The sequence below is a fragment of the Typopeltis vanoorti genome, chromosome 15, assembly GCF_054136105.1.
Source record: "Typopeltis vanoorti isolate ZY-2024b chromosome 15, IOZ_Tvanoo_1.0, whole genome shotgun sequence".
Lineage (NCBI taxonomy): Eukaryota > Metazoa > Arthropoda > Arachnida > Uropygi > Thelyphonidae > Typopeltis > Typopeltis vanoorti.
The window spans coordinates 59,867,804-60,352,715 of NC_143563.1; the positions used below are offsets into that span (position 1 = coordinate 59,867,804).

At 35.6% G+C, this 484,912-nt stretch overlaps 2 protein-coding genes across 6 annotated transcripts; one reads left to right on the forward strand and one right to left on the reverse strand.

The window, feature by feature from the left end:
• Window positions 1-4,194: 4,194 nt before the first annotated feature.
• Window positions 4,195-331,662, forward strand: LOC150098793 (uncharacterized). Of its 4 annotated transcripts, none has more exons than XM_090405506.1 (14): window positions 4,195-4,415; window positions 11,235-11,398; window positions 23,464-23,605; window positions 48,063-48,214; window positions 63,723-63,806; window positions 69,725-69,932; window positions 112,515-112,636; window positions 130,675-130,863; window positions 160,226-160,455; window positions 177,529-177,594; window positions 203,218-204,472; window positions 235,033-235,155; window positions 275,446-275,546; window positions 327,765-331,662. In XM_090405506.1, the coding sequence occupies exons 2-14, from the start codon at window positions 11,294-11,296 to the stop codon at window positions 327,784-327,786; spliced, it is 2,799 nt and encodes a 932-aa protein (XP_090261632.1). In that variant the 5' UTR covers window positions 4,195-4,415; window positions 11,235-11,293; the 3' UTR covers window positions 327,787-331,662. The 4 variants fall into 4 exon arrangements, with proteins under 4 accessions (XP_090261632.1, XP_090261633.1, XP_090261630.1 ...); XM_090405507.1 differs by lacking the exon at window positions 327,765-331,662 and adding an exon at window positions 301,214-301,319; XM_090405504.1 differs by lacking the exons at window positions 275,446-275,546; window positions 327,765-331,662 and adding an exon at window positions 255,751-259,933.
• On the reverse strand, window positions 299,442-448,968 carry LOC150098794 (uncharacterized). 2 transcript variants are annotated; one of them, XM_090405508.1, is made up of 12 exons: window positions 448,898-448,968; window positions 391,178-391,294; window positions 382,363-382,714; window positions 372,742-372,863; window positions 369,025-369,069; window positions 366,733-366,864; window positions 366,439-366,640; window positions 353,364-353,543; window positions 338,112-338,354; window positions 324,159-324,274; window positions 314,999-315,094; window positions 299,442-301,472 (listed from the first exon to the last, which is right to left on the reverse strand). In XM_090405508.1, the coding sequence occupies exons 2-12, from the start codon at window positions 391,286-391,288 to the stop codon at window positions 301,158-301,160; spliced, it is 1,914 nt and encodes a 637-aa protein (XP_090261634.1). In that variant the 5' UTR covers window positions 391,289-391,294; window positions 448,898-448,968; the 3' UTR covers window positions 299,442-301,157. The 2 variants fall into 2 exon arrangements, with proteins under 2 accessions (XP_090261634.1, XP_090261635.1); XM_090405509.1 differs by lacking the exon at window positions 369,025-369,069.
• Between the last annotated feature and the right edge of the window lie 35,944 nt (window positions 448,969-484,912).

Sequence of the window (484,912 nt, forward strand, 5' to 3'; positions counted from 1 at the left end):
GACATTCAAATTGCTAAAGGGTTTCTATAGGATTAATTCAGAGGATATTTTTGAGATCAGGACTGGTGGTGGGAGAACTAGGGGACACCTATGGAAGCTGGGCAAGAGTGTGGTTAGCAGGGGTGTTAGAGCTGGGTTCTTTACTTTTAGAGTGGTAAATGAGTGGAATAAGCTGCCAGCGTCTGTTGTGGATGCTATAACGGTGACTGAGTTCAAGGCAAGGTATGATAGATACTGTGAGAATGTCATATAGTTGTGTGGACATGATGTTAAGGCCTCCCTCGATGAGTCCAAAGACTCCCTGGAGTCACCTAATACTACTACTACTACTACTACTACCACTAATAATAATAATAATAATAATAATTTCTTGGCATCTTTAATTAATAGTTTTAATTAAATTTTTTGATTTCATTAAATTAAATAAATGGGCACGGATGTTTGTGATTGTCTGTGGAAATACTAGTGGTGATGGGCAGTAGATGGCGTTGGTGTAAATGATGTTGTTCGCTGTAGTTGGTAGAGATGGAGAGTTTTAGAGTAGGTGATCTCCCTCGATGAGTCTTTGGTGGTGTCGCGTAATAATAATAATAGGTTATTAGAATAATAAAAAAACATCATCTAATGCCTATGTTGTTCCCGTATAGGGAGTAGGCGGGGCCCTTTACCCTATCTAACTTTGGAGACTGAGTGGGCAGTTCAATCTCCACTGGTAGCCAATCAGAGAGATAGCTGACCCAAGGCTATCACTGATTCATCGGTACGCAGTGAAGAAGGTCTCTAACCCTAACACAATATTTTTCTGATGGCGTACTGATTCATCGGTACGCCATCTTGTGGTCTCTAACCCTAACACAATATTTTTAATGTCTGAAAATAGTGTGGGTTCTACGGTCGATTTTTCTTGAGTTTACGGGACGAAAACTCCGAGTTTCCGGGAGAAAAAACCCGCTAGCCCGTGCCAGAGATCGACTAACTTGGGAACCGGCCGAAAAAAGGCTTAGAAAAATTTCCTCTAGTCGGCGACTAGATTTGAACCACCATCCTTTCTTTGTGCGGTCAAGCGCTGTAGAGTGCAAACGCCACTTCTACTGAGTTTATTTGTATCAACAACAGCGGCTGTGTATATTTAAAAATAAATATATATACAGCTATTTACAATTTGTACATAGGCTGCTAATTCTATTAGGCATTTTCATTTACTCGTTACAATATACTTATGACACCTGTTTTACAGTCACTGTTTAAATACGATACAACATGTCACATGCTCAATTTCTATTTTCCTTATTGTCCTTTTGAATTGTTTGAACTGTTATTTTTGTTGGTATATGTTACATAGTGATTTCAGTCTATTTATAAGTTCCATTATCAGATTAGTCTATACACGTTTATATATACATATATATATATACATATACATCCACATATATATATATACATATACATCCACATATACATATATATACCTACATATACATACATATATATGTTAGCATTGACATTTTCCATATGTACAATTCGTTATACATATATCTTCATTCTATATCTTTGTTCACATATTTTGGATGATTATTTTATTAACTTAATTTAAATGCACATCTTATTCTTAAAATACATATATTGCTTATGTTTTTATTTACATTTATATATGCATATATTTTGGTAGTATCTCTATACCTCACGCAGATTTTTTTTGTAGACACTCTTATTTTTATAAAAATGAATTCCATCTTGCTTTAACATTATATTGTTTGCTTAACTTAAGAGGTAAATCTGTAATTTCTTATATACAAAAGTTTTCTGAATTGCAGAATTAGTTACAGGTCTATAAATGGATAACATATCCTATTAACATTTTGGGTTATTATCATGTTATGAACTTATGTTATCTGCATTTCTTACAACTGACATTTCTACCGTCCTTGTGTCTGTATATACAATAACATATACATATTTCTGGTAATATATCTTAATCTACATGTTTATTACTCGAATAGTATTGACTTATCTTAAGGAGTAATTGCTATTTACATTTCCATTTTTTTTTTCCTTACACAATTAGATATACATACATATAACATTCTTATCCCTTATATATATAGGCGTACCTATATAATATTATTAATATTTTTATTATTTTTTTAAACTTTTATATATATAATTTTTATTTTTAAAAAATAATAAATATATTAAAAAATAAAAAATAAAAATAAAAAATAAAAAGTATATTAAAATATATATATATATATATATATTTTTTTTTTTAATTAATTTATTTTATTATATTTTTTTTTTATTAGATTTCATATCTTGTTGTCATTATTCCTCTCATTGTGGCGAATGGGCCTACATTTACAGCACCTTTATCTGGGATTATGCTTTTTGTTCAGATAGATGGTTATCGTTTTTGTTTACCACTAACTACGGGGGTTCCATTATCGGTATAAGTTTTATTTTTACTTCTTCTTCTCCTTCTTCAATTAGGCCGAGTTTCCTCCATTGCTGTGTTGTTATGCTTTTGGTTTGTGTAGTGTTTATGATAATTTCCTTTAAATAATTGTTAATTTTTGCTAGTATGTCTGGTCTGGTGTCTCTTCCATGTATTTTGTCACATCTGTGGGATCATATTGCATACATTGTTATTATTATGATTATTAGTTCTGTTTTTTTTTTTTCATTTTTTGGTCTTCCAACCAAAATAACGTGTTTTCAGAGAATGGTTGTGTCTTATGTAGGAATTTCTGTATGGTGTTCCATACTGTGGACGTATTGCTACAGAACATCATAATATGATATATTGTTTCTGGGTCGGGACAGAAATGACACTTCGCTGGGCCTTGTAATGGGATTTTTTTTTGCTACACACCACATTTTTGTGGGGAGACAGGCATGATGTACTTTATAGAAGAATGTTTTGTATTTTGGTGATATTGGAAGTCGGAAAACTTTGCTAAGCACCGGACTTAGCCTAATTTCTCCTTTTCTTATTTCCCTGTGTTGGGGAGGTGGGAATGTCACTTGACTTAATGTTTTATATAGTTTTCTTGGTTTGATTGTCAGTAAGGTTTCGGTATCTGAGTGTTTCATTATATATGTGTACCCTTCGGCTATTTCTTTGAACATTCTTGGGCTTGGTTTTTTTATATCTGGAAGTGAGCTTTTAAACCTATGCGGCAAACCCTTTTGTAAGAATGTTGCCGCATAGGCATGATAGGTTTTTGTGTGTGCTCGGGCTGCTGTTATTGCCCTGCCGATGAGAGTTTTCAGATGGATGTTTAGCAATGCTAAACCTCCAGCTTCAACTTCATGGAAGAGTGTTGATTTGCGCATGGGTTCATACTGACAGCCCCAGATGTATGTAGCGCAGAGCCTGTGTATTTTTTCGGCCCACCTTCCGTGATACGGGGTGTTGTGTATCTTGTACCACAGGCGAGATGTTAGGTAGATATTGCAAACCCGGGCCCTTCCTCTGACGGACAGCTCTCTAGGGCGCAGTGCATTAATTTTCTTCTTTATGCCGTCATGGAGTTCTTTCCACTGTTCTTCGTGTGATTCTGAGCTTCCGATGTTGATGCCCAGAACTGGTATGTAATTATTCACATGTATTCCTGAAGGAATCCTTGGTTGGTTTTCCCACTTTCCAATTATTTTGCAGTGGGATTTTGGAAGGTTCAAGATTTTGCCAGATGTCCAAGGATTTTTGTGTTCCTAGTGTTAAAGTGACGTCATCAGCATATGCCAAAATTTTGGCGTCACTTTCTCCTTGTATATGTGTTCCTTTGATATTGTTGTTTGTGTCAGTGGCTATAATGAGTGGTTCTAGGGCTAGAACAAATAGAGCCATGGATAGTGGGTCCCCTTGCCGGATGGAACATTTTATTGGGAAAGAGGCGGAGAGATGTTTATTAATAATCAGCCTACTTTCCGCGTTTCTGTACAAAAGCTTAATCGTTTCTTCTACACCACTTCTACTGAGCTACACAGGCTCTCCAGGAATAATCAAGAGGAATATTTTTGAATTAAGTAACTGGATAATCCTGTAAAATCTGTCCTCAGTCAGAGGTGCTCTGAATGTAATCATTATTTACAGACTAAGCCAGCTATAGTACTCTCTAATACTTTTATAAAAGTTGCTGACCCCTAGCGACAATTTGCAGTTCTATCAAAAAATATCACAAACAACAACAACAACGACAACAACAACAAAAAAAAAGATGCTAAAAATTTGAAAAAAATACGTCCGTGTATTCTACGTTATGTGGGAATTATATTTCGTTTCTAAAATTAGAAGAGGGATATGCAGGTTACGCATTTCGTACATTGGTATATTACAGATTTTAGCTTTCTCATTATCCAGCTAAGCTACGAAAGACTGCTTATCGATTCATGTTACGAAAAGTTACAGCCAAAAAGTGGGTTTTTAAGTAGATATTTGATGTCAGTTTACTAGCATTTTGAGATCTTAATCCTGTTGAATTAAATATAAACAGTTATAATCTGTTGTTATCATTTCTACAATCTCTTTTCCATGTTTGGAGAGAAACTTGATTGATATTAGTTGTTTGTTAATAAGGATATTTTAATTGTTTCGGAATAGCGATTATCTTTCTTATTTTATTTAATACACGTGCATTGAATTCATAATGGAAGTGGTATGTGCTCTGCCACCATGTTTATTTCTCCCATCACACACCAAACCTATACATAGGTAGTTTCAAAAATAAATCATATCAGTTGTGTGTAAGCAGGTTAAAGATAAAGATAAATGCTTCATGAATAGCTGGAAATATTAGTCCTTGGAGAAAACAGTATAAAGAAGACTGTTTTGAAGAACATTGGTAGATGGAATTCACTCAAAGAATATGTGAAGCTGGTTCAGTAAGATTGAATATGGATAGCATAACAATGTTGACGACAATGTGCTTGTGTTTTTACAGTATTTCTTAATAAAGTGATGGTGGTCATGAACCTACCAGTTTACCAATCATAAATCATGCATCTGCTGGATGAGAACATATGTGAGAAAGTGATATGATTAAAGTTAACCTGTAAGAAGGAGAGAGAGATCGTCTTTTAAATTGATTGTCATTTCTAGATAGCATTGATCACTATTGTAAGAACAATTGTAAATGCAAATACTATAAAATGATTTGATTTCTGAATGCATATTCCAGGGATGGGTGAATTTGGGATTTAAATAACATTAGCAGTTGTTCAAGTGAGAACTGGTATCTTGAGCAGAAAAAAGAAACAAGTTTGAGTTTAATAATATCCAGAGTCAAATGCTCTAGACATTATGGATGTGACATGGTAGTTTCAGGAAAAGCTAAAGGTATAAATCAGTTCCAGAAGATTTGATTTTGGCTATTATCAGAAAGATAAGGGAAGTAACATAAGATCTGATAAATAAGACGGTACTGTACTTTGTTTTCATACCACCAAAGTTCTCACAAGGCTGTCGTCATCCCAGTGGAAATGGAAATATATTGAAAGAAATCAGTATTGAAGGCATTGTTATAGAAGGGTTTTACACTTAGAATGTTTACACAATACAAGTTTTGTCAAATAAACAAGAGAGTTAAATGTACTGTCAGCAACTGCGGTTAGGATTTGAGGTAAGTAAGAAAAGGTCATTTATATATAGAAGTAAGAATGTGGGTGAAAGTTTCAAGGTTTGAGTACTTTTCCACTGTGGAAAAATAAAGAGAGGAGCTGTAGACAACCTCAGGTATTGAGGCCACGTATTTTTAGATATCTAATAACGAGTTTAATAAAACTAAACAAATATAACCCTACAATCATCTTTGTAAGTCATCAGGGGTATTAGCAAAAGTTGCACAAAGATGTTTTGTACCCAGTTGTTACGAAACTAGTATGGTTATATTTGTTTAGTTTATTAAATTCTTTTGTTGGGTTATATTGTTTAGTCAGCTCTACTGTATATTACATTAAAATTTTTAGTTCTCATGGTTCCTTTTAATTTCTGTTTTGTTTCAGTGATTGCTGCTATTTGAAAATTTCTTTCATTTAATATTTGGTCTAATTCTATTTCTTTATATGCTATTCCTCTTACTTTCTAGTTTGCTATATGTATTATATTTTGTCGTTTCCATTTTCATTTTACCTTTTCCATTCCAGTGTTGTTTTCCATAGATTCATTCTGATTACCTTTCTCTGTCAGCTTAAAAGCAGAATAATGTTCTCCATGTCAGGTGACTAGCCTGGCAGTGGATAATCCAGTGGTAGGGCTGCTACCTTAAGGCATATGAACTAGCCTTCCAAGTTTAAACCCATAGGAGGAATAGGGTATATTGAAGGGGAAAGATTAATTATAGTAGAATAGAGTAGAATTATAGTAGAGGTTTATAGAGAGGACATAGATATAGGCCAGAAATGGAAAGACCCCCATGGCCCTCGAATACTGTAATAGCATAGGTGTCATAAAATAAGAAGAGTTGGCAGATAAAGCCTTATAGGAAAGATTAAAGTAAGTGGATCTTCCTCAAAGTAGAAGAGGAGGAGGATAGATCCAGCTAGGGGGACCATGGGAGTGCCACTTTCCTTATAATCAAGATGATTGCTCATTGTCGGCCTGTTGGTCCACGAGTCCTTATTCAATATATTCGAACCACCCCACCATATATATATATATATATATACACACACACACGCACACGCCCACCTGGTTGGCCGAGTGGTTAGCGTATTTGCTCTCTAGCCAAGAGGCTGCGGGTTTGAATCCCATGTAGGCATGGATGTTTGTGATTGTCTTCCACCTTCATTCACCCAAATATAGATACACTCTCCCAATATGGACTGGGTGACCATGGAAGTAGCAGACCCAAACCCTCCTGCAGTGGGTGAGGCCTTCACCCTGCAGTGGGTAGAAAAATAGGTTGTTCATCATCATACACACATACAAATATGGTGGGCTCCACTATCTGCCACCCATGGAACATGCTCTCTAGAGGTTACAGGATCCTCTGAAAGAGGGACCCTGTAACAGGGTTACAGGGTCCTCTTAAGAGATCCAACGATTACTTCTAAGGCCGGAATAGGCCACTCTAGGCATAAATCCTTGACAGGCATGATGATATTTGTTTAGCTTTTATTAAACTTGTTATTTATTTAAAACCGTGGTTTTGATACCAGCTGTCTACAGAACTGCTAAACCACAGAAACTTACATATTCATCTAAAGACAGGAGCTGTCTGCCATTGACACATAGTGAACAACTAGAAGCAACTAATGATCTGATTGCTAAAGATAGAAGGCAGACCATAAATTGGCAGTTTTGTGAGAAGGTTTTTCTCTGTTAGGTCCAGTCAAGTGCTTTGGAAATATTAAGAGCAACTTGCTGGGTTTTTCCAAATCTTTCCATGGTAATATCAAGAGCTTAGTAATAATTGCTAGAGATCTGCTGTAGATTAAAAGTGATAAAATTCATGTTGCTGATCACCAACCAGCTTGTCAGCCTCTGTATGGTAAATTTGACTATTAATGACTTTCTTCCTGATTTTTGAAGTACGAGCAACATTATCAGAGTGCAGGATCAGTACTATCAACATAAGAAGGCTGAATGGCAAAGAAATGGAGCTGGCTGAGGAAATGGATAACTACCAGATCGATATAATAGGGATGACTGAAACAAAAAAGACAAAAACTGATGAGATCTTTCTAAGGAATAAATACAAAATGTTATATTCAGGCATTAACAATCAGGGAAAAGAATGAGTAGCTATAGTATTCAACACTAAATATGAGACTAATCCTCTTGAATCGCAGGCAATATCAAGTAGAATGATGTGGACAAATGTCAAAATGGGGAACTGTACAATGAGATGATGACTGTGCCTATGGTCCCACAGAAGATTCTGCTAAGGTAGAAGTGGAGAAATTTTTTGAAGCTTTAGAGAAAGCAACTGACACAATGAAAAAGGAAAAGTTGGTTCTTGTTGGAGATTTTATCAGAATAGGAAATGATTGTCAGACATACAAAAATAATTTGGGAAAATTTGGAGAAAAGAGCAGAGCTCTCTCTACTCTTTTCTCAATCAATATTTTCTTCAGAGCTTGCTACTGAATCTGTAAAGTTTGGTTCCTGTTCTCACACTCTTCCATTTTTTCTTGAATAATGTTTGTGTATTTTAGTCTACTGTTCACATATAAGAGCTGCTCAACTTTTATTCACTTCATAACTTTCTTACATGTTCTTCTTTTCAATATGAAATTTAATAGTCTGCTCAAGAAAGACTATTGAATATGGTGATCACTTCCAATTTCAAATTCTCTGTACATTCTAGTGTCCTGCACCAGAGAGAGAGAAAACATCACTGTCAGTAATAACACAGTCAATGACTGAACATACACACGTAACCACAGTAATAAGGTTTCATTATACAACATAGTCAAAGCCTTTTCTTGTTCCTTGACTCTTCTCTCCATGTGAATTTATACACATTTCTATGTTGGAACATTATGTTAGTAATAAGCAATCTATATCCTGAGCAGATATCTTTATTGCATATATGGTATTTGCCATGGCAATGGCAAATACCATATATGCAATCAGGAATACATATCCATACTTGAAGTAGAAAAAAAGCCATCAAAAGCCTGAAATGTAGAAAGGCAGCTGGAGTGATGATATTCAACCAGAAATTGCTCACATCTGGAGGTATAAAAGTCTTGTAGTGGCTTCTCTGCATAGTTCAGAAAAGCCTGGACAGAGGGACGAATTCCAGATGATTGGAGTAGCTCTCATAGTACTCCATTATATAAAAAGGTAAATAAAAACTGAATGTGAGAATTGCAGAGTTATTTCCCTAATGAGTGGTCCTGGTAAGATTTATTATTATTTTTATTATGTGACATCTAGCTTGGTTAAGAACAAGCTAGATTCAGGCTAAATAGAGGCTGTCAGGTTCAGATTTTCACTTTATGACAAATAGTTGAGAAATCATGGGAATATAACAGAGATCTGTATTTAAATTTTGTAGCTCTGCAAAAGGCATATGACAAGGTACCAAGATGAAAGCTATTCAAAACGCTACAGTTATATGGGGTCAATGGGGCATTATATCAAGCAATACTTAGTCTTTATTTGAGTTGTAAGTCAACATTTAGAATTGACGGAAGTACAGGAAGATGGTTTGATTACAAATCTGGTGTCAGACAAGGATTTACATTATCTCCTGTTACTGGGGCACTAATTATTTTGCCGGCCTGGTTGGGCAAGTGGTCAGCGTATGTACTCTCCAGCCAAAAGGCTGTGGGTTCGAATGCCGCCGTGGGCATGGATGTTTGTGATTGTCTTTGAAAATACTAGTGGTGGTGGTGGGCAGGAGATGGCATTGGTGTAGATGATGCGGTTCTCTGTAGTTGGTGGATTGAGTGGTGGAGACCGAGAGTTGTAGAGTAGGTGTCCTCCCTCGATGAGTCTGGGACTCCTTGGAGATGTTAAGTAATAATAATAATATATCGATCACATTATGAAGAAAAGCAGTATTAAACCTGATATAAAAATTGGAGATGTTAATTTAATCTTATTTCTTTACTTTATGCGGATGAAGTTATACTTTTAAATAAATCCTGCAAGTCTGCAAGATTCCCTGACTAAATTGAATAACTGTTGTAATAAATTTGGTTTGATAATCAGCAATAACAAGACAAAGACGTACCAACACAACACATATCCCACACCATGACAGCACCTCTAGAAGCCTGGATTGTCTTTACATGGCAACCTGAGTTCGTTGCTTCATGGGACTCCGGCCAAACTCTCTGCCTACCATCACTACAAAACAAGGTGTACTATGACTCATTGGACTAAATTTTTTTCCACTCTTCCAATGTTGTCCAGTCATGGTAGATGGGGCTGTAGATGAACTTTATGGTTCTTCACAGAAATCAGTGATTTCCATAAAGGACCGATATTGATCCTATTCAATTCCCTCTGCATAGGTAGAAACATTGAAAATGTCAACTGCATCGTGAATGAAGAGCCTATAGAACAAGTAAAACTTAGGCACAATTTTTAATGAGGTTCCTAAATTAAATATGGAAATAGACAACAGAATCAACAAATCCAGTATGGTAGGAAGTCAACTGAATAAATTTATATGGAATAAGAGAGAAATTATTCAGAAAATCTAAATTAGCTATATACACGTGTTCAAACCAATTTTGACATATTGATCTGAGAGCTGTGTTAGAAAAACACTTGACCAAAAACTAGAGACCACAGATATGAGAGCCCTGAGAAAGATTAGGAGCATGAATAGATGACATCAATGGCAATATCATATTAAAAACAAGGATATTAGGAAGGAACTTGACATTGTTGGTATCCAGGAATGTGTTAGCAGAGCTAATCTCAGGTGGTATGGTCATTTAAACAGAATGAGAAAGGAAAGATCAGCAAAACAAGTGTTCTCTGCCTGATTGACAGGAAAAAAGACTCAGAGGAAGACCAAGATATATAGGTAGATTGATACAGTCAAAAGTGACTTAGAAGACAGAAATATAAAATCTGATGGAGTCTTGACAGATAACAAATTGATTTGGAGGAAAATTGTAGATAGGAAGTTAGTAATGATGTCTTTCATGCAGTATTATCATAATGTCCTGTACACCCCTTCAGGGATTTGAATTACCAGGAATTTGATGATGATAATGAGCAATTGGACAACAGTTTGCTGACTTTTTATCAATGTTTGGAATTCATTGAATAGAGAATTGTTTCTATGACGTAGGATAGATGCCTGTCATGTATGAAGCATATAAGATAGCTTCTAATTTTGGAGCACAAATTTTGAGCACATTTTCAGGAACACCATCATACATCTCTCACATATCTTCAACACGAAATATTATACAAATACAGTCATGGCATTTGGCAAAATCTGTATGCGATCAGAAATTTTTTAATTATTTATTTTTATTGAATTTTCATAAATTAACATCCCCAGTAGTCTTTTTACATATTCTCTGAAGATAGATTTTTTCTTTCCATATCTCCTGTCATGAAAATTTTTATCTTTACTTTGAAAATTATATTCCCTATGTTGCCTCTTATTGACTTCAGTTTTTTTCTGAGCAGGGAATTGACACTGCTATTAAAATAAAATTGTATTCACACAATCTTTACAAGACAAATAGATTTAAAAAGTTGAATTTGTTTCCTGTGGTGTGTTATTAAATGAAGACATCTCATTTTTATTTTGTTTCAGAAGTGGAATAAATTGATTGATTTTAGTGACCAAACAGAAATTTTAAGCTACGAGCACAGATGTCTTCAGATGAAGAAGTAGTTCCTGCTAAGAAACGCAAGAAATGGGATCACATTCCTAGTGAAGATGAAGAAAGTTCTCATACTGATGTAGAATCTAAAAATGCAAGTATTATTAAAGTAATCGTATATTTTTTAAATTAATAATTTAATTTCTAAATTTATGTTGATTTAGAAATTTAGTTAGATATAACAAGCTCTTCTTCTAAAATACTGTAGATATGATGTCAGTTCTCTCCTCTTGGTAAATTAGATCATTACTTTGTCCAAGTTTCCCCTACTATAGAACAGGGTTTCCTAAATTGTGTTCTGTGGAAAGTGAAAAAGTGTTCCTTGAAAAATTATCAAAATTAATATTAATATGAGCCTGGAATGGTTTTAAATTCTGCGACTCCAAGGTGTTCCATTAAAATTTCAGGATTTGTAAAGTGTTCTGTCATAGGAAAAATTGGGGAAAGGCTGCTATAGAACATGTTTCATTCAGTCATTTTCAGTCTCATGTTCTTTGGCATTATGATGATGATGCTAAATAGAATAGGCTTCTTTCCATGGTCAAATGACTGTTTTCTGTTCTCTTGATCCAAATGCTTGCTTTCCAGCTGAATAACAGACATAATTAGGTGTTACAGATTACTTTTTACTACTTGTATATGGGAAATACATGACTTTTGCATTACTTCAACCTTGGTATTTCTTCTGAGTCTGTCTCTCACTGATGAGACCTCAATAAAGAATGAAGCGTGTCTGGGAAGTAGCCCTTCCCATAATCCATAGCATTATACACACTTGGAAGGATAGGTGCTTTGCATTATGAGATACTAAGGCAATAATGGTTACTTCTAGTAGCCTGATAATGCTTCATGTGCAAACTTTGTTTGCTTATACTTGGATAAAGGATTAAAGAAGAATATAATTTCTTGGCATCTTTAATTTAATTTAAGACATAATTCTAACTGGAACTAAAACCTTCGTCCTTCATTCTGTCCAAAATCCCTGACTTCTGTCTAACCTGGTTCTTACAAGTGTGAAGTTAGCCCAAGGAGAAATATCAGCATATCACAAGTGTCAGTTATCCCAAAGAGAAAAATGAGCAAATCACAAGACCAAGCTGCAGCTTTACAAACAGCTGAGAGGCAGGTGGGGATTGGAAAAGTCAACAAATCCAAATCTGATTTTGAAAGAGTTAAATGCCAGCAGAACTCCCTTCTGTTCAAATGATAGTTCTTCATGTCATTTGAACAGAAGCTTGGGTTTTTCATCCTGCATACAGACAAATCAGCCATGAGAATACACACACAATTTTTAGAAAAAAAAATACTATTGTTGGTGGTGATGATGGCGTTAATGGTACTAGCGTTGTATGTAGGTGAAGAATTAAGTAATAGATGAGACGGAGAAATGTGTGTAGCAGAGTAAAGTGGAGTGCCCTCTAGTTCATTGCTGGGGTCTTAAAGCTTTTGCCTTTCCATGCACCTAACTCTTACTCCTGATGGTACCATTGTAACATCACCTAAAGATAATGCAGACCTTCTAGCATCATTCTTCTCCTCTAAACTCCTGCATAGATGACTATGACAAATTATCTCCCAGATGACCAATAACAGCTCACTCCCCGCCTCATTTAGTCTTTCATTGGAAAGAGGTCAGAGGAATCATGAATGACTTAGACACCAAGAAGTCATCTGATCCTGATGGTATTCCTCCTCTTGTGCTGCAAATCTGCTCCAAAATTAAATTCTGTATCACTTTTCAATTGTTCTTATTTGATTGACATCTGTCTTATGGTGAAAACAAGAAGCAAACCTATATTCAGCCTGTTACAAAAGGTGATAAGTCAGAAAATGTTATCCATTATGGCCTATTTGGCATAAACCATGAATGATAAACATGAAGGAAAAAAAAGCTGTTTAATCAACTAGTTTCTTACAACTTATTGCATTCATCTTCAGGATAAATAATAATAATATTATACCTCCACAGTGTAATTGGTAGAACAATGGAACTTTCCACTCTTCGATTGAAAAAGACCTGAGTTCAATTCTTGTCCTAATGAGAGGAATCTTTATATGGACATTTTCTATTGAAGGTAAGTTAGCTGATCTCGTATGGAACTAACAAGGTTTTATTTCCTGGAAACTTGGGTTTTTTATCCTGCATACAGGCAAATCAGCCACGAGAACAAACACACACACACACACACACACACACACAATTTTTAGAAAAAAAAAACTATTGTTGGTGGTGATGGAGGGGGGGCTGTAGATGGCATTAATGGTACTAGTATCATATGTAGGTGAAGAATTAAATAATAGGTGACACAGAGAGATGTGTGTAGCAGAGTAGAGTGGAGTGCCCTTCCACGATCAGCCCTTAGACTCCTTGGAAGTGTCACGCAATAATAATAATAGTAATAACAACAAATTATAAATTTGAAAAAAGCTTGTATTAACAGAGTGATTTCTAAAATAATGACTATCATACATAGAATAAACTTAAAACTAAATCAAGAGGATTGCCGTTAGTTTAAAATATGTTTTAAACTAACTTTCAAAAAAACTTTTATTAGTTTTTTAACACCATGTTGGATAGGCAGCATTTCAGTGGCTTCTAAATCTCTTGTTGAGTTCCTATGAGTTTTCAAAGTATGCGATGTTTTTCTTTGTGGTGTGAAATGCTAATCCTCATTTGTGTGCCAATGTTTTCTGCTTTTTTTTTAATGTGTTCTTTCATGTTGATTTGTCTATATTATCCAGTCTTTGTAGTTCTGAAGATGTTATGCGATAGTAAGAAACTAGTCAAACAAATTTTTTCTTGATGTTTATTATTTGTGGAAGCAAACAAGAAAAGCATCAGCTTTGGTGATGACAGTACACTCCATTTCTCATCTTCATTTGACAAACCTTGTTGTGTACAATCATTTAAAGCTTCAAGATCTTCAATAAAATGCCTTAAACTGATTAGAACAGTTTGATTAGTCAGGCAAGAATAACCTTGTGAACTACATATTTTTGGGAAGATCTCATTTTGCTTCAATTCCCTTTATTTTTGATAATCTCAGATCTCCAAACATAAGCAGATTTCTTTTCTTGAGCTGACTTATACCTTTATCCTCTTTTAACAAAAATGCAACTCACCCATAGTTTTTTCAACCTTTAAAAAATTAAGTGTAGCTTTCTGTTCGAGGTACTGTTCTTAATCTGTACAAATGCCGATGCTGTGTAAATACAAATCTGCCTTATCTTGAAATTATGCTAAGAATTCATCATCATCATCATCAAATTCCTGCCATGTACCCTCAAGGGGTGTATAGGATGTGGCAGTACTACATGAAAAAATTACATCATTACTAACTTCCTATCTACAATTTTCCTCCAAATCAGTCTGTTACTTGTCAAGACTTCAACATTATCAGATCTTATATTTCTATCGTCTAAGGCACTTTGTACCGTATCAATCCACCTATATCTTAGTCTTCCTCTGGGTCGTTTTCCTGCCAACCTGGCAGAGAACACTTGTTTTGCTAATCTTTCCTCTCCTATTCTATTTAAGTGACCATACCACCTGAGATTAGCTCTGCTAATGCATTCTTGGATGCTGACAATGTCAAGTTCTTTCCTAATATCCTCATTTTTAATATGATATTGCCATTGATGCCATCTGTTCATGCCTCTAATCTTTCTCAGGACTCTCATATCTGCAGCTCTAGTCTTTGGTCAAGTGTTTTACTTCTGACCCAGCTCTCAGATCCCTAAGTTAAAACTGGTTTGAACACTGTCTTGTATACAGCTAATGTAGTGTTCCGACTAATTTCTCTCTTATTCCATATGAATTTATTCAATTGACTTCCCACCATACCCACCATACCAGCTTTGCTGATTCTGTTGTCTATTTCTATATTTAATTTACCATCTTCAGTAAAAATCGTGCCTAAGTAGCTGAAATGTTTTACTTGTTCCACAGGTTCTCCATTCACAACACAGTTGACATTTTCAATGATTCTGCCTATTTTCATTGTCTTTGTCTTTTTAATGCTGACCTTCATACCATATCTATTGCAACAGCAATTGAATTTAGTCGGAGAATCTTGCAGACTTGTAGCGGATTTATTTAGAAGTATAACATCATCCATTTAAAGCAAATAGCTGACATTAACATCTCCAATTTTGATATCAGGTTTAATGCCACTTCCCTTCATAATGTGATCCATATAGATAATGAATAACAGAGGGAATAATGTACATCCTTGTCTCACACCAGATTTAACATTAAACCATCTTCCTGTACTTCCTTCAATTCTAACTGCTGACTTACAACTCAAATAAAGACTAAGTATTGCTTGATATAATGCCCCATTGACACCATATAACTGCAGCGTATTGAATAGCTTCTCTCTTGGCACCTTGTCATATGCCTTTTCCAAATCGACAAAACCTAAATACAGATCTTTGTTATATTCCCATGCTTTCTCGACTATTTGTCGTAAAGTGAAGACCTGATCCTGACATCCTCTATTTGGCCTGAATCCAGCTTGTTCTTCACCAAGCGTTTCTTCCACAATTCTTCTCAACCGTTTCTCAAGTGTACTTGCATAGATCTTGCCAGGAACACTCAGTAGGGAAATACCTCTGTAATTCTCACATTCAGTTTTATTTCCCTTTTTATATATGGGTACTATGAGAGCTCTACTCCAATCATCGGGAATTCGTCCCTCTGTCCAGGCTTTCCTATGCAGTGCAGCCACTGTAAGACTCTTATACCACCATACTTCAGCATTTCTGGTCGAATATCATCTACTCCTGCTGCCTTTCCACATTTCAAGCCTTTGATGGCTTTTTCTTCTTCAAGTATGGATATGGATTCCTGACTGCATGCCTGGTCAGTGTTTTTTATCACTGTGCTGTCATCACTGCTTGTTTCATTTAACTCCATACTTCAAGGATATCTTTTTCTCCCATTTTCATGTCACCTTTATCATCTCTAACTCCTTTTACAGCACTCTTTCCTCCATTCCTAAGCTTCTTCAACAACCTCCAGAATATTTTGTCATGTTGTACCATCAATTTTTATTTTGGTTTAACCAATAAGAATACAATTTGGTTGGCTAAATCCCAAATTGCCAGCCCATCCTCGTTCATTCAGTATCAAAGATACCCAACAGGGTGCACCACAAGAAGGTGAGGATTGGACATTAGGTCAGAAGCCCTGGTCGGTTCTCCACATTCCTTGAAAGGCTATGTGGAGGTCTCCTCTCAGTTATACAGCTTTGACCCTTAAGCACCCCCTAAGAATTCATTGCATTTATTTTTGATGCTTCTGGCATTAAGGAACATACACTCATGTTAGTAGAAACCACATCACCTTACATAAATGTATGTTTTAGTAGCTAAATGGTCATTTTCATTGGTTTATCATTAAATATTTCATTGTAATGCATCATCTATCATTCTCACAAGTTTCTGTATAATGTAATAGTTGCGGATATTAGATCAGAATTTTTTTTATGCTAAATAGACAGCAAGAGCTAGTTTTCACATTTTCGTGTCGAGATTACTATGGCTAGTTACGTGCAGTTAACACCCTACAGAAAAAGTGTGATTCAAGCTCTGAAAGAGAAGGCTATTCTTCTTGTGAAATAGCTGAAAGGGTTTCCTGTAGTCAATCTAATGTGGTATGGCTGCTGTCAAAATTGAAAGAAATCGGATCTGTTGAAAGGAAGAAGGGGGACAGGAAGAAAACCACTCTCTACACCATGCCAAGATTGAGTTCTAAAGCGGCTCTGCGTCAAAAATTGCTGTGTGTCATACAGAGATCTGAAACAGGATGGGAAGAACAAACAGGAGTTGTGGCAAGCTCTGTAACTGTCAGGAGAAGACTCATTTGACAGGGGACTGATAGCCAGGTACCCAGAAAAGAAGCCCTTGTTTACCAAAAAAATTACTAAGAAAAAGTTTTACCTGCAGGGTGCCAGCAGCAGATAGGTTGTTCGAATACAATCAGGGGAAAAATTTAGCCCTGACTGTCTGGCGTCAACAGTCAAATTCTCAGCCGGTCAGATGATCTGCAGCTATGTCTTATCATGGTGTTGATCGCTTGCTTTTCACAAAAGTTTCAGTGCTCAAGTGTGCCGGAATTGCTGCCTACTATAAGAGACCACTTTACTGTAACGACGAACTGCACCTTTCAGGATGACTCTACCCCCCCCCCCCCCCTTGTCGTAGGACAAAAAGTGTAAGTAATGCTATTATAACCCTAAAATCTACCATATGAATTGAGTTTAGTATTTGTTTCTTCGTCTATGATCTCTTGTGCTTGTAAGCATCGAGATTTTGCCAAAGAGCTTTCCATGCCATCCTGTCCAAGGCTTGTTGTTTTGCTTCTTTCCAGTTAATTCCCTTTTTTTTCCAGTTTTTCTTTAATTTCCTTTTGCCAACCTTTCCTGGGTTTGCCTATGTTTCTTTTTCCTATTTTTTGGCTTTCGTATACAGTTTTTGCTATTCTTCCTTCTTCCATTCAATTAAGAATGTCAAACCACCTCATTTGGGCTTGTGTTATGAATTGGTTCAGAGGTGCAACTTGAAGGCTGTCTCTTATAGTTTGATTTCTTATTCGGTCTAGTCTTGTTTTTTGTGCCACTTTCCTAAGATATTTCATTTCAATTGTTTGTAGGTTATTTGTGTTTCCTGTTGTTAAACACCAAGACTCGCAACTGTATGTTAATGTTGATAGAAACACCGAATGGTACACTGCCATTTTGGTATTCTAGGTGACTTCTTTTTTATCTAGGAGTGGGCCTTTCATTGCATAGAATAGCTTTGTTCCCCTGGTTATCCTGTTGTTAATTTCTGTGTCTAGTCTACCATCTTCTTGTATATATGATCTCAAGTATTTAAAGGAGTGGACTTGTTCCAGTTGATGGTTCTCTATTTTTATTATGTGTTTTGGTTGGTTTCTAGATATGATCATTGTTTTAGTTTTATTTATATTTATGGTCATATTCCTTTTCTTTGTTTCTTCATACCAAATGTTGATGTTGTACTGCAAATCTTCAGCTATATTTGCTAGAATCACTACATCATCTGCAAAAGTCATATGTGAAATCATGGTTTCTTTCAGTTTCCTGTATCCTAGGTGGAACTTTTTTGTTTTTGTTTGGCATGCCTTTAAAATTTCATCCATTACTATAATGAAGAGAAAAGGGCTGAGGATACAGCCTTGCCTCACTCCTACATTTGTTTCAAATTCTTTTGATCTATTATTACAAGTTTTTACATAATTTCTGTTACTTTTGTAGAGGCTTTGTATGTATGGCTGCTATTAAGTTATCTTGTATCTTGTTTTCTTTAATGTTTGCCATATTGAGTGTCTGGGAACTCGGTCAAAGGGCTTTTCGAAATCTATAAAACATGCATGTAGTTCTTTTCCGTATTCCAATCTTTTCTCTGATATTTGTCTAAGACTGAAGATAAGATCCTGCGTGCTTCTATTTTTTCGAAAACCATATTGCATTTCATTCAGTGTATCCTCTATTTGGTTCCTAAGCCTCTCTTCTAAAATACGAGCATACAGTTTTCCTGGAACGCTTAAAAGCGAAATTCCTCTATGGTTTTCACGTTTATGGTTGTCTCCTTTCTTAAATATAAGGATTATTATTGCTACTTCCCAGTCTTTGGGAATAATTTTCTTTTTCCCATACGATATTGAATAGGTGTAAAAGAAATTTTATGGCTTTCGTTCCTAAATTCTTTACCATTTCTGGTGTTATTTGGTCATGGCCTGCTGATTTGCCCAGTTTTATTTTATTTATTGCTGCTAACAGTTCATTTGCATGAATTTCCTCGCTTTGATCTTCTATTTTGTTTGCATGTCTTACTCTTAAGGTTCTATTTTTTCCATGTCTTGCATCTTCCAATAATTCTTGGAAGTACTGTTTCCATCTTTCTATGATGTCTTTGGAATTTGTAACTTTCTATCCTTATTTTTGATAAACTTTATGGGGCATTCTTTCTCTGACCTCATTCTTCTTAAGACATTATAGAAAAGTTTTTGGTTTCCTTCAAAATTTTGTTCTAAAGTCTGTCCGAAGTCTTCCTTGCATTTTCTTTTCTCTTCTTTCACTAAGGTTTTAACTTTATTTCTTTGGTTGTATAGTTCTCTATCAACCTGCAGCTTTGATGTTATATATCTCTTCCACAATTGCTTTTTCTTTTTAATTTCTTCTTTTAGTTCTTCATTCCACCAGGGTGTTTTATGTTTCTTCTGTTTATTATTTAATGATTCACCACAAATTTCTTTTCTTGTTTCTAGAAGAAGTGTTTTGAACCTATACCATAGGCTTTCTACATCTTGGTCTTCATATATCTCTTTTTCTACTTCTTTCATCTTCTCTTCTATTTTACTTTTATACTCAATGGCTGTTTCTTCTTTCTTTAGTTTGTAGTTCTTTATCTTAACATTTATTTCCCTGCTACTTTTTCTACATTTTTTTCAACTTTTATTTTATGGATTGTTTCCAATACTAATAAGTGGTGGTCACTGCTTATTTCAGGATCTTTATAGACTCTTGCATTTTTTGTATACTTCCAGTACGATCTGCTTATGATGGCATAGTCAATTATTGATTTTTTTCATTTCTATTGGGCTCTTCCCTGGTAAACTTATGGATTTCTTTATGCTTGAACATAGTATTTGCTATTACTAAATTATTTGTAAGGCAAAGATTTATTGTTCTTTCTCCATTATTATTTCAGGTTATTTCTCCTTGTGATCCCAACACTTGTTTCGTTTCCTCATCTACTTGATTCTTTACTTGGCCATTAAGATCTCCTAGTAGTATGATATGCCCTTGAACTTCTTCAATTGTTTTTTGTAAGAGTTCGAAGAATTCATCTTTAATTTTTTTATTAGCATTATCATTTGGGCCATTTCCAAAATTACAGTGAATACTTGGTTATCTGATTTAAAATCTATAGCGATTGTTAACAACCTTTCATATATTAATCGCCATTTAGTAATATATTCTTTGAGATCTGGTTTAATTATGCAAGCTACCCCTTGTTTTCCCCATTCTCTTGGATTTACCCCTGAATAGAAAAGTATATATCCATCTTTCATTTTCAGGCAACTTTGACCTTTCTTTTTTTGTTTCTGGGACTGCTAGAAGATCCAATCTTGATTTTTTAAATTCATCTATTAATTCATTTTCTTTTCCATGTAGACTTTTAATGTTCCATGTTCCATATCTCATGTACCTTTTTCCTCGCTTTGTCATTAACCAAAGAGATAGTTTGGCTATCTCTTTGTTTTTTTTTTTTTAATGGGTGAAATTTTAAGGTGTGTAGGGGATTATTAGCCTTCAGCACCCGAGTGGTGGTGGGGCTGCCACCTTCGAAGCCCCCAGACCATCCTATGAGAGAAGTGCTATCCTGTTGGTCCGCAGGAGATATTTTATTTTCCTCCTACCCTTCATAATAAACTATGATGAGCATTTCCCCAATCCACCAGGTTAATAAGTGGCTCAGTGAACCCTTGATTCAGCAACTATCATGGCCAGGAAACAGCCCGATCTCAACACCATTGAGAATTTGTGGTAGTACCAAATGGAGACTGTGAAATACTCAAGAAGAAGCCAAAAACACTTCAGAAGCTCCAAGAAGCCATTATAAGGGTATGGAACCATGAGTTGACAGTTGGTTGCATCCATCAGGAAATTGATTTTGTCAATGCTCTGCCAATGTCAAGTTGTAATTAAGACAAGAGGAGGACCTGGAAACTACTAAACAGCAATAAGTAAATTTTTAGCTTTGAATGTTAGTAAAACTGTGTAGTTGGACTAAATTTTGATACCGGTGTTTGTTTTTCCAGTGAAAATATCACTCCACTCCGTTTAGAAATATTTGCGAATTTGTCAAGTTTGTTGTCATTTCCTAATCATGTCACATCTTCTACTAAAACAAGCCAATATTAATCAAAAATAAAAATGTTCTATTATCCTCTTCATTATTTGTGACAATTATTGTTTTTTTATCTAATAGGCATTCAAATTTAATTACCAAAAAAAACATGGTTATAGCAGGTTATGCGGTTTCTATGAGCTTGAGTGTACATGGTAACTTACCACCAGCCTGATGGATAATCAGGCTAATGGTAGTTGCCATGTACTGTTAAACTGCAACTCTTAAAACCCAAGTCATTTAAATAAGTAGTGTATGTTGATTCCTCAAGAAGAGAAATCTAATTTTGACTGGAATTTGAATGTCATCAAAAGTAAAAGAAAAGTGAAGGGTGATCTTTCTACAGGTCTGTGCTTTGGTAGTGATCAAGTTGTTAGATTATTCTCATCCCCCCTGGAGAATGACAATGAAGTTAATGTTTTAAGACATTGGACGTGGAAGATTATATCATTGGAGCATTGCAGAGATTACAGGTGCTAGAGTTGAGAGTATTAAGAAAAAATTCAAGATGAACTCATATCAGAACCATATTAAAAATGAAGATATCAGAAAAGGTGTGATATTTAATATATAGGAACGTGCAAGTAGAACTATGATCATATTGGACCACTTTTTTATGTGGTCTATGAGTGGTTGTATTTCTTTACGATGTTTGTTAATTTTTTGGACATATTCAACATATGAAATGGTGACAGATTCTGCATAATCTCTGCTCTGAATGCAGGAAGGAGGGGGGGGGGGGAGTTATGGTTACAGGTGATAGAGTTGAGAGTATTAAAAAAAATTTGATTATTTTTTTCTTAGTATTAAGAAAAAAATAATAAAAATATTTTATGGATTTTGAGGGGGTTGTAGCCATTGACTAAGAAGGTGTTGAGAATGTGGTCAAGGCTAGGGAACAACTGTCAGAATTAATCAGGCAGCACTGATTAATTTTGCTTTCTTATATAGGATTTTTGTAATCCCATATTGTTGGGGTGGTGATGTGAGTATGTGTGGGTTTTCTGTAAACAGAGAATGTCAGGGATCCATCAGGCTGGTGTGTAATCAGAGTGTCTAGGAAGGAGAGACTGTTGATTGTGTTAAGAAAATATTGCGAGTATCCAGGTCATGTGGCCTGAATAGAGAACACATCATCTACTTAGCATACCCACGTTGTCAGTCTGGTTGACCAAGTAGCTCTACTATCCACCCAACAGGTTGTGGGTTCAAATCCTGCTGTGAAAATGGACGTTTGTGATTGCCCTTAGATGGAAGATAAATTTCATTGCCTGGTGTTAGACCACTGCCCCACTTATTGGAGGCCGGAAGTGGCTAAAAAAAATTTCATGTTTGGTCTCTAGAGCAGGGTTTCTGGACTGTAAAAATAAAATAAAATAAAAACTTACAAAAAATATATGAAGTCGATAAAAATGGGGAAGGGGTGAATTCCTTAGCCCACTTACAGTACAAATGTACTATAGGTTTAGTAAGAACCTTTTGTGGGTGGTAACCACATAAAAAAAAAAATTTAAACATGGTAATTTAAACAAAATGAGAAGAAAAAAATTTGCAGCAGGTGTTTGATGAAAAACAGATATATTCAGGAAAGAATGTATCAAGCAATAAAGAATTGATGTAGCTAGGAGTGTATTGAAGATTAGCAAAGTTAGAACTGGGCAAATCAGAAGTCTTTCTAATAGGGTTTAGTAATTTTCCAAAAAAATTGATTTTTTTTATAATAATAAATAAATTAATAATAGTAACTCAATGGTAACTCTGATATGCTATAGTATCTAGTGCATTCCTTGAGTGTATACACTGGAAAGTGTTATCCAAGATGTATTTATATGGTATGGTTTGGAACCCCCCTCTACAAACAGTATAAACTGTTTATTGTTATTTATTTATTTTCATTTTTTGAAGAACATAAATAGTTCATTTAAAGCACAAAAAAATTTAGTTCACTTAAAGCACAAACTCCTATTTTACATTGAAATCTGACTTAATAAAAATAATAAAAGGAAATTAATGATTAGTACATATTTATTTATTAAATAAAACTAAATAACAAAAAGAGCTTTTTTTAAAAAAAACGAATTTATTGTATCACAATTGCAAAAAACTTGAAGTTTTATTGTTTTTGATTACTTAAAACTATAGCATTTTAATGCATCTCAATTTATTTGAATTACAAGATTTTATTTTTTTCAAATTTTTATTCCTTTTATTACATAACAGTTTAACCAGATTCCTGCTGAATCATATTTATCCTCATCTGAAGATGATAGTGATGAAGAAAACAGTGGAGCTGATGATTGTGAAGATGATAATGAATCAGACAGTGAAACAGATGAGAAAGAAGAAGAAGAAATAATAATAGGTAAATTACTGTGTGTGTTATTCAGTGAAACAAAACATTTATCACTGTTATTATCATATGCCAAATCTATTACATGTTTTGCAATAGTATTACTTTCTAAAATGTATTTTTTCTATGGCAGTTGCCTTCCATAGTTCAAAAAAAAAAAAAAAAAAAAAAAAAAAAAAGAAATCCACCATCTATGAATTCTTAATTTTCCTAACTTGAAAAAAAAATTTTTTTCAGAAGGCAAACTATTTACTCTCACCTAAGATTTGCCAACTTGAAAACTTACTGAAAAAAGACCTAGAAAACATGGCTGGTGATTAGAATCAAGTTTTTGTCTTTCTAAGTTTACCATAACTTTTCTCCTAAATTTCTCATTCCGGATTTGTGATTCATTTCTTTTGATGTTTAGTTTCTCCATCAAGAACAAATTTTCTTTTTTTATATTGCTTTCTCTGATTCAAATAATATCTCTACTTCTCTACTACTACCTTTAGTAGAATCAACACAAATAAATTGAAATATCTAGTTTCATTATATATCCTTGAAGAATGTACAGAATAGCATTTATCCTCATGTACTGTTTAATCTCATAAGGTTTAATGGAATGAATACAGCTAGAGGAACAGTAAAAATATAAATTTATTAGATCCTATATTTCATCTCTGTGACAAAGACAATATCAGGAATACAATCTCAAATTATATAAGCACGCAAAAGAACTCAAAACAGTAAGTGGAAGAAATTAGACTAAAAGCATCAAGTTGTATATGAGATCCCTTCTTAGTCATGGTGGCAGATGTATTTCTTGTGTTCTAGGTGGATGTTGGCAGAGCTCTCAGTTTGACCATAATAAGATTATTTGCAAGAAGGAATCTTGTAAACACCTGGAACAGAGAGGAGAGGGACTGGATCCTTAGGAGAGCAGATATGGGCAGCCAGCTTCAGATGAGGTTTGAAAGTATTACACAGATTATAACTGTGGTCAATCTGATATAGCTGATCATGCTTTGAATACCTTGCACAGAATCAAATGGAAGAGAAAACTATCTGTGCTTCTCACTGCAACAAATATAAACTTGAAATCTTTTTTCTTAGAATCAACAGCAGATTTGTTAAACAAGCCTAATCTTAATGTTAAACTTTCCAAGTCTGAGATACTTTAATCATTAGGCCTCCTGCCAAACAGTTAAGGCTAATCAACAGTACCCATAGAGGGAATCCCCTCATAGGACTTTAGGCTTTTATTATGATTTCTTCTACTTATTATTTTGAGTTATTTTTTGTGTGTTCTTATACCATTTTGAGATTGTATCCCTGACAATGTCTCTCTGACAGAGATGAAATATAGGATCTAATAAACTGATGTTTTATCGTTTCTCTTTGCTGTATTAATTCATTAAATCTTATAATGAGATTGTACAAACTATTTTGATGATGTAGTGTTTACAGTATTACTAACTATTGCCAGTTTTCTTTCCAGTTAATCTGCTGATAGTCAGGTCACCAGTATTGTTAACTCTTGTCTTCTTAGGTACCTAACTTCTGTGCATCTAGATCTTAGTGTTCCTCTGGGAGGGGGGATTTGTCTAGTTTTTTGCAAATGTCTGTTTTGTTACACCTTTCTTCCCTAATTTGTTGACCATATCTTCTTTTAGTAGCTCTTCTCGTGCATTCTTGAATGATAATGACGTCAAATTCTTTTTTGACATATTCATTTCGCATGTGATTCTTTCATTGATGCCATTTGTTTTCACTCCATTAATTTTTCTTTGAACTGTCATCTCTCTGATCTCTAGTTCTTTGATCAACTGCTTTTTTTTTTTCCCTAATCCAACTCTCAGATCCATAAATTGATTTAAGAATGTCTTGTATACTGCTAATTTAGTGTTTTGTTAATTTCTCTCTGACACAATATAAATTCATTCAACTTGCTCCCTGCCTTACCAGTTTTCCTTATTCTGTTATCTATTTCATGTATAATTTTCCATCTGCATTAACATTGTGCCTAAATAGCTGAAATGTTTTACTTATTCTATAGGCACTTCATTGAAAATACAGTTGTTTTCATTATTCGTATATTTTTCATAGATGGTGTTTTATTGCTAATTCTTATTCCAAGTTTGTTACAGCAGTTACTCAATTTGGTTAATTCTGAAGATTTGCAGTGAATTTCTTTAAGCCTGTAACATCATTTGTATAAAGTAAAGATCTAAGTTTCAAATCTGAGATTTTTACATCAGGACACACTTCTCATAATGTGATCCATATAGATTATGAATAATGAATTTGAATATGAGATCATGATGAACACTGCTAGTAGCATCTAATTTTTTGAATATTTTAATATTAATTTCAATAGGTTAATTCCATTCCCCTTTATTATGTGATCCAAGTAGATTATGAATAATAGTGGATATTACAATTCCCCTTCCCTCCATGTCTTACACCTGATTTTTACATGATCATCCTGTCTTCCAGTATCTATTTCACTTCTAACAGCTGATTTACATTATAGGCTATATATTGCCTGTATAATGTCCCATTTACATTTGAATTACATCTCATGTATAATCATAGAATTTTCTCTTGGCATATTCCCTTCTTAAATTCTATAAAACTTAAATACAGATCCTTATTATATGTACATCCTTGTCTGACACCAGATTTAACATCAAACCATCTTACTGTACTTCCTTCAATTCTAACTACTCACTTACAACTCAAATAATGACTAAGTATTGCTTGATATAATGCCTGATCGACGCCATATAACTGTAGCTTTTTGAATAATTTTTCTCTTGGCACTTTTGTCATATGCCTTTTGCAGGTCTACAAAACTTAAATACAGATCTTTGTTATATTCCCACGATTTCTCAACTATTTATCTTAAAGTGAAAATCTGATCCTGATAGCCTCTATTTGGCATGCTTACCTTCTACAATCCTTTTCAACCGTTTCTCAAGTATATTTGCATAAATCTTACCAGGAATGCTCAGCAGGTAATTTTAGTACTATGAGAGCTCTACTCCAATCATCTGGAATCCATCCCTTTGTCAAGGCCTTCTGAACTATACAGTGCAGCTTCTGCAAGATTTTATATCCATACTTGAGTATTTCTAGTTGAATATTTACTCCAGGTGCCTTTCCACATTTCAGGCTTTTTTTTCCATTTCATGGCTTTTTCTACTTCAAATATGGATATATATTCCTGATTGCATGCCTGTTCAGTGTTTTTTACTACTGTGCTGTCACTGTTTCATGTAGTAATTTTTCAAAGTAATTACTCCATACATCATACATATCTTTTTCTCCAATTTTCGCATCACCCTTATCATCTCTAATTCCTTTTACAACACTCCATTTCTAAGCTTTTTCAACCACCTCCAGAATATCTTGCCACCTTTGTGATATTTATTTTCTATATTCTTGCCAAAGTGATCCCATGACTTTTGTTTAGCTTTAGCTAGTTTTACACAGTGTTTAGTTTTTTTTCTTACATTTGTCTCTGTATTCTCTAAGAGCACAAGCTGACTTATTTGCCAGGAACTTTTGATATGCTTTCTTCTTTTCTTTCACTGCCTCTTTAACTTCCTGTGTCCACCATGGAGTTCTGATTTTTCTATCCTTGCAGACAACCTCACTACATGCCTCTCTCTCTGGCTGAATCAATCAGTGTTTTCTTCAGGGCTTGCCACTGGAAATCTCCAAGGTTTGGTTCATGTTCTCAACTTCTTTCATTTTTTCTTGAATAATGTTTGTGTATTTTAGTCTACAGTTCACATCTGAGAGCTGCTCAACTTTTATTTACTTAAAACTTTCTTACATGTTTTTCTTTTCAATATGAAATTCAGTTTTATCCTGCTCAAGACAATTTCAAATCCTCTGTACACTCTAGTGTCCTGCACCAGTGAGAAAATATCATTATCAACAATAACATAATAAATGAGACTTTTCTTATTACTTGCCTCTTCTTTCCATGTGAATTTGTATACATTTTTATTTTGGAGCATTGTGTTATTACTAACATAATTCCATCATAAAAACAAAATTCCAACATAACCAGTCCATGTCCTGAGTAGAAATCTGACAGGTATTTGCCATTATTATTAGCTTTGCTCTTTTCTCCAAATTTTCCCAAAATATTTTTTTGTATGTCTAACAATCATTTCCTACTCTGCTATTTAGATCCCCAGCAAGAGCCAACTTTTCATTTTTTATTGTGTCAGTTGCTTTCTCTGAAGCCTCAAAAAATTTCTCCACTTCTATCTTAGCAGAACCATCTGGATCCATAGGCACAAATAAGTCTCATTGTACAGTTCCCTATTCTGATATTTGTCCACATCACTCTACTTGTTATTGCCTGCCATTCAAGAAGCTTATCCTTGTGTTTAGTGTTGAATACTATAGCTACTCCTTCTTTTCCTTAATTGTTATTGCCTGTATATAACATTTTGTATTTATTGCTCAGAAAGATCTCACCAGTATTTGTCTTTTTTCTTTCAATCACTCCTATTATGTCAATTTGGTACTTTTCCAATTCTTGTGTTGGTTCCATTTCTTTGCCATTCAGGCTTCTTATGTTGATAGTACTAATCTTGAACTCTAGTGATGTTTAGTTGTTCAGAATTTGTTCCAATGGCTGACTTTTTGCTGTTCACCCTGGTTTCCCGGAAAAATCAACGAGGTCTTGTTTAATCAAGCGATGTGCCAGCCAGCATGAAATTTTGTCATATTGTACCATAATTTTACTTGCAATTTAAGATAATAAGAATACAATTTGGTTGGCTAAATCACAAACTGTCAACCCATCCACGTTTGTTCAAGTATGCAGGTAGATACCTAATAGGTGGTTCACCCATTAGGTATCTACCTGAGAAGGTGAGGTTTGGACATTTTAAGTCAGAAGCACTGGTCGGTTTTCTGCATTCTTTTAAAGGCTATATGGAGGTCTCCTCTCAGTTATACAGCTTTGACCTTTAAGCACCCCAACCTGATATGTTGGGAGTAAATTTATATGGAATATGAGAGAAATTAGTAAGAACAGGAACTATCGGTATACAAGGCTGTGTTCAAACCAATTTTAACTTACAGATCTGACAGTTTGGTTAGAAATAAAACATTCGATCAAAGAGTAGTGACTACAGATATGATAGGCTTGAGAAATATTAGGAGAATGAACAGATTGCATCAATCACAGACTGATATTAATGATGAAGATATTAGAAGAAGGAAGTTGACATTGTTATTATTCAGGAGTGTTTGAGCAAAGGTGGTAAGTTTACTTAAATAGAATCAGAATTACATAAATAGAATCAAATAGCAGAATAGATGTTTGATGCTGGAATGACAGGAAAAAAAATTCATAGAATGACCAAAATTGAAGTGAAGTGGATTGATGCTTTAGTAGACAAAAATATATGACAGTGTTAAACTCTTGACAGATAAGACTGACTGGAGGAACACCGACAACCACTTCTGACAGCCCATTCCGCCCATTAACCAGCCTCCAAGCACAAAATCTAGTCCTAACATCATTACTAACCACACTATTACTCACTTTCCTCTGGTGACCCCTTGTTCTCTCCCTTCTTGTCATCTACTGAAAACAGTCTTCAGCATCAATCCTATGGCATCAATGGCAATATCATACTAAAAACGAGGATATTAGGAAAGAACTTGACATTGTCAGCATCCAGGAATGCGTTAGCAGAGCTAATCTTAGGTGGTATGGTCACTTAAACAGAATGGGCGAGGAAAGATTAGCAAAACAAGTGTTCTCTGCCAGGTTGGCAGCAAAACGACCCAGAGGAAGACCAAGATATAGATGGATTGATACGGTACAAAATGCTTTAGACGATAGAAATATAAGATCTGATAATGTTGGAATCTTGACAAGTAACAGACTGATTTGGAGGAAAATTGTAGATAGGAAGTTAGTAATGATGTAAATTTTTCATGTAGTACTATCATATCCTGTACACCCCTTGAGGGTACATGGCAGGAATTTGATGGTGATGATGAGTAATAGAGTAAACTTATCATGGAGTTCCATAATAGTATCCTGTACACTCCTTGAGAATGCAATCAGAAATTTGTCTATATTCAAAGTATCAAATATAATTTGTATCATTTCCATGCATTGCCACTGAAGGAGGTACATGAATTCCCATTCCATACATATTTCAGATGAAGTTCCCAGGATATTAAGCTTGAGCTGCAAAAAAAGAAACAATTGTGGAGGGAATTTAAGGAGAAGGGTGACCATCAGGTGCATGAACAGTATAAAGCTCAGGCCAGGATGGTAACAAGGGTGATAAGAAAAGCAAAAGCAGATTACGAAAGGAAATTGGCCATGCAGGCTAAAGAGAATCCCAAACAGTTTTTTCAATATGTTGCAAGTAAAAGTAAAAATGCTCATGGTAGAATGATCTTAAAAAATGCTGAGGGTAGGGAGGTAACCGAATCAGTCGATGTTGTGGAATTACTGAGCGAGCACTTTGCAAGAGTATATCATCCAGGTGGTGACTTTGCGGAAATGGAAGAACCAACAGCTTATACTGGAATTGTGATGAATGAAGTAGAGGTAACTAGTCTATTACAGAACCTCAATGTCAATACATCTGTGGGATTGGATGGTATACCAGCTCGTGTCGTACGTGAAGCGGCCAAAGAATTGTCAGTGCCCTTGACCATTTTGTTTAATTTGAGCCTCAGGACTGGGTCAGTCCCAAGGGGGTGGAAAGAGGGGAAAATAGTTCCACTGCACAAAGGTGGTTCCAAGGCTGCTGTTGAAAATCACTGGCCTATCAGCATAACAGGAATCATTATCAAGGTCTTAGAGAAAATAATCAAGAGGAAAATACAAGATTGGATAGAAGAAAATGGGATACTGTATCGGGGACAGCATGGTTTTGTGAAGGGTAGGTCATGCCTCAGTAACTTGCTCACGTATTATAACACAGTGACGGCTGAACTGGATAAGGGTAATGGGTTTACAGTGATTCTACTGGACCTTGCTAAGGCCTTTGACAGGATACCACATGGAATTCTAATCAGTAAATTGCAGCATACGGGAATGGACATAGGGTTGGTGAGATGGATAGGAGGGTGGTTGACGGAGAGATATCAGAGAGTGGTTTACTCAGGAGTAGAGTCCACAAGACAGCCTGTGACTAGTGGTGTACCACAAGGATCTGTTCTTGGACCACTGCTGTTTAATTTGTTCATAAATGATATAGGAAAGGATCTGAGAGGAACAGTTCATTTGTTTGCGGATGATGCGAAGTTGGGTAGGGCAATAGTGAATGCAGATGACGTCAAAATTTTGCAGGATGATTTGGATAGATTGGAGGTCTGGGCTAGGGAGAATGGATGTCAATTTAATGTGGCAAAATGTAAGGTTATGCATTTTGGGGTGAAAAGATTGGAGGCAGTTTACTGCATTGGTGGAACCGTGCTCCAGGAAATTGATGAGGCACGAGATTTAGGAGTGTTGGTGGATAAGGAATTGAAATTTAGGGGACACATTGCAAAAGTGGCCAAATCAGCTCATCAAATCACTTGGTTGCTGAAGAATACGTTGGCAAGCAGAGACAAGCAGGTTATTGTTCCTCTGTATCGAGCCTTGATAAGACCTCATCTCGACTACTGTGCTCAGATTTGGTCACCTAGGTTTCTTCTTGATGGGGAGGAGGTGGAGAGGATCCAGAGGCGAGTGACCAAGATGATAGCAGGTCTGTGGAATGAACCGTATGAGAACAGGTTGAGGATTTGTGGGTTGCAAAAATTGGTTGATAGGCGGAGGAGGGGAGATATGATTGAGACATTCAAATTACCGAAGGGTTTCTATAAAATTAATTCAGAAGATATTTTTGAGAACAGGGCTGGTTGTGGGAGGACTAGGGGACATCCATGGAAACTGGGCAAAAGTGTGGTTAGTAAAGGTGTTAGAGCTGGGTTCTTTACTTTTAGAGTAGTGAATGAGTGGAATGCGCTCGCTGAGTCTGTGGTGGATGCTGTGACAGTGAATGAGTTTAAGGCGAGGTATGATAGATACTGTATGAATGTCGAATAGTTGTGATGAATATGATTTGGGACCTCCCTCGATAGTCTAATGACTCCCTGGAGTTGCCCGTAAGAATAATAATAATATTGTGAATGTTACATTTTATCCACTATATATCAACCTTTCAACATATCTGTTTTTTTTCCCATGTCTACCAAGGGGTGCTTAAGGGTCAAAGTTGTATAACTGAGAGGAGACCTCCACGTAGCCTTTAAAGGAATGCGGAGAACCGACCAGGGCTTCTGACCTAATGTCCAATCCTCACCTTCTCGTGGTGCACCCTGTTGGGTATCTACTTTGATACTGAACGAACGAGGATGGGCTGGCAATTTGGGATTTAGCCGACCAAATTGTATTCTTATTGGTTAAACCAAAATAGAAAATGATGGTACAACATGACAAAATTTCATGCCGGCTGGGGCGTTTCCCGGTTAAACAAGGCCCCCCGTTGTTTTCGCCAGGGAACCAGGGCGAACAGCGAAAAGTCAGCTACTGGAACAAATCTGAAAACAAACCCCAACTCAACATCACCAGAGTTAAAGATCGGTACTATCAATCTAAGAAGCCTGAATGGCAAAGAAATGGAGCTAGCTGAGGAATTAGATAAGTACCAGATCGACATAATAGGGGTGACTGAAACAAAAAACACCAAAACTGGTGAGATCTTTCTGAGCAATAAATACAAAATGTTATATTCAGGCAATGACAATCAAGGAAAAGAAGGAGTAGCCATAGTATTCAACACAAAATACGAGGCTAATCTTCTTGAATGGCAGTCAGTCTCAAGTAGAGTAATGTGGGCAAATATAAGAATGGGGAACTGGACAATGAGACATATTTGTGCCTATGGTCCCACAGAAGGTTCTACTAAGGTAGAAGTGGAGGAATTTTTTGAGGCTTTAGAAAAAGCAACTGACACAATGAAAAAGGAAAAGTTGGTCCTTGTTGGGGATCTAAATAGCAGAGTAGGAAATGATTGTGAGACATACAAAAATCTTTTGGGAAAATTTGGAGAAAAGAGCAAAGCTAATAATAATGGCAAATATCTGTTGGATTTCTGCTCAGGACATGGACTTGTTATTACTAACACCATGTTCCAACATAAAAATGTGCACAAATTCACATGGAGAGAAGAGGCTAGGAATAAGAAAAGTCTCATTGACTATGTTATTGTTGATAGTGATGTTTTCTCCCTGGTGCAGGACACCAGAGTGTACAGAGGATTTGAAATTGGAAGTGATCACTATTTAGTCTTTAGCAGGATAAAATTGAATTTCATATTGAAAAGAAAAACATGTAAGAAAGTTTTAAAGCGAATAAAATTTGAGCAGCTCTCAGATGTGAACTGTAGACTAAAATACACAAAGTTTATTGAAGAAAAAATGAAAGAGTTTGAGAACAGGAATCAAACCTTGGAGATTCAGTGGCAAACTCTGAAGAAAACATTGATTGATTCTGCCAGAGAGGCATGTGGTGAGGTTGTGTGCAAGGATAAAAAAAATCAGAACTCCCTGGTGGACACAGGAAGTTAAAGAGGCAGTGAAGGAAAAGAAGAAAGCATATCAAAAGTTCCTGGCAAATAAGTCAGCTTTTACTCTTACAGAATACAGAGACAAATGTAAGAAAGCTAAACAGTGTGAAAAACTAGCTAAACAAAAGTCATGGGAGGACTTTGGCAAGAATATAGAAAATAAATATCAAGAAGGTGGCAAAATATTCTGGAGGTTGTTGAAGAAGCTTAGGAATGGAGGAAAGAGTGCTGTAAAAGGAATTAGAGATGATAAAGGTGACATGAAAACAGGAGAAAAAGATATCCTTGAAGTATGGAGTAATTACTTTGAAAAACTGCTAAATGAAACAAGCAGTGATGACAGCACAGTGATAAATAACACTGACCAGGCATGCAGTCAGGATTACATATTCATACTTGAAGTAGAAAAAGCCATCAAAGGCTTGAAATGTGGAAAGGCAGCAGGAGTAGATGATATTCGACCAGAAATGCTGAAGCATGGTGGTATAAGAGTCTTACAGTGGCTGCACTGCATAGTTCAGAAAGCCTGGACAGAGGGACGAATTCCTGATGATTGGAGTAGAGCTCTCATAGTACCCATATATAAAAAGGGAAATAAAACTGAATGTGAGAATTACAGAGGTATTTCCCTACTGAGTGTTCCTGGCAAGATCTAAGCAAGTATACTTGAGAAACGGTTGAGAAGTATTGTGGAAGAAAAGCTTGGCGAAGAACAAGCTGGATTCAGGCCAAATAGAGGCTGTCAGGATCAGATCTTCACTTTACGACAAATAGTCGAGAAAGCATGGGAATATAACAAAGATCTGTATTTAAGTTTTGTCGATTTGGAAAAGGCATATGACAAGGTGCCAAGAGAGAAGCTATTCAATACGCTGCAGTTATATGGTGTCAATGGGGCATTATATCAAGCAATACTTAGTCTTTATTTGAGTTGTAAGTCAACAGTTAGAATTGAAGGAAGTACAGGAAGATGGTTTAATGTTAAATCTGGTGTGAGACAAGGATGTACATTATCCCCTCTGTTATTCATTATCTATATGGATCACATTATGAAGGAAAGTGGTATTAAACATGATATCAAAATTGGAGATGTTAATGTCAGCTCTTTGCTTTATGCAGATGATGTTATACTTCTAAATAAATCCGCTACAAGTCTGCAAGATTCTCTGACTAAATTGAATAGCTGGTGTAATAGATATGGTATGAAGGTCAGCAATAAAAAGACAAAGACAATGAAAATAGGCAGAATCATTGAAAGTGTCAATTGTGTTGTGAATGGAGAACCTGTGGAACAAGTAAAACATTTCAGCTACTTAGGCACGATTTTTACCGAAGATGGTAAATTAAATATAGAAATAGACTACAGAATCAGCAAAGCTGGTATGGTGGGAAGTCAATTGAATAAATTCATATGGAATAAAAAAGAAATTAGTCGGAACACTAAATTAGATGTATACAAGACAGTGTTTAAACCAGTTTTAACTTATGGATTTGAGTGCTGGGTCAGAAGTAAAACACTTGACCAAAGACTAGAGACCACAGATATGAGAGTCCTGAGAAAGATTAGAGGCATGAACAGATGGCATCAATGGCAATATCATATTAAAAATGAGGATATTAGGAAAGAACTTGACATTGTCAGCATCCAGGAATGTGTTAGCAGAGCTAATCTCAGGTGGTATGGTCATTTAAATAGAATGGGAGAGGAAAGATTAGCAAAACAAGTGTTCTCTGCCAGGTTGGCAGGAAAACGACCCAGAGGAAGACCAAGATATTGGTGGATTGATACGGTACAAAGTGCCTTAGACGATAGAAATATAAGATTTGATAATGTTGGAGTCTTGACAAGTAACAGACTGATTTGGATAAAAATTGTAGATAGGAAGTTAGTAATGATGTAATTTTTTCATGTAGTACTGTCATATCCTGTACACCCCTTGAGGGTACATGGCAGGAATTTGATGATGATGATGATGTCTACCAAGGACATTCTTTCTATCTCTGTCATATGTATATATGTATGTGTGTGTTTTGTATTTTAGTTGGACTGGCTATTCACAGTGCAGAAGATTATTTATTATTATTATTGTACAAGTATCTCCATGGAGTCAAAAGACTCATTGTGGGAGATTCGTTATTCATACACTAGCCATCATTCACACAATACCTATCATACCTCTCCTCGAACTCATTCACTGATGAAACACCGACAACCACTTCTGACAGCCCATTCCACCCATTCACCAGCCTCCAAGCACAAAATCTAGTCCTAACATCATTACTAACCACACTATTACTCACTTTCCTCTGGTGACCCCTTGTTCTCTCCCTTCTTGTCATCTACTGAAAACAGTCTTCAGCATCAATCCTATAAAACTCTCTTTAATAACTTGAATGCTTCTATCACGTCTCCTCATTTTTGCCTATCAGCTAATTTTTGAAGCCTACCTGTTCTTGTTGGGAGCATTCCACAGACCTGCCACAATCTTTATCATTCTCCTCTGGATCCTCTCCACAACTTCTTCATCCCCACAGAATTCAGGAGTCCAGATGTTGCCTTATTAAAGTGTTATATAGGAGAACAATAACTTCTCTATCCCTACTTGTTAGTGTGTTCCTCAACAATCACTTAATATGATGTGCTGTTTTGATTACCTTCACAATATGCCCTCTAAATTTCAACTCCCTGTTCACAATCACATCCAAGTTCCTACCCTCATTAGTTTCCTGCATAACTGCCAGAAACTGATGAATGAATGGTGTTGATGAACTGATGAAACATATTTATGGACATGCAAGTTACATTTGTTACAAGAAATCTTAACAAATCTGGACTGTTCTAGAATAGTGTTGAAATTAGCTACAAACTTCTTTGTAACAATGTCAAGTTAAGAGAGAGGAAAGGCAACAGTGGCTGCATATGCAATGTCTAAATGCATACATAATGCTTTTTTTTTTTTTTTAGTTAAAAAAATAAAGCTGGATGTAGGAATCACCTTTACTCTCACTTTCAAACTAGGATATCATACAACCATCAGAATTCTAAATTTTCAAATTCTCAATGCATCTGAAAAACAGATTCTTATGAGCGATGTTTACTGGCTTGATAAAACTTAAGTCATAGGCTGTGATAAATTGTACTGAGATAAATAAATGAAGAGGAATCATTCTAAAGTAATCTGGATGAAAAAATTTATTGATAAGTCATAGATCACATGTAAATATTATATCTGATCTATGATTTATGTACATTGTATATAATATTTATATATATTATGTATATATGATTTATGTACATAAATCATATATAAATATTGTATTTTTTTTTTTTTTTTTTTGTGGAGAATATATGCATGAGAGGTTAGTCAACCTATATTACACTAGGACTGTGGATGGGCAAGTAGGAATGTGTTCACATTTGGATTAAAGAGCTCTCGATGGTATTCCTTGGAAAACACATCTAGTGGAAGAATTTCCCAAGGAGAGCAGTAGAAGAGATGAATGAAGAAGGTGAGGAAATTTGTTCTTTTTTGGTTTGGAGTTGAACTGTGAAAGAGTGTTGATTAAATGCTGCATACATTTGAATAGATTTAACAGAGGATGGGAGAATTACTGATGCTGTTTCTGATGAACAGTGGCCATAGAAATATAGAAGTATTTATAGAATATGAAAGCAGAGGAAACTGAATACATGTATGAAAGTAAGTGGAGTGTATTCATGAGAGAAGAGGATCATTAATCAATATAATTGTCCTTTTCTGTATAGAATTCAGTATTTTTAGCAAGCCCTTAATGCTCTTAAAACACTGCTCCAGATGTGAGAGCATGTTCAATAGTCTGACAGATTTCTGATTTTTATAGGATTAAGAGTTGTTTGGAGTTAAAGCAATACCTTGAGTGAAATACTCTTTAGTGAAAGAGAAAACCCAATTTTTGGATGTGTAGGAGGCAGTATTTGTAATATGCTTGTGTAAAGAGAAATTTGAGATATTATCCCAGGAAGGTAAATCTCATTATGAATAGAGATTTGGGTGTCAGCAAAAGTAAGACTGCATGAAAAGGATTTTTTGTGGAAAATAAAGTAGAGCTGTGTTTTTACTAGCAATGAAATTGACAAGGTTTTAAAGATCAGAATTTAAGGTGGTTAAGGTTCTGTAGGTTGTGGTGATTTGTGCATTGTAAGCTTTGTTAAATGAAAAGGAGTGCTACATGCTGTCACCAACAAAACTGTGTGTTGGATTGGCAGTCAGAGCTGGAGTAGATCTTTTATATATAGAAGGAAGAGGGTGAGCAAAAGAGTAAAGTCTTGTGGGACTCCAGCGTTAGTTATATAGTTAGAAGATAAAGTGCCATCTACTATCACTCAAAGCAAGTGGCCAGTCAGAAAGCTGGTAACCCAATTGCAGAATTTGGGGAGGGGGGGGGGAGCAAACCAAATTATCTGAGTTTACTTAATAGACCTTTGTGTCAGGCCTAGTCAAAATCTTTGGAAATATCAAGGACTTTCACTTGAGATTTTTCCATGGTGTTTGCCCAGAGATGTGTGATGTAAGTAGATTCCCTATGTTTATTGGCAGTGATGGATCCATATTCATCATCGTCATCATCACAAACCATGGGCTCACTGCCCATTGGTGTCTGATGCCCCATTCACTATCTTCTTCCACCTTTTTTTTTTTTTTTTTTGTCCAGTGCACAGTGTCGCATTTTCTGTAAACCAATTTCACACCAGTCCTTTATGTCATCTATCCATTCTCTGTATGGTATACCTCTTCTGTTTACACCTTTATACTGCAATGCCATAATACCAGACATGAATGTCTTTATCTTCCGGTCCTCACTCATTCTACAGATGTGTCCAAATAATTGCAGATTTCCTGTACCCATCCTATTCTTAGAATTTTCCTGTGACAAGTTCTTTCAAATGCCAAAATTCTTTTTCTTGATTCCTTATTTATTATACCCACATTTCAGATCCATACAATACAGTATGCTACTGAAGATGTATGTTTCCAGTACTGTTAGTTTTGTTTGCAGGCTGATCACTTTACTTTTCCAGATGTTATCCATGACCTTCAGATTTGTTCTTCCCTTTGCAATCTTGATCTTTATTTCTTTTTTACATTTCAAATCATGTCATTTTACTTCCTAAATATGTGAATAGGCTCTACTAAGGTAGAAGTGGAAGAATTTTTTTAGGCTCTAGAGAAAGCTACTGACACAATGAAAAAGAAAAAGTTGGTCCTTGTTGGGGGATCTAAATAGCAGAGTAGGAAGTGATTGTCAGACAAACAAAAATATTTGAAAAAATTTGGAGAAAAGAGAAAAGTTAATAATAATGGCAAATACCTGTTGGATTTCTGCTCAGGACATGGACTGGTTATTACTAACACCATGTTCCAACTTAAAAATGTGCACCAATTCACATGGGGAGAAGAGGCAATGAATAACAAAAGTCTCATTGACTATATTATTATTGATAGTGATGTTTTCTCCCTGGTGCAGGACACCAGAGTGTACAGAGGATTTGAAATTGGAAGTGATCACTATTTAGTCTTGAGCAGGATAAAATTGAATTTCATATTGAAAAGAATAACATGTAAGAAAGTTTTAAAGCGAATAAAAGTTGAGCAGCTCTCATATGTGAACTGTAGACTAAAATACAAAAAGATTAATGAAGAAAAAATGAAAGGGTTTGAGAACAGGAACCAAACCTTGGAGATTTAGTGACAAACCTTGAAGAAGACCCTGATTGATTCAGCCAGAGAGGCATGTGGTGAGGTTGTCTGCAAGGATAGAAAAATCAGAACTCCATGGTGAACACAGGAAGTAAAAGAGACAGTGAAGGAAAAGAAGAAAGCATATCAAAAATTCCTAGCAAATAAGTCAGCTTGTGACATGGACTGGTTAGTTTCTTACATTTGTCTCTGTATTCTCTTAGAGAATACAGAGACAAATGTAAGAAAGCTAAACACTGTGTAAAACTAACTAAACAAAAGTCATGGGAGGACTTCGGCAAGAATATAGAAAATAATTATCAAGAAGGTGGCAAAATATTGTGGCGGTTGTTGAAGAAGCTGCTGTAAAAGGAGTTAGAGATGATAAAGGTTACATGAAAACAAGAGGAAAAAAAAAACATATCCTTGAAGTACGGAGTAATTTCTTCGAAAAATTACTAAATGAAACAAACAGTGATAGCACAGTGGTAAAAAACACTCAACATGAATACAGTCAGAATACATATCCATACTTGAAGTAGAAAAAGCCATCAAAGGCTTGAAATGTGGAAAGGCAGCAGGAGTAGATGATGTTTGACCTGAAAGTCTATGAACTATGCAGTGCAGCCACTGAAAGTCTTACAGTTCTTACAGTGGCGGCACTGCATAATTCAGAAGGCGTGGACAGAGGGGACGAATTCCCGATGATTGGAGTAGAGCTCTCATAGTACCCATATATAAAAAGGGAAATAAAAACTGAATGTGAGAGTTACAGAGGTATTTCCCTACTGAGTGTTCCTGGTAAGATTTATGCTAGTATACTTGAGAAACGGTTGAGAAGAATTGTGGAAGAAAAGCTTGGTGAAGAACAAGCTGGATTCAGGCCAAATAGAGGCTGTCAGGATCAGATCTTCACTTTACGACAAATAGTCGAGAAATCATGGGAATATAACAAAGATCTGTATTTAAGTTTTGTCGATCTGGAAAAGGCATGTGACAAGGTGCCAAGAGAAAGAGAAGCTATTCAATATGCTACATTATATGGTGTCAATGGGGCATTATATCAAGCAATACTTCGTCTTTATTTGAGTTGTAAATGAGCAGTTAGAATTGAAGGAAGTACAGGAAGATGGTTTTAATGTTAAATCTGGTGTGAGACAAGGATGTACATTATCCCCTCTGTTATTCATTATCTATATGGATAGCATTATGAAGGAAAGTGGTATTAAATCTGCTATCAAATTTGGAGATTATAAAATATATATACATGTTTACACAAGAATATTATTTAATTTGCCAAATATTTCAGTCTGAATATTCATACAGAAATATTTGGCAAATTAAATAATATTCTTGTGTAAACGTGTATATATTTTATAATCCTAATGTCACAAGTATCTTTAAAGAATCAAAATAGATGTTAATGTCAGCTCTTTGCTTTATGCAGACGATGTTATACTTCTAAATAAATCCGCTACAAGTCTGCAAGATTCTCTGACTAAATTGAATAGCTGGTGTAATAGATATGGTATGAAGGTCAGCAATAAAAAGACAAAGACAATGAAAATAGGCAGAATCATTGAAAATGTCAACTGCGTTGTGAATGGAGAACCTGTGGAACAAGTAAAACATTTCAGCAACTTATTCACGATTTTTAGTGAAGATGGTAAATTAAATATGGAAATAGACAACAGAATCAACAAAGCTGGTATGGTAGGAAGTCAGTTGAATAAATTAATATGGAATAGGAGAGAAATTAGTCAGAACACTAAATTAGCTGTATACAAGACAGTGTTCTAACTAGTTTTAACTTATGGATCTGGGAGCTAGGTCAGAGGTAGAGCACTTGATCGAAGACTAGAGACCACAGATATGAGAGCCCTGAGAAAGATTAAGGGGCATGAATAGATGGCATCAATGGCAATATCATGTTAAAAACAAGGATATTAGGAAAGAACTTGATGTTGTCAGCATCCAGGAATGTGTTAGCAGAGCTAATCTCAGGTGGTATGGTCACTTAAACGGAATGGGCGAGGAAAGATTAGCAAAACAAGTGTTCTCCTCCAGGTTGGCAGAGAAACGACCCAGAGGAAGACCAAGATATGGGTGGATTGATACGGTACAAAGTGCCTTAGATGATAGAAATATAAGATCTGATAATGTTGGAGTCTTGACAAGTAACAGACTGATTTGGAGGAAAATTGTAGATAGGAAGTTAGTACTACATAAAAAATTTGCATCATTACTAACTTCCTATCTACAATATCCTAAATTCTTATCATATCCTGTACACCCCTTGAGGGTACTTGGCAGGAATTTGATGATGATGAATATGTGAATTGTTCTACATTTTCTATATCAGTTCCATCCACTTGTATCTTTTGTTTCATGTTCTTTTTCATGTTTTTTTTCATGTTCATTGGTGAGAAGAACACGATCCGTATTGGTGGTGATATATTAGTTCAGAGCCTTCAAGTTAATATAGGAGTTGAGAAGAAGAATTACAACCCTGGATGTGCAAATAGAAAAAAGATGTAAAATGTTTTAAATTTTACTTTTAAAAGGCAATAACATGAAGGAAAATTTAATCATGTAATAATTTTTACGCAAAAAAAAATAATAATAAATACGATCAGAAAATAAGACAGGATTCTTAAATAAAAAAAAAAAACTGCAGGAAGTTGAATGATTTATTTATTTTCAATGTAATCACCCCCTTAACACAAAATTTACATCGTTGATACACATTTTCGAGACATCTGCTGGAAGGTGTTTGTAGGTATAGCATTCACTCAGCATTATTTCACTCTCTTCTGGAAGATCTTCACTGAATCAAACTGGCATTGTCTGGATTTTGTTTTCAATTTTTGAAACCAAGAAAAGTCCACTGGTTCCTTGTGAATATGGCAGTTGTTTGATCACTGTGATGGATTTGGAAGTAAAAAACTGTTTTGCATTTAATGCACATTGTGTAGGTGCATTGTCATTCAGCAACAGCCAGCTGTTTGTCCAATACTGCTTCCCTCCTCCACTCATCTTGTGTTGATTCAGACATTGCATGACGCCAAGATATAGACTCTCTGGATTTGCTCTCTGGAACATATTCCTTACGAACATTTCCATGAATGCTGAAAAAAATGCTCAGCATTGTTTTGAGTTGTGCTGCCTTGACGATGTTGGCATTTGCCATTCCATTCTTTGTCGTGTTTGTTTACATGTCATATTAGAAGCACCATGCTTCACCAGTCATACTTCTTTCTAAAATGATTTGATTTTTGCTAACCATTTTTGAATTTCTAATACCCTCTCACTTAAATAATGTCTACACAAGAGCTAATGAAATTATCACAACACCCATATTTGTTGGAAAGAGCACGCTCTAACACCATATTTCCCAAATACCCCCAGGGATATGCAAAAAAGTCTTTAGGGGATATAATTTTTTTTTACATTTATTCAGGAAAACCTCGCTTAATGCAAATTTGGTGTGCATGGTAATCAGTTAGCACGATTGCGTGAAATTATACTATTTCTTGCTTTAAGCAAGTGATTAATCAATTAATGCAATTTCTTTACATTATGTTTTTGTTTTTTATATTTTAATAATTTTATATTTCGTTTGTTATATTTTTTCATTGCCAATCTGCAGCGAGCGGCGGCACTTGTCAATGCAGTGGCAGTACTGCAGATAGTGGCTGGCGATACTAGGCAGTTGACGCAAAAGCTATCATCGCAAGCACATGTGCAAACACTGTTCTCTTGCTCCATCACTTTTCTATTATCTATTATCTAAATTAAAGCAAAATAATTTGCTTTAATTTAGATACCTATAAGGCTTTATTATATTCAATCCCTGATATGGAAAAGAGAAAGACTGATAAAGAAAGTGGCAATAATAGAAAGAGAAGAAAAGTAATTACGTTACAGGAAAAGCTGGAAGTCATTAAGAGGACATGAAAGTGGCACTAGTAATACAATGATTGTGTGAGACCTGGGATACAGTGAGTCTACAGGTCAGACTATATTAAATAAGAGCAAAGAATACAAAGAACAAGGAAAAGTTGCTACTGCTACAAGTACAAGGAATATTCAGGCAGTAGCTCTTAATATTTTTACATCATTGAAAGAGACTAAATTTCAAGAGGAATTTTGAAGCTTTACTGTGAGTTTAGGATGGTTTGACCATTTTTAAAATCAAGCTGGAGACTGCATAATGTAAGAATAACTGCGGAATCTGCTAAGATTCTGCAACCAAGTTTCCTGCAGAATTGCAAAGAATAATTCAGGATGGTGATTATGATGATCGTCAAATATTCAATGTCGATAAAACTGGTCTCTTTTGTAAGTGTATGCCAACAAAAACTTTCCTAGCTAAAACTGAAGCATCTCAACCAGGATACAAAATATCTAAAGATCGTCTTACGCTTTTATTAGGAGGCAATGAAGAAGGTGACTTTAAACTCAAGCCTGTGTTAGTTTATCGTGTGCAAAATCCAAGATCTAACATTATTGAAGAAATTAGCACAATTGGAAAGAACTTAGATTTAACGAACTGGATAATAAAGATGTGATAAACTTGCTCGATTCCCATTCAGAACAATTAAGTGAGAATAAAATCCTTCAATTGGAAGAACAGCATGCATATGAAGAAGAAGTTAAGAAGTGCGAACAAGAAGAAAATGTTACGGCTAAGAAGCTAACTGCAAAAGAACTTGAGTTTTCAATCACATTGAGTATGCTAAGGAAATTTTGTTTGATGCTGATCCTGATATGGAACGAAGCTTCGAAGTCTACCGAAATCTTGATAAAACGATCGCAGCTATTACAAATTGCATGACGAGATGAAAAAGTCAAGCATTATTCAAACATCTTTACTTAATTTTTTTTTTGTAAAAAAGTAGCTCAATCAAATGTTTAGACATTAAATAAAAATTTAAGCAATTGATTTTTCTTAACTTTGATGATTTTATTCTCTAATATAGCTTATACTGTAATTTTTTTTTTTCAGGTTTACACTAACTGATGGATGAATTATAATTATTCTTATTGTTTATTGCATTCGCTTAATGTGATTTCACTTACCTCACATTAATTGATGGATTAATTAATCATGTTAAGCGACATTTCCTGTATTTTTGTTGTTGTATTGTTGCAGTGTTGGTCTGTTCTGTAATTAATTTTTCAATAACTAAAAAATGTAATGTTTAAACAAAATTGTGCCTTTTGGCATGTATCAAGTGACCGCTGTCATGGCCCATCTAGTTGATAGCATGGTTATGTTACAACCACATGGTTAGAAGTGCTTGCATTAAAAGTTTAAATTCAAATTGTTTGAACCATGCAATTGCTCTGCTAAATTTCAGAATCATTCCCATCTTAAGTTGTAACAGTCAGTGATTTTTTCACAAACCATGAATGCATCTTAGTGGGGTTTTCTGCTTTTGGACCTCACAACAAAACAAAACTGTCTTCTCGGTGTGGAGCCCATCTATGACTTAAAATAAAAATCTAGAACTGAATTTCACCGAACTAAATTCTTTCCAACAGAAAAACTTCATTTGACTCATTAATTTTATTATTATTATTATTGAAATTTTTAAAATTTTTGCTGTATGTATGTTGGATTTGTGTAACTGAAAATTCATTTAATAATTTAAAAAAATTGTTTCAAATGCTTGCAATTCATTATAATGCAAACGTTAAAAACAAATACCTTTAAAATAATTATTCGTATTTGAATACAGCATTGTTATAACTTCTCTCAGTGATTGCATTTGCAGTGAAAATGATACACTATTTTAATCTAGTTCTATTTACAATATAGCAACAACAACAACAAAAAAAGTCTCATTTGATGGGCACACTGTGTGTGTGTGTGTGTGTGTGATATGTATTGTTATTAAGAGAGATGCCCTTGTGATGCATCAAGCAAGGCTACACATCACTGGCACCAGCTATCATATCTTTTTTTGAATTCATTTGCACTACCTGCACTCACTGTTTCCAAAGGCAGTCCATTCCAATCATACACCAATCTATGAGAGAAAAATCTAGCTCTTGTCTCCCCCCCTTCTTGGCTGCATTCTTTCTCAACTTCTGTGGATACCTTTTCATCTTCCATAAAATAAGAATTCTATCTTCTTGTATATCCTGCATAAATCTTTCAGAAATTTGTAAGTCTCAATCATATCACCCCCCCCCCCACACACACACACCTCTTTCTCCTATTTGCTAGTTTTTTGTCTGCAGTCCACAATGTATGTGTGTGTGTATTTATTTTTATATAAATCCCTTCCCAACAAAGGTTATCAACTTATCTTCCATTTAGGTATCACAAATGGGCTAATTTTAAATAATTTGATTTCTCAGCTATAGAGACAAAAAAAAGAATTTTTCAAGCCACTTCAGGCTTATAATAAGCAGAACAGTGGTCTCACACCAGGGGCAACAAAACTACCACCTTGACACATTTAGTTCATGCCTATAGCGGGAATCAAATCTGCAGCTTGTTGACTAGCCTGGAATTATTAATATAAATTATTAATATTGTTCGAGTATCCTCATGGAGTACCAGAACTCAATATGGTAAGTCTATTCTAACTCACCTAATGACAATCATACTTTATTTAAAATCATTCACAGACAATATGCTTGTCACTTGCACAATGATCAAAATCTGTTCTTTAATCACATGTTGACCAAACTCTTTACTCAGCTTCTTTCATTCTTTTCACATCTTGCCACATATGATAGTTTATCTCATTAATTCCTTTACCAACTTTGTTTGGCATTTCATCTCTCCTCCATTTCTGTCAGTTTGATAAATCATGAATATAATCATTGGACACCTGCCATAGAAGGGTTTGGAGAAACATGCTGCTTACATTTTCTGAATATTTGATCATGCCCAGCATTGAGGCCTGCCCAGTAAATTGCTAATATTTGTCATACCTTCCCTCCGCTCTATTTGGATTGCCAGCTTTCCATCTCAGGTCATTTACTGTGTATCATGGTGGATTGCTTCTTGGAGCTTCTCCACCAGTGCAGGAGTGTCTCAGGGATTACTCTATTGCCTTCTCTTTCTCCTATATATAAATGACTTATTGACCAATAATCCTATCCACATTTTTACTAATGATAGTCATTTTGATTTCTGCTGTTCATATGAAGACCTTGCAGTTTTCAAACATCTGAAGCTTCAAGATCTACAACCATTATCTTAAACAGCAACAGAACTCTGATGCTGTCTGATAATTTGTCTGTAGTCTTTCCTGACATAAATGTATCACATCATTAGCTTCCTCAGCCTCTAAATTTGGTATCCTTTTCTGCTCCAGATACTAATATTCATCCATCCATCCAGCTACGAGGGCGGTCTGAAAAGTTCTTGGCCTAACAATGAAAAAACAAATTTATAATTTCAAAATTATTTTTATTTTCAACATAATCTCCCTTAAGACTAATACATTTATTCCAGAGATGCCCCATTCCCATTATCCCATCCCTGTAGTGGTTCTCAGTAAGATCTACAAAATATCCCTCTACAGCTGCAATCACCTCTTGATTCGAAGAAAAATACTGACCAGCGAGGAAGAGTTTTAGTTTTGGGAAGAGATAGAAGTCAGAGGGAGCCAAATCCAGGCAATAGGGTGGATGTTCCAACAATTCATAGTGCAGATCCCTTAATTTTCCCATTTGTGGGCAGGTGCATTGTCCTGATGAAAGATGATTTTTTCTTCATGCAAACTGTGTCTTTTCTCACGAATGTTTTCATCTGGTCTAGTTAAAAGATCGGAATAATATTCCTTTGTTATTGTTTTACCCTTTTCAAGATAATTAATAAACAAAATGCTTTTAGCATCCCAAAACACAGATGCCATGACTTTTCCTGCTAATGGAAGTGACTTTGTCCTCTTTGGCACTGAAGGCTTCTGTCCACTGTTTTGACTGCTGTTTGGATTCTGGTGTGTAATGGTGAATCCAAGTCTCATCCATAGTAATAAATCGATGCACAAAATCAGTTTTATTCTTGTTAAAATGCTCCAAGCACTGTTCAGAGATTTTCATGCGCATGAGTTTTTGATCTGTTGTGAGCAAACGCGGCACCCATCTTGCGCAAAGCTTTTTTATTTGCAATTCTTCATGCAAAATATATCCTACACATTCATTTGAAATACCTATAGTCTCAGCAATTTCACATACTTTGATTCGTTGGTCATACAATACCATATTGTGCACTTGATCAATGATTTCTGGTGTTGTTACACTTTTTGGACGCCCTTCATTTCTTAATTGTCAAAAACGAAGGAGAAGAGTGCCCATAAACTTTTATGAACTTCGAATGAATTTCTTTTGCCATTAAACCTTCTTTTACAAAGAATTTTATAACAGCACAATATTCAATTTTATCCATTTCAAGGGATACAGACAACACTTTTGCTTCAGACAGCTGTATAAAACAAACTACTTAATAGAATGAATGACTTGCAATTTCACATGGATGCTTATGACAGATGTACCAACTTAGACAAAAAAAAATCGTGCCGATAGTGTTGCCATCAATGGTCAAGGCCGAGAACTTTTCAGACCACCCTCCTATTACCATTACAAATCTCCCAAAAAATTCTTAATGCTGAGAGGAAAGTGATTCAGCTGATAGATGGCCCTTTCTCACTTACTCACTTCAACCATTCCTAGATTGTTTGTTTTTTCAGCTCTTTGTCTTTCTTCAGGTACTTCCAATGATAATGCTCCGTCAAACTGGTATCCAGCATTCCTCTGCTCTCTATTGTGCCTGTTAAAATATGAGCAGTACCCCAGTATCCATTCACATTCCAACTACTAATCACTAATTCTGCTTTTCCTATGCTTTTATTTCAACTGCCGCTGTTCTTTGAAACAACCTTCCTCACAAAGTGTTTCCCCAACAACTACACCATCTAGTTTTTTAAGAAAAATGTTGGTAGGTTCTCTCTCTTTCCTGATTTTCGACTATACTCTACACATGGAACTAATGTGCATTAGGTTCTTCCACTTTTCATGTGGGATTGATTTTAAAAAATAGAGATGATAATAATAATAAGATTTCTTTTTCCTGTTATATTTAATATTGCTTATTTTAATTAAATAACCAAATTCTTCTTTTTATTTAATTAGGAAAGGATAAAACATATATAAACACCAGTGAAACTGATGAAGAAGCAGAAAAATGTGCAATTTGCTTAAATAGATTTCTTGGGCAGGACATTTGCTCTCCAGCAACATGTAACCATACATTCTGTTTGGACTGTATAATAGAGTGGTCAAAAGTAAGTTGACCTGTTTCATTAGGGAGCAGATAAGGATATAACCTTATAAAGTTTAAAATAATGAGGAAGTGAAGAGTAATTAATGTTATTACTAATTAATTAATTATTTCTTGTTTGTTGTTGTTAATGAATGGGAGTATCCAGGAAACCAGCATTGGCATTTGAATCTGAGATGAAGTATTGCTCAAAAGTTACTACTTCCTGGCTGGGGCCAGCATATGCTACTATCAGTCCCCCAAAGTGTTCTATGTCTGTAGATATGTGTAGTCAGTTGGTGGTGGTGGTGGGAGGGGATTGGTTTTCCTGTTGTGAGGTGAAAAAACCTAAGTTTCCAGGAGGAAAAATCCTCTGTCCCTCTATGAGACCATCTAACTCACCTTTAGTCAAAAATATTAATAGATAAATGTTCCTCACATCATAGACAAGAATCAGGCCTAGATCTTTCTGACCAAAGGACTTCATTCTATACTGACAGAGCTCTGGAGGCTTTTTAATTCATCATAAAATGCAGAGGCTCTTTTATTCTTTACATTAAACATTTTTGTTCATATTTAAACTTATAACTGTAGGTTATTACTTATTAAATGTTTTCATTATAATCATCAGAGTGGAATGTTTTGTAAACTTACCAGGGCAAACCAGAATGAAGTATGTCATATTTTATCTTTTTCGCATTAAACTTATCATATGCATATACAAAAAATTGTATAAATTTGGATTAGAATATCATAATAATTACATTTATAATAGTGGTAGTGATAGATGAGTTATGTAGGTTGTAAGTTTGGGATTGTTTGGTGTGAGATAAAATATAATTGGAGGTTGCTACATTCCATGATCATCCAAAAAGAATTGTAATATATCATCATCATGAGTGATTTCATTGATGTGAGAAATAGAATTTAGAGTTACTGAGAGATAACCAGGTTAAAGAAGAAAATGTGGCCAAATACAAATATCTTAAAAATCAAATTACAAGAAAATGTAGACAAGCCAAAAAAGAATACCCGGAAGAACAGTGTAATAACATAGATGAATTATTTAAAAAAAAGAAAATATAGAGAAGGCCTATAAAGAAATTAACAAACTGACTTTCAAATTTAATAAGAACAGCAAAAAATGCCATCAAAGATGAAAATGGAAAATTACTAATAGAATCTGAGGATATATTAATGGAATGGAAGAATTATCTTGAAAATCTCTATAATGGTGACGAACTTCATGTTGATATCAGCATAGAAAATCAAAATGAAGATAATCTAGAACTCCCAATAATGCGAGAAGAATTTGATAAAGCACTGTCTGAAATGAGTAAGGGGAAAAAGTCCAGGTGTAGACAATATTCCTATAGAACTGCTACAAAATCTAGATAATGAGACAAAAACCTTATTCTATCAATTGATAGCCCAAATCTATGATAGAGGAGAAATACCAAAGGAGTTTATGAAATCAACCATAATACCTATACCAAAAAAGAATAGTGCAAACAAATGCAGCCAATTTAAAACAATAGCTTTAATCCCACATGTTAGCAAAATTCTGCTAAAAATTATTCAAAATAGAATTTATTCAAAAATAGATTGTCTATTGGATGAAGACTAATTTGGATTCAGAAAGAATAAAGGAACAAGAGAGGCAATACTCTGTTTAAGAACAATAATAGAGAGAAGATTAGACCTTAGTCAAAATACTTACATTTGCTTCCTTGATTTAGAGAAAGCGTTTGTTAAAGTAAACCAGCAAACACTCCTAAATTGTCTAACTAATATTGGCATAGATTTGAGGGATAGGAAAATAATTTATCAAATTTACAAAAATCAAAATGGACGGATTAAAATCAGTGATAAGGAGAAAATAATAAATATAAGGAGTGGAGTAAGACAAGGATGTATACTTTCACCACTTTTATTTAATTTATATATTGAAAAGGCCATTCAGGAAACTAAAGATAAAATAAATAGTGGCATAAAGATAAATGGCAAGCAAGTCATGTGTATAAGATTTGTTGATGACATAGCCTTTGTAGCAGAAAACAGAAGAACGTTAAAAACAATGCTCGAATTACTAAATAATAACCTTGAAAAATATAAAATGAAAATCAACACAGATGAGACTAAAATCATTGTTACAGGCAAAATCCCTATCAATGCAGAGCATATAGACATCAGCAGGGAACAAATAAAACAAGTGAAAAGCTTTAAATATTTAGGAAGCCTAATAACAGAAGATGGCAGAACAAGAGAAGACATAACATCAAGAATAAACAATGCAAAAGCCCAATTCTCTAAGATGAAAAGCATTTTAAAAGGAAACCTCAACCTACAATTGAAAAAAAAATTAGTAAAGACATTGATATGGAGCATTGCACTGTATGGATGTGAAACCTGGATTCTAGGCAGAGAAGATGTAAAAATATTGGAGGCTTTTGAAATGTGGTGCTGGCACCGCATGAACAAAATAAAATGGACAGAAAAAAAATCAAACCAACAAGTCCTGAGAGAGATAAACAAAACAAGAACTCTAATTAACTCGATAAAAATTAGAAGGGATAGGTGCTTTGGACATATACTTCGAAATGATGAACTTGTGAAAAGAATAACTGAAGGCAAAATAGAGGGGAAAAGAAGAAGAGGCAGACCAAGGAAAAGCTTTCTTGATCAAGTCAAAGACAGCATGGGTTTGAAGAGTTACCAGGAGGTTAAGAAGAAAGCCAATGACAGAGCGGAATGGAGGAAATTGCTGCTGAGCTACCAGTCCCAAGACTGATGCAACTGATGATGATGATGAGAGATAACCACATTAAATAGCATGCAGTGGTGGTGACTTGCAATGCAAGATTTTTTTGATCCATTAATAGTGTCTGAGAATCAGTCTGTAAAATTAGGTGGTGATTCTGATGCTTCCGGTTAGTGAATAATTACATGATTTTTGACTATGGAGGTGGCAGTTCATTTGAAAGCCAAGATGGGATATGTGTGGAACTGTAAGGGAGGCAAATGTAATAAACTGAAAAGGTAGCTTGAAGTAGTTCCCTGATATGTGAAACTTCATGATATAGAAATAATTGGTAGTAGTTCAAAAGGTGTCTGAAGTAAGCTATACGTGATTGAGCCAAATAGTTAAGAGAATAAATTGCATTGGAATTAAATCGATGAATAAAACCTTAATGCAAGAGTTGTGTAAAAAGAAACTACATATGTAGTATCAGGAGAAGATTGATGGTCAGACTTAGGAGCAGCAAAAAGCAAGGTTGGAGAGCAGAAGTCAGCTAAACAGGCCAAGGGAGATCTGAGATTTTTTTTTTTTAAAACCATGTAATAAAAATTTTAGTCAGAGAGAATTTTTTTGCTAGACCATAGAAAAACCTTAATGAATGCAAATAATAGGAAAGCGAGAAATGCACTATAAATAGTTGATAAATGTTTACATTAGTAAAAGGTTTACATTCTAGGCAGACTCATTAGCGCTCTAGACCAGCGATTTTCAACTGGTGTACCATGAGATTTATGAAAACAAATTAATTGAAAGAAATAATGTTGTAATTTGCACATTTATTTATTAGTGTCTGGTCTTCCTTCTTCTTATGTGTGTAAATCAATCAAAATTATGTGTATTTTTTGCCAGATCATCAAAAAAATTAAAAGAATATATTTTTAGTGTGAATATCTATGATAGAGGAGAAATACCAAAGGAGTTTATGAAATCAACCATTATACCAATACCAAAAAAGAATAATGTAAACAAATGCAGCCAATTTAGAACAATAGTTTTAATCCCACATGTTAGCAAAATTCTGCTAAAAATTATTCAAAATAGAATTTATTCAAAAATAGATTATCTATTGGATGAAGAAATTTGGATTCAGAAAGAATAAAGGAACAAGAGAGGCAATACTCTGTGTGCTCTAGAGAAAGCTACTGACACAATGAAAAAGGAAAAGTTGGTCCTTGTTGGGGATCTAAATAGCAGAGTAGGAAATGATTGTCAGACATGCAAAAATATTTTGGGAAAATTTGGAGAAAAGAGCAAAGCTAATAATAATGGCAAATACCTGTTGGATTTCTGCTCAGGACATGGACTGGTTATTACTAACACCATGTTCCAACATAAAAATGTGCACAAATTCACATGGAGAGAAGAGGCAAGGAATAAGAAAAGTCTCATTCACTATGTCATTATTGATAGTGATGTTTTCTCCCTGGTGCAGGACACCAGAGTGTACAGAGGATTTGAAATTGGAAGTGATCACTATTTAGGCTTGAGCAGGATAAAATTGAATTTCATATTGAAAAGAATGACATGTAAGAAAGTTTTAAAGCGAATAAAAGTTGAGCAGCTCTCAGATATGAACTGTAGACTAAAATACACAAAGATTATTGGAAAAAAAAATGAAAGAGTTTGAGAACAGGAACCAAACCTTGGAGATTCAGTGGCAAGCCTTGAAGAAAACCCTGATTGATTCAGCGAGAAAGGCATGTGGTCTAATTTTTCTATCTTTGTCTGCAAGGATAGAAAAATCAGAACTCCATGGTGGACACAGGAAGTTAAAGAGGCAGTGAAGGAAAAGAAGAAAGCATATCAAAAGTTCCTGGCAAATAAGTCAGCTTGTGCTCTTAGAGAATATAGAGACAAATGTAAGAAAGCTAAACACTTTGTAAAACTAGCTAAACAAAAGTCATGGGATCACTTTGGCAAGAATATAGAAAATAAATATCAAGAAGGTGGCAAAATATTCTGGAGGTTGTTGGAGAAGCTTAGGAATGGAGGAAAGAGTGCTGTAAAAGGAGTTAGAGATGATAAAGGTGACATGAAAACAGGAGAAAAAGATATCCTTGAAGTATAGAGTAATTACTTTGAAAAACTGCTAAATGAAACAAGCAGTGATGTCAGCACAGTGATAAAAAACACTGACCAGGCATGCAGTCAGGAATACATATCCATACTTGAAGTAGAAAAAGCCATCAAAGGCTTGAAATGTGGAAAGGCAGCAGGAGTAGATGATATTCGACCAGAAATGCTGAAGTATGGTGGTATAAAAGTCTTACAGTGGCTGCACTGCATAGTTCAGAAAGCCTGGACAGAGGGACGAATTCCCGATGATTGGAGTAGAGCTCTCATAGTACCCATATATAAAAAGGGTAATAAAACTGAATGTGAGAATTACAGAGGTATTTCCCTACTGAGTGTTCCTGGCAAGATCTATGCAAGTATACTTGAGAAACGGTTGAGAAGAATTGTGGAAGAAAAGCTTGGTGAAGAACAAGCTGGATTCAGGTCAAATAGAGGCTGTCAGGATCAGATCTTCACTTTACAACAAATAGTGGAGAAATCATGGGAATATAACAAAGATCTGTATTTAAGTTTTGTCGATTTGGAAAAGGCATATGACAAGGTGCCAAGAGAGAAGCTATTTAATACGCTACAGTTATATGGTGTCAATTGGGCATTATATCAAGCAATACTTAGTCTTTATTTGAGTTGTAAGTCATCAGTTAGAATTGAAGGAAGTACAGGAAGATGGTTTAATGTTAAATCTGGTGTGAGACAAGAATGTACATTATCCCCTCTGTTATTCATTATCTATATTTATCACATTATGAAGGAAAGTGGTATTAAACATGATATGAAAATTGGAGATGTTAATGTCAGCTCTTTACTTTATGCGGATGATGTTATACTTCTAAATAAATCTACTACAAGTCTGCAAGATTCTCTGACTAAGTTGAATATCTGTTGTAATAGCAATGGGGTGTGAAGGTCAGCAATAAAAAGACAAAGACAATGAAAATAGGCAGAATTGTTCAAAATGTCAACTGTGTTGTGAATGGAGAACCTGTGGAACAAGTAAAACATTTCGGCTACTTAGGCACGATATTTAGTGAAGATGGTAAATTAAATATGGAAATAGACAACAGAATCAACAAAGCTGGTATGGTAGGAAGTCAATTGAATAAATTCATATGGAATAAGAGAGAAATTAGTCGGAACACTAAATTAGCTTTATACAAGACAGTGTTCAAACCAGTTTTAACTTATGGATCTGAGAGCTGGGTCAGAAGTAAAACACTTGACCAAAGACTAGAGACCGCAGATATGCGATATGAGAGTCCTGAGAAAAATTAGAGGCGTGAACAGATGGCATCAATGGCAATATCATATTAAAAACGAGAATATTAGGAAAGAACTTGACGTCAGCATCCAGGAATGTGTTAGCAGAGCTAATCTCAGGTGGTATGGTCACTTAAACAGAATGGGAGAGGAAAGATTAGCAAAACAAGTGTTCTCTGCCAGGTTGGCAGGAAAACGATCCAGAGGAAGGCCAAGATATAGGTGGATTGATACTGTACAAAGTGCCTTAGATGATAGAAATATAAGATCTGGTAATGTTGGAGTCTTGACAAGTAACAGACTAATTTGGAGGAAAATTGTAGATAGGAAGTTAGTAATGATGTAAATTTTTCATGTAGTACTATCATATCCTGTACACCCCTTGAGGGGACATGGCAGGAATTTGATGACGATGATGTTTTTAGTGTGCCGCAAAATTTTAATAATTAGTCTAGATGTACCGTATTATGGAAAATGTTGAAAATCACTGTTCTAGACGGTGAGGTAACTATACAAATGAATAGATCTGAGTTGAAGGTATGAAAGGTGTTGCAAGCATTGCCTGTAACCTGGTTGTCAGTCAGCTTGATCTTAGCATAAGTAAAATTCTTAATGAATGAGCATTGCTATGTTGTATTGATCCTAATGAATGAATGAATGGAGGAATAAGATAATTCCATTATGCAGTGGTGGGAGCTACAACTAATGTAATTAGTTCTAGATCAATCTGAATCTTTGGATTGGTTATTAAAGTACAGGTAACCCCTGATTTACTTGGATTTGCTTTTATGCATTTTTTTCCAGACTTTATATACATATATGCTATGCCATCATCTGTATGTTTCTATGCATGTGCTGCATATTACCCAGCCCATCATTTCATATCTGCGATTTCAAAATTCATTGCTGATTTGAAGAAATTATTAATAACAGATATGTAAATATCATTTCAATACTTCTGCTGTTGTTGTTTCCACATATCCATAATTTAATACAGGTTTAATTTGCACCCTTATTAAACATGTCAATTTTTTTATGTGCCAGCGTATCCTCATGACGTTGAGGATACGCTGGCATATAAAAAGAGGCATGCTGTTATCAGTTTGGATACAAAGTTAAAAATCATAAAAAATCTTGAGTCCTGTTTTAAGATTATTGACATGAATTTCACATTCACATGTATCGCACATGAATTTAAATTAAGCGAGTCGACAGTGAGAACAATCTTTAAAGATAAGGATAAAATTAACGAAGCGAAACCATCCAAGACTTAGAAAAATTGTTAATTTGCATGGATTGTAGATTTAAATAAAAAATCGATACCCATCAACATGCAAATAATACAGACATTTTACAGATGAGAGCCTTATGAATAAGGCTGAGAGCCTTATGAATAAGGCTCTCACTTTTTACAGGCTGAGAGCCTTATGAATAAGTCTCTCAGCCTGTAAAAATAAAATAGAAAATCAATAAATAAAAAAACAGTCAAAAGATGTGAAAATAATGATATTTGTCCTCTGTTTAACATGGAAATTTGCTGGGTATTTCATGGAAATACCCCCCCCCCCCCTGCATAAAATGGTGGTTACCTGTATTGGAGAGGCTGGGACCCTCATGCAGAGAGAATAGATAATACATGATCCTCTATAGAGGATTGCACTTTGTTACAGTTAGCAAAGTTAAATGTGAGTAGACTGCTAAAGTCCTTTAGCAGTCTACTCACATTATGTAAAGAATGACAGCAGAGTTGATGTGAGGAATGGATCACAGTACATCTGGATTTTCCCCAAGATATTAGACAGGATTCCATATGAGGAGGTTGGTTCTTCCACAACCCGAATGGATGGATATGCAAATTGGCTTTTGGTATGGATAGGATAGCAGCTGACATGTATTAGAAAGAAGTGATGTTTGGAGGTGTAAAGTCTAAAAGATGGTGGCCAATAGTGTACAGTAGGATTCTCTTCTTGGTCATTATTATCTGAATTGTATATTCATGATATTGGAGATGATCTAGAATATAATATCAGTTATTTATTTACTTGTTTACTTATTCTCTTTGTGCCCCGTGGTATATAAGGCTAAGATCCTTTCTGTCCCGAACCGGTGTTCTTACTTCTAACCAGCTCACCCATCCAGCTTCGTTTCTCTCCTCCTTCATCATCCTTTGCCATGTGAGTTTGGTTTTCCTCTTATGCCTTCCTTTAGAGGTCCAAGTCAGAGCCACCCTTAGGATGTCGTCATGGTTCATCCTGAGTACGTCTCGTCCATCTCCATCCACGCAGTTTGATTTCCTCTTGAATACTCTTTGTGTTAGTTATTTTATAAACTACTTTGTTTAATATTTGGTTTGGCTAATAAATTTTTAGAATTTTTCTAAGACATTTGGTTTGGAAACTGTTTAACTTTTGTTCTTGCATTTTATTTATTTTCCAAGTTTCTACTCCATAGAGGTAGGACAGATCTAACATTACTTAAAAAGATCTTCAGTTTTGTTTTAATCTTGTATGCTGCAATATAATGAATTTAGTTTAATCCTTTATCCAAGTGTGAGCAAACAAAGTTTGCGCCTGAAAATATCTTCGGGACTGAGGCAAGGTGGTGCATCTGTTGGCAACTCGTAGCAAAGGTGGCCCAAGCTCTCATCACTCCTTGTCTCAGTATCTCCCACCATGCAAAGCACATCTCCTTGCGGATATGTATAATGCCATGCATTAAGGGAAGGGCCACCACCCAGACCAGTTTCAACCTTTATTGAGGTCTCGTCAGTGGGAGGTAGACCCAAAAGTGGTGATACTAAGGCAGAAGCAATGGAGAGGTCATATTTACCTATACGAGTTGCCAACCGGTGTACCACCTTATTATTAAATTACTCTGGATTTAGAGAAAGATGTTGGAAGTTTATTTTGCACTTGGTTAGACTATAATAAATTTAGTTTAATCCTTTATCCAAGTGTGAGCAAACAAAGTTTGTGCCTGGAAATATCTTCAGGACTGAGGCAAGGTAGTGCATCTGTTGGCAACTCGTAGCAAAGGCGGACTAAGCTCTCATCACTCCTTGTCTCAGTATCTCCCACCATGCAAAGCACATCTCCTTGCGGACATGTATAATCCTATGCATTAAGGGAATGGCCACTACCCAGACCGGTTTCGACCTTTATTGAAGATGAAGATCTGTTGTAATGATTCCAGCCCTGGTTCTGAAGCCTTCTTGTTCTTCCCTCACTTAGCTTTGATTTAATTTTTTATTCTTTCCATTAATATTCCTGCTAAATACCTTTCCTGGCCCAGATAAAAGGCTGATTCCTCTCCAGTTTTCACATTTTGTTAGGTCTCCTTTTTTTGGTATTTTCCCTATCACTGCTTCCTTCCACTGATCCGGTATTTTCTCAGTTTCCAGAATCAGATTGTATAATTGAGTTAATTCATTTGCAGCAGTAATTCAATATATATGTTGTCATTTCCACATGCATTTGCAGACTTTTGTTTCTTTATTGCGTTCATTACTTCATTTGGAATGATTCTTTCAATGCTTATGTTTAGTTTATGTTGTTCTCCTGTTCTAACTGTATTAGAAGTTCTTGTGCATTAACTTTGTCACCACTTTATGTTACATTCAAAGTTTCACTAAAATATTGTTTCCATCATCTTTTACTTCCTGTTCCTTTGTTAACTTTTCATTTTTATCCTTTACGCAAGTTTCCAATTTCTTTTCCAGACAATTTTCACGTTATTATTTCATATACTGTATTAAGTTGTCCCATGTCTGCTGCTCTACGCCTACATTGCCATGCTTTCTGTGTAAGACCTTTTGTCTATTCTGGCTTATTTCTTTACTTCTTTATCAACAGAATTATATTTTTTTTTATATATATATATATCTGATAAAGCCTTTTGGACTTTGTACTGTCTTGTGGTATTTTTATTGTTTTCCTTTCCTTAATTAAATTCCAGGTTTTTTGTGTTATCTATTCTTTGTTTATTTTTCCTCCAGTCAACTTTAAATGTTTATAAGCATCTTGAAACTTTTTCCATTTATCATTTACTCTTTTTTGACAGTCATTTTCTTCTTCATCCATTTGCTCCAGTTTTGGGAATCTGTTTCTAATAGATGTAATGAACTGTTCTTTTATTTCTTTGTTATTTAGTTTTGCTATATCATATCTGTTTCTATTCTTACTTTCGTTTATTTTATTTGCTTTAAGTTTTAATCTTAGTTTGGCTAGTACTAAGATATGATCTGATTCAATATCTGCTCCTCTTCTTACCTTTACATTCAGAAGTGATCTTCTGTATTTTCCATTTATTATTATGTAATCAATTTGGTTTCTGATTTTTCCATTAGGGAAGTCCAAGTAAATTTATGGATATCTTTGTGTTTAAAAAGGCTACCTCCAACTAATTGGTCGTTTATCTCAGAAAATTCTATTAATCTTTCACCATTTTGATTTATTCTACCACAAGCTTCTTTTCTTATTGCTTTACAACTGTCTTGAGTTTTTCTTCATATTTTTGTGTTAAAATTGCCCATCATTATAAGAATATCATGTTTGGGTATTTTATCTATTACTTTTTGCAGTTGTTCATAAAATTTTTCCTTTTTCTCATTCAGCATTATTTGTAGGTGCATAAATTTGTATTATTGGCATTTTGACAATGTTGAATTGAAATGTGCAATAATGATTCTGTCATTTACTGGTTCCCATTCAATAAGGCAACTTTTAGTCCTTTTATTTAGTATTAGTGCTACTCCTTTTATGTGTGTTTTCGTGACCAGAGTATAGGACTGTATGTTTATTTCCAGTTACCATCTGTCCAAAACCTATCCATCTGAGCTCACTAATTCCCAAGATGTTTATATCATAAGCATCCATTTCTGAGATAACCTGTCTTGTTTTTCCAGTTTCATATAAGGTTCTTACATTCCATGTAAGAACCTTATATGTTTTAAGTTACAAATTTTAAGTTACATTTTTCCATCTTAGAACTTCCAAAAGGCTTTCACTCTGAGACTTCATTTTTACAGTTTTTACTTCCCAGCTGAGATAGTCACTTTCTGGTGTCTTGCAGAGTATTCTGTTCCTTTCATCAGTTATGGTTTGTTCAGGATTCTTAGTTTCCATAATCATTTAATTTTTATTGGAAAGGGGGGTTTTATTAGCCCTTTGCCATACCTTTCTCAGTCGGGCTTGGGACCATCTATGGCGGAGTTAATATCAGTTATTTGCTTATGATATAAAGTTGTGGAGAATGACGAGGATTGTAGTTGATTTGAACAGCTTAGTTTTCTATCAAATGTCAGTTCAGTACTGACGTATAAGGTTATGCATTACAGAACTGACATAATCACAGACAGATTATGATATTATTAGGGACTGCATTATTAAGGCATTTATCATCACATTGGATAACTACACTGCTCAAGAGAATACTAATTTATAGAAATAAGAAGGCTATTATTCCATTTGACGACTTTAATTTATGTTTGGAATTATGTTAAGAGTTTGACAGAGATAGTCACTTGAGTTCTATGGAGAGAAGAATAGCAGTTGAAAAGACCATATACCAGAACAGATTGAAGGAATGTGGTTTTCAAAGTTTGAGAAATAAATGGTGGAGTGACATTATTAAATATACAAGTTTTTAAGGGGATCTTACAGTATACGGTGGGGGGGATCTGAAAAGTTCCGATGAGCAAAAGTGATATTAAAGCAACTGATATAACCACAAGAAAGTACATGCTAGTAGCAGAGTTATTAAGGTAACTTATGTTCTTATATTCTTATATCTTTGTATGTTCTTTCTTGTGGTTATTTATATCAGTTGTTTTAATGTCATTTTTGTTCTAGGTATTTATCAGAACTTTCCAGACTTCCCCTCATAGATACAAATGTATTTTGCAACTTTTGGCAGGTGGTAAAGAATTCATGGTCACCCCTGGAAGCTAAGTTTCAGTGTGGTTAGGAAGCATATGAAATCCATTTTCTTGTGTAATGTAATACATGTGAAATGGTCTACCATTGGGTGTTGTGAGTGCATTTTCAGTAAATGTGTTCAAGGAGAAATATGACAAGTATTTAGGCTTGTGTGACTAGAAAGATCCTCCTTTTGAATTCTTGGACTTCTTATAAAGTCTGTATAATAATATAATAATAATCCTAAACAACTTAAAATGATAATAAATGAATTATATACACATAACTGGCCACTGAATAGAAACCTTTATGCAGATGTTCACTGAACATCACTTATACAAAGTATAAGTGACGTTTATGTACATCCATTTTATTTTGCATATTTTATTTTGCATATTGACCAAGTATTTTGCATATACAAAGTATATGCAAAATACTTGGTCACGTGTGTCATTATTTGTTCTAGGCATCTATTTAAGAATGTTGCTGGTCAGTAATTGTCAGTAGTGTTGATTTCTCTGAGTTTGATTAGAGCTTATTTTGGGTGCCCGTCTGGCTGGAGCCATGATTTTGAAAACAGCAGAGTTGACTGGTTTCTCAAAAGGTAGATATTCTGGGTGTTTAATCAATGGAAAAGTAACCCACATTGTCTAAGAGGTGTAACTGTGGTCCTAAGACGGTCTGTCAGAAATGAAATCGTCATCATCTCAGAAGGCTTGTATAGACAAACAACTTCCTGTGTGCAGTATTTGATTGAAGCATTTAATGAAGGCTGTTCCCAACCCATATCTCACCAAACTGTGCACAGGGAATTGAAGAGGATCAGTATTGGCAGTTCCATGCATGTACGGAAACCTCTGATTTTTATGAATTCAGTGGCTGGTATGTGTAGATCCTTTAAGAACTATGTAGATCTGCTGAAATTGTATATGATTTCTTTTATTAGCAGATATTTTCTGTGAAATGATGACAGTCATATTTATGACTTAAGTCTCACTTTGTATAATGGCATCTCTGCATTGGCAGAAAGTTATTGAACAACTGTCACTTAGATATGGAAATGCAAGTGGAAGATAAGAAGATAAAAGTAACAGAAAAGCAAGTTGGATAGGGGGATACCTGAATAAATTCAAAACTTGATTTTGTAGAGAGTTTTTCTGCAATCTAAGAAGAAATAGTAACTGATAATATTGAAGGCAGTAGAACAAAATAGTCTGTCATAATTCAGTGACAATAATTACATGCTCGAAATACTTTCAAACAAGATAATGTTTTTATTATGCAGCAGCAAACTTATAAGTTAATGTTAGGAAAAAAACAGTGGACAATTTAAATTTTTGGAATACCATACCCCCCCCCCCCCCCCCTTATCCACAGGTTTGCTATTCGTGGTCAATCCTGGTCAGAAAATATTAAATGGAAAATTCCAGAAATAAACAATTTATAATTACATCGTCAAAGTGAATAGATCCAACATTATTTCAAAGCCAGTTGTTTGTAGAAATTATAAAAGTTTCATAAGTTGACCTGAGAGTTTACCAGAATACAATCCTCGCCATCCCCAAGTTACCTTAGCTTGCACTACTTGACTTAAGTAACTCAGGGATGCTGAGGATTGTATTCTCATAAACTCTCAGATTAACTTATGAAACTTTCATAGTTTCTACAAACATTCGGCTTTGAAATAATGTTGGATCTAATATCCATTTTGCCTATGTAATTTTACATTGCCAAAATGAAGCATATGGCTCTTTCTTTTAGTAATAGACAACTCATAAGTTTTAAATTGCACACCGTTCTGAGTAGTTCTCAGTTATCAGATCGACTGTCATGGTGTCACACTGCTTGTGTTCAAATAACCCTTATTTTATTTAATAATAGCCCCAAAATGCAAGAGTAGGGATGCTGGCAATTCAGATATGCCAAAGAGAAGCCGTAAAATGCTTCCTTTTAAGCGAAAAAGGTGAAAGTTCTTCACTTCATAAAATAATAAATAAAAATAAATAATAATAATAAAACGTGTGCTGAGGTTGCTAAGATTCCGTTCACATTCAGATAACTTTTATTACAGTATGTTGTTATAATTATTCTATTTTATTATTAGTTATTGTTGTTGATCTCTTACTGTGCCTAATTTATAAATTAAACTTTATCATATGTATGTATAGGAAAAAAACATAGTATACATAGGGTTCGGTACTATCTGTGGTTTCAGGTATCTGCAGAGTGTCTGGAATGTATCCACCACAGATAAGGTGGGAGGACTTTTGTAATACATTCTAGGAAAATTGTTGAAATGTTTTCTATATTTGTCTGCCCTGGAACTGGACATATAATAAAATATTTATTAATTGCTAGTCTGATTGACCAAGCAGATAGTGTATCTGCTCTCTAGCCAGTTATATTACAGACTGCGAATTCAAATCCTACCATGGACACGGATCTTTGTTGAGTACCTATAGGTGTTAGAGAAATTTAATTGTACAATATGAGACCTCCACCCTGGAGACTTTGAAGTGCTTTGAAAAGTTCCATGTTTATTGTCTAGAGGAGCAGCGTTTCGAGATTATCTAATCCTTAGCCACCAGTGGTACAGATGTATTATTGATTAATGTCTTTCCTGGATGGAATTCATATAAAAAAAATTCAGACTGTTTTCATACACTACTTCTATAAAGAAAAAAGAATGAACCTGGATGATATTTCTACCGAAAAATTTTATACCTATGTACTTTGATGTAAACTAAAGGATTTATGAAGTAAAAGGAAAGTTCAGTTTCTGAGTGAAAGATTGAATGAGTAGGAACCAGTATAAAGACAAAGCTGATTTTTAGGGCTGAAGGCTGTTTATAATGAAATGTTTTTTAGTGTGAAGAATTTGATCAGCTAAGCTAATGGCTTTTATTCCCTTATAGGGAGTAGGTGAGGCCGTTTAGACTGAATGGACAGTTTAATCTCCACTGGTAGCCAATCAGAGATAGCTGACTCAGGACAATTACTAAATTTGAGCAGCATCAAGTGAAGGGGCAGATAACAAGTGCTGCCATCTTGTGGTCCCTAATGCAATATTTTTAATGTCTGAAATGATGTGGATTCTATTGTTGATTTTCTTAAGTTTATGTGATAAAAAACCTTCAAAACAAGCACTTGTGCCAGAAATCATTTAACTTGGGAACCAGCTGAAGAACGGCTTAGCAAAAGTTCCTTTAGTCATGACTAGAATTGATCTTACAATGCTCTTCCTTTGGGAGGCCTTGCGCTGAGGAGTATACATAGTGCAAACACCACTTCCACTTAGTTTCACTGAGCTATACAAACTGAAGAATTTGATTTAGTAGCATTATTTTATAAGCTTTCTTTCAAGATTTTTAGCAAACATAAATCATTAAAACTTAAATAATTTTTATTAAGTTTTGGGGAAAAATTATATTTAATTTTTTGAATATATCTTGATTATATCACTTTTTTTTTTCTTTCTTAAATAGAACGTTAACACCTGTCCTGTAGATAGAACTGAATATACAACATTATTTCAACTGCAAGAATTAGGAGGAAGAATTATCAGAAAGGTATATTTATTTGAAATTCTCATGTTTTATAAAATGTATTTGAAATGTTTTACAGTTCCAGTCTCTTTTATTGATGAATTGACAATTTATTTCTTTTTAGGTTATACAGTGGTCAGCATTCATAGTGAAGAATTTATGGAGACAAAAACATGTGTTGGAATAATTACTTATAATTAAGAAAATAATATTTGACCTCTGTATTGAGGTCATCATCAGGAAAACATTAAATCAAAAAAAATTATTAAACAAATATGTACAAAATTAAAAATTAATTCACAAAATAAAATAAACTTTTCATATATATCAGTATAAGGCACACTTGTCACTTCTTCCCTCAGGCCTATTACAAGGTCTACTAAAAATCTACACACACACACACACACACACAGGCCAATACATACATAAAAATTCATACCATCATCCAATACAAAAACTAGGGGTGAACAGCACCTTCAAACACAGAGCCCTAACAATTTGCTCCAATGAACAGGCTTTAAACAAAGAATATGAAATTATTAGCCAAATGTTTGTAAAAAATGGCTACAAAAAAAAAAAAAAAAAGATTACAAGGATGCCATAGCCATACACCATACATTAGGGGTATATCAGAAAAAATTGATAGAACACTACATAAATACAATATTAAGGCAACCTTCAAACCTAATGCAAAATTACGAAATTTACTTAGCTCTTCTAAAGATCCTCCTCTATACCTTTCCCACTCAGGGGTTTACAAAATTCAGTGCACCTGCAACCTGCCTAACATAGGAGGAAACAGGGTGCACCATCCCAATAAGAAAAGATGAACATAAACACCACATTATATTCCTTCACTATGATAAATCAGGCCTGTCAGACCATGCATTTCAAACAAGTCACAGAATTGAATGATAAATTCATGTAAACACAAGAAAGATATTTAATTAACCAAATATTTCGGCTGGAAATAGCAGACCATCCTCAGTGGTATTACAAGAACAGTTTTAAAAAATACAAGCTAGATTATTAACAATAGATAGTTAAAAAAATGAACATGCTGCATGATGTTATATCACTAAGTACGAAACGGAATATTTTGAAGTAGAGACATGATTGAAAAAAAAAAAAATTAACGAGTAATCTTGATTAGACTTTTCCAGATTTTTGAAATAGCTATACAGTCATTACGATTCAGGTTAGGACGATGGAGCAAGGCCTCAACGCTTTCCTTGAACAAGCTTTCAAACCTATAACGGGATCTATGCAAGAAGTGAGTCCTGGCCCAAAGGATGCTGTGGTCAGTTTTAATCCCGTGCTGAGCCAATCCAGACTTTTCAGGTTTGTTGTGAAGAATGGAGGATTGATGTTCTTGGATGCTTTTTTCAAGAGAATGTCCAGTCTGTCCAAAATAAGAGAGATCACAGTTGCAAAGAATTTGATAAACTCCAGGAAGAGATAAAGTTGAGCGTTTGTCTTTAGGAGAAGGAAAATGAGAAGACAATTTGTTAATAGGTGAATATGTACCTGTTAAGTCATATTTCTTTAAAATTCTTGCGATAAGTTCTGAAATACCGGAGATATAAGGAATTGGCACTCAACGTATTGAAACTTTGTAGTTTTGTGGAGGATTATAAGAATTGATAGGATGTTGAGTACTTTTTTCAGAAAAAGCCATTGAGTTTCATGTGTTGTTGAATAGTAGAAAGTTCTTTCTGTAGATAATCAAAAGTAGAATAATTAGTTTTGGCTCTTCTAATGAGGCATTTTATAATTCCTGTTTTTTGACATGGATGATGGGCTGATTCTTTAAGAATATAACGACCTGTGAACATTGGTTTCCTGTATGCTGTAGATGTAAGAGTATTTGAAGGTGACCGGATTAGGAGAACGTCTAAAAAAAGATAACTGGTTGTTTTCTTCTATTTCCATAGTAAACTTTATACGATGATGTAAGGAATTGATACTGTTTAAAAAAGAAGGTAAAGAGTTTTTGCTGTGTGGCCAAATAGTAAAGATGTCATTTATATATCTTACCCAAAAGGATGGTTGAGGGCAAATAGATAAGAAGAGGACTTTTTCTAAATGTTCTAAATAAAAGTTGGCTAAAGCAGGAGAAAGAGGACTTCCCATGGCCGTTCCTTCTGCTTGACTGTAAAATTTATTTTGACATACGAAATATCCAGAATGTATTACGAAATCGAAAAGTTTTATAATGTCTTCAGGAACGATGTCAGCAAGTAATTTTAAAGTTTCCTTGAGAATTACATTGGTATATAAAGATTCTATATCAAAGCTAACCATAAGATCTCTAGGTTGTAATGAGACATTTTTTAATTTTTGTAAGAAATCTGAGGAGTTCTTTAAAAAAGAATTAGAGTTACCAATGTAAGATTTCAATAATTTAGCTAGATATTTGGCTATACGGTAAGTAGGAGAATCAATACAATTTACTATTGGACGAAGAGGATAGTCAATCTTATGAATCTTTGGAAGACCATAAAATCTAGGAGGTCTTGCAATTTTTTTTTTTTTTTTTTTTTTTCAATCATGTCTCTACTTCAAAATATTCCGTTTCATACTTAGTGATATAACAAAACAATTTATTGGAGGATAAGTTAAAGGAATGTACACAGCCACCATTTTTCTTGATATATCTAAAGCATACGACTGTGTTCATCATGACTTACTACTACTGAATATGTCTAGTATGGCATTAGAGGAGTTACTAATGATTGGTTCAAATCTTATCTGAATAATATAAAACAGTATACTGGCTATGGCTCATTCAAAAGCACAATAAAAATAATAAAATGTGGAGTCTCACAAGGCTCAGTGCTAGGAACCATCCTATTTTTAATATATGTTAATGATCTGTCAATACAAATATAAATTTGTGTTGACAGATCATAAATTTGTTAATAATAAATATGCAAATACAAACTTTTTCACAAAATGATATTCGCTGATGACCCCATATTGGTATACACTGAAATGACCTTTGAGGATCTAGAAAATTGATTAACCATGATTTGTTGAAACCAAATAAGTGGTTTAGCAATAATAATCTTAATATTAATACTGATAAAATGAGATATATGTACTTCACGTTAACAGATAAGCTAAATCACAATATAAGTATAAAATGGCATGAAACAAAATGTAGTGATATCCAAAATTGTGATTATAGCTTAGTCAAAAAAGCAAAATCAGACAAGTATTTGGGCCTCCATATCGATACATACGATACTCGATACATGGAACATACATATCTCATTTTTAACAAATAATTGAGGTTCATAATTAACAGAATATATTATATTAAAAAATTTGTACATGCAACATTCTTAAGATGCTTATACTTTTCTTGGGTAAATTCCTCACTGCAGTATGATATCACCTACAATAATCTGCTTCCTTTGATCTTTCTTTCTTAATCCTCCTCTTCTACCTTTGACAGTGTCAAGGTTTTTAATTCTTGCAACTGCAACCATCTTTAGGATAAGGTGGTTAGCCTTATGCCTCTTGGTGTATCCCATGTCTGTAGATGCATGTGTTAACAGGGCCAGTTTGCCTGTTATAGGGGACGAAAAACACGATTTTCAAGTGAAAAAAACCTCCTCCCTCCATATGAGACCAGGTAACTCACCTTTCATTGAAAGAGACCAGATAGAGATTCCTCACATCTTGTACGAGAATCAAACCCAGGTCTTTCCTACCAAAAGACTTAATTTATAATGACTGAGCTACAGAGACTTCCTTTGATTCAAATACAAAATAGAATAATTAGATATATTATTTCTGGGAAAACTCCCATGTTACTCCTCATTATAAACTATTATAATACAGCTATATTGCCTGCTTCAGTTTAGGAGTACCCCTGTTTAAATGTCATTGGCTATTTACTCATGGGTTCTTAGGGCATTATGAGTGTAGATGTACTAAAAAGTATATGTAGCTTAAGGAATAGAAATTGCACATACCTTTTTCTGGGTGTTGTGGCTTTTCCTCTGTCTGCGATGTCGAGAACTGCAGAGTGTGTGTGTGGTGTGGGGCCACACCACACACACTCTGCAGTTCTCGACATCGCAGACAGAGGAAAAGCCACAACACCCAGAAAAAGGTATGTGCAATTTCTATTCCTTAAGCTACATATACTTTTTAGTACATCTACACTCATAATGCCCTAAGAACCCATGAGTAAATAGCCAATGACATTTAAACAGGGGTACTCCTAAACTGAAGCAGGCAATATAGCTGTATTATAATAGAATAATTAGAGCTATAGCCATTATTAAATTCACATATTCATCCAACAATCTGTTTGCCATTACAAAAACTCTATCTTCATTGTTGTATATTATATGTAAGAAATAACATTGTAAATTTTTTGGTATATATTGTGGACTATGGTTTACTCATTTGCCAGAACTTGCATGTAGTACCTAAGGCTAACAAAGAAATTTTTCATAAATTCTTTGAAAACTCCCAAATGAAATAAAATCAGAATATGTTTCAGAAAAAGATTGAAAGCCTACCTCATGGGACTAAATACTATTGACCTCTATTTTAAATGTATATTATAAGAGATCACTATGATTTATGAATTAATTAATTAGCATAATGAGACAGCGGCCAGTCCCATATGGATAGTACAGTATACCATCTTATGAAGCTATTGGTTATAATGTATTTCTTGTCTATCAGTTGTGTGTGTTCTCCTGGCTGGTTTGTCTGTCTGAGGGGCAAAAATCCTGAGTTTCGAGGAGAAAAAAAATCCCTCTACCTTGCATTTAGTCGAAGAGACCAGATAAAGGTTTTTCACATTATGGACGGGAATCGAACCAAGGTCTTCTTCTATACTGATTATATTATAATTTATATTATAGATTATGATTCTTGATATATTATGACAAGTGACATGAGCCCTCATTGATATGATCATCGAATTTTGCAGTGACTGTATCGTGTGTATATTTAATTTTTCTAGTAACCAGTATCGTTATGACCCTTGGTTACATTACTGTTCCTTATATTTTCTTTTCGTGTTTATTATCATGTCTATTCCTTAACATATCAGACTCTACATTACTGTTCAAGCGGTGATATTATATTTCGAGTGGTTATATCATATTTATAGTATTTTTCTATGTTCCCTTATCACGTATTGCTGTAACAAACATCACTATTTATGATGTTATCATTTATACCAATTCTGCAGTCAGTATTTTAAAAATTTTAATTAAAAAAATTTAAATGTTCCCACTTTCCAAAAATAAAAATAAATAAATTATTATTTCTATTATTACATAACACCTCCAGGGAGTCCAAAGACTCATCAAGAGAGCACCTGCTCTATAGCTCTGTCTCCATCACTCAATCCACCAACTGACTGCAACTGCACCAATGCCATCTACCGCCGACCACCCCACTAGTATTTCTACAAACAATCACAAACATCTATACCCACGGCAGGATTCAAACCCACAGCCTTTTGGCTGGAGAGCAGATACGCTAACCACTCAGCCAGCCAGGCTGGCAAATAAAATAATAATAATAATGGCAAATTGGATTTTATCCATTTTTCTGTATATTGGAATGCGCATTATAGTGAATTTCCTTGAGAAAAGCATCAGTGGGGCTTTCGGTGGGTCTTTTCCAGTAATAGTAATACAGTATGGTGCAAAAAGAACAGTACTGAACTTCATATATCATTGTAGTACAACATATATCATTGTAGTTATTTAGCACTTTTTTTTTTTTTTTCACCATACTGTATATAATGACCATATTTGTGTTTGTCATTATAAGAATTAATAAATGATGATGATGATGATGATGATCAGCCAGTGGAAATCCGTGTATGTGGATTTAAAATATTCATTTCATATTTAGATGTATATAATAATGGTGTGTGCTTAGGTTTTGTATTGTTTTCTCAGATTCCAGTTGAATGCCATCATTCAGAAGATGATCCTGTTGAGGATGATATAACATTGTGTGAAATATGTGGTAGAAGTGATCATGAAGATAGACTGCTTTTATGTGATTCTTGTGATTTGGGTTATCATTGCGAATGCTTATCACCTCCTTTAGAAACCATTCCAATCGAAGAATGGTTCTGTCCTTCATGTACATTGAATAGGCAAAGTAAGTATAACTGTTTTTTCACATGCTAATTTTTGTCAAGAGGGAAAAATTAAATTTTTATTTATACAGTTATTCTGTATCTGTAGCCTCCAAAAAATTTGGTGTCCTCTTTTGTTGAAGATACAACTTCCCACTAGTATAATTCTAAAACACTATATAAATCCTTGCCCAACTTTAGAAATACTGTTCTTATATTTGGGATGGCTCATCAGAAACCTCCCTAAGAATGCTTGATGTTCTTCAGAAAAGAGCAGTCCTCTTAATAAATGACCTTAAATCTGCTCAACTTTAGAATGCTCTTCACATTTGATAATATCCAAAAGAGGGCATTCTGCTTGATAGACGATACTAGATCTCCGAAGGAATAAGCATTTCTTGTCTTCCAAATAAAAGAGCAGTTTTAGAAGTAGATTTCAATTTATGGTGAACAGGACACCTGCCATTTAGTTAAATTTTGCACACATTAATCATTAAAGCTTCGACTATCTTGAAAAACTATATAGCATTCTTCCAATTCAGTAAACAATTCTCAAGTTTTATTTCTCGGACCAGAATTGAAAATATTTTTCTTGAGACTTTCCCACAGTATAACATTCAAAATTCCATATTAATTTTTCCCCCCTGTTTATATTGGGCTGTATAAGTATGAGTTTTTCAGATAACAGAATTCAGTTTCTTTGGTATATATGTATCCTGAACTGCTAAAATAATTTTCCTTCTTTAGGTACATTTCACAAAATGTGTGTAAACACCTGCTAGTTTGTTTATCCATCCTTCCATATGTGGATTATTTCTGGATGCTGGAAGGATGGATTTATTAAAATTAAATCCATCCAAATTACAAATATTTGTTGAGCTATCTTGGTTTTCATTTCAATGGGACCAAAGAGTTTTCCTTCTTTTCTGGAGAACATCAAGCATTCTTAGGGAGATTTCTGAGGAGCCATCCCAAATACGGGAACAGTATTATAAAAAGAGTGACCCCATTATGATGTAACTCAGTGTAACTGTGGCATTTGGATTTACTAATCCAAATTCCAGAAATTTCTGCCTTGGTATTTCATGCTGTCGTTACTCATCACTTTTCTTTCAGAAATCATTTTCATGAAATTGCTGTACCTCAAAACATGTCTTGTCCATTTCCCTCTTTCATTTTCACTATCCTAATAATGTTTCTGTCCTCTCTTACTTGTTTGAGTACTTTTTCTTTGGTCACTTTTCAGCCAATTTTTTAATTTTCATTACTCTTCACTAACACCATAGCTCAAATGCTTCCACTGTTTTAATGTATTGTTTTGACAGTAGTCTGTACTCCCCTTATCTAAAAAGCAAGACTCCAGACAACACTTTTATGAATCTTTTCTGCAGTTACAAATATATGTTCGAGGAGAATAAATGTCTCTTCTTTGTTAAAGCATCCTTCTTCTAAACCTGGGTCTTATCTGTCGTGGAAGCTCTAAACACTTCATTTACCACATTGAAATTCTACATCTTATGTCTCTCTCTTTCACTTTTACCATTCTCAATTAACACACTCCTCAAATATTTAAAACTTGAAACTTTCACTCTCCTATAAGATCTTAGCAGTGACTAGGGAGTTTATACTTGTGACTAGGACTTTGGTGGTTTTATTAGTATGGATAGTTATATTTTTTAAAAATTCTTCTGAAAAATGCAAAACATTTTGCAGTTCTTTTCTGAATCAGTTGTCATCACAATGCCATCTGCAAATGTAATCCAGGGTATCATGTGACCATTTATGAGTATATTGCACACTATTTCCAATTTTATTTCATGTATAGCTTGTTCAGTATATAAGTAAAGTAAAAAAGAAATGGAGGCAATGAGCATATCAGTTTCAGAATTCTTATCTCTTCCTTTTCTAACTGCCTGTTCTGAGAACAAGTCATATATAACTTTCCTGTCTCTCTCTGGTCTGCTTGGTCAAATGCCTTATCCAAATTCACAAAATCAATATGTGTCTTTTCTTATTCCATTCTCTTTTCTGTGATTTCTCTGTAAGTAAGGACTGCTTTCCTTGCCTGCAATTTTTTCCCTAAATCTAGACTAGTCTTCACTGAATTCCTTTCTGTTTTATTTCTTATTCTGTTTTGTATTATTTTGAGAAGAATTTTAAGCATATGATATGAATTTAATTGTGTATTAATGTTTATAGTCAATAGTATTAGCTTTCTTTGGTGTTGGGATTATTGCACTTTTGATTATTGATTAGTGACAGGCTTTAAAGAGCCTGTCGCTGTTTCCCCATTTCTCTAACTTTCTTTAATCAGTTCAGAGAATTCAAATTTCAACTCGTGACCAGCTTTCTTTATCAGTTCTGCTTTGATACTGACTAGTTTGTGCTTTTCCATGTTTAGTTGGCATAGTGCACTTAAAACTAGATACATAAAAAAGTGGGTGGGATTTAGCATCATTATTTATTCAAGAATGTTGTCGGTGTAGTTTTTTTTTTAAAGCAACAAAAGGGGTTCGCAGTTAGATAAACCTAAAACTCCCATTCTGTGATTGTAATATATTCTCTAAGAGGAAGCTTAAAGCTGCACCATGGCATAAAACCCTGCAAGGGAAGGATGTCAGTAGTGCATGCGCAATAGTTAAGGGGCATGTAGAAAAGCTGTATTAAATTCTTTCCTAAGGTAAGGAGGTTTAATGAAGTAAGAGTGAGATGGATGATTAGTATCATTAAGCATGAACTGAAAAAAAAAAAAAATGTTGTGGAGGGTATATAAGGAGAAATGTGACCAACTAACTCATTAACAGTACAAGAGTAAGGCAAGAAAGGTGACCAGCATGGAGGAAGGCTAAATCAGATTATAAGAATGAATTAGCCAAAGAGGCAAAAGGAAATCAGAAAGGATAAATTAAAGATGCCAAGAAATTATGTTATTGATTTACTCCTTTATCCAAGTGTAAGCAAACATAGTTTGCACCTGAAGTATTTTCAGGACAGGGTAACTCGTATAGAGGCTAATGACTTCACATCACTTGCCTTAGTATCCCATAAAGCAAAGCACATATCCTTAATACCCTGTCCTGAAAATACTTCAGGAACAAACTATGTTTGCTTACTTGGATAAAGGATTAAACCAAGAATATAATTTCTTGGTTTAATCATGTTTAATTTATAATATAACCAAGTGGAAAAACTTCCAACAACCATCTCTGATCCAGAGTATTTTAATAATAAGATGTGACACCTTTTGGCTACTCATATATGGAAATATGACTTCTGCATTACTTCAACTTTGGTATAATCTCTGGGTCTGGCTCCCTGATGAAACCTCAATAAAGCACAAAACTGGTCTGGGTAGTGACCCTTCCCATAATGCATAGCATTATACATGCTTTGCATTATGGGATATTAAGGCAAGTGATGTGAAGTCATTAGCCTCTATATATGAGTTGCTCTGTCCTGAAAATACTTCAGGCACAAGCTATGTTTTCTTACACTTGGATAAAGGATTAAACCAAGAATGTAATTTCTTGGCATCTTTAATTTATAGTATAACCAAGTGGAAAAACTACCAACCGGCTTGGTTGGCCGAATGGTTAATGTATCTGCTCTCCAGCCAAAAAGGCTGCAGGTTCGAATTCCGTCATGGGCACGAATGTTTGTGATTGTCTGTAAATATACTAGTAGAGGTGGTTGGCGGTAGATGGCGTTGGTGTTGATGATGAAGGTAGTCACAGTTGGTGGAATGATAGATATGGAAAGTTGAAGGTAGATGCCCTCCCTCAATGAGTCTTCGGACTCCCTGGAGGTGTTACATAATAATAAAAATAAATCACAAAAAGGTTTTTTTTTTTTGTTATGTAGCATGCAGGAGGAAGAAAAACTGTGTAAGGATAACTTTAATGAATGCAGAAGGTAGAGAGGTTACAAAAGCAGATGAAATTGTTGAGCCACTGAGCAACCATTTTACAAGGATATATCATCCAAGGGTATATGTTATGGCAGAGGTGACAGGGACTGATGTGAGAACAGAGGTTGATGAATTAGATGTACTTAGGATATTGCAGAATTTGAATGCAAATATATATCTTTGGGATTGGATGGAATATTGGCTTGCATTTTAAGAGAATGTGCAGGGGAACTGGCGATACCTTTGACTAGGCTGATTAATTTAAGCCTCAGCTCTGCCCAAGTCCCAAGAGAGTGGAATGAGGGCAAAATAATTCCTTTGCATAAAGGAGGAGCTAAGTCTGTGGCAGCAAATTACAGACCAATCAGTATCTCAGGAGCAGTGGCAAAAGTACCGGAAAAGTTGGTCAAAAAGACAATTCAGGAATGGGTGTATAAGAACATGATGCGGGGACAGTTCAGCTTTGTTAAGGGCAAGTTATACCTTATTAATTTATTAAAGTTAATAAATCCTCTGCATCACCTATAATAGGGTGAGAGTTAAGTTGAATAAAGGGAATGGTTATACGATGATACTGCTGGATTTATAAAGGCATTTGAGGATACCACATGGAACTCTGTTACACAAATTAGAACACATGGAGATGGATATGACACTGGTTATGTAGATAAGAGGGTGGCTGCTGGACACATATCAAAAAAGTGGTATACAGAGGAGCAGAATCTAGGTGAAAGCTGGTGACTTGTGGTATGTTAGGGTCAGTGCTAGAACCACTACTGTTTAATTTGTACATAAATGATATAGGAAATAACCTGAAAGGAAAATATTCAATTGTGTACTGATGATGCAAACTTAGATACAGTAATAGTGAAACAAGGCGATTTGGAGAGCTTGCAGGATGATTTAAATAGGCAAAAGGTAATGGGTGTCAGTTTAATGTGGAGAATTGTAAAGTTATGCATTTTGGGATAAATATATTACAAGCTGTGTACCACATTGATGGAACTGTACTCTAGGAAATAGAGCCTCTGTAACTCGGTCGGTATAGACAAAGCCTTTTGGTTGGAAAGAGCTAGGTTCGATTCCCATCTATGGCATGAGGTGAGGAACCTTCTGGTCTCTTTCGACTGAAGGTGAGTTAGCTTGACTCATATGGTGATAGAGGACCCCCCCCCCCCCCCCAGGAAACTCTGGTTTTTCGTCTCTCCGAACTGGCAAACCAGCCTTGTGAACAAACAAGGATTTACAGTCATTATTTATTTATCGTATGGCATATACACATGGTTAAAAGGGAATAACATAAAATACATATGAATGTGGATAAGATACAAATATATAGAATTAGAAATATAAAATAAAACATAGACAAACAGATAAGATGCAGGCATTAAATATATGACAAGCATCAAACAAAAATTTAGTCATATTTTTACAATTTAGATTTTTAATCCAATTGATCGCCTCTGGGGATAGGTCAAAAATGTCCTTTAGTTCACCTGGATGTGCCGTTAACTCACATTCCTGAATTATATGATGGGTTTGGGTCTCGGCTCCACAAGGGCAGTGGGGATTCAGTATCTTTCCCCACTTTGATAGTACGTCTCCGCATACTATCAAAGATTTACATTGATAGTAAGTCTCCGTGACCTGTACAGATCCTATTAGCAGTTTTCCATGTATTCCTGGTTAGGTCAAATCCAGATGGTTTTTGAAGAATATTTATGTAGCTACAGACTTCAGGTGATACTGCTTAAGTCCACAGTGCATCCCACTTATTCATCAAGCTGACATTCTGACTGAGGAGATTACAGGCAGTCCTAATGGCAGGTCTTCTGGATTTTAATCTATCAGATAAAGCCAAACATGGGCACCATACTCTGTAGCATTGTAAACCAGTTCCAAAGCAGTGCACCGTATTGTTGTGGTGCTTGAGCCCCATGTAGTACTGCAGAGCTTCTGGACTATATTATTTCTAGTACGTACTTTAGCAGTGATATTAATCATATGGTGTTTATATGACAGAGTTCTAACCAAGGTTATCCCCAAGTATTTAGGTGTTGGATTAAATGAGATTAATGTCCCATCAACATATATCTCTGGTTTTTGATTTGCAAGTCTATTATTAAGGTGAAAACAAGAACATTCAGTTTTACCAGAATCTGGTGTTAATCTCCATTTTTTATAGAACTGCCATCAGGCCAACATATCATTTATCAATATTTCTTCAATTCTTTCTATGGATTTGTCACTGATCACCAAAGCTAAATCATATACATAAGAAAAATTTCTGCTAACTGTTTCAGCGATGTCTGCGATGTAAAGACTGAAAAGCAGTGGTGCTAGCACCGAGCCCTGTGGTAACCCATTTTTAAGCACTCTCTGTTTACTGATACTTCCGCCATTTACTATCCTGAAATATCGATCACATAATAATTTGTTTACAAGGTGCCCCAGTGTTTTACATGGGATGACTTAAGGAATTTGTATATGGGTCCCTCCCTCCAGACAGTATCGTAGGCCAATGTCAAGTCAACAAAGACTACAGTAGTCTTCAGACACCTTTGAAACCCTGCTTCAGTGAAAGTTGTTAAACTGAGGACCTTATATATGCAGGTCCTTACAAAATAAATATACCTTAAAAAAATATATATACCTAATCCCTCATTAGGAGGGCCGAACCCCCTTTCCCAAAAAAGGGAGGGGGAGGAAAGGGGGAGAACCCCATATGATAGAAATGTTTAAATTACTTAAAGGGTTTTATAGCATTGATGCAGGGGAAATGTTCCATTGGGTAAAAAATGGAAGTTGGGTAAAGGTGTGATAGATTTTTTTTTTTTTTTTGCTTAAGATTAACCCTGCAGAGGTCGCAGCTGATTTGACAGATACAGACAAATTGTTTAATATAAATATTCTTACACATATCCAGTGTATAGCTTGGAAGTCATGACCAACTGTGCATGCATATATTATGAGTGATATTCCACACTGTTTATGCAGTCAGTTTTGGTTTAACACCTGTTATGTAAAGTTATGTGATATTTGATAGTAAATTGTATCTGAGAGATACTACAGTACAGTATTGGTTTTGTTTTGTTTTTTTTATTTATTTATTTACCTTTGAAAATGGCTGGAAAAATATATTGATTGTATAATCCATCAGATGTTGAAGAGATTCAGCAAATGTTACTCGAGTCCGATGATGAGAATGATAAGAGTTGAATGCGAAAGTGAAAGTGATATTTGATAGTAAATTATATCTGAGAGATACTGTGAACCCGATGTCAGTATAGTATTGGTTTAGTTGTTTTTTTTTCTTTGTTCAGTTACTTTGTGAGTTACAATAATTTCTAGATTGTAACTGAAAATAAATAAACCATCATGTATTATATTTGCAGTTTTTTTTTAAGTTTTATCGTGTTTTAGCACAGACTAGTAATGAATGTATCTCTCAGATACATGCGACCTACGCTGCAATTTTTTCGACTGCGACCTCCGCAGCGTTAAGAAGAAGAAGGAATTGGTTTGCTGAAAACTGCCATTCTATGGTTGCAGTAAATTTAGGTGATTTTTACTAAATTGGATAATGTAATGAACTTGCTGCTTTCAAATTTTTACAGGATATATACGAAAAAGTCTATATAAAACTTTGCTGATAAAATTTTAACACTATTGTTGTTTTAATTAAATAAATGATTAACTAAACAATCATTTCATTGGCAAAATGATTCTCCAGAACATCAAGCATTCTTGAACCTGCAACTGCAAAATTTCTTTACTGTAGTACAGTTATACAATGCAGTCCAGTTAACTGTATATACAAATAAATGCAGTTTCATATTGATCAGAGTAATTTCCATTGTTGATATTATCATTTGTTTTTTTATGAGGGTGATCAAGATGTCTGTAACAAATTTACGTTGTTTAGAGAACTTGATCAAATGTTCGTATTATTATTATTTTTTTTTATGAAATCTGAGTGTGTCAAAAGTTTATGGTGTGTTTTAATACATTGACTTGTTTTTGGCTTATATACTCTCGATAGCTTATGTACTTAGATACATTTTGATTATGTATCATTAGGAGAAATGTATTAAAACATTTGAACAATGTTTATTTGAACAATGATGATGATTTAAAAACAATTACTGATTGACATTTAAAATAAGAAAAGCGCAATGTTGAAGAAAAGTAATGTACCTGGTCCATATTTAATTAAACAATTAAAAACTTATGAAATAAAGATATCATTCAGGAGCATTTTCTAAAACTATTCAAAACTTGTTACTAAGGGAGCCAGACTCATATGTTCAGATTTTTGAACTGCTTGATGAGTACTGACTTGAAGTTTTCTTAAAATAATATTGGATAAATTTTATGGGAAGCCCACCAATGAAAGGTTATGACCTTATATTACATTTATAATTTAGGATTGCTACATAATCCGAAAACCCTGTTCTACAGACCAAACATGGAACTTCTTCAAGTCACTTCATGTCTCCAGTAATCAGGATGGAGGTCTCACACCAAATGATGAAATTCATCTATCATCTAAAAACATTTACAGAATTAAACTTAATATGGATTTTACTTAGGTCATTTTTTATTATCATAGAATTTTCATCCCGGGGTGCTTAAGGGTCAAAGCTGTATAACTGAGAGGAGACCTCCACATAGCCTTTAAAGGAATGCAGAGAACCGACCAGGGCTTCTGACCTAATGTCCAATCCTCACCTTCTCGTGGTGCACCCTGTTGGGTATCTACTTTGATACTGAACGAACGAGGATGGGCTGGCAATTTGGGATTTAGCCGACCAAATTGTATTCTTATTGGTTAAACCAAAATAAAAAATGATGGTACAACATGACAAAATTTCATGCCGGCTGGGGCGTCGCCCGGTTAAACAAGGCCCCCGTTGTTTTCGCCAGGGAACCAGGGCGAACAGCGAAAAGTCAGCTACTGGAACAAATCTGAAAACAAACCCCAACTCAACATCACCAGAGTTAAAGATCGGTACTATCAACGTAAGAAGCCTGAATGGCAAAGAAATGGAGCTAGCTGAGGAATTAGATAAGTACCAGATCGACATAATAGGGGTGACTGAAACAAAAAAGACCAAAACTGGTGAGATCTTTCTGAGCAATAAATACAAAATGTTATATTCAGGCAATAACAATCAAGGAAAAGAAGGAGTAGCCATAGTATTCAACACAAAATACGAGGCTAATCTTCTTGAATGGCAGTCAGTCTCAAGTAGAGTAATGTGGGTAAATATGAGAATGGGGAACTGGACAATGAGACTTATTTGTGCCTATGGTCCCACAGAAGGTTCTACTAAGGTAGAAGTGGAGGAATTTTTTGAAGCTTTAGAAAAAGCAACTGACACAATGAAAAAGGAAAAGTTGGTCCTTGTTGGGGATCTAAATAGTAGAGTAGGAAATGATTGTGAGACATACAAAAATATTTTGGGAAAATTTGGAGAAAAGAGCAAAGCTAATAATAATGGCAAATATCTGTTGGATTTCTGCTCAGGACATGGACTGGTTATTACTAACACCATGTTCCAACATAAAAATGTGCACAAATTCACATGGAGAGAAGAGGCTAGGAATAAGAAAAGTCTCATTGACTATGTTATTGTTGATAGTGATGTTTTCTCCCTGGTGCAGGACACCAGAGTGTACAGAGGATTTGAAATTGGAAGTGATCACTATTTAGTCTTTAGCAGGATAAAATTGAATTTCATATTGAAAAGAATAACATGTAAGAAAGTTTTAAAGCGAATAAAAGTAGAGCAGCTCTCAGATGTAAACTGTAGACTAAAATACAGAAATATTATTGAAAAGAAAATGAAAGAGTTTGAGAACAGGAATCAAACCTTGGAGATTCAGTGGCAAACTCTGAAGGAAACATTGATTGATTCTGCCAGAGAGGCATGTGGTGAGGTTGTGTGCAAAGATAAAAAAATCAGAACTCCCTGGTGGACACAGGAAGTTAAAGAGGCAGTGAAGGAAAAGAAGAAAGCATATCAAAAGTTCCTGGCAAATAAGTCAGCTTTTACTCTTACAGAATACAGAGACAAATGTAAGAAAGCTAAACAGTGTGTAAAACTAGCTAAACAAAAGTCATGGGAGGCTTTTCGCAAGAATGTAGAAAATAAATATCAAGCAGGTGGCAAAATATTCTGGAGGTTGTTGAAGAAGCTTAGGAATGGAGGAAAGAGTGCTGTAAAAGGAATTAGAGATGATAAAGGTGAAATGAAAACAGGAGAAAAAGATATCCTTGAAGTATGGAGTAATTACTTTGAAAAACTGCTAAATGAAACAAGCAGTGATGACAGCACAGTGATAAAAAACACTGACCAGGCATGCAGTCAGGAATACATATCCATACTTGAAGTAGAAAAGCTATCAAAGGCTTGAAATGTGGAAAGGCAGCAGGAGTAGATGATATTCGACCAGAAATGCTGAAGTATGGTGGTATAAGAGTCTTACAGTGGCTGCACTGCATAGTTCAGAAAGCCTGGACAGAGGGACGAATTCCCGATGATTGGAGTAGAGCTCTCATAGTAACCATATATAAAAAGGGAAATAAAACTGAATGTGAGAATTACAGTGGTATTTCCCTACTGAGTGTTCCTGGCAAGATCTATGCAAGTATACTTGAGAAACGGTTGAGAAGAATTGTGGAAGAAAAGCTTGGTGAAGAACAAGCTGGATTCAGGCCAAATAGAGGCTGTCAGGATCAGATCTTCACTTTACGACAAATAGTCGAGAAAGCATGGGAATATAACAAAGATCTGTATTTAAGTTTTGTCGATTTGGAAAAGGCATATGACAAGGTGCCAAGAGAGAAGCTATTCAATACGCTGCAGTTATATGGTGTCAATGGGGCATTATATCAAGCAATACTTAGTCTTTATTTGAGTTGTGAGTCAGCAGTTAGAATTGAAGGAAGTACAGGAAGATGGTTTAATGTTAAATCTGGTGTGAGACAAGGATGTACATTATCCCCTCTGTTATTCATTATCTATATGGATCACATTATGAAGGAATGTGGTATTAAACCTGATATCAAAATTGGAGATGTTAATGTCAGCTCTTTGCTTTATGCGGATGATGTTATACTTCTAAATAAATCCGCTACAAGTCTGCAAGATTCTCTGACTAAGTTGAATATCTGTTGTAATAGCTATGGGGTGTGAAGGTCAGCAATAAAAAGACAAAGACAATGAAAATAGGCAGAATCATTGAAAATGTCAACTGTGTTGTGAATGGAGAACCTGTGGAACAAGTAAAACATTTCAGCTACTTAGGCACAATTTTTACTGAAGATGGTAAACTAAATATAGAAATAGACAACAGAATCAGCAAAGCTGGTATCGTGGGAAGTCAATTGAATAAATTCATATGGAATAAGAAAGAAATTAGTCGGAACACTAAATTAGCTGTGTACAAGACTGTGTTCAAACCAATTTTAACTTATGGATCTGAGAGCTGGGTCAGAAGTAAAACACTTGACCAAAGACTAGAGACCGCAGATATGAGAGTCCTGAGAAAGATTAGAGGCGTGAACAGATGGCATCAATGGCAATATCATATTAATAATGAGGATATTAGGAAAGAACTTGACATTGTCAGCATCCAGGAATGTGTTAGCAGAGCTAATCGCAGGTGGTATGGTCACTTAAATAGAATGGGAGAGGAAAGATTAGCAAAACAAGTGTTCTCTGCCAGGTTGGCAGGAAAACGACCCAGAGGAAGACCAAGATATAGGTGGATTGATACGGTACAAAGTGCCTTAGACGATAGAAATATAAGATCTGATAATGTTGGAGTCTTGACAAGTAACAGACTGATTTTGAGGAAAATTGTAGATAGGAAGTTAGTAATGATGTAATTTTTTCATGTAGTACTGTCATATCCTGTACACCCCTTGAGGGTACATGGCAGGAATTTGATGATGATGATGATGAATTTTCATCCCAGGTGTCAAGGACACTTTTAGTATGGCTTTCAAATTAAACAACTAGAACAGAAACTGGAAGTTTTAACAGTGTAAACAATGTTTGGAAGTCTTATCTGTGCTACTCAAAGCTAAGTTTCCTCCTACAAACATATCCTTACAGAAATTAAAGCTTTACAATTTTTAAGATGCAACAGTCATCTCATTATTACAAAAGCAGATAAGGGGAAAAGGTATGGTAGTTAATGGACTGCAAATTATCATTAGAAAATATCTCTTTTTACTATGTGACTTTTACTCTGATTATTTTCTTTGTCAAAAAAGAATCTACAGACAAGTTGAAGGAACTGCCATGGGGGGGTTCTCTCTCTCACTCTCTCTCCATTCTTGCCAACTTTTGCTTGGAAAATTAAGAAGACATCCTTTTCTCATTCGTACACCCCTCAACCTTTGTTTTGAGTATGTTATATAGATGACATTTTTGTGATCTGGCCCCACAGTAAAGATACATTACCTTCCTTTCAAACATGAACAGTCTACATCCACAAATTAATTTCCCTATTGTAATAGAAAAAGAAAACAAAATATCCTTCCTAGACATCTTACTTTACTGCTCAATGCTGTATTCATTTAAATATCAAACAATATACAAATTTACATGGCTTTTCAGAGCAAATCACAACATATTTTTGACAAGGAAACACTATGTGGAGTCTCTATCCCATACATTTCTGGCATCACTAAGCCAATCCCTAGAAATCTTAATAAGTATAATCTAGTGGCTGCATTTATTCCATTCCAGACCCCTCCATGTGAGGCACCTGTTCGTGGTGGAAGGGACCTCCCAGTGATGGTATTGACCCTTTTCATTCTTCATCTTTTTTTCTTTGCTTTACTTCCCATATTCTTGGCTCTGCTTCTCCTGAGTCTTTTTCACTATCCTTTTCTCCAGACCACTATCATTGGGATCCATTGCCCTGCCGCTGTGTGTTTGCCATGCAGTGCGACCCGTGGACATCCGGAAAGGATGGATCCTGGTAGTCTTGCACTACTTTGGCCCCTTCTTCAGCAAGACAGGCGGTCCTGGATGGCCCAGCCAGGATCAATCGGCTAGTGGGCTTGCCTGCAAGGGTCAACGATGTTGCAGTAAGTCTCTCACCCCATGGATCAGGATCCTAGACCTGCTGTAGTGACAGTATAGCGTCCAGGGTAGCCCTGCTGTTCCACTCCTGAGCGCAGTCTTTGCTTGCCTGGTGGTGGGTGTCCATGTGTGGCTCTGTGGTGGGTGGGGAGCTCTGGCACCAAATTAAAAACTCCTTGAGCATGAATCCTTCATCCTCAGATGTTTCAGGGACCCTAACAAAGTCCCAACCAAGTACTGTAGATACAGCATATGGAAACAGAAGCAAGAAACAAAAGATATCGGATACTAACAGAAATGTACCTAACTTTTTAATCATTCATGCAACAGGTGAAAAACCAATTGGGAAAATTGGTTTTTCACCTGTTGCACCCTTCTTTATTCAAAAAGGTTTAGAAGGACTGGCAGGACCTCACAAACCTGTTAAGAAATTGTGTTCTGGTGATATTCGTAGAAACACTGTGCTAGCAACATTTCGAGAAACTACTGAGAGCAACGACAATAGGTGGAATACAAATCGCAGTAACACCTCATAGAACACTCATTTCCAATAGAGGAGAGATTCCATTCTGATATGAATGGGATCTCCTTGATGTTCCTGATAAGGATATATGTTCAGAGCTTAAAGATCAAGGAGTGACGGATGTGAGGCACATCCTGATACGTAGGGATGGTCACCTGGTTTCAACCAAGAACATCATCCTTACTTTTAATACACCTAGGCCTCAAACATCTGTAAAACAGGGTATCTCAGCTGTCTTGTTGGAATGTACATCCCTAACCCACTGAGATGCTTTAAATGTCAGAGATATCGACATGCCCAAACTGCCTGTCGTGGTTATACTACCTGTGCCCAATGTAGTAGTAAAGAACATGATAACAAATCTTACTGTGCAAAATGTGTCAACTGTCAGGAAGATCATCCAGCTTACTCTCGTGCGTGTCAGAAATGGAAAGATGAAAAAGAGGTACAAAAAATTAAAACAGAACAAAACATAACATATCAGGATGCAAAAAGAAAACTGGCCACCATTACACCTGTTTTGAGATCCTCGTATGCTGAAAAAGTAACAATTAAAAACGTGCCAAAAGCAACTCAAATATGTATGTCTATTCCACCAACTGATAATTTCACCATACCTGAACTTTATGATCGCAAGTGCTTCTCTGTTGAGCGCATTAATCACAAGACCTAAGGCCTTGCTCCAGAGACAAGTTCAAAAATGATCCCAGTCAATGAAAACTCGCCTATCAAAAAATTTATGGCGGAGATATCACTCAAAGATAAACCACTAGACACTCGCACAGAAAAAATGGATACCTCGGTACCCACTGAAAGTAAACTAAACCTTATCTGACTCAGGTAAGTCCTCAACTTCCCAAAAACCAGACAAGTCAATAAAATAAAGACAATAGGAAAATTTTTACAATGGAACTATCGTGGGATTCGCTAAAATACATCGATGATATCAAGATGTTGTTGCAGAAACACAAACCTTTCTGTTTCTGTCTACGGGAAATGTACTTAAGACCCAATGAGGACTGTACCTTTAGGAATTTCACTGTTGTACGTAAGAACAGAACTGGAGGTGGTTCTGCTCATTGAGGAGTAGCTATCCTAGTGGGCAGTCATATCCCTTTCCACCATGTTCAGCTTAATACCATTCTTTAAGCAGTAGTGATTCGGCTTTCGGTACGATTTCTTGTTACAGTATGTTCAATTTATTTACCACCGAGTGCTGAGTTAAATGAAATTGATCTTGACAATCTTATCTTGCAACCGCCTGAACCCATACTTTTGATGGGTGACTTTAATGGTCACAGTACTCTGTGGGGTACTGCCAACACTAACAGACGAGGTCGAATCATTGAAACAGTCCTTGATAATAATAGCCTCTCCCTTTTAAATAATAAAGTTAATACTTTCTTTCATATGCCTACCTGTTCATGTTCTGCAGTTGATCTTACAATCTGTTCCCCTTCCATTCTTTCAGTGCTCACATGGGACGTTGAAGAGAACATATATGGAAGCGATCACTTCCCTGTTCTATGCACAATGTCCTCACAAGAACCGCGTTCACCCACACGAATACCTGTATGGAAAATGGACCAGGGTGATTGGAATGGTTTTTCTCATCTTGCAAAATTTAATGGTGATATTATCATTCAAACACCTATCAATGAAGTGGTAAAGTATATAACAGAGTGCATTAGCCAGACAGCAGCAGCAGCCTCCATCCCAAAAACATCGTCTCGGTTTCCATTCTATCCAAAGCCCTGGTGGAACCTAGAATGTCAGACAGCCAAAAAAGATCAACACAGAGCATGGGGCATGTTTTGTAGATACCCTACCACATCAAACGTAATAGATTTTAAATGTGCTCGAGCCAAAGCATGTTATGTGAGACATCAGAGTCAAAAACAATCATGGATCCAATTTACTACATCAATTAATCAAATGACCAGTCCAAAAATTGTATGGGATAAAATACGGAAAATGAAAGGCAGATATAGTACACATTGTTTGTCTACCTTAGACCATAATGGAAGTGTTATTGCTGATCCCAAAGCTATTTCAGACACTTTGGGAGAAACTTTTGCTAGAATCTCAGCAACAGCTTCATATTCTTCTGAATTTTTAATACTGAAAGAGCAGCAAGAGAAACAAAGGCTTAATTTTTCTACCAACATTCTTCAGCCATTTGTTAAGGAGGAACTCAAAAGAGCTCTCCTACAATCTCACCCTAGTGCTGTAAGGCTTGATGACATCCATTATGAAATGATAAAACATCTACCATTGTCTTCTGTGGATCTTCTTCTTTATTATACAATAGAATACTTGCAGAGGAAGAGTTTCCAAATTCTTGGCATAAGTCAATTGTCATTGCTATCCCAAAACCAGGAAAAGATCCAACACAAGCAAATAATTATCGACCCATTGCTCTGACCAGCTGTCTTTGTAAGTTACTAGAGAAAATGGCTAATGCCAGACTTCTCTGGTATTTAGAAAGCAACAGTCTTCTCTCCAGTACACAGTGTGGTTACCGTAGACATCATTCAACTTTAGACCATTTGGTTTGTTTAGAAACTTGTATAAGAGATTAATTTCTGAAGCAAGAACATCTTGTCTCAGTTTTTTTTTTTTTGACATGGAAAAAGCTTATGACACAGCCTGGAGATATGCCATATTAAGAGAACTCTATAACCTAGGTCTCAAAGGACACCTCCCTGTATTTATTAAAAACTTTCTGTCCAGGCGAACTTTCCAAGTCAGAGTGGGAAATACGCTATCTCGACCATAACATGAAGAACAGGCTGTCCCCCCAAGGCTCTGTTTTAAGTGTGATCCATTTTGCTATTAAAATTAACTCAGTCATTAAACAGCTTCCTCCCACTGTAGACAATGCTCTATGTGTTGATGACTTCACAATATACTGTCACTCACGTAACATGAGGGTAATTGAAAGACAACTTCAGCAAGCAGTTGATCATGTTTCTTTGTGGGCTCTTAATAATGGGTTTAGGTTTTCAACAGAAAAAAGTACACTTATGTCGAAAACGCACTCATCACCCAGATCCTGAATTAAGAATGGGACATGCTGTTATTCCAGTAGCTACAGAAACTGTGTTCTTGGGACTCATCTTTGACAGAAAACTTGCATTTCTAGCACACATTCGTCAACTAAGAGAAAAGTGCAAAAAAACTTTGAACCTCCTTTGCACTCTATCCTCTACTGAGTGGGGTGCTGATCGAGCTTCATTGCTCCATCTTTATCATGCACTTATACGTTCAAAGCTGGATTATGGGTCCCAATTCTATGGTTCTGAAAGACAGAGTAACCTACGATGGTTGGATTCCATCCATCATCAGGGTATATGGATAGCTATTGGTGCCTTTCGCACATCACCCACTCAAAGTCTTTATGTTGAAGCAAATGAATTAGCTCTATCACTTCGACGGAAACAGTTATCTCTTAATTATGCCCTAAAAATAAAATCTTTACCAGATCATCCTACATGGACCTAGTATCTCCTCTCTGCATTGGGAAGCTCAATATCACACACGTCAAACTGTTATACATCCTTTTGGTATGCGTGTTAAAGAAACTGTGCAAGCTGTTGGTATAAATGTTGACAACATTAGCTACACTAAACATAACAGCATCCCTCCATGACAGGTTTGCACACCATCCTGCAACCTCTCACTTTGTCAGCTACAGAAATCTTATGCTCCATCATCCATCTACCTGCAATTGTTTAATGTACAGAGAGCAGCACATGCTGATTTCTTACTCATCTATACTGATGGTTCAAGAACTAATACCTCTGTTGGCTGTGCTGCTGTGTTTCCTGACAATTATTATCTCAAATCAGATCCCACCAGACTGCAGTAATTATATAGCAGAGTTATGCCATTCAGCTTGCACTTGTGCATATAAAAGAAAACTGCTACCAAAAGTGTATAATTTACACAGACTCATTGAGCTCTTTATAGGCTATCTCCTCTCCTATGTATAATCCACATCCAGTGCTTTATGAGGTGCTACGCCTGTTGCACAAAATGAAAATCCTTAATTTTGATGTTCAGTTCTGCTGGATTCCCAACCACATTGGAATTAAGGGAAATGAGGCTGCAGATGCAGCTGCTAAATCAGCTCATACCTTCTCCACATACTGTTTGACAGTTCCATATACAGACTACAGACAGCTTTTAAGATCAAAGCTAATTTGATCTTATGAGTTGGTGGAAGTCAACATGCCAGGAAACATTGACAAACAAATGATATAACATTAAACCTGAAATTAAGCACTGGCATTCTAGTCAATGTACAAAGAGAAGGGAGGAGGTTGTTCTTGCTAGGCTCCGCATAGGTCACAGTCACCTTATGCATTCTTATTTACTGTTAGCTGATGACTCTCCCATATGTGAAAAATGCAATACACATCTTGCTATTTATCATATTCTGGTAGAGTGTCAACAGTTTACACAAGATAGGAATGAAATTTTCACCTATCTAAACAAGCCATATATACTCAGGGAAATGCTAGCAGACTCAGGCAGATTGCATGATGCTTTTAATTTTTTAGAAAGAATTAATTTGAACAAACACAGTTGACTGTAAATTTGTTTATATGTAAACAAATTTACAGTCAAATATGTTGCTTAACTTAACTTTTATACATACATATTATTCATTAGTTTAAATTTTGACCTATTATGTATCTGTAGACCTTGATCTTGTATATTTGTGTCACCTGTTGTAATTTTGTTAATATGTAAATACCACAACGCTAAACTTAATTTTTATGCATATATGCTGTATAATAATTCCTTTCTGACTCTTTATGTATTAGTATAATAACATTGTTGTAATCTTACTATATGTAGATACTGCTTTCCTTGATATGTTTTGTATATGCATATGTTAACCTGTACTGTTATCTATTTATGTACTACTGAAACCTCTGCAGTAATTTTGTTTATATGTGGATACTGCATTGTTTAACTTAAATTTTTTATATGTATTTTATTTACTAGTTTATTTTTGGACTAATCGTGTATTGCTATAGGACACCTTGTCTATTTGTGTACCTTCTAGTAATTCTGTTTATATGTATTGCTAAATTCTGTTTATACTACATTGCTAAATTTAATTTTCATCCGTGCATATTATATAATAATCCCTTTTTGCCTATTTTTCTACTGCTGTAAAAGCGTCTGCTATAATTTTACATATGTGTTTTCAGAGAGCTCCTGAAAGCTAAGTATAATTTTGAGTGAAAATTAGAATATAGGTTAAAATCATAACATAATATTGTCTAATTTTGGTAGCTTGTTGTGTCTGTGTGATTGTGATTTTGGTGTGAATTCCGTTATTTAATTTAGTATTTAACGATACGTTTCATAGATTTGAATATGGCACCAATGCGATGTAAGATAATGGCGTCCAAAAATATGACACCATTGTTCAAAAACTATAATGTGAGAGAGTTTCGGGAATGCATACATCCCACACACATCCAATGTGATGTGTGTGGGATGTATGCATTCCCAAATGAGGCTGGAGTTTGGATTGAAAGTGATAGTGGTGGGAGAAAGTGTAAGCAAAGTGAGGAGTTGAAGTATGTGTCAGGTTGTGAGACAGTTATGGTTGAAGAAAGCCAGAATGCGAGTGAAAATAGTGGCTTGATAGGGAATTGCGATGTACAAGATGACAGTGAGAGTGGTGATCAAAGAAAGAGTGAAAGCAACTATACAGAGAGAGAAAATGGTTTGAATGATAAAAAAAATGATGAGGAATTATTTGTAGGAAGTGAGATCACTAGGTTGCGCGCAGTGATACACATTCGCAACGGTAATTAGAGCACCTGCAAAACTCTTTCCAGAGTGATTCGGCTAACGTAAATAAACAGCGTAAGAGTGGGAGAGTTTCTGAAATGAAGGAAAGAGTGTTGTATGGTGACTCGTTATTAAGAGGAGTGATAGATGGGAGTTTAACTAAATCGTACTTACCGGGTGCGAAATTTAAGGATGAAGTGAGAGTATTAGAGTGCAGAAACAGAGGGTGAAAGAATTAATAGTTGTGGCAGGTATGAATGAATTGAAAGGTGATAAATTTTTTATGAGAGAGGACTTGAAAGTATTGTTAAAGGTAGCGAAAGAAAAGAGTGACAGAGTTAGAATGGTGAGTCTGTTGCCACGGTATGACAGAGAGGAGTTTAGAAGGAGGGCCATAATCGCAAATAACATTATTTGCAGGTTATGCAGACAGCGTGGCGTGGAATTCATGGACGTGTGGAATGAGTTTGATGGGCGAAAGGATTTATACAAGATGGATGGCCTGCATTTGAATGGACTTGGTGTGCGGAGACTGGAAAAAGTGTTGCTGAATGAAGTGAAAATGGATGTGCAGAACCAGGGAAACTAGACCTACCAAGGAGGTGGGGGAGTGGATATGCGGACATCAGTGAGACAGTTGAGTTTAAGAATTTATATAATGTACCCGAGCCAGCACTATGGACAAAAAATGGAAATGGGACATTTAGAATAATGCATCAAGATAGGGGTGGGACAAAGGGATTGCTGCATTTCATGTATACTAATGCCAGGAGTATTAGGAACAAGAAGGAAGAATTTTTGGCCTTGATTGGTTCTTCCTGGCCACAGGTTATTGGCATTAGTGAAACATGGCTGACGGAAGATATAGTTAGTGGGATGGAATGTGTAGGACAGAGAGAATAAAATGGGGGGGGGTGTTATTGATGATAGCTGATGAACTGCAGCCAAGGAGAATTGAAGTTGTATCGCAGGATAGTGAAAGGAGCTCATTTGAGGCTATTTGGTGTGAGATTGAGACTGGCAGAATAAAATATACAGTTGGGTGCTGCTATAGACCAGGTGATGGAATAGATGGTGGAGATAGTATGCATAGGGAAATTGATGAAATGAGTGGAAGGAGGGTAATTATTATGGGGGATTTCAACTATGCCAGGTAACATTGATTGGAAGGAGGAGAGGACACATGTAAGGAAGGAAATGGATTTTATTCAATTATTAAGAGATAACTATCTGAGACAGTATGTAATTAAAAATACTAGGAGGGTGAGAGTGCTTGACCTGGTAATAGCATCTCAGAATTTAACTGTAATGAATATGACCATATTGCCACCTATTGGTGAGAGTGATCATAAGGTCTTGACCCGGGAGGTGGCTAAAGGTGTGGAATTTTCGATTAAGACAGGGTATATGTGGAATTACCATGCTGGTAAGTATGACAAGCTTAGGAGATTGCTTGGATCAGTGCCATGGCATGTACAACTGCAAGGGCTGGACATCGATAGAGCATGGGAAGTGGTCAAGGAGCATTTACAGGAGGTTATGGCTGATTGTATACCTAGGGTCCGAATAGTAAAACAAGTAGGGGTTAAATGGATGAATAACACCATTAAGCTTGAGCTGCAAAAAAAGAAACAACTGCGGAGGGAATTTAAAGAAAGAGGTGACCTGCAGGTACACGAACGGTATAAAGTGCAGGCCAGAAGGGTAACGAGTGTGGTAAAAAAAGCAAAAGCAGATTATGAAAGGAAACTAGCTATGCAAGCAAAAGAGAATCCCAAACAGTTCTTTCAGTATGCTGCAAGCAAGAAAAAACTGTACACGGCAAAATGATTTTTAAGGAATGACGATGGTAAGGAGGTCACTGAATCAGTCAATATAGTGGAGTTACTGAGTGTGCACTTTGCAAAAGTATATCATCCAGGTGGTGACATTGAAAAAATGAAGGAACCATTAGTTTATACGGGAATTGTGATGAATGAAGTGGGCGTGAACAGTCTATCACAGAACCTTAATGTGAATACATCTGTGGGCTTGGATGGTATACCGGCACGGGTCTTGCGTGAAGCGGCTAAGGAATTATCAGTGCCCTTGACCATGTTGTTTAATCTGCGTCTCGGGTCTGGTTTAGTCCCGAAGGTGTGGAAAGAGGGGAAAATAGTTTCACTGCATAAAGGAGGATCCAAGACTACAGTTCAAATTACCGACCAATCAGCATATCAAGAGTCGTTGTCAAGGTCTTGGAGAAAGTAGTCAAGGGAAAAATACAGGAATGGATTGATGAAAATGAAATACTGTACAGGGGACAGCATGGCTTTGTGAAGGGTAGATCATGCCTCAGTAACTTGCTCAAGTTTTATAACCCAGTGACGGCTGAACTGGATAAGGGTAATGGGTTTACAGTCATACTGCTGGACCTGGCAAAGGCGTTTGACAGGATACCACATGGAATTCTAATCCGTAAACTACAATATATGGGAATGGATATAGGGTTGGTGAGATGGATAGGTAGGCGGTTGATGGAGAGATATCAAAGAGTAGTTTATTCAGGAGTAGAGTCCAAAAGACGGCCTGTGACTAGTGGTGTGCCGCAGGGTTCTGTTCTTGGACCACTGCTGTTTAATCTGTTCATTAACGATATAGCGAAGGATCTAAGCGGAAGAGTTCATTTGTTCGCTGATGATGCAAAGTTGGGTAGGGCGATAGTGAATGCAGAAGATGTCAAAATCTTGCAGGATGACTTGAATAGATTGGAGTTCTGGGCTAAGGAGAATGGATGTCAATTTAATGCGACAAAATGTAAGGTTATGCATTTTGGGGTGAAAAGATTAGCAGCTGTATACCACATTGGTGGAACTGTACTCCAGGAGATTGATGAGGCCAGGGACTTGGGAGTGTTGGTGGATAGGGAGATGAAGTTTAGGGGGCACATTGCAAAAGTAGCTAAATCGGCTCATCAACTTACTTGGTTGTTGAAAAATACCTTGACGAGCAGAGACAAGCAAGTTATTGTACCTCTGTACCGAGCCTTGATAAGACCTTATTTCGACTACTGTGCCCAGATTTGGTCACCTCAGTTCCTTCTTGATAGGGAGGAGGTGGAGAGGATCCAGAGGCAAGTGACTAAGATGATAGCAGGTCTATGGAATGAACCATATGAGAACATGTTGAAGATTTGTGGGTTGCAGAAACTAGTTGATAGGCAAAAAAGGGGAGATATGATTGAGACATTCAAATTGCTAAAGGGATTCTATAGGATTAATTCAGAGGATATTTTTGAGATCAGGACTGGTGGTGGGAGAACTAGGGGACACCTATGGAAGCTGGGCAAGAGTGTTGTTAGCACGGGTGTTAGAGCTGGGTTCTTTACTTTAAGAGTGGTAAATGAGTGGAATAAGCTGCCAGAGTCTGTTGTGGGTGCTATGACGGTGAGCGAGTTTTCAAGGCAAGATATGATAGATACTGTGAGAATGTCATATACAGGGTGTTCGGGATAAATTTGACAGTTTCGTAAGGAAAAAGAAAATCTTCTTTGTATCTATTAAATTTAATGAATTGACAAAAAAACATTACAGGCAGAGTTAATTACAATACTATCAACAAGATTTACTCAAAATAACCACCATTAGCATCGATCACAGCTTCAATTCTGCTTCGGAACCTCGAACAAGCTGATGCTACAGTCTCCCTGGGAAGGGCCGCAAAAACTGTTTTAATTTTATCCATTAACTGGGCTTTTGTATTACTGGAAATGCGATTGGTGTCTTTTTCAACTGTGCCCCATACAAAATAATCCATGGGGTTAAGGTCTGGGGAGTTTGGAGGCCAAACATTTGGACTGGTGAAGTCGTAGAAATTTTCAGACAACCATTTTTGACTTTTCCCAGAGGTGTGGCAAGGGGCCGAATCCTGCTGCCATACATACGGCCTACCATTGGCTACCCTTGTTATCCAGGGCTTGACTACAGTTAGCAACTCCACGAACAAAGCCCGAATTCCAATGCCAGGGTTCTTCAACACCTGTTCCTGCAGATTTGCGAGGAATTCTGCTGTACGAACGCAATCAGATCGTCTGCTAGGGATCTTTCTTCTTGCTACATCTTCGTAGTCACCATTGCAAGTCTCTAGTTCATGCCTGATTGTTTTTACTGTATTCAGGGAGCATTGGGCAGCAGTCGTAATATCCTTATTTTGATGGCGGGCACGAATCATCATGATACAAGTTATTCTCTTCCATGATTCAGGTGGGTTCCAGCTATCCATCCTTTCTGACATCTTGTATATGAATGAAGAAGGGTCCAAACTTTTAAATGAAGAGAAGTGTGTGTTAATACATGTAACTTACGGAAAAATATAATTAATTATAAATATGTCAAATTTATCCCGAACACCCTGTAGTTTAGGGCCTCCCTCAATGAGCCTAAGGACTCCCTGGAGTCGTCTGAAATAATAATAATAATATATGTACTGCATTCCTTGGCTTGGGGTTGTGTATTTTGTGTATTAAATTATATTGTTAACAATTTTTGTACTACCCGTAATAACCTCTGACCTTGTGTGTTGCTATGCCCTCTGCAGCAGTTCTGTTTATCTGTAGATGATGCTTTGTGGAACTAGATTTTTGTACCGACATATTGTTTACTAGTTACTGTAACTGCTTTTGTATAGTTGTAACCTTTAGTATGGCACAGTATGTGTTGTCTTTGTGCCAAATAAACTATAAACCATTCCAGACAAACTGGTTGTTCATTGGAGGAAAGAATGCAAGAACAAGAATCATATCATTAATAGGAAATCTGGCCTTTCACAGCATGGAATAGATACTGCAATGATATCCTATGGTCTTAAATGTGCTTACTCCATCATTGTCGCTGAAAGTTAGACCATTTAAAGAAAATACCAACGCTTTATTCCATCATCCAGACTTGAATTGGAATGACTGTCTCTCAGTATCAAACATATGGAAGAATTTTATTCTAATCACACATTGTTATTATTATTATTAAGAGAGAATCTCTTAATAATAGAAAGTCAGGGACTCATCAAGAGAGCCACATACTATATGCACCAACTATCATACTTGTTCTTGAATTCATTCACACTGCTTGCATACACAACATCCAATGGCAATCCATTCCAATCACGTACCACCACTCTGTGAGAGAAAAATCTACCCCTCACTTCTTTAGTCGCATTCATTCATAAGTTTTTTAATAATACAAGGTGTGGCTATTAAATAATGAGACTGGCTGCAAAAATGTGGTTTATTACTACAATTGTAGAATTAATTGTTATTCACTTCAACATACTTCCCCTTCTCTATCTATACACCGTTGCATAAAATTTTCCATTGTTGGAAGCAGTGCTTCAAGTCATCAATTGTTATCTGCTTCAGTAGTGCTGCTTTCTCCTTTACCTCATCACTGATTGAAAATGGGTGCCCTTCAGTGCAGACTTGCAGGAGAAGATCATCACATGTGATGAGACATGGATTTTCCAGTACAATCCAGAAACGAAGAGACAATCAATGCACTGGAAAACTCCCACATCACCGAGAATGAAAAAAACAAGAATGAGCAAGTTAAAACTGAAGGAAATGCTGATCATTTTTTTATATATATATATATATATATATATATATATATATATATCAATGGCATGGTAATGGTTGAATGGGTACCAGAGGGTCAGACAGTTACCTTGAGGTTCTGGCCAAGCTGAGAGAATAAGTAAGGAAGAAGAGACCAGATATGTGGAAGAAAAACACTTGGATTCTTCAACAGGACAATGCTCCAGCCCACAGTGCATATATCATCAGCCTGTAAAGTTTCACTGCCTGTAAAGCAGTATCTGGCTGATAAGAAGATCCCAGTATTGGGCCATCCACCTTACTTGCCAGACTTAGCTTCATGCAACTTTTACCTTGTTCCAAAGTTGAAATCTGCATTGAAGGGCACCCATTTTCAGTCAGTGGATGAGCTAAAGGAGAAAATGACAGTACTACTGAAGCAGATAACACCTGATGACTTGCAGCACTGCTTTCAACAATAATTCATATGCAACGGTTTATAGATAGAGGAGGGGAGTATGTTGAAGAGGATAACAATTAAGTTATACAATTGTAATAATAAACCACATTTTTGCAACCAGTCTCGTTATTTAATAGCCACACCTCATATAATTAATAATGTATTGTTTTCCCAGTTGCTTTGTTTTATGTATAACATCATGCCTCTCTTGATGTTTTAACTTAACCATCTGTAGTCAACTGTCTGTTGCCACTGATGATGACCTGTCAAAAACAGACCTTGCAATAAATATTATTCACTCCTTTCTTTGTGTTATCATGTTAATTTTATGAATGAAAACTTATGCCACAAGTACAGTGGAACCTCAGTTGTCGAACATAATTCGTTCCTAAAGGCTGTTGAAACCGATTTGTTTGAAAACTGAAACCAATTTTCCTATAAGAATTCATGTAAAATGGATTAATCCATTCCCGAACCCAAATGATTGTTTATTTAAACCTTGATAACAGTACTTCATGCATAAAATTATATTCTGTTTATTCTTTTTGTGTAAGATTTTATGCATTTTCATTATTTTTGTGTAAGATTTTATGCATTTTCAAAAATCTTACACAAAAATAATGAAAACGCATAAAATCTTACACAAGAAGAATAAACAGAATAAATAGATAAAATATAGATGAAAATTGATTGCCTCTTTATTTTTGAGTATTGTGCAGATCGTTGATTTCGTCATACCAAACTGCATAGCAAGATCTGAGACACGAACGTCATTTTCATGTTTGGATATGATTTCTTTTTTCACTTCTATCATGGTTCTAACAACTTTTCTTTTCGCTTTGCTTATATCACTATCCTTCTTTGGCCCCATGGTGGCTTATTTAATAATAATTTATAAAAATAACAACAAAACACAAGGAAAATCAAGAAAAGTCACTGCAAATTCAAGCAGGTGTCTACACTGAATGGAGGCTACGGCATAACACGCTCTCCCACCGTAATCTCAGCCCGCGGTGCACTTGGTTATTGGTTTGCCTGTTTGGAAACCGGTGCGTTTTCTGTTTGGGAAGCGATTTGTTCTACAACCGAGGTTCCACTGTATTTTTAAAACAACATTACGAAAAGCACACTGGTACGCCAGCAGATCTAAGTACTTTCAGAGACACCTTTAACATAATGAATGGTCACATGATAGACCATCTCTTTATCACCACCAGGATGAGGAGCAGATGACAAGAAAACTATAATTGTCAATGATTTTTTTTATTATTATTATTACGTAACACCTCCGGAGAGTCCAAAGACTCATCAAGGAAGGGCATCTACTCTACAAGTTTCCGTCTCCACCAACCACAACTACCTTCATCATCTACCGCCGACCACCACTACTAGTATTTCCACAGACAATCACCAACATCCATGCCCATGGCAGGATTCAAAACCCACAACCTTTGTGCTGGAGAGCAGATACGCTAACCACTCGGCCAGCCAGGCTGGCCATTTTGTTAATTTTGTTAAAATAAGATTTAGTAAAGCCATTAGCAAGGAATATCAACTTGATTTAATTTATTTTTTCAGAGAGCAGCATTTCAGTAGAGCAGAGAGAGTGAGCTCGATGTACCAGTCTTAATAGTGCCTCAGATGTTTGACAACATCGTGTGAAAGGGCATGAATATAAATCTGGTATGGTTTTTTTTTTCTCTAAAAACTGAGAAATGAAAGCTACCATCTGGTTGATGAATGAAAAGTGATCTAAAACTGCAATCTAATTATTCTCATATCACATCAACAACAATGGGTGACACCTGTGAATAAGCTACATTAAACTTGTGCTCTCACATTTTATCGTTATTGCAAGTATTTTTGGTTCAAAATAATCAGTAAACAGAAAATTAACAGAGCATACTAAGAAGCCAGTTACTTCCATACAACTTGTAAGTACCCATAGTCCATCAAATCAGTTATCTTTACAATTAAAAAACAGCTACGTGAAAGCACCCACTGTGTCTATTGTATGCAGTAAAGATGTCGGCAGCAAAGGCCGATGACGAAAGAGTACCTTAAGTTTCATCAGCGTAGTGCTGTTGATTGCCAGCAAACTGAATGACAATATGAAGTGCCACAGTTATATAACCGAAGTTGCCAAAAAAAAGGTTCATTATGCAATTTCTGTTGCCACTGGTTACATGCTTCTTTCACAAAAATAGATTTTTTTTATCGATTTCAACCAGCCTTTCTTCTGTTCGATGTGTCTTCCTACCTTAAGTCTCATCAGCGTGGTGCTGTTGATCGCCAACAAACTGAATGGCAGTATGAAGTGCCACAGTTATAAAACCGAAGTTGCCAAAAAAAAAGATTTATTATGCAATTTCTGTTATCACTGGCTACATGCTTCCTGTGCAAAAATAGATTTTTTTAATCAATTTCAACCAGCCTTTCTTCTGTTCGATGTGTCTTCCTTCCGTAAAACAGCTACGGAACTTAGGCAAATGAGTTGAAAACCTCGAACAATACCTTAATACTATGATTGAAACTTTCTCTTCCAAAAATCCAAGCACTGGAAACTAAGCTCCAGATACTTGATTACCAGCACCCTTGCCTGCTAACGAACTCCGTGACCAAATCACATCAACAGTACAGGAGTCAATTGAAGCTGAAAACAAGAGACTCAATGCCATTAGCCTGAACTTCCCGATGGAAAAACAGTAAATCATTAAAAGAAGAAGGAGACGTCAGAAAATTAGCAGGCTAATGCACCTTTGATCCTAGAAACATCGTTTCGGATCCGTAAACAAAATAAAGGATGGAACGAACTTTGCACGTCTCCTGAAAGTGACCTGTAATGCACCAGTAAGCGCATCCAAATTAATAATGGCAATAAATAACATGATGAAAGTTAATGGGCACTTGCTCCCAATCATGCATATGTGTTCGACCTTACTTAACATTTGCCTAGAGGAAACAAAGATACCACCTTCGAAGACTACTTGACGAAAAACACCAAAATAGAGACAACAGTTGGATCATAGACTCCAAACATGCAAAAATTAAGTGACGCCATCAAGGAAGCACTGCATGGGAACCTGCGAGACCCTTGCAGTCAAATACATGCCTCACAGAATCTTGCATATCCACTTCACCAAGATTTGTGGCCTCAACTCCAACCTTAATAGTGTCCACTACCATTTGCAGTCCACCAAACCCTACTTAACTCTTTTTAGCAGAAACTCAAATCTCACCCCCCCCCCCAAACACTATCCATCTCATACTTCTAAACGACACACTGTTTAACTCCTTTCGACCCAAGGGTGGCGTCTGTGCATATATCCACTCTGACATACCCTGTCAGAGAGCACCCCTAACCTAGAATTGCCCAACGTTGACCTTCTTTGGTTGAAAATATCCCTTCCCCACTTAGTCAAATTCATCTGCTGCTTCTGTTGCTCTCCTAATGTCACCAACCACTCTGAGCTCTTTAATTTCCTCTCCTTAAAAATTGATTTTCTCCAGTCCCAGTCTCCTAATAGTCAAATCATCCTCCTAGGAGATTTTAATGTCAGTAACACCAACTGGTTTTCCTCCTCCATTTGTACTGTTCTTTCAGGCTGAAATGCTGAAACATTTGCCATCACTAACGACCTTACACAAATTGCTCACATACCAACCAGAATACCTGATAACCCAAACCACTTCCCAAATACCCTAGATCTCTTCCTTACCAATGACCCTTCCAAATACACAGTGAATGTATTCAGCCCCTATGTAATTCTGACCACAATTTAGTGCTCATTTCCTCCTCCATGCAACAACACTTATACAGTCACTCCCACATAAGAGTAGTTTGGCATTATAACAGTGCCAAGTGGAACAGCCTCCAAGACTACTATGCTTCATTCCCATGGTTGGACTGTTGTTTCCAGTCTTCCAATCCAAACATATGTGCATCGTATCACCAAAGTAATCCTCACTGGCATGGAAACATACATTCCCCACACTTCTCTGAATTGCTGTCCCCCTATCTAAACCCTGGTTCTCCAGAAGATGTGCCAAGGCAATACAAATGAAAAATCAAGCATACCACAACTGGCTCAAATCAAGAACTCTCTCTGCCTTCAATGCTTATACTGAAGCCCGAAACAGATGCAAGAAAACTATCAGTACTTCCAAAACAGAATTTGAATGGGCAAAAAGGAGGAAATGCAGCTGTGCCTTTTGGTCTTTTGCCCTAACACTATTCCTAACCCTATCTCATACCCAGGTGGTTCTATTGCATCATCACCCACAGAAAAAGCTAATCTCCTGGCTTCACACTTTGTCTCCAATTCACCCATAAATGACAATGGCAAATGTCCCCCCCCCCAGTCATTCCAACTGCCCAACATGTCCCCTATATCCTTTTGCCAGAAAGAGGTCAGAAACCCCTACTGTCTAAATTAGACACAAAAAAGTCTCCTGTCCCTGATGGCATTCCTCCAATTGTTCTAAGGTCTGTGCACCAGAACTGACTCCTATGCTATGCTGCCTGTATACATACTCTCTTACTTCAATGTTATCTATCCCAAATCCTGGAAATTGGCCTATATTCAACCCATTCCTAAGAAGGGTAATAACAAAGCATTGCCATCTAACTACTGCCCTATCTCACTCACTTCAGTCCTATCTAAAGTGATGGAGAAAACCATAATTTCTCAACTCCTACACTACCTTGAAGTCACCCAGCTATTAAGCGACCACCAGTACTGATTCTGTTGCTGCTGATCAACAGGAGATCTATTCTCATATATCATCTATCTCTGGACAAACGCCGTGGAGAAATTTGGTGAATCTCAAGTGGTTGCACTTGATATCTCCAAAGTTTTTGACCACGTCTGGCACAAAGGCTTACTAAGCAAACTCCTATCATTTGGACTGTCTCAGGACTTCTGCAGTTGGATTGCTAGCTTTCTGTCTGGACACACACTATGTGTGATGGCAGACATATGGATGGTGAAAGTATAGATCCCTATCCTTTCACCATCCAACTAATGCTGAGGTTCCACAAGGTTCTGTATATCAACGATCTACTTCTGTTGACTTCCAACTCAGTACACCGTTTTGCAGATGACAGCACATTGCACTCCTCCCTTTCATTTGACAAACCTTACTCTACACAACTCACTTCAACCTACAGAACATTAACCACCACTGCCCTCAATTCTGACCTCCAAGCCATCAATGGGGCTCAGATAACCTAGTCAATTTCAATGCTAATAAAACCCACTGCTGTCTTATTTCTCATAAAAAAAGAACCATTTTCTCCTGGTATTATTTTTGACAACCCAAATTTCCAGACAATTTGAGTTATCTCTTCTTGGAATTACCCAGACATCAGGCCTTTCCTGGCATAAACACATCATAACCAATGCATCCTCAGCTTTCAAAAAACTAGGATTTCTCTTTTGTTCAAGATGTTACTTTACCTCTAAACAGCTGTTAACCTTATACAAATCACAAATCTGCCCAGCTATCAATTACTACTCTCACATTTGGAGTGGGTCTCCTAAAAGCTCCCTCAAAATGCTTGACTCGATACAGAGGAGAGCAATTAGGTTAATAAATGACCCATCTCTTACCAACTCACTCTTGTCACTTTCACATCGACATTTGGTCTCTGCAGTTTGTGTATTCTATAAATATTTCCATGGCAAATTTTCATCTAAAATAGCATCAATAATTCCCCACTCAGTAATAAGCCCATTGAAACAATACAGCTGCCCAACATCCTTTTACAGTACACCTTGAAATCCACAGAACAAGTTTCTTTTCCTCCTATTTCATCCCTGCTACTGTTGTACTGTGGAACAGTCTTCACCCTGATGTATTTTCCAATGAATACAATATACAGACTTTTAAATCAAATGTAAAGAAGTTTCTCCTTTCCCAACCCACTATCCATATACGGTACTAATGTACTATAGGTTGATCAACCACCCTCTTGCATATGGGCCCAACATAAAAAATGGAGACTGAGGATTATTCTCAGTTTGCTGGTAAAGCTTATTCTAGCATGTGACATAGCCAGGGTGAATAAAAAGTCAAATAGATCAACAATATCTGCTGAAAAGTCTTGCTTGAAGATCAATTGTTTCATCTAAATGAACATTTTTGAATAAAGACACAATATCTAAGCTGAAAAGATCACCTGGCCAGAAATGAAGCTCTGATATCTTTGCTTTGAAATGAGAACTAATTGATAAACAAAGAGGAATTTCTCCATGAATGCTGGAAATAATTTAAGAAAGAACTTAAGAAAGGTGTTTAGCAGTTCTTTAGCAAGGAGAACCAGTGTGCAGTCTACCACAAGACGTAATGAAATATGTGCTTTGTGGATGTTTGGAAGGCCATACAAATGAAGAAGATGCCAATGGTAGCATTTAAGTTTCTTCTTGGTTTCCTCATCCCAGCAAGAGGCATTATCAATAAGTGTGTTAATTTCCTAATCTGGGTAGTCATAGGATCATTAGTAAGAGGACAATATGTGGAATAGTCAAGTAGCATTGAGATTAATTTTCTCTAGTATTCATTTTGATCTTGAACTGCTTTATTCTTATCTGCTTTAGTGATGGAGAAAACCATAATAAAATTAGCATTCTTTCACAGAGAGAGAGAGAGAGAGTAAAGCCTTCATTTGTAGGTAAAATAGTTTCAGAGATTTGAAAATGAAGGTGATTAGCTACATCTGAAGAAATATTATGTAGCACTTTTTCAACTAACAGAAAAAAGTCCATTACTGAAATCAATTTTTTGTGCTATCTATATAATCAGGACTTTTAGTAATTTAATTCTTTAGCAGAAAATGGCTGCCTAGAAATATTAATAACTGTCTTAGGAAGATCTCCAGTTTTTTCAAACGAATGCTGGTGATGGCTAATGAGATGATTGAATTTTTGTGCAGCATATCTTACTGCAGAAGCACTAGAGAGATGCTGCAACTTCAAATAAATCCAGAGATACCAGGGTGGTCTGAAAAGTTCTCAGCCTCAACCATAGGTGGCAACACTATAAGCAAGATTTTTTTCTTCTGCGCTTGTACATCTGTCATAAGCATCCATGTGAAATTGCAAGTCATTCTATCAAGTAGTTTGTTTTATACAGCTATCTGAAGCAAAAGTGTTGTCTGTATCCTTTGAAATGGATAAAATTGAGTATTGTGTGGTTATAAAATTCTTTGTAAAAGAAGGTTTAATGCCAAAAGAAATTCATTCGAAGTTCATAAAAGTTTATGGGCACTCTTCTCTTGCGTTTTTGACAATTAAGAAATGGGCTGCCGAGTTTAAACATGGCCATACCAGCCTTGAAGATGATCCAAGTGAAGGATGTCCAAAAAGGCCCATAACAATTATACAGAATTTTGTTTAAAATAAATGAGTGACAAAATAATTATTTTTTACGAGTATTCCTCCCATCGCACTGTAAAGAGATTGTTTTACTCTGAGTGTTAAGTAATTACACAAGGGTTCAATTCTGATTAGTGCATTGACTTTTAACTCTATTTCTTTTAGAATCCGGAAAATTATTGATTCTAGATCAAATAAAAATACAGGTATCCCTTGCTTAACGCGGCGAAATTAATTGCGGCAAGAGTTTTGATTAACACGCCTTTAATCCTGCAGAGCTCGCAGCTGTGACCTCTGATATCAGTATGGTTTTTTTTTTTTTTTTTTTTTTTTTAAATTCTTTGTGCAATAATTTCTAGATTGTAACTGAAAATAAATAAAACATCATGTATTACTGAAATTAGGGAGCCAAAGGCTTATTTATCATACATGTCCTCTAGGAGATGGGCTTTACATTTATGGATAATACTAAGGAAAGTGATATGGAGCTTACTCCATCTTTACTACAAGTTGCCCATAAGGTTGCTTATGTTTGCATCCACAGAAACTTTTATTTTTTTTATATTCGGCATGAAACTCTTGTAGTTTCTATATTCGGCTATGAAATAATGTTCGATTCAATATTTATCATACATGTACTCTAGGAGATGTGCTTTACATTTATGGAAAATACTAAGGAAAGTGATCTGGAGCTTACTCCACTTTACTACAAGTTGCCCACAAGGTTGCTTATGCTTGCATCTGCCGAAACTTTCAGTTTCTATATATTCGGCACAAAACTCTTGTAGTTTCTATATCAGCTATGAAATAATCTTGGATTCAAAATCCATTTCATTTGTATTATTATGTTTTATATTTGCAGTTTTTTTTTTTTTTTTTTTGTTTTATTGCTTGTTTACTGAGGTCTGGAGAGTCATTTTGCTTATTATCGTAGAATTTATAAGAAAAAAAACTAAAACTGTTCAAACGACTCTTGATAACTTCTTTTGATAAAAAAAATTGCAGTGACTAATGTAGTAACTAATGGCACTGGGGGAAGAGGGAATTGACCTGCTGTGGGACCTGTTCATGAAGGTTTGCCAACAGGAAAATATACCCGAGGAATGGAGGGAGAGTACTCTTGTCCCCATCTACAAGGGTAAAGGGCATGCACAAGACTGTAAAAATTACAGAGGAATAAAGTTGATGTCCCACACAATGAAAATCATAGAAAGGGTTCTTAATGGCAGATTGAGGAAGGAGGTGGAGATTGCAAAGGAACAATTTGGCTTCATTTCTGGTAGATCAACTACAGATGCTATCTTTGGGTTACGGCAGATGATGGAAAAGTATCGAGAAAAACAAAGGGAGCTACATCTGGCATTTATTGATCTGGAGAAAGCATACGATAGAGTGCCAAGGCAAATTCTGGAGGTGTCTGAGGGAGAAGAAGGTTCCGGAGAAATATGTCAGGTTGGTGCGGGAAATGTACAGAAATGTGAAGACGTGTTCGGACCTGTCTGAAAGACAGAAAGTTTTCAAGTAACAGTTGGCTTGCATCAAGGGTCAGCATTAAGTCCGTTTCTGTTTATTATTGTGATGGAGGTGGTAACAGAGGAGGTGAGAGAAGATGTCCCTTGGACAATGTTGTATGCAGATGACATCTTGCTGTGTGCAGATTCAAGAGAAGAAGCGGGAACTAAACTGGAAAGATGGAAAAAAGTTCTGGAAGAGAGAGGTATGAGACTGAGTAGAAGTAAGACAGAGTATATGTGTTGCACAGTGGGCGGCGGACAGGAGACATCTGGAGCTGGAAGAAAATGTCATCAGGAGGGTGAGAGCCTTTAGATACTTAGGTTCAACAGTGGAAGAAGATGGAGGAGCTGAGAAGGAAGTGGGATGCAGGATACAAGAGGGTTGGAGGCACAGGAGGGAGATGGCTGGAGTGTTATGCGATAAGAGGGTGCAGATCAATCTGAAAGGCAAAATCTATAGGACAGTAGTGAGGCAGCTATGACATATGCTATAGAAACTGTGGCCTTGAGGAAAAATAACATCAGGATGGAAGTAGCAGAGATGAGAATGCTTAGGTGGATGTGCGATCTGACCAGAAAGGATCGTCTGAGAAATGACTATGTCAGGTGAACAGTGAAAGTTACGAACTTAGGAGTGAAAATACAGAAGGCAAGGTTGAGATGGTTTGGTCATGTGATGAGGGGGGGGAGGACAAATATGTGGGAAGAAGGGTCATGCAGATGGATGTGCAAGGAAGGCAGAAGCGTGGGCGGCCAAAGAAGAGATGGAGGGAGCTGGTAGAAGAGGACTTGAGGATGAAGAACTTGGATGTGGTGACAGTCCAGGACAGGAAGGTGTGGAGGAGACTCATTATCAACAGTGACTCCACTTAAGTGGGAGAAGCTGCAGAAGAAGAAGAATGGAGATACAAGTATTTATTAAACATTTACTTTGCATTCATTTTTTATCTTTCCTAAAAGAGCACCATATAAAACGAATTATTAATACAGTAATCGATCATGGACGAATTGTAATTTTTACCATTGGTTATTAAATTTGATTAACGCGATTTTGATATACATGGTAACATTGAGGGATTAATTAACTGAGTTAATTGAGGGCTACCTGTATATACATTTAACGAAACTAAAACTATATACATTTTAAATAAAATTACATGAATAACATCATCATCATCAAATTCCTGCCATGTACCCTCAAGGGGTGTACAGGATATGATAGTACTACATGAAAAAATTACATCATTACTAACTTCCTATCTACAATTTTCCTCCAAATCAGTCTGTTACTTGTCAAGACTCAAACATTATCAGATCTTATATTTCTATCATCTAAGGCACATTGTACCGTATCAGTCCACCTATATCTTGGTCTACCTCTGGGTCGTTTTCCTGCCAACCTGGCAGAGACCACTTGTTTTGCTAATCTTTCCTCTCCCATTCTATTTAAGTGACCATACCACCAGAGATTAGCTCTGCTAACGCATTCCAGGATGCTGAAATGTCAAGTTCTTTCCTAATATCCTCGTTTTTAATATGATATTGCCATTGCTGCCATCTGTTCACTCCTCTAATCTTTCTCAGGACTCTCACACCTGCGGTCTCTAGTCTTTGGTCAAGTGTTTTACTTCTGACCCAGCTCTCAGATCCATAAGTTAAACTGGTTTGAACACTGTCTTGTATACAGCTAATTTAGTGTTCCGACTAATTTCTCTCTTATTCCATATGAATTTATTCAATTGACTTCCCACCATACCAGCTTTGCTGATTCTGTTGTCTATTTCTATATTTAATTTACCATCTTCACTAAAAATCGTGCCTAAGTAGCTGAAATGTTTCACTTGTTCCACAGGTTCTCCATTCACAATACAGTTGACATTTTCAATGATTCTGCCTATTTTCATTGTCTTTTTATTGCTGACCTTCATACCATATATATTACAACAGCTATTCAATTTAGTCAGAGAATCTTGCAGACTTGTAGCAGATTTATTTAGAAGTATAACATCATCTGCATAAAGCAAAGAGCTGACATTAACATCTCCAATTTTGATATCATGTTTAATACCACTTTCCTTCATAATGTGATTCATATAGATAATGAATAATAGAGAGGATAATGTAGATCCTTGTCTCACACCAGATTTAGCATTAAACCATCTTCCTGTACTTCCTTCAATTCTAACTGCTGACTTACAACTCAAATAAAGACTAAGTATTGCTTGATATAATGCCCCATTGACACCATATAACTGTAGTGTATTGAATAACTTCTCTCTTGGCACCTTGTCATATACCTTTTCCAAATCGACAAAACTTAAATACAGATCTCTGTTATATACCCATGCTTTCTCGACTATTTGTCGTAAAGTGAAGATCTGATCCTGACAGCCTCTATTTGGTCTGAATCTAGCTTGTTCTTCACCAAGCTTTTCTTCCACAATTCTTCTCAACTGTTTCTCAAGTATACTTGCATATATCTTACCAGGAACACTCAGAAGGGATATGCCTCTGTAATTTTCACATTCAGTTTTATTTCCCTTTTTATATGTGGGTACTATGAGAGCTCTACTCCAATCGTCTGGAATTCGTCCCTCTGTCCAGGTTTTCTGAACTATGCAGTGCAGCCACTGTAAGACTTTTATACCACCATACTTCAGCATTTCTGGTCGAATATCATCTACTCCTGCTGCCTTTCCACATTTTAAGCCTTTGATGGCTTTTTCTACTTCAAGTATGGATATGCATTCCTGATTGCATGCCTGTTGAGTGTTTTTTTACCACTGTGCTATCATTGCTTGTTTCATTTAGCAATTTTTCGAAACAATTACTCCATACTTCAAGGATATCTTTTTTTCCAGTTTTCATGTCACCTTTATCATCTCTAACTCCTTTTACAGCACTCTTTCCTCCATTTCTAAGCTTCTTTAACAACCTCCAGAATATCTTACCACCTTCTTGATATTTATTTTCTATGTTCTTGCCAAAGTCCTCCCATGACTTTTGTTTAGCTAGTTTTACACAGTGTTTAGCTTTCTTACATTTGTCTCTGTATTCTCTAAGAGCACAGCTGACTTATTTAACAGGAACTTTTGATATACTTTCTTCTTTTCCTTCACTGCCTGTTTAACTTCCTGTGTCCACCAGGGAGTTCTGATTTTTTTATCCTTGCAGACAACTTCACCACATACCTCTCTAGCTTAATCAATCAGGTCTTTCTTCAAGGCTTGCCACTGAATCTCCAAGGTTTGATTCCTGTTCTCAAACTCTTTCATTTTTTCTTCAGTATTCTTTGTGTATTTTAGTCTACAGTTCACATCTGAGAGCTGCTCAACTTTTATTCGCTTTAAAACTTTCTTACATGTTATTCTTTTTAAAATGAAATTCAATTTTATCCTGCTCAAGACTAAATAGTGATCACTTCCAATTTCAAATCCTCTGTACACTCTGGTGTCCTGCACCAGGGAGAAAACATCACTATCAATAATAACATAGTCAATGAGACTTTTCTTTTTCTCTCCATGTGAATTTGTGCACATTTTTATGTTGGAACATGGTGTTAGTAATAACCAGTCCATGTCCTGAGCAAAAATGCAACAGGTATTTGCCATTATTATTAGCTTTGCTCTTTTCTCCAAATTTTCCCGAAATATTTTTGTATGTCTCACAATCATTTCCTACTCTGCTATTTAGATCCCCAACAGGGACCAACTTTTCCTTTTTCATTGTGTCAGTTGGTTTTTCTAAATCATCAAAAAATTCCTCCACTTCTACCTTAGTAAAACCTTCTGTGGGACCATAGGCACAAATAAGTCTCATTGTCCAGTTCCCCATTCTCATATTTACCCACATTACTCTACTTGAGACTGACTGCCATTCAAGAAGATTAGCCTCGTATTTTGTGTTGAATACTATGGCTACTCCTTCTTTTCCTTGATTGTTATTGCCTGAATATAACATTTTGTATTTATTGCTCAGAAAGATCTCACCAGTTTTTGTCTTTTTTGTTTCAGTCACCCCTATTATGTCGATCTGGTACTTATCTAATTCCTCAGCTAGCTCCATTTCTTTGCCATTCAGGCTTCTTAGATTGATAGTACCGATCTTTAACTCTGGTGATGTTGAGTTGGGGTGTGTTTTCAGATTTGTTCCAGTAGCTGACTTTTCGCTGTTCGCCCTGGTTCCCTGGCGAAAACAACGGGGGGCCTTGTTTAACCGGGCAACGCCCCAGCCGGCATGAAATTTTGTCATGTTGTACCATCATTTTTTATTTTGGTTTAACCAATAAGAATACAATTTGGTTGGCTAAGTCCCAAATTGCCTTACATGAATAACTTCAAAAATAATTGGATCCAAGCCCTTCAAAAATAAGTACGCTTTACAGATTTTCTTACCTAAAAAAAAAAAAAAAAATCATTCGTTCTCTGACTCATTCTATAACTGGTTTGTTTAACATATACTTATCATGTCTAGCAGACAAACATATGTTCATCATAGTCAGTTTTTTTGTTAGGCTCCTTTCTGAAAACATAGAACTACCTCTTCACTTCCATGGGATCCTTTTTTCTTTTATTCCTTATTTAGCATATGATTTTTTTTAAACATTCCTCCTGTTTTCCTGTTTCACTGAAGCATAAATATTCTTATCTTTTGCAGTTCAGTGTGATGCATAAATTACCAATTTTTGTATCAGAGAAGGAAGTTTCTTCTACTACTTCATAAACAACATATCTACGAAGAGCTCTTCATATTAAGCCACTTTACAGTTTCAGATTTTACTAATTCCATTACCTTTTTTTTCCCAGTAGAATAACAAATAGATCTGGCATTCTTAAGAAAGAAGATGAAACTTTTCATTCAGCATTTCCTCAAACATTGAATTAGAATGTTCACTCCAAATATCTTCTTTTATTTACTAAACACTTGTTGACAGTCTTAACTCTTCCAGTTTAAAGATTCATAGTGTTACGATTCATTTTCATAATCTTCTATTAATATTCTCCCTACTGTCACGTTTTCTTAAAAACTTCCTAAGAACAAAATTCTCTGGTTGCTGTTCTCAAATTTCCATTATCTTCTTAGTTTTTCTCTATTCCCCAGATTCTGAATGCTCTTTCTGTCAGCCAGTAATCACCCATCAAACTCCTCGGTGAGCATGTGCACTCCATGTAAATGGTGAAAAGTTATATATAATGGCTGATACGTTGTCCTCGTTAGCATAAACAGAATGTCTTCTCAAAACACCACAAAGTCTCAATATTAAACAAATTTATTTTACAATAAAGAAGATTAAAATTATTACAAACTATCAGAATCTAATAAGAATATCAATTTCAAATGCTTTACATTTCATTTTTACAATAATATATCAATAATGGGCACATTGAAAGTGCCGATATGTGTTATGAAATCAAAACTAATAATATACTAACATGGAAAAATTATTTTAAAAAGATTCATAATTATAAAATATTATTATTTTTACCCATGTACTACTAAGCTCGTTGGAAGATGTGCAGCTGCTGCTCAACATTCCTCCCTTCACACTGCACCTTGAAAGACAGAAAAAGTTTCTTTTCCTCCTCCTCCTTCATCCCTGCAACTGCTGTATTGTGGAGCAGTCTTTTTCCTGTTGTGTTTCCCAAAGAATACAATATAAATTCTTTTAAAGCAAATGTAACAAGTTCCTCCTTTCCCAACCCACTACCCATATACGGTACTAATGTACTATAGGTTGATCATTGAAAAACCACTATGAAAAATTCCTTATGTGATGGAAAAACAAATTTGTTTCAAAATCACTGGCTGAATTATTCAAATTCACTGGAACCAGGCCAACTTTTTTAAAAAGTGTCATTTTAGACACTTAAGATGGGATGACTGTATTAGCTGATTGACAGATGAAAGGTGGACAAATTAAGCACTGAGTGAATATCAAGAGAAGGAAATTTCACCAAAGAACAACATGGAGAGATAATCTACAAAGGTTTGATATGGAATGATGGATGTTGTCTAAAGATAGAAGGAACTAGAAAGTTAAGGGAAGTGGCCTGTATCCAGCAGTGTATGAAAACAGGCTAATGAAGAAGAAGAAGAAGAAATCATTACTGTTTATTCATCCCTGTATACCTAGTATACATGTACACATGCACACTTACATTCAAAACAGTAAACAGTCAGTCTGTCAGTCATGATCATTAGGTAATATTTGTTAATTATCAAAAATGAGAGAGAAAGAGTTTCTCCATCTGTTTTCTGGGAAGCTGTTTTACTCTTTTTCTACTACCACAATCATCATCCCATTTCAGGACTTATTTTTACTTCAGAATTTCATGGAGTGAGTTTGGATAAAGATGAGAGAAATCTCAAAAGGTTAAAATCCAGTTTTATTATCATCATCATCATCACGTGACACCTCCAGGAAGTCAGGGACTCATCGAGGAGGCTATAAATCACCCAAACCAGCTGTCATACCTTCCCTTAAATTCATTCACACTAGATGCACTCACTTCTCTGTGAGAGAAAAACCTAGCTCTTACCTCTTTCTCGATTGTGAACAAACTCAACTTCCGCAGATGCCCCTATGTTCTCTGTCCACCTTCTATATAACGAAAATTTCATCAGTTGATATCCTGTAACACCCATTCAAAAGTTTATAGACCTCACATATCATCCCTCTTTCTCCTTTTAACCAGAGTCTGTAATCCACATACTCGCATTCTGTCCTCATAATCTAAATCCTATAATCTGGACATAATCTTTGTAACCCTTTCCACAGCTTCTAAATCCCCTCGGAATCCAGGAGACCAAATCTGTACATAAATAATCCAGGTGTTGTCTTATCCAAGCCTTATAAAGAGACAAAATGATTATCCTTAGATGTCATGGTTTGCTTCAACATCGCAATTATCCTCTGAGTTGTATTTGCAACTTTTGCTATATGACCTTTGAACTTCACATTCCTATCCACCGATATGACAAGATCCCTTGCCTCCTCAGTTGCTTGTGTCATAACCCTGCTAATATAATATGCCGCTGGAAATCTCATCATGCCAAAGTGCATAACGTTACACTTACATGAATTAAACTGAGCCATTTTCATTTACCCAAATTTCCAGCCTATTCATATTGTTTTGTAAGTGATGAATATTGGTAGCATCTCTGATTGCCGTGCCTATCTTTGCATCATCAGCAAACAATTGCACATCTGATGTTAGACCCTGCCTGATGTCATTCTAGATTGAACAACAATGACCCAAGGACTGAACCCTTAGGTACACCACCGATCACCTTAAATCTGGCAGATTCACACCCGCTGTATACTACTTTTTGATATCTGTCTGTCAGCCATCCCTTATTCCAAGTCAAGAATTTATATTTCAATCCCATATTCTCCCGTTTATGTAACAGCCCTTTTCTGTGGTATCCTATCAAATGCCTTGAAAAAATCCATCATTATCATAGTGTATCCATTCCCTTTATCCAACTCAGCCATAACATTGTTATAAAATAAGCACAAATTGCTAAAACATGACCTTCCTTTAGTAAACCCATGCTGTTCCTTGCAGAGTATAGCTTGTTTGTCTACCCATTTCTGTATGCCAGTTCTTACCAACTTCTCTAAAATCTTCACTACCATACCAGAGATACTGATAGGTCAGTAGTTAGACACTTCGGATTTTGCACCACCCTTGTACAATGGAACTATCATACATTCCTTCTATTCCTGTGGTTTCATTCCTGAGCTGAGACTCAAGTTATGCAAACATGTGAAAGGCTTAGGTAATTCAGCTGACCATTCCTTTAGTAAACAGGCTGATATTCCATCTGTCCCTATTGACATATTCTTATCCAGGTTATGCAACAGCTCTTCAACCTCATTTTCATTAACCTCTAACTCTTCATCCAATGTAGCAGTAGCATTGTGCACCACGTTACATACACCTAGTTGATATATCTTAGTAAAGTAAGCACTCATTAATTGAACAATCTCAGCTTCCAACACTAGAATACCATTTGCGTTCAATAAAGTTATTCTTTCACATTCATTCTTTCTTTCGCTTGCTGCATAATGATAAAATTCTTTTGGATTGCCTTTAACTTGCATGTCCAATTTCTTTTCATACTTGGATTTAGCTTTCCTCACAATAATCATTACTTTTCTTGCCTGAGCCTTATATATTTCATAACTCTTCTCACTCTTATTCTCATGATATTCTTTGCACATCATCTTCTTAAACCTTAAAAAAAAGTTGTTGTTTTTTTAAATAAAAAAAAGAAAGAAAGATGCACAATAAATTTATTTTACAAACATATTTTAAAAAAAAATTTCTTATAGGTGAACAAGATCTTCCTGTACCACCTCAACAAAGACAAGGGAGGGCTCGTAGAGCCATTGCTCGAACCCAGGCCAGTGAAGTGGTGCGTTCACGAATTCAGCAAAGAAGGGAAACTGAAACAGTAAGAAAATGAATTTGAAATGCTTAAAAATCATTATGCTTATGCATAATGATAAAATAAACATGAAATAGACTTGTAATGAAAGAACAGCATAGGTTTTATCTTTATTCTTCCTTCACCCTTTTTTTAATATTTAGTCTGTTGAAAATTGTTGAAATCCTGTGTAGTATATTGATGTATCATGGATGGATGAAGAATTAGATCAGCTGGAAATGATGAAAATCATCCATCTTCTGTATATGTATTTTTTTTACCCTAATTAATTTTAATTTTCAAAGCTGAAGTACCAGAATTTTTGCAGGTATTCATGTTACAACAGTAGCATTCAGACCCATAGCATGCCACTAGGAATGCTATGGTGCTATATATTCAGATGATTACATACTGCAGATTGAAATTGCACATAATAACAGATGGATCTCTTTTATATTAAAGATTACAAAATCTTTAGGCCTCACATTAATTGTAGGTTAACAATATGCATGGCATTTATATTCTGAATTGTAAGTACAAAAGTGCCAAATCCAAAACTTTGAAACTGCAATTGTTCAAAAACTATACTAGCTTAGTTGGTTCTCCCAGAGGCAAGTGACTTTGTGCATAATAAAAATTGTTGAACTGATTAAGACACAGTTATAATAAGTGATTTTTACTTAACTAATGTCATATCAGAACAGTGACTGATACAATATGAATCAAGTCACACATATTGTGTAGTGTACTGCTAGAATATGTGAGTCTTCATTTGATGACATAAACTCAGGAAATAACTGGTTTTCTGGGAAAAATAAATATTCCTCAGGGAGATGACTAATTCACAGATATAAAGAGTAAGATAAGATCATTTTTGTTTAGGAGTACCCCCTTTTTATAATGTCTTTGGCTTTTTACTCAATTTTTTCGGTCATTACTAATGTTTTTAAGACAGATATAGGAAGTAATAAATTTAGTTTAATCCTTTACACAAGTGTAGGCAAACAAAGTTTGCGCCTGAAGTATCTTCAGGACTGAGGCAACTTTTCTTTGCCTACACTTGGGTAAAGGATTAAACTAAATTTATTATAGTCTAACCAAGTGGAAAATAAACTTCCAACATCTTTCTCTAAATCCAGAGTAAATTAATAATAAGGTGGTACACCTTTTTGGCAACTTGTATAAGTAAATATGACCTCTCCATTGCTTCTGCCTTAGTATCACCACTTCTGGGTCTGGCTCCCACTGACAAGACCTCAATAAAAGTCGAAACTGATCTGGGTAGTGGCCCTTCCTTTAATGCATAGCATTATACATGTCCACAAGGAGATGTGCTTTGCTTTATGGGAGATATTGAGACAAGGAGCGATGAGAGCTTAGTCCACTTTTAAGAATATATGGGAAGAATAATTTTGGGCATACCTTTGTAGGATGTTCCTGGTTGTCTTCTTATTCAGCAGCATCTGGTGTATGGTGATATACATTTGTACCACTACTGAAGTATGACTGAAAGGAAGGGGGTGGGGTGGAGATGGGGAAGAGTTGCAGGTGAGGCAAGAGGTATGCGAATTTTAAAACCCAGATTTTAAGGGTGGGTTGAGAATTCTTTAGGAAGAAGGTGAAAAATGGAAACTTTTTGGGGAAAAGGAGGACAGAATATGATGGAACAAGATTTAGGGGTGGGAGTAATGGGGTGTGAGCCGTTTACAATGCATTGTCTTCTGAGCTCATGGGAAAAGTGGATGCTATGTCATGTCAGCTTGGTGTTTTTGTTTTGGGTGTATTTGTGTTGTTTTCTATTGGTCGGATTGGTTTTCTATTGGGTAGAGTGGAGATGGGGAAGAGTTGCGGGTGAGGCAAGAGGTAAGCAAATTTTAAAACCCAAATTTTAAGGGTGGCCTGAGAATTCTTTAGGAAGAAGGTGAAAAATAGAAACTTTTTGGGGAAAAGGAGGACAGAATATGATGGAACAAGATTTAGGGGTGGGAGTAACGGGGTGTGAGCCATTTACAATGCATTGTCTTCTGAGCTCATGGGAAAAGTGGATGCTATGTTATGTCAGCTTGGTGTTTTTGTTTTGGGTGTATTTGTGTTGTTTTCTATTGGTCGGAGTTGAGACCTAATTTTTATGATTTAGAGCTTCCAACTCTCGGTGATTATATAGGGGCTGTGAATGTTTATTGAGTTTTTGTCACATTTTATGGCTATCATTTCTGATATTCTAAGCATTGTTTCGTTTTCCTGATTATTATGATTTTGTTGATTTGTGGGGGAATGCTTCTGTTTAAGAGCATGGACTGCTATTTCTGTTTTTCCTGTATTTTGTATTTCTTTTTATTATTTCATTTCTTATTCTTTAAATGTTCTGGAATTGGTATGTTGCAGTCACAGGAACATTCAAATTTTATATAAAAATTAGGTCATAAAAATTATAACATTACAATTAGGTCATGACTCTGACCAATAGAAAACAACACAAATACATCCAAGACAACAACACCAAGCCGACATGACATTTCCCATGAGCTCCAAAGATGATGCACTGTTGAAACGGCTTGCACCCCATTACTCTCATCCCACTAATCTCATTCCATCATATTCTGTCCTTTTCTCCAAAAAGTTTACATTTTTCACCTTCTTCCTAAAGAATTCTCAGCCCACCCTTAAAACGTGGGTTTTAAAATTCGCATACCTTAAAATTCTTCCCACATATATTCTTCCTGTATCTGTCTTTAAAACAGTAATGCCCTAAAAAATTGAGTAAAAAGCCAATGACATTATAAAAAGGGGTACTCCTAAACAGAAATAGGCAAAAATAGCCATAAATATTAATATTTATTTAGAGGAGTAACCTGGAAATTTTTCCAGAAATAGTTCCTATATATTTTTATTTAAGTTCTGTTAGCATAAGAAGGTTCATGTGATTCCATAAATAGCCATTCAAATTTGTAAGAAATGTTGGGATGTAGAAGTGCCACTTCATGCATTGATCAGTAATCAAGAATGTATTCAGCAGGTACTGATTTGTCATTTACCACTTTGGAATCGGCTAGTCAATCCCTAATAATTTAAGCTATACAGATAAATTTGTAAACTCCTTCAAGAGACAAAGATGGACAGAAAGAAACCATTGCTAGCTTTTTAACTAGAGAAAAGGAAGTGGAATAATTCTTAAAGGTATGAGCAACTGTTGTGTCGTCCTGTCCTTAAATGCTCCCTTTCTTATCTCTATTACACTACTGGCCGAATCCCTGATAAGAGTGAAGCTGTTGTTTTGTGAGACAAAGAAATGCAAATGGCGGATGCCCATTTCTTTGTCTCAGCACTGGTTCTATCTCCCTTTTCAAACTCAGAGAAAATTTATTTGTTCCGCTGCACCACCCTGAATCCTAGGATATACTAAATGTAGGACCAAGAACACAGAACACAGTCAGCGTTCACTCTTCTCAGCTATAAATATACACTTTGCAGTCATGACCTTAACCAATACAGTTTCCCGCCCTTGTGTGGTTCGTAATGTTTTATGGGTAAGTGCAGTAGGATCTAGATACAAGCAAGACAATATTCACATTTAAACAAAACATTTTAATTACAGTTATTACACTGAAGCACTTAGTCAGTCATTCAATTAAATTTTATATACATCATTAAACTCTCGTACATATAGTTAATTATCCCCTTTTCATAAAATTCTATCTCAGAAACATAAATGCTAACATTTAGTCACTTAATCTCAATTTTCTACTCTACTCATTAAAATTTCTCTCTTAATAATTATTAAATTCCATTCTAGATTCTCCTTAACAATCCTATTCAAATTTTACATATATCTCAGTCTTAAACAAGAACAATCGTAATTCTCTCTCTTTCAAGACACATACATCTATGAGACACTGTTAAATTTCCTCCAAAACTCAATCAGCAACAGTTCAAGGAATTGTCTCTTAGCATGCACATTTAAGATCGTCTCATTCAATTCTATAGTTAATAGACATAAAGTTTTCACCTTACCAATTTGCTGGGTATTCTATTTTGGCCACATCAATTCTTTCGTCAGACAACTACCTTATATTATCGCTTTTCTTCACACATCCTCGGGATTTCTATATGATTTCCCTCTATACTTTAACTGTAATTATTCTCACCCTCAGGATCTGCTGGGCTTTTGTTTCCGACTGGTAAGTTCCCTTGGTCATTCAGTCGTAACTTCCAAGAACAAAGGATACCCACGTGGAGGCTCCATACCAGCTGGACATCTGTGGCACAGGAATACAGCAGCAGCAGGAAAACGTCTAAAAAGCCTGGATCACAGCATTACATCTGCTTTTAAACACTGCGCCATTTCTCTCATTCGTTATCGATGTGTACATCATGCTTTCACTACGTCACGTGGCACCTAGCACTGCTTGCGGAATCCATTCGTAACTCTCGTAGCATTACGGTGGAAAAGGGGGGGGGAAGTACTGTGCTACATAACAGACATACTGGTATATTCACCACATGTCTCAGAAGTCGGCCGTTTCACATTTAGATAATTATACCCAGCAAATGGTTAGTTAATTACAGTATTTTAGACTAAGCAACTATACAATGATAATACATGAAATTTTACATTACTAAATTTAGATAAGATAACAAAACCAAACTAAGAATTCTATAAAGTGCTTCTTTATTCTGATGATTCATTATTTTTCTTAATAGAGTGATAACAATGTTAAGTCCTCCGACTTAACACAACTTTCTCAGATACCTTAATGGTTAAGCTTAGTGGCCTGTCATTGCCACATAAATTGGCTTCATAAACCTCATAAGTTATACTTGACAAGAAAATATGTTCTTGTTTATATCCTGTTTTTACCCAAGCATGAGAAAAGTTTGTAATTTGAATAGTTTGCATGTGAAATTGCATCACTAGGCTACACGAATATCAGTAGATCAGTCCACTCCCAACTTCTCCTTCCCATAACTTGATAAAACTAATTACCATATCTCTTAGGTTTCTTGTTTACAATCATGGTAAAAAGGTGTACCAGAATTAGTCATATAGAAACAGTCCTTAGTCCTCTGAATTATATGTCAGTTGTGTTTCAGTTGTTTATATGTTCTTCATATTGATTATGTCACAAGTATTTTTGAAATTATGGAAGTACAGTTGTGTGGGTGTGTGTATGTATGTTCTTCCAGCTACTGCTTTCCGTTGAAAATTCCTTTATAATGGTTCTCATACCTCAGACTAAAAAAAAAAGATTTTGTAGTTTTTGCAAAGTTCAATGATGCTGAGTCAGATAATATACTAAGCATGCATGAAGTTTGGTTCATTCAGAGTGAAAAGAGATTTAAAAATGATATAAGGAGCTCAATATATCACAATGATAAAGGGATGAAAAGGCATACATTGCAGCCAATGAACTTTTTTAGTTAAGTCTGTTTTCTTGGGAACAGAAGTAGATGGAATGAAAGAGGAGGGATAAGTTGGTTCATTAAGTTAGAAGGTGAGCAGTGTATGAATGTTAGCCAGCAGCTGGTTTTGTTTTTACCTTTGTATAGGAGACAGAAAAAAAAGTAATTTTTAATGATGAGATGACTGAGAAATTTCCTATTTCCAATGAAGTTCTTCACAGAGACTCTTTGGCACCATATCTTTTTGTTACTCTTGATTATGTTTTCAGACTCCCAGGAATGGGTGTACAGAATAAGTCTTGAATATTCGGCAGGAAAAACCAACATAAGCAGTCTCTGCTTTCAGATGATGGTATACTAATTACTTCGACATTCAGACCAAAACCCACCTAGATAATTTATGTAAAAATATAACAGTGGCAAATCCTGAAGAAAACATTGACCGATTCAGCCAGTGAAGCATGTGCTGAGGTTGTCTGTAAGGATAGAAAAATCAGTACTCCATGGTGGACTCAGGGAGTTAAAGGTTCAGTGAAGGAAAAGAAGAAAGCATATCGAAAGGTTCCTGGTAAGTAAGTCAACTTGTGTGCTTAGAGAATACTGAGAAAAATGTAAGAAAGTTAAGCACTGTGTAAAAGTATATAAACAAAAGTCACAGAAAATAAATATCAGGAAGGTGGCAAAATATTCTGGAGGCTATTGAAAAGCTTGAAAATTTAGGAAAAGTACTGTAAATGAATTGGAGATGATATGAAAACTGAAGAGAAAGATATTCTAGATTATAAGGGAAAAGTGGATATTAAAAATTCAACATTATTTCGAAGGCAAATGTTTGTAGAAACTTTGAGTTTCATAAAATTGACTTGAGAGAGAGCTTACGAGAATACAGTCCTAAGCATTGGAGTTGCTTTAGCTTGCACTACTTAAAAGAACACGACTGCATAAGCACCCATATGTTTGTATATACACAGCTGTTTCGAACTGGTTGGTTAGCTGCCAGACCAATGAAACCTTAAAATAATACACAAATAAAAAAAGTGAACATTTGGGCAATGGTTGTGTTCTTTTAAGTAATGCAAGCTAAGGCAACTCCGATACCAAGGATTGTATTTTTGTAAGTTCTCAGGTCAAATTTTCCGAAACTTTCATAGTTTCTACAAACATCTGACTTTGAAATAATGTTGAATCTTTAATATCCACTTTTCCTATGTAATTTTATATTGCCAAAATGAAGCCATATGGCTCTTTTTTTTTTAGATATTCTAGATGTCTAGAGTAATTACTTTGAAAGATTGCTAAATGAAACAAGTAATGTCAGCATGATAGTGGAAAACGTCCAACAGGAATGCAGTTAGAAATACATATCCGTACTTGAAGTAGAAAAAGTCATCAAAAATCTGAAATGTGGAAAGGCAGCTGGAGTAAATGAAATTCAGCCAGAAATGCTCAAATATAGAGTTGTCAAGTTTTACAGTGGCTGCATTGCATAATTCAGAAGGTCCTGATGATTGGAGTAGGGCTCTCATAGCACCCATGTAAAAAAGGGAATAAAGCAGAATGTGAGAATTAAATAGAAATTTTGATACTATTTCCTGGTAAGATTTCTACAAGTATACTTCGGATATGGCTAAGAAAAAATGAGGAAGTGAAGCTTGGTGAAGAACAAGCCAGATTCAGGCCAAATAGAGGTTGTCAGGATCAGATTTTCACTTTAAGAAATATAGTTGAGAAATCTTGGGAATATAATAAGAATTTGTATTTAAGTTTTGTTGATCTGGAAAAGGCATATGAGAATGTGCCAAGAGGAAATCTCTTCAAAACGCTACAGTTATATGCTGTAAATGGGATATTATATCAAGCAACACATTCTCTATTTAAGCTGTAAGTCAGCAGTTAGAATTGAATGAAGTATAGGAAGATGGTTTGATATTAAATCTGGTGTCAGACAAGGATGTACATTATCTCCTCTGTTATTCATTATCTGTATGGATCACATTATGAAGCAAAGAAAACCTGATATCAAAATTGGAGATGTTAATTTCAGCTCTTTGCTTTATGCAGATGATGGTCTGAACGTCTGATGGTCACGAGGGTAGTCTGAAAAGTTCTCTGCTTTGACCATAGATGGTAACACTATCAGCAAGATTTTTTTTCTAAGTTGTATATCTGTCATAAGCATCCATGTGAAATTGCAAGTCATTCTATCAAGTAGTTTGTTTTATACAGCTGGCTGAAGCAAAAGTGTTGTCTATACCCCTTGAAATGGATAAAATTGAGTATCGTGCAGTTATAAAATTCTTTGTAAAAGAAGGTTTAATGCCAAAAGAAACTCATTCGAAGTTCATAAAAATTTATGGGCACTTTTGTTTTCGACAATTAAGAAATTGGCTGCCAAGTTTAAATGTGGCCGTATGAGCCTTGAAGATGATCCAAAGTGAAGGACGTCCAAAAAGTGTAGCAACACCATAAATCATTGATCAAGTGCACAATATGGTATTGGATGACCGTAAAGTCAAAGTACGTCAAATTGCTGAGACTATAGGCATTTCAAAAGAACGTGTAGGATATATTTTGCATGATGAATTGAATATGAAAAAGCTTTGTGCAAGATGGGTGCCAAATGCGTTTTCATGCAAGTCCATTTTTAATCAAAAACACACTCGCATGAAAATCTCTGAACAATGCTTGAAACATTTTAACAAGAATAAAACTGATTTAGTGCATTGATTTATGATTATGGATGAGATTTGAATTTGCCATTACACACCAGAATCCAAATAGCAGTCAAAATAGTGAACAGAAGCCGGTTGTTCAGCTCCAAAGAAGACACACTCGGTTCCATCAGCAGGAAAGGTCATGGCATCGGTGTTTTGGGATGCTAAAGTCGTTTTTTTATTAATTATCTTGAAAAGGGTAAAGCAGTAACCGGGGAATATTATTCTGGTCTTTTAACCAGATCAGACAAAAAAATTTGTGAGAAAAGACCCAGTTTGCAGAAGAAAAAATCATCTTTCATCAGAACAATACAAATGCCCACAAAAAAAGTTTTGGCAATGAAAAAATTAAGGGATCTGCACTATGAATTGTTGGAACATCCACCCTATTCCCCAGATTTGGCTCCCTCTTCCGAAAACTAAAACTCTTCCTTGTTGGACTGCATTTTTCTTTGAAACACGGCTGCAGCTGTGGAGGGGTATTTTGCTGATAGAACCACTGCATGGACAGGATAATGATGCTGGAGCATCACTGGAATAAATGTATTAGTCGTAAGGGAGATTATGTTGAAAAATAAAAATAATTTTGAAATTATAAATTTGTGTTTTCATTGTTAGGCCAATGCTGCTTGGATTTCGTTTCCACTTAAAGTTCTCCTGAATGCATCATTGATAGATTATATTGATAGAATCCATGCATGACAAGTAAATCTAGATAATCTTGAGAGGATCCGCTATTCCTCAGTTAGTCCATATTCATATTCCCGATTATGAGAGAATTGTCGCTTCTGATCTCATCTAGACTACACTCGAGTTTGGTGTAAAGTGGATGACAAACAATATTAAACAGGAACTGCATGTGAAAAAGAGGCTATGGAAGAGAGATAAGGAAGCAGGTGAAGAGCAGATGCATGAAGAATATAAGACACAGGCCAGGAGAATGACTAGTATGGTAAGGAAGGCAAAACTGGAATTTGAGGAGAGATTGGCCTTAAGATCCAAAGAAAATCCTAGGGAATTTTTTAGCTATGTGGCCAGTAGGAGGAGAAAAAGAATTATACTGTGGGATAAAAATGGGAATAGAGTGACTGATGCAGAGGACAATAGAATTGTTCAATGAACACTTCATTAGTGTATTTCATCCAGGAGGAGTAAATTTTAATACTAGAGGGATAGGGCAGGTTCGAGGTTTTGAGTTGCAGGAGGAGAGCGTGTTCCAAATACTGAGTACTCTGGATGTCAGTAAAGCTGCAGGACTGGATGGTATTTCACCACGAATTTTGAGAGAATGTGCTAAAGAACTGACAGCTCCTTTGACCTGGCTTTTCAATGAAAGTCTGGCTACAAGAAAGGTGCCCAGGGTATGGAAGGAAGGTAAGATAATGCCATTGCATAAGGGTGGTAGCAGACTGGAAATGTCTAATTATAGGCCAGTTTGTGTGTCATCAGTAGTTGTTAAGATCTTGGGGAAATTAGTTAGGGACCGTATACAACATTGGGCAGATGAAGGTAATGTTATCTTTGAGAGTCAACATTGATTTGTTAAGGGGGTGCTCTTGTTTTAGTAATATGCTAGCCTTTTATAATAAAGTTACAAGAACAGTAGATGAGAGGAGGATTTCTTGGATTTAGCGAAGGCATTTGACAGGGTTCCACATGATAAGCTGATATTTAAGTTGCAGCACATGGATTTGGATGTCAGGGTGGTCAACTGGATTCAGGATTGGCTGTCCGATAGGTATCAGAGAGTTGTGTATGGTGGGGCAGTTTCAAGGAGGCAAAGAGTTACAAATGGGGTCCCACAGGGCTCAGTACTTTGACCTATTATTGTTTAAACTTTATATCAATGACATTGTCATTGATATAAAGTTTAAACCTGCAATCATTTAAAGTTTAAATGATTCCAGGGGGATATTCAGTTGTTTGAAGATGATGTGAAGCTGGGAAGGGTTATTAGTAATAGTGCAGATGTGGTAGTCCTGCAGGAGGATTTGAATAAGCTAGACAGATGGGCAAATGAATGGGGGTGTTGCTTTAATGCAGCAAAATGTAAGGTCTTGAGGTTTGGAACACATCAATGGGATGCTGTATACTCTATTGGAGGGGCTGTACTAGAGGAAGTAGGGGAGACAAGAGATCTGGGGTTGATGATTGATAGAAACCTGAAATTCAGGGAACATATTGCAAAGGTGGTGAAGGTAACACAGAGGATTTCTGCAATAATGAGAAGGACGCTGACCTGCAGAGATAAGCGTTATCATTCCATTGTATAAGATTCTGATCAGACCACACTTAGACTATTGTTCTCAGATTTGATCCCCAGAATTTGAAGGGGATAAATTAACTGTGGAAAGAGTACAAAGATGGTTTCAGGACTGTACAGTGTTAGTTATGAGGATCGGCTGAAGGAATGTGGACTGCAGAGTTTGGTGGACAGAAGAAAGAGAGGTGATATGATTAAGACTTTTAACCTGTTGAGAGGTGGTTAGAGGGTTGACACTGGGGAGTTCTTTCGCTTGGTTGAACAGCGGGAAGGAGTGAAGACAAGGGGCCATCCTTGGAAGTTACGAAAGGAACCTGTGAGCAAGAGGGTGGGGAGTAGTTTCTTTGCATGGAGAGTGGTTTACCCCGTGGAATGCATTGCCTAATAGAGTGGTGAGAGCGAGGACGGTCAATGAATTTAAGGATTGGTATGATAGACTTTGTGTTTCCTAGGAGGGACTTCCCACGATGAGCCTTGATATACTTTGTGTTTCCTAGGAAGGACTTCCCGCGATGAGTCTTTTGACTCCTTGGAGGCCTGAATAATAATAATAACTTTTCAGACCACCCTCATACTTCTAAATAAATCTGCTACAAGTCTGCAAGATTCCCTGACTAAATTGAATAACTGTTGTAATGGATGTGGTATGTAGGTCAGCAATAACAAGACAATGAAAATGGGCAGAAGCATTGAAAATATCAACTGCATTGTGAATGGAGAACCTACAGAACAAGTAAAACTAGTCAGCTACTTAGGCACAATTTTTAGTGAAGATGGTAAATTAAGTATGGAAATAGACAACAGAATCAACAAAGCCAGTATGGTAGGAAGTCAACTAAATGAATTTATATGGAATAAAAAAGAGAAACTAATCAAAACACTAAATTAGCTGTATACAAGACAGTGTTCAAACCAATTTTAACTTTTGGATCTGAGAGCTCGGTTAGAAATAAAACACTTGACCAAAGACTAGAGATTACAGATATGAAGAGTCCTGAAAAAAGATTAGGGGTGTGAACAGATGACATCAATGGCAATATCATATTAAAAACCAAAATATTAGGAAAGAACTTAACATTGTTAGCATCCAGAAATGTTAGCAGACTAATCTCAGGTGGTATGGTCACTTAAACAGAATGGGAAACGAAAGACAAGTGTTCTCTGCCAGGTTGGCAAGAAAAAGATCCAGAGGTAGACCAAGATACAGGTGGATTCATTGATACAGTAAAAATATCTTAGAAGATAGAAATATAAGATCTGATAATGTTGGAGTCTTGACAAGTAACAGACTGATTTGGAGGAAAATTGTAGATAGGAAGTTGGTAATCATGTAAATTTTTCATGTAGTGTTATCTTATCCTGTACATCCCTTGAGGGTACATGCCAGGAATTTGATGATGATGGCATGTTATCCCACACTTATTGATGATATTAACTGCTTGTTGAGTAGCAGTTTCCATGTCTGGAAATCACAGTTCAGAAATATCAGCTTTGAGATGGTTGGGACAACTTAGATATCCATCTGTCCCATTCATTCAGTGCACTCGCTGTCTGTAGACCAGCTAATAGACACAGAGGGGAGAAGGTCAAGAAAATAGTTCTAGCTAGCTATACATGAATAAAATTCTTCTTGAAGTTCTTGAAGATGAGACTCACAAACAATCTTGGGCAGTGGGTGATTTTCATCACTTGATTAGAGACTATCATTCTGCTTACTGCCGGTCCAGTGAGATTTGAACCCATATCCTGTAAATTCGATTGTGGAAATTCTATCCACTCAGCCAATATAGGCTGGGAAAAAGCCAAGAAATTCTCTGACTACTGTTCACTCCTTGTTGTCCATGACCTGATTTAACCAATCTGATGTAATCCTAATATTCTATGCACTCCTTTTTCTGTTAACTGATTTACCAGACTGACCAAAGCCAGACGAATACCACAAAAAAATTCCGTCAATTCTAAGTAGAGAAATAGAACAACGTAGTTAAGGATATAAATTAAATTAAACTTTAATAATTAACTTTAAATAAAATGCCGTACTGTTGGACTGGATGATGATGTGATTGCTTATGTAGGTATCTTCCTGTGTGTGTAGGCTTCCTGTAAATAGAAAAAGATAGTGATCCATCTGAAAGGCAGGTGACTAATGTGTCAAGAAATGGTAAACCATTATTTGATTCTTTTTCTACTGTGAAGTGGATTTTGGGGTGTTGGCTGTTTAGGTAGATGACAAAAGCATCCAAAGTGTCTTGTCCATGGGGCCAGATGGCAAACACATCATCTACACAACAACGTAACCACACTTGTGGCTTGTATGTAGCTGTGGTAAGTACTTTGTTTTCAAAGTGTTTCACAGAAATTTGCTAAACGGGGGGGAACCCATAGCAGTACCATTAATCTGTTTGTAGAATTTTTCTCCCCATGTAAAGTAACCTACATTCATTGTAAATTTAAATAATTCAAAAATATCAGGGAGAAATTTAGACTTGATTAAATCAAGAGTGTCTGTAAGTGGTACATTGGTAAATAAAGAGGTGACATCAAAACTAACCATTATGTCTGAATTTTTTAGGATAAGATTTTTAACCAGTGTTTTTGAAATGGAATGAATTTTTTACAGTTCACATGCTCTTTGCAGCAGGCCAGACAAGCTGCCTTGTTCATTGTTGTGATGTTCAGCTTGTGTGCCGCTGCTCTTCCGTGAAAACCCAGTAAATGGATTTCTTTTTGTACAGTATTAGTGCTCACCATGGTGTTACTGATGCTCTAACTCATCTCTCTCTCTCTCTGAACTCAACCCTATTCACACAGTTTTGCTATGTTAGCAATCTCCACTCGACCTGCTCATACAGAAACCTTGCAGAATTCAAACTTCCAGATAATCTATGATGAATCTCTAAACACTAATCTCCACACCATCCTTCATTGGGACAACAACCTAGTCACTTTCAGTGCTTCCAAAACTCACAAAAAAGAAAGTTCTTCTTTGTACAAAAATCAAGACTAAATCTCTCTCTCTCTCTCTCTCTCTCTATATATATATATATATATATAACATTTAAGATCAGTTCTCGCTTCTTTGGCTGACTATTACTCTTAGCCTTTCCTGGCATAATCACATTACCTTTAGAGCATCTTCAGCTATAAAAAAAAAACTTGTCATTCTTTGTTTGTTCATCATATTGCTTCTCTTCTGTCCAGTTGCTTATTCTGTAAAAATCTCAAATCTACCATTATCACATTTGGTGTAGTGCGCCCAAGACCTCTCTAATTTACAGTGATACTGCTAACTCATCCAAACCAGCTATTCCTAGTAATTTTTATTCCATCTATGCCATTTCTGTGGAACTGCCATTCATCCCCATGAAATATTTCCCAAGCACTAAAATCTCCAGCTTTTTAAGAAGAATATCAACAGATTACTTTGTTCTTGAATCCCCCCCCCCCACAGCATTTATTTGCTGCAGGCCTTGTGACCTATAGCAGATAAATGCTGTGTGTTGGATGAATATAAAAAAAAAAAAAAAAAGATGCACCAGTGCCAGAAGTATCAGCTGAAGAGATTGACCTGGTGGTAAGGCTTATGCATGGACTATTCATAATTGTATTTTTTAAGGAAATTAAAATGTGTATATTAACTAAAATAAATTGAATTAATATTTCTAGTATTTTGGCAATGTCCAATTGTCATCATCGGCTAACAAATTATAATTTAGCCCAGTAGGGGACACTATTCAGGACTTTAGGCCTATTCTCAGTTGACATGCTTCAGTTTCATTACTTAGTGTAGTACTTGAATGCACATATGCTATTATATTTTGCTCCATGATGATGATGATGGCAATTTGATTTTGCTGAAATATTGGAAGTATTAAATTTATTTTAGTTAATATATTAATCTACATTGTAATTTCCTTAGAAATACAATTATGAAAAGAGTTGAGTTTTGTTGCTTTGGTGAATATGTTGTGGCCTAAGATTGTTAGCATTAGTGAAAACTGTCATCGCATTGTCAGATATAGCAACTGGAATTCAGCATAAAGGGTTTGTAATATGTTTAGGACAGACTGAAGAGATAGGGGAGGAAGGAGGGTACGTCCAATATCAAATGATTTGAGTCTAGTGTGGGTATAAATTCATGTGAGTAATAATGTTCCATGTAGTGGAGAGTTTGAGACTAGTGTGAAGTGGAGGCTAACAGGATGAAAGTATGGAAGGTTGTTTCTACATACCTGGCAGTTCAGTTGCTGGGATGATGAAATGTCATGCCAAATTCCCCTGATGGGTAGTAAATAAGTAATCATTATGAATTACTAAAATTATCCAAACATTGATTGGTTAGTAGAGAAAAACTCATAAGAATGGAGGAGAATTTATTTAAGTTGTCATGAGACAGCTTTCTCAAGCATGTGAAAGAAGGAACTCAAGGTCAAAGAGTGTTAGATTTAATCACAGCATCATAGTACAGGACATGACTGTTTTGTCACTAATTGATGACAGTAATCATGTTGTACTGACCTTGGAAGTATCTAAGTACATAATGTTCAAATTAAGAATGGTTGCATGCTGAAGCAGAAAGCTGATGATAATGACTAACTCAAGAGAACACTAGGTTCACTTCCATGGTATCAATTACTAAATGGGAATGATATCCACAGTGTATGGGAACCTTTGAAAACATACACTGTAGATTGTTCAAATAATGAATGCTCACTTTGCTAAGATCTCTCAACCTGGTGTATGTGACATGGCTCATAGAGGGGTGCATTATGTGACACACAGAGAGAGAGAGAGAGGAGTGCATTAGAACAAGGTTTGGAGCTATTGCCTAATCTGGATAGGTAACAGTTCTAAAGATGGGATGCAGCACGTATTCTAAAAATGTTCACTGAATTGTCTAGGCCCTTGACTTGTGTGTACAGTATAATTTATGTCTCAGCTCAAGATCTCACAGGAATTGAAAGAATGTATGATAGTCCTGTTCTGCAGCAGTGATTCAAAAAATTATGTGTCTAACTACTGACTTATCAGTGTCTGGCATGGTGTTGAAGAATTTAAGGAAGTTAGTAAGAACTTGCATTCAGAAATGGGTTGACAGACAAGCTATGCTTTGCATGTCTGAGAGCAATATGCATATATTTTATAATAATGTTATGGCTGAGTTGGTTAAAGGGAATGGATCTGCTGTAATACTGTTGGACTTTGCCAAAGCATTTGATAGGATACCACATCATGAAAGACTATTGAATAATATGAGAATTTGAGATTGGAATATAAACCGTCGACATTGATAAATGTTCACTGATGGATGGGTGTCAGAAAAATGGTTAGATTTAAGGCGATTGTTGGTATATCCCAGGGATATACCAACAATCCTTGGACCATTGTTGATGACAGTTCCATTATCGTCTTGAAGATGTTTAAGACTAGCAGGGGAATCAGTGAGAATGATATGAATAAGCTGGAAGTGTGGGCAAATTATAATGGTTGTCATTTCACTGAAGACAGTAAATATAAAGTTATACAGTTTAGCATGATGAGCTTTCCAGTGGCATAATATATTGGTTGGATTATGCTTGGAGAAACTGATGAGGCTTGGAGTTATGGTGGTTAAGAATTTGAAGTTGAAAGGTCACATAGCAAAAATTGCAAATCCTACTCAGAGGATAATTGCCATGTTGAAATGAACACATTTACATGTAAGGATAAGGAAGTCATTTTGTCTCTTTACAAAATGCCCTTGATATGACTGCACCTGGGCTGATGTTTTGGTCTTTTGTGTTCCAAGTGGTGATGCAGAAAAATTGTGTGTCTAACTACTGACTTATCAGTGTCTGGCAAAGAAGCTTGGAAAGGCTGCAATTATGAGTACACATTAGAATATATGGATGGCAGACACTGGTAAACATTAGAAAAAGGGATGATATGATAAAAACTTATAAACTTCTGAAACGGTGTTATAGAATATCAGTGGATATAGATTTTTTTGCTACATGGAAGGTGGGTAGAGACAAGGGAATATCCATGGATGTTAAGTTTGTGTGGTTAAGAAAAGGATAAGATCTAGATTTTCTTTCACAGAGCAATGAGTGACTGGAACAGATTGCCTGTTGAAGTAGTGATGTGAATGAGTTTAAGTGAAGGTATGAGAGGCTTGTGTCAGTAATATATGACCTCCTTCAATGAGTCTTTGACTCCTTGCAGGTTTCTGGTGATGATAATAATAATAATAATATTCTGTCATCTACATGATCGCATATGGAAGGAAAGTAGCATTAAACCTGTTATCAAAATTGGAGATATTAAACTCCATTGGAGAGCTTCTATAACTCAATTAGTATAGATGGTCTTTCCCAATCCTTTGGTCAGGAAAGACCTGGGTTCGATTTCTGTCCATGACATGAGGAACCTTTATCTAGTCTCTTTTGATGAAAGGTGAGTTAGCCGGTCTCATATGGAGGTTAAGTTTTTTTTTTTTTTTTTTCACCCAGAAACTTGGGTTTTTTTTTGTCCCCCAGAAACAAGCAAACTGGTCCATGAACACACACACACACAGATTTAGTCATTAACACTTATTACCCAGCCATGGCATGATTCATCCGCTATATGCTAGTTCCAAGTCTGGACAGGATGGGGGGGGGGGGAGAGCAGTGGTGAACTACCCTGTAAAAATCTCACCAGAAACGCTTTGTGTGGCAAGAACACTTGCTTGCAAGTGTTCTTGCCCAACCCTTCAGTTGTGTCCGACACTACTGAAGGGTTAAATCAGATCAAAACTCCATTGGAGAACCTATATAAAACAACTAAAATGTTTGTTTAAATTTAGGCACAGTTTCAGTGAAGATTGTAAATGAAATTTGGAAATAGTTGATGGATGTAATAAGGCTGTTGTTAAGGTGAGACTACAAATATGAGACTGCTTAGAAAATTTAAGCGAGTGAACAGGTGGCATCTATATTAAGAAGGAACTTGATATTGTTAGCATTTCATGAATATATAAACAGAGTTAATCAAAGGTAATATGAGTACTTGAGGCCCAATGGAGTGGTGAGGAATAAGTAAGTTAATAGTGTGATCACTTACCTAAGTAGCAGTTAGGTTAGCCAAACTGGTGCTTGCAGTCTAGGTGTTCAAGATCTGTGGTGCATTTATGCTATTAGTGCCTTAGAAGACTGAAATGTTAGATTTTGACAGTATTGGAGATCAGGCAAATATCAGACTAATTTAGAAAAAAAGTCTTGATAGAAATCTAGTGCTTATGGTTCTTGTGAATTACAGCTGAAGCAATTAATGCTTTCGTGAGGCTAGTTTACTTTTTAAATTGCATGTGTTCTGGCTGGTTTGCATATTTTGTTGCACTGAAACTCTCCAGTTTCCTGGATAAAAAACCATGTAGGAATCTAGTTAATAACGCAAACATAATCACATAGTACCATCATAGCATCCTGTATATATACATATCAGGAATTTGATAGACATGGCATGATATAAAAACTCACAACAAAAGTATTGGATGAAAAATGAAGGTAAGGTGAGAAATAAAAGCATTTTGTTTTACTTTTGCAGTAATTATCATTAGCATGATCACACCCATTTTTTTTTAATAATTCCAGAAATATTTTTTATAAAATGCCAGAAACTGTATTGCCAGTATAGTCATATTCTTATGTTTTTACTTGTTCTTCAAGGCATTAGTAGCCAGATCTGCAAATGTGCGAAGAGTTAAAAGAAAAGTTAGGAAACGAGCAACAAAAAGGAAGAAAAGGCGAGCAACTTCAACAAAACGGACAAAGAAAACACAAAGTACTAGAAAGACAACCAAAAAATCCAGGAAAAAAAAGACTATAAAAAGAAAAAGTGTCAGAAAAAAAAAAAAGGTTTGTTTTTAGCTTACTAGAAATTTCAATATTTCTTACATTATTAGTAGCACAATTTCATCTTCCCTTGTTACTTAAATTATTGGATTTTGATATTTTGGATGAATAATTTTTTTTTAAATTTTTATATTACACATTATTAACATTCAATATATATATATATTTTTATCAATAAATGGTGCAGCTATGTACTTTTAAATGCTTTTAAATTAACCATTGATATTGAAAGTGGAAATAGAAACTTGAACCCACTGTTCTGATCAAGGGAACTTTTTAAGGCAAATTATTTTTCTTAGACTTAATTTGTTTAACTATTCTGAGCACAAAGTAAACTTATTGATATCAGAAGAGAAGGAGCCGAGGGATTTATAATCCCTCAACTCCTTTCATATACCAAATGTGTTATAGTTAATTCTGATGTTACACTGCCTCAGCACTTTCTGTTTTGGTAAAAGAGTTAGATAAAAGATGAAATTTTGAAATATAATAAGGAATGAATTTTTTTTTTTTCTCGACAATAGTGATATCAGTATTGCAGTTTGAAACCTAATTGAATATTTGGTATTCTGCAAGGGAACTATAAAATTTGTTAATTCCTTAATTATGGCAAAGTGCTTGACATATCTGCCAGCTGTGCAGTTAAGAGAAATGAAACTAATTAATTATGGTTTCAAGACTGTGACATTTCTGTTAGGAAGTTAGACTGAAGAAAATTAAAAGAATTTAAAAAATCAGCTGATATACCAAAGCAGTACTGTGGTAAACTAAGATATGATTGTATAGTATTTTCCAGAAAGATACAATGATAGTGATGGGGGGGGGGAGCAGATGATGATGTATACAAGAATTAAGTGTTTCATAGAGCAGAGTGAGACAGTGAATTTGAGACAAAATATGTAATGAGTGCTGTAGGTGTGGAGGAGCATCAAATATGAATGGTATGGACATGGTATGAAATGAATAGTCATTATTATAGATTTTATTATGGAGACAGCTAGGAAGGAAGATATAGCACTCAAGTGGAAAGAAAAGAAATTTATGGAGTTAACTGGTGAATTACCTATAACAGAATATAACTAAGGTTCTTAAAGATCAATATTGTTCAATCCACTATTATTATTATTATTGCTTTTAATTTTTTTTGCAACATTTAATGCATAATTTCATCTGACCATTTTCAGATAGCAAAACAATTTGAAATGAATGATACAACTTTGCCCTGGTGTGATGGGATTAAATGAAATTTGTAATTTAGGATCTTTTCTAAAATTGACCATTTGTCTCACTTTTGGTTTAAACCAGACATGTTTAGTGGCAAATTTGTTAAAACATTTTGTAAAAATTTTGTCGAAACAGAGTGCAAATTTTTGTTACATATTGCAGTGAACAAACTCTCTTTTTTCAACTTGTGCAATTAAAATCAATTCATAGGTTTTCTGGATTTCCTAATTGAAGCTAGTTGTTTGTCATGCTTATATAAATCTTTTGCATTTTATAAAAAACTTGAAATTTATATTGAGATTTTTGTATATGTATCCAGTTGGCATGAAAACAGTTTTGAAATTATTTCTCCTCCCATGCATACACACACAAATTATGTCAACATATTATGTCCTGATTCCATGCTCTGATGGAATTACATTTTTTTGATTGCATGATTATTTTTCATTCTTTTCTTGGAGTGAAAAGGGTGATCACCTCTTCCAAAAATCAGAGTATTAAATATGTTTTAAATATTCAGTTAAATTGCATAAAAGAAACCTGTCTATATATTTTGAATTGTAATGCAAAAATATTATACTTTTTACAATTATATATCAATAAAGCAAATGTTTAAAATATATATCTGCCACTAATTTGATAGGTAAACAACAGTTATTATAGGAGATATTTCACTGAGAAGGAAAGTAAACTATATTTGACAAGTATTGTTTTCATTCTTATTTTATCCTAGTGTGAACCAACAAAAGTTTATAAGTGAAATAAAATTCTTCACAGCTAGACTACTTAATTCATTTTAGAAATTATGGACTTTACAACTATGTTATACATATTTTAATTTCCCTAATCCTTTCTTTTAGGGTTACACAGTGATCAGCATTCATTTTAAAAATTTTATGGAATTTACAAACTTTTTTTTTTATTATCCCGATGTTTCGATCTTCACATCAAGATCATCATCTGGAGCTTACATAAGTATACAGAACAAGCTAAGTTACATCATTAATTGTAAGCTGGAGAAACAATGATTTAATCACATGTTATTCTACTGGCGTGACCTCTGGTGAAAAAAAAAAATTAATTAAAAAAAAATAAAAAATAAAATAAAAAATAAATTTTTACATGAAGCTAAATTCTATTTTTACAATGACAGGAATAAACATTCTTTTAGATGGTTTTCTTTAAACAATTGGTGTCTTATTTTTAGTATTACAATTCTTATTTTTGATTTACAATACTGGATTTTTTACAGTCCTGTTTATAGTTGTTCTTGGTGAGGAAGGTCGAATATATACCTTCCAAATGTTTGGAATTTTTAAACCATCATTGTTGTTCAGATTGGGGAGGTTGCTGATAATCTCACAGGCTTCCTTGAATTTCCGTTCATACCATGTTCTAGTGTGATGTAGACAGCTGGTGGTTTTCCAGTCAATTCTGTTTATGTTCTTTTTGTCTAATAGGAATAGTGCGTCCTATAGGGAAAAAAATACAGATAAAATTACAAATTAATTAATTATTTAGAAACTACATCAAAGCTAAATTCTATTTAGGATAACATGAGAAAAATAGTCTTTCTTACAGATAGTTTTCTTACAGTAACAATGATGTCCCATCCCATTTTTAACATTACAATTGTTATTTTAGATTTAGAATTCGGGATTATCTACAGTCCCGTTTATAGTTAATTCTTAGGGAGAAAGGTTCTGTGGGTAGAATACGTGCCTTCCATATGCTTTGGATTTTTAGCCCATCATTATTGTTTAGATTGGGGTGGTTGATAAGAATCTCACAGGCTTCCTTAAATTTATACCATGTTTTGGTGTTATGTAAACCACTGGTGCTTTTCCAGTCAATTCTATGTAAAGTGTTTAGGGTATGATCAGAAAGGCCAGCTTCACCATAGTTATTATATTTAATGTGTCGTTTATGTTCCTTTTGTCTGATAGGAATTGTGCATCCTTTTCCCCTTATATATGGTATATTACAGGTGCAATAAATATGGTATCTCCAGGGTGGGCCAGCAGAGGGAGTGGGGTCTTTGGATAAGTTGAGCAATCTTTTTAATTTTGCAGGAGGTTTAAAGATGACTTTGAGGTTGTATTTCTGTAGTATTCTATTTTATCTGATGTCCCTTTAATGTAAGGGATGGTTATAGTTTTATTGTAGTCTGGTTTATCTTTGTTTTTTTATTGAGGTCTTGTAGAGAATTTTGTTAATAGTGTTTTGGCTATAACCATTTTTTAGAAAAGTATTGCTGATAACTTTAAATTTGTCTTTCAGCACTTGTTCATTGGAGCAGATCTTCAAAGCCCTATTTTTTAGAATATTAATGACACCTAGTTTTTGTGTTGGGTGGTGGTAGGAGTTTATGTGTATATATAATGGCCAGTATTTGTCAGTTTCTGGTAAACAGTGAAGAAAAGACTACCAGAAGGAAGACGTGTGACAAGTGTATCTAAAAAATGAAGCATGTTCTGTTTTTCAATCTCAATTGTGAACTGTATACGTTTGTATTTTGGGTTTTAAAGGAGAGGAATCTAGAGCATTTTGCTCAAAATGTTCCATATAAAAGTTAGGAATTTGGAGTGGGGGGGGGGATAATGGCAAGCCTGTGGCTGTGCCTTCTTTTTGTAGGTAGAAAGCATTTTGCCATAAAAATAACGAGAACATAATACTTGCAGAAAGTGCGCTGTGATGTCTGGAGGGAATTCGTTCTGTAAAAGAAGGATTGTTTCATTGATCGGGACATTCATAAAGAGGGCAGAGACGTCAAAACCAATGGACATATTCGAATTTTTCCACAGTGAACGTTAACAACCAACCAGAAGCAAGAAACAACAGGAGCCACCAATTGCCTGCAGGTAACAGAAACGTAGTTAACCTATCCAACCGTGCCTTAAACAAAGATGAACTCTCGCTACTCAGCAAAGATCTAAATTTTGCCATAGCACCAAACTAAATTAAATTAAACTAAATTAACACACTAAATTTTATTTTTAATATTGAAAGAGGCTTAAGATTCATCCTGAATAACATAGCAGACAAAATACGTTTAGAAATTGCCAACATTTTAAATGTAAATCATAAGAAAACAATAACAAGCAACTTAACGAAACATGAATTAACAGCAGTAAAATCATTAAAATCAAATCCGAACATCATAATAACTAGAGCTGATAAAGGAAGTGCCACCGTTATTCTAAACTGAACTACTTATTTAGAAAAAATGAATCTGCTGGTCTCAGACAATAGTACATACCAACTTGTTAACTACGATCCAACCAATAGAATAAAAAAGAAAACAGAGAAACTACTTAAATCAATTACTACATGGCCCGAAGATAGTCAGAAAATTACTTCCATACTACGCTTGTTCCATGAGAATTTACGGTGTACCAAAGATACACACACCCACTACTCCAGCCGATGGTCAAAGGTATAGACAGCCCAAATTATTACCTAGCCAAGAAATTAGCAGCAACACCCAAGGAGTTGGTAGGTCATTCCCCCTCCTATATCAGAAACACACAATGCTTCATAAACATAATCAAAGACATTACATTAGAAAAAGATGATTTATTAGTCCGTTTTGACGTCTCTGCCCTCTTTTCAAATGTCCCAATCAATGACACAATCCTTCTTTTACAAAACAAATTCCCTCCAGATATCATGGCACTCTTTGCGCATGTATTACGTTATGGTTATTTTATATGGCAAAGCACTTTCTACCTACAAAAAGAAGGCACAGCCATGGACTTGCCATTATTCCCCCCCCCCCCCCCATTGCTAACTTTTATATGGAACATTTTGAGCAACATGCTCTAGATTCCTCTCCTTTAAAACCCAAAGTCTGGCTTAGATACGCTGACGATGTTTTCACGATCTGGCCCCATGGCTGCTAGACACTTTCCTTAGCCACCTAAACAAACAACACAAATGCATACAGTTCACAATTGAGATTGAAAAACAGAACACACTTTCGTTTCTAGATACACTTGCCACACGTCTTCCTTCTGGCAATCTTTCCTTCATTGTTTACTGGAAATTGACACATACGGCCAATATATACACATAAACTCCTACCACCACGCAACACAAAAACTAGGTGTCATTAATACTCTAAAAAACAGGGCATTGAAGATCTGCACCATTGAACAAGCGCTGCAAGACGAATTTAAAGTTATCAGCAATACTTTTCTAAAAAATGGTTACAGCCAAACACTATTAACAAAATTCTCTACAAGATCTCAATAAAAAACAAAGATAAACCAGACTACAATAAAACTATAACCATTCCTTACATTAAAGGGACATCAGATAAAATAAACAGAATACTACAGAAATACAACCACAAATCCACCTTTAAACCTCCTGCAAAAAGAGAATATACATATTAACATTGATTTAAAGACCTAGATTGTTCTTTTTGTGAAATACATAATAGGAGATACTGTTCCAAAAAATGAAAATGAATGTAAAAGAACTGTGAAACAGTTTGAATAGCTGCTACATGTGCTTGAACAGACACCAGTCCTAATGGATATTGACTTTATTTATTTCATATGGGGTTCCTCCCATTCCTTGACCATCCTTTAGGACTGGTTGAGCCCTCCTAGTGAAGGATTAAGTATGTATTTTATGACTGTAGATCTCTGTGTGTTCGCAGACTAGTTTGCCTGTTCTGAGGGACAAAAAACTTGAGTTTCCTGGTGAAAAAACCTCTACCTCTGTATGAGACTGGCTAACTCGCCTTTAGTCAAAAGAGACCAGGTAAAGGTTCCTCACATCATGGACGAGAATTGAACCCAAGTCTTTCCAACTAAAGGGTTTCGTCTATACCGACTGAGCTATGGAGGCTCTATGAATATTGACTGGGGAGATATTTGTAGAAAATACAATCAGCAGAAACTTAATGCCTATGTGAAAGAGAGATAGGTTATTATGTAATTAATCTGTACATATATCTGGAGATACACATAAAAACTTAAGTTTTTAGTTGTTTACCAAGATAGATTTCTGGTTAGAGTAATTCCAAGAAGAGAAATCTCATCTTCTTCAGAGATTAATGATGAATGGTATAGAGATCAGAATATGGTGTTGTAGAAGTTAACGTTTGGTGATTTGTATGACACAATATATTTCAAATGAGAAAGAGGAGTGTAATGTATTTTCATCAGAAAAATTATGTATTACATTTGCATTCAGTTGGAGAAGGTTGTTGATATATAAAAAGACAGTAGATCAAGAAAAGAGCTTTGTGGAACCCTGGCATCAGTTATGCAAGGCCTACTAAATAAGTGCAAAGGCTTACTTAGAAGTCTTTGTGTCAAACCCAGCCAAATACCTTAGAGACACCAAGAGTAACCAGTTGAAATTTTCCAAATTTGGGTGACATATGCAAAAGTATTTCTTGTTGAATGACAGTGATGATCACTTAATTAGTTGGGAGGTTGCTAGATAGCATAGAAGTTAGGTATTAATGGCTTCCTGCATTACATTAGAAAGATTTGAATTGACGGAAATTGGATATTAATATAGACAGTTTTGGGATAGACCAAACTGGAGACAATAAAAAATAAAAAGTCATCAAAGAACAGGAATCAACTGGAGAGCAAACTTTGGAACAATCAGAGAATTACTGTTAAAATCATGAGATTTTTTTTCATATCCAATCTTGACAAAATTTTTCTAAATCCCTTTCTGGTGAAACATCAAAGGGGAGCATTGAACGTTACATGTTTGAAATGGCAGGAGGATGTTTACAAAGGATCATCACTGCAGGAATTGGAAGAAAAGTAAGAAGCCAAGAGATTTTTTTTTTTTTTCTCTCATTGATAATGATGTAATAGAACCATCCAAGTTCAAGAGTTAGATGCAGGGTTTGGCAAAATTATAACCAATATTTTTGACATCAAATAAAAAAAAAGCATGAGTTCAATTTGAACTTGAGGGAACTTCAGGCTCTATTGTAAAGAGAAAAGATGATATCGAAAGCCAATCACACTATGCCTGATTTTTCTCTTGTACAACCTTTGTATAATTCTTGAAGAACCAAAGTTTAGATACAGAATGAGAACTTTAAGTGAAATCAGGAATGAATGAATTACCAAATAGAATTGTTTTGGTGTAAATGTTTAGATCACAAGACAGAAAACATGGAAATTAAGGTGTCTCAAGGATTGTGCCACTTGGCATTCTTATAATGCCAGATAACACATAAATGATGAGAATGGCTGCATGAGTATTCTTCCTGGGAGAAAACACTATATTGTGATTTGAATTACCTAAAGGACAAACAGCATTAATAGTAAACATAAGGGTCACTCGTGAGGATGAGATCTAGATTATTTGGAGAGTGGTCAGTATTATCTGGTATTCTAGTAGGCTGTGAACAACTTGTATAAGACAATTGGCAAAAGCCTCAGCAACTGGAGTAATCCAGTTGCTGAAACTTTTTGCTATTAGGAAATTTGGACTGAAATCATGAATTTGAATTTTCTTTCAAAAATGGAAATAAAAAAAAAGTTCAGATTGGTTGTTGATTAGTAGAGCAATAGCAAATGAATTTGATAAATTAGGGTCAGAGAAATTTTTTGCCAAGAAAAATCAAAGTTAGAAGAGATTCTAAACCAGAAACTGAGAACTTTTGATGGGAACTTTATGCAAATTACTCTGTCAAAATGAAAAGGGGATCTGTGTATTGCTTGAAGAAGCTAAAATTTGTTTCTGTTAGAAAAAAAAAGTATCATTTTGCAGATTAGAGATCGAAATGAAGATCACTGAAGGTATAATGATCTCTAGGATACCATTCTGATATTCATTTGCCCTGTCCATTGCCATTGCCATTTAGATCTTTTAATGGCATAATTTTTTGGATCATATCAAATTTATATGTTATAATGTCTCTCACCCTAGTCTTATCTCTGATCCAAGTATTGTGCGCTCTATCTTTAATGGTAATACCGAGTAATGATCTTTCCATTTTACTTTAACTAATCCTCAGTGTTAGTCAGTTTTTTAGTCCAAGTCCATATTTTCCCTTAAGGCAGATTAGGATGTTTTCTTGAGTGCTTCATGCTGTTTTCCTAAAGCTATCCAACCAAGTTGAATTCTACATATAATTTCTTCTTCACAGACTCCCTCTACTGTGATCTTTTATTCTAGGTAAGCATAGGAGATTACACTATCAAGTTCCTGGTATACCATTTGTATTGGCTTTTATTATACGTCATTTTTTTTGTTTGTTTTGTTTTTGTTTAAACCTTTCTGTTTTACTTTATGCATTCAATTCATTGATCATTTGTTGAAGTTCTTCTGCAGAGGTCCTAGAACAATGTCATCAGTGAATTGTAGGTGATTTAGTTCTTCCCCCATTTACCAGAATTCCTCCATTTATCCAATCCAGATTTTTAAAAATTTCTTGTAGGGCTGCTGTATATAATTTAGGTGAAATGGCATCTCCCTCTTGTCCTGTTCATATTTGTTCTTGATTTTATAACTGCAATTCAATTTATATATATGGCTAAGTATATCAATGGCAGTTTTTTTTTTTTTTTTCAGTTTCTTAATTTTTAAGGGAGTCTAAAATACCTAATGTTGAGATTGAATCAAATGCCTTTTCAAAATCAATAAATGGCAGACTTATAGTTTTTGATTTTTTTTTTTTTTTTTTTCAGTTATTTGTCTTACTACATATATATTATAATCAATAGCGGTGCTGTGATTTTTGCTAAATCCTGAAAGTTCTGAAGGTTGACAAAAATCTAATCTGTTTTGCTAACAATTGGTGTAAAAATGTTGTTGAAAGGAGACTGATAGGCAGTAATTTTTAATATCTTCTGCCTCCCTTTTTAAAGACTACAATAAGTATAGCATTATTCAAACTCTTTGTTATTCTCTTTTGTCTTATTTATGACGTATACATTTTTCTTAACATGTGACTAGTTCACCACCTGCTTTCAGAATTCAATTCTCTTGGTAAGAAATAATGTTACAGAAATGAAAGTTATGTAAACATGTGTATTTTTAGAGTATTGTAACACTGATATCAATAATCTTTGAGGATCGAGAATTTTGGATTTGATCATTTCATTAGTGGGGTTTTGCACTTTCCTCTGCTGGGTGAGAGTGATCACCTGGGTAGTGGCTAACCATATGAAGACTTCTGTGAGGAAAGGATATATGGGGAAGTACTAGGCTGGTGATTATGACAAGCTTAGGAGACAGCTTTGAACTATAGCATGGAATGAAGAATTGAGCAGAAAGGAAATAAATTCTGCCTGTGATACGGACAAAGAAATACTTAACAGCATCAATGTGTAAATCTATTCCGAAGGTCAGAAGGCTGAAAAAGGTACAGTACGTGTCAAATGGATGAATGAGGGCATTAAGCATGAAATCTGGAAGAAGGCACTTTGGAGGCAGCACAAGATGAATAATGGTAATTATGCAGTTGTACAAAGAGTATAAAGAGCAACTCAGTTGGCAAGTGCAACAAAAGTGCAGTATGAGCAGAAATTAGCAAATCGTGCCAAGAAAAATTCCTGTGAGTTGTTTTGATATGTATCAAGCAGAAAGAATGATTATGGTAAGATGATGATGGATGAAAGCAGAGATTGGTAACTGCTGCAGAGGACATAGTCAAGGTATCCAGTAAGTAGTTCATCAGAGTTTTTTATCCTCAGTGTGACATCAGAAGCTCAAGCATAGAGAATGATGAGTGAGCAAGAGTATATCAAGAGTTAAGTAAACTAGATTTTGATTATGCAGTAGGTCCTACATCAAGCCCTACTACGCAGTAGAACTTGATGATATATCACCATGTGTCTTAAGGGAATGTTCCAAGGAATTAGCATCAGCCTTAACCTACCTGTTTAACAAGACTTGTACATAAGCACAATTCCCAAAGACATGTAAGTAAGGTAAAATTATTCCTCTTCACAAAGAGGTGATAAGGCTACAAATTATAGGCCAATTTTTATATCTGGAGTAGTAGTTAAAGTATTGGAGAGGCTGGTAAGAGATAGGATACAAAAGTGGGTTGATAACTTTGGTTTTCTTTGTGCTTGTCAGGATGGGTTTGTTAAAGGGAGGTTGTGTTTTACCAACTTGCTAACTTGCTTATGTACTATAACAAAGTAATGAATGTATTGGAAAAGGGTGATGCATGTCCAGTGGAGTACTTATATTTTGCCACACCACAAATTGGTAACTAAACTAAAGCAGATGGGATTGGATAATAGATTAGTAAGTTGGATTGGCAACTGGCTTTCAGATAGGTATCAACAAGTTGTGTATGGGGATACAGTATCCCAAAAAGAGAAACTTGCTAGTGGTGTGCCACAGGGGGTCTGTTTTGGGACCATTGTTATTTAATTAGTACAACGATTTTCAACCTTTTTCATAACACAGCACACCTAGACTAATTATTAAAATTCTGCAGCACACTAAAAATATATTCCTTTAATTTTTTTGATGATCTGGCAAAAAATAGGCATAATTTTGATTGATTTACACACACAAGAAGATGGAAGACCGGACACTAATAAATAAATGCGCAAATTACGACATTATTTCTTTCAATTAATCATCATCATCATCATCATCAAATTCCTGCCATGTACCCTCAAGGGGTGTACAGGATATGACAGTACTACATGAAAAAATTACATCAGTACTAACTTCCTATCTACAATTTTCCTCCAAATCAGTCTGTTACTTGTCAAGACTCCAACATTATCAGATCTTATATTTCTATCGTCTAAGGCACATTGTACCGTATCAGTCCACCTATATCTTGGTCTTCCTCTGGGTCGTTTTGCTGCCAACCTGGCAGAGAACACTTGTTTTGCTAATCTTTCCTCTCCCATTCTATTTAAGTGACCATACCACCTGAGATTAGCTCTGCTAACACATTCCTGGATGCTGACAATGTCAAGTTCTTTCCTAATATCCTCATTTTTAATATGATATTGCCATTGATGCCATCTGTTCACGCCTCTAATCTTTCTCAGGACTCTCATATCTGCGGTCTCTAGTCTTTGGTCAAGTGTTTTACTTCTGACCCAGCTCTCAGATCCATAAGTTAAAACTAGTTTGAACACTGTCTTGTATGCAGCTAATTTAGTGTTCCGACTAATTTCTCTCTTATTCCATATGAATTTATTCAATTGACTTCCCACCATACCAGCTTTGCTGATTCTGTTGTCTATTTCTATATTTAATTTACCATCTTCAGTAAAAATCGTGCCTAAGTAGCTGAAATGTTTCACTTGTTCCACAGGTTCTCCATTCACAACACAGTTAACATTTTCAATGATTCTGCCTATTTTCATTGTCTTTTTATTGCTGACCTTCATGCCATATATATTACAACAGCTATTCAATTTAGTCAGAGAATCTTGCAGACTTGTAGCGGATTTATTTAGAAGTATAACATCATCCACATAAAGCAAAGAACTGACATTAACATCTCCAATTTTGATATCAGGTTTAATACCACTTTCCTTCATAATGTGATCCATATAGATAATGAATAACAGAGGGGATAATGTACATCCTTGTCTCACACCAGATTTAACATTAAACCATCTTCCTGTACTTCCTTCAATTCTAACTACTGACTTACAACTCAAATAAAGACTAAGTATTGCTTGATATAATGCCCCATTGACACCATATAACTGCAGTGTATTGAATAGCTTCACTCTTGGCACCTTGTCATATGCCTTTTCCAAATCGACAAAACTTAAATACAGATCTTTGTTATATTCCCATGCTTTCTCGACTATTTGTCGTAAAGTGAAGATCTGATCCTGCCAGCCTCTATTTGACCTGAATCCAGCTTGTTCTTCACCAAGCTTTACTTCCACAATTCTTCTCAACCGTTTCTCAAGTATACTTGCATAGATCTTACCAGGAACACTCAGTAGGGAAATACCTCTGTAATTCTCACATTCATTTTTATTACCCTTTTTATATATGGGTACTATGAGAGCTCTACTCCAATCATCGGGAATTCGTCCCTCTGTCCAGGCTTTCTGAACTATGCAGTGCAACCACTGTAAGACTTTTATACCACCATACTTCAGCATTTCTGGTCGAATATCATCTACTCCTGCTGCCTTTCCACATTTCAAGCCTTTGATGGCTTTTTCTACTTCAAGTATGGATATGTATTCCTGACTGCATGCCTGGTCAGTGTTTTTTATCACTGTACTGACATCACTGCTTGTTTCATTTAGCAGTTTTTCAAAGTAATTACTCCATACTTCAAGGATATCTTTTCTCCTGTTTTCATGTCACCTTTATCATCTCTAACTCCTTTTACAGCACTCTTTACTCCATTCCTAAGCTTCTCCAACAACCTCCAGAATATTTTGCCACCTTCTTGATATTTATTTTCTATATTCTTGCCAAAGTCCTCCCATAACTTTTGTTTAGCTAGTTTTACACACTGTTTAGCTTTCTTACATTTGTCTCTGTATTCTGTAAGAGTAAAAGCTGACTTATTTGCCAGGAACTTTTGATATGCTTTCTTCTTTTCCTTCACTGCCTCTTTAACTTCCTGTGTCTACCAGGGAGTTCTGAGTTTTTTTATCCTTGCACACAACCTCACTACATGCCTCTCTGACAGAATCAATCAATGTTTTCTTCAGAGTTTGCCACTGAATCTCCAAGGTTTGATTCCTGTTCTCAAACTCTTTCATTTTATTTTCAATAATCTTTCTGTATTTTAGTCTACTCGCATCTGAGAGCTGCTCAACTTTTATTCGCTTTAAAACTTTCTTACATGTTATTCTTTTCAATATGAAATTCAATTTTATCCTGCTCAAGACTAAATAGTGATCAATTCCAATTTCAAATCCTCTGTACACTCTGGTGTCCTGTACCAGGGAGAAAACATCACTATCAACAATAACATAGTCAATGAGACTTTTCTTATTCCTTGCCTCTTCTCTCCATGTGAATTTGTGCACATTTTTATGTTGGAACATGGTGTTAGTAATAACCAGTCCATGTCCTGAGCAGAAATCCAACAGATATTTGCCATTATTATTAGCTTTGCTCTTTTCTCCAAATTTTCCCAAAATATTTTTGTATGTCTCACAATCATTTCCTACTCTGCTATTTAGATCCCCAACAAGGAACAACTTTTCCTTTTTCATTGTGTCAGTTGCTTTTTCTAAAGCGTCAAAAAATTCCTCCACTTCTATCTTAGTAGAACCTTCTGTGGGACCATAGGCACTAATAAGTCTCATTGTCCAGTTCCCCATTCTCATATTTGCCCACATTACTCTACTTGAGACTGACTGCCATTCAAGAAGATTAGCCTCATATTTTGTGTTGAATACTATGGCTACTCCTTCTTTTCCTTGATTGTCATTGCCTGAATATAACATTTTGTATTTATTGCTCCTTTCAATTAATTTGTTTTCATAAATCTCGTGCTAAACCTGAAGATCTCCTGTGGCACACTGGTTGAAAATCGCTGAATTAGTATATTAATGATATTAGGATGGGCTCATCATAAAATTCCTGATATGTACCATCAGTGGAGATGGGGGTACAGAATATTGATAGTACTACATGAAAACGTTACACCATTACTAACTTCTGATCAACAGCTTTCCTCCAAATTAATTTGCTATCTGTCAAGACTCACATTATCAAATCTTACATTTCTGTATTCTTAGGCACTTTTTACTGTATCAGTCCATCTACATCTTGGTCTTCCTCTGGATCTTTTTCCTGCCAGCCTGTCAAAGAACACTTATTTAGCTAATCTTTCCTCTCCCATTATGTTTAAGTGGCCATACCACCTGAGATTAGCTCTACTAACATGTTACTGAATGCTAATAATGGTAAGTTCTTTCTTAATATCCTCACTTTTAATGTGATACTGCCATTGATGCCATCTGTTCACTCTGCTCATCTTTCTCAGAACTCATATCAGAAATCTCCAATCTTTGATCAAGTATTTTATTTCTAACCAAACTCTTGGATCCATAAGTTAAAATTGGTTTAAACACTGTCTTATATACAACTAATTTATATTGTTTTAACTCATTTTTCTTTTATTCCATATAAACTCATTTAGTTGACTTCCTACCATACCAGGTTTGCTAATTTTCTGTTGTCTATTTCCATATTTAATTTACCATATATACCATCAGTGGGCGAGGGTCACTAAAAATTGTCCCTCGGTAGCTGAAATGTGTTACGTGTTCTGTAGCTTCTCCACTCAAAATGCATTTGATGTTTTCAGTGTTTCTGCTTGTTTTCATTGTCTTGGTCTTTTTATTGCTAAGTTTTTATACCAAATTTATTACAACAGTTATTCAGTTTAGTCAGGGAATCTTGTAGACCCCCATAGTCTAACCAAGTGAAAAATAATCTTCCAACATCTTTCTCTAAATCCAGAGTAATTCAATAATAAGGTGATATACCTGTTGGCAACTCCTATAGGTAAATATGACCTCTCCCATTACTTCTGCCTTAGTATCTCCATGTTTTGGGGTCTGCCTCCCACTGACGAGACCTCAATAAAGGTTGAAACCGGTCTGGGTAGTGGCCCTTCCCTTAATGCATAGCAATATACATGTCTGCAAGGAGATGTGCTTTGCATTATGGGAAATACTGAGACAAGGAGTGATGAGAGCTTGGTCCACCTTTGCTCAGAGTTGCCTGGTGTTGCACTACCTTACCTGAGTCCTGAAGATATTTTCAGGTGCAAACTTTGTTTGCTTACACTTGGATAAAGGATTAAACTAAATTTATTATAGTCTAACCAAGTGAAAAATAAACTTCCAACTTCCACTGGATTTGTTTAGAAGTATAACATCATCTGTGTAAAGTAAAGAACTAAGATTAATATTGTCAATTTTGATATCAGATTTAATACCACTTTCCTTTAATAATATGATCCATATAGATACTGAATAACAATGGAGATAATGTGTACCCTTGTCATACTCTTGATTTAACATCAAACCATCTTCTTGTATACCATCTTCAATTCTAACAGCTGACTTACGGCTCAAGTAGAAACTATGTACTGCTCGATATAATGTCCCATTTACACCATATAACTGTTGTGTTTTGACGAGTATTCTCTTGGCACATTGTCATATTCCTTTTCCAGATCTATGAAACTTAAATGCATAATCCTTGTTATATTCCCAAGATTTCTTAACTATTTGTTTTAAAGTAAAAATCTTATCTTGACAACCTCTGTTTGATCTGAATAAATACAGCTTGCTCTTCACCAAGCTTTCCTTCCATATTTTTTCTTGGCTTTTCTCAGGTATGCTTGCATAAATCTTGCCAGGAACACTCAGTAAGGAAATGCCACTGTAATTCTCTTTCAATTCAATTTCATTTTACTTTATATAGATGGGTACTATGAGAGCTCTACTCCACTCATCTGGAATTCAACCCTCTGTCTTGGTCTTCTGAATTATACATTTCAGCCACTGTAAAACCTTTATACTTCCATATTTGAGCTTTTCTGGTCAAATTTCATCTACTTCAGCTGCCTTTCCACATTTCAGGTTTTTTCTAGCTTTTTCTACTTCAAGTACAGATATGTATTCCTGGTGATATACAACTGTTTGCAGATGATGCCAAACTTGGGAGAATGATGAGCAACCGAGCAGATGTTTTTCAACCTATTCAAGTCCTCCATGTACGGAGGGCTTGATTAGGGTGTATGAGTTGTTGTGGCCAACAGTATGGAACTGTCAGTTCATTGTTGCAAAGTGTAAAAAATATTGAAATTTGGTAGGCAACAATGGGATGCAAAGTATACACTTGGTGGGGAAATTTTGAAGGAAGTTAGACCTTGAAGTGGTGATAGACAAAAAAAAAGATCGGAAGTTCAGAGGTCACAATATAGGAGTTGAGAAGTTATCACATCGGTTTTATGGCAATGGTGCAAAGGACCTTGAAGCGTAGAAATAAGTTCTGCTTCCATTTTGTATAAGGCCTTGACCATGTCTGGTATGGATTATATTGCACAGGTTTCCTGGTTTTAGTAGTGATCAGGATATATACGACTGTCTAAGAATGGTAACTGGTTTTTGGGATGTGGGATATGATGGCAGATTGAAGGATTGTAGTTTGCTAAACTTTGTGAATAGGAGGAAGTGAGGGGATTTAACTGAGACATTTCAGTTGGTAAAGGATTGTTTTCAGGTTAACGGGGAAGAAATTTTGCTTTAATAATAATAATAGAATGGGGAAAGTGGGTAGAAGAAGAGGACATCTCTGGAAGCTGTATGAGGAGGATGTGAGCAGGAGCATAAGAAGCAGGTTTTTTGCAAGCAGAGTAGTTGGTGAGTGGAATACATTGCCTGACACTGTGGTGAATGGAGATACATTGAATGAATTTAGAGCACATTTTGATGGACTTTGTGTGTAACAAAGTGTACCTCCCACCATAAGTATTTTACTCCATGGAGGTCTGGTATTAATAATATGCAATTTCTAGGTTAAAACAAATTATTAGACAATTAATAAAGTTTAGGAATTAAAATTGACAGTTATTTAGAAAACTCTGGATAAGAATATTAAGCAGAAAAATGAGACAAAAGGTAGCAACAAAGTACGAGGATGGTCTGAAAAGTTCTCAGCCTCGATCATAGATGGCAACACTATTGGGAAGAGATTTTTTTTTCTAAGTTGGTACATCTTTCATAAGCATCCATGTGAAATTGCAAGTTATTCTATCAAGTAGTTTGTTTTATACAGCTGTCTGAAGCAAAAGTGTTGTCTGTATCCCTTGAAATGGATAAAATTGAGTAGCATGCAGTTATAAAATTCTTTGTAAAAGAAGGTTTAACGGCAAAACAAATTCATTCAAAGTTCATAAAAGTTTATGGGCACTCTTCTCCTTTGTTTTCGACAATTAAGAAATGGGTTGCCGAGTTTAAATGTAGCCGTACCAACCTTGAAGATGGTCCATGTGAAGGACATCCAAAAAGTGTAACAACACCAGAAATCATTGATCAAGTGCACACGATATGGTATTGGATGACCCGTGAGTCAAAGTGTGTGAAATTGCTGAGACTATAGGCATTTCAAAAGAACGTGTAGGATATATTTTGACGCTTGCTCACAGCAGATCAAAAATGCACTTGCATGAAAATCTCTGAACATTTTAATCTTGGAACATTTTAACAAAAATAAAACTGATTTTGTGTATAGATTTATTACTATGAATGAGACATGGATTCACCATTACACACCAGAATCCAAACAGCAGTCATAACAGTGGAGAGAAGCTGGTTGTTCAACGCCAAAGAAGACAAACTTGGTTCCATCAGCAGGAAAGATCATGGCATTGGTGTTTTGGGACACTAAAGTCATTTTGTTTATTAATTATCTTGAAAAGGGTAAAACCATAACCAGGGAATATTATTCTGATATTTTAGCCAAACTAGACGAAAAAATTCATGAGAAAAGACCTGGTTTGCAGGAGCCAAAAAAAAATCTAAAACTCGTATATATTCCCATTGTCTAACTCAGCAGACATAAAAGTTATTTGCAATAGGAAATGATCACCACTTAAGCTCACAAAACCCTACAAAAATCTTTTCCACAGTATCTTCACCCTTTTTTCTTTGAATCAATAGATGATTGCAGCTGTGGAGGGGTATTGTGCAGATCTTACTAAGAATCATTACAGGGACAGGATAATGACACTGGAGCATTGCTGGAATAAATGTATTAGTCTTAAGGGAGATTATGTTGAAAAATAAAAATAATTTTGAAATTATAAATCTGTTTTTTTCATTGTTAGGCCAAGAACTTTTCAGACAACCCTCATAATATGGTATGATGATATTCTCATTAAAGTTGCTCTTCACGATGTAGTCATACTTCAAACTTTCCGAGAATGAAAATTAAGATTGTGACAAATGCAGTTATCTTGTCATGAGGTCAAATACCTTAGCAAAGTCAAACAGTATCATAGGTATCCATTCCCTTTATTCAACTCAGCTGTAATATTATAAAGTGAACTACCTGAACCCCCCCTTTAGATGAACAGCATCGACATATACAGCTTGTCTGTCAACTGATTTCAATATGAAAGGTCTTACAACTTCTCTAAAATCTTCACCACCACCACTACCCCCCCCCCCCCCCCAGAAATACTGATAGATCAGTCATTAGATGCATCAGTTTTTGCATCACACTTGAACAAAAGAAATTCTTCTTTCACTTGCAGCACAATAAAATTCTTCTGGTCTTTATCCTACAGATCCAATTTCTTTTTATACTTCAATTTAGTTTTCTGTACAATACTCATAATGTTCCTGGCATGCACTTTATATATTTCCTTACTCCTTGCATACTAATTCTCCTGATATTCCTCTTCCTCCCACATCATAATCTTAAGGATCCTTTACTTAATAAGATTGCACATATATTTCACTCTCACCTTACCTGTTTGTTGAGCTCTAAGGACATAGTCTAATACTGAATAATTTAAGCATGTTTTCTAAGCTTCCTATGCTGCCGATATCCTTCCTGTTCAGTAGCTGATACTATGGGATTGACACTGCACAAACTGAACAGTATTTTCTTGATTTGTCATAATTTCCAGTTTTGCAATTCAGCATGTAACCTTTCCTAATGGAGAATCCACATATTTATTTACTTCCTGGATCAGTACTGTTGTAATCACTGTCACCATCCAGTGACAAAACAGGCACATCCTTCACCAGACCCATTCTGTTAAATCTAGCATTCTTTCTTTGACTTCAAGATCTTCTTTCACATGCTCGAGAAAGTTGTCTCACTACAGCTCACCACAATTTCCTTCATTCTTATGATGAGGTTTCTCTGCTGTTGAATCAATGGTCTGATAATTTAATTCATGCATATTGAACACTCATTTAATGCCTATTAGTTAATTTGGTGATGCATTTCATCATCTCTATCAATTGTACCAGGTATATAGTAACATTTTACCGTATATTTCAACCTATCAGCCTCCTCTTCACACCAAGTAGCCTCATACTTACTGCTGCATAGAACATTATTACTATTATTACATTTATAAGTTTCTACTTTAACTGGACTCAAATCATTAACAGTATCCTTCTTCCTAACCTATTTATTCTTTCCTTCCTAAAAATACTATGCCCTTCACATTCAATTCTGGTTAATACATTTGACTCTGATAGCCTGCTCACTAATGTCAACAATTTTAGGCCGTAACATATTCATCAAGGCAAAATCTCTTCATTCCAGATGCTAATCTGGAATGCAAGTTACCTCCTGGCATTTTTGTATACTTACATCTGCATTCTCCTTGGCACAGATGGGCAACTTGATCCCCCCCCCCCCCACACACACACAAGGTCTGAGACCAATGCATATAGGTCCATTCACCTTTTCACCAGGTTCATAACCATGCTCATTGACATTTATATTGCCATCATGTCTGCACACCTTAGCTGTACCTACACACACACACACACACACACACATTTGCACTGTTCCCCCATGATCTAGTTTCCCCAGCTCTATGCATTAAGTCTCACCCCTAAATATTGAATTATTAGCTAACATAGCTCTCCTCCTTAACTCAGTACTATCATATCTTGGTAATACATTGCCAATTTTCACTCTCTCGTTTTTCTTCCTTGATTCTTCCTACATCTTTTCATATTCCATCTTATACTATATTTATCACCACTTTAATCATTTGTTCCTATGAGCATTACCATCTGTTTTCTTTGCTAAGGTATTTGACAGGATACCTCATGGCTGTTTCATAAATCAGTGGATGTAGAATTGGAATACAAATTAGTAATAATATTTTTGGTTTACAGATCAAGTGTTGATCAGTTTTATTAATGTAACCAACTAGTTTCGCCAAGCTTTGACTGTTGGCATCTTCAGGGCACTTACATGTAGGTTGAAACAATCTCACAATTATGTGTAACTATAAAACTGACAAGAATAACTGTAAAAAACTGACTAGAATAATTACAAATAAAATAGTATTGAACGTGCATGAACACGTATCGCGTGTACGAGATTTGCTAGCTGTTGCTAAGAAACTTTGTGTAGTTTGTATTAAAGTTCATTTCTTTTGTTTTTAAAGATTTGATTAGGGTTTTCCATATCTCTGGGAGTATTAGGCCTTGATTTCTGTTAAGGTTGACAGTAGAACGGGCGACTATGGCTGCTGCTTTGAAAATTCTTGAATGGTAATCTTCCTCTAAGTAAGGGGAACAACTTTTGTCCCACTCGATGACATGGTTAGTTGTAGAGAAATGAGACGATAGGCCAGAAATGTCCTGTCTGTTGTTTTTGACATAGCTAATGTGCTCTTTTTGCCTGATTTCAAGGCTTCTCGAAGTCTGTCCGATGTAACTAGAGCTACACGAGCATGGACTATTATAAACTCCAGCATATTTATAGAAAGGGTGGTTGTCTTTTGGAGATCTTAGTAGTTTATGAATAGATTCTATTGGTTTAAATGTTACTCTTATTTTGTGTTGTTTGAGGAGGCTGGCGAGCTTGTAGGAGATACCACTTACAAATGGAATTGCAATAGTTTTTATATATTGAATATCTTCTTGCTCTTTTTGTGGTGATTCAGAGAAAAGGACTTTATTGACTAGTCTGCTTGGATAGCCATTCAAGTACAGATTGTTGGGAATTAATGTTAACTCATTTTGAAGGGTTTCGTTGTCTGTTGTGATGCGAATCACTCTCTTCTTTAACATGTGTACAATGCTGAGTTTATGTGAGATGTGGTGAGAGGAGCTGAAATGTAGGTAGCGACCTGTATTTGTTGGTTTTCTGTACATCGATAGATTTATACTGCCATCAATTTGTTTTTTGATTAAGATGTCTAAAATTGGTAGTTGTTTTTCTCTTTCAAGTTCCAGAGTAAATTTAATAGAATGATGGAAGGAGTTGATCTTTTTGAGAAAATCATATAAGTCACCTTTGTTGTTGTTCCACATGATGAAGATATCATCCACATCTGAACTAAATTTTTTGTTTGGGAATAATTTGGGATAGGATTTTATTTTCTAAGTCTTCCATAAAGAGGTCAGCACTTGAAGGTGAGAGTGGGCTCCCCATCGCCAAGCCTGTTAATTGTTGGTAGATCTTATTTTTCCACAAAAAGTAGTTAGAATTTAGGCAGTGAGCAAACAATGAGGTTATATCTTGTGGGAACAAGGTACTTAAGATGTCAATGACCTCTACTACAGGAATGTTTGTAAAGAGAGAGGTGACATCTAGACTGGCTAGAAGATCATTATCCGATATGTTGATGTTTTTTAGCTTTTCGACAAAATGTTCGTAGTTTTTAATGTAACTCTCTGAGTTGTGGATGTGTTGTTGTTGTAAGAGTTTCAAGAGATCTTTTGCCGATAAGTAGGTCGGAGAGTTTATTGCATCAATGATTGGGCGTAAAGGAATACCATCTTTGTGCACTTTTGGAATGCCATAGAGTCTCAGAGTTAAAGGATGCATGGATTTTAGTTTTTTAATCAAGTCTGTTGGCCAGTTGGATAAATTGCGTAGTAATTCATTGGTGTTATGGTGGTTTTTTAATGTCGGATCTTTCGTTAAAAGACGGTAAACGGACACATCAGATAGTAGATGGTTTACTTTGTCCTCATAGTCCTTTGAGTTCAGTATTACAGTACTCTTTCCTTTATCTGCTTTAAGTATTATGATGTCCTTGTTTTTTAAATTATGAATAGTTCTTCTATCCAACGAGGAGAAGTTTTGTTTTGTGGAATAGGGAGAGGAAAGTATTATACAACTTTTTAGTTTTAGATCATTTGCTGTGTGAGGCAGTAATAATGAGATTCCTTTTTCTAGACTACAGATGAAATCCACCTTAGGAATCTGTTGAGAGGCTATTGCATAGTTGAAACCTTTCTTGAGAATAGCGATTTCAGGTTTCTTTAAGATGTGGTTTGAGAAATTAAGAATAACTTGGTTGTCCAGTAGAGAAAGTTTAGACTCATTGTGGGTGGTATAAAGGTAGTTGAATTTTTTAATCTGGGTCTGTCTGCTTTTGTTGAAAGCTTTAGCAAAACTGGTATTAATCATTCTATCTAAGACGCCAAAATTCCTCATCTAAAGAACTGGAGTGATCCATGAGCCATTCATAACATTGTGAGTCAATTTGACTAAGCACAAATCTTGTGTGATGTAACCTTTCACGAATGAATAACATCGATGTCTTGAAATAAATATTTTTAGCTTGTCTAGTATTGAAAAGAGGTTTAAAAAGTAAAAACTTAGGAATTATACAGTTATCTCGGCAACGTTTTAAGAAAGTGAGATGGTTTAGTAACCTCGCCTTTTTACATTTTAGGATTTCAAAACAGCGTACCTTGATTTTCATGTCACCATTGACTCCATTCATAATGAAGGTTTATTTTCTTGATCCTGATTAGTAATAATATTTTTGGTTTACAGATCAAGTGTTGATCAATTTTATTAACTTAAATAATATTTCTATAAACGTGCTGGAGTTTATAATATTCTATGCTCGTGTAGCTCTAGTTACATCGGACAGACTTCGAGAAGCCTTGAAATCAGGCAAAAAGAGCACATTAGCTATGTCAAAAACAACAGACAGGACATTTCTGGCCTATCGTCTCATTTCTCTACAACTAACCATGTCATCGAGTGGGACAAAAGTTGTTCCCCTTACTTAGAGGAAGATTACCATTCAAGAATTTTCAAAGAAGCAGCCACAGTCGCCCGTTCTACTGTCAACCTTAACAGAAATCAAAGCCTAATACTCCCAGAGATATGGAAAACCCTAATCAAATCTTTAAAAAAAAGAAATGAACTTTAATACAAACTACACAAAGTTCCTTAGCAACAGCTAGCTAATCTTGTACACGCAATATGTGTTTCACGCACATTCGATACTATTTTATTTGTAATTATTCTAGTCAGTTTTTTACAGTTATTCTTGTCAGTTTTATAGTTACACATAATTGTGAGATTGTTTCAGCCTATATGTAAGTGCCCTGAAGATGCCAACAGTTAAAGTTTGGCGAAACTAGTTGGTTAAGTTAATAAAATTGATCCACACTTGATCTGTAAATCAAAAATATTATTACTAATTCTCAGGATCAAGAAAATAAACCTTCATTATGGAATATAAATTGTTGACTTGGATAAGTAGGTCACTAATGGACAAATATTACAAAAGTGGTATATGGGAATCAGGAATGATAAGAGATGTTCAGTTGTTTGCTGATGATGCAGAGATAGGTAGAGTAATCAGGAATGCAACTCCATATGCACTGCTTACAGAATGACTCAAATAGGTTGAAACTGTTGTGGGCAAGTAATAATTTCTGTTGGCTCAGTGTTATAGTAATGTTATAGTAAATATAAAGGTATCCACTTTGGCATGATGATTTCAAATGGCATACTATATTGGTGGGATTATGCTTGAAGAGACTGATGAGGCCACGAATCTTCGAGTTGTGGCTAGGAAACTGAAGCTCAAAGGTAACATTGAAAAAATTCAAATGCAACTCAGAAAATAATTGCAATGCTGAAACCAACATTGGCATGTAAGGAAGTCATTTTGCCTCTTTGCAAGGCCATTAGTTCTCTATGCAAATTCAGTCTGGTCTCCTGGGGTTTTTAGGGGAAGCTGTGGAAAGGATGCAAAAAAGAGTTAGATATGATATTGGGATTATGGAATGTAGATTATGAGACCATATTAAGAGAATGTGGACTGCAGACACTGGTAAACAGAAGAAAGACAAATGATATGATAGAAACCTGTAAACTTCTAAAAGGCATTACAGGATATTGGTGGATGAAATTTTTTGTTATATGGAATGTGGGGAAAGGACAAGTGGACATGCATGGAAGTTAAGTTTATGTGGAATGAAGAGAGTGGTAAGAACCAGATTTTTCTTTCGCAGAGTTGTGAGCAAGGAGAGCAGTTTACCAATGAAGTGGTGAGTGCGTCTAGTGTGAATGAGTTTAAGAGAACGTATGACAGCTGTTGTCAGTGATGTATGGCCTCCTGATGAGTCCATTCCACGAAGGTCCTTGATAATATCTGTAGAGATCAGTAGTCACAATAGATTTCAGTAAACTACTGCAGAGCAAACAGCCCTGGAGGCAATAAACATAGTTGCAACTAATCACTCATCTTATCATGAGGAAAAAATGTATTATCTCGGGTTTGGTAGATTTTTGGTAGTTTCTGATGAGAACACAACTTGTTTCCAACTCCAGAAAAAAAGTCTAAAAATGACCAGTTGGTAAGTGGCTAGAGTTAAATCTGCATGTTTCTTCTTTTGCAGATCTAAAAGAGAGAAAGAAAGAAAAAAATCTTTTTAATAAGGAAACACAGCTTGTATAGCAATGATGTCAAAGCATAAACAAAATTCTCAAGAGCAGAAGGTTCTAAATGGTTACTTAAAACCATTAAATAATAACAATTATTAAAAATAAAAGTATTAAAAAGTAATTTGCTGTTTGCTGACATACGACTTAAGTTCAAGCCATATATTGGTCTGTATATTGTTTCATTTATACTATATAATGTAGCATTTTTATCCATCTTTTCTCATGATATTTTCTCCTGACAACTTGCATTTAGCCTGAATCCAGCCTGTTCTTGTTTCTCTTCTGCAATTTTTCTTAGGCTATATTTATATTCAAGCAAGTATTGTATTCCTGTTATCCTAGAAGAAGTTTTGCTACAATGGAAGATACACTAACAAATGACCTTGCAGTCCTAGATGAATACGTCCGCAAATGGAGATTATGCCCAAATCCTAGCAAAACAGAAGTTTCATGCTTCCACCTGAACAATAACAAAGAACTCATGGTCTACTTCAACCACAAACTGCTAAGCTACAACAGATTTCCAAAATATCTGGGCATCACTTTGGATGGAACTCTATCTTTTAAGCCACATCTCATTAACACAGCATCCAAGCTAAAATCACGAAACAATATACTGCAAAAACTATGTGGAACAACTTGGGGTGCCTCAGCAACAATGCTTCGCTGCACTGTTCTTGGTCTCATTTGCTCTGCAGCTGAATGCTGCTCACCCATATGACTGAACAGTACCCATGTGTATTTGGTTGATGCTCAGCTTAACACCACTATCTGCCTTATTTCTGGAACTGTGAAATCAACTCCAACCTACTGACTCCCAGTGTTAAGCAACATCCCACCTCCACATCTGCAGATCCAACTTTCTTCTATATGAATACAGCAAAATCATGGAAATCCAAAATCTTCCAATCCACGAAGACATCCCCCCCCCCTAGAAATAAACAGGCTAAAGTCAAGGCACCCTCCAATCTTAACAGCGAAGAATCTTGCAGAGACAAGTTTCAACATGAATGAGAAGTGGAAAGATTCCTGGTGTAACACTTCAACAGGGACTTCCACGAATTAGTGGACCCAACAAAGTAGGTCAAAACCTTCGGGTTTTGACCTACTTCGGAAAACTTGGTCTACCCTTAACCGAATCCTCACCAATCATGGCAGATGTGCAGACCACCTTTACAAATGGGGCATGATTGCCTTACCCTGCAAGACAATTAATCATATTACAGTAGAATGTGCCCAACATGCATCAATGGAAACCTGTTGGACTTCATCCATGCTACACCAAGTGCAGGTGACTGAATAATCAACCTAGACATAGAGTTATAGCCTATTCTTGAGTGTCTCTTTTATGACTGTATTATGTCTTATTATTGTACATATGTCTATTATTATGTTCATATGTATTAAGGATTAATGTGATGTAACTTTTCATGTGTGACCCATATGCAAAATAAATAATAATTCCTGTTATCTATATTTACACAAGAATGCTTGGCATAAATCTTGCCTTGAACACTCATTCAGAAAATTCCTCTGTAGTTTTTGCATTGTTTTCTTTCTTTTTTTATAAATATATACTATGAACTCCATTCCAGTTATCGATTATTGAGAAATTGACTTAAATACACCTAAGTTATGCATCATCATACAACTTTTATAGGTCCATGTTTCTCAGTGCCTCACACATCTTGTACAATGGTACAAAGTTTGGAATTTTTCCTTCATGAAGTCAACTCCATCACATGCTACCCTGACTGAACAATTAATAGTTTCTGCACATTTTGCTGATGGGTCTCCAAGGTTTAGTTCTTTTTTTTTTTTTTTCCACAGTAATATTTGTATATTTGAGTCTACATTCCACTTCTGAATACTTCTTGACTTTGATTCTTCTTAAAATTTTTGTACCTGTATTTCTCTTCAGCATGATATTCATTTATGTCCTACTCAAAAGTAAATTGCAATTCCTACCTATTTCCAATTTTGTATACTCTTATAACTTGAACCGCTGTGAATGTTACTATCAACAATAACATAATCAATAATACTTACTTGTATGTTTTATCCACGTGAATATATGCACTTCTTTATGTTGGAACACAGTGTTCATAATGACTAGTCCATGTCCTGAACAGAAATCTACTTTGCTGTTTAGAACTTCAAAAAGTCCTATACTTTTACTAGAACCTTCTGGGTTCATTGTCCCATTCTCCATCTTCAAATTTGACATAGTCTGTTTGAAATTACCTGCTGTTCAAGAAGTTTATCTTCATGTTTAGTGTTGAATAATTATAGTTCTCCTTTGTTTCCTTGATCACTGTTGCCTAAATATAACATCATATTTAACCATGAGCTCCAAAGAAAATGTTGTGGAGGGTATATAAGGAGAAAGCTTGCTTATGAACAGTGAAAGGATCAGGCAATAAAGGTGACTATGATGATAAGGAAGGCAAAATCAGATTATGAGAAGAAATTAGTTGAATAGACAAATGGAAATCCCAAACTTTTAATGAGATGGTAGAGAGATAACAGAAGCAGATGAAATGTTGAGCCAATAGCTTACTGAGTAACCATTTTGCAAGGGTATATCATCCAAATGAAGATATTGTTATGGCAGAGATGACAAGGACTGATGTGATATCAGAGCTTCATGAACTGGAGGTACTTAGAATATTGCAGAATCTGAATGCAAATGCAGCTGTAGGATACATCTAAAACTATTGTGACATTGTGCAGGGTTACTCAAAGAGTAACCCTGCACCATGTCTAAAATGTCTTGGTGATGTATTTGAGTAGGCTGTTTATTTAAAGTCTCAGCTCTGGAAGAGTCCCAAAAGAATATACTCTGGAAGAGTTCCAACAGAATGGAAGAAAGGTGAAGGATCTAAGTCTGTAGTACAAATCATAGACGAATTAGTATATCAGGAATGGTGGTAAAAGTACTCAAAAAGTTGGTCAAAAAGAGATTCAGGGATGGCTGAATAAGAATATGATACTCTCTGACCGACAGCATGGCTTTGTGAAGGATCGGCCATGCATTAGTAATCTAACCTTTTATAATAAAGTGACAACTCAGTTGGATAAAATGAATAGCTACATGATGATACTGCTGAATTTTACAAAAATGTTGTTTTGACTGTATACCACATGGAACTCTGTTATGCAAATTGCAACAAATGGGGATGGATATGAAACTGGTGATGTGGATAAAAGGGTGGCTGATGTATAGATATCAAAAAAGTAGTATATATAGGAGCAGAATCCATGAGAAGGCAGGTGACTAGTTGCGTGTCGCAAGACTCTGTGCTTGGACCTCTACAGTTTCATCTGGTTTAATTTGTACATAAATGATATAGGAAATAATTTGAAGGGAGATATTCAGTTGTTTGGTGATGATGCAAAGTTGGGTAGGATAATAATTAATCAGGCTGATGTTTAGAGAGCTTGCAGGATGATTTAAATAGGCTGACATTATGAACAAAACATAATGGATGTTAATTTAATGTGGAAAAGTGCAAAGTTATGCATTTTAGGATACAAAGGAACTGTATTCCAGGAAATTGATGAAGCCAGGAATTAGGGATTAATAGTAGATATAGAGCTGAGGTTTAGAGGACATATTGCTATGGTAGCCAAGGTAGCTCACAGAATTACTTAGTTATCAAAGAACACACTAACAAACAGGGATAATGGAGTTATCATTCCTGTTTATAAAGCCTTGATTCCACTGCATTTGGATTACTCTGCTCAGATCTCAGATCTGGTCACCTGCATGGTTTCTTTGGGATGAGGAAGTGACAGAGAGGATCTAGAAGCGAGTGACCAAGGTGGTGAGTGGTCTGTGGAATGGTTCTTATGAGCACATATTATGGAATGCAAAAGTTGGTTGATATAAGAAAAACAGGGGGAGATATGATAGGAACATTTAAGTTACTTAATGACTTTTATAGGATCAATGCAGGAGGAACATTTCACTCAGCTCTTAGCTAGAAGGGGGGGGGAAGAAGAAGAGATCATCCCTAGAAGTTGGGTAAGAGTGTAGTTAGCAAGGGTGTAACTAGATTTTTTGCTTGGAGAGTGGTGAATGATTGGAATGGGTTGCCTGAGTCAGTTGTGAGTGTTTTCTGTTAATGATTTTAAGGAGAGGAATGATAGATATTGTGTTGATAGTTTGGACCTTCCACAATAAATCTTATGACTCCATGGTGGTGTCTGTGCAATAACAATATTATATTCAGGCATCAGAGAAAGGAAGGAGTAGTGCTTCATGTCAGTAACACCAGTTGCATTAACATGGTGACATGGTGCCTTTCCTTTTTTCTGCTAATTCCACTTCTTTTTTGATTCTTATGTTGATGGTGCATATCTCTAGTTCTGCTGAAATTTAATTTTTTTCTATTATCTGACATTTCACTGTTTATCCTGGTTCCTAGACACTGCTGCCTCTGCCAGCCTAGAATATCACCGTGATGTATCATAAATTTTGTTTAAGCCAATACAGTACACTTCACTTGGCTAAGCTACTACCAGCCCATCCTGATTTGTTCATATGCATCTAGATAAAAGAGCACACTGTTAGCAAGTTAAGCATTAGATTAGAAGCTTGGTCAGCTCTCCATGTTCCTTACAAACTGTATCAAAATCTTTGTCCATTGCTATGATTGTTGTGTCCTTTTTTATATATATTTCTTTCCTTAAAAATGCATTTAGCTCTCTATCTTTCATATATATTTTTTTAACTTTCTTGTTTCTTTGCTTAAATTACAAGAACAAGAGAACAAGAAGGGCAGTTGCAGCATCAAAACCCTTAATTAAGCCTAGTGTGAAAGAAAGGATTGCCAACAGACTTGGAATTATGGATCCTTTACCTGGTCATTCCATACCTGTCATGAAACAACCAAAACCACCACGTTCCTTAGCAAATCGGCGAAATGACCTCGGTATAAATACTCTTTCAATATTTGGTGATATAAATGAGCTGATAGTTTTTGAAGATGGGTAAGTTGATGAATTAGCTTTAACAATTAGCTGACAAAACAATTTAAAATAAATTGATTAATAATAAACTTATAAATATGTTTAATAGGTTTCTTTTCATGCATCATTCTTATTCTGTTTTAGTCCTGTGCAGTGATATAAAACAATGGAAAATTTTATTCAGTAAAATTGCCATGTTATTGTTTTGCTGTAAAATGAGTTATTATGCAATAAATCATAGAGGAATACTTGTGTAACTCAGCTGGTATAGACAAGGCGTTTGGTTAGAAACATCTGGGTTCGAATCCTGTGTTGTACAATGTCAGGAACCTTTATCAGGTCTTTGTAATCAAATAATATGTTAGCTGGTCTCGTACAGAGATATTTTTTCTCCTGCTGTTTTTCGTCCCTCAGAACATGCAAACTTGCTCCATGACCACTATTCTACAGACATAAAATTCTTATCCTTAAAGGGTGCAACAAAGGAATAGCAAGCCAGCTGCATTAAATTGCCTAAAGCCCATAATCAGGGGACTCATCACATCTTAGACAGATGAGAAATGATTGATGGACAGAAACTATAGAGGAAAACTTGTCCACACAATTCATTGCAGACAGTTTATCACAGGGAAAATTCTTCACAAGAAAATGGAAGTAATATTGTAATGATACATGTATATGAAAAATGCAGAATAAGACATATTTTAGACATTATAGTTAGTTTCTTTATTTCTGTATTATTTCTTTAATTAGATTTTATTTAACTTTTATATAATATTTTTATTGTGTGTAAAGTGAAATTAATGTGTATTTTACTGATTGGTGAGGTCCCTAATTTCTGTTTATTTCTTAAAATGACTTTAAATTTTTTAGGAAATGCAAACATATACTAAAATATTAATTTAAAGAACTTTGGAGTGCTTAAGGGTCAAAGCTGTATAACAGAGAGGAGACCTCCACATAGCCTTTAAAGGAATGCAGAGAACCGACCAGGGCTTCTGACCTAATGCCCAATTTTCACCTTCTCGTGGCGCACCCTGTTGGGTATCTACTTGGATACCGAATGAACAAGGATGGGCTAACAATTTGGGATTTAGCCGACCAAATTGTATTCTTATTGGTTAAACCAAAATAAAAAATGATGGAATGACATGACAAAATTTCATGCCGGCTGGGGTGTTTCCCGATTAAGCAGGCCCCCCGTTGTTTTCGCCAGGGGAACCAGAGTGAACAGCGAAAAGTCAGCTACAGGAACAAATCTGAAAACAAACCCCAACTCAACATCACCACAGTTAAAGATCGGTACTATCAACATAAGAAGCCTGAATGGCAAAGAAATGGAGCTAGCTGAGGAATTAAATAAGTACCAGATTGACATAATAGGGGTGACTGAAACAAAAAAGACAAAACTAGTGAGATCTTTCTGAGCAATAAATACAAAATGTTATATTCAGGCAATGACAATCAAGGAAAAGAAGGAGTAGCCATAGTATTCAACACAAAATACGAGGCTAATCTTCTTGAATGGCAGTCAGTCTCAAGTAGAGTAATGTGAGCAAATATGAGAATGGGGAACTGGACAATGAGACTTATTTGTGCCTATGGTCCCACAGAAGGTTCTACTAAGATAGAAGTGGAGGAATTTTTTGACGCTTTAGAAAAAGCAACTGACACAATGAAAAAGGAAAAGTTGTTCCTTGTTGGGGATCTGAATAGCAGAGTAGGAAATGATTGTGAGACATACAAAAATATTTTGTTAAAATTTGGAGAAAAGAGCAAAGCTAATAATAATGGCAAATATCTGTTGGATTTCTGCTCTGGACATGGACTGGTTATTACTAACACCATGTTCCAACATAAAAATGTGCACAAATTCACATGGAGAGAAGAGGCAAGGAATAAGAAAAGTTTCATTGACTATGTTATTGTTGATAGTGATGTTTTCTCCCTGGTGCAGGACACCAGAGGTACAGAGAATTTGAAATTGGAAGTGATCACTATTTAGTCTTGAGCAGAATAAAATTGAATTTCATATTTAAAAGAATGACATGTAAGAAAGTTTTAAAGTAAATAAAAGTTGAGCAGCTCTCAGATGTGAACTGTAGACTAAAATACAAAAAGATTAATGAAGAAAAAATGAAAGAGTTTGAGAACAGGAATCAAACCTTAGAGATTCACTGGCAAACTCTGAAGAAAACATTGATTGATTGATTCTGCCTAAGAGGCATGTGGTGAGGTTGTCTGCAAGGAGAGAAAAATCAGAACTCCATGGTGGACACAGGAAGTTAAAGAGGCAGTGAAGGAAAAGAAGAAAGCATATCAAAAGTTCCTGGCAAATAAGTCAGCTTGTGCTCTTAGAGAATACAGAGACAAATGCAAGAATGCTAAACACTGTGTAAAACTAGCTAAACAAAAGTCATGGGAGGACTTTGGCAAGAATATAGAAAATAAATATCAAGAAGGTGGCAAAATATTTTGGAGGTTGTTGAAGAAGCTTAGGAATGGAGGAAAGAGTGCTGTAAAAGGAGTTAGAGATGATAAAGGTGACATGAAAAATGGGAGAAAAAGATATCCTTGAAGTATGGAGTAATTACTTTGAAAAACTGCTAAATGAAACAATCAGTGATGACAGTACAGTGGTAAAAAACACTGACTAGGCATGCAGTCAGGAATACATATAAATACTTGAAGTAGAAAAAGCCATCAAAGGCTTGAAATGTGGAAAGGCAGCAGGAGTAGATGATATTCGACCAGAAATGCTGAAGTATGGTGGTATAAGAGTCTTACAGTGGCTGCACTGCATAGTTCAGAAAACCTGGACAGAGGGACGAATTCCCGATGATTGGAGTAGAACTCTCGTAGTACCCATATATGAAAAGGGAAATAAAACTGAATGTGAGAATTACAGAGGTATTTCCCTACTGAGTGTTCCTGGCAAGATCTATGCAAGTATACTTGAGAAACGGTTGAGAAGAATTGTGGAAGAAAAGCTTGGTGAAGAACAAGCTGGATTCAGGCCAGATAGAGGTGTCAGGATCAGATCTTCACTTTACGACAAATAGTCGAGAAAGCATCGGAATATAACAGAGATCTGTATTTAAGTTTTGTCGATTTGGAAAAGGCCTGTGACAAGGTGCCAAGAGAGAAGCTATTCAATACGCTACAGTTATATGGTGTCAATGGGGCATTATATCAAGCAATACTTAGTCTTTATTTGAGTTGTAAATCAGCAGTTAGAATTGAAGGAAGTACAGGAAGGTGGTTTAATGTTAAATCTGGTGTGAGACAAGGATGTACATTATCCCCTCTGTTATTCATTATCTATATGGATCACATTATTAAGGAAAGTGGTATTAAACATGATATCAAAATTGGAGATGTTAATGTCAGCTCTTTGCTTTATGCAGATGATGTTATACTTCTAAATAAATCTGCTACAAGTCTGCAAGATTCTCTGACTAAATTGAATAGCTGTTGTAATAGATATGGTATGAAGGTCAGCAATAAAAAGACAAAGACAATGAAAATAGGCAGAATCATTGAAAATGTCAACTGTGTTGTGAATGGAGAACCTGTGGAACAAGTAAAACATTTCAGCTACTTAGGCACGATTTTTACTGAAGATGGTAAATTAAATATAGAAATAGACAACAGAATCAGCAAAGCTGGTATGGTGGGAAGTCAATTGAATAAATTCATATGGAATAAGAGAGAAATTAGTCGGAACACTAAATTAGCTGCATACAAGACAGTGTTCAAACTAGTTTTAACTTATGGATCTGAGAGCTGGGTCAGAAGTAAAACACTTGACCAAAGACTAGAGACCGCAGATATGAGAGTCCTGAGAAAGATTAGAGGCGTGAACAGATGGCATCAATGGCAATATCATATTAAAAATGAGGATATTAGGAAAGAACTTGACATTGTCAGCATCCAGGAATGCGTTAGCAGAGCTAATCGCAGGTGGTATGGTCACTTAAATAGAATGGGAGAGGAAAGATTAGCAAAACAAGTGTTCTCTGCCAGGTTGGCAGCAAAACGATCCAGAGGAAGACTAAGATATAGGTGGATTGATACAGTACAAAGTACCTTAGAAAATAGAAATATAAGATCTGATAATGTTGGAGTCTTGACAAGTAAAGACTGATTTGGAGCAAAATTGTAGATAGGAAGTTAGTACTTATGTAATTTTTTTCATGTAGTACTGCCATGTACATATCCTGTACATGGCAGGAATTTGATGATGATGATCCATATCTTCCTATATTTCGACAATGTTACATTGCATCTTCTGGGAACATAAAAATATGATATGTGCATGTAGGCACCAACAATGAGCAAATGAGGCTGATGAATCAACTGAAGTTGGTCCTAGAGTCCTAATGGTGACTCCTAGCAGGCTAAATTGGGTTGTCTTGGATGTTGGGCTTATGTTCTTAGGATGCAAGCTTCCCAAATTTGAGGCAGTCTCATGCACCCAAATTTGTTGAGGTTTGGGAAGGTTTTTTAGAGCTGAGACAAACATATTGAAGCCTGATTCCTGAGATTCCAGGAATAATATTTCATACTTATATTTGCTGTGGTGTAGTAAAGTAGTTTTCTTCCAGCGTATTCTGCGGTGGGTATCTAGAGCTTGGTGAAACCAGATGTAGTCTTTGTGTTCAGATGACCTGATATTAGCTGTCCTGCCTGTTTTGGCTGTAGTAGGACAGTTTACAACTACAAGGGACCTGGTATACTTCATGGCAGGTCTAGGGGAAGTAGCTGGTCTTTGGTGGAAGCAGATAAGGGATGCCAATTTCTTACATGGTTTGTAACAGGTCATCAGGTCATATTTCTTTAGGATTTTTTTTAGCTTTTCAGACATGCCCCAGGTATAAGGAATGGTGATAGATTTAGTGTAACCTCTGTTATGAAGGGGGGGGGGGAGTTGTGGTTTACTGGTTTTAATATTTTCTGGATATTTTTTTGGGGGGGGGGGGGGTTGTAGCCATTGGCTAAGACGGTGTTAAGGATATGGTTAAGTTCAGTAGTTATTCAGTAGTTCAGTAGGCATTGTTATCTGAACAGATTAATTTAGCCCTGTTGTATAGGGTTTTTATAATCCCATATTGTTGTGTGTGGGGGAGGGGAAGATTGCTGGTGAATGTATCTACCAGTATGGGTTGGTTGTCTGTAAACAGAGAAAGCCAGGGATCCATCAGGCTGGCGTTAATCAGAGTGTCTAGGAAAGGGGAAACTGTTGTTGTTTTCCTTTTCCAAGGTGAACTGGATTCTAGAGTGTTGATTGTTTAAGTATGTTAAGAAGTTGTAGAGTGGAGCTGGTGGGTAGTTAGATCGGTCTACCCACCTCCCTATTGAATATGATCCCATCAACTCCCAAATCAGAACACTCCAAAGGCTCCTTAAGAAGGTTACTTCTAGGCCTGCGGAAGTGACTAGCAGACTAAAACCTTTCGACTCTAGACCCCCCCCCCTGAATATATGGACTACTAAAAATATGTATATGTTGGAACTGACTCCATTTTTCCTGCATAGTAAACAGATTTTGAAAGCTATTGTTGTTTTACAAAGATAGTGTAAGACTATATGCCCACCTCTGAGTAATTATATTAAAGAAAATTATGGTGAAATTACATAAATCCTTTCATGATATAAATCTGTTGGAAGTTTTTTTTCCATTTGGTTAGACTATAATAAATTTAGTTTAATGTTCCACATTTACCACAAGTAGTTGCCTCAGTCCTGAAGATACTTCAGGTGCAAACTTTGTTTGCTTACACTTGGATAAAGGATTAAACTTAATTTATTATAGTCTAACCAAGTGGGGAAAAACTTCCAACATCTTTCTCTAAATCCAGAGTAATTAAATAATAAGGTGGTACACCTTTTGCCAATTCGTATAGGTAAATATGACTTCTCCATTGCTTCTGCCTTAGTCTGGGTCTGGCTCCCACTGACGAGACCTCATTAAAGGTCGAAACTGGTTTGGGCAGTGGTTCTTCCCTTAATGCATAGCATTATATACATGTCTGCAAGGAGATGTGCTTTGCATTATGGGAGATACTGAGACAAGGAGTGATGAGAGCTTGGCCCACCTTTACCACGAGTTGCCTCAGTCCTGAAGATACTTCAGGTGCAAACTTTGTTGGCTTACACTTGATATAAGTCTACTTAAGGAAAAATTCCCATCTGTGACTTGAAAACTAATCTTCACCTTATTTCAAAATACTCATATAATTTAAAGGTGCCAAGAAATTATATTTTTGGTTTAATCCTTTATCCAAGTGTAAGCAAACAAAGTTTGTGCGTGAAGAACTTCACAACTGGGCAACTCTTATATAGAGGCTAATGACTTCACATCACTTGCCTTAGTATCTCATAATGCAAGTTAGAATATGTTCCATAAGGATATGTGCTTTATGATGCATTATGGGATACTAAGGCAAGTAATATGAAGTCATCAGCCTCTATATAAGAGTTGCCCAGTCATGAAGTTACTTCACGTGCAAACTTTGTTTGCTTATACTTGGATAAAGGATTAAACCAAGGATATAATTTCTTGGTAGCTTTAATTTATAATATAACCAAGTGGAAAAACTTTCAACATCAAAATACTAGTATCTTATGAAACGAAGAAATTTTAAATTTGATATTTGTCTTCTTGACTGGAGAAAAAAATGTATACATGCTCCTGAAGTAAAATACATAGTTAATTAACCAAGTGGTAGAGTGGGTACATTTACCACTTGGCCAACTATTCCAATTATTTAGTCAACATTTCCAACTACAGATTTTACTGATTACAGTTTATTTGCCAATTGTTCACAAAATAATTATATATTTCACTTTGAAGCATGCACCTATAAATTTTTTTTTTCCCAGTCAAGAAGACAAATACAGGTTCGCTTTATGTCCGCTTCACTTTTGCACCTTCCATAGATCACAATTGGAAGAGTGATGAGTCATGACTGCAAGACTTTCTAGACACAGATGGTCCTGACACTGTAATAAAACTATAATATTAAACTATATTAACTATAATAGAAAAAACTATTATAGTTATTAAACATATTAAACTATTAAACACCCCATAAAACACTCAATTCCGGCACAGGAGTGATCTCAGAATTGATCTCCTAGGTGTTCCTGATGAGGAGATATGTTCAGTGCTTGCAAGATCAGGGGATGACAAGTATGTGGGGGCATCCTGATCTATAGGGATGGATCCAACCTGAAATATTATGCTTACCTGTGATATTTCTAAGCATACCACATCTGTTAAAGCAGGGTATCTCAGTTGTTCTGTTAGATTGTACATCTCTAATCCACTAAGTTGCTTGCAATGCCAGAAATATGGACATGCCCAAAACTGTCCACACCTGTGCCTGATGTGGTAATAAAGAGCATGATAACCAATTTTGCTTCATGAAGAAAAGTTAAATGTGCAAACTCTCACAGAGATCATCCAGCATACTCCCGTACATATCAGGAGTGGAAAATTGAAAAAGAAATCAGGATGCAAAAAGAAAGTTAGCCACCACCACACCTGCTCCAAGATCCTCTTATGCTGAGATGACAATTAAGAAAATGTCAACAGCAACTCATATTCATATGTCTATTCCACCATTTGATAATTTCACCATACCTGAACTTTATGATTGCGAGCGTCTCTCTGTTGAGTGCATCAATCGCATAATGTACAATTCCACTACAAAAAATGGTTCCATTCAATTTGAACCCACTAGTGAAAAAAATTATGGCAAGGGTATCTCAAGACAAACCACCAAATCCTTCCATAGAAAAAATGGATACTTCAGCACCCTCTGAAAGCATCTTGAACTTACCCAGTGATCCTGATACATCCAAAGATATATTGGATATTTTTTCAGAGGAAGACATGGACACTGGTTGGTCATACTTCCCAAAATCTAATGAGAAATACAAACTTGATAAGGGCAAGTACTCAACAGCCTAGAAACCAGACGAGTCTACGAAGTGTAATCAATAGGTAAATTTTTACAATGGAACTGTCGTGAGTATTGCCAGAATATCGATGACATCAAGCACCTGCTGCAGAAACACAAACTTTTTTCTTGATTTCTTGCAGGAGACTTATTTAAAATCCAGTAAGAACCTTCAGAAATTTCACTCTTTTATGCAAGGACATAGCTGGAGATGGCCCCCTACACGTGGTGGAGTATTCTCATGGACTGTCATAATCCTTTCCATCATGTTCAGCTTAATACTACTCTGGAAATAGTAGCGATTTGCCTAACTGTGGGGTTCTAATCACAGTATGCTCAGTATATTTACCATCGGGTTCAGAATTAAATGAAACGGAACTCGCTAATCTCACAATACAACTGCCTCAGCCTATACTCCAAATGGGTGACTTTAATGGACATAACTCTCTGTGGGATAGCGCCAACACAAATAGACGAAGTCATATCATTGAATGAATGCTCAACAACCATGACCTTTCCCTTATTAATAACTGAGTAAATACCTTCTTCCATAATCCTACCCATTCTTTTTCTGCAATTAATCATACAGTCTGCTCCACTGCTCACATGGGATGTTGATGAAAACATATATGGAAATGATCATTTTCCTCTTAGGAACCTTGTCTTCTTACATGGATGTCCATGTGGAAGAAAACTCCTACCAAAAGTGTGTAACTTATAGATTCTTTGAGTTCTTTACAGGCTATCCTGTAAAGAACTCCTCTCCTGTGTATAACCACATTCAGTGCTTTGTTGAGGTGCTTAAATTCTTGTACAAAATAAAGACCCTTTTGATGTTTGGTTGTGTTGGATTCCCAGCCACATCAGAATGACACTGCAGATGCAGCTGCTAGATCAGCATACTGTTTGACTCTCCCTTGTACTGACTACACCCAGGTTATAAAATCAAAGTTAGTTGCCCAATGGCAATATTTCTGGCAGGAGGGACTGACGAACAAATTGCATGAGATTAAGACTGAAATTAAGCATTGGTGGTCTAGTCAGCCTAGGAATAGAAGAGAGGAAGTTGTTCTTGCTAGGCTCTGAATAGGTTACAGTCATCTCACACATTGTTATTATGGAAGGCTGAATGCTCTCCTATGTGTGAAAAATGCAACACCTATCTCACCATTAATCATATTTTGGTGGAATGGGAGCAATTCACACACGTGAAAAAAAATACATTTTTACTTATTTGGCTGAGCCCTATACACTCGGGCAGCTGTTATCAGACTCAGACAAATTGTATAACATGTTTAAATTTTTACGAAACATTAATTTATTCTAAGTCATTTGATTAAAAATTTGTTTATATTTAGATACTGCATTGTAGATACTAAACTTGTATATTATATAAATTTTATTTACTCATTTGTCTTCTTATAACTTATAACTTTGTACATATATTTTATATTATTCACTAATTTATCTCCTTTTAACTATTTATTTACCTATCAACACCCTCTGTGCTGCTGTAACCTGTGTCCTAGTACAGTATGACCTTTGCTGTCCTTGCACCATAAAACCCCAAATCAATCAATCAACTTCCACAATCCTGACTTATATATCCTTAATGTCAGTCACTTCATTCTTCCACTCCTGACATGACTCACATTTCTTGCATTTGCTAACAAACATTTTCGACAAACATTCTCTCCATTCTCGTCCTCATACCACAAACCATTCACTCTTGGTAATGAGAAAGGAAAAGCTATCATAAACTTGAAATATGGAAAGACAGCTGGAGTAGATGATATTTGACACCAGACATGCTCAAATATGGAGGCATAAAAATTTTGCAGTGGTTATACTGCATAATCAGAGGGCCTGGTCAGATTCCAGATGATTGGAGTAGAGCTTTCATAGTTCCCATCTATAAAAACTCTACTCTTAAAGGCAAGCATTCTTGAAAAGAGACTTAGGAAAACTGGAGGAGATATTGGGAGAAGAACAAGTTGGATTCAGGCCAAATAGTGGTCGTTAAGATCAGATTTCACTTTACAATAAATAATTGAGAAATCATGGGAATATAACAAGAATCTGTACTTAAATTTTATAGATCTGGAAAATACATACAAAAGAAAAGCTTTTCAAAACACTACAATTATATGGGGTAAACTTGATCATTATAAAGAAAAATTGATAGTTCTACTTTTTATTTGTAAGTCAGTAGTTAGAATTGAGTTTTAAAATCTTATGAAGGTGTTCTTTTCATCTTCTAGCAATCTTATTCTCTCCAGTTAGCAGCAAACCATCTTTATCTCTTATAGCATTTACTACTTTTTTTCTTCAGAGAATATTTTCCTTGTCATCTCATAAGTCTTCCAGTGTCCCCTAATGTTGCAGCCTTTTGTGCTTCTGCAAAAGATCTTTTAACTAACTTGTCTTTCTCTCTGTAATTGCTGAAATGAATTGTTAGCATTTTCAAACATTTTAACTTTATGCCGTTCTTCTGTGAGTTTCCAGGTCTTGTCTGATAACCAATCCTTGTTCTTTTCTCCCTTCTTAGCACCCAAAATGTCTCCTGCAACCTCATTATATACCATTTAAAAATTTCTTCCATTGCTTTTCAATCATATCTTCTGGGCTTTCTACTTTTTTATCTTCTAGCTTCTCATTTTTAAAAATGTGGAATTACTTTTTTATCATAATAGAAACATTTTCTTAATTTCATTCATTTTTAATTTAGACATATTTTATCCTTCTGTTCTGATTTCTAATTTTTTTTTAATCCAATGCAGTTTTAATTTAATTTTTGCTGTTACTAAGTAATGATTAGATATACATCAACTCCTTGCTTTATTTTAACATCTAAGAGCAAACTCCTAAAATTACCCTTGATTATACTGCAATTAATTTGGGTTTGGGTTTTTCCATCTGGTGATATCCAGGTCATTTTATGTGTGTCTTTATGTTTAAATAAGTTTCCTCCTATTACAAAATTATTCATTTCACAAATGCCACCAGTACGTCACCATTCTCAATTCTTCAACCACATGCTTCATTAGGTAATGAAGCATGTGGTGTGAAGCATCTGCTCTTTCATCTTTATTATTTCTTTTGCCAACTTTAGCATTTATGCCACCCATAAGAATAATTGTATCATGCTATGGTAATTGCTCTATACATTTCTGTACCTTATCATAAAAACTCTCCTTCTCTTTGAGATCCTTCTCAATTTGTTAGTGCATAAACTTGTATTATGGTTAATTTTATGCATCTTGAATATAATCGCTCATGGGGTCTAATTTATCAAGCTTTTACTTGTCTCTGTGCTAAATAAAAAGTGCCACACCTATTTCATAATTTCATCTCATCCTGAATACAATATTTAATATCCATCTGCACCTCTCACTCTTCCAAAACCTGTCTATCTACTCACTTATTCCTAAAAATGCCTATTCTCCATACTCTCCCATTTATTTTTTTTATAATGCCTTGTGTCTTTCCAATTTGAAAGAGTTCTAACATTCTGTGTTGCAGTGAATATCACAGTAAACTTAATTATTGGCTTGTTGCAATTTCAATAACTGAGGATTTCGAGTAGAAAGCATGTACACATTCAAATTTTTAAATTGCATGTAAAGGGAGTCACATGGTAGCACTCAACAGGATAAAAGGCAGAAGACTGTGTGCTAAGCAAATTGTGTTTAAAGGAAGCCCTTTTTGTGAAGGAATAAAGTTGCAAACTTGGATGTCTTGTAATGTCTCAAAGACATCATTAGATGATTTTACACAGAAGAATTATTGAAAAGCTTGAATAAGGCTGCAAAATTACTGATATTGCCAGAAAGTTTGGAATCCCACATAGTATTGTATCTAGGCTCTGAGAAGTGTTTCAAACTAATGGAATGTGTTCCAGACATTTGCTAAGAGGTTGCCCTCACTCTACCACAGAGCATGAAGACAGAGTTTTGGTTATAACAGCAAAACAATGCACCATGGCAGGTCAGCTTGCAGGTTGGCTCCATTCAAGCACAGATATCTTGACAAGGTGTAGCAAGATGTCTATGACAAGTATGCCTATATGCCTCAAGGCCTGTAGTCTGCATCCCTTTATCCAAAGCTCATTGTAGAGCAAGTTTTCAGTGGTGTTGTATCCATAAAAATTGGACAAGACACCAATGAGTTAATCTACTCTTTACAGATGAGAGTTGTTTTAGTCTTTTCTCCAATTCTAAATGACACTTGATCTGGCGTGAAAGTGGTACTGCTCACAATTTTCAAGAATGTTCTTGAAAGGGGATAAATACGATAGTGCTGTGATCATTCTGTGAGGAGGCATTATGCTTAATGGTCACACTGAGCTACAATTGCTGGAAAAAGGGACTATGACTAATGAATGATATTGTAACGAAGTTCTTCAATGTCATGTTTGATTGTTTTGTGGTGCTGAAGGCAAAGAATTCATTTTTATGGATGACAGTGTCACACCACATCATACACACTCCCCAGATCTCAGTCTCGTAGAACACATTTAGAATGCAGCAGGGAGATGCATTGCTACTCGAAATTTCCCCCTGAAAACAAACAAGACCATATCCTTGCTCTGAAGGAGGAGTAGGCCAGTTTGCCTCAAAAACTTCTGAATCATTTGGTGCTAAGCATGGTATGATGTTGTGAGAGATGCACTGCAATTCGGAATGGACATATTCCATACTAAAACTTCTCTCTGCATAGTTTTCTGTAAGCATTGTACATTAATTCCTTATTCACGTCCTTACAAAATTTGTAACTTTTGCCAAAAATGTCTTGTAATTTAATTTGTATGAAATTTATAACACTATTTTTTAGTATACTGGCAATAAATCACATTTGTCTGTAGTCATGAAAATTTTTTCATATACAGGTAAAAGTGTAGTTCATTCTTGCTTTTGGACACCATTGTACTATGGTAATAGCCTATACATATCCTTGAGGGTACATATTTGGAAATTGATGATGATATATAATATTTTTTAATGTGCCACCCTTGAAAGGTAAACCAGATGTGTAGTACCATTGTTTGACTAAAATTAGATAACTCAGTTCACCTGCTCAGTATTCATCAAAAATGATATATGGCTGATTTTCTAAGGAATGGTTGGGGAAATTAACAGAATGATTTGGAGGAAACTTTTTTTACAGGAGATCATGTAGTACTGTCATAGTAACTCGAACACCCGTTGAGGGTACATATCAGGAAATTGATGATGATGGTTGTGGAGGAAGGAACAGGACATGACTTATGTAGTGTAAAATACAATAAAATTGACTCATTCTCAATCATGGTCCTTCTGCTCAGCTCATGTCTATTATAGCAGAGTAGTAGACTCAAAATCTTTTTACTTTCTCAGTGTATGCTCCTCCACCAACTCCTTCATACTTTTGCATACCACATTTGTCAGCTGCTTGATATTGCTTACCAAAGTAATCATGTCTTTTACTTTTCCCTCTCTGTATTCTTCCTGTTATTTCCTTTGTCAACTAAGTGCTGTGTCATTTGCTAAGAAATTCAGTTTGCTACAATGAAGTTTTTGAGCTTTAATTTTTTGCAGTAATGAGCATAAAATAGTATTGGTTTTATGTGAATTGGTGCTGGTCTTTTCTGTAGGACCAGGCCCAATTCACACTAAGTTTATTATAGCACATAATTTCATTATTATTATTATGCGACACCTCCAGGGAGTCCAAAGACTCATCGAGGGAGAGTGTGCCAACAGCATCGATTGATTGAACCTCTTCCAACTACTAACCGTGCTCAAACTTGCTTAACTTTTTTCATGAGTACCTTTGCTGGCTTATATAATGGCATTCACTGTCATGTACTGTACTGTTTTGCTAGTGACAAGTTCCTTCATACAATAGGTTTTTTGCATGTTTCAAATTATTTTATACTTTCTATAGGTTTTGCATCAAAAAAAAAGAAAAAACATTATTTTTAGTCCTCTTGATTCCAGGAGTGAAACACGTTATCTCTAATATGCTTTTTTCTGTTAACCTTTACGAAATCAGATTTATATCTGCTGATGAATGTTTTGGATTTAGAGCATGCTTTAGCACAGGCTGAATATGAGACTGTGGCTCTTGTTGTAAGCTGACTTTTTTTCTTCTACTGCTTTGCCAGACTTTCTGTTGAACCAGCTTGGAAAGTGGGTGAGAATTTTGGGTAGAATGGAGAAGGAAGGCTTTCATGTCACTAAAGATAATTTCTGTGACCACTGACTCATAGCAGATGCTTGGATCTAAGGAGTGAAAATAATCAGACCTGGAAAGGTCTGAAGAAATTTCAAAGGTCATTCCATTTGGTACCTTTGTCGTGCCAAAGGACACAAGTTTGGAAGTGACTGGAGGAAGGGGGGGGGGGTTCTGTGTGAATTGAAATTTGCACAAGATTGTGATCTGAGTCACCAAGAGGAGACATGACCTCTTTCATCTGGAAGGAGAACTAATTAAAAATTGATCAAGTGTATGGGGAGAGAGAGAGGAGGGTAATCTTTGGAAGTTGAGTATGTAGCAAGGATGTGAAGACAGTATATTTTGCCTTTGGAGTGTCATAATGGAATGAATTACAAGGGGTGGCTGGGAAGGTAATACCAGTATGAATGCGGCTCATTACTTGCCAGTCTAGATATGTTTCAGATTTGAGCATACATTTTAAAACCTCTCTGTATTTCATTTTGCCTTTTCAGAATACATTATAAATATGTTATAATTTTCTACTGTCTTGCCATCTTAATTTTAGGACATGTTTTCAGTTCCCTGTCATTAAAAATAAAATAACTTACTCTAACATGTAATTTTAATAAAAGAGAGAATGAGAACACTCACTTTATATGTTATCCTGTGATATGACCATCTGAGTGATTTCATTAATCTTCACTTGTTTATCAAAATTTTTGTTATGGATGATTCTGTGGTGTGCAGACATGATAAAATTGTAATGCTGGTATTATGCCACATTAAATAACTTTGTAGTTATCCAGGAGTGAAACACGTTATCTCTAATATGCTTTTTTCTGTTAACCTTTACGAAATCAGATTTATATCTGCTGATGAATGTTTTGGATTTAGAGCATGCTTTAGCACAGGCTGAATATGAGACTGTGGCTCTTGTTGTAAGCTGACTTTTTTTCTTCTACTGCTTTGCCAGACTTTCTGTTGAACCAGCTTGGAAAGTGGGTGAGAATTTTGGGTAGAATGGAGAAGGAAGGCTTTCATGTCACTAAAGATAATTTCTGTGACCACTGACTCATAGCAGATGCTTGGATCTAAGGAGTGAAAATAATCAGACCTGGAAAGGTCTGAAGAAATTTCAAAGGTCATTCCATTTGGTACCTTTGTCGTGCCAAAGGACACAAGTTTGGAAGTGACTGGAGGAAGGGGGGGGGGTTCTGTGTGAATTGAAATTTGCACAAGATTGTGATCTGAGTCACCAAGAGGAGACATGACCTCTTTCATCTGGAAGGAGAACTAATTAAAAATTGATCAAGTGTATGGGGAGAGAGAGAGGAGGGTAATCTTTGGAAGTTGAGTATGTAGCAAGGATGTGAAGACAGTATATTTTGCCTTTGGAGTGTCATAATGGAATGAATTACAAGGGGTGGCTGGGAAGGTAATACCAGTATGAATGCGGCTCATTACTTGCCAGTCTAGATATGTTTCAGATTTGAGCATACATTTTAAAACCTCTCTGTATTTCATTTTGCCTTTTCAGAATACATTATAAATATGTTATAATTTTCTACTGTCTTGCCATCTTAATTTTAGGACATGTTTTCAGTTCCCTGTCATTAAAAATAAAATAACTTACTCTAACATGTAATTTTAATAAAAGAGAGAATGAGAACACTCACTTTATATGTTATCCTGTGATATGACCATCTGAGTGATTTCATTAATCTTCACTTGTTTATCAAAATTTTTGTTATGGATGATTCTGTGGTGTGCAGACATGATAAAATTGTAATGCTGGTATTATGCCACATTAAATAACTTTGTAGTAAAAAATGTTTATTCAGACAATTGCCTAGTTTCGTGAATAAACTGTTTCACATCATCAGGAGTTACAGTGAATAAAATAAAAAAAAATTAAGATTCAAAACAGGTAACAATCACAATCTCAGTATTTGAAAAAAAAAGAGACTAACAATGGACTGTGCATTTGTGTTATGTAAACACTTGATGATTGTTGGCATTATGTTTGCCTCCAAAAATCTTGCCATCCACCACTTTAGAAACCTGGTATTTATAAGATCACCTGTACCTATAGGTTGTATTACATAGGATAGACAGGCAGATTGGGAGAGATATGTATGTCTGAATATTTCAGAGATGTGGAGAGGAAAAGATAGCACAAATCAGGATTGGTGGCAATCAAACAGAAACCACACATAAAGTATTGTGGCAACAAACTACGGTGATAGATTACAGCTTTTACTAAAGAACATTCAGACTCAGCAGAAATTATAAAAACATCTAGAACAACAGTGCAACAGAACACAGCATTCTTGGATAATACACTATTTTGCTAGCCTTCTACATCAAGTATGGTTGCTCTCTCTCATAAAACATCTAGCCCATGTGGAAGCCAGTAGCATGCATACCCACCAGCCATCAAGTGTCTACATAGCACAAGTGTGCATTCCATTTATATTGTGATTGTTACCTGTTTTGCAGCTTAATATTTTATTTTATTCACTATATCTCCCAATGTTGTAAAACAGTTTTTTCATGAAACTAATCAAGCATCTAAATAAACATTTTTGACTACAAAGTTATTCTATGTGGTTTAATACCAGCATTACAGTTTCATCCAAATTTTTATTCATTTGATGTTAATTTTTCATATTAAAAAGTTATTTTGTACTTTATTGGATTGGTTTTGCTCACTTGTTTGTAAGAAAATTATTTTACAGCTTAGTTCATATATCACTGAATTTTTTTTAATTTTATTTTATTTTTTATTACTACATCATATTAAAATTGTGTGTGTATGAATGCATGTATATACATGAAATTTTATTGAATAGCATTATGCAATAACATTATCCTTGGATAAATTATTATTTGTATGCATATGGATTAAGAAAGTTTTTCTTATTTGTAGAGAAATGCAGCCTGAAGAAGCTGGTTCATCATCTGCATCTCAGTACAGTGATAGTACTGATACCAGGTATATTTCCTTTTTCAGTCTCAAAATTTTTTTAAAAATTTTATTGTAAGTTTAAAATTTAGAAATTATAAACTTTAGAGATGTACAAGACCATTATAAATGTGCATAGCAGTCGGTGTTCTTGTAATTGGAATTCCTCCACGATACTGATGTTTTCTTTCCTACATCCTACTTTTCTACTGTGTTTTTCCTATTACTCTTTTTTTTTTTTTTTTTTTTTAAGACCATTATCACTGAGATTTCACAGTGCTGGTATCGTTCATGCACTGCAGAAATGGGATCAATCCAGCATAGTTGATGGCAAATGCATTCTGCTGAAGGGAATTGCCCTTCAGTATTAACAGAGCAGTGGTCATACCAGCAATGAAATTCATTTACTGCCTATAAGAATTACAAATTTTTATCACTATCATTGAATATTGTTCTCTCTATTCAGTAGTAGTAAGGATTTTTTAAGGAAACTCCTAAGAGTTTCCTTAATAATCCATGACTCATTATAGAAGAGATCAGTTATGTTAGTTAATGACCAGTTTCTCACCATCTACTTTACTCCCTTCCATAATGCAGATGTTCAGTCTCTGCTGCTTGCATTATCTATAAATATTTCCGTGTTCATTGTTTATTTGTTCATTTCAGAATTTGGCCATCAGCTATCCCCTCCCCCTTCTAAATCTGACACGTAACAAGGAGTGGTTTGACATATTTAGAGCCCTTCGTATAGAGCACCTATGGTAAAGGAGATCTCCTCCTGATGGTACTGGTCCTTTTCATTCCTCTGCTTCTGAGTCTTTTTTTTCTGAAACCATCATCACTGTCATCACTGGAATTGATGCCTTGCCATGAGGTATGACCCATGGTTATCTGAAAAAGGGGATCTGTATGGTGTTCATGCATTGTCTGACCCCACTATGGCAAGATGATGGTACTAGGTATCACAGCTAGGATTATTCAGCTAGTGGGCTTACCTTGTTCCCAAGGATGAACAGTGTCATAGTAAGTCTCCTTTTCCATGGTCAGGGAATTGGTTTTAAGGCTTGCTGTGGTAATGGTATGGCATCCAAGGTAACTCTGGCATTCTGCTTCCAGGTGCAGTTATTGCTTGCTGAATAGTGGACTTCCATGTGTGGTTATGTGGTTTGTGAGAAGACCTATTACTGAATCCTTATCTCCTCTGAGTATATCATCTTCAAGTTTAATTATCCACTATGCTTGGTAATAGGGGTTTGCACTTGGTGGAGCAGTGCACAAACTAACATCAGAGGAAAAGTTGTTGAGTATATGTGGGTTATAGCAATAATCTTTCCTCCTAAATAGTGAAAGTAATACTTTCTTGCACATGCCTACCCCAAACGTCTGTTTCCATCAACTTAACAATTTGTTCACTATCTCTCTCTTCTCAATGTTACATTTGATAGTAGAAAATAACACCTATATGAATGATCAGTTCCCTTTGATACCCCAATCTCTTAAGTGGTGACCATGTACTCCATATAGAAAATATCTGACAGGAATGTATTCTTACTTGCAGCATTTGATTCTGCAACAGAGCTCTTTCCTTGTTAGTTTAAACAATGAATCATGTAACTGAGTATATTGTACTAGCTACCACAACTGCAGGACCCAAAATAGCGAGTTGTTTTCCAACATTTTCCCAATCATGGTGGCATGAAGAATATTCAGCAGCCAAGAAAGCCTAAAACAAATTTTTAGATATCTTTCACAGATATACCTCACCTCATTAAACTTAATAATTTTCAAATATATGCTCACTCCTGAGCATGTTGCATCTGCTGTAAGAGTCAAAAGATGCATAGATCCAATTCACATTTTCTTTCATCAGATCAGTCAATGCCAAAGATGTCTGAGACAAAATCTGGAAAAACTAATATACTGCACATCCATTTCAATTTTGGAAAAGAATGAATGCACAGTTACTCACACAAGAACATTTACAGATACTCTCAGGTCAAGCTTTACCAGAACATTGGCAATATCTTCTTACTTCCTTGAATTCTAAGAGTCAAAGCTAGCTGACTGGAAGGTGACCTCCATATGGTCTTTTAAGGGATGCTGAGAACTGACTAGGGCTTCTGGCCTAATGTTCAGTACTTATCTTCTCGTCATGTGCAATGTTAGTAGGTGTCTCCCTGGATACCGAATAAATGAGAATGGGCTAGCAGTTTGAGATTGAACTAAACAAATTGTATTTTGTATTGGCTTAAACCAGAAGACACTAATAGTACAAAAAGATTAAATGTTATGATGGCTGGGGCATCATCTGGTTAAACAACTCTCCCCCCCCCCCCCACACACACAGTTTTTTTACTAAATAATTTAAGGAAATTACAACGTCAACTTGGATATACATTAAAATGAATTTTAATATACTTCAGTATTTCGGCAACGTCACGTTGCCATTTTTAAGAAACTTAAGAACAAGACACGTGCACGCAGGCACAACAAACAGTAAATGAGGAAGAAGCAGGAAGCTATTATTTCTCCTAAAGTCCTGATGTGAAATCTCGTGCCCCCTAGCGGACAATGTTGGTATTCTTGGGCGATTGGGCTGAAGGTCTTCAGATGTAGGTTTCCCAAATTTGAGGCAGTCTCATGCAGCCAAATTTGTTGAGGTTTGGATAGCTGAAGCTGATTCCATAAAAAGCCTTTCATATTTGTATTTACTACGTGTATTATCGTTGCTTTCTTCCACCGTATTGTATGGCAGGTATCCAGCGCATGGTCAGCAAGACCAGAGTGGCTGTATTGGTGAAACTGGATGTAGTCCTTGTGTTCTGAGATTCTGATATTGGCTGTCCTGCCTGTTTGGCCAAAGTAGGACAGCTTACAGCTGCAGGGGACTTGGTATACTCCAGGTAGGTCTGAGGGGGGGGGGGTCTTTAGTAGAGCGGATAAGGGATGCCAATTTTTTATATGGTCTGTAACAAGAAGTTAAGTCATGTTTTTTTAGGATTTTTGTAATTTTTCCCGAGGTGCCTTGGATATAGGGTATGGTGATGGATTTAGAGTAATCCTTGTTGTGTGTGTGTGTGTGGGGGGGGGGGGGTTGTGGTTTACTGGTTTCAGTATTTTTTGGATTTTTTTTTGGGGGGGGGGTAGCCATTGGCTGAGAAAGTGTTGAGAATGTGGTTTAGTTCTGTGGTTAAGGCATTGTCATTTGAACAGATAAGTTTAGCCCTGTTGTGTAGTGTCTTAATGACTCCATATTGTTGCGAGGAGGGGGTGGTGGGATTGTTGGTGAATGTATCTGCCTGTATGGGTGGGTTTTCTATAGACTGAGAAAACCAAGGTTCCTTCAGGCTGGTGGGTGACTAGTGTGTCTAAGAAAGGAAGGAAGGCAGTTGCTTTTTTCTTCTTCCAGGGTGAATTTGATTCTGGGGTGTTGGTTGTTTAAGTGTGTTAGGAAGGAGAGGAGTGCATCAGAGCAGTGTGGCCAAATAGCAAACACATCATCAACATAGCGAAGCCAAATGGTTGTTTTTTTGTGAGGCAGAGTTTAAGGCTTCAGAAGTCTCCATATAAAAGTTGGCCAAGGGTGGTGAGAGTGAAGAACCCATGGCTGTCCCCTCTATTTGTTTGTAGAATTTTCCTTGCCAAACAAAATAGCCTGAGTTCATTGTGAACTGAAATAGGGCTGTGATATCGGGAGGAAATTTAGCTTGGATTAGCTCTAAGGATTCTTTTAGGATTTCTAAGGATTTAGCTAATCCAAGCTAAATTTCCTCCCGATATCACAGCTGATATCCAAACCTACATTCTCCTTCTGAGATTTTCTGAGAACCAAATCATCTGTTTCCACCACCAATTTATTTAATGTCACATATGTTTTAGGTAGGGAATGAAATTTTATCAGCTGATCTTACACCAGGTAATGCAAAACTAAAACCACTTCTGCTGATTTTAATCTCTAACTAAATTATAGTTGACAATAAATTATATTTTTCTTTTTTATCCTTTATTGGGATGTGAAGGGATGGTGAAGCACAATATACAGTCTGTCCCACTCAAATGCAAACCCACTTACTCATGATCCACCCTACTCTAAAAGTACAAATGAGGCACCGATGACTGGGTATGGGCAGTATAACTCTAACAGAGCAAATGCTATTAAAACTGCCTGTACAGAGGCATTAAGTAGCAACCCTGCCACTGAACTTATCCAGTGAAAGGTTAGTAACAACATGGGGAAATTTAATATTTTTTCAAGTCTCAGCCAAAGAAAAGCCAGATGTAATATAAGTAAAACGACATGATTCGGGAAAAGATAAGCAAAACTGGAAGAAGGAACATATGATGAAAATACTAATTTGGAATGTAAGAAGCATCGCATATGGAGAAGAGGAACTTGATAAGCAACTAAACCAAGCCAATGTAAAGATATGTATAATAACAGAAACAAAGAAAAAGCAAAAAGGTACCAAAGAAACCAATAAATATTATACAAATCTATAGCAGAGTAAAAAGGAAGAAAGAGCAAAAGCAGGTATAATGATAATGATGTCGTGTTCTAAATTTCTATTATGTATTTCACAAACCTTCTTTGTCTTTGTTGCTCTTTACTTAAACTTCGTGTAAATGGCACAAATGGTCGGCTGCTGCCCTTTATTTATTTCTACTAGATCTTATTTCTCATGCTCTATAGACTAACAAATTTATTTGCTTTATGACTGTGCCAGTTAGACTATGTATTGAGTTTTCATAATTTTTCATCTATTTTCATCATGTGTTCCTTTCTTCAGTTAGGCTATGTATTATAAATTATAAGATTTTAAACTAAAGACAAAACAGATGTTGTTAGCATTTCCTGCTTATGTTAATCTTTACTGTTAATTAGCCATGGCTTGATTATTGAACACCTAAACTTTATCTTATGCAGGTTCAAAGTTTTCAGGATAGTGCATTGACAGAATCAGTCCAGTGTATTGTTCACAAACCATTTAATTAAATCAAAAAGAAATATTTACAGTTTGATGCACATTAACATATATACACAACCTATTACAATTCTTTGTTATTTTTAGTTCTTCTTAATTCAAACTTAGTTCTAATTTACTTCCTTAAAGCTAAATCACAATCTAGATTATCCTGTCAGTCACATATACACAAACTGACAATAAAGCATACCTTGAGTAAGCTTATTTCAATATCAATTTACATTATCTTATTGTACCCGTATACAGACGCTTGATGTACAATCTTGTCTGGAATTATCACATACATAAGTACTTACAATTCTCGTTCAGCACTATCTCTGTCATGAAATTTTGTTCACACGAAGGTGCTCCCTTTTGTCCTTCTTTCCTTCTGCTGGCTTGTTCTTAATTTCCTGCCAAATTTCTTCCTTGTCTGAATCATCGATCATTCCTCCTATAGGACCCTTAACATGGTGGCAATGTGCGGCTCCTTCCTTTTGATTCCTGACAGTAGACCACATAAGGGTGAAAAAGAGAAGGTGAAAATCCTAGGACAAAGTCCTCCTCAACATCTCGCCTTATATAGGCTTGGACTTCTGTTCTACACATGCACATGTCTCTCAAAACTTCAATATATGGTCACGTGTTGACATCCGACCATGATGACATCATACTTTGTGCGTCTTTTGAAATTGCCATATATGACAATTCTTAGAATACTTCACTATTCTTAGAATTAAACTTACTAATTAGGCATTAGTTAACATATACGATGACGTCATGCACCACATTACTTAACAAAGGCTTATGGTTAATTTATTACAAATATAAGATTATTACAGACAAAATTTGACATTTCTGTAAGTGCAGTCCCTTAGAAAATTAAGTAATGGCGAACAAGATAAGTTACATAGTTACATATCATGAGAGATTTTACAATGATACACAAATCTGTGAAGAACAATATTATATATTATAACTACTGGACCGAAAGACTAATAGATATTAGACTCAAAACATTAGGAGGTTACTTAACAATAATTGGGGCATATACACCACAAGAGGGAGAAGAAGAAGACTGTAAAAAAACCTTTTACAAAGAACTGCAAGAAGTCATATATAAAACAAATAAAACGGATTATTTACTACTAGCAGGGAATTTAAATGCCAAGAAAATACAAAACAAACATAGGAAGATTTGGTGAAGAAACATGTAATCAAAATGGACACAAACTGTGAGATTTTGTCATTTATAATAATATGAGAATAATGAACTCAGTATTTAAACATAAAGAAATACATAAATATGCTTGGTCAGCCAGAGGATGTAAGTCAGTTATTGACTACATTATTGCAAATTTTAAATTAGCTGAGTTAATCCAAATGTAAGAGTTTATCAAGGCTTTGAATTAAACCGATAATTTTATGTTATTAGCAAAAACTCAATTTAAACCAAAATGGCTAAAAATAAATAAAGTAGAAAATGACTATGAACCATGTCACAAATTCTTTTTAATTACAAGACCCCCCATACAAGGCAGCAATATCAGAAATGCACTGATTTAAAAACCGAAACCATACATACATCAAATGACATAGAAGAGGAATGGGAAAATCTGAAATAAATCCTAACAAAAGCAGCAACAGAAAGCTTAGGAATAAAGAGTAAATGGAATCGAAAAAGAGGACTACAAAACTGGAAGAAAAAGAAATAGAAAAGATAATGAAAGCAAAAAAAAAAAGGTGTGAGAAATGGCTAAATTCCAAGACAGTAGAAGCAAAAACAAAGTATCAAAGAAACAGTGCAATTACAAAATGAGAAGCAAGGAAAAAACAGAGAAAGAAATGGAACAATTGTGTAATTAAACTAGAAAAGGATATAACTAAGCCACAACCAAAAACCTATAAAATAATAAAATACATGAACAAAAAAATAAATGAAAAGATAAAAATACAAACAATAGATTTAGAAAAATAGGTAACTTATTTTCAAAATCTTTGGACTGATGATAATAAAGAAGTAAAATGTTATACAACAAAGAACAATCCAACAGAAATTATTACAGTAGCAGAATGATAAATAAGATGAAAAATAGGAAAACACCAGGAGAAGACAATATAAACATGGAATTGTACAAAATTTCAGGGGAAAAGTTTAATAAAAGACTTCTGAAATTCTTTATCATGGTCTGGATTTCTGGAAAAACCCCAAACTCTTGGGAAAAAAAAAATCACTGATTATCCTAATTTATTAAAAAAAAAAAAAAAAAAAAAGATGACTGCAGCAGCTATAGGGGAATTAGTCTACTAAATGCAGGGTACAAAATATATGCTGGAATATTAAAAAAGAGAAACTAATCAGTATTGTGGAGGGCAAACTACTAGAACAGAATGGATTCCAGAAAGGCCTGTCTTGCATAGATTCAATTTTCACTCTAAAAATATTAATTGAAAAGCAAAGAGAATTCCAAAAGAAACATATGTGACCTTCACTAATTATGAAAAAGCCTTCGATAAAATTAATAAACAAAAGTTATTTAAAATATTAACTGATCTAAATATACCAAACCATCTCTTACAGTCTATTCAAATTAGCATTAAAATTAGAACAAATATCAGAATGGAAAAACATATCAAAAAGAGTATGGCAAGGATGTACTCTATCACTTCTACTTTTGAATTTATATATATATATATATATATATAATTATATATAATTATAACAATCTAGAAACAGCATTACCCATTTGGTATGCAAATAAACCCACAAATTAAGATAGATATACTATTATTTGCAGATTATGAAATTTATTAGCCACATCAGAAGGTGATCTACATAGATTGGTAAAATTGTTAAATTTCAGAACAGTATAATATGAGAAGATTTAAAGGAAAGACAAAAATAATGGCTTTCAAAGGAGAAAACCCAATAAGTAAAATAGTGACTTATAATAAAATATTAGAACCAGTAAATACCTGAGATATGACATCATATGAAGATGAAAAAGATGTATACATTACATTAAAATATCAAATTTTGTTAAAATGAATGTCATAATGAATAATATATTTAAGCCATCCCTGGTACAAAAAACACACAGGAATCAGACTATATAATGTTCTGTTTAAACGAACTTTATTGTATGGAAGTGAAACATGGACCATAAATCGAAGAATGAATAAACAGATTCAAATAGAATTTACTTTCTAACCAAGCTTGGGGTGATAGTTACAGGAGACACTTTTAGCACAAAAAAAAAAAAAAAAGAGGAGAGAGAGGGAGAGATTTTTATTACGTGCTTCTGCTCTTCAACCAACAGGTCAGCAGTGCAAATCGGCTTGTCTGTTTGTGAATGCCTTTAGGTCATAGATGAATTTCATTTCCGAATATAAGACCACTCTTCTATGGATTGGAGAACTGAATGGCTTGAAAAAGTTCAGTGTTTTGTCTCTAAATTCAGATTTCTAGGTTATCTGTCCCTTGTTCAACCAATGGTACTACTAATATACAATAGGTTTGCACTCTTTTGCAGTTGGGATTCTCCCTCTCTAACTCACGTACATACACTCACACACAAAATATTACATGTCCTTCTTTACATTAAAAGTGCTGTTATTACTGATATTTAAGAACAGTGTCTCATAATAACCATTCAGCCTGAAGACATCCCCAGATATCTGTCATATTCTAATTTGAATCCATGACTTGTAGGTTAAAGAGCAGTGATGCTATCCACTCAATCAGGTGGTGCCTTACACTCTAACAAGCTCATTGTCTGTTTTTCTTTAAAAAAAATTTAGAATGTAGGATAAAGTTTATATGAAATGAAAATAAAAGCATAAATAAATTCATGATGAGTGTGTAGATTTTTCAACTAAAAACGAATGTCACAAATGATAGATGACACTGGGTTTAATAGCTTGTGATAATATAGATAGTTAAATTGACTAGTTTTGCCACATATGCTAGTGATTTCTTCTGGGTTAGGAAGAACAAAAAAAATACAATAAGTGGTAAAGCTGAACCATTACATAACTAAAACTGAACATGTAGAAACCGGTATACACAAAAATAAAAAACAGAAACGTGGAGTGTGTAAGCTGGCGCAGTCAGTCATTGTTCAGTAGGTATGCAAGATAGTTGGCAGAAAAGTTATTGTCACATGAAAGATCTAATAAGCGACTTCCAAATATCACATAAAATCATTCCTTGGTTTCCATTGAGGGTGCCTAGTGAGCGGATAACCATCATAGCCTCTTTGATGTTGCAGGCACTGAAGTTGTCTTCTATGTAAGGCATGGAACTATTGTTCCATTCAGTATTGTGGTGAGGTGGGAGAAGTGGAACACTAGACCTGAGCTGTCTTCTCTGTTGTTATTATTAATGTTTCCAATATGTTCTTTTTGTCTAATTTCCAAACTTCTAAATGTTTGCTCTATTTAACCAAAGCCACAAGAACATGGAATATTGTAAACTCCAGGATGTTTGTTGAAAGGGTTGCAGTTCTTAGGTAAATGTAACAGAGCTCGTATTGTCACAGTGGACTTGAAAGCCACTCTTATGTCATGCAATTTCAGAAGATTGGCGATTTTGAGAGAAAGTCTACCAATATAAGGGATAGAAACTGACGCTGTGTGCGAATGCCAGGAATCTGTTGTGGAGCAGGAGTAGAGAATAGTATTCTTTGTACCATTTTCTTAGAATATCCATCACTCACCAATAGTTGGAGAAAAGAATGTAATTGTTCTGTTATGTTTCTTCATCTCCTCTAAATTGAGATTGCCCTTTTTTTAGAATGTGTATAATACCTAATTTTTGCGATATATGGTGCATTGAAGAGAAATGTAGGTAATGACCTGTATGAGTTGACATACAGTATATGCTAAGAGAGGCCTCCTGCTTTTTTTTTTTTTTTTTGAAATTAAAACATCTAGAAAAGGTAAATTTCCTTCATTTTTAAGTTATGGGTTTGATTACATCTTCCCACTATTTAGATATTGTCTCAACTCAATTTAATTTTATGATGGAAGGAAGTTAAAAGATAAAAGAAAATTGTGTAACTCGGCCACACTGTGTTTCCAGATTGTAAACACAGGTAACCCTCGTATAACACAGATGTTAGGTTCCACAGAAATGTCGCGATATATAAATCGTGTTATGCGAGACTCAGATCACATAAAAAAAGTAGGGTTATGTTCTGAAATCGTTTTTTTTTTTTTAAATTATATAAACAACAATGACATATCCAACAAAAAAATTTTTTATTTCATTCAGGTAATTCATGTAAGTTAAGGAAACATATAAACTATGAAACAAAATACGTAGTATAAACTTATAAAAATACAAATTGTATGTAAACTTTATTGCCCATAATGCATAAATGTTTTAGGCAAAATAAAATAAAGTGCATAATTTAATCGTAATCACTGTCTTCAAAACAAACATTTCTTACATGCTCTTTATTTACTAGTGGCCGGACGTTGTCATCACTTGAAATCTCTTGGACCTTATTTGTATAATTCTCATTGCATACTTCGGCTGGTTTAGTTATCAAGAAGTCAGTAATAAGTCCTTAGCTACAACTATGCTACAATTTTTTATTAAGTTCATGATATGGAGCTAAACAAATATCCAATTTTCTTGTGAATTTTCCATAGCACTCCATTGAAGGATCATTATCTGTAAAATAACTTCTACCTTTCTTGCCAAGTCCAATCCTTCTGCTAATTTCTTTAAACTGAATTCTTTAACAGATTCATCGTAATCATAATCTTTAACAGAACTTTCCCTGCCATTTCGTTCGATGTGATCTATTAATTGTACCAATACCTCCTAATTTAAATCTATTTCCCCATGAATTAATTCACTGATTTTGTTTTCAACAATGTCGCAAAAAACCCTCTATGTGGCCCATTACTATCAAAATTGTAGTAATCCTTTATATGGTAAACAATTGATGAACATGCATGCTAAAGAGTATTTCCCCTAATATGAATTCGCTACTTATAACTACATGCGCGATATGGTAAGACGCAAATTTACCAAAGATGAAATTGGATTTTTAAGTCATGCGGTGAAAAATATATGAAAAGATAAAGGGTTACTATAATTTGTAGACCGTGTTTTTATCGAAATCATGTTGTATAAGTACCGCGTTGAACAAGGGTTACTACAATTTGTAGACCTCGTTATATCGAAACCGTGTTGTATAAGTATTGTGTTATACAAGGGTTACCTGTATGTCATCTACATATGTTCACCAAAGTGACGATTTTTAATTTGTAGATAACAGGAAATCTTTTTCAAAGTTTTCCATGAATGAGTCAGCACATGGAGGAGATACAGAGCTCCCCATTGCAAGGCCACATAGTCATCATCATCAAATTCCTGACATGTACTCTCAAGGGATGTAGAGGATATGATAGTACTACATGAAGAACTTACATCATTACTAACTTCCTATCAACAATTTGCCAACAAATCAATCTGTTATCTGTCAAAACTCCAACATTATCAGATCTTATATTTCTTTCTTCTAAGTTCACTTTTTGCTGTATCAATCCACCTATATCTTGGACTTCCTCTGGGTCTTTTTCCTGCCAACCTAACAGAGAACAGAGAATTTGCTAATCTTTCCTCTACCATTCTCTTTAAATAAATAACCATACCACCTGAGATTAGCTCAGCTAACACATTTCTGGATGTTAACAATGTCAAGTTCTTTCCTAATATCCTCATTTTTAATATGATATTGCCATTGATACCATCTGTTCATGCACCTAATCTTTTTCAGGATTCTCATATCTGTGGTCTCTAGTCTTTGGTCAAGTGTTTTATTTCTAAACTAGCTCTCAGATCTATAAGTTAAAATTGGTTTGAACACTGTCTTGTATACAGCTAATTTAGTGTTTTGACTAATTTCTCTCTTATTCCATATAAATTTATTCAGATTTCCCACCATATCAGCATTGTTGATTCTGTTGTCTGTTTCCATATTTAATTTACCATTTTCACTAAAAATCGTGCCTAAGTAGGTGAAATGTTTCAATTGTTCTATAGGTTCTCCATTTACAATGCAGTTGATATTTTCAATGTTTCTGCCTATTTTCATTGTCTTTATCTTTTTAATGCTGACCTTCATACCATATCTATTACAACAGTTATTCACTTTAGTCAGGGAATCTTCCAGATTTGTACTGGATTTATTTAAAAGTATAGCATCAACTGCATAAAGTAAAGAGCTGAAGATTAACATCTCCAATTTTGATATTCAATTTAATACTACTATACTTCATAATGTGATCCATATAGATAATGAATAACAGAGGGTATAATGTACATCCTTGTGGGACACCAGATTTAACATCGAACCATCTTACTGTACTTCCTTCAGACTTACAAAACTTAAATACAGATCTTTGTTATGTTCCCACGATTTTTCAACTATTTATCGTAAAGTGAAAATCTGATCCTGACAGCTCTATTTGACCTGAATCCAGCTTGTTCTTCACCAAGATTCTCATCCACAATCCTTCTCAACCGTTTCTCAAGTATACTTCCATAAATCTTACCAGGATCACTCAGTAGAGAAATCCTCTGTAATTCTCACATTCAATTTTATTTCCCTTTTTATATATGAGTACCATGAGAGCTCTACTCCAGTCATCTGGAATTTGTCGTTTTGTCCAGGCCTTCTGAACTATGCAGTGCAGCCACTGTAAGACTTTTATACCTCCATACTTGAGCATTGCTGGTGGAATATCATCTACTCCTGCTGCCTTTCCACATTTCAGGCTTTTGATGGCTTTTTCTACTACAAGTAGAAAAATGCCTGAAATCTGGAACGGCAGCAGGAGTAGATGTCCATGTTAAAAATAATGGAGGTAGCTGAGGAATTGGATAAGTACCAGATCGACATAGTAGGGGTGACTGAAACAAAAAAGACAAAAACTGGTGAGATCTTTCTGAGCAATAAATACAAAATGTTATATTCAGGCAATGACCATCAAGGAAAAGAAGGAGTAGCCATTCTATTCAACACGAAATACTAGGCTAATCTTCTTGAATGGCAGGCAGTCTCAAGTAGAGTGATGTAGACAAATATGAGAATGGGGAACTGGACTATGAGACTTATTTGTGCCTGTGGTCCCACAGAAGGTTTTACTAAGGTAGAAGTTAGGAATTTTTTGAGGCTTTAGAGAAAGCAACTGACACAATGAAAAAGGAAAAGTTGGTCCTTGTTGGGGATCTAAATAGCAGAGTAGGAAAATATTGTCAGACATACAAAAATAATTTGGGAAAATTCGGAGAAAAGAACAAAGGTAATAATAATGGCAAATACCTGATGGATTTCTGCTCTGGACATGGACTGGTTATTACTAACACCATGTTCCAACATAAAAATATACACAAATTCACATGGAGAGAAGAGGCAAGGAATAAGTAAAGTCTCTTTGACTATGTTATTGTTGATAGTGATGTTTTCCAACTGGTGCAGGACACCAGAGTGTACAGAGGATTTGAAATTAGAAGTGATCACCATTTAGTCTTGAGCAGGATAAAATTGAATTTCATATTATAACACGTTATTACAACATAGTATAACATATTATATACAATATTTCATAACAAGAGTATACAAAAGAACATGCATGTAGATTATTATGTCTATACACGATTGCTAGGAGTATCAGAAACAAAGGGGTAGAGTTTGTTGCCTTAGTCAATATGTTGCGACCTCAGATTGTAAGAATTAGTGAGACCTGTCTATCAGAATCAGATCTACTAACTGGTATCGAGTGTCATCATGGGTACAGTATTTTTAGGAAGGATAGAGTGGATAGGAGAGGAGATGGCATGCTTCTAATGATTTTGGATGACTTAAATCCAGTTAGAGTTGAGACCTATGAATGTAGTAATACTACTAACAATAGTTCATGTGACAGTGAGTTTGAAGCCATCTGGTGTGAGGTGGAATCTAAGAAGACAAATTACATAGTGGGGTGTTGTTACCGACCTGGTGGATTGGTTGCTGGTGATGAAGAAATGCATCACCAAATAGAAAATATGAGCGCGAAAATCGTAATCATAATGGGAGACTTTAATTATCCAAATGAGATGAATGAAAATGCATTTATTGAGCTGTTGCAGGACAGCTTCCTCAAGCAGCACGTGACAGAAGGAACTCGAGGTCAAAGAGTGTTAGATTTGATTATAGTGTCTGAGGCCGTTTCAGTTAAAGAAGTAACTATTCTGTCTCCAGTTTGTGACAGTGATCGTGCGGTACTCACTTGGGAAGTGACTAAGTTTATCAATGTTCCATTCAGAAAAGGTTATATGCTGAATACAAAGCAGGAAATTATGACCAACTGAGAAGTATACTGTGTTCAGTGGAATGGGATCGGTTGCTGGATGGAAAGAATATCGACAGTGCATGGGAAGCATTTAAATAATACTTAAATGATGCGATATCAGAATGAGTCCCAAGAGTTCAAAGAATAAATAGAGTAGGAGTCAAATGGATGTGTAATCTTATTAAGCAAGAGATTTGTAAGAAAAGGATGACGTGGAAGGAATACCGTTTGCATAAGGATGATGTCCGTTATGAACATTATAAGCAGCAGGCTAGAATAGTCACAAGTACAGAAAGCAAAGTCTGATTTTGAAAAGAAACTGGCTCTGCATGCTAAAGACAGCCCACAAGAATTCTATCGATATGCTGCAAGTAAAAGAAAGAATGAATATGAAAGAATAACTCTTCTAAATCCAGATAGCATGAGGGTTCCAGATGCAGAAGAGGTTGTTCAGTTAATGAGTGTCCATTTTTTCGTTAAAAGCGCTCAACCTCGTGAATGCAACATTGAGTTCACTGTTACCTCTTCACTAGATGAAGAAACGCAGGTGTGTGAGGCCAAGGTATTAGAGCTGTTGCACAAACTGAATAAGAATTCAGCAACAGGGACTGATGGAATATCAGCACATTTGCTAAAAGTGTGTTCAGCTGAACTGGCCATTCCTTTGACCAGGATGTTTAATATGACTCTCAAAACAGGGAAGATTCCGCAGGAATGTATGGTAATTCCATGCACAAGGGTGATGCAAAGACCGATGTATCCAACTATCGACCAATTACTATCAGTGGTAGTGAAGATTTTGGAAAAATTGGTTAGTGCCTGCATTCAGAAATGGGTTGACAGTGAATCTCTATTTTGCAATGAACAACATGGGTTTACTAAGGGGAAGGTCATGTTTTAGCAACTTGCTCACCTTCTATAACAATGTTACCATTGAACTAGACAAGGGGAATGGATACACCATGATACTTTTGGATTTTTGCTAAGGCTTTTGACAGAATACAGCATGGCAGACTGCTGCATAAATTGGAGAAAATGAGTTTGGGTTATACGATATTAGCATGTATAAGAGGATGGCTAACTGACAGGTATCAAAAAGTGGTATATGGGGGATCTGAGTCTGCAAGGTTTAAGGTAACAAGGATCAGTGCTTGGTTCACTGTTATTCAATCTGTACATTAATGATATTGGGAAGGATTTGACAAGCGGCATACAGTTATTTGCTGATGATGCAAAGTTAGGTAGGATAATCAGGAATGCTGCTGATATGCAGTCTTTGCAGAATGATTTGAATAGGCTGGAATTGTGGGCATGGGAAAATGGGTGTCAGTTCAATGTCAATAAATGTAAAGTCATTCACTTCGGCATGATTAGATATCCAGTGTTGTATTATATTGGTTGGATTAGGCTAGAAGACACTGATGAGGCTAGGGATCTTGGAGTGTTAATACAGCATGGCTTGTATGTTAATACAGGAAGTTGAAGTTTAGGGGCCATGTGTCAAAGATTGCAAATACAACTCAAAAGATAATTGCAATGCTGAAACGAACGTTCACATGTAAAGATAAGGATGTTATTTTTCCTCTTTACAAGGCCTTGATAAGACCTCACTTGGACTATTGTGTGCAAGTCTGGTTTCCGTTGTGATTCTGATATATTGGAAAGAGTACAAAGGAGAGTGTTAAAAATTATATCAGGATAATACTGATTATGAAGACAGATTGAGAATTTGTAGACCGCAGACACTAGGAAACAGAAGAAAGAGGGGGTGATATAATTGAGACTTACAAACTTCTGAAAGAGTCATACAGGATTTCAGTTGATGGAATTTTTTAGTTTATGGAGGGTGGGGAAAGGACGAGAGGGCATCCTTGGAAGCTGAGAATGAAGGCCGCCAAGAAGGGTGTGAGGGCTAGACTTTTCTCTCAGAGGGTGGTGCGTGATTGGAATGGATTGCCATTGGATGTTGTGAGTGCAAGCAATGTGAATGAATTCAAGAATAAAGCATGATAGCTGGTGTGTGTAGTATGTGGCCTCCCTGTAGGTCTCTATTTATAATAATAATAATAAACAGAAATAATAATATTGAAAAGAAGAACATGTAAGAAAGTTTTAAAGAGAATAAAAGTTGAGCAGCTCTCAGATGTGAACTATAGACTAACTAAAATACACAAACATTTTTGAAGAAAAAATGAAAGAGTTGGAGAGCAGGAACCAAATCTTGGAGATTCACTGACAAGCTTTCAAGAACACGCTGAATGATTCAACCAGAGAGGCATGTGGTGAGGTTGTGTGCAAGGATAGAAAAATCAGAACTACATGTGGACACAGGAAGTTAAAAAGGCAGTGAAGGAAAAGAAGAAAGCATATAAAAGTTCCTGGCAAATAAGTCAGCTTGTGCTCTTAGAGAATACAGAGACAAATGTAAGAAAGCTAAACACTGTAAAACTGACTAAACAAAAGTCATAGGAGGATTTTGGCAAGAACATAGAAAATAAGAAAAAAGTGCCTCCATAGCGCAATTGGAAGAACAACAGTACATTGCGCCCTTCGTTTGGAATAGGCCTAAGTTCGATTCTCGTCGCGACGGGAGGAATCTTTATCTGGATGATTTCAATCGAAGTTGAGTTAGCCGATCTCATGTGGAGGTAGCAAGGTTTTTTCTCCCAGAAACTCGGGTTTTTCATCCCGCATACAGACAATTTGGCCCTTCAGAACACACGCAATTTACAGACAAAAAATACTAGTTGTGGTAGTGGTGGAGGTGGGTGATAGATGGCATTGATGGAGATGATTCGTAGTAGAGGTTCGGTGTAGTGGTTGAGACAGTTTTAGGATTGATACGGCAAAAAGTGCCTAAAAAAATATAAGATCTGATAATGTTGGAGTCTTGACAGGTAACAGACTGATTTGGGAGAAATTTGTAGATAGGAAGTTAGTAATGATGTAAATGTTTCAAGTTTTCTTTTTTTCAATATCAAATTCAATTTTATCCTGTTCAAGACTAAATGGTGATCACTTCCAATTTCAAATCCTCTGTACACTCTAGTGTCCTGCACCAGGACACTAGAGTGTACAGAGGATTTGAAATTGGAATTTTCAAATTTTCCCTATATCTTCCTCATATGCTGATAGTGATGTTTGAAGAAAACATCACTATCAGCATATGTGGAAGATACAGGGCTTCCTATTGTAAGGCCAGATAGTTGTTTGTAGATTTTCCTAGTCCATCAGAAATAATTTGAGTTGAGACAGTGTCTAAATAATCAGCAGGAAAGAGATCATCTATGCAAGCTATATATACAAGTATTCGAGCTAATACTATCTATGATGGGCCAAAGAGGAATATTAATTTTCTGTACTTTGGGCATTCCATATAATTGTGGAGTTAAGGGGTGCATAGATTTTAATCTTTTTTTTTAAGACTCATGGGCCATGTCCCCCCCCATGCAGTGATGTCTCCACCTTGTTGGAGACATCATTGCAGTGATCTTGTGAGCTATACTAGCAGTAGCTTTGCTACCAGCAGCACCTTCCCATCTGGACAGGTCACAGATGAGGGGCCAGACAACGAGTCACCCTGGTCCACCCAGTTGGGGTTTGAGCATAGGTCGACAACCCCATCTCATAAAGAATCAGCTAGTCATGGAACATGTACCAAGTAATCTTGACCGGACAGACTTAAATGGATGTCGAACCAGGCCTTAGAATAATGGTTTACTAATAGGTTCTTGGAATTATAACTAAGATGAAAAAGCTGTGTGTTTTTACATTATGAGAAAATATCAAGAATAGTGAGGGAGCTTGCTCCACCTTTACATCGAATTGCCTTGGTTTGGCACTACCAAGTGGTCACTTACGCTTGGATCTTCCGACAGTTCGTCAGCATGAAACATTTAGATCGTAGTTTTCGATCTTAGAGTTTCGCATACTGGCTGAAAAGCAATAAGGGATTTTTGTCCCCTTTACTTAGGTTCTTGGAATGTGAGAGGCTTGTACAGAGTTGGAGTATTTCAAGAAATCATACATGAATTAAATAGATATATAGATTGGATATAGTAGCCATACAAGAGACATGATGGTGTCGTGACGTTCTATTTTCATGTTATGTTCTAAATCCGCCATCTTGGTTCAAGTCACTCTTATCAATATAACAACTAATTGCAAATTGATCACCGATCCAAAAGTAGGGAAATTTATAATTATACTGCGCCACCCTATTTTTAGATTAGTCTATATAAAATAGTGGGATCAATTTTTAATTAAGTTAGCAGTCTCCTCATTTATTAGGCCGAATTATTTACTATTCCACTTGGGGTTCCTGCAAGATTCGAATATTTATGAACGGTGCAATAAAAGGGAATTCAGGCAAACACAATATTTAGATTAACAAAATAAAACATTTAATATATGATATATATAACAAATACAAGAATTCTGCTTTTAAATGAAACAATACAATCAACTTAATACATCTTGCTAAGTCACTCATGCCAATTCAATGTTCTAAACTTTCACATACAATTCACAGTTTCAAAATCACAAGCTTTCTTAACTCAAGTTAGTAAAACGAAACTTCTTATTTAAACAGTCTCCACCTATCTATCAGCTGTACTTAATGTTTAAATTCACAGGAAGCACTAATCAAGGTAGACAATATTCCAACCAATCTTATTTCGGACCTTGAACTTCAAAGATATGTTAATGTTAGAATAAACAAACAAGTATGACTACTCTTACCAGATACAATCTTCAATACATCAATTAATTGTGAGCACACTTATGAATTAACTTATTTACGTTAGCGGAACACATTAATAAAGATTCTCCAACGATTTAACTGAACTACTGTTAATCACGCTTCACTACTCTAAAAAAAAAGCACATCAATAAGGCACTGATAATTCTCCTTGTTTACTTTTCTCAAACTAATTAATTTCAATATAATTCTTCTCAGGACAACATAGAATTAAGACGTAATCCTAGACTAACTGGAACTAATCAGAATTTTCCATTGAATGTCCAGTTCTTTATTTATCCGGTTACGGCATTAATTTTCCTTTACAACACACAGCTGACTTCACTCGCAGCTAAGTATATGATTCACTATGTTTTGGCTCACTTCTAAACACTATTCTCATGAATTTCTGCCCTAGAGAACTTATAATTTTCTTCCACTTCCTTTGCTTGTATCCTACCTTCCTTTCCGCTCCGAAACTTCCTCTCTTCTCTCTAATTAAAAATCTTCTATTTTATTTTTCTTCTCCTTTCAGTCCCAAGGTCACGCTTTCTTCGACTCGTGCTTGTTTATTTCATGCGTCTCCATGACAACAAATGAACGCAAACATTTCGCTAATGTAATATAATGCTCTACTACTACATGAGTGATTATATAACATTAAATTTTCACAAATAAGAATAAACAGAATATTTGAGCTACTTAATCAGCTTTTTCATTATGTATACAATTAATTATAATAACACTTTTCGTTACATCATATATATATTTTAGTTATTATAAATTCTGCACATATTATTGCTTAATAAATTAATAGTAGGTTAAGTTTAGAATAAATATTTAAATAGTAATCCTAAATTAAGGAATAATAAATAATTTTTATACAAATCATGATTAATACATAATGAGCAATGTTAAATGTGAATGAAAAAAATTAAATTACACAACATAGTTTCATTCACAATTTAACAATGGACTGGACTGGAGAAGAAAATTTGAGGAATGAGAACTTTTTACTACTTTATGGTAGAAACAACTCTGATAAACATGAATTTTAAACAGGTTTCATCATTAGGAGAAAACTGTTGTTATCACTGATTGAATTTGTAACTTTTAATGAAAAAATAAGCAAGCTAAGAGTACAAGCAAAGTGGTTTAAGATAACATTTATTGATGCACACACCTATAGAAGCTGCAGAAGAGTCAATAAAAGATGAATTCTATGAAAAACTGGAATTAATCCTAGAAAAATATTCCCTATCAAAAGATTAATTAATTTGACCATATCCAGAAATTTAAAATAATAAGCAGCACTATATTTATGAGGAAGAATATATACAAACAAACATGGAAATCTTCTGATGGTCATACATTCAATCAAATACATGAATTAAATATCATAATCAGTAAAAGACATAGGAATTGCATTCAGAATATTCAGAGGAGCTGAATTTGATAGTGACCATTTTCTAATTGGTGCCATACTTAAGGTTATAATAAACAATAAATATTTTCAGCACATGCAAATCAACTGAGATACAGTATTATCAAACTAGAGGTAACAGAAGAGAGAAGAAAATATGAGTGGGAATTAAAACAGAAATTGAAAAATATGACTGAAAGCGAATGAAAATATTGAAAACATCTGGAATCATATCAAGGATAGCATAAAAGTAGTAGCAGAAAACTCAGAATTCAGAGTAAAGTACAGCATAAAAAATGGTTTAGTGAAGAATGCGAATGGTCAGTAAAGAAACTAAATACCAAAAGACAATCCCATGTATGAAAACAACAGTAATCAACAATAGCAATGGACAAATACTACCCGCTAGAGATGAAATAGCAAACAAGTGGAGAGAGTACTTTAACAAACTCCTAAACTGTGATGAACCTACTGTGTCTTTCAAACAGAATACTGATCATACTTGTCACCCAGACTAGCTGAAGTAAAGGAAAATATATCTATCTATTCCCTTCTTCCATACGGCTGGGGGGGGGGGGTAGCTATATGCTACCATACTAGGGAGATGATTATGAGCAAGGTGGTTTCCTGTTGCCTTCCTTGCTGTAAGTATTTATGACTGTAACCTGTGTGTTCACGGGGCCGGTTTGCCTGCTTGCGGGATGAAAAACCCCAGATAAACTGGTGGAAAAAACCCTACTGTCCACGCCCAAGACTGGCTAACTTGGCTGTGGCTGAGGAAGATCCTTAAGCTCCTCACGTCATGGACGGGAATCGAACCTAGGACACTCCTTCCCCAGGCATATGGTTGTGAAGTAGAAAGCCACTAGGCTAACCGCGCGGACAGGAAAATATAAAGCAGCTCAAAGACAACAAGGTACCAGATACTGATGGACTAGTAACTGAACTCATTAAATATAGGGATAGGGAAGAAAAATATTGGTGAATATCAAGTACGATTTCAAAGAAATAGACCAAATGTTTACACTTGACGAATATTAGAAAAAAAAAAATGGGAATACAATCTGTAGGTCCATATTTTATTTGTAGACTTTAGAAAAGCATATGAGAACTATATAAATATGCAGGAACAAGATTCAAAGAAAGACTCTTATTATTTTTAAATAAAATTTACTCAACTGGTATCCCCCCCCATAGAATGGAAAAAAGCAATTGTGATTCCTATCTTTAAGAAAGGTAATAGAGATGACCCTAAAAACTATAGAGGTATCAGTATACTAAATTCCTATTACAAAATATATAGCAGAATCTTAAATAACAAACTAATGAAATATTCCAAAAACTTTATTCTAGAGGTACAGAATGGATTTAGAAAAGGACGATCATGTATATACCCAGCCTTTTGCCTAAAATTAATAATAGAGAAAAGAAGAGAATATAATTTAGAAACACATATTGCATTTATTGACTTTGAAAAAGCATTTGACAAAGTTAAAAGAAACATATTATTTAACATATTAAAAGAAAGACAAATACCAAATAATATCCTAAAAGCTATCACAAGTATATATGAAAATAATCAAATACAAATAAGATTAAATCATGAGCTATCATATACAAGAGAGATAAACCAAGGGGTCCGACAGGGATGTCCCCTCTCAGCAACTCTTTTTAATATCTACTTAAATGAAATAATAATAAAATGGAGTAAAAATTTACATCAAGGAATTAAACTTTCACCTACAATTAACTAACACTCTCCTCTTTGCAGACGACCAAATAATAATTACAAATTCTGAAGATAACTTACAGAAAGCTATTTTAAATCTAAATGAGATATCCAAAGATTATGGTATGATAATATCAATGGAAAAATCAAAAACTATGGCCTTTAAAGGACAAGATCCAGCAAGAACTAAAATAGTAATAGATAACAAGATCTTAGAACAGGTGAATTCATTTAACTACCTAGGATGTATAATCACATGAAAATGAAAAAGATATAAACATAAAAATTGCAAAATATTTAAAAATAACAGGTGTAATTAACTCTATATTTAAACCAAACCTAGTTCAAAAACAAACCAGACTAAAAGTATACGATACATTAGCCTTACCGGTCTTAATGTGGAAGCAGAATCTGGACAATAAAACAAAAAGACAAACAAAGATTAATAACAGCAGAAATTAAGTTTATGAGAAAAAGCAAAGTATACCCTATTTGATCACAAAAGAAATGAAGATATTATGAAAGAATTAAACCAAGAACCAGTAATAGAAAAAATTAAAAAATATAAACATAAATGGATGGAACACGTTCAAAGAATGAAAACAGAAAGATTACCAAAACAAGCCTTAAAGTACAAGCCATCAGGAAAAAGAAAACCAGGACGTCCTCTTAAACGATTCAACGATGACTTCTAAGGTCGGAACAGGCCATGCTAGACCTAAATCCTTGATACGTATGATGATGAGAAAAGCATATGATAGCATTCATAGAGAAGGCCTTTGGGGAATATTAGATGAACTAGGAATAGCTCATAAGATAATACGTTTAATCAAAATTGCAGCACTGACAGCCGAAGCATGGTATTGCTAATGGAATTAGATCAGAACCTTTTGATATTAAGGCAGGACTGAAGCAAGGAGATGCCCCTTCACCCATTGTTTTTAATTTAGTATTAGAAAAATGCATTTGAGAAATTGTAAAAGATAACATAAACAAAACAGTAATATTAGGATATGCAGATGATATGCTCCTTGTTAGAGAAAATGCTGAAGACATTAGAACGACATTTAGAAAACTCAAAACTGCTGTTGATAAACTAAATGCATGCAGAAATCACAATCAAGGGAGAAATGACCATTTTACCATTGATAACCTGAAATTTAAAAGTACTACCTCCTTCGAATATCTTGGAACATTGATTACTTGAGATAATAAAATTACTACAGAAATAAAAGCTAGAATACATGCCTCCATTAGATCTTATGGTTCACAATATCACTTATTATCTTCCAAAATTCTTTTCAACAAAGTTAAAATAAAAATATACAAGAAAATCATTAGACCTGTTGTTTTATATATGGAGCAGAAACTTGGAGCATAACAGACCAAGATGCAAAAGGGTTGCAGATCTTTGAAAATAAACTCCTCAGAAAAGTCTATGGACCTATAAGAAATAATTCGTGTGAATGGGGAAGAAGACATAACTGAGAACTATATGAACTCTATAGATCTCCACTTCTAGTTGAGGAGATTTGAGCAAGCAGATTGAGATGTCTTGGACACATGGAAAGAATGGGTGAGAAGAGAATGGCTAAACAAGCATTCAAGATGAAGGAAAGGTAGCCTGTGGATGCATTGGGAGAATAATATCCAAAAAAGACAGCCAAGATGGGAATCCAGAACTAGAATGAAAGAGCCCAAGACAAAAAGGAATGGAAGAAGTTGGTACATACAGCAAAGAGTTAGAGGTTCAACCAGCTGGAAGGCTACATAGTCATGTTGTATAAAAGGTTGTTGATTTCTTCATGGTTTGTCTAAGTATGGTCATAATATCTGAGAGTTGTATAACAGTTGAATGGCCTTTATCAGCCTTAAATACTATAATATCTTTCTTCTTCTTTAAATTTGAAAGAGCTCCTTTTCCTAAGGAAAAGGAGCCTTTCATGTTCTTTTTAGGAGGATGAGAAGAAGAGAGAAGAGATATTGCAGTCATCAATCTAATGTCATTTGCAACAGGTTAAGGTAGAAAGTAAAGGACCTTATCTATGTTGCAAATAACATCTATTTTAGGAATGTGCACTGGTGTGACAGCAAAGCTGAAACCGTTCTTTAAAATGCTTGCTTCCACTGATGTTAAATTATGATTAGAAATGTTAAACAGTACTTTTTCATCAGGTAGGGTAACTCTCTAGACAAAAATTTCCTTGTACATAGCATTAAATTTTTTGATTTCTCTGTTTTTGGAGGTTAGAAAAATTTTATTAGTAGTAGTACTGATCATATCTAAACAACACCATAGGTCAGCATCTATGCAGGTTAGATATAGTGCAAGTGAACACATAATGAATCAACTTGGTTAAGCGTGCATACCATGTGGATTGTATTCTCTCACATAACAGGGCAAACAACACACTTTTGAAAGATCTGTTTAGCCCTTCTAAACTGGAAGTGTTCATTGAAAAGTAAAAATTTCAAAATTATATTATTGTTCCTTTTCTTTCTTGTATCTTCAGAAATGTAAGTTGATTCAGAAGTCTGGTTTTCTTGCATTTTAATTGTTCTAATTTATGCACCTTGCTTTTTTATGTATTTCTCTTTATATATAAAGAGAAAGAAAGGGGCATAAACTAGAGAAATTAAAATGCAAAGTGCATAAATAAATTATTCATTGCTGGCATTTTCTTGTTTGTGCAGTGAACACACACTTTTTTAAGTTGTGATGTTTGTAAAATTCAGACACACCTTGATTGAATTGCTAGAAGTAGCTTTCAGAGTGACTATCGTGAACCATATGGATCAGTGGGGGCAGCAGGTGAAGGAATATCATTTTGATTGAGGAGATGAAAAGGGCCAGCAGTCAAACTGAAAGTTAAGATATACTGTAGAATTACCAAAAATTATTTTATAAACTGAGCCATCCCACATTACCTGCTCTATCATTGTTCCTTCATCATATTTTCCATTTAAATTTTTGTTAATTTTCATGTTGTTGGCCTGATTGCTTTTCGTGAAACAGTGTTAAATGTTCTTGATTTGACATTTATTATTACTAGTGTTAAGTACGAAGCTCAGAACAGTCCACTTGGCCTATAAGTCAGGAAAGGAAGAAGTAGTAGTAAAAAGATAGGCTGGCACAGTGAACTAGCCATTTCGAATATTCACATCAGTTATTGCGTTAGCTGACCATTCCCATGACAGGAGATTAGTTTCCACATGTCAAGGTGGCTCTTCATTATCCCCCCCCCCCCCCATCCAAGCATTAGTTGAGATGATGTTAATGACCAAGACGAAGAAACTTTAATTTTTATGTATAGAGAAGTTATTTAAGTTTAATATAATAACTAGTGATAAATACAAATGCAAAAGTATACATATTTTATATTTGAATGAGAATTTTAATTTCTTATGTTTCTATAATCTGAATTAGTTTCAATCTTTTTCTTTCCAGAAATGCAACTAGTCATTCAACTTTGAATATTTTGGATAATATACTTCATAACCAAAAGAAACTATATTCAAGATCAGAAGACATTCTAATAAGCAAGGATGGCACCTTGTCATATAATAATAAAAGAGAAAAGCAAGATTTAGCAAAAAAACAAGATAAAACCAATTGTAAGAGTATATCTGAATTTTTGAACATATATCCATTCTCTCAGTCAAACATTCAAATTGGTAAACATACTAAAACATCTGGAAGAGAAAAATGTGCAAGCTTGTCACATGTTAATGGTTCCCAATCTAATCAGCAGCTATATGAAAATGATACAACTCAAGATAATACCAATTGTGTAGCTGAAGCTCAACTTCATCAACAGCTAAAATCAAATTTAAGTAAACATAGCTTAAATACAAATATTGCCACACAGTCTCCTTTGTTTGCACAAATAGAGAAAAATAAGAGCTGTGATTGTCATATGGAGAATTTCCAAAGGAAGATTTCAGATTCTAATCATAAGAAATTAAAAACAGTTATGTGGGCTGATAAAGATCATCATGATGCAGAGAGTATAGAATCTTGTAATGATTGTACAGACTGTAAGTCACAGTTTTATAATGTTAAAGAAGTGCCTACTGATATGGTTTGTTTTCCTCATCATGTATTTTCAGATGATTTAGATGAAAGCAGACCATCTGAGGTTTCTTGCCAAAATAATAATAATAACGACAGTAATAGCATTTTGTCTCTCTGTAACTCATCCATAAAAAATATTGAAATCAACAATGCAGTTACTACAAGTCCTTCAGTATCTTCAAGCTCTACCATTTCAGAAGTTAACAAGAATTTAGGATCTAAACCTAAAATGCAAAATATATTGAAAGAGATACCACAGCAGCAGAGTGAACAAACTATCCCACGTGATATATCTCAAATGTTATTCTCTTCAAAATATACAGAAAATTTTTGTTCCACATCTACTGCCATGAAAAATTCTAATCACCTTACAGTTAATCAAGGACAGGATATTTGTCATGAAGAAATAACGTTTGGTTCACCTCACATTGTTAATCAGTTGTTATTTCTGTCATCAGCACTAAATAGCTCATCCTCAGATTCTCTGTATTTTAAAAAGGAAGTTCCTTCAGATAAGAAAAATGATTCTTTCCCAGAATGTGAAACATTGTTATATGCAGATAAAGGAAAGAAAGTTTCTGAAATAAAGCAAATAACTAATTTACTAGACAGAAATTGCGATGAAAAGGTAATGTATGTTGAAGTTAAGATATAGTTAGCTTTTAATTAATACAGTAAAAGCCTGGTATGTAAATATATACCTCTTACTGAGATATGAGGACCTGTGGGTTCAAATATAGTGAGTTATACAATTTTTGATCTACTTAAGCTATAATAGGTTACAAGATTGGAATGATTTTATGTATTAGACTCAAAGCTAAAAACAAACCTGGTCAATATGAAAAGTAGCAGCTATATCCACACTTGCTATTCAATTTACCAAGATAACAATTACAGCTTTTTTTATTTACTCCATTAATCTGAATTCCACTTACAGAATGTTGTAAACCTCTCATGCATTTAAGGGAAGGGAAGAAACAGAATATTTTTAGGAAGTAACAATAGCTGAACACAGCAGTTTTGTTTTATTTCGCATCCCATTTTTCTTGATGTATTAGAACCAGTGGCCGGTTTTAGCCAAATAACTTTGCTTTTTGTAAACCTAATTTTGGTAATGATGGGGTGGTTAATTCTGTCATCATGGTTTATTTTTTCTGCAGTGTATGAGTTTTTTTGCTGATTTTTGCATAGAGGAAAAACCTAACTTTCGGAGAAAAAAAGTGAGGCAGAATAATTAATCTTCAGTTGAAGTCTACATAAATGTGCTTGGCATTTGTGCAACACTTAAACCCTGATTGTTCCAACCATAGACACGAACTGACTGTACAATAATATGCATGAAATACACCTTTTATTAAAAATCAAAAACATTATATTAAATTTCATGTTAACATATATGATCATTATAACAGAAAATACAACGGGTTTATTTGTTTATATAATGAAACTAATTAGTTTTGCCATTAATACTTGTAGATTCTTCTGAGTTAGAATGACATAAAAAATACAACAAAAAAAAAAGCTAACATGAACTATAAAATTACTATCATCATCAGCAAATTCCTGACATGTATCCTGCAGGGGGGTATACAGGATATTATGATAGTACTACAACTTCCTATCAACAATTTACCAACAAATTAATCTGTTATCTGTCAAGACTCCAACATTATCAGATCTTATATTTCTTTCTTCTAAGTTCACTTTTTACTGTATCAATCCATCTATATCTTGGACTTCCTCTGGGTCGTTTTTCTGGGCAGAGAACAGAGAATTTGCTAATCTTTCCTCCATTTTGTTTAAATGACCATACCACCTGAGATTAGCTCAGCTAACACATTCCTGGATGCTAACAATGTCAAGTTCTTTCCTAATATCCTCGTTTTTAAAAACTTAAATTCAGATCTTTGTTATGTTCCCACGATTTCTCAACTATTTGTCGTAAAGTGAAAATCTGATCTTGACGGCCTCTATTTGACCTGAATCCAGCTTGTTCTTCACCAAGCTTCTCTTTCATAATCCTTCGCAACCATTTCTCAAGTATACTTGCATAAATCTTAGCAGGAACACCCAGTAGGGAAATATCTCTGTAATTCTCACATTCAGTTTTATTTCCCTTTTTTGTATATTTGTATACTATGAGAGCTCTAATCCAATCATCTGGAATTTGTCCCTCTGTCCAGGCTTTCTAAACTATGTAGTGCAGCCACTGCAAGACTTTTATACCTTCATACTTGAGCATTTCTGGTGGAATATCATCTACTCTTGCTGCCTTTCCATATTTCAGGCTTTTGATTTCTTTTCTGGGAGGTTTTGGATTCACCAGCCGAAATCTGGGAAGAATGCTAAGGTTGGTGAGATTTAAACTTATAAATAGTTTAGGAGGGAGTTGAGCAGAAGAGAAATAATGTGGAAACAAGAAAGAGCAGAAGTTACACCATCAGTCTTGGTGATGGGCCAAAAGTCTTGACTTCCAATTGAGCAAGAAGCAAGTTATTGCATTCCATTCTTATGAAGTCTGTTTTGGAATTGTTGATTTTTTTTTATACCTTTTCAGGCTGCAATGTAAGCCGAATGAGAAGCTGGAGTTTTGGATTTAAGTCATTGAATATGTGCTGCATATTTTTCATGGACTGCAGAGGCACATTTTTAGAGAACCAGAGCTTGGATAAGAGTCAGGGGTTTACAGTGAAATCAGAATGATGCCCTGTTCCAGCAAGGATTACTTTGGTTATTAGTTCAGTTCAGATGTTTGGATCAGGGTAGTGAAAATCTTAACCATAGAAACACAGAACAAAAATTCCAGAAGTCATCCCAGTTGGCACCATCATAGTGCCATAGGGTATGAATCTGAGATTGGTTGGGAGGAGAACAATCTGTGGAAAAAGGAGACTTGGTAAAAATTATGGTTATAGTCGCCAAGTGAAGAACAGACATCCTCAGTCTATTTGATGGAAGAGCTGGCTAAGATAAGATCCAGAGTGTTGGAAGAATGATGTGGGTTATCATATATTCCAGTTGGTAGGTTAACCATTTGTGATAGATTATGACTGATGGCAAATGATTCAAGTAATTATATTGTGTGAAATCAACTTTTAGCATTAATTAGTCAAAAAAGGACAGCATGGTTATCATAATTAGTGGAGTGATAAATTAATGCAGTAAATGAGTGAGATAAGGAAATCTTGAGCCACAGTAGATCAAAAAAGCAGAGAGTCCAAGTCAGATAGCCTTTCGCAAGGTCAATCTCATTCATTTGATTTTAACATTGCACCTACCAGAATGCTGCCAGGGTATCAAACAGAATTAATTCCAGCTCAAACAAGACAATTTATATTCATTAATGAATTTTATTAATACAGGAAAAACCTTCATTAACGTGAATTCAATATGCACGATAATCAGTTAGTGATTGAGTAAAATGATACTCTTTTCTGCTTTAAGCAAGTGATTAATCAGTTAACACGATATTTTAGGTTATGCGAAGCTTTGGTTACGAGAAATTTTTTGTCGCCAATCTGCAGCGAGCAGAAAAGCTGTAAGTCATTAAGATCAATGAAAGTGGTGTTAATAATATGATTGTGCGAGACCTGGGATTATGCAAGTCTACAGTTCGGACTATATTAATACCAGCAAAGAATACAAATTACAAGGAAAAGTTGCTACTTCTTCTTTAAGCATGCAGATCGCCTGAAATAGAAGCCATTTAATAATCAAGATGGAATGTCTTCTATCCATTGCACCTCTTAATACAGAAAATATTCAGGCAAAAGCTCTCAATATTTTTACCTCATTGAAAGAGACCAAATTTCAAGAGAAATGTGAAAGCTTTACTGCGAGTTTAGGATGGTTTGATCATTTTAAAAATCTAACTGGACTGCATAACATAAGAATAACTGGGGAATCTGCTGGCTGATAAAGATTCTTTGGCCAAGTTTCCTGAAGAATTGCAAAGAATAATTCAGGACGGTGATTATGACCATCAGCGAATATTCAACATGAGCGAAATTGGTCTCTTTTGGAAGAAAAACTTCCCTAGCTAAAACTAAAGCATCTCAACCAGGATACAAACTATTTAAAGATCATCTTACGCTTTTATTAGGAGGCAATGCAGAAGGCGACTTTAAATTGAAGCCTATGTTAGTTTATCATGTGTAAAATCCAAGATTTAACATTATTGCAGAAATCAGCACAATTGGAAAAAAACTTGGATTTATTCATCATCATCATCAAATTCTTGCCATGTACCCTCAAGGGGGTGTACAGGATATGATAGTACTACATGAAAAATTTACATCATTACTAACTTTCTATCTACAATTTTCCTCCAAATAAGTCTCTTACCTGTCAGTAAACTTAGATTTATTCATCATCATCAAATTCCTACCATGGAATTTGATGATGATGATGATTAATTGACGTCAAGGGGTGTACAGGATATGATAGTACTACATGAAAAATTTACATCATTACTAACTTCCTATTTACAATTTTCCCCCAAATCAGTCTGTTACTTGTCAAGACTCCAACATTATCAGATCTTATATTTCTATTTTCTAAGGCACTTTGTACCGCATCAATCCACCTATATCTTGGTCTTCCTCTGTGTCGTTTTCCTGCCAACCTTTCCTCGCCCATTCTGTTTAAGTGACCATACCACCTGCGATTAGCTCTGCAAACGCATTCCTGGATGCTGACAATGTCATGTTCTTTTCTAATATCCTCGATTTTAATATGATATTGCCATTGATGCCATCTGTTAACGTCTCTAATCTTTCTCAGGACTCTTATATCTGCGGTCTCTAGTCTTTGGTCAAGTGTTTTACTTCTAACCCAGCTCTCAGATCCATAAGTTAAAACTGGTTTGAACACTGTCTTGTATACAGCTAATTTAGTGTTTTGACTAATTTCTCTCTTATTCCATATAAATTTATTCAGTTGACTTCCTACCATCCCTTTGTTGATTATGTTGTTTATTTCCATATTTAATTTACCATCTTCACTAAAAATCATGCCGAAGTAGCTGAAATGCTTCCCTTGTTCTATAGGTTCTCCATTTACAATGCAGTTGATATTTTCAATGCTTCTATCTATATTCATTGTCTTTATCTTGTTATTGCTGATTTTCATACCAAGTTTATTACAACAGTTATTCAATTTAGTCAGAGAATCTTCCAGATTTGTAGCAGATTTATTTAGAAGTATAACATCATCTGCATAAAGCAAAGAGCTGAGATTAACATCTCCAATTTTGATATCAGGTTTAATACAACTTTCCTTCATAATGTGATCCATATAGATAATGATTAACAGAGGGAATAATCCTTGTCTGACACCAGATTTAACATTAAACCATCTTCCTGTACTTCCTTCAGTTCTAACTGCTGACTTACAACTCAAATAAAGACTAAGTATGTCTTTGATATAATGTCCCACTGACACCATATAACTGTAGTGTATTGAATAGCTTCTCTCTTGGCACCCTGTCATATGGCTTTTCCAGATCTACAAAACCTAAATACAGATCTTTGTTATATTCCTCAACATATAACATATGATTTCTCAACAATTTATTGTAAAATGAAAATCTAATTCTGACTGCCTCTATTTTGCCTGAAACCAGCTTGTTCTTCACGAAGCTTTTCTTTTACCTTCTCAACCGTTTCTTAAGTATACTTGCATAAATCTTACCAGGAACACTCAGTAGAGAAATACCTCTGTAATTCTCACATTCAGTTTTATTTCCCTTTTTATATATGGGTACTATGATTGCTCTACTCAAACTTGGATTTAATGAACTGAATAATGAAGATGTGAGAAACTTGCTCAATTCCCATTCAGAACATTTAAGCGACAATGATCTCCTTCAACTGGAAGAACACTAAGGAGTGTGAACAAGAGGAGAATGTTATGACTAAGAAGCTAAGTACAATAGAACTTGAGCTAGTTTTCAATCACATTGAGTATGCTAATGAAATTTTGCTTGATGCTGATCCTGATATGGAACGAAGCTTCGAAGTCTGCTGAAATCTTGATAAAGTGCTCACCAGCTATCCCAAATTATGACAAGATGAAAACGTCAAGCACGATTCAAACATCTTTACTTAATTTTTTTGCAAAAAAAGTAGCTCAATCAAATGTTTAGGCATCAAATAAAAATTTAAGCAATTGATTTTTATTAACTTTGATGATTTTATCCTCTAACATCATCTAATATAGCTTATATTGTAATTTTTTTTCAAATTTACATTAACTGATGAATAAATTATAATTATTCCTATTGTTTATTTTATTCACTTAATGCGATAATCACTTAGCGTGCATTAATTGATCGATTAATTAATCGCATTAAGCGAGGTTTCCTGTACATTCCTGTTAAAAAGTCATATGCTGGATTATTGCCCTCTTAAAAAATTAATTTTCTCTGTGAATAATTTTGAAAAACACTATATTTACAAAACAGTTTTATTATGCAGCCTCATATATAATTATGCTACTCACCAAATTAAAACTCTTATCATTATCAACAAACTCCTGATACGAATCCTTAGGAGGTAGCCAGGACTATTATAGTACTCATTACAAGCTTCCATTATTAGTAACTTCTTATGGTTTTACTCCAGATTAGTCTGGCTGCACTCTAATATTTGTGAGATGTTATATTTTGTTCTACTAAGGCACTCCTAATGGCATCAATCCAACTAGATATTGGTGTTTTTTTTTATCTTGCTCCAACCCATAAAAGGTTATTTGCAAACCTATAGCACATTTTGTTCTGGGATGGACTAAGAATATTTTTTCCTTCTATTTTTATCAATTTTTATATATTTTTTATATTTTAATTTCTTTTACATGGTCCAGAAACTCTACTCTATAGACCAAACATGGAACTTTATCAAGCCACTTCAAACCTCCAATAAGTAGGATGGTGGTCTCACAGCGGGCGATGAAATTCGTCTACCACCTAAGGACAGTCACTAACATCCATACCCACAGCAGGATTCGAACCTGTAGCCTGTTGGTTGGAGAGTGGTACGCTAACTGCTCAGTCAACCAGGCTGGTGATTGATGTGGTTAGGGTCTTTTTCCTGCTTATTGCCATCAAACACCTTTTCCTCTTCCATTTTGTTTAAGTCTCCATACCACCTGAAATTAGTTCTGCTCACATATTCCCAAATGCTAACAACATAAGTTCCTGCATAATATCCTCACATTTAATAAGATTCTCCATTGATGCCATCTTTTCACTCTTAATTTTTCTTCAACTCTCATATCTGTATTCCGTAGTCTGTGATCTTCTGATTTATTTCTAACCGCTCTCGGATTCATAAGTTAAAATTAGTTTTAACGCCATCTTGTATACATCTAGTTTAGTGTTTTGACTAATAGCTCCCTTACTCCTGTAAATGTATTCATTTGATTTCCCACCATACCATCATTGCTTATTAAGTTATCTTTTTCTATTTTTATTTTGCCATCTTCACTAAATTGTGCCTGAGTAGCTGAAATGCTTTATTGTTCTAAAGATATTCTCCATTCAGGATGCATCTGATGTTTTCAGTGTTCCTTGTTTTTGTTTTGATTGCTGATTTTAATAACAAATTTGTTACAAAAATTAATCTATTTTGTTAAGGATTCCTGCATACAAAATTTTGATATCTTGTTTAATGACACTTTCCTTCATGTAGATGATGAGAAGCAGTGGAGATAGTGTGCACCCTTGTCTTACATCTGATTATACATCACATCATCTTGCTGACTCATTTCAATTCTAACTACTGTCTTATAGCTTAAAGATAAGCTATGTATTGCTCAATATAATGTCTTGTTTACATCATATAATTGTTAGTGTTTTGAAGAGATTTCCATGATTTCTCAAGTATTTGTTATATAAAAATCTGATCCTGAGAAACCCTATGTAGCTTTTATGCAGCTTCTCCAAGTTTCTCTTGCATAATTTTTCTTAGCTACTTCTCATATCTGCTTGCAAAAAACTTGCCTGGAACCCTCATTATGGAAATTCCTCTGTAATTCTCATTCAATATCTTATCTGTTTTCCTTTTTTACGGATGAGTACTGAGAGCCCTTTTCCAGTAATTTAAAATTCAACCTTCAGACTGTGCCTTCTGAATTATGCATTGCTACCACTATAAAACTTTTATACTTTCATGTTTGAGCATTTCTGGTTGAATATCATCTACTTTAGCTGCCTTTCCACATTTCTAGTTTGTGGTGCTTTTACTACTTCGAGTATTATTATATAATCTTGTTTGCATTCCTCTTGAATATTTTATACGACCATTCTGTCACTTCTTTTATTTAACAGTCTTTCAGAGTAATTACTCCAAACATCTAGTATATCTTCAGTTTCCTTGTTATCTTTGTTATCTCTGATTCCTTTTACAGTAATCTTTCCTCCATTTCTAAGCTTTTTCAATAGCCTCTAGAACATTGTACCACTTTCATGATATTTACCTTCTGTATTCTTACTAAAGTCTTTCTATAACCTTTGTTTAAGCTAATTTTACACATCGCTTAGCTCTCTTACATTTTTCTCTATACAGGTAACCCTTGTATAATGCTGATGTTAGGTTCCACAGAAATGCTGCGTTATATAAATCGCGTTATATGAGACTCAGATCACATAGAAAAAGTGGGGTTATGTAACGAGTTTTTTTTAATTATATAAACAACAATGACATATCCAACAAAAAATATTTTTATTTAATTCAGGTAATTCATGTAAGTTAGTCCGCGCGGTTAGCCTAGTGGCTTTGCGCTTCGCAACCATATGCCTGGGGAAGGAGTGTCCTAGGTTCGATTCCCGTCGGAGACGTGAGGAGCTGAAGGATCTTCCTCAGCCATAGCCAAGTTAGCCGGTCTTGGGCGCGGGCAGTAGGGTTTTTTCCGCCAGTTTATCTGGTGTTTTTCATCCCGCAAGCAGGCAAACCGGCCCCTTGAACACACAGGGATACAGCCAAGAATACCTTGAGGCATAGGAGTGACCATTCTATCCTCGTATTTCGGTTACGAAATCCAAGCATGCTTGGAAGGTTGTGGGCCTTAAAGGCCTGTTAAAGCCATTGGGATAGATAGAATTCATGTAAGTTAAGAAAACATAAACTATGACACAAATACATAGTATAAACTTATAAAAATTATGAATTGTACGTAAACTTCATTGCACATAATACATAAACGTTTTAGGTAAAATAAAATAAAGTGCATATTTTAATCGTCATCACTGTCTTCAAAATGAACATTTCATAGATGTTCTTTATTTATGAGTGGCCAGACGTTGTTATCACTTGAAATCTCTTGAACATCATTTGTATAATTCTCATTGCATACTTTGGCTGGTTTAATAATCAAGAAGTCTGTAATGAGACCTTGCTTACCACTGCAATTTTTTATTAAGTTTGTAATATGGAGCTAAACAAATATTCAATTGTCTCGCAGATTTTCCATAAAATACATTATCTGTAAAATAACTTCCTAACTTTTTTGCCGAGTCCAATCCTTCTGCTAATTTCTTTAACGGATTCATCACAATCAGAATCTTCGGCAGAACTTTCCCTGCCATTTGGTTCGACGTCATCTATTAATTGTACCGGTTCCTCCTAATTTAAATCTATTTCCCCATCAATTAATTCACCAATTTCATTTTCGACTATATTGCAAAAGCCCTCTAAGTGGCCATTACTATACAAATAAAATTTTTATATAAAAAAGCATTACATATTGTATGTATACTCACCAGAAAATAAAGTGCTCAGCTTGAGATTAACACACATGATTTTTAATGTGCTTTTCTGGCAGAAAACGAAGACACCTTTTAACAATAAACACTTTATACTGTAAACAATTGATGTACATGCATGCTAAAGGGTATTTCCCCCTAATATGAATTCGCTACTTATAACTACATGCACGATACGGGCAGACGCAATTAACGAAGATAAAATTTGATTTTTATGTCACGTGATGAAAAATATATGAAAAGATAAAGCGTTACTACAATTTGTAGACCGTGTTTTTATCGAAACCGTGGTGTATAAGTACTGCGTTACCTGTATTTTCTTTGAGCACAAGCAGACTAGGAAGGTTTTTTTTTTTTCATGACTGCCTCTTTCACTTTTTTTTTGAGCTCATTATGGAGTTGTGATTTTTCTATCCTTACAGACATATTCACCACTTTTGCCTCTCTGGCTGAATCATTCAATATTTCCTACGGGATCTACCACTGAGATTCAGGGTTTTGACTCTTGTTTCGACACTGATTTTCTGTTGGAAAAAATGTTTGTATATTTGATTGTGTAATTCAGATTTGTTCATTTCCATTTGACCATCAAAGTCACCTTACACATCTACATACTGCATACCATTTTTATATGCAGTCAACTTATTTGCATTTTCAACTCTCCTCTTTATCTTGCTCCTATCATACTATTTTTATTTGACAACTGAAGTGGATCTGAAAGATTTTGGAAGGTATATAATTTCCCATCATCTTATCTTTTCAAGTGAAGAGCTTTCCTTTTGGAGATGGAGATATATTAGAGATCTTGGAATTGATGAAGAAAGGAGAAAAGCACCAGTTTTCAATCTGCTATTAGCAGTATCCAGTGGGAGGATCCAAACTCCTTTTTTGACACTACACAAAAAATCAACTTTTGGAATGTAACAGAGTTACACCATAGTTGAAACCTTTTTTTTTTTTTTTTTAAGATTAGAATCTTTTGAATGTGATAGGCTGTAGTCTGAAAGGTTAAATGCAACCTTATCCGAAGGTAAGGACATCTCCTTATATGAGGTGTGGCTATTAAATAGCGAGACAAGGTGCGCTGTGAATAGTGTACTTGTAGTAGTGGTATGCGCTTGTGCCGTGAATAAACTTGAAGGTTCTAGAAGCAGTTGAGATAAGCATTGTTCACTGTTGCTTATAGTTAGTTTCTTGTAGATGAAGAGGAGAGCTGAAGTCTGTAGGCAGTTATAGAAGAAACACGTGAAGTCAGAATAATGTCTAACATTAAACTCGAGCAGCACATTAATCTCAAATTCCTTGTGAAATTGAAGAAATCGCCAACCGTGTGTTTGAAACTTGCAGGAGGTGTATGGTGATAATGTACTGTCACATGTGCGAATGTTTGAATGGCACAAGCGCTTTGCTGAAGGTCAAGAAAACATTGAAGAAGACGAACGACCGGGTCACCCTGTCATGGCAGCAACTGAACAAAATGTTGCAAAAATTAATGAAATTGTCTGCAGCGATTGTCAGTTAAGCATTTGGATGTTAGCAGAAATGATGCACATTGATAAGTAGACTGAATGACAAATTTAGCATGAGCAATTGAACATGAACAAAGTCTGCGCCAGAATGGTTCCCAAAAACTTGTATCAGGAGCAGAAAGATGTCTCGAAACAAATTTGCACTGACATCATGGAACTCCTTACGGTGGAGCCGGACTTGCAGGAGAAGATCACCACATGTGATGAGACGTGAATTTTCCAGTGCGATCCAGAAATAAAGTGACAATTGATGCATTGGAAAACTCCTATGTCACCAAGAACGAAAAAAGCAAGTCAAAACTGAAGGCAATGCCGATCGTGTTTTTTTTTTTTTTTATATATATATCAATGGTGTGGTAATAGTTGAATGAGTACCAAAAGGTCAGACAGTTAACCAATATTATTACCTTTGGTTCTGGCCAAGCTGAGAGAACGAGTGAGAAAGAAGAGGACCCGATCTGTGGAAGAACAACGTTTGGAATCTCCATCAGGACAATGCTCCAGCCCATAGTGCACTGCCTGTAAAGCTGTATCTGTCTAATAAAGATGATCCCAGTGTTGGACCATCCACCTTACTCACCAGACTTGGCTCCATGCGACTTTTACCTTTTTTCCAAAGTTGAAATCCGCACTGAAGGGCACCCATTTTTAGTCAGTGGATGAGGTAAAGGAGAAAACGGTAACTCTACTGAAGCAGATAACACCTGATGACTTCCAACACTGCTTCCAACAATGGAAAATTCGTATGCAACGGTGTATAGATAGAGGAGGGGAGTATGTTGAAGGGGATAACAATTAAGTTGTACAATTGTAATAATAAACCACTTTTGAAACTAGTCTCCTTATTTAATAACCACACCTCATACATCTGAAATCAAAGTAATGAATTAAATTTCTTCTTCACTCTATTCACGCAAGAAATAAAGTGTTGATAGGAGTTATGAACCATATTGCTAATGTTGTTCCAAGAAACTGTATCTAACATTGGCTGAAACAGAATGCAGATAGAAGCATACAGAATTTAATTTGTTAATGTTAACCTATGATAAAGAACACATTCATGTATGAGGGCTGATAAAGCTTTGTGATAAATTCATTTTGCCCTACCTGGCATTACATGCTCTCTAATATAAAAGCTTAGGGATGATGTTATTTCCCTTACATCTTTTAAGAAATGTTAGGTGATTAATCACTGAAGCTTTTTTGCATTTTAGATTTTCATAACAGCAAACCTGTCTTTTAATGTCTCCTTGCAGACTATTTTCATATTTGATATGAAAATAGTCTGCAAGTTCATATTTTAAGAGAAAATGTTTTGCAACCAACGAACATGCACTAATTATTATTATTATTATTATTATTATTATTATTATTACATCACACCTCCAGGGAGTCCAAAGACTCATCAAGGGAGGGCATCTACTCTACAACTTTTCGTCTCACTACTCCACCAACCTTCATCAGCTAACACCAACGCCAACTACCACCACTAGTACTTTCACAGACAATCACAACATCTATGCCCACAGCAGGATTCGAACTCCGCTGCCTTTTGGCTGGAGAGCGGATACGCTAACCACTTGGCCAACCAGGCCGGTGTAAGCTAATAAGCAGAAATAAGCTAATAAGCATAAACGAATAAGGAAATTTAATTAGTAGCTAAAATTTGAAAATTGCACCTACTAATTTCACACTTACAGAGAACTGGTGGCTTCATCAGAGCCTCAATAAACACCAGAAATATATAAGTAGATAACATAGCTGTCTAAATACTAAAAAAACGTTACAATACTAAATAAATTCATGCTAACAAGTAAACGTAAAACTGTGTGGCATTCATTAGCTGTCTGTCTGTAGTTAATAACAAGATGATTGTTATCAAAGTTGAAGTCTGTGATGTTAAAAGATTTAATAAGCGATTTTCATATGTCACTTAATATTAGTCCTTGTTTTTTATTCAGTGATCTGCATGAATAGATAACCATAACTGATTCCTTCAGAAATTTGGAATAAAAATTAATATTTATTTAGAAGAGTAACATGGAAATTTTTCCAGAACTTATTTATTTAACATTTTGCTGAGAAGAATACATGCATATGCCACCACGCGCGCACACACACACACAAAAAGGGCATGCAAGACAATAAAATGCATAAAAGATGTATAAAAGAATACAATAGCGTGAGGTGGCACTGTAGTCATATATACATATAAAAATATACAAATAAGGATAAAATTAAAATTGAATGTCTAAGTTAGCCAATCAACAGCATCTGTAGAAACTGTTATAAGGTCAGTTACTGGTCCCGTGTAGACTCTGTGAGGACAGTCAAACATGATATGTTGTATAGTTTGGTTATCCTCACCACAGTCACAAGATGAGTTTGGTCTTAGTAAATAAGGAAACTCCACACCTACCATGGTTGGTGCAAACCCTGTTTAGGGAGGTCTATATTTTTTGAGGTGGTCAAACCCTGATGGATGGCTGTTTGGGTTAAAGACAGTCTGCCAGATTACCAGGACTTTGGCAGTCAATTCCACCTGCCATGCTATTGTTGCATCATAGCCCTCAGTGACAAGTCGTTGTGCCATTATAATAGGCGGATGTCTTGACTTTAAGCCTCTGTGATGTAAAGCTGTCAATATCAGAGTGTATAGGAAGCAGTGGATTCTGGCAAATTTTGTTATATTCACAAATCAGGTTGTCTTGGTCATAGTTGTGGCAGTTGTATGTAGCTCAGAACTGGTAGCCAATATGATGGAGTAGTCTTTATTGTTCCAGAAATGATATGCATTGTCTGATTCAACACGGTATCAATTAATTTAATGTGTGCACTGTTTAGCCAAACAGCTGAGCAGTATTCAGCAGTTGAGTAAATGAGGACCAGAGAAGATGTCCTTAATGTGGGAGCACAATCCCCCTCCCAGATTGTTCTGGCAAGTTTATGCAGTATGTTATTTCTGGTTCTGAGTTTGGCAGCAATATTGGAGAGATGTCTATTAAAGGAAAGGGTTCTGTCCAGATACTCTGGATTAAAATTGTGTGGTAGTATGTTCCCATTTAGTGGCACTCTTAAGATGTCTCATGCCATGCTATTGTTCAAATGGAAACAGCATGTTTCAGTTTTGTTAGTGCTTTGAATAAGACGCCACTTCTCAAAGAAGTGGTTTAGCTCCTCTAGGTCACTGGTTAGTATGTGCTCTATAGTACAGAAGTTCTGGTGTTGGAATGTGATGCATAGGTCATCAGCATATGTGAATTTTCTAGACGTTGTCCTTGGAAGGTCAGAAATATACAAATTGAATAGAAGAGGGGCCAGAACTGACCTTTGTGGGAGTCATTGCTAAGTGTTCTTGGCTTGCTCATATCATCATCTACCTGTATCGTTCTATTAGATAGTGGGTCATTTTTTTTACATTTCAGCATTCTAAGGAGCTTTTAGATCATGCCATTCCTCCATACGGTGTCATATGCAGCCGTCAAGTCTATAAAGACTGCTCCAGATCACCTCAAATCTATGATTTGTCTGTTCTATGTAGACTAAACCACAAGAACACAAAAAAATTCTATATCCCCCCTGGGTATTTGTAGAAAGAATTGCTATATTTAGGTGACCTCAGGAGGCTACAAACAGTTTGAATTGGTTTAAAAGTCGTTCTAATGTTTATTCTTGAAAAGAGATGCCTTCCAATATATTCTTCTTCTTCTATTGCGTCAGTCTTATGACTGATAGCTTAGCAGCATTTCCTTCCATTCTTCTCTTCCGTTTGGTTTCCTCTTTTTTTTTTTTTTTTTTGAGTATGTTTTTAGTCCGGTGCTTGTTTTATTTGATTAATGTATCTTTTCCTTGGTCTTCCTCTTTTGATTTTGCCTTCCATTATTCTTCTTGTCAGACTTTCATGTCATAAGATATGTCCAATCCATCTTTCTCTTCTTGTTATTAATCTTTTATCAGTGTTCTTGGGTTCATTTACTTCTTTTTGCAATTTTTCATTAGATTTTTTGTCTCTCCATTTTATCTTTTGTATTCGTCTCCAACACCACATTTCAAATGCTTCCAGTTTTCTAATATCTCTTGTTCCCATTGTCCATGTTTCGCTGCCATAAAGTGCTCTACTCCATACATAAGTTTTTAGAAGTTTTTTCCATAGTTGTAGACTTAAGTTTCCTTTTAATACCTTTTCCATTTTATTGATTTATTTATTGTACTCTCTAAGTATTTGTAATTCTTTACTTGTTTTATCTCTTTCCCATATTTAATTTTCTTTATGATCATTGGTTTCTTGCTTGCCAGCAGAATTTGTTTTTTTTTTCAACATTTATTTTCATGTGATATTTATTAAATATTTCATTTGTTGTTTTGATTAACTCTTTTAGTCTTTTTCTGCGTTTTGCTATGAATGCAATATCATATGCAAATCTGAGGCAAAATATTTCTCCTCCACCAATCTTTATGCCACTGCTTGTTTTTCCTTTAACTTCTCTGTTGAAGAGCAAGGGTGATAATATGCACCCTTGTCTTACTCCACATCTAATATGTACAATTTCTTCTTTATTATTTGTTCTTATGTATCCCATTTGTCTTACATATATCTGCTTGATTACTCTTCTGTCCTTATAGTCAATGTCACTTTTCTTCACAATATTCCACATCATCTTCCAATTAACTTTGTCAAATGCTTTTTCTAAATCCATGAAGCATATATATGTTTTTTGGTTTAGCTCCATTCTTTTTTCATTTGTTTTTCAATTATAGTTCTCAGGCTTAGCATTGCTTCTCTTTTTCCTTTCCTGAATCTATATTGGTCTTCCTCTAGTTGTGAATATATTCTTTTATATATTCGGTTTTGTATTATTTTTAATAGGATTTTGCTAATGTATATAATTAGAGCTATTGTTCTGTGTTGGTTACATTGGAGAGCATTTGCTTTCTTGGTGATTGATATTATCAGGGATTTTGTGAAGTCTTCTGGGAGATCTCCATTTTCATATATTTTAACTATTAGTTCAAATATATAATTTTTTGTTTCCTCATCCAGATTTTGAAGGACTTCACTTGGGATGTTATCGATTCCTGGGTTTTTCTTCTTCTGGCCTAAGCCTTTAAGTGCTTTTTCAAACTCGTCTTTTATTATTGATGATCTGCTATTGTCTTCAGCTTCTGTGTCATTTTCTTCTTCCTGTTTTTCTCCTTGATACAGATGTTCAAGATATTTCTTCCATTCTTGTAATATTTCTTCAGAATAAATAATTAGTTTACCATTCTCATCTGTTAAGGCATTATTATGTGTGGCCTTTTTTTAGTTTGTTGCTCATTTTTGTTATTTGATTATAAGCTGTTTATAGATTTCCTTTATTAAACAGTTCCAGTAAATATAGAACTGCAATTGAGTCTCTAGACTGAATATTCTGGTTGTTGAGAGAGGTAGGATTTGAAAATAAAATCCTGTCTTTTGGAATAGCCATTGAGGAAAGGAAAAAAAAAGTTAGTGCTCATTTTCTATAATAGGAATTCTTTAGGGTGTGGATTAAGCCTAATTTTTAGCTCATATCAAGGCTTTTTCATTAATTGTTCAAATAGAATGAAGAGGAAATTTAATTCATTACTCCGATCTCCTCTCACATTCAGAAGATCCTATTTTTTTTTAAAAAAGTTTTTACTATACTGTAACTCCAAAAATCTATAAGATGATTTTTTTTATGTGCAGTGTCATAAAAGGAGTTCAGACCCCTCCTACTGGATACTGCCAATATGATCAGACTGAAAACTGCTGTTCTTTTTCATCATCTATTGTTTCTTGATTTGATTTTACATAGCAGTTTAAGTAACTGGAAAGTGGGAAAGATTTGCCCATCTATACATGAAAAAATTCATTCTACTCCTCAACAGATAATGTTCTTTGTCATATGTGCAGTGTCATAAAAGGAGTTCAGACCCTCCTACTGCCAATATGATCAGACTGAAAACTGCTGTTCTTTTTCATCATCTATTGTTTCTTGATTTGATTTTACATAGCAGTTTAAGTAACTGGAAAGTGGGAAAGATTTGCTGATCTATACATGGAAAAAATTCATTCCACTCCTCAACAGATAATGTTCTTTGCTCGAGGCATAACTTAAATTAAGTTCCAGCAAAACAGGTCTGCAAAGGAAATGCCTAACCATCATTATGTCTATGGCCTTGGCCATGCTCATGATTATAAATTAAATGCAAATTAGGATTAAGTATTTGAATTTCTTAAAATGACTGTCACTTTCATTTAAAATCACTGCAGTAAAAGAAGACATTTAAACAAAAAAAAATATGAGTTAAACGACAACAACAAAATTCACTGATATACTCACAATATATAATTATAGATTTCTATTGTCTTCACAAAAACTTGCCTACACTGTGAAAAATGAACTTCAGTGATGTTTCAGAATATCGAATCCTGTAATAACAGAATGTGGTATTTGTTGGATGACTGGAAACATGGTGTGCTATGCTATATATTTCTAAGACTGCACATATATAAAAATAAAGATTGAGGTTGCACATAGCGGCTGTTCATTAGTTGATAAAGAAGAAATTAAAAATACTCCACTATATTGAGTGAAAGACCAAGGAAGGAAAGCAGTCGCAAAAATATATTTATGTGTAATAAAAAAAAAGACTAATTCATTATACCTTTCCATCTGTACAGAACTTGTTTAGCTGGAATAATTTCTGAGATATTTTGTGATAGGGATTCCCATTGTCACATTTGTGACACATTATCCTTGGCAATGAAAGAAGTGCCTGAAAAAGCTTTTTGCATAATAAAGCTTTTCAAAGAAAGAAATAAAGCTTTCCCCATATGCCTATGTATTAAAGTTTAGCTAGCCTGACTACTTTTTTTTTTTTTCATTCTCATTAGTTCATAGGATTTATGGACAATTCATCACAGAAAAAAATCACTGAAAATGTTATTCACCAGAAAATTGAAATGATATTGCATTGATATTGATATATGAAAAGTAAATCCAGTGCAAGATAAATTTCACAAAGAATACTTTATTTATGTATTATTTATTTAGATTTTAAATAGATATTCATAATATTTTTATTCTTATTCTTATACAGTGAAAGTAATATTTTATTGATCAGTGAGTTTCCTACTGTTTCTTCTTAAAAAGTTGTAAATATTTATTCTTACTTAGATACTATGTATGTGTGTGTGTGTGTGCGCACGCGTGCGTGCACACACGTTTTATCTGAACTAATTCAAAAGAGAAGTGTTTCAGTTATTGAATATACATGTTTGAAAATGACTTCACTTTTCCTACATAGGAAAGATATGTTGTACACTGTTCTAATTTACAGAGCTAGTTTAAGATCATAGGTGCACTTTTGAGTAATTATATTAAAGAAAATGACAATAAAATTATGTAAATGCTATAATAATGATGTAAATCAGCATAAGCTAAATTGCCATCTGCAGCTGCAATACTAGTTTTTACCTTCTCCTCCAATTATTTTCAGATGAAGAAATTCATCTCTCTCCTAATAACAATTACAAACATCCATGCGTATCACAAGTTTTGAATCCACAGCTCACTGGTGGGAGAGGATATGCTATCTAGTCGTTTGTTAATGACATGATATTTCTGATTACAGTTTATTTTCGAATGGTTCACAAGAGAAGTAATTATGTATTTCACATTGGGAGCATCCATCTATATATATATAGAGAGAGAGGTTTTTTTTTTTTCAGTAAAGACTAAATATAAAATTTAAAATTTCTTAGTATCATAAAATACTAGTATTGGAGGAAAAGGTAAAGACTAGCATTAAAGCCCGCAGATGGTGATTTATCTTATGCTGATTTACATCATTATGATAGCATTTATGTAATTTTATTATCATTTTCTTTAATATAATTACTCAAAATTGCACCTATGATCTTAAACTAGCTCTGCAAATGATAGCAGCATACAAGATGTCTTTACTATGCAGGAAAAGTGCAGTGATTTTCAAAATACACATGTTTTCAATAACTGAAACACCTCACCTTCTGAATTTGTTCAGATAAATAAAATATATCATACCTGGATGGATGTCTAAATGCACAGAACAGAAAAATAGTGAACAGTTAGAATAATAAATATTGTTAAATATTGTGCCCTTTCTCTCTAACCATTCTTTAATATTTTATTTTCCCTAATAACTATTCTAACTATTAATAGAATAGTTAATAGGAATATGTAAATAGTTAAATATGAATATTAGTTGGAAATAACTATTATCCCTAAATATTCTTATATATGATGTCCTTTCTCCCTAACCAATCCTATTCCAGTTTTGTAAAAATTAATATTCCATCTACAGAGCCTGTAGTATATAATAACTTTATATGGAATAAAAAATTTCAGAATGCTAAATATAATTGAAATAATAAATAATGCATAAAATATTTCTTTTGCCATTTTTTTTTATATATGGGCATGACATGAAATAGGATTTCAAATTTTCTTGCAAAGAATTTTCATGCGATTCATTTTCTACACGATGAATTTTCCCCACGATGATATGTCCAGACACAGTTCTTAGCAGAGACCATGCAGAAACCTTATGAGAACAGAAGTCTTCTTTTTATTTTACCGAATGAATTATGATTCCTCAAAGGCTTAAAGCTGTTGAAAAAAAATGTTGCCAAACATCCAGTATTCTTTCATAGCCAAATAGAATTTTAAAATTTTCAAATTTCAAAATTTACCAGAGAGCTTACAAGATTACAAGAGCTTACAACCTTCACCATCAGATTGAGTGTTCTTCAACAGATGTTGGTAGATCTCCTAGTTTGTCCATAATATGTCAAATTGCATGAACAAGGATCCTTGTACACATCTGGAACAGAGAGGGAAGTGGATCTTTATGAGAGTGTTCATAGTGAAGAATTTATGGAGACACAAAAAACACGTTGGAGTAATTACTAAAATTACTTATAATTAATAAAATAAATCTTGATTTTAGGAGGGTGGATAAGAGGATCCAGCTTCAAATGAGGTCTGAAAGAAGTGCTGAGATTACATTTCTTACTATTTTTTTTTTTTTTTGAGGTGTCCCGAGAATAATATAGGGTAGTATTTTCCAAAGTGTGGTACACAAAAGAGTTATGAGTCTCAAATAGTTTGAACCATGGGTCAGTACTGTCTTCTAAATTTCATTAAATCTCTGTTATATCTATTCTATGTATGTTGGTTTAGTATAACTAAATATGCATTTTTTTTTTAATTGTTTCAAACGTTTCACAAAAATACCTTTATAATATTATGAATATCTTTTCCAATATTTTTCAACTAAAAAGAAAAATAAATATCACATAGAATAAGAAACCTTTTTTTTTTCTTAACTAGAAAAAAAAATTTTCATGAAAATTTTTCACTTCATCAAGATAATTACACAAATAAACTAAAAAATCCTAGAAAACAAGTAATAGCAGTTAATAACTCTTGAGAAAATATTTGAATATGAATAACAATGGAAAGCATACATTTGCTATTACACTGGCTGCTTGTTTGTGGGATTCTATATACTACTGGTAAATGCAATTGTGTTATAATGAATTAATGAAGACCAAACTTGATGTAAAATCATCCCTTTTTTTTGTTGCACTGTAGAGGATGTTTCATCATTTCTGATTTTTTTAATTCTTGAAGAAAAACAGTGATCTATGTGGAGCATTTTTGTTTGTTGCCATACTACTTAGTGTTTTGTTTCAGTTGTATGTACTGCCAGTCCTGATTTGTGTCTTCTTTCATTCCTAACATCTTTGAAATGTTCTGATTGGCATACCACTCCAGATCTGTCTGTCGTATGTAGTGTAAACTACTGAGGAGGTTTAGAAAGTTTCAGGCGATTAGAGATCTTGTTGATTGAGTAGAAGGTGTAAATTTTGTTAGCAAAGCAACCTTGCTATTTTGTCTCTGAATGATTGTATATATGAAGGGAATCACTGCCCCTCTCAAGTCTTTATTTTCTTGTTCATCTTATTGTTTTGGAGGTTGAAGTATAATTTTTTTTTTATTAATGTTCTATTATAGCCAATTTTTGATAGCATTGAACTCAGATATTGTAACACTTGGTTCCTTTTTTCTATGTTAGTGTGGAAATTCTGTAGGTCATATCACACAAGGAATGGATGATGCCTATTTTTTGCACCTGGTGGTGATGAGAAACAAACAGGTCTTTATTGTTTTTGGATACACTAGTTGAGGTATCCAAACAAAACATGCTTTTAACTTCTCAGTTTATACAAAGCCAACAAACATAGGATGTTTCCTACACTCCACACCTCATTACCACCTGGTACTTTTCATCCAACTAGGATGAAATGCAAACTAAAAACTCATTATCATGCAAACATCACAAGCTTTAAAAACATAGTGATGAAAACAAGGACACAACTATTTGGATATTTGTAAAGTCCATTTAATAGTGTATGGCAGGGATTCTCAACCTATGGCTCACGTACCACTGCCTTACTTGTACATCTAATATCTTGAATTAAATACAGTGGTACGCCACTGGAAAAGGTTGAGAACCCTGGTGTATGGTTTTCTTTTCAATCTTTCATCACAAAAGTTTACAACACATATACCATTAAAGGTAAGTTAACTTATCCACAAGAAAATTCACTAATAACAAAAACATAGTTAACCACTATTCTTTCATGGTATTTCATTTTTCTTCTAAAGGAAATCATTTACAACTCTCCCTTGTCTTAACATATTTCTTTTATTCACTTCTTTAATCCTCTTCTACACCGCTCTACTACAAGTTTTCTCATATCACGTATACACTGGTGTCCAAAAGCTAAGGAAGTGTAAAATCTCTCATGATATGTAACTATGTAACTTATGTTCGCTTTACATGTTTTTCTAAGGAGATTGCACTTAAAGAAATGTAAAATTTTGTTTGTAATAATCTTGTATTAGTAAAAATTTAACCATGGGTCTTTGTTAAAATAATGTGGCACATGACGTCATGTAACACTATTAATTCATGTCCATATATGACAATTTCAAAAGAAATGTGAAGAATGACATGTCCGAAGATCAATACATGACCATATATGGAAGTTTCGAGAGATGCGTACAATGGAAGTCTAGACCTTTATAAGGCAAAACATTGAGAAGAACTTTGTCCTAGAGTTTTCACCTTCTCTTACCTGGGTCTACTGCCACATGAAGTGTGTTGTCAGTAATTGAAAGAGAAGTGCTATAGTTGTTTGTTAGTTTTCCAACTTCTGCCTGGATCCACTACCATGAGAAGTATTCTGTCAATTGTCAGAATGTCCTGCTAGAAAAGAGTCTAGAAAATATCCTGCTACACATTGCTGCATGATAAGGGTCTAAAGGGCATAGAATAATAGACGACTCGGACAAAGAAGAAATTTGGCAGGAAATCAAGAACGAGCCAGCAGAAGGAAAGAAGGACAAAAGGGAGCACTTATATGTGAACAGAAGATTCATGTAAAAGGCAATACTGAGCAAGAAGTGTAAATACTTATGTATGTGATAATTCAAAACAAGGATGTACATCAAGTGTTATTGGTACATGTAAATTGATATTGAATCAAGCTTACTCAAGGTTATGCTTTATTGTCAGTTTCTGTATATATTACTGACAGGATATTCTGGATTGTGATTTAGCTTTAAAGGAAGTAAATTAGAACTTAGTTTGAATTAGGAAGAATTGAAAATAACAAAGAATTGCTATGCAACTGTATGTATATGTATATGTGAATCAAACTGTAAATGTTCCTTTTTGATTTAATTAAATGGTTTGTGAACAACACATTGAACTGATTCCGTCAATGCACTAATCCTGAAAATTTCAAACCTGCATAAGATAAAGTTTATGTAATCAATAATCAAGCCACAACTAGTTAAAGAAAAGGTTAACATGAGCAGGGAATGTTAACAATATCTGCTTTGGCTTGGGTTAAAAATCTTATAATCTTGAACTCCATACATAGTGTAACTGGTGTAGTCGTAAAATAAATAAATTTGTTAGACTATAGAGCATGAGAACATAAGCTCTAGTAGAAATAAATAAATGATGGAAGTTGACAATTCGTGATATTTTAAGTAAAGAACAAAAAAAAACAATGCAGGGTTAAGATATACATAATGTAACAGAAAGAAAATATAACAAGTGAACTACGTTTTTACATGTATATGAAAAAATTTTCATGACTACAGCTAGATGTAGACAAATTTATTGCCAGCATAATAATAAATTATATTATAAAAAATGTTTTATAAATTTTGTACAAATTAAATTGCAATACATTTTTAGCAAAAGTTTCTGGAGGAGGAATTTCGAGCATTTTCTTCCTAAGGACATAGTTAAGGAATTAATGTACAGTATTTACAGAAAGTACGCTCGGTTAGCCTAGTGGTTATGCACTTCGCAAACATATGCCTGGGGAACGAGTGTCCCTAGGTTCGATTCCCATCGATGACGTGAGGAGCTTAAGGATCTTCCTCAGCCATAGCCAAGTTAGCCGGTCTTGGTCATGGACACAGGGCTTTTTCCCAGTTTATCTGGGGTTTTTCATCCTGCAAGCAGGCAAACTGTCCCCGTTAACACACACGGATTACAGTCATGAACATAGTCCATAGGGGGTGCAGCAGAGGAGTAGCGAACTGGCTGCTTTAATACGCCAGTAACTTCTCATTTGGGGGGGGGGGGTCTCAACCTGTCCTAAACAGATGAGAAGAATAGGATAGATAGGATTTACAGAAAACTATGTAGAGAGACATTTCAGTATGGAATATGTGCATCCTGAACTGTGATGCAGCTCTCATATTGTACCATGCTTAGCCAAATGATTCAGGAGTTCTTGAGGCAAACTGGCCTACTCCTCCTTCAGAGCAAGGATAATGCCTTGTTTGTTTTCTGAAGGAGGAATTTCGAGCAGTAATGCATCTCCCTATTGTTTCCCAAACGTGTTCTATGGGGTTGAGATCTGGGGAGCGTGCTGGCCATACAATTCGATTAATATCCTCAGTCTCCAGAAGTATTTCCACTGCTCATGTACGATGTGGCATCCATAAAAATGAATTATTTGCCTATAGTACCATGTAGCAGTCGAACATGATGTTGACAAACTGGTTGCAATATTGTTTACCAGTTATAGCTCCTTTCTCCAATACTTATAGCTCGGTGTTCCATTAAGCATAATGACTCCCCACACCATGATCTCCAGCACTGCCATATCTATCCCTTTCAAGAACATTCTCATGATGGTAAGCAGTATCAAGTGTCGTTGAAAGTTTTTCACTTGTTACTTTATAAATTAAAGATACCAGGAAATTATCTGCCTCAGAGAACATAAAAAATGTGTTTGTTACTATCATTATAGCAAGTCAGAAGTGGATACTTCAGGACTGGGGCAACTCATAGCAAAGGTGGTATAACTTTAACTTCTCATCACTTGCCTTAGTATCCCATAATGCAAAGCACATCTCATTGTGGACATGTGTAATGCTATGCATTAAGGGAAGGGTCACTGCCCAGACTGGTTTCGACCTTTATTGAGGTATCATCAGTGGGAGCCAGACCCAGATGCAAGGAGATGTGCTTTGCATTATGGGATACTAAGGCAAGTGATGAGAAGTTATACCACGAGTTGCCTCAGTCCTGAAAGATACTTCAGGCATAAACTTTGTTTGCTTACAATTCTGCAGCTTTCTTCAAGCCTTTCAACAATCCCCCCCCATCCCCCATGAAATCATCCAGATGATGTCTTTGAGACGTTACAAGACATCCAAGTTTGCAACTTAATTCCTTCACGAAAAGAGCTTCCTTCATACACAATTCGCTTAGCACAGCCTCTTGCCTTTTATCCTGTTGAGTGGTACCACATGATCTCTTTGCATGCAATTTGAATGTGTACCCCGTTTCTACTTGAAATCGTTAGTTATGCTTTTTTATAATAATAATAATAATACAAATTGCCACAACTGATTTGTCTGAATTTTCTGTAATTTTCAGAAATAATGTTTATCCTTAGGTTTTGGACACCAGTGTAGCAAAGAGCATATTGGTAATGGCAGATGCTTTACATTTGTCATTGAAGCATTCAAGATGTAGCTTCTCTGTTACTTGATGTATCTGATATACTCTGCAAAAAAAAAAAAAAAAGTACCCTTATTTTCATTCTAAGAATGTAAGCAATATGCATATTTTACTGAATGAAATATTGCTTTCATTGTTATAGAAGAGATATCTCACTATCTCTTCTATCAATAGCAAATCTACAGTACAGATGCTACTGCATTCAACTAACAATAGAATATCATATTAAACTTTTCCAGTTTAATAACTGGATTAACAAAATTTTCCCATAGATAAATCATGTAGAGATGTTTAAGTGAATTTATATGTCTTTACACTGGTTTGTATCTGCTGATTAGCACAGAATCTATGCTTCTTCATTCACTTTGTGGACTGAATCATATGTTGGATATTATTTGTTTCTTTTTCACAGTATTACGACACCAAAACAATAAATTATAAAATGATGTTTATTAACTGGTTTATGTTTTGCCAGATTTCAAAGTAGCATCTTCAGACCATATTATTTGTTACAATTCATGAGCAACAATGAATACAGGAAACATTCAACTTTTGACAGATAGAAGATCTAAAGTCCTAATCTGGTGCATTCTAATGTTGCATAAATAATAGCTTTTGACAGCTGTTGGGTTGAAGTTGATTTTAAGATAATTATCTCCAAATTTTTGCCAGATTAATGCAACCATTTGTTGAGGTTAGACAACTGTTTGATAGTCATTATCAGCTCTAAAATAGTCTCTTTAATTTGTAACAACTTCTATAAAGCACACTAGGTTTCTTATATCTGATCTGATGTAATGAGATGTGCAAAGCATTGTCTTCCACTTCTGACTTGCCATAATGATAGTAACGAACACATTTCTTATGTTCTCTGAGGCAGATATTAACAGTTTTCGTGTATGTCCAGAGTAGGCCAAGTTACAATCCCAAAACACTGTATACTGTAAAATAATGTCTTCTGTGTCATCTGTAAAATTTATATGTTATTTTATATATATTTTACTTTGTTTGTTGTGTGCTTTGCTTTGTACTAGCTAAGTTTTTATTGCACCTTTGTGCTAAGTTTTTACTGTGCCTTTGTACTTCTATCAACTCTACACAGATAAGACATTAATCTGCTTAAAAGTTAATTCTACCAAGTCTAATTTCTGCCCCCCCCCCCCCCCGACATTAAACAGACCTAAAGTTGTCAGCTTATTTAACATATGCAGTTCACTAACTCTTGCACAAAGCGATCAGAAACATTTATTTTTTATCGACTGCACCATTCTGATTGTATTTATATAGTTATAAGAGTTAAGGTGAGGGAAACAGGAGATTTTAACTATACACAATTTACCTTAATGCAAGTCGTGGCTAACCAAAATTTAATATGCAGGCAAGTTCGCTAATTTTTTTGAAAATAGTGCATTGGCTAGAGAACAGGCAAGATAGTTCCAAAACAAACATTTTATTCTAAGCAAAAAAAGTACAATACATATACAAATAAGAGAATGAATCTCTCTAAGCCCTTTCACTTACTAGGAAGGCAATATTAACATTCAAACTTTCAATACATACATTGCTTAGATACCTCAATTTACAATACTAACTAACTTGACTTAAACAATTAGTAGTTCCCTATATCACAATTAAGCACATATTCATTCGTTAATGTAAAAACAAGTTAACATTTAACTTCCCTTTAAGGACAATGATTTAATTACTGCTTAGGTACATATTGGGTTGGCAAATAAGTTCATTCGGTTTTTCAGAGTGGAATGAAACATTTTATTTAATATATATAATACATACTAGTCAGTTATATATTGATCCTCTTTATCAATGACCTCTTGCCATCTGTCCACCAACTTCATTATGCCCCATTCATAAAACTCCTGAGGTTTACAGGTGAAAAACCAATCCAGATATCTTTTGACAGCCTCCTCATTAACAAAGGTTTTCCCGTTAATGAGGAGGCTGTCAATTTAGAGAATTCTGCAACGATCGGAATAAGTGGTAATCGGAAAGTCCCAGGTCCGGTGAATACGGAGGATGCGGCAAAACATCCCAGCCAAGACGTAACAATTTACTCCTGGTTGTTAACGATGCGTGGGGTCTGGCATTGTCGTGGTGAAAGACAACTTCTTTCCGATTTGCCAATTCAGGATGTTTTTTGCAAATTGCACTGGCCAGCCGTGTTAACTGTGAGCAATAGACAGTTGAATCAATCGTTCTGCCTGACGGTAACACCTTTATAATCCCACCACACAGAGAGCATGATCTTCTTTGGGTGCAATCCTGCTTTCAAGGTTGTTTGTGGCAGTTCACTCTTGTGCCCCACCCCCATGATCTTTTACATACCACGTTATCGTACATGACCCATTTTTCATCTCCCGTAATGATCTTCAAAAATTAGTCGTTTTCTTGGCGATGTTGCATCGAATCACAGATGGATATGCGAGCAGTCATATTGGCCTCAGTCAATTCATGCGGCACCAAAACGTTGAGTTTTGAAACATATCCCAGCTTGTGCAAATGGTTTTCAACTCTTGTATGGGATATGTTCAGTACTGCAGCAATCTCCCGCATTGTTTGTGACTTATTTTTGTCGACGATATCCTTCACAACACTCTAATCAACCTCGGTTGGGAGACCGGCGCGAAGCACATTATTGATGTCGAAATCTCCAGAACAGAATTTGGCATATGCATTCTGTTAAGGCACACCTTCCCCATATATGCTGCATATTTTTTGTGGGCCTCTGCAGCTCGTTTGCCTTTTTTGAAATAAAAAAGCAAAATATGCCGGTAATGTACGTTATTTCCTTCCATTTCTAAAAATATGTTACACACATGTAACTGAAGTAGACCGAACGAAAATTCACTGAAAGGTTATGTGAAATGTCACCTTTCGACTGTGCAATAGTGTTGCGCGGTAGCGCAACAATAGCAACAGGCGAAGCAGCCTAAACTTGTACTAATGCATAAACCGAATGAACTTATTTGCCAACCCAATATAATTCCCTATAAGCACACATACAATATCGACTTGTAAGCCCTTGACATTAACAAAAATGGTGCTTGCTTACATTAACCGTTGGATAGACAGTCCAATCATTTAGCCCAACCTTTAGTTGGATCATTTTGACATTGCGTCCTGTTCCTAAGTGATTGTAGCTGCTTGGGCGATTCTGGCGGTACTGGTACAGAAGTTTCCTGGAAAGCCTTTGGCTGAAAATTTCCATCAGGGACTTGCTGGGCGAAATTGCCGTAATCACTACGATGTCTGTGGCTACCTACGCTCTCATAGTGTATTCTTGCTTCCTCAGAACCCTTGTAAGGAAATACGACCTCTCCTATACCCGTGTTGGAAGCATTTCCTTGGGACTGGACAGCACTTTGAACCTCTGGTTTGTCTTAGTCCTTCTTTTAACCATTCTTGTCCCCTCCGGTCTTGGTGTATTTTCTAACATCTCATGATATTGCAACCTCTTGATGTGCTTCGTCATCACGATAATCTGGGTTAGTCTCTTACTTGTCATTTTATATACAGGCCAATATACATAGTTTATGCACTTTTATAGCAGAATTAATTATTCATTTTAGTACAATATAACTTCTAAAATTCAAAATATTTAAAAAAAAAACTGTAAAATCGAATGCAAAAATTTTAAGAAAAAAATTAATTATGCAAGCAATTTTACAATACAGGATGTGATGGATGACGGAGTTTGTCTTTTTTGGTGAGCATATCAGGGTTGCTAGTTTAAAGTATGGTTTTAACTTGGTATGAAGGTTATCTTTCTTTAGTACTTTAGCTGTTGTTTAAGAGATGTACTAGAGTATCCAGATACATGAGATAGGAATAGTGGTGTTTTGTATGTTTGTGGAAAAGAAAGGTAAGGAGACATGTATGTTATCTATTCTGTTGGACCTGTAACCAGTAGCCAAAAAAAAGTGTGGTAGAGGTAGTTAAGTTCAGTGGCAAGAGCTGTATCACTAGAAAAAAATAGCCCTGGCTCTGAGTTAGTATTTTGAGGATGATCTCATACTGTTAGGCTGGATAATATAGTACTTCTTTATGCAGGTATTATCTTCCAGTCTGTGTTGGCTTTCTGTAAATGGAAAAAGGTAGAGTGACTATCTAAAAGATGCAAGTGCATCATGAAAGGGGTGACAATATATGTGTGTGTGTGTGTTGTGTTTTTTTTTTTTTTTTTTTTTTAATATCAATTGTATTTTAGGATGTTGACTATTTAGATGCATTCCAAATATAAAAATTAGCCAAAGGAAAGGACCCATTGCAGCACCATTAATTTGTTTGTAGATTTTTCCTTGCCAATTAGTTATCTTCATACATAGTAAATGTGAATAATTCAAAAATGTGTTTCATAGACTAAAGCTTTTGATTGTCTTCAGCATGTGAAACTGTGGGAAACAGTGAAAATAATGGGTTTTCCTCAACACACTATCAGTTTGATAGTTAATTTGTACTGGTGTTGGATTAACTGATTGGCTTCAGATTGGAAAGAGTGTCCACTTTCTCCTTACCTGTTTAGTATCCATCCTGTGGATGAGCTTAAGACAGGATAGGTGGTAGATTGATCAGTAATCTGAGGTATGCTGATAATACAGTACTCCTTTGTAATGACAAGGAAGAACTTGGACAAATTCTTGACAAAGTTAACAAGATCAGTAAGAACAGAGGACTTCATCTCAATCTGGCAAAACAAAGATTATGGTTCTCAAATGAAATACAGACAAGGGAGCTCCTGAGAAACAAGTATATCATAATGGAGAAAGAATTGAGTCATCAAGTTTGAGTACCAGGGATCCATTATTAATGAAGAATCACTATTCAGAAGAAGATTAGGAATGGCTAAAACAAGAGTCAGAGACTTTTCTCAAATCTGGAAGGATGGATCTATCTCCATAGGAACAAAGTTGAGGATTTTGGATGCAGCTGTTTTTCCCAACATCAACTTATGGATATTGAGACTTGGAACCTAAAATCGGATTGGAAGAGAATAGCTGCTTTTGAGATGTAGTGTTAGAGAAGGCTGTTGAGGATATCATAGCTCTGGGCATTTAAGTTTTAATCATTTCACATTCTTGTGAATGATAATGCACAGTTGAAGGTGAATTTTCCATACATTGAGAAAGTTAATAAAAATCTAGTTCACTTTTAATAAATGTAGCAAAGTGATTCAACAGCCATCCATTTTCATCTCTGTAGTGGATTTATTTCTTCAGTGCAAACAGATTTCTTGCAGAAAAAAACAAGCTCGTTGTCTGTGTATAACCAAACTGCAAATATATCTTCAGTGTGTCTGAGCCCTAGAGAAAAACCTGGAACTGGATGGGATTAAAGAAGAATTCCATTTCTCCAGAATATTAGCCAGGAGTAGGAAGGGAGAAAGAGACTAACTATCCATGGTAGTACTGCCAATCTTTTTCTTTTTGCATGAAACAACTAGAATGAATTATGAATTGCATATTAAGAAATTCAGATCCATAATTCATATTGTTTTTCCTTACTTTCTTCTCAGTTTTTTTATCCATTTATGATGGTGTTCTATAGATTCATGATAGTATTTGGTATTGTACATCACCATAGAAAATATTTAAAAACGTTTAGAAAATATTTAAAAATATTTATGATGTTAGCCTGTTTGTTTAAAATAAGCAATTAATTATTAAATTAGTACTTCTTTTGATAACTTAATTTCATTTAATATTAACAAAGTAAAGATTGAACAAATGCAAAAGTATTTTGACTTTCTTTTTACTTTTGGTTTACTATCAGGAAAAATTAAGCTTTCAAGAAAAAGTAGCAAAAGAAGTGAAATTATGCCTGAAATCATTTTATCAGAAAAAGGAAATAACTAAAGAAGAGTACAAAGAAATAATGAGAAAATGTGTTCCAAAGGTGAGATTTATGTACACACATTGTTTGGTGCATACACTGCACAATGTGCTGTTTACTTTTACTACTTTATCTTTTACTAATTTTATATTTTGATACAATCATCTCTCACTACAGCAAATGACTAAAATGGACTTGCTTGGTTTAATAAACTGTTGAAAAGTCCAGCCAAATTATGATAGCAGTGATGTGATTCTGAAGAAAATTCACTGTAACAAACTATTCCTTTGGTTCCTATGTTTTCTACAGTTAGAATTTGACAGTACATAACTTTTGTCATTTTAAATTCTTGTTATTATTAATTGCGCTTGGAGACCTGTTATAATGGGTAACAAGAAATACAAAAAAAAAAAAATTTAAAAACAATGGAGGAGGAGAAGGGCAAGGTTAGCACTGTACACTGCCAGCAAGATAATAACTAGAATGAACATAGCAGAGCTAGTATAGTTTCTTTGCTGCAGTTCTCTTAATTTATTTTTGATGCTTTTGCAAAGATATAAAAATATTTAAACAATTGTATTTATATCTCATTTTTATTAGTTACTAGAGAAATTTTATTAAATGAAATTTACAAATGTAAAAAGAAAATACTAATAAATAGTGCATAAGCTGAAAAGAGGTAGAAAATTTTTGAACTGATTCTTGGTCCTTACCAAAATTCTGGTTTTGGTAAGGGTCAAAGTTTATTTTCAGGAGTTTGAACATTTGACATGAATAAGTTAGTAGTACATATATTAACCATGCAGAAGTGGAGAAAGCATGGATTTCTAGGAAAGCAGTGTATTTGTATAGCCCTTTTTTCTTTCCAGCAGAGAAAAATAAATAACTATTACTGGGGCACACTAAAGTGATTTGTGTGCTGTAGCTTTAAAACATACTCCAAACCTCAACAAGTATGGTTGTATCAATTTACCAGAAATCTGATACAATATTAGAATATTGTATCAGACTGGGAGACAGTCATTTTAAGATCTCATTAATACCTGTTTTTTTCTCTCTATTTAACCAACAATTGTTTAGTTTAGTTCTTTTCGTTGTCTGCTACAATTTTTTAAACTAGTTCCACTCTTATAATTTGTCTTGTTTCATGTACTGTGACAAACTGTTCTTCTTCTCTGAATATGCTGCATATAATACCAGAAAAATATCAGCTAATAAGCTAATAAATATTAATTATTTTCTTATCATTCTGTGTTGTGAATCAATACCATTAAAATAAACTAACAAACTAACATTTTGGTTGCTTTTACAACTCCAAATCCCCTATCTTTACATGTTGTAATAGATATGGTATGACGGTTTATACATAATCACAACAAAACTTTTCCCACCCTTTATATTTTTGGTATTGCTGAAAATATAGCATAAGTTCTCCATAAATATCTCCATGCCACTTTCAAACTAGACACCCAACTAGCAATGTTCACTGTTCTCCAAAGGACATCTTCATCCACTTACACATTGTGAAGTGTATAAAGTTTCAAGTGCATGCATCTTAACCTACTTTTCGGACAGATTAGTAGATGTGTTTATATCCTCCTTTAAAATATAAAAAGTACCATTCCCAATTATCATCAATATGTCAAGCCATGATGAGTGAGAATATCATCATCATCAAATTCCTGACATGTACTCTCAAGGGGTGTACAGGATATGATAGTACTACATGAAAAATTTACATCATTAATAACTTCCTATCTACAATTTTCCTCCAAATCAGTCTGTTACTTGTCAAGACTTCAACATTATCAGATCTTATATTTCTATCGTCTAAGGCACTTTGTACCGTATCAATCCACCTATATCTTGGTCTTCCTCTGGGTCGTTTTCCTGCCAACCTGGCAAGAACACTTGTTTTGCTAATCTTTCCTCGCCCATTCTGTTTAAGTGACCATACCACCTGAGATTAGCTCTGCTAATGCATTCCTGGATGCTGACAGTGTCAAGTTCTTTCCTAATATCCTCACTTTTAATATGATATTGCCATTGATGGCATCTGTTCATGCCTCTAATCTTTCTCAGGACTCTCATATCTGCGGTCTCTAGTCTTTGGTCAAGTGTTTTACTTCTGACCCAGCTCTCAGATCCATAAGTTAAAACTGGTTTGAACACTGTCTTGTATACAGCTAATTTAGTGTTCCGACTAATTTCTCTCTTATTCCATATGAATTTATTCATATGACTGCCTACCATACCAGCTTTGTTGATTCTGTTGTCTATTTCCATATTTAATTTACCATCTTCACTAAAAATGGTGCCTAAATAGCTGAAACGTTTTAATTGTTCCACAGGTTCCCCGTTCACAAAGCAGTTGACATTTTCAACAATTCTACCTATTTTCATTGTCTTTTTATTGCTGACCTTCATACCATATCTATTACAACAGCTATTCAATTTAGTCAGTGAATCTTGCAGACGTGATGCAGATTTATTTAGCAGTAACATCATCTGCATAAAGCAAAGAGCTGACATTAACATCTCCAATTTTGATATCATGTTTAATACCACTTTCCTTCATAATGTGATCCATATAGATAATGAATAACAGAGGGGATAATGTACATCCTTGTCTCACACCAGATTTAACATTAAACCATCTTCCTGTACTTCCTTCAATTTTAACTGCTGACTTACAATTCAAATAAAGACTAGGTATTGCTTGATATAATGCCCAATTGACACCATATAACTGTAGCATATTGAATAGCTTCTCTCTTTGCGTCTTGTCATATGCCTTTTCCAGCTCTAAAAATCTTAAATACAGATCTTTGTTATATTCCCATGCTTTCTCTACTATTTGTCGTAAAGTGAAGATCTGATCCTGACAGCCTCTATTTGGCCTGAATCCAGCTTGTTCTTCACCAAGCTTTTCTTCCACAATTCTTTTCGAGTATACTTGCATAGATCTTGCCAGGAAAACTCAGTAGGGAAATACTTCTGTAATTTCACATTCACTTTCCCTTTTTATATATGGGTACTAAGAGAGCTCTACTCCAATCATCAGGAATTCGTCCCTCTGTCCAAGCCTTCTGAACTATGCAGTGCAGCCACTGTAAGACTTTTATACCACCATATTTCAGCATTTCTGGTCGAATATCATCTACTCCTGCTGCCTTTCCACATTTCAAGCCTTTGATGGCTTTTTCTACTTCAAATGTGGATATTTATTCCTGACTGTATGCCAGTTGAGTGTTTTTTACCACTGTGCTATCACTGCTCGTTTCATTTAACAATTTTTCGAAGTAATTAGTCCATACTTCAAGGATATCTTTTTCTCTTGTTTTCATGTTATCTTTATCATTTCTAACTCCTTTTACAGCACTCTTTCCTAAATTTCTAAGCTTCTTAAATAATCTCTAGAATATCTTACCACCTTCTTGATATTTATTTTCTATGTTCTTGCCAAAGTCCTCCCATGACTTTTGTTTAGCTAGTTTTACACAGTGTTTTGCTTTCTTACATTTGTCTCTGTATTCTCTAAGAGCAAAAGTTGACTTTGTTTTCTTTAAGGCTTGCCACTGAATCTCCAAGGTTTGGTTCCTGTTCTCAAACTCTTTAATTTTTTCTACAATAATCTTTGTGTATTTTAGTCTACAGTTCACATCTAAGAGCTGCTCAACTTTTATTCGCTTTAAAACTTTCTTACATGTTATTCTTTTCAATATGAAATTCAATTTTATCCTGCTCAAGACTAAAGTGATCGCTTCCAATTTCAAATCCTCTGTACACTCTGGTGTCCTGCACCAGGGAGAAAACATTCGCTATCAATAATAACATAGTCAATGAGACGTTTCTTATTCCTTGCCTATTCTCTCCACGTGAATTTCTGCACATTTTTATGTTGGAACATGGTGTTAGTAATAACCAGTCCATGTCCTGAGCAGAAATCCAACAGGTATTTGCCATTATTATTAACTTTGCTCTTTTCTACAAATTTTCCAAAAATATTTTTATGTCTGACAATAATTTCCTACTCTGCTATTTAGATCCCCAACAAGGACCAACTTTTCCTTTTTCATTGTGTCAGTTGCTTTTTCTAAAGCCTCAAAAAAATTCCTCCACTTCTACCTTAATAGAACTTCTGTGGGACCATAGGCACAAATAAGTTTCATTGTCCAGTTCCCCATTCTCATATTTGTCAATATTACTCTACTTGAGACTGACTGCCATTCAAGAAAATTAGCCTCATATTTTGTGTTGAATACTATGGCTACTCCTTCTTTTCCTTGATTGTCATTGCCTGAATATAACATTTTGTATTTATTGCTCAGAAAGATCTCACCAGTTTTTGTCTTTTTTGTTTCAGTCATCCCTATTATGTCGATCTGGTACTTATCTAATTCCTCAGCTAGCTCCATTTCTTTGCCATTCAGACTTCTTATGTTGATAGTACCGATCTTTGATTCTGGTGATGTTGAGTTGGGGTTTGTTTTCAGATTTGTTCCAGTATCTGACTTTTCGCTGTTCGCCCTAGTTCCCTGTCGAAAACAACGGGGGCCTTGTTTAACCAGGCGATGCCCCATCTGGCATGAAATTTTGTCATGTCGTACCATCATTTTTTATTTTGGTTTAACCAATAAGAATACAATTTGGTCGGCTAAATCCCAAATTCCCAGCCCATCCTCGTTCGTTGAGTATCCTAGTAGATACCCAACACTGTGCACCACGAGAAGGTGAGGATTGGACATTAGGTCAGAAGCCCTGCTCGGTTCTCCGCATTCCTTTAAAGGCTATGTGGAGGTGTCCTCTCAGTTATACAGCTTTGACGCTTAAGTCTCATTGTCCAATTCCCCATTCTGATATTTGCCCACATCACTCTACTTGAGATTGCCTGCCATTCAAGACGATTAGCCTCGTATTTTGTGTTGAATGCTACGGCTACTCCTTCTTTTCCTTAATTGTCATTTCCTGAATATAACATTTTGTATTCATTGCGCAGAAAGATCTCACCAGTTTTTGTCTTTTTTGGTTCAGTCACCCCTATTATGTCGATCTGGTACTTATCTAATTCCTCAGCTAGCTCCATTTCTTTGCCATTCAGGCTTCTTATGTTGATAGTACCGATCTTTAACTCTGGTGATGTTGTGTTGGGGTGTGCTTTCAGATTTGTTCCAGTAGCTGACTTTTTTGCTGTTCTCCCTAGTTCCCTGTCGAAAACAACGGGGGCCTTGTTTAACCAGGCGATGCCCCATCTGGCATGAAATTTTGTCATATCGTACCATCATTTTTTATTTTGGCTTAACCAATAAGAATACAATTTGGTTGGCTAAATCCCAAATTGCCAGCCCATCTTCGATCGTTCAGTATCCAGGTAGATATCCAACACAGTGCACCATGAGAAGGTGAGGATTGGACATTAGGTCAGAAGCCCTGGTCGGTTCTCCGCATTCCTTTAAAGGCTATGTGGAGGTCTCCTCTCAGTTATACAACTTTGACCCTTAAGCTCCCCGAGTGAGAATATTTAGTTGGCAAATAAAGAAATTACGAGGGTGGTCTGAAAAATTATCAGCCTAACAATGAATAAACAAATTTATAATTTCAAAATTATTTTTATTTTTCAGCATAATCTCCCTTAAAACTAATACATTTATTTCATTGATGCTCCAGCACCATTATCCCATCCATGTAGTGGTTCTCAATAAGATACGCAAAATATCCCTCTACAGCTTCAATCACCTGTTGTTTCGAAGAAAAACGCTTACCAGCAAGGAAGTGTTTTAGTTTAGGGGAGAGATAGAAGTCAGAGGGAGCCAAATCTGGGGAATAGGGTGGATGTTCCAACAATTCATAGTGCAGATCTCTTATTCCCATTGCCAAAACACCTTTGTGGGCAGGTTTATTTTTCAGCATAATCTCTCTTAAGACTAATACATTTATTCCAGCAATTCTCCAGCACCATTATCCCATCCCTTTAGTGGTTCTCAATAAGATAAGCCAATCACCCCCTCTACAGCTTCAATCACCTCTTGCTTCAAAGAGAAATCCTGAAAAATGAGGAAAAGTTTTAGGAAAAGATAGAAGTTAGAGGGAGCCAAATCTGGGGAATAGAGTGGATGTTCTAGTAATTCATAGTGAGATCACTTAATTTTCCCACTGCCAAAACACCATTGTGGGCAAGTTCCTTGTCCTGATGAAAGATGATTTTGTTCTTCTGCAAACCGGGTCTTTTCTCACAAAGTTTTTTGTCTTGTCTGGTTAAAAGATTGGAATAATGTTCCCAGGTTATTGTTTACCCTTTTCAAGATAGATAATTAATAAACAAAATACCTTTAGCATCCCAAAACACCGATGCCATGATCTCTTCTTCTTTGGCGCTGAACAACTGGCTTCTGTCCACTGTTTTTCTGGTGTGTAATGGTGAATCCAAGTCTCATCCATAGTAATAAATCGACGCACAAAATCAGTTTTATTCTTATTAAAATACTCCAATCACTGTTCAGAGATTTTCATGCGAGTGCGTTTTTGATCTGCTGTTAGCAAGCGTGGCAATGTTGTACAAAGCTTTTACATATGCAATTCTTCATGCAAAATATATCCTACATGTTCTTTTGAAATGCTTATGATCTCAGCAATTTCATGCACTTTGTCTCGCCGGTCATCCATTACCATATCGTGCACTTGATCAATGATTTCTGGTGGTGTTATACTTTTTGGACGTCCTTCACGTAGATCATCTTCAAGGCTAGTACAGCCATGTTTAAACTCGGCAGCCCATTCTTAATTGTCAAAAATGAAGGAGATGAGTGCCCATAAACTCTTATGAATTTCGAATGAATTTCTTTTGGTGTTAAACCTTCTTTTACAAAGAATTTTATAACTGCACGATACTCAATTTTATGATACAGGACAACACTTGCTTCAGACAGCTGTATAAAACAAACTACTTGATAGAATGACTTGCAATTTCACATGGATACTTATGACAGGTGTACCAATGCAGAAAAAAAAAACATGTTGCTGATAGTGTTGCCATCTGTGGTCAAGGCCAAGAACTTTTCAGACCCCCCCCCTCGTAGAAGAGAGGTTTTAGTTTTATTCACATAATACTGTTTTTATTGCATGTTTTGCTTTCTAATTTTTACTTTATTATGACTGTTGAAGTATGCCAATCATTATAAATCCTTTTTTTTTAGGGAAAAAAAATTATTATTGATGTTACAATGGAATGCAGAGAGAGAATAGAATATTTGCACATCGTTTTATCTCAAAAACATGTTCAGGCATAATATAAAGTAGCCATCCAATCATGACAATAATCTAAAATATATGCACCACAGCAGTAGTAATTAGCTTATTATTATTGAGGCCTCCACGGAGTCAAAAGACTCATCATGTGAGGTCCTTTCTAAGAAACACAAGTCTAGCAAGACTCATTGAGGGAGATCCCTCCTAGGAAACACAAAGTCTATCATACCACTCCTTAAACGCATTGACCGTTCTCGCTCTCACCACTCTATCAGGCAATGCATTCCATGGTTCAACCATCCTCCATGGAAAGAAACCACTCCTCACCCTCTTTCTCACAGTTTCCTTTCGTAACTTCCAGGGATAGCCCCCTTGTCATCCCGCTGTTCAACCAAGGGAAAGAACTCCCCAGTGTCAACCCTCTAACTCTCAACAGTTTAAAAGTCTCAATCATATCACCTCTCCTTCTATCCACCAAACTCTGCAGTCCACACTCTCTCAGCCGATCCTCATAACTAACATTGTACAGTCCCAACACCATCTTTGTTATCCACCTTTTTACCCTTTCCACAGTTAATTTATCCCCTTCAAATCCTGGGGACCAGATCTGGGAACAATAGTCTAAGTGTGGTCTGATCAGAGTCTTATACAATGGAATGATAACCATTTTATCTCTGCAGGTCAGTGTCCTTCTCATTATTGCAGCAGTCCTCTGTGTTACCTTCACTACCTTTGTAATATGTCCCCTGAATTTCAGGTTTCTATCAATCATCAACCCCAGATCTCTTGTCTCCCCCACTTCCTCCAATTTAACTCCCCCAAAAGAGTATGCAGCATTATTTTGTACCTGCTGATGGAATATGCATAATTAGAACCTTTAATAGTGGATATGAAAACTTGGAAAGTTGAGAAAGAAGTATATTATACTTGACAAGAAATTATATACTTGTTTTATATTCTAGCTTAAGCATGCAAAGTTTGTGTGAAGTGTCTTCATGAATAGATTATCACTTTTCAATCGGTATTAAAGTGCATTTGCAAGTACAGCAGAAAGATAGTACAACTGAAAACATTCCCTACACAACAATTGAATAGAGGCTGTTGACTTCACAGCAATTGTCTTGGTATCCTGTGATGCAGAGTGTACTTCCTTCTTACTTTATACTACTATGCATTATAGGGATGGTCACTACCAACATTGGTTTTTACCTTTATTGTGATCTCATCTGTGGGTGCTAGATCCAGAAAGATACTCAGGTTAAAATGCATGCATCACGTATTTTCCATATACAAGTAGTAAAAGTATCACCATATTATAGTATAATGCTGTATATCAGTATAATATGGTGATACACTATTTTATTATACTATACTATATATTACATAGTATATAACAGGCCTACACAACTTGATTGTCTTTTGAGGGCCAAACCCAACTTGGACCACCTGACCAAGGGCCAGATCACTTTGGATCTAGAATCTTGTCTAGTTCACTGCAGCTAAACTTAAGTAAATTTGTTAGTAGGTCTACAGTAAATACTAATTAATATGTATATTTACATTTTTTAGAGAGTTACAGTTAAAATTATAATCAAAATTATTTACATAGGTATAGCTGCAAAATTTCTCAATAAAAACCACTTAAACATAAACACAAAGTTTACTAATGAATTCACTGAGAATATCACGCTTATTCTCAGTGAAATATCAGTGACAGAATGTCACGATGTGACACATTGCATTTCTTTGTTGCCACTATTTTATCAAAGTTTGGTGTCATGTTTGAAGTGGCCGTTCTTAATATGGCCTCTAAATTGATATCACTTAAAGATGAACGCTGTTTGGTTTTGTTTAAGTTCATGACCGAAAATGTTTGTTCACAAGTATATGTGCTCCCAAACATACAAAATACCTGGTAGGCAGTATCCAACAAACTTTTAAATTTATCCTGATCCAGAATAGAATAAAACTCTTGTAAAGTACTCTGCCTATGCTTGGCCCGATAGTTTTCAGAACACTGGAGATCAATAACTTCCATCTGGAGTTCGACATGTAGATTTCCTACTTCGACAGAAAATGGATCCTCAAACATTTTTATGCGGACTTCATCTTCATTACTCAGTGGCATTCTTTTCTGAAACTTCTCACTTAGAAGTGATATGTGTTTCTTATATTTTTCACCCACCATTGAATGATATTCTGATTGAATATTCTGTCGTCATGTTAAGAAATGTGACATATCCACCTTAGCAAGTTGATTTTCAAACAAACTTGATTTCATATTGAATTCCTTTATAAGAGACATTAACTGAAAAACAAACTTATTTTTTCCTTGCAGCTGTAAGTTAAGGTCATTCAAGTGATCCAAAATGTCACACAAGAAAAATAAATCTTGATTCCATTCTTCATCCATTATTTCTGGGAATTTTTCCATATCTTCTTGAGATTCCAAAAATTCAACTAGTTCATTTTTTAGAGTGACAAAACTTTACTGCGGCTCAACACGGTAGATCCCCATACTCAGCATCATTTTCTTTTAGAAACGCCTGAAACATTCTGTGTTTCAAACCCCGAGCTCGAATATAGTTGACCAGAACAAATACTACTTTAATCACATAATCAAACTGCAAAACCTTTGAACATAACACCCGCTGATGAATTAGGCAGTGAAATTTTGTCAATGGTTTACCTTCATACTGTTCAATAAATGTTACAGCACCAACTTCATACTGCTACTAAATTCTTGAAATTTAAAGATAGTTTTTCGGTTACACACATCTTTACATTTTCTGCGATCTTCTTTCCTGTTCTTCCTTTCATTGAACACAAACTGGCAAACTCCTCTGTCACCTCAAAATTCTTATTAACGCATCCTACATATATTAAAAGCTGTGCAGTATCTTTCACGTCAGTACTTTCATCTATAGCAAGCAAATAATAGACAAATCAACTAGCCGATTTTTGCAGGTTATTTTTAAGATCCTTGGCAATATCAGCCACCCTGTGTTTGAACAGTCATATGGAACAAACTAATATTTTCAAAATTATTTTTCTTATCAGGACACAATTCGGAAATGGCAATCATCAGACACTTTTTTATCAACTCTCCCTCAGTAAATGATTTGCCAGCACAAACTATTTCTTGTGATATTTTTTAAGCTTACCTTTGTGGCAACTTCATTTGCAGATGTCACTTTTTTAAAAGTTTGTTGCTAAGGACTTTCAATAACTTTGCTGCTTTTATTTGCTTTTCACTTGCATCCAACTTGCCAAGATTAGGATGTTTCGATTCAAAATGACATCTCAGATTGTACTCTTTCAGCACAGCAATAGATTTTCTTGGCAAACAATGCACACTATTTTGTCCTTAAACAACATAAAAAAAGATTTGTTTGTCCACTCAGGGTTAAATGCTCGATGTTCCGAATCTATTTTACTCTCTTTACTTAAGCTCATTGTGTCAAGGTGAACAATATAATTACAAAAAACTAATGATGAAAAACTCACAGTAATGCAGGTTATGATAACAGTTATGTAATATATTGCTCCAGCTACAACCAACCACTACACTGCCAAAGCCAGTCAAGGCACGGCCAACTTTGTATAATACAATTCTTTTTCGTTCGTAGACATCAAGTCGTTATCACAGAGATGTAACTTTGAATTTCCCCACAGCGACACTAGTGCTAACATAACCTCGAAGCGATTGTGATAATTTGTTATTAAATACTACAGTGGGAATAACTTTAAATGCAATTTATTGTCGAGTTGAAAGAAACATGATTATGACATTAATCGCATGAACGTAAACATGCAGAGTCTTAGTAAAAATTTAATTCAACGCTAGGAAAAAATCGTCTAATTTCATATTCCCCCGTATGATTAAATAATTCAATCAGGCAGACAGGCCAAAATAAATAGCATTGCAGGCTGCCTGCGGGCCATATGTTGTGCAGGCCTGGTATATATTATATACTATTTTCTATATTATATATAGAAAAATATTATATACTATAATATTTTATAATAGTATGGTATAATATAATTTTATTATAATATACTATACCATGTTATACACATACTGGCTACCAAATTAGAAACCTTTATGCAGATGTGTGTAAATGTAATGCAGCGTATATTCAAAATACTTGCTCGTGTGTGTCACCATGTTGATCACAGCAGGAAAAACAAAGGATCTTTCGGAGTTCGATAATGGGCTTATTTTAGGTGTCCATCTGGCTGGAGCCACAATTTTGAAAACAGCAGAACTGACTGATTTCTCAAAAGATGAGATATCCCGATTGTTTAATCAGTGGAAAAATAACCCACATTGCTTGTCCAAAAGGTGTAACTGTGATCCTGAGATAGTCTGTCAGAAACGAGATCACTGTCATCTGAGAAGACTTGTCTAGTCAAACAGAACTTCCTGTGTGCAGCAATTGACTGAAGCATTTAATAAAGCTGTTCTTGATTCACATATAACCAGACTATGCACAGGGAATTGAAGAGGATAGATATTGGGAGTCGCATGCCTATACAGAAACCACCAATTTCTGCAAAAGTAAACAAAAGTTTCTAATTCAGTACCGATATGGGTACTATAATGGTGATACACAATTTTACTATTTATATAGGATTTCTGTTTTGATTTAACCTGAGTATCTTCTTTGGTCTAGCTCCTACTGATGAGACCTCCATATACGTCAGAACCAGTCTGAGTTTTGATCCTTCCCACAATGCATGACAAGTCTTGAAGAGACTTCACATGCTAACTTTATTTGTTTACACTTGAATAAAGGATTAAACCGAGTATATAATTTCTTGGTATCTTTAATTTATAGTATCATTATCAAGAGACAATGCAAAAATAAAAATGATTCCTGCAGGTATTACATAAGTGATTCTTGCAGCAAGGCTTATACATTGGTCATACATAACTGGCAAAACTTAAGGAATTTACAACACATAAAACTGATATTAATTAAAGGAAACTTTAATGAATACCTTCAATATTTTGACAACATCACGTTGCCATCTTCAGGAACATACAAATATGGTATGTGCATGCAGGCACTTATTGTGCTATCTTCTATCGAAGGTCAGCGACCATCTTGGCGAACAAACTGCGCTCTTGTGCTAATCTGAGCAGTTGTGCACTGCTCTTTCCTGTCCACGTCTTGATGTTGTCAAACCATGATATTCTTTTTCTTCCTCTAGTTCCTTTGTCACCAATTCTTCCTATCAAAATAGTTTGTAGGTTGGTATTTGCTGTTTCTCATGATGTGGCCAAGATATGATGTTTTTCGTTTCTTGATTTTTTGTACAAGATGTTTAGCTTTGCCAATGGATTTTAAGACATCTTCATTGGTAATTTTTTTCTGTCCATGATATCTTTAGCATTCTTCTGTATAGCCGCATCTCAAAGGCTTCGATTTTCTTGATGGTTGTCGCCTTCAATGTCCATGTTTCAACTCCATAGAGCAGAATAGACCACACGTAACATTTCAGCATTCGGCATCTGACTTCCATGTTTAGATCTTTATTGCAGAATAGTGTTCTCATTTTCATGAAGGACTGCCGTGCAACTTCAATCCTTGTCTTTATATCTATTTCTGGATCCCACCGTTCATTAAGCCAGCAACCAAGATATTTATATCTTGACACTTAATCAATATTTTTCCCATTGAGTGTCAGTTTCATTGATGAGGCTGGATGTTTGCTGATGATCATGTATTTTGTTTTGTTGATGTTTATATTTATTCCCATTCTTTGGCATTCTATGTATACTCTGTCAATGAGTTTTTGGAGATCCATGATATTATCTGCAATTAGCACGGTGTCATCTGCATATCGAAGGTTGTTAACAATATTTCCATTTATTGTGATTCCCTCTGAACATTCTTCCAATGCTTTTTTAAAGATTGCCTCTGCATGTATGTTGAACAGGAGTGGTGAGAGCACACATCCTTGTCTCACTCCTCTTTTGATGTTAATATCACTGGTGGTAATGTTGTCTAATTGAACTGTAGCTGACTGATTCCAATACACATTTGTTATTAGTCTTATGTCTTGTTCGTCTAGCCTTATTTGTTAAAGGACTTCTATTAAGTTAGTGTGTCTGACTTTGTCAAATGCTTTTTTCAAAATGTATGAAACACATAAAGACAGATTTCTGTTTTTCTATGCATTTTTGTATCAATATTTGGGTACAGAAAAGGGCCTCTCTAGTACCAAAACCATTCTGAAAGCCGAATTGTGTTTCACTTAGAGTTTCTTCACTTTTTCTATAAATACGATTCTGAATTACTTTCAAAAATATTTTTAATGTTTGGCTCATTAGACTAATAAGTCGGAAGTCACCACAGGAATTCACTTTGGGTTTCTTTGGGACAAAGAAATATGGTATGTGCACGCAGGCACTAACAAAAGCAAATGAGGAAGAAGGCAAGAAACTAATATTGTTCCTAAAGTCCTAATGGTGCCCCCCCTAGCGGGCTAATTGGGTTGTCTTGGCTGTTGGGCTGAAGTTCTCATGATGTAAGTCTCCCAAATTTGGGATAGTCTCATGCACCCAAAATTTGTTGAAATTTGGAACATTTTTTTTAGAGCTGCTGATGATTCCATGAATAATCTTTTGTATTTGAACTTGCTGTGGTGTATTATTTTAGTTTTCTTCCAACAAATTCTATGGTGGGTATCTATGGCATGGTCTGCAAGCTCAGAAATCCTGATATTCGCTGTCCTGCCTGTTTGGCCAAAGTAGGACAGTTACAGCTGCGAGGGACCTGGTATACACCAAGTAGGTCTAGGAGAAGTGGTTGGTCTTTGATAGAGCAGATAAGGGACGCCAACTTTTTATATGGTCTATAACAAGCAGTTAGGTCATATTTTTTGAGAATATTGGTTATTCTCTCAGAGGTGTCCCGGATGTAGGGGATGGTGATAGATTTAGTGTAATCTTTATTGTGAAAAAGGGGGGGGGGGTTGTGGTTTACTGGTTTTAATATATTTTGGATTTTTTGGGGGTTGTAGCCATTGGCTAAGAAAATCTTAAGGATGTGGTTTAGTTCAGTGGTTAGGGCATTGTCATCTGAAGAGATTAATTTTGTCCTGTTATATAGTGTTTTAATAACCACATATTGTTGTGTGGGGGGGGGGGAATTGTTGGTGAATGTATCTGCCTATATTGTTGGGTTTTCTATAAACAGAGAAAACCAAAGATTTTTCCACCTTTGCAATGAGTTGCCTGGTGTTGCACTACCTTACCCTAGTCCTAAAGATACTTTCAAGCGCAAACTTTGTTTGCTCACACTTGGATAAAGGATTAAACTAAACTTATTAGAGAAAACCAAAGATCCATCAGGCTGGCGAGTGATTAGTGTCTAGGAAGGGGGGGGGGGGAGGGTGTTGTTTTCCTCTTTTTCCAAGGTGAACTGGACCCTGGGGTGTTGGTTGTGTAAAAATATTTATGTAGCTCCATAGAGACCAAGCATTTTTACATATAATTTTACCCAGGTCAAGCCCAGTAAGAATTGTAACCTGCACATAGATGCTTGTTAAATGTAAATAATCCCTATGGGAATTGTATATGCTCTCTGCCAAATAAGGGAATATTCTAGAAGGTGTAGGATTAAGGCAATACCTTGCCACTAGTAAACAGTGTATTTTTAGCTCCTCATAAGGACATCAAATTTTGTGTGTATTCTACATGGAAACGCTCAAGGTCAGTGCTAGATGGGACCGACAAAAGTCCGCTGCCAGAACGAATAGGATTTAGGGAGTGCTGGAGAAAAACAAAGGAAGGGTCAGTCAGAGAAAAGGATCAAGGTATTTCACCGAAATGTTTGGGGGTCCCATATCTCCGTGCAAGGATTCATAAGTGAGTGAATATAAGGCGTTGGGAAAAAAAGATCGTGGCATCGGTTCCAGAAGTTTTCATTGGTGATCCAGAGACCGCTGGTCAGTCGTCAGGAAGTCGTCGGCAGTTATCCGTCAGATGCACGCCATCAGGAACGCGATTTCTGGAGAAAGTATGCCAGAGGCCTAAAGGAAGGATGAGAGGAGCCGATCTGCCAGGCAATGCATAGACCCCTGATGACAACTCTATGCTGGGAGCTATAGTCCAAGGAGAAGGAATCTTCAAGTGTAAGGGAATTGCTCCATTGCCTTTGATGCACATGCAACTACTCCGTAAATCGAAGTACCTCTGCCCGTGCCCTAGGAAAATACTGACTCTGTAGGCCGTCAAAAAGTCTATCGTCGGCATAAGCAGGGAGCGAAAACCTGGCATGGAAGAAAAAGGAACAGAACTCCAGTGTGAAGCCAGATCCATAGAGGGTAGTCACCACTGAAGTGAGTGTATCTGTTTTTCCAATTTTCTTGAGTTTTAAGAGAACTTTTATTAGTGGACTGTAAAGTGGAGGCCGATCTAAATAGGCACAATTAACAGTTAAAGATTAGAGGGTAATTAATTGTGAGCAATTTGTATGTGAAATAAGTCAGAGTGTAACTGTTTGCCGATTTGGCAAACAGTTACACTCTTGCCTATAGAATATTCCCAGCATAGAAAGGAAGGAGCATTTGTGTGTAAAAGATATGGTCTATGTGCTCGATGATTAAGAGTTAACAGTTAAGTAATAAGTACCATTGCTCAGCACAAATTATATCACATATTTAACTAGTTTTAAGAAAACTAGTTAAATATGTGATATAATTTGTGTGAGTAAAATGCAGGAATTTAACTAATTGATTTATATAGATCAGAATCGAGATGCTTTATTCTATTACTGCAAGCTTAGTGTAAATTGTTTTGTGTGAATTAAATTTTGTTGTTTAAATGTTAATAGAGTGTCGCCTGATATCTAATTCTTTGATGCACTGTTCTCAAAAACAACCGAGCTTGTGAGCGGAGAAGATAGATAATTAATACAAGATTAAAGTAAGGGGGTAGCCACAACTGTATATTGTCAGGAATATACAGTCGTGGGTAAGGTAAGTAATGTAAGGAAGGATATCTACCAAAAGTAGTAATATTTAATGCCATAAAAGGAACTTCTGAGGCGCAGTCATTAATTCAAATAAATATCTAGAGATCCTTGGCATAAATTAGGAATATTAGAGGTAAAAATAAGGACCAGAAGGACATAAATTTAAAGTTAATAGAGGTGTATAAGGGAACAAGACAAGGTTAAAGATTTAGGAATTGACATAAAGTTAAAGATAACAATATAGGAATAAACTATAAATATATAGAAACAACAAAAGACAAAAATACGAAAGAGAAAATATTAATGAAGAAACCCCCCCCCCCAATTATTACTGTTGTTTAAGTGTGTTAGGAGGGAGTGGAGTGTATCTGAGCCATGTGGCCAAATAGCAAACACATCATCCACATACTGAAGCCAAATAGTGGGTTTTTGCAGGGCAGAGTTTAAGGCTTTCTCTTCAAAGGTCTCCATAAAGAAGTTGGCCAAGGGTGGGAAAAGTGGTGAACCCATGGATGTCCCCTCTATCTGTTTGTAGAGTTTTCCTTGCCAAACGAAATAGCCTGAGTTCATTGTGAACTGAAATAGGGCTGAGATATCGGGCAGAAATTTGGCTTGGATGAACTCTAGGGTTTTTTTGAGTGGGGACATTTGTGAATAGGGAGGAGATGTCAAAACTCACCATTATGTCAGTGTGTTGGAGTGAGAGGTTTTCTATACTGGCTTTGAAGTGGGGCTGAGTTTTTTATGTGTGATGGTGTGTTGCCAGTATAGTGTGTGAGCTCTTTGGCTAATTTATATGTGGGGGAATCAATGCCATCCACTATAGGACATAATGGCACATTTTGTTTATGTATTTTTGGAAGTCCATATTACCCCGGGGGGGGGGGGGGGGGAGATCTAGAGTTAAAAGGTTTTAGTTTGTTAGTAACTTCCACAGGCCAAGAAGTGACCTTCTTAAGGAGTCTGTGGAGCTGGTAGGATTATATTCAATAGGGAGGTAGGTAGTATTATAAAGGACTACACAGGTAGCTTACCTGTGTAGTCCTTTTGCTTGAGAACCACCGTGGCATTTCCCTTATCTGCTTTGGTGATTACTATTTTTTTGTTTTTCTTCATTTCTAGTAGAGCTGCATATTCATCTTTGGATTAGTTGATTTTTGGAGGTCTTGCTTTGGTGAGAACACCGGCTACATTCCAGTCTGAAGTTGTTGGCGATATGGTTAGGAAGGTTGCGAATCCCACGTTCTATTTGGATCATTATTTCCTCGGCAGGTATTCTTTTATTAGAAGCTAGGCCAAAAGTGGCCACGTGAAAGTGCGGTGAGTGCTTCAGGCTTCAAAACTATGGAAGAGAGGTTGACTACCGTGTTGTGGTACGGAAGTAGAATTCTTTATCAAGTTATCATATTTTTTCATGTGCCGACTACGTATTCAAAATGTAAAGTTATGTACTTCACATTGAAAAAAAAAGTTGCATACTGTGCATCACCTTACATTTGCAAAATAAATTGTGCTTTCTTGGGAAATGAAAGTTATCTTAGAAGGGAAAAACATTTTGCTTTCCACTTATTTAATTCATCAATAATTAAGGGAAATTTTATAATTGTTTGTATATTTAAATTTCTGAACATGTTGGTAATTATATTTCAATCTGCATTAATCAGATGTGAACCCTTTCCAATGAATGACGCATTGGTGTGAATAGATTTGTTATATTCAAACAAATATCCACTAAGTTACAATTATGGTATTATATAGGGTGGAGCAATAAATTACTCTGGTAGGGAAGAAATTACATGTTATCCTATGAACTCTAATTATGCATGTGTTGCAAATTGTATTAGCTGCAAATAACAACTAATACTAAATAGTCTATGTATATATCATTAGCTTATTAATGACTATATGGAAAGGCAAATCCATTGATCACATAATTTGTCTGGTTATGGCATGATACATGTATATTGATTGAGTTCTTAGGGAGAAAATCCATGCGTAAAATTTCATTTGAGACTACCTAAGGCAGTCATTTTTCTTCTTCTTTTTTTTTTTTTCGTATAAAACATAAATTTATTTAATTGCCACATAAATTCTATTTTATATATGTTTGGAAACATCTATAAAATCAAACTCGAGTTAATTAATTTAACAAATCACGAGAGATTTTACATAACATCTGCAGGTAAACCTACTATGCTGAGAAAGCAACTGTAAAGAAAGTGTCAGATGAGATGTTAATATGGTGATCCTGCATTCTCATAACATATCTGAACAGAATGATTTTCTTACTGTCCCTCTAAAGTCCATAAAAAAGAAAAATCGATATGGGCTCACTCCTGAGGACATGCTAAAAATGATCCCACTACATGAGAATCCACTAATAAAAAAAATGGAATGTGTGCCACAGTGGATCAAAGGCATGCCTCTAGTACTGTGTAATAGGTGCAGTGAATACCTCTATTCCTTCACATGAAGATAAAGCAATTAATATTCTAAGTGTCCTTGAGACAGTCCAGTTTGATGACATCTTGGATATTTTCTTGATGAAGAAGAAATGATGGATACTGGCCATCTGAAATTCTCTAAAAAGGAAAAAAAAATCCAAGGCTAATGAAAACAAAACCTCACAAAATTGGAAAACCAATGATACCACCAAAAAAAAAATAATTAAAATATTTCTACAATAGAATTGTTATGGATTCTGCCAAAACATCAATGTCAAACATAATAATGTGCTACTAATGATATTTATCCAGTTAGAGTTGAGACCTGTGGCTGCAATATTAGTAACAGTTTTCCATGTGGCAGTGTGGTGGAAGCCATACGGTGTGAGATGGAGTCTAATGAGATAAAATACTTAGTGAGATGTTGTTACAGACCTAATGGATCAGTTGCTAGTGATGAAGAAATGCATTACCAAATAAAGATGATGGGTGTGAAACAAGCAATCACAAGGGATAGGGGCTTTAATTATCCAAACATTGATTGGGTAACAGCAAAATCTCATGAGAAGAATGAAACTGAATTTATTGAGCTGTTGCAATAAAATTTCCTCAAGCAGTGTTTGACAGAAGAAGTGAAACTAGAAGTGAAAGATGGTTAGATCTGATTATAGTGTCAGAGGGAATTTCAGTTAAAGATATAACTATTCTGCCTCTTTTTGGTGACAGTGATGGTAATGACTTGGGATGGTAGTAAGTTTATGAATATTCCATTCAAAAAAAGATTACATGCAGAACTACAAAACAAGTTTCCTGCTTTAAATTTCAGCGAATAAGAAAGAAGTCCAGAAAGAATTAATCCAAAGGAATAAAGCATAGAAGTTATGAAGATAACCGCACTTGGCATTATTATAATACTATACAATGCATGGATGAGGTGGTTGCATACATGTTGCTCCATGTAGGAAGAGATCAGCACTACATCGTGATGTGAATTGCCTAGAGAACACACAACTTTCACATTGTTGCAATCAGTGATGACTCCCCCAGTAAGGAAGAGATCTAATGTGTTTAGAGAATGATTACAGTTATCTGTTATTGACTTTATGTTAGCAAAGTTGGACTGAAAAAAAAAATTGTCAGTTTTCTTCAGCCCAACTTTTTTAGCAGTTATATCCTCTCATATGGTACAACAGAACAAGCATACGACCTTTCAGGTAAAAGGAGTCAAAGTGTCTAATTGGGAAAGCAGACTGAAAATGAACATTGATGATAGTGATGAACAGGCTACTTTTCTACCCACTGCAGGATAAATGCCTCTCCCATTGCAGGAGGTTTGGGTCTACTACTCCCGTGGTGACCCAGTCCATATTGGAAGAGTGTATTTATACTTAAGTGAATGGCTCCCACTGATGAGACCTCAATAAAGGTTGAAACTGGTATGGGTAGTGGCTCTTCCCATAATGCATAGCATTATACATGTCCATAAGGATATGAGCTTTGCATTATGAGATACTAAGGCAATTGATTTGACATCATTAATCTATATACAAGTAGCAGAGTCGTGAAGTCACTTCACGTGCAAACTTTGTTTGCTTACACTTGGATAAAGGATGAAACCAAGAATATAATTTCTTGGCATCTTTAATTTATAGTATAACCAAATGAAAAAAATCTTTCAATTTCAATATTCCAAGTGGTTGTTTTATACAGAATACAACATAAAATGCTGGGAATGCATGATTTTTTCATCATGAAAACTAATTTTTTACAATACTTTTAGTTGTAAATGCTGAACATACATACATACATATATATAAAATTGTTTTAAAAAATTCATGAATTAAACACAAGATTTATACCTGATGGCAATAATCTGTTTTCTTATTTTTCTAGATTTACTTAACATTATACACTAAATCGATCATATTTTCAATTCGATTTTGCATTCACCAGTGAATAACATTTTTATTCACATATTTTAGGTTTCTCAGCATCGAAGAAAAGAAATTGAACCAAAACGTATTTTGGAGTTGGTGACAGCATATGTAAAGAAGGTGACATATAGAAAAAGAAATTCAGACCGACCATCAAAAAATATATTAAGAACTTTTAGTTGATAGCATTTGTGCTGTTGTATAGAAATTAATATCATTCCTCTACTCAGTTCATATGGTAATCCATCTGTTCAACAGTCCATATATAAATTACATTTAAATTTATTTTTATTTTTATTGCAGGAGGAGGAGGGTGGACACACACACAAATGCACTTAACACACACTACATAACAGGTAATAAACATTAGTAACAAGAACTAGTTGTATTAAAATAATTCTGACTATGGTTACTTAACTGAATTAATCTATCATGATTAATTAGGCCTATCCACTTGCTTATTGTTGAGTTCCTTTTTCTTGGTTTCATCCTAATCAGGAATATCAATAATATCATAAAATAATCATGTTTTTTTTTTTTGTTGTTGTTGTTTTTGGTTTTTTTAATCATGAAAAGATTATCAGAAACTAATCAGGATTGACTTTCAGGCTGACTCTTTTGAGCCAGAACTAGATTTCTATTTCTATAAAATTGACATTTTTACAACAGATATTTAGTTGAAAGCAAAAAAGAGTTTCATATATACACACATATATACAGACAAAATCTTTAAAAAATTGATTTATATTTATAAAAACTGGAAACTATTATTTTGTAGTGTTATTTCTTTTATATTATCTTAAAGCAAGGTATAACAATGATGTTTGTGAAATAGGGATTTGGAACCCCTACCCTTAACCATGCTACCGGCCAAGACGTCTATAGACATCAAAGTTATCATGGATGCAAAGTGCATATTAAAATTGTACTACCATTGTTATTACATTGAAATATATGATGGATACGAAGCGTATGAGGATGTGTATTTGATCCATAATGGCCGATAAGGTGGTTAAAGAGAGCAAGAATACTGATTTATTATTGCCATCATTAAGGGTAGGCGTTCCAGATCCCTATTTCACAAACATCATTGTTATACCTTGCTTTAGGATTATATAAAAAAATATACACTATAAAATAATAGTTTAGTTTCTATAAAAATAAACTAATGCACTAACTGGATGCATTATGTATCCAGTCTTTTTGCCAGTTTTTTCATGATATTAAATTTTAGTTACTAACTGTTAACATGTTGGTGGATAATAATAATAAGGTAAATAGTATAAAGTTAAACCCACCTCTTTGCTTAAGAAAAATCAGACCGTCCCCTCCCTATGAAGCATTGTACATGCTATTTAATGATGTGAGTCCTGAATATCATTACTAAAAAATGTATCTTATATATGTGATATTTTTATACTGATATCATTTCCTTATATCTGTAAAAGTATGTTAATGCATTCACTGCCAGCTATAAATGCATTATGTATCCAGTTATTTTTTTAGAATAATTATCATTTAATTATGTTTATAGCAGCAGTTAAAATCAGTCTGTCAACAAAAGTTCACTGTAAAAAGTCTGAAACGAATGAGGGCTGTTTAATATAATATACTTTCATGTCAATATTTTTTATTTAGCATATCATCTAAAATAAAATAATTCACATGATAAAATACTTTAATAATTTATTTATTTAGAAAAAAAATCACATGAAAAAAGGATGGGAAAAAAAACTACATGATATGGCCATTGCTGGCTGCGAACATGTGCATATGTAGACACAGTATTTTCGATGAACATGATATGGATTTAAATTATTCACATTATCAAATAATTAATTCAGATGACTTTCTAGTTATATTGCTCATTATATAGCTAATTATAGTGTCCTAACAGTGATGACTTTAAACAGATTCTAGGTTCTGGATATTTCAAGTGCAATTTTTTCAGATTCTAGAGGTTCCTGATGAGTGACATTTCACACTCATTACAGCTAACAGCAAAAGTAATTATTAACTGTATACAGCCATTAAAATAAGAAATGTATGTAAAAGTAGGGGTGACTTTTGCCAGTTTCAGTGATCAAAAACCTATATTTTTTGTTTGCTTTTCTTCAAAACTACATTAGCAGTCCTACTGTAGTCTAAAATGTATTCCATTTCTTGGAAAAATAAGCTTTTGTTTTTCATGAATTCAGATGACTTTCTAGTTATATTGCTCATTATATAGCTAATTATAGTGTCCTAACAGTGATGACTTTAAACAGATTCTAGGTTCTGGATATTTCAAGTGCAATTTTTTCAGATTCTAGAGGTTCCTGATGAGTGACATTTCACACTCATTACAGCTAACAGCAAAAGTAATTATTAACTGTATACAGCCATTAAAATAAGAAATGTATGTAAAAGTAGGGGTGACTTTTGCCAGTTTCAGTGATCAAAAACCTATATTTTTTGTTTGCTTTTCTTCAAAACTACATTAGCAGTCCTACTGTAGTCTAAAATGTATTCCATTTCTTGGAAAAATAAGCTTTTGTTTTTCATGAAAGAGGCTGTTGCAGTTGCTCTCTGTAAAACAATATAAATTTTCAGTTGTCTTTAAAGAAATGTAACACTGGTAAAATGTCTTGAAATAAAAGTAATAGTATCAAAAGTATCAAAATTGAATTCTTATTAACACAAAGAAGCATGTTTGAATTGACATCTAATAATGAAAATTTTTCAAAGAAGTTTTTTTTTTGAGGAAGTGGGAGAGATGATGACAGGAATGCATAAATTAAAGGTTATTATGGGAGTGGGGTAACTAAAAATTAACTATCTCTGATTATTTACCAAATTAAATGCATCAGCTCACGTTTTTTAATGTTAATCCCACCTCTGAAAGGCTGTTAGCTTATGATACAGGAATACTCTGGACAGATAATCCAGACATCCTACTCTGGAGACATGGACCTTTTTCCAGCTGCCTCATTAAGATAGGATAGTGGTTTCACACTGGACACTGCATTCATCTGTCACCTAATGACATCAACAAAATATCCTAATAGTGGGATACACTACATTTTCAGATGTTCTGCCTACATTGGTCACAAAATAGCATTCATGCTCAGAGATGAGAGAGAGGAAGTCAATATTTTGTAATAGGAGGAGATTTAAGGAAAGCGTTCTAGATGAACCTTGCAATATAGTTTTGAATTAACCAAAAAAGGTAAATAGTTAATTAGCTATTAACTCTTATTTTTTTTTAATTAACTATTAAAAAAGTTAACTAATAGTTAACTTTTTTTGGCAGCCAAGAAACATCACATTAATATTTTTATGCGATATATTTTAATTAATTTATATGAGGCTACTACTTATTTGTTGTTTGAAAGTAGCTTGAAAAAAGTGGTAATAGTGTGCCATAGGTTTCCAACCTCATTTGCACGTGGGGTTAACATAAAAGACAAAGATGAGAAAAGCACTTGTGATCTCTAACATTCATCTGTTGAACTAAACTCTAATGAAACTCTTATAACCAGCTTACTTTGTAATCAGGTAGTTGCTGTATGAGAGAGATTTTTTTTTAAAGCAGTCACATATTGTCATATACACATAGTAAATAGAAAAAGTATGGAATAATAATCAAACTTGCTGTGGAAATGCAGGCAGCTTTTCTGAGCAGTAATCTATACTAAAAACCAAAGTAATTTTAGTTCTTTCTCCTCCCATTTTGGCAGATTTTTAATTTAAACATACTTCTTTCTAAATTATCTTAATGTAAGATATAAATATTATAACTATTTTTTTGAATGTTATTTATTTTGGATTACTTATCTTTGTTATCTTATCTGTATTGTCTCATTTTGTATTTATTTTTTCTCTGTGTAAACTGGATCATATTTCTTAATATAATCCAAATTTTTGTTTGTAGTGGATTTTGTTTTTCATATGAGAATTTTCAATAGGAAAAAAAATCGCATAATATGGAAATGCATATGCTCAGAGACATGTAACTGCTGTTTCTCCATAACTGCACAGTACCTGATGTCTGTTGTATTTTAAAATGTCATTGTGGAAAATGCACATAGTCCCTTCATGTCATGTAATATACCTCCATTTTGAATTTATAGTAAAGACATAATGACTGAAGATTGTCTTAAATATTTCAAATGACCTCTTATCATTTGTGTCTTTAAAAGATAAACTTTTTTTTGTAAAAGAAAAATTATAATAAAAAGATATTTATATTAAATAAGCATGAGACAGCTTATTTCTTCTGTACTTATTTAATGTAAATAGGACTATTATACATTCAACCAGAGGACCCTTCCATATTCTTTTTTATCTAATGGCAGTCATTGCTTTTTGAGTCTATATTACAAATGCACAGAACTGACTGTGCATTTGTAATATAGATTACCAATGTGTGATTTCTCCTAAGAGTCCTGCCAATCAGAAGAGTCAGCTGTTGAAAATAGCCAACATTAGAAAAAATGGGCATTCAACATGCTGTACAAATAGCATATTGATATAACTGGTAAAAGAAACTTAAAATACACATGAGTACAGTGAAAAGATACTTAATTCACTGTAATTAATTATACCATTTCAGTTTAAGTATCTGAAAATGTCAGTGTAACAAAATAGCATTGGTAAGGTCAAATGACAAAAATGTGGCTGTTTTTCATATGCAGTCACAAAAGAGCCAGGTAAATATAATATTATTGGGATCTGAAATAAGTGTAAGTTATGTAACTATATTTATAAGCTAAGAAATGTGTTTGATGATAATTTGGTTATAGATAATTCATCATTAAGGTTGAGGTTTTGGGTAGTGGAGAAGAAAAAGAACCTCAGCACTTTCTTTAAAAAGATGTTCAAATTTTCAGGGGATAACTGTGCAATAATTTAGCATAATCCTAGAGGATTCTGTGATATTAGTAATTGCATGCTCAGCTTTTTGGATACAGAAATATGTTTAGTGACAGATCTGCATGTTTCATTGAAGTATTATTATTATTATTATTATTATTATTATTATTATTTATTATTATTTGACACCTCCAGGGAGTCCAAAGACTCGTTGAGAGATGGCACCTACTCTACAACTCTGTCTTCACCACAATTCACCAATTGACCGCACTACACCAGCGCCATCTACCGCCAACCACCACTAGTATTTCCACAGACAATCGCAAACATCCATGACCACGGCGGGGATTCGAACCCACAGCCTTGTGGCTGGAGAGCAGATACGCTAACCACTCGGCCAGCCAGGCTGACCATTAACTTGCATTCATGTGATATTGAATAGACTAGCAGCAAATTTATGTTTGATATAAATTTATTTATTAATAAATTTAAAATACAAATTTATTAATAGATTTAAACACAGTTGAAAAATGCAATTTCTGAAGGATATGAGAAATGCGTTCAGAAGTGCCTCTGATATAAGAGATGGCGATTCTATGAGAGTCATCTCTACTTGTGGTAGTAGAAGAAAAACAGGTGATGGCTTTCTCAGGAATTTTTGGATTATAGACATTCAAAACAAGATGGTTTTTTGGTTGTAATTTCTTTCTGAAATGATATGGATGAAGAACAGACAACATGAGCATTTAATAAATAAATAAAAAATGATAGCAGGAATTTAATCATATTAAATTTCTGTGAGAGGTGATGCACCAATGTGTGATGATTATTATATCAACCAGAGGAGGACTTTTTGCAATTGAATGAATTGATTATGGAACCATCCATTTCTCTTTTTAAAAGAACATCAAGAAAGAATATAGTTTCATTCAATTCTATTTCTATGATAAATTTGATTGAATGATAAAAGCTATTTATTTTTTGTAAGAAGACATCTAATTGCTGACATGATTTATTCCAGATTGCAAATGTTTCATACACGTAATGAAGCCAGAATGAAGGTTTCAGATCAAAAGTACAGATTTTTTTTCCTTCGAGGTGTTCTTTTCCAAGTAAAAGATTGTAAGAATTGGGGAGCACCTAGCAGTTCCTTAAAGTTGTCCGTAAAGCTTTTCATGAAAAATGGACCAACAATGTTTGGAAATTTAGAAGATAATAGTTTTAAGGTGTCATTTAGAGGAATATTGGTGAGGAGTGAAGTAATGTTAAATGTGACAATTAAAATGGAAGGGTCAAGTTTCAAATCTGTAATTTTTAAAATAAAATCAGAAGCATTCATTATAGATGAAAAAGAGTGGCCGTAAAGAGATTAGAAAATCTAAAATTTGGTTAAGTTTAGGAGTTCTTGGTGGTTTTGCACCTTACCTGTTCTAAAACTCACAGTATCTGGAACAAGAAAGAGAGATTGCATTATAAAACACCATCTCTCCATATCTGTGTCTCGGAATTGGAAGTTTTTTGTAATCTACATAATAACAGAAATCTTACTACTAAAAAAGCCAGTAAACACCAGCTGATTGGATCTCTGCTATTTATGAAAAGTGTTTTAATCTTCTAAGAAGATTAAACTAAGAAGATCTTACACTTATATTTGGTGGACTCTTTTTTTATGTTGGGCCCATATACGAGAGGTTGGCTGATCAACCTATAGTACTTTAGTACCATATATGAGTAGTCGGTTGGGGAAAGGAGAAACTTATTGACATTCGATTTAAAAGCCTGTATATTGTATTCCTTGGGAAATACATCTGGGGGGGGGGGGACTGTTCTTCATCCCTGCTACTGCTCTACTGTGGAACAGTCCCCCCCCCCCTCCCTTGACGAGGAGGAAGAAAAGAAACTTGTTCTGTGGGTTTCAAGGTGTATTGTGAAAGGATGTTGGACGGCAACTGTACATGTTCCAATGGGCTTAGTACAGAGTGGGGGAATTATTGATGCTGTTTCAGATGAACATTTGCCATGGAAATATTTATAGAATATACAAATTGCAGAGACTAAACATCTATATGAAAGTGAGAGGAGTGAGTTGGTAAGAAATGGGTCATTTATCAGTCTAATTGCTCTCCTCTGTATTGAGTCAAGCATTTTGAGGGAGCTTTAAGGAGCCTCACTTCAAATGTGAGAACAGTATTCAATAGCTGGGCGAATTTGTGATTTGTATAAGGTTAACAGCTGTTTAGAGTGAAGTAACATCTTGAGCGAAAGAGAAATCGTAGTTTTTTGGAAGCTGAGGATGCAATGGTTGTGACGTGTTTATGCCAGGAGTCCCATTGGAGGATGGCTTGGAGGTCAGAATTAAGGTGGTTGATGTTCTGTGAGTTGTGTCAGGTAAGATTTATCAAATGAAAGGGAGGTGTGCAATGTGCTGTTATCTGCAAAACTGTGTATTGGGTTCGAGGTCAACTGAAGTAGGTCATTGATACATAGAAGGAAGAGGATCAGTGAGAGAACTGAACCTTGTGGGATCCTAGCATTAGTTGGGTGGTGAGAGGATAGTGAGCCGTCTACCATCACACATAGTGTGCATCCAGACAGAAAGTTGGCAGTCCATCTGCAGACGTCCTGAGAAGTCTAAATGATGGGAGTTTGCTTAGTAAGCCTTTGTGCCAGACCCAGTCAAAGGCTTTAGAGATATCAAGTGCAACCACTTGGGATTCAGCAAATTTCTCCATGGCATTTGTCCAGAGATGGGTGATATATGAAAGCAGATCACCTGTTGATCAGCATTGACAGAATCCGTACTGGTGGTCGTTTAATAGCTGAGTACCTTCAAGGTAGAATAGGAGTTGAGAATTGATGGTTTTCTCCATCACTTTAGATAGGGCAGTAGTTAGATGGCAGCGATTTGTCACCCTTTTCAGGAATGGGTTGAATATAGGCCAATTTCCAGACTTTGTGATATATACCAGTGGAGTAAGAGAGTATGTACAGACAGGATAGGAGTCAGTTCTGCTGCATAGACCTTCAGGAAAATTGGAGGAATGCCAACAGGGCCAGGAGCCTTTTTTGTGTCTAATTTAGACAACAGGTTTATGATCTCTTTCTGGCAAAAGGATACAGGGGGCATTGTATGTTGGGCAGTTGGAATGACTTGGGGGGGGGGGGCATTTGCTGTTGTCAGTTATGCATGCATTGGAGGCAGAGTGTGAAGTCAGGAGATCAGCTTTTTTTTTTCTGTGGGTGATGATGCAATTGAGCCATCTGTGTATGATAGAGATGGGAATAGTATAAGACAAAAGTTACTACCAATTACTTTGGCAAGAGACCAGAAGGCATGGCTGCCGTTTGGACAGGCTGCAAGTTTCCTGCTTTTTGCCCATTCAAATTCTGTTTTGGAAGCACTGATAATTTTCTTGCATCTGTTTCAGGCTTCAGTATAGGCATTGAAGGAGGATGGAGTTCTTGATTTGAACCAGTTGTGGTATGCCTAATTTTTCATATTGCCTTGACCAGCTTTTGTAATGGCAATATTTTTTTTATTACGTAGACTTACAACGAGCTTCTAATTCCAAGACAGACATGTGGAGAGAGTTATTTGGAATCATAAATAATTTTAGCACTCAAAGTATAATTTATTTGTGGTCTCTGTCCAGGACAATCTCTGTTAAAGATGATTAACCCACTTACTACTATGAGGGGAATTTGCTTGAATAAAAATTTAATAATGAGAAGCAGAAGTTTCCTTATTGCATGGAGTTGTTTATGATTCTATTCAGTCATTCTCAATTAAGGATGTTGCATACGTCATATTCTAACTTGGAAATTTCTAGAATCACATGAGAGAGCTCTGTTTTTGAATGCCTAAGCTGATTACACACAAGAGAATGACTCTATGGTAAATTTTAGGCACTCCTAACAAAAGTGAGAATGATGGAATTCCTGCAATTTTTTAAGAAAAATATAATTGGGTGAATTGAAACAAGAACAGTGGGTGCATGGAGAGTGGTATTTTTTTCAGGCCTATTCATGAAAAGGAAAGAAAAGTGACAGGAGAAATTAAAAGAATGATGATTACATAATTTAAACAGTGAAATAGTCCCTGTGTTTAGCTGGTAGCATTTTATTTATTTTTATTTTTTAAATTTATTTTTGGCATTATCTGGAAACCCTGTTCTAGAGATCAACATGGAACTTTTTGATTATATAGAGAAACCTGTGGAGAATTCTAATGGCTCAGTTAAGTAAGTTTGAGCATGGTTAGTAGTTGGAAGGGGACCAATCATTCGATGCTGTTGGCACACTCTCCCTCGATGAGTCTTTGGACTCCCTGGAGGTGTCAAATAATAATAATAATAATTCATGACTAAGTTTAACACACGTGAACCACAGTAGTAGGTTTTTTTATTACGTAAATATTTCGTCCTAGGTATCTTAGGACATCATCAGTACAGTAAGGCAATACTAAGAATGACAAAAGAAAGGGCGCGTACATACAAAGGAATCCAAATTGCGTGCAATAGTGCGTCGCAGCCTGAACTTACATTAAATTAAAATTAATTACACTTAAGTTATTATTTTACACAATTTTGTATGACAACTTCCCATACTTTAGGGATGGCAAGAACATCATTGTGGTTTAGATTTGGTCTGTGGAGTAGGGCTTCAGCACTTTCTTTATATAAACGTTCATATTTATATGAAGATCTGTGTAGAAGTTTTGTCTTTTTCCAATGGATCTTGTGGTTTGGGTTTTCAACTCCATGTTAAGCGAGGCCTGATTTATGCGGTTTGATGAGGCAGATATGGTCTTGATGTTCTGAAATGCATTTAAAAACATCTGCCTGTCTGTCCAAAATCAGAGAGTTTACAGGAGCATGGAACCTTGTATACACCAGGTAGTAGCATAGGTGAAAGTTTGTCTTTAGGTGAGGGTAACAAGTTTGGGATCTGGTTGATGGGTTTGTAGGTGGCAGCAAGATTGTATTTCTTCATAATTTTCGAGAGCCGTTCAGAGATGCCTTTGATATAAGGTATGGGAATCCTATGGGGTTGTTCTTGTCTAGGTTGAAGTGTGGAGAAATTGCTGATGATTTTTTGAGTTGTTTTGAGATTATAACCATTTAGAGTGGCTGTTTTTGATTATTTCCAATTCTTGTTTTAGAGAATCCTCGGAAGAGCATAATCTGTGTGCTCTGGTTATCAATGATTTAATGATGCCAAATTTTTGAGAGGGATGATGATAAATCCTTATCAATATAACAAAATATAATTGGGTGAATTGGAACAAGAACAGTGAGTGCATGGAGAGTGGTATTTTTTTCAGGCCTAGTCATGAAAAGGAAAGAAAAGTGACAGGAGAAATGAAAAGAAATGATTACATAATTTAAACAGTGAAAGAGTCCATGTGTTTAGCTGGTAGCGTTTTATTTATTTTTATTTTTTAAATTTATTTTTGGCATTATCTGGAACCCCTGTTCTAGAGATCAACATGGAACTTTTTGATTATATAGAGAAACCTGTGGAGAATTCTTGACTAAGTTTAACACACGTGAACCACAGTAGTAGGTTTTTTATTACATAAATATTTCGTCCTGGGTATCTTAGGACATCATCATTACGGTAAGGCAATACTAAGAATGACAAAAGAAAAGGCGCATACATACAAAGGAATCCAAATTGCGTGCAGTGGTGCACTGCGGCCTGAACTTAAATTACTTATATTAAAATTAATTACACTTAAGTTATTATTTTACACAATTTTGTATGACAATTTCCCATGCTTTAGGGATGGCAAGAACATCCTTGTGGTTTAGATTTGGTCTGTGGAGTAAGGCTTCAGCGCTTCCTTTATGTTATATAAATGTTCGTATTTTATAAAGATCTGTGTAGAAGTTTTGTCTTTTCCAATGGATCTTGTGGTTTGGGTTTTCAACTCCATGTTGAGCAAGGCCTGATTTATGCGGTTTGATGAGGCGGATATGGTCTTGATGTTCCGAAATGTGTTTAAAAACTGATCTGCCTGTCTGTCTAAAATCAGAGAGTTTACAGGAGCATGGAACCATGTATATACCAGGTAGTAGCCTAGGTGAAAATTTGTCTTTAGCCGAGGGAAAACAAGTTTTGGATCTGGTTGACGGGTTTGTAGGTGGCAGCAAGATTGTATTTCTTCATAATTTTCGAGAGCTGTTCAAAGATGCTTTTGATATAAGGTATGGGAATCCTATGTGGTGGTTCTCGTCTAGGTTGAAGTGCAGAGAAATTGCTGATGATTTTTTGAGTTGTTTTGAGATTGTAACCATTTAGAGTGGCTGTGTTTTTGATTATTTCCAATTCTTGTTTTAGAGATTATCCTCGGAGGAGCATAATCTGTGTGCTCTGGTGATTTAATGATGCCAAATTTTTGTGAGGGATGATGATAAATCTTTATCACTATAACAAAATATAATTAGGTGAATTGAAACAAGAACAGTGGGTGCATGGAGAGTGGCATTTTTTTCAGGCCTGGTCATGAAAAGGAAAGAAAAGTGACAGGAGAAATGAAAATAATGATGATTACATAATTTAAACAGTGAAAGAGTCCATGTGTTTAGCTGTTAGCATTTTATTTATTTTTATTTTTTAAATTTTGGAATCATGGAAAAATTTTTAAATCATTGAACTTTGTCAAGCCACTTCAATAAGCAGGTTAGTAGCTCACTGCCCTGCTTATTGGAGGGAAATTCATCTCTCAACTAAAAAAAAAAAATCCACAAATAAAAAATATATTATTCTGTTTTCCTTGTGTATCTTGTTAATTTATGAAATACAGTAACCCTCGTATAACGCGGTTTCGATATAATGCGGTCTACAAATTGTAGCAACCCTTGTTCAATGCGGTACTTACAATGTGGTTTCGATAAAAACATGGTCTACAAATTGTAGTAATCCTTTATCTTTTCATATATTTTTCACCGTGCAACTTAAAAATCAAATTTTATATTCATTAAATTTGTGTTTGCCCGTATCGCGCATGTAGTTATGAGTAGCAATTAGGAAAAATACCCTTTAGCATGCATGTACGTCAGTTGTTTACTGTATAAAGTGTTTATTGTTGAACATTGTCTTTGTTTTCTGCCAGGAAAGCCATTAAAAATCATAAGTGTGTTAATCTCAAGCTGAGCACTTTGTTTTCTGGTGAGTTACATACAATATGTAATGCTTTTTTATGTAAAAAATTTATTTTTATAGTAATGGCCACTTAGAGGACTTTTGTGATATGGTTGAAAACGAAATTAGTGAATTAATTGATGGGGAAATAGATTTAAATTAGGAGGAACTGGTACAATTAATAGATGACGTTGAACCATATGACGGGAGGAAGTTCTGCCGAAGATTCTGATTGTGATGAATCCGTTAAAGAATTCAGTTTAAAGAAATTAACAGAAGGATGGGACTTAGCAAGAAAGTTAGGACGTTATTTTACGAATAATGATCCCTCAACGGAGCGCTCTGGAAAATTCACGAGACAATCGGATATTTGTTTAGCTCCATATTATGAACTTAATAAAAAATTGCAGCATAGTGATAAGTAAGGTCTTATTACTGACTTCTTAATAAGTGAACCAGCCGAAGTATGCAATGAGAATTATACAAATGATGTCCAAGAGATTTCAAGTTATGACTACGTCCAGCCACTCGTAAATAAAGAACATCTACGAAATGTGCCTTTTGAAGACAGTGATGATAATTATAATGTGCACTTTATTTTATTTTCCTTAAAACATTTATGTATTATGTGTAATGAGGTTTAACTAAATTTGTAACTTTTATAATTTTATACTATGTATTTGTTTCATAATTTATGTTTTCTTAACTTACATGAATTACCTGAATTAAATAAAAAAAAAATATATTTTTGTTGGATATGTCATTGTTGTTTATATAATTAAAAAAACAACAACTTTGGAACCAAACCCTACTTTTTCAATGTGATCTGAGTCTCGCATAACGTAATTTATATAACGCGCCATTTCTGTGGAACCTAACATCCGCTATATACGAGGGTTAACTTGTAGCACAATTATCGCTAAAATGACATCTACAAGCAGCCATCCTTATGGTGGGATTCAAAGGCACAGCCTGTTTGTAGGGTGGATAAACCACTTAGCCAGGCTATTATTACGTAATGTTTCAGCAGTGAAATCACAATTAAACCAACAAATGTACATGAAGAAATGCACCACTCACAAACCAGCATACAGGATATCTACTATTTTGTGATATCAGATTGTTACATTTTTTTTTTTTAAATATATTTTTCGCAGTGTCCAATTTTGAAGAAATAAATTAAAAAGGAAAGTTTTAGTTTTATTATATATGTAAACATTTACCAAATATAATGGTCTGCACAGTTAGCCTAGTGGCTGTGCACTTCACAACCATATGCCTGGGAAAGGGGTGTCCTGTGTTCGATTCCCATCGCTGACGTGAGGAATCGAACACAGGACTTAAGGATCTTTCTCAGATCCTTAGCCAAGTTTTAGCCGGTTTGGGGAATGGACAGCAGGATTTTTCTCTCCAGTTTATCTGAGATTTTTCCTCCCACAAGCAGACAAACTGGCCCTGTGAACGCACACAGCTACAGCCATAGAATATACTGGGAGGCATAGGGCTAGTCACCTTATTCTCCGGATGGGTACGACTTAGAATTGCTTAAGATAGCTTTGTAACAGGCCAGTAGGCCTAATACATAAAAGGAGAGAAGAAGAAGATAATGATGATGCATTGTTTCTTGTAATTAGAAATTTCTTTACTAATGTATAGTTATGGCCTGTCGCAAATTGTTCAATTGCAGTATTTATTATTATTTATTTCAGAAGCAGATAAAATAGTTGAGTTACCGAGTGACCACTTTGCAAGTATATATCATCCTAGTGAACTTACTGCATTAACATATGTGACATACAGTGTGAACATGATGTGATCATGTGTGAACAGAGGTGGATAAATTGGTAGTTCTTAGGATATTGCAGAATCTCAATGTAAATACAACTGTGGGATAGCACCCAGCATTACCTGGCTTTTCCTTGGTGCTTTGTGCTGGAAACTTACATGGCAACAAGTGTGTGGTCCTACCAGGAAGGGAAGAAAGGTAACGGAGAAGAAAAAATATGATGTAGCTGATTTGCATTGTTTGCAAACATTTATTAAAGATTTGGAGTCCAATGCTTCCAATCCACACTATGCCTTCCCTTGGTGCTTTCTGATGGAAACTTACATGACAACAAATGCAGTTCTACCAGGAAGGGAAGAAAGGCAATGGAAAAGAAAAACTTTCATAAAAAGTAGAAGACCTCCAAATTAAGTGATTCTATTTTATATTGTGGTAGCATCAAAGATACTGAGTCTACTGTCTTAAAGAGACAAACCCAAGTGTATTATCAACATCTAATAAGAAAAAAAATCCATTTGGTCATGCAAGAATTTTACATGGTAGTAAGATTACTGGGACTAGTACATCTATTTTTTCTGTCCACCAGTACTTAAGGATATGGTGTTCAAAATAATGTCCAATGATTGTTTGATGTATGCCTCAGGTTTTTTTTAAAAAAAAAAATTTGATGTGAGATTAACAGATATTTTATTGCACAGAAATCTCCATGAATTCCTAACTCATCACGAGATAAGTATATATTTGGGAAATGTAAACTTATTGAAGAGATAAAAATGAACACATATGGCAAAATGTGCATGAAAGTGAAAATGATCTGGAATAAGTGAATGGAACCAAGATTTTAAGGAGATTTGGGTGCTCCAGAGTTCACTGTAAACAACACAGAGTTAGATTCAGCTTTGGATAAGAGATCTTTGGGAATTGGAATGGAAAGAATGAATTTTGTAGAGATGGATAGACAGGGGAGAAAAATAGGTAGACGGAAAAGTTAAGAAAATAATACCGTGGGATTTGATGATTCATAAAGTAAAAAGCAATGTTATCTTTAAAGAATGCTTGCTGGGAGGTACTTTAAAGTGTGTGACTAGAGCTATAAAGATAGATGAGAATGTAGATCAAATGATTATAATGGTTGGGATGAATGATTTGAGAAGCAGTGTAAATTGTGTGGCAAGGGATTTGAGGGAGATGTTTGAGACTTAGATTTAAGAGTACTTAAGATAGTCATTGTGATGCCTAGATATGGTAGTGGAGAATTGAGAAGGGCATTGATGATGAATGAAATGGTAGCAAGAATGTGTAGGAAGAGAAGATTTGAGTGTGTGTGTGGATATGGGAGGAGGAGGAGTTATATGGTTTGCATTTAAATAAGTATGGGAGTAAATGTTTACAGAAATTAGTTACTGTTTAATGAAAATGTGTGGGTATCAGATCAGGGAAACAAGAGTTATTAGGAAGGGGATGAGGATGCCTGTTAGAAATAACACTAACAGATGGAAAATCAGGGGAAAAGCTTAAAAATGTCCTCCTCCTCTTATATACCAATGCGAGAAGTATAAGGAATAAGTCAGAAGAATTTATAGCAGTGGTTATTATAGTCCAGCCTCAGATAATAGGTATATCGGAAACATGGTTAACTGGAAATGATATCTTGATTGGAATTGAGGTTAATGGGTACAATATTTTTAGAGATGACAGAAATTATAAAAAAAAAAGAGGGGTGTGTATTAATGATGATTACAAATGAGTTGTGTTCATGTAAGTCTGTGGACATAAGGGGTAACAGTGAGAGTGATTTTGAAAGTGTTTGGTATGAAATAAGTATTACTAGAGAGAGAGAGAGATAGATTAAGTTGGGGTGTGTTATAGAACTGGGAATAAGGAATGAGATGAGAAAGAAATGTTAAGGCAAATTAGTTTAGCTGGTGATAAAAGCATTATAATAATGGGGGATTTCAATTTTCAAGAAGAAATAGCTTATGGGGGAAAAGGAAAGAAAATTTCTTGAGTTCTTACAGGATCCGTATCTCATACAGTTGGTGATGGAAGAACTCGTGGGCAAAATGCATTAGATTTAGTAATAACGGAGAATGTAATTGTCAACAACATATCAATTTTGTCACCAGTTGGTGACAGTGATCATATAGTCCTGACCTGGGAGGTATGAAAGCATGAAGAGGCATCCAGAGTAAAAGGATACGTGTAGAACTATAGGGCAGGAAATAATGGAAAACCCAGAAAACATCTTCAAGGAGTTCTGTGGGAAAAAGAACTTGAAGTAAAAGAGATTAATATTGCACTGGTCATAGTTAAGAAGTATTTGACGATGACAATAACAGACTGTGCCTAAATCAAAAAGGATTAACAAAATGGGTGTTAAATGGATGAATAGGGAAATTAAACAGGAATTGCAGAAGAAAAGATTATGTAGAAAATATAAACTTTTAAGAAGTGAACAGTTAAATGAAATCTATAAAGTGCAGGCAAGAAAGTAATACATTTATGAGAGGAGACAAGCAAAACAAGCTAAGAAAACTCCTAGGGAGTTTTTCAGTTATGCAGCTAGCAAGAGCAAGAATAATTATGGGAGGATAACTGCTGGATCGAGATGTCACGAGTGACCAAAGAGGTTATTGTGGAGTTGTTCCATTTTGCTAGTTTTTCATGCTGATGGTAATGATACTATTCTAAAGAAAAAGGAAGTTGAGGAATTAGTATTTCAACTCATTTCCTTAAAGGTGAATGCAGTAGAAGTCTGTGATTGTTTGAGTCATCTTGATGTGAATAAGGCTGTTGAACTGGATGGAATTTCAGCACTTGTTGTGAAATAATGTGCTGAGAAGCTGATACTTCCATTGACTTGATTGTTTAATGGGAGTCTAGTGTTTTGCTTCCACCATTGCATAAAGGTGGAAGCAAAACAGATGTTTCAAATTACAAGCCAGTCTGCATTTCTGGAGTGGTTGTGAAGGTCTTGGAAAGATTGGTTAGGAATAGGATACAGGATTGGGCAGATAAGGAAAACATTCTGTATAGAGGTCAACATGGATTTGTTAAAGGGAGGTCTTGTTTTACTAATTTACTTATGTTTTATAATAAGGTGATCACAGTTCTGGATAGAAGTGATTCATATACAGTGATACTTCTGAATTTTGCAAAGGCATTTGACAGGCTACCACATAATAATGTGCCTCCTAGCACAATTGGAAGAACAGTGGAACGTTGCTCCCTTCATTGGAAAAGACCTGGGTTCTATTCCCATCATGATCAGGGGACTCCTTATATGGGCTTTTTCAACTGCAAGCAGTTAGCTGATCTCATACAGAGTTGGCAGGTTTTTTCTCCCTGCATACAGACAAATTGGCCTTCAGAACACATGCAATTTACAGACAAAAAATACAGTTGTTGGTGATGATGGGCGGTAGATGTTGTTGATGGTAATAGTGTCATAGGGAAAATTAAGTAGTAGTAGTAGTAGTGGAGAGGGTGAGATGCATTTAGTGAAGTAGAGTAGAGTGTTCTCCCACAATGAGTCCTTGGACTCCCTGGAGGTGTCACATAATAATAATAAACTAGTGTAAGTGACGGCAAATGGGATTGGAAAATCAGTTGGTCGATTGGATAGCAAACTGACTTTCTAATCGAAATCAAATGCTGTATAGAGGAGCCATATCTCTTAGGAGGAGAGTTATTAGTGGAGTCCCACAGGGTTCTGTTCTAGGACCACTGCTGTTTAATTTGTTTCTTAATGGTAATTTGAGTGATTTACAAGTCCGCACGGTTAGCCTAGTGGCTTTGCACTTCGCAACCATATGACTGGGGAAGGAGTGTCCCAGGTTCGATTCCCGTTGAAGATGTGAGGAATTTGAGGATCTTCCTCAGCCATAGCCAAGTTAGCCGGTCTTGGGCGCTGGCAGTAAGGTTTTTTCTGGCAGTTTATCTGGCGTTTTTCATCAAGATGTCACAAGAGTGACTTCATCCCACAAGTAGGCAAAACGGCCCCTTGAACATACGCTGCTACAGTCAAAATATATCCCCCCACCCCAGCAACAGGCTAGGTGACAGGTCAGTTGGGAGTGGTACTAACAAGAAGTCACATCTAAGTAACACGCGGACCCTGCATAGGAAGCGGGAATAACGCGTAGTGAAAGAAGAATGTGAGTGGTTTACAAGCTGATCTTCAGCTGTTTGCAGATGATGCTGAGCAGGGAAAAGTTATTAGCAATGATACAGATGTACTAGTGCTTCAGAGTGATTTGAATAAGTGGCTATGTGGGCTGACAATTGGGGGATGTCAATTTAACAACGGTAAATGTAAGGTTTTGCACTTTGGATCTCAAAAAAGTAAAGCTGTGTATCATATTGGAAACATATTAAGGAGGAAGATGAAGCTTGTGATGGTGGTAAGCGTCCCCGTAGCGCAATTGGAAGAACAATGGTACATTGCACCCTTCGATTGGAATAAGCCTACATTTGATTCTCATCGTGACAGGAGGAATCTTTATGATGACTTTTTCAATCGAAGGTGAGTTAGCCGATCTCATACGGAGGTAGCAGGGGTTTTTTCTTCCAGAAACTCTGGTTTTTCATCCTGCATATAGACAAAAAATACTAGTTGTGGTGGTGGTTGGCAGTAGATGGCGTTGATGGAGATGATTGGTAGTAAATTGACAATTGGGGGATGTCAATTTAACAACGGTAAATGTAAGGTTTTGCACTTTGGATCTCAAAAAAGTAAAGCTGTGTATCATATTGGAAACATATTAAGGAGGAAGATGAAGCTTGTGATGGTGGTAAGCGTCCCCGTAGCGCAATTGGAAGAACAATGGTACATTGCACCCTTCGATTGGAATAAGCCTACATTTGATTCTCATCGTGACAGGAGGAATCTTTATGATGACTTTTTCAATCGAAGGTGAGTTAGCCGATCTCATACGGAGGTAGCAGGGGTTTTTTCTTCCAGAAACTCTGGTTTTTCATCCTGCATATAGACAAAAAATACTAGTTGTGGTGGTGGTTGGCAGTAGATGGCGTTGATGGAGATGATTGGTAGTAGAGGTGTAGTTGGTGGAGAAGACAGTTATATAGTGGGTGTCCTCCCACGATGAGTCTTTGGACTCCTTGAAGGTGTCATGAATAATAATAATAATGAATTGAAGTTCAAGGGATATTGTAAAAGCAACAAAAATAGCACAAAGAAATTCCAGTACACTAAGAAGAACACTGACAAATAGAGATAAGGATGTGGTCATCTCGCTGTACAAGGCTTTGGATAGACCACATCCGAACTACTGTGCATTTATTTGTTCACCGGCGTTCTTAGGTGAGAAGCAAGCTTTGGGGGGGGAAAAAGTTCAGAGGCAGATAAAAACCATATCAGGATTGTGGAATACTAACTATGAAGACTGATTGAGAGAATGTAAATTGCAGACTAGGTAAATAGGCAGAGGGACAATATGATTGAGACATATAAATTGTTAATGGATGCTTATCAAACAGATATCCATGATATTTTTCAAAGGAGGGAAGTGGATAGAGACAAGAGGTCATTCTTGGAAGTTGTATAAAGATGTGCATTAGAGAGAGTACAACATGACTTTTTTGCATGGAGAGTGGTTGATGAGGAGAATACATTGCCAAATGAGGTGTAAGTGTACAAACATTGAACCAATTTAAGACGAGGTATACATTGTCTCTGTTAAAATGCATCTTACTATTGCCTCTCTGGATGAGTGTTTACTACAGGAGACATTTATATAATAATTTATTTTTCAAGGAAGCTAAGCTAGAATATATATAAAAGTGATAAGAATTATATAGTTTCTCCCAAAATGATAAACAGTTCCTTTTGATAAGCAGCAGACTTGTTCTAGTTAAACATTTTGAACACAAAAGTGATGAACTCTTTTAAAAAAAGAACAGGAACTTTAAAATTATCTTTTTTTTTTTATTTGAAGGAAATAGAAAAAGGAACCGATGTGAGAAGACATGAAAGAAGAAACATTATGTTACTCAAGAAAGACTGTGCACAAATTATGTTGTTTTCAAAGAAAAACAGGTATGAGTTAATTATATTTTAATGACCAATGTTGAAAGAGAAAGAAACTGTGCTTAAAAAGTTTGAAGTTAATTGTTTTTGTTTGTGTATTCTCATCAAATCCTGTGATCTTGAAGAGAAGAAATCTTGTGTGATGTTCATTTTCTTCATATATGATGGTAAGTTTGTGGCCCTTCTGTCTCTTTAGAATATAACTTTGTTAAGCTAATCCATGGTGAAAGACTGTTGGAATTTTCCCATGCTAACAGATTAGTTATTACCAATACCTTCTTCCAGAAACATCCACGACGGACCTATACTTGGACATCTAACATTGATAGGTCAAGGCACCAGATTGATTACATCCTGGCTCTCCAGCAGTGAAAGACAAGCATCTCTGATGTGCATACTTGTCCTGGAGCAGATTGTGGTACAGACCATCAGCTGGTAATAGCCAAAGTAAGACTAAGACTCCGAAAACTTCCAGGTCAGGCACATTCCACTAGATTGGATGTTAGAGTAATTCCTAGTGGGTTCACAGAAGAAACATCAACTCAGTTGGATGATTTTTTGAAGACCAATGAGGAAATCTCACTAGAAATGCTTTGGGAAGGAGTCAAGATGATAATACAGGATACAGCGAAGACGTATCTCGGCCCAATAAGAAAACCAAGAAACCCATGGATATCAGATTCGACATGGGAACTAATCAAAAGAAGGCGGTTGGAAAAACAAAGAGATACTGGGACCGAAGAATACAAGAGATTACATAGAGAAATCAGAAGAGGCATCGATCAGGACAAGGAAAAGTTCTATACTAATAAATGTGAAGAAATAGAGTTCCAGATAAGAAGGCATAATTATAAAAGGATGTTTTATTTAGTTTGTGACTTAAAGCACAAGTTTAAGCCTAAATTGAATGTCATCAAAGACAGGAATGGATCATTACTGACAGAAGAGTTGGAAATCAAAAACAGATGGAAAGAATACTGTGAGGAACTGTACAGCAGAGTGGATAAAGAAAATGTGGAGTCCTCCCACCAAGAAAATTTTGATTTGGAACCTCCTCCACTTAGGCATGAAGTTGAAAGAGCAGTTAAGCAGCTCAACAGCAATAAGGCTCCAGGTGCAGATGAAATCCCAGCAGAGTTAATTAAGGCCACAGGGGATGCAGGGATAAGAGTGTTTCATAGAGTGATTACAAGGATATGGGAGACAGGATCATGGCCTAGAGACTGGAAGAAGTCAGTTTTCATACCACTACACAAGAAAGGTGATATGAAGGCATGCAAGAATTATAGAACTATTAGTTTGATATCTCATGCAAGCAAAATTTTATTAAAGATCATGCTAAATAGGATTGAGGCCAAAGTTGAGGCAGAGATGCCCGAGGAACAAGCAGGTTTTAGGAAAGGTAGGGACACCAGAGATCAGATCCTTTGCCTTAGACAGATCATAGAAAAATATAAGGAATTCAGGCTCCCTCTGGTAATGTGTTTCTTAGACTACTCTAAAGCTTTTGACTGTGTTGAGCATGTGAAACTGTGGGAAGCAATGAAAAGAATGGGTTTTCCTCAACACACTATCAGGTTGATAGCCAACTTGTATAAGGAACAAGAAGCCACAGTAAGAACAGGTGTTGGATTGACTGACCGGCTTCAAGTTGGAAAAGGAGTTAGACAAGGATGTTTACTTTCTCCTCACTTGTTTAGTATATATATACAGAGGACATCATGCGTGAAGCATTGGATGAGCCCAGGACAGGAATTAGGATAGAAGATAGATTGATCAGTAATCTGAGGTATGCGATGATACATTACTCCTTTGTAATGACATGGAAGAACTAGGACTAATTCTTAACAAAGTTAACAAGATCAGTAATAACAGAGGACTTCAACTCAATTCTAGCAAGATAAAGCTCATGGTTCTCAAAGGGAAAACAAACAGAGAAGCTCTTGAGAAACAAGTGTACCTTAATGGAGGAAGAATTGAGGAAGTCAGCAAGTTTGAGTACCTGGGATCCATTATTAATGTGAAGAATTGCTGTTCAGAAGATGTCAGAAAAAGGTTAGGAATGGCTAAAACAGCAGTCAGAGACCTGTCTAAAATCGAGCATCGGAGTGACCATACGGCATCTGTAGATGCCCAGTGAACATAGAGAGAAGCTAATCTATATAAAGCGCTTGCGAATCATAAACATTTTATGTACACTGTTACACCCATGCAATACTATTCTTTATAGTAATATTTTTGTAAATAATGATATTGATTTTGACTTATTAATAAAATTAACTTATTTTTATAATAATATACTGGATCTGAATCTGTGTTATTAACTGAAGAGTTAATAAACTACTCTGGTATAACATGACAGACAGCATACAAATAACAGCATTTAAAAAGACAATGCTTTAAAGGCTGTGGCATCTGTTTTTTTTTTCTGTTCCCACACGTTATGCAGAGGCACTCTTATGGTTATATTGCTGCTAAGTATGAGGGAGTCATTCCAGTTATGCTTCTTTATGCCAGTATAGTCTTCTTATAAACAGAGATTATATAGTCCACAAACGATTTTCAATTGAAGGTGAGTTAGCCAATCTCATACGGAGGTAGCAGGGTTTTTTCTTCCGGAAACTTGGGTTTTTCATCCCGCATACAGACAAATCAGCCCTTCAGAACACACGCAATTTACAAACAAAAAAATATTAGCTGTGGTGGTGGTAGTAGTGGCCAGTAGATGGCACTGATGTTGATGATTGGTAGTAGAGGTTCGGTGTAGTGGTGGAGACGGAGAGTTGTACAATAGGTGTCCTCCCGCGATGAGTCTTCGGACTCCTTGGAGGTGTCACGAATAATAATAATAAGCAATAAAGTACTTGACTTTCTCTGAACAATATTCTTAGATTAATATGTCAGGTTCATTTCTGGGTCTTAGATTCTGTTAATTTTAGGCTATTTTAGTCATACCTTTTTGAAGACTGAGGGAAAGTAAATCTCCACCCATTGCCTCTACTGGCAATGGGTGGAGATTTGGCTTGTACCGCAGACAACTGCCATTAACTTGTAATTGGCAACTAGCATTGAACTTAGAATTTTCTTCTCTTGGGCAGCTAGTGATGTGGATGAAAACATCATTTATACAGAGCTAGAAAATTAAATATTAATGCAGTTAACAGAGTATAACATAAAAATGTGTGGCAAGAAATAAAGGTATACTGAAACTTATGCATGTGTAACAATTAATGGAAAGAAGTGCGAAAAAAAACATATTTTCAGATAACTCAATATAAGTATCCCAAAAGTTGCAGGGGTATATAAACTACCAATTTAAAAGTACTATTCTACATTGAAGCTACAGTTAAAATAAATAAAATCGCCTGCAACATTTCACATAAAAATTCCATATCGCTTTATCTGCATGCAGGATCTCGATTCTAGCATTGACACGTTACTGCAGCTTACAGGCATCTAAACTTAATTAATCTGTTATTCATCACTGAACCTCAACTGACATCAACAGCTCACCTCAACTTTCTACATCATGCGTGCTGCTTCTGTTAGAAAGGTGGAGCACGTGCTTTTGTCGGATCTGATGTTTTATGCCAAAGGTCATCATCATTCTGGAATGCTAGTAACAACAATGGCATACTTGTATTGAGAGGTTTTATTTGATAGAATTTTTACCCAAGTATAAAAGGTATCATTAGTATAAATTGAAATGAAATAAGCTTAAATTACATGGAAAAAAAAATCTATAAAACAACACCTCACGTAAGTCTTCCACATTCTTACATTCCTATTCTTTGCAATATCTGGAATGAATCCTCTTTATTAAGATTTCCTTGCCTTATTTTGTAGTCTGCATTTACTGTTCTCCTTATTCCGATTGAAATACATATTTAATTACCGTATAATGCGAAAAATTTATGGTAAAAAATACTACTTAAAGTTAGGGGTTCGCATTATATGCGGATCCTAAAAAATATAACATCTTATTAGACTTGCACACAAATATATATACTACCTAATGCCTATGCAACCAAATCTACTTGACCCACTCGCATTCGGCGACCGAGCGTGCATTGTATCTGCGCATGAAGCTACTTGTGTGGCTAGAAATAAAGGTATACTGAAACTTATGCATGTGTAACAATTAATAGAAAGAAGTGCGAAAAAAAACATATTTTCAGATAACTCAATATAAGTATCCCAAAAGTGGCAGGGGTATATAAACTACCAATTTAAAAGTACTATTCTACATTGAAGCTACAGTTAAAATAAATAAAATCGCCTGCATAATGCCAGTAATGTAAGTAGCATAAAGCTACTTACATTACTGGCATTATGCACAGATACGATGCATTCTCCATCGCCGAATGATAGAGCACAGTTAGGTATATCGGTTTAACCACAGTTCATTTTAAATATTATTCGTTAAACAAACCTAGCCTGAAAATGAGCCAACAGAAACGTAAACATTCATCTTTTGAAGTAGGATTTAAATTGTGTGTCGTGCAGTTTGCAGAAGAACATAATAACAGTGTTGCTATGAGAGAATTTGGTGTAGCAGAAAGTAATATTAGACTTTGGCGTAAGCAAAAAGACAGTCTTGAAAAAATCCCCAAAACGAAACGTTCCTGTTGTGAAGATGTAGCATCCTTTCCAGAACTCGAAGAAGAGCTAAATGAATGGATTTTGACGCAACGACAAGATGGCATTATAGTAACAAGAAATGCAATTCGTTTTTGAGCTCTACAACTCAAGAAACAGATATCTGCTTTTGTGAAACTCAGCGGTGGCTTCACTCACTGACAGGCTCCCCTACCACTAAGCAGAACCGCTCATATTCCAGGAAAAGCATCAGCCAAGGAAGCCCTAATACAGGCCACCCCTTTTGAGCATCCAAATCCCTGGATGCTCAAAAGCTCCTTAAGGCAAACCTTACAGGAGCAAAAACTCTACTCCCCCTGGAATCAAACCACCAACCAGTCTCCCTGTATTATGTGCAGGGTTACCTCCCCAAAAACTTGTGATCCCCTAGATGGTAAATTCAAGGACACACCAGGTGTTTCATCTTTTCTTGCTTTGCCTGGGTGGTGCAACAGATTTATGTAATGCAAAGCATTAACATTACGACACCGAACAAAAATTGCGCAGAAGTTACCAAAGCAGCTTGAAGAAAAAGTGCAGTCCTTCCATAAATTTATCATCAAATTACGGAAGTGTCACGGAAATGAACTTTCCCAAATTGGCAATATGGATGAGACGCCCATGTACTTTGATATGCCTGGGAATCGAACAGTAAACTCAGTTGGTGAAAAGGGTGTCTTCATAAAAATGATGGGACATGAAAAAACGCATTTTACCATTGTTCTAGCATGCATGGCAGATGGAACCAAATTAAAGCCAACAGTGTTATAATTGTTCGTGCCAATTAGAAAGGTTGGATGGATGAAGAAGGTGTACAATTGTGGCTGAATCAAGTATGGAACATACGTCCAGGTAGCTTGTTACATCAACAAAGCATGCTAGTCTGGGATATGTGCCAGGCGCATTTAACAGAGGCAAGCAAAGAGAAAGCATGTGAGCTACATACAGACCTAGCAGTCATACTGGGTGGTCTAACTTCCGTTTTGCAGCCACTTGATGTCAGCTTGAATAAGCCATTTAAAGATCACTTATGTGAAAAATGGAGAAAATGGATGTCATCTGGTTTGGTGAAGATGACAAAGGGTGGGAATTTTCAGTAGCCTGAGATCACCCTAGCCAGCTGGGTTAAAGAAGCATGGGATTCGATACCATCTGAAATGATTCAATGCTCATTTCTTAAATGTGGAATAAGTAATTCAATGGATGGATCCGAAGATCACGTCATATACGAAAGCGAGGATGATGCACAACAAATTGGAGAGCATGAAGACGATGACGACAACTGCTACACTGATGATGATGCAATCCCTACAGATGAATTTATAAATGAAATGTTTGACAACTCAAAAGATGAAGAAGAATTTAAAGGATTTTGACATTTTGTTTTAAAATAAATATTTCTTTTGTTAATTCGTATTGTATTTTGACATTTTGTTTTAAAATAAATATTTCTTTTGTTAATTCGTGTTGTACTATTTTTAATGTTATGGAACAAGATTAACAGATTGCATTATACGTGGACATGGCATTTTAGGGCTAGTTTTTAAACAAAATTTCTAGTTCGCATTATACGCGATAATATACGGTATTTATCTCTGAAAGTTGATCACGTGCAGTCTTCATATCCAAACATGAGATAAATCTTCCCAAGAGATTTCGATTTTATAATTTACACTAGTTTCCTTTTCAGTAATGGAAGATCAGTAATGATCTAACGCATCATTCACCAATCAGAATATCAGATAATCTTCTTTATTCTTCCATCACCCTTGATCTTTTCTCCTTTTGGCAACTGTGACCGTAGCTTTGTTTATCCACATTTCTTTTTCTACAGATCTACTCCCAACCATTTTCAGCCTCATGTCCTATACCTATAGCATTGCTTTCCAACCAGTGTCACGGGCCACGATTGAGCTGGAAATGTGCCAGGACATATGTGACAAACAGTGTCTTATTCATGCATCTAATCAGTATCACACAATGTGGGTACTGCATGCTGCATCAGATATACTGCCAACTTACTCTCGGCTCTCTTTAGTTTTGCATTCAGTGTATGTGCATGCCATAATTTTCAAGTTCCGTTTGTTTGTTTGCCTGCGAGTTGTTTAATTTACTTATTTCTTTTTACAAGAAGGTATTTAATATTTTACCGATATTTACGCACAATGGACAAGTTTCTGAAAGACACTGATAAACTGTTTTAAACTTCTTTTTCACATTGTCTTGTGAATCTGAGAGTTTATCATTGTCTTTCAGAAATTTGTAATAGTACATATTTGAATAAGGGTACATATTTGAAATTCAATTCTCTATGTTTTGATCGATCTTCCATTCCTCAACTAAAATGTCTTATCTGCCTTGAATTGCTATCAAATGATGCTATGGTATTGGCACCTGATTACAAAACATCCGTCTTGCATTGATAAAGACATTTTTTTTAAGCTAATACAAATGCAGATGGGGGGGGGGATCTTTCATGACATCTGCCATAACAATATCAGACTAAGCTCAGGAGGCCAGTTTTAAGGGCCAAACTAGTTGCTAAAGTGAAAAAGCCTCACACCATTGCTGAGTCATTACTGGCTTGTTTGGAAATTGGACCATAAATTAAAGATACCAAGAAATTATATACTTGGTTTAATCCTTTATCCAAATGTAAGCAAACAAAGTTTGCGCCTGAAATATTTTCAGGAAGGACTGAGGCAACTCATGGCAAAGGTGGTATGACTTCACATCGCTTGCCTTAGTATCCCATAATGCAAAGCACATCTCCTTGCGGATATGTATAATACTATGCAATATGGGAAGGGTCACTATCCAGACCAGTTTCCCTGTTTAAGTGTGGGGGTTACCTCTCCAAAAACTCATGCAGTCACTCAGATCACCCAACATTGAGCGACCTGAGTGATCATTTAACTCAGCGGTGGCTTCACTCACTGACAGGCTCCCCTACCACTAAGCAGAACTGCTCATATTCCAGGAAAAGCATCAGCCAAGGAAGCCCTAATACAGGCCACCCCAATGGATCCAAATCCCTGGATGCTCAAAAGCTCCTTAAGGCAAACCTTACAGGAGCAAAAACTCTACTCCCCCTGGAATCAAACCACCAACCAGTTTCCCTGTATTATGTGCAGGGTTACCTCCCCAAAAACTTGTAATCCCCTAGATCACCCAACAATGAGGAAGGATCTTTTAACTCAGCGTTGTTCCACTCAGCAACCGGCTCACCCTGTCACCGAGAAGAACTTTCAGCGTTGGCACTACCCAGTGGCAGGCACACCCCACCACTGAGCAGAGCTGCTCATATCTCATCTGAGGGGGGGGGGGGGGTTAACAACAACAACAACAACAGCCAAGCCTCAGTAAGAACTTCAATGTCTACGTCATTGCCATTCGTTCCCCTCAACAAAAGAGTAAGCAACAGCTGAGCCTCAGTTAAAACTTCATTGGCTACAGCATTGCCATCCATTACCCTAGGCAGAAACTCTGCGTCCCCAGAATCAAGTCATCGACTGGTTTTGACCTTTATTGAGGTCTCATCAGTGGGAGCCAGACCCAGAGATGATACCAAGATTGAAGTAATGCAGAAGTCATATTTTCATATACGAGTTGCCAAAAGATGTCACACATTATTATAATACTCTGGATTAGAGATAGTAGTTTTTGAAAGTTTTCCCACTTGGTTATACTATAAATTAAAGATACCAAGAAATTATATACTTGGTTTAATCCTTTATCCAAGTGTAAGCAAACAAGGTTTGCACCTGAAGTATTTTCAGGACTGGCACAACTCATGGTAAAGGGGGTATGACTTCACATCACTTGCCTTTAGTATCCCATAATGCAAAGCACATCTCCTTGTGGACATGTATAATGCTATGCATTATGGGAAGGGTCACTACCCAGACCGGTTTCAACCTTTATTGAAGTCTCATGCATTATGTTTTGCATAATGGGATACTAAGTCAAGTGATGTGAAGTCATACCACCTTTACCACAAGTTGCTCCAGTCCTGAAAATACTTCATGTGCAAACTTTGTTTGCTTACACTTGGATAAAGGATTAAGCCAAGTATATAATTTCTTGGTATCTTTAATTTATAGTATAACCAAGTGGAGAAATTGGACCAAATGTAGCAAAACAACTAGCAAAGTTACTACTTTCAAATAATGCTATCAGTAGACATATTGATGACATATTAAGTTGATATAGAAACTACACTCATCCAGTGAATAATAATTTCAAAAATGTGTTTGCTACAAACTGATGAGTCTGTAGATTTCAATAATTCAGCTTATTAGAATTCCTGCAGAAAAATCCTTGAAAGAACACTATTTATTCTGCAAGGAACTTCCTAAACAGACAACTGGGAAAGAAATATTTGTAGTAATCAATGAATACTTTGAAACAAAAAATATGTTGTGGATAAACTGTGCAGTTGCAGGGACTGGGAGAGTTAGGACATCGCTTCAGAAGTTCAGTCTAATAATTCTAATATTCAAACAGAGTGGCTCTCGTGGCAAAGACTGCACCTGATTTAATGTTAACATTAAATGATACTGCCAAAGTCAAAATGGTAAACTTCAAATCTAAACCACTACGGTCCTGCTTTTTTTGCAGCCTAATGAGAAGAAATGGGATCAAAATCATCAATCTTTGTTATTCTGTGTTATTGAAGTGTTGGTTGTTCAGGGGCAGGCATTTTGGCAAGAGTTCATGAGCTTAAAGAAGAATTGAAAGTTTTTTTTTTTTTGCAAATGACTCTCATTATTCACATTTCTTAGATGACTATTGGTTTCAAAAAATGGCAAACCTAGTAGATACTGTAAGTTGAAAGAAATGATTGTCTTGGTTGGTACAAATGATTTGAGAGGCGAGAAGTATTCTATAAAGGAGGATGTAGAGAAGAAGAGTGGGAAAGTAAAGATTGTAAGTCTCTTAGAGGTAAACTGAGGAGTAGGGTGTTGGTAGTAGCCAATGAGGCTATTCGTAGATTGCGCAGAGAAATGATGAAGGATTTATGGATCTGTGTTTGATGGAAAGAAGGATTGCATCTAAATGTTTTTGGTGTTAGGTGTCTGGAGAGAGCTTTGTTCACTGAGCATGCTGGGGTGGAAATTCAAGAAAACTTATGCAATAATGGAGGCGAGTGAGTGTGAGAGTGACCAAGTGCAGAATTTAGTCTCTCAAGGAAAAATATTGAACAGGGTAGTCATTTCAGAAAGTCAAGGTAGGTGGGTAGGGGTCTAAAGGGATGCTGCAGTTTCTATATACTAATGCCATAAATGTCAGCCACAAGGGGGAGGAGTTTTTCGTATTGGTTAGTGCAACCTCACCCAAAGTTATATGCATTAGTGAGACTTGGCTAACAACAGATGATGTAGTTACAGGGATTGAATGTGAAGGGTTTAGTATTTTCAGGGAAGATAGGATGGGGTACAAGGATGATATGATGCTGATGATGGCAGATGAATTGCAGCCAAAAAGAATAGGAGATAGACGGGAGGGTAGCTATTCATTTGAAGCAGTCTAGTGTGAAATTGAGACCAGTAAGAGAAAATATACAATTGGTTGTTGCTATAGGCTAGGGAGTTCAACAGATATTCGCCGCTAGAGGGACTCGTGGTCTGTAGTGTTTGTTAAGAGCTCCTGATAAGATAAGTGTTTTTTTAGTGTTATTTTAAGTTATCATTGACAATTTTGCTGGAATATTACGTAGTTTTGTTTGCTTTTCATATCTTAGTGTGTCTGTTTGTGTGTTTTTGGTGTTTCAATTATTAATTTGATAAAATACGATAGAAGCGCGCACATGGCTCCTGTAAGAAGGAAAATGGTGGCTAGTGATAATGGTTTGCCATCTTTGTTCAATAACGGTAAACATAAAGGAGATTATTCAGTGTACTATCTGTGAAATGTATGCGTTGCGGAGAGCGGTTGGAGTATGGTTAGATGATGATAATGGAGTATGAATGTGTGTAGAAAATGTAAGGAAAATGAGGAATTAAAGTGTATTTCAGGTCGCAAGTGTGATATTTTTGTCAAATCTCAGAATGTAGAAAATAGTGATATGGTAAGAAATTGTGAGGTTGTACCAGAGAGCTATGAGGGCATGAATGTAAAAAGTGTGAATGAAGGTATTAATACAGAGCAAATTAATGGTTTAATAGATAATAAAAAAGATGAGATAGATGCAATGAGTGAGATCGCGCTGTTGAGCGGAGTGATACATAGAGCAAAGTGGCAGCTGGAGCGTATGCACAAATGTCTACGGAGTGTACGAGCCAATAAAAAAAAGTATGATAGGAAAAATAAGAGTATGATTGTGAACGTAAACAAAATGAAGGAGCGAGTGCTGTATGGAGATTCATTAGTACGAGGTGTGATAGTAGAGAATTTGACAAAATCGTACCAACCTGGTGTGACCATTAAGGACGTGAGTCTATCAGGGAGTAAAAGCAAAGGATGAAAGAAATGATAGTGGGTGGCAGGTACAAATGATTTGAAAGGAGATAAAATGGAAATGATAGAGGACCTGGATAAATTGTTTGAGGTAGCAAAAGAAAAGAGTGAGAGAGTTAGGATGATTAGTCTTTTGTCGCGGTATGACAGTGAAAAGTTTAGGAGGAGGGCCATAATTGCAAATGACTTTATGCATGACAAGTGGTGTGGAATTTGTGGATGTGTGGAGTGAGTTCGATGGGCGAAAGGATCTATATAAGATGGATGGTTTGCATTTGAATGGATTCAGTGTAAGGAGACGTGAAAAAGTGTTGTTGAATGAAGTGGATGTGCAGAATCAGGGAAACTAGATTTATTAGGGGGGGGGGAGTGGATATGCAGACCTTAGGGAGGCAGTTGAGTGTATGAATGAGTATAATATGCCTGAGTGAATAAGGACAACAAATCAGAATGGGTTAGTTAGTATAAGGCATCAAGGAAGGGATGGGGCTAAAGGGGGGGGGGGTCTGCAATTCATGTATACTAATGCTAGGAGTATTAGGAACAAGCAGGAAGGATTTTTGGCCTTGGTTGGCACTTCCAGACCACAGGTTATTGGCATTAGTGAAACATGGCTGACTGAAGATGATATAGCTAGTGGGATTGAATGTGAGGGATATAGTGTGTTCAGGAATGACAGGGAGAATAAAATGGGGGGAGGAGTATTATTGATGAAGCTGATGCGCTGCAGTCAAGGAGAATAGAAGTTAAATTGCAGGATACAGAAAAGAGCACATTTGAGGCCATTTGGTGTGAGATTGAGGCTAGCAGAACAAAATATACAATTGGGTGCTGCTATAGACCAGGTGATGGAAAAGATGGTGGAGATAGTATGCATAAGCAAATAGAAGAAATGAGTGGAAGGGGGGTAATTATTATGGGAGATTTCAACTATGGTAGCATTGATTGGGGGAAGGAGAGGACACACGGGAGGAAGGAATTGGGTTTTATGCAGTTATTAAGGGATAACTATCTGCGACACCATGTAATGGAAAATACTAGTGGTCAGAGAGTGCTTGACCTAGTAATTGCATCTGAGGATTTGGCTGTAACGAATATGACCGCATTGCCACCAGTTGGTGAGAGTGATCATAGGGTCTTGACTTGGGAGGTGGCTAAAGGTGTGGAATTTACAATTAAGAAAGGGTACATGTGGAATTATCAGGCTGGTAAGTATGACAAGCTTAGGAGTTTGATTGGTTCAGTACCATGGCATGTACAACTGCAAGGGCTGGACATCGATAGAGCATGGGAAGTGGTCAAGGAGCATTTACAGGAGGTTATGGCTGATTGTATACCTAGGGTCCGAATAGTAAAACAAGTAGGGGTTAAATGGATGAATAACACCATTAAGCTTGAGCTGAAAAAAAAAGAAACAACTGTGGAAGGAATTTAAGGAGAAAGGTGACCTGCAGGCACATGAACGGTATAAAGCCCAGGCCAGAAGGGTAACAAGTGTGTGGTAAGAAAAGCAAATTATGAAAGAACATTAGCCATGCAGGCTAAAGAAAATCCCAAACAGTTTTTTCAATATGTTTCAAGTAAAAGAAAAAATGTATACGGCAGATTGATTTTAAAGAATGCCAATGGTAGGGAGGTAACCGAATCAGTTGATATAGTAGAATTACTGAGTGAGCACTTTGCAAGAGTATATCATCCATGTGGTGACATTGCAGAAATGGAAGAACAAATAGCTCATACGGGAATTGTGGTGAATGAAGTGGAGGTGAATAGTCTATTACAAAACCTCAATGTCAACTCATCTGCGGAATTGGATGGTATACCAGCTCGTGTTGTACAAGAAGCGGCTAAAGAATTGTCAGTGCCTTTGTCCATTTTGTTTAATTTGAGTCTCGGGTCTGGGTTAGTCCCAAGGGGTTGGAAAGAGGGTAAAATAGTTCCACTGCATAAAGGAGGTTCCAAGACTGCTGTTGAAAATTACTGGCCGATCAACATATCAGGAATTGTTGTCAAGGTCTTGGAGAAAATAGTCAAGAGGAAAATACAAGATTGGATAGATGAAAATGGGATACTTTATGGGGGACAGCATGGTTTTGTGAAGGGTAGATCATGCCTCAGTAACTTGTTCACGTTCTATAACAATGACGGCTGAACTGGATAAGAGTAACGGGTTTACAGTGATTCTACTGGACCTTGCTAAAGCCTTTGATAGGATACCACATGGAATTCTAATCAGTAAACTGCAGCATATGAGAATGGATATAGGGTTGGTGAGATGGACAGGAGGGTGGTTGATGGAGAGATATCAGAGAGTAGTTTATTCAGAGTAGAATCCAAAAGACGGCCTGTGACTAGCGGTGTGCCGCAGGGCTCTGTTCTTGGACCGCTACTGTTTAACTTGTTCATTAACAATATAGGAAAGGATCTGAAAGGAACTGTGCATCTGTTTGCAGATGATGCAAAGTTAGGTAGAGCAATAGTGAATGCTCGGGATGTCAAAATTTTGCAGGATGATTTGGAGGACTGGGCTAAGGAGAATGGATGTCAATTTAATGTGGAAAAATGTAAGGTTTTGCATTTTGGGGTGAAAAGATTAGCAGCAGTATATCACATTGGTGGAACTGCACTCCAGGAGATTGACGAGGCCAGGGATTTGGGAGTGTTGGGATAGGGAGTTGAAGTTTAGGGGACACATTGCAAAAGTGGCAAAATCAGCTCATCAAATCACTTGGTTGCTGAAAAACACTTTAACCAGCAGAGACAAACAGGTTATTGTTCCTCTGTATTGAGCCTTGATAAGACCCCATCAAGACTACTGTTCCCCAGATATGGGCACCAGGGTTTCTTCTCAATGGGGAGGAGGTGGAGAGGATCCAGAGACGAGTGACCAAGATAATAGCAGGACTATGGAATGAACCTTATGAGAACAGGTTGAAGATTTGTGGGCTGCAGAAATTGGTTGATAGGCAGAAAAGGGGTGATATGATTGAAACATTAAAATTACTGAAGAGTTTCTATAAGATCAATTCAGAAGATATTTTTGAGAATAGGACTTGTAGTGGGAGGACTAGTGGCCATCCATGGAAGCTTGGTAAGAGTGTGGTTAGCAAGGGTGTTAGAGCTAGGTTTTTTACTTGGAGAGTGGTAAATGAGTGAAATAAGCTGCCAGAATCTGTTGTGGGTGCCACGACTGTAAATGAGTTCAAGGAGAAGTATGGTAGACGGAAAATACTGTGTGAATTATGTATATTATTTCTGGGAAAACTCCCATGTTACTCCTCTTAATAAACTATTATAATTACGGCTATTTTGCCTGCTTCAGTTTAGGAGTGCCCCTGTTTAAATGTCATTGGCTATTTACTCACGGATTCTTAGGGCATTGTAGATGTAAGTTTACCAAAAAGTATATGTAGCATAAGGAAGAGAAATTTACACATACCTTTTTCTGAGTGTTGCGGCTTTTCTTCTTTATGCGATGTCCGAAAACTACTGCGTGTGTGTGTGTGTTGAATTTATTTGAAACATTTATGTTGCTTAAATGGTTTTATAGGATGATGCAGGGGAAATGTTTCAGCATTTGGCTAGAGGGACCAGAACAAGGGATCATCCCTGAAAGTGGAATAAAGGTGTGGTTAGTAGGGGGGTGTGAGGACTTGATTTTTTGCTTGGAGAGTTGTGAATGAGTGGAATGGGTTGCCAGTGTCAGTAGTGCATGCTCTTTCTGTTAATGGGTTCAAGGAGAGGTATGATAGATCGTGTGGATAAATTGGGCCTCCCACGATGAGTCTTCAGACTCCATGGAAGTGCCCATATAATAATAATATATTTGAGTATCTGAATGCACATAATCAAAAAATGCAAGGGCCAAATGAAAATAGATTAACTTGTACTGATAAAGTTAATGGATTCAAATCAAAAATCCAGCTTTTGAAAAATAAAGTTAATAATGGTTCACTTCCAATGTTTATTCAGTGTTTTAATTCTAATCCTAGAAAATAACTATTAGCACTTGTAGGGCAACTTCTGAGCATATTTGAGGAGCTCCATTTTTAATTTGACCAAACTGAAACACAAAAGTTCAACTGGATTCGAAATCCATTCACTTCACTATCAGAAAATATTTTGGTCTTTGATCTTTAAGTGAAAGAAAAAGAAAAAGAATTCCTAGATTTGAGGCATGATACAATCCTTGAAGTTCAAGTTTAAAGATATTGTTATCTGAATTCTGGTTGACTACAAAACACATTTTTATCTATTGGAGAAAAAGCAATTAAGACGCTTCTACTATTTGCTACAGTCTATCTCTGTGAATAATCTTTTTCATCGATGGTCACAATCAAGAATTTGAAGAGGTCATATTTAAAAAGTCTTCATCAGGAATAACACATAGCTCTTTTAAGCATCAATAGACTTAATGCAATAATAAATCTATACAATTTAAATTAATTTTTTTTCTTGATGTTCTCACCAAGTTCTAAAATAAAACTATTGTTTGCAAAAATTTGTACATATAATGATTTTTTAGTGTTCTGTATAAATATTTCAATTTTATTAGTATATCGTGATGCAAAAAAAGTTTGGAACGATGTTGTAGTCCTATAGGACAACAACGTCGATAGGGATCCTCTTTGGGATTTCTGTTTTTCTTTTCCATTGTTTTTGTTATTTCCAGTTCCCTAATGTAATCGTTAAATCAAATAATTAAAATTATTCCTGCCTGAAAGAATATCTTTATTCCCCACTTCACTCAAAACTTTTGTCCATCAAATCCTGGTTCTCCAGCAAATGCAATGTACCAAGTAGTGCAAGAAAAAACTTCAGGGAGTAAAACTGTGGAGCTTTTGCTTCTGCCTTCAATATATATGAAGACTGGACAGAAATTAGAAGAAAACAAAGATTTCCTTTTTTAAAAAATTAAGTGTGAAGTTTATTGTAACCATTTATTATCCATATAGGATAAGTGGTTACAATTTATTTCAGCTAAAGCTGAAAGGAACTTTATTGCTCTCCAGTTCATATAGAAATGAGCCCAGTAAAGTTTGTTTTATTTAGGATTTTCAGTCTGATAACTTATTTCTAACAGTTCATATGGGTTTAGTTATTTCTTCAGATGCTTTCATACAGCAGTCAAAGTTCTGAAGTATTTAAAACTGTTGATAATGTTTTAAGAATAATGTTGAGACTTTCATTAGAAAGTTAATTTATTCCAAAGTGATGATGTGGTTTTTACTAGTTTATTTAATGGAGTTTGATGCTACTTTCATATAAAAAGTGAAGTTAAAATGAGATTTTCTTTAGTGTTCTATGACTTGAGATGCAAGAAGAATTTGACTGACTTATGTTGCTGTCAAATAAAGAGCAGGTTATGTATCAAACTTTCTCATGTGTGAATTCAAGATGGAACATAAGTTTCTGTAAGAAGCTAGAATCTGAAATCCCAGGCATTTTGTCCATATAGGATGATAACTGTTGTCCTATGAGAACTGAAGAGAAGCTATGTAGCTAGCTTTTGTTTTTCATGTTGTTTGGAGTGGTGATGTGAAAAATACATTGCACTTGTGTAGTTAAGTAGTTGATTTGATGTTGTGTGTGTATATATATATATATATATATTTTTTTTTTTTAATTAAAGATACCAAAAAATTATATACTTGGTTTAATCCTTTATCTAAGTGTAGGTAAACAAAGTTTGCGCCTATGCCAATTCAAATACCTGGCTCCAATTAATGGGTTCCTGTTAGACCCGGTCAAAATTCAAAAAGGAGTAAAGCAAGGTTGCCCTCTTAGTCCACTGCTCTTGAACCATTCTTACAGGAAGTCGACAATACACATGCTGTGCGAGGAATAACAGTTCCTTCAACTATGAAGGAAAATAAGCTATTAGTATATGCTGATGATGTAGTGGGCACTTTGAAGGATAATGATTCCATATATATATATATATATATATTAGGATAACCAAGCAATTTTATATGCTTGGTCATTTTAGCTCCTAATCCCAAGTATGCAAACAATTAAGTTTGCGCCTGAAACAAAGTTCAAGTCTAAAGATGGTACAACACCAGGGCAACTCATTGTAAAGGTGGTTAAAGCTTTGATCACTATTCTTAGTATTTTCCATAATGTAAAGCACATCTCACTAGAAGATGTATACTGCAATGCATTATGGGTGGGGTCACTACCCAGACCGGTTTCGACCTTTTTTGAGGTCTCCTCAGTGAGTAGCTAGACCCTAAATACCAAGGTTTTAGTAATACAAAGCCTTATCAACTTTACCTATATAAGTTGCAACAAGGTGTATTAAGTTTTAATAAAAATCTCTGGAGGAGATATTGATGGGAATAAATATCCAATAAATAAATAAATAAATAAATAATTATCCTAATATACAATATACCCAAGTTAAAAATTTATTCCCATATATATATATATATATATATATTTTTTTTTTTTTTTTTTTTCTTGTGATATTTTGGAAAAATTCAGCAAGATCAGTGGATTAACTACCACTAATGCAGACAAGACAAAATTAAAAGTTTTTGGAAAGTGGGATCTTGGAGGCAGGCATTCCTTTTGGACTAACTCCTAAAAGAGAAGCCCTCATTATACTTGGAATTCCGTTCTCCATTTACCCAATATTACCAGTCCAAGAACTTATATACAAGAAAATAGAAACATTAGAAGACTGGAAAATAGGGCCATTTTCCTTTTCTTCTAAAGCCATAGTACTCAAAACCATAATCTTTCTTGCTCAGTTGTACATAATAAATATTATGGACATCATAGAAGCTGAAGAAAAACAATTAATATAGAAAGCCTGTGCAATTTTTTTTGGTCCAGCCGATACCAATGGTGCACTCAAGATTTAATCTTGGGGGGAGGGGGGGGGAGTAGATTTGATACATGAACCCCGTGATCTCCTCTGGTCCAGCTCAGGCAAATGAAGTAGCGCTCGGTCTACCCGAGCACTACCTCGTTCACCTTACGTTCACAGCAGCCGTGATTACTGAGTGCTATAAGGTATTCCTTCATAAAGTAGTATAGAAATAGAAGACACAACACAACATAAATAAAAAAATTAATTTTAATTACAAAAAGATTTTCCTAAAAAAGTAAGATAATTTAATTTCTAGTTTCATACAACAATATTGTGTATTCTTCAGAATGATTCAATCAAACACATATATAAAATGTTGGATGCTGCAATTTCTCCACACGTAATAAATTTATATATACATTAAAGTTTGAACAATCAGCTATTGATAAATACCATATCAAACCAAAATGATGGGTGAGGGGGTGCTTAAGGGTCAAAGCTGTATAACTGAGAAGAGACCTCCACATAGCTTTAAAAGAATGCGGAGAACTGACTAGGGCTGACCTAATGTCCAATCCTCACCTTCTCATGGTGCACCCTGTTGGGTATCTACCTGGATACTGAACGAACGAGGATGGGCTGGCAATTTGGGATTTAGCTGACCAAATTGTATTCTTATTGGCATAAACCAAAATACAAAATTTCATGCCGGCTGGGGCATGAAAACATTAAATTAAGGGGCTATTAGATCCCACATTGTTTTAAAACCGAATAAGAAACTCAAAGATTGGAATCAGAGAGTTTCATGCCGAATATATAGTATAAAAAAAACTATAAAAGTATCGGCGAATACTAGCGTGAGCTGAATGCAAGTAGTCCTAGAACGTAGCACAAACACGGGCAACTTGTTGCAAAGGTGGGGAAAGTTCTGATCACTATTCTGCTCATGCTAGTATTCGCCGATACTTTTATAGTTTTTTTTATACTATATATTCGGCATGAAACTCTCTGATTCCAATCTTTGAGTTTCTTATTCGGTTTTAAAACAATGTGAGATCGAATATCCCCTTAATTTAATTAATGTTTATATTGCCGAAATGAAACCTGTTGGCTCTATATATTTAAGTAACTTAATGGGTGCACCTTTTTGGACAACTCGTATAGCAGAGTATATAAGTTCTTTTCGCTATAATACCCTTTGGTATTAATAATTTGGTCTAGCTACTCACTGATGAAGCCTCGGTAAAGGCTGAAACCGGTCTGGGTAGTGACCTCCCTACCATAATGTAATAACAGCATACATTTCCTAGGAAATATGTTTTTACATTATGGTAAATACCAAAGAATAGTGATTAGAACTTTCCCCACCTTTGCAATGAGTTGCCCATGTTTATACTACGTTCTAGGACTACTTGCATTCAGCTCACGCTAGTATTCGCCGATACTTTTATAGTTTTTTTATACTATATATTCGGCATGAAATTCTCTGATTCCAATCTTTGAATTTCTTAAAACAAAGTGGGATCTAATATCTCCTTAATTTAATTAAAAAATTCTTTTCCTAATCAGTAACCAGTTTATTAATAAATAAATTTACATATTAAAAAAAAAGTTTCATATCTCGCATAAATAATGCTTTCGCTTGTAACAAGCGTAAACGAATATCTGCGAGTCTGTCTGCAACTGGCATGATCATTCTGACACTGCATTTGTTTCGTGTAACGATAATTGAAAAAATATAATTCTTTTCATATTTTCAACAGTGACACTCATAATTCAGCCTTGTATCTAAAATAAATAAATAATTATATGTTATTGTAACAAAATAAAACAATATTTACAAAAAAGATGATATTGATGATTTTTATGTTGCCCCCATCCATGAAGGGTTATTTGCAAACCTATAGTATATTTGGTACTCTGGGTGAGTTAAGGATTTTTTTTAATTGATTTAAGGGTCAAAGCTGTATAACTGAGAGGAGACCTCCACATAGCCTTTAAAGGAATGTGGAGAACCGACCAGGGCTTCTGACCTAATGTCCAATCCTCACCTTCTCGTGGTGCACCCTGTTGGGTATCTACTTGGATACTGAACGAACGAGGTTAGGCTGGCAATTTGGGATTTAGCCGACCAAATTGTATTCTTATTGGTTAAACCAAAATAAAAAAAGATAGTACGACATGACAAAATTTCATGCCGGCTGGGGTGTCGCCCGGTTAAACAAGGCCCCTGTTGTTTTCGCCAGGGAACCAGGGTGAACAGCGAAAAGTCAGCTACTGAAACAAATCTGAAAACAAACCCCAACTCAACATCACCAGAGTTTAAAGATCGGTACTATCAATGTAAGAAGCCTGAATGGCAAAGAAATGGAGCTAGCTGAGGAATTAGATAAGTACCAGATTGACATAATAAGGGTGACTGAAACAAAAAAAAAAAGACAAAACTGGTTTGATCTTTTTGAGCAATAAATACAAAATGTTATGTTCAAGCAATGACAGTCAAGGAAAAGAAGGAGTAGCCATAGTATTCAACACTAAATACTAGGCTAATCTTCTTGAATGGCAGGCAATCTCGAGTAGAGTGATGTGGGCAAATATCAGAATGGGGAAACTGGACAATGAGACATATTTGTGCCTATGTTCCACAGAAGGTTCTACTAAGGTAGAAGTGGAGGAATATTTTGATGCTTTAGAAAAAGCAACTGACACAATGAAAAAGGAAAAGTTGGTCCTTGTTGGGGATCTAAATAGCAGAGTAGGAAATGATTGTGAGAAATACAAAAATATTTTGGGAAAATTTGGAGAAAAGAGCAAAGCTAATAATAATGGCAAATATCTGTTAGATTTCTTCTCAGGACATGGACTGATTATTACTAACACCATGTTCCAACATAAAAATATGCACAAATTCACATGGAGAGAAGAGGCAATGAATAAGAAAAGTCTCATTGACTATGTTATTGTTGATAGTGATGTTTTCTCCCTGGTGCAGGACACCAGAGTGTACAGAGGATTTGAAATTGGAAGTGATCACTATTTAGTCTTGACCAGGATAAAATTAAATTTCATATTGAAAAGAATAACATGTAAGAAAGTTTTAAAGCGAATAAAAGTTGAGCAGCTCTCAGATGTGAACTGTAGACTAAAATACACAAAGATTATTGAAGAAAAAATGAAAGAGTTTGAGAACAGGAATCAAACCTTGGAGATTCAGTGGCAAATTCTGAAGAAAACATTGATGGATTCTGCCATAGAAGCATGTGGTGAGGTTGTCTGCAAGGATAAAAAAATCAGAACTCCCTGGTGGACACAGGAAGTTAAAGAGGCAGTGAAGGAAAAGAAGAAAGCATATCAAAAGTTCCTGGCAAATAAGTCAGCTTGTGCTCTTAGAGAATACAGAGACAAATGCAAGAATGCTAAACAGTGTGTAAAACTAGCTAAACAAAAGTCATGGGAGAACTTTGGCAAGAATATAGAAATTAAATATCAAGAAGGTGGCAAAATATTCTGGAGGTTGTTGAAGAAGCTTAGGAATGGAGGAAAGAGTGCTGTAAAACGAGTTAGAGATGATAAAGGTGACATGAAAACAGGAGAAAAAGATATCCTTGAAGTATAGAGTAATTACTTTGAAAAACTGCTAAATGAAACAAGCAGTGATGACAGCACAGTGGTAAAAACACTGACTAGGTATGCAGTCAGGAATACATATCCATACTTGAAGTAGAAAAAGCCATCAAAGGCTTGAAATGTGCAAAGGCAGCAGGTAGATGATATTCGACCAGAAATGCTGAAGTATGGTGGTATAAGAGTTTTACAGTGGCTGCACTGCATAATTCAGAAAGCCTGGACAGAGGGACGAATTCCCGATGATTGGAGTAGAGCTCTCGTGGTACCCACATATAAAAAGGGAAATAAAACTGAATGTGAGAATTACAGAGGTATATCCCTATCGAGTGTTCCTGGCAAGATCTATGCAAGTATACTTGAGAAACGGTTGAGAAGAATTGCGGAAGTAAAGCTTGGTGAAGAACAAGCTGGATTCAGGCCAAATAGAGGCTGTCAGGATCAGATCTTCACTTTACAACAAACAGTCGAGAAAGCATGGGAATATAACAGAGATCTGTATTTAAGTTTTGTCGATTTGGAAAAGGCTTGTGCCAAAAGAAAGAAGCTATTCAATATGCTACAGTTATATGGTGTCAATGTGGCATTATATCAGGCAATACTTAGTCTTTATTTGAGTTGTAAATCAGCAGAATTGAAGGAAGTACAGGAAGATGGTTTAATGTTAAATCTGGTGTGAGACAAGGATGTACATTATCCCCTCTGTTATTCATTAGCTATATGGATCACATTATGAAAGAAAGTGGTATTAAACATGATATTAAAATTGGAGATGTTAATGTCAGCTCTTTGCTTTATGCAGATGATGTTATACTTCTAAATAAATCCACGACAAGTCTGCAAGATTCCCTGACTAAATTGGATAGCTGTTGTAATAGATATGGTACGAAGGTCAGCAATGAAAAGACAATGAAAGTGGTATTAAACATGATATCAAAATTGGAGATGTTAATGTCAGCTCTTTGCTTTATGCAGATGATGTTATACTTCTAAATAATCCGCGACAAGTCTGCAAGATTCCCTGACTAAATTGGATAGCTGTTGTAATAGATATGGTACGAAGGTCAGCAATAAAAAGACAATGAAAATAGGCACAATCATTGAAAATGTGAACTGTGTTGTGAATGGAGAACCTGTGGAACAAGTGAAACATTTCAGCTACTTAGGCACGATTTTTACTGAAGATGGTAAATTAAATATAAAAATAGACAACAGAATCAGCAAAGCTGGTATGGTAGGAAGTCAATTGAATAAATTCATATGGAATAAGAGAGAAATTAGTCGGAACACTAAATTAGCTGTATACAAGACAGTGTTCAAACCAGTTTTAACTTATGGATCTGAGAGCTGGGTCAGAAGTAAAACACTTGACCAAAGACTAGAGACTGCAGATATGAGAGTCCTGAGAAAGATTATAGGCGTGAACAGATGACATCAAGAGAGTCCTGAGAAATCAATGACATTGGCATCAATTGCAATATCATATTAAAAACGAGGATATTAGGAAAAAACTTGACATTATCAACATCCAGGAATGCGTTAACAGAGCTAATCTCAGGTGGTATGGTCACTTAAACAGAATGGGCAAAGAAAGATTAGCAAAACGACCCAGAGGAAGACCAAGATATAAGTGGATTGATACGGTACAAAGTGCCTTAGATGATAGAAATATAAGAGCTGGTAATGTTGGAGTCTTGACAAGTAACTGACTGATTTGGAGGAAAATTGTAGATAAGAAGTTAGTAATGCTATCATATCCTGTACACCTCTTGAGGGTACGTGTCAGGAATTTGATGATGATGATATATTTTTTTATTATTATTTTTCTCACCCTCACCACGAACACACACCAATATTAAAAGTTTCGTATCTCACAGAAATAACGCGCACGAGCATATGATACACTGCCCAAACGAGCAGTGTCAGAATCACTTGTAACGTGCAATGAGAAGTGCAAACGAATATCGACCGAATGTGATAATTCCGACACATGCGTTAGATCACAGTGCATTTGTGTCGTAATCTAAAGCATTAATCAAACAATTTCAATTATTAACTATTCGATCAATGTCAAAACTTAAGCTGTAACCTTTAACATGTTGTAAGCATTGTTATTATTTATTTATAAACACAAACAAAATTTAATTTTTTCCTTGGGGGGGGGGGGTACTGCAGTGTCACAGTGCTTATGTACGAGCCTCCACTGATCCTACCACTAGTGAAGTTAACATAAAAAATTTATTCTAATTTCACATTTTTCAAATGAATTAATCAAGTATACTATTTCATATTGATTTAGTTTAGAATTACCTTTCATAAAGACCTTATGAAGATTGAAAGAACACACTGAAAAAATGTATGCAATATGACACTGGATTGATTTTCTTTATTATCTGCAATAAATACTGCGATTTCACTAATGTACACTTGTTGCTTCAACCTATATACACAGGATACAATAAAAATATTTCTGGCTTCCAATATGATATCATTGGCACATTCAAATGGAATTCTGACTTGTCCAGAGGAAGCTCATGGGACAAAAATTATGTAATCTATCAGATATATTTAGCCATACATGGCTATAGATATTAAAATGACATCTTTCCATTCATTTAATTATTTAATTCAGAGATGTTGATATGAAAAACTTCAATTGAGTATTTTAAAATATTAATTGCAATTTTAACATATGTTACATTTCAAATTTCCTAATACAAAAAGAAAAAACCTCATTTGAAATGTTCTTTTTATTTATTTTATATTTTTGTACATATGAAATTTTGAGGTTTTTTTTTGGCATAATCCTTGGTATGCCTGGTCTCGCCATTCATCCATACTTCGAGAAACAAAATGGTGTTGCAAAATTATGGCAGATGTATGTTTGAACATGAGGCATACTATGCCTCAGTTAACAAAATAACTCTGTATACATTCCAGAAAAGAATACTTTTTTTTTAATCAATAGTTTTAACCTTCAGATTATTCTATTTATGTCTTTCTTAGTTTGAATAAGTATTTTATATTTAAAATGTCTCAAGCAAGAAAAGATAACTTTTTATAGAATCCCCCCCCCCCCTCCAAAAAAAAAAAAAAACTAATGCGCAGTTCTGGAAAGATTTTCAGTTTTGAAAATAAAATAAAAATATCTTTACAATTTTAAAATCATTGATCTGGATGTATTTTTCAGTCATATACTTTCTGCAATATGCCTAGAGCAACATTTTCTACATTATCCAACGCTGTCCTCTGTAAATCTTGTGTTTTATAAAATAACAGATATGCAACAACCTAATCAGGCACTTAACCTTACATTTTGCAACCATTTGTAGTAACACTAGTTTCACTTCATCTAACAGAAGCAAAATTAATGTTCTGTAAGCAAGAGTATTCACAATATATAGTAATAAGAATACTGTTGGTTATTCACATTTTTGAATTCATGGTAACATTTTATCAATTACTATAAAATAATAAATAAAATTAAGGCAAGCTTTTGGAAGATTCTTATATAAATATATCACATTTGAATTTAAAATATTTTTTAAACTTTTATGATGAAACATTATGATATATTATGAAATATGTTATCCTGCATAAATCAGATATCTCACAAAAAGATAAAATATTCATTACATGCCATTGTAATTAAAATTACAGTGGAACTGCAATCCAATTTTTTAAGGATTTTTGCTTCATTTTAACTAACTAAAAGAATTTTGCTTTAATTTGAGAATGATATTTTCAAGAACATTTTTACATTAATAAATGCAAGCAAAATCAGTGAATGCCTTTATTAAAGGCCTGTACAATATGTATGATTTATGAGCTCTCCTACACTCATTCTGAAAATGCATAAAAATCTGTGCAAGCAAATTTTTCCTTAAGATTTATACTTTTAGTTTACAACTTGATTCTGTACAGAGTACGTGAGTTTTTTCCTAAACTGTTTTATCAAAAGTAACTTGAGCTTACGATAGATGCTTAAATCACATAACTGTACATAAATAATTACACACTGCTATGCATATAAGAAAAACTTTTGGGAGCTGCATTATATCTATTAACTTAGAGGAGTATCATCATGCATCATTAGACTGAGTAGTATAAGTAATAAGTGAACCATTATCTGTTACAGCTAGAGTTACATCAACAGGACCACAAACACCATCTTTATCCTCTTCCTCATCATCAAGATTGCTTGTTCCTTCAATGGTTATACAATCATCAACATGCAGTTGTGGAGAAGATGGTTCTTCAGTTCCATCAGTAGAAAGGCTATTTTCTAACTGGGCTTGTTGTTGTGCAAATTGCTGAAGAGCTACTAGATGAGCAGGATCAGCAACAACTAGAATCCGTTGAGGCTGTGGAGGTAGTACAATTGCATCTTGATCACCCTGAAACAAGAGTGAAATATAATATTGTTTGGGAATTAAAAATTAATTTTATAAAAGAACACTGATAAAGCTTTTCATACAATTCTCACTCTAGCAAATACACCATTATAGTGATATTCTAAAGAAAATTTAGAACAACTATTCATTTGGTCTGTACAAATGTGCTATTGAAAATTAAGTTGCATCAACATTGATTTATTCTTTTTGTGGTTGTTTTATGTAGATGGACAGAACAGACATGAAGCAGACATGGAATGCCTTAAAAAACAATTATAAATATACCAAACCAGCTCTTACAGTCTATTCAAGAAATATACATAGAAATAAAATAGCAGTCAAATTAGAATGCAAAGACTTATCAAGAGGAATACAGCAAGGATGTACTTTATCATCTCTACTTCTTATATATATATATAATAGGGGCTTAAGTTGAGGTCAAAGCCAAATAACTGGAAAGAGACATCCACATCACCTTTCAGGAATATGGAGAACCGACTGGAGCTTCTGAACTAATGTCCAATCCTCACCTTCATATTGTGCACCCTGTTAGTAGGTATAGAACAAATGAGGATGGACTGCCAATTTGGAATTTAGCCGACCAAATTTTACTGAGATTTCATGCAGGCTGGGGTGTCTCTCTGTTAAACAAGGTCCCGCTATTTTCATCAGGGAACCAGGGTGAACAGTGATAAGTCAGCTACTGGAACAAGCTCCAACTCAACATCAGGACTGAGGATAGGAACCATCAATATAAGGAGTATTAGTGGAAAGGAAATTGAACTTGCAGAAGAATTGCATAAGTACCATGGACATAACTGACATTACTGAGACAAAGAAGAATAAAAACAGGTGAGATCTTACTAAAATGATAAGTATAGGATGTTATTTTTGGCAATATGGACCAAGTAAAAGAAGGAATAGTGATAAAGGCAGTTTCAAGTAGAGTTATGCGGACAAACTTCAAAATGGGGACACGGACTTTATGCCTATGGTCCAACAGATGGTTCTTCCAAGGAAGAAGTGGAGGAATTTTTTGAGCCATTAGAACAGGCAACCGACAAAGAAAATGGAAAAAGTGGTTCTTGTTGGGGATCTGAGCAGCAGAGTAGGAAATGAATTGCATCAAGCATATAGGAACATTTTGGGAAAATTTGGAGAAAAGAACAAAGCTAATAATAATGGTAAGTATTTATTGTATTTCTGCTAAGGACACAGACTAGTCATTACTAACACCATGTCTCAACATAAAGATGTGCACAAGTTCACATGGAGAGAAGACACAAGAAATAAGAAAGCATCATTGACTATGTCATTATTGATAGTGATATCTTTATGCTTTGTTCAGGATACAAGAGTGTAAAGAGGATTTGAAATCAGAAGTGACCATTACTTAGTACTAAGCAGGATAAAAATGGATATCACATTGAAAAGAACAGTATGTAAGAAAGTTTTAAAATGAATTAAAGTTGAGCACCTTTTACAAGTTAACTGTAGACTTGACTATACAAACATTATTGAAGAAAAAATTAAACATTTAAAACAAGAATCAAATCGTGGAGTCTCGGTGGCAAACTCTGACAGAGACACTGTTCAATTCAGCTAGGGAGGTATGTGAAAAAGTTGTCTACAAGGATAGAAAAATAAGAACACCATGGTGAACACAAGAAGTTAATGAAGCAGTTCTGGAAAAGAAGAAAGCATACAAAAAGTTCTTAGCAAATAAGTCAGCAGATGCCCTAAAAGAATATAGAGAAAAACATAAGAGAGCTAAGCTGTGTGTAAAAGTAACTAAACAAAAGTCATGGGAAGAGTATGGAAAATAAATATCAGGAAAGTGACAAAATATTCTGGAGGTCATTGAAGAAGCTAAGAAATAGAGGAAAGAGTACTGTAAAAGGAATCAAAGATGATAAAGGTGACATGAAAACTGAAGTTAAGGATATCATAGATGTCTGGAGTAGTTACTTTGAAAGACTGTTAAATGAACCATACTAGAACATTTTCAAGAGCAATGCAAAGATGAGTACATATCAATACGTGAGGTAGAAAAAGCCATCAAAAACTTGAAATACAGAAAGGCAGCTGGAGTAGATGATATTCGACCAGAAACGCTTAAGTACGGAAGTATAAAGTTTTGCAGTGGCTAGACTGCATAATTCAGAGCCAAATAGATGTTGTCAAGATCAGATTTTCACTTTAAGACAAATAGTTGAGAATATGACAAGGATCTGTTTTTGGTCAGAAGGTCAAAATTCCAGATAATTGGAGTAGAGCTCTAATAGTTCCCATCTATAAAAAAGGGAATAAAACAATGTGAGAATTACAAAGGAATTTCTCTGTAAGTGTTCCAGGTAACATTTATACAAGCAGACTTGAAAAACTGCAAAAAAGAAACTTGGAGATGAACAAGCTGGGTTCATTCCAAATAGATGTTGTCAAGATCAGATTTTCACTTTAAGACAAATAGTTGAGAAATCGTGGGAATACGACAAGGATCTATTTTCAAAACCATTTCTCTAGGCATATGACAAGGTGCCTAGAGAAATGGTTTTGAAAACACTGCAATTATATGGGGTGAATGGAACATTATACAGAGTAATACAAGGGTGGTCTGAAAAGTTCTCGGCCTAACAATGAAAAAACGAATTTTTAATTTCAAAATTATTTTTATTTTTCAACATAATCTCCCTTAAAAATAATACATTTATTCCAACGATGCTCCAGTACCATTATCCCATCCCTGTAGTGGTTCTCAGTAAGATCTGCAAAACACTCCTCCAGCTGCAATCACCTCTTGATGCGAATAAAAACGCTGACCAGTGAGGAAGAGTTTTAGTTCTGCGAAGAGATAAAAGTCAGAGGGAGCCAAATCTGGAGAACAGGATGGATGTTCCAACAATTCATAGTGCAGATCCCTTAATTATCCCATTGCCAAAACACCATTGTGGGCAGGAGCATTGTCCGGATGAAAGATGATTTTGTTCTTCTGCAAACTAGGTCTTTTCTCATGAATTTTTTCGTCTAGTCTGGTTAAAAGATTGGAATAATGTTCCCCGGTTATTGTTTTACCCTTTTCAAGATAGATAATAAATAAAATGCCTTTAGCATCCCAAAACACCGATGCCATGACCTTGTCTTCTTTGGTGCTGAACAACTGGCTTCTGTCCACTGTTTTGATTCTGGTGTGTAATGGTGAATCCAAGTCTCATCCATAGTAATAAATCGATGCACAAAATCAGTTTTATTCTTGTTAAAATGCTCCAAGCACGTTTTTGTTCTGCTGTGAGCAAGCACAGCACCCATCTTGTGCAAAGCTTTTTCATATGCAATTCTTCATACAAAATATATCCTACACGTTCTTTTGAAATGGCTATAGTCTCAACAGTTATATGCACTTTGATCAAATGCACAATATGATATTGGATGACTGGCGAGTCAATGATTTCTGGACGTCCTTCACGTGGATCATCTTCAAGGCTGGTACGGCCACGTTTAAACTCGGCAGCCCATTTCTTAATTGTTGAAAACGAAAGAGAAGAGCGCCCATAAACTTTTATGAACTTCAAATGAATTTCTTTTGGCGTTAAACCTTCTTTTACAACGAATTTTGTAACTGCACGATACTCAATTTTATCTATTTCAAGGAATACAGACAACACTTTTGCTTCAGACAGCTGTATAAAACAAACTACTTGATAGAAGTGTTGCCATCTATGGTTGAGGACGAGAACTATTCAGACCACCCTCGTACAGTCTATATTTAAGTTGTCAGTCAGCAGTTAGAATTGAAGGAACAGGAAGATGGTTTGATTTAAAATCAGGAGATAAGACAAGGATGCACATTATCTCCACTCTTATTCATCATCTATATGGATCACATTATGAAAGAAAGTAGCATCAAGCCTGATATTAGAATGGGAGATGTCAAGCTTAGCTCTTTGCTTTATGTAGATGATGTTGTACTCCTAAACACATGTAGTGCAAGTCTTCAGGATTCACAAACTGAATTGAATAACAGCTGTAACAAATTTGGCATGGAAATCAGCAATAAAAGACCAATACTATGAAAATAGGCAGGAACATTGAAAATTTCAACTGTGTTCTGAATGGAGAGCCTATGGAACTGTTAAATATTTCAACTATTTAGGCACAGTTTTTAGTGAAGATGGCAGGTTAAATCTGGAAATAGACAACAGAATAAGCAAAGCTGGTATGGTGGGTAGCCAGCCGAATAAATTTATATTGAATAAGAGAGAAATTAGCCAAAACACCCAACTAGCAGTATATCTGAGAGTTGGGTTAGAAACAGAACACTTGATCAAAGACTAGAGACCACAGATATGAGAGTTCTGAGAAAAATTAGGGGAGTGAACCGATGGCATCAGTGTCAGAATTATCAAGATATTAGAAAGGAACTTGACATTATTAGCATTCAAGAATATGTAAGCAGAGCTAATCTAAGGTGGTATATGGCCACTTAAATAGAACAAGTGAAAAAAGGTTAGCAAAACAGGTATTTGATACAAGATGGTAGGAAAGAGACCCAGAGGAAGACCGAGGTCTAGGTGGATTGATTCAGTCAGAAATGCCTTAGAAGTGCGAAATGTTAGATATGACAATATTGGAGTGCTCACAAGTAATAGATTGATTTGGAGGAAAATTGTTTATAGGAGATTAATAATAATGGAAACAACATCCTCTTGGGGATTCATATCAGGAAATTGATAATATAAATAAAATTATAACAATCTGGAAACAGCATAACCTATTTGATATACAAATAATATATTCGAGGTGTGGCAATTTAATTCCTGGAATGCACCTGTATAAAATGTTCAGAACTATACATTAGTGGCTACTGTGTCCTTCAAAGTACTCCCCTCGTGCATTTATACACTGGTTTAGACAGTGTTCCCATTTTTGGAAACAGGCCTAGAACTCTTTTTCCAGAAAACTCTCGAGTTCCTTTATAACATTATGCTGAATATCAGCGATATCAGAAAATCTTCCATCCTTTTAGTTCAGTCTTTAACACGTTCACTGCCATGCTCCTCGGGCATAGTCTGTTACCACATGCCAAGCAATTTCACTTCTTCAAGGTCAGTACAAGTAATCTCGTTGCCGACGGTAATCGACATACGAGTATATTCGTAGTTGGCTTGTGAGGCTCATATACCAACTACGAGTGTGCTCATAGTTGGCAGCGACCATGTTAATTTTGGAAATAGCCAAAAATCACAGGGAGCTAAGTCGGGTGAATAAGCAGGATGACGTAATTCAGTAATCCGTTTTTTGGCCAGAAACTCTCTCACGATGAACACGCTATGGCTTGGCACATTATCATGATGGATGATCCACTTGTCAGGCCACAATTCAGGTCTTTTTCTCCAAACAATATCTCGTAATCTTTTCAGCACCTCTAAATAGCATTGTTGGTTGACCATTTGTCCCTGTTCAATGAATTCATAGTGGAGACTATTATCCCCCTTATGATCAAAGAAACACCAGCATGGTCTTGAACTGTGAACTGACATGCAGGCTTTTTTCAGATGTCTCTAACTTGGGATTTTCCACTGCATATCTTGCGTTTTGTTTCGGGATCATACTGGAAGCACCTGGTTTCGTCATCCATAATTACTCTAGGAAATGTGCTTATTTGCAGAAAGATCAGTCACAACTTGAAGTTTCCGCTGCTTCTGTTCGCCCATCAAGATCCAAGGCGCAAACTTTGCAGAAATCTTTCGCATACTCGTTTCTTTAGTTAAAATTACCCTGACTGTTTCTCGATTCATTTGCAATTCATCAGCCATTAATCGCACTTAACTGTTTGTCAGACTGTACCAAATCTCGCGCTCTGTTCACATTTGTGTGTGTCATTTTTGTTTTTAGCTGCCCACTTCTGCGGTCAGCATTCATATCTTTTTGCCCACCTTTGAATCTCTTATGGCACTCAAAGACACTTGACTTCCACATGAGGCATATAGTGGCATATGGTGTGGATGCTCTTCAGCATCCACACCATATGCCACTTTCAACAGCTCCAAAGTTTCAATATCAGTTTTGCCAATTTTCACACAAAATTTGATGTTAACATGCTGCTCCGAATTTTGATCATCACACATTGTTACACCAAAGTTTATATGCAGATCTCTATTGGCCTGAGGTTTACACACGCATTAATTAAAACGTGCATAAAGATGATTACTCATGTGATGCCAACCATATCACCACATGGGCATTCTGGGAATTAAATTGTCACACCTCGTATATAAATAAAATTATAACAATCTGGAAGTAGCATAACCTATTTGGTATACAAAGATAGATGAATTATTATTTGCAGATGATCAAATAATATAGTATTAGCTACATCACAAGATCTACAGAGATCAGTAAAATCATTAAATGAAATTTCAGAACAATATGGTATGAGAATATCAAAAATTAATAAATACCGATACAAAAAAAAAACAAATAAATACCAAGTTATTTAGTAGTTTTCTGATGACATTTTTGTCAAAAAACTACAGAAGACACTTGACAATGCTTGGATTCCCTTGTGGTAGAAAGGAGAAAACAATTGAATAGCAATAAGAAGTAAAACAGTGATAGATAATAAAATATTAGAACAAGTAAATACTTGGGATGTGATTTATCATATGAAGATGAAAAAGATATAGACATTAATATCAAATTTTGTTAAAATAAATGTCATAATGAATAATATATTTAAGCCATCCCTGGTACAAAAACACAATGGAATCATGTTGAAAGTTTTTTCCACTTGGTAGACTATAATAAATTTAGTTTAATCCTTTATCCAACTGTAAGCAAACAAAGTTTGCACCTGAAGTATCTTCAGGACTGAGGCAACTCATGGTAAAGGTAGACTAAGCTCTCATCACTTGTCTTAGTATCTTCTATAATGCAAAGCACATCTCCTTACGGACATGCATAATGCTATGCATTAAGGGAAGGGTCATTACCCAGACTGGTTTTGACCTTCATTGAGGTCTCGTCAGTGGGAGCCAGACCCAGAGGTGGTGATACTAAGGTGGAAGTAATGGAGAAGTCATATTTACCTATACAAGTTGCCAAAAGGTGTATCACCTTATTATTAAATTACTCTGGATGTAGAGAAAGATGTTGACACACCTTTTGCAACTCGTATAGGTAAAAATAATTTCTCCATCACTTCCACCTTAGTATCACCACCTCTGGGTCTGGCTCCCACTGATAAGACCTCAATAAAGGTTGAAACTGGTCTGGATAGTGGCCCTTCCCTTAATGCACAGCATTATACATGTCTGCAAGGAGATGTGCGTTACATAAGATAAGTGATGAGAGCTTAGTTCGCCTTTACCACGAGTTGCTTCAGTCCTGAAGATACTTCAGGTGCAAACAAAAGGACTTCTATTTATTTTATATCTGTATAGTATTTTTGGCAGTCTGTAATTGTCCATTCAATTTAGATATTCTAACCATTTTTGTAAAATTTCATTTGTTTTATGGTCCCACTTGGTATATTCAGCTGTTTTTCTGTGAAATTTCACAAAATGGTTAGAATATCTAAATTGATTGGACAATTACAGACTGCCAAAAATGCTATACATATATAAATTAAATAGAAAAAGAATTGGAAGACCAAGAAAGCAATGGCATGAGACCAGAACAGGCTACCTAGCCAAAAATCAATGACAGGAAGAAAAAGATCCTTTATTGAAGTACAAGCAAAGAAAAATTTTCATGTGAATAACTTAGGATGACTAAACTACTTGTCATGTGGAGGCTGATACTTCCCATCAGATCAGATTGCTTTAATATCCTATATTTCACAGAACCTTTCATATATGTATATTGCCATGCATTATGAAAAGATCTCCCAGACCAGTTTCAATCTCAGTGGTGTGGTTTCACCATATTATTAAAATACTCTGGACACAATGTTTGCTTGAGCAGAGAGTAAATTATACTTGACAAGAAATTATATTCTAGGCTTTTATAGTGTGATGATATATCATGCTTCTACTTTGTGATTTGGCTTTTAGCATCTTTATAGGACTAGATCCCACTGATGAAACTTCAGGAAATGTTAAAACTGATTTGTATGGTGACCCTTCCTATAATGCATGGCAGCATTCACATTTAAAAGGAGATGTGCTGTGCATTATAAGTTACTGGGACAATTTGATGTGAAGTCATCTCTCTCTGTATACAAGTATCCTATTATGAATGTTCTTAGGTGAGACCCTAATTTTCTCACATTTGGGTAAAGGGTAAAAACAAGAATATTATTTCTTTTCAAATAGAATTTACTTTCTAACCGAGCTTGGGATGATAGTAGTTAGGGAATCTTTTAGCACTTAAAAGAGAGAGATTTCCTGTTCAAACCAACTTTTTTTATATGGAAGTGAATCATGGACCATAAAAAAGAAGAATGAAGAACACATTCAAATAGTAGAAATAAATTTTTTCAGAAAAACAGCTGGATCATTTTACAATCCCTGAATATAAAACCAATTAACCAATGTATAAATAAATATAAACAAAAATTATTAAAAGATCTAAATCGAATAACATGTATGCCACAGTAAATAAATTGCTTATTATGTAAATATTTCATCTTATTTACCAGAAGACATCATCATCATCAATACAACTATCGAACAACAAAAGGAATTGAATTCAAAAAACAGTAATTTAAGCATGCACACTGTTTTTTTAATTCAATTCCTTTTGTTGTTTGATAGTTGTAATGATGATGTCTTATGATACATAAGACAAAATACATAATAAAAAACTTATTTACTGTGGCATATGTGTTATTCTTTAGTTATGGATACCCCATGTTTTCACTATATATATAAAAAAAGATCTAAATTGAATGAACAACAGCAGATTGCCAGAAATACTATAAGGATATAAAATAAATGGAAAAAGAAGAATTTGAAGTTTCAGGCCAATTGCCTAAAATCCATGATAAGAGATAATTCATCTACAAAAATTTCACCCACAAACATCCCCAGTATACTTTAAAATTGAAATAGAGGCACAAGCAAATATAAGCAATGTGCAATTAAGAACATGTTATCTACTCTAAATACAAGGCTCTTTGGAAAAGATTACAGTTATTCATAAGAATGGCTTAATGTTTATGCAAAGAGATATGAAACCTTACTATGCTGCTCTAGTTTCTTAGTTTCTGATCTGAGGACTATGGTTATCTCTTTCTGGGAAATTGTTCTCTCAAGTTAGTAAAAAAATTCTTACTATTAAAAAGAAAAAATAACTTTAATCTTTTCTTCAAGCAATTCCTTCAAAATGGTTACCCAAATACACAATGTGCCAGTTAAGTAATGAGATTGATTTTTTACAGGACCGTCCTTTGAATAAAAGTAACAAACATGTTTATAGTTTTAACTGCTAGAGTGTGTTGTAATTGTAGGTGCAACTTTCGAGTTGGGTGATGCAGCAGTTTTCATGTAAATGTGTGTAAATGTAAATTTGAAGTAAAAGTGTATCAGTTGTGCCATGGAGCAAAGGACTGTGATAAAATTTTACTGTAATTAGGAAAAACTGCTACAGAAGTGTACCAAAACCTAAAAAAAAAGTTTACACCGATGACTGCCTGAGCTGGAAACGTCGTTTTGAAACTGTAAAGAGTACTTCAAACCACACTATGGACGTGGTTCATATGGATGGCCAGTACAGACAAATGAAAATATGGTGAAGCTAGGAAAACTGTAGCTCATGACATGCGAATAGTCACTAGGCTACTCACTGTACAGCTTGGTGGCAGTAAGGAAACGACCAGAAAGAGATTTGCACAAGAGGAAGATTTGAGGTTTGTGCTGCACATGTTGGCACATGAACAGGGAGAGAGCACTGGGTTGCATGTTGTCAAAATTTCACCCACGCACAGTTGATCAAGATCATAATGTGTTGCAAAGAATTATCGCCAGTAATGAAAGTTCATGTTTTCAGTTTGATCTGGAAATGAAATGCCAGAGCATGGAATGGTGTGGAACATCTTCCTGGCAGAAGGTCAGGTTGCAAAAATCACGTGTCAAGACAATAGTTTTTTTTTTTTTTTGACATTGCAGGAATTATCCACAGTAAATTTTTTCGTGATGGCACCACAGTGAAAAGTCAGTAGTATTTAGGAGTAATGCAACGTCTATATGCCCGCATGCGATGTGTTAGGAAAGAACTGTTCCACAGCAACTGATTTCTGTTGCATGCCAACTCACCTGCACACTGTGCGCTGTCTTTGAAGTTGATCTGTGTGATCGGACCCCCCCCCCCCCATTTGCTAGATTTGGCTCCTGCAGACTTTCCTCTTCCTAAAGATGAAGTGTGCCCTGAAAGGGGAGTACTTCAATAACACTGAGGATATCCAATGCAGTGTGACCCAGAAGCTGAAGGAGATTCCCATTCAGTACTTCCACCATGCCTTCGAACACCTGTACACAATGGTTTTAGGAGTGGATGCGTGAGTGCAAGAGAGGATTAAGATAGTCAAGGATGTGGGAGCAACATTTAGGTCTAGAAAAAGGTGTAATATCAGTGATGATAGAGAGATGGGAGTCTTATCTGAGGAGGGTAAGTGGGACTTGTTATAGAACCAGAAATAAGCTGATGTGTATGTCTATGGATGCCAGAAGTATTTGAAATAAGGGGAACAAAAGTGCAACACTGATAGAGTTCATTAGCTCAAAAATTGGTGGAATAAATGAGATGTGGTTGGATGGATATGACATTCTGACAGGAATAGAGATATGTCGTTTTTCATGAAAATAGCCGTGGCAAAAAGGGAGAAAGAGTGTTGTTGATGATATCATAGGAGTTGTGCCCATCTAAGATGGAGATGCAAGAGGCAAACAGTGACTGGTTTTGAAGCAGTACAGTGTGAAGTGGAGGTGGACAGGATGAAATGTTCAGTAGAGTGTTGCTATAGACATGGTAATGTGGAGGGTGGTGAGAAGGCAATTTATTGGTCTGGCTAATAAGAAAACGTAATGGTGGATAGGGACTTGAAATTTTGCTAAAATTATGAGGGCAGCATAGCAGGTTATGGTAATGATGCAGAGAACACTGACATATAGAAGTAAGAATGTTATGATTCCATTGTACAAGACTTTGATCAGATCACATATGGATTACTTTGCACAAATTTAGTTGCCTGATTTCAAAATGATGATGCATTGTTGGAGAGGGTTCAGAGATGATCAAGTCAGTCTGGAATGTTGAGTATGAGGACAAATTGAGAGTATGCAAATTTCAAAGCCTAGTGGATAGGAGGAGGAGAGGGACATGATTGAGACATATAAGTTGGTAAGGAGTAATTACCAGGTTAATGTGGATGGTTTTTCATGACTGGAGTAAGGGGTCATCCCTGGAAGGAGAGTATGAGCAAGGGGATGAGGAGTATATTTTTTGCACAAAGAGCTGTGTTTGATGAATAGTCTGAAAGTGCTGAGACAGTGAAGAATGCATTTAAGTCAAGGCATGATGAGTTGTTTGTGTGAGAGAGAGGCCTCTTGACTTGTTATCTTTTGCTCATGAAGGCCAACATAAGTCAGATTGGAAATAGTTTTGAAAAAAAAAAAATAATAATAACCTTAGTGATATCAAACACAAAAGGAGGATAAATTAAAGCCTTATACCCCATATTTTCACAGAATGTAACCATCTAAAAGCTATGTGTAAATAATGAACTGCTTAACATCTATATACTGGTTGACTCACATGGTTAACATGTACTGTCATATTCAAATTGTTTTTTTGTTTTTTTTTGCTTTTTTAAAATAGGTGTTTCCAGAAATTTTCTTATTGTATATTTCTGTAATTTTTAACTACTGAAGACTTATTAAATAGGGAAACATCTAGTTGTAGTAGGCTTATTAAAATATGCAAGTGAATTCCCATAATTGTCATTTAGTTATTATTTAATTTATCTTTGTATTTCTGTCTAAACATGCACAGGTTCATCAGTTTTGAATATTCTATCTATCTGTCTGCTGCTACTTCTGTCTCATAAACCTTATGTGACATTTATGTTTGTTTTATTTGGCAGACATTTCACAGTTACAAAACTCTGTTCGATCAAACAAAAAAATAGTGAGATAGAACAAAAAAAAAAAAACCACCATCCGTTATAGATTATATGAGGATAGCAGTGTTTATTGGGGGGGGAGTAAAGATGTACAGCAATCCCTCGATTAGTGCACATAATGCGTTCTTTAAAACAGGCACATTAATTGAAAATGTACTAATCGAATATAATAACCTATGGGAAAATGTATAACTCATTCCTTAAAGGAAAATGTTAAAATTTTCCTTTCATGGTTAAAGGAAAACCATGAAGCTGAAAGACAATAAAACATATTCAGAATATAAATTTTATTATTCTACTTCTTAACAAAAAATTGAGCTAACGTAGTTTGGCGGGCATTTTGTTTCTTTTTTTCATACAACCGATGGTATTGCCTCTTCTTACTCTTCTGCAAATTTTACTGCTTCTCTCTTCATCAGGGTCAGCCTCTAAGCATTGCTGCATAAAAACTTCGATTGTACGAAAAATATTTTCAAATTGTTTCTGTGAAATCTCTTTTGGCTGACTATCAGTGGTTAAATTTTCTTCATATTCTTCGTGATCTTCCCGCTGTGCATCTAAATTTAGCAAGTCAGAATCACTCAATTCTTCAGAATGAGATTTAACATTTCCGCATTTCATCAAAGGCATGAAATGTGGAAAGACAGGAGTAGATGGCATCAATGATCTGATAATGATAATATTGGAGTCTTGACAAGTAATAGACTGATTTGGAGGAAAATTGTAGATAGGAAGTTAGTAATTATGTAAATTTTTCATGTAGTACTATCATATCCTGTATGCCCCTTGAGGATACATGTCAGGAATTTGATGATGATGATGAACATTTATTTTTAAGATGTATATAGGCGCACTAATCGAATTTGGGTATCGAAAAAAAGTGACGCACTGATCGGGGGCTCATTAATCGAGGGATTACTGAGATGTTTATTATAAATTTATGTATTTGATTGTAACATAAATGTTTTTCAGGAGATTTAAATCCTTTCTTCAGAGTAGAGTAGATAGGAACAATTATCTTTTACTAATATTGAATTTAAAAAAAAAATGTAACATTCAGAAAAATTAGGAATAAAACTTTTTTTTTTTTTTTTTTTGTATAATGCATATCAAAGTGTACATATTAAAGACCATTTACTTTGGGACTCCATTTTAGTACAAATGTGTATAGCATTTATCTTTTTCTTTAAAAAAAAATTTAAAAAAAAGGATAATTTACATAATTATGTGGTATAAAACATGGTTGAACAATTGTATATAACTATCCATGAATCACAGGTCAGATCAAGGCACAGTTGCCATATTCTTTGAGCCAATTTCCATTCAGACATAATTCTCATTATAGCATACTCAATGAGCTTTCATGCTTGAAACCATTATTTAGAAATAAAATATTTTTGATATTTCTTACCTGTTGCATGGCTTGTTCTGCAGCTTGCTGTGCTGCTTGTAATGCAACTATAGCTGCTTCACTACTTAATCCAGATCCTGATGTTACCATGGCAACCTAAGAAAATTTATTTTTAGTAGAAAGCAAAAACTTAAAAGAAAAAAAAAGGCTAAAATCCCATGAAAGTGCCCATAAATTCCAAACAACTTTTACAGATTTTTAGTGTAATTTTTTTTTATCTTTCTGATGCACATGTCTTAACTTCATCTTATCTTTCTCTTAACATGGCAGGCCACTGAGACTATAAACTAAATGAATGTGATAATACAAGGGTGGTCTGAAAAGTTCTCAGCCTCGACCATAGATGGCAACACTATTAGCAAGTTTTTTTTTAAGTTTGTACATCTGTCATAAGCATCCGTGTGGAATTGCAAGTCATTCTATCAAGTAGTTTGTTTTATACAGCTTTCTGAAGCAAAAGTGTTGTCTGTATCCCTTGAAATGGATAAAATTTATTATTGTGCGGTTATAAAATTCTTTGTAAAAGATTTAACGCCAAAAGAAATTCATTCGAAGTTCATAAAAGTGTATGGGCACCCTTCTCCTTCGTTTTCAACAATTAAGAATGGGCTGCCAAGTTTAAACATGGCTGTACTAGCCTTGAAGATGATCTACGTGAAAGACGTCCAAAAAGTGTAACAACACCAGAAATGATCAAGTGCACGATATGGTATTGGATGACCAGCGTGTCAAAGTGCATGAAATTGCTGAGACCATAAGCATTTCAAAAGAACATGTAGGATATATTTTGCATGAAGAATTGCATATGCAAAAGCTTTGCACAAGATAGGTGCTGCGCTTGCTCACAGCAAATCAAAAACACACTCACATGAAAATCTCTGAACAGTGATTGGAGCATTTTAACAAGAATAAAACTGATTTTGTGTGTCAATTTATTACTATGGATGAGACTTGTATTCACCATTACACACCTGAATCCAAACAGTGGACAGAAGCCAGTTGTTTAGTGCCAAAGAAGACAGTTGCATCAGCAGGAAAGGTCATGGCATCGATGTTTTGGGATGCTAAAGGCATTTTGTTTATTAATTATCTTGAAAAACGGTAAAACAATAAAAGACTTGGTTTGCAGAAGAAAAAAATCATCTTTCATCAGGACAATGCACCTGTCCACAAAGGTGTTTTGGCAATGGGAAAATTAAGGGATCTGAACTATGAATTGTTGGAACATCCACTCTATTCCCCAGATTTGGCTCCCTCTGACCTCTGTCTCCTCCCAAAACTAAAACTCTTCCTTGCTGGTCAGCGGTTTTCTTCAATCAAGAGGTAATTGCAGATCTTACTGAGCACCACTACATGGGTAGGATAATGGCACTGGAGCATCGCTGGAATAAATATAATTAGTCTTAATGGAGTTCATGTTGAAAAATATAAATAATTTTTAAAATGCATGTTTTCATTGTTAGGCAACTTTTCAGACCACCCTTGTAGGACATTAATTAATGTTATCTATGCTGCTATGATTGTCAGTTTCCATGTTAATATTTTCATTAAATTTCATAGACCACAGACAGCTACATCCCACAGCTCATTTAATTTTGAAATTCACTAATCTATTCCATAAAGTGACCTTCGGAGGGGGAAATGGAATATCTCCTGTGAATAAAGAAATATCAAGGATATTTCAGAAGGAAAACAGAGGAAATTACACTTAAGTTTGTTAGAGATGGACAGATAAGAGTCACTATAGAAACTGCATGCCTTATTTAAATTTATACCTCCTCAATCCAATTTAATGTAAAAAAATAAATTTTGGCTTTCTCAACTCTTAAACTTACCATTATAGTGTAATGAGATCTAATAAAGGATGTGTTGTAGTGATTCTTGATAAAAACCATTCTATCATTCTACATGCTGATGCATCTCCAAAGCCCCACACAATTGCAAATAAACTTTCAAATGAAGTACAATCTTGGTATGAGGAAACTATAAGAAATGGTTTGAGTTCATTTATGCTAGAACTCTTAGCCTATATAGACATTCAAAAATTGTGAAAGAATTTTAAGACCTATTACTATAGGTCTTACAGGATTTTTTTCTTTCTAAAATAAGTTATACAAGCAAACTGAATGCACTGCTATTGGTTTACATTTTCTCTCTCTTCCTCCCCCTCCCCCACACACACTTTAGCAAACTACTATATTGACCATTTAGAACAGCATATACTTAACATTCTCTGTTTCAAAGACAGTTTGCTAAAGTGTGTCGGGGAGGGGAAGAAGAAGAGAGAGAGAAAATGTGAACCGACAGCAATTCATTCAGTTTGCTTGTATAACTTACTTTAGAAGGAGAAAATTCCTGTAAGACCTATAGTAATAGGTCTTAAAATTCTTTCAGAATTTTTGAATGTCTATATAGGCTAAGAGTTCTAGCATAAACGAACTTGAACCATTTCTTATAGTTTCGTACAGCTTCAATATGTCAACATTTTTGAAATTGAAACTCTTCTTTATCTGACATTGATATTTTCCTTCAGAAAATTAATTCTGTCAACCTAAAACTTAAATTTACTCTGGAAATATAACACAATCAGACAGTGGTGTGCTGGAGTTGACTTGAGTGAGCCAAATGTTACATTTTCAAAAAAAAAACTTTGCAAGCCAGTTGTTAAAAATGACAGTGGGCAGTATACATTCAATCCACAATGGCTAGCAGCATTTGGGAGATAAACCAATCATGTCATTATTTCTACCAGACACAGGATCCAATGGAAAAGACTAAAGTTACATCAGTGCCATTTTCTGTTAAAAATATTATATAAAGAAAGTTGTGAAATTCATTTATCAACCAAACTTAAATTGCCTAAAACTTTCTTGCTTTTGGGATGTCATCCTGCTTAATACTTCTCATGATTGTTTTTTTTTTATTTTTTCTCAAATACCAATTTCAGTGTCATTTCTCTGAATTCATTGGCACAGATTGAACTTTCTCTCCTCTTGCTTTTAACACTGCATACTGTAATGCATGCTACCTTTTTCAATTGTTATTCTATTTTATTTTCTATTTAACTATATCTGAGAAGCAACAATTGTCAAAAAACACAAATAAAAATTAACATAAGCTAATCCGTCTCTTAATCAATTAAAACTGATGCTTTAGTCATGAAAGTGCAGAGAAATGGTCAAATTCATGGATTTTTGGGAACTCTTATAAACCATCCCAAACATGAAGATTATTTAATAGGGACATGTGATTTGTACAGAATTGGTGTTTCAAGGTAAAGAAGTGAAAAATAGAACTTAATTTCTTAGATGCTGAGCAAGTAATGCTTGGAATATGTTCACAATGAGAAAGACTAGAGGTTAGAGATAACCCAAAAAATAGAAACATCTTGTCTTGTCCAAAGATTTAAATATGGTTAAATGTAAGCCAGGATGTGGGGGGGGGGGTCGAGAAATAGTACAGGATTGAGATTTGTTAACATTATAGTTCACAAGGTTATTAGCACTACATTGAGCTACATTTCATTTGAAATCAGAATTGAGAGTGTTGTAGAAGCAGATATCTTCTAGATAAGAGGTGTTGTGAATTTGTGACAGTGTACCATATTCGAGAGATAGATTCCGGTATTGAGACCACATGTTTATTAAATACAAACAGGATACATGAAAACCCGAGAAGTTTCGTAAGTCGTATAACTTGCATCATCAGGGGTACTGGTGTATAAAAAGAGTTAAACACAACTAACAAAGATTAAATTCATAGTCCATTAGATGTTTCTAACTGTAACATTGAAAAAATTAAAACATTCGTTACTGAATGTTTGTTGGAACATTGTTATTTATGCTTATTTTTTATGAAGGGTGGTGGTATGAGGCTGTATTAAGAAATTTTCCTGTAGTTGTCGATTTTCTGTAAACAGAAAAGGTTAAACTTTTTTCTTCTTCATTTTTTTCTTGGATATAGTCAGCCTCTTCACTAATGTACCGAGAAATGATACAGTGACTCTTCTTGAAAATCTTTTTCCACTAGCCGTTGTAGAAATATACAAACACTGCATGAATAATACGTTTTTCGCATTCCAGGACAAATTTTGGGAACAAAAGGAAGGCCTAGCAATGGGCTCCTCCCCAGCTTTAGCCAACCTCTTCATGGAAAACTTTGCAACAAACGCTCTAAAAACTATCAAAAGAAACTTAAGAGATGGCTACAGTATGTGGATGGCATTTTTGTCATTTGGCCAGGAATGACAGATGAATTAATTGTTTTTAAAGAATATCTTAACAGAATACACCCAAATATAAAATTCACTTTTGGAAATAGAAGAACATATAAAATTACCTTTCCTAGATATCCTCATCGAAAAATATAAAGAATAGTGAATATGTGATAATTTCCAAGATAGAGGATAAATACTAGTTGAATAGGAAAATATATATATATGTATATATAAAAGCAACACAAACAGAACTCAGCTCTAAATCATAAGCTTTCAGCAGAATTGTAGAAATGCAATTAGAACCAAGAATATTTTTTGGCATCCAGAGTGGACAAAATTCTTTTGATTTATCACTGGCCTTGATTTATTGTTGGCCAAGTGGTTAGCGTATCCGCTCTCCAGCCAAAAGGCTGCAGGTTCAAATCCCGACATGGACATGGATGTTTGTGATTGTCTGTGGAAATACTAGTGGTGGTGGGCAGTAAATGGCGTCGGTATAGATGATGATGATGGTAGTTGCAGTTGGTGAATTGAGTGGTGGAGACAGAGAGTTGTAGAGTAAGTACCCTCCCTCGATGAGTCACTTGGACTTCCTGGAAGTGTCACATAATAATAATTATTTCTAACAAACTGAATTTTGGGTTTGGAATGGTATGAAGAGTTACCAAGATCAATAATGCACGAATTAGAACAGCAAGAAGTCAGTTTTTCTTTTTCCCTGCCTTAATTGACACAGCATTTAATAATAATAATAAACGAAGGAGGAAATGTAGTTGGGCAAAAGTTACAGTCACTTGGGCAAGCAACCAGAAAGCATGACTGCCATTTTAATGGGGTGCAAATTTTCTGCTTTTTGCTTTCAAAATCCATTTTGGATGTGTTGATGATAAACAGAAAAGAGATGAAGATTGCAATGAAAGCCAATTGCAATATGCTTGATAATTTAAAATAGATTGCAGAATGAATGTTTTCCTACCAGTAAGAATTGTTTCAATGCAAATGTTAAAAGAGTAAATAAACACAATAATCCAATCAAGGTAGGAAATAAGGCAGAAATCACGAAGATTCATTTAGCATTCCTATAACACCAGACAAGACACTGATGAGAGTGGCTGCGTGAGTGTTACTTCATAGAGGATATCAACACTAGATTGTGAATGAACAGCCTGGAGGAAAAACAGCAGATCAAGAATGTTTGCAAAATCATTAGGATTATATGGTATTCTGGTAAACATGTCAAGAATTTTTGTGAGATACCGGTAAATAAATATCAACATCTCTGCCCAAGATGCAGATCAGAGCATTAGGAATTGTGAACATAAATTTTCTGAGGAAGATCGCTATTGTGAAAGATGGCCTGAGAAAATCTGTATAAATATTAAAAAAGTGGAGAAAATCCATACAGATATGATTTTCTCCAGTCAAACTTTTCTAATAGTGAAGTTACCTTCCTCAGAAATTTTATTGTTTACAATTCCAATTGGATTTCCTTTTTGAATTACACACCGTTAATTTCTTTCTTACCAATGATCTTTCTAGTATAATGTAAATGTTGTTTGTTGCAAGAAGGAAATCAAAAATTCAGAATTGTTGATGACATTAGGAGAGTATCAGAGATAACAAAAAAATTAAAGAATGAGGCAATGAGATTTATAGTTGGAGAAAATCAAAAAGATTAGTTCTAAGTTACACACACTGGCATAATATGTCAGATTGAATATATATGGAAATGACACCTTAGAGAGAGAGAGAGATGAAAAGAGTCAAAGAGTATCTAATTAGAAAAACTGAAGTGAGAAGAGAGTGACTGAAGAAGTTGAAAGGTTATAAGTTCTGTTAGCAAAATATAAGTAAAAATATCAATTAATATTTTTTTTTTTTTTAGTTTTCTTTCATATTGTTTTAATTTTCAATTTTTCCTGCTCAAAAATAATGAGTACCAGAACCTTTACTAGTCAGATCCGTCTAGTAAATTATGGATGTTACTGTAAAGCTAGTAAGTTTTTTATTTTAGATGTCTTTGTGATGTAATTTATGGAGAGCTCTAAATCCCATTTTTGAAATTTCTGGCTAGCCGTTTTTGCTCAGTAATGTAGCTGCTGTTTGAAGATTAGGTCTGCTGAGTTTTTTGATAATCTTCCCATTCCTTTTTTTCTGCATTGCCTATTAATATTATTATTATTATAGAGGTATCTCCATGGAGTCAGAAGACTCATCACAGGAGATCCATTTTTACATACTAACCATTATTTAAACAATACCTCTCCTTTAACTCATTAACTGATGAAGCATTCCCAACCACTTCTGGCACCACCCTCTGAGAAAAAAAAAAAATCTAGTCCTAACCACACTTTTATACAATTTCCAGGGCTGATCTCCCTTCCTACCATGTGCTGAAAATAAGTCTTCATTGTCAATCCTATAAAATCCTTTAATTCTTATCTCCTTCTTTCATTTTCTTGTCCCTCCCCCTTTTTTTTCTTCCTTATTAGCTGGTTTTGGAAGTCCACAGATCTGTTCTCACAGGGAGCACTCCATAGATCTGCCACAATCTTTGTTATTCACCTCTAGATCCTCTTCACCACTTTTTCATCCTCATGGATTCTAGGTGACTAGATCTGCACAAAGTAGTCCTAATGTAGCCTTATTATTATTATTATAAAGGAGAACAATAACTTACTTATCCCAACATCTACAACAACCACATAATCCAATGTGCTGTTTTGGCCTGGACAGGGAAAGTTTAGAAGATATATCACATACTTTTCAGATAGGTGGTATGATTGCTACACAATTCCCATAAAATATGTCCTTTAAACTTTGAAACCCTGAACTCCCTGACCATCATCGATTTCTTGCAGTTCGATACCATCAGTACAGTATCATCACGCTACAATTGGCCTAGTTAAACTGTAGTCATTTACCTTTGCCCATACCGCCAATCTGTTGAAGTAATCCTGCAGGAGCTCTACATCATCTTCATTAACTGTTACTAATCAGTCCCTACATTACCAATATACAAATTAAACAAAGAGTAAGTACTGAGTCCTGTGGTACAAACTAATCACCTGCCTTCTCTTGGACACTCAAATACTTCATAAACCATTCTTTGATATCTGTCTATCAGCCAATCTCTAATCCAAATCACCAGCTTCATGCTGCTCCCCATTTGTTCCAATGTATTTTGCAAAGACCAGCCGTATCGCTGAGTAGACATTTCCCTTATCAAACTTCACTGTCACTTTATTATAAAAAGTAAGCAATTATATACTAAGGCAAGACCTACCCTTCAAAAAACAATGTTGCCCTTATAAAGTATTATACTGCAGTCTGCCTTCCTTCTGTCTTTTACCAGCTTCTCCAATATCTTAATCACTGCTCCTGAGATACTGATTGGCCTATAATTTTCTGCTTCTGTCTTGGAGCTTCCTTTATGCAGTGAAACTATTCCTCACCCCCCACCTCCTCTTTCCACTCTGTTGGTACTTTCCCAGAACAAGGCTAAAATTAAACAGCTTGGTCAGAGGAAGTGCTAATTTCCTTGCACTTTATCATAATGCATAAGCTGATATGCCATCTAATTCCATGCTATGTTCACAGATTGATTCTGCGAAACGTTAAGCATCGCCAATGCATCAACTTCCATTCTCCCATCAAACAATGTCACATCTGGCAGTGCAATATCACAACTTGGATGGAGCCTTCTTGCAAAATGATCACACAGCAACTAAACTATTTTCACTCAGAGAAACAGTACTTGGATATCTTATTTCCATCCTCTGGTTAAATAAAGTACATAATGGGAAACATATTTTCAGAAGAGAGTGACTAAGAAAAAGAAAGTAGCATCAATGCTCATAAGCAAGAACATGAATAACACCTGTGACTCACTGAATTCCTATATTAGAAGGGAGAGAGTGTAGCATTTAATAACCATGGAGGTGATAATGATTAAAGCAGTAATGTGTTATAGTAGAGAAACCTACATACTCTACAGTAACATTAGGGTATTGCTTTAATGAGTTAAGAAAAAATATTAAGAATAAAAAATTTTAATATCAGCAATACTGACTTGGACAATGAAGCAATCATAACCAGAATATTTGTTGAAAGTTTTTTCACCTGCTTATACTCTAAACAAAAGATGCCAAGAAATTATTGCACATCTTGGAGTATGTAAGGTTGGTCTTTAGGAGAATAAATGAAGGTGGCATTAGCTGAATGAATGGTTTGAAAGTGGCATGGAGATCATATGTGCAGAGAACCTTAGCCATCTTTTCTGATGCACCTTTAATATAACGGACAGAAAAAGTTTTGCTGTAATCCAGTGTGTTGGTTGTAGGAGGGGATAGGGCATGTATGCAGTACTTTATATGTTATATGAATTATGTGGCAATCATACCACATTAAGGTAGCATTAGCTGAATGGGTGGTTTGAAAGTGGCATGGAGATCATACGTGCAGAGAACTTTAGCTATCTTTTCTGATACATATTTAATATAAGGGATGGAAAGAGTTCTGCTATAATCCAGTGTGTTGGTTGTAGAAAGAGATTGGCATGCATGCAGCACTTTATATTTTATACGGAAACTTATTTTATTGGAATTATATGGCAATCACACCACTACTCATTCCAACAGTATGGCATCCTGAAAACACTCAAAGCTCAGGGTCCTTCACAACACCTTTTTAGCCATTGGCTAAAAAATTGTGAAGGTCCCTGAATAATATCATATCATTCATATCATCCCCATCCTAGAAGGACTTATGCCTCCTGATGGAAAGTTGATAGTAATAATTCTTTATACTAGAATTTTTTGTTATTTTATTATAAAACATGATGATTTCTCTTTGCATGCTACATGCAAAAATATGAATTTTTCACATTTTATTTTACCAAAAAAAGAAAGAAAGCCAAATACAGACTGTAGTAACATAACTTACTTGGTGTGAAGTGTGCTGTGTTATGACCAAGTTGCCTGCACCTTCCTCTAATTCTCCTAATTGAAATTCTATCCTGGCTCGTTTTGATTCAGGTTCTAAATCCTCATTATCACCCTCTTGACCATTAAATAAAATAAAATAGGTTTAGCAATTTAAATAGAAAAATATATCTTGAATTAAAAAAAAAAAATCAGGATTAAATGTGGAAAAAATGTATATAAATAAAAAGAACAACAAGAGCATTCTTATATGACAAAATTCATTATCGCATTGACTAACATAGTCAATGCGACTTTTCACTGAGTTAATAGTGATGTTTTCCCACTGGTTCAGGACATGAGAGTATAAAGAGGATTTGAAATAGGAAGTGATCACTATTTAGGTTTGAGAAGACAAAATTGAATTTCATATTGAAAAGAAGAGTGTGCAAGAAAGTTTAAAAACAAATCAAAGTTGAGCAGCTTTCAGAGGTGAACTATAGACCCAAATATACATGTTGGAGGTTTAATGGAATATTATCAGCACTGAGAAAGAATTAAAAACTAATTTTAATACTTCCAATATTTCATCTCTATCACAGAGACATCTTCAGGGATTACAAAAAACTTTCTGTAACAACACACACACAAATATAATACAATAATACATTTTGGAAATAATACAATAATGAGTGAAACTAAACTCAGAATATAATCGGAAAATGGATATTATTCTCCATGATAATACTACCTACATCGCACTACCTACATGCCACTTGAACATGATCCCACAAAAACTCAAGTTAAAAAATTAAAAAAGTGTCCTCCTGACATTACAAAAAAACTCAAACCATTCAGTTCTCATCCCCCCCCTCGTATATATGATTTACCTAAAATCCACAAACCTAATTCTTCCCTAAAACCTATAGTAGATGCCACCAATGCACCTTGCTACAAACTGTCAAAGCAGCTAGCTAACTCTTTGACCCCTCCCCCCCCTCACTGGTCTTACCACATCTCATGTAAAAAACTCTACCACTTTAAAAACTTAATTGAAAATCTTACTTTTAATAATAGAGACATATTGGTCAGCTTTGACATCTCATTGTTTACCAATATTCTCCTAATTGACACCTTAACACTCTTAAGAAATGTTTTTCCTTTTGATATCTTAGAGCTCTTTTCCTATGCCATCAACTCTGGTTATTTTTCTTGGAAGAACAAATTCTACAAACAGATAGAGGGGACTGCCATGGGTCCCCCCCCCCTCTTGCCAATTTTTAGATGGAAAACTTTGAAAAATGAGCTATAGCCATAGACTCTTCCCCTCTAAAACCTTCTATCTGGCTAAAATATGTAGATGATGTGTTCTCTATTTGGCCTCATGGCCCAGACACATTAGATTCCTTCCTCAGTCACCTCAATAGTCTACATCCAAGAATCCGGTTTATGATGGTAAAGGAAAATACCAATAGTTTACCCTTCCTAGACACCTAAGTAACATGCCTTCCTAATGGCAACCTTTCTTTCTCTGTATATAGAAAACCTACTCATACAGGCAGATACATTCATAAACTCTCCCACCACCACCCCTCTCAGCAATATGGCATTATTAAAACTCTTACCAATAGAGCCCACAATCTTTGTTCCAGTGAATCTGCCCTTACTCAAACACATACACGACACCTTCCTTTCCAATGGCTACAGTGACTACAGAATTAAAAAAATAATCAAGTCCTTCCCCATTCCCCAACCATCTCTTCAGAAGGACTTCAGAAATGCCATCACCATACCTTACATCCGTGGTACATCAGAAAAAATAGCCAGATCATTAAAAAAGTATAACCTCCATACAGCTTTTAAGCCCCACCATAAACTCTACCCTTATCTGTTCCACCAAAGACCAGCTCCCTCCTCTCTCAGTGCCCGTAGTATATAGAGTACCTTGTGCCTGTAAACCAGCTTACTTCGGACAGACAGGCAGATCAGCAACCATCCGGTTAGAAGAATATAAGTCATTCAAGTCTTCCCAAAATTTGGGAAACATTAATTATCAGAGATCCCTCTTTACATCCTAGGCCACCTGCAAATGCCCAAAGAGGATGCACCACCTAGATAGGACTTTAGTTTCACTCACTATTGTATTATATTTGTGTGTGTGTGTGTTATTACAAAAATTTTTTTGTAATCCCTGAAGATGTCTCTGTGACAGAGACGAAATATTGGAAGTATTAAAATTAGTTTTAATCCTTTCTCAGTGCTGATAATATTCCATTAAACCTCCAACATGAATTCTTCACAGCACTTAAGCCTCAACACACAGACCCAAATATACAAACATCATTCAAGAAAAAAAAATTTAAAGAGTTTGAAAACAAGAACCAAACCCTTGGATATTCATTGGCAAACCCTGAAGAACACACTGATTGATTCAACCAGAGAGGCATGTGGTAAGGTTATCTGTAAGGATATAAAAATCAAAACTCCATCCTGGACTTGATCAAGAAGTTAAAGAGGCAGTCAAAGAAAAGAAGAAAGCATATCAAAAGTTCCTGTCAAGTAAGTTAGCTTGTGCTCTTAGAGAATACAGAGAAAAATGTAAGAAAGCAAAACACTGTTTAAAAGTATCTAAACAAAATTCATGGGAGGGCTTCGGTAAGAACATAGAAAATAAATATCAGAAGGGTGGCAAAATATTCTGGAAGTTATTGAAAAAGCTTAGAAATGGAGGAAATAGCACTGTAAAGGAATCAGAGATAATAAAGGTGACATGAAAACTGAAAATTAAGATAGTCCTGATGTCTGGAATAATTATGTTGAAAGATTGCTAAATGAAACAAGCAGCATCAGCACAGTGGTAGAAAACTCCCAAAAGAAATGCAATCAGGAATACATATCCATACTTGAAGTAGAAAAAGCCATCAAAAAGCTGAAATGTGGAAAGGCAGCTGTAGTAGATGAAATTTCACCAGAAATGCTCAAATATGGCGATATAAAAGTTTTATATTAACACACACTGTAAAATCTCGCATGATTAAAGTTCTATCATGTTTTTGTTTTTACAAGTTTCGTCTGTAGAAAAAAATATATAAAGAATTATCAGTATTTGTAAAATTACTAAATTCTTTGGTATATAATAACTTTGTTACGAAACTTTGTGTTAATCAAATTGGTGTCACATGAGTTGCGACATCAGCATATCCCGATGTTAACATGGCTCTAAGATGAGAATCTCAAGAGAGAGACACATGCATACTACATGTAAAACTTGATATAAAAACTCTCATGTCAGGAAAGAGAGCATTTTGGGGCTTTTTGCTCCTTTTCTTCTCTGGGATCATTGCCTTGTGAGGTCGTATTGAGATGGTGTTTGATTGAAACTTACAGGATTTATAACCTCAGTATTTTTTTTTTTTTGTGTGTGTGTCTGTATGTGTGTGCGCGTGCGAGCACGCACGCACGCACACGACCACTCTGGTGCTTCATTTAGTGTTATTTTGTTGCTAAAAATACTAACCATGTCTATTCCTTTTTTTTAATACTAACTACTAATACTGCTGGTAGTGTGTCCTGCACTACAGGATTCTACAAGAGTCACACAACTCTTAATTCTTTTTTCTTTTTTTAGAAATGCAAAGATAAAGAAATGAGTAAGATGATCCCCATCCCACCAAGGACCAGGACCATAAGAGTTGAGATACCAGGATTGGAGGAGGCTAGAGTCCTCAAAAAGATTCTCAAGGAGCTAATAGGAGCCAAATACATCTACTCCTTCACCCCCTATGGTGGTGGAAGATTTCTAGTAGTAGTTAAAAACATAGTTTTGAGAGATAAACTTCTAGAGGTTTCTTCATCCAGGTGAAACACATAACACGAACAATGGTAGACTCCCAAGTATGACAACTCAAAATTAAGCACTTCCCCATGGAATATCTTGAGGCTGGAGATGATGTACTCATGCAAACTTTTAGTAAATGGGATAAGGTGAGTATCATCAAAAAAGAGCATCTCCAAGGAAGATCCCGCATGGTACCTCTGGTGAAGTCGCATTCACCATGGACATGTATCAGCCAGCACCCAACTTTGTCAACATCGGAACATTCCGGGTAATGGTAAACTACTCCAGAATATAAGGACAGTATTTGTCATGCAGCTCAACTGAACATCTGGGGAGTGACTACCCCCCCCCCCCAACCAAGTGCTTCAACTGCGTGAAATCAGGTACATCTCCAGCCAGTACACACTTGCAGAGCAGGCAGGGGCAACAATTGAACCACCGAACCTGCAGCCTGCTGGAGATGCCGGTGAATTCTGGAACTTTCTAAAAAAATCAGTGCGGAGAAAACTTTTGTACAAACTGTCTTGGGCGAAATTAAAAAGCCCTCTTTGGCATAACCATCTGCTGAATCAACTGTTCCTCCTTTAGCCATTTCCACATTACCATCAGCTATGGAAGAGGAACAAACAGCTGTAGTAACAGATGAAAACAACAAGGGCAGCATTCCCCCAGTGGCCAAATCCTCAACAACACCAGAGGAGACTTCATCTGTTTCTGAAGATCCCGAGATCCTCCCTGCAGCAGTCAGCAAGGGGGGGGGGGGTACCCTGCATAAGAAATGAAACTTGAGGAGGGGGGAAATACAGTCACCACCCCCAATAGAACCACCCAAAAAAAAAAAAAGGAGGGAGGAAACCTCTCCCAAGAAAGGGAAAAAACATTGAAGCCACACAAGAAAAATCAGAGAAACATCTGAATCTGAAATGGAGGTGAACCCCCCCCCCTCCTCGGAGAAAAGAAAGTATCAATGCTAAGATCAAGAAGTATACTGGCTCACAATTTAATTGCTATGATGGCAAAACATCAGACAACAGAATTACTAGCTTCAAGATCAAAAACAGTCAACGTGAGTTTGAAATTCTATCAAGCTAGTATTCGAAGCCAGTTTGCAGGGGACTGTATATTCTGCCTCCCCTTACGGATATTCCTTAATTAAATAAGTAAAACAACTGAGAAGCAAAGACCCTACCCGGGCATAATATCTTAAATCATAATGCCATCACCCCTTCCTTCTGTGTTGCCTCTATTAACATCAGAGAGCTTTGGTGTAGAAACTAATGCTAGCTTTTAACATTTGGCTCTTGCTCCTGCAGGAAACACACTTCTTCCATTACAGAGATATGCAGGAACTAAGCCAAAAGTACCCATCACGTCATTTTGGAGCTTCAGCAACAGAAACAGCACCGGAGTTGGGGTAATTATACTATTTCCTTCCACCCACCCCCCCTCCTTGGAGCCTTCCATAACATTCAGAAGGCTGCAGAAAAGAGAATGCTCACTATCGACTGTAAGTACCAGGGCTGCACCACCAGGTTCATCAACATCTATGCCCCAGTAGAACCAACAAGATCAAGATTCTTCCAGTCGCTTGACACCTACATCTATGGCACCCGTCATGTCATCCTGATGGGAAATTTTAACTACTTGGCAGATCCAGCCTGGGATAAAGTAGGGGGAAATCCCAACACTGGTACTGTTGGCTACAAAGAATTGGAAATCCACCTAAGAAATCTCCAGCTAACACATGTCTGAAGAGCTCACAGCTCCTACTGTGACAAGCCAAGGAATCAGCACAAGGCTCGACTACTTTTACCTATCACCATCCCTTGTCTCCAGAGTCAAGATCATAAGGCACGCTGACATCAATACTAACATCTCGAACCACAAAATGGTTATGCTCACCTACCAGCACTTAGAAGAGTAAAAGCTAGTCTGGGCGCCTGGAAGTTACCACCAGATTTCCCATGCCTGTTCTCGGCCAACTGTGCTCCACCTGGAGCAGTACTGGCTGGGACTGGGACAGGTGGGCACAACTAAAAACTACCATCAAAGAAAATATGATCAAATGGGACCAAGAACATGCCTTCCTTCACAGATCCTGACTCTGTGAACTCTAAAAGGAAAGAAGCTGGTTCGTGGCCAGCCAATGCCAAGGCTTTCCATGTGGAAACACCATTCGTAACATTAATCTTGACATTGACATGGAGAAACAGAAACAGGCGGAGGAAAAGAACTTTAAGATCAGACTTCACCTGGACTTGGAAGATAGGCAATTGGGCACATTTTACAATAGGCACTATGTCAATTTTTGACAGGAACAAACCGTCACTGAAAGCAAGTGTACAAACACCATGAGGCAACTGACATTCCTGACAGTCTTCTGGAGATACTACACTCTACTCTACCAAGATAACAGAACCCCCTAGGATTTCTCCTTGGAACATTGACTCTTTCCCTGTGCACATCCAGGTTTGAATTGACCGATAGCAGTGGCTGAAGTAACATCAGCCTTCAAGCAATGCTGAACCAAGCAAGCGCCTGGACCAGATGAACTAGGGACAGAATTTTATCGTGAGGTCTAGGATTTCATCCTCTCCATTCTCGTGGCACTCTTTAATACCTTTCTTGATCCAAGAAACGTGCCCAAGAGTTTGTGGAACACCACACCATTTTCATCTCTAAAGCTAAAAGAGATCCAATTCACATCAAAAATTGGAGACTCATCAGTCTGTCAAACACAGATTACAAGATCCTTGCTCGTGTTCTGAACAACAGACTGAAGGTGGGGAATGAGGTACATCAACAGCACAGAGGTGTATGGTGTTCCTGGCTAATCAATAGAGTTTAATCTCATCCTAGTTAAAGAACTGTTATGTCTGGTTAACATCAAGAAGTATTCAATGGTATTGCTGTCCATCGATCTGAACTGAGCGTTTAACAGCATCCATCTGTTCAACATCCTTCAGAAAGTTGGGGTCAGCAGTGGCCTTCTTTCCATCATTAGAGGAGGCTACAACAGACACTTATCAGACCTCCATTAACATCAATAAAGGGTCAAAGGGTTGTCCTCTCAGTCTGCTGCTTTGCACACTAGTTCTTGAGCCATTCCTACAAGCAATCAACAACTCTCATGCTGTCAGAGGAATTCCATTACTTCTCACCATGAATGAATCCAAAGTAACAGCTTACGCAGATGACATGGTGGGCACTCTCAGGGACAGTGACTCCATCCGATGTTTCTCCAACATCTTAGAGAAGTTCAAAATGTTGAGGCTCATATCTAACCCTGACAAAACAAAAATCAAAACGTATGGTATTTGGGACCCAAACAACATCCCATGAGTCTCGTCCCCTACAGAAGACCCCCCCCACACACACACACCATATTGGAGGTCAAATTTGCAGCACAGCTTATACTCAACGTTGAGCTCACAGCCAAACAATCAACAGTCTCAAGGACTGGTCAAAAGGACAGCTGTCACTTTCCTCCAGGGCCACGGTCATCAAAATTATCTTGTGCCAAGCCTACTAAGACGTCATCAACATCAATGAGGATCAAGAAAACTGGCTATATTGAAAACCCCTGAAGTTCTTCTGGGGCAATCTATGCAAGGAAGTTGATTTAAGATCCTTCACCCACCTCCGTGTGAAGTCTACTGTCAGTCACTGGAATGTCTTGTGTGAGGAGGTCAGCACAAGTCGTCACTGAGATATCAGTGGAGAAAGCAATCATCAAACAGCCGAGGTCACCACATTGCTTATGAATGAAATTCATAAGCAATGTGGTGACCTCGGCTGTTTGATGATTGCTGTTTGCTGTTTGAAAGAATATCAATGATAAAGACAAAGAAAACAGCAGGAAAGAAAGAACAGGCATACAGCCAGAAAAAAAGGAATATTATTGCAGAAACAAAGAAATCGAATAAGGACTGTTCTGAAAGAATGAAGTGTACAGATTTAACTTGTTGTAAGTACTTAGAAGGATATGTTAATACTTCCAGACAAATCACATAGTTCCTTGTTCCATATTCAATTGTGCTAATGTAATCATGACATATTTGAATAAGCTTCTATTGTAAGAATAAGTGAACTGCTGTATATAGCGAACTTAAGTTAATGTAGAAATGAGCTCACATTACTCATTAAGATTTACTCATTAAACTGATAGTTTAATGAGTAAGAATGGCTAATAAGCTATGCTAATTTACATATAGTTTAAGAGATAAAAATGCCAGAATTATAGGATAACTACATTCAAGATATAATCACATGAAATTTTCTATGACTTGTAATTTCCTTGTCTGTGCTCATATGTAGATTGAGCATTGTAAATAGATTTCTTGGCTTAATTAAATTAGTTTCTAAAACAACACAAGGAAGCTGATTTGTCAATGCACTAATCCCAAAAACTACAAACCTGCATGTATCTGACAAGTGAAGAATAAGGTATTTATAATATGCTAATTAATAAGTTTAAACAATATATGCTAATTAATAAGTTTAGACTGATACAAGGTCAGTCATGGCTTAAACTTATTAATAATACAAGGTCGGAGTTAACAGGTAATAATATCTACCTTGTCTTCATTTAAGATTCTTACAATTTTACACTCAAAGAATAATTTAAATGGTGCAGTCATTAATCAAATAAATTTGTTAAATTACAGAGTGTGAACAATAGTAAGAAAGCCAAAGTGTGAAGATAAAGAAGTATAACAACACTGCACAATTCAGAAGACCTGGTCAGAGGGTCGAATTCCAGATGATTAGAGTAAAGCTTCATAGTACCCATCTATAAAGAGAGAAATAAAACTCACTATGAGAATTACAGAGGTATTTCCCTACTGAGCTTTACTGGTAAGATTTATGCAAGTATACCAAAGAAACAGGTAAGAAAAATTGTGAAAGGAAAGCTTGGTGAAGAACAAGCTAGATTCAGGCCAAACAGAGGTTGTTAGGTTCAGATTTTCACTTTAAGACAAATAGTTGAGAAATCTTGGGAATATAATGCAGATCTGGAAAAGACATATGACAAGATACCAAGAGGAAAGCCCTTGAAGATACCACAGTTGTATGGGTGGTATCTTCAAGGGTGATTCAGTTTTGGTGCCCTTGTCACAAGGTACGTGACAAGGGCACCAAATTACCTTCACATATTCATTATCTATGTGGATCACATTATGAAAGAAAGTGGTATTAAATCTGATATCCAAATTGATGGTGTTAATCACCAGTTGTGATCAGGGACGTTAGTGCTTTACTTTATGCAGATGATGTTATACTTATAAATAAATTCAGTGCATATCTGCAAGATTCCTTGATTAAATTGAATAACTATTGTAATAAATTTAGAATGAAAATATACAGAAACCATAAAACATCAACTGCATCCCAAATGGAGAACCCATAGAACAAGTAAAACATTTCAGCTATTTAAGCACAATTTTTAGTGAAGATGGACAACAGAATTAGTAAAGCTAGTATGGCAGGAAATCACCTCAATAAGAAAGAAATTAGTCAAAACATTAAATTAGCTGTATACAAGGCAGCATTCAAACCAAGTTTAACTTATGGAGCTGAGGACCGAGTTAGAAATAAAATACTTGATCAAAGATTAGAGACCACAGATATGAGAGTTTGGAGAAAGATTAGTGGAGTGAACAGATGGTATCAATGGCAGTATCGTATTAAAAATGAAGATATTAGAAAAGAACTTGCCATTATTAGTATTCAGGAATGTGTTAGCAGAGGTAACAGTTTTAGCATTCAAAAATGTGTTAGCAGTGGTTTAAGTGACCATACCATTTTCTCAGATGGTATGGTCACTTAAACAGAATGGGAGAGGAAAGATTAGCAAAGCAAGTGTTCTTTGCTAGGTTGCCAGGAAAAAGACACAGAGGAAGACCAAGATGTAGGTGGATTGATAGAGTGAAGAGTGCTTTAAAAGACTGAAATACATCATCATCAAATTCCTGATATGTACCCTCAGGTGGTGTACAGGATAATTATGATAGTACTACATGAAAAAGTTACACCATCACTAACTTCCTATCAAATTAGTGTGTTATCTGTCAAGACTCCAATATTATCAGATCTTATATTTCTGTTTTTTAAGACACTTTTTACTGTATCAATCCATCTACATTTTGGTCATCCTCTGAGTCTTTTTTTTTTTTGCCAACCTGGCAAAAAACACTGGTTTTGCTAATCTTTCCTCTCCCATTCTATTTGAGTGACTACCTGAGATTAGCTCTACTAATACATTCGCGAATGCTAACAATGGAAAGTTCTTTCCTAATATCCTCATTTTTGATGCGTCTTCGATGGCATCTGTTCACTCTATACTTCACAGAAATACAAAATCTGATAATGTTAGTATTGAAATATAAGAGATTAATTTGAGGAAAATTGGTGATAATGATGGAATCAGGAATTTGAAATCGATGAAAAACAAAAAATATATGAAATTTCTTCATTTGCATATTTGATTTATTAGTCATCTCTTACTATAATAAACTCAGAGCCATTAATTGTTATTCTAAAGTAAATTCACAACAGCAAATTGTTTTTTGCTGTTGTGAATTATAACAGCAAATATACACTACAGAAAATTTATGTTAGAATAGTATTTTACTTATCAAGGGCCTTGGTTGGAACTTTTTAGTAGTTGGCTATACTGAGTAAGTTTGTTATAATGGTGTTTACTATAATAACAGTTGACTATCATTATAGCAAATATAATGTCAAAATATTGTAAAATGTGTTATAATTATTAATAAACACTATTGTAATGCTGATCACAGTGAAATCAGTGGTATGAGAAATAAATCATTGCAACTGGGTTATAATACTGTTCATTATGAAATAAGGGGTCATAGCAGAAGCATTTTCATCGTGACCCCTGTCAGCTTGTTTATAAGCCGCGAATTCTGCTACCAGCGATCTACAGTATAGCTTAGTACAATACAGTCTTCTATAGTTTTCTACAGTTTTATAGTGTGACTAGTATCTTCTTTATCAGAGACACAATGACAAACTCAATGGCCCTTATGGGAACCAACCCTGACAATCATTTCACACAATTCAGAGGGCCTCTCCTCTGTAAAAGAAGATCTTATTGCAAAAATGTGTAAAGAACAGAAATGTGATATTTTATGTCTACAGGAGACACACAAAGGACCTCAACAAGTCAGACCTAAAATTGCTGGAATGAAGCTCATAAAAGAAATACAACATGAAAAGTATGGAAGTGCTATCTTCACTCGGCAGGAGCTCCAGGTTAGCTCCAGCTAATCACAAACCAAAATAACATAGAAATCCTTGGAATAGATCTGGATAACATCAGTGTTTTCTCAGTATATAAACCATGTAGTATAACCTTTGCTTTTGAAATGTCCCAGTATTTGACTGGGACATTTCAAAAGTCATAGCGCACAGTGAGGTTATAGTGAAACAAATGAGGATGGAGAGTTAGTTGAACAGTGGGCTGAAAGTAATCAAATGAATCTTATACACGATCCTAAAGAGCCATCATCATTTAACAGTGGAAGATGGAAAAGAGGTTATAACCCAGACCTTGGATTTGTTAGTAACAGAATAGCTAATCTGTGCACTAAACAGGTACTTGCACCATTCCCAAGTTCAACATAGACCAATAATGCTGCAAGTTTTCCCACCAGTCCGACTTAAAGAGATTCCACTTAGAAGATGCTTTAATTTTAAAAAACCTAACTGGGAACAGTTCTCAAGAGAATTAGACATAAACCTGACCAACATTTTACCCAGACCAGAAAATTATGGAAAGTTCATCAAAGCTATTAGATGGTCTGCTACCAGGCACATCCCAAGAGGTTGTAGAACATGTTACATTCCAGGTTTTATAGAGCACAACATGGAAATATATGAAAGATATTGTGACCTATATGATAAAGATCCATTTTCATCAGAAACAATTGATGCAGGAGAAGAACTTATAGCAGCACTGTCTGAAAAAAGAAGTCAACAATGGGTAGAGAAAATTAAAAGCTTAGATATGAAGCACAGTAGCAGGAAAACCTGGCTCTTACTCAAAAAATTATCTGGTGACCCCACAACAGCAGCAACTGAAGTTAATATAAATGCAAACCAAATTGCAACTCAGTTATCTCTGAATGGTAAACCAAGTACCGAAGGAAAAATACCTAAAGATTATATTAAAAAAGTTAGGGATTCAGAAAATAATTTCTTCGAAGCACCACTTACTAAAGAGAAACTAGAAAATGCTTTAAAACCAGGAAAAGCTGCCAGTATAGATGATACCAGAAACAAGGTACTAAGGAATCTGGGAGAAAAGGCAACAGAGTGGTTGTTATAATTTTTCAACTTTTGTTGGAAATTTGCTAAAATACCCAGCATATGGAGGCAAATGAAAGTAATACCTATCCTGAAACTGGGTAAACCTGCTGAGGATCCAAAGAGCTACAGGCCTATAAGCTCTCCTATGCACAACACTGAAGCTGTATGAGAGGTTAATCTTGAACAGACTAAGTCCAGAAATAGAGAAAGTGCTGATAAAAGAACAGGCATGATTTAGACCAGGAAGATTATGCACTAGACAAATATTAAACTTAACACAGTTTATTGAGGGTGACTTTGAAAGGGGGTTAGCAACAGGAGCTGTATTTATAGATTTGACAGCAGCAGCATATGACACACTAACTCTTAGAAAGCTTATAGTCAAAATTTACAGCATAACAAACAGCTATTGGTTAGTGGAGATATTTAGGTCGCTGCTGTTCAGCAGGAGATTTTCAGTTGATTTTCAAGGGAAAAAGAGCATATCCAGAAAAATGGTCTACCTCAGGGAAATGTGCTATCTCCCTCCTCTTCAATATATATAAACAAATGACCAACCTATAAACCCATAGTCAAGAACCTTCTTATTTGCAGATGACCAGGCAATAGCTTATCAAGCAAAATCCTTTGATGACATTGAGAAGCAGCTCACACAAGAGCTAGAAACCCTTACAGTTTACTATAAGGAAAACCAACTGAAACCAAATCCCAGTAAAACCCAAATGTGTCTTTTCCATCTCAATAATAGAAAGGCAAGGAGAGAGTTGAATATAGAATGGAATGGTGTGAAACTGGTAAATTATCCAAATCCAACTTACCTAGGTGTTACACTAGATAGGTCACTTATAATTTAGGGTCCTGCGCTGATTAACATCATGTCGATGGGGTGCAAATCCACAAGTACTGCACACGCACTGGCACTCTGCTTTTCAATAGCCGAGTATGCTAGCCCTGTTTGGGAAAGATCATCGCATGTCAAAATTATTGATAAGGTTCTTAATGAAACATGTCGGCACATTACCGGCTGCCTTAAGCCTACAAAAAATTAACCATCTATACTCACTGTCTGGCATTGCACCTCCTCACATCAGAAGGACTACACAGAGTAGATATGAGTGGAAATAAACTAAATGATGAATGGCATATTTTGTATGGACATGTTGCAGTAAGAGGCTAAGATCAAGGAAAAATTTTATTCACTCAGTGGAATCGTTGGTTGATTCCATAAAAGCTACAAGGTCGACAATGTGGCAAGAACAATCTCCAGAGGCTCTGAACTTAAACAAATCTCTTCCATCCGGCTTACATCTCGGCTGGCAAAGATAGAAGACATTGAACAGACGTCATTTCAGAATGGGCAGATCAAAGCAGAATATGACCAGATGGGGCTACACAGACAATGACAACTGCTCATGTGATGAAACACGTACCTTGGATCATCTTCTCCAATGCTGCTTAATAGACATTAATAATATATGTACCCGAGAAGATTTAATGCAGTGTAATGAAACAGCTTTAAAGTATACTAGTCACTGGATGAGTGAAATTTGACATTTTATATTTTTACTTAATATTTTATGCAGTGGCATTTTTGTCTTTTAATGTCTATTTCTTTAAATGTATGCGTTTAATCATTTATATGTATGCTCTTACATTTTCTGTAGTTTGCACACGAAATAAATAAAATAAATTATGAAATAAATCCATCAAGAAATTCTGTAAGTTAAGGAGCATAAAAAATTAACTTCTCTTTGATTTAAAGCTTTATTGAAGTAACACAGACTTACTTCTTTTGATACATACCTAAGCTTCCTTCATCTGTCACAGCCACAGCAGGATCTACTAGACATTCTTCTGGTCCATCTACAATGCCATGTGTTGTACGTTTATGCATAGCCAATGTAGATGTCTGCCGGTAATTTTTACCACATAAATTACACAGGTATGGTTTTGAATGAGTATGAACAACATGATGTTTATACAGACTGGAGTATTCCGTAAATCGTTTCCCACAGCCTTGATAACTACACACATAAGGCTTTTCTCCTTTTATATATATATATATATATAAAAAAAAAAAAATTAAAGTTTAAAAACTTGAGACCACAAAACTCTGCATATAATAAACTGTTTTCATTAAAAAATTAGTAAATTAAAAACTCACACATCAGATATATAGCATTAAAACTGAGAGATAGGGGAAGGGAATCGTTATGGATTCAACATAAATTTCATACTGGCTGGAAGCACATCTGGCAGTTAAACATTGTGCTGTCAATGTACAATGCAGTAAACAGAAAAGGGAGTAAACTAGCTGAAGAACTACAAAAACTACTGTATTAATATAATTACTGTTATTGAAATAAAATATATTAACATAAGCAAAAGCCTTTTAAACAATAAGATTTTTTCCAGCTAACAGGAATAAGAAAAAGGAAAGTCATAGCACTTGGGTCTAGCAGTCATAGTTAGACCTGAGTTGTCTGTTCTGTTGTTATTAACATCTCCCATATGTTCTTTTTTTTCGGATTTCGAGGCTTCTCGGATACAGGTACAGTGTCCGAAAAGATCGCAAAACTTTTTAAACCTTTCATTATCAGAGTTGCGTTCAATGAGATATTAATAACAACAGAACAGACAACTCAGGTCTAGCCCATCATTTCGCGATTACTAACCATACCATTGATTGGGATAGCAGCTCCATGCCTTACCTAGAAGATTTCCATTGTAGAAATTTCAAAGAAGCCATTCCTCCATTCTGGAGAAAATCTTAACAGAAACCAGGGAATGATAATAGCTGACATATGGAAAACCTTAATAAGATCACTCAGTCTGCCAGAATTTAATTTAACTCAAAACTACAGAACGTGCTTTCATAATAGTGATTAACACAACACACCCCATGCGTGTAATATTATGTGTTCTGTTTTAATGTTTAATTTATATGATAGTGTTGCTCCATTTTCTCTGTACTAGCCACTTTGAGTTTTTTTCTCTTACCGTTATAAGCCCTGAAGAAGCTGGACAGCCCCATTGGCGAAACTTGTTGGTATTAGATGTTTTTAAATCATGGTCAATTAAAGATCAATATATATTTCATTTTAATTATATTTTCACTTGGTTATGATATTTTGTTTGGATGATTATGTAGTTTAATTGATACAATTAGACTACATAATCTAATTGTATTCTAATGTACAATTAGAATACAATTAGATTCTATTCTAATTGTATTCTAATTAGAATAGAATTAGAATTCTATAATCTCTACTCCTGAAATCTCCACTGTTTGGTCATCTTACCTCACTCCAATTCCAAGAATGTCAATGTTCAAAGTTTATTTTTCACTTGGTTAGACTATAATAAATTTAGTTTAATCCTTTATCCAAGTGTGAGCAAACAAAGTTTGTGCCTGAAAGTATGTTCAGGACTGGGGTAAGGTGGGCAACTCGTTGCAAAGGTGGAGCAAACTAACATCACTCCTATCTCAGTATCTCCCATAATGCAAAACACATCTCCTTGTGGAAATGTATAATGTTATGCATTAAGGGAAGGGCCACTACCAGACTAGTTTCGACCTTTATTGAGGTCTCTTCAGTGGGAGCCAAGCCCAAGTGGAGATACCAGGCAGAAGCTTTAGCAAGGTCATCTCTACCTATAGGAGTTGCCAAATGGTGTGTGCCACCTTTTTATTAAATTACTCTGGATTTAGAGAAAGATGTTGAAAGTTTATTTTTCACTTGGTTAGACTATAATAAATTTAGTTTAGTCCTTTATCCAAGTGTGAACAAACAAAGTTTGTGCCTGAAAGTATCTTCAGGACTGGGGTAAGGTGGTACAACACCGGGCAACTCATTGCAAAGGTGGAGCAAGCTAACAACACTCCTATCTCAGTATCTTCCATAATGCAAAACACATCTCCTTGCGGATATGTATAATGTTATGCATTAAAAGAAGGGCCACTGCCCAGAGACTAGTTTCGATCTTTATTGAGGTCTTCAGTGGGAGCCAGGCCCAGTGTTGTACCACCTTACCCCAGTCCTGAAGATGCTTTCAGGAGCAAACTTTGTTTGCTCACACTTGGATAAAGGATTAAACTAAATTTATTATAGTCTAACCAAGTGAAAAATAAACTTTCAACATCTTTCTCTAAATCCAGAGTAATTTAATAAAAAGGTAGCACACCGTTTGGTAACTCCTATAGGTAGAGATGACTTTGCTAATGCTTCTGCCTGGTATCTCCACTTGGGCCTGGCTCCCACTGAAGAGACCTCAATAAAGGTCGAAACTAGGTCTGGGTAATGGCCCTTCTCTTAATGCATAACATTATACATATCCGCAAGGAGATGTGTTTTGCATTATGGGAGATACTGAGATAGGAGTGCTGTTAGCTTGCTCCACCTTTGCAACGAGTTTCCCGGTGTTGTACCACCTTACCCCAGTCCTGACGATACTTTCAGGTGCAAACTTTGTTTGCTCACACTTGGATAAAGGATTAAACTAAATTTATTAATGTCAATGTTCAATCACCTTACTTCCATCTTTAAGTTTTCTAATTTTCTATATTGTTTCATAGATCTCATTCCAAGTATCTATTTTGCTGGTTGATGTAACTATTTTAATGGATCATCAACCAGGAAACCAGCTCAGAAGAGTTGGTTTCCTTTACTTAGTAATCCTTTAGTTCAGCTTTGATGCTATGTAGTTTTGAGAAAGTAAGATGATGGGTTCCCATTCTCTTTCACCTTGCAGTGATACAGCCATTCAAGGCATTCTCCATGCCTTCATCTGACTGGTCTTGAGAAATGCCAAATTATTCTTCTTCAGCCTCAATCCAGTACTGGTAATGCTGCTGCTGTTGCTCACTACCATCAGGGCAAGTGCTTTTATGGTGGCACTGGCTCTCATAATATAGTGCTGTCCTAGGATTTTTGTGAGGTTTTAAGTTGGTGGTGGGGAGCCAAATGAATAAATTTATAGGAAATTAGAGAGAGAGAGAGAGAAATTAGTCAAAGCAGAAGCTAGTGGTATATAAGACAGTGTTGAAACCAATTTTAACTTATGAATCTGAAAGCTGGGTTGGAAATAAAACAGTTAATTGAATACTAAAGAGAGACAACCTCATGAGTATTCTAAATTAGGGAATGAACAGATGATGTTAGTGGCAGAATCATATTGAAAATGAAAATATTAGAAATGATGAGAGAGCAAATGTTAGCAAAGCATGCAGTTGATGCCATGATGGAAAGAAAAGACCCAGAGGAAGATTAAGATGTATGTGGAATAATATGTTAGTATTGCCTTAAAACAACGTTTCTCCAACTTTTCTGGCCAGGGCTCACTTGCACAAAGAATATACTCAGTGGCCTACTAACCCCCATATCCCATCTATTAATAATAGGTAATATTTTACCACCAGAGGTGAGCTTCATATGCCACTTCTAAGTGCAAAACTGTGAAGTAGTTGGCATAACATGCACAACCTTAATGTTTTAAGTGAAAAATTAAGTTGAAAGACAATCAAATAGGATTTCTGCATACTGTGGAAACACTATGGCTGATTTGATGTACCACTACACACTTGCATGTTAAAATATATAGTATGTGGCTGGTTGTTTTGGATTTATGGTCAAAGCAACTAATACCACAAATATAATGTCTGTAAATTGCATAAGTTCTTATAACCAGTTTGTCTGTTTTGTATGATGAAAACTTGAGTTTCTGGGAGAAAAAACTCTGCTGCCTCCATGAGACCAGCTAACTCACCTCCTGTTGAAAAGCCTTGATGAAAGTTCTTCACATTCTAGATGGGATTCGAATAAAAATTTTCATGCATATTATTATATTGAAATTAAACGAATTATGTAAAAGAGCTTTATTTAATTAACAAAACTAATATAACATTATTTAAGTTAAGGGATATTATATCCCATATGGTTTCTTAGCCGAATAAGAAACTTAAAGAGTTTCATGCCGAATATAGAAACTATATAAAGTTAGGCGATTCCAAGCGTAAGCAAATACCTGGATAGTGCAGCACCTGACCCTTGAAAGTAGTGCAAGCTGAGACAACTCATGTAAAGGGTGGAGCAAGCTCCAATCACTATTCTTGATATTTACCCATAATGTGAACTTAACTCCTAGGAGCTATATTTTGTTCAACATTATGAGAGAAGGTCACTACCCAGACCGGTTTCGACCTTTTTTGAGGTCTCATTAGTGAGTAGTAGACCTAGTTAATACCAAGTTTGTAGCGAACAGAACTTACATCCTTTCTATGAGAATTGCCAAGAGGTGTCCTATTAAATTATTAATAATAATGGAGAGCCAAAGGCTTCAATTCGGCGACATGAACTTATTTAAGTTAAGGGATATTATATCCCATATGATTTCTTAGCCGAATATAGAAACTATATAAACTATATAAATTGCCTCTTGGCAGTTCTCATGAAGGGATGTAAGTTCTGTTCGCTACAAACTTGGTATTAACTAGGTCTACCTACTCACTGATGAGACCTCAAAAAAGGTCGAAACTGGTCTGGGTAGTGACCTTCTCTCATAATGTTGAACAAAATACAGCTCCTAGGAGTTAAGTTCACATTATGGGTAAATATCAAGAATAGTGATCGGAGCTTGCTCCACCCTTTACATGAGTATACAGGAAATTATTATTATTGTTCACCTATCAACTAGTTATTGAAGACCACAGACTTTCAATCTGTTCTCACAAAGATCTTTGGATCCTCTCATCCACTTTTTAATGCCCACCAGAATCCAGGTGACTAGATCTGCACCCAGTAGTCCAAATGGCCTTATTAAAGCTTATAAATGAGAACAATAACTACTCTTTTCCAGTTTGTTAGTGTATTCTTCACCAACCATGTAATTAGATGTCCTGTTTTAGATACATTTGCAATATACCCTCTAAACTTCAACTCTGTGTCCACAATCATCCCCAAGTCGCTGGCTTTATCAGTATCCATAACTATAAATTCAAACTTATGCCACAGTAATTAACTTTTTTAGTAATATGTAAATATTTCATCTTACGTATCATAAGACATCATCAGTACAGTTATTAAACAACAATAGGAATTACATTGAAAAAAACACATTAGTGCACATGCTTACATTGGAATCCCTCTATATATGCAGTAGCAAGTTTAAAGACTAAATACTATTGGACTGTACTTAAATTAAATTAAAATATAACTGATAAATTTGAATGTAATTCCTATTGTTGTTTAATAACTGTATTGATGATGTCTTATGATACTTAAGACAAAATATTTACATATTATTAAAAAGTTAATTACTGTAGCATATGTGTGAATTTATAGTTATGAATAATTCACAGGTTTCTCTATATTAGAAATAAGAAAATTCATCAGTATCGAGCAGTTCAGAATCATCAATAGAGTATACAACTTGTGATCTCTTCTTCCCAAAGTACTTCACCTTACACTTGGTCACATTAAATCAGCAGTCATTAACTATTGCCCCTCCTGAAAGTCTATTTAAGTCATCTGCAGGATCTCCACATCCTCTTCATTAAGTATTACTCTACCCAGCTTTGCATCATTAGCAAATAAACGATTATATGCTGACAAATCATTTCCTATATCCCTGATTACAAATTAAACAACAGAGGACCAGGTACTGAGCCATGTGGGCTGCCTTCTCCTGGAATCAACTTCTCCATAGACCACTCTGTGATATTTGTCCATCAGCCACCCTCTAATCCAAATCACCAGATGCATATCCATTCTGATTCGCTCCAATATACTCAACAGAGTTCTATACGTAATCTTGTTTTTTACTTTGTTAGTTTTATAAGTTTTGTGTTATTTCTTACTCATCTGAAGAAGTCGGGACACCGATGAAACTAGTCATGATTCATTAAAGTTTTTTTGTGTTATACTTGGGTTCTAGTCAGTACAAATATTAATTTTCTAAATATATATATATATACTAGGGGGGCTCTGGCACCTATGCCCCCCCCCCCCGAGTTCTGGGCTGGTAAGCTGGTTCTCCTTCAATTCTGATGACTCGAGACATGAGACAACAATGTCTTTCTTTGAAAGACGAATTGTAGAATCCAAAGAAATAGTTCTGGACCCTTCACACATGAATAACAATCTGAGCTACAGTTTGCCTGATTCCCATAGCACAGTAATCCAGTACTTTCGTTCTAAAATCAGCTGTCACCTACATTCAACTCATGCTAACAACAATAGCATGCAGTCACCATTTCAAATATGAATGTTGCTATTCTTCTTGTCTTTATTAAGCTGTGTTATTTCTTACTCATCTGAAGAAGTCGGGACACCGATGAAACTAGTCATGATTCATTAAAGTTTTTTTGTGTTATACTTGGGTTCTAGTCAGTACAAATATTAATTTTCTAAATATATATATATACTAGGGGGGCTCTGGCACCTATGCCCCCCCCCCCCCCCCCGAGTTCTGGGCTGGTAAGCTGGTTCTCCTTCAATTCTGATGACTCGAGACATGAGACAACAATGTCTTTCTTTGAAAGACGAATTGTAGAATCCAAAGAAATAGTTCTGGACCCTTCACACATGAATAACAATCTGAGCTACAGTTTGCCTGATTCCCATAGCACAGTAATCCAGTACTTTCGTTCTAAAATCAGCTGTCACCTACATTCAACTCATGCTAACAACAATAGCATGCAGTCACCATTTCAAATATGAACGTTGCTATTCTTCTTGTCTTTATTAAGCTGAAAAGTTAATGTTTTTTACTTTGTTAGTTTTATAAGTTTTGTGTTATTTCTTACTCACCTAAAGAAGTCAGGACACCGATGAAACTAGTCGTGATTCATTAAAGTTTTTTTGTGTTATACTCGGGTTCTAGCCAGTACAAATATTAATTTTTCTAAATGTATACATCCCAAATCAATTCTAATAACAATATATATATATATATATATATATATTCTATATATATTCCTTCCATAATGCTTTTTTTTTTTTGCTGCTCCTGCTTTATATTGCTACTCATCTACTCAATTCCTACTCAGTTTAAAGTATCATATCCCTATCCACCCAGACCTGAATTCTGTCTTTTACTAACTTCTCAAATACCTTAACCACCACTCATGAGATGCTGATTAGCCTATAATTTGCTACCTTTTGTTTTGGAGCTTCATTTATGCAGGGGCACTAGTTTTCCCTCTTTCCACTCCATTGACACCTTCCCAGTACTGAGGCTTAAAGTAAACAACTGGTTCAGAACAACTGATAATTTCCTTGCACGTTCTCGTAATACATGGACCAATGTGCCATCATTCCTCCAATTGTACTTGAGTGTGTATGAGAGAGAGAATTGCACTCGAGTGTGTATGAAAGAGAGAACTCTATCATATACAGTCCTCATGCACACACAGAGAAAGAATTGGAGTGATGTCTAATTGGCAAACAAAATTATCCAGGATAGTGTAATGAGCTGGCTGTGCACAGATTCATTTCCCCTTCAGGTCACTGGCAAATTACATTCAGTCTTTCTTGACAACACACCCAGTGATTTCTTGTGCAATGGGACTGATTTATCATAACTATTGATCTGCTTTTCAATTATCACAAGTGCTAGAGTTTGCTTTCCTTCTATTGGTGAAGTAAAAAGTCATTTACCTTGACTTTGTGTTTGCTTACAAAACTCTGTAAGTTCCATTGTGGTCATCTCTACATAGATTAAAATTTTAATTACATATTCTTACTTCTAATTATTTTTTTTCTTTCATTATTACTGTTTAACTATACATAGCAATTATATATATATTTTAAATTAATATGCACATCTCTTTTAAATTAACTCATCTTACTATATATTATAATCTTACTATTCATGGTAATATGCTGCAAACTTTTTGCTCACTTACAAATTCATGTCAAGAACATTTTTCATTTTGAATTGCATATCTTCATGACTGTGCTATTTGTATATAGAGGCTAATAACTTCACATCAATTGCCTTAGTATCCCATAATGCAAAGCATAACCCTTTCAGAAAATGTATAATGCTATGTATTATGGATACACTTTCTTAACACATCTAAACAATCAACAGTTTACCTTAGAAAAGAAAACAACAACAGCTTCCCATTCCTAGACACTAATTATGTGCCAGCCTGATGGATCCCTGACATTCTTCGTTCAAATAAACCCACACATACTGGTAGATACATTCACTAGCAGTAACCTCCCCCCAACAATATGGGATTATAAAATCCCTATATAACAGGGCAAAATTATTCAGTTCTGATAGCAGTGCCCTAGCTACTGAACTTGACCATATTCTCAACACTTTCTTAGCCAATGGCTACAACCCCCCCCCCCACAAAATCCAAAACATTAAAATCCTGTAATCACAACCTCACCCCCTTCCTCTTCCCCTTCAGAACAGAGATTGCATATAATCTATCAACATTCAATATATCCAGGGTATACATCCAAAAAATTAACAATAATCCTAAGAAAATACAACCATACAACCCCTTACAGACTACATAAAAAATTGGCATTCTTTATTTACTCCACCAGAGACTAGCCACATTTCCTAAGACCTACCAGGTGTCTACCAGATCCCTTGCAGTTGCAAACAGACAGGATAGCCAATATCAGAATTTCTGAACACAAGGACTACATCTGGTTCCACCATTACAGCCACTCTGGACTGGCTGACCATATTTTGGACACCCACCACAGGATACACTAGAAGAAGGCCACTCTATTGCAACGTAGCAAATACAAATATGAGAAGCTATTCCTCAAATTGGCCTCAGCTCTGAGAAACTTTCCTTAACAAATTTGGAAAGTACTCATCCTCAGATCTTTAGCCCAATGGCCGAGACTACCCAATTTAGCCCATTATGGAGATGCCATTTAGGACTCTAGACTTGACTTTGGTTGCCTTTTTTCAGTCTTATTTGGCTAGTGTTACTACCTGCATGCATATATCATTGTTTTGTGATCCTTGATGATGGCTTTTAACTGAAACTGGCAGAAAATCTGTTGAATAACCTCAGGTATATGTAGGGAACTGCCACAAGGGTCTGTTTTGGGACCATTATTGTTTAACTTGTATTTTAATGATATTGGGACAGGCTTCAATTTAGATATATTCAGCTTTATGGCAATGATGTAAAGTTGGGAACAACTATGAAAAGTAGAACAGATGTGGCCTTGCAGGATGAACTAAGTAGACTACATAAATGGGTAAAGTGAGTGGAGTTATCAATTTAATATTGCAAGTATAAGGTATTAAAATTTGATTGGCAAGGATGAGATGCAGAGTATACAAATAATGAGGAAATTTTGAAGGAGGTGAAAAAGATGAAAGATCTGTGATGGTGGACATACACTTGAAGTTTAGAGGTCCACATTGCTAAAACTGCAAGAACATCACAACAGATTATGGCAATGATGACATGCAGAAGCAAAGAAGTTATGGTTCCCTTGCATAAAACCTTGATTAGGTCGCATATGGACTACTATGCAGAGATTTCATCACCTGGTTTTCAAGGGTGTGAGGATATCTTAGAGAGGGTTGAGAGAAAGTTCACTGTGTCACCTCTGTGGGATATGAGGAAATACCAAGGGAATGCAACTTGCAGTCTTATGATTGAGACATAAGTTGGTGAGGGATTATTAGCAGATTAATGTGGAAAAGATTTTTTTGAATAAGGAGGATGGACGCAAGGAAGTGAAAGCAGGTTCTTTGCATGAGAGTGGTGTTGGTGTGTGGAATGCACTGCCTGAAAGTGTACTGAGTACAGAAACTATGAATGAGTTTAAAGCATGGTTCAATGATCTTTTTGCATGAGAATGTGGACCTCCCACAATGACTCTTTTGACTCAATGGAGGCATGATATTAATAGCCTCAGATATCATTATATAGTTCGCCCACCGTTTGTAGATCTCTCCTTGGCATTTTGCCAAGAATAATCGATTCATACTGAAGGAGATAAAAAAATGAAGGATGTACGAATTGGTCGCCAACATGCAAAATCACGTGCTTTCTTGTCTGTGGCTGTACTAGTACCAGCTTGATTTTTGTTGCTTTTTTGCATTATTTTTTATTATTAATTTGTATGATGGATCCAGTACAGTCAACAAGTTCTGTTGTTAAACGTTTCAGTAGCTCTTGCAAAAGAATATTGAATAATGTGCTGACATTCTGCGAAAAAAGAATCATCTCCTTGTTCCCCTTTCTCAAGTCAAAAAACATGCAAGTGCAATTGCGGGTGTATCGGGGTCAACTGTTAAAAGAATTCGTAGGGAATCAAAAGGTGAAGGTAAGCCAAAATTTAAATCTCCTAAAAAAAAGCACCAGAGTAAAGAAAACCATCGAAACCATAGCTTTGAATAATTTTGATGTAGACGTTATAAAAAGAACTATTCATGAATTTTACATGGTCGAGAAAAGAGTGCCAACTGTTCTGAAACTGATTCCTGTGCTTAAAGAAAAAATTAATTTTCCTTGGAAAAGAGAAACTTTAAGTAAAATACTTAATGAAATCGGATTTTGTTTTAAAAAGTCCCAGAATAAAAGGAAACTTATCATGGAGTGAAGTGACATTGTTTTATCTAGAACACAGTATTTGAGAGCAATAAGATGTTTCAGGGAGGAGAAAAGACCGATTGTGTATCTAGATGAAACTTGGATTGATAGTAATTTAACTTATGGAAAATGTTGGCAGTCTAAAGAAGAATGTGGAGTGCTACAAACTGGAAATGCCTTGCGGCGCATAATAATTTTGTGTGCGGGTGGAGAAATGGGTTATTTTACCGAATTCAAACTTACTATACAAAGCCAATTACCATAGGCAAATGAATTCTACGATCTTCGAAAAGTGGGCAGAAGAAAAACTGATTCCAAACCTTCCTAAAAATGCTGTTGTTATAATTGATAACACTTCATATCACTCTATTCGATAAACAAAGTTCAAACTGGTCTAATAAGAAGCAAGTTCTTATGGATTGGCTCTCTGCAAATAACATTTCTCATTCCCCAGATATGCGAAAAATTGAATTGCTTAATTTGGTCAAAAGAAATTCGCCCACAACTAAACTATTTAAATTCGACACGATGCTCAAAGAGCATGGATTTCTAGCTTTGAGGCTACCACCATATCATTGCGATATTAATGCTATTGAGTATGTTTGGGCAGAAGTGAAAAGTTTCATTCGCCATTGCAACGTAACTGGAGATATTGACATGTCGAAACTTTTTAAGCTTTCAGAACAGGCGATTGAAAGTATTACAGTTCAAAACTGGGGAAAATATTGCTTTCATGTCACCTCATTGGAAAATATGTATTGGGACAGAGACGGAATTATCGAAGAATTATGCGAACCTTTAGTGATCAGTTTAAGTGAACGTGATGGCGATTCGGACACTGATTCAGATGACTATGAAGATTAAAAGGATTTGATAATGGTATTTTTTCCAACCTTTTTTTTCATGGGTTTGTTAAAAGAGTCACAACAAGTCATAAATAATTATTAGTTTAGGACATTAAAGTGTCTCAGTTCTCTCAACTGTAAGTTTAGAATATCTAAGTTCATTTGAAAAAATTTCTGTTTTTCTGTATAATTATTTTTATTTTATAGAAAACTTTCTTAAAAATAAACTTAGTTAAATTTTTGTTTTATGCTATACCTTTTTTTTAATTTTGTTAATACTCTACATACATTTTTCCAACTGTTATACAAGCAAAATAGTTACACTTTAAAAACTACAATGTTCGTAAAAGAAAAGCTAAATTTTTCGACCTGTAATAATAAACAAACACATCCCAGAAGACAGATTGATTACTCTATTATCAGAATGGATTCTCCTTTTTCTGACATGTGCAGAAGTGTCGAGGGACCTCTAATCAGTGGGCGAACTATAGCAGAATACGCTCAACATAGAATGAACACCATAACACAGACTATTCAAAAGTGGAAAACAGAAACACATAATTATATAAATGCCACTAAATGCAAAATATATATTGTAGTATCTTCCTAGTGCAGTTGGCAAGAGGAATACATGTCCTTTGAGTAGAGAAAACCAGATTACAACACCCACATAACAAAAGTAATCTTTATATGGCTTTGTCAATTAAACATGAGTTAGCTGATTTTATGTGGAGTTAGCAGTATGAAACTGAATGTCAAAGGTGGCTAAGCCCAATTTCACATCAACCTCATGTCTTTCAATGGAAAAGACCTGATTTCGATTGTTGTCACGAGCATCAGTTTTGTGTGATTTGTCAATTGAAAGTAAATGAGTCAATCTAAGAAAGAGGTCATCATCGTCATCAAATTCCTGCCATGAACCCTCAAGGGGTGTACAGGATATGATAGTACTACATGAAAAATTTACATCATTACTAACTTCCTATCTACAATTTTCCTCCAAATCAGTCTGTTACTTGTTAAGATTCCAACATTATCAGATCTTATATTTCTATCGTCTAAGGCACTTTGTACCGTATCAATCCACTTATATCTTGGTCTTCCTCTGGGTCGTTTTCCTGCCAACCAGGCAGAGAACACTTGTTTTGCTAATCTTTCCTCGCCCATTCTGTTTAAGTGACCATACCACCTGAGATTAGCTCTGCTAACACATTCCTAGATGCTGACAATGTCAAGTTCTTTCCTAATATAATCGTTTTTAATATGATATTGCCATTGATGCCATCTGTTCATGCCTGTAATCTTTCTCAGGACTCTCATATCTACAGTCTCTAGTCTTTAGTCAAGTGTTTTATTTCTGACCCAGCTCTCAGATCCATAAGTTAAAACTGGTTTGAACACTGTCTTGTATACAGATTTTATGCTAATTTAGTGTTCCGACTAATTTCTCTCTTATTCCATATGAATTTATTCAATTGACTTCCTACCATACCAGCTTTGTTGATTCTGTTGTCTATTTCCATATTTAGTTTACCATCTTCAGTAAAAATCGTGCCTAAGTAGCTGAAATGTTTTATTTGTTCCACAGTTGACATTTTCAATGATCCTGCCTATTTTCATTGTCTTTGTCTTTTTATTGCTGACCTTCATACCATATTTATTACAACAGTTATTCAATTCAGTCAGAGAATCTTGCAGACTTGTAGTGGATTTATTTAGAAGTATAACATCATCCGCATAAAGCAAAGAGCTGACATTAACATCTCCAATTTTGATATCATGTTTAATACCACTTTCCTTCATAATGTGATCCATATAGCTAATGAATAACAGAGGTGGTAATGTACATCCTTATCTGACAACAGATTTAATATTAAACCATCTTCCTGTACTTCCTTCAATTCTAACTGCTGACTTACAACTCAAATAAAGACTAAGTATTGCTTGATATAATGCCCCATTGACACCACATAACTGTAACGTATTGAATAGCTTCTCTCTTGGCACCTTGTCATATGCCTTTTCCAAATCGACAAAACTTAAATACAGATCTTTGTTATATTCCCATGATTTCTCCACTATTTGTAGTAAAGTGAAGATCTGATCCTGACAGCCTCTATTTGACCTGAATCCAACTTGTTCTTCACCAAGCTTTTCTTCCACCATTCTTCTCAACCGTTTTCTCAAGTATACTTGCATATATCTTACCAGGAAAACTCAGTAGGGATATACCTCTGTAATTCTCACATTCGGTTTTATTTCCCTTTTTATATATGGGTACTATGAGAGCTCTACTTCAATCTTCTGGAATTTATCCCTCTGTCCAGGCATTCTGAACTATGCAGTGCAGCCACTGTAAGACTCTTATACCACCATACTTCAGCATTTCTGGTTAAATATCATCAACTCCTGCTGCCTTTCCACATTTCAAGCCTTTGATGGATTTTGCTACTTCAAGTATGGATATGTATTCCTGACTGCATGCCAGGTCAGTGTTTTTTATCACTGTGCTGTCATCACTGATTGTTTCATTTAGCAAATTTTCAAAGTAATTACTCCATACTTCAAAGATATCTTTTTCTCCCGTTTTCATGTCACCTTTATCATCTCTAACTCCTTTTACAGCACTCTTTCCTCCATTCCTAAGCTTCTTCAACAACCTCCAGAATATTTTGCCACCTTCTTGATATTTATTTTCTATATTCTTGCCAAAGTCCTCCCATGACTTTTGTTTAGCTAGTTTTACACACTGTTTAGCTTTCTTACATTTGTCTCTGTATTCTCTGAGAGCACAAGCTGACTTATTTGCCAGGAACGTTTGATATGTTTTCTTCTTTTCCTTGACTGCCTCTTTAACTTCCTGTGTCCACCATGGAGTTCTAATTTTTCTATCCTTGCAGACAACTTCACCACATGCCTCTCTAGCTTGAAGAAAACCCTGAATCAATCAGGGTTTTCTTCAAGGCTTGCCATTGAATCTCCAATGTTTGGTTCTGTTCTCAAACTCTTTCATTTTTCCTTCAATAATCTTTGTGTATATTAGTCTACAGTTCACATCTGAGAGCCGCTCAACTTTTATTCACTTTAAAACTTTCTTACATGTTATTCTTTTCAATATGAAATTCAATTTTATCCTGCTCAAGACCAAATAGTGATCACGTCCAATTTCAAATCCTCTGTACACTCTGGTGTCCTGCACCAGGGAGAAAACATCACTATGGAGGAGGGATAATCCTCATAGAAATTCAAATTTTTCATCCAGTATACAGGCAAATCAGCCAGAGAATGTGTGCAATTAACAGAAAAAATCCTTTCGGTGGACAGTAATGGTGTAGATGGTGGTTTGGTGCGAAAATGGCATCCTGCATTGGAGCTATCACCATAACAACACTAACGATATGCATAGTCGGAAGTCAATTAATGAATTTCTTTGTCATACATTGTCATACAGAAGATGTTAGCAAACTATGGAGAATACTTTTAAACTATTAATATGAACATATATTCTCAATGTTGTCATTACTGAAATATATTGTGGAAAGAGACTAGCACTTTTTTTTTAAGTCCAGTGCATCTAAATACAGTAATTACAACTATAAAACAAAAAATACCATTTATGCTTACCTGTATGTATCCTTATGTGATTTTTATAATTGGTAGCACTAGCAAATGCCCTTCCACAACCATCTTCTTTACATGTATAAGGCCTTTCACCTGTATGAGTACGAATGTGAACTTTACGTATGTTAGAAGTTGTAAATGCTCGATCACATCCTTCAAATGGACACTTAAATGGACGCTCACCTGCAATATTTTAAGATTTTTTTTTTTATAATTATTACAAACAGTACAGCAAGAACATTTAACAATCAATGTGATCACAGACAATGAGCTATTTACTAAGTCATTTGGTTTAATTTACTTCAAACATTAAATAAATGCTTCAGCATATCAGTTTTGCACTATAAAGAAATACTACAATGCTTTTTTAATGCTGAAAGTGAATTAAAAATAAGAGAGCAAATGGTGCATTTGCTATGATCACTAATCAAATCTTTAAGTGAATACATGAAATTTATGAATAAAGACTGCAAAAATAAATCTATGTAAGTGAATGTGGATTAATTAAAAATGGATAATATAAATCAAAGCACTAAAGAACTTAGAGCACATGCAACCAAGAGCATGAATACTTCATTGAAATTTCTGAAATGGAACTAAACAGAAATTGTGGTGAAAAAATAAATTATGTAAGGATATAAAAACCACAGAATTAATTCTAAGATAAAACTTTATCAGTTTTACAATTCTCTACTAGTTTCATATAATTTTTTTGTACACGTCTTCAGGAGAGTTTATTAGATTAACATTAAATGGCAAGAGATCTTTACTGTATCTTAACGGAAATGGAATCAATGATTGAAAAATTGTTTAACAATGGACATATGATAGCACATGTACTTAGTTTTGCGTGAAATTCTTACTGAACAATGACCAGGCTCAACATAAGATGATGGCCTGGTTTTTAGTGCAATGAGTAGGTATGCATAGCATTTCTGATCCTTCCTTGAATTTTCTTATAAAGCAGTTATGGTCTATATACAGAATTTCTGTTTTTTGCCAAAGTCTCCAGATTTGTGTTTTTCTCTTCTTTTCCATTAATCTATTCAGACATACAAATCTCTCCAGATCTTCCTGTTTGTCCTACATAACATCTGCCACATCAGTGGTGGAATTTATATACCCTTGATGCTTCAAAGGATGGATGAGGTGGCTTAGGAAAATGTAAAAATCATGAGATCTTGTATAGTGGGATGAAAGCTACTTTTCCATCATATTTTCAAAGAAATTCAGAAATTTTGTCTGTTACATGTTGGATGTAAGAAAACGTTATTGTATTTTTTGTATTCTTGCTTATTTATCATTCAAAGGTTTGCAAGATCATTTTGAATGTCTTGCACCTATATGGATTTTGAGATAGGATATGACTAAGTGCCTTGTAGAACAAGGTACTTCAAAGTTATGTGGGAAAAACAGGATAATCTGGATCTGTGTGTGTGTGTGTGTGTGTGTGTGTGTGTGTGTGTGTGTGTGTGTGTGTGTGTGTGTGTGTGTGTGTGTGAGAGAAAAGAAATGTTGAAAAGAAAACAAAAACAAATCCAGATTAGTGTATACACAATGAAAGTCACATCCTATAATCTGTAAGAAAACAGAAATGCTGAACAAAGACCAGAACTGTTTTATAAGAAAATTTAAGGAATCTTCAGAAATGAGTGGTTCTACATAGCAAACCTACTCAACTAAATCATCATTCTACATCATCCAGTCATCATTTATTAAGAATCTCATAATACAAACCAAGTCTTTAAACAACTAAAAGGGCTCTGATGATTAGTGAGATGAACTCATTTGATTGTAATTATGGCCAGAGCAACTAAGGCAGTCAGGTCAGTATATTATGTTCTTAATTGTGTCTTCTCCAACCAATTTGTCTCTTTTGAGGGATGAGAAACCAGAGTTTCTTGGAGAAAATTAGCCAGTGAGTAGATGTCAATCATCAAATAAGGAAATGGTATCAGGATGAAAAATAAAAACACTTGTATAAATAATAATATAGGCAATTCAAATGCAAAAGTAAATATAATTTGTGAGCAGAAGGATGAACACATGAAGGAGCAACCTTGAGCATGATGTGGGGTGAAAAGGAATCAAGTCCTTCTTACATCAATAGTAACAGTTGTTGTTTAGGAGAAAAAGGATAGATTAATGTTGTATTGTGAGTGACTAAAGATACTGCTAAATATTCACCTCAATTGTTAAGCTTATTCACTAATTAAGCAAAAATGGAGGCCTGTGGCTTTTTGTAGTGCAAATGGCCCAAAATTACTAGTACAGGTGAAAGTTGCCAACAGCAGAGGATATAATCACAGGAATAGAATATAAAGGTATATTATTTTTCACTGTAGCAATATTGGATTCGAGACTATACAGTATGGAATTAAGTCAAACAGAACAAAATATGTGGTTAGTATTGTAATTCTAGTAGCAAGGCTCATACATTGGTCATACATAACTGGTAATTAGTTTACGTAATTAACAACACATATAAAGTATATTAATTAAAGGCAACTTTAATGAATAACTTCTATATTTTGGCAACGTCACGTTGCCATCTTCGGGAACATAAAGATATGGTATGTGCACGCAGGCACTAACAAAAGCAAATGAGGAAGAAAGCAAGAAACTAATATTGTTCCTAAAGTCCTAATGGTGCCCTCTACCAAAGACCAACCACTTCCCCTAGACCCACCTGGTGTATACCAGGTCCCTTGCAGCTGCAAATTGTTCTACTTTGGCCAAACAGGCAGGACAGCAAATATCAGGATTTCAGAACACAAAGACTATATCCGGTTTCACCAGTACAGCCACTCTGGGCTGGCAGACCATGCCTTAGATACCCACCATAGAATTCGTTGGAAGAAAACTAAAATAATACACCGCAGCAAGTTTAAGTACGAAAGATTATTCAAGGAATCATCAGCAGCTCTAAAAAACGTTCCAAACCTCAACAAATTTGGGTGCATGAAACTACCCCAAATTTGGGAGACTTACATTATGAGAACTTCAGCCCAACAGCCACGACAACCAAATTAGATCGCCAGAGGGCACCATTAGGACTTTAGGAACAATATTAGTTTCTTGCTTTCTTCCTCATTTGCTTTTGTTAGTGCCTGCATGCACATACCATATCTTTATGTTCCTGAAGATGGCAACGTGACGTTGCTGAAATATAGAAGTTATTCGTTAAAGCTGCCTTTAATTAATATACTTTATATGTGTTATTAATTCCGTAAACTAATTACCAGTTATGTGGTAGTATTGTGTTAGACCTCTGAAAATAAAAACAAAGGAAGAAGAAGAATGTGAAATTGCAGGAGACCCAAACTATCAACACAATATCTATCACACCTCTTCTTAAAACCATTACCAACTTTATGTTGGGAAAGGACTTTTCCTAACTTTCTAACTAATCTGTATGTCAATGAATCAATGGCATCTCCAAATGAGTGTAATAGCACATTCTGTTTATGAATTTTAGGTAGTCCATATCTATGGTGGGGGGGGGGGGAATTATATGGTTTTAGTTTATTAGTAACTTCAACAGGCTAGGAGGTGACCTTTTTAAGGAGTCTATGAGGTGATCTGATATGTGTATTGATAGGATAATAGTCTAAGGGAAGGTAGGTTGAGTGATCTTTGAGTAAAGAAGCAAGTTTAAATGTGTAATCAAAGTAGTTTAGAATTACTGTGGTATTTCCCTTATCACTTTATTAATTGCTATTTTATTATTCTTCTTGATTTCCAATAGTGATTTTCACACACCCCTCCCAACAGTATGAATTATTAAAACTTTATATAACAGGGCTAAATTAATTAGTTCAGATAACAATGACCTCTCTACTGAACTTGACCATGTTCACAAACCTTCTTATCAAATAGCTATAATTCCTATTATATCCAAAAAATATTAAAACCCCAAACCCACACACTCTCTCCCACTCTTCAGAGACTACACCAAAGCTATCACTATTCCATATATCCAAGGTACATCTGAAAAAACTAATAAAAATCTTTAAAAAAATACAACCTTTCAACTGCTTACAAACCATATAAAAAATTAGCATCCCTTATCAGCTCCATCAAAGACCAGCCACAGTCTTTCGACCTACAAGATGTTTACCAGGTTGTAGTAACCTTTAGCCTTTGTTTACCCTTATAGTCGTAAACTATCCTATTATGTCCAAACAACTGACAGGACAGCCAACATCAAATTGCTGAACATAAATTTTGATGTTGGCTGTCCTGTTGGTTGTTGAGACTATATTCGTTTCCATCACTACAGCCACCCAGGACTCATTGACCATGCTTTCAACTACTTCCATAGAATATGCTGGGGGAAAAAAAAGCCAGTTTACTCCCTTACAAACAAATATAAATATGAAAGACTTTTCCATGAATCTACTTCTGCCTTATGAAACTATCCTAACCTCATAAATTTAGTTGCATGAAACTGCCCCAAATCTGGGAAGCTCTCATCCTTCGCACTTCAGCCCAATAGCCAAGGACACCCAATTTAGTCCACTAGAGGACACTATTTAGGACTTTAGACCTAACTCTCAGGTGACATGCTTCATCTTCATTATTTAGTGTAGCACCTGCATGCATGTATCTTATGTTTTTTATTCCCTGATGATGGCAATTTGACTTTGCCAAAATACAGAATGCATTAATTAAATTCATTTTAGTTAATATAATAGACTATATTATGATTTCCTTAAAAAATACAGTGATGTGAAATCATTAGCCTTTATACATAAGAAGCCTAGTTGTGAAGATATTTCATGTGCAAACTTTGTTTGATTACACTTGGATAAAGGATTAAACCAAGAATATAATTACTTGACATCCTTAATTTACTTTTTTTAAGAAATTTAAAACTTTTTGCCACATACAAATTCTAGAGTAGCCTAATTTTGCAATATCTTAAAGATAAAATTTCTTCATCGATATTATCTGCATTTATCAATTCCTTGTACCTGTAACTTATCCTAGACAATTGTCCTATTTTGGACAACTAGTTGTTCAAAATAGGACAGATTGCAGGATAAGAGGCTGGTCAGTTGTATAACATATCTCACAACACAAATGATATATTTAATTGAATAAACTCACAAGTCTGGCTTTGCAGAAAACGAAATTAACAACACTAGCCACAGCATTCTTTGGAATGAATCAAAGGGTTGTTACAGCAGTATCTACATACCTCTTCTACATTATCTCACATTAAACACTGTGTGTTAGGATCAACAGCCTATCACAGTCAAGTAGCTTGGCTTTTTAAATAAAAACGTAATGCTCTGCAATAGGGCAGTTAATTCATCTGCTTTGTGTATTGTGACTGTCCATTGTGTGTGTTTTTATAAACAGTTTGCCTATTTTGCAGGATAAAAAAACCCATGCTTCCAGGTGGGAAAACTCTGCTATCACCGTATGACACCACAACTTGCCTTCACTTGAAAAGTCCTTTCTACATACCACACAGTATTCGGAATCAAGGGTCTTTCTCAGTACAGTAACGAGGGTATGACACGCCTGTGGCAAATGTCTAACTTGTGCACCCTCCCCCAACCACAAAATGACAAAAATTTTGAAAAATTTAAATGTAACAACTTAAATTTTACTAAATGCAATATGTTAAATACTTACTATTAACCCCATCAAAATGAGTTGCAGTGTGTTGCAGAATTTATGTTCCAAAGTGGCGTATTGCCAAAATTTAAAAATACAATATAAAATAACAGACTTTTATATCTATTTATTTATTTTTATATTTTACATTTTTTTTCATTTTGTGCCCCAAACCTAGTTGCACCCATGGCGGGTGCCTCTTTCACCATGCCCTCGTTATGGCACAGGTCTTCCCCACCAAACGGCATCACTGAAATATACTGAGCTATGGAGGCTCTTAGCAGACTGCCTATACTACTCAAAATGCAACTACATGTCATAATTGTTTGAGAATTCTAATAGTATAATCATTTACAATCTGGCATCTGCACATAAGATAATCATTGTTTATAAGCACACAGTTTCAATGTTCGGGTGCTTAAAGGTCAAAGCTGTATAACTGAGAGGAGACCTCCACATAGCCTTTAAAGGAATGTATAGAACCGACCAGGGCTTCTGACCTAATGTCCAATCCTCATCTTCTTGTGCTGCACCCTGTTAGGTATCTGCCCAGATACTGAACAAACGAACTAGGATGGGCTGTCAATTTGGGATTTAGCCAACTAAATTGTATTCATATTGGCTTAAACTACAATATTAAATGATGGTACAACATGACGGAATTTCATGCTGGCTGGGGCATTGCCCGGTTAAACAAGGCACCTGGGCAAACAGCGAAAAGTCAGCTACTGTAACATAACCTAAAACACACCCCAACTCAATATCACCAGAGTTGAAGATTGGTACTATCAACATAAGAAGCCTGAATAGCAAAGAAATGGAGCTAGCTGAGGAATTGGATAACTACCAGATCGACATAGTAGGGGTGACTGAAACAAAAAACTGGTGAGATCTTTCTGAGCAATAAATACAAAATGTTATATTCAGGCAATGACAATCAAGGAAAAGAAGGAGTAGCCATTGTATTCATCAGTAAACATGAGGCTAATCTACTTGAATGGCAGGCAATTTCAAGTAGAGTGATGTGGGCAAATATCAGAATGGAGAACTAGACAATGAAACTTATTTGTGCTTATTGTCCCACAGATGGTTCTGCTAAGGTAGAAGTGAAGGAATTTTTTTAGGTTTTAGAGAAAGCAACTGACACAATGAAAAATGAAAAGTTGGTCCTTGTTGGGGATCTCAGTAGCAGAGTAAGAAATGACTGCCAGACATACAAAAATATTTTGGGAAAATTTGGAGAAAAGAGCAAAGCTAATAATCATGGCAAATACTTGTTGGATTTCTGCTCAGGGCATTGACTAGTTATTATTAACATCATGTTCCAACATAAAAATGTGCACAAATTCACATGGAGAGAAGATGCAAGGAATAAGAAGTTTCATTGACTATGTTATTGTTAATAGTGATGTTTTCTCTCTTGTGCAGGACACTACAGTATACAAAGGATTTGAAATTGGAAGTGATAACATTTAGTCTTGAGCAGATAAAATTGAATTTCATATTGAAAAGAAGAACATGTAAGAAAGTTTTAAAGCAAATAAAAGTTGAGCAGCTCTCAGATGTGAACTGTAGACTAAAATACACGAAGATTATTGAAGAAAAAATGAAAGAGTTTGAGAACAGGAACCAAACCTTGGAGATTCAGTAGCAAACTCTGAAGAAAACATTGATTGATTCTGCCAGAGAGGCATGTGGTGAGGTTGTCTGCAAGGATAAAAAAATCAGAACTCCCTGGCGGACGCAGTAAGTTAAAGAGGCAGTGAAGGAAAAGAAGAAAGCATATCAAAAGTTCGTGTCAAATAAGTCAGCTTGTGCTCTTAGAGAATACAGAGACAAATGCAAGAATGTTAAACACTGCGTAAAGCTAGCTAAACAAAAGTCATGGGAGGCCTTTGGCAAGAATATAGAAAATAAATATCAAGAAGGTGGCAAAATATTCTGGAGGTTGTTGAAGAAAGCTTAGAAATGGAGGAAAGAGTGCTGTAAAAGGAGATAGAGATGATAAAGGTGACATGAAAACAGGAGAAAAAGATATCCTTGAAGTATGGAGTAATTACTTTGAAAAACTGCTAAATGAAACAAGAGTGATGACAGCACAGTGATAAAAAAACACTGACCAGCATGCAGTCAAGAATACATATCCATACTTGAAGTAGAAAAAGCCATCAAAGGCTTGAAATGTGGAAAGGCAGCAGGAGTAGATGATATTCGACCAGAAATGCTGAAGTATGGTGGTATAAGAGTCTTACAGTGGCTGCAATGCATAGTTCAGAAAGCCTAGACAGAGGGACGAATTCCCGATGATTGGAGTAGAGCTGTAATAGTACCCATATATAAAAAGGGAAATAAAACTGAATGTGAGAATTACAGAGATATTTCCCTACTGAGTGTTCCTGGCAAGATCTATGCAAGTATACTTGAGAAACGGTTGAAAAGAATTGTAGAAGGGAAGCTTGGTGAAGCACAAGCTGGATTCAGGCCAAATAGAGGCTGTGAGATTTTCATTTTATGACAGATAGTTGAGAAATCATGGGATATAACAAAGATCTGTATTTAAGTTTTGTAGATCTGGAAAAAGCATATGACAGTGTGCCAAGAGAGAAGTTATTCAAAACACTATAGTTATATGGTGTCAATGGGACATTATATCAAGCAATACTTAGTCTTTATTTAAGTTGTAAGTCAGCAGTTAGAATTGAAGGAAGTACAGGAAGATGGTTTAATGTTAAATCTGGTGTCAAACAAGGATGTACATTATCCTCTCTGTTATTCATTATCTATATGGATCACATTATGAAGGAAAGTGCCATTAAACCCAATATGAAAATTGGAGATGTTAACGTCAGCTCTTTGCTTTATGCAGATGATGTTATAACTCGTGGATAAATCTGCTACAAGTCTGCAAGATTCCCTGACTAAATTGAATAACTGTTGTAATAGATTTGGTATGAAGGTCAGCAATAACAAGGCAAAGACAATGAAAATAGGTAGAAGCATTGAAAATATCAACTGCATTGTGAATGGAGAACCTATAGAACAAGTAAAACATTTCAACTACTTAGGTACGATTTTTAGTGAAGATAGTAAATTAAATATGGAAATAGATGACAGAATGAACAAAGCTGGTATGGTAGGAAGTCGAATGAATAAATTTATATGGAATAAGAGAGAAATTAGCCAAAACACTAAATTAGCTGTATACAAGACAATATTCAAACCAATTTTAACTTATGGATGTAGAAAGCTAGGTTTGAAATAAAACACTTGACCAAAGATTATAGACCGCAGATATGAGAATCCTCATATCATATTTTGTCATTTATAATAATATGAGAATAATGAATTCAATGTTTAAACACTAGGAAATACATAAATATACTTGGTCAGCTAGAGGATACAAATCAGTAATTGACTACGTTATCACAAATTTTAAATTAGCGGAGTTAATTTTAGACGTAAGAGCATATCAAGGCTTTGAATTAAACTCTGATCATTATATGGTATCAGCAAAAATTCGTTTTAAACCAAAGTGGCTAAAAACACATAGAATTGAAAGTTCTTACCAGCCAAGCTACAAAATTTCTTCATTACAGGATCCTCAAGTTATCAAAAATGCACAAACTCAAAAACAGAAACCACACATGAATCAAGGGACATAGAAGATGAATGGGAAAATTTGAAACAAATTCTCACAAAAGCAGCAACAGAAACCTTAGGAATAAAGCACAAATGGATTAGAAAAAGAGGACTACGAGACTGGAACAAAGAAATAGAAAATATAATAAAAACCAAGAAGGACAGTTACCAGAAATGGCTAAATTCCAAAACAATAGAAGCAAAAATAGAGTATAAAAGAAATAGTGCAATTGCAAAACGAGAAGTAAGGAAAAAACATAGAGAAAGATGGAACAATTTCGTAACAGAACTAGAAAAGGATTTATTTAAGCCACAACCCAAAACCTATAAAGTAATAAAATACATGAATAAAGAAATAAAAGAAAAGATAAAAATACAAACAATAGATTTAGAAAAATGGGTGACCTATTTCCAAAATCTCTGGACAGATGAGAACAATGAATTAAAATTTTATAAGACAAAGAACGACCTAATAGAAAATATCACAATGTTAGAACTGAAAAATATAATAAAGAAGATGAAAAATAGGAAAATGCCAGGAGAAGACAATATAAATATAGAACTATACAAAAATGCAGGTGAAAAATTTAATGAAAAACTTTTGAAATTTTTTAATATGGTTTGGATGTCCGGAAAAACCCCTAACTCTTGGAAAAAAGCACTGGTCATCCCAATCTATAAAAAAGGAAATAAAGACAATTGCAATAATTATAGGGGAATTAGCCTGCTGAATACAGGATATAAAATATATGCAGGAATATTAAAAAAGAAACTAAGCAGCATTGTAGAAAACAAATTACTAGAAAAACAAAATGTCTTCCGAAAAGGCCGATCCTGCATAGATCCAATTTTTACTTTAAAATTATTAATAGAAAAGAAGAGAATTTCAAAAAGAAACACATGTGGGATTTATTGATTATGAAAAAGCTTTTGACAAAATTAGTCAACAAAAATTGTTTAAAATATTAACCAATTTAAACATACCAAACCAACTTTTACAATCTATTCAAGAAATATATACAGGAAATAAAATAGCAGTTAAATTAGAACACACCTCAGAATGGAAAGATATATCAAGAGGAGTACGACAAGGATGTACCCTCTCACCTCTGCTTTTCAATATATATATAAATGAAATATTAACAATCTGGAAACAGCATAACCCATTTGGTATACAAATAACACCCCGCAAATGAAGATAGATACACTACTATTTGCAGATGATCAAATAGTATTAGCTACATCAGAAGATGACTTACAAAGATCATTAAAATCATTAAATGATATCTCAAAGCAATATAATATGACAATATCCAAAGAAAAAACAAAAATAATGGCATTCAAAGGAGAAAACCCAATAAGAAGTAAAATAGTGATAGATAATAAAATACTAGAACTAGTAAACACTTTCAGATACTTGGGATGTGATCTATCATACGAAGAAGAAAAAGACATAGACACTAAAATATCAAACTTTGTCAAAGTAAATGGCATAATAAACAGTATATTTAAGCCATCCCTGGTACAAAAACACACTAGAATCAGACTATATAATGTCTTGTCAAAACCAACTCTACTATACGGAAGCGAAACATGGACCATGAAAAGGAAAGATCAAAAACGAATTCAAACAGCAGAAATGAAGTTCCTCAGAAAAACAGCTGGATATACCAAGTGGGACCACAAAACAAATGAAGAAATCTTACAATCCCTAAAAATCAAACCAATTAATTACTACATAAGACAGTATAAACAAAAATGGCTAGAACATTTAAATCGAATGGACAACAGCAGACTACCAAAAATATTATACAGATACAAAATAAGTGGAAAAAGAAGAATCGGAAGACCAAGAAAGAGATGGCATGAGACCGGAACAGGCCATATGGCCTATATTCCATGTTAGGAAGAAGAAGAAGATATGAGAATCCTCAGAAAGATTAGGGGCACAAACAGATGGCGTCAGTGACAATATCATATTAAAAATGAGGATATTAGGAAAGAACTTGACCTTGTCAGTATCCAGGAATGCATTAGCAGAGTTAATCTCAGGTGGTATGGTCACTTAAACAGAATGGGAGAGGAAAATTAGCAAAACAAGTGTTCTCTGTCAGGTTGGCAGGAAAAAAGATCCAGAGAAAGACCAAGATATAGGTGTATTGATATGGTACAAAGTGCCTTAGATGATAGAAATATAAGATCTGATAATGTTGGAGTCTTGACAAGTAACAGACTGATTTGGAGGAAAATTGTAGATAGCAAGTTAGTAATGATGTAATTTTTTCATGTAGTACTATCATATCCTGTACACCCCTTGAGGGTAAATGTCAGGAATTTGATGATGATGATGAGTTTCAATGTGTTGTGCTTTATTTGAATTTTCTGATGTTTACTCTACACTGAAAATGGTTTGTGATAAACTGAAATATCTGTATGTTAATAATTTATTAAAATATCTTTATTGCAGTTATGTATGTTTTTGTTTCTAAGTTGCCAACCATATATGATCATTATTTTAAAAAAAGATAATAAAAATTCTGATATAGAGAAATTTAGTGAGTGGCTCTGAAATAGAAACACAAGTTGATTTGAATGATTCATGGATTATTGATTTAAATAGGATTATAGACACCTATAAGTCCCAACTTCATTCCTCCAGTTTTCTTTTTATAGAGATTTTTTAAGAATACTGTATATTTACATCATCTATGTATTGGATGACGTAGGTGTTCAAATTCAGCATTCAGTGGGCACCATATATCAATAAATATAATACATGTACATTTATACAAGGAATATAATTGGACAAAAAAACTGTTGTATTTGTAGAAACATTCATGTTGTAAACATATCTAAAATTAAACCACTTAAAAACAGAGTGAGAGTATAAACTAATTTGATAACTATTAAATTAAAATTATACAGAACTCTATGTTTTACAAGATTTTATATAACTAGCATTATCAAGAGTACATTTGCCCCATGTATATATTGGCAGACTAACAACTTTAAGTGCATACTTATTTCTATATTCTAGGAAGTTGAGTATTAAAAGATATTTTAATACCTCTTAATATTTTAATACCTTTTAATAAGAAATTATATACCTTAATTTCTTATCTTCAGAATGAAGCTTGTTTGAAAATTACTGTAAATTATCTCCCAGTTAATATTGTAAATTGTTACTTACACTGTTTATATATATTTCAAAAATAATAATTCAACAGTCTTAATTTTTTCAAGTGCTACAAGTACGCACTAAGATAAAGGGCTTCACTACAAGAGGTAAAGTCTAAAATTAGAGATGGCACAACTACTTCAGAAATCTTAAAATTTCTGTGTGGCAAAATCTGAAGTATGCGATGAATACTGAACTATACATAGAATTCACTGTAAACTTTTAAACTAAATAAAGTTTGGGTACATTCATTTTTTAACCCTACATTTGCATTTAATATACCAAGATTCATTGTGGAAACCCTCCATATAATTTTAGGGGTTATTGCTACAAAGCTAGTAGCAATAACTAACTGTTTGGTAGATATTTTGTCCGACATCACGTCAGAGAATTCATCTAATCAATCATCATACTTAAAGCTGCATACTTTCCATAATCAAAATCCATAGATTTTGACTATGGAAACAACACCCAAATGCAAACATAGCAAATGTTCCAATATCCAGCACTATAGCAATTCTGAATTTTCATATGACAAGTATTGTAAATAACTGTGTCATTTTAATATTGTTTATCAAATTTAATTGGATTCAGTATATATTATTTTAAATTACAAAACTTTTTTTTGCATACCTGTATGTGTTCGGACATGTTTCTGTAGATCTCCTGATGTTTTAAAAGCTTTATTACAAGTTTCTTCTGGACATTTGTATGGAGTTTCTCCTGTGTGAACTCTTGTATGGCTTTTGAGTCCATATCCAGTAGCAAAAGCTTTCCCGCAACCAGGAGCATTGCATTTAAATGGTCTGTCTCCTGTGTGAGATCGTTCGTGAACCTAGTAAAAAGACAGTATAATACTAATAATCTTAATTTGCTTTCTTACCATTTCACTTTAATAAAATAAAAATTAAAAAGAAGTTTCCACACCTTTAAATGATGCTGTGTTGTATACAGACGACCACATCCTTCATATGGACAGCGAAAAGCTTTAGCACCCATTGCTAAGGCTCTTGGACTACTGGCTTGACTAGAAGGTGGAGTTCGAAGGATTCCTAAAGTCTGTAATAACAAATATGAATAGGTAAAACTCATTCACTAAATAATCTTGACAATTATGAAACAACAATGAAGAAACTTGATTCTATAAAATTAAATAATAAAATACAAAAGGATAATAAAATGGAAGGATAAAAATATAACACTAAGAATCATCCTATTCCATCTTCTGTTGAATGTGTTTAAATCAATGACCTGTCATAGCCAAGTAACATGGCTTTCTAATTAAGCTAATTATACAATAAACCACTTAAAAACTGAATGAGAGTATGAGTCAATTAAGAAATAGGGGTATTTAATTTTATCAACATAGTATTTATATCTGTTAACAGATTTTATGGTTGGCTTGTCTGTCTCATTTTCACCATCAGTTGAAGGGGCTGTATAACATTCAAACCATGATCTCTCCAGCAAGGGCACTATGGTTACAGATCACACTACAAAGATATTAGTAAGAATCTAAATATGGTACATTATATGCTTTGGTCATGCAATTTTATGATAATACCATTCATGAATGACTGAAAACCTATAACAGGCTAGAATAATCTTGCTATAAAAATCAAACATTGTCTTTTTAATATCACTCACAGCAAAATAATATTCACTTAGTCACCAGACCATCATGAACGGATAAGAATAATTATCAGTATGAGATTCTAATAAACTTTGTATAGTTTAAAAGAAAGCCTCCACACATCCTGAAAGAAAGACCAGTTACTTTCTGGCCTTTCTTTTTTTTTCTTTTTTGTAACAATGAAAATGAACAAAGAATTTGGAACTGAGCTAACAAAATTGTATTTGACAGTGGCTGACACTTTGGATCTGAAAGGCCTGACAATCATGCTTTTCAGTAAAAAGTCAAATGAAATTAAAAAGAAAAAAAAAACACGCAGTTCAATTTTTTACAAAAAAATTACAGGAAATTTACAGAAAATTTAAAAAGAAAAAAATTAACGATGAATAATACAAAGTGAACCTTATGTGCAACTGTATGCATGGAAATGAAATTAAATTTCATCTATCATTTCTAATTTTTTCAGTTCGCTGTTTCAATCTATATCATTCCTCTTTTCAGTGATGTCACTCTTCTCTTAAGACTGCTTCTATTCAAATAGAAATCTAATTTCATTTAGTTTTTCAGCTTTGCTTATTAAAAAGTGTGCGATGACATGTACTGCACCAACTAGTACTTCCAATTATTTATGCTATGCCATTATTTTGATTATATACAAAATACAGACCATAACCTCATTGGGAATAGAGAGAATACAGCTATTATTAATGATAAGTTTAATAAGCATCTATGTTGATGCACTTTTTTGTAAATGACACTGGAGAATCAGTGTCATGCTATAATTGATTACCCACTTCAGCAACATTGCCAAAAGTAGCATGCTACCTCATTACTTCTAGCACAGCAGCAATTTTTGATTGCTTATCATGGTTCACTGATTTTCACTGTTTCATATGTGGAATGAATGGTTAGACAAGCAAATAGCATCACAAGGGTGTAAAATGACCACTTTGCTTATTGTAGCCTGAAGTGGATTGAAGAAGTTCAATGTCTGGTTTCTAGAGCAGAGCATTCAAATTATGTAGCCCATAGCTTACCCATAGCACTTATACTAATGTACTATAAGTGTAAACCTCTGTGTGTGTGTGTGTGTGTGTGTGTGTGTGTGTGTGTGTGTGTGTGTGTGTGTGTGTGTGTGTGTGTGTGTGTGTGTGTGTGTGTGTGTGTGTGTGAGAGTGAGAGAGAGAGAGAGACCATATAAAAAAATTTTAAAAATTATGCAACAATGAAAATCAGCTAATAACTTTTCTTGCCTGATTATAGATAAAAAGTTTTGTTATTATCAGTTAGTTTATGCGAAGACGACTGTTTATAAAATTATTGTTTACAAAATATATATCAATTTTTATATTACTATAGAAGAAATGTAAATGCATGGAAGAAACATGTCGTTTGATCAAATATTACACTTCTGATAAATAGAAAAATAACTGTGTTTCTGTTGTGGTAACTAATTTAATTAATTAATCTAACTAAATTAATACAAGAAATACATGTCTAACTAAATTAATACAAGAAATCTACACACTCTTTTAACTTTTCATAAATAATATATTTTAGCTAACAAAAAAAAAAATTATTATTACCACTTTAATGCCCAGACTATCCTTTTCAGTTAGGTCATTGGAAACCTGCCAAAACAAGAATATAACTAAAATATATAGAAATTAGCTAAGCCTAGTAAAAGCCTAGCAAAAGTACTTTAAAGAAGTGGATTATCAAAAGGAAAAAAACTCATTCATAATTAAACATAATGTATGGGGGGAAAAATATCATCCAAAAAGCATTTACAAAAATCTTTGAAATGAAAAAATAAAATTGTATGCCATTGTCATTAATCTTGATATATTAAAAGTTTTAGCATAAAAAAGATTCATAAGATTTAAAAAAAAAAAATGAAAATAAATCAATAATAGTGAAATAATTATGAACAAAAAACTTTTTTTTGAATGACACAGGCTTAAGATGATTAGTATAAAAAAACTTGTCTTGGAGCAGGAGATGCTCAAACTTTTTCATGTCAAGAATATTTCCTATCTGACAATTTTAAGCATATATACAGGATACTGCAAGGAATATCTATATAAGTAAAATGCAAAACCAGCTGTAAAGAAAACTATGTATGGCATAGCTTAATAATACTATAACCATTCCAAAAGACAATGTCAATTAAAAAAAAAGGGGGGGGGGCTTAAATGCCTTGCCATTCCCATGGGCAACTTCAAACCTCCTAAATGGTGACCAATCACTTTAGATGACCAATAACAGATGTTCTTTTATATGCTTCTGGTGAGAGCCATATAAAAAAGTCAAAATGAAAATGAAGAGTATATTATTTATATTTGACAACAGAAGGGAAAACATCCTATGAACCTATATCCTATGAACAGAAAACCTTTAACTTTCAAAGGTGTTTTTCAATATGTCATATATGAATATACATCTCTTATCCCATTATCACTTGCATGTTTGACAAAATGGCCTGTCATAGCCAAGTAACTTAGCTTCTTTGAAACCTAATTAATGCTCTGATAGGGCAGTTAATGCTCTCTACATAATGTATTATGCCTGTAAATTGCATGTGTTCTTATGGCCAGATTGTGCTTGCGTGTTGAGTTTAACTAAAACCTGGATCCCAATCACATTTAAAATACAATTTAAGATCAGTTATAAATTGGATCCCAAATTTTAGAATGATTTCACAGTATTGCTACATTGAAAAGAAAGATTATGCATGCAGAAAAATAGAGAAATAGACATGTAGGAATAAATTCGATATTAGAGAAGCAAATATTTGTTGATAGAGAAATTATCACAATTCCATATTCTCTTTCAGAGCAACAGGGCTTTATATGACCCAAGAAAGAAAGAAAGATACCCACTAGACACATGCAAAAGGATTGTTTATCACTTGCCAGGCAATGCAAATGAAGGCAAGAGATATTGCCAAATCCTCAGAATCGACACAAGAAATTTCAGAGCAACCACAGGTTGGTGTGGCTAATGCATGTGTTGTGTAAGACCATCATTAAGGCATTGAACATCTACTTGTCAAAAACTTCCTGCTAACTTTGAACAAAAGCTGCTTAACCTCCAGCACCACATTACTCAATTGAGGAAAAAAGAAAACTCTGGTGTTCTCTGATCACAATTCCATATTCTCTTTCAGAGCAACAACCAAGGGCTTTATATGATCCAAGAAAGAAAGATACCCACTAGACACGAGCAAAAGGATTGCCTATCACATGCCAAGCAATGCAAATAAAGGCAAAGGAAATTGCTAAATCCTCAGAATAAACACAAGAAATTTCAGAGCAACCACAGGTTGGTGTGGCTAATTCATGTGTTGTGTAAGACCATCATCAAGGCACTGAACATTTATTTGTTCAATGACTATTACAATTTGGTAATGGTTCGATTCAGAAATGGATTGACAGAGAATTTCTATTTTGCAATGAATAGCATGGATTTACTTAGGGAAGGTCATGTTTTAGCAACTTGCTCACATTCTATAATAATGTTACCAATGAGTTAGAGGAGAATGAATACACCATGATACTTTGGATTTGGCTAAGGCTTTAGACAGAATACAGTATTCAAAGACTTTTGCATAAATTAGAGAATATGGGTTCGGATCTTAAATATCAGCATGGATAATAGAATGGCTAACTGACAGATATCAAAAAGTGGTATATCAGGGATGTGAGTGGTGTACCACAAGGATCAGTCCTTGGTCCACTGTTATTCAATCTGTGCATTAATGACATTGAGAAGGATTTGACAGGTGACAGAGCTCTTTGCTGATGATGCAAAGATAGGATAATCAGGGATGCAGCTGACATACTGTACTTGAAGAATGATTTCAATAGGCTGGAATTGTAGGTATGTGAAAATGGTTATCAGTTGAATGCTAGTAAATATAAAGTCATGCACTTCAGTGAGATTAGATATCCAATGTCATGTTTTGGTGGGATTATGCTAGAAGAAACTGATCGGGCTAGGGATCTTGGAGTTTTAGTAGATAGGAAGTTGAAATTTAAGGGCCATGTATAAAAGATTGCAAATACGACTCAAAAGATAATTGCAATGATGAAACAAATTTTGACATGTAAAGATATAATTTTGCCTCTATACGAGGCCTGTAAGACCTCACTTGAAATTTTGTGTACAGGTCTGGTCTCCTCATTTCCATTCTGATACACTGGAGAGAGTGAAATAGAGAGTATTAAAAATGATATCATGATTGTGGAATACTGATTATGAAGACAGATTGAGAATTTGTCAACTGCAGACACCAGCAAACAGGAGAAAGAGGGGTGATATGATTGAGGTTTACAAACTTCTGAAAGGGTCATACAGGATTTCAGTTGAAATTTTTCATTTTATGGAAGGTGGGGAAATGACAAGAGAGCATCCTTGGAAGCCAAGAATGAATGCCATCAAGAAATGGATGAAACCTAGATTTTTTTTTCTCATAGAGTAGTGTGTGATTGGAATGTATTGCCAGTGAATGTTGTGTGTGCAAATAGTGTGAAACTCTTAAACTTTCATATATCAATAAAAATGCAATTTTTATTGATATATGATATCAATAAAATCGATAATTCATGTCAATTTGACCTCATATGGTCAAATTGACATGAATTCTGTAGCATGAGTTGAATAAGCTACATGACAGCATACCCAACCTAAATAGGCATGTGACACCACTGCTACAGTATACATTACTGTAGGAGCTAGACAACTGCTTGATGATGTCTACCATAACCAAGTTTAAAGGTTCAGATTTTAAACCCAGAGTATAAGATAATCCTTGTTTTAGCATTTTTTTTTAATTTCAAATATTATTATTATTATTTATATATTATTATACAAGCACTTACATGGAGTCCCAAGACTCATCGTGAGAGATCCAAACTATCAACACAACATCTATAATACCTCTTCTGGAAACCATAGCAGACAAAACATTCACAACTAACTCATGCAACACATTCTATTCAATTACCACTCTCACAGTGAAAAATCTAGTACTAACACCCTTATTAACTACACTCTTACTCAACTTCCAGGGATGACCTCTTGTGAATGTTCTGTCCTATCTAGCCAAGTGCTGTAACGTTTTCCATGCATCAATCTTTTAGTAACTTTTAGCAACCTTTTAGTAACTTAAAGTTTTCTATCATATCATTTCTATGCTAACATATACAGTATACATACAAATATATATATATACTGTATATGTATGTACATACACACACACATGCATATGATATCAGATTTCACAGTATCATAAACCTAACCTGTGAAGCAGCTATCTGATCCAGTGAAAGTCCAGTAGTCTCAGCATCAAATAATGCATCTGCTCCAGTTTGTGCAATATAAGCCATTGTGCCATCTTCCAGCTGCACAGCCTGAAGACCTTCTAAAAAAAAATATATATATATATATATATATATATGTATATATACATTAGAGTACACACACACACACACACACACACACACACACACACAGATATGATGCAACAGATTTACTCAGCTGTAACACATAATTAAAGAAATTTAATGATTAAAAGCCAAGAAATAACAAAATAGAAAACACTATTTATTAGTTGAATGCACAACTAGTTTTGTCTTCTTAGAAGATTTCATTGGATGCATAACATGAAAACAGAAATACAAAATTGTACATCACAATTACAAGAAAACAACAACTACAAATTAACTTGCAAATGTACTGCTGACATTTGAAAGTGCTCTGGATGCCACAATATTGTCGCTCTTCGAGTATCCAACTTTGGTGTACATGAGATCATGCCTGCATGAATGTGTCCAACAATACTATGGCATTCAGAATGCTTTTGAATGTCAGCCATATGTTTGCAAGTTAATTTAGAGCTGTTGTTCTCTTGTAATGTATATTTATGAAATTCTCTTTTTGTGTTATGTACCGACAAGACTAGTTGTGCATTCAAATCATAAATAGTATTTTCTATTTGGTATTGCTTGGTTTCTAGTGAATCAGGAATGGTGCAGAATGGCAATATCACCAATATTACATTTTTACATTCATTCCTGTTAAAGACCTCCCTAATTGTTTCCTGGCTTCACATGATTCTAAAATTAAACAAATATACTAATGCTTCATGAAGAGGACACTTTCAACATGTAAACATTTCATTACATTCACATTAATAGCCTGGGTGTGTGTGTGTGTCACAAATATAGACAACTGTGAGCCCTTTGAACAGATATAGTTGATGCAGTCAAATTCTTAGCGTTTCAGTGATTTAAAACCACCCAGAAGGCAAGGCAAGGTGCGCGTGTGTGCTAGGGCAATAGCACCCAGAAATCAGTTGCTGTGATTGGTTATTGTGTTAACCAATACAATTGAATGTTGCCAGTTGTCGTGAGTTTTTGTTTTCTGAGTTTCATCTGTTTTGCATGCATGTGAACTGATGTGTTTAGGACATCACTATAGACAAGTAATTTTCTCTATGGTGTCGAACAATACTATGTTGGACAAACTATACATAAAAAGTTATAAATAATTTATAACTTTTTACCCATATTTAAAATGGAAAACAGTGTTGACGATCTACTGAATGTTCCATTTTATGATAGAGCTTTCATGGATTGTATGATTATAGTCAAAGGAGGTTGGAACTTGTGTATAAATAAGTAGTAAAACAAGTTATTTCAATCAAGTTCAATTGGTTCAATCAGGAAAAATAATAATTTCCCAAATGATTACATTTTCTGATTTCTGGACATATTATACGGTATTTAAAATTTGTATCAAATTATTATTACAGGTATCTCCATGGAGTCAATAGACTCATCGCAGGAGACCCAAACTAGCAAAACAATATCTGTCATATCTCTTCTTGAATTCATTTACAGACGAAGAGCTCACAACTAAGTCAGGCAATGAATTCCACTCATTCACCACCCTCCAGGCAAAAAACCTTGTTCTGACACCTTTGTTAACCACACTCTTCTTTAATTTCCAGAGATGACCTCTTGTTCTTCCATCACTATCACACAGCTGAAACATTTCCCCTGCATCAATCCTATAAAAACCTTTCAGTAATTTAAATGTTTCTATTATATCCCCTCTTCTCCACCTATCAATATTCAAATTATCCATGTTTCACTCTAGTATTTGCCAATGATAATCTAATCTCACCACAAAGTGAGATTTGTGGTGAGATTAGATTATCTCACCACATTGTTTGTGCTTCTCACATAAACTTTGTGTTTATATGAGAATTCTTTGTGCTTCTCACATAAATGGCATGCATGAAACATAGCTATTGTTCATTTGAGCATTATGCTTTCCATCATATTTAAAATTCTATTAATTAATAAATTAAATTATTCAAAGTTATCCTACAATTCATTGAATTGGACCAATTAAGATTAGAGCCTATGTGCTATGCACTCTTAAAACCTTCATACATCAATAAAAATGAAAAATGAAATCATATACAGTCAAATTGACATGAATTTTGTAGCACAGGTTGCATAAGCCACACAACAGCACACCCAACCTAAATGGGCACATATTGCCACTGATATATACAGGGTGTTCGGGATAAATTTGACATATTTATAATTAATTATATTTTTCCGTAAGTTACATGTATTAACACACACTTCTCTTCATTTAAAAGTTTGGACCCTTCTTCATTCATATACAAGATGTCAGAAAGGATGGATAGCTGGAACCCACCTGAATCATGGAAGAGAATAACTTGTATCATGATGATTCGTGCCCGCCATCAAAATAAGGATATTACGACTGCTGCCCAATGCTCCCTGAATACAGTAAAAACAATCAGGCATGAACTAGAGACTTGCAATGGGACTACGAGGATGTAGCAAGAAGAAAGATCCCTAGCAGACGATCTGATTGCATTCGTACAGCAGAATTCCTCGCAAATCTGCAGGAACAGGTGTTGAAGAACCCTGGCATTGGAATTCGGGCTTTGTTCGTGGAGTTGCTAACTGTAGTCAAGCCCTGGATAACAAGGGTAGCCAATGGTAGGCCGTATGTATGGCAGCAGGATTCGGCCCCTTGCCACACCTCTGGGAAAAGTCAAAAATGGTTGTCTGAAAATTTCTACGACTTCACCAGTCCAAATGTTTGGCCTCCAAACTCCCCAGACCTTAACCCCATGGATTATTTTGTATGGGGCGCAGTTGAAAAAGACACCAATCGCACTTCCAGTAATACAAAAGCCCAGTTAATGGATAAAATTAAAACAGTTTTTGCGGCCCTTCCCAGGGAGACTGTAGCATCAGCTTGTTCGAGGTTCCGAAGCAGAATTGAAGCTGTAATCGATGCTAATGGTGGTTATTTTGAGTAAATCTTGTTGATAGTATTGTAATTAACTCTGCCTGTAATGTTTTTTTGTCAATTCATTAAATTTAATAGATACAAAGAAGATTTTCTTTTTCCTTACGAAACTGTCAAATTTATCCCGAACACCCTGTATATATATATATATATGTGTAAAATGTATGAATTTATCTAAGAACAAACTGAAATATTCATAGCCTCTATAATTCATGTGAATTACAGCAGAGCCTGAGCAATCACTTTGAGAACTAGAAAATCACATTAGTAAACATGAAGTGATATTTTAACTACTGTATAATCAGTTTCATTGATAGCTGATGCCATAAACATAATAAGCAGAATATAATAAAAATAAATAAAATTAATAACAGTTCATATTTCTTAAATTAATGTTAACAGAATAACAAAATATATGAAATGCAGTTGCTACCTGTTATAGTTAAGAGAAAATAAATCTATAGACACAGATATTATAACTTCTGCTGTTGTATGAGGCCAAACTCCCATATACATAAGTAGATTATTATTATTATTATTATTATTATTATTATTACGGGTATCTCCATGGAGTCAGTAGACTCATCGCGGGAGACCTAAACTAGCAAAACAATATCTGTCATATCTCTTCTTGAATTCATTTACAGACGAAGAGCTCACAACTAAGTCAGGCAATGAATTCCACTCATTCACCACCCTCCAGGCAAAAAACCTTGTTCTGACACCTTTGTTAACCACACTCTTCTTTAATTTCCAGAGATGACCTCTTGTTCTTCCATCACTATCACACAGCTGAAACATTTCCCCTGCATCAATCCTATAAAAACCTTTTAGTAATTTGAATGTTTCTATCATATCCCCTCTTCTTCGCCTATCAACCAATCTCTGCAATCCACAAGCTCTCAATCTATCAATGTAGGGAGCATTTTTTATATCACTCACCAACTTGGTCACTCTTCTCTGAACCCTCTCCACAGCCTCCTCATCTCCAAGGAATCCAGGTGACCAGACCTGAGCACAGTAATCCAAATGTGGAAGTATCAATGCTTTATAAAGGGGAATAATAACCTCTTTATCTCTGGATGTCAGTGTGTTCCTCAACAACCAAGTAATCCTATGTGCAATCTTGGACACCTTAGCAATGTGTCCTCTGAACTTCATCTCCCTATCTACCAATACCCCTAAGTCCCTAGCCTCATCAATCTCTTGGAGTACCTTTCCATCGATGTAGTACACAGCTGGTAATCTTTTAATCCCAAAATGCATGACTTTACACTTTTCCACATTGAACTGACATCCATTTTCTTTTGCCCATTTTACCAGCTTATTTAAATCCTCCTGCAAACTTTCAACATCAGCTTGATTTTTTATTGCACTACACAACTTTGCATCATCAGCAAACAACTGAATATCTCCCTTTAAGCCATTTCCTATATCATTTATATACAAATTAAACAACATTGGCCCAAGCACAGAGCCCTGAGGCACACCACTGGTCACCTGCCTCATTCTGGACTCGGCTCCTCCATACACCACCTTATGGTATCTCTCCCTGAGCCATTCTCCTATCCATATCACCAATTTAATATCCATTCCCATCTGCTCCAATTTGCATAACAGTGTTCTATGGGGTATCCTGTCAAAAGCCTTAGCAAAATCCAGAAGTACCACTGTATAGCCAGTTCCTTTGTTCAACTCGGATGTTATCCTATTATGAATAGTTAATAGATTGCTAAGGCAGGATCTGCCTTTAACAAAACCATGTTGGCCTCTATAGAGTATCATATCCTGATCCACCCATTCTTGAATTTTGTCTTTAACCAGCTTTTCCAATACTTTTACCACTACTCCTGAGATGGTGATTGGTCTGTAATTCAATACCGCAGTTTTAGAGCCACCCTTATGCAAAGGAACCACTTTGCCTAACTTCCACTCCCTAGGGACCATACCAGAGTTCAAACTTAAATTAAATATCCAGGTAAGAGGGGTTGACAATTCATTTGCACATTCATGCAACACCCGAGCTGATATTCCATCTAAGCCTACCGCAGTGTTTGCATTTAGGTTTTGCAATATATTTAATACCTCTGATTCTTTAGCTTCAATTCTCACATTAGGTATTGCTATAGGTATAGAGATATCCTCACTTGGGTGATAGACTTTTGAAAAGTGATCACTCAGTAACTCGACTATTACATCTGATTTTGTCACCTCAATACCATCAGCACCCACTAAGGTTATCCTTCCGAAGTCATTCTTCCTCTTACTTGCCACATAGCGGAAGAACTCTTTGGGATTACCCTTGATCTCTTTGGCTAAGGTCTTCTCATAATCTGATTTAGCTTTTCTTACTATGCTGGTAACCTTCCTAGCTTGAACCTTGTACTGCTCATGGGTGTCCTGATCGCCTTTCTCCTTGTAAATTCTCCATAACATTTTCTTTTTTTGCAGTTCAAGCTTGATACTACTGCTCATCCATCTAATGCCTGCCTTGTTTGACCTCCTGACCATGGGGACACAATCTGATATTGCTTTCCTCAGATACCTGCTGATTTTATCCCAAGCACTGCTAACATCTTTCCCTTGCAATATGTTCTGCCATGGGATGGCTGCAGCTCACTCCGAAGCTTGTTATAATTGCTTAACCTGTAGTTCCGTACATACCCCTTCTTAATAGAAAAATCCACAGATTTTGCGACCTCCCAAGTCAATACCACATGATCGCTTTCACAACTGGAGGTAACGAGGACACCTTACTTATGCATATAACCTCTGAACCAATAACCAGGTCCAACACTCTCACACCACGTGTCCCTTCAGTTACGTGTTGTTTCAAGTAATTATCTCGTAGAAGATGTATGAACTCCATTTCCTTTTTGCTACATGATATTTCCTCCTTCCAATTGATATCACCATAATTAAAATCCCCCATAATAATCACTAAGCCTTCACTCATTGCACTAAGTTGCTGATGCATGTATTCAATATCTCCCCCCGTACTCCCTGGCCTATAGCAGCATCCAACTGTATATTTGGTTGCGTTGGTCACTATTTCGCACCAGACTGCCTCAAATGAACTCTCATTCACATGTCTATCATCATGATATACTACTTTCTTTGGCTGCAACACATCAGCTATCATCAACAGTACTCCTCCTTCTGTTCTATCTTCTCTATCCTCCCTGAAAATACTGTACCCATCACATTCAATTCCAGTGACCACATCTTCTGCTGACAGCCAAGTTTCACTAATGCCTACAACTTTTGGTGAGATTTCACTGACTAATGCCAAAAATTCTTCTCTCTTATTTCGAATGCTTCTAGCATTTGTATACAAAAATTGCAGATTCCCTCTAGATCTTGTACCGGCTTTAGAACTGATATATAAGTCACTAACTACCATAGTCCTATGCCGATTTTTATCCCCTCTCTTATGCAATTTATTCTGCCTATAAGGATCAATAAATACACAATCAGTGCTAAAGTTTCTCTCTCTTACACTCAACCTTTTCAATATTAGTTTCCCTGCCCAATAACTTCAACCTGTTCAGAAAACAATAACTTCTTCAATCGCTTATGTCCTTCCATGATAAGATGCAGACCATCTCTAGCATACAACTGCCTTTTTCCTTCAAACACACTCCAAACATCAACAAACTCCAGACCTCTTTTTCTGCACATTCTTGAAATCATATCATTCATTATCATTGCTCGTCTACTTAACTCGTAATTGTCAAAACGAGGCAGCACACATGCTATTCTCCCATTGACACTTTTCCTCTTCACAATATCTAATAATGTTCTTAAATCTTTTCCTACCCGATTTATACTACCTCTCAGGTCATTCGTACCCACCATAACTGTCATCTTGTCTGCTTCATGCCCTCTCTTTATTGCTAAAGCCACTCTTTCTATTGTCCCATCAGCCAAGCACTCCTCATGCATACCACTCTCCATACCCTTAATCATAGAATCACCATATATTTTACCACTCTTAACTTCATTCAAGTCCACACTCATGGACTCATTCTCTACACTATTCAGCATGACTCTCCCAGCTTCATTACTCAACTCTCTATTACTTACCCCCCCCCACTCTCACTACATCTCATTTCTTCTAGGCCACTTGTGGTTTTATTATGTTGACTCCCAATCACTCCCATACTATTTATTACTGAATCATTCACCAAAGACTCACCCATATGTAATCCTGTTCTAGTTACTTCAGCTAAAGTAATCTCTATAGTCCTAATTTCTCTGTTTAACACATTAAACTCAGCTTTAACTTCCAGTATCTCCTTACCGATCACTTCCACTTCCTCATGAAGAAGATGAAGGTCATTTTTCATTTTCATAAACTCCCGCCGAAGTTCTTCCGCTACGGTCCCGATGTCAGCTTCCATTCCTAAACGCTCCAGCCTATCCCGACATTTCTCACATACGTCGACATTTTCGTTCTTCTCATTTTGCCAGACCGACCACAGATCCTTCACATTTTTCGGTGCATACATGTATCAGTTTCCGCAACGCATCCATTGCGAAAAATCTAACGCTGAGCCAGCCTTTCGTGTAGTAGTAGAAGTCCTGCGCGCCGCTGACGTACGTTTCTTGTTGGACGCCATCTTTACACGTTGATATAGTGACACAAACGGCAGTGAAAACACAATATATACAACACAGTTCTAAACAATAATACCACTGAAGGACACTTGTTTCTAACCGATGCACAATTGCAGCACAATTTGTCAAGATATTTGACATTACACCTAGAGTTCAACATTAATACTTTACATACATTGTCATTTAACACACACAACACTGGGTATGTGCATGTATAAAAACCATGAAAATCTTTACATAGAAGATGCTGAAAAAAAAGAAAAAATCACAGCAACAAAACACCACAAAACACAATTTATACAAGACTTTCACATTCAGTTCACTAATATTTGTACATCACCATAGCTTACACCAGGAAGGAGAGAGGGGGGGGAGCCCTTCCACCTCTGTATGAGAACAGCTAACTTATCTGCAGCAAGAAAGGCTGTACAGAGGCTCTTTGTATCCTAAATGGGATTTCAAATTCATGTCTTCCAAGTGAAGGACAAATGTCATGGCAGCCTTGAAAATGTGCTATGGTAGTGAAAATCATAACGAAAAAAGAGTCAATCAGTCTATGCACTACACTAATAATTAAAAATATTCTTAAAGATCTCTTCAAGTTGGTAAATAAGATATCCTTTGGTTGAAAAAAATCTCACTTTCAGTCCTTTGATTATTATTATGATTCAGGGCTCCATGGAGTCAAAAGACTCATCATGGGAGGTCAATCCTAGAAAACACAAAGTCTATATCATACCACTCATTTACTGTTCGTGTTCTCACCACTCTATCAGGCAATGCATTCCATAGTTCAACCACCTCCATACAAAGAAACCACTCCTCACCCTCTTGCTCACAGCTTCCGTTTGTAATTTCCAGAGATGGCCCTTTGTCCTCGCTCCTTCCCTCTGTTCCACCAAGCTAAAGAACTCCCCAGTGTCAACCCTGTAACCACCTCTCAATAGTTTAAAAGTCTCAATCATATCACCTCTCCTATCTACGAAACTCTATAGTCCACATAAATAACATTGTACAGTCCTGATATTATCTTTGTTATCCACCTCTGCACCCTTTCCAAAGTTAATTTATCCCCTTCAAATGCTGGAGACCAAATTGGAGAACAATAGTCCAAGTGTGGTATGATCAGGGCTTTATAAAGAATTTTTTTTTTTTATACAGAATATTACAAAATATTTATTTATATTTATTTGATGCAGAAAAAACTTTTATAAGGGCCTTCTCCAACTGAAGGTGAGTACTGGATCTCATAAAAGTGGCAGAATTTTTCCCTCCTGGAAATTAATTTTTTTTTTATCTTGATATCAATAAATAGCCAAGTCATAAAACAAGTTGGTTGTGAGGCCACTGAGCTTAATGCTAAATGGGGATATGAAATGAGAAGATACATTTTAAAATTAATTATAATCTATTATCATCATATTCTGCACTTGATTCTAATTAATATTGTTATTTTCATTTTCATATTTGTATTTGTTTATTTGGGTACTGTGCAGTTATTGATATAAATGATGTGTATATTTTTATCTTTTTTAAATTTGTTATTTTATATGCATTTTGCAAATTAAGTATATATTATAGTTCAAGTTTCTATTATCTATTGTAAACTCAAGCATTGATCTTATTTAAATAAATAAAAAATTATTAATAATATTTCATAAATCATTTTTATTTGTTTGTTTAATTAAACAAGGAAAGGCTTATTGAGTTTGCTTCACGGCAGTCAACATACCTACAGGCAGCCCTATTTTTAGTACTAATTTCAAATTTTAGTACTAATTCAACTAATTTCAAAAGAACATGAAATAATCAAGAGATTACTAGATATGCAATTAATAATTTATTTTATAATGCTTTTATTATCAAATGACATTACACAACTAAATTTATCATGTGGTATTCCCTCTTTTCAAAGAATGGTTCAGTTATTTCTGACTCACCTCTATGTGTGCTATGAATGAATGCAGTTGTGCCATCTTCTAACTGTACAGCTTGACCTTCAATAAACTTCGTTGGAGTATCAGAACTATCAGATTCTTCTACAAGTGGTAAAGTCTGAATGAAAGCAGTGGTACCATCTTCTAGTTGAACTGTGTGAGTTTCTAGTCCCTTTTGACAAATGTCTCCATCATCTCCATGTTTAACCAAAGAAATTCCTGCATCTTCTAATGTTACACTGGCAATGCTCATGTGTGATGATGACACAGCAATTCCATCACTCTCTGAACTTGAGGTAACCAAGTCAGGTTCAGGTTTAGGAATCAAGTCACCTTTACATGTATCATCTTGACCCTAAGAAATGAAACCCAATTCTCAAATGCCAAAATTGAGATCAATTCATAAAAAACTTTAAAATCTCAAATCAACAATTTTCAAATGTACTATAAAAACGAATTTTACAAAATTTGATTATATAGAGAATTTTACAAAGTTATGCTTACACAGTTGTGCTGATAACATACAATTTATTGTGGCAAATTTTGTACAGACCAATGAATAAAGTACTATGCCACAGCTACCAAATACAACTTATCAGCACTAGATATTATTGTACAGCTTCATGAGTTAGCTTGTTAAGTGTAACTATTAGTTTTCAGCATTTACATGTAAACATCATTTAAATGCTTAGTTACCTATTGAATTCTGCAATTGAAATGAGTGATGTGAAAGAGCAAAAGTGTTTTCATTGAGTTTTGTTTTGTTTTAAACAAATTAAAAGAAATTATAAGAAATGGAAAGAGCACAGACTTTCCTTTTTGTTCTTTTTTTTTCTTCTTTTTTTTTTTTGAATATAAAGATCTAAGCATTCAAGTCATGTACCTTCAATGAATGATGAAATGTCACAAATGGGAAAAATGATTATTGAGAAGAGAGGTGTCATACTGTTCATGAAACAGCAGGAACTTGGGCCATAGTGTTAAATAAGACTGGCATGGCAGCACATTTTACTCACAGATTTGATCCTGTAGTAAAATGTATAACTCATGCTCAGTGATGAATAGAAGCAAAATGAAGTGTCTGTGTTATGATCTTTAAGAATATTAGAAATGAGAAAAATCTCTTATCCCAAACAACAGGGAATTAAAGTAGAGAAAACATGTGTAGAAGCTTAAGTGCTGTGAGGACATCATCTTGGAGGCTTAACGGATTGTATACGGCACTCAGAAAGGATTAAAAACAGAATTTAATTCTTCCTATATTTCATCTCAGTCAATGAAACATCTTCGGGGATTACAAAAAAACTAATGGAACAGCAGGAACTTGGGCCATAGTGTTAAATAAGACTGGCATGGCAGCACATTTTACTCACAGATTTGATCCTGTAGTAAAATGTATAACTCATGCTCAGTGATGAATAGAAGCAAAATGAAGTGTCTGTGTTATGATCTTTAAGAATATTAGAAATGAGAAAAATCTCTTATCCCAAACAACAGGAAATTAAAGTAGAGAAAACATGTGTAGAAGCTTAAGTGCTGTGAGGACATCATCTTGGAGGCTTAACGGATTGTATACGGCACTCAGAAAGGATTAAAAACAGAATTTAATTCTTCCTATATTTCATCTCAGTCAATGAAACATCTTCGGGGATTACAAAAAAACTAATGTAACATAAAAACAAATAACAAACAATACTAAGCCCAACCACGTGGGTGACACTAAAGTCCTAACTAGGTGGAACGCCCTCTAAGGGCGGTTATAGATGGCCTGGAATGTAGGGTGAGAACTCTGGTGATAAGTGTTTCCCAAATCTTAGGAAGCTTAATGCAACCGTATTTATTAAGATTTGGTTGATTCCTGAGAGCTGCTGCTGATTCTAAGAATAGTCTTTCTCTTTTGAATTTGCTGTGATGGAGCATGGTGGTTTTTTTCCATGAGATCCCCTGTGGGTTGTATCCAAGAAAGTAGAGAAAACTCAGAGGTCAAGCTGAACATTATGAACATGATAACTGTTTTTTTGACTGCCATCAGAATAAATTCACCTAATATAAGCTGTAGCCAACAGTATTATCTAGGTGTCCTTAGGCATTTAAAAAAAGATGTTTTAAATAAATAAATAATTTAATTCAAGGCAACAGTGATAACCAAAGGAACAGCTATAAAATTCAATAATCAGAAGATACAGGAATGGCAGAATAGATGTAGGCAAATTTAAAACCAGAAAAAATTAGACAATTTGATTTATTTACACTTTTTTGGTTCCAATGAAGTATAGAAGAATACTTTAAGTCATTAGAGAGAATAGCTAACAAATAAAAAAAGGAAAACTGATTCTTGTTGGAAATATAAACAACAGAGTTAGAAATGAATAATCACCTGTGTGGAAGACAAATTTTACTGCTCAGTGTGAGACAACCCTGATTAAGGAGGTTTTGAAAAAAGTTCAATGTTTGGCCACTATAGCACAGTTTCCAGATTATCTAACATTTAGTCTGCTCGTGAGGCAAACTAAAGTACTATAGGCTAACAGCCTTCACAGCTGGGATTCACATAAAAAAAAGCAATATGAAGATATGTACAAATTCACATGGAGAGAACACACAAGTCTTTGGCTATCACTGATATCTACAATCTGGTTCAGGAAAGAAAAATATAAGGAGAAATAGGAAGTGATCACTATCCAGTTTTAAGAAGAAAAAATAATCATAATTATCAAATTGAAAACAAAAACGTTGGTGGTTGGAAGTACAAACTTATTATTGAAAACAAAAACATGAATGTTTTTTTATGAAAAACAAGAAAAAGTGAACAGATGACACCAGTGGCAGAATCATATTAAGAAGGAATTTGATAATCATTAATACTCAATAGGGTACAAGCAGAGCTACTCTAAGGCAGCACCGTCACTTAGCAGAATAGGATACAAAATGTTCGCAAACTAGGCACGTGATGCAATGCCAGGTTCTTAAAAAGACCCATAGGAAGATCAAGATCTGGGTAGACTGATGCAGTTAGTTGTACTTTAAAAGATCAAATTGTAAGATTTGATAATACTGGAGAACTGAAAAATAAGTTCAATTTGGAAAAAAAATTGTTCATAAGAAGTTGGTAATAATACAAACTTAATTATATAATATTATCAAAGTATCCTGCCCATTATTTTGTTTGTTTGTGTGTAAATGATGATATTAAACATGAAGTTCTGAGGAAGAACTAGTTAAGAGATTTACATGAATAGAAAGCAATATTTAAAAATATGGAAACTGAATGATATAATCACGTAATCACAAGAAAGATATTTATTTAACCAAATATTTTGGTTTGGAAATAGCAGACCATCGTCAGTGGTATTACAAGAACAGTTTAAAAAATACAAGCTAGAATACTAACAATAGATCGTTAAAATTAGAACACACCGCGTGATGTTATATCACTAAGTATGAAACAGAATATTTTGAAGTAGAAACATGATTGAATTTGCTATTAGAAAAAAAAAAAAAAAAAAATTTATGTGATTACGTGATTATATCAATCAGTCTTATGTCGCAAGTATCCTTGAAACAACAAATATGGAAATTGAAGAAAAATATAAACAAACAGATACTCATTTAGAATATGTACTCATCTTCAAAAGCCAACATAAAAGGTAAAAAAAATAATAAAGTAAAATAAAATCATATAATATACACATATACAAAAAAAAATTATATAATATACACATATACAAAAAAAAAAATTATATAATATACACATATAATATATCCCACTGACTAACCATTCTCTCTATACAAAGAACCTACTTCTTATGCCCCTGCTCATATCCTCCTTATACAACTTTCCAGTTATGTCCCCCTTGTTTTACCTCCTTCCCCATTCTACAAAAAATTTCTTCCACATTAACCCAGTAACAAACCTTTACTAACTTAGAAACGTCTCAATCATATTGCCTTTGTTCCTTTTGTTCCAAGATTTTTGCAAACTGCATTCCTTCAATCTGTCCTCATATACCACATCCCAAAGACCAGTTATGACCTTAGTCTTCTCTGGACCTTTTCCAATATATCCTCATCACCATGAAAACCAGGAAACTAAATCTGTGTACAACAAACACAATAAATCTGTGCACCAGAACCTCTTCAATTCTACACATTAAAGCCCTCTGGATCATTGCCATAATCTGGTGTGATATCTTCACAACTTGTGCAACGTGACCTCTGAATTTTATATTTTTGTCTACCACAACTCCAAGACCTCTTATAACCTCAGCTTTTTCCAAAATTTCCTTGCCAAGTGTATACTTTGCATATCATTGTTGCCTACCAAATTTGAGAATCTTACACTTGGCAACAGTGAGTTGAAAGTTCCATACTGTTACCCACTCATACAATCTATTAAAGTCCTTGTATAAAATGCCACAACATCTGCTTGATTCTTGATCACTCTCCCCATTTTTGAATTATCTGCAAACAGTTGCATATCACCAGTTAAGCCTATCCCAATATCATTAATATACAGATTAAATAACAATGGTCCCCAAACTGACTCTTGCAGCACACCACTAGTGACATTCCTCTTTCAAGATAGTGTCTGTAAACACAAGTTGCTGATACCTATACAATAGCCATTTACCTATCCAACTCACTAGTCTAATCATCCAATCCCAATGCCAGCCTGGCTGGCTGAGTGGTTAGCATATCCGCTCTCCAGCCAAAAGGTTGCGGGTTCGAATCTTGTTGTGGGCATGGATGTTTGCGATTGTCTGTGAAAATATTAGTGTTGGTGGGCAGTAATGACATTGGTGTAGATGATGCAGTTTGCTGTAGTTGGTGAATTGAGTGGTGGAGACGGAGAGTTGTAGAGTAGGTGCCCTCCCTCAATGAGTCTTTGGACTCTTTGGCAATGTCACATAATAATAATCTGCTTCAGTTTAGTAACCGGCTTGTGGTGTGGCAATCTATCATAAGACTTAGCAAAATCTAAGTATACAACTGTATATGCATCTCCCTTGTCCAATACATCCATCACCTTATTATAGTACATAAGCAAGTTTATAAAACACGACACCTCCCTTTATCAACCCACTTTTGTATCCTATCTCCTGACAACCTCCCAATACCTTAACTACATCTCCAGATACACAGATTGACCTCTAATTTGTTGAGACTTGTGCTATTGCAAAATTCTTGTCAAAGAGGTAGGCCAAGGCTGGTGCTAACTCCATGGAATTTTCCCTCAAGATATATGGTGATGTCATCAAGCTTACTTAACTTCTCATATACCACTTGCTCGCTCACCATTAAGTCTTTTCTCATTTCATTCTCTACACTTGAGCTTCTCATTTCACATTAAGGATGAAACATCCTGATGAACTGCTCATTAAACACCCTGACTATGTCCTCTGCAGCAGCGTCACCAATCTCCTGCTTTCATTCATTAACACGTTCATTGCCAAGCTGAAAATTGGAATTTCGTGTGGTGGCCAAATTTTCTTTACTTGATAGCGACGTCCACGCGATAACGCGTGATCAGCCATTTGGTGAGAACTCGCATCACGCGATATCGCATGATTGGCAACGAACATGTTAACATTATCTTACCATAATCATTCTTCCTTCTACTGCCCACGTATCGAAAAAAATTCATGAGGGTTTTTCGTAGCCCGATTTCTAATTTCTGTAAAAGATCTGTAAAAGATCTGTAGCAAATGAGGCTGGATATCAGATTAGTGCATTGGATTGGAGACTGGTTATCTGATAGGTATCAGCAAGTTGTGTATGGGAGAGCAATATTCAGGAAGAGGAAAGTCAAAAGTGGTGTGCCTCGAGGTCTGTTTTAGGGCCATTGTTTAACCTGTATGTTAATGATATTGGCAAAGATTTAGATGGGATATTCAGTTGTTTGCAGATGATGCAAAGTTGGGACAACTATGAAGAGTAGAGAAGATGTTGTGGCCTTACAAGAAGACTTGAATAAATTGAGTGAATGGACACAGAAATGGGGATGTGAGTTCAATGTTGCAAAATTAAGGTTTTAAAATTTGAGAAACAAAGATGGGATGTAGAATTTATGCTTAGTGGGGATATATTGTTGGAGGTGGAGGAAATAAGAGATCATGGGGTGACAGTTTCTATTATATAGTGAAACCTGTGGAGTATTCATAAGTAAAAAATTCACACGTATACCACAGGAATTAAATTTTAATAATAATATGTAGATATTTTGTCTTAAGTATCTTAAGACATCATCAGTACAGTTATTACAAACAATACTAGGAATTACATACAAAGGACCAAAGTGCACATGCTTACATTGGAATCTCTCTATAGCGTGTAGTAGTGTGTTTGAGGAGTGTATAGTGTCCTTACATGTGACATAAGGCTTCAGTACTTTCTTTATATAAACACTCATGTTTATATAAGAATCTATGTAGCAGCTTGATGTTTTTCATTGGATCCTATGGTTAGGGTTTTCAACTCCATGTTGTGTTGTGCAATCACCATAACCCCAGATCTCTAGCTTTGTTAATTTCCTATAATCCAGTACCATCAGTATGATACAACATATGTAATCTTTTTATGTGAAGTGCATTACCTTACATTTTGCAATATTAAACTGACAACTATTGTCCAGAATATCCCTTCTCCTCCTTTCAACTAACTATTGCTCTCTCTCCCCATCCTGATTTGTGCGGTTTGATAAGATGGATGTGATCTTGATGTTCAGAGATGCATTTTCTTATAGATCTTCCCGTTTGTCCATAGTAAGACATCTTACAAGAACATGGAACTCCTTCGCATACGCAAGGAGCATCATAGGTGAGAGTTTGTCTTTTGGAGAAGGTAGCAAATTGTGGATCTGGTTGATTGGTTTATAGGTAGTGGTGAGTTTACATTTCTTCATAATTTTTGACAGACATTCCAAGATGCCTTTGATATATGGTATAGGGGTCCTATGGGCTTCTTCTTGTCTGGGTTGATGTGTAGGGAAGTGGCTGATGATTTTTTGAGTTGCTTTTTGGTTTGTATCCATTTAATAAAGCTGTATCTTTTAATAATTTCCAATTCTTGTTTTAATGAAGAATCTTTAAAACAAGAATTGGAAATTATTCAATATACAGCCACCTCCTGATGCTGAAGAAATCCAGGTGACAAAATCTGTGTGCAACAGTCAAGATGCAGGCCAAATTATAGCCTTATAAAGAGAGTAATCACTTCCCTATCTTTACTTGTCAATGTGTTCTTCAACATCCAAGTAATCTTTTGAGCTTTTGCAGTATGTCCTCTGAACTTCAAATCTCTGTTCACCATAACCCCCAGATCTCTAGCCTTGTTAATTTTCTATAATCCAGTACCATTAGTATGATATGTAATCTTTTTATGTGATTACATATGTTATCTTTTTCACATAAAAAGATAACATATGTAATCTTTTTATGTGAAGTGCATTATTACCTTACATTTTGCAATATTAAATTGACAACTATTGTCTAGGATATCCCTCCTCCTCCGTTCAACTAACTATTGCTCTCCCCAGTTTTGTATTATCAAAACTGAGGAGAGGCAATATCCAAACAACTGAATATTCCCCTTATTATCTTTTCACATATCATTAACCTCCACCATAAACCACCTTATTTAACTCATACCATTTCTAATTACTTTTTTTTAAATTTTTATAAAGTATTACAGTCAAGAAGGATACAAAATCTTAACTGAAAAACCACATGGTGTCTTCATGTTTGCACAAGATGACAATATAGGGCTACCTCAACCTTCGCCAAATTGCCTTAGTACTGTCCTAACTTGATGCAGTCCATTCCTCCAGTGGATACATTTCATCTCTAACTAATGTTTTATTATAGTGGAAGGGAATATTTTAGCAATCTCACTGACATTCTTTTGAACCTGGATTTTGAAATTATATTTTCTCCAGAGAGTCTCATCACCAAGGGGTGGCACAAGTTCTTCATTTTTTCCCCACTTACTTAAAGCTAATAACCTAACCAAGGTTTCAATGATTAGATTTAATTCAACAATGTAATATCAAATTGAACAAGTAATTTAATTCAACAAGATGTAAAATTTTAAACTAAACATATTTGGTCGTTTATAATTAAAATACAATTTTATTAATGCTGACCATAAAAACAGACAAAAAGAACATGTTTGTGATGTAAACCACAACAGAAGTATCTCTTCCGGCTTAACACATCATTTCTGTACATCTAACTACACGATAGAGTGGCAAAACAGCTCCATGCCATATCTCGGTGATGACTATAGACATCGTTTATTCAAGGAAGCCACAATAGTGTCAATAACTGGTGGAAACCTCAACAGAAATCAGGGTGTAATTCTAAACAGTTCATGAAAAAACCTTATCCTCTCTCTCTTAATCAAGCTGAACTACAGCTAGCCAGTAATCACATTACACATTTACAACAAACACACGAGTGATAATGAATAAGAACAATAAGTCCTCTCTGTCACGCGAACGTGTAACCTTAGCTACTAGTTGGTTTACAACGTTTTTTATGTTCCTTTCAATTTGCATTTACTAGTTTTTATGTCTTTCCATAAATGCCTCGATAAAGCCAGACAGTCTGCTGGCCAAAATTGTAGGCTATAATATAAGTTTGTTTTTATGTTCAGCATTAATAAAATTGTATTTTAAGATGTAAAATTAATGGATTGATAACAATCATCAATTACAATAGGATTGAAATAACTTATAATAGGTTGCGGTTTAAAATCAAACTATGCACTAAAATCATAGCTAAATCATGTAATGATAATAATAATAATAATAATAACTTACGGGCTGTGCCAAAAGTAAACCTATAACCTCTTGCACATGACAACCAGGCACTGAAGAGGTTACATCAACTTCTGAAGCCGAAGCCATATCTGGTACACTTCCATCATCCATTACTATCTATAAAATATTACAGAAGATATAGTAAAATGTTTGACATCATAAACTGAGAGGTTAATTTTTATTTTTGCTTTTAAAAATAATTATTAATGAGACAGGTTGTGATAAACAACCTATCCTGTTAATAATACATCAAGTCAAAATCTGGTATAAAGGAGTCACCATTGATAAGTAATAGGGGATTGATTACATACTAATTACAACACTAATTGTGTTGATTTGGCCAAAAATCATGTGCAAATAAAAATACCATGATCAGATTATTATTATGCGACACCTCCAAGAAGTCCAAGGACTTATTGCAGGAGGGTGCTCTACTCTACTCTACTACACATATCTTCATCATCTCCCTTACTACTTAATTCTCCAACAATACTAATAACATCAAATACACCCACTACTAACAACATGTTTTTTCTGTAAATTGTGTGTGTGCGCGCATTATCACTACCAATTTGCCTGTATAGAGGATGAAAACCTCGAGTTTATGGGAGAAAAGTCCTGCTACCTCCGTATGAGATTGGCCAACTTGTCTTCAATTGAAAAAGCCCATATAAAGTTCTTCTCGTTGTGACAATTCTCGTCACAATGAGAGGAATCATTACAATCAAAGAGCCCAATGTTTCATCCAATTGTGCTACAGTGGCACTATGGAAAAGAGGAATGATGTACTGATAGGAAGAGAAGATGTGTTTTCCAAGAGAAAAACTCCCTTAAGGCAAGAGGGAAAGAAGTTAGTGAGCTGGAATTACAGATAAAGCAATTAAAGCTCAAGCATGACAGAGTTAAATTAAAGATGCCAAAAAATTATATTCTTGTTTAATCCTTTATTGAGTGAAGTATCTTCATGACTAGGCTACTTGTATATAGAAGTTAGTGACTACATTAATTGTTGCCTCAGTATCCCATAATGCAAAGCATACATCCTTGTGTGTGTGTGTGTGTGTGTGTGTCTAACCAACGTTTCAAGTTACATGAGGAGTTACATGTCATATCTCAGAACCATACCACTCTTATTACTGTCTGTAATGATTTGAGTTCTTTTATAACACTGTCTGTTAATATTCTTTTTTGAGGAGCTGAAGGTTTTAATAGTGGGAATGGTATATCAGACAGATAGATGGAATGAATGATAAATGGGAGTAGCAGATTCAAGTGAGTCAGCATTTCAAATGTAAAATGATGTTGGGCAGCTGTTGCTCATGTTGCCGTATGTTTAGTAGACATGGAGGGGGGGGGGAAACAGAATAGATGGATGCCAGTTCTACTGAACAGCATGTAAGGAAATATCTAGAAACTGTCTGTGGTTGAAGAGAGTCTGTGAGAAGACTGAAGGACTATCAATAAGTCAAAATGCCCTGAACAGCATCAAGAATTTTTAGAGTTTTTAGCTGGACCATCCCAAATGTGAGTGTAGTATTCCATTATTGGGTAGATTTTGAATTTATACAAAGTAGCTGGATAAATGAAAACTAACATGCTAGTATTTAGGCTTATGTGATGGTTTAAACTCATTAGGTTTAATAGAATTATTACAGCACAGATGAACAATAAAATAGAAATTTATTAGATGCTATATTTCGTCTCTGTCACAGAGATATTATCAGGGATACAATCCCAAAATTGTAAAAGAATACACAAAAACACTAAAACAATAAATGAGGGGAAAAAAAAATTAGACTAAAAGCCTAAATTCTTATGAGGAGTTACCTGCATGGGTGCTGTTAGCTAGCCTTAGCTGTAGGGAAGAGGGCTGAAGAATTAAAGTGTCCCAAATCTTGGGAAGTTTAACACAAACATATTTATTAAGATTTGGTTGGTTTAACAAATCTTCTGCTGATTCTAAAAAAAGTCTTTCAAGTTGATATTTGTTGTGGTGAAGCACAGTGTTTTTTTCTCATTTGATTCTGTGCAAGGTATCCAAAGCATGGTCAACTAGACCAGACTGACCATAGTTATGGTGGCAGATGTATTTCTTGTGGATGTTGGTAGATCTCCCAGTCTGACCATATCTGAATATCATAGCCTATGGTCAGACTGAGATAATTATCTTAAATTATCTCATAATTCTCTCTCTCGTGTACCAAAAAATTTATTTTGTTTCAATTTAATGTGGCAAAATGTAAGATTATGCACACTTTGGATTGAAAAGATTACATACTGGATTGCAGGAAACTACACCTTCAACATTTCCTCGTAGGTAGCATTCCATAGACCTCTCACCAGTGAATCCTCTCTGACACCTGTCCTGATCCCTCCCCCCCCCCCCAAAAAAAAAACCCTGGTGACCAAATCTGCTTAGTAGTCAAGATGCAGCTGAATGATATAGCCTTATAGTTATTAGTATGTTTTTCAACATCTAAGAAATCCTTTCAGTTCTTTTGCAGTATGATCTCTAAACTTCAACTCTCTCTCCCCCCCCCACCCCCTCCACCATTACTCCAAGTTCCTAGCCTCATCATTTCCTGCAATAAGTATGTAATCTTTTCAACTAAAGTGCATAATCTTACATTTTGCAACATTAAATTTATAACCAGTAGTCCTTGTGAACAAGAAATCAATCCAAACAGAAACATTTAAAGTGGCAATGGGCTGGGCATACTGCTTGAAGACAAGATCAATGATGGACAAAAGAAGTACTGGTTCAGATTCCATAAGAGGAAAGAATGCTCACCAAAATCATGGTGAAATGATGATATCATCATATTTATAGGAGCAACATGGGAAAGGAAAGCCATTGACTGGAATGATCTTGGAAAGGCCTTCATTCAGCAGTGGACTGACAATGTCTGATAATGATCCCTTGCCCACAATGCCAATTTATTTAATGACCTGCTTGATATCTACATCACTTTTATCAACTATTGCCTTCTCCAGTTTTGTATCATCAGTAAACAACTGGATATCCGCCCCATATAACTTTCCCTATCATTAATATTATTATTATTACATAACACCTCCAGGGAGTCCAAAAACTCATCGAGGGAGGGTACCTACTCTACAATTCTGTCTCCAAATTTAAAAAAAAAAAAAAATAGTGGCCCTAGTAAAGGGCTCTGAAGTACTCACTAGTCACCTTCACCCTAGATTTCTCCTTGATCTTCACCATATACTACTCTCTGGTGTCTGTTAGTCAGTCCCTATCCGTGTCACTAGCTTCATATCTATTTCCACTTCAACTTTTTTTAATATTTTCCCATGCAGTATTCTGTCAAATGCCTTTGCAACATCCAGCAGCATCATGTTGTAGGCATTTCCCTTATCCATTTCTGCTGTCACTGTATCATAAAATGTGAGTAAATTACTACCTTTTTTTAAAGCCATTCTGCCCACCGTAGAATATCATATATTGGGTGGGAATTTTGAACAAGAATAAAACCCTCATTCCAGCATGAATAATTTCTATAATTAGATCACAACAAGTATCTATATGTGGAAAACAGAAACAGTAGTTTGGTCATGCAAAGGAGATTAAAAGTGGTAAGTCTTCCCACTTGGCATTGTTGTCAAAGGACAAGAGATTGTGACTGGTAATGGGAGGGTCTTTCTATTGAAGATGAAACTTGGAACAGATTGCGATTTGAATTACCAGGAGGAACAGTCATGCCAACAGCATGCCTGGAAGGAGAACTGTTAAGAAAAGATCCAGAGCATTCAGTGAGGAGAGGATTGTCAGAAATTCTCATTGGGATATGAACAGTTTGCTTTAAGTCACTGCTTACACATCTCAGATACTCTTTCAACTTGGTCAATGGAACTGAAAAAAAGGGAGCAACCAGTTGGACTGGACATTAAAGTTATCAATTAAGATGAACTTACTGTTAGGATAGTTGGACTGCAGGAAAACAAACTTCAAGGATAAGAATACAAAGAGGTCAGAATGATTTTCAGAATTAGTAGTAATAGACATGTCAGATGAATGATATATGAGGCAAGGAAATCGTAAGCCACAGAAGGTCAAAAAGGGGAGATTTAAGATTAGTCATCCTCTGTTCAAGGAATATCAGATTGAACTAAAGCATAGGAACCACCCTTGTAGTGGAAGACATCATATGGGGTAAAGTTTGAACAATTAAGATAGATGGCGATTGTGTTAGATTTTGCATTTTTTAAAATTATGGAGACAACTACCGTGTTTGAATAAAAACTTTAGTTTAATATAACTAAAATCTACAATCGACGTTTCGACCTTTATGTCAAGGTCATCTTCTGGAACATACAACTATACACAGAAAACAACCTACACTACAATCAAACTGGTTTGTTAAAGATACTGATCAACTGCTACAACAATTGTTGGCCTGACCTCTGGTGAAAAAAATATATATATACACATCAACACTAGAGTCCTATTATTAGTGTTATCTGTTGGTTGTAGAAATACCTTGGGTGCAATAACAAGTATCTATCTATATACATATATTAACATCATGATTATACCTGTACATTCTAGCCAGTTGGTATGGAATAGTTTCTAATACTAGCTGAAGATTGGCTAGAGTCCTGACTTATGCTGGATCTTATATATTATGTAGGCTGAATGTGTGCCATCCAGATCCTTGGAATTTTCATGATATTTAGGTGGTTTATCAGGATTTCGCAGGCTTCCTTAAATTTCCTTTCATACCAGGTTTTTGTGTGGTGTAAAGGGCAGGTGCTTTTCCAGTTGATTTGGTGTAAGGTGTTGAGCACGTGGTCTGAGAGGCCTGCTTCACCATAATGGTTATATTTAATGTGTCTAACGTGTTCTTTCTTGCGTATAGGGATTGTCTGTCCTGTTTCACCAATGTACAGTAAATTACAGGTGCAGCAGATGCAATAGACTCCAGGATGAGCTAATGGGAGAAGAGGATCCTTAGAGGAGTTGAATATGGTTTTAAGTTTAGTAGGTGGTTTAAAGGTAGCATTGAGGTTTATAATGTTGTAGGATTCTGTAGAAAAGAATGCCTAGTTTTTTTTTTTAGGTGGGGAAGCTATTGATGTGTTTGTACCAAGAAAGATCATAGGTAAATATCAGTCCAAGGAGAGATGGTTCATCCTGTTTAAAAGAAAGGTGATCGTGTTAATTTTGGGTTCAAAAACCAATGCACTTTGAATATCAAAGCAGGTGATGGTGCACGTAATTTATTTTGATATTTATATCTCAAATTTTGAAGTGAATGCAAGTTTTTTATAAGTTTTTTTTTCATTTTTTGCATTTGGGGGATAGGGGTAGTGAAGTTTGTTTTTTAACTACAGTGACACTATTTAGCGTCATGTTAGTATTTCAAAGCCAAACGTAAAAAGAGCAGAGGAACATACTGCAGAAGGAGTTACTTTCAGACATGTCTCCCATACAGAGAGCATCCAGTTTCCATGCTAAAATGTGGCCCAGCTCCAGGCAAAATATCATATTACAATTATGCACCAGCTGATCAGAAAGCCTCCTAAATGTGTTACCATCAGGTTCTATCCAAGTCTCTATCTGGCAGTCAGCCTTTGGAAATGCTTTACTATATCCTTCAAGATTGGAGGTTTTCTGGATCTCCACAAAATACTTAGTAAAGATCCAGAACCTCCAATCTTGCTCTTGATGGGTGTCACTCACACTGCATGTTAGAAGATTGGGGCAGAGAGAGAAACCAGAATCCCCTGATTGTTGATTTCTGAAACTAGTTAGAATTTCTAATCACACTTTGGTGTGATTAGAAATTCTAACTAGTTTCAGAAATCAATGCTAAAATGCTAACACTGAACTGATAGCTATTCTCACATGTCCACATTCCAGCCTATTCAAATCATTCTGCAAGCACTGCATATCATCCACATTTCTGATTACCCTATCTTTGAATGATCAGCAAATAGCTGTCAAATCCTTCCCAATGTCATTAATTAGACTGCAGAAATTACTCACTGAAGGCCTGTTTTTTTTGGGGGGGGGATGATTTTTGGTGTTCACTACTCAGAGCAACTTCCTCTTTCTAACCCAACTGATCAAGCTGGAAAAATGCTGAGGAATTAGCTGTTAGGGTCTAATACTAATAATCCTCATCATCCTCCCAGCACTTTGCATACCCCTTTCTTTTAAACTAGTTGCTTAAGTGCATATAGATATCAGCTCTATTTGTAATACAAATAATAATAACCTCATCCATAATTTTTTATATATATGTAGAACATCCTTTGCCAAGTTATTATGAAATTAATGAACCTTTTTGCATAATAATAGGTTGCCAAATGAGATTACCTCTGCACTGACTTATTTCCCATACCCTAATTAGTTTTTATTCTCCAGTCCAGACACTGAAATAATCTAAATAACTGAAATAATAATATTTCAGCACCACTGATGATAATTATTATCATCAGTAGTGCACTGGGGGGGGGGGGGGGGGGGGGGGCAACAAGATGCCCTGTCCCCCCCCCAAAAAAAAAAGAAAGACAAAGGAAAAAAAGACTAGAAAATTTTCCAAAAATCTTTTCCTAATTAAAATTCATTTTTTTATTTATGTTGTGTCGTATCTTCTATTTCTATACTACTTATGAATTAGCGGTCACATAAGGTTGGAATACTCTATAGCTCTCGAGAATGATGACAGCTGTGAACGCAAGGCGAACGAAGTAGTGCTCAGGCAGACCGAGCACTACTTCATTTGCCAGAGATCACAGATATCATGTATTGGCAATCACTGCAGATGCTATCATAGGTCGTATGCAATGTGTATTCTCAAATCGTCTACTCAACTCGGCCCTCCCTCAAGATTAAATCTTGAGTGCTCGCTTCCCCTCCAAAATTAAATCCTGCGTGCACCACTGATTATTATTATTATTTAGAACCACCAGGGAGTCAAGGATTCATTGAAGTAGGCCACATACTAAATGCACAAGCTGTCATACTTCTTGAATTCATTCACACTGCTTGCAAACACAACATCCAATGGCACTCACCACTCTATGAGAGAAAAATTTAGCTCTCATCTCCCCTTCTTGATGGCATTCCCAAAACTTCCAAGGATGCCCTCTTATCCTTTCCCCCCTCCATAAAATGAAAAATTCCATCTACTGAAATCCAGCAAGACTCAGAAGTTTGTAAATCTCAATTATCTCACTTCTCTTTCTACTCTTTTCTAGTGTCAGCAGTCTACAAATTCTCAATATGTCTTCATAATCACTATTACACAATCCTGATATCATTTTTAACTCTCCATTGCACACTCTCTCTCTACTGTATCAGAATCACCATGGAAACCACGAGACCAGACCTGCACACAACAGTCCAATTGAGATCCTATCAAATTCTTGTAAAGAGGAAAAAGGATTTCCTTATTTTTACATGTCAAAGTTTGCTATATGGCCCTTGAACTTCAACTTCCTATCTACTAAAACTCCAAGATCCTTAGCTTGATCAGCTTTTTCTAGCATAATCCCACCAACATAATACAACATTGGATATCTAATCTGACTGAAGTCCATGATTAGATATCCAATGTACATTTACTGACATTGAACTGACAGCTATTTTCATATGCCCACAATTCCAGTCTGTTCAAATTATTCTGCAAGTATTGCATATCACCAGCATCCTGTTTATCCTGCCTAACCTTTGAATCATCAGGGAACAGCTGTATGTTGCCTGCAATGACATTGGCAAAATCCTTCCCAATGTCATTAATGTACATATTGAATAACAATGGACCAAGGACTGATCCTTGTGGTACACCACTGGTTACCTTAAATCTTGCAGACTCACATCCCCAATACACCTCTTTTTGATATCAGTCAGTTCGCTATCCCTTTATCCACACTAATATTTTATAATCTAATACCATATTCTCCAATTTATGCAACAGTCTTCCATGCTGTATTCAGCTAAAAGCCTTAGCAAAATCTTAAAGTATCATGGTGTATCCATTCCCATTATCTAACTCAATGGTAACATTATTACAGAATGTGAGCAAGTTGCTCAACATGCCCTTCCCTTAGTAAACCCATGCTTTCATTGCAAAGTATAGTTTCTCTCTCAACCCATTTCTGAATGTGAGCCTTAACCAACTTTTCCAAAATCTTCACCACCATTCCAGAAACACTGATAGGTTGATAATTGGATACATTAGTCTTTCTGGTCATTTTTTTTTTTTTCAGAAAGAAAGTAGTTTCTGTTGTAAAAGCAACAGAAACTACTTTACTCTACTCTTGCACCATCGGTAGAGCCGGCCCTACTAGGTAGGGCCGGCTCTACCGATGGTGCAAGACGTGCAGTTGCACGGTGCAGTAAATTTTTTGGGAGGTAGTAAATTTTTTGGGAGGCAGCAAAATTTATAGGGGAAGCCCTATATAGAAGGAACCCATACTGTAGCAGATGAGACAAATGGTCAGGGGAAAAAAAAAAACACCTGCAGAAACAAATTACAAATAAATATTGTCCATGATAAAGTTTTTAATAATATTTAGTTTTTAATAATACATTCAAAAAAAAAAACAGTAGAAATTTAGAGAGAAAATGATTAGAAGTCTCTATAGTTATGGTAGTGTCAGCAATATGTTTTGGTTGGAAGGATATTGTAGACATATTTTTAGAAGATATTTTTAGCCACTAACTCATTAAATTTACACTCATTTAGTTATCACTTGATTACTGATAGAGTGGATTTTGCAGTGAGTCCTCTAGCTTCACATTTATCCTGTGGGTGTTTTGCAGGAAACTAAATCAAGGGTGATTCTCATCCTCTTTTTGGGAGGCAGCAAAATTGGCATAAACTATACGAAAAATAAGGGGGAAGGGGCAGCATGAGCAGTGCCTAATTTGGCTGCATTTTTTTGTATTGCATAGTTCTTTAATTTTTTTTTTTTTAATCAAATAGCTACTATCTTCTGCAAATTGCCCTTTTCCTTTTTGGAAGACAAAATGAGCTCCCTGTATTTTTTTTTAGCTTTATAAACTTTACATCATTTAGTCATTTCTGTTTGAGGGTTATTTTTTAGTTTATTTATTTTATTCCTTTTTTTTTTTTTTTGGCAGAATGGTGATTTGACATTTTTAGATCATTCTATACTGAAATACAACTGGCTTATCTACAAAGAAACCTGATTATCTGCATTAAATTTTACTGAATATTTTGTATAAATATAAATTATTATCATAATGTATTAAAAAAATTAGAGAGAAAGTTAAATCTTTTATTTTATTTTATTTTGCTACATATATCAAGAGAATGTGCTGAGGAACTGACAGCTCCATTGACATGGCTGTTCATCACTGAGAGTCTGCCGAGGATAAGATAGTCCATTGCATAAAGGTGGAATGAGGCAGCAAACTGTAGACTAGTTTGAATTCTGTAGTTATTAAGATTTTGAGAAATTAATGAGATTATTATTATTATTACTATTACTATTATTAATAGTCCAAGAATTCATCTTAGAAGAGCATAGAAGTGTCCTGTCATTCTTCCAATTACTCTACAGAGGCATATAGAGATCATATACAAAATTGGGCATATTAGGGTAATATTATCTGTGGGGTCAGCATGGATTTCTTAGGAATATACTCCTGTTTTAATTATTTATTTGCCTTATATAATAAATCAACAAGAGCAGTTGATGAGGGAAAGGATATATCCTGCCTCAAGACAGGTTGATATTTAAGTTGCAAAGTATGGATTAGTTAATTGGATTGAAAACTGGCTGTTTGATATGCATTGGAGAGTTGTATATTGGGGGAGTGAAGAAATATCATGAAAAAAAAAAAAAAAAAGTCACAAGTGTGGCTATACAAGACTCAGGAGTACAATCCTCAGATGTCTGGGGAGGTGCATTGTCCAGACTTGGGACAGTTATTAGTGCCAATGCTGTAATCCTTCATCAGGAGGATTTGAATAAATTTACTATAGTCAGCTTCAGGATTTGAGCAATTTAATGCAAACATGTAATATGATCTGTCAGTGGTGTAGCTAGAACGTTTGCTGCCTGGGGCAATTCCTGAGTTGGCCGCCCCTCTCAATACACACCAAAAATACTACAAAAAAGTCAAAACAATGTATAGGGAAATAAATTAAAACGCTATGTTTATTTTTGAAGTAAAACTTTAACTTCAATATTCTAAAATGTTATTTTTCTTGCTTTTCTGTTAGCATAATCGTCGATGACATTGTCGAAGTCTATTTCATAGTAATGCAGGTAATTCTTAATCAGTTTTATTTAGAAAAACTCCTCTCACAACTAGCAACACTTACAGCAATTGTGAGGAAACTTTGCTGTAGTATTACAATAGTTGGAACTGAGTTCTCGAGACTGTATTTTAGAATTAACTGCAAAAGTTCAAAAAATGTTCAAAGTGCCGCCCAGGGTGGACCGCCCCCACCTCTAGCTATGCCTCTGTGTTCTGTATATGCAATTATAGGTATAGATCATCTCGGTTCTGAATGCTTTTGCAGATTTGTGTTCCAGTTAATGCCTGGAACTCCACATTCAACATGTCAGCTAATGAATGGCAGTTTTTAAATATTATCCTTCATCGCACCCCTAATATTATGTTCAGCGAGTGTGGTGGGTCATCTACTGCAGACAGCACTTGACTCCCTATGTTTCCATCTCAGCATGGTATCACTGATTGTTGACCTGGGATGGCCCAATTTGTCAACAATTTCCAAAAGAAAGTCCTGCAACATTGCATCCTATCATAATGCCTCTTTCAAACTCCTTGAGTTCCCTTCTCACAGCCATTTCACCTGGACACAGTTGCACTGACTTCAGAGCATCATATTCCTCCAATTTATACTGGCTACAAACACATGACTCATTACATGGTATGATGCACCTTGCCTATGAGGGAGGGGGGGGGGTCTGTTGACCTCTTTCCAAGAGGGAAAAATAGGGATTCCTTTATGGACAAATGGGAGGATGCATTCGATTTTGTTCTCTAGGAGGAAGAATGATTAGGGCAATTGAAACTTTGTGTATGAGAAGTAAAGAATAAAGTAAAGAGCATCCTTTCATTCTCCTTCTCTTCTACATAAGGAGAATGATAACATGGGTATCAGAAGATTGAGTGAATAGCAGTTGCGCTGGGAAAGGTGATGGTTGTGCAGCTCAAGTATAATAGTGATGAGTTGAGATGGTGAGAAAAAATTATGAATGATATGTTGGCAGAACTGTGAGCATAAGGGAGTGCAGTTTGTAACAGAGAAAGAGAGAGAATTTGAGTAGTGAATGGAAATGCACAAGAGTGAAAGCTTGCATTTGAATGAATTTAGAGTGAGTCATCTGGAGAGGCTGATGTGAGTAGATGAGCTGATGCTTAGAACTGATGAAGGTTACTAATTCTATTACTGCCTCCAGTAACTGGAGAACCTTTCAGAATATAGGAATAATGAAAATTACAATTGGCAAGGTTGCCTCAAGTTGTTATGTTCTGAAACAATGCTTTTACTGTTTGGTAACAAAGGAATCTGGAAAACCTGTTATTATTATTATTATAACGTGATACCTCCAGGGAATTCAAGGACTCATCGTGGGAGGGCACTACTACTTAATCTTATCACGACACTACAACCATCAACACCATCTATCGCCCATCTTCACCAACAACAGTATTTTTGTCTGTAAATTGCATGTGTTCTGAAAGCCCATTTTTCTGTGCGCAGGATGAAAAACCCAAGTTTCTGGGAGAAAAAAACCCTGCTACCTCCATACGAGATTGGCTAAACTCACATTCAACTGAAAAAAAAAGTCCATATAAGGATTCCCCTTGTCATGATGAGAATCGAACCTGAGAACCACTCCAAAATGAAAACAAGTAATAAACTCATAATCAGATTTAAAAATTATGAAAAATTAGGACTTTCTGATAATGTCTTGGAACTATCCATAGATTGCATTAGAAAGTCTCTGTATCAAAAAAAAAAAAAAATTGCAACATCCTTTTCCTTCTTCATTCCTTATTCTTAAACCAAGTTTCCCAGTGATGCCTTGTTCTTCTATTTCTCTCACTTTTACATTCCACTATGATTGTAAATTTAAAGAGGCCTGTGAAGTTATAATCAGTTACCATAATTTTAACAAAAATGTAAACATTTTCAAGAATTATAACTTGTACCAAACAACACAGAAGATAAGTGGAAGAAATATTCTAAGAAGTGTGCCTTCTAGGTGCTGAGATGCCTTGGTTGTTGGGTGGGAGGTCTAGGAATTAGATTTTCATATCTTGGTAAGTTTTGCACAACAATATTATTGAAGTTAGCTTAGTTTTTAAGACTGCTGCTGCAACAAGCTCCTATGGCAACCATCAAGCCTTGTAGTAAACCCTGAAAATCATTTAACTTGGGTACTGGTAAAATCCTAATAAAGGGAAGCAGCTGTTATCAGTATTAGCTTGAAGCTGATGACAAATGATGTCAGAAAGGCTCATTTCAGAAACTTACAGGATGATCAGAATTATTGTAATGGGTGCAATACTGCAAGATGGGAAAGATTAGAGACACCATCTTATCTTTCTGCTGCACATTATGGATCACAGGTTAAAGAGTTTTAATCATGCAGAAGAAATGGGGCTCCTGCAACAGACTCTGCTATATACAGGGTGTTCGGGATAAATTTGACAGTTTCGTAAGGAAAAAGAAAATCTTCTTTGTATCTATTAAATTTAATGAATTGACAAAAAAACATTACAGGCAGAGTTAATTACAATACTATCAACAAGATTTACTCAAAATAACCACCATTAGCATCGATCACAGCTTCAATTCTGCTTCGGAACCTCGAACAAGCTGATGCTACAGTCTCCCTGGGAAGGGCCGCAAAAACTGTTTTAATTTTATCCATTAACTGGGCTTTTGTATTACTGGAAGTGCGATTGGTGTCTTTTTCAACTGCGCCCCATACAAAATAATCCATGGGGTTAAGGTCTGGGGAGTTTGGAGGCCAAACATTTGGACTGGTGAAGTCGTAGAAATTTTCAGACAACCATTTTTGACTTTTCCCAGAGGTGTGGCAAGGGGCCGAATCCTGCTGCCATACATACGGCCTACCATTGGCTACCCTTGTTATCCAGGGCTTGACTACAGTTAGCAACTCCACGAACAAAGCCCGAATTCCAATGCCAGGGTTCTTCAACACCTGTTCCTGCAGATTTGCGAGGAATTCTGCTGTACGAACGCAATCAGATCGTCTGCTAGGGATCTTTCTTCTTGCTACATCCTTGTAGTCACCATTTTGCAAGTCTCTAGTTCATGCCTGATTGTTTTTACTGTATTCAGGGAGCATTGGGCAGCAGTCGTAATATCCTTATTTTGATGGCGGGCACGAATCATCATGATACAAGTTATTCTCTTCCATGATTCAGGTGGGTTCCAGCTATCCATCCTTTCTGACATCTTGTATATGAATGAAGAAGGGTCCAAACTTTTAAATGAAGAGAAGTGTGTGTTAATACATGTAACTTACGGAAAAATATAATTAATTATAAATATGTCAAATTTATCCCGAACACCCTGTATATAACTACAGAGAAGACAATAAGAAGATAAAAACTGAAATTTAGGGGACATATTGCAAAGGTAGTGAAGGTAACACAGAGGATTGCTGCAATAATGAGGACGCTGACCTGCAGAGATAAAATGGTTATCATTCCGTTGTATCTCTGATCAGGCCACACTTAGACTACTGTTCTCAGATCTGGTCCCCAGGATTTGAAGGAGATAAATTAACTATGGAAAGGGTACAAAAGGCGGATAACAAAGATGGTGTCAGGACTGTACAATGTTAGTTATGAGGATCGGCTGAGAGAGTGTGGACTGCAGAGTTTGGTGGATAGAAAAAAGAGAGGTGATATGATAGAGACTTTTAAACGGTTGAGAGGTGGTTACAGGGTTGACACTGGGGAGTTCCTTTGATTGGTTGAACAGCAAGGAAGGAGTCATGACAAGGGGCCATCCCTGGAAGTTACGAAAGGAAACTGTGAGAAAGAGGGTGAGGAGTGGTTTCTTTGCATGGAGGTTGGTTGAACCACGGAATGCATTGCCTGATGGAGTGGCGAGATTGAGAACAGTCAATGCAAGTAAAGGGGATAAAAATCCCTTATCGTTTTTCAGCCAGTATGCAAAACTAAGATCGAAAACTACGATCTAAACATTTTATGCCAAAGAACTGTCAGCAGATCCAAGCGTAAGTGACCACTTGGTAGTGCCACACCAAGGCAACTCGATGCAAAGGTGGAGCAAGCTCCCTCACTATCCTTGATATTTTCTCATAATGTAAAAACACACAGCTCCTAGGAGTTGTAGAACTGCTTTACATTATGAGGAGAGGTCACTACCCAGACCGGTTTCAACCTTTTTTAAGGTCTCATCAGTGAGTAGCTAGACCTAGATAATATCAAAGTTTAAGTGAAAAGAACTTACATACCTTCGCTATACGAATGCCAGAAAGGTGTGCCACTATATTATATTATAACTAAGATGAAAAGCCAAATGGCTATTTTTTCTGGCGAGGTTGATACCGCAATGATGTCTCCATCTTGTTGGAGACATCATTGCGGTGATCTTGTGAGCTATACTAGCAGTAGCATTGTTACCAGCAGGGCCTCCCCATCTGGACATATCACGGATGAGGGGTCAGACAACAAGAGTCACCTTGGTCCACCCGGTTGGGGTTTGAGCATATCGACAACCCTATCTCATAAAAAATCAGCTAGTCATGGAACATGTACCAAGTAATCTTTACTGGACAGACTTAAATGGATGTCGAACCAGGTCTTAGAATAATGGTTTACTAATAGGTTCTTGGAATTATAACTAAGATGAAAAAGCTGTGTGTTTTTACATTATGAGAAAATATCAAGAATAGTGAGGGAGCTTGCTCCACCTTTGCATTGAGTTGCCTTGGTGTGGCACTACCAAGTGGTTTCGCTTGGATCCGCCGACAGTTTGTTGGCATGAAACGTTTAGATTGTAGTTTTCGATCTTAGTTTCGCATACTGGCTGAAAAACAATAAGGGATTTTTATCCCCTTTACTTATCAACCTAGCCAGAAAAAATAGCCGTTTGGCTTTTCATCTTAGTTATAACAGTCAATGCATTTAAGGAGTGGTATGATAGACTTTGTGTTTCCTAGGAGGGATCTCCCTCAATGAGTCTTGATAGACTTGTGTTTCTTAGAAAGGACCTCCCATGATGAGTCTTTTGACTCCATGGAGGCCTGAATAATAATAATAATAATACTGAAAATGGGAACTGTAAAATGAACTCCAAAAACATGGCTTATGAAGATGATGTCTCAAAGTCATCACGATATCATCATTGGATCAAATTCATCTGAAAAATCACACTCTTGCAAATAGCTACTTGGAATCTCAGAACATTACACCAAATTTGAAAATTAGACAAATTAATGCAAGAGATGCTAAATATGAATATAGACACACTAGTAATTAGTGAGATAAGATAGACAGCAGATGCAAAAACTGAAAAGGATAAAGTTATCTTTATCTATTTAGGAAGTGAAGAACACACACACAGGAGGCATCAGTCATGATGAAAAAAGAGAAATTTCCAAAAGTATTCTTGGATATTGGCCTGCGAATGACAATCATTATTATTGATTCTGCCAATGCATTCCACTCTCCATGCAAAACACCTTCTCCTCACTCTTCTGCTCATACTTTATTCATAGTTTCAAGGGATGGCCTCTTGTTCTACCTCCCTTTCTCATTCTAAAAAATTTCTTCCATGTTAACCCAATAACAATCACTGTCTAACTTATATGCCTCAATCATATCCTCCCTCCCCCCCTCCTCCTCCTCTTCACAAGGTTTTGTAATTTACATTCTTACCATCTGTCTTCATACCCCACATTCCAAAGACCATTTAACACCTTTGTGAATATCTTCTCTGGATTCTTTATAAAATATCCTCATCATCATATATCCTGTATAAAGATTCCTCTTGTCACGACGAGAATCGAACTCAGGCCTTTTATGATCAAAAGGCACAACGTACTGTCATTTTTTAAATTGCTCTATGGAAGCGTTGGTCAGTTCCCTTGCAACATTTATCTCCCTCCCACTTATAACATCTCATTCCATGCTATAGCTCTAAGCTGTTTCCTTTCATAATCTCAAGCCTTGTAATTCCACATATATCCTTTCTTCACAGAAGTCTTCACATGATCACTCTCACCAAGTGGGGAGGAAATGCAAACCCCACTCACAATCGCATCCTCTGATGAAACGATCAGATCTAAAACTCTCGATCCTTGAGTGCCCTCCTTTACATACTGCCTAAGATAACTGTCTCTGAAGAATTCTAGAAATTTATTTTCCTTATTTCCAAATGGTATCTTTTCTTTCCAATCTATTCTGCCTTAATTAAAATCACTCATAATAATAATCACCCTTCCCTTGTTTACTAACCCAATTTGCTTATACATTTCTTCATCACTACCCTTCACAATCCCTTACCTATAGCAGCATCTGACTAAATATTTCTTCTTGTCAACCAACACCTCACACCATACTGACTCAAAACCATTGCCACTACTTACATCTCGCATCTCCACTTTATACAATGTGAACATAATTCGCCTGCTATCATCAACAGCAGTCCCCTCTTCCCTTCTTGTCCTTTCTATCCTCACAGATAACATTATACCTTTCCATTTCTATTCCAGTCAGGATATCATTCTTATCCAACCATGTTTCACTTATTTCAACAATCTTTGGGTGAATAAACTCAATCAACAAAACAATTTCATCTTCCTTATTTCCGATGCTCCTGGCATTTGTAGATAAAAATAGCAATTCAATTTTAGGTCTATTACCAGTCTTGCTCATTCCACTTCTAGGTTGTGATCATCTCATACCTAACCATTTCCAATTGTCTTTATCACCACTTACCCTATCTCTCTCTCTCTCTCTCTTCAGACTCAACTACACCCTGTACATCCCAAACCATCCCATTCCCATACTGACCATTCACAACATCCCCTCTCCTTATATTGTCTCCTTCTGTCTACCCTGACTCCTCTCAGTTTACTGTCCATCTTGTATTCTCATTTTATCAGTATCACTGACAGTGCTATTATTCTCATTTTCAATCACTTCAGTCTCAACAGTCCCTCTTTCCTAACATTTTGCTTCCCCTACTCTCTTGCACACATCATTCATTGTTCCTCCTTGCAGCAATATTTTAAATGACTCACACCAAATCCATTCAAATGCAACCCATCACTTTTGTAGATTTCCATCCTTTCCTCAAATGAATCCAACACATTCATAAACTGCACTCCCTTCTCTTCATAATAATCAAACTTGCAGAAAACCTGTTAACACTGGTCTCCTCCGGGTATATGCTCTTTCTGCCAGCCATTTTGATGAAGAGGTAGAAGAGTTTTATGAGGAGGTACAATCATCGTCAGCATCAAATTCCTTCTTAGCAATCTTTCAAAGTAATTACTCCAGACATCAAGAATATCTTTATCCTCAGTTTTCCATTTCGAAGTTTTTTTCAATAGCCTCCAGAATATTTTACCACCTTCCTGATATTTCTTTTCAATGTTCTTACCAAAGTCTCCCCATGATTTTTTGTTTAGCTAATTTTACACAATGCTTTGCTTTCTTACATTTTTCTCTGCATTCCCTAAGATCACAAGGTGACTTACTTGCCAGGAACTTTTAATATGCCTTCTTCTTTTCCTTGACTGCCTTTTTAACTTCCCGAGTCCACTATTGAGTTCTGATTTTTCTATCCTTGCAGATTACCTCACCACATGCCTCTCTGACTGAATCAAAGTTTTCTTTACAGTTTGCCACTAAATCTCCAAGGTTGGTTTGGTTCTTGTTTTCAAATTCTTTCAGCTTTTCTTTGTTTGTGTATTTGAGTCTACAGTTCACATCTGACAGATGTTCAACTTTGACTCATTTGAAAACTTACTTACATACTCTTCTTATGAAGTTCAATTTTTTCCTGCTTGACATTAAATTATTATTATTATTATTATTACCCAAGACCCCATGGAGTCAAAGACTCATCTGGGAGGTCCTTTTATCACACACACACAGCTCATCATACCATGCTTTAAACACACTCAAATTCTCTGTAGACATCACAATCATTCACAACTCTGCATGAAAAAAACCTGCTTCTCACTCCCCTACTTACACCCTCTTTATACAGTTTCCAGGGATGACCTTTGGTTCTCCTCTGATTTCCCACTATTTTCTGTAGAAACTCTCCAGTATTGATCTTATAACAACCTCTTACTAACTTGTAGGTTTCTATCATATCTCCCCTCTTCCTCCTGTCCACCAGACTCTGCAAGTTGCATCTTCTCAATCTTTCCTCGTACTCGACATTCCAGAGATCAGAAACTACCCTAGTCAGTCACCTCTGAACCCTTTCCAACATCTCTTCATCCTTCTGAAAACCAGGTGACCAAATCTGGGCAGAATAGTCCATATGTGGCCTAATTAAAGCCTTATACAACAGAACAAGAATCTCCCTACTTCTACAAGTCAGTGTCCTCCACATCATTCCCAGAAGCCTTTTTGTCTTCACAATTTTGGCTATGTGTCTCCCCTAAATTACAGATTCTTATCCACTATCACCCCCAGATCTCTTATTTCCTGCACATCCGACAATATATCCTCACCAAGCATAAATTCTTCATCCCATCTTTGTTTCCAAAATTTTAAAACCTTACATTTTGCAACATTGAACTCACATCCCCATTCTCAATCACTCAATTTATTCAAGTCTTCTTGTAAGGTCACAACATCTTCTCTACTCTTCATGGTTCGCCCCAACTTTGCATCATCTGCAAACAACTGAATATCAATGGTGGCGAATATCAACTAAATGGTGATTACTTCATATTTCAAACCCTCTGTATACTCTTGTGTCCTGAACCAGTGGGAAAACATTACTGTCAATAATAACAAAGTCAATGAGACTTTTCTTATTCCTAGCATCTTCTCTCCATGTGAATTTGTGCACATTTTTATGTTGTAATATGGTGTTAGTAATAGCTTCTCAATGAGAAGAATCTAGTAGGTACTTAACATTATTATTAGCTTTGCTCCAAATTTTTCCAAAACATTCTTATATGTCTGGTAATCATTTCCTACTCTTCTGTTTTAGACCTCTAACAAGGACCAACTTTGCCTTTTTCATTGTGTCAGCTGCCTTCTCTAATGCCTCAAAAATGTCTCCACTTCTTCCTTTTGTGGGATCATAAGCACAAATAAGTCTCATTGTCCAGTTCCCCATTCTGATATTAGCCCACATCACTATTTGATATTGCCTGCCATTCAAGAAAATTATCCTCATATTTAGTGTTTAATATTATAGCTCCTCCTTTTCCTTGATTATAACATCTTGTATTTGTTGCTTAGAAAGATCTCACCTGTTTTTGTCTTTTTTGTTTCGGTAATACCTATTATGTCAATCTGGTACTTATCCAATTCTTCTGCTACTTCCATTTCTTTTCTATTGATGCTTCTTATGTTGATGGTGACAATCTTGAGGAGGTACAAAAGGTTATAAAATAAAGAAAAATTATATCCTAATCATTATTGGACACTTAAATGCAAAAGTTAGATTTCCAGGAACAGGAGTATCCTCAATAGTTTGTAAATTTGGACTTGGTGATATGTATGACAAACACATATGGCTGAGTATTGTGAAAAAAATGATGTTATTATAACAGATACCTTCTTTCAACAACTAAAATGACAACTATGTACTTGACAAAGCCCAGATGGTAAAAATGAGAAACCAGATTGATTATATAATGATTAAAAAAAATTTTGAAGTGATACTGCAAACAAAAACATACCCAGGAGCAGATATAGACTCAGACCACGTTCCAGTTGTTTCAAAATTAAAAGTAAAACTATAAAACAGTAACAGAAATAAAGAACCTTTTGGGATTTCAATTACCTAAAGAATGTGACTCACTTAAATATACAACAAAATGTAAAGATTTTGAACACATTAAAAGGCTTCATTTACAGCATGAAATAGAAACTAATAATATATTGAAGACAGAAAAAGAATGGAAACATTTCAAGGAAACTGTTAAAGATGTTGCCTATTCTGTATCCTTAAAAAAACTCAAAATAGAAGAAAATCATGGTTGAATGAAGTATATTAAATCTGTTCAATGGAAGATAAGCAATAAATAAACCTGAATATAAATCTTTAACAAAACTTGAGAAGTACAAAAAAAAAAAAAAAAAAAAAAATGAATGTTCAACAGACCTTTTCAGTCAAGAGCAATGATGGCAAAATGTTATTTCAAACAGAAGAAATAAAAGGTGAGTTAAAGACCTTTCAGATTCTTTTCAGAGATGGGGAGAGAGAAATAATACCTACTACTTTGAAAAAAATAGTGGATAAGAGATTGAGAGAAATAGTAGTTGGAAGTTTTTCCACTTGGTTATACTATAAATTAAAGATACCAAGAAATTATAGACTTGGTTTAATCCTTTATCCAAGTGTAAGCAACCAAAGTTTGCACCTGAAATATTTTCAGGACTGGGGCAACTCGTATATAGAAGCTGATGACTTCACATCACTTACCTTAGTATCCCATAATGCAAAGCGCATATCCTTACATGTATGTATAATACAATGACATGAAGTCATTCAGGCAAAAACTTTGTTTGCATACACTTGGATAAAGGATTAAACCAAGTATATAATTTCTTGGTATCTTTAATTTATAATATAACCAAGTGGAAAAACTTCAACAACTATCTCTAATCCAGAGTTTTTTTAATAATAAGGTGTGACACCTTCTGACTACTCGTATAAGAAATTATGACTTTTGCATTGTATTTAGATAGTCCTTTTCAGAAAGAATCATGAAAATGATTCATTCAATCCAATATTCTTGGAGGGTAATGGATGGCAATACTGTAGCTAATGAAGTTCTAACTGAGGCTCGGCTATTGCTGTTACTCTCCTGCCATGATCAGAGCTTTAATTGCTTAATAACACCTTATCCATACACTGTCCTCTACAGATAACGGGGAAGATGAAAAGCATTCTTGCTTCGCCCCTTTAAGCCAGTCCTTATAAGGACTATAAGGACTAGTCCTTTTCAGGATTTCCAGGGTAACAAATGACAATGCTGTAGCCAATGAAGTTTTAACTGAGGCTCGGCTATTGCCGTTACCCAGATATGATTAGAGCTTTAGCTCAATGACACCCCATCCACACAGATTTTCTTCATTCAGATGATGGGATAAAGAGTCAAGAACTCAGTCCATCGCCCAGTTCTTTTAAGAACTTATTAAGGTCGAAACCTTTATTGAGGCTGGACAGTTGAATGATCGGCTGGAAGCCAAACGAGCTATCTAATAAAATTACTATTACAAATTATACTGAAAAGAATAAAATCAAAATTAGGAAATGAAATAAAAGACATCCAAAGTGGAATTATGAAAAACAAAGGAACAAGAGAACATATCTTCACTATATATGAGTTGTCCCAGTCCTGAAAATACTTTAGCGTAAACTTTGTTTGCTTACACTTGAATAAAGGATTAAACCAAGTATATAATTTCTTGGTATCTTTAATTTTGAGAGAAAAATAGTAGAGATTAACCAGATACAATGTGGTTTCATGAAGGGGGAAGGAACAACAGAAGCAATCTATATAATGAGACAATTACAAAAAAAAGTACCTTGAGAAAAATAAAAAGCTTATCCCTATATTTGTAGACTTGGAAAAGGCATATGGCAGAATACTGAGGGACCTAATCTATTGGGCCCTCAAAAGGAAGGGTGTAACAGAAAAATTAATAAGGATTATAAAAGTAATATATGAAAAAACTGAGACAGCAGTAAAAATGAGCATTGGAACAACAGAATTTTTCAACATCAAAGTGGGCTTGCATCATTGAGGCCATTTCTATTTGTGATTATTTTAGATGCATTAAATGAAGGAGTAGCCAAAAATATACCATGGAATAAGTTATTTGCAGATGATTTGGCTATCACAGGTGAAACTGTAGAAGATGCCCAAAAGGGTTTTGTAGAGTGGCAAAATACCTTGGAGGATGTGATTCTAAAGATAAATACTAAGAAAACTGAAGTAATTGGTTAGTGAGAGGAAAGGACATGAAGAAATTAGTAGAAAGGATAGAGAATGTGGTATCTTGTAAAGAAGTTGATCATCTTCGGTACCTGGGATCAACCATAGAGAGAGAAGATCATGTAACTTGGCAATCAAAGAAAGAATTAGGGCAGTTTGGATTAAATGGAAGATGTCAGCAGTGATATGTGACAAAAATGCACCGAAAAAAGTAAAAAACAAGTATATATAAATCAGCCATCAGACCAGCCTTGTTGTATAGAGCAGAGATGTGGGTAACAAAGAGAAGTCGGGAGGAACAATTGGAAAGAACAGAGATGAGGATGCTAAGATAGATAAATGGAACATCAAGGAACGAGCATAGGAGAAACGAAGATATAAGGAATGAGATGAGGGTTAGAAAAAATTAGCAACAAAGTGAGAGAAAGTAGACTGATGTGGGCCGGCCATGTATGGAGAAGACTGGTAGACCACCAAGTTCAGAGAGTCACAACAATGGAAGTGAAGGGTAAGAGAAAATAAGGAAGACCAAGGAAAAGATGGTGGGAAAACATCAAAAGGGATATGGAAGAAGTTAGAGTGGAAAGGAGGGATGCCCAAGATAGAAATAAGTGGAAGAAAATTTCCGAGCGGCAGATCCCAGGACAATCTGGAATTAAAATGCCAAAATTTTAAAATTTTTGAACTTCTGAAGAAGTTCAAAAATTTGTACTGGAGGATTGGTACTGGAGGTATGCATTAAAATTTTTGAACTTCTGAAGAAGTTCAAAAATTTTAATGCAATCCTCCAGTACCAATGGAAGAAATTTAAGAGCTGTAGAGCAAATGAAGGCAGTAAAGGAACCAGGTCAATATGATATTTATATGAGTATACATGAGCAGAAATGCTCGTGTATACTCATATATATGTGAATATGAAAATGGACACGTTCCTGATGAATTCAGGAATTTTATCTTCATAAATATCCCAGAAAAGGCTGGACAGTTGAATGATAGGCTGGAAGCCAAACGAGCTATCTAATAAAATTACTATCACAAATTATACTGAAAAGAATAAAATCAAACTTAGGAAATGAAATAAAAGAAATCCAAAGTGGAATTATGAAAAACAAAGGAACAACAGAAGACATCTTCACTATCAGAATGATACTAGAAAGAAACCTGGAAATGCAGAAAGATATTTTTCTTTGTTTTCTCGATGATAATAAAGCATTTCATGATGTTCAAGGAAGAAATTACAATAACATAAGACTGATGTCCTATAAGTTGGAACCAAACTGCAAACATAAAAATCAACAATAAACTGTAAGAAACTTTCCAAATACAACAAAGTGTTTGGCAGGGATGTGTGCTTTCTCTTCTTCCATTCAATCTCTGCAATGAAGAAAATTTTGAAGTATAGAAAAACTGGATGGAGTAAAAACAGGAGGAACAAATATAAATAATCTTTGCTATACAATGATACCATATTGCTTGCCGAGAGAAAGACTTGAAAAATTTAATAGAGCATATAAATACACAGAGTAAAAATATCCTTTGCATTAAATTAAAAAGAAAGAAAAAAAACAACAACTAAAGTTATGATGATAGTAAGCAGTGAAAAGAGAAAAACATACTCCAAAGTTAAAAAAAAATCAAAGTAGAAAAAGCAAATTACAGAACAAGTCAAATTATTATTATTATTACCACCCCAAGACCTCAATGGAGTCAAAGACTCATCTGGGAGGTCCTTTTATCACACACTCACACACACACACACAGCTCATCATACCGTGTTTTAAACACATTCAAACTCTTTGCAGACACCACATTCTCAGGCAAGGCATTCCAATCATTCACAACTCTGCACAAAAAAAACCTGCCTCTCACTCCCCTTCTCACACCCTCTTTATACAGTTTCCAGGGATGACCCCTGGTTTTCCCCTGATCTCCCACTATTCTCTGTAAAACTTCTCCAGCATTGAACCTACATCCCCTTACCAACTTGTAGGTCTCTATCATATCTCCCCCCTCTTCCTTCTCTCCACCAGACTCTGCAAATTACATCTTCTCAATCTTTCCTCATACTCGACATTCCAGAGGTCAGAAACTACCTTAGTCAGTCTCCTTTAGACCCTTTCCAACATCTCTTCATTCTTCTGAAAACCCGGTGACCAAATCTGGGCACAATAGTCCATGTGTGGCCTAATCAAAGCTTTATACAATGGAACAAGAATCTCCCTACTTCTACACGTCAGTGTCCTCCGCATCATTCCCAGAAGCCTTTGTGTTGTCTTCACAATTTTGGCTATGTGTCCCCTAAATTTTAGATCCTTATCCGATATCACCCCCAGATCTCTTATTTCCTCTACCTCCAACAATATATTCTCACCAAGCATAAATTCTGCATCCCTTCTTTGTTTTCCAAATTTTAAAACCTTACATTTTGCAACATTGAACTCGCATCCCCATTTCCGTGCCCAATCACCCAAGTATTCCTGTAAGGCCACAACATCTTCACTACTCTTCATGGTTCGTCCCAACTTCGCATCATCTGCAAACAACTGAATATCTCCATCCAAATCTTCACCAATATCATTAATATACAAGTTAAACAGCAATGGACCTAAAACAGACCCCTGAGGCACTCCACTAGTGACTTTCCTTTTCCTGGATATCGCTCCCCTATACACAACTTGTTGATGCCTATCAGATAGCCAGTCTCCAATCCAATGCACCAATCTAATATCCAAACCCATCTGCTCTAGTTTGACTGTCAACCTATCATGAGATACTCTATCAAAAGCCTTTGTAAAATCCAAGTATATTACTGTGTATCCTTTTCCTCTGTCCAAGGAAGCAGTCACTTTATTGTAATAAGTAACTAGATTACTAAAACATGACCTCCCTTTAGCAAATCCATACTGTCCATCAAAGATAATACCATTGTTATCAACCCAACTCTGGATCCTAGTTCTCATCAGCTTCTCCAACAACTTAACCACAACATCTGACTCTGAGTTTGATCACCTTTATGAAGTAGCACAATCTTGCCCTCCTTCCTCTCCTTAGGAACTTGACCGAGTGCAAGACTCATATTAAAAAAATATGTCAAGGCAGATGTCAACTCCCTGGCACATTCTTTCAGAATACGTGGTGATATATTATCAAGTCCCACAGCCTAATTAACATCTAGTTTACTCAAATGCTACTCTTTTTTAGGTGATTTAATGACAAAGGATAGAAAATACAAAAGAGAGAGTAGGAGAAGAATAGAAATTGCAAAATCAGCCTTTAACAGAATAAAAAATACACTAACAACATGAGAAATTTAAAAAAAAATAATTAAAGAAAGCCCTACTAGATTAAGAATGATTAGATGGAACTGAAACAAGGAAGATAGCAGAAGGATTGCTTTCAAAATGTGGATGTACAGAAGAGAATTAAAGATCTCATGAATCCAGAAGAAGATGAATGAAGAAATTTTGGAGATCATTATTATTATTTGACACCTCGAAGAAGTTCAAGGACTCACTGTGGGAGGGCACTCTATTCTACTCCACTAAATACATCTCACCCTCTCCACTACTACTTAATTCTCCTACTACGACACTACTGCCATCAACCACTCATCATTACCAACAACAGCATTTTTTGTCTGTAAATTGCATGTGTTCTGAAGGCCAATTTGTCTTTACATGGGATAAAAAACCCAAGTTTCCAGGAGGAAAAAAACCTGCTACCTCTGTATGAGATCAGCTAACTCACCTTCAACCGATAGGTACTAAAAAAAGGAACTAATAAAGAAAGAACATACAGAAAGAAAAAATGCCATATATGGGTTATATTGTGAGACATGAAAGTCTTCAAAAAGATTTAGTAGAAGTAAAAGATTTAAGGTAAGTGAAAGAAAGGATGAAGCAACTCACATCATTCAAAAACAAAGGACTGGCTAGACCTGAACTGTGGAGAGCAAGAGAGCAGCCCGAGACAGAAATACGAGTATATGGAGATTCATAATAACCAACCTCCTGGATGGAGATGACACTTAACACAGTACTGATATGCTGTAGATTTTACAACCTTCTGTGTAAACTTTGTTAAGAATATAGTAGACACTAACATTCAAATAGTTATGGTTGTTGTGATTGCTTTGAATTATGGCTAAAGCAACTGAGACTTGGAGGCCTTAGTTATCCTTAGCTGCTTACTTAAAATTCTCTTCATCATCTGGACCATCCTGGGGATATAAAGTATCACTTGCTCCTGCAAGCTTAAATACTTCAGACAAACATGAAGAACTGCTAGTATCCATCTAGAACGCCGAAAATATATCCTTAATGTATACTACAGTCATTCTGGGGAGGAGGGGGGGGGGGATGACAGACCATGCCATGGATATGGATCACCAGATTCAATGGAAGAAAAACTCACTCCTGTACAGAAACAAGTTTAAATCAGAGAGAGAGAGAGAGACTATTTCTGGAATCTCTGCCAAAACACTACAACATTCCCCAAACATGAATAAATTCAGCTGAATCACAATGCTTAAAATCTGGGAGATCATTTTGAGATGGTCAACAAGTATCCATCACCACTCAGAAGATGCAAGTTAGGACTGAAAGAGCCTGCCTTTTTACAATGTCTGTGTTTGCCTTCCTGTTGTTATGTGCCATCCAGTCATTTTGGAATCTTGGTGATCTTGTGAACAAAGGCTCTCCATCCTACTCAGCCTCTTATCCTTTCTTTCAATAATTGTAAGTTCAAGTTGGCAAGTTATTTTATGTTGTCCATCCAACACGTTTGTGGTCTTGCTCTTCTTCTTCTTCTTCTCATTCCCTCAATCTTCCCCAACATAACTGCCTTTTCCAATGATTCATCAGATCACATAATATGTCCAAAGTACATCAACTTCTGTTTAGCAATCATTGCCTCCAAGGAGCATTCTGTATTTATATTCTCTAAAACCTTCTTATTGGTCATTCTTGCAATCCATGGGATTCTTAATAGTCTCCTCCACACCCATAATTCAAATGCATCAATTCACTTTCTATCTTTCTTCTTAATAATCCATATAATGCATATATGCACATATGCGATATATCTCTTTATGCCCACAAAGATACCTTGGTGTCCAATGCAAAATATTGGCTCATTAATCTAATTAGTTAAATAAATTTAGTTAATTATTTGATTCAGACATCTGTTATTCCATTAAACAATATCAATGGTACGAATCAACATTTAAGTAATTATACTAGATCAGGTTAGTGAATTAGAGTGGCTGTCCGATAGATACAAAGAGCTGAGTACAAGGGAGTGGAGTCAAGGAAGTAGGTCACAAGTAAGATTCCCACTTGTGACTTATTGATAAGCTGATATTTACACTAGTTACAGCATATGGTTTTAGATATGGGGTTAGTGAACTGGATTGGGGATTGGCTGTCTGATAAATATCAGTTGTGTACAAGGGAGTAGTATCAAGGAAGCAGTAAGTTACAAGTGGGTCCCTCAGACTCAGTATTGGGACCAGTATTGTTTAACCTCTTTAACAATAACATTGGTCAATAGATTGGAACTATTCAGTTGTTCAATGATGCAAAGCTGAGAAGAGTTATTAGTAGTGCTGATGTAGTAGCTCTTCACAAGGGTTGGGATAAGCTGGGCAGATGGGCAATTAATGAATGTATCAGTTTAATGCAACTAAATGTAACGTGAAGTTTAGTATACATCAATGGGAGGCTGCATACTTTGTTGGAGAAACTGTACTAGAAGTGGATGAGGCAAGGGATCATGTGATGATGATTAATAGAAATTTGAAGTCTATGGGACACATTAACAAGATGGTGAATGTAACCCAGAGGATTGCTGCAAAACTGAAGGATGTTGAATAGCAGAAATAGAAAAGTGGGATAAATTAACCGTGGGGATGGTGCAGAGGTGGATAACAAAGGTGATATCAGGATTGTATAATGTTAAGAGGACTGACTGAGGGCACATGAACTGCAGACTTTAGTGGAGAGAAGATGAAGAGGTGATATGACAGAGACACTTAAACTCTGAGAGGCAGTTACACAATTGATAATAGGGAAATCCTTTATAAGGTAGGACGTGGGGATGGAACAAGGACAAGGGGTCTATCCCTGGAAGTTGCAAGTGAAAGTGATGAGCAAGAGGGTGAAAAGTGACTTTTTTTTTTGCATAGAGGATGGTTGGAATGCAGAATGCCTTGCAGTGCCGCACTCAGGATTTAATCTTGGAGGGGGCCCGAGCGCTCAGGATTTAACCTTTGGGGGGACGAGTTCAGTAGACGTTTTGCGAATACACACTACACATCGCATACAATCTATAACAAGCATCTGCAGTGATCGCTAATTCATAAGTAGCACACAACATAAATAAAAAAAAATTAATTTTAATTAGGAAAAGATTTTTGGAAATTTTTCTAGTGTTTTTTCCTTTTCTTTGGGGGTGCCCGGGCCCCTTTCCCCCCCCTCTGGGTGCACCACTGATGCCTTGTCTGATAGGGTGGTGGGATTGTGAATGGGAAACAAATTTAAGGAGTTGTATGATAGACTGTGTTGTCTAAAATGGACTTCCTATGAGCCTTGTTATTTTATGGAGGTCCTGAATGATGATGATAATATTCATGTATTGTTTCAAAGCTCATCAGATGCCAAACTTTTTGCAGACCACAACGAATATCATAACTTATTTTCAACACATTTAATGTTGGTGAACTCACTGTGGCAATGCATTTCAATCATTCATCACTGTTCGTGCAAAACTAGTGGTGGTGGTCGGGTGTAGATGATGAAGATAAGTGTGATTGGTGGAGACAGAGTTGTAGAGTAGGTACCCTCCCTCGGTGAGTCTTTGGACTCCCTGGAGGTGTTACATAATAATAATAATAATAAAAAAAAAGAATCTATCTCTCACTTCCTTACCTAACTCTTATACAGCTTGAATGGATGATCATCATTTCTGTCATTCCTGTTACCCTAGATTCTCCTGTCTATGTTATAAGTCTCTCATCAACTTATTTCGGCAGTATAATCACTTACTCTCTTATCTTTTGGCTGTAAAGCACATCCCCTTAATCTACACATGCCAGCCACTGAATTAGAAACCTTTATGCAGATATATGTAAACTTCACTTACGCAGCATATATGCAGAATACTTGATCACATGCTTCGCCATGTTCTAGGCAACTATTTAGGAATGCTGTTGGTCAGTAATCATTAACAGTGTTGATCATGATGGTAAAAACAAAGGATCTTTCAGAGTTTGATAATTGGCTTATTGTGAGTGCCATATGAGTGGAGCCACAATTTTGAAAACAGCAGAGCTGACCAGTTTTTCAAAAGGTAAGATATCCTGGGTGTTTAATCAGCAGAAAAATAATTCACATTGCTTTTCTATGAGATGTAATTGTGGTCCTAAGACAGTCTCTGTCAGGAAAAAGATCACCATTATCTGAGAAGGCTTGTATGGACAAACAGAACTTCCTGTGTGAAACAATTAACCAAAGCATTTAATGAAGGCTGTTCCCGACCCATATCTCACCAAACTGTGTAGTAAATTGAAGAGGATCAGTATTGGCAGTTGAATGCTTGTACAGAAAAACACTGATAAAATAAAAGTTTCTAATTCAGTGGCCAGCATATGTATCACCATACTCAACATTCCACAATATTTTGCTCAGAAATTCAGGTGGCCAATGTGCTTGAAAAATGCAGTATGGCTTGAGGGATTCCTTATATCATCGTCACCATCATAATTATCCTTATTTGTCAGTATCCTTCACATTGTGTCAACATTTTCTTAGTAACTTTTATAACATTTTGCAGTGCCCCCCCCCAACTTCAACTCCTGTCACTAAGTACCCTCAGATCTCTCACCTCCTGCCCATGTGATATCATTGAATCAAAATTCCTATTACTTTGCTCAAAGCAACATACTATTCAAATTCTTTGCAGTAAAGTACAGAGCTCAGCCATTGCTCTTCTTAAAAATAAGTCAGGATAAGTTAGATGTGAAAGTCAACCCAAGTAGAGACTACAGATTGGAATATTGTCAAGAGTAAAGAGGATACTTGTGTAGAGGCTTAAGTGCTGTGAGGACATTATGTTGGAGGTTTAATGGATTTTTTACAACACTCAAATTTCAGCTCCACTCAAACCGTCTATCTGGCTTAGATATGTAGATGATGTGTTCTCTATTTGGCCTCATGGCCCAGAAACGTTAGATTCCTTCCTTGGTCATCTCAATAGCCTACATCCAAGAATCCAGTTTACTATGGAAAAGGAAAAGAACAATTGTTTACCCTTCCTAGACACCTTAGTCACGCGCCTGCCTAATGATACACTTGCCTTCACTGTATACAGAAAACCCACACACACAGGCAGATACGTTCACAAACTCTCCCACCACCACCCCTCACAACAATATGGCATCATTAAAACCCTTACCAAGAGAGCCCACAATCTTTGTTCCAGTGGAACCGCCCTCACTACTGAGCTTAACCACATACACAGAACTTTCCTCTCCAATGGCTACAGCGAACACAGCATAAAAAAAATAATAAATTCCTCCCCCATTCCCCGTCCCTCTCTTCAACAAGAATTCAAAAATGCCATCACCATACCCTACATCCGTGGCACTTCGGAAAAAATAGCCAAGATACTAAAAAAGTATAACCTACACACAGCATATAAGCCCTACCGCAAACTGGCTACCCTTATCCGTTCTACAAAAGATCAGCTCCCTCCTCTCTCTCTGCCTGGAGTTTACAAAGTACCCTGTTCCTGTAAGCTTGCGTACTTTGGACAGACAGGCAGATCAGCATCCATCCGCCTGGAGGAACACAAGTCGTACATCGTTAAACACAACTATGGCCATTCAGGCTTGGCTGACCACGTTTTGGACACCACCCACAGAGTATCATGGAAGAAAACCGCCATGCTCCACCACAGCAAATTCAAGAAAGAGAGACTTTTCTTAGAATCAGCAGCAGCTCTCAAAAACCAACCAAATCTTAACAAATACGGTTGCATTAAGCTTCCGAAGATTTGGGAAACAGTCATCACCAGAGGTCCCACCTTACATTCCAGGCCACCTACAACTGCCCTTAGAGGGCGCTCCACCTAGATAGGACTGTATTGTCACCCACGTGGTTGGGCTTAGTATTGTAAGTTTTTGTGTGCATGTTACATTAATTGTCTTTGTAATCCCCGTAGATGTCCTAGTGACTAGGACGAAATATAGGAAGTATTAAATTCTATTTTAATTCTTTTTGAGTGTTGTAAAAAATCCATTAAACCTCCAACATAAAGTAAAGAGGATACTCAAGTATCATCTACAAACAAGCACTCAAATTATTTCAAGCTTCAAGATCCTTTATTAGCAAGTTCTTAAATGTCGATCTCTTCATTCTTAAGTGGAGCGAGGATGATCTAGTGAATTTCAGTGCTATCAAAACACAGTCCTGCCTGAAGAAAGATTACACTTCATTCCCTATTACTTCTGACAATGTTCTGATCTCAAGTCAATATTGTTTCTCTTCTTGAGTTGACTTTCACATCTAGCTCATGTTGGCATAAACACATCATATCCATAGCCTCCTCAGTCTCCAAAAAACATGGTATTCTTTAACAGTACCTGTGGTATAATAATAATCAATAATAAACTTTAATGAAAATGCAAATATTTCATACCGAAAATAACAGTACATCAGTGTGTGGAAACAGCAAGTAAATCAAATAACAGGAATACAAGACACATACAACAAGCAGTTTACTGACTTAAAATGGTTGCTACATGCTAGAAATTAATATTAAAAATAAATAATATTAAAGCTATTTTTGATATTTACATAAGTTGAGAATCTCCCAAACTTTTGGGGGAGAGAGAGAATCATTCTGATTAAGGTCAAGCCAATGTAAAAGGGCATCACAACTTTCTTTGAAAAGGTGTTCATATTTAAAACTGCTTCTATAAAGCTAAGTTTCATCCCACAGGATACTGTTTTAGTGTGAATACGATGCTCTGCCAGGCCAGACCTTTGCATATTTAATATAGTATTAATGTTCATTAATTCTTTTCTCCACAGAATGGCCTCTCTGTCCAAAGTATGTACCCTGCTCAAAGTCAATAAACCGATTGTTCTATGTACCTTGTATTCCTGTTTTTTGATTTGCTTGTTATTTTCACACACTGCTGTACTGTTATTTTCAGCATGAAATATTTGTACTTTCATTAAAGTTTATTACTGTGATTATCATGCAATTTTGTTTTATGGTATTCTTTTCATTCAGAACACTACTTCTATCCTGCTCAATTCCTAATATTTTATAAATCTCAAATCCAACTGGTCTTAGAATATTGTGTTCTTACATTTGGTATACCCAAATACCTGAAGAATTTTCCATTGTAGAGCATAATGGTTATCCCTCTCTCTCTCTCTCTCTCACACACACACACACACACTTGCACATACAAACTATCTACGGTCACTTTTACGTGCAAGTGTGGAGGAGATTATGCTTTTTTATAGGTATTTTCATTATCATGGCTCCACTGAACTGGCTGCTACCATTCCTCCATTTTCCTCTTATCATGTAAAAAGAAAAGAAGGGCCAGTCACTGATCAATATTCATACACATCACCTCCAAACTGAACTGCTCATCTTCTTTCTGTCTCCTATTTTTTGAAATATCCCTCTCCATACTATGTGACCACAATTCCCAGATATTCAAAAAACTTGTCAATAGATTCCTTTTTTCTCTTGAACCATCTGCCTGTAGATCTACACTATAAAAGTTTTTCCATTTTGGCAATAAGATTCATGAGTTAGTACTTTTCTCTTTGTTTTTAACAATTATAACAACAGTAAAGCAAGGTAAGAAGTTCAGCCTGTGGCCAGTGTTTCATACACTATCGTCACTAAATTTAATAATTTTGATGATCTTGGTATCTAATGTAATAAGTTTACACGTATTTTCACTGTAAACAACAACACTCTTATTTTGAATTTAATTTTCCATTGTTAATAATAAAATAAAATATTATAAACAGTTTATAATTCACAGCAAAACACCTAAACACGGATGTAATGGCCAATGATATAAATAAACTGATATAAATTGTAAGGCAGGGTATTACCGTATTCCTTTAATACATATATATGTAATGTTCTTTCTAGTCCCACAACATTATTAATTTTTTTTTAAATTCCAGACACTTCACTTTCATAAACTGCTATCATAACTTTCTTTTTGGGGTGCTGATGCTGTTCTCATCTTTCCAACACGAAATTACTGATTCCGCTACCTCTTCTGTGGATGCCACTGGTGTGCCATATCCAGAAACTGAAGTCCCTCCTTCCCCATATCACCATTTCTTCTGCTAACCACATAATTGCAAAACAATTCTAAGATTGTTTTTGCTGCATCATCCAATTTCTTTACATATGGCTATTTCTCCTTCACCATATTCAGTATCCTCCCTATACTCCTTGTACAGCTGAGTACTTCCCTTTTTATAGTTCCTCTAACTAACATTTTCTCCTTCTACAGCTCCTTCACAATTTCATGATTCATCCATTCCACTCCCATTCTATTTATCCATCTAACTTTAGGAATACAATCTACCAGCAACAGATCTTGAGTTGAGTACTGCTGATTTCCCTTCTCATCAACTGATCATGACAATGAAGGTCACTATTCTGTTTCCTGAGTTTACATCATCTCCTGCTCTTTACTTCAAGATTTCTGTTTTCTTCAGTGAAATTTATGCCTACTAATTATTCTATCACTTAACAACACAGCTAATGACATATCATGAGGAAAACTACATAACTGCTTTCATCAACCACTGGCATGACTTGGTTGATGAAAGATTAATGGTGACTTGGTGGTCTTCAAGTATATGTTGGCTTTGAGACAACAGAATATAATAAAGGACCTAAAGGAAGAATGATATATGCACATAAACACAAGAAAGATATTTAATTAACCAAATATTTCGGTCTGGAAATAGCAGACCATCCTCAGTGGTATTACAAGAACAGTTTTAAAAAAATAAGTACAAGCTAGAATACTAACAATAGATCGTTGAAAATAGAACACACCATGTGATGTTATATCACTTGTATTTATTTTTTTAAAACTGTTTTAAAATATTTGGTTAATTAAATATCTTTCTTGTGTTTACGTGTATCATTCAGTCTTATGTCACAAGTATCCTTAAAACAGCAAATACCTAAAGGAAGAAACAGACATCAAGTGATAATAAAGTTTATTTAGTTATTAAATTATTAGCCAGTATTTCGCTTTGGAACAAGATTTAACAGAGCAATATTTGTTAACATCTGCCCTGAAGACTAAGAAATGCTTTCATATAAAAAGTCAGGACAAGCTGACTATATACACTGGACACCTCTTTACATATGATTAAATAGAAGAAAATATGATATTTCATAGAAGCTAATAGAATAGAGCACCATAGAATAATTTGATTATTTTTGGAGTTAGCATCAGGAAAGATGCACTTTCTGAACATATATGGCAGCATGAATCATTAATGCAAAAATCTGAGGGGACATTTTAAGACTATCTTCACGCTAACAGTTGTCATTATCATTTTCTTTTCCTTCATGCTTACATGGTGATCAGAATATATTATGAAAAATTATGGAGACATCGTCGTTATTATTAGTGTTCTGTCTCTTGACAGGTCCAATGGTATAACTCAGCAGATTCTCTTCCTCCAATTTCCTCTGTTTCTTGCTTCCTCCTTCATTTCCTGATATCCTCTTGTGCCCATTATATCATCAAGCATCATTAGTCGTCTCCTTCCTCTTGGTCAACAACCACCTATAAAATGGAGACAACCACCTATAAATTACAAAACATATTCAACTCCTCTAAGGATCCTCTCCTCCCACTGGCACATCCTGGAGTTTATTGCATCTACTGCACCTGTAACTTACCTTATAATGATGAAACTGGACATACAATCCCTATACGTAAAAAAGAACACAAAAGACACGTTAAATATAACAATTTTGGTGAAGCAGGCCTCCACCCTACATCAAATTGATTGGAAAAGTACCTGCTCTTTACATCATACAAAAACCTGGTATGAACGAAAATTTAAAGAAGCCTGTGAAATTCTGATTAACCACTCTAATCTCAACAATAATGGTGGCATAAAAATTACAAGAATTTCGATGTCACATATTCAGCCTACTTGGTTTCCAGCATACCCTGACTTTAGGACTTTATGCAATTTTCAGCTTTTATTGGAAACTATTCCATACCAGTTGGTTGGAATTTATATGTATACTTACATAGTTTTCATATATTATTATTTGTGACACCTCCAAGGAGTCCGAAGACTCATCATGGGAGGACACCTATTATACAACTATCTCCACCACTACACTGAAGCTCTACTACCAATCATCTCCATCTACGGCATCTACCACCCACCACAACTAGCATTTTTTGTCTGTAAATTGCGTGTGTTCTGAAGGGCCGATTTGTCTGTATGTCGGACGAAAAACCCAAGTTTCCAGGAGGAAAAACCCTGCTACCACTGTATGAGATCGGCTAACTCACCTTCGATTGAAAAAGTTCACATAATTCACATAAAGATTCCTCCCGTCACGACGAGAATCGAAGTTAGGCATATTCCAATTGAAGGGCGCAACGTACCGTCGTTCTTCCAATTGCACTACGGAGGCGTTTTATATATATATATATATACTATGAGCCCCCCCCCAAGTTCCGGGCTGGTAAGCCAGTAACACAAAAAACGTTTCAAATTTCGGCTTATATGTTGCTCTACAGGCCAAATTTAATTTTGTAACCTAATAGATAATAATAGTAATTGGACTCTAGCTTTGATGTAGAAAGGGTTTTTTTTTTTCCCAGCAAAGGTCAGGCCAATAATTGTTGTAATGGTTGGTCACTAACTTTAGCAAACCACGTAGATTATAGTGCAGCTTGTTTCTTTGTATATATGTGTATGCTCCAGATGATGACCTTGATATGAAGGTCGAAACACTGAGTGTTCATTTTGATTTATATTAAACTAAAGTTTTGCTCTAACATGGTAGTTGTCTCCATAATTTTTCATAATGTACTGTCATCATCATCATTCTAAGAAACAGTCCCCCATCGCTATGGAGAGTTCCCTTTTCCAGATCATCCTATTTCCAACTTTCCTGTTTAGTAGCTTATAGCCTCTTCCAATTAATCTAAACATCTTTAGGAATGTATATTTTGGCATCCTCTTCTTTTCCCTGGATCTTCCATGCTAATCCATTTCTTGATCTTCCATTCTAATCCATTTCTTTCCTGTTTAGTAGCTTCTAACCTCTTCCAATTAATCTAAACATCTCTAAGAATGTATATTTTGGCATCCTCCTCTTTTCCCTGGATCTTCCATTCTAATCCATTCCGTTTATTTATAATCCATTTCATTATTGTCTCCATATATGTTCCAGGAATTTCATCTTTCTTTCTTTCTAATAGAAAGAAAGACTACAGAGTATTATTATCTACTCAGTCTTTTTTTTATTTCACACAAGACTCCGTCAGTGGTTTTTCTTTCTCTATATACTATTCTAACAATATATGCATTTCAAATGCTTCAATTATTTCCCAGTCTTCTGCTGTTATAGTTCAAGTCATGCAATCATATAAAAAATATGCTCTAAACCATGGGTGTCAAACCTTTTGGCTTGCCTGGGCCACACTGAGTGAAGAAGAATTGTCTTGACCCGCATATAAAATGTATAATATAGTTAATATATATATATATATATATATATATATATTAAGTAAAAAAACTTCCTTTATTTTTTTAAATATTTTATTATAACAAAAAAAGAGGGTAGCATAAACACAAAATTAGTGAGATATTTGGCTTTGTTTAAGTGTTGCAATTCGTAGTGAGCTCTCAAGGTTCTCGTCAGAAATTTTAGTTCTAACTTTACTCTTTGTATACGTCATTCTTGAAAATAGTTGTTCACAAATGTGCATACTATCAAAAAGCAATGACATGAATAAAGCGTGACTGTGAAATGAAGGATATTTTTCTCTGGAAAGAGAGATCTTATAAAAATCTAGCAAAGACATATTTTTTTAATACGAGTTTAGGCACTTGGTCAAGTCCCTAAAGAGTGGAAGGAGGGCAAGATTGTGCCACTTCATAAAGGAGGTGATCGAACTCAAGCATCAAACTATAGGCCTATCTGTGTGTCATTTGTTGTGGTTAAGTTGTTGGAGAAGCTTGTGAGAACTAGGATCCAGAGTTGGGTTGGCAACAATGGTATAATCTTTGATGGACAGCATGGATTTGCTAAAGGGAGGTCGTGTTTTAGTAATCTACTTACTTATTACAATAAAGTGACTGCTTCCCTGGACAGAGGAGAAGGATACACAGTAATATACTTGGATTTCGCAAAAGCTTTTGATAGAGTACCTCATGATAAGTTGACAGTCAAACTAGAGCAGATGGGGTTGGATATTAGATTAGTGCATTGGATTGGAGACTGGCTATCTGATAGGTATCAACAAGTTGTGTATGGGGGTGCAATATCCAAGAAAAGGAAAGTCACTAGTGGAGTGCCTCAGGGATCTGTTTTAGGGCCATTACTATTTAACTTGTATATTAATGATATTGGCAAAGATTTGGATGGGGATATTCAGTTGTTTGCAGATGATGCAAAATTGGGACGAACCATAAAGAGTAGTGAAGATGTTGTGGCCTTGCAAGAAGACTTGAATAAATTGAGTGATTGGGCAAGCAAATGGGGATGTGAGTTCAATGTTGCAAAATGTAAGGTTTTAAAATTTGGAAAACAAAGATGGGATGCAGAATTTATGCTTGGTGAGAATATATTGTTGGAAGTAGAGGAAGTAAGAGATCTGGGGGTGATAGTGGATAAGGATTTAAAATTTAGGGGACACATCGCCAAAATTGTGAAGACAACACAAAGGCTTCTGAGAACGATGCGGAGGACACTGACGTGTAGAAGTAGGGAGATTCTTGTTCCATTGTATAAAGCTTTGATTAGGCCACACATGGACTATTGTGCCCAGATTTGGTCACCTGGTTTTCAGAAGGATGAAGAGATGTTGGAAAGGGTCTAAAGGCGACTGACTAAGGTAGTTTCTAACCTCTGGAATGTCGAGTATGAGGAAAGATTGAAAAGATGTAATTTGCAGAGTCTAGTGGAGAGAAGGAAGAGGGGAGATATGATAGAGACCTACAAGTTGGTAAGGGGTTGTTATAGGATCAATGGTGGAGAAGTTCTACAGAGAATAGTGGGAAATCAGGGAAGATCCAGAGGTCATCCCTGGAAACTGTATAAAGAGAGTGTGAGTAGGGGAGTGAGAGGCAGTTTTTTTTCGTGCAGAGTTGTAAATAATTGGAATGCCTTGCCTGAGAGTGTGGTGTCTGCAAGGAGTTTGAGTGTGTTTAAGACACGGTATGATGAACTGTGTGTGTGTGATAAAAGGACCTCTCAGATGAGTCTTTGACTCCATGAGGTCTTGTTTAATAATAATAATAATAAAATCTAGCACAGAAACATGATCAAATTTTTCTTTGAGTTGAATATCTGATTGCAAGTCTATACATTAAAAATTCTAAGGTAATGTATTAATGTCAACTGAAAATGGAGTTGCAAATATACAAAAAAATTTATAATTTTTTCTGAAATCTTGAAACCTATTCTATGGTGGGTGCAGGAGGAGAAGCTAGCACCACACTGCACCCTTTCCTACACAGTGTTCTCCTGTCACCCACGGAGTCTGCATTAGAGTACCGTGCAACTGATTCATGAAAAATATTACTAAAAATCACATTATTATTATTACGTGACATCTTCAGGAAGTCCATAGACTCATCGAGGGAGGGCACCCACTCCACAACTCTCTGCCCCCACCACTCAATCCACCAACCACATCGAACCTCAACTACACCAACGCCATCTACCATCCACCAGCACCACTAGTATTTTCACAGACGATCACAAACATCCATGCCCACGGCGGGATTCAAACCTGCAGCCTTTTAGCTGGAGAGCAGATACACTAACCACTTGGCCAACCAGGCCAGCAATAATATGTTAAAAGTTTAAGATCTTGTGGGGATGCATTACTAACAGTCCAGGGGCATGGGTTGGACACCCCTGCTCTAAAGAAATGTGAACTTCATATAAACTATTACACTTTTTTTATAATGTTAGTCAAGTGGCTTTTAATTTATTGTCCTACATGTTTTGCCAATTTTTCTATCGGCATCTTCAGGAAATACAAATTAGTAAGCTATATGAAGGTAACAGACTAGGTTATAACTGATGGTTCTAATTCATGCAAAAATTAGTATTGTGATACTAATTTTTGTATCACAATACTAATTTTTGTATGAATTAGAAAACCATCAGTTATAACCTAGTCTGTTACCTTCATATAGCTTACTAATTTGTATTCCCTGAAGATGCCAATAGAAAAATTGGCAAAACATGTAGGACAATAAATTAAAAGCCACTTGACTAACATTATAAAAAAATTGTAATAGTTTATATATATAATAGTCAAGAAAGAATACCACACAAAATGTGACCTTCTTTAAATATGAGAGAGGTGACATTATAGGATGTCAGTTTCTTGGCCCATTACAATTTTGAATTATTTCCACAACTACCTGATAGTCATATGTACTGTGATAACTGTTTTGTGTTCTGAAGATGCTCACTTGAAGTGTTATTATTATTATTATTATTATTAGAATTTCTAAATTTCTATACAGAATTGTGGACAGATAAATATTAAAAAAAAATAACTGGCAAACATTTAATGAAAATGAAAAGGAAATAACTAAAGAATAATTAGAAATCAACGCCTGAAAGAAACAAGAAATGGAAAATCACCTGGAGAAGATAAGTTAGGTTCAGAATTATATAAATATGCACAAATAAGTTGGTCGACTGGTAGAGCCTCTGCTACTAATGGCTCACAAAAAGTTAAGCAAGTTTGAGCATGGTTAGCAGTTGGAAGGGTTCAATCGTTCAGTGCTGTTGGCACACTCTCCCTCGATGAGTCTTTGGACTCCCTGGAAGTGTCACATAATAATAATAAGGTTCAAAGAATCCTATCAATTTTTGTAACAGGAATATAGAATACTTCTATAATTTTTAGTGTCCTCTCTACTACCTTTTTTAAAGATAGGGATCATGATTGCTTTTTTTAAGACTCCTATTATTTTTAAATAAAATCTATTCAACAAGTAACCCACCAATAGAATGGAAAAAAGCAATCATGATCCCCATCTTTAAAAAAGGTAGTAGAGAGGACACTAAAAATTATAGAAGTATTCTATATTCCTGTTACAAAATATATATACAGCAGAATTTTAAATAACTAATAAAATATTCTGAAAACTTTATTTTAGAAGTACAGAATGGACTTAGAAAAGGACGGTCATATATAGACCTGGCCTTTTGCCTAAAATTAATAACAGAAAAAAAGAAGAGAATACAATTTAAAAATACATATTACATTTATTGACTTTGAAAAAGCATTTGATAAACTTGAAAGAAGTATTTTATTTAACATATTAAAAGAAAGACAAATACCAAATAATATTCTAAAAGACATCAGAAGTGTATATGAAAATAATCAAATACAAATAAGATTAAATTATGAACTATCATATCCGAGAAAAATAAACCAAGGAGTCCAACGGAGATGTCCCCTTTCAGCAACTTTCTTTAATATTTAACTAAATGAAATAATAATAAAATGGAATAAAAATTTCCATCAAGGTATTAAACTTCCTCCTACAGTGAACTTAAACACTCTCCTTTTTGACAATGACCAAATAATAATTGCAAATTCTGAAGATAACTTACAGAAAGATATTTTAAATTTAAATGAGATAGCCAAAGATTACGGAATGATAATCTTTATAAGATGAATCTTTTTAATCTTTTTGATAATCTTGATAATCTTTTTTTTTAATCTCTAGCAGGCCTGGTTGGCTGAGTGGTTAGTATATCTGCTCTTCAGCCAAACGGCTGCAGGTTCAAATCCAAACATGGGCATGGATGTTTGTGATCATCTGTGAAAATACTAGTGGTGATGATTGACGGTAGATGGCATTGGTATGGTTGCGGTTCATTGTAGTTGGTGAATTGAGTGGTGAAGACAGTTGTAGAGTAGGTGCCCTCGCTTGACGAGTCTTGGGATTCCATGAAGGTGTCATGTAATAATAATATCAACAGAAAAATAAAAAACGATGGCCTTTAAAGGACAAGATCCAGTAAGAACTAAAATAGTAATAGATAACAAGATTTTAGAACAGGTGAATTCATTTAATTACCTAGGATATATGATTACACATGAAAATGAAAAAGATATAAACATAAAAATTGCAAAATATTTAAAAATAACAGGTGTAATTAACTCTATATTTAAACCTAACCTAGTTCAAAAACAAACCAGACTAAAAGTATACAATACAGTAGTCCTATTGTATGGAAGTGAAATCTGGACAATAAAACAAAAAGACAAAGATTAATAACAGCTGAAATGAAGTTCATGAGGAAAAATTGCAAAGTATACTCTATTTGATCACAAATGAAATGAAGAAATTATGAAAGAATTAAACCACGAATCAGTAAAAGAAAAAATTAAAAAATATAAACATAAATGGATGGAACACATTAAAAGAATGAAAACAGAAAAATTATTAAAACAAGCCTTAAATTACAAACCACTAGGGGAAAAAAAAAAAAAACGTTCTCTTAAAGAGATTCAACGATGACTTCTAAGGCCAGAAAACAGGCCAATCTTAGCCTAAATCCTTGACAACCATTATTATTATAACAACCTCACTGGAGCCAAGTCTCAACATGGGATGTCTTGCTCAGCCCTCTCATGTCATATGCACACTCCTAGCATTCACAACACATTTTGGCAATGCATTTCGATCATCCACTATTTTCCATGTAAAATATCTACTCATGCCTGCCTCTTCACTACATCTTTATATAAAACTTGAAGGGAATGCTTCTCGTTTTCCCCCATACACTCTTTGCTCCATGTATAATCCCTTCTGTATTAATCAATTAAAATCTCCCCACTAACTTAAATGTCTCTATCATATGACCTATTTTTCATTTACTCACTGCACTCTGCAATTTGCATTTCTTCAATCTCTTTGTCTCTTTATGATCAACATTCCAGAGCCAAGATATTGCATATTTTTTTAGGATCCTCTTCAGAGTTTCAAAGATTACAATGGAAACTAGTTAAGAAAATTTAATTCAAAAAATCCAGACTTATAACAACTTCTATGTAGCACAGTTGTCTTCATCTCCATTTAATACTATGCGAAGGAATATCCAGAACATGGTCTGTCAGTTCTGACTTGCCCCAGAAATGATTGACAAATGTAGTTTTCATGTTATTCAGGGCAGATATTAACAGATCTACCAGTTTATCCAAAGTAGGTTGAGTTGCAGGCACAGGGTACTTTGCAAAGTCCAGCAGTATCATGATGTAGCCATTTCCTTTATCTAATACTGTTATTGCTCTATTATAAAATTTAATTACTAAGGCAGGACCTACCTTTTACAAAGTATTCGCATTTCTATCCACCCACTGCTGAATTTACCCAAACCAACTTTTCCAATACATTAATCACCACTATTAATTGGTTCTGTAATTTGCTACTTATGTCTTGGAGCAGCCTTTATGTAATGAAAGTATCTTGTCCTCTTTCAACTCCCTTGGTACCCTGTCAGAGCTGAGACTTAGACTTAACTTCATCAGAGGCAGTGCCAATTATCTTCCACATTATCGTAGGAAACAGGCCAATGCTATCATGGCATGTTACTATATTCACGTCAATAGTTTTAAATATGCTGAGCACCCTCCAGTTTATCTCAATTCTCAGATCACCCTCTGTCACATCAGTAACTGCAAAGTCTCCACCTGGATGATACACTCTTCCAAAGCAACAGCTTTATAGCTCAACTATATCTTCTACCATCAGAACTGAATAAAGTTATCCTTCCATAATGAATCTTTCTCTTAATTGCTAAATAGCAAAAAAAAAAAAAAAAACTTTTAGAAATACGACGGTGGTCTGAAAATTTCTCGGCCTAACAATGAAAAAAACCAATTTATAATTTCAAAATTATTTTTATTTTTCAACATAATCTCCCTTAAGACTAATACATTTATTCCAGTGATTCTCCAGCGCCATTATCCCATCCCTGTAGTTGTTCTCAGGGAGATCTACAAAATAGCTCTCAATTTTCTTGATTTAAAGAAAAATGCTGACAGCGAGGAAGAGTTTTAGTTTTGGGAAGAGATAGAAGTCAGAGGGAGCCAAATCTGGGGGAATAAGGTGGATGTTCCAACAATTCAGAGTCCAGATCCCTTAATTTTCCAATTGCCAAAACATCTTTGTGGGCAGGTGCATTGTCCTCATGAAAGATGATTTTTTTAATTCTGCAAACGGGGTCTTTTCTCACAAATTTTTTCATCTAGTCTGGTTAAAAGATCGGAATAATATTCCCCAGTTATTGTTTTACCCTTTACAAGATAATTAATAAACAAAATGACTGCAGCATCCCAAAACACAGATGCTGTGACCTTTCCTGCTGATGGAACCGACTTTGTCTTTTTTGATGCTGAACAACCAGCTTCTGTCCACTGTTTGGATTCGAGTGGGTAATGGTGAATCCAAGTCTCATCCATAGTAATAAATCGACATGCAATATCAGTTTTATTCTTGTTAAAATGCTCCAAGCACTGTTCAGAGATTTTCATGCGAGTGCGTTTTTGATCTGCTGTGAGCAAGCTTGGCATCCATCTTGTGCAAAGCTTATATATGCAATTCTTCGTGCAAAATATATCCTGCACGTTCTTTTGAAATGCCTAGTCTCAGCAATTTCACGCACTTTGACTCGCAGGTCATCCAATATCATACTGTGCACTTGATCAATGATTTCTGGTGTTGTTATACTTTTTAAACGTCCTTCACGTGGATCATCTTCAAGGCTGGTACAGCCATGTTTAAACTCGGCAGCCCATTTCTTAATTGTTGAAAACAAAGGAAAAGAGTGCTCATAAACTTTTAATGAACTTCGAATGAATTTTATAACTACGTGATACCCAATTTTATGCATTTTAAAGGATACAGACAAAACCTTTGCTTTAGACAGATGTATAAAACAAACTACTTGATAAAATGACTTGCAATTTCACATGGATGCTTATGACAGATGTACCAACTTCGTAAAAAAATCTTGCCGATAGTGTTGCGATCTATGGTCGAAGCCAAGAATTTTCAGACTACTCTTGTACTTTGGTCTGCATACCAAATCTTCTCTCATAATCAAATTTAGTCTTTCTTATCATATTAATCATCCTTCTTGTGTGTACTTGGTATTGCTCATGAACATGCTGATCAGCTTTTTATTTATAGTTTCTCCATAATGTTTCTTTTTTTTTTTTTTTTTTTATTTCTGGCAGCTCTTGCTTTATATCTCTCTTCATCTACTTAACCCCTACTTAGTTTATCATCCTGACTGTAAATATGCAGTCTGCTGCTGCTGCTGCTTCTCTCGAACAATCTCTTAATGCTTTCTGTGTACTACTGACATTCTTTCCTTGTAGCTTCTCAAGCCATGGCACTGCTTATTATGTTATACCTATGTTATAATTGCCAGCTTTATAATTTTTTTTTTTTAAGCGTATAATGATACACCAGCCGTGAGGCCTTTTTACAGGGAAGCATGGCACCATCTCAAATCCCCCTAATTTTATCCGGACTCAAGACCGGCATAGCTGACAAATCAGGCCTATGGCTGGGTCTTAAGTATTCCTGACTGTAATCCGTGTGTGTGTTCATGGGGCCGGTTTGCCTGCTTGCGGGATTTTTCTTGACAGAGAATTTCACGTTTGGCAACCTCCCAGAAGATGACTGCATGGTCACTATCCAATTGGAGGCAGAGTGCCAACCTTGGTTAGGGATCAATCTTCTGATGTTATTACCAGATCTAGCACTATTAAGACATCCTCTCCTATGTCCTCGACACTTGAGTTTCTCATGATCAAATGATCTCATGATCTCATCAACAAATCTGAAAACAAACCCCAACTCAACATCACCAGAGTTAAAGATCGGTACTATCAATGTAAGAAGCCTGAATGGCAAAGAAATGGAGCTAGCTGAAGAATTAGATAAGTACCAGATCGACATAATAGGGGTGACTGAAACAAAAAAGACCAAAACTGGTGAGATCTTTCTGAGCAATAAATACAAAATGTTATATTCAGGCAATGACAATCAAGGAAAAGAAGGAGTAGCCATAGTATTCAACACAAAATACGAGGCTAATCTTCTTGAATGGCAGTCAGTGTCAAGTAGAGTAATGTGAGCAAATATGAGAATGGGGAACTGGACAATGAGACTTATTTGTGCCTATGGTCCCACAGAAGGTTCTACTAAGGTAGAAGTGGAGGAATTTTTTGAGGCTTTAGAAAAAGCAACTGACACAATGAAAAAGGAAAAGTTGGTCCTTGTTGGGGATCTAAATAGTAGAGTAGGAAATGATTGTGAGACATACAAAAATATTTTGGGAAAATTTGGAGAAAAGAGCAAAGCTAATAATAATGGCAAATATCTGTTGGATTTCTGCTCAGGACATGGACTGGTTATTACTAACACCATGTTCCAACATAAAAATGTGCACAAATTCACATGGAGAGAAGAGACTAGGAATAAGAAAAGTCTCATTGACTATGTTATTGTTGATAGTGATGTTTTCTCCCTGGTGCAGGACACCAGAGTGTACAGAGGATTTGAAATTGGAAGTGATCACTATTTGGTCTTGAGCAGGATAAAATTGAATTTCATATTGAAAAGAATAACATGTAAGAAAGTTTTAAAGCGAATAAAAGTTGAGCAGCTCTCAGATGTGAACTGTAGACTAAAATACAGAAATATTATTGAAAAGAAAATGAAAGAGTTTGAGAACAGGAATCAAACCTTGGAGATTCAGTGGCAAACTCGGAAGGAAACATTGATTGATTCTGCCAGAGAGGCATGTGGTGAGGTTGTGTGCAAGAATAAAAAAATCAGAACTCCCTGGTGGACACAGGAAGTTAAAGAGGCAGTGAAGGAAAAGAAGAAAGCATATCAAAAGTTCCTGGCAAATAAGTCAGCTTTTACTCTTACAGAATACAGAGACAAATGTAAGAAAGCTAAACAGTGTGTAAAACTAGCTAAACAAAAGTCATGGGAGGACTTTGGCAAGAATATAGAAAATAAATATCAAGAAGGTGGCAAAATATTCTATAGGTTGTTGAAGAAGCTTAGGAATGGAGGAAAGAGTGCTGTAAAAGGAATTAGAGATGATAAAGGTGAAATGAAAACAGGAGAAAAAGATATCCTTGAAGTATGGAGTAATTACTTTGAAAAACTGCTAAATGAAACAAGCAGTGATGACAGCACAGTGATTAAAAAACACTGACTAGGCATGCAGTCAGGAATACATATCCATACTTGAAGTAGAAAAAGCCATCAAAGGCTTGAAATGTGGAAAGGCAGCAGGAGTAGATGATATTCGACCAGAAATGATGAGGTATGGTGGTATAAGAGTCTTACAGTGGCTGCACTGCATAATTCAGAAAGCCTGGACAGAGGGACGAATTCCCGATGATTGGAGTAGAGCTCTCATAGTACCCATATATAAAAAGGGAAATAAAACTGAATGTGAGAATTACAGAGGTATTTCCCTACTGAGTGTTCCTGGCAAGATCTATGCAAGTATACTTGAGAAACGGTTGAGAAGAATTGTGGAAGAAAAGCTTGGTGAAGAACAAGCTGGATTCAGGCAAAACAGAGGCTGTCAGGATCAGATCTTCACTTTACGACAAATAGTCGAGAAAGCATGGGAATATAACAAAGATCTGTATTTAAGTTTTGTCGATTTGGAAAAGGCATATGACAAGGTGCCAAGAGAGAAGCTATTCAATACGCTGCAGTTATATGGTGTCAATGGGGCATTATATCAAACAATACTTAGTCTTTATTTGAGTTGTGAGTCAGCAGTTAGAATTGAAGGAAGTACAGGAAGATGTTTTAATGTTAAATCTGGTGTGAGACAAGGATGTACATTATCCCCTCTGTTATTCATTATCTATATGGATCACATTATGAAGGAATGTGGTATTAAACCTGATATCAAAATTGGAGATGTTAATGTCAGCTATTTGCTTTATGCAGATGATGTTATACTTCTAAATAAATCCGCTACAAGTCTGCAAGATTCGCTGACTAAATTGAATAGCTGTTGTAATAGATATGGTATGAAGGTCAGCATTAAAAAGACAAAGACAATGAAAATAGGCAGAATCATTGAAAATGTCAACTGTGTTGTGAATGGAGAACCTGTGGAACAAGTAAAACATTTCAGCTACTTAGGCACAATTTTTACTGAAGATGGTAAATTAAATACAGAAATAGACAACAGAATCAGCAAAGCTGGTATCGTGGGAAGTCAATTGAATAAATTCATATGGAATAAGAGAGAAATTAGTCGGAACACTAAATTAGCTGTATACAAGACTGTGTTCAAACCAATTTTAACTTATGGATCTGAGAGCTGGGTCAGAAGTAAAACACTTGACCAAAGACTAGAGACCGCAGATATGAGAGTCCTGAGAAAGATTAGAGGCGTGAACAGATGGCATCAATGGCAATATCATATTAAAAATGAGGATATTAGGAAAGAACTTGACACTGTCAGCATCCAGGAATGCATTAGCAGAGCTAATCTCAGATGGTATGGTCACTTAAATAGAATGGGAGAGGAAAGATTAGCAAAACAAGTGTTCTCTGCCAGGTTGGCAGGAAAACGACCCAGAGGAAGACCAAGATATAGGTGGATTGATACGGTACAAAGTGCCTTAGACGATAGAAATATAAGATCTGATAATGTTGGAGTCTTGACAAGTAACAGACTGATTTGGAGGAAAATTGTAGATAGGAAGTTAGTAATGATGTAATTTTTTCATGTAGTACTGTCATATCCTGTACACCCCTTGAGGGTACATGGCAGGAATTTGATGATGATGATGATTTCACTCTGATGATGAACCTTATAAATTCTTCCCTGAACACCTCAGATGTCTTCTGCAGCAGTTACCATGCCACTATTTTCATCCATTAACATCATTTTTATCATAATCATTCTTCTTTCCATATATCTGAAAAACTAGTTTTTCCTGGCTGATTTCCTAATTTCTGCTCCTATTGTAGTTTGCTGTTCTTACCAACTGAGTCACCTTCCTGGCCTGCTCTTTACACTCTTCATGCAATTTGTTGCCACCATTATTCATCTTGTGCTGTCTCCACATTATCTTCTACCAAATTTCATGCTTAATCCCTTTATTCATCCATTTGACACCTACTTTATATAGTCTTTTGACCTTCGGAATACATTCACACATTGATGTTGTGAAATATCTTTTGGTCAGTTCCCATGCAGCATTTATCTCCCTCCCACTTAACACCTCATTCTATGCTATAGCTCCAAGTTGTCTGCTAAGCTTTTCATAGCCTTGTAATTCCACATATATCCTTCATAAGGCTAGCCACAACCCAGGTGACCACTTCATGATCACTTCACAAACTAGAGGGAAGTGCAAAACTCCACTCACAATCACATCCTCTGAAGAAATGATCAGATCTAAATCTCTCGATCCTTGTGCACCCTCTTTTACATACTGTTTAAGACAGTTGTCCCTCAAGAACTCAAGAAATTCATTTTCTGTATTCCCAAATGCTATTTCTTCATTCCAATCTATACTGCCATCATTAAAATCACCCATAATAATCATAATAATCACCATTCCAGGTTCACTAAGCAAAGTTGCTTATATATTTCTTCTTTACCACCCTCCACATTCTCTGGCTTATAGCATGAGACTAAATCTCTCTCTTCCTGTCAATTATCCCCCACCTCACACACCATACTGACTCAAAACCATTACCACTACTTACATCTCAGCAATACCCCACCTCCTCTCTTATTTCCTCTATTCTTCCTGAAAATATAATACCGTTTACATTCTGTTACTGTAACTATCATTTTCAATCAAGCAGGTCTCACTAATGCCTATAATTTTTACCAAATGGAGCTGACCAGTGCCAAAAACTTCTCTTTATTTCTAATACTTCTGGCATTCATGTACATCTATTTCAACATCACCTCAGCAGGGCCGGTTTTATCATTGGATGAACCTAGGCAATCGCCTAGGGACGATAAGATATAGGTGTATGTGTGTGAGTATGACAAAATATATAGAGAGAGACAATGCATAGGGGTGCCTAAATTTTCTTTGCCTAGGGGCATCGGATACTCTGGGACCAGCCCTGCACCTCAGTGACAGTTATCCTTGCTTGTCATTACCAATCCATTCAGATATGAAACCTGTAAAACTGCATTCAGCATTGAATAATCTTTTCTACACACACACACACACACACTAATTCCTCTCAGAAGTAGCTGAACTTGCACTTGACTGCATCTACCACTAATACCTAGTTTACCGACTTTGCACTTCCAATCTCTCAACGAACAACACTCCTCTCTTCAAACAAGTCCACCAGGCATATGCAAGTCCTTTGTCCATCAAATTCACTCTATATATCTATAAACTTCATATCAATCCTCCTGCACAATCTTCTCATTGACTCATTTGCAAACATGGCCCTACTTCTCAATTCAGTCCTCTTTACCAATGCAACAGATTTCTACTTCCTCACTCTTCCTTTTGTTCCTATCAATAACTCTTTCATATCTTTTCTCATTGCATATTTCTCACCTTTCAAATTCATTCATGCCAGCCAAAACAGTTAATTCTTTCAGTTCTCTCTCTCTCTGCAAACAAATAGCTTCACTAACATCCTTTATCTCTACACCTGGGAAACATTTAAGTTCACCACCACTAATTGAATCTCCATACAATACCTTCCTTCTCTTTACTCCCCTCCCCTCCACACACACACACACACAGTTTCTTACTTTCACACTTTTCCTATTCATAGCTCTATCATTCATGCATAAGCATGTGGCTCTGTCTGTAAGTGTTTTAAGGATGCCATACTGTTGGAATGGGTGATAATGTGATTGCTTATTTAGGTAATACAATGTAAGAACTTTCACTATATGTGGGTTTTCTATGAGCAGAAAAAGAGTAATGAACCATTTTCAATTGTCTAATGTGTCTAGGAGGGGGGAAACAGTTGTTAGTGTCTTTTAAAGCTACAATGAAGCATTTTTTGGATATTTGTTAAGTGCACTAAAAATGTATCTGATGTGTCTTGGCCATCAGGCCAAATAGCAAACATGGTCTCTACAGCTGATAGATTTGAAAATTGGATTGGGGGGTGGAGGGGGGAAAACAGAGAGGAACTCATTGCATTCCCATCCAGTTGTTTGCATATTTTTGCTTATGAATGATGAATTTAATATGTCAGAAAGGAAATGTGACTTGATAAGGTCTATGGTCTCTGTCAGTGGTACACTGGTAAACAGATGGTATCAAAGTTGATCATGATGTTTGAATCTTTCAGGTTAAGATTTTTATATATATATAAAATGAATAATAAAAAAAATCCTCTAATGCAGATGTTCCTAAACATCAAGAGCAACAGCATAAGTTTCTTCGAACCTTTCCACAGCATGCGTCCAATGATGGGTGATGTAGGCTAAGAGGTCAGCAGTGGATCCCGAATGGTGGAATCCATACTGGTGGGTCTCTAGGTGGTGAAGCTATTGATAACTTTTTCCATATCAGTATATCAGGAATGGTGGTTATGGTTTAGGAGAAACTGATAAAAATTAGAATTCAGGATTATGTGGACAGAAATATGATACTTTATAAGAAATAACATGGTTTTGTGAAAGTAGGTCAGAGATTTTTAAGAACAATTAAAGGATGCACAAAATTGGACCATATAAGAAATGAAGACATCAGAAAATAACTAGATATTTATAACCTAAATGAAAAGATCAAGGAATACAGAGAGAAATTGAAAAGAAAGTCTATCTAGGATGGAAAGATTTCAGCTACCAAATGAGGTGGAGAGAGGTAAACCAGGAAAAGAGAGAAAGACCAGCAAGATGGACCAGTGAAGCCAGAACAGGCAAATGCCTAATCCTTGAAGAGAAGGTCTTGCCTTAGTAACTTACTTTCTATAATAAAGTAACAGTGGAGTTGCATAAACAAAATCCTTACTCTGCGATGCCACCGGACTTTGCAAAGGCATTTGACAGGATTCCAAATGGAACTCTGCTACATAAATTGGAGCAAATGGGGATGGATATAAATCTAGTAATTTAGATTAGAGGGTGGTTGATGGACAAATATCAAAGAGTGGTTTATGGAGGAATTGAGCCCAGAGAAGGCAAATGACTAGTGGTGTACCTCAGGGTGTACTCTGTTGTTGAATTTGTACATTAATGATATTGGAAATATCCACTTGTTTGAAATGATGCAAAATTACGAAGAAAGATAGTCAATGAAGGTGATGTAGATTATCTTGCAGGATGACTTAAATATGTTGGCAGTATGGGCAAAGGTAAATGGTTGCCAGTTTAACATGGCTAAGTGTAAAGTGATGCACTTTGGGAGGATGAAATCACATGCTCTGTACTATATTAATGGAATTGAACTGCAAGTAGTTAATAAGGAAATAGAATTGGGGGGATGGACAGAGAACTGAAGTTTAGAGGCATATTGCAAAGATGGCCAAAAAAGCACATTAAATTACATAGTTGTTAAAGAAAACACTGACAAGCACAGATAGGGAAGTTATTGATTTCCACTTTATAAGGCACTAATAAAGCCACATCTGCAGTACTGCACACAGATCTGGTCACCTGGATTCCTTGGTGAAGAAGAAATGATGGAGAGGATCCAGAGGCAAGTGACAAAGACTGTTGCAGGTCTGTAAAATATTTCCTATGAGGGGATTGAAGGTCTGTGGGCTCTAAAAACTAGGTATAAGAGAAGAGATGTCTATTATGATAGACATACACAAGTTTTAAGTGGGTTTTATAAGACTGATACTGATGACTTTTTTTTTTCTGTGCAGTGTAGGAAGAGAATGAATGAGGGGGTCATCCCTGGAAATTATCAGGACTAGATACTGATACTTAAGACATATATTTATATATTAAAAAGCTAATTACTGTGGCTTACATGTGATTTTTTAGTTGTGTGAACAATGGTTAATGTGTCAACATAGGATCTTCCACAATGAATCTTCTGATTCCATGGAGACACCATTATAATAATAATTATTTTAGACAGGACCAAAATGATCACAACTGGTCAGTAGTTTGACAGTAGACTGGATGTATGATTGCTTCCATTCACTGCAATAAGTACCAGCTGGGCACAAAATATTGTAGGAATGATACAGGACAGGTGTTAGCTCTGGAACACATGAGAAATTGGAAAGATGCCATCATGACCAGAAGTCTTTTTAGTGTTCAAGTTATTTAGTAATTTTCTGGAATACTAGGAGGCAATTTTCTTTGATCATCTATGCAGGAGTTGGTGGAAACAAGCAATGCTAGGAGGTTAGCTTTATCTTTTGGTGAAGTAAATGTCATCAAGATGAAAGAGATGAAAATGTAGCTGAGAAGTCGCATCTAATGGCCTTAGCAAGAGCCCAGAAAATATGGTTTCCATTTGGACAGGAGGTAGCTGTTGACCTTCAAGAAATCAGATTTAGATCTGATGATCGTCTTGAACCAGGGCATAGAAAGTGGACAAGGATTTAAGGTAGAATGAGGAAAAAAGGCCTTTTTGTGGCAATTAAGATACTTTTTGTGACTCGTTCAGAGCAGTTGTTAGGGTTGGTTGAGGGAAAGAAATAGACTATGGAGGAGCAGTAGAAATTCTGGAGGTCATCCCACTTCGTGCCTTTATAGTGCCACAGGATGTGAGGTCAGGAAAAGTTTCAGGAAGAGCATTCTCTGAAAGAGGACACTTGCACAAGATTTTAGTCTTAAGTTGCCAAGAGGAAAGGTGATCCTGACAGTACTTTTTATTTTATATTTATCCCACCTATGAGAGGTACAAGAACCTACAACACAGGTTATATGTTCTTGTACCTGTGTGTGTGTGTGTGTGCGCGCGCGTGCGTGCGTGCGTGCAGATAAGGGTTGAGCATCACATATCAACTAGCATGAGAACAAGTTTAAAAAAAAAAGTTACTCTAGTTGGCAACCAGAATTGAGCCTATAGCTGCAATCATTGCAAAGTGACTGACTATGCAAACACTTATTTATTGGTTTATTAATGGTAGATGATTTATCATCCACTGACTATTGCTTTATTTCTAGAAATGATATTTTTCAAAAGTTTAGTTTCTAAAGTATTTCCCAGCTATCTGCGGTAACAGCTAGAACAGACAAAAACTGTGATAAGGGATGCAGAGCATATATCACAATCAAATTTGACTTCTTTTTTAATGGTACTTCATATAGAAGAGGTTGCTCAACCTACACTCCATTAGTAAAGAAGGTGAGAAAAAAGTTGAGAAGAAACTTTTGTTAACACTAGATACTAAAATCTACAGAATGCACTCTTCATGAAATACATGAGAGAAGGGCAAAAGACAATGAATAAATTAAGAGAAAGAAAAATTTGTTCTGCAAGTATTCAGAATTTGACTGTGAAGAGACAGTCCCTGTACACGAATTCAGATTGAGAGTATGGATGAATTACCGAAGTTCTTATGAACAGCAGACAAATATATGTAGAAAATGAGTAACAAATGAATGTTTGCGAAAGTGAGGAATTGTTAAGACAAGTGCAATGAGCCAAGGATGTTTAGGGAACTCCTAGTGGCAAGTCCAAACACAAGACGGTATTCATAAGTTGAATAGATGTGATTAGTGTAGTGTAAGGTTTGCTAATGATAGAAAAATGCAACATACTCATCGATAACAGCGTGAATTAGATTTGTAGTCAGTTGGAGGTCAATAATATAGAGAAGAATCCAACAGAATGGATGCTGTGGTGCCAGCATTAATTGAATATTCTTTGGATGAAGCTCCATCTACAAATGTGCAACTGAAGAGAAAGATCACATCCCAAGTTGCAAGTCAGAATACCAACCATAATATGGGAACTTACTCTTATTTAACAGGCCTTTATGCCAAATCTAATCATATGAGGAGGAACTGATGGTAAATAAGCAAGAGGTATACGAGTACTTAAGTAAACTTAATGTTAATAAGGAAGAAGGACTTGATAATCAATGAGTGTCTTGAAGGAATGCGCTAAGAAATTAACAGCACCTTTGACACACCTGTTTACCATAAATCTTGCAATAGGGTGAATCTCAAAGAAACGGAAGGTGGTAAAAAATGCTTCACTTCACAAAGTGGGTATAAGACCAAGGCTACAAATTATAGGCTAATCTGTGTGCCAGGAGTTGTTAAGGTGTTACAGAGGTTGATAAGGACTAAGATTCAGAAATGGGTCAATAATAGCAATATTCTTTATGATGGTCAACATGGGTTTGTTAATGGGAGGTCATGGTTTAACAATCTACTTATGTATTACAACAAGGTAATAAATTCACTGGATAAGGGAGATGCATATACAATGGTGTATTTGGATTCTGTGGTGTTTGAGTTTAGCTACAAGCCATAGCTAAACTCAAACAGATTCCACCAATGCGATATACTGCTGCTATTCTTTTCACCCCAAAGTGCATAACCTTACACTTTGGCACATGAAATTGACATCCATTTTTCCTAGCCCAGTCCTCCAAACTATCCAAATCATCCTGTAAAATTTTGACATCCTGTGCACTCACAATTGCTCTACCCAACTTTGCTGCATCATCAGCAAACAAGTGAACACTTCCTCTCAAATCCTTTCCTATATCATTAATGAACAAATTGAAAAGCAGTGGTCCAAGAACAGAGCCCTGTGGCACTCCACTAGTCACAAGCTGTCTTTTAGCCTCCCCTCCTGCATAAACCACTCTCTGGTATCTCTCCTTCAACCACCCTCCTATCCATCTCACCAACCCTATATCTATCCCCATCTGCTCCAGTTTACTGATTAGGGTTCTATGTGGTATCCTATCAAAAGCTTTGGCAAGGTCCAGTAGTATTACTTTAAACCCATTACCACTATCCATGTTTAATTTTTCTAAATATGGCATAATGACACTTGGCCAGCCTGGTTGGCCAAGTGGTAAGCATATTCGCTCTCTAGCCAAGAGGCTACAGGTTCGAATCCTGCTGAGGACATGGATGTTTGTGATTGTTCTACTAACCAATTACCATACTGCTGTGTCCTGGTGCAGTATGGCCTTTGATGTCTTTGCGCCATATCAAAAAAAAAAATCATGTGGGCACTTGTAGATATCTAGGATAGGATCATCTTTTTTCGGTAACCTCAGTTTAAAAAAAATAGAATTTATTATAACAAATTTGGAATGGTATGGAGACCAACAATGCTAGAAAAAGTCAGGAGAGTGTTTTTTTTTTTTTTTTTTGTGGGTAACAATATAAGTGAGGAAAAGAAAGAGGTAGAGCAAGAGTTAGATGAAATTGCAGCCAACAGTTTTCACAAAGATCTAAAAAACATAACTACCATTTGGACACAATGAAAGTTTCTTGATTTTTCATACTTTCTGAATCAGTTTTAGATGTGCAGATAAATTGCTTGCAATTATTTTCCACTTTAGTATATAGGCAAATAAAAAGTAAAGATGTGATACCTGCTGTCTCTATATGAGATCGGCTAACTCACCTTCAATTGAAAAGGTCAAAGCTCTTTCCCAAAGGGGTTACTGTTGTAACCCATTTGTTTGGGAAAGAGCTGAGCTTTGATTGGCTTTCATTGTTGTTCTAATTGCACTACTAAGCCACTATTTCATTTAAATAAAATCTATCTGCAATATGCTAATTTCTCCTCTACATTTCTAAGAGATGCAAAGCTTAGATAAATGACATGAATTTAAAGCAGAATATAACAATTGTTTTGGCAATATGTTTAGTGTAAATGTCCGATTATATATATATATAAATTCATTCAAGGAAATTAAGAAATCATAAAGATCATGGATGGCAATGGTTGTGAGGGTTCCTCAACAGAAGAAAAAACCAACTTCAGTACTGTAAAAGGATGGGTTATTTGTATATCATTTTCAACTACCCTCAAACATAAGCATAAAATGCCACTGTTTATAATTTTATAAAGATTAATTTAAAAATAAAAGCTCATTAAAACTGTATGAGCTTTTATTTATTAACACATATCCAGCTCTGAGCAATCACGAATCTTTTGCAAAAGTCCAAACGAAGTTACTTATTTCAAGCATTTCTCAAACATGTTTCATCTTTCTCATGCAGTTAACAATACAAAATTGTATAGTGAATTATGTTTAAAATGCTACAGGAGTTTACCACATAACCTTAGTCTGCATCAGAGATGCTTTTATTTTCTCTAAGAGAATCATACATTTTTCAAATGCGAAATGTCAATCAGTGAAGGTGCCATGCATCTGCTGAATATCAACAAATGGAAATATGACTATCTTGTTAAGATGTTCAATGATAATAAAAATTCAACGCCTGAAATATGTAATATAGCGATGGTTGGCAACCCTATTTTCTAATCCTGAGAATTATATATATATATATATATATATATATTAACCCTCATTTTCTGTGTAATCTTCCAGATTCATTTCTGAATGGGTTTTCCGAAACGTGGATAATTCAAGAATCATTAACTTTATGGGTTAATATATGTAATAAAAGCGCAAGTTCCTTTTAATTTGACGTGAAATATTTTAATTACAAATTGTTCATTTAACACAGCATGTAATAAATAACATTTCACATCATTCCATTTTATCTTCTGAGATACAGGTAACTAAAGCGACACATTTATGAGATATAAAGTTCCGCTGCTCTCAAATTGATGCAAAGCATTACAACAGAATTTTCAGAATACTCTTGACTGCAAGATAATTAGCACGTAAAATTAAAACGGCTAATTCAATATTCTGACTTTTATAATCACCAGTGGTTACATTTTTCAAACTTCTAAATTATACATTCGTTCTGCATATAAAATACCGAAAAGTAAAATACAACAAAAGGGAGGGATGAGTACATATATTGTAGTATTATCCTCCCTAAAATTCTATTATTTCAGGCTATATGATGCCCATCGGATTTCGAGGTGACAAACAACTAATATAAGCATATCAAAGTAAATTCTGCTTAATACAGGTCTTTTCATCGTTATATCCATTGGGATAGATATCTGTATAAAAAAGCCTAAGACCATTCAATTGTAGATTTCGTACGAATTCACCATATAACCCATGCAACAACTTTATAACTGCTACACGGTAGTTACAAACAGCAGAATGTTGGGAAAAATCACAATGAACACTGGGAACTCACCTCTAGACCACCATGCACAGCGAAACCAAAATGGCGGAAATATAACTGAAGACACCGTGGCTGTTCTACTTTTGTACAGCCCCAATAGCATTCACAATTTTTATGGTTCAAATATCTGTGGGTAGTGATTATTCAATAAACATTCTTGAAAGACATTTATATAATGGTGTTGTTGTACCTCATAGTTGCAATACTTAAATGAAAACAATTGAGAGAATAGCCAAATGGGCGTGGCTTAATCGTATATTGAAGTACAGTACTGTATTTATGCAAAAATACACTGAACAGTTGCAGGCTGTCACAACCCCAATGAAACGGAACAATACTATGATTTCGAAAGTTTTTTAACTTGGGTATATTATGTATTAAAGATACCAAGTCATTTTATATAAACTTGCGGAGATGTATATAAACTTTATATACATCTCCGCTAGGGGATATGTTTTACATTTGGGGGGAATTTCTAAGGAAAGTGATCGGAGATTACAACAACTTTTCCACGAGTTGCCTCAGACTTGCACTACGTGCAGGCGCAAACATGACTTACTTGTCTGTTTATTTCCCAAGTAAGCAAACAGACAAGTAAGTCATGTTTGCGCCTGCACGTAGTGCAAGTCTGAGGCAACTCGTGGAAAAGTTGAAGTAATCTCCGATCACTTTCCTTAGAAATTCTCCCCAAATATAAAACATATCCCCTTGCGGAGATGTATGATGCTATGCTTTAAATAGGTAGTGACCTTTGCCTTTAATGCATAACATCATACATCTCCGCAAGGGGGTGTGCTGTGCATTAGGGGGAAATTTCTAAGGAAATTGATCTGGCTCACCTCAACTTTACCACGAGTTGCCTCAGACTGTCATTACATGCAGGCGCAAACATGACTTACTTGTCTGTTTGCTTACTTGGGAAATAGGATTAAAACCAAGTTAATATAAAATTACTTGGTATCTTTAATAAATACTATGATTTCGTAAAGAATTATGAGAAATTTCATATGCCCTCTATGTAATTAGAAAATCAACACAAGTAACATTTCGTATCAGTAACTATATATCAGCAGGTACAGTTTTTTTTTTTTTTTCCAAATGTAAAGTTTTTTCAATTCAAAAGATTTATTACTTCCTTGATAATGTAGCCACTTTGTTGTCTAAAGGAGGGCTTGCAGGTAGAGATGAGCCTTCAGAAATTTAGCTACTAGAAAGCCTTTCATAGCCGGACAAGTTCAAGAGAGGCGATCTCCAGGAAGAGGTTTTCGCACAAGATTGGTATCCTTACATTACCAAAAACTGACAGTACTCCTCAACTTCAAAAGAGAATTCTGTCAATAAGACAAAGTAATATAAAAAGGAATATCTTAAAGCAGTGTTTCTCAACCTGTAGTCCGCGACGATCGGACAGGTGGCCCGCAGGCAGACTTAAATTAAATAAATAAATAAATATATCTTTTTTAATAGTTAGATAAGGCTTAAAAACGGCCTCGTCTACTCCCTATTATACCGGAACAAAAAAGGCGTTAGCTGATTTTTTTTTTATCTTTTTTTTTAATTATTCGAACAAAAAAGAGAGATGAAGTGAACAACAGTATGGTTTTATTTCTTCTGCCTTCCCTTGCTGTTTTGTCAGATTTGAAGTAGACATGTTATCCATATTTCAACCAATTGCTTGTTGTTTATTGATTTTTATTATTGAAGGTTTTCCTCCTTCAACCAAGGCTCAGTATATCTTCAGAAGTGCTAAATGATACTTAGATAAAGTGTGTCGTTAGTTAACCCCAGTATTTATATATTTTTCGGAAACGTTTCTTAATAATGGAAAAGTGGCTTAGAACTAGAACTTTGAAAAGCAAAGCCAATGAAACAGGTGATACTAACCCTAACTTTGATACACATGTTGTAACGGCGAGTAAATCTGATACTATTAAAGTAAAAGAAACAAGCAGTTCAAAGAAAAAATACAGTAGGAAACAATGGCGGCATGAACATAAGCACTGCGACAATGCAGCTCCTCCAAGGAAAAAAACGAAAAAATTAAACTTTGTTTATGTTTATAAATAATAACAATGCTTACAACATATATAAATGTTGTAAGCATTTATATATGTTGTAACATGTTAAATACAACAACTACATACAACATGTTAAAGGTTACAGCTTATGTTTCGACATTGATTAAATAGTTAATAATCGGAATTGTTCGGTTAACACTTTAGATTACGAAACAAATGCACTGCGATCTAAATGCAGTGTCGGAATTCTCACGTTCCGCCAATTGCAGCTAGACTCGCCGATATTAGTTTGCATTTGTAACTGCACGTAACAAGTGAATCCAACACTACTCCCTGAGCAGTGTCGCTACAGATAAATTGTATGATTGCGCGCGTTATTTCTGTGAGATACGAAACTTTTATTATTGGTGTGTGTGTTCGAGGTGAGGGTGAAATATTTTTGGTAAATCTTATTTTATTCTGTTAAAATAACATATATTTATTATAAATACAAGGATGAATTATGACGAGTGTCACTGTTGAAAAAATGAAAAGAATTATATTTTCTCAATTATCGTTACACGGAACAAATGCACTTCGATCTAACGAAGTGTCAGAATGTGGAAACCGACACTGTTAGTTGAGCAGTGTCGCTACAGATATATTGTATGCTTGCGCGCGTTATTTCTGTGTACCAAACTTTTACTATTCGTGTGTGTTCGTAGTGAGGGTGAAATATTTTTAATAAAGCAATTTTTGTAATATGTATATTTGCTTATTAATAAATTGGTTACTGATTAGGAAAAAAGAAATCATTTTTTTCTTATTTTGTATATGCAGCACCCACCACTTACAATTTTCACCAGCCGCCACTGGTAGGAAATATAACAGTTCATATTCAGGTTTAATTGGGATGGAGATGAAAGTGAACAGAAACAGAAGTGTTGTCGAACGAGTGCATGAAACCTGCGAAACCCTGTCGACATTTAGAAACTAAACATTGTGATAAAAAAAAAAAATTTAATTTTTCAATGACGCTTAGCGACATCAAATCATGGGAAAGATATTTCCGGCCATGGGTTCAATTAATAGCAAGGCACAGGAAGCATCCTATCTCTTAAATTAGGAAAACCTCATTCTATCGGGGAACATTTACTACTTCCAGTTATAAAAGATGTGCTAAAAACTATGTTTGGCAAGAAGTTACTAAAAGATGTTAATTTGATTCCTCTTTCAAATGACACTCTCGGTCGCAGAATTAATGATATTGCAGGTGACGTAAAATCTCAGTTAATCAAAAGAGTTAAGAAACCCCTTATTATGCCTTACTTATTATGGAAAAATGTATGGGCTTCTTGTTAGGATGGAGCACGCGCCCTTACAGGCATGCATAGTTGGGTTGTTTCTAAGGTCAAGGGAATAGCTCCGGGTATGAATTGGATACATTGTTTCATGCATAGGGAAGCATTAGCCGCCAAAGGAATGCCACCAGAATTTAAAACTGTGCTATACAACGCTGAAAAGCAAGTTAATTTTATTAAGGCTCGAAATTTAAATAACAGGTTATTTTCAGTACTCTGCGATGAAATGGGCAGTGAATATATCCAACTTTTGATTCATTCTGAAATTCGTTGGCTTTCCAGGGGCAAAGTACTAACAAGGTTATTTAAATTCAGGCACGAAGTTTGATTATTTGTAAATGAACGTAATTCTGATTTTGCATCACTCCTTGTTGACGAAGCATGGTTATCAACACTATCCTATCTTTCAGACATTTTTTCGAAATTAAATGAACTAAATCTCACCCTTCAGGGAAATTCTTCAACTGTTCTTGATGCCTACAGCAAAATAAAGGCATTCGAGAAAAAACTAGTGTTATAGATTAGTTATGTAAAAGACAGACAATTTTCACATTTACCAACATTGGAATCCTTCAAAAAAAAAAAAAATTTAGCCCTATCTAACTTTTGGAGACTGAGTGGGCAGTTCAATCTCCACTGGTACCAATCAGAGATAGATGGCCCAAGGCTATCACTAATTAAGCAGTAGAGAGAGACGGCTCAAATGTGCCGCCATCTCGTGGTCCCTAACCCTAACACAATATATTTTAATGTCTGAAATAATGTGGGTTCCAGGGTCGATTTTCTTAGGTTTACAGGACGAAAAACCCGCGTTTCCTGGAGGAAAAACCGGCTTGCCCGTGCCAGAGATCGACTAACTCGGGAACCGGTCGAAAAAAGGCTTAGAAAAATTTCCTCTAGTCGCCGACTAGACTCGAAACCAAGTCTTCCTTCGTGCGGCCAATCGCCGTGGTGTGCAAGCGCCACATCCACTGAACTACACAGGCTTTTCATTGGAATCCTTTTCAGTAGAAAATGACATTTTTGTTGATTCTGAGTTTCTGGAAAGGGTTTGTGACCACCTCAAAACTCTGAAACTGAATTTTGAAACATATTTGCGAATAACATTTATAAGAAATTTCTGTGGGTTCGCGATCCATTTCAGGCTTACAGTCACGATAACGAGCTTTCGTTCTCGAAAAAAGAACAGTTGATTGAGCTTTCAAGTGTCAATAGGCTTAAAATGCAATTCCGTGATCTTGGTTTGGCTCGTCTCTGGATCTCGCGTTCAGTGAGAAGTGAATTTCCCGAATTATCTTAAGAATCATTGAAAATCGTTATGCAGTTTTCCACAACCTATATTTGTGAGAAAGGATTTTCATTACTCCTTCAAATAAAAACAAAATACAGAAATCGTCTTAGGGTGTGTGCTGATCTTCTACTGTAGTTGGCCAATATTGAGCTAGATAACCAGCAACTCTGCAAAGGCCGAGAAGCTCAACCATCTCATTAAAGTAAGTGGTGATATAATTATATAATATTATTTACTTGTTTAATAAAAATTAAAACTTTCTTTAATGATGATACACTTTTTAACGTTTACTTCCAATTTGATTAATCATGTTTCTATATGTATTCAAAACATGCTTTTAGATTTTTTATGTTATAAATGGCACAGTTTTTCCCAAATGTTAGCAATTCCCACATAGGTTTTTTTTTTAAAAAATAACATATCTTAGTGGTCCGTAGAATTCTTTTAGTCATTTTACTGGTCCTTCGGCTTAGAAAAGTTGAGAAACGCTGTCTTAAAGGATTTGGTACCGCAGATTTAGTAACTAACATTGTAGAATCTAAGAAAAATGCAACAAAAGAATTAATACAACATCTCGAAGATGAATATACTAATAGTAATTAGGGAAAGAAAAAAAAACGAGGTGCGCCAGATATAGGAAATTATACAATAATCTTCTTTTTCTTTTTCTTCTCATCAACGATTAGGCATTCAACAACAGTATATTAATAACCAAGACAGAAAAAAATGGGAAATCGGGGAAAAGCTTAAAAATACCCTTCTCTGCTTATAGACTAATCGAGGGAGGGTACCTACTCTACAACTCTCCGTCTCCACCACTCCACCAGCCTCAACTACCTTCATCATCTACACCAACGCCATCTACCGCCTACCCCCCCCCACCACCACCACTAGTATTTTCACAAACAACATCCATGCTCACGGCTGGATTCGAATCTCGCAGCCTTTTAGCTGGAGAGCGGATATGCTAACCACTTGGCCAACCAGGCCGGCATAATAACTTCCTACACAGCGATCATTCCAATTACGCTACAAGAAACCTTTTAAACTTAAACTCTCCAACAAGCGACTTCTCAAGAAACCTCTTAAAAAAATTGAACAGAAAATTCGAACAGGGAGATAAACAAAATGAGACAGGAAAGTTGTTCGGATTGGATGCTAATATGTAAGAATAATGTATGAGAAAACACATGTAGCAACTGCAGCGAAGAAATAGAAGAACATAAAATTGAAATAATGGAGATCAGAAGAAAAGCAAGAAAATCATTGACTGAATGGGAACTAGTTGCAGAACATATATAAAGGAAGTATTTTACTCAAAATTCTATCAGGTTCCATTAATAAACGCTTATACACCAGTCAATAATGCAGGAAATTTTACGATTGATTGCTACAGAAATATAAAAAAATTCAGGAAATATCATTATAATAATTGTAGATCAAAATGTCAAAATTGGACGTATTGCTCAGGAAAAGAAATGATAATGGAGAGAAGTTACGGAAATATAAATGAAATTGGAAAGATGCTATCGGAATTCTAATGATAAATGAACTAATAATAGGAGGATCGATATATAAACACATACACATCAACGAGGCAACATAAGTTGGCCATATAAAGATGCAAGGATTTTTTTCTGGATGTGAGACAAAGAGAAAAGCATATGGCAATATAAATCATTTCCTACTCATGGAAAAAGAAAAATTACATTGATGGACATGAAAGAAATGAAAAATAAAAATAAAACACAATAAAATGAACATAAAGATTTGGATTTTAGATACGTAGCTAGTAAAAGGAAAAATGTACATGGCAGAATGATTTTAAAGAATGCCGATGGTAGGGAGGTAACTGAATCAGTTGATTTAGTTGAGTTATTGAGTGAGCACTTTGCAAGAATATATCATCCAGGTGGTGACATTGCAGAAACGAATAAACCAGTAGATTATACGGGAATTGTGGTGAATGAAGTGGAGGTGAGTAGTCTATTGCATAACCTCAATGTCAATACATCTGTGGGATTGGATGGAATACCAGCTCGTGTTGTACGAGAAACAGCTAAAGAATTGTCAGTACCCTTGACCATTTTGTTTAATTTGAGTCTCGGATCTGGGTTAGTCCCGAGGGGGTGGAAAGAGGGGAAAATAGTTCCACTGCATAAAGGTGGTTCCAAGACTGCTGTTGTAAATTACCGACCGATTAGCATATCAGGAATCATTGTCAAGGTCTTAGAGAAATTAGTCAAGAAAAGAATACAGGATTGGATAGATGAAAATGGGATATTGTATGGGGGACAACATGGTTTTGTGAAGGGTAGATCATGCCTCAGTAACTTGCTCACGTTTTATAATGCAGTGACGGCTGAACTGGATAGGGGTAATGGGTTTACAGTAACACTACTGGACCTTGCCAAGGCTTTTGATAGGATACCACATATAACCCTAATCAGTAAACTGGAGCAGATGGGGATAGATATAGGGTTGGTGAGATGGACAGGAGGATGGTTGAAGGAGAGATACCAGAGAGTGGTTTATTCAGGAATGGAGGCCAAAAGATGAGGCTTGTGACTAGTGGAGTGCCACAGGGCTCTGTTCTTGGACCACTGCTTTTCAATTTGTTCATCAAATTGAAAAGCATCATTGAGTCTTACAATTGCTCTCACTCAATTGTGAGAGCAATTGAGTTCAAGTATATCGCACATTGTGCGATATACTTGAAGCGATATATTACTTCAAGTATATCGCACAATGCGATATACTTGAAGCAGTATATCGCATTGGTGGAACCGTACTCCAGGAGATTGATGAGGCCAGGGATTTGGGAGTGTTGGTGGATAGGGAGTTGAAGTTTAGGGGCACATTGTAAAAGTGACTAAATCAGCTCATCAAATCACTTGGCTTCTGAAAAATACTTTAACATGCAGAGACAAACAAGTTGTTGTTTCTCTGTATCGAGCCTTGATAAGACCCCATCTGGACTACTGTGCCCAGTTATGGGCACCAGGGTTTCTTCGTGATAGGGAGGAAGTGAAGAGGATCCAGAGATGAGTGACCAAGATGATAGAAGGTCTGTGGAATGAACCTTATGAGAATAAGTTGAAGATTTGTGGGTTGCAGAGATTGGACGATAGGGGAAGGAGGGGTGATATGATTGAGACATTCAAATTACTGAAGGGTTTCTACAAGATAGATCCAGAAGATATTTTTGAAAATATGACTGGTGGTGGGAGGACTAGGGGCCATGCATGGAAGCTGGGCAAGAGTGTGGTTGACAAGGGTGTTAGAGCTAGGTTTTTACTTGGAGAGTGGTGAATGAGTGGAATAAGCTTCCAGAGTCTGTTGTGGGTGCTACGACCGTGAATGAGTTCAAGGCGAGGTATGATAGATACTGGGTCAATGTCGAATAGTTGTTCTTGACATGATGTTAGGGCCTCCCTCCATGAGTCTCTCAACTCCGTGGAGTTGCCCGGAACAATAATAATAATAATAAAACTACACAGGCGTATGCAGTCGAAGTGAAAAATAGATTTGAAGTCACAGATTTGACAAACGTAACATGTTCCCATGTAAAGCCTTTGGTCGGAAAGACCTGGGTTTGATTCTCGTCCAAGACGTGAGGAACCTTATCTGTTCTCTTTCGACTAAAGGTGAGTTAGCTGGTCTCATACGAAGATCCCAGTTATCTTCATTGCATCTTTACATGGCCTATTTGTTTTCTTGTTTTTTTTTATATCTGGCGACACTTATGTTGCCTTGTCGATGTGTATGGGTTTATATATATATATCGATCTTCCTATTATTAATTCATTTATCGTTCATTTACAGGGGGGGTTCACCTGGAAACCCGGGTTTGTTGTCTCTAGAACAGGCAAACCGGCCCAGTGAGCACACGCATCTACAGACATAGGACACACCAGGAGGCATAGGGCCAAACACCTTATCCTCGAGGCGGTCGCGGTTGTGAAGTCCACAACTAAATAATCTCAATGGTTCGTGGAAAAGCTTAAGGCAAGCATGTTCCCATGAGTAATGAAGAACAAGCATATTACCATGAGTACTGTACTGTCACCATATTAGTATATGATGACAGTGCAAAAACAATATAAAGGAAAAGTAAAAAGAAAGACAAGGAAAGGACATCCTCAAAGTCCAAAATATAGGGGGGGGGATAGTACAAGAATAAAAGAATACGCTACAAAATGAATATAAAGAAATACACGAAGACACGAAAAGGACACCGAAAGATTGACGACTATATATGGACAGTTTACTAAAAGAAGCAGACACTGCATCAAATAGAATTTATACCAGAACACTTTCAATATTTAACAAAGAAGACAGAGCCAATTAAAAAGAGAAAAGAACATGTAATTAAAGATTAAGTAAATGAAATATGCAATTAAAGAAAGAAGATAAGATGGGAAAAATATTTGAAAGGAATAACGAATAAAGCAAAACTTGAAGTTGAAAGCGATACTAGAGAGAGAGGGGGGGGGATATAAACTGGTACCAAGAAAATAAAGAAAAGTGAAATACAAAAAGCACTTAAAACCATAAATTGAAAAAAAGCAGGTACAGTATATCAATTAGTTAGTAAGAGCAGATATAGATTTAGCAGTGGATATACGCCATCCGTTTCTTAATGAAATATGTATTGAGAATAATGGCCACGGATGCCGAACATTGAACTGGTATTCAATCTACCAACAAGTAGATTTTACTGGTTGCAACATCTGGGGAAGGATATTATTACTATCAAAAAAAAAAAAAAATCAGCTAACGCCTTTTTATTCCCGTATATGGGAGTAGGCGAGGCCATTTAGCCCTATCTAACTTTTGGAGACTGAGTGGGCAGTTCAATCTCCACTGGTACCCAATCAGAGACAGATGGCCCAAGGCTATCACTAATTAAGCGGTACGCAGTGAAGAGAGACGGCTCAAATGTGCCGCCATCTCGTGGTCCCTACCACAATATATTTAATGTCTGAAATAATGTGGGTTCTACGGTCGATTTTCTTGAGTTTACAGGACGAAAAACCCGAGTTTCCGGGAGGAAAAACCTGCTTGCCCGTGCCAGAGATCGACTAACTCGGGAACCGGTCGAAAAAAGGCTTAGAAAAATTTCCTCTAGTCGCCGACTAGACTCGAAACCAAGCCTTCCTTCGTGCGGCCAAGCGCGATGGTGTGCAAACGCCACATCCACTGAGCTACACAGGTATTATTACTAAATAATAAGTAAAATACAAATGATAATAGTAAAGCGATAAAAAAAATAGCCAAGAGACAAACACGAGCAGGATTTAAAGACAATAAAGTGTGTATAGATCAAATATCCATGCTCAAAGTAATAACAGGGCGTTCAGTATAGTGGCAGTCAACCGTATATCCATGTCATTGATTTTAAAAAGTCCTTTGACAGTATCGATAGAGAAAGCATGTAAAAAGTAATATCTCATTATTATTATTATTATTATTATTATTATTCCTGATACCTCCAAGGAGTCCGAAGACTCATCGCGGGAGGACATCTTCAACTGTCTCTACATCTTACCTCTACCACGAATCAACGCCATCTACCGCCCACCTCCAACACTACCACAACTAGTAATTTTTGTCTGTAAATTGCGTGTGTTCTGAAGGGCCGATTTGTATGTATGCGGGATGAAAAACCCGAGTTTCCGGGAGAAAAAACCCTGCTACCTCCGTATGAGATCGGCTAACTCACCATCGATTGAAATCGACCAGATAAAGATTCCTCCCGTCGCGACGAGAATCGAACTTAGGCCTATTCCAATCGAAGGGCGCAATGTACCGTCGTTCTTCCAATTGCGCTACGGAGGCGCTTACTTATTATAGCATACCATGTAAAATTGTTAATTTAACTAAAAACTATATGAACTACAAATACAAAATTTGTTTATAACAGGAAAGTTCGAAGTTAAAACAAGATCAGATACTGTAGTTGCATATATCCTACAATATTCTTCATCAGTGTAAACTTGGAATACGATGTCGATTTGCAAACGACATATGTCAACTAGTACATATGCCAACTCAGATTCCAAACGTTAGAGAGGGTGAGTAATAAAAGGGATTAGCTATTTTTTTTTTAAGAGAGACGTTTAGGGAATTAGGGATTCATCGAAGGAGGTCACATATAACCCGTCCCAGATGACAAATACCTTGTCCCGTTTATGTGTGCATGTAGTGATTCGCACTTCTTGCACCCATAACATCCAATAGTAATCCATTCCAATCACTCACCACTCTACGAGAGAAAAATCTAACTCACGCTACTTTCTTGAAGGCATTAATTTTCATCTTCCAAGGATGCCCTCTCCTCTTTTTCATAACATTCTATCGACTGTGTCCTCTATGATCTTTTTGGAAGTTTGTAAGTTTCAATCAAATCACACCTCTTTCTGCTTGTTAGTATCTGTAGTCTAAAAATTCTTAATCTCTATTCATAATCCGTATACGATAATCTCGATATCATTTTAACACTTTTATTTGCACTCTCACCACTGTACCACAAACACCACATAAATCAGGAGACCAGACCTTTCAGTATTGCAATTATCAAGCGAGTTGTATTTGCTATCTTTGCTATATGGCTGTTGAACTTCAACTTCCTATCTATTAAAATTTCGAGACTTCTTGCGTGATTAGTTACTTCTAGAATAATTCCACATAATAATATACTTTCGGGTGATTAGATATCCAATGTAATTGGATATCTAATCACCCCAAATATATGACTTTACATTTACTAACATTATTAATCAGGAATTTGATATCAACTGCATTCCTGATTACCTTGCCTGTCTTCGCATCATCAGCAAATTTCTGCATATAGCATGTTAATTCCTTCCCACTGTCATTAATGTACAGAGCGAATAGCAACAGAGCAATGAATGATCCTTGTGGCACACCATGGTTATTTTATTTTATTTTAAAAATCTTCGCACTGAAATGCAGTGCTACATACTATTGTCTATAAGAGACTGATACGACATTTGTCAATAGAAGGAAAATATGACTTCAGTGAAGGGAACATGTCAATTACCCTCTGGATTGCAGGTAAAAGATAGAACCATCTTGTCTTGCTGCTACCCAAAACAGTTTTATACTCTGTGTTTGTGAATTAACAAAATGATTCAAGTTCCTCAACTCGTACACAATACAGTATATGTGGAAATGTTGGTAAATATTGTTAATTATTAACTGAAGATCGATAGTTAAGCAATCTGAAGCAGTCTGCACAGCATTAGGAATGACATGTGCAGGGCAACCAATTCCAATTAAATTGTTCACACTATTTTCTTGCATTTTCAACTACAGATTATTCTTTCTCTTTCTCTTCTTTCCACCAAAGTTTGTATTTGTATTATCTGCTAATACAACAATAACCTTTTTCAGGAGATCTAACTGCTGTAACACTTCCAACACATAATAAAAGTTCTGAAGTTTCAACTCCTAAATTAACTAACTCCAACTCATTCACCTTCACATCTTTTTCTTGATGATAGTATATAATGACCAGAGGCACTAATTTCATGCCCAAGTGGTTTGATGAATCGATTAGTACTGATATAAAACGAACTTCTTTTAGCCTTCTCAATCTGCTTTGTCGCTAATGGCGCAATAACATTGGTTATTATTGCCTTGCACTTTGTTTGCAAACACCTGGATTTATCGTTTAAAATTTTTTTCACGATGGTTGTTGTACAGTCCATGGAGTTAAAGCTGTGGTTATACACCGCTGTGTGATACGCGAAGGTTGCTTCCTGCGCTGCCAGTGATAACTCTTTTTCCCTTTCACTCTTGTTTTTCACAATTAAAGAATTGGGCGCCTTACTTTGAACAGCAGCGTTAGGTTTTTTCGTTTTCACATGGTTGACTACGTCTGACCGACCACCATGCGAAATGCAAAATTTACAGTTACATGAAGTACATTCCACATTTTCATCTACACCTTTAATGAAAGGAAATTCTCTTCTAATATTATCATTAATACTGCACTTACGTTTCGGCATTATAGAGGTAGAAAACGATAAAAATTATAACAAGCAAAGTATTAATCATGTAAGATACTGTTATAACAGAAGCATGGGAAAAAAGGGCATCGCATTAGTTACTATTAATTAGTTATATTATTTATACTACTATAATGATTATTATTATAAATAATAAATAAAATTTATTATTATCAACATTGTAATAGAAATTGGTAGCTCAGTGGATAGAGCCCGTGTAGCTCAGTGGATGTGGCGTTTGCATACCACCGCGCTTGGCCGCACGAAGGAAGACTTCGTTTCGAGTCTAGTCGGCGACTAGAGGAAATTTTTCTAAGCCTTTTTTCGACCGGCTCCCGAGTTAGTCGATCTCTGGCACGGGCAGGCAGGTTTTTCCTCCCGGAAACTCGGGTTTTTCGTCCTGTAAACTCAAGAAATTCGACCGTAGAACCCACATTATTTCAGACATTAAATATATTGTGTTAGGGTTAGGGACCACGAGATGGCGGCATATTTGAGCCGTCTGTCTTCACTGCGTACCGCTTAATTAGTGATAGCTTTGGGCCATCTGTCTCTGATTGGGTACCAGTGGAGATTGAACTGCCCACTGAGTCTCCAAAAGTTAATAGGGCTAAATGGCCTCGCCTACTCCCGTACACGGGAATAAAAAGGCGTTAGCTGATTTTTTTAAAATAGAAATTGGTACTAAAACAAGATAAAATCCAATTATCCGTTTTTTCCTGAAGGATACTTAAAAAAGCGGGACTTTTGTAATTAACTCGGGACATTTTTATAAAAAAAGGGACGAATGGGAACCCTATGGTAGAGAGACAACTGAAGGCCAGAGGTAATATTGCTATGGTGCCAAGATAGCTCAGAGATAAAGAGGTTATCATTCTTTTTATACCCATTTAATGCAGTCATATTTCGATTACTGTGCTCGGGTTTTGTTATCTGGATTTCTTGATGTGAGGAAGTAGAGAGAAGAGTGTGACCAAGTGAATAATCTAGGGAATGCTCCCTATTTCGACAGACTGATGTTTTGTGGATTACAAATTAGTCGGTCAGCAGAAAAGAGGATATACAATGGAACATCAGAGTTAATGTTACTAAAATAGTTGTATAGGATTGATGCCAAGGAAATATTTCAGTAATTAGATAGAGGATTCAGAACAAGATGTCATCCTAGAAATTGAGTAAGAGTGTAGTCAGAAAGGTGTGGACTTTATTTTTCGATTCGAAGTGATTAATGAATAGTGTGGTTAAAAGAGTGTCAGTTCTGAGCGATTTTTGGCGAATGAGATAAAGGAGAGATATGACTTCTGTTGAGTATTGAAAGAAGTCGTACCTCTCATTTATCTCATTATATAATAATAATAATAATAAATCAGCTAATGCCGTTTATTCCTTTATAGGGAGTAGGCAAGGCATTTATACCCTATCTAGCAAATGGTGACTGAGTGGGCAGTTCAATCTCCACCGGTAGCCAATCAGAGATAGCTGACCCATGTCTATCACTAATTATAGCAGCCACTGATGAAGAGGCTGGCAAACAAGAGCTGCCATCTCTTCATACCAAACCATAACAAGAGATGTTAGTCTGAAATAATGGTTTGTGGAAAGCTTAAGGCAAGCATGTTTCCATGAGTACTGCATTGTCACCATATATTAGTATATGATGACAGTGCAAAAACAATATAAAGGAAAAGTAAAAAGAAAGACAAGGAAAGGACATCCTCAAAGTCCAAAATATAGGGGAGGAGGGATAGTACAAGAATAAAAGAATATGCTAGAAAATGAGTATAAAGGAAGACACGAAAAGGACACTGAAAGATTAAGGATTATATATATAGACAGTGTACTAAAAGAACTATATATGTTGGTACTACGGTCGATTTTCTTGAGTTTCTGGGAGGAAAAACCCACTTTCCCGTGCCAAATTATTATTATAGTTCTCTGTAGCTCAGTGGAAGTAGCATTTGCATCCTCTGTGCTAAGCCACTCGAAGATAGACTTATAGTTCAAGTCTAGTTGCCAACTAGTGGAACTTAGTTTAAGCCTTTCTTCTTCCAGTTCCTGTGTTAAACGATCTCTGGCATGGACAAGCATGTTTTTTCTCGTGGAAACTAGGATTTTTCGGCCCATAAACTCAAGAAAAGCGACCGAAGAACCCACTTTATTTCAGACAAAAACATATCCTGTTAGGTACCAAGAGATGGCAGCACTTGTTTGCCTGTCTCTTAACTGGTTGCTGCTTATAATTAGTGATAGTCTTGGGCTAGCTATCTCTGATTGGCCACCAGTGGAGATCGATCTGACCGCCCAATCTCCAAAAATGCTAGATAGGATTAAAAGGCCTCGCTTACTCCCTATAAGGGAATAAAGTGGAAATTTAGCGGATTTATTTATTTTGATATGGAGTTTACATGGGTAAAGAAATCAAATTTTTTTTGTTAAAAATTATTGGCCAACACCTTTTATTTCCTAAATTGAGGCAAGGCTGTTATTCCTATCTAAAGTATTTGTTAGCTGTACCCTTTATTATGGAGAATTACCACTATGCTACACATTATAAATTATACGTTGTTGTCTAAGATAGTGAGAGTTCTATGGTCGATTTCTTGAATTGCAAGATTAAAAACTCTAGTTTAAAGGGACTCTACTTTGCCCATTCTTGTGATCGACTAACGTGCAAACCGTCACAAAAAAAGGTCTGAGCGCCGAACTTAGAATGGTCTGCCTTCTGGTGGACCAGCAATATGGATGCAACATCATTTCCACTGGAGTATACAGGCCATCAATTTCATTTCAATATAATTTCATTATATGGTTCGTAGCTTTCTTGCTATGAACAAACTTAATTATAATTTCATTAACTTATACTTGCTAAGATAAACTTATTTCTCCTTTCTTGCTAAGAAAAAACTTATAATTTCATAAGTTTTTTCTTAGCAAGAAAGGAGTAAGAGCTAAGATTTTCTCTGACACAGCAGTGAGTGGAATGGTTTGCCTTTAGGAGTATGTGAATGAATTTAAGAGAAGGTATGATGATGGTTTGTGATGTATAGCCTCCCTCAATGAGTCCTTGACTCCCTGGAGGTCTCAGATATATATCTACTCTATAATATAAAATAAACCTTTTTTGGTAACGTTTTTTGTCAAGTTATTTAAAACGTTTTGAAACTCAGGGGCTACCCTGAGTATCGCGTCTTCAAAATTCGAGTCATCAGAATTCAAGGAGAACCAGCCTACCAGTCTGGTACTTCGGGGTTTGGGCGCTGTAGGCACCTGAGGGGACGGAACCCCCTTTGGAGTCATCAGAATTCAAAGAGAACTGGTCTACCAGTCCGCAACTGGGTGGTTGGGCGCCGCAGGAGCCAGGAAGGGGGAGGGCGGACGGACCCTTTTCGAGTCCTCAGTCAGAATTCAAGGAGAACCGGCCTACCAGTCCGGAACTCGGGGATTGGGCGCCATAGAGGGAGGAAACCCCCCTTTCGAGTCATCAGAATTCAAGAACTCGGGAGTTGGGCGCCGTAAGCAACGGGGGGGGGGCGAACCCCTTTCGAGTCTACAAAATCCGAGTCATCAGAATTCAAGGAGAACCGGCCTACCAGTCCGGAACTCGGGGGGGGGGGTGTTGGGCGCTGCGCCCCTGTAGTATATACCTATATATTTAAAAATCAATAATTTTTATTATTAAAATTATTATAAAAAAAATAATTTTTTTTTTTGGCATAATATTCATAATGGTTACTATAGTTGGCAATTTATAGTTTGTGGTTGAATAATATGACATTTTTACAATATTTATACAATAACAATATATTATATTATTTTATATCATATATATTTACAATTTTTTGCTTTAATGTATTTAAGTGCTGTAACTACAGCACCTAAATGTCATAAATGGGTTTTTTCTTTATGTTGATCTCAGTTGAGATATGTCTCAGCTTGCATCCTCAAAGCTAATAATTATATTGGTTGGTTGGTTTATAGTTTATTTGGCACAAAAATTAAAAAGGTCATACTGTGCCATACCAAAGGTTACAACATTAGCATTTACAGAAAATTGTAAACAACATGTCTGTACAAGAATCTAGTTCCACAAAGCAGCATCTATAGATAAACAGAACTGCTGCAGAGATCACAGCAACACATAAGGTCAGCGGTTATTACCAGGGCTGGCCATCTCGGGGGGGTGCAGTGGGTGCAATGCACCCAGGGCCCCACAATCGAGTGGACACAGTCGGTACACATTTGCAGAAACATATATTTCGAATGTTTTTTTTTTTTTTTTTTTTTTTCCCCTGTGCCAAACTTTTGCAGGTAAGAGGTTTTACAATACGTTTATTTTGTTCGAATCCTTTAATTTTTATCTTTGAAAAATATTTTAGGGCCCCAATAGGTTTCTTGCACCTGGGTCCCTTTATAGAGAAGGCCAGCCCTGGTTATTACAGTAGTGCAAAAATAGTTGACAAAATAAGTTAATACACAAAATACGAAACACTAAGTCAAAGAATGCAGTATCTGCATATATGTAAAATTATAATAGATGCTTTTGTGTGTGTGTGTGTGTGTGTGTGTTATGTTCCATCGAGTCGTTCTCAACTCCTGGCAACTCCATGAACATGCACTCTCCATTCAGATCTGTCCCTGACCATGTCTTTTCAGAACCTTCAAGAGCAATCCAGTTGCTTCTTTAACTCCATCCACCCATCTAATTCTTGGTCTTCCTCTTCTCCTGCTTCTATCAACTTTAGCACGCATTATCCTCTTCTCCAGACTGTCATTTGCTTGCATAATATATCCGAAGTATGACAATTTTTGCTTGATGATCATAACTTCGAGGGAGCAATCTGGCTTTATTCTATCACTGATTTATTGGTTATTATGCAGTCCATTGTATTCTTAGTAAACGTTTCCAAACCAATAATTCAAATGCATCTATCTTCCTTCTTTCACTCTTTCTCAGGTTCCAACTTTCACATCCATATAGTACCACAGGGAATACCATTGCTTTCACTGTTCTGATTTTTGTTGCGAGGCTAATATCTTTATCTTTAAAGATCTTGCTTAAATTTGTCATCACTCTCTTTCCTAATAATAATCTTCTTCAGTACAATAACCATCTTTATCAATTAGATCCTAGGAGCACAAAATTGTTAACTGCTCCCATTTTTTTCCCATCTACTTCAAAATCATTAAGTTCACATGTTGCCATAACTTTTGTCTTTTTGAGGTTAAGTTTAAGACCATATTTAGCACTTTCTTCTTTAACTTTCATAATAAATTCCTCCAAATCTTCTTTGCATTCTGCTAGCAAAGTGTTATCATCTGCATATCTCAAATTATTAATATTTTTTCCACCAATTTTAATTCTAACTGAAGACTCCTCCAGCCCTGCCATTCTTAAAATGTATTCGCTGTACAAGTTAAACAGATGCTTTTATAGCAGTACAAAAATAGGCAAAAAGCAATTATTACATACAGGGTGTTCGGGATAAATTTGACATATTTATAATTAATTATATTTTTCCGTAAGTTACATGTATTAACACACACTTCTCTTCATTTAAAAGTTTGGACCCTTCTTCATTCACATACAAGATGTCAGAAAGGATGGATAGCTGGAACCCACCTGAATCATGGAAGAGAATAACTTGCATCATGATGATTCGTGCCCGCCATCAAAATAAGGATATTACGACTGCTGCCCAATGCTCCCTGAATACAGTAAAAACAATCAGGCATGAACTAGAGACTTGCAATGGTGACTACGAGGATGTAGCAAGAAGAAAGATCCCTAGCAGACGATCTGATTGCGTTCGTACAGCAGAATTCCTCGCAAATCTGCAGGAACAGGTGTTGAAGAACCCTGGCATTGGAATTCGGGCTTTGTTCGTGGAGTTGCTAACTGTAGTCAAGCCCTGGATAACAAGGGTAGCCAATGGTAGGCCGTATGTATGGCAGCAGGATTCGACCCCTTGCCACACCTCTGGGAAAAGTCAAAAATGGTTGTCTGAAAATTTCTATGACTTCACCAGTCCAAATGTTTGGCCTCCAAACTCCCCAGACCTTAACCCCATGGATTATTTTGTATGGGGCGCAGTTGAAAAAGACACCAATCACACTTCCAGTAATACAAAAGCCCAGTTAATGGATAAAATTAAAACAGTTTTTGCGGCCCTTCCCAGGGAGACTGTAGCATCAGCTTGTTCGAGGTTCCGAAGCAGAATTGAAGCTGTGATCGATGCTAATGGTGGTTATTTTGAGTAAATCTTGTTGATAGTATTGTAATTAACTCTGCCTGTAATGTTTTTTTGTCAATTCATTAAATTTAATAGATACAAAGAAGATTTTCTTTTTCCTTACGAAACTGTCAAATTTATCCCGAACACCCTGTAATATGTATGGATGAAAATTAAATTTAGCAATGTAGTATAAACTGAATTACTAGAAGGTACACAAATAGACAAGATGTCCTACAGCACTACATGATTATTTGAAAAATATAGTAGTAAATAAGATGCATACACAAAATTTATGTTAAGCAATGCAATAGCTACATATAAACAAAATTACTGCAGAGGTTTTAGAAGTACATAAATAGATAACAGTACAGGTTAACATATGTATATACAAAACAAATCAAGTTTGTTGTAATCTTACTATATCTACATATAGTAAGATTACAACACACATTATTATACAGCATATATGCATAAAATTTAAGTTTAGCATTATGGTATTTACATATTACAGCAGGGTGATAAAAATATACAAAATCAAGGCCTACGGTAATACATAATTGGTCAGATTTAACCTAATGAATAATATATATGTATGTATAAAATTTAAGTTAAGTAAAAAAGTATTTACATATAAACAAATTTATTGTCAAATGTGTTTGTACAAATTAGTTCTAAAAAATTAAAAACATCATGCAATTTGCCTGAGTCTGCTAGCATTTCCCTGAGTGTATATAGCTTGGTTAGATAGGAGAAAATTTCATTCCCCTCTCTCTCATGTAAATTTTTGACAATCTACCAGAATATTATGAATAGTGAGATGTGTTGCATTTTTCACATATGGGAGGGTCATAAGCTCTCAGTAAATGAGAATGCATAAGGTGACTGACCTATGAGGAGCCTAGCAAGAACCACCTACTCCCTTCTCTTTGTACGTTGACTAGAATACCAGTGTTTAATTTCAGGTTTAATTATTATTATTATTCAGGCCTCCATGGAGTCAAAAGACTCATTGTGGGAGGTCCCTTCCTAAGAACATGAAGTCTGTCAAGACTCATCGAGGGGAAGTCCCCCCCCCCAAGAAACACAAAGGCTATCATACCACTCCTTAAACTCATTGACCGTTCTCGCTCTCACCATGCAAAGAAACCGCTCCTCACCCTCTTGCTCACAGTTTCCTTTCGTATAACTTCCAGGGATGGCCTCTTGTCATCACTCCCTCCTGCTGTTCAACCAAGCGAAAGAACTCCCCAGTATTAACCCTGTAACCACCTCTCAACAGTTTAAAAGTCTCAATCATATCACCTCTCCTTCTTCTATCCACCAAACTCTGCAGTCCACATTCCCTCAGCCAATCCTCATAACCAAAATTGTACAGTCCTGAAACCATCTTTGTCATCTGTCTCTGTACCCTTTCCACAGTTAATTTATCCCCTTCAAATACCCCAGTCCTGAAGATACTTTCAGGTGCAAACTTTGTTTGCTCACACTTGGATAAATGATTAAACTAAATTTATTATAGTCTAACCAAGTGAAAAATAAACTTTCAACATCTTTCTCTAAATCCAGAGTAATTTAATAAAAAGGTGGCAGACTGTTTGGCAACTCCTATAGGTAGAGATGACCTTGCTAATGCTTCTGCCTGGTATCTCCACTTGGGCCTGGCTCCCACTGGAGAGACCTCAATAAAGGTCAAAACTAGTCTGGGTAGTGGCCCTTCCCTTAATGTGTAACATTATACATGTCCGCAAGGAGATGTGTTTTGTATTATGGGAGATACCGAGATAGGAGTGATGTCAGCTTGCTCCACTTTTGCAACGAGTTGCCTGGTGTTGTACCACCTTACCCCAGTCCTGAAGATACTTTCAGGTGCAAACTTTGTTTGCTCACAGTTGGATAAAGGATTAAACTAAATTTATTAATGTTATATATAGTAATTTGTTTGTTAATGCTTCTTGCCATGTTGACTCCCACTGAGCAATCAGCTTTGATCTCGTAAGCTGTCTGTAGTCTCTATACAGAACTGTCAAATAATATGTGGAGAAGGTATGAGCTGATTTAGGAGCTGCAACTGCAGCCTCATTTCCTTTAATTCCAATGTGGCTGGGAATACAGCAGTACTGAACATCAAAATTAAGGATTTTCATTTTGTGAAACAGGTGTAGCACCTCATAAAGTACTGGATGTGGATTATACATAGGAGAGGAGATAGCCTGTAAAGAGTTCAATGAGTCGGTATAAATTATATGCTTTTGGTAGCAGTTTTCTTTCATATGCACAAGTGCAAGCTGAATGGCATGTAACTCTACTGTATAATTACTGCAGTCTGATGGGATCTGATTTGAGATAATAATGTCAGGAAACACAGCGGCACAGCCAACAGAGGTATTAGTTCTTGAATCACCAGTATAGATGGGTAAGAAATCAGTGTGCTGCTGCTGCTGTGTGTATTAAACAACTGCAGGTAAATGGATGATGGGGTATAAGATTTCTATAGCTGACAAAGTGAGAGGTTGCAGGATGGTGTGCAAACCTGCTATGGAGAAATGCTGTTATGTTTAGTGTAGCTAATGTTGTCAACATTTATACCGATAGCTTGCACAGTTTCTTTAACACGCATACCAAAAGGATATATAGCAGTTTGATGTGTGTGATATTGAGCTTCTCAATGCACAGAGAAGATACCATTCCATGTAGGGTGACCTGCTAGAGATTTTATTTTTAGGGGGTAATTAAGAGATACTGTTTCTGTTGAAGTGATAGAGCTGGTTCATTTGCTTCAACATAGAGACTTTGAGTGGATGATGTGCGAAAGGCACCAGTAGCTATCTGTATACCCTGATGATGGATGGAATTCAACCATCGTAGGTTACTCTGTCTTGCAGAACCATAGACTTGGGACCCATAATCCAGCTTTGAACGTATAAGTGCATGATAGAGATAATATAATGAAGCTCGATCAGAACCCCACTCAGTAGAGGATGGAGTGCAAAGGAGGTTCAAAGTTCTTTTGCACTTTTCTCTTAGCTGACGAATGTGTGCTAGAAATGTAAGTTTTCTGTCAAAGTTGAGTTCCAAGAACTTGGTTTCTGTAGCTACTGGAATAACAGTATGTCCCATTCTTAGTTCAGGATCTGGGTGATGAGTATGTTTTCGACAGAAGTGTACACAGACACTTTTTTCTGTTGAAAACCTAAATCCATTATTAAGAGCCCACAGAGAGACATGATCAACTGCTTGCTGAAGGTAACTGTCTTTCAATTACCCTCATGTTACGTGAGTGACAGTATATTGTGAAGTCATCAACATATAGAGCATTGTTTACAGTGGGAGGAAGGTGTTCAATGATTGAGTTAATTTTAATAGCAAAAAGGGTCACACTTTAGACTGAGCCTTGGGGAACACCCAGCTCTTGATGATATGGTTGAGATAGCATATTTCCCACTCTGACTTGAACAGAAAGTTTTTAATAAATACAGGGAGGTGTCCTTTGAGACCTAGGTTATAGAGGTCTTTTAATATGCCATATCTCCAGGCTGTGTCATAAGCTTTTTCCATGTCAAAAAAAAAAAAAAAAACTGAGACAAGATGTTCTTGCTTCAGAAATGCATCTCTTATACAAGTTTCTAAACGAACCAAACGGTCTAAAGTTAATCGATGTCTACGAAAACCCCATTGTGTACTGGAGAGAAGACTGTTGTTTTCTAAATACCAGAGAAGTCTGACATTAACCATTTTCTCTGGTATCTTACAAAGACAGCTGGTCAGAGTGATGGTTGGGTAATTATTTGCTTGTGTTGGATCTTTTCCTGGTTTTGGGATAGCAATGACAATTTACTTATGCCAAGAATTTGGAAATTCTTCCTCTGCAAGTATTCTATTGTATAATAAGAGAAAATTAATATTTTATCATTTCATAATGGATGTCATCAGGCCCTACTGCACTAGGGTGGTATTGTAGGAGAGCTCTTTTTAGTTCTTCCTTAACAAATGGCTGAAGAATGTTGGTAGAAAAATTAACTTACTCTTGCTGCTCTTTCAGTATTAAAAATTCAGGAGAATATGAAGCTGTTCCTGAGATTCTAGCAAAAGTTTCTCCCAAAGTATCTGCAATAACTTTGGGATCAGCAATAACACTTCCATTATGGTCTAAAGTAGACAAACAATGTATTCTATATCTGCCTTTCATTTTCTGGATTTTATCCCATACAATTTTTGGACTGGTCATTTGATTAATTGATGTAGTAAATTGGATCCATGATTGTTTTTGACTCTGATGTCTTACATAACGTGCTTTGGCTCAAGCACGCTTGAAAGCTATTAAGTTTGATGTGGTGGGGTATCTACGAAATATGCCCCAAGCTCTATGTTGATCTTTTTTGGCTGTCTGACATTCTGGGTTCCACCAAGGCTTTGGATAGATTGGAAACCGAGATGATGTTTTTGGGACGAAGGCTGTTTCTGCCTGGACAATGCATTCTGTTATATATTTTACCGCTTCATTGATAGGTGTTTGACTGATGGCATCAGCATTAAATTTTGCAAGATGAGAGAAAGTGTTCCAGTCAGCCTGAACATGGTTCCTGTGAAAACATTGTGCAGAGAAAAGGAAAGTGATCACTTCCATATATGTTCTCTTCAATGTCCCACACGAGTAGTGGAAGAATGGAAGGGGAGCAGATTGTAATATCAATTGAAGAATATGAACGGGTAGGCATATGGAAGAAGGTATTGAGTTTATTATTTAAAAGGGAGAAGTTATTATTATCAAGAATTCTTTCAATGATTTGATCTCATCTATTGGTGTTGGCACTATCCCATAGAGTATTGTGACCATTAAAGTCATCCATCAAAAGTATGGGTTCAGGCAGTTCCGAGATAAGGTTATCAAGATCGATTTCATTTAACTCGGCATTTGGTGGTAAATAAATTGAACATAGTGTAATAAAAAATCCCACAGAGGACCAAATTGCTACTGCTTCCAGAGAATTATTAAGTTGGACCTGATGGAAAGGAATATGATTACCCACTAGGATAGCTACTCCTCCATGAGCAGGACCACCTCCAGTTCTGTCCTTACAACAGTGAAATTCCTAACAGTACGATCCTCATTGGGTCTTAAGCATGTTTCCTGTAGACAGAAACAGAAAGGTTTGTGTTTCTGCAACAACATCTTGATATCATCGATATTCTGGAGAATCCCACAACAGTTCCATTGTAAAAATTTTCCTATTGTCTTTATTTTATTGACTTGTCTGGTTTTCAGGAGGTTGAGGGCTTACCTTTGTCAGATTTATATTTATCCACTGTTTTAGGGAAGTATGGATGGCCAGTGTCTATCTCTTCCTCTGGTAGAGTTTCAAAACATCAAATGTGTTAGGGTCAGTTGGTATGTTTAGTTTGCTCTCAGTGGGTACCGAAGTATCCATTTTTTCTGTGTGAGTGTCTGGTAGTCCATATCTCTGATGTTTAAAGCATCTCAGTGGGTTAGGGATGTACATTCTAACAGGACAGCTCGGATACCCTGCTTTTACAGATGTCGGAGGCCTAGGTGTAACAAAAGTAAGGATTTTGTTCTTGGTTGAGACCAGGCGACCATTCCTACGTATCAGGATGCACCTCACACCTGTCACTCCTTGATCTTTAAGCTCTGACCATATCTCCTCATCAGGAACATCAAGGAGATCCCAATTCTGATATCACTCCTCTACTGGAATTGAGTGTTCTGTGAGGTGTTACTGCAATTTGTATTCCACCCATTGTCATTGCTCTCTATAGTTTCTCGGAATGTTGTTTACACATTGTTTCCACGAGGATATCACCAGAAAAACTCAATTTCTTGACAGTTTTGGGAGGTCCTGCCAGTCCTTCTACACCTTTTTGAATAAAAAAGGGTGATATTTTCCCAATTGGTTTTCACCTGTTGCATGAATGATTAAAAAGGTTGGTATATTTATGTTAGTATCCGATATCTTTTGTTTCTTGCTTCTGTTTCCATATGCTGTATCTACAGTATCAGTACTTGGTTGGGACTTTGTTAGGGTCCCTGAAACATTTGAGGATGAAGGATTCATGTTCAAAACGTTTTTAGTTCAGTGCCAGAGTCTACTGATGTTAGCTAAATGGTGTTAGCTGATTTTTTTTATATTATTATTAATTATCGTACAAAAACCTGCTTTACTCTAATTTTCAAACCACTTAGGATGTGGGATGGTGGCCTCACACTGGATGATTAAATTCATCTACCAGCTAAAGACAATCATAGATATCCGTGTCTACGGTACGATTTAAACCTGGGATCTTTTGGTCAGAGAGATGGAACATTAACCAGTCAACCAGGCATGCATAGTCCTCGCAAGAAAGAAAGAAAAAAAACCCAGATCTCTTATACAGACAGACATCAGGCATACACTAATCGACCAACCTTTGCCAGCAAAGGTTGGTCGATTGGTAGAAACTCTGCTACTAATGGCTCACGCAAAAACTTAAGCAAGTTTGAGCGTGGTTAGTAGTTGGAAGAGGTTCAATCATTCGATGTTGTTGGCACACTCTCTCTTGATGAGTCTTTGGACTCCCTGGAGGTGTCACATAATAATAGTTATGAAGAATGGAGAAGCATGAAATACTGTAAAATGTTTTGAAAGGAAATATCAGTCGAAAGGTCAAAAAAAAATCAGCTAATGCCTTTTTTTATTCCCGTATATAGGGAGTAGGCAAGGCCATTTAGCCCTATCTAACTTTTGGAGACTGAGTGGGCAGTTCAATCTCCACTGGCAGCCAATCAGAGATAGCTGGCCCAAGGCTATTACTAATTAACCGGCACGCAGTGAAGAGAGACGGCTCAACAAGTGCCGCCATCTCGTGATCCCGAACACAACATATTTAATGTCGAAAGGTGGATATGAAAATATTTGAGCCATCAGAGTCAATCTCAACAGAGATTAAAAAAATTCTCCAAGAACTACAGTATATCAGAAATATCAATGAACATTAAAAAAAAATACCAGACATTCGAATCTGGATGTTATCGTTTTGGATCTTGTGATATTTAAAGGATAGAACAGAGACAGACAGCATGTTTTTAGAACACTGACTGGACATTGAAATTAAAAAATAGTAATGAATGTGAGGAGAACTGTTCTTGCAACAAAGAACCTTGATGGCTTATAAGCTGATGATGAAAACAAAACAATTTGATAAAAAATTTAAAAAAGTTTTCTTCTTCTGAATTTAAACTAGCTAAAACTTTTTTTTATTTAATTATTAAGCAAACGACTTAAATTATTATTAATACTTATTAATAATTACATAAATATTAAGGTGCATATCTATCATCAAATTTATTGTATCATAGAGAGAGATAAATGTCCTTCCATTTTCTAATTGAAATACCAGCTTAATAAAAAAAAAAATTAAAAAAAAAGGATGGTTTTTCTTGGGTTTCTTTTAAGACACCAAAAACAAAGCAAATTTAAATTATAAGTACTATATTTGTAAATTAAATATATAAATCGCCTTATGCATTTTATTCCCCAAAGAAATTCGACATCACAATTTAGTCCTAACTATCATATGGAAATTGGGATGCAGCCAGTCTATATGGTAGTTGATACCAGTAGCACATTACGCATCGCATACGACCTATGACTGAGCATCTGCAATGATCACTAATTCATAAGTATTATAGAAATAGAAGACGCGATACAACATAAATAAATAAAAAAAAAAAAGAATTTTAATTAGGAAAAGATTTTTGGAAAATTTTCTATTTTTTTTTTTTTTTCCCTTTTGGGGTGGGAGGGGGCCCTTTCCCCACCAATAAAATCTTATTGATAATAAGATTTCTGAACAAGAGTATATAGCAGAATGACTGTCACTATCACAATTCCTAAACCAAAACTTATACTTCATTGCAGTATATAATGAGTTCTGAAGTCAATTTTTCTGCCTTGCAAGGTTTAATACACGAATTCCTAGGTGGAGGAGGGGGGACTTACAATATGCTAAAGCTCAATTATCTTGAAAACTGGCTGAAGGAAAAACTCGAAAACATCCCTCTGGTCGAGGAGTAGAAGTAAATCTATAACTATCTTCTTCTTCTGGTAATTAAGGTGCTTATGATAAATAGGCACCTTAATTACTGTATTTGTAAATGTACAAAGTCTTATTCCATTTAAAAAAAAAAACCTAACTTGCCCTTTAGGATGCAAATAAACCATATATAATATTACAAATTAAAGATACCCAGAAATTATATACTTGGTTTAATCCTTTATCCAAGTGTAAGCAAACAAAGTTTGTGCCGTACTGGGGCAACTCGTATAAAGAAGCTGATAATTTCACATCACTTGCCTTAGTATCCCATAATGCAAAGCATACCATTACGGGTATGTATAATGCTATGCATTAAGAGAAGGGTCATTACCCGGACTGGTTTCGATCTTTATTGAGATCTCATCAGTGGGAGCCAGACCCAGAGTGACTTCGGCATTATTTCAACCTTAGTATCACCTCTTGGTCTTGCTCACACTGATGAGTCCTCGATAAAGATCAAAACCGGTTTGGACAGTGACCCTTCCCTTAATGCATAGCATTATACATGCCAGTAAAGATATGTCCTTTACATTATGGCATACTAATGTGAAGTCATCAGCTTCTTAATAAGAGTTGCCCCAGTCCTGAAAATACTTCAACAGAAAAAAAAACATACATGCCTAGTCCACATGTACACAGATGCACTCACATTGTCTGTTATACTGCATGCAGATTAGGAGAACTGGAAGTGAAAGAAACAGGTGTGTATCAGATGTTGTTTGGGTTAAATGTAAATGGGGCTGTGGGAATGGATGACATATCACCACATATTCTTTAGGAATGTGAACCACAGTTGGTTATGCCCTTGACCTGGTTATATAATGAGTCTTGCAGTGGGTGGGGTTCCTAAGGAGTGGAAAGAAGGCAAAATAGTACCACTCCATAAGCATGGTTCTAAGACAGAAGTTTCCAACTATAGGCCAGCCTGCATAACTATGGTTATAGTCAAGGTGTTGGTGAGGTTGGTAAGGAATAGAATACAGGATTGGGTTGATGGACATAGCATTCTTTATGATGATCAGCATGAATTTACTTGCAGAGATATGATAAGGTGACAAATGTGTTAGATAAGGGAGAATCATATATACAGTGATATTCTTAGACTTTGTAAAAGCATTTGATAGATTACCACATAAGTTGGTGTACAAGCTGCAGAGGATGGGAATAGATATTGGTTAGATGGATCAGAGATTTGCTCTCTGAATGATACCAGAAGGTTTTGTATGAATGAAGCAGTATCTCAAAAAAGGAGGGTAACCAGTAGCGTGCCCCAGGGTTCTGTTCTTGGGCCCCTGCTGTTTAATTTGTTTGTAGCGATATATATCATGTGGACTGACTGGGAATCTTCAGTTATTTGCTGATGATGCAAAGTTGGGAAGAATTATAAGTAGCACTGCCAATATTGAATCCCTTCAGGAAGTTTTGAATAGACTTGTTACCTCGACAAAATAGTGGGATTGTAGTTTTGATATCAATGAGTGCAAGGTGTTACATTTTGGAGTGCAGAAATATAAGGCTGTGTACTGTATCGATTGTGACATACTGCAAGAAGTGGATGAGATTAGAGATTTGGGAGTGATGGTTGACAATAGACTTAAGGTTAGAAGGCATATTGCTAGTGTTGCAAAGGCTGGACATTGCAGTGCTATGATAAGAAGTACTCTAACATGCAAGGATAAGAAAGTGGTTGTGCCATTGTATAAGGCACTGGTCAGACCACACTTGGACTATTGTGCTCAGATCTGGTCACCTGGTTTTCAATGTGATGTGGAGACATTGGAGAGGGTCCAGAGATGATTGACTAAGACAACATCAGGAGTTTGGAATGCTGGCTATGGAGAGAGGCTGAAGAGATGTGGATTGCAGAGTTTGGTGGATAGGAGATAGAGAGGTGATACGATAGAGACATTTAAATTAGTGAGATTTTACCAGATTAATCCAGAGGGGGGTATTATAAAGCGTAGAAGGTGAGAGGGGGGGATACACCAGAGGTCATCCCTGGGAGTTATGCAAGAGTGTGGTGAAGAGGGGCGTGACGAGTAGATTTTTTTACATGGAGAAATGTCAGTGAATGGAACACATTACCAGAATGTGTTGTTAATACAAGAAGTGATAAGGATTTTAAGATTCTATATGATAGATGTTTTTAGTTGAACAAACCTCCCACAATGAGTCTGCCGACTCCATGGAAGGTGTAATAATAATATCTAGCATTCACTCATTACACCGTCTGCAGGTTAATTATTTTGAAAGAATTCTATCATCTAAAAAAAAAAAAGTATTAGTGAGTAAAGACTGAAAATCAGATTACTCAGCACTGTGTTATTTTACTGAATTTGCAGTTTTTTAGGTTACATGGTTAAGAAGTTTAACTTTTGGGACTGTAAAAAATTAACTAATTTGGGACTGTAAAAAATTAACTAATTTGGGAACTTAAAAAAAAAAAAATAGAAGTTCCTCTGGTCGAATACTAGAATCGAAACTGTGAGATCTTTCTTCTGCTGATCTGGTTGCATAAAACTTATAAGGATATTATGGTACTTCATTAAATTGTTTGTATTAATATTATTTACAAAGCAATGATAATAAAAGAAACAATAATAGATGAATGTGTTTAGCTCTGCTTTTCCCAGTTTTGTAACAAATCGACAGAGTTTCTGAAGTTTAGGATTGGCAGATATCCTATTCTGTTCTGTCGCATTGCATATGGTTCTATCACAATGATTGTCTTACATTTAACAGATTGAGTGTTGGCATTAAAACCTCTCTCTAATTGCAAATTGATAGCATACTAGGATCCATATTAGCTCAAGATTTCATGACAATTCCATTTGTTGGAAAGACCTGGAATAAAGGATGCAAAAGAACTTTTATAAGGTATTTTCAAGAAAGAAGCAAGTTAGCTGATCATATGCAGAGGCAGAAGTTTCATGCTTGAGAACATATGATTGACAAACTATGCCTACAGAATTAATCACCTTAATGTCTCATGACACTGAGGGTATATAGGAGATGAATCAACATACTTCAACCATAATTAAAATTCTATGTCACTGTATTAAAAAATCAAATGTCTCTGATCACTGATGATTCCATTCACCTCTCTTGTTAGAGTGCATTGTTATTGATAACATTGTAGCAGACGGCATTTAGTCAATTCTCCTTCTCACACACACACACACACCCCACCAACATAGACACTCGTCATAACTGTTTGCAAAGCTGAATTTCTGTAAATTTGAAAATACAGAAAAATCACACTAAACATACTTGTATAGAAGTCACATGCCTTTTAAAACTTTTTTTTTCATGCGAGTTTTCGAAGAAGTCCATGAAAAGTCTTAATCTCAAAAAAAAAAAAAGGTTCTAGTTGTTATGCTTCAAGCCAAGTTAGGTCTGATGCAAAATATAAGTTTCATTATGGTGATTCTTTTAGAAAATAGTTGCAGCAGGAAGGAACAGCTCACCATACTGTTTCAGCAGTGGACCCACAGTCAACCTGGAAAATGCTGCAGGGACATCTGACAGCACTAGAACTATCCCAGAGTTGCATGCCTTTAATTACCATGACATTTAGACTGGGGTCTTTCCCACCATTTCTAGACCATAGGTGATTGGAAAAGGGTTCTGTAGCATGACAAATCAAGCTTCCAAATGTTTTACTCTGATAGTCGTGTTTGGATCTGGAGATTATGCAAGGAACAGTTCTGACAGGACTGCATCATTCCAACTGTTAATTTTGATAGATGACCAGTAATCATATGGGGGTATTTCAATTGGATGGGGCTTGGTACATTGAACATTCCCAAAACCATTATGTCTGATGGGTACCTGGACAACTTCATGCCTCCAATGCGGTAGAAGTACTTCAGCAGTGACCCTTGCATGTTTCAGCATGGCAATGCTCTGTACCATAGTGCACTGTGCCCAAGACTGGTTTGCACAAAACAATATTGAAATGTTGGACTGGCTGGCTCAGAGTCTAGACTTCAACCCCACTGAACATCTTTGGGACAAATTAGAATGCCAAATTCACTCCAAAGCACCTGTCATCAGCATCAGGGTAGCCTTGCATGAAGAATATTCCTGTTGTGACGTATCAGAAATTTGCTGAAAGTATGCTACAATGGGTAGTTGCTGTTATTCAGGCCAAAAGCAGTCTCAATCAGTACTAGAAATGTAATTAAAATGAAATGCATTTTTTTGACCCAAATATTTTTGTTAGCATAGTGTATCTTTCATTACCTTCCACAATGCATCCAAAATCTTGCCATAAGAGGTACAAACTTGATAACTATTATTCACACAATACCTATCATACCTTTCCTTAAACTGATTTACAAATGAAGCACTGACAACCACTTCAGGCAATGCATTTTACTCATTCCTCACCATTGTAGCAAAAGAATCTATACCTCGCAGTCTTTTTTTTTCTCTTAATATCTCCTCTGTCCCAGCTCTAAAGATTTATGATTATAAAAATTGGCAATCTGTCCTCATATAGAACATTTCATATTTAGAAATCAGCTTGTTACTCATCTCCAAATCCACTCTCAACTGCCTCCACATGCTGGCCAGTGAATTAGAAACTTTGCAGAAATCAGTGGTTTGTATATAGGAATGCAACTACCAATATAAATTCTCTTCAATTCCTGCACATAGTTCAGAGATAGGGGTCGGAAACAACCTTCATTAAATGCTTTGGTCAATTGCTGCACACAGGAAGTTCTGTTTGTCTACACAAGCCTTCTCAGATGACATCTCATTCTTGACAGACTATCTTAGGACCACAGTTATGCCTTACACAATAGTGTAGATATGAACATTATCAAAGTCATATAATGATGAATAATGACATTTTTGTCCCTGATATATTAAGCATCCAAAGTGATCTTTTGTGTCTTTTGGCCATTTTTTTGCAATATGGCCTCTTAACATAAGTTTCTCTGCTTGTGAAAATCCATTAATGGAATATACAGACAGACTGTTTCAACCTAAACTGCATGATGTTAAATTTGCCACAAAAAGAAACCCATTATTCTTTTGGCCAAAATGTTAGCTTATTCGAGTCATCTATCTTGCAGGATTGCTATGGGGATGCGACTTCAATGTTGCAAAATGTAAGGTTTTAAAATTTGGAAAACAAAGATGGGATGCAGAATTTATGCTTGGTGAGGATATACTGCTGGAGGTGGAGGAAATAAGAGATCTGGGGGTGATAATGGATAAGGATCTGAAATTTAGGGGACAAAAACCAAAAATTGTGAACACAACACAAAGGCTTCTGAGAATGATGCAGAGGACACTGACTTGCAGAAGTAGGGAGATTCTTGTTCCATTGTATAAGGCTTTGATTAGGCCACAAATGGACTATTGTGCCCAGATTTGGTCACCGGGTTTTCAGAAGGATGAGGAGATATTGGAAAGGGTCCAAAGGAGACTGACTAAAGTAGTTTCTGACCTCAGGAATATCGAGTATGAGGAAAGACTGAGAAGATGTAATTTGCAGAGTCTGGTGGACAGGAGGAAGTGATGGACAGGCTTTGATTAGGCCACACATGGACTATTGTGCTGTTAGATCTTGAATGAAGTGCTTTCATTATAGAAATAATTCATTCAAGATTTAACAAACACAGCAGATCAACAAAGAGATACTTATGTTTAAATAAAGAAGCAAATTGTAAAAAGGGCTATAAATGAATGCCGTTAAAGTGGAATTACAAAAATATATTTAAGTATTGTGATCTGTTTATAAGGTGTAACAATTAAAAGGTGTTCTATGTGAAGTGTTTATCACAATGTAAAAACAAAAGTTCAAAGTCCACTGGTGAAATTTTAGGTGAATGCTTGGCCTACGGCACTAGCATTTGCACAGCGAGCTCATATTTCTCAGAGGATGCTAAGGAGAAGATCGTCCTGTGTGCACAAGAAGACGCGGTATGGAGAAACGTTGCATCGCATGTGAAAAAAAAGGGATCGGTGCCGAGTGGAAAACGTAGCAGTAAAGAAGGCACAACATAAAAGAAGTCTGCACTCCTTTCACAAGGCTTTTTTTTTCTTGGATGTCGGTTCACTCTCTCCCACCTCATCGAGGGTTCTGGATCGCCTTCTGCTGTTTGATGTTGACACCGGTTTGTTCCAGAGTCCAGGCTCGGTACGACTTTGGAGAGGAATAGCCGAGTACGATAGTAGGGACGGGAATGCAGATGAAGACATGCGGCGACGGAGCACGTCAAGCACGGGCACAACGGCAGCTTTCAAGGTAACCAGATCGAATGACCTCCTTGAGTGACCACGTGGAAAAAAGCCAGAATGAGATGTCTAATCACAATTTGAGAGAAAAGGATCGAGCAGTGCAAGCTGAATTGTGAACTAAGTAACAGATCCGCTGAAAATCACAGGAGTTGGTAATGTACAGTTATTGTTTTCCTTTTCCGTTTGAAAAGATGAAATGTGAATTAATGTACAAAGACATTCTAGTGCAGGACTTTTAAGTGATTAATATAGGTAGCAGTGGCATAACTCCTGTGATCAATTTCTTTAAAGGATGTTATATTAGATGAATTGTATCAAATATGTTATTACAAGGTGACTGATAAATCCTAGTAGAGTAATTATATGGATGAGAATTTAGATCTGTATATTGTATGAAGGTAGTGTTTAATTTTATAGAAAGGTTTCATGATTGAATCTAGTTGATTTGAAACTCAATTGTCTTAAACAACTCCCTAAATTAGAATGACAATATTTTAGTAGAGTGTATGAATATAAATAGGATGTTATATTAGATGAATTGTATCAAATATGTTATTACAAGGTGACTGATAAATCCTAGTAGAGTAATTATATGGATGAGAATTTAGATCTGTATATTGTATGAAGGTAGTGGTTAATTTTATAGAAAGGTTTCATGATTGAATCTAGTTGATTTGAAACTCAATTGTCTTAAACAACTCCCTAAATTAGAATGACAATATTTTAGTAGAGTGTATGAATATAAATATGTATTCTTATGACTTCAATAAATGTACTATGTATTTTACCTGATTCTTGGCCTGAGAATGAATTCAATGCACCACTCATTTTTTAATCGAAACAGAATAGCAAGTTTAAAACCACGATTGCAAATGATAGTTAACGAAAATGATTTAGATAATTCGGTACTAGGTATTTAATGATAGATTGATTATCTCTGCATATTATCTGAGGGTTCTGCCTTGGTTAAGAAGTCTTTCTAACCTAATTGTATTGGCAGGAGCAGCGAAACAAATAAATTTGCCAGTATGTTATCAGGAAGTAACTCCAGACAGTCAAAAAGGATTTGTCTTCTGCCCAAGGCATACCCTTTGTCTAAGTAATTAATGCTCTTGATCAATCTAGGAAAAACGCCAAATTGTGTAGACAGTGTTTCTGCAACTAGCACCGAAGCCAAAATTTAATTTTAGGATCTTAAGCATAGTTAGAACAAGAGAATAAATAGGAATGAATAAAGGTAAAGTTGTGAGATATATATACATATGATTAATAATAAAAAGAACGGCACAACAGTGCCCAGATTTGGTCACCTGGTTTTCAGAAGGACGAAGAGATGTTGGAAAGGGTCCAAAGGCGACTGACTAAGGTAGTTTTTAACCTCTGGAATGTCGAGTATGAGGAAAGATTGAGAAGATGTAATTTGCAGTGTCTCTGGTGGACAGGAGGAAGAGGGGGGGGGGATATGATAGAGACCTACAAGTTAATAAGTTGTTATAGGATCAATGCTGGAGAAGTTCTACAGAAAATAGATATTTCCCCTGATCGGGAAAGAACCAGAGGTCATCCCTGGAAACTGTATAAAGAAGGTGTGAGTAGGGGAGTGAGAGGCAGGTTTTTTTCATGCAGAGTTTTAAATGATTGGAATGCCTTGCCTGAGTGTGTGTAAAGTCTGCAAGGAGTTTGAGTGTGTTTAAGACACGGTATGATGAGCTGTGCGTGTGATAAAAGGACCTCCCAGATAAGTCTTTGCCTCCATAAGGTCTTGGGGTAGTAATAATAATATTGCTTCCCAACTTAACAATAGCAGCAATCAACTATATATCACTTGTCATATTATCTCCATTATCATTAATATATTGCTTTCATTGCATTCCAGCTTAACAATAGCAGCAATCAACTATATATCACTTGTCATTATCTCCATTATCATTAACATACAGATGAAACAGAAATGGTCACCTTTCTAATCTTTGACTCCATTCTGCCATATATAGTACTACTTTCTGATTTTATTAATTCTCATGGCTATTTTGCCTATTTTTCTTTAGGAGTACCTCTTTTATGATGTCATTGGCTTTCTACTCAAATTTTAGGGCATTACCGATGTTTTGAAGACAGATACATGAAGAATATAAGGAAGAAATAATTTTGGACTGGATCTGAAAATTTTCCAGAAATAATATCTACTTTTTGATGCTTGTCTAACAACCACCCAAGTATCTTGCCAATCTATCCTCATTTGCTTCAGCTTAAGTAATTCCCATGGGTATCCTGCCAAATGCTTTCAAAAATCCAACAATATCACAGTATAGGCATTCATCATCTTTCTCATCAGCCTAAAGCAGGTTGAGGATCCCATGAACAATAGCTTTCCAGTCCAATCTAATGGCAGCCAAGTTATTTAGACTTCTGTAAGAAATTGCTAAGGTAAGACATCCCCCTTAACAAAGATGCATGGTCCTCTAAAAGATATCAAATTATCTACCTATACTTGAATTCTGATTTTCATCAACTTTTCCAAAACTGCACCAATGAGGTTTTGGAAAAGAAGCACTGCCCCTGTTCTTTTGCATATTCCAGTAGCACACAGGTTGGCATGCCATCCAATTCCACTGCTACATTCACATTCATATTTTTTTTTTCAATATGCTGAACATGTCCAGTTCATGTACTTCAATTCTCACATCAGCCTCTGTCACACTGCAAGTTCAAAATATGCATCTGGATGATAAAGCTTTGCAAAACGATTAATTAGAGAGTGAA

Excerpts from the sequence above, each read along its gene's own strand:
- LOC150098794 (XM_090405508.1), bottom strand. The coding sequence starts at position 391,288 with ATGGATGATGGAAGTGTACCAGATATGGCTTCGGCTTCAGAAGTTGAT. Across the intron at positions 382,715-391,177 it reads GTTTACTTTTGGCACAGCCC|GGTCAAGATGATACATGTAA; the intron begins GTAAGTTATTAT and ends TTCATTTCTTAG. Across the intron at positions 366,641-366,732 it reads CAACACAGCATCATTTAAAG|GTTCACGAACGATCTCACAC; the intron begins GTGTGGAAACTT and ends TCTTTTTACTAG.
- LOC150098793 (XM_090405504.1), top strand. The coding sequence starts at position 11,294 with ATGTCTTCAGATGAAGAAGTAGTTCCTGCTAAGAAACGCAAGAAATGG. Across the intron at positions 63,807-69,724 it reads GAGGAAGAATTATCAGAAAG|ATTCCAGTTGAATGCCATCA; the intron begins GTATATTTATTT and ends TTGTTTTCTCAG. Across the intron at positions 112,637-130,674 it reads AAAGAAGGGAAACTGAAACA|GCATTAGTAGCCAGATCTGC; the intron begins GTAAGAAAATGA and ends TTGTTCTTCAAG.